Raw genomic sequence first — 576716 nt, forward strand, 5'->3', positions numbered from 1 at the left:
ATAGTCCCTCAGAAAACTCTGCACAACCAAATTGAGCACATGTGCCAGACATGGGATGTGAGTGAGGTTGCCAAGGGCCAAAGCTGCCACCAGATTTCGGCCATTGTCACACACTACCATGCCTGGCTGGAGATTCGCTGGCAGTAACCACACATCGCTCTCCTGCTTTATGGCATTCCAGAGCTCCTGCGCTGTGTGGCTTCGATGCCCCAATGAAACTAGTTTCAAGACGGCCTGCTGACGTTTGGCCACGGCTGTGCTCATGTCGGTCATAGGTAAACGTTCACGGGTCCATGTGGGGGTGGACTGTGACGGATCCTGCAGAGAGGAATCAGAGGAACTGGTGTAAGAGGAGGAGTCGATGCGTACAGACTGGATTCCTGCAATCCTTGGAGTGGGCAGGACACGTCCTGCGCCACTCGCACGATCTGTACCTGGCTCAACAACATTAACCCAATGGGCAGTGAGGGAAACATATCGCCCCTGTCCATGCTGACTGGTCCACGCATCGGTGGTGAGGTGGACCTTGCTACTGACGGCGTTCAGTAGCGCATGTTTTATGTTTGCCTCAACATGCCTGTGCAGGGCAGGGACAGCCTGCCTGCTGAAGTAAAAGCGGCTGGGCACCTTGTACTGTGGGACTGCCAATGCCATCAAGTCACGGAAGCTGTCAGTCTCCACCAGCCTGAACGAGAGCATTTCCAGGGACAACAGTTTGGCAATGCCTGCATTCAGAGCCTGTGCTCGGGGGTGGTTGGCCGAGAATGCCCGCCTTTTCTCCCATGCCTGTACTACCGATGGCTGTAGAGTAGACTGGGAGTGTGAGGATGACTGGGAAGGTGGTGCTGTGGGTGGAATTACACAAGGTCTCTGGGAGGAAGCCAAACCAGCTGTGCGTGAGCTGGAGGAAGAGGCAACACGAGCTGAAGAGGTGGTAGCTGCCGCTGTTGGTTGGCCTACATCTTCAGTGTGTTTCTGTAACTCCACCGCGTGCCTGGTCCGCACATGTTTCCACATATTTGTGGTATTGAGGTTGCTGACATTTTTCCCTCTTTTTACTTTATGATGACACAGCTTGCATTTGACAAAACAAATGTCATCTGCAACTGTGTCAAAAAAGGACCAGGCACTGCAAGTCTTGGGAGCGCCCTTTTTGGCTTTGGAAAGAGACAGGCTCCTAACGGGTGCCAAAGTGGAGGCTACAGGCTCCGCAGTCTTCCCCCTCCCTCTCCCTCTTTGGCCCGTAAGAGGAAGCTCTTCCTCTGAGCTGCTCCCACCACCTTCCTGTTCCTCACGCCACGATGGGTCAAGGACCTCATCATCTCCACTACCCTCTGCCACCAACTGCTCCTCCTGGGTAGTCTCAGCAGCACAGTACGCACGAGAAAGCGGCACCTGAGTTTCATCATCAGATGCGTACTGCGCTGTGGTCACCGGAGGCACTGGCCCACCTGCCTCTTCAGAGTCAGAGAGAAAAAGGTGTTGGGCATCACTGCACACTGCCTCTTCTTCCATTTCTCCAATGCTGCTTGGCTGGCCCCCTGTTTCCAAGCCAAGAGATTCAGAGAACAGAAGTAGAGACGGCTCCTGTCCTGGGCTCTCTGACTGCCTGGCCAATTTGGCAGGTGGTGAAGAGACAGATGGCTGCTCTCCAGTGCTCTGTGCCTGAGAGGATGTGGCACTAACTGAAGTCGATGCCGAGGCGTTAGCTGCCATCCACCCGACAACGGCTTCAATTTGGTCTTCACGCAGCAGCGGTGCACGGCGCTCTCCGACAAAGCTGCGCATGAAGGACTGTTCCCTGCTGAAACTGAGTGACGACGAGTCACCGGCGCCCGCAGCAGGCACAGAATCACCACGTCCTCTCCCTGCTCCTCTCCCTGCTCCGCGCCCACGCCCACGTGCCTTACTCCCTGCCCTCTTCATCTTGGTTGACAGATAAAGATAAGCAGAAAAGTACTAAGGCCTTAGTGTGCTTATTCCTGTAATGCTCCTCCTAACAGGTGTAAGAAACACTAATGTTGTAAATTGTGGACTAAACTTTATTATTTTTCAAATGTGGCCTACACAAGTGTAAGTTGTGTTTGGTGAACTTAACCTTTTTTTTGGTGCAGATCGGGCTACAGAGCTAGTTTAAATCACACGGAGACCGTGCAGACAGCCGTAAACGGCGCTGCAAGGCCAAGAAACCCTCCTCTAGGTTATCCTATATAGTGTTTTTCCACTATTTAGCTGGATACAAGTGGAAAGACACTAATAGGAATTTTTTTTTTCAAATTTTAAACTGGCTGCACTATTTGAAAAAAAGGAAATTGTTTTTCAAGGTATGAGGCAGTAACGCACCCTGAGCTGAATCCAACCGGCTATGGCTGCACACAGACTACAGGGCGAGCTGGGCTCACACGGAGACCGTGCAGACAGCCGTAAACGGCGCTGCAAGGCCAAAAAACCCTCCTCTAGGTTATCCTATATAGTGTTTTTCCACTATTTAGCTGGATACGAGTGGAAAGACACTAATAGGAATTTTTTTTTTCAAATTTTAAACAGGCTGCACTATTTGAAAAAAAGGAAAATTTTTCTCAAGGTATGAGCCAGTAACGAACCCTGAGCTGAATCCAACCGGCTATGGCTGCACACAGACTACAGGGCGAGCTGGGCTCACACGGAGACCGTGCAGACAGCCGTAAACGGCGCTGCAAGGCCAAAAAACCCTCCTCTAGGTTATCCTATATAGTGTTTTTCCACTATTTAGCTGGATACGAGTGGAAAGACACTAATAGGAATTTTTTTTTTCAAATTTTAAACAGGCTGCACTATTTGAAAAAAAGGAAAATTTTTCTCAAGGTATGAGCCAGTAACGAACCCTGAGCTGAATCCAACCGGCTATGGCTGCACACAGACTACAGGGCGAGCTGGGCTCACACGGAGACCGTGCAGACAGCCGTAAACGGCGCTGCAAGGCCAAAAAACCCTCCTCTAGGTTATCCTATATAGTGTTTTTCCACTATTTAGCTGGATACGAGTGGAAAGACACTAATAGGAATTTTTTTTTTCAAATTTTAAACAGGCTGCACTATTTGAAAAAAAGGAAAATTTTTCTCAAGGTATGAGCCAGTAACGAACCCTGAGCTGAATCCAACCGGCTATGGCTGCACACAGACTACAGGGCGAGCTGGGCTCACACGGAGACCGTGCAGACAGCCGTAAACGGCGCTGCAAGGCCAAAAAACCCTCCTCTAGGTTATCCTATATAGTGTTTTTCCACTATTTAGCTGGATACGAGTGGAAAGACACTAATAGGAATTTTTTTTTTCAAATTTTAAACAGGCTGCACTATTTGAAAAAAAGGAAAATTTTTCTCAAGGTATGAGCCAGTAACGAACCCTGAGCTGAATCCAACCGGCTATGGCTGCACACAGACTACAGGGCGAGCTGGGCTCACACGGAGACCGTGCAGACAGCCGTAAACGGCGCTGCAAGGCCAAAAAACCCTCCTCTAGGTTATCCTATATAGTGTTTTTCCACTATTTAGCTGGATACGAGTGGAAAGACACTAATAGGAATTTTTTTTTTCAAATTTTAAACAGGCTGCACTATTTGAAAAAAAGGAAAATTTTTCTCAAGGTATGAGCCAGTAACGAACCCTGAGCTGAATCCAACCGGCTATGGCTGCACACAGACTACAGGGCGAGCTGGGCTCACACGGAGACCGTGCAGACAGCCGTAAACGGCGCTGCAAGGCCCAAAAACCCCCCTCTAGGTTATCCTATGTAGTGTTTTTCCACAATAGAGCTGGAGACTGGTGGAAAAACACTAATAGGAAATTTGAGAAAAAATGTGCAGCAGGCTGCACTAAGAGCAAAAAAGAACAACTGTGTGAGGCAGTGTGAACCCCCCCTGAGCTGAATACAACCGGGTATATGGCTGCACACAGACTACAGAGTGAGCTGCACACACACACACACACACACAGAGACCTTGCAGAACGCTGTTAAAACAGCGCTGCAAGGCAAGAGCAAGGTGAACAGTGAAGAACACACAGCGTTTTGCTAAATTAGCCTTTGGAAAGGAAAATAAAGCAATTAGCTAGCTCAACTGGCCCTCAGTTAGAACACAGCGTCCTGTCCCTAACTGAAATCACAGCAGAGTGAGCGCAAAATGGCGGCAGCGCTTTTTTATAGTGCAGAGTGACATCATTTCAGCAGCCAATCCAAGCCTTGCCAGTACTTACATGCCCACCATGCTAAACAGGATGTGCCCACACTTTCATTCATTCCTCATTGGCTGCTGCGTTCAATTTGAATTCTGGGAACTTCCGATTCCGGTATCCGATACGCGGGAAGTATCGGAATTCAGTATCGGAATTCCGATACCGCAAATATCGGCCGATACCCGATACTTGCGGTATCGGAATGCTCAACACTACTGAATACTCTTTCTGATAGCACACTAGCTGCTGGGCAAGCAAGCTCCTGCAATGCATATTCGGCCAATTCAGGCCAGGTGTCTATTTTGGATGCCCAGTAATCAAATGGGAATGACGGTTGAGGAGAACATCGATAAGGGTTGAAAAATAGTTAGTAACCATACTGGACAAATGTTGTCTCCTGTCATTTTGAATTGATGCTGCAGTACCTGTCCTGTCTGCGGTCATTGCGAAATCACTCCACAACCTGGCCAGAAAACCACTCTGTCCAACACCACTTCTGATTTGTGCACCTCTGCTCTGTTGCCCCCTGCAGCTCGTGTGAGAACCATCACCGGTGCTGTGTGCTGGGAATGCCTGAATCAAACGGTCTACAAGAGTTGCTTGTTTGGTTGCCAATATTTGTTCAAGGTTCTCATGTGGCATGATATTTTGAAATTTCCCTTTATAGCGAGGATCAAGGAGGCAGGCCAACCAGTAATCGTCATCGGTCATCATTTTCATAATGCGTGAATCCCTTTTGAGGATACGCAAAGCATAATCCGCCATGTGGGCCAATGTTCCAGTTGTCAAATCTGTGCTTGTGCTGGGTTGAGGAGCACTTTCTGGCAAATCAACGTCACTTGTCTCCCTCAAAAACCCTGAACCAGGCCTTGCAATACCACCAGTTTCTATTGCCCCCTGAGAAGCTTCCTCATCCAAAAAATACTCATCCCCATCATCCTCCTCGTCCTTCTCCTCTTCGCCCGCCACCTCGTCCTGTAGACTTCCCTGACCAGACAATGGCTGACTGTCATCAAGGCTTCCCTCGTCCTCGACTGCAGACGCCTGCTCCTTTATGTGCGTCAAACTTTCCATCAGCAGACGCATTAGGGGGATGCTCATGCTTATTATGGCGTCGTCTGCACTAACCAGCCGTGTGCATTCCTCAAAACACTGAAGAACTTGACACAGGTCTTGTAGCTTCGACCACTGCACACCTGACAACTCCATGTCTGCCATCCAACTGCCTGCCCTTGTATGTGTATCCTCCCACAAATACATAACAGCACGCCTCTGTGCGCACAGTCTCTGAAGCATGTGCAGTGTTGAGTTCCAACTTGTTGCAACGTCTATGATTAGGCGATGCTGGGGAAGGTTCAAAGACCGCTGATAGGTCTGCATACGGCTGGAGTGTACGGGCGAACGGCGGATATGCGAGCAAAGTCCGCGCACTTTGAGGAGCAGGTCGGATAACCCCGGATAACTTTTCAGGAAGCACTGCACCACCAGGTTTAAGGTGTGAGCCAGGCATGGAATGTGTTTCAGTTGTGAAATGGCTATGGCAGCCATAAAATTCCTTCCGTTATCACTCACTACCTTGCCTGCCTCAAGATGTACAGTGCCCAGCCATGACTGAGTTTCTTGCTGCAAGAACTCTGACAGAACTTCCACGGTGTGTCTGTTGTCACCCAAACACTTCAATGCCAATACAGCCTGCTGACACTTGCCACTAGCTGTTCCATAATGGGACAGCTCGTGTGCAACAGTGGCAGCTGCGGATGGAGTGGTCGTGTGACTGCAGTCTGTGGACGAGCTCTCGCTTCTGCTGGAGGACGAGGAGGAGGGGGGCGAACGCCTACAGCCAACTGTTTTCTAGATCGTGGGCTAGGCAGAACTGTCCCAATATTGCTGTCCCCTGTGGACCCTGCATCCACCACATTAACCCAGTGTGCCGTGATGGAGACGTAACGCCCCTGGCCATGCATACTGGTCCATGCATCTGTTGTCAGGTGCACCTTTGTACTCACAGATTGCCTGAGTGCATGGATAATGCGGTCTTTTACATGTTGGTGGAGGGCTGGGATGGCTTTTCTTGAAAAGAAGTGTTTACTGGGTAGCTCGTACAGCGTAGTCCATCAGGGCTTTGAAAGCTTTGCTTTCAACTAACCGGTAGGGCATCATCTCTAACGAGATTAGTCTAGCAATGTGGGTGTTCAAACCCTGTGTACGCGGATGCGAGGATGAGTACTTCCTTTTCCTAACGAGAGTCTCATGTAGCGTGAGCTGGACTGGAGAGCTGCATATGATGGAATTAGCGGGGGTGCCGGTGGACATGGCAGACTGAGAGAGGATTGGTGATGGTATTCTTCCTGGTGCCTTACATACAGTCTTTCCTACCACGAAACTGGTGATTCCCTGACTGCTTTGGCCTTGTGACGAAACCTCCACATTTACTGCAGGTGGTGTGGTAAATGGTGGGCTTACAGTGAGGGAAGGGATGTAGCGTTGCTGACTAGATTCATTGTGAGAGGGTGCTACAACGTTAAGGGACGTTTGGTAGTTAGTCCAGGCTTGCAAGTGCATGGTGGTTAAATGTCTACACATGCAAGTTGTATTTAGATTTTTTACATTCTGACCTCTGCTGAAGGTCCTTAAGCATTTTTTACAGATGACTTTGCGCTGATCATTTGGATCTTGTTTAAAAAAATGCCAGACTGCACTCTTTCTACTATCAGAAACCTTTTCAGGCATTGCAGACTGAGCTTCTTTAACCGGATGGCCACGCTGTCCTACAACTGGTTTTGGTTTTGCCACACGTTTTTGGCCAGATACGAGCCTGCCAGATGGAACCTGTTGCGATGTTGATGCCTGCTGCGGCTCCTCCTCCTCCTCCGCTTCAGAGCTACTGCTGCCTGCACCCTGTTCCCCCAATGGCTGCCAATCGGGGACAACAACTGGGTCATCTATGACCTCCTCTTCTATGTCCTGTGCACCTTCCTTTGTGTCACCGTATAAGCCGGTGCTATAGCGTTCGTGACGGGGCTCCATAGTCTCATCAGGGTCAGATTCTGGATCAGTACACTGCGAGGGCAATGTTCTGATCTGAGTCAAAGGAACAGCATAGTAATCTAGCTGTGGCTGTGCATCTGTGCACGCCATGTCCGATTCATCTTGTAATGGGCATGGCCTGTTAACAATTTCCCTTTCTAACCCAGGAATGGAATGTGTAAAGAGCTCAATGGAGTAACCCGTTGTGTCGCCTGACGCATCCTTCTCTGTTGTTCTGGGTGAAAAAGACAAGGAAGCGAACATCCACTGACGACGCGCTGCTTTTACATTTTGCACTTTCCGAAGAGGAGGCGAAAGAGCTAGAGGCAGAGTCAGCAAGGAAAGTCAAAACTTGTTCCTGCTGCTCCGGCTTTAAAAGTGGTTTTCCTACTCCCAGAAAAGGGAGCGTTCGAGGCCTTGTATAGCCAGACGATGATGCTGGCTCAACAACTCGAGACTTGCTATATTGCTTTTCCCATGACCAACTGATGCTCCAACACCACTACCATCATTACCAGCTGGCAATGACCGCCCACGGCCACGACCTCTTCCACCAGACTTCCTCATTATTTGAAAAATGTAACCAAACAAACGGTATTTGGTACTGTAAAACCAGTTACAAGGTGTACTCAAACTTGTGGTGTATTTAAATCTCCCTTTATAGGTGGGTGAGACTGCAGGGAAAATCAGGCTCACTGTATAACAGTACACAGCTTAAGTGGCAGACAGGTATGCCACTAACAGAACTAATGCAGATGCACACACTGCCAATAAAAATCTACCCCTTTTTATTTTTTCTGGGAGAATAGTGAAGAAATCAGGCCCACTGTAATACAGTATATTTTCTGTGGCAGAAAATGACAGACAGATGCCACAGACATGACTGGCACAGATGCAGATTTGCCAATCTTAATCTCCCACTTTTTTATTTGGTATGGGAGAATAGTGAAGAAATCAGGTCCACTGTAATACAGTATATTTTCTGTGGCAGAAAATGACAGACAGATGCCAGAGACAGGACTGGCAAAGATGCAGATTTGCCAATCTTAATCTCCCACTTTTTTATTTGGTATGGGAGAATAGTGAAGAAATCAGGCCCACTGTAATACAGTATATTTTCTGTGGCAGAAAATAACAGACAGATGCCACAGACAGGACTGGCACAGATGCAGATTTGCCAATCTTAATCTGCCCCCTTCTTATTTTTTCAGGGAGACTAGTGAATAAATCAGGGCCACTGTATTAGAGTATATTTCCTGTGGCAGAAAGTGGCTTGAAGATATATAACAAAAAAAAAAAGGGGCTGTACTACAATTACTATCTCCCTACAGTAATCTCAGAAAAGTATGGCAGGCAGCAATAAAAAGGACTGCTGCACACAAAAGTGTGGACAAACAAACAAGATAACTGTGCAGAAAGGAAGGAGCAACAGGATCTTTGCTTTGAAAAAAGCAGTTGGTTTGCACAGCAGCGTACAAACAGCAATGCAGCTACCAGGGAGCCTTCTAGGGCAGCCCAATAAGCTACAGAGCTGATGAAGAAAAATCTAGCCTCCACTGTCCCTGCTAAGAAAAGGTGGTGTTGGACAGTGGAAATCGCTACAGCACAAGCGGTTTGGGGGTTAATGTACCCTGCCTAACGCTATCCCTGCTTCTGACGAAGCGGCAGCAACCTCTCCCTATGCTCAGATCAGCAGCAGTAACATGGCGGTCAGCGGGAACGCCCCTTTATAGCCCCTGTGACGCCGCAGAAAGCAAGCCAATCACTGTAGTGCCCTTCTCTAATATGGTGGGGACTGAGACCTATGTCATCACGCTGCCCACACTCTGCGTCCACCTTCATTGGCTGAGAAATGGCGCTGAATGCGTCATATGAAACGCGACTTTGGCACGAAGATCGCGTACCGCATGGCCGATCCCACACTGGGATCGGGTCGGGCTTCATGAAACCCAACTTTGCCAAAAGTCGGCGACTTATGAAAATGACCGATCCGTTTTGCTCAACCCTACTCAAGGGGACTCCACTACTCCTTCCAATTTATGACGCTCCGAACGAACAACAGCAGACAAACCCCCCAATGGTTTCGATCAGGAACATTTCATTTGGCAGCAAAAGTTACTAATGATAGGAAGAGGGCCAGGTGTTTCAAGGACCCTTGCTCGTGGAATGGTGAGCAAAAGGAGTGGGGGAATGTAGGAAGATGGTCCAGAATAGTGGTCTCTCTTGCGTGTCTGGGCCAGAACTGTCAGGACTGTTATCATCGATGCTGTGGGCAGCACTTTCTGACCGGAGTAGACCTTTGCACCTGACTGTTGGGAGCAGTTGTGATATAAAACATATGGAGCATGCAGGAACAGGGCTTTTGGCGGGTACCCAGCATATGCTACAGGAGAAGGTTGACTCCCTCTCCACTGACCAACGCCAACTGACAGACCCGCATTGCATCGTTCCATCCCCTGCGCTTACAGACTGTGCATCTCCCGATTACCTTCCGACCCCTACAGTACTAACCGATCAGTGTATCTGACATCTACTCACTCTCTTTGCAACACTGATCCGACATTGCAGGCGGTTCGCATCGGTGAGACTGCGGCCTTCACTTCGGGGCGTTGTACATCCTTAGCTGTGCAGCAGACCTTTTCCCCGTTTAGAATCTCATACAGGAAGACCAAGATACTTCGCTGGCGTACAGAGAGGGTGCTTCACTTTCCTTTAGGACCAGCTCAGAGACCTCTTGTGCCACCTATAGCGCCATCGTGGGATTTTCCAGCCACCATCGTCCAGGAACTAGAGACTGATGAGTTAACCCGTTATTTGACCCATTGTTGTTACTTTATTACTCAATACATATTGTGGGCCTGTATACTTACACCCCCTTACTCCCTGCATGGAGTATTTACTGCTGTGATAACCATATATAAAAAAAAACCATAAACTCTTGCTCTGCCTCCTGCTCATCACTGCATTCCGCGTTCCGCGTTCCGCGTTCCTGCTAGTACCTTACACTAACACATGCAATTTTATATTACTTTCCACAGGTTGCTTAGCACCAAATCAAACTCATAAATATAAATCCATAGCCTTGTCCAGGCGCTAACAAAACATAACAGACCCTGGCTACTCATACATGACTGAGCTAGTGCCAGCTTGGTCAAACAAAACAGTTATTGTCCATATAAACCAGCGATACTTCAGCTTCTCTGTACACAGCCATTGCAGACTCTTCTCATGGAGGCATCCTTACTGGTCTCTCTTCAGCTCAAAGACACATCCAGTCTGGTCAGCTTCCCTGAGCTGACTTAGATGAACACCTAGCCTATTTATTTGGGGTACGTGGGTTTCCTCCATGTTATCTGGTTTCGTCCCACATTCCAAAGACATGCTGACAGGGAATTTCGAATGTGAACTCCAATAGGCACAGTGCCAATATTGTCTAGGCGATATATAAGCAAGTAAAATAAATAAATACGGCGAGCTAACCAGGTGTAATAATCAAAGCCTGCAGATATAGCAATTAACCATAGTCTACCTGGCATTGCTAAAGTGTATATGGGTGAAACACGTCTGGATTTAAAGCTCTGTTCAGAAAAAAATGAAACTATAGATTATAAAATGAATCAACACTAATATTCTGACCAATTTAGATAAAACAAATACATGATATAATAGTTGTACTATAATGTTTGAGTTTTGTAGATCACTTATGAAGTAGTAGATTTGATGGCATTGAACATTTGAGGGTAACAGTGAAAATTGTTTAGAATGTTCAATGCAATCATCTTCTGTAGGCCATAATAGACAGAATGACAAATTTGTGGATGATGGCTGCAATGACTTATCCCAACAAGTTGTTGAATAAAATGTAACCATAATTATTAATCTTCATCACTAAGTAATACAATTCATGCTAGATCAGTTGAAGGGTTCAGAATAAAAAATGTCTCCCAAGGTGCACTGCAGAAGACATGACCGCCTATGATAGTTTACATTGAACTAGCTGTCTAATATTTAGGGGTGTATCAATGATGTTGCAGATATAATCAAGTTGGTACTGTGACTGATTTAGTAGAAGCACTGTAGTCGGCAGTCCTGGGGGCAACATGACTGGTTAGGTTTGTCACTCATCTGTTGTGAATTCTGTGGCAAAGCTCCCTCCTATGGTCACAAGTGGTACTTCAGCTGATTCTCTCTGTGAGCTTCTGTTGGTGGAGGATTATCCACTCTTGTTGGTAAAACTGTGTAGGGTACGGCTTCCCACTGATTGTCCAGTTTATTGGTTCGACGATTTCTCTTGAGCACTTGGTCACCTGGTCTTAATGGGGTCGCTAGAGCATTCTGGTTGAAAGTTCGCTCTTGTCTTTCTCTAGTTTGCTGAAGGCTTCTTTCCACACTCTCTTGCACTTGGCGATACTGCTTTTGCCGTATGATATCCCAATTGGAGTCTTGGACTTCTGCGTCTGGTTTCAGAATTCCCATTTCTAGATCGATTGGTAATTGGCCGGGTCTTGCACGCATAAGGTAAGCTGGGGTGCAATTGGTGGAACTCACCGGGACATGATTATACAGATCCACCAAGTCAGGCAATTTCTCTGGCCATTGATTCCTTTCTGCCTCAGGTAAAGTCTTTAGTAGTTCTATTACAATATGGTTCATCTTCTCGCATAAGCCGTTTGTTTGTGGATGATAGGCCGTCGTCCGGATCTTTTTGCAACCATACATATTACAGAATTCTCTGAAGATCTCTGATTCAAAGGCTGTACCTTGGTCGGTGAGAACCTGTTCCGGATATCCATGGGGTCTACAAAAGTACGTTTGGAACGCTTTGGCTGCTGTTTTTGCTGTCAGATCTTTTACGGGTACTACTACCAAGAAGCGTGAATAATGGTCCACGATGGTCAAGGCATAGACATAGCCAGACCGGCTTGGTGTCAACTTCACGTGGTCCATGGCTACAAGTTCAAGTGGTTGTTTGGTGATTATGGGCTGCAGTGGTGCTCTTTGGTTCTTTTGATCGTTTCTTCTGAGGTTGCACGGGCCACAATTTCTGCACCACTGTTCGATTGATTTTCTCATCCCGACCCAATAAAATCTTTCTCTTAGAAGTACTTCTAACTTTTTCCAACTGAAGTGACCAGCACCATTATGGTAAGCTTCTAGGACCATCTTGACATCTTGTTTAGGCACGATAATCTGCCAAACCAATTCATGTGTTTTCGGATTGGTGTACCTTCAACAGAGCTTCCCTTGATACAGGAACATTTTGCCTCTCTCTTTCCAGAGTTGATGCGTCTCTTCTGGGGCATCCTCATCGGGATATGCACTTTGCTCAGTTAACAGTTCCTTCACCAACTTCACAGCCGGATTGCTGTCTTGGGTGTCAGCCCATCTATGGTGTGCTAACGGATTTAAATTCACCTCTTGTTGTTTCTGATAGGTACTTGACTGATGATGTTTTGCCTTGGGATGATGGAAGGCTGGTAGTTCAATTTCTTCAAGCTCCCCCATTTCTTCTTCTACATCTCTCAAGTGTGGCATCCGGGATAGGGCATCGGCATTTCCATTCTTGCGACCTGCTCGATACTTGATCTTGAAGTTGTAATTAGATAACCGGGCTATCCATCGCTGTTCTAACGCACCTAATTTGGCTGTGTCCAGGTGGGTCAACGGATTGTTGTCAGTATAGACAATAAATTCTGCAGCGGCCAGATAGTGTTTGAAACGTTCAGTCACAGCCCAAACTACTGCCAGTAGTTCCAATTTGAAGGAGCTGTAATTTTCTGAATTTCTTTCAGTAGGCCGGAGCTTTCTACTTGCAAAGGCGATGACTTTCTCCCGACCTTCTTGCTTTTGTGACAGCACCGCTCCTAGTCCCACATTACTGGCATCGGTGTAGAGGATGAAAGGTTGATGGTAATCTGGGTATGCCAGAACCTCTTCTCCGGTTAGTGCCTTCTTTAGTTGTTCAAAGGAGTCTTCCCTTTCGTCGTTCCACTGAAAAGGAGGGTTTCGGTTTGAAGGTTTCTTCGTCTGCCCTACCAAGGTGTCTTGCAAGGGTGCTGCCAACTTGGTAAATCCTTTTATAAATCTGCGATAGTAACCCACCAATCCCAGGAATTGTCTCACTTCTTTTGCGCTGGTAGGTCTTGGCCAATCCCTTATGGCGCTTATTTTCTCGGGATCTGGTGCTACTCCCTCCGAACTCACGATGTGTCCCAGGTACTGTACCTTTGGCTTGAGAAGGTGACATTTGGATGGCTTGACTTTCATGCCATACCTGGATAAGGCTTCGAACACTTCCGCCAGGTCTATTAAGTGTTGTTCGTAAGTCTTTGAGTAGACGATCACATCATCTAGGTACAGGAGGACGGTCTAGAAGTTCTTGTGTCCGAGGCAGCATTCCATCAGCCGCTCGAAGGTACCGGATGCATTGCAGAGTCCGAACGGCATGCGATTAAATTCACATAGACCCATTGGTGTGGTGAATGCCGTCTTTTCCTTATCTCGCTCAGCCACAGGGACTTGCCAATACCCGCTTGTTAAGTCTAAGGTGGAAAAATAATTAGCAGATTTCAAAGCAGTTAAGGACTCTTCTATCCTAGGCAAGGGGTAGGCGTCTTTATGGGTGATGTTATTAATCTTCCGGTAGTCTACGCACATTCTCATGGTTCCGTCCTTTTTTTTGACAATCACTAGAGGGGCCGCCCAGGGGCTACAGCTGTCTCTTATTACCCCGGCCTGTTTCATCTCCCTCAGCATATCTTTTGCACATTGATAGTGAGCGGGCGGTATGGGTCTATATCTTTCTTTTATTGGGGGATGGTCACTGGTGGGGATTGTGTGTTCTACCCCTTCTATCCGTCCGAAGTCCAATGGGTGTTTACTGAAGACTTGTTCATATTCCGTCACTAGCCTATACACCCCTTGTTTTTGATGGGTAGGTGTTGAATTTATGCCCATGTGTAGCTGTTGGCACCAATCCTCCATTTCTCCATCTGAGCCATTGCCTTCCACCTGACAGGTTGGTTCTAAGGGCTCAATGGTTGTGATGGCATTGTTGTCAACAGTATATAGCTTTGCCATTGTAGCATACCTTGGCAAAGTGACCTCTTCCTCTCCACAGTTCAAAAGTCGTACCGGCACTCGTCCCCGGTGTACCTCGACTATCCCTCGTGCTGTGAGTATAGTGGGCCTGCTGTCGGTGTACACTGGTTCTATTGAGGCTTGATAATCTCGTCCCTTAGTACCAATGGCTGCTCTACACCATACCAGCATTTCTGTTTTTGGTGGGATTACAATAGATGTTGGATCACTTACCCTCACACTGCCGATTTCTCCACCTGCAACTTCTACCTGTTGCCTTAACATCAATACTTTTATTTCCCTCCGGAGAACTCTCTGCTGGCAGGATTGGGCAGTTTCAGCAATTTGCTGTAAGACAGAAATGACTTCGGAAAAGCAGTTCTCTAACACATTCATTCCTATCAATACAGTTGGTTCACAGTTCCGCCGGTCAACATCAACAACAATTATACCCTGTTTCTTCAATTCTACTTTACCAATCTTTATGGTCATCTCCCTGAATCCTAGTTTCGGTACCAACTTACCATTACTGGCCCATATATCTAGTTCAACATCAGAGGGCCCTTTATCAATATCTGCATCAGCCCAGTACCTCTTATAAAGGATATACGGTATAGATGAAATCTGGGAACCTGTGTCCAGCAAAGCGTTGAGGGGCATTCCGTCCAGCACGATAGGGATAATGGGTCGTCCTCCGATGTACCTGTCGTGCCAGGGTGTTGGGCCTTGAAAGTTCATTCCTGCGAAGCGGCCCGCATTCCCAGGGGATTCCCGTTTAAATCACAATCTCGTGCAAAGTGGCTGGCTGCTGGCAACGGCGGCAAATGGGCTGTCCATCCGGTTGGTAGCGGTCGCGGGGTCGTCCTCTCCATGTCGGGTATCTCCGGGGTCTCATCCATGGAACACTTTCTCTACGGTTTGACAACTCCATCTTGGGTCCTCTCATCTCCTGCATGGTTTTAGCCATTGAAGCAACAACATCAGTTAAAGAGTCAAGCTTTTGTTGAAGAGCCTCATTAGTACTGGGCCCCAGGGGCTTAGCAATGGCCCCGGACATAGCTGATGTCACTGGTACTCCATGTTGTTGAGGAGCCTCTGCCATGAGTTGCGCAGGATCCTGATCCCGAGGTGCCTCTGCCAGCTGGAGACGTATAACGCTCTCCTTTAATTGGGCAAATGTCAATTCAGGGTTCTTAAAAACAAGCATGCTCACATGCCCCCGGTGAGAAGGGGTGTAGAGTCCCTCAATAAATTGATCTCTTAGCAGTTTATCCGCTCCGGTGTTAAAAATGGGTTCAGCCAGTGTAAGTGATTTAAGGGCTTCCTGCAGGTTTAAGGCAAAGTCTCTCACGCCCTCATTAACTTTTTGTTTGCAATTAAAGAATCGTACTTTAGCTTTGCTGCTGGCAGTGGTTTCAAATGTAGCTTTTAATCCAGCAAATATGCGTTCAACAGTGCCTTTTAGATCAGCTGCCCATGCTGTGACTTCTCGCTTAGCATGGCCACTTAACTGCATCATCAGGAGACTAACACGCTGAACTTCACCCACAGGGAACATGTCAAAATGGGCCAGCATCTTTTCTCTGAAATCGTCAAGGGTATTAGGCTCACCTTCATACATTGGAAGCCATGGGCCACCCGGGGTATATGGCATCAGCACCGGCATGATGGGCGCCACTCCTTGCACCGCTGCGCTACCGGACTCTCTATCGACACTCTGTCTTTCAGCTGCATTAGCGTCGCCGGGTGCTGCGGCGTCTCCGTGCTGCGACATACTGTGCCCCCTTAGTTAATCCGGACCCTTCCGGTCCTCCGCTTCCGTCGGGATAGTGTAGATTCGTTCCGCTGTGCAGCAGGATCGATTTTCCCCTTGCTCTGATGTCAGAGCGCTCAGCTTGGTGCCGCCCACAATGACAAGCCCCCTGCTGCTCCCACCCACCGCACTCTGTAATGGCGAATTCTGAAGTTTTTCAGTTAGAGTGGGGCTCAGGTGATGGCGTAGCTCAATTAACAGTCTCGTGCCTAATGGTTATGAAGTGATTACCTCAGGGGATGGCGGCCATCTTTACTCCATTATAACCAATGGGGAAAAGTCACTTTCAATAGTTTTCAATGGAGAATGGATTTTTCTTTAATAAAGTCAATTTTCAAGATTTTTCATCCAAGTTTTCACAGTTTTGGGCTCCAATCACGGCACACAATACCCGGTATACGGGCTGGCTAGATCCTGTTCGTGACGCCAATTGTGACGCCCAAGAGACCGGGGTACCCAGCACCGGACCAATGGGGTCTGTCTCTTGAGGGGGGTGTCACGGGTGGCTTGACCCGGTGCTGTGGCCTCAGGCAATGCACAGTGTAAAGGGTATCGTGAGGGAACAGGCACTTACTTGATCAGCAGCAGGTTCTCCCAGCGGTGATGATCCCAATCCTGGATAGATGGCTATTGTCCAAATGAAAGACTGAGGCACTGAAACGTTTAACCAGTTTACTTTAACAAAAAAAGGATTTACAACCAGTCCTGTCACCGGAGTCTGTATGGGAACTCTGAGTTACTTTGACCCTGCCGGGGTCTTCGCCTCTTATTGTACGCAATATCTGTGTGGCCCTGCTGCTGTATGTGAACTGGCTGCCGGCCCAATCTGTCCCCTCCGGGTCCTGGTTCGAAGGGCAACCCGAGTCCTTTCATCGGCTTACCCCCTCCAGGAGTACCGCTGAACTCTGTGTCTGTTGCTGCGTCCGACCCTAGTGAAGCTGATATCACCTCACGTTTTTCCGGTTGCTGTATTATATGTAATGAATACAGCCACGGATCCGGTATCCGTCTTTGCGCCTGTTCTGGGTAGTGATTAATGCTACCCGGTTCTCACAATGTCCTTTTTCTCTATCCCTCTTCTCCTCAGGCCGGTGATTTAGGCCTGGTAACAGTCACAGGGCTGTTAGAAATTCAGCTATATGACCTCTCACTTTCAGCTCCTTAGCCCAACTGCCAGTTCTTCTCTCAGACCAGAATGGATCAAGGGGAGTCTCTGGAGCTCCCCCTTCTGGCCGGAGGTGGTAGTGCAGTCTTGCTATTTTAGTATTTGCATTTACTGTCAGTAACTATTTTTGTGGCAAATACCCCTAGGGGTGCCACACATTCTTTGTGCCAAATGGGGGTCCTCTAGTCTGCAATTCAGCTGAGTGAAGCCAACGTCAATGAAGTTATAAAAGCTTGTGTAGTACTACATAATTTCACAAGACTTCATAAATGCTCCTAAGCTGATGGTGCTGAACATGTGTTGCCCAATGTGGGTAGTCTTACACCACATGTTATCCCTCAGCGTTGTCCACTTTTAGGACTCAAAGTCCGTGATATTTTAACTAATTATTTTCTTACACCTCAGGGTGCTACTCTACTACTACTATTACTACAACTACCTGGCAAGATAATGCTGTCTCTATGTTATAATTTCAAAATGTGGTAAAATATATTAAAAAAAAGTCTTATGTTAAGTTACTGTGTGTGTTGATTTTTAAGATATTTAAGAGATGGTTTAGAATCTAATAATTATATATGGTGTATTACTGATTGTTCGAACAAACATAAATTGGCTTTTGAAAGGTTTTTTATAGTGTCAAAAATAAATACTTATTATCCAAAACCATATTTATCTCATATGACTTATGTGGTCATATAAATTTGACCTAACATATATACAGTACAACATATTCTTTAGCTATCACAGCAGAAAAAAAACAATATTTTTGCATGAACCAAATATTAACCCCTTTCTGCCAGCTGACGGAATAGTACGTCAGCTGGCAGATCCCCTGCTTTGAGGTGGGCTCCGGCGGTGAGCCCACCTCAAAGCCGCGACATGTCAGCTGTTTTGTACAGCTGACATGTGCGTGCAATGAGCACGAGCGGAATCGCGATCCGCCCGCGCCCATTAACTAGTTAAATGCCGCCATCAAGCGCTGACAGCGGCATTTAACTAGCGCTCCCGGCCGCGCGGCCGGACGTACTCGCACTGCTGACCCCCGTCACATGATCGGGGGTCAGCAGTGCATCACCATAACAACCAGAGGTCTCCTTGAGACCTCTATGGTTGTTGATGGCCAATTGCTTTGAGCACCACCCTGTGGTCGGCTTTCAAAGCAACCCTGCATTTCTGCTACATAGAGGTGATCTGTACTTCACCTCTATGTAGCAGAGCCGATAGAGTTATGCATGCTTCTAGCCTCCCATGGAGGCTATTGAAGCATGCCAAAATTAAAAAAAAAAAAGTGATTAAAAATATAAAAAAAATAAAAAATATATAAAAGTTCAAATCACCCCCCTTTCGCCCCAATCAAAATAAAACAATTAAAAAAAAATCAAACATACACATATTTGGTATCGCCGCGTTCAGAATCGCCTGATCTATCAATAAAAACAAAGGATTAACCTGACCGCTAAATGACGTAGTGAGAAAAAAAATCAAAACGCCAAAATTATGTTTTTTTGGTCGCATTAAAATGCAATAACGGGCGATCAAAAGAATGTATCTACACCAAAATGGTATCATTAAAATCGCCAGCTCGGCACGCAAAAAATAAGCCCTCACCTGACCCCAGATCACGAAAATTGGAGACGCTACGGGTATCGGAAAATCGCGCTATTTTTTTTTTTTTAGCAAAATTTGGAATTTTTTTTCACCACCTAGATAAAAAATAACCTAGACATGTTTGCTGTCTATGAACTCGTAATGACCTGGAGAATCATAATAGCAGGTTAGTTTTAGCATTTAGTGAACCTAGCAAAAAAGCCAAACAAAAAACAAGTGTGAGATTGCACTTTTTTTGCAATTTCATCACACTTGGAATTTTTTTCCCGTTTTCTGTTACATGGCATGGTAAAACCAATGATGTCGTTCAAAAGTACATCTCGTCCCGCAAAAAATAAGCCCTCACATGGCCATATTGACGGAAAAACAAAAAAGTTATGGCTCTGGGAAGGAGGGGAGCAAAAAACGAAAATGAAAAAGCAGGGGGGGGGGTGAAGGGGTTGAACAAAACCACACTTAAAGGTTTTGGAATATTGGTGGAGGTGATGGTGGCAGTCCTGTTTCTGGATCTTGCTGCCTTTATTGGCCCAATTGTCCTTCACCCTGTGTGGGTACAAACTCTTGCCCATGCTCGAGATATTGGTCATGCTGGGATTGTCCACTTGCCAACTGTCCATAGGGATTTTGAGTATGGGCCTCATGAGGATTATAGAAGCCATGTGACTCCTACCGCCCATTATGGCCATGTAGTCCAAACCCAGGTTGGGACGAGCCTCCAACACTGGGTCTGTACAAGTGGCCATATTGGGAAGCTGGCTGGTAGGATGGCATTTGGATCTGATGTGGCAATGGTTAGTTTTCTGGGGGAAAGGGTTGAGGTGTAGGCACACGTGGAGGAGGTGCATCAGATCCCTGTTGAGCATGCACTTGTGGGGTTGCTTGAAATTACATGAGGTTATGTGGTTACAGCTGCCACCTCTCCAAGTACTCAAACAACTCATATGGGGTATTGGGAGGGGGGGTGCATGCATCAATAAGGATCTGAAAGCACCCTCTCCCACATAGCCTCACCTCACGGGGTAGGGGACGGTGGTATAGGGCCAGGCTAGGGGAATATGCCTCTTCACCCTTATCCTGGGCAGCCCTGGAAAGATAGTTAAGAACGCCCGTGTCCACATGCCTCCTTGTATCCTGTATCTCTGTGGAGAGGCCTCCAGTGGGACAGTAGGGCTGCTGCTGTTTTCAGGATCTTCCTAACTGATGGATGCTGGTGCAGTTGTGGGTGCTGGGGCAGCATCTGGGCCTGTTGTTGGCGGAGCTTCTGGTGCTGTGGAAGATGGACCTGGAGAGATGCAGCTGGAAGGATCAGAAGATGGGCCAGCCACCTCTTCACCTTCCCCGACCGGATCAATTATGGCCTCTGAGACTGACCCTGTCTCCCTCTCAGTGAGGTTGGCCTGAGTTCTGTTATGAAAGTGTGAAAATAATAAACAATTAATATATGAGCATAAAATACATATGTGTAATGTGGTGTGATGTTTGAACTTATGGTCTCAGATCCATACTGGGATCAAGAAATGACAGCCAGTCATAATATATATATTTTCTTTTGGTCGGTGCTGAAGCACCACTGCTGGCCCGCTGCTGTCTTTCCCTCCTGTATTGGTCCCTTATGCTGCGCCATTGTCTCATAACATCTTCCACTGCAATGACAAACAAGAAAATAATGTATAAGGCCATTGTGCACAGTGGGACAACAAGTTTACATAGATTTTTCATAATCCTGTGGCCTAATAAGCTGGATTTTTAAAACATTATCTTCATTCATAATAATTTGCTTACAAACATCAGAATAGGAATTAAGGGGATAGTGTGTAAACCTGTTAGTTACTGCAGTTTAGAATATTATTTGAGAAGCATGAGTGAACTTACTTAGTTGCTTCTGTCCCTCACGTGGCCGCTGACCAAAATTCTGAAAAAGGAGGCCACATGCTCCTCCATGCCCCCTATTTTCTGGCCCAGTTTGAATAGTGGGCATCTCTCTGATCCCATATTTCTGGCCTTTCTTGAACCAGGACCAGCTGCATTTCCACATTAATCAGTGAAGCCATGCTGCAGGATTCCGTGGAGGCATGAGGCATTCTTCTGGGATGTGTGTCTCACTTTTTGAGCTAATTAGCATGTCTAAGCTTTCTGATTAGGCTTGGCACATTTCCTGTCACCTGGAAAAGTCTTGCGTATTTCTCACAAGTCACACGCATGGTCCGTGTGTAATCTGTATTTTTCTTGCCCCATAGACTTTCATTGGTGGATTTCTTGCGCAATACGCTGACAAACGCAGCATGCGGCCGAGAAATATACAGCTGATGGAAGCTGCCCCATAGAGAAACATTGGTCCGTGTGCAATGTGTTTTTGCGCCTATCTCTCATCCGTATTCCTCTCTAGTGTGACCCGGCCTAACTTTCATCAAGAAGAAAAAATCATGGATCCCCAAGGACTTTTGCACCCCAATTGTAGACTGTACAGAATAGGTGATATTGCATTTTTAGTGTGATGCTTTAATGTCACGTAACTGCACTCTGTGATGTCTTTAGTGTGGCTTCTGTTCCTGCTGTGGCTTCTGCTGCTGATGTTAAAGGGAACCTGTCACCCCCAAAATCGAAGGTGAGCTAAGCTCACCAGCATCAGGGGCTTATCTACAGCATTCTATAATGCTGTAGATAAGCCCCTGATGTATTCTGAAAGATGAGAAAAATAGGTTAGACTATACTTACCCAGGGGCGGTCCCGGTATGATGGGCATCGCGGTCCAGTCCGGGGCCTCCCATCTTCTTAAGATGACGTCTTCTTCTTGTATTCACGCTGCGGCTCCAGTGCAGGCGTACTTTATCTGCTGGGTTAGCTGTAGTGGAAGACGTGTCATTCCCAATTATACTATTTCTAATCTCGTGACAGTTATTCCACTTCGGTGGCGTCAGACCATAATTTTTTAAAATGCGAAAACTCCAGGTTGGGTGTCCATCTGCTGGATTGGGTGTAGTGGAAGACCTGTCGGTCCCTGTTATACTATTTCTACTGTGGTGAAATTAATGTCACTTTTGTGTTGTCTGCCAGGAATGTTTGTACATTTGAACACTCCTGGTTGAGTGTCCATCTGCTGTATTGGGTGTAGTTGAAGACTTGTCGGTCCCTATTATACTATTTCTACTGTGGTAAAATTGATGCCACGCTTGAGGTGTCTGCCAGTAATTTTTGGACTTGTGAGCACTCCTGGTTGGGTGTCCATCTGCTGGTTTAGGTGTAGTGGAAGACCTGTCGGTCCCTAGTATAGCATTTCTACTGTGGTGAAATTGATGCCACTTTGGTGGTGTCTGCCAATAATTTTTTTTAAGTGTGAACACACCTGGTTGGGTGTCCATCTGTTGGCTTGGGTGTAGTGGAAGACCTGTCAGCCCCTATTATACTATTTCTACTCTTGTGAAATTGATGCTGTAAATTCTGTTCCAGACCCTGATACTTCATCCCTGGCTGATTGCTGCAGTTCCATGCTAAAATATGTACTGTAGGTGAATTGAGGTCACTTTCCTGGTATTTGTCCCTCATTTGTTGTGTTTTGGCAGCATTTGGGCCATTATAAGGAGTCGTGCATGCATTTGTTTTTGCGTCCCATTGACCTGAATGGCGTTCGGTTATGTTCAGAGAATATTCAACAAATTAATTGGCAAATATTGCAAATTTGTCGATCGTAATCAGAACAAAACAATGAAATATTCGCTCATCTCTAATTATTACTTCTACGCGATCACCCACGCACGAGGGTGGTGTGTGGGTGACTGCCACCAGGTGTCAGCTGTGTGTCACAATATAATAAAGAAAACTTGGCACTCAACTTCTAGAATATTTTTTTTAATTATTTTTTTTAATGCAGCCAGAAAAAAATATAATACATTTCCGCCTCACTGGTCTTCATCAGTAACGGACTGCAGTATAGTGGTTAATCACGTTCAGTGCGATAATAGGAGTGACAAGCATAGTCTGGGAGGGTGGGGGTGCTGGCATACAGTCATCAGCGATGTGGTATCCACCGCTGGTCAGCTGTGATTTGGTGGATACCGCGTCACTGATGACTGCACGCCGGCACCCCCACCCACCCAGACTATGGTGTCACTCCTATTATCGCACTGAACGTAATTAACCACTATACTGCAGTCCATCACAGATGAAGGCCAGTGAGGCCGAATAATATTTTCTGGCTGCATTAAAAAAAAAATCCCAAAAAATATTCTAGAAGTTGAGTGCCAACTTCTTTATTATACATGTATGGTGTGGGGCCCTACTTGAGCACCTTCTGAGGTTGTGCATGCAGTGTTTTTCCTTTAGCTGTGTCACAGACCGTCGGGTTTCACAGACCACTCCCAGGCACTTTAACCCCTGAAATGCTGCTATAGAACGAGATTGCACCATTCTGGGAGCTGGCAGAGGGCTGACAGCCCATCTGCCTTTAAATCGGCTGCTGCATCCCCATACTATGCAAGCGATCAGCCTGCAAAAAATAATTGCCCCATAGTGTTTAGGGTTGGCGGATTGCGCTAAATAAATTTTAAAAAGTGCAATCGCAACCCCGGGTCACCATGTAGAGATGGTACACAGCTGCTAGAGTACAATGACGGATAAAAAACTAGCAAATACACTGCATTAAAACCACACAGAGCGAATGGGATGCAGAGTAGCAAGCTCAGAAAATATAAGTACTAAACTCACCTAACTACCGAGAGGCACTGAAAAATGAGAAGTGTGCAAAACCCTGTTAAACCCACAGGGAAAAGCATGTAGGTTGAGCATGCCCCGCAACAGACCTGTGCTAAACACACACAAAAGCATACAGACAGAGCGGTTATGCAAACAGTATGCAAAGTACAAAACGTCACAGGATAAGAAGCAAATATGATGCTAGGTGTGATACCCTATCGCTCTCCCAAGGAAGTCTAGGCTAAGTTTGGACTTGCTCTGCAACTCAGCTTGTGCTAACCGCATACACGACGGAAATAGATGCTAAGCCAAGCAGGGATTCCCACCCTACAAAACCTGCCTAGACACACATGCACTGGTACAAGAGTGACTCTCATGTGCAAATAGAGTGGTAGCGTATACACCCACACACACCAAAGCAGAATTGATGCTAGCATGCCCGTGTGCTCCGCTGGAAGCCTTTTATGCAGTAGGCTCCACCCCCAAACACTTACGCCCAGTCAGACGGGGCTTCACCCGTGGGCCAATCCGGAGCTGCCACATCACCAGAGCAGTCAGCGTCCAAGCACCAATGAGAAGGCGCCACATCATGGACAGGCTCAGTAAGATGATGTCTGGACTTAGACTCCAGAAGGTAGGACTGCCTCTGTATACCGCTGGCAACCAAAGACTTAGCTGGAGAGCCAGCAGTAACCACATGGATACTACAAAGCAGTGCAAGACCCTTGGATGGACTACTGTGCTAAGCAACAATCGCAGTGGCTGGGCCTGAATGGGAGATTGCATAGGCAGACAAGGCTTGGGATCCATCCCATGCAATGGAAGAATCCTGGTGCCTAACACACAGAGGGACAAAGTAAAAAAGTTAGAAAAAAGTAAAAAAAGTTTTAAATAATTGTAAAAATATAAACAAAAATCAAATCAATTAGGGCCTCTGTGTATGGGGTCAGCAAACTGTTCTAGGAAAATCTGCGGTCCAGGATTCAAATAGCTCTCCGTTCCTCCCCAGTCTCTTCATATGGCTAAGTAGTGCTGTACAGCCACATATGGGGTATTGCCATGTTCAGTAGAATTTATGGGACAAATTTTGGTACCATTTTTACCCACTTCTTGTGTGAAAAAGTAAAATGTGGGGCTAAAACAAAATTTTGGTGGTAAAAATGTAGGATTGTATATACAAAATTAGAATATCATCAAAAAGTTAATTTATTTCAGCTCTTCAATACAAAAAGTGAAACTCACATATTAGATAGAGTATGACACGGCACGAACACTGCCGGAAAAAGCCGAAGACTGCCAAGTGCAGTGAATACTGCCGACAGTTAATGAGCGGCCCCGGAAGAACATGCAGTCGGGAGACAGCGGGGCGGGAGGACACGTCGCTGGACAGGTAAGTATAATTCTAATGTTTATTATTAATTTTCTGCTTTTTTACAGACCCCCCGCCCCATCCCATAATGTAAAGTCCGAGTTCGGGGTTCGGACGCAAGTTCGTGTCATGTTTAGCACTGACTTGAACTTTACAAAAAACTTGGGCGAACCCACCGATCCCAAACATTGGGAGTTCGCCCATCACTAATCTTTTGTGCTGCACAAAAGATCATTTCATCCAATGAAACAACATGCGTTCGACAGCCTGTTTACACAGCAACATAATCGAGAAATGAGCATTTTTAACAAAGTTGGATCACGATTATCTTGCACCTTCAGGAGAAAAAACAGCGATTTTATCAAAACTATAACGCTAAGCCCAATTACTGATATATTAGTGGAATCATGGTCACTGCCCCTACATCATGCTGTTCTCTGGTGGGGGAATAAAAATCTTGTGACAGATTTCCTTTAAGGCAAAACTGTTTTACAAGTGAGCTGGAAGCTAATTGTCATTGAAGATTTTTGCTGAGAGAAATGATTTTGTCATAATCAAAGACCACAGGCTAAGATGTAATAACAGGAAAAAAAGAAAAAAAAAAACAGAACCAAAAAATGAAAAAGTATATGCAGTATTTAAAAAACAATTTATTTGTATCCATTAAAAACAGTAACCGACATAGAAAGTAAAAAGGGGGGATCCAAGAAAAACCTTAAATGTTTCGGAGATCACACCCCTAGTAACTAAAAAGTAAAATTTTTAATCTTCTTGGTCACCCTAAATATTGTTTCTGTGTGTAGGATATAAAAAATAATTAATATACGATATAGGAGAGAAATAATCTTATGTCAAAGAAACTGCAGTTAAGAAGTACCAAAGACAATTCTTGAACAGTAGAATTCTTCAAAATGCATTAACTTCACTCACAGGAAATCAGGCCGGAAATGACAAAATTAAGCTTGTTTTTAACAATATGCTATCAGAAGGGGAAATATACCAAGATAAGGGACCTAAACAGGAACATCAATAGATGTGTTTCTGTAATGAATCTGGCTGACCCTATATTAACCTCACTCTGTCATACAGTTGGATAGGAACTAGAATACCGGACAGTAGCACAGCCCACACTGTTATAGTAAAAGTCAAATGTTATCTATTAGGGGGACACAAAATTAAACTTGTGCACAGCAAGAAACTGATGGAAATTCTGCCAATGAAACGAAGACAAGCAGCGGGTGGCAGTTAGGTTATATCGGGATACATCTGGGAAGTGATATAGAAAATCAGGATGGAAGAAAATGCCAGAGACTTCCTCATCTTTTTCCTAAGGAATGTACGAAGAGGTGATGGGTCATGTTCACTGCGAAAAACGAATACCCCCTGTGAATACCAAAATCGGGATCATGATTATATTACATTAAAAAATATATTTTTATGGACTTTTATTGACTTCAAAACAATGCAGAAATAAATGAAGGAAAATACACTTCTCAATATTGATATTGCAACGCCAAGAAAGAAAAGTTGGAAAATTATAAAATTCACATCATAAATACACATGTTAATTATGTTCAAATGATGAAAACATTTAAGAAACATTTTCAAATCATTTAGAATTATGCAGCAGTGAGTATGAGTGCATTGTGCAGAAATACCTCCAATTACGCTCCACGGCTGCTATCAATGAGGTTATTAATGGTTGTCTGAGAAATGTTCTGCCACGGTGAATGCACTTGGGCAAATTATAAATTATAAAGATCAGTTGCTCGTTGCTCACTTTACAATTGACAACCAATGTTGTCCCAGATGTGCTTGATGGGAGGCAAGTCCAGAGATGCTGCAAGTCATGGAAGCACATTTAGGTCATGCAGGATGCTCACTGTAGCACAAGCAACATGTAGGTTGGAACTGTCGTGCTGAAAAATGGCTCCTAGGACACTTTGGAAAAATGGCAGTACCACTGGTTGTATGACCAAATCAATTTAATGCTGAGCTTTTAGTGTACATAGAATGAATGAAAACTAGAAGGGTCTGACTACTATACATTATGCCACCCCACACCATAATTCTGAGAGTAGGAATGTTATGATGTGCACTTGTGAAGGCTTCTTCATCTCGTTACCCATGTGGTCTTATCAGACTTGAAGAATGGTGTATAGGTATATATTCTGTACTGCAAGTAAAATTGGATGGCACATACAAGCCTAAGACATCAAACAGTATCTACACAAAGCTTCAAAAGACATTTTTATGAAGCTAGCCTACCAGCTGGACATCAGGCTATGAGTGCTCTATTGACCTCATGTCACCACACTCAAATGTTATCATTGGGCAAAGCAAAATGAGAATAGAGGCTGTAAGGTGTATCCGTGGCTGGCCTTAGACTAAATGTACCCAGTGCAAAACTGTTCTTTGGTGTCCCCAAGCATTTGTCTTTTTACTCACTTTTTCCAGTTTTTACCAGAAATGTCTCATAAGTGTGGTTCTTACCTCTGCAATCTTCACATACATTGAGAACAGGGTACCATAACCCCTCACCTGCATAATAAAATGATATTCCGCCTTCCTTATCTGGGTAGGGTTGAATGGTCAGTTAGTCATGCATGTACACACTTCTCATCAATCAATTCCATGTAAATTTCCATAACATGGTGAACATTTTGCATATGAACACAACTGAGAGGAACCCCTGCCAAGATAGCACTCCTCCATATCTGCAAGTTTCATTTAGGGCCCACTTTGCGCAAGTGCCACATCGCTACCCTTTTGTCATTTACTGCCTCTGTACTACCCTTCCATCAGTGGAAATAAAGAATAAACAATAATAAAGTGGCAATAAATGGCAATTAGGCAGAAAGAGGGCACTGAAAAGAATACCATAGTGACAATAAATGAGTATTGTGATGACAGGGGGCTTAATGTCTCCACATCCTCCATGCACCAATAGCACATGGTAACTGTCCTCAAACAGGTCCGGGCTGTTGACAGATCCTGCAGCTTTATATGAATACCCTATTTATTATGCATGAGACACTTGGATTGAAAAAGATTGGAAATAATATTAAAGCTAAATGGTAACCTGTGGAATTATACAAACAAGGATGGTAAGACCACATGCGTATCGCCACTCGGGGATGTGGTTTCATCAGTGGTCCGTTCACTGCTCAATGCGTTACATCCTCGACTAGCCAGTGCCACCACGAGGATGTATTTTGTGGGTGTAGTCAGCGTGTTCTGCGCTCCCATCCCACAGCCCAGAAACTCGTGATGTGTATGGCCCCAGCATCTCTGTGATGTTTACTAGAGTTGAGCGACCTTGACCTTTTTAGAGTCGAGCCGGGTTTCGCGAAACCCGACTATCTCAAAAGTCGGGTCGAGTGAAATCGGCCGATTATGGCGAAAAGTCGGGATCGACCGAAACACGAAACCCAATGAAAGTCAATGGGGCAGCATAGTCGGCAGTGAGTGGGGGCCAGGAAAACACCTAGAGTGCCCATTTTAATGTCAAAACCATCCATTCTTCTTAATGAAGCTTGTCAAGCGTAATTTACCTTATAATAATTGGAAGGCATTTGAAATTGGGGGTCATTTGGCTAAAGTTGTGTGGGGTAGGGCTGGTTCAAGTAATTAGTGGGCCCAGGAAATCTGGACCACGTCACGGCAGTGGAGCAGGGAGAGGTAAGTATTTCAACTTTGCAAGTGCTGTGATCCTGAGCAAGCAGGGGGGGCCCACTTGTTGGCATTGGCACTGGCACAGGGCCCCTTAAAGTACAGCGGTGTGTTTGCACGGCGGGGGCGCCTCCCACCGGCAGCAACACTTTTGCGTACTATGAGAGGCCCTGTGCCAGTGACGTCGCCAACTAGTATTCCTCCCCCCACCTGATGAAGGAACCTGCACTTTCATCTGCACCTTCCTCTTTGTCCCCGTATAAGGTGGTATGGTATGCGGGAAGAGCAACCTGACTTTCAGCAGGGTCACAATGTTGTTGTGTAGCATGCACGGGGAATGTTGCATTATGGGTCAATGTACCAGCAGACTCATCTATCACTGGCTGGGCAATGGGCACGATGAAGTGGAAACACAGATATAGGCCCAAAGAATAAAGTGGGCTAAATGCAGTTCAAAATTGGTAACACAGGAATAACCAGGGGGCATTGCAGTGGAGGACAACTGGAATGAGAGGCTGACACAGAGAGTAGGGCCAAATCAGTAAGTAGTCGAAATGCAGTTCAAAATTGGCAACCGTAGTAAACAGGCGGCACAGCTTTGTTCAGTGGAGGAGAACAGCAAGGAGTGGCAGACACCGATAGTAGGCCCCAACCCAACTAGTAGGCCAAATGCAGTCTAACATTAACAACTACTTAACGAGAGCCTGAAAATGGAATTTCAGGACAGGAAACCAGGAGAACAGCAAGGAGTGGCAGACACCGATAGTAGGCCCCAAACCAACTAGTACGCCAAATGCAGTTGTTCCATTTAACCACAATTTAATGAGAGCCTGAAGATAGAAGCTCAGGAAAGGCAACCTGGGGAACACCTTGGAGTGTAACACACCATCTCTCTCCACCCCATACCCATTTTGTAGGCCTAATGCAGTGTACTTTTCTACAACTACTAAACGAGAGTCGGAAGACCGAAGCAATGGCAAGGAAACCTGGGGAACACCTTGGAGTGTAAGACACCATCTCTCTCCACCCCATACCCAATTTGTAGGCCTAATGCAGTGTAGTTTCCAAGAACTACTAAACGAGAGCCAGAAGATCGAAGCTCAGGAAAGGCAACCTGGGGAACACCTTGGAGTGTAACACACCCTCTCTCTACACCCCATACCCAATTTGAAGGCCTAATGCAGTGTAGTTTCCAAGAACTACTAAACGAGAGCCGGAAGATCGAAGCTCAGGAAAGGCAACCTGGGGAACACCTTGGAGTGTAACACACCCTCTCTCTACACCCCATACCCAATTTGAAGGCCTAATGCAGCGTAGTTTCCAACAACTACTAAACGAGAGCCGGAAGATCGAAGCTTAGGAAAGGCAACCTGGGGAACACCTTGGAGTGTAACAAACCCTCTCTCTACACCCCATACCCAATTTGTAGGCCTAATGCAGCGTAGTTTCCGACAACTACTAAACGAGAGCATGAAGATCGAAGCTCAGGAAAGGCAACCTGGGGAACACCTTGGAGTGTAACACACCCTCTCTCTACACCCCATACCCAATTTGAAGGCCTAATGCAGTGTAGTTTCCAAGAACTACTAAACGAGAGCCGGAAGATCGAAGCTCAGGAAAGGCAACCTGGGGAACACCTTGGAGTGTAACACACCCTCTCTCTACACCCCATACCCAATTTGAAGGCCTAATGCAGCGTAGTTTCCAACAACTACTAAACGAGAGCCGGAAGATCGAAGCTTAGGAAAGGCAACCTGGGGAACACCTTGGAGTGTAACAAACCCTCTCTCTACACCCCATACCCAATTTGTAGGCCTAATGCAGCGTAGTTTCCGACAACTACTAAACGAGAGCATGAAGATCGAAGCTCAGGAAAGGCAACCTGGGGAACACCTTGGAGTGTAACACACCCTCTCTCTACACCCCATACCCAATTTGAAGGCCTAATGCAGTGTAGTTTCCAAGAACTACTAAACGAGAGCCGGAAGATCGAAGCTCAGGAAAGGCAACCTGGGGAACACCTTGGAGTGGAACACACCATCTCTCTACACCCCATACCCAATTTGAAGGCCTAATGCAGCGTAGTTTCCAACAACTACTAAACGAGAGCCGGAAGATCGAAGCTCAGGAAAGGCAACCTGGGGAACACCTTGGAGTGTAACACAACGTCTCTCTACACCACGGAAGGGCTGATTCTTAGGAAGGAAGGCTGTTGGAAATAAGCATTGCGCGTCCGAGGGTGATTATATTCTTATTAGGTATATACTCACCCTCGGACGCGCCCTGCTTCTTTATTTTGAATGAATGTTTATTTGCAATGTGGTGTTGACTTTCTCTATTATTTTGGTAATTAATGATTTTATTATTTTCATTGTTTTGCATCTTCTCGGCACTAATATAAAGAAGACGCGACAGGACAACACTCGGTGGATGCCATATCTGTGTTTTCAATTTAAAAAACCTTTCAGTTAAATACTTGCAGTATAAAGTAATTGTAGCTGGTGGCCATTTTTAGTACTGTACCAGATTTTAGTTGTGTGTTTGTTTTTAATGTTAAAATGTCTGCATTTGATATCTCACCAGTATTTTCTTTTTTATAAGCAAAATACTTTTTTTTTTATTTTATGATGTTGGTTCAAGGGGTACACGGGCAGCAGTAGACAGGTAAGTGGAGGCCTAGTGGAAGGAGGGACCGCAGACAGGCTTCGAAGGCCTAACGTAATAAAATGGGCTGGCTGTAGGCAATTTACAATTGGTTCCATGGGAACACGGGCAGCAGTAGACAGGTCAGTGGAGGCCTAGTGGAAGGAGTGACGGCAGACAGGCTTCGAAGGCCTAACATAATAAAATGGGCTGGCTGTAGGCAATTTAAAATTGGTTCCAGGGGAACACGGGCAGCAGTAGACAGGTAAGTGGAGGCCTAGTGGAAGGAGGGACCGCAGACAGGCTTCGAAGGCCTAACATAATAAATTGGGCTGCCTGTAGGCAATTTAAAATTGGTTCCAGGGGAACACGGGCAGCAGTAGACAGGTAAGTGGAGGCCTAGTGGAAGGAGGGACCGCAGACAGGCTTCGAAGGCCTAACGTAATAAAATGGGCTGGCTGTAGGCAATTTACAATTGGTTCCATGGGAACACGGGCAGCAGTAGACAGGTCAGTGGAGGCCTAGTGGAAGGAGTGACGGCAGACAGGCTTCGAAGGCCTAACATAATAAAATGGGCTGGCTGTAGGCAATTTAAAATTGGTTCCAGGGGAACACGGGCAGCAGTAGACAGGTAAGTGGAAGCCTAGTGGAAGGAGGGACCGCAGACAGGCTTCGAAGGCCTAACATAATAAAATGGGCTGGCTGTAGGCAATTTAAAATTGGTTCCAGGGGAACACGGGCAGCAGTAGACAGGTCAGTGGAGGCCTAGTGGAAGGAGGGACCGCAGACAGGCTTCGAAGGCCTAACATAATAAAATGGGCTGGCTGTAGGCAATTTAAAATTGGTTCCATGGGAACACGGGCAGCAGTAGACAGGTAAGTGGAGGCCTAGTGGAAGGAGGGACCGCAGACAGGCTTCGAAGGCCTAACATAATAAAATGGGCTGGCTGTAGGCAATTTAAAATTGGTTCCAGGGGAACACGGGCAGCAGTAGACAGGTAAGTGGAGGCCTAGTGGAAGGAGGGACCGCAGACAGGCTTCGAAGGCCTAACATAATAAATTGGGCTGCCTGTAGGCAATTTAAAATTGGTTCCAGGGGAACACGGGCAGCAGTAGACAGGTAAGTGGAGGCCTAGTGGAAGGAGGGACCGCAGACAGGCTTCGAAGGCCTAACGTAATAAAATGGGCTGGCTGTAGGCAATTTACAATTGGTTCCATGGGAACACGGGCAGCAGTAGACAGGTCAGTGGAGGCCTAGTGGAAGGAGTGACGGCAGACAGGCTTCGAAGGCCTAACATAATAAAATGGGCTGGCTGTAGGCAATTTAAAATTGGTTCCAGGGGAACACGGGCAGCAGTAGACAGGTAAGTGGAGGCCTAGTGGAAGGAGGGACCGCAGACAGGCTTCGAAGGCCTAACATAATAAATTGGGCTGCCTGTAGGCAATTTAAAATTGGTTCCAGGGGAACACGGGCAGCAGTAGACAGGTAAGTGGAGGCCTAGTGGAAGGAGGGACCGCAGACAGGCTTCGAAGGCCTAACGTAATAAAATGGGCTGGCTGTAGGCAATTTACAATTGGTTCCATGGGAACACGGGCAGCAGTAGACAGGTCAGTGGAGGCCTAGTGGAAGGAGTGACGGCAGACAGGCATCAAAGGCCTAACATCATAACATTGGGCTGTTGGCAATTTAAAATTGGTTCCAGGGGTACACGGGCAAAAGTGGTCTGGTCAGTGGAAGTCTAGTGGAAGGAGTGACGGCAGACAGGCATCAAAGGCCTAACATAATAACATTTGGCTGTTGGCAATTTAAAATTGGTTCCAGGGGTACACGGGCAACAGTGGTCTGGTCAGTGGAAGTCTAGTGGAAGGAGTGACGGCAGACAGGCTAAGAAGGCCTAACATAACAAAATTGTTCTGGCTGTAGGCAAGTTTAAATGGGTTCCAGGGGAACACGGCCAGCAGTGGCCTGGTCAGTGTAGTAGTTGTAGAAAGAACGGACCGCAGACAGGCTTCGAAGGCCTAACATAACAAAAATGTCAAAACAATGGTATTGTCAGTGCCAGGCATTGAAGGATGTCAGCGCATAGACTAAACATTGGTGAAGCTGTGAGAGATAATTTTGCTAGTGGTAGAGCACTGTTTGAGCTGGGGGGGGGAACTGTCTTGTGGCCGGCGGTACAGGCCCAGGGCCCCTCATATTACAATGGTGTGTCTGACGTTGGGTGCGCACCACCACCGCCAGAGACACTTTATTGTACTATGAGGGACCCAGTGGCAGTGCCGTCGACCAAAAGCGGGCACACCCACCTCTTCAGACAAACAGCACTCTCACGGGTGCTGGCGCAAAGTGGCGATACCACGGCCCCGTGTGGGGAGTTTGGCCATTTTGTTAGGAGTAAACATGTCGTATGCTGGACAATCAGGTGCAGAAAATTACGAGATTGGAAAAGTCATTCAGAAGAGTCCACAGGCAAGACCTTTTCATAGGAAAGTTAGGTGTCAGCCGGGCAAGGTGGGGCAAAAGATTTCGAAATCCAGTTGTGGTTCATTTTAATGAAGGTTAGATCATCTACATTTTGGGTAGCCAGACGAGTCCTTTTTTCAGTTAGTATTGAACCTGCAGCACTGAATACTCTTTCTGATAGGACACTAGCTGCCGGGCAAGCAAGCTCCTGCAATGCATATTCTGCCAATTCTGGCCAGGTGTCTAATTTGGATGCCCAGTAATCAAATGGGAATGACGGTTGAGGGAGAACGTCGATAAGGGATGAAAAATAGTTTGTAACCATACTGGACAAATGTTGTCTCCTGTCACTTTGAATTGATGCTGCAGTACCTGTCCTGTCTGCGGTCATAGCAAAATCACTCCACAACCTGGTCAGAAAACCCCTCTGGCCAACGCCACTTCTGATTTCTGCCCCTCTAACACCTCTGGTCTGCTGGTCCCTGGAGCTCGTGTGAGAACGATCACGGGCGCTGTGTGCAGGGAATGCCAGAAGCAAATGGTCAACAAGAGTTGATTGTTTTGTTGCTAATATTAGTTCCAAGTTCTCATGTGGCATAATATTTTGCAATTTGCCTTTATAGCGAGGATCAAGGAGGCAGGCCAACCAGTAATCGTCATCGTTCATCATTTTTGTAATGCGTGTGTCCCTTTTGAGGATACGCAAGGCATAATCCGCCATGTGGGCCAAAGTTCCAGTTGTCAAATCTGCGGTTGTGCTTGGTTGAGGGGCAGTTGCAGGCAAATCTACGTCACTTGTGTCCCTCAAAAAACCAGAACCCGCCCTTGCCACGCCACCAATTTCCAATGACCCCGGGAAAGCTTCCTCATTAAAAATATACTCATCCCCATCATCCTCCTCATCCTCCACCTCCTCTTCGCCCGCTACCTCGTCCTGTACACTGCCCTGACCAGACAATGGCTGACTGTCATCAAGGCTTTCCTCTTCCTCTGGTGCAGACGCCTGATCCTTTATGTGCGTCAAACTTTGCATCAGCAGACACATTAGGGGGATGCTCATGCTTATTATGGCGTTGTCTGCACTAACCAGCCGTGTGCATTCCTCAAAACACTGAAGGACTTGACACATGTCTTGAATCTTCGACCACTGCACACCTGACAACTCCATGTCTGCCATCCTACTGCCTGCCCGTGTATGTGTATCCTCCCACAAAAACATAACAGCCCGCCTCTGTTCGCACAGTCTCTGAAGCATGTGCAGTGTTGAGTTCCACCTTGTAACAACGTCTATGATTAGGCGATGCTGGGGAAGGTTCAAAGAACGCTGATAGGTCTGCATACGGCTGGAGTGTACAGGCGAACGGCGGATATGTGCGCAAAGTCCACGCACTTTGAGGAGCAGGTCGGATAACCCCGGATAACTTTTCAGGAAGCACTGCACCACCAGGTTTAAGGTGTGAGCCAGGCAAGGAATGTGTTTCAGTTGGGAAAGGGAGATGGCAGCCATGAAATTCCTTCCGTTATCACTCACTACCTTGCCTGCCTCAAGATCTACAGTGCCCAGCCACGACTGCGTTTCTTGCTGCAAGAACTCGGACAGAACTTCCGCGGTGTGTCTGTTGTCGCCCAAACACTTCATAGCCAATACAGCCTGCTGACGTTTGCCAGTAGCTGCCCCATAATGGGAGACCTGGTGTGCAACAGTGGCAGCTGCGGATGGAGTGGTTGTGCGACTGCGGTCTGTGGACGAGCTCTCGCTTCTGCAGGAGGACGAGGAAGAGGAGGAGGAGGAGGGGGTGCGAACGGCTACAGCCAACTGTTTCCTAGACCGTGGGCTAGGCAGAACTGTCCCAAACTTGCTGTCCCCTGTGGACCCTGAATCCACCACATTTACCCAGTGTGCCGTGATGGACACGTAACGTCCCTGGCCATGCCTACTGGTCCATGCATCTGTTGTCAGGTGCACCTTTGTGCTCACAGATTGCCTGAGTGCATGGACGATGCGCTCTTTAACATGCTGGTGGAGGGCTGGGATGGCTTTTCTGGAAAAAAGTGTCGACTGGGTAGCTCGTAGCGTGGTACAGCGTAGTCCATCAGGTCTTTGAAAGCTTCGCTTTCAACTAACCGGTAGGGCATCATCTCTAACGAGATTAGTCTACCTATGTGGGCGTTCAAACCCTGTGTACGTGGATGCGAGGCTAAGTACTTCCTTTTTCTAACCATAGTCTCATGTAGGGTGAGCTGGACTGGAGAGCTGGAGATCGTGGAACTAGCGGGGGTGCCAGTGGACATGGCAGACTGAGAGACGGTGGGAGATGGTATTGTTGCCGCCGGTGCCCTAGATGCAGTGTTTCCTACTACGAAACTGGAGATTCCCTGACCCTGACTGCTTTGGCCTGGCAAAGAAACCTGCACAGATACTGCAGGTGGTGCAGAAAATGGTGGCCCTACACTGCCGGAAGGGATGTTGCGTTGATGAGTAGCTTCATTGGCCGAGGGTGCTACAACCTTAAGGGACGTTTGGTAGTTAGTCCAAGCTTGCAAATGCATGGTGGTTAAATGTCTATGCATGCAACTTGTATTGAGACTTTTCAGATTCTGCTCTCTGCTTAAGGTAGTTGAACATTTTTGACAGATTACTTTGTGCTGATCAATTGGATGTTGTTTAAAAAAATGCCAGACTGCACTCTTTCTAGCATCGGATACCTTTTCAGGCATTGCAGACTGAGCTTTAACCGGATGGCCACGCTGTCCTCCAACAGGTTTTGACTTTGCCACGCGTTTTGGCCAAGATACGGGCCCGGCAGATGGAACCTGTTGCGATGTTGATGCCTGCTGCGGCCCCTCCTCCTCCTCTGCTTCAGAACTGCTGCCGCCTGCACCCTGTTCCCCCAATGGCTGCCAATCGGGGTCAAGAACTGGGTCATCTATTACCTCTTCTTGTAGCTCGTGTGCAACTTCGTCTGTGTCACCGTGTCGGTCGGTGGTATAGCGTTCGTGATGGGGCAACATAGTCTCATCAGGGTCTGATTCTTGATCAGCACCCTGCGAGGGCAATGTTGTGGTCTGAGTCAAAGGACCAGCATAGTAGTCTGGCTGTGGCTGTGCATCAGTGCACTCCATGTCAGATTCAACTTGTAATGGGCATGGACTGTTAACTGCTTCACTTTCTAAGCCAGGGACGGTATGTGTAAAGAGCTCCATGGAGTAACCCGTTGTGTCGCCTGCTGCATTCTTCTCTGTTGTTGTTTTTGCTGAAGAGGACAAGGAAGCGACTTGTCCCTGACCGTGAACATCCACTAACGTCGCGCTGCTTTTACTTTTACCAGTTTCACGAGAGGAGGCAAAAGAGCTAGAGGCTGAGTCAGCAAGATAAGCCAAAACTTGCTCTTGATGCTCCGGCTTTAAAAGCGGTTTTCCTACTCCCAGAAAAGGGAGGGTTCGAGGCCTTGTGTAGCCAGACGACGAACCTGGCTCCACAGCTCCAGACTTAGGTGCAATATTTTTTTTCCCACGACCACCTGATGCTCCACCACTACCACTACCCTCATTACCAGCTGACAATGAACGCCCCCGGCCACGACCTCTTCCACCAGACTTCCTCATTGTTTTAAAAACGTTACCAAATGAACGGTATTTGTTGCTGTCACACAACTTACACGGTGAGCTATAACTTCAGTATGATTTAGCTACCCCTTCACAGGTGGGTGAGACCACAACGAAAATCAGCCACAATGTTACACACTCTGTTGTTGTTGGCAACAAATGAGATGGCACACACGCAGGACTGTCACTGAAGCGCAAATGTAAATATTTATCTCCCACTGATTTGTGTTTGTTTTTTTTAAAAGGGAGACTTCAGAAAAAAAAAAAATTAAAAAAAAATTATTTTTTACAGAAGAATTTATAAAACAAATAAAATGAAATGATTGTTTCAGGGAGAATTTAGGAAAAAAAAAAAAAAAAAGGCTTTGTAGGGCCCACTGAGTGAGAGAGGACGCACACAGGAGTCAGGAGTGGCACACAAGCCCAGAGGCCAATATTAATCTCCCACCGATTGATTTAGTTATTTTTTTTGGTAGATTTTGGAACCCAAATCAAGCAAAAAAATTAATAGGCTTTCTATGGCCCACAATTGGGGGGAGAGAGAGAGATGGCACACCCAGGAGTCAAGACTGGCACACAAGCAGAAGGGGCAATATGAATCTCCCACAGATTTTTTTTTTTTTTTTTCAGGGAGACTTGAGAGAAAAAAAAATACAAAAAAAATGATTTTTTTCAGGAATAATTTAGAAACCAAAGAAAATAAAATGATTGTTTCAGGGAGAATTTAGAAAACAAATAAAACAAAAAATAGGCTTTCTAGGGCCCACTGAGTGACAGATGACGCACACAGGAGTCAGGAGTGGCACACAAGCCCAGAGGCCAATATTAATCTCCCACTGATTGATTTAGTTATTTTTTTTGGTAGATTTTGGAACCCAAATCAAGCAAAAAAATTTATAGGCTTTCTATGGCCCACAATTGGGGAGAGAGAGAGAGATGGCACACCCAGGAGTCAAGACTGGCACACAAGCAGAAGGGGCAATATGAATCTCCCACAGATTTTTTTTTTTTTTTTTTTTTCAGGGAGACTTTAGAGAAAAAAAAATACAAAAAAAATGATTTTTTTCAGGAATAATTTAGAAACCAAAGAAAATAAAATGATTTTTCAGGGAGAATTTAGAAAACAAATAAAACAAAAAATAGGCTTTCTAGGGCCCACTGAGTGACAGATGACGCACACAGGAGTCAGGAGTGGCACACAAGCCCAGAGGCCAATATTAATCTCCCACTGATTGATTTAGTTATTTTTTTTGGTAGATTTTGGAACCCAAATCAAGCAAAAAAATTTATAGGCTTTCTATGGCCCACAATTGGGGAGAGAGATGGCACACCCAGGAGTCAAGACTGGCACACAAGCAGAAGGGGCAATATGAATCTCCCACAGATTTTTTTTTTTTTTTTTTTTTCAGGGAGACTTGAGAGAAAAAAAAATACAAAAAAAATGATTTTTTTCAGGAATAATTTAGAAACCAAAGAAAATAAAATGATTGTTTCAGGGAGAATTTAGAAAACAAATAAAACAAAAAATAGGCTTTCTAGGGCCCACTGAGTGACAGATGACGCACACAGGAGTCAGGAGTGGCACACAAGCCCAGAGGCCAATATTAATCTCCCACTGATTGATTTAGTTATTTTTTTTGGTAGATTTTGGAACCCAAATCAAGCAAAAAAATTTATAGGCTTTCTATGGCCCACAATTGGGGAGAGAGAGAGAGATGGCACACCCAGGAGTCAAGACTGGCACACAAGCAGAAGGGGCAATATGAATCTCCCACAGATTTTTTTTTTTTTTTTTCAGGGAGACTTTAGAGAAAAAAAAATACAAAAAAAATGATTTTTTTCAGGAATAATTTAGAAACCAAAGAAAATAAAATGATTTTTCAGGGAGAATTTAGAAAACAAATAAAACAAAAAATAGGCTTTCTAGGGCCCACTGAGTGACAGATGACGCACACAGGAGTCAGGAGTGGCACACAAGCCCAGAGGCCAATATTAATCTCCCACTGATTGATTTAGTTATTTTTTTTGGTAGATTTTGGAACCCAAATCAAGCAAAAAAATTTATAGGCTTTCTATGGCCCACAATTGGGGAGAGAGAGAGATGGCACACCCAGGAGTCAAGACTGGCACACAAGCAGAAGGGGCAATATGAATCTCCCACAGATTTTTTTTTTTTTTTTTTTTTCAGGGAGACTTTAGAGAAAAAAAAATACAAAAAAAATGATTTTTTTCAGGAATAATTTAGAAACCAAAGAAAATAAAATGATTTTTTCAGGGAGAATTTAGAAAACAAATAAAACAAAAAATAGGTTTTCTAGGGCCCACTGAGTCACAGATGATGCACACAGGAGTCAGGAGTGGCACACAAGCCCAGAGGCCAATATTAATCTCCCACTGATTGATTTAGTTATTTTTTTTGGTAGATTTTGGAACCCAAATCAAGCAAAAAAATTAATAGGCTTTCTATGGCCCACTATTTGTGAGAGAGATGGCACGCTCAGGACTGGCACACAAGCCCAGAGGCCAATGTTAATCTCCCATTTTTTTTTTTTTCCAGGGAAAATTTATAAACCCAATAAAAAAAATAATAATAAATAGGCTTTCTATGGCCCACTATCTGAGAGAGAGAGATGGCACGCTTAGGACTGGCACACAAGCCCAAAGGCCAATATTAATCTCCCACTGATTGATTGATTGATTTTTTCAGGTAGAATTATGAACCCAAATCAACCAAAAAAATAAATAGGCTTTCTATGGCCCACTATTTGTGAGAGAGATGGCACGCTCAGGACTGGCACACAAGCCCAGAGGCCAATATTAATCTCCCACTTTTTTTTTTTTTTCAAGGGAAAATTTATAAACCCAATAAAATAATAAAAAAATAGGCTTTCTATGGCCCACTATCTGAGAGAGAGAGAGATGGCACGCTTAGGACTGGCACACAAGCCCAAAGGCCAATATTAATCTCCCACTGATTGATTTATTGATTTTTTCAGGTAGAATTTAGAACCCAAATCTAGCAAAACAATTAATAGGCTTTCTATGGCCCACTGAGTGAGAGATGGCACACACAGGAGTAAGGAGTGGCACACAAGCCCTGAGGCCAATATTTTTCTCCCACTGATTGATGTTGTGATTTTTTCTGGTAGATTTTGGAACCCAAATCAAGCAAAAAAATAAATAGGCTTTCTATGGCCCACTGAGTGAGAGATGACACAGACAGAGATGGCACTCTAGCAGAAATGTCAATCTTAATCTCCCACAAAAAAAAAAAAAAAAGGAACTGTCCTTCAATTACTATCTCCCTGCAGTAATCTCAGCCAGGTATGGCAGGCAGCAATAAGGAGTGGACTGCCGCACAAATTAAATAAAAAGTGTGGACAAACAAACAAGATAGCTGTGCAGAAAGGAAGGAACAAGAGGATTTGTGCTTTGAAAAAAGCAGTTGGTTTGCACAGCGGCGTACACACAGCAATGCAGCTATCAGGGAGCCTTCTAGGGCAGCCCAATGAGCTACAGCGCTGAGGAAAAAAAAAAAAAAAGGAGCTTCCACTGTCCCTGCACACCGAAGGTGGTGTTGGGCAGTGGAAATCGCTACAGCACAAGCGGTTTGGTGGTTAATGGACCCTGCCTAACGCTATCCCTGCTTCTGACGAAGCGGCAGCAACCTCTCCCTAAGCTCAGATCAGCAGCAGTAACATGGCGGTCGGCGGGAACTCCCCTTTATAGCCCCTGTGACGCCGCAGACAGCAAGCCAATCACTGCAATGCCCTTCTCTAAGATGGTGGGGACCAGGACCTATGTCATCACGCTGCCCACACTCTGCGTTTACCTTCATTGGCTGAGAAATGGCGCTTTTCGCGTCATTGAAACGCGACTTTGGCGCGAAAGTCGCGTACCGCATGGCCGACCACGCACAGGGGTCGGATCGGGTTTCATGAAACTCGACTTCGCCAAAAGTCGGCAACTTTTGAAAATGTTCGACCCGTTTCGCTCAACCCTAATGTTTACTGTAAGTGCTTCTCATAAAATGACTTTTGGGTTTTCATTGGCTGTAAGCCATAATCATAAACATTAACAGAAATAAACATTTGAAATAGATCACTCTGTTTGGAATGAATATATGAATTTCACTTTTTGTATTGAAGAACAGAAATAAATTAATTTTTTGATGATATTCTAATCTTGACCTCCAAAAAAAGCATTTAAAAATTGTTAGATTAAATTTCTCAGCCATACAGTATTCCATGGTCTGTCGTACTTTTTTGTGATATCTAACAGCACAAAAAAGAATTTAACATTTGTTCTTGGTTCAATTACTCACCCATACAGTATTTTGTGGTGTGGGGTACATTTCTGTGATATCTAACACTTCCAAAAAGCATTAAAAAAGTTTGCTAGGTTAAATTTATCAACCATGCAGTATTCCGTCGTCTGAGGTACATTTTTGTGATATATAACACTCCAAAAAAGAAGCAATTTTTTGAGTGTTATACATCACAAAAATTACCCCAGACCACGGAATTTCTCTCCCATACACTATACTGTGGTCTGGGGTACATTTTTTTGATACAAAACACTGTAAAAAAGTGCCAAAAAAGTTATTGGGTTAAATTTTTCAGCCATGCAGTATTCCACGGTCTGGGGTACTTTTTTTGTGATAACACTTAAAAAAGCACTTAAAACTTTTGTTGGGTTAAATTTCTCACCCATATAGTATTCCGTGGTATGGGATGCATTACAAGTGTTAAAACATGTTGCTGGGTTAAATTTCACATCCATAAAGTATTCGGTGGTCTGGGTTACTTTCTGTGATATATAGCACTCCAAAAAGCATTAATTTTGGGGGGAGGGGGTTAAATTTCACAGCCATACAGTATTCCATGGTCTGGGGTACATTGTTGTGATATTTAACACTAGGGTTGAGCGAAACGGGTCGTTCATTTTCAAAAGTCGCCGACTTTTGGCAAAGTCGGGTTTCATGAAACCCGATCCGACCCCTGTGCGGGGTCGGCCATGCGGTACGCGACTTTCGCGCCAAAGTCGCGTTTCAATGACGCCAAAAGCGCCATTTCTCAGCCAATGAAGGTAAACGCAGAGTGTGGGCAGCGTGATGACATAGGTCCTGGTCCCCACCATCTTAGAGAAGGGCATTGCAGTGATTGGCTTGCTGTCTGCGGCGTCACAGGGGCTATAAAGGGGCGTTCCCGCCGACCGCCATGTTACTGCTGCTGATCTGAGCTTAGGGAGAGGTTGCTGCTGCTTCGTCAGAAGCAGGGATAGCGTTAGGCAGGGTCCATTAACCACCAAACCGCTTGTGCTGTAGCGATTTCCACTGCCCAACACCACCTTCGGTGTGCAGGGACAGTGGAAGCTACATTTTTTTTTTTTTTTTTTTTCCCCTCAGCGCTGTAGCTCATTGGACTGCCCTAGAAGGCTCCCTGATAGCTGCATTGCTGTGTGTACGCCGCTGTGCAAACCAACTGCTTTTTTCAAAGCACAAATCCTCTTGTTCCTTCCTTTCTGCACAGCTATCTTTTTTGTTTGTACACACTTTTTATTTAATTTGTGCATCAGTCCACTCCTTATTGCTGCCTGCCATACCTGGCTGAGATTACTGCAGGGAGATAGTAATTGAAGGACACTCCCTGTTGTTTTTTTTTTTTTTTTTTTTGTGGGAGATTAAGATTGACATTTCCGCTAGAGTGCAATCCCTGTGTGTGCCATCTCTCACTCAGTGAGCCATAGAAAGCCTATTTATTTTTTTGCTTGATTTGGGTTATAAAATCTACCTGAAAAAATCACTACATCAGTCAGTGGGAGAAAAATATTGGCCTCAGGGCTTGTGTGCCACTCTTGACTCCTGTGTGTGCCATCTCTCAGTCAGTGGGCCATAGAAAGCCTATTTATTTTTTTGCTTGATTTTGGTTCTAAAATCTACCTGAAAAAATCACTACATCAATCAGTGGGAGAAAAATATTGGCCTCAGGGCTTGTGTCTTGTGTGCCACTCCTGACTCCTGTGTGCATCATCACTCACTCAGTGGGCCATAGAAAGCCCTTTTTTTTTTTTTTGCTTTATTTGGGTTCTAAATTCTACCTGAAAAAATCTATAAATCAATCAGTGGGAGATTAATATTGGCCTTTGGGCTTGTGTGCCAGTCCTAAGCGTGCCATCTCTCTCTCTCTCAGATAGTGGGCCATAGAAAGCCTATTTATTATTTTTTTTATTGGGTTTATAAATTTTCCCTGGAACAAAAAAAAAAAAAGTGGGAGATTAATATTGGCCTCTGGGCTTGTGTGCCAGTCCTGAGCGTGCCATCTCTCTCACAAATAGTGGGCCATAGAAAGCCTATTTATTTTTTTGCTTGATTTGGGTTCTGAAATCTACCTGAAAAAATCACTACATCAATCAGTGGGAGAAAAATATTTGCCTCAGGGCTTGTGTGCCACTCCTGACTCCTGTGTGCATCATCACTCACTCAGTGGGCCATAGAAAGCCCATTTTTTTTTTTTTGCTTTATTTGGGTTCTAAATTCTACCTGAAAAAATCAATAAATCAATCAGTGGGAGATTAATATTGGCCTTTGGGCTTGTGTGCAAGTCCTAAGCGTGCCATCTCTCTCACAAATAGTGGGCCATAGAAAACCTATTTATTTATTTTTTTTTGTTTTATAAATTCTCCCTGAAAAAAAAAAAGGGAGATTAATATTGGCCTTTGGGCTTGTGTGCCAGTCCTAAGCGTGCCATCTCTCTCTCTCTCTCTCAGATAGTGGGCCATAGAAAGCCTATTTATTATTTTTTTTATTGGGTTTATAAATTTTCCCTGGAACAAAAAAAAAAAAGTGGGAGATAAATATTGGCTTCTGGGCTTGTGTGCCACTCCTGACTCCTGTGTGCGTCATCTCTCACTCAGTGGGCCATAGAAAGCCTTTTTTTGTTTTATTTGTTTTCTAAATTCTCCCTGAAAAAATCATTTTATTTTATTTGGTTTCTAAATTCCTCCTGAAAAAATCATTTTATTCTATAATTTTTTTTTCCTAAAGTCTCCCTGAAAAAAAAAAAAAAAAAAATCAGTGGGAGATTAATATTGCCCTTTCTGCTTGTGTGCCAGTCTTGACTCCTGGGTGTGCCATCTCTCTCTCTCTCTCCAATTGTGGGCCATAGAAAGCCTATTATTTTTTTAGCTTGATTTGGGTTCCAAAATCTACCTGAAAAAATCACTACATCAATCAGTGGGAGATAAATATTGGCCTCTGGGCTTGTGTGCCACTCCTGACTCCTGTGTGCGTCATCTCTCACTCAGTGGGCCATAGAAAGCCTTTTTTTGTTTTATTTGTTTTCTAAATTCTCCCTGAAAAAATCATTTTATTTTATTTGGTTTCTAAATTCTTCCTGAAAAAAATCATTTTTTTCTATTATTTTTTTCCTAAAGTCTCCCTGAAAAAACAAAACAAAAACAAATCAGTGGGAGATTAATATTGCCCTTTCTGCTTGTGTGCCAGTCTTGACTCCTGGGTGTGCCATCTCTCTCTCTCTCCAATTGTGGGCCATAGAAAGCCTATTATTTTTTTAGCTTGATTTGGGTTCCAAAATCTACCTGAAAAAATCACTACATCAATCAGTGGGAGATAAATATTGGCCTCTGGGCTTGTGTGCCACTCCTGACTCCTGTGTGCGTCATCTCTCACTCAGTGGGCCATAGAAAGCCTTTTTTTGTTTTATTTGTTTTCTAAATTCTCCCTGAAAAAATCATTTTATTTTATTTGGTTTCTAAATTCTTCCTGAAAAAATCATTTTTTTCTATTATTTTTTTTCCTAAAGTCTCCCTGAAAAAACAAAAAAAAACAAATCAGTGGGAGATTAATATTGCCCTTTCTGCTTGTGTGCCAGTCTTGACTCCTGGGTGTGCCATCTCTCTCTCTCTCTCCAATTGTGGGCCATAGAAAGCCTATTATTTTTTTAGCTTGATTTGGGTTCCAAAATCTACCTGAAAAAATCACTACATCAATCAGTGGGAGATAAATATTGGCCTCTGGGCTTGTGTGCCACTCCTGACTCCTGTGTGCGTCATCTCTCACTCAGTGGGCCATAGAAAGCCTTTTTTTGTTTTATTTGTTTTCTAAATTCTCCCTGAAAAAATCATTTTATTTTATTTGGTTTCTAAATTATTCCTGAAAAAATCATTTTATTCTATTATTTTATTTTCCTAAAGTCTCCCTGAAAAAAAAAAAAAAAACAAATCAGTGGGAGATTAATATTGCCCTTTCAGCTTGTGTGCCAGTCTTGACTCCTGGGTGTGCCATCTCTCCCTCTCTCTCCAATTGTGGGCCATAGAAAGCCTATTATTTTTTTAGCTTGATTTGGGTTCCAAAATCTACCTGAAAAAATCACTACATCAATCAGTGGGAGATAAATATTGGCCTCTGGGCTTGTGTGCCACTCCTGACTCCTGTGTGCGTCATCTCTCACTCAGTGGGCCATAGAAAGCCTTTTTTTGTTTTATTCGTTTTCTAAATTCTCCCTGAAAAAATCATTTTATTTTATTTGGTTTCCAAATTCTTCCTGAAAAAATCATTTTTTGCTATTATTTTTTTTCCTAAAGTCTCCCTGAAAAAAAAACAAAACAAATCAGTGGGAGATTAATATTGCCCTTTCTGCTTGTGTGCCAGTCTTGACTCCTGGGTGTGCTATCTCTCTCTCTCCAATTGTGGGCCATAGAAAGCCTATTATTTTTTTAGCTTGATTTGGGTTCCAAAATCTACCTGAAAAAATCACTACATCAATCAGTGGGAGATAAATATTGGCCTCTGGGCTTGTGTGCCACTCCTGACTCCTGTGTTCGTCATCTCTCACTCAGTGGGCCATAGAAAGCCTTTTTTTGTTTTATTTGTTTTCTAAATTCTCCCTGAAAAAATCATTTTATTTTATTTGGTTTCTAAATTCTTCCTGAAAAAATCATTTTATTCTATTATTTTATTTTCCTAAAGTCTCCCTGAAAAAAAAAAAAAAAAATCAGTGGGAGATTAATATTGCCCTTTCTGCTTGTGTGCCAGTCTTGACTCCTGGGTGTGCCATCTCTCTCTCTCTCTCCAATTGTGGGCCATAGAAAGCCTATTATTTTTTTAGCTTGATTTGGGTTCCAAAATCTACCTGAAAAAATCACTACATCAATCAGTGGGAGATAAATATTGGCCTCTGGGCTTGTGTGCCACTCCTGACTCCTGTGTTCGTCATCTCTCACTCAGTGGGCCATAGAAAGCCTTTTTTTGTTTTATTTGTTTTCTAAATTCTCCCTGAAAAAATCATTTTATTTTATTTGGTTTCTAAATTCTTCCTGAAAAAATCATTTTATTCTATTATTTTATTTTCCTAAAGTCTCCCTGAAAAAAAAAAACCAAATCAGTGGGAGATTAATATTGCCCTTTCTGCTTGTGTGCCAGTCTTGACTCCTGGGTGTGCCATCTCTCTCTCTCTCTCCAATTGTGGGCCATAGAAAGCCTATTATTTTTTTAGCTTGATTTGGGTTCCAAAATCTACCTGAAAAAATCACTACATCAATCAGTGGGAGATAAATATTGGCCTCTGGGCTTGTGTGCCACTCCTGACTCCTGTGTGCGTCATCTCTCACTCAGTGGGCCATAGAAAGCCTTTTTTTGTTTTATTTGTTTTCTAAATTCTCCCTGAAAAAATCATTTTATTTTATTTGGTTTCTAAATTATTCCTGAAAAAATCATTTTATTCTATTATTTTATTTTCCTAAAGTCTCCCTGAAAAAAAAAAAAAAAACAAATCAGTGGGAGATTAATATTGCCCTTTCAGCTTGTGTGCCAGTCTTGACTCCTGGGTGTGCCATCTCTCCCTCTCTCTCCAATTGTGGGCCATAGAAAGCCTATTATTTTTTTAGCTTGATTTGGGTTCCAAAATCTACCTGAAAAAATCACTACATCAATCAGTGGGAGATAAATATTGGCCTCTGGGCTTGTGTGCCACTCCTGACTCCTGTGTGCGTCATCTCTCACTCAGTGGGCCATAGAAAGCCTTTTTTTGTTTTATTCGTTTTCTAAATTCTCCCTGAAAAAATCATTTTATTTTATTTGGTTTCCAAATTCTTCCTGAAAAAATCATTTTTTGCTATTATTTTTTTTCCTAAAGTCTCCCTGAAAAAAAAACAAAACAAATCAGTGGGAGATTAATATTGCCCTTTCTGCTTGTGTGCCAGTCTTGACTCCTGGGTGTGCTATCTCTCTCTCTCCAATTGTGCGCCATAGAAAGCCTATTATTTTTTTAGCTTGATTTGGGTTCCAAAATCTACCTGAAAAAATCACTACATCAATCAGTGGGAGATAAATATTGGCCTCTGGGCTTGTGTGCCACTCCTGACTCCTGTGTTCGTCATCTCTCACTCAGTGGGCCATAGAAAGCCTTTTTTTGTTTTATTTTGTTTTCTAAATTCTCCCTGAAAAAATCATTTTATTTTATTTGGTTTCTAAATTCTTCCTGAAAAAATCATTTTATTCTATTATTTTATTTTCCTAAAGTCTCCCTGAAAAAAAAAAAAAAAAATCAGTGGGAGATTAATATTGCCCTTTCTGCTTGTGTGCCAGTCTTGACTCCTGGGTGTGCCATCTCTCTCTCTCTCTCCAATTGTGGGCCATAGAAAGCCTATTATTTTTTTAGCTTGATTTGGGTTCCAAAATCTACCTGAAAAAATCACTACATCAATCAGTGGGAGATAAATATTGGCCTCTGGGCTTGTGTGCCACTCCTGACTCCTGTGTTCGTCATCTCTCACTCAGTGGGCCATAGAAAGCCTTTTTTTGTTTTATTTGTTTTCTAAATTCTCCCTGAAAAAATCATTTTATTTTATTTGGTTTCTAAATTCTTCCTGAAAAAATCATTTTATTCTATTATTTTATTTTCCTAAAGTCTCCCTGAAAAAAAAAAACCAAATCAGTGGGAGATTAATATTGCCCTTTCTGCTTGTGTGCCAGTCTTGACTCCTGGGTGTGCCATCTCTCTCTCTCTCTCCAATTGTGGGCCATAGAAAGCCTATTATTTTTTTAGCTTGATTTGGGTTCCAAAATCTACCTGAAAAAATCACTACATCAATCAGTGGGAGATAAATATTGGCCTCTGGGCTTGTGTGCCACTCCTGACTCCTGTGTGCGTCATCTCTCACTCAGTGGGCCATAGAAAGCCTTTTTTTGTTTTATTTGTTTTCTAAATTCTCCCTGAAAAAATCATTTTATTTTATTTGGTTTCCAAATTCTTCCTGAAAAAATCATTTTTTGCTATTATTTTTTTTCCTAAAGTCTCCCTGAAAAAAAAACAAAACAAATCAGTGGGAGATTAATATTGCCCTTTCTGCTTGTGTGCCAGTCTTGACTCCTGGGTGTGCTATCTCTCTCTCTCCAATTGTGGGCCATAGAAAGCCTATTATTTTTTTAGCTTGATTTGGGTTCCAAAATCTACCTGAAAAAATCACTACATCAATCAGTGGGAGATAAATATTGGCCTCTGGGCTTGTGTGCCACTCCTGACTCCTGTGTTCGTCATCTCTCACTCAGTGGGCCATAGAAAGCCTTTTTTTGTTTTATTTGTTTTCTAAATTCTCCCTGAAAAAATCATTTTATTTTATTTGGTTTCTAAATTCTTCCTGAAAAAATCATTTTATTCTATTATTTTATTTTCCTAAAGTCTCCCTGAAAAAAAAAAAAAAAAATCAGTGGGAGATTAATATTGCCCTTTCTGCTTGTGTGCCAGTCTTGACTCCTGGGTGTGCCATCTCTCTCTCTCTCTCCAATTGTGGGCCATAGAAAGCCTATTATTTTTTTAGCTTGATTTGGGTTCCAAAATCTACCTGAAAAAATCACTACATCAATCAGTGGGAGATAAATATTGGCCTCTGGGCTTGTGTGCCACTCCTGACTCCTGTGTTCGTCATCTCTCACTCAGTGGGCCATAGAAAGCCTTTTTTTGTTTTATTTGTTTTCTAAATTCTCCCTGAAAAAATCATTTTATTTTATTTGGTTTCTAAATTCTTCCTGAAAAAATCATTTTATTCTATTATTTTATTTTCCTAAAGTCTCCCTGAAAAAAAAAAACCAAATCAGTGGGAGATTAATATTGCCCTTTCTGCTTGTGTGCCAGTCTTGACTCCTGGGTGTGCCATCTCTCTCTCTCTCTCCAATTGTGGGCCATAGAAAGCCTATTATTTTTTTAGCTTGATTTGGGTTCCAAAATCTACCTGAAAAAATCACTACATCAATCAGTGGGAGATAAATATTGGCCTCTGGGCTTGTGTGCCACTCCTGACTCCTGTGTGCGTCATCTCTCACTCAGTGGGCCATAGAAAGCCTTTTTTTGTTTTATTTGTTTTCTAAATTCTCCCTGAAAAAATCATTTTATTTTATTTGGTTTCTAAAGTCTTCCTGAAAAAATCATTTTATTCTATTTTTTTTTTTTCCTAAAGTCTCCCTGAAAAAAACAAAAAAAACAAATCAGTGGGAGATTAATATTGCCCTTTCTGCTTGTGTGCCAGTCTTGACTCCTGGGTGTGCCATATCTCTCTCTCTCTCTCCAATTGTGGGCCATAGAAAGCCTATTATATTTTTAGCTTGATTTGGGTTCCAAAATCTACCTGAAAAAATCACTACATCAATCAGTGGGAGATAAATATTGGCCTCTGGGCTTGTGTGCCACTCCTGACTCCTGTGTTCGTCATCTCTCACTCAGTGGGCCATAGAAAGCCTTTTTTTGTTTTATTTGTTTTCTAAATTCTCCCTGAAAAAATCATTTTATTTTATTTGGTTTCTTAATTCTTCCTGAAAAAATCATTTTATTCTATTATTTTTTTTTTCTAAAGTCTCCCTGAAAAAAAAAAAAATCAAATCAGTGGGAGATTAATATTTACATTTGTGCTTCAGTGACAGTCCTGCGTGTGTGGCATCTCTCTCATTTGTTGCCACCAACAACAGAGTGTGTAACATTGTGCCTGATTTTCGTTGTGGTCTCAGTCACCTGTGTTATGGCTGGCAATCAGGCAACACAGCGTGCAGTAATCAGCGCACATACAGAGATCTGGCAATAACCAAAAACAATAGGACGAGCTCTGAGACGTGGAATCTCTGTAGACTGCAGTACCTGATCTATCCTCACAACAACTATAAGCAGCAGTGGATTGCGCCTACCAACTACCTATGCAACTCGGCACTGCCTGAGGAGCTGACTAGCCTGAAGATAGAAATACAAGCCTGACTTACCTCAGAGAAATACCCCAAAGGAATAGGCAGCCCCCCACATATAATGACTGTTAGCAAGATGAAAAGACAAACGTAGGAATGAAATAGATTCAGCAAAGTGAGGCCCGATATTCTAGACAGAGCGAGGATAGCAAAGAGAACTATGCAGTCTACAAAAAACCCTAAAACGAAAACCACGCAAAGGGGCAAAAAGACCCACCGTGCCGAACTAACAGCACGGCGGTGCACCCCTTTGCTTCTCAGAGCTACCAGCAAAAGTTAATAGCAAGCTGGACAGAAAAAACAGAAAACAAACTAGAAGCACTTATCTAGCAGAGCAGCAGGCCCAAGTAAAGATGCAGTAGCTCAGATCCAACACTGGAACATTGACAAGGAGCAAGGAAGACAGACTCAGGTGGAGCTAAATAGCAAGGCAGCCAACGAGCTCACCAAAACACCTGAGGGAGGAAGCCCAGAGACTGCAATACCACTTGTGACCACAGAAGTGAACTCAGCCACAGAATTCACAACAGTACCCCCCCCTTGAGGAGGGGTCACCGAACCCTCACCAGAACCCCCAGGCCGACCAGGATGAGCCACATGAAAGGCACGAACAAGATCTGGGGCATGGACATCAGAGGCAAAAACCCAGGAATTATCTTCCTGAGCATAACCCTTCCATTTGACCAGATACTGGAGTTTCCGTCTAGAGACACGAGAATCCAAAATCTTCTCCACAATATACTCCAATTCCCCCTCCACCAAAACAGGGGCAGGAGGCTCCACAGATGGAACCATAGGTGCCACGTATCTCCTCAACAACGACCTATGGAATACATTATGTATGGAAAAGGAGTCTGGGAGGGTCAGACGAAAAGACACCGGATTGAGAATCTCAGAAATCCTATACGGACCAATAAAACGAGGTTTAAATTTAGGAGAGGAAACCTTCATAGGTATATGACGAGAAGATAACCAAACCAGATCCCCAACACGAAGTCGGGGTCCCACACGGCGTCTGCGATTAGCGAAAAGCTGAGCCTTCTCCTGGGACAAGGTCAAATTGTCCACTACCTGAGTCCAGATCTGCTGCAACCTGTCCACCACATAATCCACACCAGGACAGTCCGAAGACTCAACCTGTCCTGAAGAGAAACGAGGATGGAACCCAGAATTGCAGAAAAATGGAGAGACCAAGGTAGCCGAGCTGGCCCGATTATTAAGGGCGAACTCAGCCAACGGCAAAAATGACACCCAATCATCCTGGTCAGCGGAAACAAAACATCTCAGATATGTTTCCAAGGTCTGATTGGTTCGTTCGGTCTGGCCATTAGTCTGAGGATGGAAGGCCGAGGAAAAAGATAGGTCAATGCCCATCCTACCACAAAAGGCTCGCCAGAACCTCGAGACAAACTGGGAACCTCTGTCAGAAACAATATTCTCAGGAATGCCATGTAAACGAACCACATGCTGGAAGAACAAAGGCACCAAATCAGAGGAGGAAGGCAATTTAACCAAGGGCACCAGATGGACCATTTTAGAAAAGCGATCACAGACCACCCAAATGACCGACATTTTTTGAGAAACGGGAAGGTCAGAAATGAAATCCATCGAAATATGTGTCCAAGGCCTCTTCGGGACCGGCAAGGGCAAAAGCAACCCACTGGCACGTGAACAGCAGGGCTTAGCCCTAGCACAAATTCCACAGGACTGCACAAAAGCACGCACATCCCGTGACAGAGATGGCCACCAGAAGGATCTAGCAACCAACTCCCTGGTACCAAAGATTCCTGGATGACCGGCCAGCACCGAACAATGAAGTTCAGAGATAACTTTACTAGTCCACCTATCAGGGACGAACAGTTTCTCGGCCGGACAACGATCAGGTTTATTAGCCTGAAATTTCTGCAACACTCTCCGCAAATCAGGGGAGATGGCAGACACAATGACTCCTTCCTTGAGGATACTCGCCGGCTCAGATAACCCCGGAGAGTCGGGCACAAAACTCCTAGACAGAGCATCCGCCTTCACATTTTTAGAGCCCGGAAGGTATGAAATCACAAAATCAAAACGAGCAAAAAATAACGACCAACGGGCCTGTCTAGGATTCAAGCGCTTGGCAGACTCAAGATAAGTAAGGTTCTTATGATCAGTCAAAACCACCACGCGATGCTTAGCACCCTCAAGCCAATGACGCCACTCCTCGAATGCCCACTTCATGGCCAGCAACTCTCGGTTGCCCACATCATAATTACGCTCAGCAGCAGAAAATTTCCTGGAAAAGAAAGCACATGGTTTGAACACTGAGCAACCAGAACCTCTCTGTGACAAAACCGCCCCTGCACCAATCTCAGAAGCATCAACCTCGACCTGGAACGGAAGAGAAACATCAGGTTGACACAACACAGGGGCACAGCAAAAACGACGCTTCAACTCCTGAAAAGCTTCCACGGCAGCAGAAGACCAATTAACCAAATCAGCACCCTTCTTGGTCAAATCGGTCAATGGTCTGGCAATGCTAGAAAAATTACAGATGAAGCGACGATAAAAATTAGCAAAGCCCAGGAATTTCTGCAGACTTTTTAGAGATGTCGGCTGAGTCCAATCCTGGATGGCCTGAACCTTAACCGGATCCATCTCGATAGTAGAAGGGGAAAAGATGAACCCCAAAAATGAAACTTTCTGCACACCGAAGAGACACTTTGATCCCTTCACGAACAAGGAATTAGCACGCAGTACCTGGAAAACCATTCTGACTTGCTTCACATGAGACTCCCAATCATCTGAGAAGATCAAAATGTCATCCAAGTAAACAATCAAGAATTTATCCAGATACTCACGGAAAATGTCATGCATAAAAGACTGAAAAACAGATGGAGCATTGGCAAGTCCGAACGGCATCACCAGATACTCAAAATGACCCTCGGGCGTATTAAATGCCGTTTTCCATTCATCTCCCTGCCTGATTCTCACCAGATTATACGCACCACGAAGATCAATCTTAGTAAACCAACTAGCCCCCTTAATCCGAGCAAACAAGTCAGAAATCAATGGCAAGGGATACTGAAACTTAACAGTGATCTTATTAAGAAGGCGGTAATCAATACACGGTCTTAGCGAACCATCCTTCTTGGCTACAAAAAAGAACCCTGCTCCCAATGGTGACGACGATGGGCGAATATGTCCCTTCTCCAGGGACTCCTTCACATAACTGCGCATAGCGGTGTGTTCAGGTACGGACAAATTAAATAAACGACCCTTAGGGAATTTACTACCAGGAATCAAATCGATAGCACAATCACAATTCCTATGCGGAGGTAGGGCATCAGACTTGGACTCTTCAAATACATCCTGAAAGTCCGACAAGAACTCTGGGATGTCAGAAGGAATGGATGACGAAATAGACAAAAATGGAACATCACCATGTACTCCCTGACAACCCCAGCTGGTTACCGACATAGAGTTCCAATCCAATACTGGATTATGGGTTTGTAGCCATGGCAACCCCAACACGACCACATCATGCAAATTATGCAGTACCAAAAAGCGAATAACTTCCTGATGTGCAGGAGCCATGCACATGGTCAGCTGGGCCCAGTACTGAGGCTTATTCTTGGCCAAAGGTGTAGCATCAATTCCTCTCAACGGAATAGGACACCGCAAAGGCTCCAAGAAAAATCCACAACGTTTAGCATAATCCAAATCCATCAGATTCAGGGCAGCGCCTGAATCCACAAACGCCATGACAGAATATGATGACAAAGAGCACATTAAGGTAATGGACAAAAGGAATTTGGACTGTACAGTACCAATAACGGCAGAGCTATCGAACCGCCTAGTGCGTTTAGGACAATTAGAAATAGCATGAGTAGAATCACCACAATAGAAACACAGTCTGTTCAGACGTCTGTGTTCGTGCCGTTCTACTTTAGTCATAGTCCTGTCGCACTGCATAGGCTCAGGCTTACTCTCAGACAATACCGCCAGATGGTGCACAGATTTACGCTCGCGCAAGCGACGACCGATCTGAATGGCCAAGGACATAGACTCATTCAAACCAGCAGGCATAGGAAATCCCACCATTACATCCTTAAGAGCTTCAGAGAGACCCTTTCTGAACAAAGCCGCTAGTGCAGATTCATTCCACAGAGTGAGTACTGACCATTTCCTAAATTTCTGACAATATACTTCTACATCATCCTGACCCTGGCATAAAGCCAGCAGATTTTTCTCAGCTTGATCCACTGAATTAGGCTCATCGTAAAGCAATCCCAGCGCCTGGAAAAATGCATCAACATTACTCAATGCAGAATCTCCTGGTGCAAGAGAAAACGCCCAGTCCTGTGGGTCGCCGCGCAAAAAAGAAATAATAATCAAAACCTGTTGAATAGGATTACCAGAAGAATGAGGTTTCAAGGCCAAAAATAGCTTACAATTATTTCTGAAGCTCAGGAACTTAGTTCTGTCACCAAAAAACAAATCAGGAATCGGAATTCTTGGTTCTAGCATCGATTTCTGATCAATAGTATCTTGAATCTTTTGTACATTTACAACGAGATTATCCATTGAGGAGCACAGAGCCTGAATATCCATGTCCACAGCTGTGTCCTGAAGCACTCTAATGTCTAGGGGAAAAAAAAGACTGAAGACAGAGCTAAGAAAAAAAAATGATGTCAGGATTTCTTTTTTCCCTCTATTGGAAATCATTGAAGGGCTCCTTGTACTGTTATGGCTGGCAATCAGGCAACACAGCGTGCAGTAATCAGCGCACATACAGAGATCTGGCAATAACCAAAAACAATAGGACGAGCTCTGAGACGTGGAATCTCTGTAGACTGCAGTACCTGATCTATCCTCACAACAACTATAAGCAGCAGTGGATTGCGCCTACCAACTACCTATGCAACTCGGCACTGCCTGAGGAGCTGACTAGCCTGAAGATAGAAATACAAGCCTGACTTACCTCAGAGAAATACCCCAAAGGAATAGGCAGCCCCCCACATATAAAGACTGTTAGCAAGATGAAAAGACAAACGTAGGAATGAAATAGATTCAGCAAAGTGAGGCCCGATATTCTAGACAGAGCGAGGATAGCAAAGAGAACTATGCAGTCTACAAAAAACCCTAAAACGAAAACCACGCAAAGGGGCAAAAAGACCCACCGTGCCGAACTAACAGCACGGCGGTGCACCCCTTTGCTTCTCAGAGCTACCAGCAAAAGTTAATAGCAAGCTGGACAGAAAAAACAGAAAACAAACTAGAAGCACTTATCTAGCAGAGCAGCAGGCCCAAGTAAAGATGCAGTAGCTCAGATCCAACACTGGAACATTGACAAGGAGCAAGGAAGACAGACTCAGGTGGAGCTAAATAGCAAGGCAGCCAACGAGCTCACCAAAACACCTGAGGGAGGAAGCCCAGAGACTGCAATACCACTTGTGACCACAGAAGTGAACTCAGCCACAGAATTCACAACACACCTGTAAAGGGGTAGCTAAATCATACTGAAGTTATAGCTCACCGTGTAATTTGTGTGACAGCAACAAATACCGTTAGTTTGTTTACGTTTTTAAAACAATGAGGAAGTCTGGTGGAAGAGGTCGTGGCCGGGGGCGTTCATTGTCAGCTGGTAATGAGGGTAGTGGTAGTGGTGGAGCATCAGCTGGTCGTGGGAAAAAAAATATTGCACCTAAGTCTGGAGCTGTGGAGCCAGGTTCGTCGTCTGGCTACACAAGGCCTCGAACGCTCCCTTTTCTGGGAGTAGGAAAACCGCTTTTAAAGCCGGAGCAGCAAGAGCAAGTTTTGGCTTATCTTGCTGACTCAGCCTCTAGCTCTTTTGCCTCCTCTCGTGAAACTGGTAAATATCAAAGCAGCGCGTCGTTAGTGGATGTTCACGGTCAGGGACAAGTCGCTTCCTTGTCCTCTTCAGCAAAAACAACAACAGAGAAAAATGCAGCAGGCGACACAACGGGTTACTCCATGGAGCTCTTTACACATACCGTCCCTGGCTTAGAAAGTGATGCAGTTAACAGTCCATGCCCATTACAAGTCGAATCTGACATGGAGTGCACTGATGCACAGCCACAGCCAGACTACTATGCTGGTCCTTTGACTCAGACCACAACATTGCCCTCGCAGGGTAATGATCAAGAATCAGACCCTGATGAGACTATGTTGCCCCATCACGAACGCTATACCACCGACCTACACGGTGACACAGACGAAGTTGCACACGAGCTACAAGAAGAGGTAATAGATGACCCAGTTCTTGACCCCGATTGGCAGCCATTGGGGGAACAGGGTGCAGGCGGCAGCAGTTCTGAAGCGGAGGAGGAGGGGCCGCAGCAGGCATCAACATCGCAACAGGTTCCATCTGCCGGGCCCGTATCTTGCCCAAAACGCGTGGCAAAGCCAAAACCTGTTGGAGGACAGCGTGGCCATCCGGTTAAAGCTCAGTCTGCAATGCCTGAAAAGGTATCCGATGCTAGAAAGAGTGCAGTCTGGCATTTTTTTAAACAACATCCAATTGATCAGCGCAAAGTCATCTGTCAAAAATGTTCAACTACCTTAAGCAGAGGACAGAATCTGAAAAGTCTCAATACAAGTTGCATGCATAGACATTTAACCACCATGCATTTGCAAGCCTGGACTAACTACCAAACGTCCCTTAAGGTTGTAGCACCCTCGGCCAATGAAGCTAGTCAGCAACGCAACATCCCTTCCGGCAGTGTAGGGCCACCATTTTCCGCACGACCTGCAGTATCTGTGCAGGTTTCTTTGCCAGGCCAAAGCAGTCAGGGTCAGGGAATCACCAGTTTCGTAGTAGGAAACACTGCATCTAGGGCACCGGCGGCAACAATACCATCTCCCACCGTCTCTCAGTCTGCCATGTCCACCGGCACCCCCGCTAGTTCCACGATCTCCAGCTCTCCAGTCCAGCTCACCCTACATGAGACTATGGTTAGAAAAAGGAAGTACTTAGCCTCGCATCCGCGTACACAGGGTTTGAACGCCCACATAGCTAGACTAATCTCGTTAGAGATGATGCCCTACCGGTTAGTTGAAAGCGAAGCTTTCAAAGCCCTGATGGACTATGCTGTACCACGCTACGAGCTACCCAGTCGACACTTTTTTTCCAGAAAAGCCATCCCAGCCCTCCACCAGCATGTTAAAGAGCGCATCGTCCATGCACTCAGGCAATCTGTGAGCACAAAGGTGCACCTGACAACAGATGCATGGACCAGTAGGCATGGCCAGGGACGTTACGTGTCCATCACGGCACACTGGGTAAATGTGGTGGATGCAGGGTCCACAGGGGACAGCAAGTTTGGGACAGTTCTGCCTAGCCCACGGTCTAGGAAACAGTTGGCTGTAGCCGTTCGCACCCCCTCCTCCTCCTCTTCGTTCTCCTGCAGAAGCGAGAGCTCGTCCACAGACCGCAGTCGCACAACCACTCCATCCGCAGCTGCCACTGTTGCACACCAGGTCTCCCATTATGGGGCAGCTACTGGCAAACGTCAGCAGGCTGTATTGGCTATGAAGTGTTTGGGCGACAACAGACACACCGCGGAAGTTCTGTCCGAGTTCTTGCAGAAAGAAATGCAGTCGTGGCTGGGCACTGTAGATCTTGAGGCAGGCAAGGTAGTGAGTGATAACGGAAGGAATTTCATGGCTGCCATCTCCCTTTCCCAACTGAAACACATTCCTTGCCTGGCTCACACCTTAAACCTGGTGGTGCAGTGCTTCCTGAAAAGTTATCCGGGGTTATCCGACCTGCTCCTCAAAGTGCATGGACTTTGCTCACATATCCGCCGTTCGCCCGTACACTCCAGCCGTATGCAGACCTATCAGCGTTCTTTGAACCTTCCCCAGCATCGCCTAATCATAGATGTTGCAACAAGGTGGAACTCAACACTGCACATGCTTCAGAGACTGTGCGAACAGAGGCGGGCTGTTATGTTTTTGTGGGAGGATACACATACACGGGCAGGCAGTAGGATGGCAGACATGGAGTTGTCAGGTGTGCAGTGGTCGAAGAATCAAGACATGTGTCAAGTCCTTCAGTGTTTTGAGGAATGCACACGGCTGGTTAGTGCAGACAACGCCATAATAAGCATGAGCATCCCCCTAATGCGTCTGCTGATGCAAAGTTTGACCCACATAAAGGATCAGGCGTCTGAAGCTGAGGAAGAGGAAAGCCTTGATGACAGTCAGCCATTGTCTGGCCAGGGCAGTGTACAGGACGAGTTAGCGGGCGAAGAGGAGGAGGAGGACGAGGAGGATGATGGGGATGATTATATTTTTAATGAGGAAGCTTTTCCGGGGCCACTGGAAATTGGTGGCGCGGCAAGGCCGGGTTCTGGTTTTTGGAGGGACACAAGTGACGTGGATTTGCCTGAAACTGCCCCTCAACCAAGCACAACCGGAGATTTGAGAACTGGAACTTTGGCCCACATGGCGGATTATGCCTTACGTATCCTCAAATGGGACACACGCATAACTAAAATGATGAACGATGACGATTACTGGTTGGCCTGCCTCCTTGATCCTCGCTATAAAGGCAAATTGCAAAATATAATGCCACATGAGAACTTGGAACTAATATTAGCAACCAAACAATCAACTCTTGTTGACCGTTTGCTTCTGGCATTCCCTGCACACAGCGCCCGTGATCGCTCTCACACGAGCTGCAGGGGCCAGCAGACCAGAGGAGTTAGAGGGGCAGAAATCAGAAGTGGCGTTGGCCAGAGGGGTTTTCTGACCAGGTTGTGGAGTGATTTTGCTATGACCGCAGACAGGACAGGTACTGCAGCATCAATTCAAAGTGACAGGAGACAACATTTGTCCAGTATGGTTACAAACTATTTTTCATCCCTTATCGATGTTCTCCCTCAACCGTCATTCCCATTTGATTACTGGGCATCAAAATTAGACACCTGGCCAGAATTGGCAGAATATGCATTGCAGGAGCTTGCTTGCCCGTCAGGTAGTGTCCTATCAGAAAGAGTATTCAGTGCTGCAGGTTCAATACTAACAGAAAAAAGGACTCATCTGGCTACCCAAAATGTAGATGATCTAACCTTCATTAAAATGAACCACAACTGGATTTCGAAATCTTTTGCCCCACCTTGCCCGGCTGACACCTAGCTTTCCTATGTAAAGGTCTTGCCTGTGGACTATTCTGAACGACTTTTCCAATCTCGTAATTTGCAGCACCTGATTGTCCAGCATCCGACATGTTAACACCTCCCTAAATGGCCAAAGTCCCCACACAGGGCCGTGGTATCGCCACTTGGCGCCAGCACCCGTGAGAGTACTGTTTGTCTGAAGAGGTGGGTGTGCCCGCTTTTGGTCGACGGCACTGCCACTAGGTCCCTCATAGTACAATAAAGTGTCTGGCAGTGGTGGTGCGCACCCAACGTCAGACACACCATTGTAATATGAGGGGCCCGGGGCCTGTACCGCCGGCCACAAGACAGTCCCCCCAGGTCAAACAGTGCTCTACGACTTGCAAAATTTTCTCTCACAGCTCCACCAATGTTGAGTCTATGCGCTGACATCCTTCAATGCCTGGCACTGTCAATACCATTGTATTGACATTTTTCTTATGTTAGGTCTTCGAAGCCTGTCTGCGGTCACTCCTTCCACTAGGCCTCCACTGACCTGTCTACTGATGCCCGTGTTCCCCTGGAACCAATTTTAAATTGCCTACAGCCAGCCCAATTTATTATGTTAGGGCTTCGAAGCCTGTCTGTGGTCCCTCCTTCCACTAGGCCTCCACTGACCTGTCTACTGCCGCCCGTGTTCCCCTGGAACCAATTTTAAATTGCCTACAGCCAGCCCAATTTATTATGTTAGGGCTTCGAAGCCTGTCTGCGGTCCCTCCTTCCACTAGGCCTCCACTGACCTGTCTACTGCTGCCCGTGTTCCCCTGGAACCAATTTTAAATTGCCTACAGCCAGCCCAATTTATTATGTTAGGGCTTCGAAGCCTGTCTGCGGTCCCTCCTTCCACTAGGCCTCCACTGACCTGTCTACTGCTGCCCGTGTTCCCCTGGAACCAATTTTAAACTGCCTACAGCCAGCCCAATTTATTATGTTAGGGCTTCGAAGCCGGTCTGCGGTCCCTCCTTCCACTAGGCCTCCACTGACCTGTCTACTGCTGCCCGTGTTCCCCTGGAACCAATTTTAAATTGCCTACAGCCAGCCCAATTTATTATGTTAGGGCTTCGAAGCCTGTCTGCGGTCCCTCCTTCCACTAGGCCTCCACTGACCTGTCTACTGCTGCCCGTGTTCCCCTGGAACCAATATTAAATTGCCTACAGCCAGCCCAATTTATTATGTTAGGGCTTCGAAGCCTGTCTGCGGTCCCTCCTTCCACTAGGCCTCCACTGACCTGTCTACTGCTGCCCGTGTTCCCCTGGAACCAATTTTAAATTGCCTACAGCCAGCCCAATTTATTATGTTAGGGCTTCGAAGCCTGTCTGCGGTCCCTCCTTCCACTAGGCCTCCACTGACCTGTCTACTGCCGCCCGTGTTCCCCTGGAACCAATTTTAAATTGCCTACAGCCATCCCAATTTATTATGTTAGGGCTTCGAAGCCTGTCTGCGGTCCCTCCTTCCACTAGGCCTCCACTGACCTGTCTACTGCTGCCCGTGTTCCCCTGGAACCAATTTTAAATTGCCTACAGCCAGCCCAATTTATTATGTTAGGGCTTCGAAGCCTGTCTGCGGTCCCGCCTTCCACTAGGCCTCCACTGACCTGTCTACTGCTGCCCGTGTTCCCCTGGAACCAATTTTAAATTGCCTACAGCCAGCCCAATTTATTATGTTAGGGCTTCGAAGCCTGTCTGCGGTCCCTCCTTCCACTAGGCCTCCACTGACCTGTCTACTGCTGCCCGTGTTCCCCTGGAACCAATTTTAAATTGCCTACAGCCAGCCAATTTATTATGTTAGGGCTTCGAAGCCTGTCTGTGGTCCCTCCTTCCACTAGGCCTCCACTGACCTGTCTACTGCTGCCCGTGTTCCCCTGGAACCAATTTTAAATTGCCTACAGCCAGCCCAATTTATTATGTTAGGGCTTCGAAGCCTGTCTGCGGTCCCTCCTTCCACTAGGCCTCCATTGACCTGTCTACTGCCGCCCGTGTTCCCCTGGAACCAATTTTAAATTGCCTACAGCCAGCCCAATTTATTATGTTAGGGCTTCGAAGCCTGTCTGCGGTCCCTCCTTCCACTAGGCCTCCACTGACCTGTCTACTGCTGCCCGTGTTCCCCTGGAACCAATTTTAAATTGCCTACAGCCAGCCCAATTTATTATGTTAGGGCTTCGAAGCCTGTCTGCGGTCCCGCCTTCCACTAGGCCTCCACTGACCTGTCTACTGCTGCCCGTGTTCCCCTGGAACCAATTTTAAATTGCCTACAGCCAGCCCAATTTATTATGTTAGGGCTTCGAAGCCTGTCTGCGGTCCCTCCTTCCACTAGGCCTCCACTGACCTGTCTACTGCTGCCCGTGTTCCCCTGGAACCAATTTTAAATTGCCTACAGCCAGCCCAATTTATTATGTTAGGGCTTCGAAGCCTGTCTGCGGTCCCTCCTTCCACAAGGCCTCCACTGACCTGTCTACTGCTGCCCGTGTTCCCCTGGAACCAATTTTAAATTGCCTACAGCCAGCCCAATTTATTATGTTAGGGCTTCGAAGCCTGTCTGCGGTCCCTCCTTCCACTAGGCCTCCACTGACCTGTCTACTGCCGCCCGTGTTCCCCTGGAACCAATTTTAAATTGCTTACAGCCAGCCCAATTTATTATGTTAGGGCTTCGAAGCCTGTCTGCGGTCCCTCCTTCTACTAGGCCTCCACTGACCTGTCTACTGCCGCCCGTGTTCCCCTGGAACCAATTTTAAATTGCCTACAGCCAAATTTTTGTTATGTTAGGCCTTCGAAGCCTGTCTGCGGCCCGTTCTTTCCACTACTACTACACTGACCTGGCTACTGCCGCCCGTGTTCCCCTGGAACCAATTTTAAATTGCCTACAGCCAGCCCAATTTATTATGTTAGGGCTTCGAAGCCTGTCTGCGGTCCCTCCTTCCACTAGGCCTCCACTGACCTGTCTACTGCTGCCCGTGTACCCCTTGAACCAACATCAGAAAATATAAAAATAAGTATTTTGCTTATAAAAAAGAAAATACTGGAGAGATATCAAATGCAGACATTTTAACATTAAAAACAAACACATACAACAAAAATCTGGTACAGTACTAAAAATGGCCACCAGCTACAATAACTTTCTCCTGCAAGTAGTTAACTGAACGTTTTTTTCAATTTAAAACACAGATATGGCATCCACCGAGTGTTGTCCTGTCGCGTCTTCTTTATATTATTGCCAAGAAGATGCAAAACAATGAAAATAATAAAATCATTATTTACCAAAAAAATAGAGTAAGTCAAAACCACATTGCAAATATACATTCATTACAAATAAAGAAGCAGGGCGCGTCCGAGGATGAGTATCTACCTAATAAGAATATAATCACCCTCGGACGCGCCCTGCTTCTTTCCGACAGCCTTCCTTCCTAAGAATCAGCCCTTCCGTGGTGTAGAGAGAGGGTTTGTTACACTCCAAGGTGTTCCCCAGGTTGCCTTTCCTGAGCTTCGATCTTCATGCTCTCGTTTAGTAGTTGTCGGAAAGTAGGCTGCATTAGGCCTACAAATTGGGTATGGGGTGGAGAGAGATGGTGTGTTACACTCCAAGGTGTTCCCCAGGTTTCCTTGCCATTGCTTCGGTCTTCCGACTCTCGTTTAGTAGTTGTAGAAAACTACACTGCATTAGGCCTACAAAATGGGTATCGGGTGGAGAGAGATGGTGTGTTACACTCCAAGGTGTTCCCCAGGTTTCCTTGCCATTGCTTCGGTCTTCTGACTCTCGTTTAGTAGTTGTAGAAAACTACACTGCATTAGGCCTACAAAATGGGTATCGGGTGGAGAGAGATGGTGTGTTACACTCCAAGGTGCTCCCCAGGTTGCCTTTCCTGAGCTTCGATCTTCCGTCTCTCGTTTAGTAGTTCTTGGAAACTACACTGCATTAGGCCTACAAATTGGGTATGGGGTGTAGAGAGATGGTGTGTTCCACTCCAAGGTGTTCGCCAGGTTGCCTTTCCTGAGCTTCGATCTTCCGGCTCTCGTTTAGTAGTTCTTGGAAACTACACTGCATTAGGCCTACAAATTGGGTATGGGGTGTAGAGAGATGGTGTGTTCCACTCCAAGGTGTTCTCCAGGTTGCCTTTCCTGAGCTTCGATCTTCCGGCTCTCGTTTAGTAGTTGTTGGAAACTACGCTGCATTAGGCCTACAAATTGGGTATGGGGTGTAGAGAGATGGTGTGTTCCACTCCAAGGTGTTCCCCAGGTTTCCTCGCCAATGCTTCGATCTTCATGCTCTCGTTTAGTAGTTGTTGGAAACTACGCTGCATTAGGCCTACAAATTGGGTATGGGGTGTAGAGAGATGGTGTGTTCCACTCCAAGGTGTTCTCCAGGTTGCCTTTCCTGAGCTTCGATCTTCCGGCTCTCGTTTAGTAGTTCTTGGAAACTACACTGCATTAGGCCTACAAACTGGGTATGGGGTGTAGAGAGATGGTGTGTTCCACTCCAAGGTGTTCTCGAGGTTGCCTTTCCTGAGCTTCGATCTTCCGGCTCTCGTTTAGTAGTTGTTGGAAACTACACTGCATTAGGCCTACAAATTGGGTATGGGGTGTAGAGAGATGGTGTGTTCCACTCCAAGGTGTTCTCCAGGTTGCCTTTCCTGAGCTTCGATCTTCCGGCTCTCGTTTAGTAGTTCTTGGAAACTACACTGCATTAGGCCTACAAATTGGGTATGGGGTGTAGAGAGATGGTGTGTTACACTCCAAGGTGTTCTCCAGGTTGCCTTTCCTGAGCTTCGATCTTCCGGCTCTCGTTTAGTAGTTCTTGGAAACTACACTGCATTAGGCCTACAAATTGGGTATGGGGTGTAGAGAGATGGTGTGTTCCACTCCAAGGTGTTCTCCAGGTTGCCTTTCCTCAGCTTCGATCTTCCGGCTCTCGTTTAGTAGTTCTTGGAAACTACACTGCATTAGGCCTACAAATTGGGTATGGGGTGTAGAGAGATGGTGTGTTCCACTCCAAGGTGTTCTCCAGGTTGCCTTTCCTGAGCTTCGATCTTCCGGCTCTCGTTTAGTAGTTGTTGGAAACTACACTGCATTAGGCCTACAAATTGGGTATGGGGTGTAGAGAGATGGTGTGTTCCACTCCAAGGTGTTCTCCAGGTTGCCTTTCCTGAGCTTCGATCTTCCGGCTCTCGTTTAGTAGTTCTTGGAAACTACACTGCATTAGGCCTACAAATTGGGTATGGGGTGTAGAGAGATGGTGTGTTCCACTCCAAGGTGTTCTCCAGGTTGCCTTTCCTGAGCTTCGATCTTCCGGCTCTCGTTTAGTAGTTCTTGGAAACTACACTGCATTAGGCCTACAAATTGGGTATGGGGTGTAGAGAGATGGTTTGTTCCACTCCAAGGTGTTCTCCAGGTTGCCTTTCCTGAGCTTCGATCTTCCGGCTCTCGTTTAGTAGTTGTTGGAAACTACGCTGCCTTAGGCCTACAAATTGGGTATGGGGTGTAGAGAGATGGTGTGTTCCACTCCAAGGTGTTCCCCAGGTTTCCTCGCCAATGCTTCGATCTTCATGCTCTCGTTTAGTAGTTGTTGGAAACTACGCTGCATTAGGCCTACAAATTGGGTATGGGGTGTAGAGAGATGTTGTGTTCCACTCCAAGGTGTTCTCCAGGTTGCCTTTCCTGAGCTTCGATCTTCCGGCTCTCGTTTAGTAGTTCTTGGAAACTACACTGCATTAGGCCTACAAATTGGGTATGGGGTGTAGAGAGATGGTGTGTTTCACTCCAAGGTGTTCTCCAGGTTGCCTTTCCTGAGCTTCGATCTTCCAGCTCTCGTTTAGTAGTTGTTGGAAACTACACTGCATTAGGCCTACAAATTGGGTATGGGGTGTAGAGAGATGGTGTGTTCCACTCCAAGGTGTTCTCCAGGTTGCCTTTCCTGAGCTTCGATCTTCCGGCTCTCGTTTAGTAGTTCTTGGAAACTACACTGCATTAGGCCTACAAATTGGGTATGGGGTGTAGAGAGATGGTGTGTTCCACTCCAAGGTGTTCTCCAGGTTGCCTTTCCTGAGCTTCGATCTTCCGGCTCTCGTTTAGTAGTTGTTGGAAACTACACTGCATTAGGCCTACAAATTGGGTATGGGGTGTAGAGAGATGGTGTGTTCCACTCCAAGGTGTTCTCCAGGTTGCCTTTCCTGAGCTTCGATCTTCCGGCTCTCGTTTAGTAGTTGTTGGAAACTACGCTGCATTAGGCCTACAAATTGGGTATGGGGTGTGGAGAGATGGTGTGTTCCACTCCAAGGTGTTCCCCAGGTTTCCTCGCCAATGCTTCGATCTTCATGCTCTCGTTTAGTAGTTGTTGGAAACTACGCTGCATTAGGCCTACAAATTGGGTATGGGGTGTAGAGAGATGGTGTGTTCCACTCCAAGGTGTTCTCCAGGTTGCCTTTCCTGAGCTTCGATCTTCCGGCTCTCGTTTAGTAGTTCTTGGAAACTACAGTGCATTAGGCCTACAAATTGGGTATGGGGTGTAGAGAGATGGTGTGTTCCACTCCAAGGTGTTCCCCAGGTTGCCTTTCCTGAGCTTCGATCTTCCGGCTCTCGTTTAGTAGTTCTTGGAAACTCCACTGCATTAGGCCTACAAATTGGGTATGGGGTGTAGAGAGATGGTGTGTTCAACTCCAAGGTGTTCTCCAGGTTGCCTTTCCTGAGCTTCGATCTTCCGGCTCTCGTTTAGTAGTTCTTGGAAACTACACTGCATTAGGCCTACAAATTGGGTATGGGGTGTAGAGAGATGGTGTGTTCCACTCCAAGGTGTTCTCCAGGTTGCCTTTCCTGAGCTTCGATCTTCCGGCTCTCGTTTAGTAGTTCTTGGAAACTACACTGCATTAGGCCTACAAATTGGGTATGGGGTGTAGAGAGATGGTGTGTTCCACTCCAAGGTGTTCCCCAGGTTTCCTCGCCAATGCTTCGATCTTCATGCTCTCGTTTAGTAGTTGTTGGAAACTACACTGCATTAGGCCTACAAATTGGGTATGGGGTGTAGAGAGATGGTGTGTTCCACTCCAAGGTGTTCTCCAGGTTGCCTTTCCTGAGCTTCGATCTTCCGGCTCTCGTTTAGTAGTTGTTGGAAACTACGCTGCATTAGGCCTACAAATTGGGTATGGGGTGTAGAGAGATGGTGTGTTCCACTCCAAGGTGTTCCCCAGGTTTCCTCGCCAATGCTTCGATCTTCATGCTCTCGTTTAGTAGTTGTTGGAAACTACGCTGCATTAGGCCTACAAATTGGGTATGGGGTGTAGAGAGATGGTGTGTTCCACTCCAAGGTGTTCTCCAGGTTGCCTTTCCTGAGCTTCGATCTTCCGGCTCTCGTTTAGTAGTTCTTGGAAACTACACTGCATTAGGCCTACAAACTGGGTATGGGGTGTAGAGAGATGGTGTGTTCCACTCCAAGGTGTTCTCGAGGTTGCCTTTCCTGAGCTTCGATCTTCCGGCTCTCGTTTAGTAGTTGTTGGAAACTACACTGCATTAGGCCTACAAATTGGGTATGGGGTGTAGAGAGATGGTGTGTTCCACTCCAAGGTGTTCTCCAGGTTGCCTTTCCTGAGCTTCGATCTTCCGGCTCTCGTTTAGTAGTTCTTGGAAACTACACTGCATTAGGCCTACAAATTGGGTATGGGGTGTAGAGAGATGGTGTGTTCCACTCCAAGGTGTTCTCCAGGTTGCCTTTCCTGAGCTTCGATCTTCCGGCTCTCGTTTAGTAGTTCTTGGAAACTACACTGCATTAGGCCTACAAATTGGGTATGGGGTGTAGAGAGATGGTGTGTTCCACTCCAAGGTGTTCTCCAGGTTGCCTTTCCTCAGCTTCGATCTTCCGGCTCTCGTTTAGTAGTTCTTGGAAACTACACTGCATTAGGCCTACAAATTGGGTATGGGGTGTAGAGAGATGGTGTGTTCCACTCCAAGGTGTTCTCCAGGTTGCCTTTCCTGAGCTTCGATCTTCCGGCTCTCGTTTAGTAGTTGTTGGAAACTACACTGCATTAGGCCTACAAATTGGGTATGGGGTATAGAGAGATGGTGTGTTCCACTCCAAGGTGTTCTCCAGGTTGCCTTTCCTGAGCTTCGATCTTCCGGCTCTCGTTTAGTAGTTCTTGGAAACTACACTGCATTAGGCCTACAAATTGGGTATGGGGTGTAGAGAGATGGTGTGTTCCACTCCAAGGTGTTCTCCAGGTTGCCTTTCCTGAGCTTCGATCTTCCGGCTCTCGTTTAGTAGTTCTTGGAAACTACACTGCATTAGGCCTACAAATTGGGTATGGGGTGTAGAGAGATGGTTTGTTCCACTCCAAGGTGTTCTCCAGGTTGCCTTTCCTGAGCTTCGATCTTCCGGCTCTCGTTTAGTAGTTGTTGGAAACTACGCTGCCTTAGGCCTACAAATTGGGTATGGGGTGTAGAGAGATGGTGTGTTCCACTCCAAGGTGTTCCCCAGGTTTCCTCGCCAATGCTTCGATCTTCATGCTCTCGTTTAGTAGTTGTTGGAAACTACGCTGCATTAGGCCTACAAATTGGGTATGGGGTGTAGAGAGATGTTGTGTTCCACTCCAAGGTGTTCTCCAGGTTGCCTTTCCTGAGCTTCGATCTTCCGGCTCTCGTTTAGTAGTTCTTGGAAACTACACTGCATTAGGCCTACAAATTGGGTATGGGGTGTAGAGAGATGGTGTGTTTCACTCCAAGGTGTTCTCCAGGTTGCCTTTCCTGAGCTTCGATCTTCCAGCTCTCGTTTAGTAGTTGTTGGAAACTACACTGCATTAGGCCTACAAATTGGGTATGGGGTGTAGAGAGATGGTGTGTTCCACTCCAAGGTGTTCTCCAGGTTGACTTTCCTGAGCTTCGATCTTCCGGCTCTCGTTTAGTAGTTCTTGGAAACTACACTGCATTAGGCCTACAAATTGGGTATGGGGTGTAGAGAGATGGTGTGTTCCACTCCAAGGTGTTCTCCAGGTTGCCTTTCCTGAGCTTCGATCTTCCGGCTCTCGTTTAGTAGTTGTTGGAAACTACACTGCATTAGGCCTACAAATTGGGTATGGGGTGTAGAGAGATGGTGTGTTCCACTCCAAGGTGTTCTCCAGGTTGCCTTTCCTGAGCTTCGATCTTCCGGCTCTCGTTTAGTAGTTGTTGGAAACTACGCTGCATTAGGCCTACAAATTGGGTATGGGGTGTGGAGAGATGGTGTGTTCCACTCCAAGGTGTTCCCCAGGTTTCCTCGCCAATGCTTCGATCTTCATGCTCTCGTTTAGTAGTTGTTGGAAACTACGCTGCATTAGGCCTACAAATTGGGTATGGGGTGTAGAGAGATGGTGTGTTCCACTCCAAGGTGTTCTCCAGGTTGCCTTTCCTGAGCTTCGATCTTCCGGCTCTCGTTTAGTAGTTCTTGGAAACTACAGTGCATTAGGCCTACAAATTGGGTATGGGGTGTAGAGAGATGGTGTGTTCCACTCCAAGGTGTTCCCCAGGTTGCCTTTCCTGAGCTTCGATCTTCCGGCTCTCGTTTAGTAGTTCTTGGAAACTCCACTGCATTAGGCCTACAAATTGGGTATGGGGTGTAGAGAGATGGTGTGTTCCACTCCAAGGTGTTCTCCAGGTTGCCTTTCCTGAGCTTCGATCTTCCGGCTCTCGTTTAGTAGTTCTTGGAAACTACACTGCATTAGGCCTACAAATTGGGTATGGGGTGTAGAGAGATGGTGTGTTCCACTCCAAGGTGTTCTCCAGGTTGCCTTTCCTGAGCTTCGATCTTCCGGCTCTCGTTTAGTAGTTCTTGGAAACTACACTGCATTAGGCCTACAAATTGGGTATGGGGTGTAGAGAGATGGTGTGTTCCACTCCAAGGTGTTCTCCAGGTTGCCTTTCCTCAGCTTCGATCTTCCGGCTCTCGTTTAGTAGTTCTTGGAAACTACACTGCATTAGGCCTACAAATTGGGTATGGGGTGTAGAGAGATGGTGTGTTCCACTCCAAGGTGTTCTCCAGGTTGCCTTTCCTGAGCTTCGATCTTCCGGCTCTCGTTTAGTAGTTGTTGGAAACTACACTGCATTAGGCCTACAAATTGGGTATGGGGTGTAGAGAGATGGTGTGTTCCACTCCAAGGTGTTCTCCAGGTTGCCTTTCCTGAGCTTCGATCTTCCGGCTCTCGTTTAGTAGTTCTTGGAAACTACACTGCATTAGGCCTACAAATTGGGTATGGGGTGTAGAGAGATGGTGTGTTCCACTCCAAGGTGTTCTCCAGGTTGCCTTTCCTGAGCTTCGATCTTCCGGCTCTCGTTTAGTAGTTCTTGGAAACTACACTGCATTAGGCCTACAAATTGGGTATGGGGTGTAGAGAGATGGTTTGTTCCACTCCAAGGTGTTCTCCAGGTTGCCTTTCCTGAGCTTCGATCTTCCGGCTCTCGTTTAGTAGTTGTTGGAAACTACGCTGCCTTAGGCCTACAAATTGGGTATGGGGTGTAGAGAGATGGTGTGTTCCACTCCAAGGTGTTCCCCAGGTTTCCTCGCCAATGCTTCGATCTTCATGCTCTCGTTTAGTAGTTGTTGGAAACTACGCTGCATTAGGCCTACAAATTGGGTATGGGGTGTAGAGAGATGTTGTGTTCCACTCCAAGGTGTTCTCCAGGTTGCCTTTCCTGAGCTTCGATCTTCCGGCTCTCGTTTAGTAGTTCTTGGAAACTACACTGCATTAGGCCTACAAATTGGGTATGGGGTGTAGAGAGATGGTGTGTTTCACTCCAAGGTGTTCTCCAGGTTGCCTTTCCTGAGCTTCGATCTTCCAGCTCTCGTTTAGTAGTTGTTGGAAACTACACTGCATTAGGCCTACAAATTGGGTATGGGGTGTAGAGAGATGGTGTGTTCCACTCCAAGGTGTTCTCCAGGTTGCCTTTCCTGAGCTTCGATCTTCCGGCTCTCGTTTAGTAGTTCTTGGAAACTACACTGCATTAGGCCTACAAATTGGGTATGGGGTGTAGAGAGATGGTGTGTTCCACTCCAAGGTGTTCTCCAGGTTGCCTTTCCTGAGCTTCGATCTTCCGGCTCTCGTTTAGTAGTTCTTGGAAACTACACTGCATTAGGCCTACAAATTGGGTATGGGGTGTAGAGAGATGGTGTGTTCAACTCCAAGGTGTTCTCCAGGTTGCCTTTCCTGAGCTTCGATCTTCCGGCTCTCGTTTAGTAGTTCTTGGAAACTACACTGCATTAGGCCTACAAATTGGGTATGGGGTGTAGAGAGATGGTGTGTTCCACTCCAAGGTGTTCTCCAGGTTGCCTTTCCTGAGCTTCGATCTTCCGGCTCTCGTTTAGTAGTTCTTGGAAACTACACTGCATTAGGCCTACAAATTGGGTATGGGGTGTAGAGAGATGGTGTGTTCCACTCCAAGGTGTTCCCCAGGTTTCCTCGCCAATGCTTCGATCTTCATGCTCTCGTTTAGTAGTTGTTGGAAACTACACTGCATTAGGCCTACAAATTGGGTATGGGGTGTAGAGAGATGGTGTGTTCCACTCCAAGGTGTTCTCCAGGTTGCCTTTCCTGAGCTTCGATCTTCCGGCTCTCGTTTAGTAGTTCTTGGAAACTACACTGCATTAGGCCTACAAATTGGGTATGGGGTGTAGAGAGATGGAGTGTTCCACTCCAAGGTGTTCTCCAGGTTGCCTTTCCTGAGCTTCGATCTTCCGGCTCTCGTTTAGTAGTTCTTGGAAACTACACTGCATTAGGCCTACAAATTGGGTATGGGGTGTAGAGAGATGGTGTGTTCCACTCCAAGGTGTTCCCAAGGTTTCCTCGCCAATGCTTCGATCTTCATGCTCTCGTTTAGTAGTTGTTGGAAACTACACTGCATTAGGCCTACAAATTGGGTATGGGGTGTAGAGAGATGGTGTGTTCCACTCCAAGGTGTTCTCCAGGTTGCCTTTCCTGAGCTTCGATCTTCCGGCTCTTGTTTAGTAGTTCTTGGAAACTACACTGCATTAGGCCTACAAATTGGGTATGGGGTGTAGAGAGATGGTGTGTTCCACTCCAAGGTGTTCTCCAGGTTGCCTTTCCTGAGCTTCGATCTTCCGGCTCTCGTTTAGTAGTTCTTGGAAACTACACTGCATTAGGCCTACAAATTGGGTATGGGGTGTAGAGAGATGGTGTGTTCCACTCCAAGGTGTTCTCCAGGTTGCCTTTCCTGAACTTCTATCTTCAGGCTCTCATTAAATTGTGGTTAAACGGAACAACTGCATTTGGCGTACTAGTTGGTTTGGGGCCTACTATCGGTGTCTGCCACTCCTTGCTGTTCTCCTGGTTTCCTGTCCTGAAATTCCGTTTTCAGGCGCTCGTTAAGTAGTTGTTAATGTTAGACTGCATTTGGCCTACTAGTTGGGTTGGGGCCTACTATCGGTGTCTGCCACTCCTTGCTGTTCTCCTCCACTGAACAAAGCTGTGCCGCCTGTTTACTACGGTTGCCAATTTTGAACTGTATTTCGACTACTTACTGATTTGGGCCTACTCTCTGTGTCAGCCTCTCATTCCAGTTGTCCTCCACTGCAATGCCCCCTGGTTATTCCTGTGTTACCAATTTTGAACTGCATTTAGCCAACTTTATTCTTTGGGCCTATATCTGTGTTTCCTCCTCATCCTGCCCATTGCCCAGCCAGTGATAGATGAGTCTGCTGGTACATTGACCCATAATGCAACATTCCCCGTGCACGCTACACAAGAACATTGTGACCCTGCTGAAAGTCAGGTTGCTCTTCCCGCATACCATACCACCTTACACGGGGACAAAGAGGAAGGTGCAGATGAAAGTGCAGGTTCCTTCATCAGGTGGGGGGAGGAATACTAGTTGGTGACGTCACTGGCATAGGGCCTCTCATAGTACGCAAAAGTGTTGCTGCCGGTGGGAGGCGACCCCGCCGTGCAAACACACCGCTGTACTTTGAGGGGCCCTGTGCCAGTGCCAATGCCAATGAGTGGGCCCCCCCTGCTTGCTCAGGTTCACAGCACTTGCAAAGTTGAAATACTTACCTCTCCCTGCTCCACTGCCGTGACGTGGTCCAGATTTCCTGGGCCCACTAATTACTTGAACCAGCCCTACCCACCACAACTTTAGCCAAATGACCCCCAATTTCAAATGCCTTCCAATTATTATAAGGTAAATTACGCTTGACAAGCTTCATTAAGAAGAATGGATGGTTTTGACATTAAAATGGGCACTCTAGGTGTTTTCCTGGCCCCCACTCACTGCCGACTATGCTGCCCCATTGACTTGCATTGGGTTTCGTGTTTCGGTCGATCCCGACTTTACGTCATAATCGGCCGATTTCACTCGACCCGACTTTTGAGATAGTCGGGTTTCGCGAAACCTGGCTCGACTCTAAAAAGGTCAAGGTCGCTCAACTCTATTTAACACTACAAAAAAGCATTTTAAATTTTTTGTGAGCTCAATTATTCTCCCATACAGTATTTCATAGTCTGTGATATCTAGTACTTCCAAAAGCCTTAAAACATGTACAGTAACTGGGTTAAATTTCTCAGTCATATACAATTCTGTGGCCTGGGGTACATTTCTGTGATATATAACACTCCCAAAATGTGTTAAAAAAATTTGGAGGACTTCTGTGTTTCTCTCTGAGTCTACTCAAGCTAAGTATTCCCCTTGTTTGTGTATTCATCTGTCTTTAGTTGTAGTAGGGATTAATTAGTGCTCAAATCTCACTTCCCTATGCAGGGCTTACTGCTCGTGTCAGGCAGGGTTCAGGTATTCTGCTCGGAGATAGGTGCAGAACCTATATATAGGGACATTAGGGCAGACAGCGTGACGTAAGATCTGCCTAGGGGGTCTCCACTCCTCACTTCCCTAATGTTGTTTTCCCTTCCCCTTATCCTTCGTGTTGCACTTAGTCTTTACTACACTGTGTGTGACATTATCACCAGCCTTTCATGTTTGTAAAAGTAAAAGAAAAAACTGACACATTTTTTTGGGTGTGTTTTTTCTGTGTGGGTTGATTTTTCTTCCTTTTGCTAGGTTAATGGATCCCATTTCTGTGTTGAGCAGCTGTAGAAGTTGTCACTGAAGGCTATTGACCTTCGTTCTGAGGTCCAGCAGCAATGGCAGCAGCTGCAGGCTCCAATTGTGAGGAACTCTGCTGGTTGGCCGCTCAAGCTTGAACCCAAAATTGCCCTCCAGGACAGGTTTTCTGGGGGTAGGAACAAGCTATTTGTGTTTAAGCAATGTAATTTGCTTATGCAAATTGTAAATTTAAACTTTGTCCTTACTCCTCTAGAAATGAGGGAATCAGGTAGGAATTGTTACAGGTAGGAATTGTTATTTCACTGTTGCCGGGGGTTACCTCAGTACTGGGCTTTTTCTCTGCCACAGGTTTCTATGTGTCTCCAGTCTGTGAAGGAGTTTTTCAGGGCCCTTGCCCTGACCTATGATGGTCCTGACCATATTTTCTTGACTGAATCTAGGCTCAATTGCCTTCAGCAAGGCAATAGCTCAATAGAGACTTATAGCTTTGAATTTCGCAAGTGGTAAACTGATAACAAATGGAATGACCCAACTCTCAGAAGTCAATTCCTTCAGGGCCTCACTGAAAGGTTAGAGGGTGCATTAGCAGTGTATGAAACTCTTGTGTCACTGGAGGCTGCCATGTCCTTGGCTATTCGGGTGGATAGACACCTGCGGGACAGATGGGTATGACCACCTGCTTCTGAGCCCTCTTTTTGGGATGAGATCCTGGTGTTGGAGGGAAGGTCCAGGCGTGAACCTATACCTGCGGAGTTGGAGGAACCCATGTGGTTGATAGGTGTGTCCACTTTGTATGTTTCTCCAGACATTTGCAAGAAAAAGGATGTATTTTTTTGTGGGAAGAAAGGACATTTTATTGGGGCCTGTTCTGCAATTCCAAAACAAAAATAAACTCAATTAACCCTTGGGAAGCTTGAGCTTGATAATCAAGGGGTGTGTTTGTTTTCAACCTGCAATTCTCATTTTGTCCTTACAGTAGAGATGGTGCTAGATAGCAGGTCTGAAAAAAATCTGTATTTGAAGACAGTGGAGCTGGAGTCTTTATGGTGGAAGCTGAGTTTGCTAGAACTCATGGTTTTGTCTGCTCTACAAATATCTCGCTGAGGATCGGTTTATACCAAGGAAGGTGACGGGCACAAGGGGGCATTCTTTGCGTCTGGAGGAGAGAAGGTTTTTCCACCAACATAGAAGAGGATTCTTTACTGTTAGGGCAGTGAGAATCTGGAATTGCTTGCCTGAGGAGGTGGTGATGGCGAACTCAGTCGTGGGGTTCAAGAGAGGCCTGGATATCTTCCTGGAGCAGAAAAATATTGTATCATACAATTAGGTTCTGTAGAAAGACGTAGATCTGGGGATTTATTATGATGGAATATAGGCTGAACTGGATGGACAAATGTCTTTTTTCGGCCTTACTAACTATGTTACTATGTTACTATGTTACCTTGGCTAAACCTATTCCTATTTGCGCCATCAACTCAGCACCACTTGCACAGAGAACACTGACACAGATTGTTCATAATATGAGACTGAAGGTGGGGTCTTGTATTATGAAGTAATCCATTGTTATGTCCTGAAGGGTCTCCAAACTCCAATGGTTCTGGGTTTGCCCTGGTTGGTGAAGCATAATCCAATTGAGGATTGGTAATCCAGAGAAAGTGTAAAGTCTGAGATTACTGTCAAGGTAACTGCCTAAACATTTCCCCTTCTACTGCATCTACAGGGACTTTACTGACTTTTTTTGTCTGGCTTTGAGAACCCTGCTCCAATTTTGCAGAAGGTGGTAGGCATTTCCACCTTGTACACTGACCTGGAGGGTGAGGTATTGGAGGCTCAGGGGGACGCCCCTGCCTCCTGCCCTTCAGGGAGGTTGTTTGTGCCATCTAAATTGCACTACATAGTAACTAGAGAATATCATGACTCTGTATTTGCTGGCCACCCAGGTGGTAAGGCAACTGCGGATCTCTTTTCTCATAGTTTTTGGTGGCCGAGGTTGCATCGGGATAGGGTTGAACAAGTGTCTACCTGCAATATTTGCACACGTTCTAAAGTACCACATCCACCTGGTCCTGTTTCGCCACTACCTGTTCCTAACAGGGTCCAGAGACACTGGTATAAACATATGAAGGGGCAAAAAAATGGTCATAGAAGTGCATGCGAGATGGTAAGTTGATATAAAATCTTCATTTATTAGTTTCCACAACGTGTTTCAATGGAATAGCTCCTTCTTCCTCAGGTGGCAGTTAACGGCAGTTAACCCGTTCATCATTTTCTTTTTCTCTATAGGTATAAACGTTTGACTGTCAGTAAACGCATGCCAGGTCCGGACCTGAATGTGAATGATTTTGTGTGGTTGTCTACCAGGAATTTTAGGTTGAGGGTTCCTTCCTGGAAGTTGGGACCTAGATTCATTGATCTCTATAAGATAACCACCGTCATTGGTCAAGCAGCATTTCGTCTTGAGCTTCCTCTTTGGTGTTTGGAGGACGTCTGTGTTAGTTTCTGAGTCTACTCAAGCTAAGTGTTACCCTTCTTTGTGTATTCCATCTGTCTTTGGTTGTAGTGGGGGTTGACTAGTGTTCATCCTGTCCTTCCCTATGCAGGGCTTACTGGTTGGGTCAGGCAGGGTTTAGGTATCCTGCTCGACGATAGGTGCAGACCTATATATAGAGACTTTAGGGCAGACAGGGTGAAGTTAGATCTGCCTAGGGGTCTCCACTCCCCCCTTCCCTAGTGTTGGGTTCCCTTCCCCTTATCCCTTCATGTTGCACTTAGTCTTTCCTACACTGCGCGTGACACCCTTCCTCTTCTATTTTTTTATGTCTGAACTTTGGCTTTTAGCAGGGGCTTCCAACTCCTCTTCATCATAGAGAAAGCTAAGAATGTCAAGGTTTTGCTTGTTTGACATGAACACAAGTTGATCTCCTTTGTATATTGAGCTAGATTAGAATTTTTCTAAAATCACTATTCCCATGTCCTTGTATTTATCCGCAATTGGCAGTCAGACAGATTCTTCAAGCAATCTGTAAGAAAAGAACGTCAAATTATTAAGATATAGTATAAGAAGTAACCATTATACCATGGGCAAGATTTCAGGTTTTCTCAGGTTGGGATCAGTTGCATCAAAACAAGATATAAAGTAAATAACTTTTTTAGGGTTGGAGATAACTTTCTACAAGTAGGGTATAAGTTTCTCTTTACATTCTACATATCTATCTATCATGAATAGTAGAAGTAAGGATGCTCCCCTTTCAGCATTGTGCAAGCCTAGGAACAACACTACTGCAGTGTCAACCAAAATGTGGCATCAATGCAGCCTGATGTCAAGAACTTTGCAGGAGAATTTCAAGGTTCAGTGGAGGTTGTTGTAGCTTTGCTTTGTTTTTAGGTTAACTATAGTGAAGCTATCATCATTCTTATTGTCTCATTGATCATCGATTTTATATCTATGAAATATTAAAAGTTTTATAGCAGCCACTTTTACCAACTTAATTTGCAATTTATGCCAACAGGTTATGTATTATAGCCTCCCACATTTGTATTGGTAGATGATGTGTCATGGATGTTTCTTTCCTATCACTTTATCTCATCCACTTTAATTCTCAGAGAAATCAGTATCCGCCCATAAATCTTAACTGCTCATTAACATATTAAGAAAAATATGGATTTCTCTGTAATAAGCCTTTGGATCTCTGATATCAAATTATCATTTTATTCCCCTTTCTATGATATATATAGCTATATCAGCGACTTAGGAGCGGTTGATCCTGCTAACAGTTTCCCTTTAAATTATAATAATTTGATGCAGAAAAAAACAACAGTGGGTGTAGCAAAATGAGAAATTGCATAGGTGCATAAAATAAGTGCTCATACTAACTTGTCACAGACTAAATTATCTTGCTCCTCTCTAAACATGAGGCCCATAGGTTTTCATAATATCCATGGACCTTATCAATCTGTTTACACTTGGCTGCAACAGAATATGTTTGCATGATCTGAGGACCTTCTACCATATTGCACTGTTACTTAAATTGTGTGACACAAAACAATTTGTCCTGTATTTGCACCACTGTTCTTCAATTAGCAAAAATTTAAAAAAAACAAAAACTTTTTTTTAATTTCTATGGCGCTTTGTGTTTTAGTGAAATGAAATGTAAAACATGAAACAGTGCGCAGGAGCAGATAAGGTTTGCTGGTGCCTAATGGAAGGGCTTCAGAATGCATTTTACCATTCTTGGCTTCTAAAGCTCCAACGTGACTGTTACAGAATTAGCAGTCTTTCTGGTAACTGTTACCTGTTTCTCTATTCTCAAGCGATTTCTTGAATACCCATCTGTACAAAATGATTTGTAAAAATGCAAAGCTTTGCCTTGATCCCTGATGAGTACATTCCTAATGCTACAATGATCCTGGGACTAACCAATCCTTTAAATCCTTACGCTTAGTTTTAATTTTCCAGCAATAGACAGGCTGTTATTTCCCAATAGCGGCGGTTGATTTAAGGGCAGACAAATTTATTGATATGATGTAACATGCTGGGATTTAAGGTTTGCTAGGCTCAGGCATCCTAAGCTTTTAACAATGTCAGTGTCATGGATTAGCAGGATGGTCTCAGTATACAGTGGTGACGGATATATGTTTATTACTATCAGTTAAACAGGGTTTTAGTGTTTTAGTCCGACTAGAGAAAAGACGGGAACTCCCACTGAAACACTTAAATATTTATGTGACAAGAAAACAAAAAAAATCAATACATACTTCAAAATGTTTGATAATAGTATGAAATTCAAATTTGCTGGATTCATCAAATTTTCCCCAAAATTTCTGTTAACGGCAAATCACATAACTAGAATCTAAGTGCTATGAAAATATGTGTATAACACTCTACGTACGCATTGGATGCTATTACCATCTTCCTGAAATAAATAGATACAATTTTTGTGTTTTTGTATTTTACTCTCCTTCTTACCAAAGCCGTAACATTTTTATTTTGCCATCCATACAGGATATATATCACGTTTTTTTGGTGATTACACTATACAGTAAATCCCAAAACAAGTGGTGCTTTCAAAATAAAATATCATTTATTGAACAAAAATAAAACACAATAAAACATACAATAACAAAAAGGTGCAAGATCCAATAAAAGAGGGACATACAACCATAGGAAAAGCACCAAATTCCCATAACACTTCAGTGTGAGAAGAGCTAAATACCACACAGAAAGACCGCTAACTGAGTCTAATAGGGAAAATTCCATAGCCCATACTGCCCATATAGTAAATATGTGGGTAAAGCTCCGTATGATGTAACAATGGAGGCCTCCTGAAGAAGCGTTCAGTGAAACGCGCGTCAGGGCAGAGGGACGCCGAGGAATACCACACCACACACTTAAGGTAATGTGCCATTGTTACATCATACAGAGTTTTACCCACATATTTACTACTTTGGTCATAAGGGCTTATTATTATACCATACCATACTCCTTCACTGCCACTGCACATGATTGTCTAAGTTCCAGACATGAATAAACTATATGGGCAGTATGAGCTATGGAATTTTCCCTATTAGACTCAGTTAGCGGTCTTTCTGTGTGAAGTGTTATGGGAATTTGGTGGTTTCCTATGGTTGTATGTCCCTCTTTTATTGGATCTTGCACCTTTTTGTTTTTGTATGTTTTATTTGTGTTCAATAAATGATATTTTATTTTGAAAGCACAACTTGTTTTGGGATTTACTGTATAGTGTAATCACCAAAAAAACGTGATATATGTATTTGGTATACAGTGGTTCTTGTCTCCCTGGTTTAGGGATATTCTATTAAGGGCAATTTTTTGTGAGTTATACTGTACAAGGGATTGTTTTCACTGGGATGAGTTGCTTTGTGTGGCACCATTCATTTTACCACATAGAATTTCATTCCCATTTTCTAGTACAGTAAGTGCAGTGAAATTGCGATAAATGCCATTCTGACAATATTTTTTAGGAATTCATTTTACTGTGCACATTGTTAACAGTAACAAGGCATTGTTGCCTTACCTATCTCGTCCATATTATTATTATTATTATTATTATTAAAGTTATTGTTTTATTTGTGAAAAAAACTGAATTTTGTAAAAACAATTAATAAAAAAATGTATTTTCACAATTTTCCAAGACCCATAATGGTTTCATTTTTGGGTCGCTAGAGCTGTGTGAGTTTTTTTTTTGCAGGGTGACATTTCTATTGATACCGTTCAGAGATACATATGACCTTTTGATTACTTCTTATTGCATTTTTTTTTTTGCAGAATTGCGGTGATCAAAACCTCCCCACAATTTTGTTGCATTTGAAAAAAATTTCTGTTTACGTTGGATAACTAATTTTATATTTTGATATATAATACTTTTAAGGATATGTGTGACAAAAAATATATATGTAGTTGTGTTTTCTTTATTAGAGAAAAAGGGTCATTTGAATTTTTATGAGTTTTTAAAATACTTTTTAAAACTTTTTTCTACTTTTTATTGTATTTGTTAGTCCCTTTGGGGACTTGAGCCTAATCGCTTGTCCTTGATATAGCAATATATTAGCATTGCTGTATATAATAATATTCACTGTCTCTTTTGAAGCCCAGCCATTGGCTAGGTTTCAATGCAGCTCAGTGATGCCAAGAGCGAAGGACTTCAACAGACCCCTGGCTTTCATAGCAATACATTGGCAGAGGCACATCATGGGTGTGGCAAGCAGCAGTTATATGCCAGGTAAGGGGAAGACTCAGTCTGTGAATCAGCTCCATACACCTGCAGCAAACATGTACGGAGGATATTGGGGGGGATTAAACCTGTTTTGAGTTCTGTAGTGCAAACACAGACTTTTTAAGTGTCCATGTGACCTCAACCTATCTGGATGGGGAAAATAGACTGTAAACGGTGTTAACCAGAGGTCTATTTAAACACACTGATGCAGTTTCAGAATTTGTAGGCTACGTATATTGTATAAATTATTCATATTGAGTTGATGATGATTGCCTTTCTGCTCCTTGTACACACCCAGTGAAAAGAATGAAGACATTTTCACATAGTTTGGTACAAAAATAATTTCTATTTGGGGAGTATCAAGAACTTAGCGCTTAGCTATACAAAGAAGCCATAAAAAATATCCCTGTTAAGTAGGCAAACAAACCACGAATACTGTTTTGAATGAGAAAAAGCAATGGCTTCTCAATTAGTAGTGAACATATTATCCTTTTTTGTAATCCGCAACAAGTGTGCTAATCATAAAATGATTAAGCTGTTACAAAGGTTTTTAATCAAGCATCCAATAATTATCCCCTTATTTTTGGAGACAAAATGAGTGTGTTGTTTTTGAACATATAATAAGTTATTGTTTCTTAACTAGAAGTGAAAAATTATCCCTTTATGAGATCTGTAACTGGTTTGCCAGTCACAAAATGTTTAGGCCATTACAAAAAATTTTTATCACGTCATCCAAAAAGTGATCGCTTTTTTAGGGAGACAAAAAAAGAGCATTCTCAAAGTGAATAATCTACTGTTTGCTGTCACCAAGCTTTTTAAAAAAATAGTCCTATTTTGGGAGCTGTTACATTTTTTCCAGATAGTTTGTTTCATCACATCATTTGCACTATCTACCACTTGGAAACACAGTGGGTAGCCAAGAGATATGTGGCTGGCATGGCTGCGTCATTGCTATGGCAGGAGCAGCAGGGAAGAGAGTTAGGACAAGACAGCCAGCAAGATACTGTATATGGCAGATTGGGGCCTAGAAAAACAGCCCCTGCAGCAGCAGTAGAGACAGTCTAGTACTATGGAACACATTGGGTAGCCGCCAGCTATGTGGGTGCACAGTGGCTATGGCAGGAGCAGCATGGTATAGAGTTCGAATGGTGTGTGCAAGTGGATGTGTGGAAGTTAAGAACCAGAACTAGAAGATCTGGCGGCAGCATTATAGTATAGATGACTTGATGGAAAAAGTGTTGATGCCCAACTAAATGTGGCTTCTCAGCAGTGGTGACAGCACAACAGTGTAGAAGATGGTTAATGAGCAGTCAGGCAGACTGACAGATGAGATGGCTGATTTAATCATTAGCATCACCCATCAGAGCATGATTGTCTGCACTGATCTATGCCTAATTAATTTGACAAATGTTAGGATTTCTATGCCTTTGGCAGATATCCATCTTTGGGGTTACAAATCCTGGGGCCATGCTGAATACCCTCGTTGACATCACTATGGAAACTGAAAATAACAGTATGTTCACAGTAAAATGGTCCCACTTTTGGCACTAATACAATCTGCTCACCCAAAAGTACATGGGATTGGGGCTCGGTATCTGCCTGACAAAGGTCACAGTCTATAACTGAATCTGTTTAGCAGGTAGATCTGTGTTTACTGAGGTGTTGAAGTGCAGCAGGTTGTTGCAATGGCAGATTAAACATCTGATACATCATGCGGCTGTACTTACTTTATACTTTACACTGCCTTTTGGTGAGTGAGCGCTGTGTCTGCGTATATTGCAGAAGGATCCACTTGTCAGTCGTGTGGGCAGTACTTCGCTTGACGAAATTTCGCAAAGCAAGTAACACAGTTTATAATGGTAATATACCAATTAGGACTTCATTTTAAAAGCTGTAAAAAATCCCTAATTTTTTTCTTTTAAAGCAAGGGTCTAAAAACATATTTAACTAATAGTCATCACTTTGCTTCTTGTTAACAATACACCTGTCCTTCTATAAGCATTGCACCATACAGCTTGCTATACTGGCCAGAACAACCGAGGACCTCGTTGTTTCATTATCAGGTTGGTAGTCATGGCTAATGTCATCATAATAATATTTTATTCTGACTGCCTCATTCCCTTTCTAGGTCGAGGTTGTCTGCCTCCACCGCCAATGATTATTGTCATTGTCCTCTTTCTTCATCACCTCCTCCAAATTCTGCAGCATGTAACATAGTAACATAGTTATTAAGGTTGAAGGAAGACTTTAAGTTCATCTAGTTCAGCCCACAGGCTAACCTAACATGCCCTAACATGTTGATCCAGAGGAAGGCAAAAAAAAAGCTAATGTGGCAAAGAGTAAGCTTCACATTGGGGAAAAAAAAAAATTCCTTCCTGACTCCATATACGGCATGAACATGAACCTTGAGGGTCATCAACAGACACATGGTGATGCTGAACAGGTACAAATTGGTGTTCTTCTATTATCTTTTTCATGATGGGGGCTGGTGAGTGTTTGATTCCACATATTAACTAACACATTTTGTTGCCTCTTCAAACTGTTTCAGTAAATAACATGCATGCCTCACTAGCTGCCAATGTCAGATCTCAAACTAACCCACACTTATGTATGACTGCTGCATGATAGCAGGGCTAAACCATCTGATTTCTGCAGGGCATTATCGGGAAACCTATGTCTGCAGAAGTGCTTGAAATAGCGGCTGGTATTTTATTAATTGATCTTTGCAAATCGAAAGGTAGCATGTTCAAATTTGCGTGGAACGGAAATGTGAGTCAAGCTCGATTTTTCATGACTCAATCTATTCATTGCTATAAAATAGATCTGAACTTTAAAAAAAAAGTTGACTTTCAAAAAGTGTTAGTTTAGAACATGTTAAGAAACAGATTTTTGTAGATATAGTTAAAGATTAATAAGGTACCTCAAAACAGAACAAACATTAAGCCCAAGTATACATTTTTTTTTTATAAATAATGACATTTCTGTCACTTGCAATGAGAAACACTTAAAAAATATCACAGATCTACATATGCTATATACTGTACAATGGTGCTTGAAAGTTTTTGAATAAGGATGAGCATGTGGTTTGTGATACTTGTATATAACTCGAGTATCTGGGTGCTAGGATGTACTCAATACTTGGCGATCATTGGCCGAAGCTCAATGTAAACCTCAAATCCGCGCACTGCATCTTTGGTGCCTGTTACACAGCCAGTTAGCATGCAAGGATTGTCTGTACGTCACTGAAATGCTGTAGCCACTTTGGTTGTGGCACTACTATGATTAGCTGGCCATGTGACATCATCAGGGGTTATAAAAGACAGGCAGAACCTGACTTGGCACACTGACGCCATTGCACACCTCTGTGATAGTTCATACTGGAGGGAGAGAGTGCTGGTCCAGGCATGTGTGTGCACAGTATAAGGGATCAGAGTCCTGTAGTGTTGATACTGATGTTGAAGCTGGACCATCATACTAACAGCCTTTCTATGGGCTAATCGTTCGCTTTGCTGTTTGTATCACAGTTATTCTGCATTTATTTTAGTGAGGGAAAGAGAGTTGCAGGAGCAGAGACGGTGGCAGAATACAGTTTGTAGACAGCAATTGGGGCTGAGCAGTCACTTGCAAAATATATAGCTGCATAATTTTGTGAGGAAAAAATTGAACATATTTGATCCATCTATAACTACTTGCTTTGTTATATTACAAAAAAAAGTTGAATTTTTTTTCTAGATTAAATTTCTCACCTATAGAGTGTTCCGTGGCATGGGGTAAATTTTGTGATATCTAACACTGCAAAAAATAGTTTCAAAAATATTGCTGGGTTAAATTTCTCACCCATACAGTATTCCGTGGTGTGGGGTACATTTTTGTGATAAATATCACAAAAAAAAAAAAAGTGGTAAAAAATGTTGCTGCGTTAAATTTGTCACCCATACAGTATTCCGTTGTCTGTGGTACATTTCTGTAACACTCCAATAAAGTGTTAGTTTTTTTGCTCTATTCAATGTGTCATCCATATAGGGCAATGTGTTTAATGTGCGACGTGGATGGCAGAACCATGCGAGACTCCCGAGCAAGTAACCATAGGAATATTGGAGCCAAATGATGCTGTCACAACAGCAGAGTTGGCAGGAGCCTGTGGTCCGGATTTGGCCCATTACCCAGAACTACCAAGGCCCGAACCAAGGCTGCATCCTTTACTGCTGGGTTCTTGTGGACTGCAGAAGGGAGAGCCAGGATCCTAGAATGGGTGAGCTGACTGTGGGGCCTAAGATGGTCAGAAGAGACAAGGAGATGAGCCAGAAACATGTCTGGAGAAATGTTTTTGGCTTAATGGCCGCAAGGTACCGAGAGTTGGCATCCCGAGGGGTGGTCGTTACTTACAACTGTTAGTGCAGTAAGAGGTCCATTGAAGAGTTTGGGACCCATTATCACATCTTGCTCAACCATCGGTCAGTAAAGATGGAACACTTTGCTTGAAGGCTGCAAGAGCTGATGGCTGGAACCAGTGTCACGTTCCTCAAAATGGAAGGGCAACATCCCTAGTATGCAGTGGGTGTAATCTCAGAAGGAAGGAAGCAGGATGAACTCTTCTTGAAGTATGGACAGAGCTGTGTAATCCCTGCACTCATACTATGAAAGGTACTTGATTCAAGTAAAAAGTTTATTTAACCAATATTGAAGTAGTGAAGCGATAGGCAGAATAAAACGTTTCGACCACTCCATGGCCTTGATCACAATATCGCCTATTTTGAAGGATCTTTCTAAAATAAGTATGAAGTGTTGCTGAGGCGATCAACAAAGATTAGAGATATATAGTCCCATGAAATGTAGCTAGAGCCTGGTATCTAGCTACATTTTATGGGACTATATTTATGGGCGATATTGTGATCAAGGCCACGGAGTGGCCGAAACATTTTATTCTGCCTATCGCTTCACTACTTCAATATTGGTTAAATAAACTTTTGATTTGAATCAAGTACCTTTCATAGTGCAAGTGCAGTGATCATACAGTTCTGTGACTACTGGAACCACTGGCTCCATTCACTTGCACCGTCAAGCTCACACCAGTCAAGTGCTAGCCTTCTATGTTCTCTTCTTGAAGTATGAACAGACATTGAAGAGGTTTCTTGAGGAGGCTCGAGACAGGGCTACTACCACTCCCAAGAGAGTATACTGTCCCTGGGGTTTCCTGTCTCCTATGCAGGAGCCCCAGATGGTGCAGGTTATGCAAGGAGAGTTGCCTATTCTATATGTCGTGGCTATGGTACTACTGGAAACCGGGTCATTTACAGCCGATTCACCTGGGAATCAGGCTCCAGGAAGAAGGTGGAGGCAGTCTCCACAGCCTGCTGAGGAAGGAGAAAAAGAAGCTGGCACCTGAAGAGGATTACTGTATTACCCACTTTATAATTTATTTTACTTGCATTGCACTTTAAGCAAAGACTTTATGAGTGTAGCAGTACAGCAACTACACTTAAAAATACTTGAACGAGTCCCACCAGTTGTTTCCTTACAGGGGTCTATGGATTGCTATCCTTATAATTTTTTCCTGGCTTTGCACTTTCTGTAAAACCTTTATGAATGTAGAAGTACATAAACTAGACTTTCAAAATATTTAATCTCCAAATGTATTTATGGATTCTATTAGGTATCGTTTCTCCTTATGGAGAGTGACATACCATCTCTGGCTTGTCAAGGTAAGGAGGCTTATTCGCCATGCAATGCTCCTCTGAGAAATATAATATGCAAATTGCCTCTTCTGAGAAAAAGAGGACTTAAACTCTATAGCGCCACCTGTTGGAAGTAGCGATCCTACAAGTCTCAATCAACCCTTTAATGAGTCATGCAATATGACTTAGGATAAAAGCCAAATCAATATCTCAATTCGCAGACAACACCGTGTTGTGACCCATATGTGCAGTAATAATTAAAACTTTTCCATTAAATGTTGATTTCTGCAGCATTATTAACTTGAAGGAATTTTGCTCATTCTTACCTAAAAAAAACAGTTTCAAGCTCTTCATGTGAGTTGGTTTTCTCCCATGAGCTGTTTGTGTAAGACCCTTCCACAACAGTTCTATATGATTTAAGGGGTTGTAAATGTAATCTTTCAGTAAATGTTAATCTCCAGCTGCAGGATTTTTAAAGAAACAAACTGGGCTGCATTCACTTTTCATGGGTCCACCGGTGAGATTCCCTGCTTTTTCCTGTGCCTGGCCTTACCTGCAGCACTCACGTCATGTTGCCAGCATAGCAGCTAATGAAAGAATTCAATGGCTCCAAATGGGGTATTCCTTCTACATGAGCAGAATAGTTAAACTGATTGGCTTCTGCACTGTCAACATTACATCAATTCTGCACCCACTGCCAGACAATGGTAGTAGAAGAGAAACTTACATGTAAACCCAGGCAAGGTGAGTAAAATATAGTTTGTTTTTTTCAGAACAACCAGTATTCTGGGATAAATAGTTATTGAAAGGGAACAACCCCTTTACCCCAAGGGTGTTAGGTGTCGAGTTTCCGACACCGCACAGGGGGAATCTCGAGCCACATCCACTGCGGTCTCCCATTATTCTTCAACCGCAGTGGAGCCTGCTCAGCGGAGACATCGGTCCAAGCTTCTAGCTCAGTCAGATACTGTGCGCTTGGTGAGTGCTGATCTTCCAGGCTCAGCCACTGCAACCAGCACTGTTCAGCGGCGAGCAGACGCTCCTGGATTAAGTCCTGCTTTTTCCTCTACTGAGCATGCCCAAGGGACGACCTCTCATTGCAGGTCGGGGGTCACATGATCAAGTCCTGAAGCAGTTCCTATTGGACCACTAGGAAGGTCCTGGAGAGCTTTCTCTATAAAAGGTTTGCATGGCCACACGGCCATGCGCTAGTATCAACTTATGTTCTTGTGTGTATGAGCTTAGCTACTTTGTGGTCTGTGTCAGCATGTGCTCAGTGTCAGCTGTATAGCCACTAGAATTCCGGCACCTCCGGAGAGGAGTTTGTGTGTGTGAATTTAGGGATGGCATATAGCCACTAGAATTCTGGCACCTCTGGAGAGGAGTTGTTTGTGTGCTGTTTGTGTGCTCCGTTAGTGAGCTGTGATCCTCTGTGAGGTTAACAAAGCACAGCATTACCTTTAGTCCCGGCGACTCTGTGAAGCAACAGAGTTCGCTCCTATACAGACCAGGTGACAGAACGCGTGTCTATTCAGGCATAGTAATGCCATATAGTGCCGCCATTTACTAGCAGCAGGTTCCACTCCTGCACGGTGGACCCTGGGCTGCGAACACACCTATACTATCTCCATATTTACTTGGTGCATTCTGCGAGCCCCAACAGTATACTAGCGCGAGGGTCTGGCTAGTAATGGCGGACGATCTGCATCTACAATGGTACATCCAGCAGCTCAGGGCCGGCGTCAGCACCCGGTGTACCCGGGTAAGTGCCGGGGCCCTGGCGAGACAGGGGGGCCCATTCAAGGCCGGCGTTAGGGGCAGGCAGCTGCCAGTGCCTAGGACCACCACTCCCCCAGGGGCCCTCAGCTAGCGGCACATCACGGAGCTGACTCGGCAGGGGAAGGGGAGCGGCTGGGGGCTGTCTAATTATACTCACCTACTCCTGGCGGCTGGCGCGGTCCCTGCAGGTCCCCGGCTCCCCAGCTTCTTCCTGCACTGAGCGGTCACAAGGTACCGCTCATTACAGTAATGAATATGCGGCTCCACCTCCCATAAGGGTGGAGCTGCATATTCATTACTGTAATGAGCGGTAACGGTGACTGCTCAATACAGGAAGAAGCTGCCGGCGCCGGGAAGCAGGGGCTTCACAGCGCCAGGAGCAGGTGAGTATAACGGGGAGGGGAGCGCAGCGCTATGCGATATTCACCTGTTTCTCATTCCAGCCGCCGTTCCGTCTGACTCTTCAGCGTCTTCTGCAGTGACGCTGAGGTCAGAGGACGCGGTGACGTGATTAGTGCGCGCCCTCTGCCTGAACGTCAGTGCAGAAGACACTGAAGATGGAGCGGCGGCTGGAACAAGGACAGGTGAATGTTGAAAGTGTCGGGGGCCTGAGCGACGGAGAGAGGAGTATGTGATTTTTTTTTTATCGCAGCAACAGCAAATAGGGCAAGTGTCTGTATGGAGCATCTTATGGGGCAATAACGTTTGTGCAGCACTATATGGGGTAAGTGTCTGTATGGGGCATAAAGTTTGTGCAGCACTATATGGGGCAAGTGTCTCTATATACTACATGGCTGTTCTATATACTACGTGGGCCGTGTTATATACTACGTGGGCTGTTATATGCTACGTGGGCTGTGCTATATACTAGATGGCTGTTCTATAAACTACGTGGGCCATGTTATATACTATGTGGCTGTGCTATATACTATATGGGCTGTTATATGCTACGTGGGCTGTGCTATATACTACGTGGCTGTGTTATATGTTACGTGGGCTGTTATATACTACATGGCTGTGTTATATGCTATGTGGCTGTGCTATATACTACGTGGGCTGTGTTATATACTACATGGCTGTGTTTATATGTGATCATGAATCGTGGTATGTGTTAAAGGGGGGGCCCACTGAAACTCTTTCGCCCGGGCCCTCAAAAACCTGTAGCCGGCCCTGCAGCAGCTGGAGGGCAGGTTGGCAGCTCTTGAACTCACAACCTCGGCTGTGGATGTCACCGCAATCGCTGCTCAGGCTGCTAGTGTGACTGTAGCCAGTTTGTCCACTGCCACCCCTGCTCCGACTTTATCCCGTCTCCTGTTACCAGACAAGTTTGCTGGTGACAGTAAGCTGTGTCAGGGATTCGTGAGTCAGTGTGCTATACATCTAGATCTCCTGGCTGCACTTTTTCCCCACAGAATGGGCTAAAGTGGGATTTATTTTATTCCATCTGTCGGGCAGGGCATTGGAGTGGGCAACGCCGCTGTGGGAGCGCAATGACCGAGTGGTGCAGAGTGCTCCTCGCTTCTTGGATTCTCTGAAACAGGTCTTTATGGGACCTCGTGTCACCCATGATATGGCGCTCCAACTGCTGGCATTGACACAGGGCTCGTCCATGGTCAGTCAATTCGCCCTTGTGGAATTCTTTATATAGGGGGAGACATAACAGCCAATCATAGATAGCATCAGCAAACACAAATCTACCATCAGATGTTGTAACATGCTTCTCCCTCTACCATTTTATTTCCACAATCTTGGTAATAATATCTCACAGTTGAAATTTCAGGTCATAGAACAGGTACCATCACCTAGACATGGAGGAAACCGTATCCAAATCATGAAAAAGCGTGAATCTTACTGGATCCACGAATTACAAACCTTATCCTCTAAAGGTCTTAACAGAGACTATGACTTAATGTCTATCACTTAGTCTCTGTCATATACTCTCATGTAGGGTTGAGCGACCTTGACCTTTTTGGAGTCGAGCCGTGTTTCGCGAAACCCGACTATCTTAAAAGTCGAGTCGAGTGGAATCGGCCGATTATCGCGAAAAGTCGGGTATCGACCGAAACACGAAACCCAATGCAAGTCAATGGGGGAGCATAGTCGGCAGTGAGTGGAGGCCAGGAAAACACCTACACTGCCCATTTTAATGGCAAAAACATCCATTCTTGTTACAGAAGCTTGTCAATCGTAATTTAGCTTATAATAATTGGAAGGCATTTGAAATTGGGGGTCATTTGGCTAAAGTTGTGGGGGGTAGGGCTGGTTCAAGTAATTAGTGTGCCCAGTAAATCTGGACCACGTCACGGCAGTGGAGCAGGGAGAGGTAAGTATTTCAACTTTGCAAGTGCTGTGATCCTGAGCAAGCAGGGGGGGCCCACTCGTTGGCATTGGCACTGGCACAGGGCCCCTCAAAGTACAGCGGTGTGTTTGCACGACGGGGGCGCCTCCCACCGGCAGCAACACTTTTGCATACTATGAGGGGTCCTGTGCCAGTGACGTCGCCAACGAGTATTCCTCCCCCCACATGATGAAGGAACCTGCACCTTCATCTGCACCTTCCTCTTTGTCCCCGTGTAAGGTGGTATGGTATGCGGGAAGGGGGACCTGACTTTCAGCAGGGTCACAATCTTGCAGTGTAGCATGGGGAATGTTGCATTATGGGTCAATGTACCAGCAGACTCATCTATCACTGGCTGGGCAATGGGCAGGATGAGGGGGAAACAGATATGGGCCCAAAGAATAAAGTGGGCTAAATGCAGTTCAAAATTGGTAACAGGACTAACCAGGGGGCATTGTTTTGTTCAGTGGAGGACAACTGAAATGAGAGGCTGACACAGAGAGTAGGCCCAAATCAGTAAGTAGTCGAAATGCAGTTCAAAATTGGCAACAGTAGTAAACAGGCGGCACAGCTTTGTTCAGTGGAGGAGAACAGCAAGGAGTGGCAGACACCGATAGTAGGCCCCAACCCAACTAGTAGGCCAAATGCAGTCTAACATTAACAACTACTTAACGAGAGCCTGAAAATGGAATTTCAGGACAGGAAACCAGGAGAACAGCAAGGAGCGGCAGACACTGTTAGTAGGCCCCAAACCAACTAGTACGCCAAATGCAGTTGTTCCATTTAAGCACTATTTAACAAGAGCCTGAAGATAGAAGCTTAGGAAAGGCAACCTGGAGAACACCTTGGAGCGGAAGACACCGTCTCTACACCCCATACCCAATTTGTAGGCCTAATGCAGTGTAGTTTTCACCAACTACTAAACGAGAGTAGGAAGATCGAAGCAATGTGGACGAAACATGGGGAACACCTTGGAGTGTAACACACCGTCTCTCTACACCCCATACCAAATTTGTAGGCCTAATGCAGTGTAGTTTGCAACAACTACTAAACGAGAGTAGGAAGATCGAAGCAATGTGGACAAAACCTGGGGCACACCTTGGGGCGGCAGACACCGTTAGTAGGCCCTACCAAAGTTGTAGCCCCAATGCAGTTTTAAAAATTCCTAGAGGCTGGAAACAAGACTATTGATGCTCTGCTTTTTTCAAAGGAAGACAGCTGTATTGAGTGGCGCAGACAGACACAGGTAGTAGGCCTTAAACCAAAAATGTGGCTCACTGCAGTTTAAAAAAGGTTACAGGGGTACACAGGCAGCATTGCTCTGGGCAGTGGAGGACAATTTCAATAGTGGACCGCAGACAGACTTTGTACGCCTACTATTAAAAAAAGGATGCTCTATGCAATTAAAAATAGGTTCCAGGGGTACACGGGCAGCAGTGGTCTGGTCAGTGGAGGAGTAGTAGAAAGAACGGGCCGCAGACAGGCTTCTAAGGCCTAACATAATAAAATTGGGCTGTAGGCACTTTTAAATAGGTTCCAGGGGTACACGGGCAGCAGTGGTCTGGTCAGTGGAGGAGTAGTAGAAAGAAAAGGGGCCGCAGACAGGCTTCGAAGGCCTAACATAATAACATATGGCTGTAGGCACTTTATAATTGGTTCCAGGGGTACACGAGCAGCAGTGGTCTGGTCAGTGGAGGCCTAGTGGAAGGAGGGACCGCAGACAGGCTTCGAAGGCCTAACATAAAAAAAAATTGGGCTGTAGGCACTTTTAAATAGGTTCCAGGGGTACACGGGCAGCAGTGGTCTGGTCAGTGTTGGAGTAGTAGAAAGAACGGGCCGCAGACAGGCTTCTAAGGCCTAACATAATAACATATGGCTGTAGGCACTTTATAATTGGTTCCAGGGGTACACAGGCAGCAGTGGTCTGGCCAGTGGAGGCCTAGTGGAAGGAGGGACCGCAGACAGGCTTCGAAGGCCTAACATAAAAAAATTGGGCTGGCTGTAGGCAATTTAAAATTGGTTCCAAGGGGTACACGGGCAGCAGTGGTCTGGTCAGCGGAGGCCGATTGTAATGAGTGTCTGCCAGTTAGTAGTCCAAAACAATAAATAAATGTGAATGTCTCGCATTAAAACAAAACGAAAACACTAAAGGGTGCAATCATTAGGTACAGGGGTGGGATCCTCTGCGTAGTTTCAGACCTACTAATTTGGCGCAAAGTATTTACTTTGGTAAATAGAGGACACTGCCCCTGACTATGTTAAGTACCATCATACATGTCAACACAATGGTATTGTCAGTGGCAGGAATGGAAGGATGTCAGCGCATAGACTAAACATTGGTGGAAGTGTGAGAGATAACTGTGGAAGTGGTAGAGCAATGTTTGACCTGGGGGTGGGTGAACTCTCTTGTGGCCGGCGGTACAGGCCCAGGGCCCCTCATGTTACAACAGTGTGTCTGACGTTGGGTGAGCACCACCACCGCCAGAGACACTTTATTGTACTATGAGGGACCCAGTGGCAGTGCTGTCGACCAAAAGCGGGCACACCCACCTCTTCAGACAAACAGCACTCTCACGGGTGCTTGCGCCAAGTCACGATACCACGGCCCCGTGTGGGGAGTTTGGCTATTTAGGGAGGTGTAAACATGTCGTATGCTGGACAATCAGCTGCAGCAAATTAAGACATTAGAAAAGTAATTCACAGTAGTCCACAGGCAAGAGCTTTTCATAGGAAAGCTAGGTGTCGGCCGGGCAAGGTGGGGCAAAAGAATTCGAAATCCAGTTGTGGTTCATTTTAATGAATGTTAGATCATCAACATTTTGGGTAGCCAGACGAGTCCTTTTTTCGGTTAATATTGAACCTGCAGCACTGAATACTCTTTCTGATAGGACACTAGCTGCCGGGCAAGCAAGCTCCTGCAATGCATATTCTGCCAATTCTGGCCAGGTGTCTAATTTGGATGCCCAGTAATCAAATGGGAATGACGGTTGAGGGAGAACATCGATAAGGGATGAAAAATAGTTTGTAACCATACTGGACAAATGTCTCCTGTCACTTTCAATTGATGCAGCAGTACCTGTCCTGTCTGCGGTCATAGCAAAATCACTCCACAACCTGGTCAGAAAATCCCTCTGTCCAACGCCACTTCTGATGTGTGCACCCCTAACACTCCTGGTCTGCTGCCCCCTGGAGCTCGTGTGAGAACGATCACGGGCGCTTTGTGCTGGGAATGCCTGAAGCAAACGGTCAACAAGAGTTGATTGTTTGGTTGCTAATATTAGTTCCAAGTTCTCATGTGGCATAATATTTTGCAATTTGCCTTTATAGCGAGGATCAAGGAGGCAGGCCAACCAGTAATCGTCATCGTTCATCATTTTAGTAATGCGTGTGTCCCTTTTGAGGATACGTAAGACATAATCCGCCATGTGGGCCAAAGTTCCAGTTGTCAAATCTGCGGTTGTGATTGGTTGAGGGGCAGTTTCAGACAAATCTACGTTACTTGTGTCCCTCAAAAAACCAGAAACCGGCCTTGCCACGCAACCAATTTCCAGTGGCCCCGGGAATGCTTCCTCATTAAAAATATACTCATCCCCATCATCCTCCTCATCCTCCACCTCCTCTTCACCCGCTACCTCGTCCTGTACACTGCCTTGACCAGACAATGGCTGACTGTCATCAAGGCTTTCCTCTTCCTCTGGTGCAGACGCCTGATCCTTTATGTGCGTCAAACTTTGCATCAGCAGACACATTAGCGGGATGCTCATGCTTATTATGGCGTTGTATGCACTAACCAGCCGTGTGCATTCCTCAAAACACTGAAGAACTTGACACATGTCTTGTATCTTCGACCACTGCACACCTGACAACTCCATGTCTGCCATCCTACTGCCTGCCCGTGTATGTGTATCCTCCCACAAAAACATAGCAGCCTGCCTCTGTTCGCACAGTCTCTGAAGCATGTGCAGTGTTGAGTTCCACCTTGTTGCAACGTCTATGATTAGGCGATGCTGGGGAAGGTTCAAAGACCGCTGATAGGTCTGCATGCGGCTGGAGTGTACAGGCGAACGGCGGATATGTGAGCAAAGTCCACGCACTTTGAGGAGCAGGTCGGAGAACCCAGGATAAGTTTTCAATAAGCACTGCACCACCAGGTTTAAGGTGTGAGCCAGGCAAGGAATGTGTTTCAGTTGGGAAAGGGAGATGGCAGCCATGAAATTCCTTCCGTTATCACTCACTACCTTGCCTGCCTCAAGATCTACTGTGCCCAGCCACGACTGCGTTTCTTGCTACAAGAACTCGGACAGAACTTCCGCGGTGTGTCTGTTGTCGCCTAAACACTTCATAGCCAATACAGCCTGCTGACGCTTGCCAGTAGCTGGCCCATAATGGGACAACTGGGGTGCAACAGTGACAGCTGCCGATGTAGTGGTTGGGCGACTGCGGTCTGTGGAAGAGCTCTCGCTTCTGCAGGAGGACGAGGAAGAGGGGGAGCGAACGCCTACAGCCAACTGTTTCCTAGACCGTGGGCTAGGCACAACTGTCCCGAAATTGATGTCCCCTGTGGACCCTGCATCCACCACATTCACCCAGTGTGCCGTGATGGACACGTAACGTCCCTGGTCTCGCGTGGACCCGTAGAAGCGCCGGTGTAGGCGCGAAACGGCTGTTGTCCTCTCCCCGCTCACCTCTTGTCTCTTGCTCCCCCGGTGCCGTGAACACGGCTTCACCATTGCTTAAATAAAGGACATTATCTGCTTCACAGGATTGGTGAGTGTTGCCACGTCTTTCTTTATTCTTTTTTTGATTGACATTTGCTATGTTTCAGTCGTGAGCACCTCCCTATATCTTTTAGGCTCAGCGGTTCCTTCAGTGATTCCACTCTGTCTCTCGCTACCAGGCTGTGCTGCTTACTCCTTCTTTATTGTATAACGTCCCTGGCCATGCCTACTGGTCCATGCATCTGTAGTCAGGTGCACCTTTGTACTCACAGATTGCCTGAGTGCATGGACGATGCGCTGTTTAACATGCTGGTGCAGGGCTGGGATGGCTTTTCTGGAAAAAAAGTGTCGACTGGGTAGCTCGTAGCGTGGTTCAGCGTACTCCATCAGGGCTTTGAAAGCTTCGCTTTCAACTAACCGGTAGGGCATCATCTCTAACGAGATTAGTCTAGCTATGTGGGCGTTAAAACCCTGTGTACGCGGATGCGAGGATAAGTACTTCCTTTTTCTAACCAGAGTCTCATGTAGGGTGAGCTGGACTGGAGAGCTGGAGATCGTGGAACTAGCGGGTGTGCCGGTAGACATGGCAGACTGAGAGACGGATGGAGATGGTATTGTTTCCGCCGGTGCCCTAGATGCAGTGTTTCCTCCTACAAAACTGGTGATTCCCTGACCCTGACTGCTTTGGGCTGGCAAAGAAACCTGCACAGATACTGCCGGTGGTGCGGAAAATGGTGGCCTTACAGTGACGGAAGGGATGTTGCGTTGCTGACTAGCTTCATTGGCCGAGGGTGCTACAACCTTAAGAGATGTTTGGTAGTTAGTCCAGGCTTGCAAATGCATGGTGGTTAAATGTCTATGCATGCAACTTGTATTGAGACTTTTCAGATTCTGACCTCTGCTTAAGCTAGTTGAACATTTTTGACAGATGACTTTGCGCTGATCAATTGGATGTTGTTTAAAAAAATGCCAGACTGCACTCTTCCTAGCATCGGATCCCTTTTCAGGAATTGCAGACTGAGCTTTAACCGGATGACCACGCTGTCCTCCAACAGGTTTTGGCTTTGCCACGCTTTTTGGGCCAGATACGGGCCCGGCAGATGGAACCTGTTGCGATGTTGATGCCTGCTGCGGCCCCTCCTCCACCTCCGCTTCAGAACTACTGCCTCCTGCACCCTGTTCCCCCAATGGCTGCCAATCGGGGTCAACAACTGGGTCATCTATAACCTCCTCTTCTAGCTTGTGTGCAACTTCGTCTGTGTCACCGTGTCGGTCGGTGGTATAGCGTTCGTGACAGCGCAACATAGTCTCATCAGGGTCTGATTGTGGATCAGTACCCTGAGAGGGCAATGTTGCGGTCTGAGTCAAAGGACCAGCATAGTAGTCTGGCTGTGGCTGTGCATCAGTGCACTCCATGTCAGAATCTACTTGTAATGGGCATGGACTGTTAACTGCATCACTTTCTAAGCCAGGGACGGTATGTGTAAAGAGCTCCATGGAGTCACCCGTTGTGTCGCCTGCTGCATTCTTCTCTGTTGTTGTTTTTGCTGAAGAGGACAAGGAAGCGACTAGTCCCTGACCGTGAACATCCACAAACGACGCGCTGCTTTTACATTTACCAGTTTCAGAAGAGGAGGCAAAAGAGCTAGAGGCTGAGTCAGCAAGGTAAGCCAAAACTTGCTGTTGCTGCTCCGGCTTTAAAAGCGGTTTTCCTACTCCCAGAAAAGAGAGCGTTCGAGGCCTTGTGTAGCCAGACGACGAACCTGGCTCCACAGCTCCAGACTTAGGTGGAATATTTTTTTCCCATGACCACCTGATGCTCCACTACCACTACCATCATTACCAGCTGACAATGAACGCCCACGGCCACGACCTCTTGCACCAGACTTCCTCATTGTTTTAAAAACTTAACCAAAGTAACTTTATTTGTTGCTGTCAAACAACTTACACGGTGAGCTATAACTTCAGTATGATTTCGATATCCCTTTACAGGTTGATGAGACCGCAAGGAAAATCAGGCACAATGTTACACACTCTGTTTTCTGTGGCACCAAATCACAGAGATGCCACACACGCAGGACTGTCACTCAAGCACAAATGTCAATATTAATCTCCCATTTTTTTATTTTTTTTGCAGGGAGAATTTAGAAACAAAATAAAATAAAATGATTTTTTCAGGAAGAATTTAGAAACCAAATAAAATAAAATGATTTCTTCAGGGAGAATTTAGAAACCAAATAAAAAAAAAGCCTTTCTATGGCCCAGTGCCCAATATTTGAGAGAGAGAGATGGCACACCCAGGAGTCAAGACTGGCACACAAGCAGAAAGGGCAATATTAATCTCCCACTGATTTTTTTTTTTTTCAGGGAGACTTTAGAAACAAAATAAAATAAAATGATTTTTTTAGGAAGAATTTAGAAACCAAATAAAATAAAATGATTTTTTCAGGGAGAATTTAGAAACCAAATAAAAAAAAATAGCCTTTCTATGGCCCAGTGCCCACTATTTGAGAGAGGGTGATGGCACACCCAGGAGTCAAGACTGGCACACAAGCAGAAAGGGCAATATTAATCTCCCACTGATTTTTTTTTTTCAGGGAGACTTTAGAAACAAAATAAAATAAAATGATTTTTTCAGGAAGAATTTAGAAACCAAATAAAATAAAATGATTTCTTCAGGGAGAATTTAGAAACCAAATAAAAAAAAAGCCTTTCTATGGCCCAGTGCCCAATATTTGAGAGAGAGAGATGGCACACCCAGGAGTCAAGACTGGCACACAAGCAGAAAGGGCAATATTAATCTCCCACTGATTTTTTTTTTTTCAGGGAGACTTTAGAAACAAAATAAAATAAAATGATTTTTTTTAGGAAGAATTTAGAAACCAATTAAAATAAAATGATTTTTTCAGGGAGAATTTAGAAACCAAATAAAAAAAAATAGCCTTTCTATGGCCCAGTGCCCACTATTTGAGAGAGGGTGATGGCACACCCAGGAGTCAAGACTGGCACACAAGCAGAAAGGGCAATATTAATCTCCCACTGATTTTTTTTTTTCAGTTTGACTTTAGAAACAAAATAAAATAAAATGATTTTTTCAGGAAGAATTTAGAAACCAAATAAAATAAAAAGTTTTTTTCAGGGAGAATTTAGAAACCAAAAAAAAAAATAGGCTTTCTATGGCCCACTGAGTGAGAGATGGCACACACAGGAGTCAGGAGTGGCACACAAGCCCAGAGGCCAATATTTATCTCCCACTGATTGATTTATTGATTTTTTCAGGTAGAATTTAGAACCCAAATCAACCAAAAAAATAAATAGGCTTTCTATGGCCCACTGAGTGAGAGATGGCACACACAGGGATGGCACTCTAGCAGAAATGCCAATCTTAATCTCCCACAAAAAAAATAAACAGGGACTGTCCAACAATTACTATCTCCCTGCAGTAATCTCAGCCAGGTATGGCAGGCAGCAATAAGGAGTGGACTGATGCACAAATGAAATAAAAGTGTGGACAAACAAAAAAGATAGCTGTGCAGAAAGGAAGGAACAAGAGGATTTGTGCTTTGAAAAAAGCAGTTGGTTTGCACAGCGGCGTACAAACAGCAAAGCAGCTATCAGGGAGCCTTCTAGGGCAGCCCAATGAGCTACAGCGCTGAGAAAAAAAAAAAAAAAAGGTAGCCTCCACTGTCCCTGCAAACCGAAGGTGGTGTTGGACAGTGGAAATCGCTACAGCACAAGCGGTTTGGTGGTTAATGGACCCTGCCTAACGCTATCCCTGCTTCTGACGAAGCGGCAGCAACCTCTCCCTAAGCTCAGATCAGCAGCAGTAAGATGGCGGTCGGCGGGAACGCCTCTTTATTGCCCCTGTGACGCCGCAGACAGCAAGCCAATCACTGCAATGCCCTTCTCTAAGATGGTGGGGACCAGGACCTATGTCATCACGCTGCCCACACTCTGCGTTCACCTTCATTGGCTGAGAAATGGCGCTTTTAGCGTCATTGAAACGCGACTTTGGCGCGAAAATCGCGTACCGCATGGCCGACCCCACACAGGGGTCGGATCGGGTTTCATGAAACCCGACTTTGCCAAAAGTCGGTGACTTTTGAAAATGAACGACCCGTTTCGCTCAACCCTACTCTCATGTGATGTTGTATGTACCCTGTCAGATTAATACTACTGTGCTGTATAATATATAACCCTCTTTCCCCACAGTTATTTCATCAATTGATCACTTATATAGTATGATCTGGATGGGCTATAATATAATGTTTTATATGATTTTTTCTTTTTTTTATATGTTTTCTATATTTTTCTCTGTATACTAATACGCTGTATTCTTTTTACAGAGTTATCTGTATTTACCCCACCTGGTTTTCCCCACCCTCCTTGGACCCATCCAACATCCCCTACTCTACTGCATTTGTACCACACCTGGTAGCCTATTTCTTACCAACCTATATGTCTATACATACAAGCATAATAATTGTGGATCGCCCCCAGACACAGGGCCACGAGTTCTCGGTACTGGGCCTCTCTGGTTCGGTTCTGAGGCTGTCACGGTGGCTAGACCCGGTCCGCGACCCTGCTAAGGGGCGTCCAATAAAGGTGGTGCAGTCTGTCAGGGGTTCGTGATGCCACCTTTGGTGTTCGGTCAGGGTGACCGACGCTGCTGCGGGGTCCGCTGGGGTGATGGAATTGCAGCTGGATGGTATACCTTCCCACAGGTGAAGTATGTCCCCAGGGCTCCCAGTAAGGTGGATAGTGATGGCATGAGGTGCAGGCAATAACGAGGACACAAGGTTGCAGTCTCTTTACCTCTTTACTGAAGGCTTCAAGATCCTCAATCCAGAGCACGTTTAACAGGGCTATCAGAGACAGGCTGGTCTGATGGGCACTTCCAGAGTTTCCCTCGCAGATGGAAATCGTTGCCCACCACTAGCGCCTGTGTGTTGTAGTTCTACCCTGCTGAGCATTCGGAATAGTCCTCACAACTGCTGTTCTCGTTTCGTTCGTTCTCTACAGCTCTCTCTCTCTCTTTAGTTCCAGATGTTGCTAGTTTCTTGTCCCCCAGTATGTTTTGGCTAGGATGCACCCGTATGACGGGAAGGCTTTGAGGTCTTCCGGGACCCTAGAGACGCCCCTCTCCCAATGTTGCCCCCTATGTCTTCTTAGGAAATTTAAGGTAGAAAGCCAACCTATAATCAACTGTCCTGCGGAGTTTGAAGTAAGGCCTGAAGTCAGCTACTCCCGCGGTGTTCCGGCCACCGGCTACGCGCCTCAGTAGGATGTTGCCTCGGTCTCACGGCACGACTCCTACTGGTACTCCTTTTTGCTAGATCTCGTGTACACTTCCTTTCCTTTCTTGTCTCTTTCTTTGGATACCGCCGCAAGGTAGTGCAGGCGGGGTTCCGTAACGTTCTGTTCGGTTCGCTAGGCACCTGCCAGGTTCCCACGCCTGACAGGGACCCCCTGTGTCTTCTCCCTGCAACACCCCCTGCCACAGGATGTTGCCTGAATCCAACCCAGTCAGCTTCTGACTAACTTCCTCCCCAACCACTAGTTTTACCAGTGTGAGGAGTGGTCCAATAAATAAAGCCTTTTTCTCCCCCTAGTGGCCGGAGTGTGAAGTGTAATGTGTGCTGGTGATACCTGGTCAGGAGAATTCCTTCAGTGCCATCAGACGTACCATCACTCCCCTTAGTGGCTGAGTGTCATACTGCAACGACCAGATCTCTGGTGCGCTGCAATTGATATTCCCAAAATATTTTGTTTAGATAATGGAACCCCGTATTACCACTGTAATATACACAATATCAGCCATCAAACAATGTCCATATATCAAAATGCTTTTTATTTAGTTCCGCAGGGCTCCCCCCACTCTGTGGAATGCAAACAACCTCTTTTTCCTGCCCATTGAATGCAGTTTATGACCATTTCCTGTCAATTGAACACATAGCACACCCACTTCCTGTCTGTGGTACACAATCTATGACCAATTTCTGTCAATGGAACGCATAGCACACTCACTTCCTGCCTGTGGAACACAATCTATGACCAGTTCCTGTCAATGGAACACATGGCACACCCACTTCCTGTCTGTGGAACACAATCTATGACCACTTCTTGTCAATTTAATGCATAGCACACCCACTTCCTGCCTGTTGAACACAATCTATGACCACTTCCTGTCAATGGAGCACATAACACACCCACTTCCTGCCTGTAGAATATATAAATAACATACCAGCCTCGCCATATGATCAGACGAGCGGAAGTACCGCATCTCTTTTGCACACATTAACCCCTAACCACCACTGGTAAGTCACTCTGACTCAGTGCTCTATCTTCTGTCCACAATTGTGCATATCTGTCTCCTTTCTATTTAACAGCAACCCCTGGAGGACAGATATATATATTTACAGGTGGACTGTGCCCTTGCCTTATTTCCACAGCAGGGACCCTTCATAAGGAGTACATTAAGGAAGTACTATGGATACCTAGAGAGCCAGGATAAACTTGTCCTCAGAAGCAGAGGTGACTCTTGGTCTTCCTTTCCTGGGGTAGTCCTCATGTGAGCCACTTTCTTTGCAGCGTTTGATGGTTTTTGCCACTGCACTTGTGGACACTTTCAAAGTTTTCCCAATTTTTCAGACTGACTGATCTTCATTTCTTAAAGTAATGATGGCCACTCGTTTTTCTTTACGTAGCTGCTTTTTTCTTGCCATAATACAAATTCTTACAGTCTATTCAGTAGGACTATCAGCTGTGTATCCACCAGACCTTTGCTCAACCCAACAGATGGTCCCAACCCCATTTATAAGGCAAGAAATCTCACTTACTACACCTGACAGGGCACACCTGTGAAGTGAAAACCATTCCCGGAGACTACCTCTTGAAGCTCATCAACAGAATGCCAAGAGTGTGCAAAGCAGTCATCAAAGCAAAAGGTGGCTACTTTGAATAACCTGGCATATATGACATAATTTCAGTTGTTTTACACTTTTTTGTTAAGTATATAATTCCACATGAGTTAATTCAAAGTTTTGATGCCTTCAGTGTGAATTTACAATTTTCATAGTCATAAAAATACAGAATAATCTTTAAATGAGAAAGTGTGTCCAAACTTTTGGTCAGCACTATACCTGTCCCTCATATTATAATAACTCCACGAATACATATTGCCCCTATTTAGGAGCCCATTACTCCAATCCAGTGTAAACAATTCTACACCTTAATCCTTCTGTGACAAGCAGTCGGGTAGGTCTCCTCTCTCCTCCTCCCGCTTCCCCCTCCCTCTTCCACTCCCTGCTACTTTATCACTATCGTTATTGTTATGGATAATCACAGGTTCTGTATAGGGTTGAGCGAAATGGATCGTTCATTTTCAAAAGTCGCCGACTTTTGGCAAAGTCGGGTTTCATGAAACCCGACCCGATCCCTGTGTGGGGTCGGCCATGCGGTACACGACTTTCGCGCCAAAGTCGCGTTTCGTATGACGCGCTTGGCGCCATTTTTTCAGCCAATGAAGGAGCGTGGGCAGAGTGATGACATAGGTCTTAGGGGCGTGGACGCCTATCGTCATCTTGTCGATGGTGCGCTGTAGCGATTTGCAATGTGTAACACCAGCTTTTCTGTTCAGGGACGGAGGGGAGAGAGAGAGAGAGAGGGAGAGGAAGAGGGAGAGGGAGAGGGAGAGAAAAAAAAAATAAAATAAAACAAAAATTTAAAAAAAAAAAATTCCCATTGACTTTGCATTGGGTTTCGTGTTTCGGTCGATCCCGGACTTTTCACCATAATCGGCCGATTTCACTCGACTCGACTTTAGAGATAGTCGGGTTTCGCGAAACCCGACTCGACCCTAAATAAGTAAAAGTCGCTCAACCCTAGTTCCGTACATTCATCCATTATGTCACTATGCTATATCATGAAATGTTGATATTGCTTCTCTATTTTGTATGAGGACTTGTATTTTGCTCTATTTATTTTGTCCTTTACTGGTTTATGTTTAACTGCAGACTGATGAAGGTCTAGATAAGACCAAAACGTTTGTACAGATTGCAACAATAAAAAAATCCTTTTGCAATGACATATAGTGTTGAGTAGTGTTGAGCATTCCGATACCGCACGTATCGGGTATCGGCCGATATTTGCGGTATCGGAATTCCGATACCGAATTCCGATACTTCCCGCGTATCGGATACCGGAATCGGAAGTTCCCAGAATTCAAACTGCACGCAGCAGCCAATGAGGAATGATTGGAAGTGTGGGCACATCCTGTTTAGCATGGTGGGCATGTAAGTACTGGCAAGGCTGTGATTGGCTGCTGAAATGATGTCACTCTGCACTATAAAAAACGCTGCCGCCATTTTGCGCTCACTCTGCTGTGATTTCAGTTAGGGACAGGACGCTGTGTTCTAACTGAGGGCCAGTTGAGCTAGCTAATTGCTTTATTTTCCTTTCCAAAGGCTAATTTAGCAAAACGATGTGTGTTCTTCACTGTTCACCTTGCTCTTGCCTTGCAGCGCTGTTTTAACAGCGTTCTGCAAGGTCTCTGTGTGTGTGTGTGTGTGTGTGCAGCTCACTCTGTAGTCTGTGTGCAGCCATATACCCGGTTGTATTCAGCTCAGGGGGGGTTCACACTGCCTCACACAGTTGTCCTTTTTTGCTCATAGTGCAGCCTGCTGCACATTTTTTCTCAAATTTCCTATTAGTGTTTTTCCACCCGTCTCCAGCTAAATTGTGGAAAAACACTACATAGGATAACCTAGAGGGGGGTTTTTGGGCCTTGCAGCGCCGTTTACGGCTATCTGCACGGTCTCCGTGTGAGCCCAGCTCGCCCTGTAGTCTGTGTGCAGCCATAGCCGGTTGGATTCAGCTCAGGGTTCGTTACTGGCTCATACCTTGAGAAAAATTTTCCTTTCTTTCAAATAGTGCAGCCTGTTTAAAAATGTAAAAAAAAATTCCCTATTAGTGTTTTTCCACCCGTCTCCAGCTAAATTGTGGAAAAACACTACATAGGATAACCTAGAGGGGGGTTTTTGGGCCTTGCAGCGCCGTTTACGGCTGTCTGCACAGTCTCCGTGTGAGCCCAGCTCGCCCTGTAGTCTGTGTGCAGCCATAGCCGGTTGGATTCAGCTCAGGGTTCGTTACTGGCTCATACCTTGAGAAAAATTTTCCTTTCTTTCAAATAGTGCAGCCTGTTTAAAAATTTAAAAAAAAATTCCCTATTAGTGTTTTTCCACCCGTCTCCAGCTAAATTGTGGAAAAACACTACATAGGATAACCTAGAGGGGGGTTTTTGGGCCTTGCAGCGCCGTTTACGGCTGTCTGCACGGTCTCCGTGTGAGCCCAGCTCGCCCTGTAGTCTGTGTGCAGCCATAGCCGGTTGGATTCAGCTCAGGGTTCGTTACTGGCTCATACCTTGAGAAAAATTTTCCTTTCTTTCAAATAGTGCAGCCTGTTTAAAAATTTAAAAAAAAATTCCCTATTAGTGTTTTTCCACCCGTCTCCAGCTAAATTGTGGAAAAACACTACATAGGATAACCTAGAGGGGTTTTTTGGGCCTTGCAGCGCCGTTTACGGCTGTCTGCACGGTCTCCGTGTGAGCCCAGCTCGCCCTGTAGTCTGTGTGCAGCCATAGCCGCTTGGATTCAGCTCAGGGTTCGTTACTGGCTCATACCTTGAGAAAAATTTTCCTTTCTTTCAAATAGTGCAGCCTGTTTAAAAATTTAAAAAAAAATTCCCTATTAGTGTTTTTCCACCCGTCTCCAGCTAAATTGTGGAAAAACACTACATAGGATAACCTAGAGGGGGGTTTTTGGGCCTTGCAGCGCCATTTACGGCTGTCTGCACGGTCTCCGTGTGAGCCCAGCTCGCCCTGTAGTCTGTGTGCAGCCATAGCCGGTTGGATTCAGCTCAGGGTTCGTTACTGGCTCATACCTTGAGAAAAATTTTCCTTTTTTTCAAATAGTGCAGCCTGTTTAAAAATTAAAAAAAAAATTTCCTATTAGTGTTTTTCCACCCGTCTCCAGCTAAATAGTGGAAAAACACTACATAGGATAACCTAGAGGGGGTTTATTGGGCCTTGCAGCGCCGTTTACGGCTGTCTGCACGGTCTCTGTGTGAGCGCAGCTCGCCCTGTAGTCTGTGTGCAGCTCTAGCCGGTTGGATTCAGCTCAGGGTGCGTTACTGCCTCATACCTTGAAAAACTATTTCCTTTTTTTTCAAATAGTGCAGCCTGTTTAAAATTTAAAAAAAAAATTCCTATTAGTGTCTTTCCACCCGTCTCCAGCTAAATAGTGGAAAAATACTACATAGGATAACCTAGAGGAGGGTTTTTTGGCCTTGCAGCGCCGTTTACGGCTGTCTGCACGGTCTCTGTGTGAGCGCAGCTCGCCCTGTAGTCTGTGTGCAGCTATAGCCGGTTGGATTCAGCTCAGGGTGCGTTACTGCCTCATACCTTGAAAAACAATTTCCTTTTTTTCAAATAGTGCAGCCTGTTTAAAATTTAAAAAAAAAAATTCCTATTAGTGTCTTTCCACCCGTCTCCAGCTAAATAGTGGAAAAACACTACATAGGATAACCTAGAGGAGGGTTTTTTGGCCTTGCAGCGCCGTTTACGGCTGTCTGCACGGTCTCCGTGTGATTTAAACTAGCTCTGTAGCCCGATCTGCACAAAAAAAAAAGTAAAGTTCACCAAACACAACTTAACACTTGTGTAGGCCACATTTGAAAAATAATAAAGTTTAGTCCACACTTTACAACATTAGTGTTTCTTACACCTGTTAGGAGGAGCATTTCAGGAATAAGCACGCTAAGGCCTTAGTACTTTTCTGCTTATCTTTATCTGTCAACCAAGATGAAGAGGGCAGGGAGTAAGGCACGTGGGCGTGGGCGCGGAGCAGGGAGAGGAGCAGGGAGAGGACGTGGTGATTCTGTGCCTGCTGCGGGCGCCGGTGACTCGTCGTCACTCAGTTTCAGCAGGGAACAGTCCTTCATGCGCAGCTTTGTCGGAGAGCGCCGTGCACCGCTGCTGCGTGAAGACCAAATTGAAGTCGTTGTCGGGTGGATAGCAGCTAACGCCTCGGCATCGACTTCAGTTAGTGCCACATCCTCTCAGGCACAGAGCACTGGAGATCAGCCATCTGTCTCTTCACCACCTGCCAAATTGGCCAGGCAGTCAGAGAGCCCAGGACAGGAGCCGTCTCTACTTCTGTTCTCTGAATCTCTTGGCTTGGAAACAGGGGGCCAGCCAAGCAGCATTGGAGAAATGGAAGAAGAGGCAGTGTGCAGTGATGCCCAACAGCTTTTTCTCTCTGACTCTGAAGAGGCAGGTGGGCCAGTGCCTCCGGTGACCACAGCGCAGTACGCATCTGATGATGAAACTCAGGTGCCGCTTTCTGATGCGTACTGTGCTGCCGAGACTACCCAGGAGGAGCAGTTGGTGGCAGAGGGTAGTGGAGATGATGAGGTCCTTGACCCATCGTGGCGTGAGGAACAGGAAGGTGGTGGGAGCAGCTCTGAGGAAGAGCTTCCCCTTACGGGCCAAAGAGGGAGAGGGAGGGGGAAGACTGCGGAGCCTGTAGCCTCCACTTTGGCACCCGTTAGGAGCCTGTCTCTTTCCAAAGCCAAAAAGGGTGCTCCCAAGACTTGCAGTGCCTGGTCCTTTTTTGACACAGTTGCAGATGACATTTGTTTTGTCAAATGCAAGCTGTGTCATCAGAAAGTAAAAAGAGGGAAAAATGTCAGCAACCTCAATACCACAAATATGTGGAAACATGTGCGGACCAGGCACGCGGTGGAGTTACAGAAACACAGTGAAGACGTAGGCCAACCAACAGCGGCAGCTACCACCTCTTCATCTCGTGTTGCCTCTTCCTCCACTGTTGTCCAGAGACCTAGTGTAATTCCACCCACAGCACCACCTTCCCAGTCATCCTCACACTCCCAGTCTACTCTACAGCCATCGGTAGTACAGGCATGGGAGAAAAGGCGGGCATTCTCGGCCAACCACCCCCGAGGACAGGCTCTGAATGCAGGCATTGCCAAACTGTTGTCCCTGGAAATGCTCTCGTTCAGGCTGGTGGAGACTGACAGCTTCCGTGACTTGATGGCATTGGCAGTCCCACAGTACAAGGTGCCCAGCCGCTTTTACTTCAGCAGGCAGGCTGTCCCTGCCCTGCACAGGCATGTTGAGGCAAACATAAAACATGCGCTACTGAACGCCGTTAGTAGCAAGGTCCACCTCACCACCGATGCGTGGACCAGTCAGCATGGACAGGGGCGATATGTTTCCCTCACTGCCCATTGGGTTAATGTTGTTGAGCCAGGTACAGATCGTGCGAGTGGCGCCGGACGTGTCCTGCCCACTCCAAGGATTGCAGGAATCCAGTCTGTACGCATCGACTCCTCCTCTTACACCAGTTCCTCAGATTCCTCTCTGCAGGATCCGTCACAGTCCACCTCCACATGGACCCGTGAACGTTTACCTATGACCGACATGAGCACAGCCGTGGCCAAACGTCAGCAGGCCGTCTTGAAACTAGTTTCATTGGGGCATCGAAGCCACACAGCGCAGGAGCTCTGGAATGCCATCAAGCAGGAGAGCGATGTGTGGTTACTGCCAGCGAATCTCCAGCCAGGCATGGTAGTGTGTGACAATGGCCGAAATCTGGTGGCAGCTTTGGCCCTTGGCAACCTCACTCACATCCCATGTCTGGCACATGTGCTCAATTTGGTTGTGCAGAGTTTTCTGAGGGACTATCCGGATCTTGATGCCCTGCTGCACAAGGTCCGCCTAGAGTGTGCTCACTTGCGGCGTTCCAGCTTGGCCAGATCCCGCATTGCTGCTCTGCAGCGCCGATTCCGCCTTCTGGAACACCGCATCATATGTGACCTACCTACCCGGTGGAATTCCACGTTACATATGTTGGAGCGGTTGTGTGAGCAGCAGCAAGCAGTTATGGAGTACCAGCTGCATCAGGCGCAAAGAAGTCGCAGTCAGCGCCGATCAGACTTCACAACCACAGAGTGGGCCACTATGAAGGACGTCTGCCAGGTTTTGCGTCCTTTTGATTATTCCACGCGGATGGCAAGTGCAGATGATGCACTTGTCAGCATGACTGTCCCCCTTATCTGCCTGCTTCAGCAAACTTTGCAAGGGTTAAGGGATGATGTTGTGGAAGAGGTGGAGGATGAGGAGTCACCTTTTCCATCAGCTTCTGGAGAGTCAGCGCCACGTGGTTCCTCACAAAGGGGTACGCAGGGGCCAATTTGTGAGGAGGATGAGGAGGAGTCAATGGAGGAGGAAGAGCTCCGTCCAGAGGAGGGAGCGACACAATTGTCCAGTGGTCAGTGTGTACAGCGAGGGTGGGGTGATGACGAGCGGGCAGAGATCATGTCTCAAGCAGGGGACAGCGTTTCTGGGCTAGTTGGCACTCTGCAGCACATGGTGGATTTCATGCTGCAGTGGCTGAGAAACGACCGCCGCATCGACCACATTCTCAACATGCCTGATTATTGGGTGTTCACCCTCCTCGATCCTCGCTACCGGGACAACGCCCAAAACCTCATCCCTGCGTTGACCCGGGAGCGTAAATTGCGGGAGTACCACGACACACTGGTGAATTCCATCATCTTCTCCTGTCCAACTGAGAGGAGTGCTGCTAGTGCTTTACAAAGCAGCTCAGTGCGTCGAGGCAGTGGGGGAGGCTCTGCCCAAAGAGGGAGCAGAAGCAGTGCCTCTGCCCAAGGCAAGCCCAGTATGGCACAACTCTGGCACACTTTTGTGTGCCCGCCCCAAATGTCTACACCATCACCGGCGGCTCCAGTCAGCAGGAGGCAATGGTTCCGTCAGATGGTGACAGACTACATGGCTTGCCCTCTTACTGTACTCCCAGATGGCTCTTCCCCGTTCAAGTTTTGGGTCTCTAAGCTGGATACATGGCCAGAGCTAAGCCAGTATGCATTGGAGGTGCTGGCTTGCCCTGCGGCTAGTGTCTTATCGGAACGTGTCTTTAGTGCCGCAGGTGGTGTACTAACAGACCGTCGCATGCGACTATCCTCCGATAACGTTGACCGGCTTACTTTCCTGAAAATGAACCAGGCCTGGATCTCGCAGGAATTTGCCACTCCTCTGCCTGATTAAGTAATTGGGTGTCATCCAGGTCTCCTGCTGTGTTCATCTTTCTACCACCTGAACTGCTATTCCTGGGCTCCAACACCGCCAGTTGCGGCTCAGAAGTGCAGGCTGCACAGTAAAAACATACGACCCAGTGTTATTGGGTTTCAGTAACGTCAGCTGATCCCCAGCTGTGTAGCCGGCAATGTGTCCTGCGACCGCCACGCTGGCACAACAACCTAAATGTAAGGGAACCTGTCCCCCCCCCCCCGCCCGTCGTTTGTTACTGAAAGAGCCATCTTGTGCAGGAAAAGGTAGCTCTTTTTTTTTAGCTCCTTGCACACGCAGAACTTAACACTTATAAAATGTGTTCACTGATACCGTTATACTGTCCCGGAGCTGGGACTTTCCTTCACAATGTGACGCAGCACAGCCGTCATTCCTACCCCCTTGGTGCCATGCGCTGCCTCCTCAGCGTTGTTTTAAGCTGTCACGGAGCCTGTGCTGTTCTGTTATCCCTTGGGCATGCCCTATTTGCGCTGCCTGTCTTCTGACATAATTTGGTGTCAGGCTGGCTGCGCCTGTGCGGCCGCGCTGCCCGAGATCCCGCCTCGCTGTGTCTTCTGATTGAGTCACACTGCGGGCCTGGGATCCATGGGCATGCGCAGTGCATATCTTCCCCTCGGGCTCTCGCTCATTTCCCTCCGCCTTCTTTAGACTGTGCGCCGTCAGCTGATCCCTAATAGCATGCCACGGCCGTGACACCGCACAGTCTGAAGAAGAGGGAAGGAGGGGAGTGAGAGTCGAGGATATGCACTGTGCATGTCCTTGGTTCCAAGGCCCGCAGTGGGATTACGTTGGACGAGACTGCGAGGTGGGATCTGGAGCAGCGTGGACGCACAGGCAGTGACAGCCTGACACCAAATTATGTCAGAAGACAGGCAGCGCTAATTGGGCATGGCCAAGGGCTAACAGAACAGCGCAGGCTCCGTGACAGCTTAAAACAACGCTGAGGAGGCAGCGCACGGCACCAAGGGGATAGGAATGTCAGCTGTGCTGTGTCCCATTACGAAGGAATTTCGCACCTTCGGGACGGTTTAACGGTATAAGGGGACACATTTTTAGTGTTTACTTCGGTGTTTGCAAGGAGCATAATTAAAAGAACCACCTTTTCCTTTTGCATCGTTAGTGCTGCACAAGATGGCTCTTTCAGCTACAAACGTCTTGGGGGGCGGTTAAAGGTTCCCTTTCAACTTGCTACAATCAGGCTTCGGCCTACACTCTGTTCCTCTGCTCCTCCTGCTGTCCCTGGGCTCTAACACCGCCAGTTGGTGCCTGGAAGTGCTGTCTGCACAGTCAACAGTCGCTCCTCTGTTATTGGGGTTCAGTAACGTCAGCTGATCCCCAGCTGTGTGTGCGGCAATACCTCCAATCTGCTCCTCCTGCTGTCCCTGGGCTCTAACACCGCCAGTTGGTGCCTGGAAGTGCTGTGTGCACAGTCAACAGTCGCTCCTCTATTATTGGGGTTCAGTAACGTCAGCTGATCCCCAGCTGTGTATCCGGCAACGTGTCATGCGACCGCCACGCTGGCACAACTAAAATGTAAGGGGACCTGTCCCCCCCCCCCTAGGCGTTTGTTACTGAAAGAGCCACCATGTGTAGCACTAATACTGCACAAGGGAAAGGTCGCTCTTGAAATTATGCTCCTTGCAAATGCTGAACTACACACTCATGTAATGTGTCCCCTCACACCGTCCAACCGTCCCGGAGGTGGGACTTTCCTTTGTAATGTGACGCAGCACAGCCGTCATTGCTACCCCCTTGGCACCGTGCGATGCCTCCTTAGCGTTGTTTGATTCCGTCATGGACCCTGCGCTGTTATTTTATCCCTTGGCCATGCACAGTTTGCGCTGCCCGTCCTCTGACATCATTTGTTGTCGTCCTGGCTGCGCCTGTGCGTCCACGCTGCCCGAAATCACACCTCGCAGTGTCGTCTAATGTGATCCCACAGTGGGCCTGGTATCCATGGCCATGCGCAGTGCATCTACTAGCCTCTCACTCCCCTTCTTCACGCTTCTTCAGACTAGGCGGCGTCAGCTGATCCCTAATAGCATGCCACGGCCGTGACGCCGCACAGTCTGAAGAAGCAGGAAGGAGGTGAGTGAGAGGCGATGATATGCACTGCGCATGCCCATGGATCCCTGGCCCGCAGTGGGACTACATTAGATGACACTGCAAGGTTGGATCTCGGGCAGCTTGGACGCACAGGCACTGCCAGCCTGACACCTACATGATGTCAGAAGACGGCCACCGCTAACTGTGCATGGCCAAGGGATAACAGTACAGCGCGGGCTCCGTGACAGAACCAAACAACGTTGAGGAGGTGGCGCCCGGCACCAAGGGGGTTGGAATGACGGCTGTGCTGTGTCACATTACAAAGGAAAGTCCCACTTCCGGGATGGTTTGACGGTGTGAGGGGACACATTATATGAGTGTGTACTTTAGTGTTTGCAAGGAGCATAATTTTCGGAGCCACCATTTTCCATGTGCAGTATTACTGCTGTACAAGATGGCTCTTTCAGCAACAAATGCCCGGGGGGGGGGGGGGAGGGGGGTTAAAGGTTCCCTTTCAACTTGCTCCACTGCAGGCTTCGGCCTACACTCTGGTCCTCTTTGATTCCCTGTGTTTCAACACTGTCAGTTGCCACCTGGAAGTGTTGTCTACACAGAAAAAACACTAGGTGATGTGTCAGTGGGGTTCAGCACCGCCAGCTGTTCCCCTGCTGTGTAGTCGGCAACGTGTCCAGCACAAGCCACGCTGGCACAACAGAACAAAAGCTGCCACCAGTGCAGGCTTCGGCCTACACTCTGCTCCTCTCCTCCTCCTGCTGACCCTGGGCTCAAACACCGCTAGTTTTTGCCCGGAAGTGCTAGCTGCACAGAGAAAAACACCAGCCAATGTGTTAGTGGGGTTCAGCAACGCCAGCTGTTCCCCTGCTGTGTAGCCGGCAACGTGACCTGCAAACGCCACACAGGCACATGAACTGAAATTAAAGGGAACCTGGCCCCACCCCCCCAGGTGTTTCTATGTATAACAGCCACCTAGTACAGCAGTACTGCTGCATTTGTACAAGGTGGCTGACTTTTTCTCCTTGCCCACGTTGAACTCAACACGTACAAAATGTGTCTCATTGAGACCATTCCACTGTCCCTGAGGTGTGACTTTCCTTTCTAATGATACGCAGCACCCCCCTTGGTAGCGTTTCCCGTCTTTTGTCATCATGGTTAGCTGGCTGCGCCTGTGCATCCGCCCTGCTAGAAACAACGCCCCTCGTTGTCATATTTTTTTTGTCAGCGAGGGTGTGGTTTATGGGCACGAGCAGTGCATATGTTCGCCTGTCTTAACTCATCTCCTTCCGCCTTCTTCAGACTGTGCGGCCTCCTGGCCGTGGTAGGCGATAAGGGATCAGCTGAGGCCGCCCAGTCTGAAGCAGGTGTAAGGACATGTGTGAGCGGCAAACCTATTTACTGCACAAGGCCACGAATCCCAGCCACGCAGTGTAATTTTTTGAAAACACACTGTGGGTCTGGGATTCATGTCCATCGCTAACCGCAACGGCCGACATGAAATGAGGTCAGAAGACAGGAAGCGCTCACACACAGCGCATGGCCAAGGGATCACAATAGCGCAGACTCCTGTACAGCAAATAACAACGCTCAGGAATCTGCGCCCAGCAGCTAGGTGTACATTTTGACACCTGTGCTGCATCTCCTTAAAAAGACAAGTCACGCCTCCACTACTGTTTGACAGTATAGTGGGCTAAATAGTGTACGTGTTTTATTCAGCGTGTGCAAGGAGCAAATTAAATAGAGCAACCTTTTACTTGTGCAGCATTAATGCTGCACAAGGTGTGGCTCTTGTACCTTGCAACACCTGAGGGGGGGTTAAAGGTAACCTTTGAAATTGGTTCAACTAGGCTTCGGCCTACACTCTGCTCCTCTCCTGCTGACCCTGGGCTCAAACACCGCTAGTTTTTGCCCGGAACTGCTAGCTGCACAGAGAAAAACACCCGCCAATGTGTTAGTGGGGTTCAGCACCGCCAGCTGTTCCCCTGCTGTGTAGTCGGCATCGTGTCCAGCACAAGCCACGCTGGCACAACTGACCAAAAGCTGCCACCAGTGCAGGCTTCGGCCTACACTCTGCTCCTCTCCTCCTCCTGCTGACCCTGGGCTCAAACACCGCCAGTTTCTGCCCGGACATGCTAGCTGCACAGAGAAAAACACCAGCCAATGTGTTAGTGGGGTTCAGCACCGCCAGCTGTTCCCCTGCTGTGTAGCTTGCATCGTGTCCAGCACAAGCCACTCTGGCACAACTGACCAAATGCTGCCACCAGTGCAGGCTTCGGCCTACACATTGCTCCTCTCCTCCTCCTGCTGACCCTGGGCTCTAACACCGCCAGTTTTTGCCCGGACATGCGAGCTGCACAGAGAAAAACACCAGTCAATGTGTCAGTGGGGTTCAGCAACGCCAGCTGTTCCCCTGCCGTGTAGCTTGCAACGTGACCTGCAAACGCCACGCAGGCACATGAACTGAAATTGAAGGGAGCCTGCCCCCCACCCCCAGGTGTTTCTATGTATAACAGCCACCTTGTACAGCAGTACTGCTGCATTTGTACAAGGTGGCTGACTTTTTCTCCTTGCCCACGTGGAACTCAACACGTACAAAATGTGTCTCATTGAGACCATTCCACTGTCCCTGAGGTGTGACTTTCCTTTCTAATGATACGCAGCACCACCCTTGTTAGCGCTGCCCGTCTTTTGACATCATTGGTTAGCTGGCTGCGCCTGTGCGTCTGCCCTGCTCGAAACAACGCCCCTCGGTGTCTTATTTTTTTGGACAGCGAGGGTGTGATTGATGGGCATGTACAGTGCATATGTTTGCCTGTGTTCACTCATCTCCTTCCGCCTTCTTCAGACTGGGTGTCCTCATGGCCGCGGCAGGCGATAAGGGATCAGATGAGGCCGCCCAGTCTGAAGCAGGTGTAAGGACATGTGTGAGTGGCAAACCTATTTACTGCACAAGGCCACGAATCCCAGCCACGCAGTGTGATTTTTTGAAAACACACTGTGGGTCTGGGATTCATGTCCATCGCTAACCGCAACGGCCGACATGAAATGAGGTCAGAAGACAGGAAGCGCTCACAGCGCATGGCCAAGGGATCACAATAGCGCAGACTCCTGTACAGCAAATAACAACGCTCAGGAATCTGCGCCCAGCAGCTAGGTGTACATTTTGACACCTGTGCTGCATCTCCTTAAAAAGACAAGTCACGCCTCCACTACTGTTTGACAGTATAATGGGCTAAATAGTGTACGTGTTTTATTCAGCGTGTGCAAGGAGCAAAATTAAGAGAGCAACCTTTGACTTGTGCATCATTAATGCAGTTCAAGGTGTGGCTCTTGTACCTTGCAACACCTGAGGGGGGGTTAAAGGTTACCTTTGAAATTGGTTCAACTAGGCTTCGGCCTACACTCTGCTCCTCTCCTCCTCCTGCTGACCCTGGGCTATAACACCGCCAGTTGTAGCCTGGAAGTGCTAGCTGCACAGAGAAAAACACCAGCCAATGTGTTAGTGGGGTTCAGCACCGCCAGCTGTTCCCCTGCTGTGTAGCCGGCATCGTGTCCAGCACAAGCCACGCTGGCACAACCGACCAAAAGCTGCCACCAGTGCAGGCTTCGGCCTACACTCTGCTCCTCTCCTCCTCCTGCTGACCCTGGGCTCAAACACCGCTAGTTTTTGCCCGGAACTGCTAGCTGCACAGAGAAAAACACCAGCCAATGTGTTAGTGGGGTTCAGCACCGCCAGCTGTTCCCCTGCTGTGTAGTCGGCATCGTGTCCAGCACAAGCCACGCTGGCACAACTGACCAAAAGTTGCTACCAGTGCAGGCTTCGGCCTACACTCTGCTCCTCTCCTCCTCCTGCTGACCCTGGGCTCAAACACCTCCAGTTTCTGCCCGGAAGTGCTAGCTGCACAGAGAAAAACACCAGCCAATGTGTTAGTGGGGTTCAGCACCGCCAGCTGTTCCCCTGCTGTGTAGTCGGCATCGTGTCCAGCACAAGCCACGCTGGCACAACTGACCAAAAGCTGCCACCAGTGCAGGCTTCGGCCTACACTCTGCTCCTCTCCTCCTCCTGCTGACCCTGGGCTCAAACACCTCCAGTTTCTGCCCGGAAGTGCTAGCTGCACAGAGAAAAACACCAGCCAATGTGTTAGTGGGGTTCAGAACCGCCAGCTGTTCCCCTGCTGTGTAGTCGGCATCGTGTCCAGCACAAGCCACGCTGGCACAACTGACCAAAAGCTGCCACCAGTGCAGGCTTCGGCCTACACTCTGCTCCTCTCCTCCTCCTGCTGACCCTGGGCTCAAACACCTCCAGTTTCTGCCCGGAAGTGCTAGCTGCACAGAGAAAAACACCAGCCAATGTGTTAGTGGGGTTCAGCACCGCCAGCTGTTCCCCTGCTGTGTAGCCGGCAACGTGTCCTGCAAACGCCACGCAGGCACATGAACTGAAATTGAAGGGAGCCTGCCCCCCACCCCCAGGTGTTTCTATGTATAACAGCCACCTTGTACAGCAGTACTGCTGCATTTGTACAAGGTGGCTGACTTTTTTCTCCTTGCCCACGTGGAACTCAACATGTACAAAATGTGTCTCATTAGAGACCATTCCACTGTCCCTGAGGTGTGACTTTCCTTTCTAATGACACGCAGCACCCCCATTGTTAGCGCTGCCCGTCTTCTGACATCATTGGTTGGTTGGCTATGCCTGTGCGTCCGCCCTGCCCGACACAACGCCCCTCGTTGTCTCATATATTTTGACTGCGAGGGTGTGATTGATGGACATATGTTCCCCTGTCTTCACTCCCCTCCTTCCGCCTTCTTCTGAATGTGCGGCCTCATGGCCGCGGCATGCGATAAGGGATCAGCTGAGGCCGCCCAGTCTGAAGCTGGTGTAAGGACATGTGTGAGCGGCGAACATATTTACTGCACAAGGCCACGAATCCCAGCACCGCAGTGTGACTTTAGGAAAAGGCACTGTGGGTCTGGGATTTATGGCCATCGTTAACCGCACCGGCCAACATGAAATGAGGTCATAAGACGGGCAGCTCTAACAGGGCATTGCCAAGGGATAGCACAAGAGTGCTGACTCCTGTACAGCAAATAACAACGCTCAGGAAGCTGCGCCAAGCACCAAGGCGTTATTTGGGACACCTGTGCTGCGTCTCCTTAAAAAGCCAAGTCACGCATCCACTACAGTTTGACTGTAGAATGGGCAAAATTGTGTACGTCTTTCATTCAGCGTGTGCAAGTAGACAAATTAATAGAGCAACCTTTCACTTGTGCAGCATTAATACTGCAGAAGGTGTGTCTCTTGTACTTTGTAACACCTGAGGGGGGGTTAAAGGTTTCCTTTGAAATCGGTTCAACTAGGCTTCGGCCTACACTCTGCTCCTCTCCTCCTCCTCCTCCTGCTTCACCACGGGCTCTAACATCGCTAGTTTTTGCCCGCAAGTGCTAGCTGCACAGAGAAAAACACCCGCCATTGTGTTAGTGGGGTTCAGCAACGCCAGCTGTTCCCACACTGTGTAGCCGGCAAAGTGTCCTGCAAACGCAACGCTGACACAAAGCTGCCTCCAGTGCAGGCTTCGGCCTACACTCTGCTCCCCCTGCTTACCCTTTGCTCCAGCACCGCTAGTTGGGGCTCTAGGAAGACAATCTTTAATAGGCAACGCATCTGGGTTCCAGCACCGCCAGCTGGTTCTCGGCAGTGTTTTTGTCACAGGTACTCCCTCGTGCCAAACCTGGTTTCAGCACCGTCAGCTGTTTCCGGGTTGTGTCAAACTCGCTGAGACGCCTATGCTTGCCCCGTCGTGTTGCAGTCGGGTTAGCCAACTCCAGGGTGCCTCCAGTTTAGGAGCTTCCTATGTGGGCTGCGTGAACTGGTAGTCAAGGCTGGTTCTGTAGTGCCAGTAGGCCCAGCTCCCCCTGTAGGACTGTTGGGTTCGGTAACTGCGGCTGCCTCGCGGCCTAGCTGTTCTCTCCTCTCCTGTGGGCCTTCGGGTCCACCTCCTGGTTCCAGCACCGTCAGCTGGTTCCAGGCCGAGCCTTTGGCTTAGGTGCCTCCTCCTGGGTATCCGAGTTCCGCCAACGTCAGGCGGTCCTTGGTAGTGCTTTTAAGCGCGGGCACCTACAGCTTAGTAACCGGGTTCCAGCACCGCCAGCTGGTCCTCGGTCGTGCCATTGGCTCTTGCACACTGGGGCAACGCATCTGGGTTCCAGCACCGCCAGCTGGTTCTCGGCAGTGTTCTTGACACAGGTACTCCCTCGTGCCAAGCCTGGTTTCAGCACCGTCAGCTGTTTCCGGGTTGTGTCAAGCTCACTGAGACGCCTATGCTTGCCCCGTCGTGGTGCGGTCGGGTTAGCCAACTCCAGGGTGCCTCCAGTTTAGGAGCTTCCTATGTGGGCTGCATGAACTGGTAGTCAAGGCTGGTTCTGTATTGCCAGTAGGCCCAGCTCCCCCTGTAGGACTGTTGGGGTTCGGTAACTGCGGCTGCCTCGCGGCCTAGCTGTTCTCTCCTCTCCTGTGGGCCTTCGGGTCCACCACCTGGTTCCAGCACCATCAGCTGGTTCTCGGCAGTGTCTTTTGCTCTTGTACCTTCTGCTCCCCATCCTGGTTAGTAACCGGGTTCCAGTAACGTCAGCTGGTCCTCGGTAGTTCCATTGGCTCTTGGACCTTCGGCTACCCATCCGGGTTCCAGTACTGTCAGCTGGTTCTCGGCAGTGTCTTTTGCTCTTGTACCTTCTGCTCCCCATCCTGGTTCCAGTACCGTCAGCTGGTTCCGGGCAGAGCCTTTGGCTTAGGTGCCTCCTTCTGGGTATCCGAGTTCCGCCAACATCAGGCGGTCCTTGGTAGTGCTTTTTAGCACGGGTACCTCCTGCTTAGTAACCGGGTTCCAGTAACGTCAGCTGGTCCTCGGTAGTTCCATAGGCTCTTGAACCTTCGGGTAGCCATCCGAGTTCCAGTTCCATCAGCTGGTTCTTGGCATTTTCTCAGCCTTCTTGTACCTTCTGCTACATTTCCAAGTTGAAGACCCTAAAGTCGACGACCCGGAAGACCACCCCGATGACGACGACGACGACGACCCGGAAAACCACCCCGATGACGACGACGGCGGAGACGACGACGGCGGAGACGACGACGGCTGAGACGACGACGGCGGAGATGACGACACTGGAGACGACGACCCTGGAGACGACAACATGGAAGACCGAGAAGCAGAAGAACAAGAGGCTGCAGAACAAAGAGCAGAAGAACATTAAGCATAAGACTTAATATCAGAGCAAAAGATATTATCTAAATTATATGCAGAAGAAGACTAAGCAGTGTATGGGGGTGAGTCCGTTCCTCCTCGTGGTGCCCCTGGATAAAGCCTGATGCTGCAGGCCAAACTGAACGCGGACAAATGTAACTTTTGTGACTGGCAGAACGGAAGGTGTAATCTTCCAACTTTTATAGATAACAACTACGGGAATGCCTGTCACAAATGAGAATATGATGAAGAAGTAGAATAGGAAGAATAATAACAGTGGAATAAAAAGAATATGTAGAATAGAAAGAATAATAATAGTTGAATAAAATGAATATGAAGAATGTAATCAAAAAAAAAAAAAAAAAGGTAAAGGATGAAGAAGAAGATGAATAAGGTGAAGAAGAAGTTGATGTCAAAGATGCTGATGATGATGAAGATAAAAGTGTGGGAAAAGTAAAAAAAAAAGTAGGGGAAGGGCGTGGAATAGTGAAACATCAATATCTGACAAAATAAAAAAAATATTTACATAGTCAATATCTTTGTCACTCCGAACGTCTTTAAAAAAAAACAAAAAAACATGCTATTCTATTTGATTGGGCTAAACCTCTATGACTTTAATGTCTCCGCCACCTCCCCAAATACATCCTGCATTATTCTTACTTGTTTTCCTTCATGTAGAATGAACCTACAAGGAAAGAAAGGGTTTATTTTAATTCCGATATTTTGGTCCCATTGACTTGCATTGGGATCGGGTATCGGTATCGGCGATATCCGATATTTTTTGAATATCGGCCGATCCAATCCGATACCGATACTTTCCGATATCGGAAGGTATCGCTCAACACTAGTATTGAGCGATACCGTCCGATACTTGAAAGTATCGGTATCGGATAGTATCGGCCGATACCCAAAAAGTATCGGATATCGCCGATACCGATATCCGATACCAATACAAGTCAATGGGACACCAAGTATCGGAAGGTATCCTCATGGTTCCCAGGGTCTGAAGGAGAGGAAACTCTCCTTCAGGCCCTGGGATCCATATTAATGTGTAAAATAAAGAATTAAAATAAAAAATATTGATATAATTACCTCTCCGGAGGCCCCTGGACATCACCGCTGGTAACCGGCAGCCTTCTTTGCTTAAAATGAGCGCGTTTAGGACCTGAGAATGACGTCGCGGCTTCTGATTGGTCGCGTGCCGCTCATGTGACCGCCACGCGACAAATCAGAAGCCGCGACGTCATTCTCAGGTCCTAAATTCCTAGAATGAGGAGTTTAGGGCGTGAGAATGACGTCGCGGCTTCTGATTGGTCGCGTGGCGGTCACATGAGCGGCACGCGACCAATCAGAAGCCGTAACATCATGGAAGTCCCTAAACGCGCGCATTTTAAGCACAGAAGGCTGCCGGTTACCAGCGGTGATGTCCAGGGGCCTCCGGAGAGGTGAGCATATCAATATTTTTTATTTTAATTCTTTATTTTACACATTAATATGGATCCAATACCGATTCCCGATATCACAAAAATATCGGAACTCGGTATCAGAATTCCGATACCGCAAGTATCGGCCGATACCCGATACTTGCGGTATCGGAATGCTCAACACTAATGACATACTAAGTTGAGTGCCAAGTTCTTTATTTTACTGCACATTGGTTTTGGTAACCTACCTGAGCACCTCACGGTAGTGCCCCGCTATACTTCACATTAAGTTTCTCTCAATTAAGTCACACTTCACTAGCGCTCCTATTTTACATTGCCCCGATGTTGATAAACCTTTTATTATGGAGGTTGATGCATCTTCCGTCAGTGCTGGAGCAGTCCTCTTCCAGAAGGATGCTTAAGGTCAGAAGAATCCTTGCCTCTTCTTCTCCAAGACCTTCACACCAGCGGAGAGGAAGTATTCCATTGGGGACAGGTAGTTGCTAGCCATGAAGTTGGCTTTCTCAGAGTGGAGACACCTCCTGAAGGGGGCTTGCTTTCCCTTCCAAGTTTTCACCGACCACAAGAATTTGGTCTATATACAGACTGCCCAGCGGCTAAAATTCTCACCAGGCCAGATGGTCCCTGTTCTTTTCCCGGTTCCATTTCACCCTCCATTTTCTCTCTGGGGAGAAGAACATTTGTGCTGATGCTCTCTCCCGCTCCATAGTGTCATCAGCGGAGGAGGAGGAACCTTGGCTTATTGTCCCGTCTGAGAGTCTGAGGACCGTGACTTTGGTTTCGCTAGGGTCTGTGCCTCCGGGCAAGACTTTTGTGCCATCGAATTTGTGACTGGAAGTTCTCTCTTGGGCTCACTCGTCTAGGGTGGAAGGACATTTTGGGACCAAAATGACATCTGAGCTTCTGGCGAGGACTCACTGGTGGCCGCACATGGCCCGTGACATTGGAGACTATATTCGGGCGTGTGTCTCCTGCGCCAAGAATAAGTCTCCTCAACAACGGCCAGCTGGGTTACTTTACCCCCTGCCAGTGGCAGACAGGCCCTGGGAGATGGTCGGTATGGACTTTGTGGTGGGCTTATCCAAGTCCCATGGCTGCACCATCATTTGGGTAATCACAACCATATTTCTAAAAATGGTGCACTTGGTGCCGCTTCCACGGCTACCTTCTGCACGGGCCTTGGCAGCGTTGTTTATTAAATACATTTTCCATCTATGTGGTATGCCGGCCAAAATTGTCAGTGACCAGGGTCCAAAGTTTGCATCTCGGTTCAGGAGAGAGCTCTGTCGTCTACTCAGCATCGAGCTGAATCTCTCTTCAGCATACCATCCTGAGACAAATGGGTTGGTAGGGAGGGCCAACCAGACCTTGGTCACATATCTGCGACATTTTGTTTCTGCGAGGCAGAATGACTGGGCATCCTTGCTACCATGGGTGGAGTTTGTGCTAAAAAACGCTGTAGCCGACTCCACTGGACAGACCCCATTCCTCCTTAACTACGGCCAGCATCCGCGGGTTCCTGTGCCTATGCCCGGGTCTTCTGCCAATTCCAGGGTGGCAGACTGGGCTGTGGAGGCATGTGAGATTTGGGACCGCACTGAGGATGCCATCCGGGCTTCCAAGAAGAGAATAAGGTCCTCCGCCGATGCACATCGGTGCCCCGCTCCGACCTTTGCTCCTGGCGACTTAGTGTGGCTCTTCGCCCGTAACATCAGGCTGCGAGTTGAGTCCACTAGGGTTGCTGTTGTGAATTCAGCTTTTGGGCTCCCTCCGGTGGTTGTAGAGGGTAATGCAGTTGTGCCTGGACTGCAGGATTGGACAGGTGTATCTACTAATTGCAAAACTGACTGGGGTATATAGCTTTGCAGGACTCTTTAGTCCCTGCCAGTTGTCCATTGTTTTTGGAGGATTCACATCCCTTCTGGTCTCTCCTGTTCACTGTGCTTTTCTTCAAAGATAAGTCCTGGCTTTGTTTTTGCTGTCCACCTGCTGTGGACCTTATAGTTCTGTGCATTTTCATGTTTTGTCTTGTCCAGCTTTGTCTGTCAAGTATTTTTTGCAGCCTTGCTGTGTCTCTGGAGATGCAGATATACCCTCCATGTCTTTAGTCAGATGTGGTGTTTTGTATTTTCTGTGGTGGATATTTTCTAATGTTTTAGTGCTGACAGTATAGTACTCTGTTCTATTCTTTCTATTTAGCTAGTATGGCCTCCTATGCTAAATCCTGATTCCATGTCTGCGTATGTTTTTTCCCTCTCCTCTCACAGTTAATATTTGTGGGGGGCTGTCTGTCCTTTAGGGATTTTCTCTGAGGCAAGATAGGTCTCCTGTTTCTGTCTTTAGGGGTAGTTAGTTTCTTAGGCTGTGTCGAGTGGTCTAGGGAGTGTTAGGTACCCCCCACGGCTACTTCTAGTTGCGCTGCTAGGTTCAGGGTTTGCGGTCAGTACAGGGGCCACCTTCTCCAGAGTACGTCTCATGCTGCTCCAAGGCCACCAGATCATAACAGTTTGCACCTCGCTACTTGGGTCCCTTCAAGATCCTGGAACAGGTTAACTCTGTGGTCTACCATCTGACCCTTCCTCCACACCTAGGTATCATCAACACCTTTTATGTATCTCTTCTTAAACCCGTTTACATGTCCCGGTTTTCTGAGTCATCTGCCGGGACATCGGGTTCATCTTCAGATGAGTTTGAGGTGAACGCTATCTTGGGGTTTAAGGTGGTGAATGGCAAAGAATTTGGTGGATTGGATGGACTATGGCCCAGAGGACAGGTCCTGGGAGCCTGCTGAGCACATTCGGGCTCCGCAACTCATTGCTGCCTTCGAGCATAGCTAGGCCCATAGAGGGTGGGTAATGTTAGGTGTTGAGTTCCCGCCGCTGTACAGGGGGAATCTCGAGCCACCTCTGCTGCGGTCTCCCATTCTTCTTCATCCGCAGTGGAGCCCACTCAGTGGAGACGTTGGTCCCAGCGTCTGGCTCAGTCAGATACTGTGCGCTTGGTTACTGCTGATCTTCCAGGCTCAGCCATTGTAACCGGCACTGTTCAGCAGTGAGCAGACGCTCCTGGGACTAAGTCCTGCTTTTCCTCTACTGAGCATGCCCAAGGGATGTTATCTCATTGGAGGTCGGGGTCACATGCTCAGGTCCTGAAGCAGTTCCTATTGGACCACTAGGAAGGTCCTGGAGAGCTTTCTCTATAAAAGATTTGCATGGCCATGCGCTAGTATCAACTTATGTTCTTGTTTGTATGAGCTTAGCTACTTTGTGGTCTGTGTCAGCATGTGCTCAGGGTCGGCTGTATAGCCACTAGAATTCTGGCACCTCCGGAGAAGAGTTTGTGGGTGTGAATTTAGAGCTGGTGTATAGCCACTAGAATTCTGCCACTTCTGGATAGGAGTTGTTTGTGTGCTGTTGCTGACTGTATGATCACTGTATGCTACCTGCTCCGTTAGTGGCTGTGATCCTCTGTGAGGTTAACAGAGCACAGCGTTACCTTTAATCCTGGCGACTCTATGAAACAACAGAGTTCGCTCCCATACAGACCGGGTGATGGAACCTGTGTCTATTCAGGCGTAGTACTGCCATATAGTGCCGCCATTTACTAGCAGCAGGTTCCACTCCTGCACGGTGGACCCTGGGCTGCGAACGCACCTATACTATCTCCATATTTACTCGGTGCATTCTGCCAGCCATAACAAAGGGTGGTTTGCATGTTAATGACCAGGCTAATTTTTACAATTCTGACCACTGTCCCTTTATGAGGTTATACTGGAACTCTGGAACTCTTCAACGGATCCTGGTGATTCTGCCACTGTTTTATTGTGACATATTGTACTTCATGACAGTGGTAACATTTCTTTGACATGACTTGCATTTATTTGTGAAAAAAATGGAAATTTGGCAAAAATTTTTGCAACTTTCGAACTTTGAATTTTCATGCCCTTAAATCACAGAGATATGTCACACACAACACTTAATTAGCAACATTTCCCACATTTCTACTTTACATCAGCACAATTTTGGAACCAAATTTTTTTGTTAGGAAGTTATAAGGGTTAAAAATTGAACAGCGATTTCTCATTTTTCAACACCATTTTTTTAGGGACCACATCATATTTGAAGTCACTTTGAGGGGTCTATATGATAGAAAATACCCAAAACTGACACATTCTAAAAACTGCACCCCTCAAGGTGCTCAAAACCATATTCAAAAAGTTTATTAACCGTTCAGGTACTTCACAAGAATTTTTGGAATGTTTAAAAAAAAATGAACATTTCACTTTTTTTCACAAAAAAATTACTTCAGATCCAATTTGTTTTATTTTACCAAGGGTAACAGGAGAAACTGGACCCCAATGGTTGTTGTACAATTTTTCCTAAGTACGCTGGTAACTTATATGTGGGGGTAAACCTCTGTTTGGGGCGCATGGCAGAGCTCGGAAGGGAAGGAGTGTCATTTGACTTTTCAAAGCAAAATTGGCTGGAATTGAGATAGGACGCCATGTCGCGTTTGGAGAGCCCCTAATGTGCCTAAACAGTGGAAACAAGTGACACCATTTTGGAAAGTAGACCCCTAACGAACTTATCTAGATGTGCGGTGAGCATTTTGAACCCCCAAGTGCTTCACTGCTTCACAGAAGTTTATAATATAGAGCCATAAAAATAAAAAATCATATTTTTTTCACAAAAATTATCTTTTCGCCCCAAATTTTTATTTTCCCAAGAGTAACAGGGGAAATTATACCCCAAAAGTTTTTGTACAATTTGTCCTGAGTATGCTGATACCCAATATGTTGGGGTTAACAACTGTTTGGGCGCATGGCAGAGCTCGGAAGGGAAGGAGCGCCGTTCGACTTTTCAGTGCATAATTGGCTGGAATTGAGATCAGACACCATTTCACGTTTGGAGAGCCCCTGATGTGCCTAAACAGCAGAAACCCTCAATTCTGACTCCAACCCAAACCCCAACACACCCCTAACCTTATACCGGGTTCTCTCTGATGGTCTATGGGTATGCTTCTTCAGACATTTTGGTACCCTGCCCATTCATTGGTCTGTGGGCCATGGCTCTATTTAGAGGTCTTGATCTATTGGAGACTAAGGGTTTCTCTCTTCATTGATAGCCCCCACTATTTAGTTTAGGCCCGCTCTTTGAACCTTCGTATTTTTATTATTCCATTCTCATATTACTACATGCATATGTTCTTTATTGGTCATTTTGTGTGTGTTTTGTAACTCTTTGCCTCATTATAGGAATATCAATCATCTATTCTTACCACATTGATTGGTTTATAAGTTATCCAGTTTTCTATGTTTACATTTTGTGCATGTTATTCTTCAGCTGTGTATGCACTTTGATACTTTGACATCTGTGGTAGGGGCCTTTTTGGCTTCATTATCTATATATATAATTGTCTAAGGGTTTTTCCGTCTGTCTGTCTGTCTTTCTGTCTGTCTGTCTGTCTGTCCTGGAAATCCCGCGTCTCTGATTGGTCGAGGCCGCCAGGCCTCGACCAATCAGAGACCGTCACAGCGTCGATGTAGAAATCCCGCGTCTCTGATTGGTCGAGGCCGCCAGGCCTCGACCAATCAGCAACGGGCACAGCGACGATGATGTCATAAAGAACGTAGACATCTCACGTTTCTGATTCAGCGACGGGCACAGTATCGACGTAGATGTCATAATGGTTGCCATGGCGACGATGATGTCATAAAGGTTGCCTCAACCAATCAGCGACGGGCACAGTCTGCCGCGAATTCTGGAATCATCATTGTCCATATACTACGGGGACATGCATATTCTAGAAACCCCGATGCGTTAGAATCGGGCCACAATCTAGTAAGCCATATGTGCTGTGATTTTTGTCATGTTAGTGACTTTTTAAATGTTTTTATGAGTTTTGTCTGTTTTGCACTTTACTATTAATAAAATATTCTAACTGTCTAAGGTGATTCCTGGTATTGGTCAACAGCTTTCTCTCTTGTCTTTTCAATAGGGACACATACGGCAGCAGCGGCTCAGTATTTGGGTATCAGGGGCCGTAATACGGACACATACAGCACCAGTGGCTCAGTATTGGGGTACAGGTGCAGTAATACGGACACATACGACAGCAGCGGCTCAGTATTGGGTATCAGGTGCAGTAATACGGACACATACGGCAGCAGCGGCTCAGTATTGGGGTATCTGAGGCAGTAATAGGGACACATACGGCAGCAGCGGCTCAGTATTGGGGTATCAGGTGCAGTAATAGGGACACATACGGCAGCAGCGGCTCAGTATTGGGGTATCAGCAGGATAAGTAGTTTGTGCAGGTTGGGAATAGATGGTGATGGGGCTGGAATATGAGAAATGAAATGTGTCTTTGTTGTATTCTCTGCAGCCGAGTTATTGCTGGAAGAAGTTGTCATGTCGGTCTGGGCCAGATGGAAAGACGAGAAAAGTGAACAATTCCATCATAAAGGACATCAGCGGTAAGTCACCATCTGTAACTGTGCTGTGATCTCTTATATGTTCTGTAGGACTGGTATCTACCACTGACCATATGGCGGTAATATCCATATTGGTCTTTATATAGAGATTATCTTCAATAACAGCACGGTCATCTGCTGAGGTCCTCCTCCAGTATTAGGGCGCGTCACACAGTTATAATAAAGGTTACCTGGTTAGGGACCCACTCAGAAGCTTCGCCCACCCTGAACCAAAACCCTAGCTATGCCTCTGATTAGAATATAAGCATAATCAGCTTGATGAGGTATCAATATAAGCGTTTACAGGAACCAAATAGTGTTGAAAATTATTAACGCAACTCGAGGTTGCGCATAAATTTTTTAACTTTTGCAATCATCATGCAGGTTTCTCATAGTTCCACCAAAATGGGCAGAGCTGGAGCAGGACTTGAGCATGGCTTGGGAATCATGCCACAGTTCATTTATTTCATGACAAGCTGTGGCATTTCTTATGCTAGAAATCTTACTCCAGCCAGGGAATGGAGTAACATTTGTGACGAGGCACAAGGAGGAGCAGGCCACACGTCAGATAATCCAGATTCGTAAAAAGGTATGCATCTCTTCATGAATCAGGAACATGTGACTCTACCATGCTCCCTCATCAAGACTGGCGATAAAATCACTGGTCTTGATGAATCAGGTCCAAGGTGTATTGGCACCTAAAGTGGCAAGGACATATCAGAATTTGTAACAGATCTGTGACATTAAGATAAAATTCCATAATAGGAACTCAGAAATGCTGACATTTATGGATTTTGGAAAGCCTTTACCACCATGTTCTTTTTTTCGGCAATGACTAACTTCACTTCATTAACAATTAAAAAGAATATGATTTGTAGTGTTCAAAATCGTTCTCTGACATTCTTAATTTGCTTACAAAGATACAGTATACAATAATATGTCATATAAAATGTTTTGGTGTTTAAAATGTATCATTATCTGTTCCTTTATTAAAGTCTGATATCATATATACTAGAAGGTTGTGAAAGAAGGCAATGTCAGCTAATAATTTTACAAAGAACAGAGGTCTGCAAAAACATTTTTTTCAAGGGCTGTTTTGGTTATTCCACGTAATCTTTATGTTTTTAAGTGCGATGAATCCGAAAATGACCTCCGTTTTGTCATAGGACATTTTGTTTTCTGACAATTTACCATATATACTCGAGCATAAGCCAACCCAAGGATAAGCCAACCCCCTTAATTTTGCCACAAAAAACTGGGAAAACTTAATGACTCGAGTATAAGCCTAGGGTGGGAAATGCAGCAGCAACCAGTAAATGTCAAAAGTAAAAATAGATACCAATAAAAGTAAAATTAATTGAGACATCAGTAGGTTAAGTGTTTTTGAATATCCATATTGAATCAGGAGCCCCGTATAATGCTCCATAAAGTTTATGATGGCCCCATAAAATGCTCCAGATTAAAATATGCCCCATATAATCCTGCATAAAGGTTAATAATGGCCCCATAAGATGCTCCACAGACACATTTGCCCAATATAATGCTGCACAAATGTTGATTATGGCCCCATAAGATGCTCCATAAAGATATTTGCCCCATATAGTGCTGCACAAATATTGATCATGGCCCCATACAGACACTTGCCCCATATAGACACGTGCTCCATATAGTGCTGCACAAAAGTTATGGCCCCATAGAGACACTTGCCCCATATAGTGCTGCATAAACGTTATGGCCCCATACAGTGCTGCACAAATGTTATGGCCCTATATAGTGCTGCACAAACGTTATGGCCCCATACAGTGCTGCACAAATGTTATGGCCCCATATAGTGCTACACAAGCGTTATGGCCCCATAACGTGGTGCTGCGCAAATGTTATGGCCCCATATAATGCTGCACAAACATTATGGCCCCATAGATGCTCCATACAGACACTTGCCCCATTTGCTGCTGCGATAAAAAAATAAAAAAATCACATACTCACCCCTCCATTGCTCAGGCCCCTGGCACTTTCAATCTTCACCTGCTCCTCGTTCCGGTGCCGCTCCATCTTCAGTGTCTCCTGCACTGATGTTCAGGCAGAGGGCGCGCACTAACCACGTCACCGTGCCCTCTGACCTGAGCGTCACTGCTGAAGATGGAATGGCGCCGGAACGAGGAGCAGGTGAATATCGCGCTGCGCTCCCCTCCCCGTTATACTCACCTGCTCCTGGCGCGGTCCCTGCACATCTGTTCCCCGGCGCCGGCAGCTTCTTCCTGTACTGAGCGGTCACTGCTACCGCTCATTAAAGTAATGAATATGCAGCTCCGCCTCTATGGGAGGTGGAGCCGCATATTCATTACTGTAATGAGCAGTACCATGTGACCGCTCAGTACAGGAAGAAGCTGTCAGCGCCGGGGAAAAGACATGCAGGGACCGCGCCAGGAGTAGGTGAGTATAATTAGACAGCCCCCGCTCCCCCCTCCCCTGCCGACCCCTGGGTATGACTTGAGTATAAGCCGAGAGAGGGACTTTCAGCCCAAAAAAATGGGCTGAAAATCTCAGCTTATGCTCGAGTATATACGGTAAGTAACTATGTTAAATAAGACAACACCTCAAAATAAATGAAAATAGACTCATAAAATTAATTTTTTATTACAAATGTTTCATGAAAATCATTTTTTAACTACAATAAGCTCACTAACACACTAAAATCGATTCTTCTTTCCTGTGAGGCTTCTCTTGATAAATTTACACTTGTGAGTAGCATCTGGAAGGTCTCTCTGAAGTGTCCAACAGTAGTCTGCCATCATTGTAAAGCTCCATCTTCCCTGGTATCTTCCTTCCATCTCTTAAAATGTCCTTGTGGAATTGTTCACCTTGCTCTTCACTCACAGCTCCCAAGTTTTCAGGAAAGTTGTCAAGCTGGGAATGGAGGAAATGCATTTTCAAACTCATCAGGCAACCTAAAGCTTGAAATGCTTTTCAGCATTCGTTCGATGATTTTTTTGTAGTCAGGGTCTTGTATATCTTCAATGCATTGATGTGAATTAATTAATAGTAATTTTGACTTTCAAAACCCTAAGATAAAACAAATACCAAAAATTGAGAAAAATATACTGAATTTGAAGAGAATTTTAGATTTTGTGGCAAATCCTGACATCCAGTATTTTTTTCAATATTTTTTTCATTTTCAGCACACCAAAATACATGGAAATTAGATGAAAATAATCAAACAGCTTTTTAGTCGCAGACCTGTGGAATCCTTAAGATACTTTCAATTGAATATACAGTAATAAATCATCATAGCAGTTTACTATAAGATGTCCACTATGTATACATGTAACTTTTATTGTATCTACTTTTACGCACTGTAGGTTAGGAGAGCATGACCTCCCGTTCTAACATTTCTTTATCTGAAATATACTTCCTTCCTATCCTTTGTTGTATCCCCTACTGTATAAGAATGTTTCTAGTGCCTAAATGCACAGTACCTTACTATAGAACCTGGCATAATTGTAAAGTTAGCATTTAAGCAGCTACAAATTCCCCAAAGTGTCCAAGATATTTCAATATACAATTATTAAAAGTGACTCAAATGTGGTGTTAACTGCCAAAAAGGGGTCTGTCTAGCGTGCAGCTTTTATTTCTAATTCATTATTCTTCAAAGGGCAAATCTGGCAAGACCTCTACGATTAAACCAGTGAATAAAGACTGTGACATGGAAAATATTAATAAACTTCAATAGACCAAGAATAAAACAGAAGTGAGGTGTTTGATCTAAAATGAAGTGTGGAATTCTTCTTCCTGGGGAAAAGGAAAAGGTGTGGGGGGGTGCCGAGTGGTACAGACAATACATTCTATGGTAAAAAGGCTTAAAGGAGTGGGAGCGTGACCTTAAATTTTCCTATTATTACAAGGGTTTACAGTACTCACAGTAACCTAACCATAGGAAAAGATAACAAATGAATGGTAATTAGTAAATGTTTGGCTGCTTTTATAATGTGTTTTTTTTCAGTGTCTTAAAGTCTTTTTAAAAGTAAAACCTTTTTAAGGAAATCTCCTGTTTCAAGTATTAGCAACATAGTAATTAACAGCTTACTTAAATGGATTTCTCATGAACAACATTAATCAACTATCTATAGGCTATTTCTGTGTTCCCTAATCATCAGGGCCGTATTTGCCACTAGGCACTTGAGGGCATGTGCCTAGGGTGGGAACAAACGGGGGGGGGGGGGCGGCACCTGAGCAAGGTTTTTTTATATACTAGTCCTGGTTCTGGCTGTGTGTCCCTTCCTGAAGACAGGGGGCAGCAGAGCGGCAGCCAGAACACGTGGTGCTGGTGCCGACTCTCCCTACTCCCCCTGCTGAGACACAGTGATGCCCCTGCTCACAGCCTCACTGGTGTGCACGGCCGGAAAGTGACTGTGACTGACTGCTGAGGTGGAGCGGCGGTGCCTTGTGCCCCGACCCTGGGTCGTGTCCTGGGGGACTCGCAGACAAAAGAGCAGTACATACACAGTAAGTAATGTACTGTCTCTGTCTTTAATGATCTCCCTCCTTGCTCCTGCCCACGTGCTGCCTGCTGCACGGCTCTGTCTGTGACTCACCTCATGGTTCTCACCCCTTCCCTTCCCTCACATTCTTCAGCCTCGTTTCTGCCTGTAGTGCCTGAGGCTGAAGTAGCCATAAAAAAACAGTCAACAGCCGTTAATGTTTGATGTTTGATCTTTGCTCCCGGCAGAGGAACCCAGAGAGTGAGTGGTGGGGGTGGGGTATAATACACCGCCACTCACTCTATCTGGGTCCTGGGAGCAAACATTGCCAGTGGTGGTGTGTGTGTGGCTGTATCATGTGTGTGTGTGTGCGTGCATGGAGCTGTATGTATGTGTGTGTGTGCGGAGCTGTATGTGCGTGGGGCTGTATGTATGTATGTATGTACAGTCATGGACAAAAATTTTGAGAATGAGACAAATATTAATTTTTCCAAAGTCTACTGCTTCATTTTTTCTAATGGCAATTTGCATATACTCCTGAATGTCAGAGTGATCAGCTTAACAGCAATTACTGTACTTGCAAAGTCAATATTTGCCCAGAAAATGGACTTTAACACCCAAAACACATTTCAACATCATTGCAGTCCTGCCTTAAAAGGAGCAGCTAACATCGTTTTAGTGATTGATCCATTAACACAGGTGTGGGTGTTGATGAGGACAGGGCTGGCGATCAATCAGTCATGATTAAGTAAGAATGACATCACTGGACACTTTAAAAGGAGGCTGGTGCTTGGTATCATTGGTTCTCTTCAGTTAACCATGGTTATCTCTAAAGAAACACGTGCAGCCATCATTGCACTGCACAAAAATGGCCTAACAGGGAAGAGTATCGCAGCTACAAAGATTGCACCTCAGTCAACAATCTATCGCATCATCAAGAACTTCAAGGAGAGAGCTTCCATTGTTGTCAAAAAGGCTCCAGGGCGCCCAAGAAAGACCAGCAAGCGCCAGGACTGTATCTTAAAACTGTTTCAGCTGCAGGATCGGACTACCAGCAGTGCCGAGCTTGCTCAGGAATGGCAGCAGGCTGATGTGAGTGCTTCTGCACGCACTGTGAGGCGGAGACTCTTTGAGCAAGGCCTGGTTTCAAGGAGGGCAGCAAAGAAGCCACTTCTCTCCAGAAAAAACATCAGGAACCGACTGATATTCTGCAAAAGGTACAGGGAGTGGACTGCTGAGGACTGGGGCAAAGTCATTTTCTCTGATGAATCCCCTTTTCGATTGTTTGGGACATCTGGAAAGCAGCTTATTCAGAGAAGAAGAGGTGAGCGCTACCACCAGTCTTGTCTCATGCCAACTATAAAGCATCCTGAAACCATTCATGTGTGGGGTTGCTTCTCAGCCAAGGGAATCGGCTCACTCACAGTCTTGCCTAAAAACACAGCCATGAATAAAGAATGGTACCAGAATGTCCTCCAAGAGCAACTTCTCCCAACCGTCCAAGTGCAGTTTGAAGCCCAACAATGCCTTTTCCAGCATGATGGAGCACCTTGCCATAAAGCACAGGTAATAACTAAATGGCTCATGGAACAAAACATAGAGATATTGGGTCCATGGCCTGGAAACTCCCCAGATCTTAATCCCATTGAGAACTTGTGGTCAATCATCAAGAGACGGGTGGACAAACAAAAACCAACAAATTCTGGCAAAATGCAAACATTGACTATGCAAGAATGGACTGCTATCAGTCAGGATTTGGTCCAGAAGTTGATTGAGAGCATGCCAGGGAGAATTGCAGAGATCTTGAAGAAGAAGGGTCAACACTGCAAATATTGACTTGCTGCATTAACTCATTCTAACTGCCAATATAACCTATTGGTACTCATAATATGATTACAATTATATTTCTGTATGTGATATAAACATCAGACAAACACTAATAAAAACCAGAGGGCAGCAGATCATGTGAAAATATAATTGTGGTGTCATTCTCAAAAATTTTGGCCATGACTGTATGTGTGTGTGCGTGCGGGCAGCGAAGCTGTATGTGTGTGCGAGCGCACAGAGCTGTATATGTGTGCGGAGCTGTGTGGGCAGAGCTGTATGTGTGTGTGTGTGTGTGCGGGCAGTTGAGCTCTATGTGTGTGTGTGCATAGAGCTGTGTGTGTGCGGAGCTGTGTGTGTGTGGAGCTGTATGTGTGTATGTGCAGAGCTGTATGTGCGTGCGTGAAGTTGTATGTATGTGTGTGTCTGTGGGGTGTTGTGTGTGTGGGGCTGTATGTGTGTGTGTGTGCGGGCAGCAAAGCTGTATATGTGTGCATGCGCGCAAAGCTCTATGTGTGTGCAGAGCTGTATGCATGTGTGTGTGTGCGTGCGGGCAGCGGCAGCTGTATGTGTGTGCGAGTGCACAGAGCTGTATGTGTGTGCGGAGCTGTGTGTGTGCAGAGCTGTATGTGTGTGTGTGCGGGCAGTGGAGCTCTATGTGTGTGTGTGCACAGAGCTGTGTGTGTGGAGCTGTGTTTGTGCAGAGCTGTGTGTGTGTGGAGCTGTATGTGTGTATGTGCAGAGCTGTATGTGTGTGCGTGGATCTGTATGTATGCATGTGTCTGTGGGGTGCTGTGTGTGTGGGGCTGTATGTGTGTGTGTGTTCGGGCAGCGGAGCTGTATGTGTGTGCGTGCACGCAGAGCTCTATGTGTGTGCAGAGCTATGTGTGCAGAGCTATATGTGTGTGTGGGGCTGTGTGTGTGCGGAGCTGTGTGTGTGCAGAGCTGTATGTGTGTGTGTGTGTGGGCTGCGGAGCTGTATGTGTGTGCTTGCGCGCAGAGCTGTATGTGTGTGCAGAGCTGTGTGTGTGCAGAGCAGTATGTGTGTGTGTGCGGGCAGCGGAGCTCTATGTGTGTGTGCACAGAGCTATGTGTGCGGAGCCGTGTGTGTGTGCGGAGCTGTGTGTGTGGAGCTGTATGTGTGTATGTGCAGAGTTGTATGTGTGTGCGTGGAGCTGTATGTATGTGTGTGTCTGTGGGGTGCTGTGTGTGGGGCTGTATGTGTGTGTGAGGGCAGCGGAGCTGTATGTGTGTGCATGCGCGCAGAGCTCTATGTGTGTGCGGAGCTGTGTGTGCAGAGCTGTAAGTGTGTGTGGGGCTGTGTGTGTGTGTGCAGAGCTGTGTGTGTGCAGAGCTGTATGTGTGTGCATGCGTGCGGGCAGCGGAGCTGTATGTGAGTGCAGAGCTGTGTGTGCGGAGCTGTGTGTGTGTGGGCAGCGGAGCTGTGTGTGTGTGTGGGCAGCGGAGCTGTATGTGTGTGTGTGTGTGTGCAGAGCTCTATGTGTGTGCGGAGCTGTGTGTGCAGAGCTGTATGTGTGTGTGGGGCTGTGTGTGTGTTTGTGCGGAGCTGTGTGTGTGCAGAGCTGTAAGTGTGTGCGTGTGTGCTTGCGTGCAGAGCTGTATGTGAGTGCAGAGCTGTGTGTGCTGAGCTGTGTGTGTGTGTGGGCAGCGGAGCTGTGTGTGTGTGGGCAGCGGAGCTGTATGTGTGTGTGCAGAGCTGTATGTGTGTGAGCGAAGCTGTATGTATGTGTGTGTTTGTGGGGTGCTGTGTGTGGGGCTGTATGTGTGTGCGTGCACACAGAGCTGTATGTGTGTGCAGAGCCGTGTGTGTGCAGAGCTGTATGTGTGTGTGGGCAGCGGAGCTGTGTGTGTGCGGAGCTGTGTGTGTGTGGAGCTGTATGTATGTGTGGAGCTGTAGGTATGTGTGTGTCTTCGGTGCTGTATGTGTGTGAGGAGCTGTGTGTGTGCAGCACTGTGTGTGTGTATGTGCGGAGCTGTATGTGTGTGTGTGTGTGTGGAGCTGTATGTATGTGTTTGTCTGTGGGGTGCTGTGTGTGCGGAGCTGTATGTGTGTGGGGCTGTATGTGTGTGCGCGGGCTGCAGAGCTGTGTGTGTGTGGGGCTGTATGTGTGTGCAGAGCTGTGTGTGTGCAGAGCTGTATGTGTGTGTGTGTGCGTGGAGCTGTATGTGTGTGTGTGCGGACCTGTGTGTGTGTGCAGAGCTCTATGTGTGTGTGTGGAGCTGTGTGTGTGTAGCTGTATATGTGTGTATGTAGCTGTATATGTGTGTGTGTGCGGAGCTGTATGTGTGTGAGGGGCTGTGTATGTGTGTGTGCAGAGCTGTATGTGCGGGACTGTATGTGTGTTTGCGGAGCTGTATGTGTGTTTGCGGAGCTGTATGTGTGTTTTTGGAGCTGTGTGTGCGCGGGGCTGTATGTGTGGAGCTGTTTGTATATGTGTGGGGCTGTATGTGTGTGTGTGCGGAGCTGTATGTGTGTGTGTGTGCGGAGCTGTATGTGTGTGTGTGGGGCTGTATGTATGTGTGCCGCGAATGGTTTAAATCGCTGAAGTGACAGTAGCCTAAGTCACTGCCGACAGTGTCTGCATCAGGGTTCATACTCGCATGCGAGAAACACGGATGAGTGTCGCCCATCAATAACTGGCACTCAGGAGCGGAGCGTGTACTGCTATGCGGCCACAGGCTCCGATCTCAGTGCCGGGTATCGATGTGCGACACTCATCCCAGTTTCTTGCATGTGAGTATGAGCCCTTAGTCATACCAATGGGGGAGGCAGCACTAAAAGTGCCTAGGGCAGCACAAACTCTAAATACGGCCCTGCTAATCATGTATCTACTGTATAGGCTAGATCAGTGTTCCATAACTCCAGTCCTCAAGAACCACTCACAGATCATGTTTTCAGGAATTCCTAAGTATTGCACTGATGATGGAATTATTGTCTGTTCCAGGTGAAAACATTTTCACCTGGGCAACATTAAGAAAATCTTGAAAACATGATCTGTTGGTGGATCTTGAGGACTGAAATTGGGGAACTCTAGGCTAGATGATATATGTATGACCTCTAGGAGTTTGACCTGTGGAATTACTGTCATTCATGAGATTGGAGGGGGACGTCAAGTCTTGTGTATCAAAGACAGGCACAGTTGACCACTGTAATCTCCTTCAATCTCATTATCAGATAATCAATTCTTTCATGGAACCTGAGGAGCCCAGTTCTCATGTTTGTCATAATAACATCATTATCGTAGTTTTCTGAGAGATCCATGTATAGAAGTGCAAAAACTATAATCATAGAAGTTAAACTATATGAATGAATTACGGATGATTTCCCAGTAGATGTAATTCTCGTATAGAACATATCTGACACCACGTAAATTATAATACCTCCAGTGGTATGTATGCTTCAGTGATAAACTATCCTCTATGTAAGACTTGCAAATTCACAGATTACATTTAGCGAAACTACAAGTATTCTCCTGCTTATAAAGCCTTGGGATCACAATGACAGACATACACAGATTTCCAGCTATTTAGAACAAGTCCTCACTTGACCCCTTATTTGTTTTCTTTTCAGCAAGTTATGGTGCCCCAGCTCAATGTCATCTGACCCTAGGTACTCCTAACTAAAGAAACTCCCCAATAGCAGTGCACCTGAAAAAGGACGAGTGAGCATCCAACAATAAGGAGCCAAGGACTGGTCCTCACCAATTTATACAGGTGCTTCTCACAAAATTAGATTATCATCAAAAAGTTAATTTATTTCCGTTTTTCAATTCAAAAAGTGAAACTCATATATAATATAGAGTCATTACACACAGAGTGATCTATTTCAAGTGTTTTTTTCTATTAATTTTGATGATTATGGCTTACAGCCAATGAAAACAATTCACAAAAAACACCTGCAAAGACTTCCTAAGCGTTTAACAAGGTCCCTTAGTCTGTTTCAGTAGGCTCCACAATCAAGGGGAAGACTGCTGATGTCCAGAAGGCAGTCATTGACATACTCCACAAAGAGGGTAAGCTACAACAGGTCATTGCTAAAGAGCTGGCTATTCACAGAGTGCTGTATCCAAGCATTATAGTGGAAAGCTGAGTGGAAGGAAAAAGTGTGGTAGAAAAAGGTGCACAAGCAACTGGGATAACCGCAGCCTTGAAAGGATTGCTAAGAAAAGGCCAATCAAAAATTTGGGGCAGATTCACAAGGAGTAGACTGCTGCTGGAGTCATTGCTTCAAAAGCCACCACAGACAGACGTAGCTAGGACATGTTCTATTAGTGTCACATTTCTTGTGTCAAGCCACTCATGAAATATAGACAACACCAAAGGAGTCTTACCTGGGCAAAGGAGAGAGAGAACTGGACTGTTGCTCAGTGGTCCAAGGTGTTGTTTTCAGGTTAAAGTAAATTTTGCATTTCATTTGGAAATCAAGGTCACAGAGTCAGGAGGAAGAGTGGAGAGGCCACAATCCAAGATGCTTGAGGTCTAGTGTATAGTTTCCACACTCAATGATGGTTTGGGGATTCATGTCTTCTGCTGGTGTAGGTCCACTGTGTTTTATCAAGACCAAAGTCAGTGCAGCCATCTGCCAGGAAATTTTAGAGCACTCCATGCTTCCCTCTGCTGACAAAATTTTCTGGAGATGGAAACTTCATTCTCCAGCAGGACTTGGCACCTGTCCACACTGCCAAAAGTACCAAAACCTGGTTTAAAAACAACAGTATCACTGTGCTGGATTGGCCAGCAAACTCGCCTGACCTTAACCCCATAGAGAATCTATGGGGTATTGTCAAGAGGAAGAAGAGAGACACCAGACCCAACAATGCAGACGGGCTGAAGGCTGCTATCAAAGCAACCTGGGCTTCCATAACACCTCAGCAGTGCCACAGGCTGATGCCAGGCCGCATTGATGCAGTAATTGTTGCAAAAGGAGCCCGACCAAGTATTGACTGCATTTACTGAACATACATTTCAGTAGACCAACATTTCAGATTTTAAAATCATTTTTCAAGTTGGTGTTATAAAGTATTCTAATTTACTGAGATATTGACTTTTGAGCCGTCATTGGCTGTAAGCCATAATTATCAACATAAGAGAAATAAGCACTTGAATTAGATCACTCTATTTGTAATGACTCTTTATAATATATGAGTTTCGCTTTTTGAATTGAAGAACTAAAATAAATTAACTTTTTGATCCACTAAAGGTGTGAAAAACCTAATATTTGTCTGAATGAATAAGGCATGGATCAATGCAGACTTTCATGCACAATTTCTTGATGTCAATTATTAAATTGGCTCTACCACCTGTCTGCTTTCCTGTCCTTGACTGTCACCTACAACATTCTGCTGTCACCAGGGCCAATGGACCACACTCTGCCAGACATCTCCTCCCTGTCCATCATGTTATCTATACTGTAATACTGCTACTGCCGTGGTTTCCATTGCTTCCCCTAAACTTCCAAGCATTTTATTGTCTGCTCAGTTTTATCTCTCTCCTGTGCTTTTCCTACCACAACCACTGCACAGGCACGCCAGCCAAACACTTTCTGAATGCCCTCTGTATTTCATTTTGATAAACTGTTGTCTACAAATTTGAGGAAACTATGTGGGCAATACTGTTTCAAGGCCTTTTTGTGGTAGCGTCACACCAGGGCTACTACTAAGATTATGGTGTGATGAGTCATAAACCAGATCCTTTTATTCTTCATTCCAAGTACACTAACAGCTTGGTGTTACATTGATTTGGTCATGGGACCAGTGGTACCACTATTTCTGCAAAGTGTCCCATGAGCTGGTTTTTAACCCAACAGCACAAGTTCGCAATCTACTGTGAGAGATCTGCATCGCCTAAACATGCTACCATGGCCTTTAGTGTCTCCACATTTGGGACATCAATGGTTAGCAATTGCAAAGAGAGCTGCCAGCAGAGGATCTTGATGATTTGCCCAAGTGCATTCAGTGTGGCAGAACATTCCTCAGCTAACCATTAATAACCTCAGTGATAGCAGCCAAGGCGTGTAAGTGCAGGGATTTCTCCATGTTGCTCATACTCAATGCTGCATAAATCAAGATGTTTTAAACATTTTGTTTAAAACATCTAGATTTAGATCATACATCAACATTTAGATAAAACATTTAGATTTTTTTTATCATTTGCCTATCATTAACATGTCTATCCTATTATTTTCATCAATCAATGGTTTTTCATTCTTGGTTTTGCAATTTCAATGTTGAGAAGTAAATATAAGAAGTATCACTTCTCCTTGTGGAGAGTGACATGTTAAGCATGTCAAGATGAGGAGACTTAAAGCTGCAATGCTCATCTGGGAAATATGCAAATTGTCTCTTCAGAGAGGAAGAGGACTAGAAGCAAATATATATTTCATGCAAATCGATTGTGTGTCCAATTGGCCCCAACAAATCGCAATGCGATTGATTTGATTTGCACGAATCGACAAAAATGCCTGCTGTTATTTACGCAATGTAGAAGATTGCATCAACTCAAGGCTCAAGGCTCACATGACCTTAGGATTACTGGGCGGGCTTCACAATAGTGCTTTGCAGCTATCACATGACATGGTACAGCATAGTTTATCACGGCTTATAGAAAAAATGGGGCAGGAGGTGCTGTGCAGCAGCATTTAGCGTTGAATCTAATTAGTGAGAGCATCTTACAGCTCACAGTGTAGCTTTAAAACAGGGAGACAAAGCCAAAAATCTCTGCATATACTGTGCATGTGCATGTATTACAAGACAGCAGTGTAGAATGGATATCTGGGGGGTCACTTTTACTTTAAAATAATTTAGTTTTGGTTAAAGAGCTTGAAAGAGTGGAACACAGTCCTACGAGACCTCAGAATGTTGTACATGTCTTTTCAGGGCAAATTGATTCGTCACACATCAACATTTTTGGAAAAAGTTGCTAAAGCTGGTGAGCTCAAATTGAAAAATTTAAAAATATTTGATCACCTATAATTATATATACAGTATATATATATATATATATATATATATATATATATATATATATATATATATATATACTGTATATACAGTGGGGCAAAAAAGTATTTAGTCAGTCAGCAATAGTGCAAGTTCCACCACTTAAAAAGATGAGAGGAGTCTGTAATTTACATCATAGGTAGACCTCAACTATGGGAGACAAACTGAGAAAAAAAAATCCAGAAAATCACATTGTCTGTTTTTTTAACATTTTATTTGCATATTATGGTGGAAAATAAGTATTTGGTCAGAAACAAAATTTCATCTCAATACTTTGTAATATATCCTTTGTTGGCAACGACAGAGGTCAAACGTTTTCTGTAAGTCTTCACAAGGTTGCCACACACTTTTGTTGGTATGTTGGCCCATTCCTCCATGCAGATCTCCTCTAGAGCAGTGATGTTTTTGGCTTTTCGCTTGGCAACACGGACTTTCAACTCCCCCCAAAGGTTTTCTATAGGGTTGAGATCTGGAGACTGGCTAGGCCACTCCAGGACCTTGAAATACTTCTTCCGAAGCCACTCCTTCGTTGCCCTGGCGGTGTGCTTTGGATCATTGTCATGTTGAAAGACCCAGCCACATTTCATCTTCAATGCCCTTGCTGATGGAAGGAGATTTGCACTCAAAATCTCACGATACATGGCCCCATTCATTCTTTCATGTACCCGGATCAGTCGTCCTGGCCCCTTTGCAGAGAAACAGCCCCAAAGCATGATGTTTCCACCACCATGCTTTTCAGTAGGTATGGTGTTTGATGGATGCAACTCAGTATTCTTTTTCCTCCAAACACGCCAAGTTGTGTTTCTACCAAACAGTTCCAGTTTGGTTTCATCAGACCATAGGACATTCTCCCAAAACTCCTCTGGATCATCCAAATGCTCTCTAGCAAACTTCAGACGGGCCCGGACATGTACTGGCTTAAGCAGTGGGACACGTCTGGCACTGCAGGATCTGAGTCCATGGTGGCGTAGTGTGTTACTTATGGTAGGCCTTGTTACATTGGTCCCAGCTCTCTGCAGTTCATTCATTAGGTCCCCCCTCGTGGTTCTGGGATTTTTGCTCACCGTTCTTGTGATCATTCTGACCCCACGGGGTGGGATTTTGCGTGGAGCCCCAGATCGAGGGAGATTATGAGTGGTCTTGTATGTCTTCCATTTTCTAATTATTGCTCCCACTGTTGATTTCTTCACTCCCAGCTGGTTGGCTATTGCAGATTCAGTCTTCCCAGCCTGGTGCAGGGCTACAATTTTGTTTCTGGTGTCCTTTGACAGCTCTTTGGTCTTCACCATAGTGGAGTTTGGAGTCAGACTGTTTGAGGGTGTGCACAGGTGTCTTTTTATACTGATAACAAGTTTAAACAGGTGCCATTACTACAGGTAATGAGTGGAGGAAAGAGGAGACTCTTAAAGAAGAAGTTACAGGTCTGTGAGAGCCAGAAATCTTGATTGTTTGTTTCTGTCCAAATACTTATTTTCCACCATAATAGGCAAAAAAAATGATAAAAAAACAGACAATGTGATTTTCTGGATTTTTTTTCTCAGTTTGTCTCCCATAGTTGAGGTCTACCTATGATGTAAATTACAGATGCCTCTCATCTTTTTAAGTGGTGGAACTTGCACTATTGCTGGCTGACTAAATACTTTTTTGCCCCACTGTATATATAATGTAATATACTGCAGTTTTAGGCAGGTGTGGAAAAAAAATGCTGTAAAGTAATAATGGTTTACACAATCGAAATGTTAATAGTTTATTTTTGTCAAATGAGAAAATAATAAACAAAAGAGAAATATGCAAATATGACAATAGGATACATGTGGTCTCTCGTGATCTCCCACTTACACAGGCAATACAGGTGAATGATGACAGTGAGCGCATCCCACGCTGTCATGAACCAGCAGTCTGCAGTCGCATAGGCTGTTGCCTGGAAATCCTCTTTAATATACCGTAACCTTTTCAAGTTAAGCTTATTCACTCATTGTCTAGATGCAGATTAGGAACAAAAAATATTATTCTTTATATAGAAATTCAGCAAATTACTTGTAACCGACAATTTAATCAAGTTAGACAGGCTGCAAACGCGTGCCAGATATTTCTTCATTAACCTTTTAGGTATGCAGCCTCTTTACGGTATTTGATTTTCTTTTCACTCTGGTCTTGATTCTCCAAAACATAAATATAGCTTGAACTGATATGACACATCTTCTATGCTTTTAAAACATTCTAACAAAACTGAACTTTAATTGAATATAGAAATAAAACTTATTACCATCAGGCAGTATTCAGATGATTTCTGACTTACAGAAGAAGAGGTATGCTTAAAGGACACCTCTAGAATGAAAGACTACTTACTTCTAACAACGGTGTCACCTATGTCCACAGGTTGTGTGTGCTATTCCAAATCATCCCCATTCACTTCAACAGAACAAAGCTACAATACCCCACACAGGGGCAGACAATGATATAAGAGGGCCCCTGTGCAAGAACATGATATTGGTCTTCGGCAGTCCAAATGTTCATCATAATGTAGCATGTCACAAACTGCTTGCAGCTATTGAGGTGGAAGTGGGCCCTCTTAAGTTTGGGCCCCTGTGCGGTTGCACAGATTGCACTAATGGTAATGTCTCCCCTGACCATACACAGCACATTGACAGGTATATTACTCTTTCTGAAGAAAGCTAGTATGCATTTATAATATTAAACAACCTCTTAAAGGAGGACCTGTCAGCAGGATTTTGGACTCTTAACAAGGGGTGAGCAAATCTGGAGAAGTCCTAGTTCGTTCGGGACCCAAACTTGACCCCGGACCATGAACACCCTATAAGTCAATGGGAACCTGAACTTCAGTACTGTAAAATGGTTGCAAAATGGTCAGAGTAAGGGAGTAAGGGCTAGAGGCTTCAAAAGCAAGCAAAATGTAGGTAAGAATAGGACAATTGCCCTACAAACAAACGTGGATAGGGAAGTGACTCAAAGGGGTTCTGTCAACATTGCAATCAAGGTACAGATTTCATGCACTATGCATGGGGAAGAATACCCTCACAGAAGTTGACTAAATTTGTATCCAGAGAGCCAATGGGGGCCTGACATTTTTGCTGTAAAGAGTAAATTTAATTTTTTTGCCACACTACTCTTATTGACACAGCGGTCCTTAAAAATTATTTGTTTGGCCTACAAATGGCAACAAGATGGCTCTTGAGATGTATTTATTTGCCTCACTACAAGACACAGCCGTCCAGAAAAATTATTTTTTGCCCTACAAATGGCTACTGAGATTTATGTATTTGCCACACTTCAACATGCAGCAGTCCAGAAAAAATATTTGTTTGGCCTTCTAATGGCAACGATACGCCTGCTGCGATTTATTTGCCCCAGTACTACAGTAGAAGACATACAGTGGTCCAGAAAAAATACATGTTTGGCCTACAAATGGCTGCTGAGAGTTATTTATTTGCCATGCTACTATAAAAGACACAGTGGTCCTGAAAAAATATTTATTTGCCTTATAAATGGCTACTGAGATGTATTTATTAGCTGTGCTACTAGAAAATACATAATGGTCCAGAAAGACATTTGTTTGGCCTATAGATGGCAACGAGATGGCTGCAGAGTAGAATTATTTTTTATGCACACTGATCATACAGTACACACAGCATCTTTTGGCGCAGTACTCCCACAGGCAGGGTTGAAGAGTACACACTGTGGCTTTAACCCCTTAATGACCCCAGCTTTATTCGGTTTTGCGTTTTCAATTTTCGCTCCCCTTCTTCCCAGAGCCATAGCTTTTTAATTTTTCCATCAATATGGTCATGTGAGGGACGAGTTGTACTTTCGAATGACATCATTGGTTTTAGCATGTCTTGTACTCGAAAATGGGAAAAAAATTCCAAGTGCCGTGAAAATGCAAAAAAGTGCAATCTCACGCTTGTTTTTTGTTTGGCTTTTTTGCTAGGTTCACTAAATGCTAAAACTGACCTGCTATTATGATTCTCCAGGTCATTACAAGTTCATAGACACCAAACATGTCTAGGTTCTTTTTTATTTAAGTGGTGAAAAAAAATTCCAAATTTTGCTAAAAAAAAAATTGCGCCATTTTCCAATACCCGTAGTGACTCCATTTTTCATGATCTGGGGTTGGGTGAGGGCTTATTTTTTGTGTGCCAAGCTGACATTTTAAGTATATCATTTTGGTGCAGATATGTTCTTTTGATTGCCCGTTATTGCATTTTAATGCAATGTTGCGGCGACCAAAAAAAACGTAATTCTGGCATTTTTACTTTTTTTTTTATCTCTACGCCGTTTAACGATCACGATCAGGACAATCTTTTTTGATAGATTGGGTGATTCTGAACGCGGCAATACCAAATATGTGCATGTTTGATTTTTTTTTTTTTTTGTTATTATATTGAATGGGGCGAAAGGGGGGTGATTTAAACTTTTATATTTTTTTATTTTTTTCATATTTTTAAAAACTTTTTATATTTTGGCATGCTTCAATAGCCTCCATGGGAGGCTAGAAGCTGCCATAACTCGATCACCTCTGCCACATAGAGGCGATGCTCAGATCGCCCCTATGTAGCAGAATTACAGCATTGCGATGAGCGCCGACCACAGGGTGGTGCTCATAGCAATCCGGCATCAACAACCATAGAGGTCTGCAGGAGATCTCTGGTTGTTATGCCGACACACTGATGACCAAAGATCACATGATGTGGGTCACTGGTGCGCGCATTTCCGGTCCGATGGCCGGAAGCGCTTGTTACATGCCATTGTCAGAGTTTGACAGCTGCATTTAACTAGTTAATAGGTGCAGGTGGATCCCAATTCCACCTGCACCTACTGCGGTCACATGTCAACTGTTCAAAACAGCTGACATGTCCCAGTTTCGTTGCAGGCTCACCGCCGGAGCGCACATAAAATCGGGGGTACTTTCCTCGGATGTACTATTCCGTCCGAGGACAGAAAGGGTTTAAAGGCACAATACTCCCACAGGTGGGACTGTAGCGCACACACAGCGGTTTAAATGCAAAGTACTCCCACAGGCAGGGTTGTAGAGTACAAATAGTGGCTTAAAGGCACAGTATTCTCACAAGCAGGGTTGCAGAGTAAACACAGCGACTTTTGGCATAGTACTCCCACAGACGAGGTTGCAGAGTACAAACAGTGGCTTTTTGCACAGTATTCCCACAAATATGTGTTGCAGAGTACACACAGTGTTTTTTGGCATAGTACTACCACAGGCAAGGTTGCAGAGTACACACAGCGGCTCCTGGCACAGACCTCCCACAGGCAGAGTTGCAGAGTACATACAGCAGCTTAAAGGCATATTATTCCCACAGGTGGGACTGAAGAGTACACACAATGGCTTAAGGGCACAGTAGTCCCACTGTTGCAGTGTACACACAGCAGCATTTTGCACAGTGCTCTCACAGATATGGGTTGCAAAGTGCAAGCAGCAGATTTGTGGCAGAGTGTGCTACCTTGTGATCCGTCATTTTTAAAGTCAAGGTCACATGGTGTGCCAGCCAAGCAATACTTGACATTGCTGGGATGGCTCCGGAAGTGCCCACAGCCTAAAATCTTGTTGATTTCACATTGCAGCTTTTCAACAAACTTTTTTATGCGTCCAAATCCTAACAGTAAACTGGACATCCTGCTAAAATTCTGTGTTCAGGGTTCGGTACCGGACACTAGGTGTCCAGTATGGACCCCAAACTTTGCAGTTAGGGTTCGCTCATCCCTACTCTGAAATAAAGACACAGCTGTACTCGCACTTTAAAGCTGATTAAAATGATACTTTTTGGGAAGACATTTCTTTAGGCATTGTTCTGTTATCAGCCGTGGAAGTTTTAAGCTATATGAGGCACAAGTACAGCAGAACACGACGGTGCACTTGCTCTTCTGCTTGTCTGATTATTACCGAAATTTCCACCTGCCTCCGCTCTATGACTGACAGGTCACTGCTTTTTTTTCAGTACATTCCTAGATTGATTTCTCAGCACAATGATGTTATTTGGAAGTTAATACGCATGCTCGGTCCCCGACAATGATGGAACTTGGTGAGATTTTGGCCAGAGAAGGTAGGTCACTGAAAAGTCAGTAACCTGTCAGTCATAGATCAGAGGCAGGCAAGAGGCCTGGTGAATAACAAGACTGATGTAGTCTATTGACAGTTAACCCCCATTATTTGGTGCACTAATGACATGTTATACGCTGCTTGTTTTGTAAATAGGAATATGGAATTTCATGCCTGGCTACTGTCTTGCACAGATGTCTCACACTATTGATTTTGTCCTCTTGCTTTCATCACATTTTCCACAGTACACTGCTTTTCTTCTCTTTCTAAATTGAAACTGTACCCTTACAGCCATACTACAGATATGTGACCGCTTAGGAAGAATGCTTGGTATTTTTGTATTAGAGGTATTTCTAACATTTGAAACTGAATGTTTGTTGTTACAACATTAGACTGAGGATTTTAATATTAGTGGAATATTTAATTTTTTTACTTTTTTAAAGTGAAATTAAATAAATTAGCTTAAATGTAAATTTTCTATTTTAAACACAATCATCACAGCGTATTGCAGAATGAAGGCTGCCATCTATACATATAAAAACGAGTGTATGTGTGTATGTATGTATGTATGGATGATGATGTCCTAATGGTTGCCATGGCGACGATGATGTCATAATGGTTGCCATGGTGACGATGATGTCATAATAGGTTGCAATGGTGACGGTTATGTCATAATGGTTGCCATAGTGACGATTATGTCATAATAGGTTGCCATGGCGACAATGATGTCAGAATGGTTGCCATGGTGAAGATGATGTCATAATGCATATATAGGCACGGAACTATGAGATGGAGGATGTGTGATGGGTATATGGGCACGGGACTATGGGATGGAGGATATGTATAATGGGAATATGGGCACAGGACTATGGGATGGAGGATGTGTGATGGGTATATGGGCACAGGACTATGGGATGGAGGACGTGTATGATGGGTATATGGGCATGGGACTATGGGATGGAGGATGTGTATGATGGGTATATGGGCACAGGACTATGGGATGGAGGATGTGTATGATGTGTATGGGCATGGTACTATAGGATGGAGGTTATATATGATGGGTATATGGGCATGGGACTATGAGATGGAGGATATGTATGATGGGCATATCGGCACGGGACTAAGGGATGGAGGATAATCATTATAATTTGTTATAACTAACTACAGTTAGTTACTATGCCCGGGCAATGCCAGGCTCTTCATCTAGTAAATGTTATAAAGTTTAAAAATATTTATTACTACTACTTATATATCCCTTAGTGCTACACTTTTACACTTTAAGGAACTTAGAACATCTTGGACTTCCAGTATCAGTATCATTCTCCTATATGTTCATAGAATCATAGAATGTTAGAGTTGGAAGGGACCTCAAGGGTCATCATATCAAACCCCCGGCTCAGTGCAGAGCAGGATTTACTAAGCCATCTCAGACAGATGTCTGTCCAGCCTCTGTTTGAATGACTTAAAGACTGACTGGCACTTCCAAGCTAATGTGAACAGGTGCAAACTAGGAGCAGCTACCCCCTATACAATAAACAAACAAACAAAAACAGCCCGAATTTGAAGATTTCCATTGAAGGAGAACTCACTACTAGGGTTGAGCGACCTTTACTTTTATAGGATCGGGTCGGGTTTCACGAAACCCGACTTTTTCAAAAGTCGGGTCGAGTGAAATCGGCCGATCCTATAAAAAAGTCGGGGTCGGGGTCGGACGAAACCCGAAACCCAATGCAGTGCATTGGGTTTCCATGGTTTCCAGGGTCTGAAGGAGCGGAAACTCTCCTTCAGGCCCTGCGATCCATATTTTAGTGTAAAATAAAGAATTAAAATAAAAAATATCGCAATACTTACCCTCTGACGCGCCCTGGTACCAACCGGGAACCTTCCTTCCTTAGAAACAGCCTTCCAGGACCTTGCGGTGACGTTTGCGGTGATGTCGCGGCTTGTGATTGGCCGCGCGGCCGCCCATGTGACCGCTCGCGCGGCCAATCAGAAGCCGTGACGTCACCGCGACGTCACCGAAGGTCCTGGAAGGGCTGATTCTTAGGAAGGAAGGCTGCCGGAAAGAAGCAGAGCGCGTCCGAGGGTGAGTATATTCCTATTATGATTGGCCGCGCGAGCGGTCACATGGGCGGCCGCGCGGCCAACCACAAGCCGTGACGTCACCGCGAACGTCACCGCAAGGTCCTGGAAGGCTGTTTCTAAGGAAGGTAGGTTCCCGGTTGGTACCATGGCGCGTCAGAGGGTAAGTATTGCGATATTTTTTATTTTAATTCTTTATTTTACACTTAAATCTGAATTCCGATACCAATTCCCGATATAAACATATCGGGAATCGGTATCGGAATTCCGATTCTAGATTCAAAAGATCGCCGACTTCATGGCCGACCCCACACAGGGGTCGGGTCGGGTTTCATGAAACCCGACTTTGCCAAAAGTCGGCGACTTTTGAATATTTTCGACCCGTTTCGCTCAACCCTACTCACTACTAGTAATGAGCGAGTATACTCGTTGCTCGGGTTTTCCCAAGCACGCTCGGGTGATCTCCGAGAGCTTGTAAGTGCTCGGAGATTTAGTTTTCGTTGCCTCAGCTGCATGATTTACAGCTGATTGACATCTTGAATACATGTGGGGATTCCCTAGCAACCAGGCAACCCCCACATGAACTCAGGCTGGCTAGCAGCCGTAAATCATGCAGCTGAGTCAACAAAAACTAAATCTCTGAGCAGTTAGAAATACTCAGAGACCTCCCGAGCATGCTTGGGAAAACCCGAGCAATGAGTACACTTGCTCATCACTACTCACCACCTCTCGTGACAGCCTATTCCACCCCTTGATCACCCTCACTGTCAAATTCTTTTTTCTAATATCTAATCTGTATCTTCTCCCTTTCAGTTTCATTTCATTGCTTCTTGTGTTTCCATGTGCAAATGAGGGTAAGCATGATCCCTCTACACTGTGACAACCCTTCAGATATTTGTAGACAGCTATTAAGTCTACTCTTAGCCTTCTTTTTTGCAAGCTAAACATTCCCAAATCCTTGAATTGTTCCTTGTAGAAAATAGTTTGCAGTCCGCTTACCATTCTGGTAGCTCTACTCTGAACTTGCTCCAGTTTTTCAATGCCTTTTTTAAAATGTAGCTCCTAGAACTGGACACAGTATTTCAGATGAGGCCTGACCAAAGAGGAGTAGAGGGGGAAAATTACTTCACCGGATCTAGACTCTATGCTTCTCCTAATACACCTCAGAACTGTATTTGCCTTTTTTGCTGCTTCTTCACATTGTTGACTCATGTGCAGTCTGTGATCTATTACTATACCAAAGTCTTTTTCACATTTGCTGTTGCTTAGTTTTATTCCTCCCATTCTGTAGATGTAATTTTCTTTTTTCTTGCCCAGATGTAGAATCTTGCATTTCTCCCTGTTAAACATCATTCTATCAGTCACTGCCCATTGGTCAATCTTATCTAGAGCCTTCTAAATCATTTCTCTGTCTTCTCTAGTTTTAGCTATGCCTCCTAGTTTTGCATGGTCTGCTAATTTAATTAGTTTACCTTCAGTTCCCTTATATAGATCATTTATAAAAATGTTGAACAGGACAGAGCCTTGTGGTACCCCATTTGAAACACTTTTCCATTTGGATGTGTAAACATTTATTACCACTCTTTGAGAGATTACTGAGCCAGTTATGAATCCACCTAACTGTAGTCTTGTCAATACCATACATGGTCATTTTTTCAAAAATGATAGTATGAGATACTTTATCAAATGCTTTGCTGAAGTCGGGAAATACTATATCCATCCCATTTCCCTGATCCACCCAGTCAGTGATTCCATCATAGAAGGAAATGAAATTAGTCTGGCTTTGGTTAATTACTATGTTGTCATCCAAGAATTGGATAATAATTTGTTTAACAATTTGATAAAATATCTTTCCTGTTATAGAAGTAAGGCTCCCTGGCTTGTAATTTCCTAGCTTCATTTTCTTTCCTTTTTTATATATATTGACAACATTTGCCCTTTCCAATCTTCTGGGACTTCTCCTGTTCTTCAGGATTTTTCAAAGATTCCACTGGCAGCAAAGAAGATTTGATGGAAAGGATAGCTTTGCATATAATTATATTTTTGCCATTAATGTGACTAATACCAAATCAGAAGCCACACTGCTTATATGAGCCTAGATTAGTTTTGTCAGGGAAGTAATCAGATTTTTTTTATTTGAGTGTGGATAATGATTCAGCTCCTTATGTAAAATTACAAGAATATACAGTATGTCACCATCACATGACATTATGACATCACATTAATTAATAGGACGGTCAGTATTCCACCACATGACAATGAACATCAGAATTACCCCTGACTAAAGAAGTCTTTTAGATAGACTCAAGTAATCTGACTTACTGTACATGGTAACAAGACATGTAACCCCATATTATATTGCATTGCTGTAAAGATTTCAATGCTGTCAAAAAATCTTTAAGTTCAACGAAACCACAAAATCTTGACATTCAAGTATTTTATTGTGGATATTTAGTTACAATTTGTATTTTGTCATGTCACCCTTACATTACCCTTACTGGCAACTAAGCCAGTTTTGCTATTAGACAGTTTTTTTTATTATATCCCCTATTGTGTGCACTTTTAACAAGTGAAATTATGACGAGGTTTTTATATGTAATTTTTTTTTTTTGCCACACAAGTGTAAAGATTTTTTTTGCCGGTACTGTTGTTGGAAGGGAAAAAATATATATCCTCTAAAACATATACCTCTTCCTCTATTATTATTATTATTATTATTTATTATTATAGCGCCATTTATTCCATGGCGCTTTACATGTGAGGAGGGGTATACATAATAAAAACAAGTACAATAATCTTGAACAATACAAGTCATAACTGGTACATGAGGAGTGAGGACCCTGCCCGCGAAGGCTCACGGTCTACAAGGGATGGGTGAGAATACAGTAGGCGTAGATAAATCTCTTTTATCTACATTACAAAATGAAACTACAATTATTTAAAGGATTTGTCTGGCCTTGGGTGTACAAATCTGCAGACACTGTATGTGACTGCAGAAGTTTGAATCCTAACACTGTGTGCAGTGCGCACTATCAGGATTCCTCGGTGTCGGCGCTGGGAGCAAGTAAGCGATTTGTATACTTCCCATTCCAACTAGACTCAATGCACTTGCATTGAGCGAGGCGTTGCTCAACTAGTTGGCACAAAACCACATGTATGCAAATCACATACTTGTGGTCACTTGCCCACCGCTCCTGGAACCAGCACCGAACATTCTTGAGAACACGCAGTGCACGCAATGTGAGAATTCACAAGTCTGCCCATAAAATGATTGCAGACTTGTAGCTTAAGACCAGACAACCCCTTTAATTTGAGATGTATTTTCACACTTATATTTGGTTACAATTCAAAAATGCTTCATTCTTAAAACGGTTTGTATATGATTAAAAAACCACGTAAGTCAATCATCCTGAACTCTTAATACTTTCCAAGAACAGTGATACACCTGTCCATGGTCTGTGTTTGGAATTGCAGCTCTCGTCCATTGAAATGGATTGGACCTGAACTACAGTATGACAACTTATTCATGAATGGGTGTAAAACTGTTTTTGAAAGAAAGATGATTTTTTAAAACCTGTTCTATCTTTTTACTTAAAGAATTGTGATTGTTGTTGAATAGTATTAGAGGCTCGTTGACATTATTCGGACCTGCACATACACTGGAGGTCTAAAGTATCGTCATTTTCCTCTTCTGGATTTATTTCTAATCTGAGAAAATGAGAACTTTATGTAAGCATGTGGTTCAGTGGTATTCAGAGGATATATACCTAATACATTAAAATCTGAACTAAGCAGAAATTTGAAGCAAATGTTACTCTATTATCTTGCTATTTCTATATATACTTTTCTTAGCTTATGTTTTATTATGTGTCATCTGATGCTAAATATCACTTTTAAACTTATAAAAACTGCGCAAATATGATTATAAGTAGCACGTTTTTAAATTATTTAGTTTACTTGTTGCAACATCACTCACAAAAATCTTTCAAAGGTTTTACTACACAGAGTGGACATAAAAATAAATGTGTGATTCAATTTTCCAGTAAGACTGTTTGCCATGTATTGTCCTTCTGTGGAAAATTCTGATGTGCACTTTATATCTAAAAAAATGTAATTAAAGCAACACTTCAGTGTTTTTTTCAGCATTATAGTGGACTTTAATCTAAGGACCCTGGCTGTAGTCTTATACAGTGGGGCAAAAAAGTATTTAGTCAGTCAGCAATAGTGCAAGTTCCACCACTTAAAAAGATGAGAGGCGTCTGTAATTTACATCATAGGTAGACCTCAACTATGGGAGTCAAACTGACAAAAAAAAATCCAGAAAATCACATTGTCTGTTTTTTTATCATTTTATTTGCATATTATGGTGGAAAATAAGTATTTGGTCAGAAACAAACAATCAAGATTTCTGGCTCTCACAGACCTGTAACTTCTTCTTTAAGAGTCTCCTCTTTCCTCCACTCATTACCTGTAGTAATGGCACCTGTTTAAACTTGTTAGCAGTATAAAAAGACACCTGTGCACACCCTCAAACAGTCTGACTCCAAACTCCACTTTGGTGAAGACCAAAGAGCTGTCAAAGGACACCAGAAACAAAATTGTAGCCCTGCACCAGGCTGGGAAGACTGAATCTGCAATAGCCAACCAGCTTGGAGTGAAGAAATCAACAGTGGGAGCAATAATTAGAAAATGGAAGACATACAAGACCACTGATAATCTCCCTCGATCTGGGGCTCCACGCAAAATCCCACCCCGTGGGGTCAGAATGATCACAAGAACGGTGAGCAAAAATTCCAGAACCACGCGGGGGGACCTAGTGAATGAACTGCAGAGAGCTGGGACCAATGTAACAAGGCCTACCATAAGTAACACACTACGCCACCATGGACTCAGATCCTGCAGTGCCAGACGTGTCCCACTGCTTAAGCCAGTACATGTCCGGGCCCGTCTGAAGTTTGCTAGAGAGCATTTGGATGATCCAGAGGAGTTTTGGGAGAATGTCCTATGGTCTGATGAAACCAAACTGGAACTGTTTGGTAGAAACACAACTTGTCGTGTTTGGAGGAAAAAGAATACTGAGTTGCATCCATCAAACACCATACCTACTGTAAAGCATGGTGGTGGAAACATCATGCTTTGGGGCTGTTTCTCTGCAAAGGGGCCAGGACGACTGATCCGGGTACATGAAAGAATGAATGGGGCCTTGTATCGTGAGATTTTGAGTGCAAACCTCCTTCCATCAGCAAGGGCATTGAAGATGAAACGTGGCTGGGTCTTTCAACATGACAATGATCCAAAGCACACCGCCAGGGCAACGAAGGAATGGCTTCGGAAGAAGCATTTCAAGGTCCTGGAGTGGCCTAGCCAGTCTCCAGATCTCAAACCTATAGAAAACCTTTGGAGGGAGTTGAAAGTCCGTGTTGCCAAGCGAAAAGCCAAAAATATCACTGCTCTAGAGGAGATCTGCATGGAGGAATGGGCCAACATACCAACAACAGTGTGTGGCAACCTTGTGAAGACTTACAGAAAACGTTTGACCTCTGTCATTGCCAACAAAGGATATATTACAAAGTATTGAGATGAAATTTTGTTTCTGACCAAATACTTATTTTCCACCATAATATGCAAATAAAATGTTAAAAAAACAGACAATGTGATTTTCTCAGTTTGTCTCCCATAGTTGAGGTCTACCTATGATGTAAATTACAGACACCTCTCATCTTTTTAAGTGGTGGAACTTGCACTATTGCTGACTGACTAAATACTTTTTTCCCCACTGTATTTACCCATCTCCGTCTTCACCTTTTATCGGCATCGCTCCGGTCTCGTGGTGCCATCTTGTGTTCACAACTTCTGATTGGCTGGAAGCCAGAAGTATCTGTCATAAGCTCTCATTGCAATTCTATGAGCAAGAACGAGGCTCTCATAGACTTGCACTGAAAAGTAGAATAGAGGTAGAATGGTCGTCACTCCGTCTAAGCATGTACGTGGAGAGGGGTAGCAATGAGACAAGAAATCCCGGCACTCACGTGTTGAATAATGCTCACTTAATCCAATACATAGAAATCCAAGCAAGATCTTTTAGCCCATCCCAGGCTTTTGTCAATTGACAAAAGCCTGGAATAGGTTGAAACGTTGAAAAGTGACTTGCGGCTCCCTCCAAACAAAACAGTGGAGCGATCCGATAGGTCACAAACTGCTGGAGATCAACTGGGGCTGCAGCAATAGAAGGTGAAGATGGTGGCAGGTATGTATGAGACAAGGGGCATGGAACTTAGATTAGAAGCACCACTGCAGCGATTACAAAAATGATAAGAGTGATGCTTTAAATGTATGAAAAGATTTTTGTTGAGTGCCGTGAAAATATCATTATGGTGGATTTTTTTACACTGAATCTTTGAGCAATCATTGAGCACCACCATTGAAATATGGATAGTAGTAACCTGTGGGAATTGTTGTTATCTTATTAGTAGTGCCAACTTGCTCTTTCATTTGTTATTGACTGTGTAACAATATAATCAAAAAATATTGCATTGAAATTTGGTAGTGAAGCAGTTAAATCTTGCCTGTTCATATGCAGTTATTAACCAGTTGTGCCACTAATAATTATTTGCTTTAATTAGCAGATGTAATCAGGTCTAGTGAATTGTTGAATACAATAAGAAAATCCAGTATATACAGTATGATGGATGAGAGCTAATTACAAGTACTCCTTTGGGACTCACGGAATAGACTGACTTTTTCAGTGGTCAAAAAGGCACATTAGTCAAACCTCATCAGTATTCTCAATTAGAGGCTATTATCTCTGTTACGGTAAAACCATTTCAGCAGGAGTTACACTGCATTAGTCTAAAGCAGCACACTTAAAATACTATGGAGCAGTCTGCTAGTATTGCCAGTGGATGAGCGCAGAAAATTCTAACTGCTGATGAAAGATTCATGAGATATTGTAAATGTATTGTACATTTAATCATTTGGTCTATAGAAAATATAGCCATTCTTATAAAAACAACGTGGCATGGACTATTATTTAGTTAACAATTCTCTGCTTACATATACAGTGGCTTGTGAAAGGATTCACCCCCTTGGCTTTTTACCTGTTTTGTTACATTACAATCTGTATTTACATATTTTGTATTCTGATTTGTGTGTGATGCATCAGCACTAAATAGTCTAAGTTGGTGCAATGAAGCCCCTAAAAATTTCTGGTGCGAGCAATTCCCTTCATAAGTCACATACTTAGTGAAAGGATGTCCACCTGTGTGCAATCTAAGTGTCATATGATCTGTCAGTATATGCACATCTTTTCTGAAATGCCATAGAGGCTGCAACAGCAATAAGCAAGAGGGACCACTAGCCAAACAACACCATGTAGACCAAGGAGATCTCCAAACAAGTCAGGGACAAAGTTATTGAGAAGTGCAAGTAAGAGTTAGGTTGTAAAAAATATCCCAATCTCTGATGATCCTCCTCCGGAGCACCGTCAATTCCATTATCATCAAATGGAAAGAACATGGTACCACAGCAAACCTGCCAAGAGAGGACCGTCCACCAAAACTCTCAGCCCAGGGAAGGAGGGCGTTAATCAGAGAGGCAGCACAGAGACCAAAGGTAAGCATGAAAAAGCTACAAAGTTCCCAAGCAAATACTGGAGTATCTGTCCATAGACCCACAATAAGCCATATACTCCATAGAGGAGGCCTTTATGGAAGAGCGTCTAGAAAAATAAGCCTTTATTTACACACAAAAATTGTAAGACTCATATTGAGCTTGCTAAAAGACTCCCCAAATCTTTGCAGGAAGGTGCTGTGGTCAGATGTGATAAAAATTGAACTTTTTGGCCACCAAGGTAAACACTATGTCTGTGTGGCAAGCAAAAACAGCTCATTATCCCAAGAACACCATCCCCAAAGTGAAACATGGGGGTGACAGCATCATGCCGCAGTGATATTTTTTGGCAGTAGAAACAGGGAAAATGGTCAGAGACAAGGGGAAGATAAATGGTGGGAAACACATGGATACAGTATTTTTGACAAAACCTCTTTCAGTATGTCAGTGATTTGAGATTGGGATGGAGGTTCACCTTCCAATAATACAATGACCCAAAGCATACAGCTAAAGCAAAACTCGAGTGGGTTAAGGAGAAACATGTTAATGATTTGCAGTGTGCTAGTCATAGACCAGACCTTAAACCAATTGAGAAACTGTGGGCAGATTTGAAGATTTCTGTGTTCACCAAAGGAAACTATTAGTGATGAGTGAATATACTTGTTGCTCGAGATTTCCCGAGCATGCTCGAGTGTCCTCCGAGTATTTTTTAGTGCTCAGAAATTTAGTTTTTATTGCTGCAGCTGAATGATTTACATCTGTTAGTCAGCATAAGTACATGTGGGGGTTGCCTGGTTGCTAGGAATCCCCACATGTACTTATGCTGGCTAACAGATGTAAATCATTCAGCTGTGGCAATAAAAACTAAATTTCCGAGCACTAAAAAATACTTGGAGGACATCCGAGCATGCTCAGGAAATCTCGAGTAACGAGTATATTTGCTCATCACTAGAACCTATCTAACTTGTAGGAGCTGGAGTGGTTTTGCCTTGAAGAATGGGCAAAAATCCCTGTTGCGAGATCTGGAAAGCTCATAGAGACTTATCCAAAGCAACATGCAACTGAAATTGCTGCAAAAAGAGACTCTACAAAGTACTGACTCTAAGGGAGGTGAATAGTTATGCACATTGAGGTTTTCAGCAATTTTGTCCTATTTATTGTTTGTGTCGCAAAAAAAAAAGAAAATCAAATGTTCACAGTTGTAGGCATGTTCTTTACATGAACTAATGCAAAAACTAAAAAAACAATGAAATTCCAGGTTGTGAGGTAGCAAAACACGTAAAATATCAAGGTACGAAGGGGGTGAATACTTTTGCAAGCCAAGGTAATGGAAATCATCTTCTGCTTGATGTTCACCAACAACTTATCTACAGACATAGTAATGTAAATACATACAGTGGGCACGGAAAGTATTCTGACCCTTTAAATTTTTGTTTAATTGCAGCCATTTGGTAAATTCAAAAAAGTTCATTTTTTTCCACATTAATGTACACTCTGCACCCCATCTTGACTGAAAACCCCCCAGAAATGTAGAAATTTTTGCACATTTAATAAAAAAGAAAAACTGAAATATCACATGGTCATAACTAGAGTTGAGCGACCTTGACCTTTTTAGAGTCGAGCCGGGTTTCGCGAAACCCGACTATCTCAAAAGTCGGGTCGAGTGAAATCGGCCGATTATGACGTAAAGTCGGGATCGACCAAAACACGAAACCCAATGCAAGTCAATGGGGCAGCATAGTCGGCAGTGAGTGGGGGCCAGGAAAACACCTAGAGTGCCCATTTTAATGTCAAAACCATCCATTCTTCTTAATGAAGCTTGTCAAGCGTAATTTACCTTATAATAATTGGAAGGCATTTGAAATTGGGGTTCATTTGGCTAAAGTTGTGGTGGGTAGGGCTGGTTCAAATAATTAGTGGGCCCAGGAAATCTGGACCACGTCACGGCAGTGCAGCAGGGAGAGGTAAGTATTTCAACTTTGCAAGTGCTGTGAACCTGAGCAAGCAGGGGGGGCCCACTCGTTGGCATTGGCACTGGCACAGGGCCCCTCAAAGTACAGCGGTGTTTGCACGGCGGGGGCGCCTCCCACCGGCAGCAAGACTTTTGCGTACTATGAGAGGCCCTGTGCCAGTGACGTCACCAACTAGTATTCCTCCCCCCACCTGATGAAGGAACCTGCACTTTCATCTGCACCTTCCTGTTTGTCCCCGTGTAAGGTGGTATGGTATGCGGGAAGGGGGACCTGACTTTCAGCAGGGTCACAATCTTGCAGTGTAGCGTGCACGGGAAATGTTGCGTTATGGGTCAATGTACCAGCAGACTCATCTATCACTGGCTGGGCAATGGGCAGGATGAGGAGGAAACACAGATATAGGCCCAAAGACTAAAGTGGGCTAAATGCAGTTCAAAATAGGTAACACAGGACTAATCAGGGGGCATTGCAGTGGAGGACAACTGGAATGAGAGGCTGACACAGAGAGTAGGCCCAAATCAGTAAGTAGTCGAAATGCAGTTCAAAATTGGCAACAGTAGTAAACAGGCGGCACAGCTTTGTTCAGTGGAGGAGAACAGCAAGGAGTGGCAGACACCGATAGTAGGCCCCAACCCAACTAGTAGGCCAAATGCAGTCTAACATTAACAACTACTTAACGAGCGCCTGAAAACGGAATTTCAGGACAGGAAACCAGGAGAACAGCAAGGAGCAGCAGACACCGATAGTAGGCCCCAAACCAACTAGTACGCCAAATGCAGTTGTTCCGTTTAACCACAATTTAATGAGAGCCTGAAGATAGAAGTTCAGGAAAGGCAACCTGGAGAACACCTTGGAGTGGAACACACCATCTCTCTGCACCCCATACCCAATTTGTAGGCCTAATGCAGCGTAGTTTCCAACAACTACTAAACGAGAGCCGGAAGATCGAAGCTCAGGAAAGGCAACCTGGAGAACACCTTGGAGTGGAACACACCATCTCTCTACACCCCATACCCAATTTGTAGGCCTAATGCAGCGTAGTTTCCAACAACTACTAAACGAGAGCATGATGATCGAAGCATTGGCAAGGAAACCTGGGGAACACCTTGGAGTGGAACACACCATCTCTCTACACCCCATACCCAATTTGTAGGCCTAATGCAGCGTAGTTTCCAACAACTACTAAACGAGAGCATGATGATCGAAGCATTGGCGAGGAAACCTGGGGAACACCTTGGAGTGGAACACACCATCTCTCTACAGTGGAACACACCATCTCTCTACACCCCATACCCAATTTGTAGGCCTAATGCAGCATAGTTTCCAACAACTACTAAACGAGAGCCGGAAGATCGAAGCTCAGGAAAGGCAACCTGGAGAACACCTTGGAGTGGAACACACCATCTCTCTACACCCCATACCCAATTTGTAGGCCTAATGCAGCGTAGTTTCCAACAACTACTAAACGAGAGCATGATGATCGAAGCATTGGCGAGGAAACCTGGGGAACACCTTGGAGTGGAACACACCATCTCTCTACAGTGGAACACACCATCTCTCTACACCCCATACCCAATTTGTAGGCCTAATGCAGCATAGTTTCCAACAACTACTAAACGAGAGCCGGAAGATCGAAGCTCAGGAAAGGCAACCTGGAGAACACCTTGGAGTGGAACACACCATCTCTCTACACCCCATACCCAATTTGTAGGCCTAATGCAGCGTAGTTTCCAACAACTACTAAACGAGAGCATGATGATCGAAGCATTGGCGAGGAAACCTGGGGAACACCTTGGAGTGGAACACACCATCTCTCTACAGTGGAACACACCATCTCTCTACACCCCATACCCAATTTGTAGGCCTAATGCAGCGTAGTTTCCAACAACTACTAAACGAGAGCCGGAAGATGGAAGCTCAGGAAAGGCAACCTGGGGAACACCTTGGAGTGGAACACACCATCTCTCTACACCCCATACCCAATTTGTAGGCCCAATGCAGCGTAGTTTCCAACAACTACTAAACGAGAGCATGATGATCGAAGCATTGGCGAGGAAACCTGGGGAACACCTTGGAGTGGAACACACCATCTCTCTACACCCCATACCCAATTTGTAGGCCTAATGCAGCGTAGTTTCCAACAACTACTAAACGAGAGCATGATGATCGAAGCATTGGCGAAGAAACCTGGGGAACACCTTGGAGTGGAACACACCATCTCTCTACAGTGGAACACACCATCTCTCTACACCCCATACCCAATTTGTAGGCCTAATGCAGCGTAGTTTCCAACAACTACTAAACGAGAGCCGGAAGATCGAAGCTCAGGAAAGGCAACCTGGAGAACACCTTGGAGTGGATCACACCATCTCTCTACACCCCATACCCAATTTGTAGGCCTAATGCAGCGTAGTTTCCAACAACTACTAAACGAGAGCCGGAAGATCGAAGCTCAGGAAAGGCAACCTGGGGAACACCTTGGAGTGGAACACACCATCTCTCTACACCCCATACCCAATTTGTAGGCCCAATGCAGCGTAGTTTCCAACAACTACTAAACGAGAGCATGATGATCGAAGCATTGGCGAGGAAACCTGGGGAACACCTTGGAGTGGAACACATCATCTCTCTACACCCCATACCCAATTTGTAGGCCTAATGCAGCGTAGTTTCCAACAACTACTAAACGAGAGCATGATGATCGAAGCATTGGCGAGGAAACCTGGGGAACACCTTGGAGTGGAACACACCATCTCTCTACAGTGGAACACACCATCTCTCTACACCCCATACCCAATTTGTAGGCCTAATGCAGCGTAGTTTCCAACAACTACTAAACGAGAGCCGGAAGATCGAAGCTCAGGAAAAGCAACCTGGAGAACACCTTGGAGTGGAACACACCATCTCTCTACACCCCATACCCAATTTGTAGGCCTAATGCAGCGTAGTTTCCAACAACTACTAAACGAGAGCCGGAAGATCGAAGCTCAAGAAAGGCAACCTGGAGAACACCTTGGAGTGGAACACACCATCTCTCTACACCCCATACCCAATTTGTAGGCCTAATGCAGCGTAGTTTCCAACAACTACTAAACGAGAGCATGATGATCGAAGCATTGGCGAGGAAACCTGGGGAACACCTTGGAGTGGAACACACCATCTCTCTACAGTGGAACACACCATCTCTCTACACCCCATACCCAATTTGTAGGCCTAATGCAGCGTAGTTTCCAACAACTACTAAACGAGAGCCGGAAGATCGAAGCTCAGGAAAGGCAACCTGGGGAACACCTTGGAGTGGAACACACCATCTCTCTACACCCCATACCCAATTTGTAGGCCCAATGCAGCGTAGTTTCCAACAACTACTAAACGAGAGCATGATGATCGACGCATTGGCGAGGAAACCTGGGGAACACCTTGGAGTGGAACACACCATCTCTCTACAGTGAAACACACCATCTCTCTACACCCCATACCCAATTTGTAGGCCTAATGCAGCGTAGTTTCCAACAACTACTAAACGAGAGCCGGAAGATCGAAGCTCAGGAAAGGCAACCTGGGGAACACCTTGGAGTGGAACACACCATCTCTCTACACCCCATACCCAATTTGTAGGCCCAATGCAGCGTAGTTTCCAACAACTACTAAACGAGAGCATGATGATCGAAGCATTGGCGAGGAAACCTGGGGAACACCTTGGAGTGGAACACACCATCTCTCTACAGTGGAACACACCATCTCTCTACACCCCATACCCAATTTGTAGGCCTAATGCAGCGTAGTTTCCAACAACTACTAAACGAGAGCCGGAAGATCGAAGCTCAGGAAAGGCAACCTGGGGAACACCTTGGAGTGGAACACACCATCTCTCTACACCCCATACCCAATTTGTAGGCCCAATGCAGCGTAGTTTCCAACAACTACTAAACGAGAGCATGATGATCGAAGCATTGGCGAGGAAACCTGGGGAACACCTTGGAGTGGAACACACCATCTCTCTACAGTGAAATACACCATCTCTCTACACCCCATACCCAATTTGTAGGCCTAATGCAGCGTAGTTTCCAACAACTACTAAACGAGAGCCGGAAGATCGAAGCTCAGGAAAGGCAACCTGGGGAACACCTTGGAGTGGAACACACCATCTCTCTACACCCCATACCCAATTTGTAGGCCCAATGCAGCGTAGTTTCCAACAACTACTAAACGAGAGCATGATGATCGAAGCATTGGCGAGGAAACCTGGGGAACACCTTGGAGTGGAACACACCATCTCTCTACAGTGAAACACACCATCTCTCTACACCCCATACCCAATTTGTAGGCCTAATGCAGCGTAGTTTCCAACAACTACTAAACGAGAGCCGGAAGATCGAAGCTCAGGAAAGGCAACCTGGGGAACACCTTGGAGTGGAACACACCATCTCTCTACACCCCATACCCAATTTGTAGGCCCAATGCAGCGTAGTTTCCAACAACTACTAAACGAGAGCATGATGATCGAAGCATTGGCGAGGAAACCTGGGGAACACCTTGGAGTGGAACACACCATCTCTCTACAGTGGAACACACCATCTCTCTACACCCCATACCCAATTTGTAGGCCTAATGCAGCGTAGTTTCCAACAACTACTAAACGAGAGCCGGAAGATCGAAGCTCAGGAAAGGCAACCTGGAGAACACCTTGGAGTGGATCACACCATCTCTCTACACCCCATACCCAATTTGTAGGCCTAATGCAGCGTAGTTTCCAACAACTACTAAACGAGAGCCGGAAGATCGAAGCTCAGGAAAGGCAACCTGGGGAACACCTTGGAGTGGAACACACCATCTCTCTACACCCCATACCCAATTTGTAGGCCCAATGCAGCGTAGTTTCCAACAACTACTAAACGAGAGCATGATGATCGAAGCATTGGCGAGGAAACCTGGGGAACACCTTGGAGTGGAACACACCATCTCTCTACAGTGGAACACACCATCTCTCTACACCCCATACCCAATTTGTAGGCCTAATGCAGCGTAGTTTCCAACAACTACTAAACGAGAGCCGGAAGATCGAAGCTCAGGAAAGGCAACCTGGAGAACACCTTGGAGTGGATCACACCATCTCTCTACACCCCATACCCAATTTGTAGGCCTAATGCAGCGTAGTTTCCAACAACTACTAAACGAGAGCCGGAAGATCGAAGCTCAGGAAAGGCAACCTGGGGAACACCTTGGAGTGGAACACACCATCTCTCTACACCCCATACCCAATTTGTAGGCCCAATGCAGCGTAGTTTCCAACAACTACTAAACGAGAGCATGATGATCGAAGCATTGGCGAGGAAACCTGGGGAACACCTTGGAGTGGAACACACCATCTCTCTACACCCCATACCCAATTTGTAGGCCTAATGCAGCGTAGTTTCCAACAACTACTAAACGAGAGCATGATGATCGAAGCATTGGAGAGGAAACCTGGGGAACACCTTGGAGTGGAACACACCATCTCTCTACAGTGGAACACACCATCTCTCTACACCCCATACCCAATTTGTAGGCCTAATGCAGCGTAGTTTCCAACAACTACTAAACGAGAGCCGGAAGATCGAAGCTCAGGAAAGGCAACCTGGAGAACACCTTGGAGTGGAACACACCATCTCTCTACACCCCATACCCAATTTGTAGGCCTAATGCAGCGTAGTTTCCAACAACTACTAAACGAGAGCCGGAAGATCGAAGCTCAGGAAATGCAACCTGGGGAACACCTTGGAGTGTAACAAACCCTCTCTCTACACCACGGAAGGGCTGATTCTTAGGAAGGAAGGCTGTCGGAAAGAAGCAGGGCGTGTCCGAGGGTGATTATATTCTTATTAGGTATATACTCACCCTCGGACGCGCCCTGCTTCTTTATTTGTAATGAATGTTTATTTGCAATGTGGTTTTGACTTACTCTATTTTTTTGGTAAATAATGATTTTATTATTTTCATTGTTTTGCATCTTCTTGGCAATAATATAAAGAAGACGCGACAGGACAACACTCGGTGGATGCCATATCTGTGTTTTAAATTGAAAAAACCTTTCAGTTAACTACTTGCAGGAGAAAGTTATTGTAGCTGGTGGCCATTTTTAGTACTGTACCAGATTTTTGTTGTATGTGTTTGTTTTTAATGTTAAAATGTCTGCATTTGATATCTCTCCAGTATTTTCTTTTTTATAAGCAAAATACTTATTTTTATATTTTCTGATGTTGGTTCCAGGGGTACACGGGCAGCAGTGGTGTGGTCAGTGGAGGACTAGTGGAAGGAGTGACCGCAGACAGGCATCGAAGGCCTAAAATAATAACACATGGCTGTAGGCAATTTTAAATTGGTTCCAGAGGTACACGGGCAGCAGTGGTGTGGTCAGTGGAGGCCTAGTGGAAGGAGTGACCACAGACAGGCATCGAAGGCCTAAAATAATAACACATGGCTGTAGGCAATTTTAAATTGGTTCCAGGGGTACACGGGCAGCAGTGGTGTGGTCAGTGGAGGCCTAGTGGAAGGAGTGACCGCAGACAGGCATCGAAGGCCTAAAATAATAACACATGGCTGTAGGCAATTTTAAATTGGTTCCAGGGGAACACGGGCAGCAGTGGTGTGGTCAGTGGAGGCCTAGTGGAAGGAGTGACCACAGACAGGCATCGAAGGCCTAAAATAATAACACATGGCTGTAGGCAATTTTAAATTTGTTCCAGGGGTACACGGGCAGCAGTGGTGTGGTCAGTGGAGGCCTAGTGGAAGGAGTGACCGCAGACAGGCATCGAAGGCCTAAAATAATAACACATGGCTGTAGGCAATTTTAAATTGGTTCCAGGGGTACATGGGCAGCAGTGGTGTGGTCAGTGGAGGCCTAGTGGAAGGAGTGACCGCAGACAGGCATCGAAGGCCTAAAATAATAACACATGGCTGTAGGCAATTTTAAATTGGTTCCAGGGGTACATGGGCAGCAGTGGTGTGGTCAGTGGAGGCCTAGTGGAAGGAGTGACCGCAGACAGGCATCGAAGGCCTAAAATAATAACACATGGCTGTAGGCAATTTTAAATTGGTTCCAGGGGTACACGGGCAGCAGTGGTGTGGTCAGTGGAGGCCTAGTGAAAGGAGTCACCGCAGACAGGCATCGAAGGCCTAAAATAATAACACATGGCTGTAGGCAATTTTAAATTGGTTCCAGGGGTACACGGGCAGCAGTGGTGTGGTCAGTGGAGGCCTAGTGGAAGGAGTGACCGCAGACAGGCATCGAAGGCCTAAAATAATAACACATGGCTGTAGGCAATTTTAAATTGGTTCCAGGGGTACACGGGCAGCAGTGGTGTGGTCAGTGGAGGCCTAGTGGAAGGAGTGACCGCAGACAGGCATCGAAGGCCTAAAATAATAACACATGGCTGTAGGCAATTTTAAATTGGTTCCAGGGGTACACGGGCAGCAGTGGTGTGGTCAGTGGAGGCCTAGTGGAAGGAGTGACCGCAGACAGGCATCGAAGGCCTAAAATAATAACACATGGCTGTAGGCAATTTTAAATTGGTTCCAGGGGTACACGGGCAGCAGTGGTGTGGTCAGTGGAGGCCTAGTGGAAGGAGTGACCGCAGACAGGCATCGAAGGCCTAAAATAATAACACATGGCTGTAGGCAATTTTAAATTGGTTCCAGGGGTACACGGGCAGCAGTGGTGTGGTCAGTGGAGGCCTAGTGGAAGGAGTGACCGCAGACAGGCATCGAAGGCCTAAAATAATAACACATGGCTGTAGGCAATTTTAAATTGGTTACAGGGGTACACGGGCAGCAGTGGTGTGGTCAGTGGATGCCTAGTGGAAGGAGTGACCACAGACAGGCATCGAAGGCCTAACATAACAAAAATGTCAATACAATGGTATTGTCAGTGGCAGGCATTGAAGGATGTCAGCGCATAGACTAAACATTGGTGGAGCTGTGAGATAATTTTGCAAGTGGTAGAGCACTGTTTGAGCTGGGGGGGGGGAAACTGTCTTGTGGCCGGCGGTACAGGCCCAGGGCCCCTCATATTACAACGGTGTGTCTGACGTTGGGTGCGCACCACCACCGCCAGATACACTTTATTGTACTAGGAGGGACCCAGTGGCAGTGCCGTCGACCAAAAGCGGGCTCACCCACCTCTTCAGACAAACTGCACTCTCACGGGTGCTGTCGCCAAGTGTCGATACCACGGCCCCGTGTGGGGAGTTTGGCCATTTAGTGAGGTGTAAACATGTCGTATGCTGGACAATCAGGTGCAGAAAATTACGAGATTGGAAAAGGCATTCAGAATAGTCCACAGGCAAGACCTTTTCATAGGAAAGCTAGGTGTCAGCCGGGCAAGGTGGGGCAAAAGATTTCGAAATCCAGTTGTGGTTCATTTTAATGAAGGTTAGATCATCTACATTTTGGGTAGCCAGACGAGTCCTTTTTTCTGTTAGTATTGAACCTGCAGCACTGAATACTCTTTCTGATAGGACACTAGCTGCCGGGCAAGCAAGCTCCTGCAATGCATATTCTGCCAATTCTGGCCAGGTGTCTAATTTTGATGCCCAGTAATCAAATGGGAATGACGGTTGAGGGAGAACATCGATAAGGGATGAAAAATAGTTTGTAACCATACTGGACAAATGTTGTCTCCTGTCACTTTGAATTGATGCTGCAGTACCTGTCCTGTCTGTGGTCATAGCAAAATCACTCCACAACCTGGTCAGAAAACCCCTCTGGCCAACGCCACTTCTGATTTCTGCCCCTCTAACTCCTCTGGTCTGCTGGCCCCTGCAGCTCGTGTGAGAACGATCACGGGCGCTGTGTGCAGGGAATGCCAGAAGCAAACGGTCAACAAGAGTTGATTGTTTGGTTGCTAATATTAGTTCCAAGTTCTCATGTGGCATTATATTTTGCAATTTGCCTTTATAGCGAGGATCAAGGAGGCAGGCCAACCAGTAATCGTCATCATTCATCATTTTAGTTATGCGTGTGTCCCTTTTGAGGATACGTAAGGCATAATCCGCCATGTGGGCCAAAGTTCCAGTTCTCAAATCTGCGGTTGTGCTTGGTTGAGGGGCAGTTTCAGGCAAATGCACGTCACTTGTGTCCCTCAAAAAACCAGAACCTGGCCTTGCCGCGCCACCAATTTCCAGTGGCCCCGGAAAAGCTTCCTCATTAAAAATATAATCATCCCCATCATCCTCCTCGTCCTCCTCCTCCTCTTCGCCCGCTACCTCGTCCTGTACACTGCCCTGGCCAGACAATGGCTGACTGTCATCAAGGCTTTCCTCTTCCTCAGCTGCAGACGCCTGATCCTTTATGTGCGTCAAACTTTGCATCAGCAGACGCATTAGGGGGATGCTCATGCTTATTATGGCGTTGTCTGCACTAACCAGCCGTGTGCATTCCTCAAAACACTGAAGGACTTGACACATGTCTTGAATCTTCGACCACTGCACACCTGACAACTCCATGTCTGCCATCCTACTGCCTGCCCGTGTATGTGTATCCTCCCACAAAAACATAACAGCCCGCCTCTGTTCACACAGTCTCTGAAGCATGTGCAGTGTTGAGTTCCACCTTGTTGCAACGTCTATGATTAGGCGATGCTGGGGAAGGTTCAAAGAACGCTGATAGGTCTGCATACGGCTGGAGTGTACGGGCGAACGGCGGATATGTGAGCAAAGTCCACGCACTTTGAGGAGCAGGTCGGATAACCCCGGATAACTTTTCAGGAAGCACTGCACCACCAGGTTTAAGGTGTGAGCCAGGCAAGGAATGTGTTTCAGTTGGGAAAGGGAGATGGCAGCCATGAAATTCCTTCCGTTATCACTCACTACCTTGCCTGCCTCAAGATCTACAGTGCCCAGCCACGACTGCGTTTCTTTCTGTAAGAACTCGGACAGAACTTCCGCGGTGTGTCTGTTGTCGCCCAAACACTTCATAGCCAATACAGCCTGCTGACGTTTGCCAGTAGCTGCCCCATAATGGGAGACCTGGTGTGCAACAGTGGCAGCTGCGGATGGAGTGGTTGTGCGACTGCGGTCTGTGGACGAGCTTTCGCTTCTGCAGGAGGACGAAGAGGAGGAGGAAGGGGTGCGAACGGCTACAGCCAATTGTTTCCTAGACCGTGGGCTAGGCAGAACTGTCCCAAACTTGCTGTCCCCTGTGGACCCTGCATCCACCACATTTACCCAGTGTGCCGTGATGGACACGTAACGTCCCTGGCCATGCCTACTGGTCCATGCATCTGTTGTCAGGTGCACCTTTGTGCTCACAGATTGCCTGAGTGCATGGACGATGCGCTCTTTAACATGCTGGTGGAGGGCTGGGATGGCTTTTCTGGAAAAAAAGTGTCGACTGGGTAGCTCGTAGCGTGGTACAGCATAGTCCATCAGGGCTTTGAAAGCTTCGCTTTCAACTAACCGGTAGGGCATCATCTCTAACGAGATTAGTCTAGCTATGTGTGCGTTCAAACCCTGTGTACGCGGATGCGAGGCTAAGTACTTCCTTTTTCTAACCATAGTCTCATGTAGGGTGAGCTGGACTGGAGAGCTGGAGATCGTGGAACTAGCGGGGGTGCCGGTGGACATGGCAGACTGAGAGACGGTGGGAGATGGTATTGTTGCCACCGGTGCCCTAGATGCAGTGTTTCCTACTACGAAACTGGTGATTCCCTGACCCTGACTGCTTTGGCCTGGCAAAGAAACCTGCACAGATACTGCAGGTGGTGCGGAAAATGGTGGCCCTATACTGCCGGAAGGGATGTTGCGTTGCTGACTAGCTTCATTGGCCGAGGGTGCTACAACCTTAAGGGACGTTTGGTAGTTAGTCCAGGCTTGCAAATGCATGGTGGTTAAATGTCTATGCATGCAACTTGTATTGAGACTTTTCAGATTCTGTCCTCTGCTTAAGGTAGTTGAACATTTTTGACAGATGACTTTGCGCTGATCAATTGGATGTTGTTTAAAAAAATGCCAGACTGCACTCTTTCTAGCATCGGATACCTTTTCAGGCATTGCAGACTGAGCTTTAACCGGATGGCCACGCTGTCCTCCAACAGGTTTTGGCTTTGCCACGCGTTTTGGGCAAGATACGGGCCCGGCAGATGGAACCTGTTGCGATGTTGATGCCTGCTGCGGCCCCTCCTCCTCCACTTCAGAACTGCTGCCGCCTGCACCCAGTTCCCCCAATGGCTGCCAATCGGGGTCAAGAACTGGGTCATCTATTACCTCTTCTTGTAGCTCGTGTGCAACTTCGTCTGTGTCACCGTGTCGGTCGGTGGTATAGCGTTCGTGATGGGGCAACATAGTCTCATCAGGGTCTGATTCTTGATCAGCACCCTGCGAGGGCAATGTTGTGGTCTGAGTCAAAGGACCAGCATAGTAGTCTGGCTGTGGCTGTGCATCAGTGCACTCCATGTCAGATTCAACTTGTAATGGGCATGGACTGTTAACTGCTTCACTTTCTAAGCCAGGGACGGTATGTGTAAAGAGCTCCATGGAGTAACCCGTTGTGTCGCCTGCTGCATTCTTCTCTGTTGTTGTTTTTGCTGAAGAGGACAAGGAAGCGACTTGTCCCTGACCGTGAACATCCACTAACGACGCGCTGCTTTGACATTTACCAGTTTCACGAGAGGAGGCAAAAGAGCTAGAGGCTGAGTCAGCAAGATAAGCCAAAACTTGCTCTTGCTGCTCCGGCTTTAAAAGCGGTTTTCCTACTCCCAGAAAAGGGAGCGTTCGAGGCCTTGTGTAGCCAGACGACGAACCTGGCTCCACAGCTCCAGACTTAGGTGCAATATTTTTTTTCCCACGACCAGCTGATGCTCCACCACTACCACTACCCTCATTACCAGCTGACAATGAACGCCCCCGGCCACGACCTCTTCCACCATACTTCCTCATTGTTTTAAAAACGTAAACAAACTAACGGTATTTGTTGCTGTCACACAAATTACATGGTGAGCTATAACTTCAGTATGATTTAGCTACCCCTTTACAGGTGAGTGAGACCACAACGAAAATCAGGCACAATGTTACACACTCTGTTGTTGGTGGCAACAAATGAGAGAGATGCCACACACGCAGGACTGTCACTGAAGCACAAATGTAAATATCAATCTCCCACTGATTTGATTTTTTTTTTTTTTAAGGGAGACTTTAGGAAAAAAAAATAATAGAATAAAATGATTTTTTCAGGAAGAATTTAGAAACCAAATAAAATAAAATGATTTTTTCAGGGAGAATTTAGAAAACAAATAAAACAAAAAAAGGCTTTCTATGGCCCACTGAGTGAGAGATGACGCACACAGGAGTCAGGAGTGGCACACAAGCCCAGAGGCTAATATTTATCTCCCACTGATTGATGTAGTGATTTTTTCAGGTAGATTTTGGAACCCAAATCAAGCTAAAAAAATAATAGGCTTTCTATGGCCCACAATTGGAGAGAGAGAGAGAGAGATGGCACACCCAGGAGTCAAGACTGGCACACAAGCAGAAAGGGCAATATTAATCTCCCACTGATTTGTTTTGTTTTTGTTTTTTTTCAGGGAGACTTTAGGAAAAAAAAATAATAGAATAAAATGATTTTTTTCAGGAAGAATTTAGAAACCAAATAAAATAAAATGATTTTTTCAGGGAGAATTTAGAAAACAAATAAAACAAAAAAAGGCTTTCTATGGCCCACTGAGTGAGAGATGACGCACACAGGAGTCAGGAGTGGCACACAAGCCCAGAGGCCAATATTTATCTCCCACTTTTTTTTTTTTGTTCCAGGGAAAATTTATAAACCCAATAAAAAAAATAATAAATAGGCTTTCTATGGCCCACTATCTGAGAGACAGAGAGAGATGGCACGCTTAGGACTGGCACACAAGCCCAAAGGCCAATATTAATCTCCCTTTTTTTTTTAAGGGAGAATTTATAAAACAAAAAAAAAATAAATAAATAGGCTTTCTATGGCCCACTATTTGTGAGAGAGATGGCACGCTCAGGACTGGCACACAAGCCCAGAGGCCAATATTAATCTCCCACTTTTTTTTTTTGGTTCCAGGGAAAATTTATAAACCCAATAAAAAAAAAAAATAGGCTTTCTATCGCCCACTATCTGAGAGAGACAGATGGCACGCTTAGGACTGGCACACAAGCCCAAAGGCCAATATTAATCTCCCACTGATTGATTTATTGATTTTTTCAGGTAGATTTTAGAACCAAAATCAAGCAAAAAAATAAATAGGCTTTCTATGGCCCACTGAGTGAGAGATGGCACACACAGGAGTCAAGAGTGGCACACAAGCCCTGAGGCCAATATTTTTCTCCCACTGATTGATGTAGTGATTTTTTCAGGTAGATTTTATAACCCAAATCAAGCAAAAAAATAAATAGGCTTTCTATGGCCCACTGAGTGAGAGATGACACAGACAGGGATGGCACTCTAGCAGAAATGTCAATCTTAATCTCCCACAAAAAAAAAAAAAAAAAAAAACAGGGAGTGTCCTTCAATTACTATCTCCCTGCAGTAATCTCAGCCAGGTATGGCAGGCAGCAATAAGGAGTGGACTGATGCACAAATTAAATAAAAAGTGTGGACAAACCAAAAAGATAGCTGTGCAGAAAGGAAGGAACAAGAGGATTTGTGCTTTGAAAAAAGCAGTTGGTTTGCACAGCGGCGTACACACAGCAATGCAGCTATCAGGGAGCCTTCTAGGGCAGCCCAATGAGCTACAGCGCTGAGGGGGGGAAAAAAAAAATGTAGCTTCCACTGTCCCTGCACACCGAAGGTGGTGTTGGGCAGTGGAAATCGCTACAGCACAAGCGGTTTGGTGGTTAATGGACCCTGCCTAACGCTATCCCTGCTTCTGACGAAGCGGCAGCAACCTCTCCCTAAGCTCAGATCAGCAGCAGTAACATGGCGGTCGGCGGGAACTCCCCTTTATAGCCCCTGTGACGCCGCAGACAGCAAGCCAATCACTGCAATGCCCTTCTCTAAGATGGTGGGGACCAGGACCTATGTCATCACGCTGCCCACACTCTGCGTTTACCTTCATTGGCTGAGAAATGGCGCTTTTCGCGTCATTGAAACGCGACTTTGGCGCGAAAGTCGCGTACCGCATGGCCGACCCCGCACAGGGGTCGGATCGGGTTTCATGAAACCCGACTTTGCCAAAAGTCGGCGACTTTTGAAAATGAACGACCCGTTTCGCTCAACCCTAGTCATAACTAGTATTCAGACCCTTTGCTCAGACATTCATATTTAAGTCACATGCTGTCCATTTTCCTGTGATCCTCCTTGAGATGGTTCTACTCCTTCATTGGAGTCCAGCTGTGTTTAATGAAACTGATAGGACTTGATTTGGAAAGGAAACCTGTCTATATAAGACCTCACAGCTCACAGTGCACGTCAGACCAAATGAGAATCATGAGGTCAAAGGAACTGGCCAAGGAGCTAAGAGATAGAATTGTGGCAAGACACAGATCTGGCCAAGGTTACAACAGAGTTTCTGCTGAACTCAAGGTTCCTAAGGGCACAGTGGCCTCTATGATCCTTAAATGGAAGAAGTTTGTGACCACCAGAAGTCTTCCTAGACCTGGCCGTCCAGCCAAACTGAGCATTTGTGGGAGAAGAGCATTGGTGAGAGAGGTAAAGAAGTACCCCAAGATCACTGTGGCTGAGCTCCAGAGATGCAGTAGGGAGATAGGAGTGTAACACTCCAGGTTCCTGGTTGTTACAGTGGCATTGCCTTCCTCACGGGGAGCGTGATGTCATGCTTGGAAGCGATGAAGGATTCCTTTTATCAGGTACTAGCTGAAGAGCCCGGCATTGCCTGGGCAGAGTAAATATCTGTGGTTAGTTATAGCACCTCACTTCTCTTATTTTCCCATCATGCCTCTAATTTTCCCAATCACATCTTTCATTTTCCCCCTCACATCTCTCATTTTCTCCCTCACACCTCTCATTTTCTCCCTCACTCCTCTCATTCCCCCCTAACACTTGTCATTTCGACCTCACATCTGTCATTTTCCGATCACTCCACTATTTTCCCTCACTTCTCTCATTTTGCAATCACACGTTTTCATTTTCACCTCACACCTCTCATTTTCACCTCAGTATATACATGTTTGTCATCTCCCTTATATATAGTATACACCTGTATGTCATCTCCTGTATATAGTATATACCTGTTTGTCATCTCCCCTGTATACAGTATATACCTGCTGTGTGTCATCTCCCCTGTATATAGTATATACCTGTATGTCATCTCCCCCTATATATAGTATATACCTGTATGTCTTCTCCTTCTATATATAGTATATACCTGTATGTCATCTCCTCCTGTATATAGTATATACCTGTGTGTCATCTCCCCTGTATATAGTATATATCTGTGTGTCATCTCCTCCTGTATATAGTATATACCTGTATGTCATCTTCTATATAGCATATACCTGTATGTCATCTCCTCCTTTATATAGTATATACCTGTAGGTCATCTGCTCCTGTATATAGTATATACCTGTGTGTCATCTCCTCATGTATATAGTATATACCTGTAGGTCATCTGCTCCTGTATATAGTATATACCTGTGTGTCATCTTCTCCTGTATATAGTATATACCTGTAGGTCATCTGCTCCTGTATATAGTATATACCTGTATGTCATCTCCCCTGTATATAGTATATACCTGTATGTCATCTCCTCCTATATACAGTATATATCTGTGTGTCATCTCCTCCTGTATATAGTATATATCTGTGTGTCATCTCCTCCTGTATATAGTATATACCTGTGTGCCATCTCTCCTGTATATAGTATATACCTGTGTGTCATCTCCTCCTGTATTAGACCGCATTCACACGTTATTTGGTCAGTATTTTTACCTCAGTATTTGTAAGCTAAATTGGCAGCCTGATAAATCCCCAGCCAACAGGAAGCCCTCCCCCTGGCAGTATATATTAGCTCACACATACACATAATAGACAGGTCATGTGACTGACAGCTGCCGTATTTCCTATATGGTACATTTGTTGCTCTTGTAGTTTGTCTGCTTATTAATCAGATTTTTATTTTTGAAGGATAATACCAGACTTGTGTGTGTTTTAGGGCGAGTTTCGTTTGTCAAGATGTGTGTGTTGAGTTGCGTGTGGCGACATGCATGTAGCGACTTTTGTGAGATGAGTTTTATGTGGCAACATTCGTGTAGCAACTTTTTGTGTGTCCAGTTGCATGTGACAGGTTAGTGAAGCACGTTGTGTGCAGCAAGTTTTGCGCATTGCGAGTTTTGCGCGTGGTGAGTTTTATGTGTAGTACCTTTTGAGTATGTGCAAGTTTTGTGTAAGGCAACTTTTGCATGTGTTGCAACTTTTGTGCATGTGGCAATTTTTCCGCGTGTGCAAGTTTTGCGTGTGGCGAGTTTTCAATGAGGTGAGTTTTGTACTTGTGGCGAGTTTTGCATGAGCCTAGTTTTTGCATGTGGCGAGTTTTGAGCGGCGACTTTTGTGTTTCGACTTTTATGTGGCAAGGTTGGTGTATGTGTGGTGAAATGTGTGCTGAGGGTGATATGTGTTCAAGCACATTTTGTGTGTGTTCATATCCCCGTTTGTGGTGAGTATCCCATGTTGGGGCCCCACCTTAGCAACTGTACGGTATATACTCTTTGGCGCCATCGCTCTCATTCTTTAAGTCCCCCTTGTTCACATCTGGCAGCTGTCAATTTGCCTCCAAAACTTTTCCTTTCACTTTTCCCCATTATGTAGATAGGGGCAAAATTGTTTGGTGAATTGGAAAGCGTGGGGTTAAAATTTCACCTCACAACATAGCCTATGACGCTCTCGGGGTCCAGACGTGTGACTGTGCAAAATTTTGTGGCTGTAGCTGCGACGGTGCAGATGCCAATCCCGGACATACATACACACACACACACACATACACACTCACATTCAGCTTTATATATTAGACTAGCTGAAGAGCCCGGCGTTGCCTGGGCATAGTAAATATCTGTGGTTAGTTAGAGCACCTCAATTCTCTTATTTTCCCATCACGCCTCTCATTTTCCCAATCACATCTTTCATTTTCCCCCTCACATCTCTCATTTTCTCCCTCACACCTCTCATTTTCTCCCTCACTCCTCTCATTCCCGCCTAACACTTGTTTCGACTTTTATGTGGCGAGGTTGGTGTATGTGTGGTGAAATATGTGCTGAGGGTAATATGTCTTCAAGCACGTGGTAGTGTGTGGCGCATTTTATGTGTGTGTTCATATCCCCATGTGTGGTGAGTATCTCATGTCGGGGCCCCACCTTAGCAACTGATCGGTATATACTCTTTGGCGCCATCGCTCTCATTCTTTAAGTCCCCCTTGTTCACATCTGGCAGCTGTCAATTTGCCTCCAACACTTTTCCTTTCACTTTTCCCCATTATGTAGATAGGGGAAAAATAGTTTGGTGAATTGGAAAGCGCGGAGTTAAAATTTCACCTCACAACATAGCCTATGACGCTCTCAGGGTCCAGACGTGTGACTGTGCAAAATTTTGTGGCTGTAGCTGCGACGCCTCCAACACTTTTTATTTCACTTTTTCCCCATTATGTAGATAGGGGCAAAATTGTTTGGTGAATTGGAAAGCGCGGGGTTAAAATTTCACCTCACAACGTAGCCTATGACGCTCTCAGGGTCCAGACGTGTGACTGTGCAAAATTTTGTTTCTGTAGCTGCGACGCCTCCAACACTTTTCCTTTCACTTTTTTCCCCATTATGTAGATAGGGGCAAAATTGTTTGGTGAATTGGAACGCGCGGGGTTAAAATTTCGCCTCACAATATAGCCTATGACGCTCTCGGGGTCCAGACGTGTGACTGGCAAAATTTTGTGGCTGTAGCTGCGACGGTGCAGATGCCAATCCCGAACATACATACATACATACATACACACACACACACACACACACATTCAGCTTTATATAGTAGATTTACAAACATTCAACATGTTCTTACTCCAGGCCAGAAGGGGGAGCTCTGATCCAGTTTGTGGGTGGCTCCCCTATATATATTCTGGCTGGAGGGAAAGTAGTCAGTCAGTGAGAGGAGTCTGTGAGAGAGTCAGGAAGACTGAAGGAGCCATGCAGCCACTTGAGGTGCTGCAGCTTCTGGAAAGGAAAGAAAGGACTGAACAGTTTGTAGAGAGCGTGAAGGAGTAAGGAGCAAATGAGAGTGAAGAGCTGGAGAGAGAAGCTGTGAGTGAGCTTCCTCCATGCTGAAGTGCATGAAACCTGTAGCCGGAAGGTTGTGGGGGTAACTTCATGCCCGATGGCAGAAACCACAGACAGCAGATTGCAAGTTACCTGTCCACCATTAACACAGTAGCAGATAGAGCCCGGGTAATGATAGAGATCCTGTAAAAAGGCTCGAGTTACCTGTCATGTGGGTAGTGTCTTACCTAAAGGGGGAAAGAGAGAGAACGTGAGGATCTTGTGTGAGGCCTAAGGCAAGCAAGGGACTACAACACAGTGCTAGAAGGAAGGCTTCCAAACCCACCTGGTTAGGGGGATTCCAGATCTGCTTTCAAGCCAGCTGGACCATAACAGCAACTATGATCCGGTACCCTGGATTGCGGTTGCCTGAACTCTACAGTAAAGAAGTAAAGAGACTGCAACTTGTGTCCTCTGTTTCTTTCTACACCATCTGTCCCTACTACATCGGGAGCCCTGGAGACCCAGCTTCACCTGTGGGAAGTCATACCATCCCAGCTGCCATAAAATCGCCCCAGAGGACCCCTTTAAGGAGCATCGGTCACGCCTGACCAAATACCACAGGTGGTGTCACAAACATTTCTTATTTAACATGGGCGCCAAGGACCACGGACCGGGTCACCGCCACTGTGACACATCCCTTTAAGTACCAGACCCAGTACAGAGTACCCCACAGCCCTGGCTGGCATTCTGGGATAAAGTTCCACAAGGTCAACTATCACTGCAGCCCTCCAACAGTCGGGCCTTTATGGCAGAGTGACCTGACAGAAGCCTCTCCTCAATGCAAGACATATGAAAGCCCACATAGAGTTTGATAAAAACACATGAAGGACTCCCAGACTATGAGAAATAAAATTCTCTGGTCTGATGAGACGAAGATAGGCCATTTTGGTGATAATTCTAAGCGGCATGTGTGAAGAAAACCAGGCACTGCTCATCACCTGCCCAATACAATCCCAACAGTGAAACATGGTGGTGGCAGCATCATGCTATGGGGGTGATTTTCAGCTGCAGGGACAGGACAACTGGTTGTCATTGAAGGAAACATGAATATGACCAAGTACAGAGGTATCCTGGATGAAAACCTCTTCCAGAGTGCTCAGACCTCAGACTTGGCCAAAGGTTCACCAACAAGACAATGACCCTAAGCACACAGCTAAAATAACAAAGGAGTAGCTTCAGAACAACTCTGACCATTCTTGACTGGCCCAGCCAGAGCCCTGACCTAAATCCAATTGAGCATCTCTGGAGAGACCTGAAAATGGCTGTCCACCAACGTTCACCATCCAACCTAATGGAACTGGAGAGGATCTGCAAGGAAGAACTGCAGAGGATCCCCAAATCCACGTGTGAAAAACTTGTTGCGTCATTCCCAAGAAAACTCATGGCTGTACTAGCTCAAAAGGGTGCTTCTACTCAGTACTGAGCAAAGGGTCTGAATACTTATGACCATGTGATATTTCAGTTTTTCCTTTGTAATAAATTTGCAAAAATTACTACATTTCAGTTTTTTTTTCAGTCAAGATGGGGCACAGAGTATACATTAATGAGACAAAAAATAACTTTTTTGAATTTACCAAATGACTGCATTGAAACAAAGAGTGAAAAATTTAAAGGGGTCTGTATACTTTCTGTACCCACTGTAAAATATTCAAATGTAAACGTTCATGACTTTTTTGATTCCTGTTAGTCAAAACAATTCAAGCAATTGAGTCTTTTTACATTTTTGTGCTGCTTTCTGTTTATAGTCCAGACAGCATGCACTAATACATAGAATATTTTGCATTTGTCATCTCAACAGACTACAACAAAATGACAAGTAAATAGTATCTATCTTGATTATTATGTATTATCTCCAATATTTTATAATAATTTGAGCACAAAAAGTCTATTAAAGTATGCTTGCATTGTGTGTAGGCTTTTTGTTGTTTGTTACATTGTAAACTAGTCAACTAACAGGTGTAACCAGAAATGTCTCATCCCTAATGCAAAAACTATAACTGAGCTCTCCAAGTCACTTGTCATTTACAATAGTGCTACCACTTTTGTGTTCACCCAAATGTTTTTCGAACTTCTGTATCCCATATAGTTAAGCCCTTGAGTTTGTTTTATTCCATCCTTACTATGCCTACCCCATGCAGTGAACTCATGATATATGTATGGGATTTTGGATGAATGAAAAGAATGAAAATATGAAAAAGAAATGGAACCAAATTCCAGAGTGCTACAGTATAGTCTTTTTTGGTTATGCACTAGTTCAGACTAGAGTGCTGTTCAGTCAGTTTTCCTATATTTACTATGTACTATTTTTTCTGACTTGAACGCCCCGCCCTTCACCATGCTGTCATTTTAATTACATCCAAACACAGTTGGTTCCGACCTTCCTATAAATGCAGGCTTTACCATGTTATTAGCCAGAGATAAGTGTTCACACTAGGCAGTCAGATCAGGGACACATCCAATCTGAGATTACCTTGACGTTTGGTGGATGGGCTCACATTTTTTGGCCAAATCTTGTGCTAAGCATCTCATGTGTTTTTTCATAGATTTCACAAGCCATTATGCTATTCACATTTCATGTATCACACATTTCCTTGCTTTAGTACAGTTGAGTGCAGCCATTGATCTATTTGCTATATCAGCACAAACTGTACTGCTTTTATCACGGATAGCAGACAGATGTGACACACTGACAGCAAACAGATAAACGGACATCATACGGATGTCACATACGGACACGGATCACGGATCTCACCAGTACTGGTGTTTCCTGTACAGGAATCACTAGGACGTGTGAAGGAGGTGTTAATGAAGGTAACTGTATAATCATACTAATACAGATAAAATACTGTCTAGTCAATGCCTGGATAAGTCTTTATTTGTAAAAGCTTCTATGCATCAGCCCAAACAAACCATTAAGAGGCTCGGTTCAGATTTTTACTAAGGAACTTAGCCAAATGGGCCAACATAAGAACATAATCAAGGAGCTCATCTAAAGAGTCCATTGTAGGATCCCAAAAAAGCTAATCTGGAGCACAATCCAAGTTCTTTGCATTGAGCTCTTACACACAATATTAACAATTTATGGAGTTAATTTAATATCATATCAAAGAAACCCATCCTTACCGTTGAAAAAGCAATTAATCCAAAATCCCATGCATGGAGCCCTTAAAATGAACTCATTCAACCAGCTTAGTCAATAGGCCCCGCCAAACAATGGGTATAGACATCTTAATATATACTTACCTTGTAATGTCTTCACATCCTGTTCCGTCCAGATGTGTCCGTATCTGAGAATTCCAAGAGGTGGAAGTTCACCAACCTCCATATCGGAACACTCAAGTGATGGGTGTCTCAATATGGAAACTGCTGTACCACCAGCAGAACACTGTTACACCACACACACACACACTGTATACACTGTATGCACCACACACACAAACACACATTGTATATGTCGTATGCACCACACACACTGTATATGCCACCCGCACCACACACACACACTGTATACGCCATACACAGCCTCTTGAATTCCTGTTGTGAATTCTGCTCTTGGGCTCCCTCCGGTGGTTATGAGTGGTAGTGCTGCAGTAGTTGGATCACAGCATTTATCAGGTGTATCCATTTTTTGCAATTTGGGCTGGGCTATTTAAGTCCTGCTTTATCCTTTAGTCAGAGCCAGTTGTCCATTGTTTTTGGAGGATTCACATCCATACCTGGTCTCTCCTGTTCTGCTGTTCTTTTCAACAAAGATAAGTTCTGGCTTTGTTTTTGCTGTCCACCTGCTGTGGACCTCATAGTTCTGTGCATTTTCATGTTTTGTCTTGTCCAGCTTTGTCTGTGAAGGATTTTTTGCAGCCAAGCTGTGTCTCTGGAGATGCAGATATACCCTCCATGTCTTTAGTCAGATGTGGTGATTTGTATTTTCTGTGCTGGATATTTTCTAGTGTTTTAATACTGACCGCATAGTACTCTGTTCTATTCTTTCTTTTTAGCTAGTATGGCCTTCTATGCTAAATCCTGATTTCATGTCTGCGTATGTTATTTCCCTCTCCTCTCACAGTCAATATTTGTAGGGGGCTGTCTATCCTTTGGGGATTTTCTCTGAGGCAAGATAGTTTTCTTGTTTCTGTCTTTAGGGGAAGTTAGTTCTTAGGCTGTGTCGAGGGGTCTAGGGAGTGTTAGGTACCCCCCACGGCTACTTCTAGTTGCACTGCTAAGTTCAGGGTTTGCGGTCAGTACAGGTACCACCTTCTCCAGAGTACGTCTCATGCTGCTCCTAGGCCACCAGATCATAACAGTACAACTGGCCCACAATGAGTTAATTGCATCTCAGAAGAAGGGAGGAAAGGTTTTGAGCCATTTTTTTTTCCTTAGCCTGTTTTGTCTTTTCCTCCCTCTTAATCTCTGGGTGGCTCAGGAGTTAGGCGCTGGCATGGAGGTTCAGGAGTTGGTTTCTCGTGTGGACCAACTTGCTGCTAGAGTACAGGGTATTTCAGATTTTATTATTCAGACTCCTGCCTTAGAACCTAAGATTCCCACTCCTGATTTATTTTTTGGTGACAGATCCAAATTTTTGAGTTTCAAAAATTACTGTAAACTGTTTTTTGCATTGAGACCCCGGTCCTCTGGTGATCCCATTCAGCAAGTTAAAATCATCATATCCCTGCTGCGTGGTGACCCACATGATTGGGCATTTTCCCTGGAATCTGGCAATCCTGCTTTGCTTAATGTTGATTCTTTCTTTCAAGCATTGGGGTTATTGTATGATGAGCCTAATTCTGTGGATCAAGCTGAGAAGATCTTGTTGGCCCTGTCTCAGGGTCAAGAAGCGGCAGAATTGTATTGTCAGAAATTCAGAAAATGGTCGGTGTTGACTAAATGGAATAATGATGCTTTGGCGGCAATTTTCAGAAAGGGTCTTTCTGAATCCGTTAAAGATGTTATGGTGGGGTTTCCCACGCCTTCCGGTCTGAGTGATTCTATGTCTCTGGCCATTCAGACCGACCGGCGCTTGCGGGAGCGCAGAATTGTGCACACTGTGGCGTTGTCCTCCGAGTGGAGCCCTGAGCCTATGCAGTGTGATAGGATTTTGTCTAGAGCTGAACGACAAGGATTTAAGCGTCAGAATAGGTTGTGTTTTTATTGCGGCGATTCTGCTCATGTTATTTCTGATTGCCCTAAGCGTACAAAGAGAATCGCTAGTTCTGTTACCATCAGTACTGTACAACCTAAATTTCTGTTATCTGTGACCTTGATCTGCTCATTATCGTCATTTTCTGTCATGGCATTTGTGGATTCAGGCACCGCTCTGAACATAATGGACTTAGAATTTGCCAGACGTTGTGGTTTCCCCTTGCAGCCTTTGCAGAACCCTATTCCTTTAAGGGGGATTGATGCTACACCGTTGGCTAAAAATAAACCTCAGTTTTGGACACAGCTGACCATGTGCATGGCGCCAGCCCATCAGGAAGATTGTCATTTTCTGGTGTTGTATAATTTGCATGATGATGTTGTGCTGGGTTTTCCATGGTTGCAGCTACATAATCCGGTGTTAGATTGGAAATCTATGTCTGTGACTAGTTGGGGTTGTCAGGGGGTTCATGGTCACGTTCCTTTGATGTCGATTTCCTCTTCCCCCTCTTCTGAAATTCCTGAGTTTTTGTCAGATTTCCAGGATGTATTCGATGAGCCTAAATCCAGTTCCCTTCCACCACATAGGGACTATGATTGTGCTATTGACTTGATTCCAGGTTGTAAGTTCCCTAAGGGTCGACTTTTTAACCTGTCTGTGCCAGAACATGCCGCCATGCGGAGCTATATTAAGGAGTCTTTGGAGAAGGGGCATATTCGGCCATCTTCTTCACCATTGGGAGCAGGTTTTTTTTTTGTTGCCAAGAAGGATGGCTCCTTGAGACCGTGTATTGATTATCGCCTCTTGAATAAGATCACGGTCAAATTTCAATACCCTTTGCCTTTGCTTACTGATTTGTTTGCTAGGATTAAGGGGGCTAGCTGGTTTACTAAGATTGACCTTCGAGGGGCATATAATCTTATTCGTATTAAACATGGTGACGAATGGAAAACTGCATTTAATACGCCCGAAGGCCATTTTGAATACCTTGTGATGCCATTCGGACTCTCTAATGCCCCATCTGTGTTCCAATCCTTCATGCATGATATCTTTCGGAGTTATCTTGATAAATTCATGGTTGTATATTTGGATGATATTTTGATTTTTTCCAATGATTGGGAGTCTCATGTGAAACAGGTCAGGATGGTATTTCAGATCCTCCGTGATAATGCTTTATTTGTGAAGGGGTCGAAGTGCCTCTTTGGAGTGCAGAAGGTTTCTTTTTTGGGCTTCATTTTTTCTCCCTCATCTATAGAAATGGATCCGGTTAAGGTTCAGGCCATTCATGATTGGATTCAGCCCACATCTGTGAAGAGCCTTCAGAAATTCTTGGGCTTTGCTAATTTTTATCATCGTTTCATTGCCAACTTCTCCAGTGTGGTTAAACCTCTGACCGATTTGACGAAGAAAGGCGCTGATGTGACGAATTGGTCCTCCGCGGCTGTTTCTGCCTTTCAGGAGCTTAAACGCCGATTTACTTCTGCCCCTGTGTTGCGTCAGCCGGATGTTTCTCTTCCATTTCAGGTTGAGGTTGACGCGTCTGAGATTGGGGCAGGGGCCGTTTTGTCTCAGAGGAATTCTGATGGTTCCTTGATGAAACCGTGTGCCTTCTTTTCTCGGAAGTTTTCGCCTGCAGAACGCAATTATGATGTCGGCAATCGGGAGTTGTTGGCTATAAAATGGGCATTTGAGGAGTGGTGTCATTGGCTTGAGGGGGCCAAGCACCGTATTGTGGTCCTGACCGATCATAAGAATCTGATTTACCTCGAGTCTGCCAAACGACTGAATCCTAGACAGGCTCGATGATCCCTGTTTTTCTCCCGTTTTGATTTTGTGGTCTCGTACCTTCCTGGTACCAAGAATGTTAAGGCGGATGCCCTCTCTAGGAGTTTTTTTCCTGATTCCCCTGGGGTTCTTGAGCCGGTCAGCATTCTGAAGGAAGGGGTGATTCTTTCTGCCATCTCCCCTGATTTACGACGGGTTCTTCAGGAATTTCAGGCTAATAAACTTGACCGCTGTCCAGTGGGGAAACTTTTTGTTCCTGATAGATGGACTAGTAAAGTGATTTCTGAGGTTCATTGTTCTGTGTTGGCTGGCCATCCTGGGATTTTTGGTACCAGAGATTTGGTTGGTAGGTCCTTTTGGTGGCCTTCTTTGTCGCGGGATGTGCGTTCTTTTGTGCAGTCCTGTGGGATTTGTGCGCGGGCTAAGCCTTGCTGTTCCCGCGCTAGTGGGTTGCTTCTGCCTTTGCCGGTCCCTGAGAGACCTTGGACGCATATTTCTATGGATTTTATTTCAGATCTTCCGGTTTCCCAGAGGATGTTGGTTATCTGGGTGGTTTGTGACTGGTTTTCTAAGATGGTTCATTTGGTACCTTTGCCTAAATTGCCTTCCTCTTCTGATTTGGTTCCGTTGTTTTTTCAGCATGTGGTTCGTTTGCATGGCATTCCGGAGAATATTGTGTCCGATAGAGGTTCCCAGTTTGTTTCTAGGTTTTGGCGGGCCTTTTGTGCTAGGCTGGGCATTGATTTGTCTTTTTCTTCCGCATTTCATCCTCAGACATATGGCCAGACCGAGCGATCTAATCAGAATTTGGAAACTTATTTGAGATGCTTTGTGTCTGCTGATCAGGATGATTGGGTGGCTTTCTTGCCATTGGCCGAGTTTGCCCTTAATAATCGGGCTAGTTCTGCTACTTTGGTTTCGCCTTTTTTTTGTAATTTTGGTTTTCATCCTCGTTTTTCTTCAGGGCAGGTTGAGCCTTCTGATTGTCCTGGTGTGGATTCTGTGGTTGACAGGCTGCAGCGGATTTGGGCTCATGTGGTGGACAATTTGGTGTTGTCTCAGGAGGAGGCTCAGTGTTTTGCTAACCGTCGTCGGTGTGTTGGTTCCCGGCTTCGGGTTGGGGATTTGGTCTGGTTGTCTTCCCGTCATGTTCCTATGAAGGTTTCTTCCCCTAAGTTTAAGCCTTGGTTTATTGGTCCTTATAGGATTTCTGAGATTATCAATCCAGTGTCTTTTCGTTTGGCCCTTCCAGCCTCTTTTTCCATCCATAATGTGTTCCATCGATCTTTGTTGCGGAAGTATGTGGTGCCCGTTGTTCCCTCTGTTGATCCTCCAGCCCCGGTGTTGATTGATTGTTGGAGTATGTGGTTGAGAAGATTTTTGATTCTCGTTTTTCAAGGTGGAAGCTTCAGTATCTGGTCAAATGGAAGGGTTATGGCCAGGAGGATAATTCTTGGGTTGTTGCCTCCGATGTTCATGCTGACGATTTGGTTCGTGCCTTTCATTTGGCTCGTCCTGATCGGCCTGGGGGCTCTGGTGAGGGTTCGGTGACCCCTCCTCAAGGGGGGGGTACTGTTGTGAATTCTGCTCTTGGGCTCCCTCCGGTGGTTATGAGTGGTAGTGCTGCGGTAGTTGGATCGCAGCATTTATCAGGTGTATCCATTTTTTGCAATTTGGGCTGGGCTATTTAAGTCCTGCTTTATCCTTTAGTCAGTGCCAGTTGTCCATTGTTTTTGGAGGATTCACATCCATACCTGGTCTCTCCTGCTCTGCTGTTCTTTTCAACAAAGATAAGTTCTGGCTTTGTTTTTGCTGTCCACCTGCTGTGGACCTTATAGTTCTGTGCATTTTCATGTTTTGTCTTGTCCAGTTTTGTCTGTGAAGGATTTTTTGCAGCTAAGCTGTGTCTCTGGAGATGCAGATATACCCTCCATGTCTTTAGTCAGATGTGGGGATTTGTATTTTCTGTGGTGGATATTTTCTAGTGTTTGTTAGGGGTCGAGTTCCTGCCTCTGCACAGGGGGAATCTCGGGCCATCTCCGCTGCGGTCTCCCATTCTTCTCCTGCCGCAGTGGAGCTTGCTCAGCAGAGACGTCGATCCCAGCGTCTCGCTCAGTCTGACTCTGTGCTTAGAGTTACTGCTGCGTTTCCTGCTTCTCCCATTGAAGTCAGTGCTGGGCAGCGGCGAGCGGACGTTTCTGGGGCTAAGTCCTGCTTTTTACATTCTGAGCATGCCCAGAGTAAGATCTCTCAGTGGAGATCGAGGGTCACATGATCATATACTGCAGCTAAGGTCCTTGTAGCTGCTAGGACTAAATCCTGCTTTGCACTGTGAGCATGCCCAGGGCGAGATCTCTCAGTGGAGATCCAGGGTCACATGCTCAGGTGCTGCAGCACTCCATTGGTCCTTCTTTGGAAGGTCCTAAACATGCTGCAGCTATTTAAGCTTCGCATGGCCGCACGGCCATGCGCTAGTATTGTCTTGTAAATATGTGTGTGTGTTGTGAGTGAAAGTCGCTCTTTAAATAACCCTCCCTATTGAATGTCTGTTCGCGGAAGGTGTATGTTTGCTATCTAGCGCCCGACTTATCCAACAGCACGAAACACACATTTCAGCTACCAGTTGCTGTGTCCGCCAGTACGGCGCCGTGCGCTTGCTCTGCGCTTTCCTGACCCAAGCTTGGGTATTTAGTGGCATCCGTCAGTGCGGCACTGCACGCACTCTTGTGCCTTTATATTATTATTTATATATCTCTGACACACCCAGTTGCGGTGTTGTGCCAGCAAGTGTCTAATCAGACTTCAATCCTGTGTAGGGGTTGAGTCCGCTGACTTCTTGCTCGCGCTTTATGTGCGGTACTGCGGTCCTGTGACGCAACAGGATCGCTTCCTTCACGCAGGGTGAAGTTAACCCATGTGTGTATACTTAGTACCGCCATATAGTCCGTCTTACTAGCAGCAGGGTCTTTCACCTGCACGGTGGACCTCGGACGGCGAACGCACCTAATACCATTACACCTTATACTTGGTGCGTTCCACCAGTCCTAACATAATACTAGCGCCAAGGTCTGGCTAGTAATGACGGACTATCAGTGTTCACAGCGGTACATCCAGCAGCTGGAGGGAAGGTTGGCGGCTCTTGAGCGTTCAACCTCAGCTGTGGATGTTACTGCTGTCGCTGTTCAGGCTGCAAGTGTGGCTGCAGCTACCTTGTCCACTGCCGCCCCTGTACCGACGCTATCTCGTCTCCCGCTACCAGAGAAATTTTCTGGTGACAGTAAGTCCTGTAGGGGTTTCGTGAGTCAGTGCTCAATACATCTCGAGCTTCTGGCCTCTCATTTCCCTACAGAGCGGGCTAAGGTGGGCTTTATCGTATCTTTATTGTCGGACAGGGCGTTGCAGTGGGCTACGCCGCTGTGGGAGCGTGGCGATCATGTGGTGCAGAGTGCTCCGTTATTCCTGAGCACTCTGAAACAGGTCTTTTTAGGACCTCATGTCACCCATGATACGGCGCTCCAACTGTTGGCATTGACTCAGGGCTCATCCTTGGTCAGCCAGTTTGCCATCCACTTCCGCACGCTAGCATCTGAGCTGGAGTGGTCGGATAAGGCCCTTATTCCTATATTTTGGAGGGGGCTGGCTGACCACGTTAAGGACGCCCTGGCCACTAGGGAGATTCCCGCCACACTGGAGGAATTAATAACAGTATCCACTCGTATTGACCTCCGTTTTCACGAGCGGAGGTTAGAGCGAGCCCAGTGTAGGCAGAGGTTTTGGCTGGCTCCCACCTTCGCCAAACCTTTGGAATCTCCAGTCCAGACTCCTGAGTCCCATGAGCCTATGGTAGTGACACTATGGTAGTGTCACGAGCGGAATCTAAGTCCCGGACCGCTCGTGCACTCCAGGTTTGTCATGTTTGCCAACAGTCAGGACATCTTGCCACCAGATGTCTCCAGCGGTCGAGGAAACGTCAGCGTCTAGTGGTAGTAGGTGGAGGTGCACTAGACACGGCGACGTTTGCCTCCAAATTATCCTTTAAGGGGACAATAACATTAGGCTCATCCTCCCACACAGTAGACCTCTGCGTGGATTCTGGGGCGGAGGGCAATTTTATGTCTTCTGCCTTCGCCCAACGTCACGCAATACCCCTGGTTATGCTACCTCAACCAGTAATGGTACGAGTGGTGAATGGGTCGACACTGCCCGCACAGATAACACATCAGACCATCCCTTTTACTCTGTCCATGTCACCATCCCATCAGGAGATTATATCTCTGCTCATCATTCCTGAGGGGATTGATGAGGTCCTGTTGGGGATACCTTGGTTACGGTACCACTCTCCTCACATCGAGTGGTCCTCAGGCAGAATTCTGGGATGGGGTGAATCATGTGGGGGTAGGTGTCACCGAGAGTGCTTTCAGGTTGCTACTACAGAGATACCCGTAGATCTATCCTCTCTCCCCAAGCAATATTGGTCGTATGCAGATGTGTTCTCCAAAAAGGCGGCGGAGACCCTTCCGCCCCATCGCCCCTATGACTGTCGTATTGATCTCTTGCCTGGTGCTGAGCCTCCCCGGGGTCGAGTCTATCCATTATCTCTCCCGGAGATGGAGGCAATGTCTCAGTACATTCAAGAGAATCTGGCAAGAGGGTTCATCAGGAAGTCAGTGTCACCTGCTGGTGCAGGGTTCTTTTTCGTGCAGAAGAAGAATGGGGAACTACGTCCATGCATAGACTATAGGGGTCTTAATGCTATCACCGTTAAGAACAAGTATCCTTTGCCCTTGATATCTGAGCTTTTCGATAGGCTTCGGGGAGCAAGGGTGTTTACCAAACTAGATCTGCGGGGTGCTTACAACCTGATTCGCATCCGTGAGGGGGACGAATGGAAAACGGCGTTTAACACCAGAGATGGGCACTATGAGTATCTGGTGATGCCCTTCGGGCTCTGTAATGCCCCAGCCGTTTTCCAAGACTTTGTCAACGACATCTTCCGGGATATGCTTTCCACCTCGGTCGTAGTCTATCTGGATGATATTCTCATCTTTTCTCCAGATATTGACTCCCACCGGAGAGATGTTGGCAGAGTCTTCGACCTCCTACGGGCAAACTCTCTTTATGCAAAGTTGGAGAAGTGTATGTTTGAGCAGGAGTCTTTACCGTTCCTGGGCTATATCATCTCCGCCCAGGGATTGGCTATGGATCCTGCCAAACTACAGGCTGTGATGGACTGGCAAGAGCCCCATTCTCTTAAGGCGGTGCAGCGCTTTATGGGGTTCATTAATTATTACCTCCAGTTCATTCCCCACTTCTCAACTCTGGTAGCTCCCTTGGTAGCCCTCACCAAGAAGGGAGCAAATCCCAAAGTGTGGTCTGAAGAGGTCTCCAGGGCCTTTTCTTTTAATAAGTCTCATTTTGCTAGCGCTCCCATCCTACATCGTCCCGATGTCGATAAGCCGTTTATAATGGAGGTGGATGCCTCTTCCGTTGGTGCTGGAGCAGTCCTCTTCCAAAAGAATGCTCAAGGTCGGAAGCATCCGTGCTTCTTCTTCTCCAAGACCTTCACACCAGCGGAGAGGAATTATTCCATCGGGGACAGGGAGTTGCTAGCGATGAAATTGGCTTTCTCAGAGTGAAGACATCTCTTGGAGGGGGCTCGTTTTCCCTTTCAAGTTTTCACAGACCACAAAAATTTGCTATATTTGCAAACAGCCCAGCGGCTAAATTCTCGCCAGGCCAGATGGTCCTTATTCTTCTCCCGATTCCACTTCACCCTCCATTATGTCGCTGGGGAGAAGAACATTCGAGCTGATGCCCTTTCTCGCTCTGTTGTGTCATCTGAGGAGGAGGAAGGAGAGCCTCGGCTTATTGTTCCTTCTGAGAGCTTGAGAACCGTGGCTCCGGTGTCGCTTGAGTCTGTGCCTCCGGGCAAGACTTTTGTGCCCATAATTTTGCGACCGGAGGTTCTCTCTTGGGCTCATTCCTCCAGGGTGGGTGGACACTTTGGGACAAACAGGACATCTGAGCTGCTGGCGAGGACGTACTGGTGGCCGCATATGCTCCGAGATGTCAGAGATTACGTTCTGGCGTGTGTCTCATGCGCCAAAAATAAGTCTCCTCGACAACGGCCGTCTGTGTTACTCTATCCCTTGCCGGTGGCAGACAGGCCATGGGAGATGGTCGGGATGGACTTTGTAGTGGGTTTGCCAAAGTCTCGCGGCTGTACCGTCATTTGGGTTATTACCAATCATTTCTCGAAAATGGTGCATTTGGTGCCGCTCCCACGGTTACCTTCTGCACGGGCCTTGGCAGCGTTGTTCATAAGACACATCTTCCGCCTACACGGCATGCCAGACAAAATTGTCAGTGACCGGGGTCCCCAGTTTGCGTCTCGGTTCTGGAGAGAGCTTTGTCGTCTTCTCAGCATTGAGTTAAATCTCTCTTCCGCATATCATCCCGAGACGAATGGGTTGGTAGAGAGGGCCAATCAGACTCTGGTCACATATCTACGACATTTTGTTTCTGCCAGGCAGGATGACTGGGCATCTTTATTACCATGGGCAGAGTTCACCCTTAATAACGCTGTAGCCGACTCCACTGGTCAGACACCTTTCCTCCTTAATTACGGCCAGCATCCGCGGGTTCCTGTGCCTATGCCCGTGTCCTCTGCTGACTCCAGGGTGGCAGACTGGGCAGTGGAGGCACGGGACATTTGGGACCGCACTCAGGATGCCATTCGGGCCTCAAAGGAGAGAATGAGGTCCTCCGCCGATGCACATCGGCGCCCTGCCCCGACCTTTGCTCCTGGCGATTTAGTGTGGCTCTCCGCCCGTAACATCAGGCTGCATGTAGAGTCCACTAAGTTTACACCTCGCTACTTGGGTCCCTTCAAGGTCCTCGAACAGGTTAATCCTGTCGTCTACCGTCTGGCCCTTCCTCCACGCCTTGGTATCACCGACACCTTTCATGTGTCCCTCCTTAAGCCCGTTTACATGTCCCGGTTTTCTGAGTCTACGGATGATTACGAGGTGAACGCTATTTTGGGTTACAAGGTGGTACGTGGTAAAAAATTCTATTTGGTGGATTGGAAGGGTTATGGCACTGAGGACAGGTCCTGGGCACATTCGGGCTCCGCAGCTCATTGCTGCCTTCGAACGTAGCAAGGCCCAAGGAGGGGGGCCCTAGGAGGGAGGGTAATGTTAGGGGTAGAGTTCCTGCCTCTGCACAGGGGGAATCTCGGGCCATCTCCGCTGCGGTCTCCCATTCTTCTCCTGCCGCAGTGGAGCTTGCTCAGCAGAAACGTCGATCCCAGCGTCTCGCTCAGTCTGACTCTGTGCTTAGAGTTACTGCTGCGTTTCCTGCTTCTCCCATTGAAGTCAGTGCTGGGCAGCGGCGAGCGGACGTTTCTGGGGCTAAGTCCTGCTTTTTACATTCTGAGCATGCCCAGAGTAAGATCTCTCAGTGGAGATCGAGGGTCACATGATCAGATACTGCAGCTAAAGTCCTTGTAGCTGCTAGGACTAAATCCTGCTTTGCACTCTGAGCATGCCCAGGGCGAGATCTCTCAGTGGAGATCCAGGGTCACATGCTCAGGTGCTGCAGCACTCCATTGGTCCTTCTTTGGAAGGTCCTAAACATGCTGCAGCTATTTAAGCCTCGCATGGCCGCACGGCCATGCGCTAGTATTGTCTTGTAAATATGTGTGTGTGTTGTGAGTGAAAGTCGCTCTTTAAATAACCCTCCCTATTGAATGTCTGTTCGCAGAAGGTGTATGTTTGCTATCTAGCGCCCGACTTATCCAACAGCACGAAACACACATTTCAGCTACCAGTTGCTGTGTCCGCCAGTACGGCGCCGTGCGCTTGCTCTGCGCTTTCCTGACCCAAGCCTGGGTATTTAGTGGCATCCGTCAGTGCGGCACCGCACGCACTCTTGTGCCTTTATATTATTATTTATATATCTCTGACACACCCAGTTGCGGTGTTGTGCCAGCAAGTGTCTAATCGGACTTCAATCCTGTGTAGGGGTTGAGTCCGCTGACTTCTTGCTCGCGCTTTATGTGCGGTACTGCGGTCTTGTGACGCAACAGGATCGCTTCCTTCACGCAGGGTGAAGTTAACCCATGTGTGTATACTTAGTACCGCCATATAGTCCATCTTACTAGCCGCAGGGTCTTTCACCTGCACGGTGGACCTCGGACGGCGAACGCACCTAATACCATTACACCTTATACTTGGTGCGTTCCGCCAGTCCTAACAGTGTTTTAATACTGACCGCATAGTACTCTGTCCTATTCTTTCTTTTTAGCTAGTATGGCCTCCTTGTTGTGAATTCCGCTCTTGGGCTCCCTCCGGTGGTTGTAAGTGGCACTTTTGTGAGTTCTGCTCTTGGGCTCCCTCTTGTGGTTTCTAGTGGTATTGCTGCTCCTTGGAGTTAGCTGTCATCAGCTGCCTCCACTTATCGTCTCTTCTGCTCGGCTGTTTAGGTCTGGCTCTTTCTTCAGCCAGTGCCACTTGTAAATGGTTCCTGGTTGGATTCACATCTCTTTGGAGTTCCCTGTTATCCTGACCAGTTCAGCTAAGCTAAGTTTTTGCTTGCTCTTTTCTGTCCATAGATTGTTGACTTATCCATTCTGTGATTTCTATGTTTGTCCAGCTTATCAGTGTGAATTAATTCTGTCTTGCTGGAAGCTCTGGGAGGCAGATTTGCTCTCCACACCTTTAGTCAGGTGTGGAGATTTTTTGTAAACTCTGCGTGGATTTTTGTAGTGTTTTATACTGACCGCACAGTATTCCATCCTGTCCTATCTATTTAGCTAGACTGGCCTCCTGTGCTCATCCTGGTTTCATTCTGTGTATGTCTTTTCCCTCTTCACTCACAGTCATTATTTGTGGGGGGCTAATCTATCCTTTGGGGATTTTCTCTGAGGCAAGATAGCTTTCCTTCTTCTTTCTTTAGGGGTAGTTAGCTCTTAGGCTGTGACGAGATGCCTAGGGAGAGTTAGGAGTAGAGTTGAGCGACCTTGACCTTTTTAGAGTCGAGCCGGGTTTTGCGAAACCCGACTATGTCCAAAGTCGGGTCGAGTGAAATCGGCCGATTATGACGTAAAGTCGGGATCGACCGAAACACGAAACCCAATGCAAGTCAATGGGGCAGCATAGTCGGCAGTGAGTGGGGGCCAGGAAAACACCTAGAGTGCCCATTTTAATGTCAAAACCATCCATTCTTCTTAATGAAGCTTGTCAAGCGTAATTTACCTTATAATAATTGGAAGGCATTTGAAATTGGGGGTCATTTGGCTAAAGTTGTGGGGGGTAGGGCTGGTTCAAGTAATTAGTGGGCCCAGGAAATCTGGACCACGTCACGGCAGTGGAGCAGGGAGAGGTAAGTATTTCAACTTTGCAAGTGCTGTGAACCTGAGCAAGCAGGGGGGGCCCACTCGTTGGCATTGGCACTGGCACAGGGCCCCTCAAAGTACAGCGGTGTGTTTGCACGGCGGGGGCGCCTCCCACCGGCAGCAACACTTTTGCGTACTATGAGAGGCCCTGTGCCAGTGACGTCGCCAACTAGTATTCCTCCCCCCACCTGATGAAGGAACCTGCACTTTCATCTGCACCTTCCTCTTTGTCCCCGTGTAAGGTGGTATGGTATGCGGGAAGAGCAACCTGACTTTCAGCAGGGTCACAATGTTGTTGTGTAGCGTGCACGGGGAATGTTGCGTTATGGGTCAATGTACCAGCAGACTCATCTATCACTGGCTGGGCAATGGGCACGATGAAGTGGAAACACAGATATAGGCCCAAAGAAGAAAGTGGGCTAAATGCAGTTCAAAATTGGTAACACAGGAATAACCAGGGGGCATTGCAGTGGAGGACAACTGGAATGAGAGGCTGACACAGAGAGTAGGGCCAAATCAGTAAGTAGTCGAAATGCAGTTCAAAATTGGCAACCGTAGTAAACAGGCGGCACAGCTTTGTTCAGTGGAGGAGAACAGCAAGGAGTGGCAGACACCGATAGTAGGCCCCAAACCAACTAGTACGCCAAATGCAGTTGTTCCATTTAACCACAATTTAATGAGAGCCTGAAGATAGAAGCTCAGGAAAGGCAACCTGGGGAACACCTTGGAGTGTAACACACCATCTCTCTCCACCCCATACCCATTTTGTATGGCCTAATGCAGTGTACTTTTCTACAACTACTAAACGAGAGTCGGAAGACCGAAGCAATGGCAAGGAAACCTGGGGAACACCTTAGAGTGTAACACACCCTCTCTCTACACCCCATACCCAATTTGAAGGTCTAATGCAGTGTAGTTTCCAAGAACTACTAAACGAGAGCCGGAAGATCGAAGCTCAGGAAAGGCAACCTGGGGAACACCTTGGAGTGTAACACACCCTCTCGCTACACCCCATACCCAATTTGAAGGCCTAATGCAGCGTAGTTTCCAACAACTACTAAACGAGAGCCGGAAGATCGAAGCTCAGGAAAGGCAACCTGGGGAACACCTTGGAGTGTAACAAACCCTCTCTCTACACCCCATACCCAATTTGTAGGCCTAATGCAGCGTAGTTTCCGACAACTACTAAACGAGAGCATGAAGATCGAAGCTCAGGAAAGGCAACCTGGGGAACACCTTGGAGTGTAACACACCCTCTCTCTACACCCCATACCCAATTTGTAGGCCTAATGCAGCGTAGTTTCCGACAACTACTAAACGAGAGCCGGAATATCGAAGCTCAGGAAAGGCAACCTGGGGAACACCTTGGAGTGTAACACACCCTCTCTCTACACCCCATACCCAATTTGAAGGCCTAATGCAGTGTAGTTTCCAAGAACTACTAAACGAGAGCCGGAAGATCGAAGCTCAGGAAAGGCAACCTGGGGAACACCTTGGAGTGGAACACACCATCTCTCTACACCCCATACCCAATTTGAAGGCCTAATGCAGCGTAGTTTCCAACAACTACTAAACGAGAGCCGGTAGATCGAAGCTCAGGAAAGGCAACCTGGGGAACACCTTGGAGTGTAACACAACGTCTCTCTACACCACGGAAGGGATGATTCTTAGGAAGGAAGGCTGTTGGAAATAAGCATTGCGCGTCCGAGGGTGATTAGATTCTTATTAGGTATATACTCACCCTCGGACGCGCCCTGCTTCTTTATTTGGAATGAATGTTTATTTGCAATGTGGTGTTGACTTTCTCTATTATTTTGGTAATTAATGATTTTATTATTTTCATTATTTTGCATCTTCTCGGCAATAATATAAAGAAGACGCGACAGGACAACACTCGGTGGATGCCATATGTGTGTTTTCAATTTAAAAAACCTTTCAGTTAACTACTTGCAGGAGAAAGTAATTGTAGCTGGTGGCCATTTTTAGTACTGTACCAGATTTTAGCTGTTTGTTTGTTTTTAATGTCAAAATGTCTGCATTTGATATCTCACCAGTATTTTCTTTTTTATAAGCAAAATCCTTTTTTTTTTATTTTATGATGTTGGTTCAAGGGGTACACGGGCAGCAGTAGACAGGTCAGTGGAGGCCTAGTGGAAGGAGGGACCGCAGACAGGCTTCGAAGCCCTAACATAATAAATTGGGCTGCCTGTAGGCAATTTAAAATTGGTTCCAGGGGAACACGGGCAGCAGTAGACAGGTCAGTGGAGGCCTAGAGGAAGGAGGGACCGCAGATGCGCCAATGTTTCCCCCATACCAAATTTGTAGGCCTAATGCAGTGTAGTTTCCAACAACTACTAAACGAGAGCCGGAATTTCGAAGCTCAGGAAAGGCAACCTGGGGAACACCTTGGAGTGTAACACACCCTCTCTCTACACCCCATACCCAATTTGAAGGCCTAATGCAGTGTAGTTTCCAAGAACTACTAAACGAGAGCCGGAAGATCGAAGCTCAGGAAAGGCAACCTGGGGAACACCTTGGAGTGGAACACACCATCTCTCTACACCCCATACCCAATTTGAAGGCCTAATGCAGAGTAGTTTCCAAGAACTACTAAACGAGAGCCGGAAGATCGAAGCTCAGGAAAGGCAACCTGGGGAACACCTTGGAGTGTAACACAACGTCTCTCTACACGACGGAAGGGCTGATTCTTAGGAAGGAAGGCTGTTGGAAATAAGCATTGCGCGTCCGAGGGTGATTAGATTCTTATTAGGTATATACTCACCCTCGGACGCGCCCTGCTTCTTTATTTGGAATGAATGTTTATTTGCAATGTGGTGTTGACTTTCTCTATTATTTTGGTAATTAATGATTTTATTATTTTCATTATTTTGCATCTTCTCGGCAATAATATAAAGAAGACGCGACAGGACAACACTCGGTGGATGCCATATGTGTGTTTTCAATTTAAAAAAACTTTCAGTTAACTACTTGCAGGAGAAAGTAATTGTAGCTGGTGGCCATTTTTAGTACTGTACCAGATTTTAGCTGTTTGTTTGTTTTTAATGTCAAAATGTCTGCATTTGATATCTCACCAGTATTTTCTTTTTTATAAGCAAAATCCTTTTTTTTTTATTTTATGATGTTGGTTCAAGGGGTACACGGGCAGCAGTAGACAGGTCAGTGGAGGCCTAGTGGAAGGAGGGACCGCAGACAGGCTTCGAAGCCCTAACATAATAAATTGGGCTGCCTGTAGGCAATTTAAAATTGGTTCCAGGGGAACACGGGCAGCAGTAGACAGGTCAGTGGAGGCCTAGAGGAAGGAGGGACCGCAGATGCGCCAATGTTTCCCCCATACCAAATTTGTAGGCCTAATGCAGTGTAGTTTCCAACAACTACTAAACGAGAGCCGGAATTTCGAAGCTCAGGAAAGGCAACCTGGGGAACACCTTGGAGTGTAACACACCCTCTCTCTACACCCCATACCCAATTTGAAGGCCTAATGCAGTGTAGTTTCCAACAACTACTAAACGAGAGCCGGAATATCGAAGCTCAGGAAAGGCAACCTGGGGAACACCTTGGAGTGTAACACACCCTCTCTCTACACCCCATACCCAATTTGAAGGCCTAATGCAGTGTAGTTTCCAACAACTACTAAACGAGAGCCGGAAGATCGAAGCTCAGGAAAGGCAACCTGGGGAACACCTTGGAGTGGAACACACCATCTCTCTACACCCCATACCCAATTTGAAGGCCTAATGCAGAGTAGTTTCCAAGAACTACTAAACGAGAGCCGGAAGATCGAAGCTCAGGAAAGGCAACCTGGGGAACACCTTGGAGTGTAACACAACGTCTCTCTACACGACGGAAGGGCTGATTCTTAGGAAGGAAGGCTGTTGGAAATAAGCATTGCGCGTCCGAGGGTGATTAGATTCTTATTAGGTATATACTCACCCTCGGACGCGCCCTGCTTCTTTATTTGGAATGAATGTTTATTTGCAATGTGGTGTTGACTTTCTCTATTATTTTGGTAATTAATGATTTTATTATTTCCATTATTTTGCATCTTCTCGGCAATAATATAAAGAAGACGCGACAGGACAACACTCGGTGGATGCCATATGTGTGTTTTCAATTTAAAAAAACTTTCAGTTAACTACTTGCAGGAGAAAGTAATTGTAGCTGGTGGCCATTTTTAGTACTGTACCAGATTTTAGTTGTGTGTTTGTTTTTAATGTTAAAATGTCTGCATTTGATATCTCACCAGTATTTTCTTTTTTATAAGCAAAATACTTATTTTTATATTTTCTGATGTTGGTTCCAGGGGTACACGGCCAGCAGTGCCCTGGTCAGTGTAGTAGTAGTTGAAAGAATGGACCGCAGACAGGCATCGAAGGCCTAAAATAAAAACACATGGCTGTAGGCAATTTTAAATTGGTTCCAGGGGTACACGGACAGCAGTGGTGTGGTCAGTGGAGGCCTAGTGGAAGGAGTGACCGCAGACAGGCATCGAAGGCCTAAAATAATAACACATGGCTGTAGGCAATTTTAAATTGGTTCCAGGGGTACACGGGCAGCAGTGACCTGGTCAGTGTAGTAGTAGTTGAAATAATGGACCGCAGACAGGCATCGAAGGCCTAAAATAAAAAAATTGGGCTGGCTGTAGGCAATTTTAAATTGGTTCCAGGGGTACACGGGCAGCAGTGACCTGGTCAGTGTAGTAGTAGTTGAAAGAATGGACCGCAGACAGGCTTCGAAGGCCTAACATAACAAACTTGGGCTGGCTGTAGGCACTTTTAAATTGGTTCCAGGGGTACACGGGCAGCAGTGGTCTGGTCAGTGGAAGTCTAGTGGAAGGAGTGACCGCAGACAGGCTTCCAAGGCCTAACATAACAAACTTGGGCTGGCTGTAGGCACTTTTAAATTGGTTCCAGGGGTACACGGGCAGCAGTGGTCTGGTCAGTGGAAGTCTAGTGGAAGGAGTGACCGCAGACAGGCTTCCAAGGCCTAACATAACAAACTTGGGCTGGCTGTAGGCACTTTTAAATTGGTTCCAGGGGTACACGGGCAGCAGTGGTCTGGTCAGTGGAAGTCTAGTGGAAGGAGTGACCGCAGACAGGCTTCCAAGGCCTAACATAACAAACTTGGGCTGGCTGTAGGCACTTTTAAATTGGTTCCAGGGGTACACGGGCAGCAGTGGTCTGGTCAGTGGAAGTCTAGTGGAAGGAGTGACCGCAGACAGGCTTCGAAGGCCTAACATAACAAAATTGGGCTGGCTGTAGGCACTTTAAATTGGTTCCAGGGGTACATGGGCAGCAGTGTATGGTCAGTGGAAGTCTAGTGGAAGGAGTGACGGCAGACAGTCTTCGAAGGCCTAACATAACAAAATTGGGCTGACTGTAGGCACTTTTAAATTGGTTCCAGGGTAACACGGCCAGCAGTGGCCTGGTCAGTGTAGTAGTTGTAGAAAGAAGGGACCGCAGACAGGCTTCGAAGGCCTAACATAACAAAAATGTCAAAACAATGGTATTGTCAGTGCCAGGCATTGAAGGATGTCAGCGCCTAGACTACACATTGGTGAAGCTGTGAGAGATAATTTTGCTAGTGGTAGAGCACTGTTTGAGCTGGGGGGGGGAACTGTCTTGTGGCCGGCGTTACAGGCACAGGGCCCCTCATATTACAACGGTGTGTCTGACGTTGGGTGCGCACCACCACCGCCAGAGACACTTTATTGTACTATGAGGGACCCAGTGGCAGTGCCGTCGACCAAAAGCGGCCACACCCACCTCTTCAGACAAACAGCACTCTCAAGGGTCCAAGCGCAAAGTGGCGATAGCACGGCCCCGTGTGGGGAGTTTGGCCATTTCGTGAGGTGGAAACATGTCGTATGCTGGACAATCAGGTGAAGAAAATTACGAGATTGGAAAAGTCATTCAGAATAGTCCACAGGCAAGACCTTTTCATAGGAAAGCTAGGTGTCAGCCGGGCAGGGTGGGGCAAAAGATTTTGAAATCCAGTTGTGGTTCATTTTAATGAAGGTTAGATCATCTACATTTTGGGTAGCCAGACGAGTCCTTTTTTCTGTTAGTATTGAACCTGCAGCACTGAATACTCTTTCTGATAGGACACTAGCTGCCGGGCAAGCAAGCTCCTGCAATGCATATTCTGCCAATTCTGGCCAGGTGTCTAATTTGGATGCCCAGTAATCAAATGGGAATGACGGTTGAGGGAGAACGTCGATAAGGGATGAAAAATAGCTTGTAACCATACTGGACAAATGTTGTCTCCTGTCACTTTGAATTGATGCTGCAGTACCTGTCCTGTCTGCGGTCATAGAAAAATCACTCCACAACCTGGTCAGAAAACCCCTCTGGCCAACGCCACTTCTGATTTCTGCCCCTCTAACACCTCTGGTCTGCTGGCCCCTGGAGCTCGTGTGAGAACGATCACGGGCGCTGTGTGCAGGGAATGCCAGAAGCAAACGGTCAACAAGAGTTGATTGTTTTGTTGCTAATATTAGTTCCAAGTTCTCATGTGGCATAATATTTTGCAATTTGCCTTTATAGCGAGGATCAAGGAGGCAGGCCAACCAGTAATCGTCATCGTTCATCATTTTTTTAATGCGTGTGTCCCTTTTGAGGATACGCAAGGCATAATCCGCCATGTGGGCCAAAGTTCCCGTTGTCAAATCTGCGGTTGTGCTTGGTTGAGGGGCAGTTGCAGGCAAATCTACGTCACTTGTGTCCCTCAAAAAACCAGAACCCGGCCTTGCCACGCCACCAATTTCCCGTGCCCCCGGGAAAGCTTCCTCATTAAAAATATACTCATCCCCATCATCCTCCTCATCCTCCACCTCCTCTTCGCCCGGTACCTCGTCATGTACACTGCCCTGACCAGACAATCGCTGACTGTCATCAAGGCTTTCCTCTTCCTCTGGTGCAGACGCCTGATCCTTTATGTGCGTCAAACTTTGCATCAGCAGACGCATTAGGGGGATGCTCATGCTTATTATGGCGTTGTCTGCACTAACCAGCCGTGTGCATTCCTCAAAACACTGAAGGACTTGACACATGTCTTGAATCTTCGACCACTGCACACCTGACAACTCCATGTCTGCCATCCTACTGCCTGCCCGTGTATGTGTATCCTCCCACAAAAACATAACAGCCCGCCTCTGTTCGCACAGTCTCTGAAGCATGTGCAGTGTTGAGTTCCACCTTGTTGCAACGTCTATGATTAGGCGATGCTGGGGAAGGTTCAAAGAACGCTGATAGGTCTGCATACGGCTGGAGTGTACAGGCGAACGGCGGATATGTGCGCAAAGTCCACGCACTTTGAGGAGCAGGTCGGATAACCCCGGATAACTTTTCAGGAAGCACTGCACCACCAGGTTTAAGGTGTGAGCCAGGCAAGGAATGTGTTTCAGTTGGGAAAGGGAGATGGCAGCCATGAAATTCCTTCCGTTATCACTCACTACCTTGCCTGCCTCAAGATCTACAGTGCCCAGCCACGACTGCGTTTCTTGCTGCAAGAACTCGGACAGAACTTCCGCGGTGTGTCTATTGTCGCCCAAACACTTCATAGCCAATACAGCCTGCTGACGTATGCCAGTAGCTGCCCCATAATGGGAGACCTGGTGTGCAACAGTGGCAGGTGCGGATGGAGTGTTTGTGCGACTGCGGTCTGTGGACGAGCTCTTGCTTCTGCAGGAGGATGAGGAGGAGGAGGAGGAGGGGGTGCGAACGGCTACAGACAACTGTTTACTAGACCGTGGGCTAGGCAGAACTGTCCCAAACTTGCTGTCCCCTGTGGACCCTGAATCCACCACATTTACCCAGTGTGCCGTGATGGACACGTAACGTCCCTGGCCATGCCTACTGGTCCATGCATCTGTTGTCAGGTGCACCTTTGTGCTCACAGATTGCCTGAGTGCATGGACGATGCGCTCTTTAACATGCTGGTGGAGGGCTGGGATGGCTTTTCTGGAAAAAAAGTGTCGACTGGGTAGCTCGTAGCGTGGTACAGCGTAGTCCATCAGGTCTTTGAAAGCTTCGCTTTCAACTAACCGGTAGGGCATCATCTCTAACGAGATTAGTCTAGCTATGTGGGCGTTCAAACCCTGTGTACGCGGATGCGAGGCTAAGTATTTCCTTTTTCTAACCATAGTCTCATGTAGGGTGAGTTGGACTGGAGAGCTGGAGATCGTGGAACTAGCGGGGGTGCCGGTGGACATGGCAGACTGAGAGACGGTGGGAGATGGTATTGTTGCCGCCGGTGCCCTAGATGCAGTGTTTCCTACTACGAAACTGGTGATTCCCTGACCCTGACTGCTTTGGCCTGGCAAAGATACCTGCACAGATACAGCAGGTGGTGCGCTAAATGGTGGTCCTACACTGCCGGAAGGGATGTTGCGTTGATGACTAGCTTCATTGGCCGAGGGTGCAACAACCTTAAGGGACGTTTGGTAGTTAGTCCAAGCTTTCAAATGCATGGTGGTTAAATGTCTATGCATGCAACTAGTATTGAGACTTTTCAGATTCTGACCTCTGCTTAAGGAAGTAGAACATTTTTGACAGATGACTTTGCGCTGATCAATTGGATGTTGTTTAAAAAAATGCCAGACTGCACTCTTTCTAGCATCGGATACCTTTTCAGGCATTGCAGACTGAGCTTTAACCGGATGGCCACGCTGTCCTCCACCAGGTTTTGGCTTTGCCACGCGTTTTGGGCAAGATACGGGCCCGGCAGATGGAACCTGTGGCGATGTTGATGCCTGCTGCGGCCCCTCCTCCTCCTCTGCTTCAGAACTGCTGCCGCCTGCACCCTGTTCCCCCAATGGCTGCCAATCGGGGTCAAGAACTGGGTCATCTAATAACTCTTCTTGTACCTCCTGCGCAACTTCGTCTGTGTCACCGTGTCGTTCGGTGGTATAGCGTTCGTGATGGGGCAACATAGTCTCATCAGGGTCTGATTCTTGATCAGCACCCTGCGAGGGCAATGTTGTGGTCTGAGTCAAAGGACCAGCATAGTAGTCTGGCTGTGGCTGTGCGTCAGTGCACTCCATGTCAGATTCAATTTGTAATGGGCATGGACTGTTAACTGCTTCACTTTCTAAGCCAGGGACGGTATGTGTAAAGAGCTCCATGGAGTAACCCGTTGTGTCGCCTGCTGCATTCTTCTCTGTTGTTGTTTTTGCTGAAGAGGACAAGGAAGTGACTTGTCCCTGACCGTGAACATCCACTAACGACGCGCTGCTTTTACTTTTACCAGTTTCACGAGATGAGGCAAAAGAGCTAGAGGCTGAGTCAGCAAGATAAGCCAAAACTTGCTCTTGCTGCTCCGGCTTTAAAAGCGGTTTTCCTAATCCCAGAAAAGGGAGCGTTCGAGGCCTTGTGTAGCCGGACGACGAACCTGGCTCCACAGCTCCAGACTTAGGTGCAATATTTTTTCCCCCACGACCACCTGATGCTCCACCACTACCACTACCCTCATTACCAGCTGACAATGAACGCCCCCGGCCACGACCTCTTCCACTAGACTTCCTCATTGTTTTAAAAACGTAACCAAACTAACGTTATTTGTTGCAGTCACACAACTTACACGGTGAGCTATAACTTCAGTATGATTTAGCTACCCCTTTACAGGTTGGTGAGACCACAGCGAAAATCAGGCCCAATGTTACACACTCTTTTTTTGGTGGCTGCAAATTAGAGAGATGCCCCACACGCAGGACTGTCACTGAAGCACAAATGTTAATATTAATGTCACACTATTATTTTTTTTTTATTTTTATTTTTTTCAGGAACACTTTAGAAACCCCCCCAAAAAAAAAAAAAAGATTTTTGCAGGGAGAATTTAGAAAACAAATGTAACAAACTATATGCTTTCTATGGGCCACTGAGTGAGAGATGACGCACACAGGAATCAGGAGTGGCACACAAGCCCAGAGGCCAATATTTTTCTACCAATGATTGATGGAGTTATTTTCTCTGGTAGATTTTGGAACCCAAATCAAGGAAAAAAAATGTAGGCTTTCTATGGACCACAATTGGAGAGAGAGAGAGAGAGAGATGGCACACCCAGGAGTCAAGACTGGCACACAAGCAGAAAGGCCAATATTAATCTCCCACTGTTTTTTTTTTTTTTTTTCAGGGAGACTTTAGAAAAAAAAATAATAAAAAAAATATGATTTTATCAGGAAGAATTTAGAAACCAAATAAAATAAAATGATTTTTTCAGGGAGAATTTATAAAACAAATAAAAACAAAAATAGGCGTTCTATGGCCCACTGACTGAGAGATGACGCACACAGGAGTCAGGAGTGGCACACAAACCCAGAGGCCAATATTTTTCTACCAATGATTGATGTAGTTATTTTCTCTGGTAGATTTTAGAACCCAAATCAAGGAAAAAAAATATAGGCTTTCTATGGACCACAATTGGAGAGAGAGAGAGAGAGAGAGAGAGAGAGAGAGAGAGATGGCACACCCAGGAGTCAAGACTGGCACACAAGCAGAAAGGCCAATATTAATCTCCCACTGTTTTTTTTGGTTGTTTTTTTTTTTTTTTTTTCAGGGAGACTTTAGAAAAAAAAATAATAAAAAAAATATGATTTTATCAGGAAGAATTTAGAAACCAAATAAAATAAAATGATTTTTTCTGGGAGAATTTATAAAACAAATAAAACCAAAAATAGGCGTTCTATGGCCCACTGACTGAGAGATGACGCACCCAGGAGTCAAGACTGGCACACAAGCAGAAAGGCCAATATTAATCTCCCACTGTTTTTTTTTTTTTTTTTCAGGGAGACTTTAGAAAAAAAAATAATAAAAAAAATGTGATTTTATCAGGAAGAATTTAGAAACCAAATAAAATAAAATGATTTTTTCAGGGAGAATTTAGAAAACAAATAAAACCAAAAATAGGCGTTCTATGGCCCACTGACTGAGAGATGACGCACCCAGGAGTCAAGACTGGCACACAAGCAGAAAGGCCAATATTAATCTCCCACTGTTTTTTTTTTTTTTTTTCAGGGAGACTTTAGAAAAAAAAATAATAAAAAAAATGTGATTTTATCAGGAAGAATTTAGAAACCAAATAAAATAAAATGATTTTTTCAGGGAGAATTTAGAAAACAAATAAAACCAAAAATAGGCGTTCTATGGCCCACTGACTGAGAGATGACGCACCCAGGAGTCAAGACTGGCACACAAGCAGAAAGGCCAATATTAATCTCCCACTGTTTTTTTTTTTTTTTTTCAGGGAGACTTTAGAAAAAAAAATAATAAAAAAAATATGATTTTATCAGGAAGAATTTAGAAACCAAATAAAATAAAATGATTTTTTCAGGGAGAATTTATAAAACAAATAAAAACAAAAATAGGCGTTCTATGGCCCACTGACTGAGAGATGACGCACACAGGAGTCAGGAGTGGCACACAAACCCAGAGGCCAATATTTTTCTACCAATGATTGATGTAGTTATTTTCTCTGGTAGATTTTAGAACCCAAATCAAGGAAAAAAAATATAGGCTTTCTATGGACCACAATTGGAGAGAGAGAGAGAGAGAGAGAGAGAGAGAGAGATGGCACACCCAGGAGTCAAGACTGGCACACAAGCAGAAAGGCCAATATTAATCTCCCACTGTTTTTTTGGTTGTTTTTTTTTTTTTTTTTTCAGGGAGACTTTAGAAAAAAAAATAATAAAAAAAATATGATTTTATCAGGAAGAATTTAGAAACCAAATAAAATAAAATGATTTTTTCAGGGAGAATTTAGAAAACAAATAAAACCAAAAATAGGCGTTCTATGGCCCACTGACTGAGAGATGACGCACCCAGGAGTCAAGACTGGCACACAAGCAGAAAGGCCAATATTAATCTCCCACTGTTTTTTTTTTTTTTTTTCAGGGAGACTTTAGAAAAAAAAATAATAAAAAAAATGTGATTTTATCAGGAAGAATTTAGAAACCAAATAAAATAAAATGATTTTTTCAGGGAGAATTTAGAAAACAAATAAAACCAAAAATAGGCGTTCTATGGCCCACTGACTGAGAGATGACGCACCCAGGAGTCAAGACTGGCACACAAGCAGAAAGGCCAATATTAATCTCCCACTGTTTTTTTTTTTTTTTTTCAGGGAGACTTTAGAAAAAAAAATAATAAAAAAAAAAAGATATTATCAGGAAGAATTTAGAAACCAAATAAAATAAAATGATTTTTTCAGGGAGAATTTATAAAACAAATAAAACCAAAAATAGGCGTTCTATGGCCCACTGACTGAGAGAGAGAGAGAGAGAGATGGAACGCTTAGTACTGGCACACAAGCCCAAAGGGCAATATTAATCTCCCTTTTTTTTTCCAGGGAGAATTTCTAAAACCCAAAAAAAAAATAAAATAGGCTTTCTATGGCCCACTATTTGTGAGAGAGATGGGACGCTCAGGACTGGCACAGATGGCACGCTCAGGACTGGCACAGAAGCCCAGAGGCCAATATTAATCTCCCTTTTTTTCTGGGAGAATTTATAAAACCAAAAAAATATTTAAATAGGCTTTCTATGGCCCACTATTTGTGAGAGAGATGGCACGCTCAGGACTGGCACAGATGGCACGCTCACAACTGGCACACAAGCCCAGAGGCCAATATTAATCTCCCTTTTTTCAGGGAAAATTTATAAAACAAAAAAAAAAAATAAATAGGCTTTCTATGGCCCACTATTTGTGAGAGAGATGGCACGCTCAGGGCTGGCACAGATGGCACGCTCAGGACTGGCACACAAGCCCAGAGGCCAATATTAATCTCCCTTTTTTTCAGGGAGAATTTATAAAACAAAAAAAAAAAATAAAATAGGCTTTCTATGGCCCACTATTTGTGAGAGAGATGGGACGCTCAGGACTGGCACAGATGGCACGCTCAGGACTGGCACAGAAGCCCAGAGGCCAATATTAATCTCCCTTTTTTTCTGGGAGAATTTATAAAACCAAAAAAAAATTTAAATAGGCTTTCTATGGCCCACTATTTGTGAGAGAGATGGCACGCTCAGGACTGGCACAGATGGCACGCTCACAACTGGCACACAAGCCCAGAGGCCAATATTAATCTCCCTTTTTTCAGGGAAAATTTATAAAACAAAAAAAAAAATTAAATAGGCTTTCTATGGCCCACTATTTGTGAGAGAGATGGCACGCTCAGGGCTGGCACAGATGGCACGCTCAGGACTGGCACACAAGCCCAGAGGCCAATATTAATCTCCCTTTTTTTCAGGGAGAATTTATAAAACCAAAAAAAAAAATAAATAGGCTTTCTATGGCCCACTATTTGTGAGAGAGATGGCACGCTCAGGGCTGGCACAGATGGCACGCTCAGGACTGGCACACAAGCCCAGAGGCCAATATTAATCTCCCTTTTTTTCAGGGAGAATTTATAAAACCCCAAAAAAAATAAAATAGGCTTTCTATGGCCCACTATTTGTGAGAGAGCTGGCACACTCAGGACTGGCACACAAGCCCAAAGGCCAATATTAATCTCCCACTGTATTTTTATCAGGGAGAATTTATACACCCCACAAAAAAAAATACAGAAAAATGAAAAGGCTTTCTATGGCCCACTATGTGAGAGAGATGGCACACACAGGGATGGCACTCTAGCAGAAATGCCAAATTGCCAATCTTAATCTCCCACCAAAAAAAAAAAAAAAAAAAAACCAGGGAATGTCCTACAATTACTATCTCCCTGCCTGCAGTAATCTCAGCCAGGTATGGCAGGCAGCTACTATCTCCCTGCCTGCAGTAATCTCAGCCAGGTATGGCAGGCAGCAATAAGGAGTGGACTGATGCACAAATGAAATAAAAAGTGTGGACAAACAAAAAAGATAGCTGTGCAGAAAGGAAGGAACAAGAGGATTTGTGCTTTGAAAAAAGCAGTTGGTTTGCACAGCGGCGTACACACAGCAATGCAGCTATCAGGGAGCCTTCTAGGGCAGCCCAATGAGCTACAGCGCTGAGGGGAAAAAAAAAAAAAAAAAAACTTCCACTGTCCCTGCACACCGAGGGTGGTGTTGGACAGTGCAAATCGCTGCAGCACAAGCGGTTTTGTGGTTAATGGACCCTGCCTAACGCTATCCCTGCTTCTGACAAAGCGGCAGCAACCTCTCCCTAAGCTCAGATCAGCAGCAGTAAGATGGCGGTCGGCGGGAACGCCTCTTTATAGCCCCTGTGACGTCGCAGACAGCAAGCCAATCACTGCAATGCCCTTCTCTAAGATGGTGGGGACCAGGACCTATGTCATCACGCTGCCCACACTCTGCGTTTACCTTCATTGGCTGAGAAATGGCGCTTTTCGCGTCATTGAAACGCGACTTTGGCGCGAAAGTCGCGTACCGCATGGCCGACCCCGCACAGGGGTCGGATCGGGTTTCATGAAACCCCGACTTAGCCAAAAGTCGGCGACTTTTGAAAATGTTCGACCCGTTTCGCTCAACCCTAGTTAGGAGCATTCCACGGCTACTTCTAGTGTTGTGTTGAGCTTAGAGACTGCGGTCAGTACAGTTACCACTTCTTTCAGAGCTCGTTCCATGTTGCTCCTAGACCACCGTATCATAACAGTACAAGTGGCCAAAAATGAATTAAATGCATCTCAAAAGAAGGAAAAGAAAGTTCTGAACCATTTTTTTTCTGTGCTCAGGTTTGTCTTTTTTTTCCCTCTTGATATCTGGGTGGTTCAGGATATATGCTTTGGCATGGATGTTCAGGGTTTGTTTTCTCGTGTGGATCAACTTGCTGCAAGAGTACAGAGTATCCAGGACTATGTTGTCCAGACTCCGGCTTTAGAGCCTAGAATTCCTACTCCTGATTTGTTTTTTGGGGACAGATCCAAGTTTTTGAACTTTAAAAATAACTGCAAATTGTTTTTTGCTTTGAAACCCCGTTCTTCTGGTGATCCCATTCAGCAAGTAAAAATCATCATATCTTTGCTGCGTGGTGACCCTCAAGACTGGGCTTTTTCTCTTGAAACACGGGATCTGACATTATTGAATGTAGATGCATTTTTTCAAGCGCTCGGATTATTGTATGACGAACCTAATTCTGTGGATCTTGCAGAAAAAACCCTGTTGGCCTTGTGTCAAGGTCAGGAAGCGGCAGAATTATACTGCCAGAAATTTAGAAAATGGTCTGTGCTCACTAAATGGAATGAAGAGGCTCTGCCTGCTATTTTCAGAAAAGGTCTTTCTGAAGCCCTTAAAGATGTTATGGTGGGCTTTCCTACGCCTGCCAGTTTGAGTGAATCTATGTCTCTAGCCATTCAGATTGATCGGAGTCTGCGCGAGCGCAAAGCTGTGCACCATATGGCAGTATCCTCTGAGCAAAGTCCTGAACCTATGCAATGTGATAGGATTTTGACTAGAATAGAACGGCAGAAATTCAGACGTCAGAATAGGCTGTGTTTTTACTGTGGTGATTTGGCTCAGGTTATCTCTGATTGCCCTAAGAGTACTAAGAGAGTCGCTAGGTCTGTTACCATTAGTACTATACAGCCTAAATTTCTCTTATCTGTGACCCTGATTTGCTCATTGTCGTCCTTTTCTGTCATGGCATTTGTGGATTCAGGCGCTGCCGTGAACTTAATGGACTTAGAATTCGCCAGGCGCTGCGGTTTTTCCTTGCAGCCTTTGCAGAGCCCAATTCCTTTGAGGGTTATTGATGATACACCCTTGGCCAAGGATAAAACTCAGTACTGGACACAGATGACTATGTACATGGCTCCTGCACATCAGGAAGATTGACGTTTTCTGGTGTTGCATAACCTGCATGATGTTGTTGTACTGGGATTTCCATGGTTACAGGAACATAATCCGGTGCTGCATTGGAAAACTATGTCGGTGACTAGTTGGGGTTGTCGAGGAGTACATAGTGACGTTCCTTTGATGTCAATTTCCTCTTCCCCCTCTTCTGAGGTCCCTGAGTTTTTGTCGAATTTCCAGGATGTATTTGATGAGCCCAAGAAATGACAAAAAAAGACTCGCACATCCAAACTAGTGTGAATAGGTGCATAACAGGAGCAGCTACCTCCATACATGAATATACAAAAAAGGTTGCACTCTATCGTGCAAAAGCATGTTTAATATGAAATATATGAATTATGAATAGCAAAATGGCTTTTGAACATTAGGAAAATATTTAAGAGACGCTTTGCACAGAATTTGATATAATCAAATAGTGTGAGCCCATCAACCAGTCGTCAAGGTGGTCTCATAACTGATGGGTCCCTGACCCCCCTGTCCAAATGTGAACACTTACCAAAGGCCAATATCTGTATGCCTGGGTGAATGTGGATACCTCTGTTCAGCAAAGCCTACATATGAGTTAGCCGGGACCAAGTGTGATGAGATGCAATTAAAAACCACATGGTGATGGGAGGAGTGCGCAGTCAGTAAGCTAACATAGAAATGACAAAAAAAGACTCGCACATCCAAACTAGTGTGAATAGGTGCATACCAGGAGCAGCTACCTCCATACATGAATATACAAAAAAGGTTGCACTCTATCGTGCAAAAGCATGTCTAATATGAAATATATGAATTATGAATAGCAAAATGGCTTTTGAACATTAGGAAAATATTTAAGAGACGCTTTGCACAGAATTTGATATAATCAAATAGTGTGAGCCCATCAACCAGTCGTCAAGGTGGTCTCATAACTGATGGGTCCCTGACCCCCCTGTCCAAATGTGAACACTTACCAAAGGCCAATATCTGTATGCCTGGGTGAATGTGGATACCTCTGTTCAGCAAAGCCTACATATGAGTTAGCCGGGACCAAGTGTGATGAGATGCAATTAAAAACCACATGGTGATGGGAGGAGTGCGCAGTCAGTAAGCTAACATAGAAATGACAAAAAAAGACTCGCACATCCAAACTAGTGTGAATAGGTGCATACCAGGAGCAGCTACCTCCATACATGAATATACAAAAAAGGTTGCACTCTATCGTGCAAAAGCATGTCTAATATGAAATATATGAATTATGAATAGCAAAATGGCTTTTGAACATTAGGAAAATATTTAAGAGACGCTTTGCACAGAATTTGATATAATCAAATAGTGTGAGCCCATCAACCAGTCGTCAAGGTGGTCTCATAACTGATGGGTTCCTGACCCCCCTGTCCAAATGTGAACACTTACCAAAGGCCAATATCTGTATGCCTGGGTGAATGTGGATACCTCTGTTCAGCAAAGCCTACATATGAGTTAGCCGGGACCAAGTGTGATGAGATGCAATTAAAAACCACATGGTGATGGGAGGAGTGCGCAGTCAGTAAGCTATCATAGAAATGACAAAAAAAGACTCGCACATCCAAACTAGTGTGAATAGGTGCATACCAGGAGCAGCTACCTCCATACATGAATATACAAAAAAGGTTGCACTCTATCGTGCAAAAGCATGTCTAATATGAAATATATGAATTATGAATAGCAAAACGGCTTTTGAACATTAGGAAAATATTTAAGAGACGCTTTGCACAGAATTTGATATAATCAAATAGTGTGAGCCCATCAACCAGTCGTCAAGGTGGTCTCATAACTGATGGGTCCCTGACCCCCCTGTCCAAATGTGAACACTTACCAAAGGCCAATATCTGTATGCCTGGGTGAATGTGGATACCTCTGTTCAGCAAAGCCTACATATGAGTTAGCTGGGGCCAAGTGTGATGAGATGCAATTAAAAACCACATGGTGATGGGAGGAGTGCGCAGTCAGTAAGCTAACATAGAAATGACAAAAAAAGACTCGCACATCCAAACTAGTGTGAATAGGTGCATACCAGGAGCAGCTACCTCCATACATGAATATACAAAAAAGGTTGCACTCTATCGTGCAAAAGCATGTCTAATATGAAATATATGAATTATGAATAGCAAAATGGCTTTTGAAAATTAGGAAAATATTTAAGAGACGCTTTGCACAGAATTTGATATAATCAAATAGTGTGAGCCCATCAACCAGTCGTCAAGGTGGTCTCATAACTGATGGGTCCCTGACCCCCCTGTCCAAATGTGAACACTTACCAAAGGCCAATATCTGTATGCCTGGGTGAATGTGGATACCTCTGTTCAGCAAAGCCTACATATGAGTTAGCCGGGACCAAGTGTGATGAGATGCAATTAAAAACCACATGGTGATGGGAGGAGTGCGCAGTCAGTAAGCTAACATAGAAATGACAAAAAAAGACTCGCACATCCAAACTAGTGTGAATAGGTGCATACCAGGAGCAGCTACCTCCATACATGAATATACAAAAAAGGTTGCACTCTATCGTGCAAAAGCATGTCTAATATGAAATATATGAATTATGAATAGCAAAATGGCTTTTGAACATTAGGAAAATATTTAAGAGACGCTTTGCACAGAATTTGATATAATCAAATAGTGTGAGCCCATCAACCAGTCGTCAAGGTGGTCTCATAACTGATGGGTCCCTGACCCCCCTGTCCAAATGTGAACACTTACCAAAGGCCAATATCTGTATGCCTGGGTGAATGTGGATACCTCTGTTCAGCAAAGCCTACATATGAGTTAGCCGGGACCAAGTGTGATGAGATGCAATTAAAAACCACATGGTGATGGGAGGAGTGCGCAGTCAGTAAGCTAACATAGAAATGACAAAAAAAGACTTGCACATCCAAACTAGTGTGAATAGGTGCATACCAGGAGCAGCTACCTCCATACATGAATATACAAAAAAGGTTGCACTCTATCGTGCAAAAGCATGTCTAATATGAAATATATGAATTATGAATAGCAAAATGGCTTTTGAACATTAGGAAAATATTTAAGAGACGCTTTGCACAGAATTTGATATAATCAAATAGTGTGAGCCCATCAACCAGTCGTCAAGGTGGTCTCATAACTGATGGGTCCCTGACCCCCCTGTCCAAATGTGAACACTTACCAAAGGCCAATATCTGTATGCCTGGGTGAATGTGGATACCTCTGTTCAGCAAAGCCTACATATGAGTTAGCCGGGACCAAGTGTGATGAGATGCAATTAAAAACCACATGGTGATGGGAGGAGTGCGCAGTCAGTAAGCTAACATAGAAATGACAAAAAAAGACTCGCACATCCAAACTAGTGTGAATAGGTGCATACCCATGGCATTAGGAAAATATTTAAGAGATGCTTTGCACAGAATTTGATGTAATCAAATAGTGTGAGCCCATCAACCAGTCGTCAAGGTTTTTAATTGCATCTCATCACACTTGGTCCCGGCTAACTCATATGTAGGCTTTGCTGAACAGAGGTATCCACATTCACCCAGGCATACAGATATTGGCCTTTGGTAAGTGTTCACATTTGGACAGGGGGGTCAGGGACCCATCAGTTATGAGATCACCTTGACGACTGGTTGATGGGCTCACACTATTTGATTATATCAAATTCTGTGCAAAGCGTCTCTTAAATATTTTCCTAATGTTCAAAAGCCATTTTGCTATTCATAATTCATATATTTCATATTAGACATGCTTTTGCACGATAGAGTGCAACCTTTTTTGTATATTCATGTATGGAGGTAGCTGCTCCTGGTATGCACCTATTCACACTAGTTTGGATGTGCGAGTCTTTTTTTGTCATTTCTATGTTAGCTTACTGACTGCGCACTCCTCCCATCACCATGTGGTTTTTAATTGCATCTCATCACACTTGGTCCCGGCTAACTCATATATAGGCTTTGCTGAACAGAGGTATCCACATTCACCCAGGCATACAGATATTGGCCTTTGGTAAGTGTTCACATTTGGACAGGGGGGTCAGGGACCCATCAGTTATGAGACCACCTTGACGACTGGTTGATGGGCTCACACTATTTGATTATATCAAATTCTGTGCAAAGCGTCTCTTAAATATTTTCCTAATGTTCAAAAGCCATTTTGCTATTCATAATTCATATATTTCATATTAGACATGCTTTTGCACGATAGAGTGCAACCTTTTTTGTATATTCATGTATGGAGGTAGCTGCTCCTGGTATGCACCTATTCACACTAGTTTGGATGTGCGAGTCTTTTTTTGTCATTTCTATGTTAGCTTACTGACTGCGCACTCCTCCCATCACCATGTGGTTTTTAATTGCATCTCATCACACTTGGTCCCGGCTAACCCATATGTAGGCTTTGCTGAACAGAGGTATCCACATTCACCCAGGCATACAGATATTGGCCTTTGGTAAGTGTTCACATTTGGACAGGGGGGTCAGGAACCCATCAGTTATGAGACCACCTTGACGACTGGTTGATGGGCTCACACTATTTGATTATATCAAATTCTGTGCAAAGCGTCTCTTAAATATTTTCCTAATGTTCAAAAGCCATTTTGCTATTCATAATTCATATATTTCATATTAGACATGCTTTTGCACGATAGAGTGCAACCTTTTTTGTATATTCATGTATGGAGGTAGCTGCTCCTGGTATGCACCTATTCACACTAGTTTGGATGTGCGAGTCTTTTTTTGTCATTTCTATGTTAGCTTACTGACTGCGCACTCCTCCCATCACCATGTGGTTTTTAATTGCATCTCATCACACTTGGTCCCGGCTAACTCATATGTAGGCTTTGCTGAACAGAGGTATCCACATTCACCCAGGCATACAGATATTGGCCTTTGGTAAGTGTTCACATTTGGACAGGGGGGTCAGGGACCTATCAGTTATGAGACCACCTTGACGACTGGTTGATGGGCTCACACTATTTGATTATATCAAATTCTGTGCAAAGCGTCTCTTAAATATTTTCCTAATGTTCAAAAGCCATTTTGCTATTCATAATTCATATATTTCATATTAGACATGCTTTTGCACGATAGAGTGCAACCTTTTTTGTATATTCATGTATGGAGGTAGCTGCTCCTGGTATGCACCTATTCACACTAGTTTGGATGTGCGAGTCTTTTTTTGTCATTTCTATGTTAGCTTACTGACTGCGCACTCCTCCCATCACCATGTGGTTTTTAATTGCATCTCATCACACTTGGTCCCGGCTAACTCATATGTAGGCTTTGCTGAACAGAGGTATCCACATTCACCCAGGCATACAGATATTGGCCTTTGGTAAGTGTTCACATTTGGACAGGGGGGTCAGGGACCCATCAGTTATGAGACCACCTTGACGACTGGTTGATGGGCTCACACTATTTGATTATATCAAATTCTGTGCAAAGCGTCTCTTAACTATTTTCCTAATGTTCAAAAGCCATTTTGCTATTCATAATTCATATATTTCATATTAGACATGCTTTTGCACGATAGAGTGCAACGTTTTTTGTATATTGATGAGCCCAAGTCCAGTTCCCTTCCTCCGCACAGGGACTGTGATTGTGCTATTAACTTGATTCCTGGTTGCAAGTTCCCTAAGGGCCGACTTTTCACTCTGTCTGTGCCAGAGCATGCCGCCATGCGGAGTTATGTTAAGGAGTCTTTGGAGAAGGGGCATATTCGGCCCTCTTCGTCACCATTGGGAGCGGGTTTCTTTTTTGTTGCTAAGAAGGATGGCTCCTTGAGACCCTGTATTGATTATCGTCTTCTTAATAAGATCACGGTTAAATTCCAATACCCCTTGCCTTTGCTTACTGATTTGTTTGCTCAGATTAAGGGGGCTAGTTGGTTTACTAAGATTGACCTCCGAGGGGCATATAATCTTGTTCGTATTAAACAGGGTGACGAATGGAAAACTGCATTTAATACGCCCGAAGTGTTATGTAGGCAATCCAGTGACACAGTGTGCCAGCAATCAGAGCACATACAGTGATCTGACAATAACCCAAAAACAATAGAACGAGCTCTGAGACGTGGAATCTCTGTAGACCGCAATACCTGAACCTATCCTAAACACAACTAAAGGCAGCTGTGGATTGCGCCTGACACTACCTATGCAACTCGGCACAGCCTGAGGAGCTGACTAGCCTGAAGATAGAAAAACAAGCCTGACTTGACTCAGAGAAATACCCCAAAGGAAAAGGCAGCCCCCCACATATAATGACTGTTAGCAAGATGAAAAGACAAACGTAGGGATGAAATAGATTCAGCAAAGTGAGGCCCGATATTCTAGATAGAGCGAGGATAGCAAAGAGAACTTTGCAGTCTACAAAAAACCCTAAAGCAAAAAACCACGCAAAGGGGGCAAAAAGACCCACCGTGCCGAACTAACGGCACGGCGGTACACCCTTTGCGTCTCAGAGCTTCCAGCAAAAAGAATTGACAAGCTGGACAGAAAAAGAAGCAACAAAAGCAAAGAAGCACTTATCTAAGCAGAGCAGCAGGCCACAGGAAAGATCCAGAAGCTCAGATCCAACACTGGAACATTGACAAGGAGCAAGGAAGACAGAATCAGGTGGAGTTAAATAACAAAGCAGCCAACGAGCTCACCAGAACACCTGAGGGAGGAAGCTCAGAAGCTGCAGTACCACTTGTGACCACAGGAGTGAATTCAGCCACAGAATTCACAACAGTACCCCCCCCCCTTGAGGAGGGGTCACCGAACCCTCACCAGAGCCCCCAGGCCGACCAGGATGAGCCTCATGAAAGGCACGAACAAGATCTGGAGCATGGACATCAGAGGCAAAAACCCAGGAATTATCTTCCTGAGCATAACCCTTCCATTTAACCAGATACTGGAGTTTCCGTCTAGAAACACGAGAATCCAAAATTTTCTCCACAATATACTCCAATTCCCCCTCCACCAAAACCGGGGCAGGAGGCTCAACAGATGGAACTATAGGTGCCACGTATCTCCGCAACAACGACCTATGGAATACATTATGTATGGAAAAGGAGTTTGGGAGGGTCAGACGAAAAGACACAGGATGGAGAATCTCAGAAATCCTATACGGACCAATAAAACGAGGTTTAAATTTAGGAGAGGAAACCTTCATAGGAATATGACGAGAAGATAACCAAACCAGATCCCCAACACGAAGTCGGGGACCCACACGGCGTCTGCGATTAGCGAAAAGTTGAGCCTTCTCCTGGGACAAGGTCAAATTGTCCACTACCTGAGTCCAGATCTGCTGCAACCTGTCCACCACAGAATCCACACCAGGACAGTCCGAAGACTCAACCTGTCCTGAAGAGAAACGAGGATGGAACCCAGAATTGCAGAAAAATGGAGAGACCAAGGTAGCCGAGCTGGCCCGATTATTAAGGGCGAACTCAGCCAACGGCAAAAAGGACACCCAATCATCCTGGTCTGCAGAAACAAAACATCTCAGATATGTTTCCAAGGTCTGATTGGTTCGTTCGGTCTGGCCATTAGTCTGAGGATGGAAAGCCGAGGAAAAAGACAAGTCAATGCCCATCCTACCACAAAAGGCTCGCCAAAATCTTGAAACAAACTGGGAACCTCTGTCAGAAACAATATTCTCAGGAATGCCATGCAAACGAACCACATGCTGGAAGAACAAAGGCACCAAATCAGAGGAGGAAGGCAATTTAACCAAGGGCACCAGATGGACCATTTTAGAAAAGCGATCAAAGATCACCCAAATGACTGACATCTTTTGAGAAACGGGAAGGTCAGAAATGAAATCCATCGAAATATGTGTCCAAGGCCTCTTTGGGACCGGCAAGGGCAAAAGCAACCCACTGGCACGTGAACAGCAGGGCTTAGCCCGAGCACAAATCCCACAGGACTGCACAAAAGTACATACATCCCGTGACAGAGATGGCCACCAGAAGGATCTAGCCACTAACTCTCCGGTACCAAAGATTCCAGGATGACCAGCCAACACCGAACAATGAAGTTCAGAGATAACTTTACTAGTCCACCTATCAGGGACGAACAGTTTCTCCGCCGGACAACGATCAGGTTTATTCGCCTGAAATCTTTGCAACACTCGCCGCAAATCAGGGGAGATGGCAGACACGACTCCTTCCTTGAGGATACTCGCCGGCTCAGATGAACCCGGAGAGTCGGGCACAAAACTCCTAGACAGAGCATCCGCCTTCACATTTTTAGAGCCCGGAAGGTACGAAATCACAAAATCGAAGCGGGCAAAAAATAACGACCAACGGGCCTGTCTAGGATTCAAGCGCTTGGCAGACTCGAGATAAGTAAGGTTCTTATGATCAGTCAATACCACCACGCGATGCTTAGCTCCTTCAAGCCAATGACGCCATTCCTCGAATGCCCACTTCATGGCCAGCAACTCTCGGTTGCCCACATCATAATTACGCTCAGCAGCCGAAAACTTCCTGGAAAAGAAAGCACATGGTTTCAACACTGAGCAACCAGAACCTCTCTGTGACAAAACCGCCCCTGCTCCAATCTCAGAAGCATCAACCTCGACCTGGAACGGAAGAGAAACATCTGGTTGACACAACACAGGGGCAGAACAAAAACGATGCTTCAACTCCTGAAAAGCTTCCACAGCAGCAGAAGACCAATTAACCAAATCAGCACCCTTCTTGGTCAAATCGGTCAATGGTTTGGCAATGCTAGAAAAATTACAGATGAAGCGACGATAAAAATTAGCAAAGCCCAGGAATTTTTGCAGACTTTTCAGAGATGTCGGCTGAGTCCAATCCTGGATGGCTTGGACCTTAACCGGATCCATCTCGATAGTAGAAGGGGAAAAGATGAACCCCAAAAATGAAACTTTCTGCACACCGAAGAGACACTTTGATCCCTTCACAAACAAAGAATTAGCACGCAGGACCTGGAAAACCATTCTGACCTGCTTCACATGAGAGTCCCAATCATCTGAGAAGATCAAAATGTCATCCAAGTAAACAATCAGGAATTTATCCAGATAGTCACGGAAGATGTCATGCATAAAAGACTGAAACACAGATGGAGCATTGGCAAGTCCGAACGGCATCACTAGATACTCAAAATGACCCTCGGGCGTATTAAATGCAGTTTTCCATTCATCTCCTTGCCTGATTCTCACCAGATTATACGCACCACGAAGATCTATCTTAGTGAATCAACTAGCCCCCTTAATCCGAGCAAACAAGTCAGATAACAATGGCAAGGGATACTGAAATTTAACAGTGATCTTATTAAGAAGGCGGTAATCAATACACGGTCTCAGCGAACCATCCTTCTTGGCTACAAAATAGAACCCTGCTCCCAGTGGTGATGACGATGGGCGAATATGTCCCTTCTCCAGGGATTCCTTCACATAACTGCGCATAGCGGCGTGTTCAGGCACGGATAAATTAAATAATCGACCTTTAGGGAATTTACTACCAGGAATCAAATTGATAGCACAATCACAATCCCTATGCGGAGGTAGGGCATCGGACTTGGGCTCTTCAAATACATCCTGATAATCAGACAAGAACTCTGGGACCTCAGAAGGAGTGGATGACGAAATAGACAAAAATGGAACATCACCATGTACCCCCTGACAACCCCAGCTGGATACCGACATAGAGTTCCAATCCAATACTGGATTATGGGTTTGCAGCCATGGCAACCCCAACACGACCACATCATGCAGATTATGTAGCACCAGAAAGCGAATAACTTCCTGATGTGCAGGAGCCATGCACATGGTCAGCTGGGTCCAGTACTGAGGTTTATTCTTGGCCAAAGGTGTAGCATCAATTCCTCTCAACGGAATAGGACACCGCAAAGGCTCCAAGAAAAACCCACAACGTTTAGCATAATCCAAATCCATCAGATTCAGGGCAGCGCCTGAATCCACAAACGCCATGACAGAATACGATGACAAAGAGCATATCAAGGTAATGGACAGAAGGAATTTGGATTGTACAGTACCAATGACGGCAGACCTATCGAACCGCTTAGTGCGCTTAGGACAATCAGAAATAGCATGAGTGGAATCACCACAGTAGAAACACAGACCATTCAGACGTCTGTGTTCTTGCCGTTCAACTTTGGTCATAGTCCTATCGCACTGCATAGGCTCAGGTTTAATCTTAGACAATACCGCCAAATGGTGCACAGATTTACGCTCGCGCAAGCGTCGACCGATCTGAATGGCCAAAGACATAGACTCATTCAAACCAGCAGGCATAGGAAAACCCACCATGACATCCTTAAGAGCCTCAGAGAGACCCTTTCTGAACAAAGCTGCCAGCGCAGATTCATTCCACAGAGTGAGTACTGACCACTTCCTAAATTTCTGACAATATACTTCTATATCATCCTGACCCTGGCACAAAGCCAGCAAATTTTTCTCAGCCTGATCCACTGAATTAGGCTCATCGTAAAGTAATCCGAGCGCCAGGAAAAACGCATTGACATTACTCAACGCAGGGTCTCCTGGCGCAAGAGAAAATGCCCAGTCCTGAGGGTCGCCGCGCAAAAAAGAAATAATAATCAAAACCTGTTGAATAGGATTACCAGAAGAATGAGGTTTCAAGGCCAGAAATAGCTTACAATTATTTTTGAAATTAAGAAACTTAGTTCTATCACCAAAAAACAAATCAGGAATAGGAATTCTTGGTTCTAAAGCCCCCGTCACACACAGCGAGATCGCTAGCGAGATCGCTGCTGAGTCACAAGTTTTGTGACGCAACAGCGATCTCAGTAGCGATCTCGTTATGTGTGACACGTAGCAGCGATCAGGCCCCTGCTGTGAGATCGCTGGTCATGTCGGAATGGCCTGGACCATTTTTTGATCGTTGAGGTCCCGCTGGGTAGCACACATCGCTGTGTTTGACACCTTACCAACGACCTCGCTCACAGGACGTCCCATTGAATCATCATGAAATAGCATCGTTCTACAGGTCGCTACAGGTCGCTACAGTTCACCGCATCGCTGCTGCGTCGTTGGGGAGATCGCACTGTGTGACATCTCACCAGCGACCACATAGCGACGCTTGAGCGATCCCTGACAGGTCGTATCGTTGTCGGAATCGCTCATGCGTCGCTATGTGTGACGGGGCCTTAACATAGATTTCTGATCAATAGTATCTTGAATCTTTTGTACATTAATAACGAGATTATCCATTGAAGAGCACAGACCCTGAATATCCATGTCCACACCTGTGTCCTGAAACACCCAAATGTCTAGGGGAAAAAAAAGACTGAACACAGAGCTGAGAAAAAAAAATGATGTCAGAACTTCTTTTTTCCCTCTATTGAGAATCATTAGGTTGGCTCCTTGTACTGTTATGTAGGCAATCCAGTGACACAGTGTGCCAGCAATCAGAGCACATACAGTGATCTGACAATAACCCAAAAACAATAGAACGAGCTCTGAGACGTGGAATCTCTGTAGACTGCAATACCTGAACCTATCCTAAACACAACTAAAGGCAGCTGTGTATTGCGCCTGACACTACCTATGCAACTCGGCACAGCCTGAGGAGCTGACTAGCCTGAAGATAGAAAAACAAGCCTGACTTGCCTCAGAGAAATACCCCAAAGGAAAAGGCAGCCCCCCACATATAATGACTGTTAGCAAGATGAAAAGACAAACGTAGGGATGAAATAGATTCAGCAAAGTGAGGCCCGATATTCTAGATAGAGCGAGGATAGCAAAGAGAACTTTGCAGTCTACAAAAAACCCTAAAGCAAAAAACCACGCAAAGGGGGCAAAAAGACCCACCGTGCCGAACTAACGGCACGGCGGTACACCCTTTGCGTCTCAGAGCTTCCAGCAAAAAGAATTGACAAGCTGGACAGAAAAAGAAGCAACAAAAGCAAAGAAGCACTTATCTAAGCAGTGCAGCAGGCCACAGGAAAGATCCAGAAGCTCAGATCCAACACTGGAACATTGACAAGGAGCAAGGAAGACAGAATCAGGCGGAGTTAAATAACAAAGCAGCCAACGAGCTCACCAGAACACCTGAGGGAGGAAGCTCAGAAGCTGCAGTACCACTTGTGACCACAGGAGTGAATTCAGCCACAGAATTCACAACACCGAAGGCCATTTTGAATACCTTGTGATGCCATTTGGGCTCTCTAATGCTCCATCTGTGTTCCAGTCTTTTATGCATGATATTTTCCGCAATTATCTTGATAAATTCATGGTCATATATTTGGATGATATTTTGATTTTTTCCGATGATTGGGAGTCTCATGTGAAGCAGGTCAGCATGGTGTTCCAGATCCTTCATGATAATGCTTTATTTGTGAAGGGGTCTAAGTGCCTATTCGGAGTTCAAAAGGTCTCTTTTTTGGGTTTTATTTTTTCTCCCTCGTCTATAGAAATGGATCCTGTTAAGTTCCAAGCTATTCATGACTGGATCCAACCCACATCTGTGAAGGGTCTTCAAAAATTTTTGGGCTTTGCTAATTTCTATTGCCGTTTCATTGCCAACTTTTCCAGTGTGGTTAAGCCCCTTACTGATTTGACGAAGAAAGGCGCTGATTTGACGAATTGGTCCTCTGAGGCTGTTGAGGCCTTTCAGGAGCTTAAATGCCGATTTACTTCTGCCCCTGTGTTGCGTCAGCCGGATGTTTCTGTTCCTTTTCAGGTTGAGGTCGACGCTTCTTTGATTGGGGCAGGGGCCGTTTTGTCTCAGAGGGAGTCTGATGGCTCTTTTATGAAACCGTGTGCTTTTTTTTCCAGAACGTTTTCGCCTGCGAAACGCAATTATGATGTCGGCAATCGGGAGTTGTTGGCTATGAAGTGGGCGCTTGAGGAGTGGCGACATTGGCTTGAGGGAGCTAAACACCGTGTTGTGGTCCTGACCGATCAAAAGAATCTGATTTACCTCGAGTCGGTCAAGCGGCTGAATCCTAGACAGGCTCGATGGTCCCTGTTTTTCTCCCGTTTTGATTTTGTGGTCTCGTATCTTCCGGGATCTAAGAATGTTAAGGCTGATGCCCTCTCTAGGAGTTTTTCGCCTGATTCTCCTGGAGTCCTTGAGCCGGTTTGCATTCTTAAGGAGGGGGTGATTCTTTCTGCCATCTCCCCTGATTTGCGGCGGGTGCTTCAGGAATTTCAGGCTGATAGGCCTGACCGCTGTCCAGTGGGGAAGCTGTTTGTTCCTGATAGATGGACAAGTAAGGTAATTTCTGAGGTTCATTGTTCAGTGTTGGCTGGTCATCCTGGGATTTTTGGTGCCAGAGATTTGGTTGCTAGGTCCTTTTGGTGGCCTTCCTTGTCGCGCGATGTGCGTGCTTTTGTGCAGGCCTGTGGGACTTGCGCCCGGGCCAAGCCTTGCTGTTCCCGCGCTAGTGGGTTGCTTTTGCCTTTTCCGGTCCCTGAAAGGCCCTGGACACATATTTCCATGGATTTTATTTCGGATCTTCCTGTTTCCCAGAAGATGTCTGTTATCTGGGTTGTTTGTGACCGGTTCTCTAAAATGGTCCATCTGGTACCTTTGCCTAAGTTGCCTTCCTCCTCAGATCTGTTTCCATTATTTTTTCAGCATGTGGTTCGTTTGCATGGCATTCCGGAGAATATTCTGTCTGACAGAGGTTCTCAGTTTGTCTCTAGATTTTGGCGGGCCTTTTGTGCTAGGATGGGCATTGATTTGTCTTTTTCTTCGGCGTTTCATCCTCAGACTAATGGCCAAACTGAGCGAACTAATCAGACATTGGAGACCTATTTGAGATGCTTTGTGTCTGCTGATCAGGATGATTGGGTGTCTTTCTTGCCGTTGGCCGAGTTTGCCCTTAATAATCGGGCTAGTTCGGCTACTTTGGTTTCACCTTTCTTTTGTAATTTTGGTTTTCATCCTCGTTTTTCTTCTGGGCAGGTTGAGCCTTCTGATTGTCCTGGTGTTGATTCTGTGGTGGACAGGCTGCAGCAGATTTGGACTCATGTGGTGGACAATTTGACTTTGTCTCAGGAAAGGGCTCAACGTTTTGCTAACCGCCGTCGGTGTGTTGGTCCCCGGCTTCGTGTGGGGGATTTGGTTTGGTTGTCTTCTCGTCATGTTCCTATGAAGGTTTCTTCTCTTCAGTTTAAGCCTCGGTTTATTGGTCTTTATAAAATTTCTGAAATTATTAATCCGTTGTCTTTTCGTTTGGCTCTTCCAGCCTCTTTTGCCATTCATAATGTTTTCCATAGATCTTTGTTGCGGAGATATGTGGTGCCCGTTGTTCCCTCGGTTGACCCTCCTGCCCCGGTGTTGGTTGAGGGAGAGTTGGAATATGAGGTTGAGAAGATTTTGGATTCTCGTTTTTCGAGGCGGAGGCTTCAGTATCTTGTCAAGTGGAAGGGTTATGGCCAGGAGGATAATTCTTGGGTTGTTGCCTCCGATGTCCATGCCACCGATTTGGTTCATGCTTTTCACTTGGCTCGTCCTGATCGGCCTGGGGGCTCTGGTGAGGGTTCGGTGACCCCTCCTCAAGGGGGGGGGTACTGTTGTGAATTCCGCTCTTGGGCTCCCTCCGGTGGTTGTAAGAGGCACTTTTGTGAGTTCTGCTCTTGGGCTCCCTCTTGTGGTTTCTAGTGGTATGGCTGCTCCTTGGAGTTAGCTGTCATCAGCTGCCTCCACTTATCGTCTCTTCTGCTCGGCTATTTAGGCCTGGCTCTTTCTTCAGCCAGTGCCACTTGTAAATGGTTCCTGGTTGGATTCACATCTCTTTGGAGTTCCCTGTTATCCTGACCAGTTCAGCTAAGCTAAGTTTTTGCTTGCTCTTTTCTGTCCATAGATTGTTGACTTATCCATTCTGTGATTTCTATGTTTGTCCAACTTATCAGTGTGAATTAATTCTGTCTTGCTGGAAGCTCTGGGAGGCAGATTTGCCCTCCACACCTTTAGTCAGGTGTGGAGATTTTTTGTAAACTCTGCATGGATTTTTGTAGTGTTTTATACTGACCGCACAGTATTCCATCCTGTCCTATCTATTTAGCTAGACTGGCCTCCTGTGCTCATCCTGGTTTCATTCTGTGTATGTCTTTTCCCTCTCCACTCACAGTCATTATTTGTTGGGGGCTAATCTATCCTTTGGGGATTTTCTCTGAGGCAAGATACCTTTCCTGCTTCTTTCTTTAGGGGTAGTTAGCTCTTAGGCTGTGACGAGATGCCTAAGGAGAGTTAGGAGCATTCCACGGCTACTTCTAGTGTTGTGTTGAGCTTAGGGACTGCGGTCAGTACAGTTACCACTTCCTTCAGAGCTCGTTCCATGTTGCTCCTAGACCACCGTATCATAACACCTCCTATGCTAAATCCTGATTTCATGTCTGCGTGTGTTATTTCCCTCTCCTCTCACAGTCAATATTTGTGGGGGGCTGTCAATCCTTTGGGGATTTTCTCTGAGGCAAGATAGTTTTCCCGTTTCTGTCTTTAGGGGAAGTTAGTTCTTAGGCTGTGTCGAGGGGTCTAGGGAGTGTTAGGTACCCCCCACGGCTACTTCTAGTTGCGCTGCTAAGTTCAGGGTTTGCGGTCAGTACAGGTACCACCTTCTCCAGAGTACGTCTCATGTTGCTCCTAGGCCACCAGATCATAACACATGCCCCCATCATGACATTACCGCCCTCCCGATGCAATAGCATTGGGCCTCCATCTAGTGACATATAAATGTATATTGGTGCAACAGCAAACAATATTTTTGTTTCAAAATCTAAAAAAAATTGGTAAAGCAACCAAAAAAACAGACATTTGCTTTTAAAGTCAAGATGTTATACTGTATATAATATAAGAAACATGGGGGGATCACTTTTTCATATAAAGTCCTGTAGGTTTAGATTTCATTTTCCTTTACTAATAAAGAACTTTATTTAAAAATGGCATTTTGTCTTTACATGTGTTATCTTTGTCTTATATATAAATTTGTTTGGTGATCTGAAACATTTAAGTGTGACAAATGTGCAAAAGAATTGGAAATTACTAAGGGGCAAACACTTTTTCACACTACTGTAATTATATTAACTACAGTGCCCACTATAATAGGGCAGGTAATGAGTGATCATATGTTTTCCACTCTTATTCCTTATACAATTAATGTATATATACTGTATACTAACTGTTCAAAAACATTAATTATGTTTACTAAAGAAATGACATGTGCCCTGTAATAATTAAGGCTTGTAATTAATTTGCCCGATGTCACTAGTTGTATTAATGAGCCGCAGGACCAGCTTGTTTCATGGGTGTCAGCATTTGAGTTTAATTATTTCTAGTTGCAGTTAATTAAAATATTTACAACCCAAGAGGTCATCTCCCAATCCTTAATTATGATTCTTGGTAAAATAAGCCTTTCTTCACCCAATGTTTTTTTGGTTTTGTAGTTAACGAGTAACCGAATTCTCCAGTAACTTTTCAGAATAGGATGTCCTGTTCATGTACATGAGGAATAATATTATCTGTCCATTAGATTACTTTTATCTTGCATTTTCACTATTTTTCCTCCCTGCATGATCTATCTTTTAACTTGCAATCTCCAGGGAACTGGGGGTTGGAGTCTAATTGCTGTGATCTCTGCTATGCACAGAACGGCACACAAATCGAGATTTTTGAAATATCTTTTTTTTTTATAGCACACAGAGACAAGCAACAGCTATATGGAGTATATTATATAGGAATGGTGAGCTGTCTTGATGTGATTTAGCTATGGGGTGAGGTAGAAAATAATTAGAAAGCTCAAAATAATCTTTTTATGTCATCCTCTGCTTGTTTCCTCTTCTTGCTCCTCCTTCACATTCTCTCCCTAAAATGTAATAGTTAGGTCACATGACACCAAAGTGAGCCTGCAATCTGTCTTGTCTATGGAAGAGGTATTTGAACTGTTTTTCAGAGTGGGGCAAGGTCAGGAGGCAGGGAGGAGGGGAAAAAATGTCTAATAAGTGAGGAAGCTAATTTCTTTCACAAGATATACAGTATTACAAAGTTTCTTAAATTTGTTTGCACAGTTTAATCTATGCAGAGTTGAAAGTGTCACACCTGCCAATTTGTGAAGTTGAAGCTCTTAAAACCAGTAAAGATGGTCCATGAGTGTGTGTAATAATGTTCCTTTTCTTGATCTTACTTCCATACCACATATTGCTAGATGGTATGGGACCCAGTAGCCTCATAAGGAAGGAGTCACTTCAGGATACAAAAATGAACTGTTGTTTATTAATTGAATAGGTATATCATGTGTACACTAGGTAGCAGGAATCACACTTGACTTTTAAACCATCTGTACAGAGGTTCAGACTTTGTGGTTGCAGGTGAAGGCACATATCTTGTAAGGTTAGCGTAACACAGCATGTCTCAATGGGGCTCACCATCTCCAGTTAGATTCTCTTTCAGCTCATTCACATACAGTACTAGTGCTGCAGCCTGGCAAGCCTATTATCTCTTCATCAATGCCCCCAGTCAGGTCTGGCCTACATGCCAGTCTCAGTCCCTTTGTTCCACTGTGCCATCTCAGGGTCCTCACCATCCCAAGGCTATCTCCTTCAGATCTTCAGAAGTTGAACTTTCCATATACTCAAAGCAATCTGGCTTTCCTCCTGTCTCCCGACATTTCTGTCACTCATTAATTCAGTTGCTCGCTTGCAACCTATGTATCGCCTCTATGTCAGAGACCCATATGATGGTCTGACAATGTCAGTCTCCCTGGAGCAAAATTTCCTCTACTCTCTGACACATGGCTAACTTCTGGAACTTCTAGCAACTTCCCTTTCTGCTGTCTGAAAATTCTTCTGTTATCAGCGCCGCTCCAGTCAGTCTTCTGCAATTTGTGACCTGCAGATCGTTCCAGTATTCGCTGGGCAAGTCGGAAGTCACAACTAAATGTACCATAAGTCCATGAGCGAGAGAAATGTGGCCAAAACGAGGATCTCATAGCCTTTCATTGAGAGCTTGTGACTGTTACCTCTGATTTCCAGTCCTTGAGATAGTTACGGTCACAAGCTGGTGGCACCAATAAAAGCTGAAGACAGCAGCTGGTGAGTATAATACTAGGGTCAGGGAACTTAGATTAGTAGCACCACTCCGGTGCTGAAGTAAAACAAAAGGCTAGAGTGGTGTTTTAACAGAAGAGACAAGGTGTTTAATTGAGGTTTAACAGGATTTTTAGGAAATGTTCACATCATGTGGATCTTCATGGAAAGTTTCGATAGACATTCACATAACATCCATATTGTGAATCCAAAGTGTCCCAAATGGAAAGTAATTTTAATTGATATGTTTGGTTTGTTGACTGTGATCAAGATTTCCCATACTGTACAAGCAGTGCAGGGAGGATAATGATCCTCTTAGAGTACAACTTTATTCTGAAGATTGGGGGTTCTATCAATTGAGTCCATTGTAATCCTACATTCATTGCATTTCCGACTGGTACCTCTATTAAATTAGAAGACTACAAACACTATCTACTCCTTCCTCTTTGCTGCTGCACCCCATAACCAGTTCCCTATAACAGCAATGGAAATTACCATGTATAGTATGTTATAGAGTTTTTAAATAATTAAGGTTTGAAAAATCTACAGCCTATAAATGCACTGTAAGCTTGTATGTATATGCATGTAGCTTATCAATGCCAATTACATATGTAATGCACTATTTCTTGTCTTTTACCACTTGCCATGGCTAGAATATAAGAGCTAAACATCTTGGTATCAAAGTCTAGAATCTTAGGTTTCAGGCGCAATATTATAAATGCTAAATTTGCAATGTAACACTTTTTTGATGCCAGAGAGCATCATAAAAGGTTTGATTCCATGGTCCAGGGTGTCTGTAAGGGGTGAGTGGGAGGAAGGAAGATAATGTGTTTCTTTCTGCATCCCTCCCGTGACACCAGGATGCATGATACAGGAGCTTTTCCACTTGTTATCACCGCATTTACCAATTAGAGGGTATGCAGTAGGTACCCTTTGATTATCATTATACAGTTAGGTATTTCCTATGAAGGAAAGATGTTAGCCCATGTAAACGCAAATACATCCATGAATTAGATTATGGAGTCTTTTGACCTCTTTAGTTCTGATGATTGATTTGTGCATTTACACAGCCATAAAGTATATAACATGTATGAACTCTGCACTACTTGTTCTTTTTTAATAGCAGGTATTACATGTATCAAACTTTGTTTGGGTCAGACATTCACATAAAAACATGAATTTTGTGCAAATTTTGCAAAATATTAGCTTTGATGCAAAATTACATGAAGTCATCAATGAGTATGAAGTGCTGGATGGTATTTTTTCAATGTGACAGCTGTGCTCTGATAATATATGGATATGTGTCTTTAATAAGATTGTAAGCTTTTATTTGTGCTTGTCAAAGTGTGAAGATTGCCTTCGCATTAGAAGGGCTAATTCAGAAACGATAAAAGATTCACTATTACGATAACGAGAATAAAGTGGGGATTTAATATATATTTGTAAAAAGTCATGATATTGTACTGTATGTTGTAGGTCTTACACTATAAATGCAGAAAAATATAAGATTTTACAAGCTAACTGTTTTATGACCCTCATTATTGTGATTTATGTGTTTCCAATAGACCCTGTCAATAGTAATTGCTATGTGTCCCTTGTGCTTATAATGCATTGTATTTAACTTAGAAATATGGTGATAAATTGCTTTCCAAGCAAAAGCCATTTCATTCTATGTAAATCAGTCATGTGTGTTACACAAGGAGTTATTAAAGAGGTAGTATTTTAGAAATAGCAAAAGATAATGTTTATATAACAGAATGTGACACAAGGCTTCATATAGTTGCCCTAAACACAAGAAGAGACCTTTCGGGTGTTTGAGACTCGTTAACTGCTATATTTTAGAATGTCCTTTTATTTTCTTACAGTGCCTTGAAAAAGTATTCATACTCAATGCACGTTTCCACATTTTTTCACATTACACCCATAAATTTAAATGTATCTTGTTGGGATTTTTGTGATATATAATATCAACACAAACTAGCAAGTATTTTTGAAGCGTAAATGAAATGATTAATGATTTTTGAAATATTTAAAAAATATAAATCTGCAATTGGGACATGCATTTGTATTCAGCCCCTCTGAGTCAATACTGTGTAGGACCACCTATTCTGCAATTATCACTGCAAGTATTTTGGGGTTTGTCTGTATCAGATTTACACATCTAAAAGCTTAAATTTTTGCCAATTTTTCTTTGGATATTAGCTCTAGCTTAGGGATATTGGATGTTGAGCGTCTGTGAACAGCAATTTTGAAGTCTTGCCACAGATTATCAATGAAACTTAAGTCTGGACTTTGACTGGGCCATTCACACACATTTTTTTTTATCTAAACCATTACATTGTAGCTCTGGCAGTATGTTTAGGGTTGTTGTCCTGCTGAGATGTGAACCTACCAAGTCTTTTGGAGCCTCTAACAAGTTTTCTGCCAGGATTGCCCTTTATTTAGCTCCATCCATCTTCTTTTCATCAGTTTTCCTGTCCCAGCTATAGAAAAGAATCCCCACAGCATGATGCTGTCACCACCATGTTTGATGGTGGGAATGGTGTTTTCAGGGTGATGTGCGGTGTCAGTTTTCTGCCACACATAGCATTTGGCATTTAGCAGAAACCATTCTACTTTGGTCTCATATGACCAGAGCACTTTCTTAAACATTGTAGCTGTGTCCACTACATGGCTCTTTGCAAACTGCACATGGGAATCCTTATGGCTTGGTTTAAAAATAGCTTTCTTCTTGCAACTCTTCCATAAAGGCCAAATTTGTGGACTATACAACTAATTATTGTCTTGTGGACATTATCTCACACCTGAGCTGCGTATTTATGCAGCTTCTCCAGAATGACCATGGGCCTCTTGGTTGGATCTATAATTAGTGCTCTCATTGCTTGAAACCTCAGTTTATGTGGCTGGCCATATATTATTAGGTTTGAAGTTGGGCCATACTGCTTCCATTTTTGGATGATAGATTGAACAGTGTTCTGTGAGATGTTCAGGGGTTGGGTTTTTTATAACCTAACCATGCTTTACTCTTAACCACAACTTTATCCTTGACCTGTCTGGTGTGTTCCATAGTTTTCATGCTGGTCTTTGATCCCTATTGTTCTCAACAAACCCATGAGGCTTTCACAGAACAACAGAGAATAATATATATATATATATATATATATATATATAATATAATATATATATATAATACCTGCGCTCTAGGTCAATATGCACTTGTAAGACACCAATAAGATATTAGTTACCTGTTGGATGGGAAAAAGGCTGTACAGCGTTCAACACTGAATGTGGATCAGATAGGAATGTGCTGACTCAACTAGAGTGAGAGGGAAAAGGGTTAATTAGTATACACCCCAACTGTTCAAGTGCTACATAAATGATATCTAAGTCATGCCAAGGTAGCAATAAATATATATATTGACCTAGAGCGCAGGTATTATATATATATATATATATATATATATATACTATTCCCTGTAGTTTTATCATTTCCCTATGTGGTTTGGGACTATACTTGCAGCTGACTCTATGCACCTACATTAGCGCCGCTACAAAATATACGCTTTCACAGAACAGTTGAATTTATACTGAGAAAAAAATTACACACAGGGGCACTCAATGTACTAATCATGAAAAGTGGTCAATCAAGATTTTATTTAGGAGTATAAGACTACACGAGGCTGAGTACAAATGTACGTCACAATTTCCAGATTTATATTTTTAAAATAATTGGAAAACCATGTACATATTAGTCCAATTAACCTAAGACCTCAGGTCACACTCCGTATATAACAATTGATCCACAGAACCGCAAAAAGAAGCTCATGAAGTGTATAAAATAAATCAAATTTATTTCAATCCAATAAAAACACATAATATGTATACAATGGATGCCTCATCAAAACGACTAACGACTAACAGCCACAAACACATTAGCTTACATACAGGTATAAACCAAAATAGGCAATGTTTGGTTTTGTACTACAAGGTTACATTGCCTATTTTGGTATATACCTGTATGTAAGCTAATGTGTTTGCGACTGTTAGTCGTTTACACTTCATACTCACTACCTTGTGTTGGAATATCATATAAAATCTCAATAAAATACTTTTCATTTTGTGAGTGTAGCAAGGAAAATGTGGAAAAGTTCACGGGGTAATGAGTACTTTTTTACTTTTTCAAGGCACTGTTATGAAAAATTAAACTGCCATATCGAAAGCCCAGCTGATGGCAGGAAATGTACTTTATTCCTCCAGCTTTCAGTGTTAGTGACGTTCTAGCGAGCGGGCTTTCACTCACTGCTCAGTATATAGCAGAAGTAAGCACGCCACAGCACATTAACTGACAGCCGTCTCTGCACTACATCGAGCTGTCAATCAATGTGCCACAGCATGCTTACAGCTGCCGCTGACAGCGTACTAAGCGGTGACTGAAGCCCCTCCGCCACGCCTCTATGACTGCAAAAAATACAGAAAGATAGAGTCGCAGTAAGCAAAGTATATCAATGATAAATGGACACAAACAATGATACTATTTGTCATTAGTAAGAAAATTCCATATAAATGTTAGCAGGACCTAGTGCAGCTTTTTCCAGCAGCTGGGGTTTGGTGCTAATTGTAAGTAAATTTCAGTTTCCTGCCCACTACTAGAAAGAATAGGACAACCTGGGAATTTCCATTAGTGCTTTGGATGACCTGAAGCTGTTGATCCATTGTTTATTATATTCATAAGTGGCAGTTATTAATTTTGTACAGTTATAAAAAACCTTTCAGCTCACGCTACAGTTTGGATCCTGTTCTTCTGTACACAGTATGCATTTTATGTTCCTCTGAGTATATCCTGCAAAATGTACCATTCTTTCCTATAAATAGATGTTTTATGAATTGTTGAAATATGTGATACTTCTCGGCTGCAAATGTCAACCTATAAAAAGCTGATTACTGGTGCATAGGTGTGACATAACAAACATCATAAAAATATTGCACGGAATGATTGATCCAGTAAAGCAGTGCATGTTAACTCTGCATTGGTAAAGAAAATTCCAGTACCTAGACCTTCCTTCACCTAGCGCAAAGATTCAGTTATATGCCCTAGTGCAGTGCTAGCAAAGGCTTGGCTGTAGAAGGACATGGATCGTTTGAAATTCGTATTTTCCACCTTTGTCGAATTTTTCCCAAAATTTATTCAACGGAAATAGCAATACTGAAAGGTCTCTAATTGACTGCAAAATAGGTGCATAACACTCTGCATTCTCCAAGATGTGCATTTAACCCGTTTTCAGCTCTTAAATGCAAACAGTGCTAAATTAATGTCCATGTGACCTTAACATATCTAACTAGGTGGAAATGGATGGTGACCAATAAAGGTATTGTTCTGGCATCTATTTGCTTAATATTAGACTACTGCAATGAGGAAGTGTACAAATAAACAAAAAATCCTTTTTATAACAATTTGTGAGGTAAACAGTTGTCTTTAAATTGCCAAATCGTATAGATTTCTCTTTTCACTTAAAAAAATGCAGAAAGCACATATTTTGTGACACAAGCCTTGGTCTCAGAATTTTGATTTTGGGTATGTGCACACGTTGCAGATTTGCCTGTGGACTTTTCTGTGTAGATTCTGCATCTCTTGGCAGAAAACGCAGGTAAAAATCCACGTGCTTTTGATGTGTTTTTAATGCGGATTTTGTGTTTTTTTCATTCGGATTTGTATGCGCTTTTGTAACCTAAATAAAGATCTATTATTTAACAACATAAAAAAGAATTGTGATGTCATCTCTTTGCCCACCCTCTAATTTTACATACTCCATTACAGAGTAATATTTACACACACACACACACACAGATAGATGATCGATAGATAATTAAATAAATACATAAATAGTTAAATAAAGACATACACAAAATCTGCATGCAATATATTTAATTTAAAAAAAAGGAAACAAAATGGCGGGGGCTTCCGTGCAATTTTCTGTGCCAGAGAGGGAAAGCCAACGGCTGGGGGCCGATATTTCTAGCCTGGGAAGGGAGTAATACCCATGGAGCTTCCCAAGCTATGAATATCAGCCCGCAGCTGTATAATTAGCCTTTACTGGCTATTAAAATAGGGGACCCCAAAGAAAAAATGACATTGGGTCCCCCTATAATTAATAGCCAGAAAGGCTATACAGACAGCTGTGTGCTGATATTCATAGCCTAGAGAGAGGCCATAGATATTGCCCCCCGGCTACAAATACCAGCTCCCAGCAGCCCCAGAAATGGAGCATCTGTAAGATGCACCAATTCCGGCACTTAGCCACTCTCTTCCCACCGCCCTATAGCAGTGGCATATGGGGTAATAAAGGGTTAATGTCACCTTTGATTGTGAGGTGACATTAAGCCCGGTTAGTAATAGAGAGGAGTCAATATGACATCTATCCATTACTAATCCTATAGTAGTGAAAGAGTTAAATAAAGATACAGCCAGAAAAAAATGTTTTCTTAATTTCATCATATCTACAACCACGCCTAATTCCCCGAAGCCATCGATCACCTGCAAAAAATAAAAAATAATAAACCAACAGTATGCTCCCTGTTCTCACACAGTCCATTTAATAAGGAGTGTCCCACGATGATCTCCCCTATAGAATGGTGACATCGGGTCACTGCTCTACAGGGCCGTCCACGATGCTCTGACAGGAGATAATGGCTCCTGCAATGCATCGCTGAAGAGGGTACCTGAGTTCAGGCTCACTTTACAGCAATGCTGCATAGGAATTTTCTCACACAAAGCTGCCGGTGAGAGAATGAACTCAGGTGACCTCTCTCCCAGCAGCGACAGAGGGATACATCGCAGGGGATTACCTCCACCTGTCAGTTCATTGCGGAGGCCCTGTAGAGTAGGGTTCATGAAACCCGACGGCCATGAGGTCGGCGATCTTCTGAACCTGGTATCGGAATTCCGATACCAAGTTCCGATATGTTTGCAATATCGGAAATCGGTATCGGAATCCATATTTAAGTGTAAAATAAAGAATTAAAATAAAAAATATTGCTATACTCACCCTCTGACGCGCCCTGGTACTAACCGGCAGCCTTCCTTCCTTAGAATCAGCACGTGAAGGGCCTTAGATGACGTCGCGGCTTGTGATTGGTCGCGCGACCGCCCATGTGACCGCTCGTGCGACCAATCACAAGCCGCGACGTCACCGAAGGTCCTTCAAGCGTTGATTCTTAGGAAGGAAGGCTGCCGGAAAGAAGCAGGGCGCGTCCGAGGGTGAGTATATGCCTAATAGGAATATACCTATACCCCTTCACGCGCTGATTCTAAGGACGGAAGGCTGCCGGTTAGTACCAGGGCGCGTCAGAGGGTGAGTATAGCAATATTTTTTATTTTAATTCTTTATTTTACACTTAAATATGGATCCCAGGGCCTGAAGGAGAGTTTCCTCTCCTTCAGACCCTGGGAACCATTGGAACCATTGGAAACCCAATGCACTGCATTGGGTTTCGTGTTTCGGCCGACCCCGACCCCGACTTTTTTATAGGATCGGCCGATTTCACTCGACCCGACTTTTGAAAAAGTCGGGTTTCGTGAAACCCGACCTGATCCTATAAAAGTAAAAGTCGCTCAACCCTACTGTAGAGCACTGACAGTGCCCGATGTCCCTGTTCTACACAGGAGATTGCCGTGGGACACTCATTATTAACTGCACTACAGCGGAAAGGTAAGTATAGGTTGGTTTATTATGGTATTTTTATTACAGGAGATCGAGGGCTTCGGGTACTAGGTGATTGGTGAGTATGTACTGTATGTCATATGTTGTATGTACTGTCTGTAATGTATGTCCTGTGTGTCTGCTGTATGTTCTATATGTTCTTTTTTTAATACTGAACAGATGCATTGTCTGATGGGACTACTTTCCATCATCGGCTAGCTGTCACTGTGATCATTCATAGCTGGATGGGAGCAGTAGTCCCATCAGACAATGGCTGCTTACACAGACCCACACACACACAGGGAAACACACACGCACACACACACAGAGACACACACAGACCCGCACACACACATACGCAGACCCCCGCACTTCATTCCTCCCGATCTGCAGCGTTTCTCGCACCCACATTTGCAGCAAATCCGCAGATCTTTTTACACCTGCGGTTTTGCTGCAGATGTGCCTGACTCAATGGAAGTCAATAGGTGCAGAAAGGCTGCAGATCCGCCAAAAGAATTGACATGCTGCAGAAAATAAAATACTGCAAATCCGCGTGGATTTTTCCACAACATGTGCACAACAATTCTTCATTTCACATAGAATAACATTTGTACTGCACTACACTGCGGATTCGATTCAATTCCGCACATCCCAAAATGCTGTGGATCCACATCAAAATCCGCATAATGTGCACATAGCCTTTGTACCATAATTAGCACTGAGGGGTTTAATATTGCCCTCCTTGTTTGCAGTGAATGAAGAATGAAAAACGCTATTATTGAGGTACTGTTACTACAACATATAATAGATCAATCAATTCACAGTCACACTGAGTGACTATAAAACACTTTCCGGTATATTACTTGAATCTTAAGATTAGCATTCACAGACTGAAACAAGCACTCCCATTTTCAATGTGATTCATCACAAAGTAGTACAATGTAATCAAATTGGTCCTTTTATACTATCCCTACTGTATGTGGAATAAGCTATGCACTCTGACCTCCTATTTTGAAGCTGGAAATGCCTAAAATGTTGCTGCTTGGCAGGCCCCCATTTTATGTACTGGCTGTAATAGTTCAGCCAGGTTGGCTGGGATAGAATATATGAGGTTGACATTTTAGAGAAGCACACATGTTGGTGTCTAATGTCATTAGCCTTTTTTGTGAGTCTTCACCAGCGTGTAAAACGGCACTGTGCATTTTTGGAGGGAAGATCTTTGCAAATGCAATTGAGTTGCTCGAATTTGCGGGGACCTGCAAAGTTCAAGGAATTCTATTCAGAGTTGATTCTCCATGGATCAATCTATCTGCTCATCTCTAATTGCTAGTGCATACAGTAATGGTGAAAAGTGTTGTCACACTTGAAATTATTCCAAAAAATGAAGAATTTCTCTGAGAAAATTATTGCAATTACACATGTTTTGCTATGCACATGTTTATTTTCATTGTGTGTATTGGAACAACACACAAAAAATGAGGGTAAATTGCACATAATATCACACAAAACCCACAAAATGTTGTGGACAAAGTTATGGGCACCTTTCAGAAATCTTGGGTAAAAACTTTGTTTCAAGCATGTGATGCTTGTTCAAACTCAACTGTGACAAGTAACAGGTGTGGACCAATATGAAAATCACACCAGAAACCAGATAAAAAGGGGAGATGACTTAAACTTTGCTTTGTATGTCTATGTGTACTACACTAAGCATGGAAAACAGAAAGAGGAGAGAACTGTCTGAGTACTTGAGAATAGGGTTGAGCGACCTTTACTTTTATAGGATCGGGTCGGGTTTCACGAAACCCGACTTTTTCAAAAGTCGGGTCGAGTGAAATCGGACGATCCTATAAAAAAGTCGGGGTCGGCCGAAACTCGAAACCCAATGCAGTGCATTGGTTTCCAATGGTTCCCAGGGTCTGAAGGAGCGGAAACTCTCCTTCAGGCCCTGGGATCCATATTTAAGTGTAAAATAAAGAATTAAAATAAAAAATATCGCTATACTTACTGTCATGATCCCAATGGCAGGGGATCACTAAAGGACAAGCACAGATACAAACAAGCTCTAGGGCGATGGAACCTGAGCTGACCGCGACCCTGAACCTAACACACAAATAAAAGTAGCCGGGGAACGTGCCTACGATGATCCTAGACGTCTCGCTCCAGCCGAAGATCTAACTTCCCCTATTAGAAGAAACACAGACCTCTCTTGCCTCCAGAGAAATACCCCACAGAAATAGCAGCCCCCCACATATAATGACGGTGAAATGAGAGGAAAGCACATACGCAGTATGAAAACAGTTTCAGCAAAATGAGGCCCGCTAAAGCTAGATAGCAGAGGATACAAAAGTGAACTGCGCGGTCAGCGAAAAACCCTTCAAAAAACCATCCTGAAATTACTTGAACTCATGTGCCAACTCATGGTACATGAGGAGCAATTTCAGCCCACTAGAGCAACCAGCAGCAAAGAATCACATATCTGCAGGCTGGACTAAAAAACCAAATAAAGCAAAACACCAAAACAGGAAAATCCAAACTTAGCTTGACCAGAAGGTTCTAGGAGCAGGGAGCAGAGGTAACAAGACACACTGGATACATTGATAACCGGCGAGGAAATGCCAGCAAAGCCAGGTTAAATAGGAAACTCCCATATGCTGATGGAACAGGTGGAACCCAGAAACCCAGGAAAGACAAGTCACCCAGTACCATCAGTAACCACCAGAGGGAGCCCAAAAACAGAACTCACAACAGTACCCCCCCCTTGAGGAGGGGTCACCGAACCCTCACGAGAACCACCAGGGCGACCAGGATGAGCCCTATGAAAAGCGCGAACCAAATCATCAGCATGAACATCCGAGGCAACCACCCAAGAATTATCCTCCTGACCATAACCCTTCCACTTGACCAAATACTGGAGTTTCCGTCTGGAAACACGAGAATCCAAGATCTTCTCCACAACATACTCCAATTCTCCCTCCACCAGCACTGGAGCAGGAGGCTCAAGCGAAGGAACAACAGGTACCTCATACTTCCGCAACAACGACCGATGGAACACATTATGAATAGCAAACGATGCCGGGAGATCCAAACGAAACGACACAGGGTTAAGAATTTCCAAGATCCTATAGGGACCGATGAACCGAGGCTTGAACTTAGGAGAAGAGACCTTCATAGGAACAAAACGAGAAGACAACCACACCAAGTCCCCAACAAGAAGTCGAGGACCCACGCGGCGACGGCGATTAGCAAACTGCTGAGCCTTCTCCTGGGACAACTTCAAATTGTCCACCACATGACTCCAAATCCGATGCAACCTATCCACCACCATGTCCACTCCAGGACAATCAGAAGGTTCCACCTGACCAGAGGAAAAACGAGGATGAAACCCCGAATTACAAAAGAAAGGAGAAACCAAGGTAGCAGAACTAGCCCGATTATTAAGGGCAAACTCGGCCAGCGGCAAAAAGGTAACCCAGTCATCCTGATCAGCAGAAACAAAACACCTTAAATAAGTTTCCAAGGTCTGATTAGTTCGTTCAGTCTGGCCATTCGTCTGAGGATGGAATGCAGACGAAAAGGACAAATCAATGCCCATCTTAGCACAGAACGTCCGCCAAAATCTAGACACAAACTGGGATCCCCTGTCAGAAACGATGTTCTCAGGAATCCCATGCAAACGAACCACATTTTGAAAAAACAGAGGGACCAACTCAGAGGAGGAAGGTAACTTAGGCAAGGGTACCAGATGAACCATTTTAGAAAAGCGATCACACACAACCCAGATGACGGACATTTTTTGAGAGACAGGGAGATCCGAAATAAAGTCCATGGAAATGTGCGTCCAAGGCCTCTTCGGGATAGGCAAAGGTGACAACAATCCACTGGCCCGAGAACAGCAAGGCTTAGCCCGAGCACAAACCTCACAAGACTGCACAAAAGAACGCACATCCCTCGACAAGGAAGGCCACCAAAAAGACCTGGCCACCAAGTCTCTAGTACCAAATATTCCAGGATGACCTGCCAACGCAGAAGAATGGACCTCGGAGATGACTCTACTGGTCCAATTATCCGGAACAAACTGTCTCTCAGGCGGACAACGATCAGGTTTACCTGCCTGAAACTCCTGCAAAGCACGTCGCAAGTCTGGGGAGACAGCAGACAAAATCACCCCATCCCTAAGGATACCAGAGGGCTCAGAATTTCCAAGGGAGTCAGGCACAAAACTCCTAGAAAGAGCATCCGCCTTCACATTCTTTGAACCTGGCAGGTATGAAACCACAAAATTGAAATGAGAGAAAAACAGTGACCAACGAGCCTGTCTAGGATTCAGACGCCTGGCAGACTCAAGGTAAATCAAATTTTTGTGATCAGTCAAGACCACCACACGATGTCTAGCACCCTCTAGCCAATGACGCCACTCCTCAAATGCCCACTTCATGGCCAAAAGTTCCCGATTACCAACATCATAATTCCGCTCAGCCGGCGAAAACTTTCTAGAAAAAAACACGCATGGCTTCATCACTGAGCCATCGGAGCTTCTCTGTGACAAAACCGCCCCCGCTCCAATCTCGGAAGCATCAACCTCAACCTGAAAAGGGAGCGAAACATCTGGCTGACGCAACACAGGAGCAGAAGAAAATCGGCGCTTAAGTTCCTGAAAGGCCTCCACAGCCGCAGGAGACCAATTAGCAACATCAGCACCCTTCTTAGTCAAATCCATCAAAGGCTTAACAACACTAGAAAAATTAGTTATAAAACGACAATAGAAATTAGCAAAGCCCAAGAACTTCTGTAGACTCTTAAGAGATGTAGGCTGCGTCCAGTCACAAATAGCCTGAACCTTGACGGGATCCATCTCAATAGTAGAAGGGGAAAAAATATACCCCAAGAAAGAAATCTTCTGGACTCCAAAGAGACACTTTGAGCCTTTTACAAACAAGGAATTGGCCCGCAGGACCTGAAACACCTTCCTGACCTGCTGAACATGAGACTCCCAGTCATCAGAAAAAAACCAAAATATCATCCAAATACACAATCATAAATTTATCCAGATATTCACGGAAAATATCGTGCATAAAGGACTGGAAGACTGAAGGAGCATTAGAAAGTCCGAAAGGCATTACCAAATACTCAAAATGGCCCTCAGGCGTATTAAATGCGGTTTTCCACTCATCACCTTGCTTTATTCGTATAAGATTATACGCACCCCGAAGATCAATCTTAGTGAACCATTTAGCCCCCTTAATGCGAGCAAACAAATCAGTCAACAATGGCAAAGGATACTGATATTTTACGGTAATCTTATTCAAAAGACGATAATCTATACAAGGCCTCAAGGAACCATCTTTTTTGGCCACGAAAAAAAAACCTGCTCCCAAAGGGGACAAAGATGGACGGATATGTCCCTTTTCCAAAGACTCCTTAACATAATCCCGCATAGCAGTATGCTCTGGCACTGACAGATTGAACAAACGACCTTTAGGAAATTTACTGCCTGGAATTAAATTTATAGCACAATCGCAATCCCTGTGAGGAGGAAGCGAACTGAGCTTAGGCTCCTCAAAAACATCCCGATAGTCAGACAAAAACACAGGAATCTCAGAAGGAGTAGATGAAGCGATAGAAATCGGAGGTGCATCATCATGAACCCCCTGACAACCCCAGCTTAACACAGACATCGATTTCCAGTCAAGGACTGGATTATGAGTTTGTAACCATGGCAGACCAAGCACTAGGACATCATGCAAATTATACAGTACCAGGAAGCGAATCACCTCCTGATGAACAGGAGTCATACGCATGGTCACTTGTGTCCAGTACTGAGGTTTATTCATAGCCAAAGGTGTAGAGTCAATTCCCTTCAAAGGAATAGGGACTTCCAGAGGCTCCAGACTAAACCCACAGCGATTGGCAAATGACCAATCCATAAGACTCAGGGCAGCGCCTGAATCCACATAGGCATCGACGGAAATGGATGATAATGAACAAATCAGAGTCACAGACAGAATGAACTTAGACTGTAAAGTACTAATGGCAACAGACTTATCAACCTTTTTTGTGCGTTTAGAGCATGCTGATATAACATGAGCTGAATCACCACAATAAAAGCACAACCTTTTTTTTTCGCCTATAATTTTGCCGTTCACTTCTGGACTGAATTCTATCACATTGCATTATCTCAGGTGACGGTTCAGACGACACTGCCAAATGATGCACAGGTTTGAGCTCCCGTAAATGCCGATCAATCTGAATAGCCATAGTCATAGACTCATTCAGACCAGTAGGCGCAGGGAACCCCACCATAACATCTTTAATGGCCTCAGAAAGGCCATCTCTGAACTTTGCAGACAGGGCGCACTCATTCCACTGAGTAAGCACCGACCACTTCCGAAATTTTTGACAATAAATTTCTGCTTCATCTTGCCCCTGAGAGAGGGCCAACAAAGCTTTTTCAGCCTGAATCTCTTGGTTAGGTTCCTCATAGAGCAAACCCAATGCCAGAAAAAACGCATCCGCATTAAGCAACGCAGGGTCCCCTGGTGCCAATGCAAATGCCCAATCCTGAGGGTCACCCCGCAGGAAAGATATAATAATCTTGACTTGCTGAGCAGGGTCTCCAGAGGAGCGAGATTTCAAAGAAAGAAACAACTTACAATTGTTCCTAAAATTCAGAAAACGAGATCTATCTCCAGAAAAAAACTCAGGGACAGGAATTCTAGGTTCAGACATAGGAGCATGTACAACAAAATCCTGTATATTTTGAACCTTAGCGGCAAGATTATTCAGGCTGGAAGCCAAACTCTGGACGTCCATGATAAACAGCTGGGATCAGAGCCATTCAAAGATTAAGAGGAGGAGGAAGTAGCGAGGCTGCAATAAGGCTAGGCAGCAAACTCTGAGGGAAAAAGAAAAAAAAAAAAAAACTTCCTCAGACTACTTATCCTCCTACTTCAGCCAATACAATTAACACTTTGTGGGCCGGTTATACTGTCATGATCCCAATGGCAGGGGATCACTAAAGGACAAGCACAGATACAAACAAGCTCTAGGGAAATGGAACCTGAGCTGACCGCGACCCTGAACCTAACACACAAATAAAAGTAGCCGGGGAACGTGCCTACGATGATCCTAGACGTCTCGCTCCAGCCGAAGATCTAACTTCCCCTATTAGAAGAAACACAGACCTCTCTTGCCTCCAGAGAAATACCCCACAGAAATAGCAGCCCCCCACATATAATGACGGTGAAATGAGAGGAAAGCACATACGCAGTATGAAAACAGTTTCAGCAAAATGAGGCCCGCTAAAGCTAGATAGCAGAGGATACAAAAGTGAACTGCGCAGTCAGCGAAAAACCCTTCAAAAAACCATCCTGAAATTACTTGAACTCATGTGCCAACTCATGGTACATGAGGAGCAATTTCAGCCCACTAGAGCAACCAGCAGCAAAGAATCACATATCTGCAGGCTGGACTAAAAAACCAAATAAAGCAAAACACCAAAACAGGAAAATCCAAACTTAGCTTGACCAGAAGGTTCTAGGAGCAGGGAGCAGAGGTAACAAGATACACTGGATACATTGATAACCGGCGAGGAAATGCCAGCAAAGCCAGGTTAAATAGGAAACTCCCATATCCTGATGGAACAGGTGGAACCCAGAGACCCAGGAAAGACAAGTCACTCAGTACCATCAGTAACCACCAGAGGGAGCCCAAAAACAGAACTCACAACAACTTACCCTCTGACGCACCCTGGTACTAACCGGGAACCTTCCGTCCTCCGAATCAGCGCTTGCAGGACCTTGCGGTGACGTCGCGGTGACGTCGCGGCTTGTGATTGATCGCGCGGCCGCCCATGTGACCGCTCGCGCGACCAATCACAAGCCGCGACGTCACCGCGACGTCACGCAAGGTCCTGCAAGCGCTGATTCTTAGGAAGGAAGGCTGCCGGAAAGAAGCAGGGCGTGTCCGAGGGTAAGTATATTCCTATTAGGTATATACTCACCCTCGGACGCGCCCTGCTTCTTTCCGGCAGCCTTCCTTCCTAAGAATCAGCGCTTGCAGGACCTTGCGTGACATCGCGGTGACGTCGCGGCTTGTGATTGGTCGCGCGAGCGGTCACATGGGCGGCCGCGCGACCAATCACAAGCCGCGACGTCACCGCGACGTCACCGCAAGGTCCTGCAAGCGCTGATTCGAAGGAAGGAAGGTTCCCGGTTAGTACCAGGGCGCGTCAGAGGGTAAGTATAGCGATATTTTTTATTTTAATTCTTTATTTTACATTAAATATGGATTCCGATACCGATTTCCGATATTGCAAACATATCGGAACTCAGGATCGGAATTCCGATACCACATTCAGAAGATCGCCGACTTCATGGCCGACCCCACACAGGGGTCGGGTCGGGTTTCATGAAACCCGACTTTGCCAAAAGTCGGCGACTTCTGAAAGTGGCCGACCCGTTTCGCTCAACCCTACTTGAGAACCAAAATAATTGAAATATATTAACAATCTCAAGGTTACAAGTCCATCTCCAAATATCATGATGTTCCTTTGTCCACGGTGTGAAAAATAATCAAGAATTTTACAACCCATGATACTGTAGCTAATCTCCCTGGACATGGGCAGCAGAGAAAAATTGAAGAAGGTTGCAACGCAGGATAAACCGGATGGTGGATTATTAGCAGCCTCAAACAAATTCCAAAGAAATTCAAGCTGTCCTGCATGCTCAGGGTGCATCACTGTCAGCATGAACTATCCGTCCACATTTGAATGAAATTAAATGTTATGGTAGGAGACAAAGGAGGACCTCACTGCAGACACACAAGTAAAAAGCTTGACTGCAGTTTGCCAAAATGTACTTGAGTAAGCCAAAATCCTTCTGGGAAAGTGTCTTGTAAACAGATGAGAGCAAGATAGATTTTTTCATAAAGCACATAATCATACTGTTTTCCAAAAATTAAATGAGGCCTGCAAAGAAAGGAATACAGTACCTAAAGTCAAATATGATTATAAGATAAGATCATCGACCAGATAATATAAAGCTCCAGTCCCATAGACTGACTAAGTAAAAAAGTAAAAATAAAAATTGTGAACATATTCCACCATCCCCCCCAAAGAAATAGCAAAGAAAATAAAGATCACAGGAAAATGTTTCACCCACAAAAATGCATTATGTTATGTAGGAAAGATACAGTATATATCTTGGTACCGTGTTAGTCAGTAGATAGAAAAATATTTAGAATATAGAGTCCTCAGTGGTTGATACCTTTTAATGGCTAACTGAAAAGAAGGTAACAAATTGCAAGCTTTTGAGACTACGTAGGTCCCTTCATCCGACTTAGACTAAGGCCGGGATCACACATACGCGAGATACGGCCGAGTCTCGCAGGTGAAAACCCAGCTCTGGCGCCGGCACTCTGGAGCGGAACGTGCAGCTCCATGTATTGCTGTGCGGCTGCATGCTCCGCTCCTGAGTGCTGGCGCCAGAGCTGGGATTTCACCTGCGAGACTCGGCCGTATATCGCGTATGTGTGATCCCAGCCTAATAGAAATTCTGAAGAATCACATATTTATGCACAATACAGCCCAGAAATAATGCCATAGATAAGACAGGTGACGTGAGGCAGAACTACCATTATGTGAGAGTGATAAACAGTTGTGTCCATAAATATATACACCGAGGAACATAAATATATAGACTTCTTCAAACATTTACTAAAATCCACCATTATAGATACTAACAGGAGACAAACATCCAACATCAGTGCCCAGGAGAGAAAGGCCATACAGTCTCTGAAAACCAACAAAGAAATCATCATCAAACCTGCTGACAAGGGTGGTGCAATAGTCGTGATGAACATATCAGACTATATGAAGGAAGCAAACAGACAACTTATGGACACACACTTCTACAAAAAATTGGAGTCAGATCCTACACAGGACTATTACAAGGAACTAAACAAGTTGGTATCTTGTCTGCCTGACAAATCCACAAGAGCCGATAACCTGATACCAGAAAGTCCAAGAATAGGCACATTCTACATGCTTCCCAAAATCCACAAATCTGGAAATCCAGGAAGACCAAATATTTCATGTGTGGGCACCCTTACTGAGAAGGTATCTGGATGTTTAGAGGGTATTCTTAAACCACTGGTAAAGGATACACCCAGCTACATTCAAAATACAACTGACCTACTGAATAAACTAGCAGCAACAGGTCCTCTACCAGAAGGAACCATCCTGGCTACCATGGATGTGGAATCTTTGTACTCTAATATCCCACACCAGGATGGACTTAATGCCTGCAAATTCTTCCTGGAAAACACAGGGACTGATGCTGATTCTATGGTGTAACTTATAAAATTCATCCTCACCCGCAATTACTTTGAATTTGACAACAAGATATATATGTATATATATATATATATACATGCAGGAGACTGGTACAGCTATGGGAAGTAAAATGGATCCACGGTATGCTAATATTTTCATGGCCAAGCTTGGAAGCAACTTTTTGTCTTTTTGTTCCATCAGGCCTCAGGCCTACTACCGCTACATTGATGGTATTTTAATTATCTGGACGGAGTCTGAGCCACAGCTAAAGACATTCCATGAACAGTTTAATCAATTTCATCCCACAATCAACTTAACACTCAACTACTCCAGCACTGATATTAAGTTTTTGGACACCATCATTAAGCTGCAGAACAATGAATGGGACAGTTTCCATTCAAAACACATAAATAAACTCTATTGTCTACAGCCAAGCCATCAGATACAATCGTATATGTTCCAACCCCATGGATAGAGGTGAACACCTTGATCGCCCCAGAAAGACTTTTTTGAATCAGGGCTACCATCCAAGAACAATTCAAAAGTTACAAGAGCAACTAGGATATCAAGGAATCACCTGCTACATTACAAAGCTAAAGAAGAAATGAACCGGGTGCCTCTAGTAGTCACCTACAATCCAAATCTGGAGGTGCTAAGGGGAGCTGCATGGAAATTACAACCTTTACTACAAAAATATGCCCGATTGCAATCCATTTTTCCAGACCTTCCTCTACTGTGTTTTAGGCAGCCCCCAAATCTAAGAAGTATCATTGTCAGAAGCTCCCTGTCCTCTCAAACAGCTGCAGGAATCTTTCCTTTCAACCAGAACAAAATGTAAAACCTGTCCATTCATAATGAGCACGGACAAGATAAAGATCCCCAATTCACATCAGGACTACGAGATCCCAGGTACTTTCAGCTGCATCACATCTAATTTGGTGTACCAAATTATTTGTACTAAATGTCCAACTCGGGGTCTGTATGTATGGGAGACAGGGCAAAAACTGAAAACAAGGATGAACTCTCATCGCCACACAATAAGAGAAAAAAGAATAGATGTACCTGTGGCAAGACATTTTTGTCTCCCTGATCATAGCACCATGGACATGAGATTACTTGTATTAAAGCGTAACTTCAAATCTCAGAGAGACGGAAGAGTTTGGGAGTATAAACTGATGATGATCTTTGACATACTCAGTGCAGAAATGAATGTGTCGCATGGATTTTTGTCTTTTTACATCAATTAAGGAATTGGCTCCTCAGATGTGTGTGGGCATCATAACACAGAACCAGACCCATTTAGAGGACCATAAAACATTAAGACTTCCTTATGTATGAACTGTTCCAATATTAATGGACACAACTGTTTATCACTCTCACATAATGGTAGTTCTGCCTCACGTCACCTGTCTTATCTATGGCATTAATTCTGGGCTGTATTGTGCATAAATATGTGATTATTCAGAATTTCTATTAGTCGATGCCTGATGAAGGGACCTGAGTAGTCTCGAAAGCTTGCAATTTGTTACCGTCTTTTCAGTTAGCCATTAAAAGGTATCAACCACTGAGGACTCTCAAATCTAAATATTTTTCCATTATTTTATGTAAATTTAAAAATAAATAAAAAAAGTACACATATTTGATATCGTAGCATCCAGAACAACTCAATTGTGTAACGCCAAATGATCGCTACACCTTTAGATTAATTCATTGAGGGGAGAGATATATATCTTGGTACCTTGTTAGCCAGTAGAAAGAAAAATATTTAGAATTGAGAGTCCTTTCAGTGGTTGATACCTTTTAATGGCTAACTGAAAAGATGGTAATAAATTGCAAGCTTTCGAGACTACACCTGATGAAGAGACCTGTGTAGTCTTGAAAGCTTGCAATTTGTTACCATCTTTTCAGTTAGCCATTAAAAGGTATCAACCACTGAAAGGACTCTCAATTCTAAATATTTTTCATTGAGGGGAGTCGTTTGTAAAATGAGGTCACTTTTGTGGCATTTTGCTGTTCAGGAACTTCATGAATATGAATTACTTGAGTAGTGAATTTTTCATGATGAGGTGACTAGTGTGGAGTTTTTGCTGATTTGGCATCCTTGGGACTCTGTGAGTGAAACATGGCAACCACAGTGTATTCCATCCAAAGTTGCTCTACAAAAGTCAAATAGCACTTCTTCCAACATCATTGGAAGAGTTTTCTCCAGCATCTTGAAGATGTCTTGGGCAAATAAACTCAGAATTACCTGCATATATGGAAGCATAGCAGGATTATTACCACATAAATTGAGCAGTCTGATTTGAAAAATCTGGGCAGGTCTGGAACGTGACTACTGTATTTGACGATAAGGGGTTATGAAACGTATCACTTATGCCCATTTTGAACTTCATTTTGAAGGTGGTGTCATCAGAAGGAAACTTTTACCTTCCTTGCTTGAACTTTGTTACTTTTGAGTTTTTAAAACTGCTACAATACAAAAAGTGGTTTTATTTCAGCTGAAGTATAACATACAGTGGTATATGTAAAGGTTTGAACACCCCGGTCAAAATTACTGTTATTGTGAACAGTTAAGCAAGTTGAAGATTAAATTATCTGTAAAAGGCCTGAAGTTAAAGATGACACGTTTCCTTTTTATTTTAGGCAAAAAATATTTACCGTATTTTTCGCTTTGTAAGACGCTCCGGATTATAAGACGCACCCCAAATTTTGAGGAGAAAAATAGGAAAAATTTTTTTTTAATAAATTGGTGGGGCGTCTTATAATCCATGCGTCTTATTACTTACCAGGGGTTGTGGCTGCGGTGGATCAGGGTCCCAGGGCCGTTGCTGGAGGCAGGGATGAGGGGGTCTGCAGGGGGGCTTCTGTGCTACAGGGGCTCCTGTGCTGCAGGCTGGGATGACGGGGTCTGCAGGGGGGCTCCGGTGCTGCAGGCTGGGATGAGGGGGTCTGCAGGGGGCTCCTGTGCTGCAGGCTGGGATGAGGGGGTCTGCAGGGGGGCTCCGGTGCTGCAAGGCTGTCTCCGGTGCTGTGGGGGGCTCTGGCAACATTTTGTGAAAGATCAGAGCCCCCCGGCACTTCTTCCATGCGTTCCTGTATGACTGACTCCGGGAAAATGGCCGCCGGAATCTCAGGAAATGAGATCTTCCATGCATTCCTATATGACTGACTCCGGGAAAATGGCCGCCGGAATCTCGAGAGATGAGATCTCAGCGCTGAAATCTCATCTCCCAAGATTCCGGCGGCCTTTTTCCCGGAGTCAGTCATACAGGAACGCATGGAAGAAGTGCCGGGGGGCTCTGGTCTTTCACAAAATGTCGCCAGAGGCCACCGCAGCACAGGAGCCTCCAGCATCACCTGGGGCAGCAGCGGTGGCGGGCGAGGTGACAGCGGTGGTGGGCGGCAGTGATGGCGGGCAGTGGCGGCGGGCCGCAGCGGCGGCGGACAACCCTCCATCCCAGCCTGTAAGTGGTATATCCGCTTTGTAAGACGCACCCCCATTTCCCCCCCAAATTTGGGGGAAATAAAGTGCGTCTTACAAAGCGGAAAATACGGTATATGGTAATTCTTTACATTTTAAAAATTACAAAAAGGAAAATGGACCAATTCAAAAGTTTGGTCACCCTTGGAGATTTGTGTGCTTTGATAACTTTGGCCAAGATTTCAGACCTTAATTGGCCTGTTAGTTGTAGCCAACCAAGAGTCTTTAAATTTGTGTTTGAGGGATTGAACATCATGGAAAATGTGCGGCTAGACCTCAAAATAGCAGTGCATGCAAGACGACCCAGGAATCTCAATGAACTGGAAGAAGAAAAAGAATGGATTTAAATCCCTCTAATACAAATTAAAAGACTCTTCGCTGGCTGCAACTAACTAATCAAGGCTAATCAAGGTCTGAAACATTGGTCAAAGGTATCTGAGCACACAAATCTCCAAGGGTGCCGAAACTTTTCCATCTACCCATTTTCCTTTTTGTACTTTTTAAAATATAAAAAAATAACAATAATTTTGTTTGCCTAAACTAGAAAGGAAATGTGTCATCTTTAACTTTAGGTCTTTTAGAGATCATTTCATCTCCATCTTGCTTAACTGTTCACAATAACAGTATTTCTGATCATGGGTGCCCAAACCTTTCCATGCTGCTGCATATTTGTAATACATAAAATTGCGGAATTTGGAAACAACTCAACAGAAGAAATGGCCTGAGGGGGTCACATAGTATTGCTAGTTAATACACTTCACCAACCACTTCACACTATTTCTAGGGACCTATTTGGCTAAGAAAACACATATTAAAGAGAGAACACATTATTTCTGCCTCTATTATAATCTTGTCTGGCTATATAATGTATATATGTTCAAGGCCTTCTTGTATGAGGTTTAAACAGAAAAGAAATATTGCTTCAGGGCATAGTCTTAATTTTGTATTTCACTTGAGTGTATTAGGTACAGAAGTCAGTATTTACCATACTTTATTTTTACACACAAATTTTAACTCAGCAGACATTATTTTTAAACTAAAAAAACCTGATTTCATTAGGTGTAAAAAAGCTTAAAAATGACTTAAAATTATATATATACATATATATACATATATATACATATACAGCTGTGTGAAAAAGTGTTTGCCCATTTCTGATTTCCTATTCTTTTGCATGTTTGTCCCACTTAAATGTTTCAAATCACCGAATGAATCAGAATATTAGACAAAGATAAGACTAGTAAACACAAAATGCAGTTTTTAAATGAAGGTCTTTATTAATAAGGGAAAACAAAATCCAAACTTACAGGGCAATAACTGGCAATGCATCTTTTACAAAGCTCTGGATTAATTTTGGCCCACTCATCTTTGCAGAGTTGTAATTCAGCCACACAGGAGGGTTTCTGAGCTTGAACCACCTTTTTAAGGTCATGCCACAACATCTCAATTGGATTAAGGTCAGGACTTTGACCAGGTCACTCCTAAGTCTTAATTTTTTTAAGCCATTCAAAGATGGACTTGCTGGTGTGTTTTAGGTTATTGTCCTGCTGCATAACCCAAGTGCTCTTCAGCTTGAGGTTGCGAACATGTGGCCGGACATTGTCCTTCATGACTTTTTGGGCGACAGCAGAATTCATGGTTCTATTTACCACAGTAAGTTTTCCAGGTCCTGAAGCAGCAAAACAGCCCCACACCACCACAGTACCACCATCATATTTTACTGCTGGTATGATGTCCCTTTTCTGAAATTCTATGTTACTTCTACGCCAGATATAATGGAACATATCCCTTCCAAAAAGTTCAACTTTTGCCTAATCAGTCCAGCGAATATTTGCCCAAAAATCTTGGGTATCATTAAGTTGTTCTCTGGAAAAACTGAGACGAGTCTTTATATTCCTATTCCTCAGGAGTGGTTTTCATCTTGGAACTCTGTCATGCAGGCCATTTTTGCCCTGTCTCTTTGTCATGATGGAGTCATAGACACTGACCTTAACTGAGGCAAGCGAGTCCTGTAGTTCTTCAGATGTTGTTGGGGATGAAATTGTAACTTTTTGGATGAGTCATTGTTGTGCTCTTGGGGTACTTTTGGTCAGCTCCACTCCATGTTTTTTCCATTTGTGGATAAGGGCCCTCATTGGGGTTCGCTCGAGTCCCAAAGCTGTAGAATTACTTTATAAGTTATTCCAGACTGACAGATCTCAATTACTTTGTTTATCATTTGTTCCAGCATGACTTTAAGCTCAAAAATGGCTGAAAAAGAGAGCGGACGCCATGCCGCATTTGGAAAGTCTCTGATGTGCCTAAACAGTAGAGAACCCCCTAAGGGAACCCATTTTGGAAAATATACCCTTCAAGGAATTTATTTAGATGTGTAGTGAGCACCTTGAACCTCAAGGTGCTTCACAGAATTTAATAACGGACAGCCAAGAAAATGAAAAATCTTAATTTTTAATTGCACCATATAATTTGTTTTGTAATTTCTCCTGAGTATACGATACCCCATATATTGATGAAGTTTACTGTTTGAGTACACAGCAGAGCTTAAAAGGAAAGGAGTGCATTTGACTTTTGGAGTGCAAAACCGCTGTAATCATTAGTGGACGCCGAGTCGTGTTTGGAGAGCCCCTGATGTGTATAAACAGTGGAAGCCGAACACAAGTAATCCCATTTTGTAAACTACACCCTGAAAGGAACTTATCTATATGTGTGGTGAACACTTTGAGCCCCAAGTGCTTCGCAAAATCTTATAACGTTGAGCTGTGAAAATACAAATTCACATTTTTCCCACAAAAATGTTGTTTCCCCTCATTTTTTATTTTTACAAGGTTAACAAAAGAAAATGCACCACAAAATTTGTCGTGCAATTTCTCCTGAGTATGCCGATACCTCAGATGTGTTAGAAAACTGGGCAGGGCTGGGAAGAGAGGGAGGGCCATTTGAATATTTGAAAGCAAAACTGGCTGGAATCCTAAGCATATGTCATGTCGTGATTGGAGAGGCCCTGATATGCTTAAATAGTGGCAGTCCCGCACAAGTGATGCCATTTTGGAAAATATACCCCTCAAGGAATTTATCTAGATGTGTGGTGAGCACCTTGAACACACAGGTGCTTCACAGAATAATGCAATGTTGAACTGTGAAAATGAAAAAAAAAAATTTTGCTGTTGGTTTTGCCCAAATTTTTCATTTTCACAAGGGTAACAAGAGGAAAATGGAACAATTTGCTGTGCAATGTCTTCTGAGAACACCAATACCCCAGACATGATCGAAAACTACATTTGAAACAAATTGCAAAGTTCAGAAGGGAATAAGCACCAGATTGGAATTCATATTTTGCTGCTGCTTTTAGAGTGCCATATCACTTTGGCAGAGCCCCTGAGGTGCCAGAACAGCAAAAAAAAAACATAACTGATGTCATTTTACAAACTATACCAATGAATTCATCTAGGGATGCAGTGAGCATGTTGAAACCACATTTGCCTCAAAGGAATTTATAGCATTGGGTGGTGAAGAAAGAATAATACATTTTTACCGCTAAAATGTTATTTTATATCCAACTTTTAATTTTTGATGGGCTAATGGGAAAAAATGGCCCTCAGTTTGTTGTGCAATTTCTCTTGAGTCTGCCAGTACTCAACACGTAATCAAGAAATACTTTTGAGGCACAGTGCAATGCTCAAAAGGGAAGAGCGCCATATTATAGTGCAGATTTCACTATTTTGCGGGTGCCATGACCCACTGGAAGAGCCTCTGAGGCAGAGGTGTATCTAGGCTTTCTGGCTTCCGGCGCAAGAATTCAGTTTGGCGCCTCCCCCAGGACATAAGTGATTTGCACACATAGTCATGTACCGATGAGCCGCTCTCCCTAATGCTCTCAATGATCAGTGAAAAACTGAGAGAAGGAGGAAGAGAAGCTCATTGTCACAGGACAATAAATATGAAAATCGCATATGAGTGAAATGTCCATGTGACTGCTACTGGAACCTGCAGAGCTGAATCCTGACATCGCAGCTTCTGAATTCTCACAACTAATGCACTGCACACTTTTAGGATTCTCCCTTGCCGATGGACAGTCATGTCAGCAAAAGCATGTGATTTGTATACTTCTGATCACATTCTGACTAGACGTGCCTGGCCTCTCTCAGTTAATTTTCATTGAGTGAGGCCACAGATGTCTAGTCAGCATGTGACCACATGTATGAAAATCACCAGCAGCAGAGAATCCTGACAGCAAGCAGTGTTTCCTCATATATGCCCCCCATTCCCCTGTACTGTCTCCTCGTACATGCCCCCCATTCCCCATACCTTTTCCTCATACATGCCTCCCATTGCCCAGTAATGTTTCCTCATACAAGTCCCCCATCCCCTGTACTGTTTCCTCATACATGGCCCCATCTCCCTCTTTGATCTTAATTTTGTGTCCTCAAATCTCCCCCACACGTTAAATACCCCCATCCCCACTACAAATCTCCCCACACACAATAAATAACCCCATGTCCACTCCAAACTCTCCCCCCACACATTAAATCCCCCATCCTCACTCCAAATCTCCCCCACACATTAAATCCACCATCCCCACTCCAAATCTCCCTCCACACCTTAAGTCCACCATCCCAATGACAAATCTCCCCTCCACACAATAAATCCCCCCACACATTAAATTCCCCATCCCCACTCCAATTCTCCCCACACACAATAAATCTCCCCATTCCCACTCAAATTCTCCCCCACACAATAAATTATTTATCCTCACTCCAATTCTCCCCCACACAATAAATCCCCCATCCCCACTTCAATTCTCCCCCCACACAATAAATCCCCCAGCCCCACTCACATTAAATCTCCCCCCACAATAAATCCCCTCATCCCTACTCACATTAAATCTCCCCCCCACAATAAAGCCCCCCATCTCCACTCACATTAAATCTCCCCCATACAATAAATCCCCCCATTCCTACTCACATTAAATCTCCCCCCCACAATAAATCCCCCCATCCCCACTCACATTAAATCTCCCCCCACAATAAATCCCCCATCCCCACTCACATTCAATCTCCCCCATAATAAATCCCCCATCCTCACTCACATTCAATCTCCCCCATAATAAATCCCCAATCCTCACTCACATTCAATTTCCCCCCTGCACCTTTGGTGTATTCAGCTCCACTGGAGCACTTACCTCCGATCTGCATCTTTGGCTCTGCAGCGACAGCGAGTGATGTCAGCAACGTGATCACATGACATGATCACGCTGCTGGTGTCGCGCTCACCCGGCAGTCAGAGCTTCAATTGTACTCATCTCGGAAAGACACAAGTACAATTGATCCCTGGGAGCTGACACGCTGCAGCTTCTCTGTGCCGGTTGTCAGGTTGACAATTGGCACAGAGATTAGCTGACTCCCAGTCCGGGGGGCCGCAGAATGTAGCCACTGGGGGAGACACTGTGCACCGCTGCATTAGGCGGCCCGACTGCGCCCGGGGCACATGCCCCGGCTGCCCCCCTCTACATGCGCATTTGCCCTGAGGTAACAGAAAAGCACAGCACCCCCATAAATTACCTCATTTTACAAACTACACCTCTTAATGAATTCATCTCAGGGTGTAGTGATCATATTCACATGTCCCCAAAATCGCACATGTCTCTGATTTTTTTTCCACGGACCAATTCGTATGAGGAAAAAATTGGACATTTGCACAGCCCCATAGAATATCATAGTTACAAGTGCTATCTGTAAAGACCATGGATTGTATGTCACTATAAGGGCTCATACTCACTTGCTAGAAACTCGGATGAGTCTCGCAGGGCAATACCCGGCACAGATGAGCGGAGTGTGCGGCTGCATGTATTCCTATGCGGCCGCACGCTCCGATCTGAGTGCCGACAGCACTCATCCGAGTTTGGCTAAAGTGAGTATGAGCCCTAATAGTTCTCCTAGCCAAAACCATTTCTTAAAGTAAGGTTTCTGTGTCTCCTTCACATTTACTTTGGTCCAGCCATATGCACGATGCTGTTGGTTCTGGTCAATTGTCACACAGAAAAGAAATTGCAGCATGATGTTTATATTAGTCTTTGGCCCAAGTGAACATAACCTTTATTTACCTCAATTTTTAATCGTTCTCTACAGTTGTATGACTTTTCCTATGTAATTCAACAGACTGCATTGCTACCACACAAGCAATGCAATTGTTGCAAATATCCGTTTCAGCTACGTGATGACACAAAGTCATTGTGTGGTAATACTGCAGAATTAGCAGGACTACCACATAACCTCATGGTTATTTAAAAAAAATGCAAGTGAAGTTACTTGTGACCTCAGAAAAAAGTCCACTGTGGCCTAGTTTATTTGTCATAGTGTTCCCAAAGTCATTTGAAGCTTTCTTCCTTACAAGGAAAGACAAACGGTCTGGTAGACTTTTGTAGCTCTACTGAAGTGTCAAGTACCCAGCAAGATGAAAGTATGAATCTCACTTGTGTTAAACTTTTAAAGGGAGTCAGTCAGGACAAAATGACTGTAGAAACCAAGCATGTGTGCTCAGTTGACCCTAGGTATGGCCAAGCAGTTCAATGCACCTATCCATCTGCACATTTATAATCTAACTGCCTTTCTTTGGCTCCTATAAAGCTAGAGCTGTCAATCAAGGAAGAAGGAGGAAATAGAAGCAAAACAAGTAGGTGGAAAGATAAACTGAACTGTTTGGAAAAACAAAGAGTGCACCGTGCGACTTCTTGGTTTGAACAATGATTTTGTGCTGACAGAGTCCCTGTAACTGCACTTGTGTCTAAGGCTAGTGTGACGCCCCAAGGTCCTGGTTGTCACAGTGGCATTGCTTTCCTCACAGAGAGAGTGATGTCATGCTTGGAAGAGATGGAGGATTCCTTTTGACAGGTAATCAGCACATACAACACCGTTCTGATTCGAGGCCAGAAGGGGGATCTCTACACCCAACTTCAGGGGAGCTGCTCTCTCTGGTCGGGAGGAGGAGTTAGTTGCTAGGCAGTTGCTAGGCAGTTAGGAAGAAAAAGATGGTTGGTGCCAGACCGCAAACTGGAGCAGTCTAAGGCAGAAGGCAGAAGTGCTGTAGCCCCTGGATAGCGATATACAGAAGGAAGAACAGCTTTTAGTGAATGTGCCGGAGAGCGAAGCACAGAAGAGTGACAACAAGGGTGAATAGCTGCGATGGGGCTACTTCCCTGATAGAGCAGCAGATACCGGTACCTGGAAGACCGAGGTTATGTCATAATCTAGAAGGCACAGCAGAAACCGGTAGGACAGCTAGAGTACAAGCAACCTGTCCGCCCTAATACCCAGGAGACACAGTGACACATAGAGCCCGGGTCATGATAGAAACCCTGTAAAAAGGCTCAAGTCACCTGTCATACGGGTTTGTGTCCCACTTCAATAAAGGACAGAGATAACTGAGAGGACCTTGCTAAGAAGTCATAGGCAGTAAGGAACTACACCACAGCTCTAGAAGGAAGGCTTTGAACTACACCTGGTAAAACTGAACTCTGAACTCGCTTCCAAGCCAGCCGGACCCTACTTGTACCTGTGATCTGGTGCCCTGGACTGTGGCTGCCTGCTATATGTAAACCAGGTAAAAACACTGCACAACTGCATCCTTCATTCTTTATTGCACCACTCATCATCTTCCATCTATTCACCGGGAGCCCTGGGGACCTACTTGACCTGTGGGAAGTTATACCATCTGGCTGCCATAACATCATCCCAGAGGACCCGTTTAAGCAGCGTTGGTCACCTCTGACCAAATACCACAGGTGGCGTCAAGAACTTTCTTTATAAAAAAAACCCTTTAAAGACCACCCCTTTAACATGGGCGCCCAGGGCCACAGACCGGGTGACCGCCACCATGACACATCCCTTTAAGTACTGTACCTGATACCGAGTACCCACAGCCCTGGAGGGCGACACAATAGGTTTATGAAATGTTCTTTGGGTATGTCTTCCAGAAAAATATCCTTACATATACAACCCCTGACAAAAATTATGGAATCACCGGCCTTGGAGGATGTTCATTCAGTTGTTTAATTTTGTAGAAAAAAAGATCACAGACATGGCACAAAATTAGTCATTTCAAATGGCAACTTTCTGGCTTTAAGAAACACTAAAAGAAATCAAGAACAAAAAATGTGGTAGTCAGCAATGGTAACATTTTTTAACCAAGCATAGGGAAAAAAATTATGGAATCACTCAATTCTGAGGAAAAAAATATGGAATCACCCTGTAAATTTTCATACCTAAAACTAAAACCTGCATCAATTTACATCTGCTCATTAGTCTGCATCTAAAAAGGAGTAATATTACCTTGGAGAGCTGTTGCACCCAGTGGACTGACATGAATCATGGCTCCAACACGAGAGATGTCAATTGAAATAAAGAAGAGGATTATCAAACTATTAAAAGAGGGTAAATCATCACACAATGTTGCAAAAGATGTTGGTTGTTTACAGTGAGCTGTGTCTAAAATCTGGACCAAATACAAACAACATGGGAAAGTTGTTAAAGGCAAACATACTGGTAGACCAAGGAAGACATCAAATCATCAAGACCAGAAACTTAAAGCAATATGTTTCCAAAACAGGAAATGCACAACAAAACAAATGAGGAACGAATGGGTGGAAACTGGTGTCAATGTCTGTGACCGACCTGTAAGAAACTGCCTAAAGGAAATGGGATTTACATACAGAAAAGCTAAACAAAAGCCATCATTAACACCTAAACAGAAAAAACAAGGTTACAATGGCTTAAGGACAAGCAATCGTGGACTGTGCATGACTGGATGAAAGTCATATTCAGTGATGAATCGCGAATCTGCATTGGGCAAGTTGATGATGCTGGAACTTTTGTTTTGTGCCATTCCAATGAGGTTTATAAAGATAACTGCCTGAAGAGAACATGCAAATTTCCACAGTCATTGATGATATGGGGCTGCATGTCAGGTAAAGGCACTGGGGAGATGGCTATCATTATATCTTCAATAAATGCACAAGATTATGTTGATATTTTGGACACTTTTCTTATCCCATCAATTGAAAGAATGTTTGGGGATGATGAAATCATTTTTTCAAGATGCTAATGCATCCTGCCACAGAGGAAAAACTGTGCAAACATTCTTTGCAAAAAGACACATAAGGTCAAAGTCATGGCCTGCAAATAGTCCGGATCTCAATCCAATTGAAAATCTTTGGTGGAAGTTGAAGAAAATGGTCCATGACAAGGCTCCAACCTGCAAAGCTGATCTGGCAACAGCAATCAGAGAAAGTTGGAGCCAGATTGATGTAGAGTACCGTTTGACACTCATTAAGTCCATGTGAGTCGCCCCGCAGGCAATGGGTACTCGGTACCGGGTCCTGCTGTTTTACATGGGGATGTCACAGTGGCTGTGACCTGGTCCATGGCCCTGGGTGCCCATGTAAAAGGGAAAGGTCTTTAAAGGGATAAAGTTTTTGTTCGTGATGCCACCTGTGGTATTCTGTCAGGGTGACCGACGCTGCTTTAAGGGGTCCGCTGGGGTGATTTTATGGCAGCTAGATGGTATACCTTCCCACAGGTGAAGTATGTCACCAGGGCTTCCCAGTACGTAGATGGTGGTATGGTGAATGGCGCAGTGAAGAACGAGGACACAAGGTTGCAGTCTCTTTAACTTTACTGAAGACTTCAGCATCCACAGTCCAGAGCACCACACCACAGGGCAGGCAGAGTCCAGCCGGTTTGGAGGCAAGTCCAGAGTTCCCTTTTCCAGGTGGAAATCAATAGCCTTCCCTTGCGCTGCAGTGGTGTAGTCCCTTACTGCCTATTGCTTCATATAAAGGTCTCACACATGCGATGTTTCGCTCTCTCTGTCCCCCATATAGGATTGGACAAAACCCGTATGACTGGTGACTTGAGCCTGTTTATAGGGTCTCTTAGATAACCCGGCTCTGTGGGTGTCACCGTGCCTCCTGGGTGTAGGTGCGGACAGGTAACCTGCAATTACAGTCCTGCGAGTCTCTGAAATAAGGCGTAGAGGTCCTTACTCCGTCGGTGTTCCGGCTACCATTATTTTGTGCCTCAGAAGGAGGCAGCCCGAGTGGGGCTGGTCCCCTTCTGGTACCTCCTTTGCTTCAACTTCCTTCATGCTCACTGCAATACAATTCTGCCTTTCAATGCCTCTTTCTGGGAGCTGCAGCTCTGAGGTCCTGCACAGCTCCGTGGACCCTCTGTCCTCCTCAGACTACTGTCAGGAACTAACTGAGCTGAGCTCAGCCAGAAACCAACTTCTGTCTGGAACTGACTGACTTTCCCTACAGACTACCAGTTTTATATATATATATGTGTGGCTGGTGGCTTCGAAGCCTGGTGGCTTCGAGTGTGAATGTGTGATACCTGGATGCAGTTATCCTTCCTTGCCTCCAAAAGTAGCATCACTCTCCCCGAGAGGAAAGCAATACCACTGCGATGACCAGGACTCCGGGGCGCCGCACATGCCTCAGAGACTGCAAGCTGTTATAAAAGCCAGAGGTGGTGCAACAAAATACTAGTGATGTTTTGGAGTGTTTATTTGTTTGTTTTTCATGATTCCATATTTTTTCCACAGAATTTAGTGATTGCATAATTTTTTCCCTCTGCTTTGTTGATAAAAAGTAACCATTACTGACTACCACATTTTTTGTTCTTGATTTCTTCTAGTGTTTCATAAAGCCAGAAAGTTGCCATTTGAAATGACTTTAGTTTTGTGTCATGTCTGAGCTGCTTTTTTACTACAAAATTAAACAACTGAATGAACATCCTCCAAGGCCGGTGATTCCATAATTTTTGCCAGGGGCTGTACTCGAGATGTCCCGGATTTTATGGTCTGGACATGACATGGACGTTGCACGTGTCTGGGCTATAAGTCTGGCATTTATGTTGTAAGCAATCCCTACTATATTAAGAGGGCATGCACATTAAACATGGTGGGAACTGATTCTTACCTATATTTTTATCAATGTAGAGAGGCATGAAAATCTCATAAAGTTCCATGCAGATGAGACCCACTCAGTGTATTCCTTTGGACTCTAATGACATGCTCACACAATAGATTTGTGGCAGAAATGACTGTAATTAAAATTCCTCTCCATACATTTTAGGGATTGATTCTGCAACAGGTGTATGGACATTTACTAACTTTATTAAGATGTTTGAAACACGTGCAAACACTTATGCAACAAATGGGCCATGTGGACTTTCCGTACTTGCTGTTACTATACGTAAAGTATGTGTATGGATAGCCTTAGCTTCAAACCTTGGGTTATGTCCACTGAAACCAATATCCACATACTGTCCTCATTGTGATTGTTTTCCCGCTGTCTGACTAATCATACATCATGGTTTTAAAAGCTAACGACATTCATTAAGATTTAAAGAGAATGCTTATCACTTAACGAGACAGGCTTTAATTGTTCTTCTAGTAGTATTTACACTGAAAAAGCCTCCATTACTGCAACACAAGGTCACACTTCGCACAGAATGTACTTCTGGCTCCTGTGACAAAGGTCCATCTTTTAGACCTTACCAGGGCACAAACCAAAAACACCACAATAGATAATACAAATTTGTCTATGTCATTTATTGAAGACCAGAGTTTTTGCAGGCTCAGTCATTTGATTTGCAAGGCTAGGGATACACTGCTGATTATTACATGTCTGGGTGGCATTGCATAATAAATTGTAGTGTTCATTTTCTCCTATTCCTGCTTGCGAAAAATACAGATTTTTGGCTAAAATAACACTTGGGAAAAAAATCATTTTTTGTTTAAAAGATATAGAGTTCTGGAAAGCCCCTGAGGATTCAAAAGGAGAAAAAGAATAAAGCGGTCTTTAAGGAGCGCTAAGGTGGAGATAGAAAAGGGCAAACATAAATAAAAGGTGCAAACCTTTATTGGTAGTAAAATATCCACGACGCATTTCGACAGCGGTATGCTGCCTTCCTTGTTTGCCCTCTTCTATCTCCACCTTAGCACTCCTTAAAGACCGAGTTATTCTTTTTCTCCATTACACATCCCTCTCTGAGGGCGCGCGGCAGGAGCGGCTTTGGACAAGACGCTTCACTCACACCAGCAATTGAGGCAAAAATGTAGATTAAAAAAAAAAAAGAAAATTGCAATAATAGAATTCAAAGAAGCTTTTCTTCGCTAAGTTACAACAATTCTTTCCTTTGTGCCCTGTTTTGACAGAGTCCCAATCCCGTGCAAGGTTGTAACAGAGAGCTTTACCTGACCCAAAATAACACTAACAATTTTTTTTAAAGAAAATAGTTTTGGCAAAATTCCAACAATTTCTGCTTAATAAGTTTCAACAATTTTGCACTTTATTCCCTATCTGGGAAAATTACTCCAAAGGCATAAAAAAAAAGATTTTTTTTCTAAAAATGAGGAAGAAGGTGAGACGTAAACTTTGATTTAAGGAACATATTTTGTTTTGGAGAAAAAAATTGCATTTTGTGCTCAAATCTGGCGTGGACAGCTTTTTGAATAAATAATGGCATTTTCTATAAAGCTAGGTATTTTCCAGTGAGGCACAGTGTGTGCGATTCTTTTGCATAAGGCAGTAAAATTCGAGTCGTTTTGCATCAATTGTGGTGATCTTCGACATATGGGGGTTCAGTTTCCACACGGATAAATGAATGCACGTTTCTTGGGAAAACAAAAGGCCAACTGAGAACGCAGAGGAGTAAGAGTATGCAAAGCAGCAGATGAGGATGATAATGATATAGCTGATGACATCCTCTAGCCATTGCTTCTGCGTGTGGACTGGTTACCAGAAAGTCAATAATGAGGAGAATGAAGGCAGCTTGAGCTTTGCTCATCTTGTTGGTCAGTTTACTTTCCCCAGGTGAGCAAGTGATACAGTTTCATGTGCTGACAGTCAATGTCTGCCAGAATGTATGTAGTTTATTTTTCAACAGCACAACCTGCACACTGTGATAGATTGTTTTTTGACAATGCAGAAAGGAATTATCGCATCCAATTTATGTGCACATAGAAATTGCCATCACCACGACCACCATGCAATAGCGATTTCGTCTTCTCAAACAATTTATTGAAACAAAAGCCAACAACAGTGGTGGGTATCCTCCTCCCCCCTAAAAATGCAATGTCTCAATAAGTTGTCATATGACCTTGAGCATCAATTACAGCTTGTCAACATCTCATGCTTTTTACAAATTGAGTCATTGTCTGCTGAGGCATGGCATCTCACGCTTCTTGAAAGGCATCCCTTAGGTCATTGAGGTTCTGGTGCACAGAGTTATGAGCCTCTACACGGCAACTCAGCCAATCCCATACATTTTCTATAGGATTCAGGTATGGAGAAAGTGTAGCCAACTCATTTAAGGTGCTCCAGTTTCCCTAATGATGCGACTACGATGAGCTGGAGCATTGTCAGTCATGAAGATGAAATGAGACCTGTGTTGTTCATGTAGAGGCATAATGACTGGATCAATGATGTTATTGAAGTAGTAGGGGATTGTCACTATACCATTCACAAAATGTAAGGAAGTTCTGTATTAACTAGACACACCTGCTCACACTATAAGTAGGCTCAACTGGTGACAACAGTGGCTGATGCATTGCGCTCTTCTTGACGTTTCCAATAGAGATGAGCCAATATTTCAATATTCAGTTCTGCTCACGATCACCTAATTTGTAATGTTCATCAATTTAATCATTGATTTAATCCCCGAATATAGCCGAACATGCAAAGCACAAAAGCCGGTGTTTCCCATGCTATAGAGTTTCACTTTTTGAATTGAAGAACTGAAATAAATCAACTTTTTGATGATATTCTAATTTTGTTAGATGCATCTGTACATATTTATCTGTGTGTGCCTTGTCATCTATCCATCTATCTATCTATCTATACAGTATATATATATATATATATATATATATATCTATATATACAGTATATATGTATACAATGTGTACATATCTATTCTATTCTAACCTGTCACACTGTTATTTTACTGTATGAGGCACATGAATTGCCGGCTTTTATTTTATCTATCTATCTATCTATCTATCTATCTATTTATCTATCATCTACTTTAAAATACTTTAGTGGTAACGCAATTATTTTCCTGCACTTTTACCGAATGTTACTGATTTTTTTCAATTTTAAGAAAAATGCCCGTGTTACCATTCACAAATCCGAATGTACTATATTCGTGCCAAATTTATGTTTGGCAATCGTTTTCCGAACGTATTCGCTCATCTTTAGTCTCCAATATCATTGGTGGCTATTAGTGTTGAGCGATACCGTCCGATACTTGAAAGTATCGGTATCGGATAGTATCGGCCGATACCCGAAAAATATCGGATATCGCCGATACCGATATCCGATACCAATACAAGTCAATGGGACATCAAGTATCGGAATGTATCCTCATGGATCCCAGGGTCTGAAGGAGAGGAAACTCTCCTTCAGGCCCTGGGATCCATATTAAAGTGTAAAATAAAGAATTAAAATAAAAAATATTGTTATATTCACCTCTCCGGCGGCCCCTGGACATCAGCGGGAGGATCCGGCGTCCGGCCCGGCTTCTTTCTTCAAAATGCGCGCCTTCAGGACCTGTGGAATGACGTCCCGGCTTCTGATTGGTCGCGTGCCGCCCATGTGACCGCCACGCGACCAATCAGAAGCCGCGACGTCATTCCTCAGGTCCTAGAAGGCGCTCATTCTAGGACTTTAGCTGAGGAATGACGTCGCGGCTTCTGATTGGTCGCGTGGCGGTCACATGGGCGGCACGCGACCAATCAGAAGCCGGGACGTCATTCCACAGGTCCTGAAGGCGCGCATTTTGAAGAAAGAAGCCGGGCCGGACGCCGGATCCTCCCGCTGATGTCCAGGGGCCGCCGGAGAGGTGAATATAACAATATTTTTTATTTTAATTCTTTATTTTACACTACCGATACCGATACCCGATATCACAAAAATATCGGATCTCGGTATCGGAATTCCGATACCGCAAGTATCGGCCGATACCCGATACTTGCGGTATCGGAATGCTCAACACTAGTGGCTATCATTTCTGCTCAAGGTGAATCGACTTTCATCAATGAACAGCACTGAGGCCCACTTGTCCCTTGTCCTGCATAGATGCTCCCTGGTCCATGGAAAAAGATGATGCCTGTGTCTGATGGTGTAGTCCGGTACCCCTGCAGGTCATTTAGCACGCAGACCACACTGACATAAATGATTTTGAATGGTCAGACAGGACACTTGGGCAACTCTCACCTCTCTTCAATGTGCCTGGAGTTGTGTGGCATTCATCATCTGGTTCCGAAGGGCATTGCTTACAGTGAAGAGGTCATCAGTGTGGGATCTGGCTAAAGAAGGTCAACTTCTATGCATTTCTGTGACTCTTCCAGTCTCTCTTTTGCAACCTGCTGTTGATGCTCTGTGACACTCTGAGCTCAGTGGCCACTTCTGAATGAGAACATCCTGCTTGAAGCCTCGCAATGGTGAGGTGCTGTTGATCAACTGTTAGGTGTCGTCTTGGTCTAATGATATAAAATGTGAACAGCATGATGAGGAGTATTGTTGAAACATCAATTCTAATTGAACCTCAAAATTTATTGGGAGATTCATGGATCAAACACCTATTGTGAATTTTGACAGTAAGCTCCTATTTGACATGAGCGAATATCGTCAGATCCCTTCTTATTTGGCTAACTAATAGAGCTTGCTAAATAGCTGCTTCAGGAACCCGGATACCTGGAGTGCTTCAGTTAATCAAGTGTCCGGCGCCGCAGCTGCATGTGTCACGGCTGTGGGACAGTCACAACACACAGGCTCTCCATGCATGTGTTGTGATTGTCACACAACTGCAGCACATGCTTTTACCGGACCGGACACCTGATTATCGGGAGCAATCCAGGTATCCAGGTTTCCGCTGCAGCTATTCGGTAAGCTCTGTTAACAAGCTGAATAAGGAGGGATTCTTACGATATATTGGCTCATGTCTAGAGAACAGCAAGTTGTTGAAAACATTGAGCAAGTTGTACTTGGGCATTCAAAAGTTTAGAGAAGGTCACATTAAGTTCAACTGAAAAGGTTAGAGTGTTTTTCAGAATCATCCTGAAATTTCATCCGAAAGCCAAATATCTCTAACTTTTTGTGGGTAGTGTAAGTGTTATGGCAGTGGAGGAGGTGGATAGCGCAAAATGCTGACTCAAGCTAATGGTTCATTGTCAAAGGTTAGATCACCCTGCTATAATTGAAAAGAGTGATGTGACGTATATTTCATTATGCCCTTTCTTTCCTCCCGAGTCCCCACTAATACATTTGTGAGAGGCAAAAGAAAACCAATTGTGACCTACATTTAGTACTATACAGTGGGGAAAAAGGTATTTAGTCAGACAACAATTGTGCAAGTTCTCCCACTTAAAAAGATGAGAGAGGCCTGTACTTGACATCAAAGGTAGACCACTACTATGAGAGTCAAAATGAGAAAACAAATCCAGAAAATTGCAAATTATGGTGGAAAATAAGTATTTGGTCATTAAACAAAAGTTAATCTCAATATTTTGTTATATATCCCTAGTTGGCAATGACAGAGGTCAAATGTTTTCTGTAAGTCTTCACAAGGTTGTTACACACTGTTGGTGGTATGTTGGCCCATTCCTCCATGCAGATCTCCTCTATAATAGTTACGTTTTGGGCCTGTCGCTGGTCAATATGGACTTTCAACTTCCTCCAAAGGTTTTCTATGGGGTTGAGATCTGTAGACTGGCTAGACCACTCCAGGACCATCATATAGTAACATAGTAACATAGTTAGTAAGGCCGAAAAAAGACATTTGTCCATCCAGTTCAGCCTATATTCCATCATAATAAATCCCCAGATCTACGTCCTTCTACAGAACCTAATAATTGTATGCAGGGCCGCCATCAGGGCATGACAGCCGTGACTGGCGTATGGGGCCCGGTGAGCAGAGGGGGCCCGCATCGGGCCCCGTCTCATCTGGTCACCGGGCCCCCTCTGCAGGCGCTGCGGCAGCGGCACACTATTGACGTGCGGGCCCGCGCCCGCACGTCAATAGTTAACAGCCGCCAGCCAGTCTGAGGCTGGCGGCTGAATAGGGCCGCAGTGCGCACTCGCCGCCGCCGGCGTCTGACGTCATTGTCAGCCGCCGGGCCCGACGGCGAGTGCGTCTGTGTGGAGCCTGGAGAGGGAGCTTCACCCGGCGCTGGAGCTTGGCCAGGTAAGAAGGTGTGTTTTTTTTTTTTTCTTTGAGAGCTGCTGCGATCCAGGGGGGCCCGGGGGGCAGGATGATGGACACACAGGGGCAGAAATGCTGGACACACAGGGGCAAAATGGTGGACACACAGGGGCAGAAATGCTGGACACAGTGGGGCAGAATGGTGGACACAGTGGGGCAGAATGGTGGACACACAGGGGCAGAAATGCTGGACACAGTGGGGCAGAATGGTGGACACACAGGGGCAGAATGGTGGACACAGTGGAGCAGAATGCTGGACACACAGGGGCAGAAATGCTGGACACAGTGGGGCAGAAATGCTGGACACAGTGGGGCAGAATGGTGGACACACAGGGGCAGAATGGTGGACACACAGGGGCAGAATGGTGGACACAGTGGGGCAGAATGCTGGACACACAGGGGCAGAAATGCCGGACACAGTGGGGCAGAATGGTGGACACAGTGGGGCAGAATGCTGGACACATTGGGGCAGAAATGCTGGACACAGTGGGGCAGAAATGCTGGACACAGTGGGACAGAATGGTGGACACACAGGGGCAGAATGGTGGACACAGTGGGGCAGAATGCTGGACACAGTGACACAGGGGCAGAAATGCCGGACACAGTGGGGCAGAATGGTGGACACAGTGGGGCAGAATGCTGGACACAGTGGGGCAGAAATGTGGACACACAGGGGCAGAAATGCTGGACACAGTGGGGCAGAAATGCTGGACACAGTGGGGCAGAAATGCTGGACACAGTGGGGCAGAAATGCTGGACACAGTGGGGCAGAAATGCTGGACACAGTGGGGCAGGATGCTGGACACAATGGGGGCAGGATGCTGGACACAGTGGGGCAGAAATGCTGGACACAGTGGGGCAGAAATGCTGGACACAGGGGCAGAAATGCTGGACACAGTGGGACAGAATGGTGGACACACAGGGGCAGAATGGTGGACACAGTGGGGCAGAATGCTGGACACAGTGACACAGGGGCAGAAATGCCGGACACAGTGGGGCAGAATGGTGGACACAGTGGGGCAGAATGGTGGACACAGTGGGGCAGAAATGTGGACACACAGGGGCAGAAATGCTAGACACAGTGGGGCAGAAATGCTGGACACAGTGGGGCAGAAATGCTGGACACAGTGGGGCAGAAATGCTGGACACAGTGGGGCAGAAATGCTGGACACAGTGGGGCAGGATGCTGGACACAATGGGGGCAGGATGCTGGACACAGTGGGGCAGAAATTCTGGACACAGTGGGGCAGAAATGATGGACACAGGGGCAGAAATGCTGGACACAGTGGGACAGAATGGTGGACACACACAGGGGCAGAAATGCTGGACACACAGTGGGGCAGAAATGCTGGACACACAGGGGCAGAAATGCTGGACACAGTGGGGCAAAAATGCTGGACACAGGGGCAGAAATGCTGGACACAGTGGGACAGAATGGTGGACACACACAGGGGCAGAAATGCTGGACACACAGTGGGGCAGAATGCTGGACACAGTGGGGCAGAATGCTGGACACACAGGGGCAGAAATGCTGGACACAGGGGCAGAAATGCTGGACACAGGGGCAGAAATGCTGGACACAGTGGGGCAGAATGCTGGACACACAGTGGGGCAGAATGCTGGAGACAGGGGCAGAAATGCTGGACACACAGTGGGGCAGAATGCTGGACACAGTGGGGCAGAATGCTGGACACACAGGGGCAGAAATGCTGGACACAGTGGGGCAGAAATGCTGGACACAGTGGGGCAAAAATGCTGGACACAGGGGCAGAAATGCTGGACACAGTGGGACAGAATGGTGGACACACACAGGGGCAGAAATGCTGGACACACAGTGGGGCAGAATGCTGGACACACAGGGGCAGAAATGCTGGACGCAGGGGCAGAAATGCTGGACACAGGGGCAGAAATGCTGGACACACAGTGGGGCAGAATGCTGGACACACAGTGGGGCAGAATGCTGGACACACAGTGGGGCAGAATGCTGGACACACAGTGGGGCAGAATTCTGGACACACAGTGGGGCAGAATGCTGGAGACAGGGGCAGAAATGCTGGACACAGTGACAGGGGCAGAATGCTGGACATTGGGGCAGAATGCTGGACACAGTGGGGCAGAAATGCTGGACACAGTGACAGGGGCAGAATGCTGGACACAGGGGCAGACTGTGAGACCCAGGGGCAGAATGCGAGACACGGGGCAGAATGGAGATACGGGGCATGATTGGAGACACGGGGCAGGATGAAAGACATGGGGGCATGACTGGAGACAGATGGGGCAGGATTGGAGACAGATGGGGCAGAATGGAGACACAGGGGGCATGATTGGAGACAAGTGTCAGGATTGCAGACATGGGGGCATGGTTGGAGACATAGGGGGCAGAATGGAGACATGGGGCATGATTGGAGACACTGGGGGCAGAATTGGAGACAGATCGTGCAGGATCATGGGGCAGGATGGATATGATGGAGACAGATGGGGCAGGATGGAGAGATCACATGGGGCGATCATATGGGGCAGGATAAGGAGATCATATGGGGCAGAATGGATACTCATGAGGGCAGGATGGGAGAATATCTGGCTGACGCCAGGAATGAGACACACGGGGCCAGGCTGGGTGATATTATTAATACCATAGGGGCTAATTTAGGGATATTATTACTGCAGTGATGTATTTATTTTATTTTTTGAGTATACTGTTTTAAATGGGGGGCGGTCCTGTTACTGTATAGAGTGATATTATGTCGCCTTCTTCATGTGGTGTAATGTAGAAGTTGTGAAAAATTAAGTAATGTGTTCTGCAAGCGGAGCTCGAGATAACTGTGTTATTTCCTGCAGAGAGAAGTCCTGGCTGGTTGAAATGATGGCAGTCTGTGCTGGATGAAAGATGAAGGACTTCACCTAGAGACGTCACTGGTGAGTCAGTGTGTTACCTATACACTGACACTATACACTGTATACAGAGCTCCTGTGTATAATTTCACTAGTGATCACTATATTATCTGTACACAGACACTGCATACTAAGTACAGATCTCCTGTGTATAATGGCACTTATGGTGATAGTATGGTGCTTTTTTAAAAATTACTGATCAGAATTGTAGTATTCAGTCACTATGTGGTGGTAATATGTGGTCTGGACATGGTGTTGTGGTATTTGTAGTTCTCCCATCCCCTTTATTAATTTTGTTGCCCTCCTTTGTACTCTCTCTAGTTCCATTATATCCTTCCTGAGCACCGGTGCCCAAAACTGGACACAGTACTCCATGTGCGGTCTAACTAGGGATTTGTACAGAGGCAGTATAATGCTCTCATCATGTGTATCCAGACCTCTTTTAATGCACCCCATGATCCTGTTTGCCTTGGCAGCTGCTGCCTGGCACTGGCTGCTCCAGGTAAGTTTATCATTAACTAGGATCCCCAAGTCCTTCTCCCTGTCAGATTTACCCAGTGGTTTCCCATTCAGTGTGTAATGGTGATATTGATTCCTTCTTCCCATGTGTATAACCTTACATTTATCATTGTTAAACCTCATCTGCCACCGTTCAGCCCAAGTTTCCAACTTATCCAGATCCATCTGTAGCAGAATACTATCTTCTATTGTATTAACTGCTTTACATAGTTTTGTATCATCTGCAAATATCGATATTTTACTGTGTAAACCTTCTACCAGATCATTAATGAATATGTTGAAGAGAACAGGTCCCAATACTGACCCCTGCGGTACCCCACTGGTCACAGCAACCCAGTTAGAGACTATACCATTTATAACCACCCTCTGCTTTCTATCACTAAGCCAGTTACTAACCCATTTACACACATTTTCCCCCAGACCAAGCATTCTCATTTTGTGTACCAACCTCTTGTGTGGCACGGTATCAAACGCTTTGGAAAAATCGAGATATACCACGTCCAATGACTCACCGTGGTCCAGCCTATAGCTTACCTCTTTATAAAAACTGATTAAATTGGTTTGACAGGAGCGATTTCTCATAAACCCATGCTTACGAAGCCACTCTTTTGTTGCCCTGGTGGTGTTCTTGGGATCATTATCATGCTGAAAGACCCATCCATGTTTCATCTTTAATGCTCTTGCTGATAGAAGGAGGTTTGCACTCAAAATCTCATGATACATGGCCCCATTCATTCTTTCTTGTACACGAATCAGTCATCCTTGTCCCTTTGCAGAGAAACAGCCCCAAAGCATAATATTGCAACCCCATGCTTCACAGTAGGTATGGTGTTCTTTGGATGCAACTCAGCATTCTGTCTCCTCCAAACATGACAAGTTTTGTTTCTACCAAACAGTTCTACTTTGGTTTCATCAGACCATATGACATTCTCTAAATACTCTTCCAGATAATCCAAATGCTCTAACAAATTTCAGACGGGCCCAGACATGTACTGGCTTAAGCCGGGATTTTTGCTCACCGTTCTTGTGATCATTTGACCCCGCAGGGTGAGATCTTGTGTGGATCCCCAGATCAAGGGAGATTATCAGTGGTCTTGTGTGTCTTCCATTTTCTTATTATTTCCCACACATTTGATTTCATCACACCAAGCTGCTTGCCTATTGCAGATTCAGTCTTCACAGCCTGGTGCAGGGCTACAATTTTGTTTCTGGTGTCCTTCAACAGTTCTTTGGTCTTCACCATAGTGAAGTTTGGAGTGTGACTGTTTGAGGTTGTGGACAGGTGTCTTTTATACTGATAACAAGTTTAAACAGGTGCCATTACTACAGGTAATGAGTGGAGGACAGAGGAGTCTCTTAACCTTCGTCAGGCTGCATAATTTTACAACGTTTCGAAAAAAAGTAATTGCAATTTTAAAAAACAGAATAGTTACAATTGTACCTAGTCAGCCGGACAAAGGTTAAAGAAAACGTAACAGGTATGTGAGAGCCAGAAATCTTGCATGTTTTTAGTTAACCAAACACTTCTTTTCCTCCATAATTTACAAATTAAATAAATGCCAAAACAGGTGAAGGTGATTTTCTGTAAATCTTAGCACGGTTCCTGTGAACAGTGTCAGTGGTGCTGCTGCTAGTGGCTGCGTAGGATGCTAGCAGGTGCGTAGGATGCAGTGACACACAGGAGGCAGAGCAAGGGTTAACAGATTGTTATATATAGAAACCATAATGGTACAAGCAGGTGGATAAAGGATGTAGATTGGAGGATGGGGGAAAGTCAAATGCAAAAGAATATAATAGGTTAACTTATCAGTTTTTGTGCGCTGGAGGAAGGTGGCTGGAAGATCCCTCGGCGACGCAGCAAGCGGCGCTAGATGTCTCCCATCTGGTCCCATAGATGAGTGATGAACTTTCTCCTTGTGATGACGAATCCTCCAAGGTTCTTCAGCACATGATCTCCTGATACGTGCACATGGTGGGGTAGAGGTCATGGCTGGCGGCACAGAAGAAGAAGCAGAAAGTTCAGTAGGCAAGGCCGCAGTAGAAGCACACAGTCCAGCGGACACAGCCACAGGCTCAGGCCAGTCGCCAGCAGGCACCACAAGAATGGGACCAAGTGGTGCCTCTGCGGTGGTGAGTGGAGCCAAGGGATGCACTACTTCTTGGTTACTACCAGGTGCAGATGCTTCGCTAGGCTCAGGGTAGTCTGTATTAGCAGTCTTACTAGCTGGGTGCACAGTCACAGCTAGCTGGCGTGGGTGCGTCGAGAGCGAGTCAACCGTCTCACTGCTCACAGGCTCGTTCCCCGCCAAGAGTCCTGTCTCCCTGCTCAGACTGCTATTTATGTCAGACCCGCCACCATCAGTCAGGTGTCCTGAACTGCTCCAATCAGAAATCTCTTCATCCTAAAGCAACGGTGACAGCCCCTACAGTTCCAGCCCAGACACTCAAAGGGAACCGTTAGCCTGGTTCTCCTACACTCCCCCACTCTTTTTCCTCGCCATTCCACGGGTGAGACTCTTTGAGGAGTGTGTGACTGTCTTCTCTTTTTCTGTGTGGATTGTTGCCAGATAAAATTCTGTTAGTCATAGTGATTGGGGTGCTTGCCAGCTGTTGTTCGCTCAGAGTGCCTCAGATCAGGAAAAGTAATGGAGCTCTCTTTTGGAGCCTAATCTGGCAGTGGAGGAAAAGCCATGGCTGAGCTTGCATCCTCTGGTTCCAACCTCTTGGTGCTTAATTCTTCACCCCCTCCTTCATCCTCTACTTCCACTGGCGTATGACCCATCTCAGGAACCTCGGGCTCCTCTTCTACTCTAACAGGGGTCTTAGACTTGCAGGATTGGAGAATATTCGGGTGAAGAGTTCAAGTGGGGGCCTCTTCATTTCCTTCAGGCTGGACTTCAGAGACAGGTCCCTCTGGACTAACTCTTCTCTTCACCCGATACGGGTCTCTCTCCCAACGATTTTCCAGCTTGTTTCGAGGGCGCTTCTTTCGCACTAAGACACTCCAACTCAAAACTCTGTTGCTCTGGATGGGGTCTTCTCTGCATGTTCTAGCTCCTGTAATCTGGTCTGGACCAACTGGTGTAAGGTCTGCAGGCAGTGCAGATGTTTCTGAACCCAGGAGGACACCCCATCCATGGATAGTCGTGTTTTGGGTCTAATGCCAACTCGGTGATTCACTTTCCTTCTTGACCGACCAGAAGAGAGTAAGGTGTTTATCCCGTGGTGCAATGTACGCGATTATTATACACCCACACCAGTTCAGAAATGTACTCTGGCCTCCGAGTCTTCTGATCTTCTTCTAAAGTTCTTAGCATCTGAATCAGCGTGCGGTTAAATCGCTCACAGGCACCATTACCTTGAGGATGGTACGGTCTGGAGCAGGACTTATCAATCCGGTACAGGCGATGCAATTCATCCATTACTCTTCCTAAAAAACAAGCTCCCTGATCAGAGTGAACTCTCTTTGGACAACCATAGGGTTGGATGAAGTCCTTACATATTGCGTAGGTAGTGGACTCTGCAGTCTAACCCTGAGTTGGAGTCTCCACGGCAAATTTTGTGACGTGATTCACCATTACCAAGCAATGCTCATAGCCCTGATGAGTTGGGCAGATGATCAGATAGTCTATTGTCAAGAGCACCAGAGGAGCAGAGGTTACAACGGACTGTACAGGAGCTTTCTGCTCTGGCAGCTTAGCTAGTTCACATGTCCGGCACATTCTACAGGCCTCGTCCACTTTTGTCCTCAACTGAGGGTGGAAGATGAACCGTTGAAGCCATTAGAATGTTTTCTGTGCACCAAAGTGGGCTCCTTGTTCATGTGCAGTGACAGCAATTTCAGACAATGACGTGGTTGGAACGAGGACTTGCCAGGACACATTTGACTCAGTCCACAGTTGCGTTTTCCGATATAGTAAGCCGTTTTTCATCCGTAGTTGTTCCCATTGTTGTAGGATCCGCAACACCTCCGGGGACAAAGTACTTTTTTCTGTTGAGCTGGGGAGACTCTGAGAAGACACACACTGTCTCAATAAAGCCAGTTTGCTGTCTTCCTGTTGAAGCTGAACCCACTCATTTTGAGTTCATCTCAGTATGCTGTCTTGGACTGAGGTATGTATCGGTCCCTGCATTGCCATTAACGTCCTCGGGTAACCTCCAAAATCTAGGGACCTCTTCATCCTCTAGCTCTTCGTCTCTGTCCCGCTCGGGACCGGTACTCGTCCTCTAAGATAGGGCATCAACATGGGTATTTTCTGTCCCCCCTTTGTAGGCAATCTTATAGTGGAATTTTGACATTCTGGCAACTCATCGCTGTTCTAGGGCCCCAGTCTTGCATTCTCCAGGTACACACGTGGGTTGTTATCAGTACACATTAACACTTTGGAGCCAGACAGATATTCCATGAATCTCTCCGTCATAGCCCACACCAACGCTAGAAGCTTCAACTTGAAAGAACTGTAATTGTCCAATTGCTTTCAGAATCATGAAGGGACCGACTTGCATAATCGTTCACCTTCTCTCTTCCATCCTGCATCTGCGAGGACCCAGCTGTTGTGAATTCTGTGGCAGAGCTCCCTCCTGTGGTCACAAGTGGTACTTCGGCTGATTCTCTCTGTGAGCTTCCGTTGGTGGAGGAGAATGGTACTGCGGCTTCTGAGTTTCCTTCCTCAGGTGATGTGGTGAAGTCGTTAGGTGCTGCTCTATTTAACTCCACCTAGTGCTTTGTTCCTGGCCTCCAGTGAATGTTCTAGTATTGGACCTGTTTCCTCCTGGATCGTTGCTGTGGCCTGCTGCTCTGCATAGCTAAGTTCCACTTTTGCTATTTGTTTGCTGTTTTTTTCTGTCCAGCTTGCTTATTTGTTTTTTCTTGCTTGCTGGAAGCTCTGAGACGCAGAGGGTGTACCTCCGTGCCGTTAGTTCGGTACGGAGGGTCTTTTTGCCCCCTTTGCGTGGTTGTTTGTAGGGTTTTGTGTTGACCGCAAAGTTACCTTTCCTATCCTCGCTCTGTTCAGAAAGTCGGGCCTCACTTTGCTAAATCTATTTCATCTCTACGTTTGTCTTTTCATCTTAACTCACAGTCATTATATGTGGGGGCTGCCTTTTCCTTTGGGGTATTTCTCTGAGGCAAGGTAGGCTTATTTTCTATCTTCAGGCTAGCTAGTTTCTCAGGCTGTGCCGAGTTGCATAGGGAGCGTTAGGCGCAATCCACGGCTGCCTCGCAGCTATTTTCAGAAAGGGTCTCTCTGAAGCCCTTAAAGATGTCAGTCATTTGGGTGGTTTGTGATCGCTTCTCTAAGATGGTCTATTTGGTACCCTTGTCTAAATTACCTTCCTCCTCTGATTTGGTGCCATTGTTCTTCCAGCATGTGGTTCGTTTACATGGCATTCCAGAGAATATCATTTCTGACAGAGGTTCCCAGTTTGTTTCGAGGTTTTGGCGAGCCTTTTGTGCTAGGATGGGCATTGACTTGTCTTTTTCCTCGGCTTTCCATCCTCAGACTAATGGCCAGACCGAACGAACCAATCAGCCCATGGAAACATATCTGAGATGCTTTGTTTCTGCTGATCAGGATGACTGGGTGTCCTTTTTGCCTTTGGCTGAGTTCGCCCTTAATAATCGGGCCAGCTCGGCTACCTTGGTTTCGCCGTTTTTCTGCAACTCTGGGTTCCATCCTCGTTTCTCTTCAGGGCAGGTTGAGTCTTTGGACTGTCCTGGTGTGGATACTGTGGTGGACAGGTTGCAGCAGATTTGGACTCATGTAGTGGACAATTTGACCTTGTCCCAGGAGAAGGCTCAACGTTTCGCTAATCGCAGACGCTGCGTGGGTCCCCGACTTCGTGTTGGGGATTTGGTTTGGTTATCTTCTCGTCATATTCCTATGAAGGTTTCCTCTCCTAAGTTTAAACCTCGTTTCATTGGTCCGTATAGGATTTCTGAGGTACTTAATCCTGTGTCTTTTCGTCTGACCCTTCCAGATTCTTTTTCCATTCATAACGTATTCCATAGGTCATTGTTGCGGAGATACGTGGCACCTATGGTTCCATCTGTTGATCCTCCTGCCCCGGTTTTGGTGGAGGGGGAGTTGGAGTATATTGTGGAGAAGATTTTGGATTCTCGTGTTTCAAGACGGAAACTCCAGTATCTGGTTAAGTGGAAGGGTTATGCTCAGGAAGATAATTCCTGGGTCTTTGCCTCTGATGTCCATGCTCCCGATCTTGTTCGTGCCTTTCATATGGCTCATCCTGGTTGTCCTGGGGGCTCTGGTGATGGTTCGGTGACCCCTCCTCAAGGGGGGGGTACTGTTGTGAATTCTGTGGCAGAGCTCCCTCCTGTGGTCACAAGTGGTACTTCGGCTGATTCTCTCTGTGAGCTTCCGTTGGTGGAGGAGAGTGGTACTGCGGCTTCTGAGTTTCCTTCCTCAGGTGATGTGGTGAAGTCGTTAGGTGCTGCTCTATTTAACTCCACCTAGTGCTTTGATCCTGGCCTCCAGTCAATGTTCTAGTATTGGACCTGTTTCCTCCTGGATCGTTCCTGTGGCCTGCTGCTCTGCATAGCTAAGTTCCGCTTTTGCTATTTGTTTGCTGTTTTTTTCTGTCCAGCTTGCTTATTTGTTTTTTCTTGCTTGCTGGAAGCTCTGGGACGCAGAGGGTGTACCTCCGTGCCGTTAGTTCGGTACGGAGGGTCTTTTTGTCCCCTTTGCGTGGTTGTTTGTAGGGTTTTGTGTTGACCGCAAAGTTACCTTTCCTATCCTCGCTCTGTTCAGAAAGTCAGGCCTCACTTTGCTAAATCTATTTCATCTCTACGTTTGTCTTTTCATCTTAACTCACAGTCATTATATGTGGGGGCTGCCTTTTCCTTTGGGGTATTTCTCTGAGGCAAGGTAGGCTTATTTTCTATCTTCAGGCTAGCTAGTTTCTCAGGCTGTGCCGAGTTGCATAGGGAGCGTTAGGCGCAATCCACGGCTGCCTCTAGTGTGGTTGGAGAGGATTAGGGATTGCGGTCAGCAGAGTTCCCACGTCTCAGAGCTCGTTCTATGTTTTTGGGTTATTGTCAGGTCACTGTATGTGCTCTGACTTCTATGTCCATTGTGGTACTGAATTACCAGATCATAACAGTACTGGAGGCCCAAAGTACTAATGATTCTCAATAGAGGGAAAAAAGAAGTTCTGAGACCATTTTTTTTTCTCTGCACTGTGTTTTGCCTTTTTTTCCCCTAGACATTTGGGTGGTTCAGGACACAGGTGTAGCGATGGACATTAAAGGTCTGTCTTCATGTGTGGATCAGCTCACGGCAAGAGTACAAAATATTCAAGACTTTGTGGTTCAGAATTCTATGTTAGAACCAAGAATTCCTATTCCTGATTTGTTTTTTCGATATAGAACTAAATTTCTGAGTTTCAAAAATAATTGTAAACTATTTCTGGCTTTGAAACCTCGCTCCTCTGGTGACCCAGTTCAACAAGTTAGGATCATTATTTCTTTTTTACGTGGCGACCCTCAGGACTGGGCATTTTCTCTTGCGTCAGGAGATCCTGCATTAAGTAATATCGATGCATTTTTCCTGGCGCTCGGATTGCTGTACGATGAACCTAATTCAGTGGATCAGGCAGAGAAAAATTTGCTGGCTCTGTGTCAGGGTCAGGATGAGATAGAGGTATATTGTCAGAAATTTAGAAAGTGGTCCGTACTCACTCAATGGAATGAAGGTGCGCTCGCAGCTATTTTCAGAAAGGGTCTCTCTGAAGCCCTTAAAGATGTCAGTCATTTGGGTGGTTTGTGATCGCTTCTCTAAGATGGTCTATTTGGTACCCTTGTCTAAATTACCTTCCTCCTCTGATTTGGTGCCATTGTTCTTCCAGCATGTGGTTCGTTTACATGGCATTCCAGAGAATATCATTTCTGACAGAGGTTCCCAGTTTGTTTCGAGGTTTTGGCGAGCCTTTTGTGCTAGGATGGGCATTGACTTGTCTTTTTCCTCGGCTTTCCATCCTCAGACTAATGGCCAGACCGAACGAACCAATCAGCCCTTGGAAACATATCTGAGATGCTTTGTTTCTGCTGATCAGGATGACTGGGTGTCCTTTTTGCCTTTGGCTGAGTTCGCCCTTAATAATCGGGCCAGCTCGGCTACCTTGGTTTCGCCGTTTTTCTGCAACTCTGGGTTCCATCCTCGTTTCTCTTCAGGGCAGGTTGAGTCTTTGGACTGTCCTGGTGTGGATACTGTGGTGGACAGGTTGCAGCAGATTTGGACTCATGTAGTGGACAATTTGACCTTGTCCCAGGAGAAGGCTCAACGTTTCGCTAATCGCAGACGCTGCGTGGGTCCCCGACTTCGTGTTGGGGATTTGGTTTGGTTATCTTCTCGTCATATTCCTATGAAGGTTTCCTCTCCTAAGTTTAAACCTCGTTTCATTGGTCCGTATAGGATTTCTGAGGTTCTTAATCCTGTGTCTTTTCGTCTGACCCTTCCAGATTCTTTTTCCATTCACAACGTATTCCATAGGTCATTGTTGCGGAGATACGTGGCACCTATGGTTCCATCTGTTGATCCTCCTGCCCCGGTTTTGGTGGAGGGGGAGTTGGAGTATATTGTGGAGAAGATTTTGGATTCTCGTGTTTCAAGACGGAAACTCCAGTATCTGGTTAAGTGGAAGGGTTATGCTCAGGAAGATAATTCCTGGGTCTTTGCCTCTGATGTCCATGCTCCCGATCTTGTTCGTGCCTTTCATATGGCTCATCCTGGTTGTCCTGGGGGCTCTGGTGAGGGTTCGGTGACCCCTCCTCAAGGGGGGGGTACTGTTGTGAATTCTGTGGCAGAGCTCCCTCCTGTGGTCACAAGTGGTACTTCGGCTGATTCTCTCTGTGAGCTTCCGTTGGTGGAGGAGAGTGGTACTGCGGCTTCTGAGTTTCCTTCCTCAGGTGATGTGGTGAAGTCGTTAGGTGCTGCTCTATTTAACTCCACCTAGTGCTTTGATCCTGGCCTCCAGTCAATGTTCTAGTATTGGACCTGTTTCCTCCTGGATCGTTCCTGTGGCCTGCTGCTCTGCATAGCTAAGTTCCGCTTTTGCTATTTGTTTGCTGTTTTTTTCTGTCCAGCTTGCTTATTTGTTTTTTCTTGCTTGCTGGAAGCTCTGGGACGCAGAGGGTGTACCTCCGTGCCGTTAGTTCGGTACGGAGGGTCTTTTTGCCCCTTTGCGTGGTTGTTTGTAGGGTTTTGTGTTGACCGCAAAGTTACCTTTCCTATCCTCGCTCTGTTCAGAAAGTCGGGCCTCACTTTGCTAAATCTATTTCATCTCTACGTTTGTCTTTTCATCTTAACTCACAGTCATTATATGTGGGGGCTGCCTTTTCCTTTGGGGTATTTCTCTGAGGCAAGGTAGGCTTATTTTCTATCTTCAGGCTAGCTAGTTTCTCAGGCTGTGCCGAGTTGCATAGGGAGCGTTAGGCGCAATCCACGGCTGCCTCTAGTGTGGTTGGAGAGGATTAGGGATTGCAGTCAGCAGAGTTCCCACGTCTCAGAGCTCGTTCTATGTTTTTGGGTTATTGTCAGGTCACTGTATGTGCTCTGACTTCTATGTCCATTGTGGTACTGAATTACCAGATCATAACACCCAGCCCCAAGTCTCAGCAGACTCCCATCAGTCTGGAGAATAAACCGTTGATAGAAATCTGCGTTATCCAGGATAGGAGCTTCGGTGAGTGCCCTTTTGAGATCTTGAAAGGCCTCTTCTTTGGGCTCCTGCTAACAGATTTTCCAGTTTTTGGCACCCGAGGGTACCTTTTTCAACAGTTCCTGTAAGGGCTTTGCCCGTCAAGAGAAATTCTTCACAAACCACCTGTAATAACCGGTAAGTCCCAGGAACGCTTGCACATCATTCACGGTCTCTGGAGTGGGCCAGTCTTGAATCACGGTGACCTTCTCTCTGGAGTATTCCACCCCTTCGGCAGAAACGACATGGCCCAGGGATTCAATTTGTGTGCGGAACAAATGGCCCTTCTGGGGCTTCACCTTTAGTCCGTGCTTCTGAAGGCGGGTCAACACTTGTTACAGGCATTGCAGATGTTCCTCAAATGAAGCCGCAAAGAATATAATGTTGTCTAGGTAGATGAGCGTCGACTCAAAGTTCAAGTCCCCTAGACATCTCTCCATGAGACATTGAAAAGTTCTGGGAGCGTTGGCTAGGCCAAACGGCATGCAGTTGAACTCGTACAGACCCATGGGAAGAATGAACGCAATCTTTGCTCGATCTTGTTCAGACATGGGAACTTGCCCATAGCCGCTGGCGAGGTCCAGTGTAGAGAAGAACTTGGCTTTCACCAGAGCAGACAGGGACTCCTCAATCCAGGGCAGCGGGTACGAGTCCCTCACCCTACAGGCGTTGAGTTTTCAGTAATCCACCCAAAAATGCAAGGTGCCATCTTTCTTGCGTGCCAACACAATTGGGGCAACCCATGGACTCTGGCTCTCCCGTATAACACCGGCCTGCAACATCTGATTCAACATGCTCTTCACTTCCTGGTACAATTTTGGGGGAATTTGCCGGTAATGCTCCCATATGGGCGCGGTGCTTCCAGTTGGTATTTCGGGCGTAATGGCCATGGTGCAGCCAAAATCATCTTTGTGGAGGATGAAAACTTCCTTATACTTTTCCCAGCAGAGCTTCTACCTGTTGCACCTGAGCGGGTTCCAGTTTGGCCAGTTCAGCCCACATTTGTTCTAATATGGGTTTGCTCTCCTTAACAATGTTCTGGCATTGAAATGGAGTTCACTGACACAGTCCAGGGGTGTCCAAGTTGTACCTGCCAATTGCACTGTTTGAAGGGGGCATTACTTCTTCCGTAGGTTCATTATTCCAGCCACCACACTTCTGGGAACGACAGTATTGTCCTTTCCATCCCAGGTCTTTCCCACAGATAGACATTTGCATCCATACCACCCCTGCAACCGGCATGGGTAGTTGGTTGGCCACCATTATCTTTATCTCAGAGCCCCATTTGGGACGGTTTGCCCGGGGAAAATGTTGCCTGTAATAAGCCTCTGGCATCGTTGTCACCTGCGAGCCCATGTTGACCAGACACTGCACTGCATGTCCGTTCATTTCTGCCCATATCAGGGGGCATGTTGACACTAAACTTGTTGGACTTCCACTACTCTTACTCATCTGTTCTGGCTCTGGGCAGCGTCCACTCGGCTCGGAGCCCTCTAGTTTAATGGGTGGCGAGACATCACTCTTCCACGGCGAGTGCACTCCTGTGCAATGTGTCCACTCTCTCCGCAGTTCTAACAAGTGATGAGCCTTGGCTGGCAAAATATCCTGGAGTCATGGTGGGGTTCCGGACCTTCCCTGTCCTCTGGAGGATTACTGCTAGCCTCCGTTTTTATCTTGATGTCAGCCAGTTCTACTTTCACACTCAGAAGTTGTCTGCTCAGTTCTTCCACCCATTGGGGTCCAGCAATGGCATTTACAGACACCCCCACGCTCTGGACCTTTCCCACTGGGACTGTCACCCCCTGCTCCTGTTCACGCATGCGTGCCTTCATGGAAAGTCATTTGGGGATTCACCATACACATTCTCACAGGGCTTGTTTTGTCAGCACGTCTCGCAAACCTGTCACTAGGAGGTCTCATAACATTGTGTCTGTGGTTCCTACTCCCCTGCCATCTTTCTTAATAATCACAATGTGGAGCTCTTGCAATGCATTCATATATTGGGTCACCGTCTCCCCCTCCTTCTCAGTTCCCCTACGTCAGTGGGGTCCCAGTGAGTCTCCTTCAATATCTGCAGCACCTTATTAAAGGTATCCCAGTCTTGTGGGGTTCGTAACATCACTGAATCCCTGGCTTCTCCGTCCAGTGCCATAATGGCCACCTCAGCCTCCAGCGCAGGGGTCATGGGTGGCATTATCATCATGCCTCTGAGGCGCTCAGTCCTGCTCGACAGCATAGTGTTGCTCCCCGTGAACTTAGGCAAATTGCTCAGCATTGCCCCCAAGGAAAGGCTAGCCCTGGGGCCTCCCCCCACTGCTTGGTCTGTCACCTGCATGCTATTGGACTGCATCTTGCCGACTACGCCAAGTGTAGAATGCTAGCAGGTGCGTAGGATGCAGTGACACACAGGAGGCAGAGCAAGGGTTAACAGGTTTTTTATACATAGAAACAGTAAAGGTACAAGCAGGGAGATGTAGATTAGAGGATGGGGGAAAGTCAAATGCAAAAGAATATAATAGGTTAACTTATTAGTCTCTGTGTTCTTGAGGAAGGTGGCTGGAAGATCCCTCAGCCACACCGCAGGCGGCGTGAGATGGCTTCGATCCGGTCCCGCAGATGAGCGATGCACTTTCTCCTTGCGATGATGAAGCCACCGGGTTCTTTGGTGCATGATCTCCTGATTCGTTCACATGGTAGAGGTGATGGTTGGTGGCACAGAAGAAGAAGCAGAAAGTTCAGTAGGCAAGGCCGCAGTAGAAGCACACAGTCCAGCGGACACAGCCACAGGCACGGGACGGTCTCAGCAGGCACCGTGAGTATAGGACCAAGCCTCCACAGTGGTGAACGGAGCCAAGGTATGCACTACTTCTTGGTCACTACCCGGTGCGGATGTCTCGCTAGGCTCAGGGTTGTCTGTATCAGCAGTCTTACTAGCCGGCTGTGCCAGCACAGCTAGCTGGTGTGGGTGTGTTGAGAGGGAGTCAACCGTCTCACTGCTCACAGGCTCGTTCCCCACATAGAGTCCCATCTTCCCGCTCAGACTGCTGTTTATGTCAGACCCGCCCCCATCAGTTCAGGTGTCCTGAACTGCTCCGGTCAGAAATCTCTTCCTCTTGAAACAACGGTGACAGCCCCAACAATTCCGGCCCAGACATGCAAAGGGAACCGTTAGCCTGGTTCTCCTCCCTAAAGCTCCAACAATTTTTTTCTTTGGTATGGAGTATTTTTCACATTATCACATCCATTGCCAGTGCCACTTTTTCGTTTATCATACGTTATGGATTTAAGTATAACATTTACGTCATTAGAAAAGATTTTTACATTTAATTAGCCAACCATTGAAAACTATGCAATCAACCAAAAAGGCTAGGTAGGCTACATGTGATGACCAAAAAGATGAACGCAACACCAGCTTGCCTGTAATATTGGTGTTTTATGTATGTCTTCAATTTGACAATATAACCCCTGACATGGCCAATTTCCCTTTTTTTTTGGCTGTCCACCCCCTTCTTCCAAGAACCATAACTTTTTTTATTCTTCTTTTCACATAAACTTATGAAGGCTTGTTTTTTGTGGGACGAGTTGTACTTTTGAATGATATAATTCACTTTTGCCACACAACGTAAAGCAAAACAAGAAAAAATATCCAATTCTGTCATTGTTTTTTGGGAATTTTTTTACAGCATAAATTGTGTGGTAAAAACGACCTGGCACTACAATTTTCCTCATCAGTATAATTGTGGCGATACCAAACTGGTTAGAAATTTGTGAAAATAATAAATATTTTTTTTAAATTGTGCAGCCATTGTTCGCGGCCCATAACATTGTAATTTTTTTGGTCAACAGAGCAGTGTAAGGGCTTCTTTTTTACAAGGTGAGATATCATTTTTATTGATAGCATTTTGGGTACATAAAGTTGTTTTGATATCTTCCTACTGCATTTTTTGCGGTGTTGCAGTGACCAAAAAAACCACAATTTTGTAATTTTTTTTTTCTGTTTACTGGTTGGGATGATTTTATTTTATATTTTGATATGAGTTTCCTTTAAGGACACTGTGATATGACATGTATATTATCTTCATTACCTGACACAGTGTGAGGTTTGAATACTAGAGATAGGATTGTCCTGATTGGGCACACCTTGTTGCACTGTGATGACTTTTACACTTTTTTGATCAAACTAGTGTTAACGAAGTACCATATGATATTATATGTATGATTACAGGCTAGATTTCAAGAGAGTTCCATGGTGACAGACACAGAGTGGTCATCAACTGACCCCCAGCTATAATAGCACCCCATATGTGCTCCACAATCCCAGCATGCTGTTAATTTTGCTTTCAGAGTTTGACAGTGGCATTTAACAGGATAACAATTCCGCTTCTGTAAATCCACGTGCAAACGTTGAGTAGTTGGTGAGTTTTTTTACTTCAGTGATTGTAAGCCAAAATCAGGAGTGGGTGAAAAATGCAGAAGTGGTGACGTGTTTCTATTCTACTTTTCCTTTGATGGTTCTATTCCTGCTTTTGGCTTACAAATACTGAGGTAAAAAATTCTCCAAATACTCAACATGTGCACATGGCGAGAGAGAAAAAGAGAGAGTTTTTTTAACTTTCTTAGTAGTTTGGGTGTCCATGGGGTTCAGGTTCTAATGGAAGTTCGACTACTGTTCTGGTATCCGAACCGAAAAGTTGGGGTAAGGTACCAGAACCCGAACTTCCATCGGTCTGCCCATTCCTACCCACTACAGACTTTCACTGTACATGTAAGGAGGATATTGGTAGGGGATTGAGCAAATGTGCCAAAACAGACTTTTTCAGTTAAATTTAGATTTAGAATATGCGTGAAGATGTTAGCAGGTTGATTTTCGCTGTCCAAATAGGAGATGTAACAGCAAATGTCATTAGGTAGGAAAACAGCATAAAAATACTACAACAGCCCAGAGTATAGTTGTGTGGTGTACGGCTGCCAAATTTGAACATTAAAACAGGTGCACAAAAAGTCAAACAAAAATCTTAACTAAGACATAAAAAACTTTATAAACCACAAAAGTTTATGTTGGGAACATTTCAGGTTTTTCAGGTTCAGAGGCCATGAATTAATGAACTATATTATATGCATCTATATAAAAAGAATATTACATGTCTACTACATTATTTTCACTAAACTACAATACATTATTCTCCAAAATCCTAATGTGGGACTTAGGAGTTTCATCCCTGAATATTATTCTTCTACTTTTCACATGTGTCAACTCAAAACACTAAAAATGTTAAATGTCTATTGGGGAGTTCAACCTATTTAATATCAGGAAACCACATCGTCTGAACCACAGCCCTTAAATAAAATGTTATGTCTGATGTCGGAGCTTTTACCAGGAGAAGAAGCAGAGAGAGCAGACTGGCTTCCTTTGATCTATCGATTATGCTAATGCTATTCCTGATATTAAAAATGCAAGAGCCTTTTCAGTTAACATATTTCACTTAACTTCGGTACAACATGCTTAAATTCAGAGACTGCAAATCTAGAATCTCCTAGGGAAACCACAGGAGAGCTCTGGATTCTGGGATGAGGATAAGAGACTGTTCATTTGGCAAACACGATCTTACAAATGATGGAGGAAATATACTTTATTATAAACTTTCACAATTTAGCAGATCCACTCTCCTACACAAGCCAGTGCTGCATTGTACAAGCTTTCAAAATGGTTTCGTAAGATTTTTTTCCCGCATAAATATTCTTTCTAAATGCATTATTCAAGGACATAATATTTCAGTTTTTATTTATTTCCTGCTTCTTGAATACTATTGTCATATTCATGAGCGTTGTATAGAAATTGATTTCTTCAAATTGGATCTTTATAGTTCTGCTCACTTATGTGTTGGTGGCTACATACATACCAGTTGTATCGAAAAAATAATAAAAAAACTCCAGAACGAGATTAGCACATCAATAACACTGGTCTACAAAAAAAAAAATTCTGGCATGGACTTTAAGAACAGTTTTAGACTAATTTGAGGTTGCTGAATTCAAATCTGATCTTATAATTTCTCTATCACATCACGTTTGTGCGCTATAGGTATATTGCCCATTTTCATTAATTCCATGATAAATATAAGTAGTGTATGAAAAGTGCCAGTTTATACGGTTACTAAGGTAAATTTAGTTTTGATTTAGTCTCCCAATAAATGTGAGAATATCTTTGATTTCTTTGAACATGCATAATTCCCATTTGTTATGATAACACCCTTGTTTTCTGTGCTACTGGGACAGTAGAGCTCCAGCAGAGCATTGGGTGAAAACTGAATGGCCTCAGCGACAGAGTTTGGCATCTGGCAATAAGAATGTCATCCATGATCCTCTAGTGGATAGGAAGGACATTGTCTTTCCTCCCTTACACATAAAACTTGGATTGATGAAGCAGTTCGTCAAAGCTCTCAATCACAGTGGAGAATGCTTTAACTATATATGTTCAACTTTTCCTGGTCTTAGTGAAGAGAAGAAAAAGGCTGGAATATTTGATGGACCTCAAATAAGAACACTTATGAGAGACCCAAATTTTATCACATCAATGAATGAGACAGAAGAAAGAGCTTGGAATGTATTTTGTAATGTAGTGCAAAATTTTCTAGGGAATAAGAAAGCAGACAACTATGAAGAGATTGTGGAAGAGCTACTAACGAGTCTGCGAAATCTTGGATGTAGAATGAGTATCAAGATTCACTATTTACACAGCCATTTGGACTTTTCTCCAGAGAACCTTGGGGATGTGAGCGAGGAACAAGGGGAGCGTTTTCATCAGGACATTAAAACAATGGAAGAACGGTATCAAGGCCGGTGGGACTCACATATGATGGCTGATTATTGCTGGAGCTTGATGAGAGACAACCCAGAAGCTGTACATCACAGATCAGCCAATAAAAGAAAGTTCAAATAACTGCCATTTGTCATTCATGTGTGTGCCATATATATGTGTTTTTATATTTTGTAGTTTAATTCTGTAAGTATATTTGATTTGCTGTACATAGACGTTGTAATCTTTGTTATTCCTTGATTAAAAATATACAAAATGTAGTACTGAAAATCATGTGTTTTTATCATAAAACATTAGGAGTAATTTTCATCAAAAATTGAAAATATCTCGAAATCCTGATGTGATAGCCAAAAGCGGAGTTCATATTTGTAATCAGCAGCCAAAATTAACTTAAATGCGTTGACCAGTGTAATTAAGGAAGAATTAAATACCGTACTTTTCAGACTATAAGATGCAGCGGACCATAAGACGCACCCCAAATTTTCAGAAGGAAAATAGGGGAAAAAATGTGTCAAATGGGGGTCCGTCTGACAGTTTGAATTCAGCTTACCAGGGAAGGGATCGTCACAGGTGGAGGAGTGGTCACAGGGGTTGTTTGGTGGTCCAGGCTGGTGTGGTGGCCTCCAGGAAATCCCAACCCAGGCTGGTGCAGTGGCGGTGCTCTATGTGGTGGTGGTGCTCTGTGTAGTGGCAGTGCTCTGTTGGATGGCTATGCTCTGTGGGGTGGCTGTGCTCTGTGGGGTGGCTGTGCTCTGTGGGGGGCTGTGCTCTGTGGGGGGCTGTGCTCTGTGGGGTGACTGTGCTCTTTGGGGGGCTGTGCTCTGTGTTGCGGCAGTGCTCTGTGCGATGGTGGTGCTCTGTGGGGTGGTTGTGCTTTATGTGTGGCAGTGCTCTGTGCGGTGGTGGTGCTCTTTGGGGGGCTGTGCTCTGTGCGGTGGTGATGCTCTGTGGGGTGGCTGTGCTCTGTAGGGTGGCTGTGCTTTGTGGGGGCTGTGCTCTGTGGGGTGGTTGTGCTCTGTGGGGTGGCTGTGCTTTGTTTTGTGGCGGTGCTCTGTGCGGTGGCAGTGCTCTGTGCAGTGGTGGTGCTCTGTGGGGTGGCCGTGCTCTGTGGGGTGGTTGTGCTCTGTGGGGTGGCTGTGCTCTGTGTTGCGGCAGTGCTCTGTGCCGTGGCATGCTCTGTGGGGTGGATATGCTCTGTGGGGTGGCTGTGCTCTGTGGGGAGGCTGTGCTCTGTGGGGTGGCTGTGCTTTGTGGGGACTGTGCTCTGTGGAGTGGCTGTCCTCAGTGGGGTGGCTGTGCTTTATGGGGTGGCTGTGCTATGTGAGGTAGCTGTGCTCTATGAGGTAGCTGTGCTTTGTGTTGCGACAGTGCTCTGCTCTGTGCGGTGCCACAGAGCACCGCCACCACCGCACCAAAACCGCACCAGCCTTGGAAGGGATGCTGCATCGGGACCGCCGCCACAGGATTTGTAAGTATATTCCGACCTTAAGACATATGCCCTTTTTCCCCAAAAAATTTTTGGGAAAAATGTGCGTCTTATAGGTTCAAAAAATATGGTACATTTTTTATTATTAATAAGACAATTACGAACTATCCATCCAAAAAGTGCATTCTGAAAATACAGTGCATGAAAAACAAAACATATATTAATTGATTGGCCAATGACAAATACAATTATATATGTACAATCAAAAAATCAATTATTTAAATTGTTACAATGCTGACAAGTGTAGCAGTAAAAAAATCAAAATAGATCGACTAATAATGTAGTGAAGAAATTTACTAATATAATGAGTTGGATACACTAATCCATGAACAATACATTATCGTTCAAAATAATTCTCCATGATTGTGTGAACATAGATATAAATCAAACTGCCACATAGTCAGTGTTTCAATTAATGTCCATAAAATTGGATCTCCTTGAGCAATAGCAATTCTCCATGCAATGGTCACATCAATGTGAGTAGAGGATATCTCTCCAAAATTCTGGCAATAATGCTTTCAAAATCAGGTACAGTATGTGTGAAGCTTCAATCAAATGCTCATGGATTATGGACAGCCAGGTACAGCAAGGGAGTCCATTTGCATGGCTAGTCAAATGTAAGTGACCAAGCAATGTCTGTATGATTAAGAGAAAGTGACCAGCCAAGATAAAGGTGAAGGTGAAATAAATTTTGGCTATTTACTCAAGACAAGTGCCATGTGTTTGCCCATCAAACGGAAGATATGCTATAAATGTTGTTCTGAGGTTCCCCCAGGATTGTTGTCAGTGCATCTAATCAGCGCAAAGATTGACACACATTAAATGCAGTACAGTGATGTCCATCTGGACTTTCTCTCCAGTTGGTATTCTTCATACGACAGGTACAGCAGTGAGTTTTAAATTCTTTATGAGTATAAGAAACATCATGAATGTGAACAGAGCCTAAGTTCTGTATCTCAGACACATGAATAATTTCATAGGAAGCCAAAAGACATGTCATTTTTGTTTTTGGAAACTGTATGTAAACCAAGAATTCCACAGAATCACAGGGTAAACATATAAGCTCAGAACTTGTCTTTGTTGAGTTATAATGGCCCATTTCCACTGGCCAAGTTTAGGCCAGTAAAGAGCACAGATTGACTATATTCAAGTTGTTCAGCATTAATTAAACAGCCTGACGAGCAATTATGGGGGCAGAAGGATTACATAAAATTGTTCTGACCCAATGTACAGAACATTATGATTAAACGATTTCTCAGGACTGCTAATAATGAGGATTTTTATGTGGCATAAAAGTGAAATCTCCTGAGAAACAAGCGATTTGCTCATTAGTTTGGTGATTGATATATTTGCAAAAGCTGACAATTGGGAACGAGTGTTCCACTGAACATCTTTGTGTCTAAAAGGGCCAAAACCCATGTACTTACTACAGAAGTAATGCAAGACAATTGTATTAACCACTCAATCATCTTCCTCATCTTCCTTTTATTGCAACCCTCTAATTATTATCTTAAAGGAAGTTTGTCACCCCCAATACAAAAAATTAAACCACTGTGAGGGGTTGACTGACTCAGCTGCTTGCAAAGGTAGACACAGGAATGCCTTCTGTGGTAAATCACCTGCTGGTTTATTATGGCACAGCATACACCATAGCAGGGTTCAGCAAAGTAAGCATGGCCTTTCTGGCATAACGGCAAAACATAGATAATGTATAGCAAAAGCCGTTATGTCTGAGGTGTTTGCCTGCTCAGACCACCATGTGTCTTCAGCTCCACCTGGAGCCACTTCTGGAGTCTCTCCTCTCCAAACCACAACACAGAGAAAAAAACAAGTGGCTGCACATTTAACATCCCAGCCCCATCCTTGAGATGGAGATATGGTGAGTAGGCATCCCGCCCATATTTGACATACTCAGTTACAAACCCATCCCTTATCATGGCTGATTAACTCCTTTGGCACATAGTATGCTGGAAAGAAACTTATGGTTTTCTAGAGCATGGAAGAAATCAATCTCCGTGATACATATCTCCCCTCAAATACAGTGCCAGTTACCCTGTCACTCCACTTACACAAACTGCTGTACTATTAAAAGAGTATATGGCATCTTTATAAAAACTGTCTAATTCTAGTCTTAGTGCCTCTCAGTCTAGAAAGTCTTAAAATGACCAAATTCATTCTCTGATACATTTGTCTAATTTTAAGATTGTCTACATTTACACCACCTATTAGTTGCCTTACATTATACCAGAAATATGCGCCACAATTTTGGTGCAGTTTTTGGGTCATTGTGTTGCACAATAAGGCTACGGTCACACTATCAGTATTTGGTAAGTATTTCACATCAATATTTGTAAGCCAAAACCAGGAGTGGGTGATAAATGCAGAAGTGGTGACGTGTTTCTATTAGGCTGGGGTCAGACTAGTGTATGGAATCCAATGTGAGAGCATCGGATGCGATATCCTAATGACCCTCGGCTCCTGCTCTGCTGCGAGCGGGAGCCAAGTGTCATGCGTCTGTGCTGCGAGCCTTTCACACAGAGAGGATTGGAGCACAGCTGCGGAGGAGGTGGAGAAATGAATTTCTCCATCTCCTCCATTGCCGGATTCAGCGATATCGCTTCGCACTCCGATGATATCCGAGTGACGTGCGTTGTCTAACTCGCACCCATAGGCTTATTTGGGTGCGAGTGAGCTGAGCCTCGGCCGAGAAAAAAAAACCTGATGAATACTGGTCCGAGTGGTATGCAATGTTTTATCACATAGCACTCATCCGTATTCATCGCTAGTTTGACCCGGCCTTATACTTTTCCTGTGATTGTTCCACTCCTGGTTTTGGCTTACAAATACTGATGCAAAATACTGGCCAAATATTGGTGGTGTGAATGTAGCCTAAGCCACACTATTTTCTTGACAAACTATATCCCGTAGTTGTAAAAAGTGTCTAAAACACATCATAAATATTGGGTACATCAAGAATTATAATTTCTTGGCACAAATTACGCCAGAATTCTACCTGGAAAAAATATGTTGCATTGTGTGTTAAATGAGATTAAAGTGTTTTTTTTTTGCTTTGGAAATAATCATGAATAGTGTTGAGCGATACCGTCCGATACTTGAAAGTATCGGTATCGGATAGTATCGGCCGATACCCGAAAAGTATCGGATATCGCTGATACCGATATCCGATACTAATACAAGTCAATGGGACACCAAGTATCGGAAGGTATCCTGATGGTTCCCAGGGTCTGAAAGAGAGGAAACGCTCCTTCAGGCCCTGGGATCCATTTTAATGTGTAAAATAAAGAATTAAAATGAAAAATATTGATATAATTACCTCTCCGGAGGCCCCTGGACATCACCGCTGGTAACCGGCAGCCTTCTTTGCTTAAAATGAGCGCGTTTAGGACCTGAGAATGACGTCGCAGCTTCTGATTGGTCGCGTGCCGCTCATGTGACCGCCACGCGACTAATCAGAAGCCGCGACGTCATTCTCAGGTCCTAAATTCCTAGAATGAGGAGTTTAGGGCCTGAGAATGACGTCGCGGCTTCTGATTGGTCGCGTGGCGGTCACATGAGCGGCACGCGACCAATCAGAAGCCGTGACGTCATGGAAGTCCCTAAACGCGCTCATTTTAAACAAAGAAGGCTGCCGGTTACCAGCGGTGATGTCCAGGGGCCTCCGGAGAGGTAAGTATATCAATATTTTTTATTTTAATTCTTTATTTTACACATTAATATGGATCCGATACCGATTCCCGATATCACAAAAATATCGGAACTCGGTATCGGAATTCCGATACCGCAAGTATCGGCCGATACCCGATACTTGCGGTATCGGAATGCTCAACACTAATCATGAATCATTCACATTTCCATGGCTTTACAGTTTTTTTTTCTAACCTTAATTTCATCTTGTATTTGTTTTACACCTGCCAGCATTGTGGCTCAGTGGTTAGTACTGTTACTTTACATTGTTGAGGTCTTAGGTTCAAGTCCCACCAATGACAACATCTGCGTGCTAATTTGTATGTTCTCTCCATGTTTGCATGGGTTTCCTCCATGTACTCGAGCTTCCTTCCACACCAAAAGACATACTGATAGGAACTTTAGACTGTGGGCCCCCAATGAAGGCAGTAATAATAATGTTTCTAAAGTGATGTGGAATATGATGCTGCTATATAAGAAAACAATAATAATAAAATAATAATTGGGGACTTCCATTTTAAAGATACGCATTGAACTAGAAACTACAGAATCCAGATTGTTTTGCAGATCACATGGTGTTTCTTCCAACGTCGTAGTTTCAGCAATGACATACAATCGCCAACTCAAAGTGCTGTGTCTTACAGCAAATGTATAAGAAAAAGTGCTTGAATGGACCTTTTGGGCCATGTGAGTTCTCATGACACATACAATGTGGGAGGAACAGAAAAATTTTGATAACCTGCTGGATGCACAACACGTATGTAATGTGGAACCTCGGCTAAGGCTACGTTCACATTTGCGTTGTTGTGCGTTGCGTTGGAGACGCGTCGGCAACGCAACGCACAACGCATGCAAAACGCATTGTTTTGTGACGCATGCGTCCTTTTTTGGCATGATTTTTGGCGCAAAAAAATGCAACATGCTGCGTCCTCTGCGCCCTGACGCTTGTGCCAAAAAAGACGCATGCGTCACAAAACGCAAGACAACGCATGTCCATGCGCCCCCATGTTAAATATAGGGGCGCATGATAATTTAATTTGGCTATGTCCATGCTGTCAGGAACAGTGATTCTGTATATGTCCAGAAGAAGCCTTTATGTTGGTTTAGCTATTTTGTCACTGGTGGTTTTTAAATATTCAGCATGCTATAGGAGTCCTTTTATTTCCCCCTACAAATAGAGAGTGTATACTTTTCATTACTTGCTCTCTCTATCTCTATTTCTCTTTACAAAAATAATTGGTAATTTAGAAAATTATTAATTCCCAGCTTTCCGTAGAAAAAAACATCACCAACAGTCCAGAGAGACCTAAAGCCCAGACAAAACACTATCTTGTTATATAGAGATTAGCAAAGCATTTGTAATTTGCATAATATGTATGAATTGCACTATACCTAATACATAATAGAAGCCATTCCTGCCCCATAGTGAGCTTTAGGTTTATAGGTGTCTGAAAATGGCACCTAACCCTCTTTTACATAAGACAAGTGTAATTATGCATGTATCGTTAGAACAGAGCTGGAAGGGTTTAAATCGTTACATATGCATCCGAGCTGTGTGTTCCTAATTTTGCATGCAGCGATAGCATAACGCTACTAATCCCCATTCACGGAGAAATGCATACGCTACATCATTATTAGCCTCTTCACTTCCCAAATCAATAGTGTGGATGCTTGCAGAGCAAGCTAATTAGTCTCGCTGTGGGGCTACAGTACAAGGTCGGCAATAGCTCGCCGGTACAGTACCCTGATTATTGACCGGATGCTAACAATATACAAGACATCTGGGGTTAAACCTTTTAAAGGAACAATGGTAGTTAGCTCAGAAGAGAAGATAACACTTTAATTGTTATCCTTAAACTAATCCAAACATGTATAGGAAGGATAAATGTGGCCTAAACAGGACAAATGCTGAGATAATAGGATTTACAGCATCAATACAAATCTCCACACTAATATATAACTTTTCGGATCTTTTGCATTGGGAGTAAAGGCCCTCAAACATGTAGCAGCAATTTAGTTTAAAATCTAAGTGTGGCTGATTACATCTAATCTTATGAATAAAACAAGTAAATGTACTGTATAAAATGATCAGCGCCGTCACCAATGATTACTTTGATAATTTATACAAGATGACTATCCTCACGGATACTTATAAGGGCTCGTGCAAATGACTGTAAAAATCAGACAAGTCTTATCTGTGGTTTTGACAGATAGCATTCGTCCACATGTTATTCTATAGGGCTGTGGGCATGACAGATTTTTTTCCTTGGACTAAGTTGGTCGGAGGAAAAAAAATTGCAGGATGCATAATTTGCCTTCGCTAATCGGATGGCACTCATCCATTCAACTCTATGGGTATGTGGAAAAAATTCGAACATACTTGGATCACATCCTATTGTGGTCTGATTTTCACAGACTGACAAATGACCCCCACAATTGTACAGAATATTTAATTATCGACTGTTTTGCCCTACAAAAATGAGTCATGGGTTAATACCCAATTGGCTCCTCTGGGGTTTTTTATTTTTCCTTTAACACGGGCCAAAAATTGGGCTGTAGAATGGGTGTTCATAACATTGTTTGTTTGTGATCTCCTTTGTAAACATTACTTTTCTGTAGCCTAAAAAATAATCATTGTCGGCAACACTTTGCCTAGAGCAAGTGCTAATGACATTATGCAAGCTATATTGGAATCGCGACATTATCATAATTGATAGTGGGCACCACAAATATTATTATTATTATTTATTATTATAGCACCATTTATTCCATAGCGCTTTACATGTGATGAGGGGTATACATAATAAAAACAGGTACAATAATCTTGAACAAGTCACAACTGGTATAGGAGGAGAGAGGACCCTGCCCGCAAGGGCTCACAATCTACAAGGGATGGGTGAGGATACAGTATGTAAGGATAGAGCTTGTCGTGCAGTGGTTTGGCCGATCGGTGGTCGCTGCAGGTTGTAGCCTTGTTGGAAGAGGTGAAGGTACCATCACACTAGACGATATCGCTAGCGATCCGTGACGTTGCAGCGTCCTCGCTACCGATATCGTCCAGTGTGACAGGCAGCAGCGATCAGGCCCCTGCTGTGCTGTCGCTGGTCGGGGAAGAAAGTCCAGAACTTTATTTGGTCGCTGGACTCCCCGCAGACATCGCTGAATCGGCGTGTGTGACACCGATTCAGCGATGTCTTCACTGGTAACCAGGGTAAACATCGGGTAACTAAGCACAGGGCCGCGCTTAGTAACCCGATGTTTACCCTGGTTACCATCCTAAAAGTAAAAAAAAACAAACACTACATACTTACCTACCTCTGTCTGTCCCCGGCGCTGTGCTCTGCACTCCTCCTGTACTGGCTGTGAGCGTCGGTCAGCCGGAAAGCAGAGCGGTGACGTCACCGCTCTGCTTTCCGGCCGCTGTGCTCACACAGACAGTACAGGAGGAGTGCAGAGAAGCACAGCGCCGGGGACAGACAGAGGTAGGTAAGTATGTAGTGTTTGGTTTTTTTTACTTTTAGGATGGTAACCAGGGTAAACATCGGGTTACTAAACGCGGCCCTGCGCTTAGTTACCCGATGTTTACCCTGGTTACCGGCATCGTTGGTCGCTGGAGAGCTGTCTGTGTGACAGCTCTCCAGCGACCAAACAGCGACGCTGCAGCGATCCGGATCGTTGTCGGTATCGCTGCAGCGTCGCTAAGTGTGACGGTACCTTTAGTCTTCAGGTTCTTTTTGAAGGTTTCCATGGTAGGTGAGAGTTTGATATGTTGTGGTAAAGAGTTCCAGAGTAGGGGTGATGCGTGAGAGAAATCTTGCATGCGATTGTGGGAAGAGGAGATAAGAGGGGAGTAGAGAAAGAGATCTTGTGAGGATCGGAGGTTGCATGCAGGAAAGTACCGGGAGAGGAGGTCACAGATGTATGGAGGAGACAGGTTGTGGATGGCTTTGTATGTCATGGATAGGCTTTTGTACTGGAGTCTCTGGGTAATAGGGAGCCAGTGAAGGGATTGACAGAGGGGAGAGGCCAGGGAATAGCGGGGGGAAAGGTGGATTAGTCGGGCAGCTGAGTTTAGAATAGATTGGAGGGGCGCGAGAGTGTTCGAGGGGAGGCCACAGAGCAGGAAGTTAGAGTAGTTGAGGCGGGAGATGATGAGGGCACGGACTAGGGTTTTTGCAGATTCTTGGTTTGGGAGTGTACGGATCTGTGAAATATTTTTGAGTTGAAGGCGGCAGGAAGTGGAAAGGGCTTGGATATGCGGTTTAAAGGAGAGATCAGTGTCAAGGATTACCCCGAGACAGAGAGCTTGTGGGACTGGGGAGACTGGCCAGCCATTTACTGTATCGCATAGTTTCGTTGGGGGGGGGGGTCGCGTGAGATGTGGGAAAGACAATGAATTTTGTTTTGTCCATGTTAAGTTTTAGAAATCTAGTGGAGAAGAAGGATGAAATAGCGGACAGACATTGAGGGATTCTGGTTAGTAGGGTGGTGATATCTGGTCCAGAGATGTAGATCTGTGTGTCATCAGCATAGAGATGATACTGAAAACCGTGAGATTCTATGAGCTGTCCCAGGCCAAAAATGTAAATAGAGAAGAGCAGGGGCCCTAGAACTGAACCTTGTGGGACTCCGACAGATAGGGGGCGAGGTGAAGAGGTGGTGTGTGAATGGGAGACGCTGAATGTTCGGTCAGTTAGGTATGACGAGATCCAGAATAGGGCCAAGTCTGTGATGCCAAGGGATGAGAGGGTCTGTAATAATAGGGAATTGTCCACTGTGTCAAAGGCAGAGGACAGGTCCAGGAGGAGGAGGATAGAGTAGTGTCGCTTGATCTTGGCGGTCAATAGGTCATTGGTGACCTTAGTTAGGGCAGTTTCAGTGGAGTGGTATGACCGGAAGCCTGATTGCAAGCGGTCAAAATGGGAGCAGGAAGATAGATGGGAGGACAGTTCAAGATGGACGTGTTGTTCCAGTAGTTTTGAGGCATAGGGGAGAAGTGATATAAGGCGATAGCTAGATACAGAGGATGGGTCAAGTGAGGGCTTTTGGAGGATAGGTGTGATTGAGGCATGTTTAAAGTTTGAGGGGAAAACACCAGCTGTTAGTGATAGGTTGAAGAGATGGGTTAGAGTTGGGATGAAGACTGTGGCGAGGTTTGGGATGAAGTGGGAAGGGATCAGGTCAAGTGCACAGGTGGTGAGATGCGATGATCTTGAGAGTAGAGTGGAGAGTCGATCTTCTGTAATAGTGGAGAAGTTGGTTTTGGAGGTGGAGGGCTGGGTAGTTGGGAGGAAGCGCTCTTTGGGTTGTCGACTAAAACCGTCTCTGATGTTCTCAATCTTCTGCTTGAAAAATGAGGCAAAGTCATCAGCTGAGATGAGTGGGGAGGGAGGAGGTGCTGGGGGACGGAGGAGAGAGTTGAAGGTGTTGAATAACTTTTTAGGGTTGTGAGACAGGGAGGATATGAGAGATGAGAAGTAGGTTTGTTTAGCTGTGGCGAGTGTGGTCTTGAAAGTAGTGAGGGACTGTTTGAATGCGATAAAGTGTTCGTTGGAGTGGTATCTTTTCCATCCCTGCTCTGCAGCCCTGGAAGCTTGCCTAAGTTATTTGGTCAGGCTGGTGTGCCAGGGCTGTCTGTTGATTTTGCGAGCTTTGGTATGTGTGAGAGGGGCAAGAGATTCCAAAGCTGCAGCTATTGTGGTGTTATATAGAGCGGCAGCATCATCCGCATTGTGTAGGGAACTTATGTCTGTGAGAGTGAGGAGGGATTCAGAGAGTGAATGTAGATTAAGGTGTTTAGGATTTCTGCGAGCGTGTGCAAGTTTGTGGGGTGGGGATTGTAGACAAGGAGTGTAGAGGCAAGATAATGTGAATAGATTGTGGTCAGAAAGAGGAAGAGGTGAGTTAGAGAGGTTAGATAGGGAGCAGAGGCGGGTGAAGATGAGGTCCAATGTGTGACCATCTTTGTGAGTGGCTGCAGAAGACCATTGAGTGAGGCCAAAGGAGGAAGTAGATAGAAGAGAGAGAGAGATAGAAGTTTAGTGGCAACTGAGAGGGAAGTGTCAATCGGTATGTTGAAGTCGCCCATGATGATAGTAGGGATGTCCGCAGAAAGGAAATGAAGTAGCCAGGTGGTGAAGTGGTCAAAGAAGGTGGTGGCTGGCCCTGGGGGTGGTAAATGACAGTCAGTTGGAGGTTAGTGGGGGCTTAGATGCACACAGAGTGCGCCTCAAAGGACGGTAGGGTAACAGAGGGTGGAAGTGGGATTAGGGTGAAGGAACAGTTATCTGACAGGAGAAAACCAACTCCTCCGCCATGCTTGCTGCTGGGGCGGGGTGTGTGATAAAGGTGGAAGCCACCATACGAGAGTGCAGCAGCAGAGGCTGTGTCAGAAGGGATGAGCCAGGTTTCGGTGATGGCGAGGAAGGAAAGTTTGGTGGTAACAAAAAGATTGTGGATGTAGGAAAGCTTGTTGCAGACAGAGTGAGCGTTCCACAGAGCTCCTGTTAGTGGGACTGGGGAAGTGGGGGCTGGGCGAATGGGTATAAGGTTAGAGAGGTTACGGAAATTTGTGATAGAGCATGTATGGGAGGTAGAACTCACTGTGGGGATGTGGTGAGGAGGACCAGGATTTTTAGAGATATCATCAGCAGTGAGAAGAAGCAGAGAAAGTGTTAGCAGGTGGGAGCAGGAGAGCGCATGAGGTGGCTGTCTGTGCTTAGAGACAGAGGATTGTATGCTGAGGAACAGTTCAGAGGAGGAGGTGAGATGGATGGGGAGGATTAAAGAGGAGATGAACAGTTCTTTACTAGGAGTAGGGATTAGGGGAGTTTGCAGAAAGTGAAGAATTATAGGGGTGAAAGTGAAAACAAACAGAAACATTGTTTACAGTGACTGTGTCCAGTTACCTTCAGTTCTCTTCTGGTTCAATTCTGGTTTTAATTCTAAATTAATCTTCACACTTCTAGGACACACTTATAGGAATCAAACTGCAGACTAAAGTCATTGCAGACTTGTACTATGCAATATATGTACAACTAAGTGCATTCAGGTGTGAAGCAGAGAGGAGTGGTCTCTGCTCATCTTGGTCAGAGAATTAAGGGTGGACCAGATGCATACAATCAAGCCAGAGTAAACAAGGTCATAAATAACACTAGGGTAAAGCTGGGGTTAGCTGAAAGGCATACCATGAGAATGCTAGGAGCAGAGGAAAGTCTGTGTGGAAAGTTGGGTGATGTACTATGTGCACTTCATAGACAGACAAGGCAGGAGAGCAGGCTGGAGAGCTGGGTGCATGAACATACCATGAGAATGCTAGGAGCAGAAGAAAGTCTGTGTGGAAAGTTGGGTGATGTACTATGCGCACTTCATAGATAGACAAGGCAGGAGAGCAGGCTGGAGAGCTGGGTGCATGAACATACCATGAGAATGCTAGGAGCAAAGGAAAGTTTTGTTTTGTCTGAGGAGCTGTTCGTATCCAGACCTCCTGATGCACAGGGACATTTGGTGCTCCACTTACCAGCATGGTTTTGCCTGAAATGATCTGAGAACATGTGAGTTTACCTTTCTGATTTAATCCATGTTATTTTATAATTACTTTGTACATACTTTAAATTGTCTCTTATTGTAACATCCTTGTGATATTTTTATAAACACTGCCTAATCTTTCGGAGTAAACTATAAAACTACTAGTTTCGTTCTTCTTGCTCTAAAACGTACCCTACGCCTTCTGAAGGGAATTCCGCTACTGTTTTGGGTTAGCGTCGCACCTGTTAATCGAAGCTGGTGGCGGCATACCTTGTTCAGGGTATTTTATGAGTCGTTATAGCGATAGTAACGTTGATAATTATTGTTCCTGCCTGATTGGGAGTAGTTATATCGCCCTCGCCGCAGAGTGCCCAATAGCCAGTGCATAGCAGGCAGCCTTTCTGGCGACTATTTACCCTAGGTGCAGTACCTAGTCTGATCTGAGGGTAAGGGGGCACCAGAGAGCTGCAAATTCTCAAGCGGAACTGTACAGCAGGATATACTTAAATCCCACAGTTTGTGGTATATTGTAGAGCAGTGAGATAACTAAAATAAGCCCCTGCTGTAAACTGATAGGCCAATAACCTTGTGTGTGTTTTCATCACATTGTAGCAGTGGAGGGATAACTAAGATAAGCCCCCCTGCACATGTGATAGCCATCTGTTGGCCTAAAGTCAGCCCGATCCGTGACGTAGGGGTGACAGTCACGGTGTGAATCGTGAAATACATACTTATATGAGCCCCAGAGTGCTAAATATCAAATTCAAGATACAAATAAAGACACATGTAACAGCTGAGTGCAATCAGTAGAAAAATATACAATATAAACTTTATTAATGAACCAAGCAACACCATATATAGCAACTATTAAAAACATGTAACAGCATCACAATGGATATACATGGCACACGGGCATTATAATATGTGACCACTCGAGACAAGCGAGCACTAAAATGCTCAGATGCTCGTTATTCAAACCAAGCAATTCCTATTGCTAAGATGCTCATTTTGAATAATGAGTATAATGGGAGTCAATGGGAAAGCCAAGCTTTTTTCCGGCAGACCCTTCAAGGAAGTCTTGGAAGCAGTGAAAATGTTGAAATGGATGGAAACAGTGCTAAATGGAAGGACACCGTGGGGAAGACGCCTGTAAGCATCTCTGACTCCCAGTTCACTGCTTAGAACAATGGTGTCACACTTTTACTCCACTTTATGGACTCACAATAAAACATGCAAAATCGACGAGAAATTTAACTTTCCAGGAAAAAATTGTTAAGAAGGATTCTTTCCTCTCTAATGAATTAAACATAAAGCAAAATGTAAAAGGGATTTAAAACACATAATAATTTAAGAAAACCCAAATTTAAATTTTTATTAAAAAATTGAAAATTTCAGCGCAATTTATGAAAGAAGCAAGAACTGCCAAAACTGTGATGAAAGAGAGTCTCAAATATATCCTGCACTAGACATAAAGGAGGGCCTCATACACCTTGTTCAAATTGTCATGTATTGGTACTCCTAGACTCATAAACTCTATGCACTAAGTGAAAAGCCTGCCAAAAATTACAAGCAGGGTCCTCCATACACCATTGAAGGCACCAACTGCAGTACCTCATTCAAATATAATGAACAAAGTATAGTTGTGGTACTCCTACACTCATAAAAGTTCTGCAGAGGGCGAAGCCTGACAAAAATTACAAGCAGGGTCACCCATACAACCTTGAAGGCACCAACCATAGTACCTCACTCAAATATTGTGAACAGGGTATAGTTGTGGTCCTACTACACCTATAAAGTTCTGCAAAGTCTGACAAAAATTACATGCAGGGTCATCTGTACACCCTTGAAGGCACGCATTGTAGTACCTCATTCAAATATTGTAAACAAAGTGTAGTTGTGGTACTCCTACACTCATAAAGACTCTGCTTACAGTGCAAAGCTAGGAAATAATTATAAGCAGGCCCATCCATAGACCCTTGAAGGCAAAAACTGGAGGACCTCATTAAAATATTAAGAAAGTATAGTTGATGTACTCCTAAACTCATAAAAGCTTTGCACAAAGTGTAAAGCCAGGAAAAAATTATAGGGTCATTCAGTCATCCTTAGACCCCTGAAGGCAACAATTAGCTGACCTCATTCAAATATTGAAGATTAAAAGCACTTCATGTGCTGCTCTCATCTGTTGGTGTAGAAAAGTTGGGGCTAATCCAAGCTTTATTCATTTTCATAGGAATGAGACTGTCAACACATTCTGATGACAGGCGAAAGTATCTCTCTGTTTTGATCCCCTGGTGGCACTAAAAACCCACTCAGACAAGACACTAGTGGCAGGGCAGCACAACACCTTCAAGGCATAGAGGGGCAACTCATGCCGGATATCCTGCTTCGAAACCCAGTGTCTGTTGGTTGCAGAGGAATTAGTGAGTGTGCTGGTTTTGTCGGCCTAGTATAGTCATTAGGGCCTGGATACTGGGATGGTGTCACAAAATTGATCCATGCCTTTGACAGTATACCCCTGCCAATGCTGTGTGTCTCCCTTGCCTCTCCTTCTTGGTTGGGCAAGAAGCTTGCCCCTGTTGCAAGCGTTGTCTTATGAGAATTTTTTCACCATATTTTCCACAGTGCCCTACTTGTATAACATCATTTTAGCAGACCTCTCAGATCCAGGAAGGAGAGATGCAAGGTTCACCTTGTAGTGTGGGTCTAGTAGGGTGAACAAACATTACTCTTTTTGGGCCAAGATGAATGTAAAGTGAGTCTCAAGGGAAAGGTAGCAGTACATAAAGTCTGCCATATGTGTCAAGGTCCCTACAGCCAACACTTCCCTGCCTCGATCATGATGCCTACTCTCTATCATATATTCCTCCATGTCTTCTTCCTTATTCCCTTCTGCAGTCCATGCACGTAGGAGAGATGGGACAAAGCTTGTGTGGGTGCTAGTCTGTGTTGTGCCAGCTCCTGTTCCTCCTCCTCAGCCTTATTTTCCTGATGGCTACTAAATCCACACTGAGCACATGAGATGAGGCTGGGCTGGATAGTATCACCCTTTTTCATGTGTTCCTCCATCTCCACCTGGTCCGCATGCAAAGCTTCATGTTTAATCTTCAGCAGCGACTGTTTAAGTAGGCACGAATGCAGGATCATTGCTTTGATGATGGCATCATCACCATTCACCATCTTTGTGGCATCCTCAAAGTCTTGGAGAACCACACAAATATCAGACATCCATGCCCACTCTTCAGTTATTGTGTGCAGAAGCTGACCAGATTACTGATGGATGTGCTGGAGCTAATATTACACAATTTGCCTTTGCTGCTCACAAAGCCTTGCCAGCATGTGCAGTGTGGAGTTACAGTGCATGCTGATATCGCACAACAGTCAGTGAGCTGGCACTTGCATGCTCTGCTGCAGTACTGCCACAGTGCCGGCAGCTGTAGCTGACTTGCAGAAATGGCCACTGATGTGGCATAACTTGAACAGAAGTTATGGCAAATATGGGTATGTTTTCAGAAACCATAGAACTACCAAGTTGAGCACGTGGGCCCACGCATGGTATGTATGTGAGCTTACCAAGCTTGCCAACCACCACCATGGCCATTATCACACACGACCATGCTTGGATATAGGTTCAGCAGCGAGAGCCACAGATCTATATGGTCTATAATTCCTTTCAATAACTGTGCCGTGGTGTGCGGTTTGTCTCCTAAAGAAATTAGCTTCAGCAGAACCTGTTGACGCTTCCCTGAGACAGTGCTACAGAGCTGCTAGGTGATGTTTGCTCTGACATAACATGTCAGCAATGGAGATTGAGGAGGAGCAGTAAGGGGTGCAGGACAAATGGGTTTGAATGGCTACTAAAGGTAACATCCTCACATGTGACCTGTTTGCTTGTAATCCGTGTGTGTGCATAAAAGCTGAGTGAGTTTCTGGGATCCAAACAGACTCTTCATCTTTAATCCAGCCACTGACGTTTCTGGATTGTGAGTCATGGGGAAAGGAAAAGAATTGTCAACGGATCTACGGGAAAACCGTATAAAACAGGAAAGGGTTACAAAAACATATCCAAGGAATTGATAATGCCAGTCAGCAGCGTTCAAACTGTGATTAACAAATGGAAAATCAGGGGCTCTGTAAAAACAAAACCACAGTCAGGAAGACCAGCAAACATTTCATAAACAGCTGTCTAGAAAATTGTATGGGATGCAAGGAAAATCCCACAAATAACATCATCTGAAATACTGGACTCTCTGAAAACTGGCGGTGTGGCTATTTCAAGATGCACAATAAGGAAGCACTTGAAGAAAAATGGGCTGCATCTTCTGAGGAAGATTTAACATTGAAATACGTGTCATGGGGTACTTTGGACCATGTCTCAAATATTTTATACATTTTGTGATATACCCTGCATTGCCATTTTCAGGATACAATTATAATACACGTTTCGTCCAATGTGTGTTCTTTCCATCCTTCTTTTGGTCCGCTTTCATCTCCAATTACTTTTTTTAATATTATGTAATTCAATAAAATGATTTATTTGGTTTGTAAAATTGTGTTGAGGACTTAGTTTTTTCTACACACTTTTTGGCTTGTTTACGGTCCTCTGTATTTATCTTAGGGCTATTCTGTTCAGTTTAACAATCTGTGTTACCTTCCTTACATTTTTGTACCAAAAGTACTGCATGAAACTGATGTTTGAGCCATCTGAGTGTGGCTGGAAAAAAAAGGTGTTGCATGAGGTATCTGGACTCCCAGATAGGAAGGCTTACAGAGCTCCTTTTGCCACCACATCTCAATTGAAACTTCAATTCCTCACTCTAAATGGTGGTCCAGACCCTGATACCTCATCCATGGCATATGGCTGACTTCGGCTGTGCCATTATCACATTTCTACTGTAGTTAAATTGATGCCACATTTACTGTTTACTGTTTACTGCCCCTAATTTTGGGAAATATTTGTACTCCAAGTTGCGTGTCCTTCATGTGTGGTGCCTGTTACAGTATTGCTCCCAGACCAGCCAGGACTTACTTTAAGTCAACTACCATTGTTACTATCCTTACATTTTTCTAACATTATTGCTCTACCAAGTTGATAATTGTGCCACTTGAGTCTTGCTGGGGCGAAAAAAAAATTGCTGTTGCATGAGGTATCAGGGCTTCCAGCAAAGAAAGCTTTCACCTCTCCCTTAGCCACCATGAATTAAGTGAAAAATTCAGCTCAAAGCTGTAAATGCTGTCCCAGACCCTGATACCTCATGCATGGCCCATGATGACTGCTGCTTTTGCCATCTTCAAATTTCTACTGTGGGTCAATTGATGCCGCTTTTCATGGTGTCTGGTCCAAATTTTATCTGTTTTGGAAGCGTTTGGCAAACGTAACTGAACTGAACCTTGAAAGGCTTGTGGTGATTTTTATCCATCTGTGGTACTGGGACTGAAGGAAAGACCCTAATTCAGTAATTATGAGGCATAAAGCAAAACATATTGTGTAAGTCTATTACAATAATGTAATTCACAACCACACTTTAAGACACGATGCATTTTGATTTTCATCAGAAGTTCCTGTATTATTGCCTCCAGAAGTCACTGAATTAGTAAATTAAGTATACCTATGTGTAATTTATTCTCAGTATAACTACAGCTGTTCTCTGAAGGCCTCAGACCTTTGAGACCTTTAGGGATCAAACAGCATCATGAAAACCAAGGAACACAACTGTCAGGTCAAGGATAAAGTTGTGGAGAAGAGTAAAGCAGGGTTAGGTAAAAAAAAGTAACCCATGCTGAACATCTTGCACTGTCCAATCACAACTGCAAAGTTACCAAGAAATGGCCTTCCATCTAAATTGAAGTCCTAAGCAAGGAGAGGAGAGCATTTCTCAGAGATGCAGGCCCATGGTAACTCTGGAGAAGCTGTATAGATCCACAGCTCAGGTGAGAGAATATGTTACCGGGACAACTATTAGTGGTTTAGTCATTAAACCTGCCTTTTGTCATGCTGCTGCGGTGCAGTATAGTGCAACCTCCACCAGAGGGAGCTTGAGAGGAAACTGAGACTGCGTACACAGAGAAGCACCACAGAGCAGCAGCACAGGTGCCGCCAAGTGGCGAGAGAGAGTTCAGACAAGCCATATCAAAAAACAGAGGCAGAAGTACTAAAGGGATTAGAAGTACATGTGGTCAGGAACAAGCCAGGTGGTTCAACTAAGGTCAGGAGCGGATAAGACAAAGTCAGAAGGCAGAAGCAAGTCCGAATACAAGCCAAGTCAGAAACCAGAAAATTAAACTGACAAACAGGGAAATGCTGGGAAAAGGGCAGACAGAGGGAGTCAACAGACACTGGGCAAGTAAGGGATCACAGCAGAACAAATCAAGGGCTACCGCCCAGGATAGCAGGATGCATAGGAGCTAAATATCAAACCTGAACCCAAAATGAGGCACAGCAAAGTTAACCCTTGACATGAACCGCCCAGAAAAAGGGCAGACAGGATTAAACCCTGGAACGGATCATGACACCTTTACAGAAAAACGGCAATAAGAAATACATTTTTGAAAGTAAGACATAAGAAGCCCCATTTGCAGTTTGCAAAAAGCCATGTATTAGACGTAGCTAGCATGTGGAAGAAGTGCTCTGGTGAGATGAGACTGAATTAGAACTTTTTTGGCTAAATGCAAAACTTTGTTTGTGGTGGAAAACTGTTCCAGCACATCACCCTGAAAACACCATCCCCTCAATTAAACATGTGGTGGCACTTACTTACTCTGGCGGTAAGCCCACCTCAAAGACACGACATGTCAGCTGTTTTCAACAGCTGACATGTGCACGCAATGGGCATGAGCGGAATCACGATCCGCTCGTGCCCATTTACTAGTCAAATGCCGCTGTCAAACTCTGACAGCAGCATTTAACAAGCGCTGCCGGCTGCGCGGCCGGAAGTATGCGCACCACTGACCCCGTCATGTGATTGGGGGTCATCGGCGCGTTGCCATCACAACCAGAGGTCTCCTGGAGACCTCTATGGTTGTTAATGGCAGATTGCTATGAGGGCCACCCTGTGGTCGGCGCTCATAGCAAGCCTGTAATTCTGCTGCATAGAGGTGATCTGTGCATCACCACTATGTAGCAGAGGCGATCAAGTAGTGGATGCTTCTAGCCTCCCATGGAGGCTATTGAAGCATGCCAAAATAAAATAAAAAGTGTGTTTATAAATATAAAAAAATGAAAAAAGTATAAAAGTTCAAATCAATCAATTCCTCGTTCTGGCTCTCATAGACTTAGATTGAGTTGTGACTTCCTGCTCATTAGCAAACACTGGAGCGATCAGGCAAGTCAAAAACTGAAGAAAATGACTGGAGCAACACTGATAGCAAATGAAGATGGCGGCCGGTGAGTAGTACGATACTAGGAGTAGGGAACTTAAATTTGTAGCACCATTCCAAAGATAAAATAAAATAAATGCTGGAGTGGTGCTTTAAATGTAAGGGGTCTGCAAAGTTCATTGAGATTCCAGTAATTTTTAAGGCAAGAATAATACTACAGGCTGGGCATTTTTTGCTGTCAACAATACAGAAACTTCTGATAGAAACCTAAAAATATATTATGTTTGAAAGTTTGGTGTAAAATTGTAATATTTCTAGGGACTTATTTGCTTCAGTAAAACAGTACATTTCCATGTGTATGTAAATTGGATACAAACACACAAGTCTAGTTACAGGTCTTCGAAGAGATGAAGAGATATAGTTTCTCTTGAGAGTGTCATCCCTGTACGGATAATGCTGTTTTAAGTTTTTTTTATGATGTGGGCATATGTCAATTAAGAGCAGTTTCCACCAGCTTCATCAACAGCTTTCTGATGACAACATATTTCTATTGCCACCAGGGATGTGAACTGGAAGTCAAAATCCTCTAGAATAGTATAATCTCTGGGGAGCCTCTGAGTACTTCTAAAAGACAACTTCATTGATGTCTCCATTAACCCACTTCCATCCAGGATGTGGACAGGTTTCATGCACAGATCAAGCTACCAGCAGCTCAGTGCATTGACCCAAACAATTGGACTGGCTCATCCATACTGATACTTATTTTTAGGCCCTTGTGCCAATTGATTGCGGATTTCCTCACCCAATGTAAATGTCACTGGATTATAGGTTGTAAGTATCTCACATATGGCTTTGGTTCAGTTGCAGAGAAGCTTTGAATGGATATATTGTAATGACATTAAAAGTAAATTATGACACATATTATGAGATTGGAGCCTTGAAATGATATAATCCAGCCCATTCATGTTCTCTTCTATCAGTAGAATAAAAGGTACCTGCAATGGATATGTTGAATCTGCTACTTGTCTCCTGAAGCTGAATGCTTTTGCCATTACTATACCTTGAAGTTCACAATAATTTTCAAGGGCCATCGGATGGTGAAATTTACTCAATGTTATAAAGTCTCGGAATTGATTATACGGATGGCTCATGTTCTGATTTTGGCTTAAGTCCAAGCTGTGATGTCACATATAAGGCTTTGTTCTCTAATGATGTGAAGCCTAGCGATCACTATAGCTATTAATCAAACCACACAACTCCGTTTTTCTTTACCAATCGATGCATTGAGTAATAATTGGATGCTGAAAGATGTTATTTCACTGCTGCACACATACTGGATGAGAAATATTAAACATCCTGATGGATTCTATTGTGCTTAGTAGAAAGGATGATAGAGCCATGATGACATTGCAACCTAAAGAAAAAGTAAATTTTAAACTATGGACAATTAATATTTAACACCGACCTATGAGAATGCATTTTTTTTTATAACACAGGAACAGTAGGATAATAGCAAGATGCAGTCAGCTAAGTATTATGTTAGGGAATTACAATTTGAGATAGTCACTACCAGTTGTCCATTTACAGAAGACAGTCTAAAATTAAACACTTCTGCATTCGGCTGATACTGACACACTGGAATATGTGTGCTCATCATGTATATGTAGTGGTATAGCATGGGAGAGGGAACAGGTTAGGTTGCCCTGGGTGTGAAACTCTACAGGGGTGCAAAATATTGCTCCTTGCCCCCATTGGCGCTTCTTCAAGATCAATTGTGCTACGCCAGAGGTTGCGATGCAGGACACCGCAGTTGAGTTTGATATCAGCTGCTGCACTCGGCATATACAGCAACTAAACTAAGATGACATTCTCAGTATGATGAAGTTAGCTTTGTCATCTCATTCACTGCATATGTAGAGTACAGCAAGAAAAGTAATACTCATCTTAAGTGACACACTCTGCATAAGGACCAGCTGAGATCTCAAAGGGTGCCCTGTGCTCTCCCATAGTTTCCTTCCTCTCTTCCTACTTGAAATTTTCTTAAGAGGCAAAGACCTGCTGGGGGGCAATTCCAAATGTAAAAAAGCAACCTTAAAATACAACACTGTGTAAGGAATTCCTTATGTAAAAAGTGTACCTTGTAATAGCCAAATGATAAGGTGTATCCACATTTGATACCCCTATAAGGTTCTCTAATAGAAAATATATATAAAGCCAGGAGAAACCTACTAAATATAAAACATAACCTTTAATAGTAACCTTCTAAAATCGATTTTTATGGACAGAACAGTGATAAAGTGCATATAGTGCTCAAAAAAAACCAGTGCTCAATAAAAAAATGGTTTTATCTCACCAAGTCCGTTGTTTTTCTTGCGGGAGAGTTCTCATATGTTTTTAGGGGGAGGGGAAACAAGCAATAACTATGCTACCCAGTCGTGCCCCTGTATTACTCCCGCCCTGACAAGGGCAGTCCCCAAGTCAGGCTAAATTGTTGTACCCACCACAACCAAGTCACCTTCCCTACGCGTTTCCTCTCCCATAGGGGAGATTCATCAGGGGAACGAAAAAACGGGGGTATAAATATAATGGGGTATTCTGTTTAGAAAAATCGAACCCCTGCAATGGCAGGTGGCTCCTATGTGTCCAGTGCACCTAGCTTTGGGTGTGGACTATGGTAAGGTGAGATGAACAGCGGGACCGCACTCCCTAATATAGTACCTCCCCCTCTCTGCCTGATTGTATGGCGTCCTACCTCATTTCCGGCCGGACGCTATGGCCGCTTAGCTTATTAACATCCCTGGCGTTATACCGCCATCTTTTTACAGATCATGTATGTACCTCTCCGGTATCCGGATCGGTCTCCATTGCACATGCGGACCGCATCGCCAGTGAATAAGTGCTTTCACCGGCCTTCACTTCCGATTCATATTTCCAGTATATCCGCTATTGCGCAGTGCAGAATATGGCCCGGCTCTGCTGTCTGCTTGCCGTCCATTATTCTACGCTAGTGCGCATGCGGCCTTTTTGCACGCTACTCTGCGATATAGGCAGGCACCTGGGGTCCCCAGTGCTTCCGCTATTGCGCAGTGTCGATAGCACTCCAGCCCTGCCGTCTGCTGGCGTCTCTGTCTCCCTGGTTACCCTTCTGCTCCCAGTGTTCCGCGCTTATGCACCTGCGGCCTTTTTGCCCGCTAGTACACCGTATACAAGCATATATATGTTAGTACTCTAGTATCCCACATTGGGTCCTAGTACTCGCACTGGAAATGATAATGCCGCTGGTTCTATTTGTTAGGAAATACACCGCCTACCTGTACCTGCATGCATATTTATTGGATGTTGTCATGAGAGGGGAAGAAACTAAACAAAGGGAAACGCATCCCTCTGAAAAAATCCATAAAAAATCAAAAATTCTCTATTTAATACCCAACATGATAAGGTCAGAGACATAGATACATCTGTAAGATATGGCAATGGCTCATATCTTGAAAATCATAATAGATAAAACATATATCCTGTTTTATTGGCTTAGTACCCGAGAGACAGCAGCCCTGATTCCAACCTATATAGCACCAATCACAATAAACCCTAATATCTCATAATTTCAGAGAAAGCAGCTATAACTCAATTGTTCATTCAGACCCTGCGGGTGACAGGTCTGAAGACGAAATATCCACCTTGATTCTCTTTGAAGTAATATCCTATCAAAATCACCCCCTCTTCTTGGTGGTCTCACTCTCTCGATACCCATGAACTGTATGGCCTTCAAATCCCCATTGTGCATAACATTAACGTGCCTAGCCACAGATGTATCTCTTTTATTCCGAATATCACCCAGATGTTCTCCTATCCTCCTTCTTAGTTCCCTTATGGTTTTGCCTACATAGGCCTTACCACATTTACAGGTGATACGGTAGATGACGCCCTTAGTTCTACAATTGATGAAGTCCTTGATCTCAAATGACTCACCAATACCATCAAAATTTCTGCCCACTAGTATGTATTCACAGGCCATACAGTTCCCACAACGATGGCAACCACTGATTTTGGCCGGTAGCCAAGTCTCTCTAGTCATAGGTGTAACAAAATGGCTATGTACTAAGCGATTTCCAATCGTCCTACTTTTTCTGTACGTGATGTGTGGTCTTTCACCTACAAGATCTCTTATATCATCATCCATCCGAAGGATGCTCCAATGTTTTTGGACTATCTGCCTAACCATTTGGGCTCCATTATCAAAAGTACAGATAAGTCGAGCTTTTCTATCCGGGTTCTCAGTTCTCTTTTTGGGTACCATGAGTTCTCTCCTTGTTGTGGGAACTGTATGGCCTGTGAATACATACTAGTGGGCAGAAATTTTGATGGTATTGGTGAGTCATTTGAGATCAAGGACTTCATCAATTGTAGAACTAAGGGCGTCATCTACCGTATCACCTGTAAATGTGGTAAGGCCTATGTAGGCAAAACCATAAGGGAACTAAGAAGGAGGATAGGAGAACATCTGGGTGATATTCGGAATAAAAGAGATACATCTGTGGCTAGGAACGTTAATGTTATGCACAATGGGGATTTGAAGGCCATACAGTTCATGGGTATCGAGAGAGTGAGACCACCAAAAAGAGGGGGTGATTTTGATAGGATATTACTTCAAAGAGAATCAAGGTGGATATTTCGTCTTCAGACCTGTCACCCGCAGGGTCTGAATGAACAATTGAGTTATAGCTGCTTTCTCTGAAATTATGAGATATTGGGGTTTATTGTGATTGGTGCTATATAGGTTGGAATCAGGGCTGCTGTCTCTCGGGTACTAAGCCAATAAAACAGGATATATGTTTTATCTATTATGATTTTCAAGATATGAGCCATTGCCATATCTTACAGATGTATCTATGTCTCTGACCTTATCATGTTGGGTATTAAATAGAGAATTTTTGATTTTTTATGGATTTTTTCAGAGGGATGCGTTTCCCTTTGTTTAGTTTCTTCCCCTCTCATGACAACATCCAATAAATATGCATGCAGGTACAGGTAGGCGGTGTATTTCCTAACAAATAGAACCAGCGGCATTATCATTTCCAGTGCGAGTACTAGGACCCAATGTGGGATACTAGAGTACTAACATATATATGCTTGTATACGGTGTACTAGCGGGCAAAAAGGCCGCAGGTGCATAAGCGCGGAACACTGGGAGCAGAAGGGTAACCAGGGAGACAGAGACGCCAGCAGACGGCAGGGCTGGAGTGCTATCGACACTGCACAATAGCGGAAGCACTGGGGACCCCAGGTGCCTGCCTATATCGCAGAGTAGCGTGCAAAAAGGCCGCATGCGCACTAGCGTAGAATAATGGACGGCAAGCAGACAGCAGAGCCGGGCCATATTCTGCACTGCGCAATAGCGGATATACTGGAAATATGAATCGGAAGTGAAGGCCGGTGAAAGCACTTATTCACTGGCGATGCGGTCCGCATGTGCAATGGAGACCGATCCGGATACCGGAGAGGTACATACATGATCTGTAAAAAGATGGCGGTATAACGCCAGGGATGTTAATAAGCTAAGCGGCCATAGCGTCCGGCCGGAAATGAGGTAGGACGCCATACAATCAGGCAGAGAGGGGGAGGTACTATATTAGGGAGTGCGGTCCCGCTGTTCATCTCACCTTACCATAGTCCACACCCAAAGCTAGGTGCACTGGACACATAGGAGCCACCTGCCATTGCAGGGGTTCGATTTTCCTAAACAGAATACCCCATTATATTTATACCCCCGTTTTTTCGTTCCCCTGATGAATCTCCCCTATGGGAGAGGAAACGCGTAGGGAAGGTGACTTGGTTGTGGTGGGTACAACAATTTAGCCTGACTTGGGGACTGCCCTTGTCAGGGCGGGAGTAATACAGGGGCACGACTGGGTAGCATAGTTATTGCTTGTTTCCCCTCCCCCTAAAAACATATGAGAACTCTCCCGCAAGAAAAACAACGGACTTGGTGAGATAAAACCATTTTTTTATTGAGCACTGGTTTTTTTTGAGCACTATATGCACTTTATCACTGTTCTGTCCATAAAAATCGATTTTAGAAGGTTACTATTAAAGGTTATGTTTTATATTTAGTAGGTTTCTCCTGGCTTTATATAAAAAGTGTACCTTGAAATAAAACACTAACATTATAATAAACATTAAATGTTTACATATTTTCCAAACCCTATATGGCTTACAGTTAGGGCTAGGACTAGAGATATCGTGCAGATTAAGGGTAGGACTAAGTATACAGTTAGCGCTAGGACTAGGATTATGGGTAGGACTTTGTATTGGGTTGGGGATAAGACATGTTTAGGGCTATGATTAGATTATGTTAGGAGGACTAGGGTGAGGGGATAAGGAAGATTTATAAAGGGCTAGGATAACACAATAGTTACACAAAAAGCAGAACATGTAATAAGAAAAGTTAAAAAACCCTAATATTTCATTTTTAATTTTAAACTTTTATGTCCGATTTCAACAAAAAGTATTTGTACATGTATTTGAATTCATATGCTTTATGGTATTAAATGGAATTTGACAAAGGCAGTCTATATGGGTATATACATCATAGGAATAAAATTATACCTTTATACGAGTATATGCGATCTGATGACTTGTTCCAGAGAAATCATTTATATAAAAATATGTTGTTAATAACTATGGGCCTGACACTAATCTGCATGAGAATCTGCCTCCAGAGATTATTTTAAATGATGGGGGAGTTACCAGTGTGAGATATGTAACTGACACAGAACAATAGAACTGAACTTTGTCTCCTTGCTGCAGCTCTCATAGCTGTGCTGTACTACAACACTGGCTGTCTGTGACATAGAAGCATTATGAGAGGACACCTGCAGATGTGTCAGTTATCATCACACACAGCTTTGCAGTGAAATCAGGAGAGCAGAGAGTGGCCATTACGCATCACACTGGTAATACTCCTTTTTATTTAAAATAAGCTCTGGAGGCTGATTTTGAGGAAGATAAGTGTTTGGCCCATAGTCCTGAATAACTCATTTACATATAAGAAAAATTTGGATTGATAGGTTACCAGAGATTTATATCTCGGTGCATGTACTTCATCCCCTGCATGAGGTTGACCAATCATAAACAGGCAGCAACACACATAGGGAAAAAGAACACACCCTCCTTCTCTCCTTCTGCAGCTACTGTTTATCCATAAATCAGAGCTGAGTTATGTATCATTCCAAACATTTCCACATCTCATCTCATGGCAGTCAGTGTCGCCGAAAGCACTGTGAGATGAGATCTGTAAGTGTTTGCAATTATACGCAGCTCTGCTGTATCTTTATAGACAAAACCTAAGATAAAAATAATGAGAAAATACCTTCTAGTAAGTAAATAAATAGTACATGTAAAAAACATTGGGTACTTAGTTGACGTTATCTTCATCCAAAAGTGTAAAAACCAACCCACCACGACAAAGTATACTCAATAAGGATGGTCTCTAACTCTTGTACTTTCATCTTACATATGCACCAGCAGGTCTCAAAATAGGTGAGCGCAGAGCAATACCCTGACCTGACTGTTCTGCACATGCCCATGGAAAGTTATATAGAAAATATGCACAGCCCAAAGAGGGCATTGGGGCTTACACCTGTATGCAGCACAAATCACTAAAGCAAAACTAAAGAAATGGGCCAAAGCACCTGTACCTCTACACAGTAGCTGCAGAGTTATGTATCATGACAAACCCTTCAAGATCTCATCTCATGGCAGTCAGTGTGGGAAGAGGGTTAATTGCTGACAACACTGTGATATGAGATCTGGAAATGTTTGTCATGATACATAACATGACACATGTGTCATAATACAGCTTTGCTGTATCTCTACACAGTAGCTTCAGAGATCTGAGAATGGAGGAGGGTGTGTTATTTATTCCCCTGTATGTTGTTGCCTGGCTATGTTTGGTCAACCTCATGCAGGGGAAGAAGTACACCCCCTCAGATGCTGTCTAAGGTTCTGATTAGAATACGCTCTGCATTGTGCAATACAAGTCTATAGGAGGGCAAAACCACAACAAAGTGCACATCAGAAATCTGTATTTTTATACTAATTTAAGTATGCATTTTACTCATTGCAGTGAGTCTCCTACCAATAACTGATTAATAAACATACAGTACACTCCATGGATGCATAGGCCATATTTATTTATTTTACTTGCTTATATAACACTATTGCACATAGTTTTACAGACATTATCATCTAGATTCCCTACCAGTATGTAAACCCAGAGAAAACCCATGCAAACATGGGGATTTGAACCCAGGACCTCAGACCTGCAAGGCTAACCACTGAGCCACAGTGCAGCCCAGTATCACTGCATGTTGCCAGAAAGATGCTGTAAAGGTGCAATGGTGGGAAAAAATTAAATAAAAAGTTAAATTAGTATAAAATAAAAATGAAAAAAGAGAAATATATATATATATATATATATATATATACACAGCTGTGGCAAAGTTTAAGACACCACCACATCAAAACCCTGTCGTGGGCAGCCCAACCTCCAGACCTGAGCCACATTGAAAACCCCTGGAATGTAATCAAGAGGATGATGGATAGTCACAAGCCATCAAACAAACAAGAACTGATTACATTTTTGCTCCAGGAGCGGTGTGAAAGACTGGTGTAAAGCATGCCAAGATGCATAATCTGTGATGAAGGCTATGTGCACAGGTTGCATTTTTTGTGCGGTTCCGCAGCGTTTTTTGTGCGTTTTTGCTGCGGTTTTCTTGCGGATTTGCTGGCTGCGTTTTTTACCCCTGCAGTTTTCTATAATGGAATGGGTACAAAAATGCTGCAAATTCACAAAAAAAAAGTGACATGCTACTTCTTTTAAACCGCAGCGTTTCCGCAGCGGATTTTCCGCAAAGTGTGCACAGCATTTTTTTTTTCTCATTGATTTACATTGTACTGTAAATCAATTGCGGATCTGCAGCGTTTCTGCACTGCAAAAAATGCTGCGGATCCGCAGAGAATCCGCAACATGTGCACATACCCTAAAAGTCATGATTATTCCACAAAATATTGATTTCTGATTTTCTCCTTTTCAGAAAAAAAATACAAAATGAATTGCTTGGAAATTCAGAAACATGTCAGAAGTTTATAGAATAAAAGAACAATTTACATTTTACTCAAAAATATACCTATAAAGAGAAAAATCAGACAAACTGAACATTTAGCAGCGGTCTCTTAATTTTTGCCAGAGCTGTATATTATCATCTCGTTATTTGAATCTAGAATATTTTACTGTAAAAAAGGAATGCTATAGTATGCATTGGGTGATATTACTGACACATATGTCGTGCCTATCCATAGCCTATAATCAGAGCCGTATTTAGAGTTTCTGCTGCCCTAGGCACTTTTAGTGCTGCCTCCCCCATTGGTGAGTATGACACTATCGGCAGTGACTTTGGCAAAAATCGCTGATGTGAAAGTAGCCTCTTGCAGCAGATCCGGCAGTTTTTCCACATCTGCTGCGTAACGGATCACTTACGGCAACTACGTTCGGCCTCATTCATTCTCTTTGGAACTTGCAGTCATGTGCGGCACTTGCGGTTTTGCTGCAATCTGGCAAATGCGGTACTTGTAGCAATGGAACTGCTAGCAGTGTTTTTTGTCTCACCGCAAGTGCAAAACCACAAGTGAGCACATGTCCGCAAGTAGCCATCACTACCTGTGCCTGCACCTTGCTAGCTCATCCCTAACCATCCCTCTCTGACCTAAAACTAAACTATGAAGCTGTAGAAAAACAATTTATTAACTGCCATATTCCTATGATAATGAGGGCTACGGCGTAGAATGGGACGGGCAGTCTCTGAGTCTCCATCCTCTCTGTGCACACTCTCAGTCTCTGTCTCACTGCCTGTGCTGCACTGTGCACAGACATCCCACCACTGGACCGGTAATCGCCGCTCGCAGTAGCATACCGGCAGAGGTGTGTCTAGGGTTTCTGGCACTAGGGGCAAGAATTCATTTTGGCACCCCCCTTCCCATGGACATATGCGATTTTCACACTTAGTCATGTACCCACGAGCTCCTCTCTCTAATGCTTTCAATGTTCAGTGAAAAACAGAGAAGCAGAAGAGAATCTCGTTGTCACAGGACCACAAGTATGAAAGTCGCATATGAGTGAAGTGCCCATGTGATGACTACTGGAACCTACAGAGCTGAATACTGACATCGCAGCTTCTGAATTCTCACATCTAATGCACTGCACACTTTTAGGATTCTTCCTTGCCGGTGGACAGTCATGTCAGCTCAAGTATGTGATTTGTATACTTCTGACCACATTCCGACTAGACGTGCCCAGCCTGGCTCAGTCCATTTTCATTGAGTGAGGCCACACATGTCTAGTCAGCACGTGACTGCATGTATGTAAATCGCCAGCACAACAGAATCCTGCCAGCGTGCAGAGCGCTCTGTGAGAATTTAGAAGTCTGCAGTCACAAACAATGACTGCAGACTCATTACAAACCTGGACATTCCCTTTAATGCTCCTAACATAAATAAAAACATGAGAGTTAGTCAGTATCACAAATAACATTTACATCCAGGTACCTTATAGATGACGTCGTCTCTGGAGCCGTTTTTCTTTTCTTCATCTTGTCCAGATCCCATGATAAGTTTTCTCATCCACAGCCATCTCTGCAGATTTCCATCTTCTCCGCTCTTTTGCAGAAAATCTCCACATGATGCCCTTAAAGATATGTGTCATTATTATACTCCTGAATATAAAATTGCCCCTCGCTATATTGTCTGTACAAAATATGACCCCCATATTGTCCCTCTTATGGTACATGCTCTTCACACTGACCTCTCCTTTCCATACCGGCCCCCTCTTCACACTGTCCTCTCACACTGTGTCCCCCTATAGGGCTAAGTCTCTATACTGTTCTCTCTCATCACACTCCCCATCCTTGGTATACTGTCCCCTCCTGGCTGTGCCCTTACACTGTTACCCCCCATGCCACGAACCCACTACTCAGTTTCTATTCTGCGCCCACTCACTTTTCTGCCCCCATACTGTCTCCTCACACTATTACCCTCCCTCCTCATACTGTCTCCTCTCACATCCCCCCTGTTCACCATACTGTCTCCTCATATATTTACCCTCTCACTTTCTATACTGGCTGCTCACTTGACTCCCCATACTGTGTCTGCATACATCCCATCACCCTCACTCCATGAACACTCTGTCTACATCCATTTTTCACATCGCTACTCATACTGTGTCCGCATACATTCCCCCGTTCGCTCCCCATACTATCTGCACCCATCCCCCATATTGTTTCCTCTCATATGCCCCCCATTCCCCCATACTGTTTTCTCATACATGCCCCCCCATTCCCCAGTACTGTTTCCTCATACATGCCCCACATCCTCCAATCCTGTATGCATGGCTAGGCTCCCTCATCCTCCCATCTTGTATGCATGGCTCCCCCATCCTCCCATCCTGTATGCATGACTCGGCTCCCCCATCCTCCCATCTTGTATGCATGGCTCAGCTCCCCCATCCTCCCACCCTGTATGCATGGCTCCCCCATCCTCCCACCCTGTATGCATGACTTCCCCATCCTCCCACCCTGTATGCATGGCTCCTCCATCATCCCACCCTGTATGCATGGCTCCCCCATCCTCCCACTCTGTATGCATGGCTCCCCATCCTCCCACCCTGTATGCATGACTCCCCCATCCTCCCAACTTGTATGCATGGCTCCCCCATCCTCTCACCCTGTATGCATGGTTCCCCCATCCTCCCATCCTGTATGCATGGCTCGGCTCCCCCATCCTCCCACCCTGTATGCATGGCTCCCCCATCCTCCCACCCTGTATGCAAGGCTCCCCCATCCTCCCACCCTGTATGCATGACTCCTCCATCATCCTCCCTCATCCTCCTCACCCTCCCCCATCCTCCTCCACCCTCCTCCCATCCTCCTCCATCCTCCTCCCATCCTCCCTCCGTCCTCCTCCATCTTCCCACTATCCTCCTCTATCCTCCCTGTTATGATCTGGTGGTTTAGGAACAACATGAGACAAGCTCTGAAGGAAGTGGTATCTGTACTGACCACAGACCCTGAACCTAGCAGCGCAACGAGAAATAGCCGTGGGGGGTACCTGACGCTCCCTAGACCCCTCGGCACAGCCTAAGATCTAACTTCCCCTAAAGATGGAAACAGGAAACCTATCTTGCCTCAGAGAAAATCCCCAAAGGAAAGATAGCCCCCCACAAATATTGACGGTGAGAGGAGGGGAAAATAACATATGCAGAAATGAAATCAGATTTTAGCATATGAGGCCAGTCTAGCTTGATAGATAGGACAGGAAAGGATACTGTGCGGTCAGTATAAAAACTACAAAACAATCCACACAGAGTTTACAAAATCTCCACACCTGACTAAAGGTGTGGAGGGTGAATCTGCTTCCCAGAGCTTCCCGCTAACAGAAAAAATCCATAATGACAAGCTGGACAAATATAGAATGCACAGAACAATAAGTCCACAACATGTGGACTGAAATGAGCAAAGCCAGAACTTATCTTTGCAGAACTGGTCAGGAAACCAGGAGAATCCAAGCAGAGATGTGAATGCCATTGACAAGTGGCATAGGCTGAAGAAAGAGCCAGACTTAAATAGCGGAGCAGAAGAGACGATAAGTGAAGGCAGCTGATGACAGCTAACTCCAAGGAGCAGCCATACCACTAGAAACCACAAGAGGGAGCCCAAGAGCAGAACTCACAAAAGTGCCACTTACAACCACCGGAGGGAGCCCAAGAGCGGAATTCACAACAGTACCCCCCCTTGAGGAGGGGTCACCGAACCCTCACCAGAGCCCCCAGGCCGATCAGGACGAGCCAAGTGAAAAGCACGAACCAAATCGGTAGCATGGACATCGGAGGCAACAACCCAAGAATTTTCCTCCTGGCCATAACCCTTCCACTTGACAAGATACTGAAGCCTCCGCCTCGAAAAACGAGAATCCAAAATCTTCTCAACCTCATATTCCAACTCTCCCTCAACCAACACCGGGGCAGGAGAGTCAACCGAGGGAACAACGGGCACCACATATCTCCGCAACAAAGATCTATGGAAAACATTATGAATGGCAAAAGAGGCTGGAAGAGCCAAACGAAAAGACACCGGATTAATAATTTGAGAAATTTTATAAGGACCAATAAACCGAGGCTTAAATTTAGGAGAAGAAACCTTCATAGGAACATGACGAGAAGACAACCAAACCAAATCCCCCACACGAAGCCGGGGACCAACACGCCGACGGCGGTTAGCAAAACGTTGAGCCCTTTCCTGAGACAACGTCAAATTGTCCACCACATGAGTCCAAATCTGCTGCAGCCTGTCCACCACAGAATCAACACCAGGACAATCAGAAGGCTCAACCTGCCCAGAAGAAAAACGAGGATGAAAACCAAAATTACAAAAGAAAGGTGAAACCAAAGTAGCCGAACTAGCCCGATTATTAAGGGCAAACTCGGCCAACGGCAAGAAAGACACCCAATCATCTTGATCAGCAGATACAAAGCATCTCAAATAGGTCTCCAAGGTCTGATTAGTTCGCTCAGTTTGGCCATTAGTCTGAGGATGAAACGCCGAAGAAAAAGACAAATCCATGCCCATCCTAGCACAAAAGGCCCGCCAAAATCTAGAGACAAACTGAGAACCTCTGTCAGACACAATATTCTCCGGAATGCCATGCAAACGAACCACATGCTGAAAAAACAATGGAACCAGATCTGAGGAGGAAGGCAACTTAGGCAAAGGTACCAAATGGACCATTTTAGAGAACCGGTCACAAACAACCCAGATAACAGACATCTTCTGGGAAACAGGAAGATCCGAAATAAAATCCATGGAAATATGCATCCAGGGCCTCTCAGGGACCGGCAAAGGCAAAAGCAACCCACTAGCGCAGGAACAGCAAGGCTTGGTTCGGGCGCAAGTCCCACAGGACTGCACAAAAGCACGCACATCGCGAGACAAGGAAGGCCACCAAAAGGACCTAGCAACCAAATCTCTGGTACCAAAAATCCCAGGATGACCAGCCAACACAGAACAATGAACCTCAGAAATTACCTTACTTGTCCATCTATCAGGAACAAACAGCTTCTCCACTGGACAGCGGTCAGGCCTATCAGCCTGAAATTCCTGAAGCACCCGGCGCAAATCAGGGGAGATAGCAGAAAGAATCACCCCCTCCTTAAGAATGCCAACCAGCTCCAGGACTCCAGGAGAATAAGGCGAAAAACTCCTAGAGAGGGCATCAGCCTTAACATTCTTAGATCCCGGAAGATACGAGACCACAAAATCAAAACGGGAGAAAAACAGGGACCATCGAGCCTGTCTAGGATTCAGCCGCTTGGCCGACTCGAGGTAAATCAGATTCTTATGATCGGTCAGGACCACAACACGGTGTTTAGCTCCCTCAAGCCAATGTCGCCACTCCTCAAACGCCCACTTCATAGCCAACAACTCCCGATTGCCGACATCATAATTGCGTTCCGCAGGCGAAAACTTTCTGGAAAAAAAGGCACACGGTTTCATCAAAGAACCATCAGACTCCCTCTGAGACAAAACGGCCCCTGCCCCAATCTCAGAAGCGTCGACCTCAACCTGAAAAGGAAGAGAAACATCCGGTTGACGCAACACAGGGGCAGAAGTAAATCAGCGTTTAAGCTCCTGAAAGGCCTCAACAGCCTCAGAGGACCAATTCGTCACATCAGCGCCTTTCTTCGTCAAATCAGTAAGGGGCTTAACCACACTGGAAAAGTTGGCAATGAAACGGAGATAGAAATTAGCAAAGCCCAAAAATTTTTGAAGACCCTTCACAGATGTGGGTTGGATCCAGTCATGAATAGCTTGGACCTTAACAGGATCCATTTCTATAGACGAGGGAGAAAAAACAAAACCCAAAAAAGAGACCTTCTGAACTCCGAATAGGCACTTAGACCCCTTCACAAATAAAGCATTATCACGAAGGATCTGGAACACCATCCTGACCTGCTTCACATGAGACTCCCAATCATTGGAAAAAATCAAAATATCATCCAAATATACGACCATGAATTTATCAAGATAATTGCGGAAAATATCATGCATGAAAGACTGGAACACAGATGGAGCATTAGAGAGCCCAAATGGCATCACAAGGTATTCAAAATGGCCTTCGGGCGTATTAAATGCAGTTTTCCATTCGTCACCCTGTTTAATACGAACAAGATTATATGCCCCTCGGAGGTCAATCTTAGTAAACCAACTAGCCCCCTTAATCTGAGCAAACAAATCAGTAAGAAAAGGCAAGGGGTATTGGAATTTGACCGTGATCTTATTAAGAAGACGATAATCAATACAAAAAAGAAACCCGCTCCCAATGGTGATGAAGAGGGCCGAATATGCCCTTTCTCCAAAGATTCCTTAACATAGCTCCGCATGGCGGCATGCTCTGGCACAGACAGATTGAAAAGTCGGCCCTTAGGGAACTTACAACCAGGAATCAAGTTAATAGCACAATCACAGTCCCTATGTGGAGGAAGGGAACTGTGGACTTGGGCTCATCAAATACATCCTGAAAATCCGACAAAAACTCAGAGACCTCAGAAGAGGAAATTGACATCAAACGAACGTCACTATGTACTCCTTGACAACCCCAACTAGTCACTGACATAGTTTTCCAATCCAGCACTGGATTATGTTCCTGTAACCATGGAAATCCCAGTACAACAACATCATGCAGGTTATGCAACACCAGAAAACGGCAATCTTCCTGATGTGCAGGAGCATGTACATAGTCATCTGTATCCAGTACTGAGGTTTATCCTTGGCCAAGGGTGTAGCATCAATGCCCCTCAAAGGAATAGGGCTCTGCAAAGGCTGCAAGGAAAAACCACAGCGCCTGGCGAATTCTAAGTCCATTAAGTTCAGGGCAGCGCCTGAATCCACAAATGCCATGACAGAAAAGGACGACAATGAGCAAATCAGGGTCACAGATAAGAGACATTTAGGCTGTATAGTACTAATGGTAACAGACCTAGCGACTCTCTTATTACCCTTAGGGCAATCAGAGATAACATGAGCTGAATCTCCACAGTAAAAACACAGCCTATTCTGACGTCTGAATTTCTGCCGTTCTATTCTAGTCAAAATCCTATCACATTGCATAGGTTCAGGACTATGCTCAGAGGATACTGCCATATGGTGCACAGCTTTGCGCTCGCGCAGACGCCGATCAATCTGAATGGCTAGAGACATAGATTCGCTCAAACCGGCAGGCATAGGAAAGCCCACCATAACATCTTTAAGGGTTTCAGAAAGACCTTTTCTGAAAATAGCAGCCAGAGCCTCTTCATTCCATTTAGTGAGCACAGACCATTTTCTAAATTTCTGGCAGTATAACTCTGCCTCTTCCTGACCTTGACAAAAGGCCAACAGGGTTTTTTCTGCATGATCCACAGAATTAGGTTCGTCATACAATAATCCGAGCGCTTGAAAAAATGCATCTACATTCAATAATGCCGGATCCCCTGTTTCAAGAGAAAAAGCCCAGTCTTGCGGATCACCACGCAGCAAGGATATGATGATTTTCACCTGCTGAATGGGATCACCTGAAGAACGGGGTTTCAAAGCAAAAAAAAATTTGCAGTTATTTTTAAAGTTCAAAAACTTGGATCTGTCTCCAAAAAACAAATCAGGAGTGGGAATTCTGGGCTCTAAAGCTGGAGTCTGGACAACATAGTCCTGGATATTCTGGACTCTTGCAGCAAGTTGATCCACATGAGAAAACAAACCCTGAACATCCATGCCAAAGCACAAATCCTGCACCACCCAAATGTCAAGAGAAAAAAAAAAAGACAAACCAAAGCACAGAAAAAAAAATGGTTCAGAACTTTCTTTTCCTTCTTTTGAGATACATTTAATTCATTTTTGGCCACTTGTACTGTTATGATCTGGTGGTTTAGGAACAACATGAGACAAGCTCGGAAGGAAGTGGTATCTGTACTGACCGCAGACCCTGAACCTAGCAGCGCAACTAGAAATAGTCGTGGGGGGTACCTGACGCTCCCTAGACCCCTCGGCACAGCCTAAGATCTAACTTCCCCTAAAGATGGAAACAGGAAACCTATCTTGCCTCAGAGAAAATCCCCAAAGGAAAGATAGCCCCCCACAAATATTGACGGTGAGAGGAGGGGAAAATAACATACGCAGAAATGAAATCAGATTTTAGCATAGGAGGCCAGTCTAGCTTGATAGATAGGACAGGAAAGGATACTGTGCGGTCAGTATAAAAACTACAAAACAATCCACACAGAGTTTACAAAATCTCCACACCTGACTAAAGGTGTGGAGGGTAAATCTGCTTCCCAGAGCTTCCAGCTAACAGAAAAAGTCCATAATGACAAGCTGGACAAATATAGAATGCACAGAACAATAAGTCCACAACATGTGGACTGAAATGAGCGAAGCCAGAACTTATCTTTGCAGAACTGGTCAGGAAACCAGGAGAATCCAAGCAGAGATGTGAATCCAGCTAGGAACATTGACAAGTGGCATAGGCTGAAGAAAGAGCCAGACTTAAGTAGCAGAGCAGAAGAGACGATAAGTGAAGGCAGCTGATGACAGCTAACTCCAAGGAGCAGCCATACCACTAGAAACCACAAGCGGGAGCCCAAGAGCAGAGCTCACAAAAGTGCCACTTACAACCATCGGAGGGAGCCCAAGAGCGGAATTCACAACACCTCCCCTTTCATACTCACCTTTCTCTCACCGTGCGGCGCTGAACTTCCCGGCATTTCTGTCCCACCACAGCGTCTTCCTTCCTGTATGAGTGGTCGCGTGGTGCCGCTCATTAAGGTGCTGAATATGTGTCCATATTCATCACATTAATGAGCGGTACCACGTTACCGCTGAGGACAGGACGAGCTGCCGGTGCTGAGACGGAGTTGCAGGCTCCGCTGGAGGAGTGTGAGTATGACATCTTCAAGGAGGTGTGGAGGGGGGTGGGGGGCAGGCAGGCGGTTGACCCCGGACTTTATCATTTTAAAAAAAATGTTGCTCAAGTGCACCCCCCAAATCCTGGTGCCCTAGGCACGTGCCCTCACGTGCCTAGTAGCAAATACGGCCCTGCCTATAATCTATATGATAAAAGCATGCCATTTTGGCATAAATACCATTCTGACAATTTTTATCACCTCATTTTTTTTCAATTTCATTAAAAAACGTAAATATCTACATATTCAAAGGTAAGTGCCAACAAATTAATTATTGGACAGAAAAATTTATTTTTTTTTACAATGAAAAATTGAATGGCATAGAGTTTTATGCATTAGAGCTATAGTATATGTCTGGCATTTCAGTGCTATATGTCTGGATGATTTTCCTGGCGTACACACTGGGCACGCACAACTGGAGTACAGCTTATTAGCCTCAGAAGGGTTAATATTTTTTTATGCAGCACAACTTTTATTTCTTTTATGTAACAAAATAATTTATAAGTGGGGACCTCAGCAAAGGATCTCAGGTCCCCACAAGGCAGCGAGCTTGTACATATTATTTATCTACACATACACTAGCTGCCTCAGAGACCGCTATACAGGATAATTTATGCTTTTAACACTCCTGTTTAGCGCCAGCATTAGAAGCAGGAGTTCAGCCCACGCTCTGTGCTACATATCTCAGCTGATCCAACATTTCCTTCTCAGCATGAAGACAAAATTGCCAGACTAATAGTATTCTAGTCTGGTCGCATCCTAAAAAATCCTCTTTTACTTCTTTACTATATTTTGATCTTTCATCAGCAAAAATAAAAAACATAAATGTTGAAGATGTGGAGGAATTCTCTAATTGGTAAAAAGTTGGATTCCCAGTCTTCAATTTTCAAAGTTTTGCTATACAGCTAACCACATATATTGACGTATCCTAAAAAAAATCCAACCGTATCTATATAGGAGCAGGTAGGAGTAAGTGCACAGTAAAACACGGATGAGGAGCATATCGAAGTGCACAGACTGGCCCATGGCTCTCCTGACCCAAATGTGACATGCTGTCACGCTCTGGTTAGGAGAGCTGCCAACCAGTCCGAGCATTGCAATGTGATCATTATAAATGTTATACTGTTATCTCCCTGCATCCTAATATCCAATAATGAAAGAAGCAAATTAGATACATTTTGTACTGTGACTGGATGCAAAAACTCTGAGTCTGGGATTTCTCAAATTTTCAAGCAAGCACAAATTCTTCCCCAGGCTTCACCTGTCACAAAATAAACTGCTAGTGATAATTGGTTGAGGTTAAAATAAAAATAATAAAAAAATACTAACTTTTTTTTTTAACTTGAGGTTCTGTTTAAACTTCTAGTTTTAGAAAGCCATGACATCACCAGCTTTCTCGACTTTTTACCGCCCGTATTCTGTGATGATGTCCATTACTAGTAAATGTTTTTATACAATGACTCCTTCCCAGGTTATTAATATCAATCCACAGCTGTCTGTTTAGCCTTTGCTGGTTTGAATTTATAGTGGGACCCTATGTCATTTTTTTCTGCAGTCCCCTGTATACTCACCAGTAAAAGCTAAGCAAACATCTTTGAGCTGTTATTGATAGCCCAGGAACCTTTTGGGATATTGTCCCTTTTCCCAGATTACTAACATCAGCCCCCAGCTGTAGGCTTTCTCTCTGCTGCTTATTAAAACCAGCCCACTTCATTTTTTACATTTATTTCTTAATTTTACACAGGAGGTACACAGTGGATGCTGAATACACCTCCCATCATTGTCTTCTGGTCACGCTGATCCCAGGGAGACTAAGCGACAATGATAGAAGCTGCCTTCAGCAGCCGGCGCCTGGGAACAGAGTGACCTCTACTGCTTCTTCCAAGGTGCCAGTCAGTGTCACGCTGATGACTCATGGATGTCATCCATGTGTCATCAGTGTGCACGGGTGCAGAACATGAGAAACTGACATGTCAGCAAATTATTCACATGGATGGTTGAAAAAACTGACACCTCTGCACCACCATTGAATACAACGGGTGTGTTTGTGTCCGTAATTGCAGTTTTTAAAAACCGGACTGCATACAGACACAAAAACTGGACATGTGAAGGTGTATTTTTAAAAAATAATTTAAATAAGTGTATTATTAATTGATTTCTGTAAGAAAAGATGTTTCATCTCACACTGTTCTAAAGTGTCTAGATGAGGAGAAATTAAACGAGCCTAAAAATGTGTCACATTGCATGCACCAATTTTAGGTACAATTTAATGGTCTAAAAAAGCCAACTAAGTAGAGATGAGCAGATATTTTGAAATTTGAAGTCGCTGGCCTTGCTGAATTTTACCCAAAATTTTGATTTACAGAGAATAAATTAGCATAAATCTCAATATTGCAAAGCTTGTTATTGCTCTGAAAATACACATGGGGAAAGGGGAGAGAGGACCCTACTGACCATAAAAGTTTACACTCTACAGGAGAGAGAGAAAGAGAAAGAGAGAGAGAGACCCTCTTAAAAAACATACACACAGCTGTAGAAAGAAAGAGAGGATCCTTTTGACCCTAAGGCCAGGGTCACACTTGCGAGTGCAATGCGAGACACTCGCGTGAGTCTCTTGCATCAATACCCGGTACTGCCACTGGCACTTGGGACCGGAGCATGCGGCTGCATGAATTTCTATGCAGCCACATGCTCCGGTCCTGTGTGTCGGCGGCTGTGCCGGGTATTGATGCAAAAGACACGTGGGAGTTTCTCGCATTGCATTCTCAAGTGTGACCCTGGCCTTAGGGTCAAAAGGATCCTCTCTTTCTTTCTAAAGCAGTGTGTACCCCGGCCTAACAGCTCACACACCACAGAAGAGAGAGAACCACGCTGGTCATAAGGGCTTACAAAGTGGAGGATAGAGAGAGTTGTTAATCACGGACAGCACATGAACTACACACTGATTTCATCTGTGTGTTGTCCATGATTTTCACTTACCCATAAACTTTTATTGGAATTCTTTGTCTGTGATGCCAGTAAAAAATGGACATACTGTTTGCAAAACATTTTAAACAACCATACAGTATAGACCTTTATAGGTACTGTAAATTTTTTATTACAGAAAACCAATAATAAAACACTGACATAAAAATGGACATCTGAATAAGCCCTAAGAGTTGGTATAAATTTTTAGCAAGATGCACCAAATATATCACATTGTGTGTACCGCTTTATTAAATTTGCCTCATATTTAGATTGCGTAAACTAATAATTAGCATTAGTAAATGTGCCCCAAACTGTGTAAATCTAGTTTTCTATCGCAATTTTAATTTAAGGAGAATAACTCTGCTAATAAAATTGTCCCGATATTTGCTCCCTTAGAATATAATTGTTATTCAGGAATTGAACCACTCTGTCATTAATGTCTAACCTGACCACTGCTTGTCTTTCCTCCATGGGTTTTGGTTACAGTGGTGTTCTGAGGTCCTTTAATCTCATCTTGTGGTGAAGGAATTAGTTTTGTCTACACAAAATTAAACCTCCCATCTGAGAGTCCCTAAAGTGATTTACAAACTCTAAACATTTTAGTAATATTGTGGTGAATGGAATGTTTGATCTGACGCTGGAGTTTACATAGAACGCACACATGTGACAGACTCCATTCTACTGGCGCTTGTTAACTGCACATGGGGGAATTTATTAAGAATGGTGGTTTTGCATGACAGTCTTAATCTGAAGTGCCCTGGAGTGCACTAAACTTGTACATGATAAACTAGCATATCTTAAGCTGCACCAGAAATTGAAATCTATGAATTCTAGTCTAGTCCACTTTTTGGTAAAGTGAAAAGTACAATAAAGGAATAAGGAAGCATATTTTTTGCACAAATGCTACTTGTGCCAAATATTGTGAATTTTTATACATGTAAACTGTCATAGCATACAAGCACAGTATTGACTTGGATATTACAAAAATTCACATTCTCAATCTTTGATTTATAATGTTCTTGGGTCTTGGGAGACACCACAGCATATGGGCTATTCAATTAATGAAGAATAACTTCTCTGCAAGTTGAATTTCCCACTAAAATCTGCACGAACAGGAGAATTCAAATTTTGCCTAATCCACTGTTCTCTAAGGAACAATTCATCCTTATGCCTCCTATGAACACAAATCTATTTAATAAGTCATATTAGTTCAGTTCGTTCACGGCAGTGCTTAAATAAGTTGTCCACTTCTAGGACAACCCCTTGCTATATCCCACGCTTGGCCCTGCTAAAATAAAAAAGCTTATACTCAACCCTCATGCCGGCGCCATTCACACAGTGTTAAGGTTGGCGGAGTGCACCGAGAATATATATATATATATATATATTGCGTAGTAGGTGCGTTCGCAACCCGGGGTCCACCGTGCAGGAGAGAACCTGCTGCTAGTAAAATACAGTACTATATAGCGGTATAAGCAAACTCTGTTACTTCACAGATTCGCTTGAGAAAGAGAATGCTGTGCCCTGTTAACCTCACAGGGGAACACCTGCCTCATAGAGCCGATAGTGGTCATGCAGTCAGCATAGCACACACAACACTCCTCACCGGAGGTGCCGGTATTCTAGGGGCTTATTTCAGCCGAACCCTGACCACATGCAAGCATGACCACACTGGTGCTGAGCTCATAACTTAGGATAATACTAGGGCATGGCCGTGCGGCCATGTGAACCTTTTATAGCTGCAGCAACTTCAGCACCTTCCTAGAGGACCAATGGGAGCTGTTGCAGTACCTGAGCATGTGACCCTCGACCTCCAAAGAGAGGTCTTACCCTGAGCATGCTCAGAAGGAGAAAAGCAGGACTTAGTCCCAGAGACGTCTGCTCGCCGCTGACCAGTACTGGCTACAATGACTGAGCCTGGAAAGACAGCAGAAATCATCCGCACTGTATCAGGCTGAGCCAGACTCTGGGACCGATATCTCCGCTGAGCAGGCTCCACTGCGGCTGAGGAAAAATAGGAGACCGCAGCGGAGATGGTTCAAGATTCCCCCTGTGCAGAGGCGGGAACTTGAACCCTAACACACAGTCTTGGCACTTGCTCTCCCTGGGACTCTTGTGTGGTTGTCCTGACAAATGATACCAGCGGCTAATCAGTTCTGGCATCACTGTCCCCGCCGTTAGACAAAGTGAACATGAAGAGGAGGTCCAGGCTGCAGCTGATCTCTGACTTCCTCTTCCTGTTCAATTTGTCTGAAGGGAGGGACAGTGTCACCAGCGCTGATTGGACACAGGGTCACGAGTCACAACTGCATGGGAGCCACGGAGAAAGTGGGATGAGTGGAATTTGCTAAATTTTAATTCCCTTGTTCTTGCAGAATTTAGTAGGAAATTCAATTCGCAAAGAAGTTATTCTTCACAAATTGAATAGCCCATATGCTGTGGTGTCTTGTGTTGTAGTAGTAGACCACCCCTTTAATCCCTCCTATTAAACTCTGCTCTACATTTTTGAAAAGCAGCAACAGATGTAAAAGAGTGCACATTATTTGTCTCTTGATGCAGTAATCGTGATGTTAGGTTTTTGATAAATTCCACCGGGTATATACATATTTTTTAGATAGAACGGTAAATTATTCATGGCACTACTTATACTTTATTTTTACTAACATGCCAGGAACTTTTTCTCAGAATATTGATTTGTGGTAGCCATTGAATTTAAATTAACTTCTTTTTGTTTCCTCCCAAAACTCCATACAGCTATGTTCTTTCTTATAATAAAGGAAGTTAAAGGTGGGTTTACACCTCCTGTATTGCGGCATTAAATGACTTATTGGAAATCATCTAAAATTTGCCTATTTGCAAAGGCAGACAAGGCTTAACGATGAACACGGAACAATATATAATAGTTTATACAGTGCGGATAGTCCATTGTTCGGAGCAGCATTAGTCTTCTTTACACCGGACTATGCACTACCAAGAATGATGTGCAGCACAAAATATTGTTTCATGAGACCAACAAGCGTTTTGCTCGTTCACAAGGTGATCAGTAGCCTGTTTGGACTGAAAGATTACCATGAAAGGAGCGCTCCTAGGATCTGACAGTGCAAATCTAACATAAGTTATTGTTCCTACAGACTTGTTCAATGTGCAAGTAGCCCATGTGTTTCTGGTTCTATAATTGTTCTCTTGTTTCTACAAGACTGGGGAGTCCACCACTCCTTTGTGGGTCATATTCACTTAAGCTGTTCCATCCAGCATGTCCACATGGATATTCCCTCTCTGAACCCTGCTTATACAGGTACTATACAGATGATCAGGTTTTTAAATACATCAGATAAGGATTATATACATTAGGTAGGACTGCTCTATTATGGGTATACCTTGACGATTGGTGGAACAGCTTAATATACATTTTTTTGCAAAAAAACGTATCATCTAAATACCCTGTTTTTTCCATCTTTTGACTAGCACTTGTTTATTACTGTGATTTTTTTTTACAACAGAGTATTTTTGACCTCACTGTGCTCTTTTGTGGCTTCAAGTTTCTTGGTGGTGTGTGTGAACATGTTCCTACAGACTTGTTCAATGTGCAAGTAGCCCATGTGTTTCTGGTTCTATAAGTTATAGTACTTAAACTAAAATTTCAGATCAATTGAGCTGTAATACCTAGTGTGACAAGAGGATATTGTGTGGTTATATTTGTAAGATTTTCTGATACAAGGCTCTAATTATCACATAAATAATTGTACGTTTCTCTGTACTTGGCAGTAAATATTTTGCAAAGTGTTAGCCACTAGATAGACAAGAAACAAATCGTACCTCTTTAAGTAGTTGAAACCTTTTAGTTACTAGACCTAAGGAATATGGAAAGCATGTTTTTGTCATCTTTTCAATTAGTCACTAAAACTTATTAGCTACTGAAGACTCTATTAATATAATTTCTATATAATTGGTATGGCAACATCATCCTCAGTTGTGCAGTGAATGGGACTAAAATAACATCTTATAAGGGGACCCTATGGGAACATAGATGGTTTCCCCTTCTAGGGGCAGCACAAAATCACAGCAAGACAGATTCTACTTCATACTTCTATGTTGTATGGACTCATGTACAGTTTCTTTAGAGGAAAGGCTCTGCTTACACATGCAGAGGCCTCCTCTGGCCTCATGCTGGTCATAGGACCTCTTCACTCTCAGGTTCCATCTTCAAATGACTTTACTCTTTGTCTGCTTCACAGTCAGGCACACTCCATGTACACCTCAGGTCTTTGATGCTGTAGTTGCACAGTTGCACACACCTACAGTATGGTCTCGAATGGTTCCTAGCTCTACATGCCTACCCATTCTGCTAATCATAAAAGGACATTATCTGTTTACATAGGCCTGCTTAGTTAGTACTTGTGAAAAGAAGCAACTTTGCAATTTTCTTTCTATTAAAATTTTGGCTCCTGCTAGGTTTATTCTTGCAGACCCTTGTTTACTGCTTGCTGTCGAGGGGACTGATCACCACTGCAGTGTAGGAGCGGAACATGAATTTGTAACCACTACACTGTTACCTCCTATTCTTGGCCAATACACACACAAACATGAGGGGAGGCATTCCTGCTTTCCTGTGTTTTTGTAGGACATTTTCAAAAGCAGAAGAGCAGCACTGAGGATATTATACAGCAGTACTAAGCAGCAAAGCTGTGAATCCAGAGCTGTGGCAAGATAAATACTTACTAGACTGCTGCAGCACTATTTGTCTGTACGTGTGTCAGTGACTCTCTCTCACTTTGCCCATCCCGCCTTCTCCCACTCTCCTCTCCATAGACTTCAAAAGTCTGATGTATTTTGATCCCTCAGTGAACTAGCAGTCTATCTTGATTTAATCAGGATTTTGTATGTTTTTATGAAATGCCTTGATCTATTTAGGAGGGTATGAAGTAGCTCAAAAGCAATGAAAGAAGCATATATCTGTGTTTTAATATTTTACAAGGTATCTTACATTTGCTTCTCGTATTGATTCATGGAAAGTTTGTGTAAATAAGACTGACTAAGTAAAGTGACAATTGGTCTGGCAGAAAAGGTTCATGCCTTCTAACCCATATTTTAATAATACTATTGGTTCATTAGAGCATATTTGCCAACCTTCCTCGGCTGTTGAGAGAGTGGTTGTGCACATTTTTATCATTGACCATGACCTTTTTTTAGGCCAAGCATCCCATGACATAACCCCTCAAAAGTGTAATTAGACTCTGCCTAATAATTGGGCAAATTGGCATCAGGCACAGGAACAGTACCAGAAATATTTATTTTGGGATAGCTTCTGAGGGCTTTATTTGCTAACGTCTCCATAAGAATGAGAAGTCTTCATTTTTTCCTGAAAGTCTTGGTTCTTGAAGATTGCACAAGTATCTACTATACAATTGTCTGACGGTCACTTCCGTCTTTCTGTCTGTCTTTCTGTCTGTTTGTCTCGGAAATCCCAAATCGCCGATTGGTCGCGGCAAAATGGCCACGACCAATCAGTGACGGGCACAGTCCAGAGGCAAAATGGCCGCTCCTTACTCCCAACAGTCAGTGCCCACTCCATAATCCCCTCCAGTCAGCGCTCACAAAGGGTTAATGGCAGCGTTAATGGATCGCGTTATGCCGCGGTGAAACGCACTCCGTTAATGCTGCTATTAACCCTGTGTGACCAACTTTTTACTATTGATGCTGCATATGCAGCATCAATAGTAAAAAGATCTAATGTCAAAAATAATAAAAAATAAAAAATCATTATATACTCACCTTCCGTTGGCCCTCCCGGATACAGCCAAGGCCTTTCCCTCTCCTTGCGATGCTCTGGTGAGCGGTCCATGCATTGCGGTCTCGCGAGATGATGATGTAGCCATCTCACGAGACCACTACGTCATCATCTCACGAGACCGCAATGCACTCTTGGGACCGGAGCCTCGCGAGGAGCATTGGTAAACAGGGGGCCGATGGAGGGTGAGTATATAACTATTTTTTATTTTAATTCTTTTTTTAACAGGGATATGGTGCCCACATTGCTGTATACTACATGGACTGTGTTAGATACTACGTGGGCTGTGTTATATACTACATCTCTGTGCTATATACTATGTGGGCTGTGCTATATACTACGTGGCTGTGGTATATATTATGTGGCTGGGCAATATACTACATCACTGTGCTCTATACTACGTGGCCTGTGTTATATACTGCATGGGCAGTGTTATATACTATGTCTCTGTGCTAAATACTACGTGGCTGTGCTATATACTATGTGACTGTGCAATATATTATGTGGCTGTGCAATATATTACGTGGCTGGGCAATATACTCCGTGTCTGTGCTATATACTACGTGTCTGTGCTATATACTACATGGCTGAGCAATATACTACGTGGCTGGGCAATATACTACGTGGCTGGGCAATATACTACGTGGCTGGGCAATATACTACGTGGCTGAGCAATATGTTACGTGTCTGTGCTATTTACTACGTGGGCTGTGTTATATACTACGTGGGCTCTGTTATACGCTACTTGGCTGTGCTATATTTCTCTGCTGTATCTGTGCATCATGAATCGTGGTAAGTGTTAAAGAGGGGGGCCCACTGAGACTTTTTTTGCCCGGGGCCCTCAAAAACCTGGAGCCGGCCCTGGCTTCACTGATTGGACACGTCCGGCCGCGAACAATCAGTGGCAGGCACAGTCCGCCCGCGAATTAGCACGAAATTTGAACCACGCTTCGCTAATTGGTTGCAGCCGGCCGATTCCTGTGTGTAAATTGCATTATTCTGAAAACTTCATAAATAAACTACATACATATTCTAGAATACCCGATGCGTTAGAATCGGGCCCCCATCTAGTTATTATTATGTTTTGCTTCCATAGTGCCATCATATTCCACAGCACTTTACATATATTATCATTAGAGATGAGAGAATATACTCGTTACTCGAGATTTCCCAAGCATGCTCGAGTGTCCTCCGAGTATTTTTTAGTGCTCGGAAATTTAGTTTTTATTGCCGCAGCTGAATGATTTACATCTGTTAGCCAGCATAAGTACATGTGGGGGTTGCCTGGTTGCAAGGGAACTTGGAGGTCACCCGACTGTGCTCGGGAAATCTCGAGTAACGAGTATTTTTGCTCATCACTAAATATCATCTCTGTCCCCATTGGTGCTCCCAATCTAAATTCAAACATGGGGAGACCACACAAACTGTGTACAGATTTTGTCATTGGTAAGATTTGGACATAGGACCCCAGAGCTGCAGATTACCCCAGATTCACACGTCTTTGTTTCAAGATTCGAGTAAAGATTACAACACATGGGCCACTTGCTGTTTTTTTTGACTGGAGGTCCACAACCTCAAATGCATATATGAGACCTTTATAGTCAGATCAGGAGACTCATGACCTGCCCATGCATCAGACAGAAAACAAGTATGTGTGAATTTGGACTTAAAGGGACAATGTCACCTGAATTTGGAGGGAACAATCTTTAGCCATGGAGGCGGGGTTTTGGGGTATTTGATTCAACCTTTCCTTACCTGCTGGCTGCATGCTGGCTGCAATATTAAATTGAAGTTCATTCTCTGTCCTCCATAGTACACGCCTGCACAAGGTAAGATTGCCTTGTGCAGGCATGTACTACGGAGGACAGAGAATGAACTTCAATCCAATATTGCAGCCAGCATGCAGCCGGCGAGTAAGGAAAGGGTGAATCAAACACCCAAAAACCCCGCCTCCATGGCTGAAGATTGTTCCCTCCAAATTCAGGTGACAGTATCCTTTTAACAATTAAGTGTACTGGTTCAATAAAAAATATAAACCGGATGGTGAATGGCCCCTTGCTATTGTCTTACCCGTTTGTCAGGTAGTTAGGGTCTTTTGAGGTATTTATGAATCCCAATGCATACTTACCTAATCTAATAAGTTGTTTTCATGCAAGTTTGTTTAGGTTGTGGCTGATAAATGCCCAAATAGCAAATTGATTTCAAGTTTTATAAAAATCAAGATAATTCCACTAGGGTTAGGAATTCTGAAATATTAAAGACTGTTCATAACTATGTAACCAATATCATGCTCTGTTTTCTATTTCTATATTTTAGATCAACTTTATGCATCTAATATAACAAGATTGAATAATTTTGTGAAACAAAACAAAACATTTTGTGTTATTAATTTAATGAACCATTGCATAAGCATAAAGTAACCTCCATCATGTAAGTTTAACTATGTCAATATGTATCTACTATGCCTAATTTATAATACAATGTAAAACTCATGCAAAATTATATATTGATCTCTTTAAGATTGCATTCTTCAAATAAGAGATTTAACAAATGTTTGCACCAATGGAAAAATGACATATAGAAAATTGCATTTCATTGCGTATTAATGCACTATGCCTATTTGTATTCATCTACTCCTGAGAAAAGTTGTTCCTTAAGCCTCAGTTATAAAACACAAGTAGTCTGCGATGATGAGCGAGAGAAAAAGCTGAGCTCCCAGGCATGGACTACATGTGAGGCCTCAGTTTTCATTCTTTGAAGTGAGCCACAAGGGATTGACCACCTGGGCTCCATTCACACAACATGTGCAGTGTTGATTTGGTGGATGTGAAAACAAGTCACTTGATAGCTCTGTATAGTAGTAGCCCTGTTCACAGCTTCATTACCCCATCCATTACCACTTGATTCTAAATTATGCAATGGAGGTGTACTTTATTGTCAACCACAAACTAATAATAAAAACATTGTCTGCAATTTATTATATTTAATAAATGAAAAACATGATGTGAAGACCAGAAAATATTTTAGAGGATGCAACAACACAGAATATGAGAAGTTTGCTGGCATAGGTACTTTTTGCATATTTATTGGGAGATTCCTTAGTTTTTATCAATACAAACATGAATTTTAGTATATGCTTTACATATAGGGGAGGAGGGTATAAAATGTAATAATATAATTTCCACTTTTATTTCCTGGTGCTGTACCATACCATATACTCTGAATGGCATAGTTCCCCATCCTGTGACCTTCCAGCTTTTGCTATTTGCTAAACTATAACTTCCATCATGATTGTAGTTTTGAAAACAGCTCTATGAAAAAAGTGGCCTATTTTTACTTTTATTTTATTCCCCTTCTTCCATCCTTTTTTTGCTTTTTTTAAATCTGCCTTACCATTCCAGAGATATGGTCCATCTTATGGTGTGCCAATTTCTATGTTCTTTACCAAACGGTGACATGTCTCACCAGATTCTGTAGTGGTGTGTCTTAAGGCTGCTCTACTCTTAGAGCTGTGTCCTGTTCCACCATTCAGCCCTGTACAGTTGAGTTTCAGTGCAACAGGCACACATACATTACTAGATCTCACTTGCTATATGTGACACTAGTCAATACTCATGGACAGACTGTGAGACAGAGAGGTCACATGTTCTAGGATCAGTATCTAGAGAGCACATAGAAAACCAAGGGAAAGACAAAGGCATGGTCAAAGGTTAAAATACCAGGATATAGCAGAGTGATCAGAGGCAGGCAGCTCAGTTAAGGGGCTGGGCAATATTCAGAACAGAGGACACCTGGAGAAGGTCCAGCACCTCCAAGTCACAGATGGCCGAGCTGCCAATCAAAGTACCAACAGCTCAGCACACCAAGCACAAAATTGAATGGTCAAGCTGTCAATGAAAACACTAACAACTCAGCCATACCCAGATTCCATACTGCAGCATAACAGTCACTCACTGAGCGGACGAATTGTGGCACTATATGGTTCCTCAGCCCACACGCAGCACAGATTGGAGCAGTGCATTGGAGCTAGGTGAGTTTTATTTATTTTGCCATCATACTCTATGTAGGAGGGGGTGGGGTGGCTGTGGGAGTCATCATGTTGTGTGTAGTGGGGGGCTGTGAGGATATCATACTGTTTCAGTATTTTAAGGTGTTGTCATACTGTGTGGAGTCTGTGAGGCCAATCATAGTGTGTGGCTGGAGTTGGGGGGCAATCACACTATGGGGTCATCATACTTTGTGGGAGGCTATAGGGGACATCATACCGCTTACTCCACAAAATGTTTTGGGGGGGTTGACCCATTTTGGACTTTTGCTATGGGCCCAATAACTTCTATGTATGTCCTTGCTTAACACCATGAGACAACTGGACAGTCCTTATTTCCAAAGAACAAAGCTTTTAATGGGTCATACAATACATAAAGAATTTGCCAACATTATTGCATGGAATGTATAAGCACTTTGGGTATCTCTGGAGTATCAAAGTATTGATCTGTAAATAGTTTGTTAGTAGGCTTCAGAAAATTGGATGCCATTGCCAAACCTCTCTTGTAAGATCTGAAAGGGCAACACACATGTAATGGATAATGGTGAGTATATGTTTACCCTACTTCAAGAAGACCATTCATGAAAAGTTAAAAAAGGTTAACCTATCTTAACAGTAAAGTTAGACTATAACAAAAAAATTACCAGCAACACTAACTATGACATCCCCCTTTAGCTTTTTCTGGCATCTTAAAGAAAACATGGTTTTAAGAGCCGGCCAACCCCAGCTGGGCTCTCCATGTATCACTCCCCATGTACACACAAGGGAGATACCTGTCAACTAACTAGAGCAGTGCGGGGGAGACTAATAAGATCTCTCCTTAAGGTCCCTGGTCATATCTTCAAACTTTGATTTCTTCAAAACACAGCAGCATATCAGAGAAAAACATGCATGGTGGCAGTCTTAATTGAGCATCAGGTTCCCTTTAGCTAAACCATCTCTCTTCGAACTCCATGGACTCATGCTTATTGGAAAGCCATGTGTAAGAAAGAGGCTTTATAGATGCAAACAGCCATTGCATCTCCATACTGCATAGCACTGTATTAATGAATAATACAGACAATATTACATCCCTGTACAACTTGACCATGTTCTTGAGCAGTGAATTTGACTTCCATAATAAAGTATGACTCATGAGTGACCCCAATGTGTTTTCTTCTAGAATTCTGCAAACTGTCTCTTCAGAGAGGAAGAGGACTAGAACTCTAGTGCCACCTATTGGAAGTAGCAATCATAACAGTCAATGACAACCCTTTATCGAGCCTTGTCACATGACTTAGGATAATAGCCAAAACAGAATCTCAATTTGCAGACACTGTGTTTCGGGGTACTGCCCCTCGTCAGTGCAAAGTGGAGATCTGGTTTGGCTGATTGAGAAGCGTCTGACCGGGAACCAAGAAGTATCGTTTCTCCTTGCGGAGAGTGACATGATAAGTATGTCGAGGTGAGGAGACGTAAAGCCGCAATGCTCCTCTGCGAAATATGCAAATTGTCTGTTCAGAGAGGAAGAGGACTAGAACTCTATTGCCACCTATTGGAAGTAGCAATCCTAACAGTCAATGTCGACCTTTTAATGAGCCTTGTCACATGACTTAGGATAATAGCCAAACCAGAATCTCAATTTGCAGACAATGTGTTTCGGGGTACTCGTCAGTGCAAAGTAGAGATCTGGTTTGGCTGATTGAGAGGCGTCTGACCGGGATCCAAGAAGTATCGTTTCTCACTCTCCGCATGTCACTCCACAAGGAGAAACGATACTTCTTGGTTCCCGATCAGACACCTCTCAATCAGCCAAACCAAAGTGGAGATCTGGTTTGGCTGATTGAGAGGCGTCTGATCGGGATCCACTTCTAGAATTCGAATGGAATGGAAAGTTCAATATTAGAGATGATTGGATCGATCCTGAAATTTTAGCTGCTTGTGATGCAATTTGCATATAACCGCCCCAAAAAACCCCAATTTTCCTACACTGCTGAAGAGTCACAAAACAGGCTAATGATGACATGCATGGCCAAGCAGGCTTACCCATAATGCCCTGTAGCTATCACATCACATGGTCTAGCACAGCCAATCACTGATGACTATCACAGCCAGCATAAAAAATGGGGCAGGCTAGGCAAAAGTTAAATACAGTTCTGTATATTAATTTTGTCTCTCATTTTGACACATTTTGTCTATGAAAGTTGCAGGCTGACCCAGCTATGTGCCCAAGTTCTGTTGAAAATTTCTATGTAACTTTCCCACAGACACATCCAATCTGTATTAGAGGCAGAAATGAGAATGGAATCATTCATTATTCTGTAACTGTGAGAAGAGTCATTCTGAGGATTCCTATTGTGAATTGCCATTTTAATTAGCGATGCCAAAGGCTGTTTACACTCAGTCCCTTTATTACCAATGAGGAAACTCTTTCTCTTTAGCCAACGGTCAGAATACATATTAAAATCCCTTCATATCAACATCTGTCACAACATTTGATAACGAGACATAAAAAATTGATAGATCACCAATACATAAATCATTATTTCTCTGAAGCTACGCATCAATTTATTTTTTAGGAATTATACTGATGTGACTGCAGGATATATACAGATGAGAAATTATTTGCAGAAATACATGTCACATCTAATTGCAAGATTACACGTGGAGGAACCCGTCTGGTATTTAACTTACTGGAAGTTCACTGAAGAATAGATTTTTTTCATCAAGGTCAAGAATTTGTCTTCAATTATTTTCCTTTGTGAGAGAAATATGAGCTCAGTTTTCCACGGTTCTTGACTGATGTATAGCACTGCACTGGACTTAATTCTGCCCCACACAACATATGTCCTAGATGAGCCAAACTAGTAATCACTGGATATATACAAGTCCAATTCCATATTATACTTTCAGTATATTTACCTTTTAATGTATTACAGACCAGATTTATCGTAAGTGTTCAGTGTTTATTTCATCATCGGCATCATGTTATCACCCTCTCATCCTACCGTAACCTAGATCGCTAATTACCTTTTAGGGTACAATTAGGAGGACTCCTAGGTTAATCATTTCCGCCTTTGCCTTTTTGGAAAAGGAAATCCTCCACAGCTGGGAAAGAATAGTGCATGGTACAGATCCCAGCTGTTGCAGAAACTCTGGAGCATCATGTAAAGCTATGACTATGCAATGTTCATCTGGAATACTGTGGGTTTCATTGAGGCCATTTCACGAGTACAATGGTGGTTCTAGGATGTAAACAGACGCATGACACCAACCTGTGCAGACTACCGAAAACTTTACGTGTCTGCTCAGTAACAGCTCATTTCACTGTTGCTAGACTACAAAATCTATTCTCTTGGGTGTACCCTATGGTAACATATTTTTTAGCTGTCCTATGATTAATGAAGCACTTCCACTTATATTTTTTTTATTACCACTCCCGCATTCGAGCTTATTTCGGGGCTGGAGTGGCGTTTTAAATGTAAGCCCCCTGCTTACAGTCATATACACACGCTCCGATGTCTTCACCATTGCTCAGGTCCCGCGGAGCCATCTTGTGAGTCCAGCTTCTGCCGGGCCGGAATTTAGAAGCTACATCACAAGCTCTCAATGAAAGTCTACGAGAGCCAGAACGACACAAGAATGAGGCTCTGATAGACTGAGTGAAAAGTGATCTCTGGGTCACTCTATGAAACACTAGAGCTACCAGCAGGTCACTTTTCGCAACAGACCGACTGGTGTGACACTGGAAACAGGTGGCGGCAGGTGAGTATGAGACAGGGGGCAGAGGAATTACATTTAAAGCACCACTCCATTGGTGCGATAAAAAATGCTTGAGTGGTACTTTAATAAAAAAAAGGAAATATTGGAGTGCTTCTTTGATACACAGGCCCTCATCGCAGTTATGAATATTACTCTTGATTGAGTATCCTCATTATTACATTCAAGACTATATAAGGTCTACGAATGGGACCAATTAATCTACTCCTTTCCACATTGGTGACATGCAGCTCTTTTGTCCCCACTTTGACTGAGGGATAGAAAAATGCCTCTGCACGTCTAAACCGTATAAGATATAAAGCACTATACACTATAAATAGCTGTCAGCCGAATGATGGTCCAACTGGCAGGTATCTCACCTAACAGCTTATATATGAGAGAAACTGGACATATTTTGTCCTTATGGCCGGGATCACACACAGCGAGATACGGCCGAGTCTCGCAGGTTAAAACCAAGCTCTGGCACCGGCACTCCAGAGCGGAGCGTGAGGCCGCATAGCAATACATGGAGCCGCACGCTCCTCTCCGGAGTGCAGGTGCCAGAGCTTGGTTTTATCCTGCGAGACTCGGCCGTATCTCGCTGTAGTGTGACTCCGGCCTATCTCCCTGAATCATACAGATTACACTGTCGCCTGAACCAGTCAATATCAGCAATTGGAGCAATAAGGTTCTGTTGGCATAGTGGTTATTAGCCTCTGTGTGGGATCTGTCACTTTCCACCTTATATCTAGCCATTAACCCATTTATGTCTGGTCTGTTTTCAGTTTTTTTTTTAATTCTTCCTCCACTTCTTTCAAGAGCTATAACTTTTTTTATTTTTCCATCCACATTACCATATGAGGATTTATTTTTTGCGGGACAAGTTGTGCTTTTGAATGACACCATTTATTTTATCGTGCGATGTACTAGAAAGAAAGGAAAAAATTACAAATGCATTGAAATTGCAAAAAAAAAGTGCAATTACTCAATTTTGTTTTGTTTTTTATTTACCATATTCACTATTTGGTAAAACTGACCTGGCAATATGATTCTTCAGATCAGTATGGTTACACAGATACCAAACATGAATAATTTTTATTATTTTAAGTGGTGAAAAAAATTCATCAATTTGCAAAAAAATAAAAATTTGCTTGTGTTGATATTTTCATAGACCGTTAATGTTTTTCCATTTTCAGGATATGGGGCTGTGTGAGGGCTTATTTTTTGCACCCTAAGCTAAAATTTTTATTGATACCGTTTTGGAAGAGAATGTTTTTTATTACATTTAATTTCAATGTTGCGACGACCAAAAAAATTCTATTGTTTAAATTTTTTCTTCTCAAGCCGTTTACTGAGTAACTTATTTATTTTGATAGATCGGACTGTTACAATGGCAGCAAAACCAAATATGTGTATTTTTTTTAAATTGCTTTATTTTTAATGGTGAAAAGGAGGGTGATTTGAACTTTTGTATTTTTTTTTGTAAGATTTTTAAAGGGACACTGTCACCTGAATTTGGAGGGAACAATCTTCAGCCATGGAGGCGGGGTTTTGGGTGTTTGATTCACCCTTTCCTTACCCGCTGGCTGCATGCTGGCTGCAATATTGGATTGAAGTTCATTCTCTGTCCTCCATAGTACACGCCTGCGCAAGGCAAGATTGCCTTGTGCAGGCATGTACTACGGAGGACAGAGAATGAACTTCAATCCAATATTGCAGCCAGCATGCAGCCAGCGGGTAAGGAAAGGGTGACTCAAACACCCCAAAACCCCGCCTCCATGGCTGAAGATTGTTCCCTCCAAATTCAGGTGACAGTGTCCCTTTAAAAACTTTTTTTTTTCACTTTCTCCTATATTTGTTAGTCCCCTTAGGGGACTTGAAGCTGCAATCATCGGATCAGTTGTTCTATCATCTGATCTATTGTTCAACAGCGCTGCTATGTACTGTATAGTGAAAATCATGATCTTCTATGAATGTCAGCTACAGGCTGGCATTCACAAGAGAATCATCATGTCAAGCACAGAGATTTTCAACAGACCCCCGGCTGTCATGGAAAACCATAAGCACCCCGTGATGCCATCTGTCTGGGCATGTTTAATGCTGCTGTCAGAGTTTGACAGCGGCATTTAATATGTTAACAGTTCCACTCCACCTGTGGCTGCTAGAGACAGATGATGGCTGAATAATTCAGTCATCATCTACAAGGAAATATGCAGGCTCTACTTGCCTGCCCGTGCCAGGGACCCGACATGTTACGGAACTCTATGTCGCATGTCGAGAAGGGGTTAAAGCAACGTGAGCATGCAATTAAAATTTTTATGCAGCATTGTGGATTATGCTGGTGCTATAAACATTATAGGAAGATAACTTGCTCTCTTGCGCATTTATAAAATGTTTTTTTTTTTTATTTCATTAATAGTTATTTGTTGTTTCTTTTGTTCTATTCTAGAGTTTTTCTTTCACCAGGTGCCAAGCAGCATTTCCTGAACACGCAGCAAACCACTAAAATACAATAAAAAATAAGTTTTTCTTCCTCTCTTAACTTGAATACACAGAAATAAAACACTTAGACAGACTCTGCAGTAATATCTACCTTCACGCATGGATATATCTTTACAGACGCTTCACAGGCAGTTATCTCACTTATGATTGAAAGTGCACTAAACATGAATTCTATAGTGTAAGAGCAGCCGGTCTGCCTTTTCCACCATGCTGTAAAGTAGGCGGCCTTCTCTTGACCCTTGTCCCCCTCTTAGATTTATGTGTGACTTCTGTCAGTCTAAAGTCTGTTTATCCTTTTATCCTTTCTGAATTTTCTGTCTGTTGCTGCTATCAATAGCAGAGCGGCTCTAGATATAATACTTTTTATAGTGTAGGAGTATCTGCTCCCTTGGGCTTTGTAGGTATACTAAATTAACAGTGCCGTTTAAGTAAACCTTTCCAGAATCTGCAATAATATACTAGGCGATTCCTTAACACATAAAAGTGGCTTTTAACTATAGGACAATGCTGTTTGTTCCCTCTAAGTCCATTGAAACACACTGATTTTTTTCTGTTCCATAGTTTTCAGAATACAATCTGCTGCATTTTGCTGATAGACAATGATGGGAAACTAGGGTTCCCTCCGAACGTGTCTTTTTAGGCATTTTTTCAATGGAATACAATTTTATATCAATTATAAAGAAAATGTATTTTCCCATCCCCAATATCCTTGTTCATGACCACTAGCTCACTCAATATTCATCTCCTGCCACAGAAAATATGTTTTATAGCCTGTATAATGCTGAATATAATCATTAAATGATAGCAGGTCTGATTAACAATTAAAGGGAAGCTTTTACCAGGTTTTTGCCACCTGATCTGAGAGGAGCATAATGCAGAGACAATGCTGCTGATTACAGTGATGTGTCACTTATTGAGCTGCTTGCTGTAGTTTTGATAAAAACACTATTTTATCTTTAGGTGATTATTGCTTAAGGACTAGTAAACCTGCTGCCATGTAGTCCTTCATATTCATGAGCTCTGTATAACCCCGCCCTCACCACTGATTGGCAGATTTCTGCCACTGCACAGTGTATATAGAAAACTGTAAATTAGTGATGTGAGTGGGGTTATAGAGATAAATTTCCAAATTAGGGAGAACCCCAAATAAACCTTCACTAGAAGACCATAAAATTTAACTTTTATTTCTATTAATTAAAATAAAGAATATACAAAGGGTATAAACCGTTTTGGCCCTAATCTGTCTGAGAAGTCAGCAGTTATTTTATGCAGTATTCCTGCTAATTTATATTTAGAAAGTGTATATTACCAGATATGCTAATACATTTTGGCAGAATAGGACAACAAATTTTAGCACCAACATGTTTCACCACGCTAGCGGCATCATCAGACTTAAGCCTATGTCCTATCCCCTGATGACGCCACAACTGTTATCAAACTATTATTAATTCTATTGTTTGTTGATGAGCCATATGCGTAAGATGAAAGATTAATTAAACTAAACGAATTTGCTTCCTTTTCTGGAACTACCCCCAGAGGTGAAAGACAGAAGCTAGCAAATGGGTGCTCCCTAAAAGGGCCTGCCACTCTTCCAGCAAATATCACCTTTCCTAACTTTTTTTCACTAACTTTGGGTGCAGCTCCCCTGATTTTAAATAATCTACCCATATGCACTCTTCCCCAGAGAATTGGCGAATTGTGAAACCATCCGAAAAATCATCAATATTAATTTGGCCACCCTGAGGTTTGGGTACCGCTCCAGATATGGAAGCATTCTCTTCAACCTTACTGAAGTCAATGCCTTTACGAAAATATTCTTTCGTGAAGGGCTGTCCTCCCAGGCTTGCTTTTGGATGCCACCCTCCACAAAAAAGAGAACTCATGTTTATACTTACAGGTATTAGGCCACATGCACTGAGCCTCAATAACCCCTTTCCGACATCGGGTGTATTAGTACGCTGATGTCGAACTCCCGCCCTTTGATGTGGGCTCCAGCGGTGAGCCCACATCTTTCCTGCACAAGTCAGCTGTTTTGAACAGCTGACATGTGCCCGGAACAGCTGTGGGTGGAATCACGATCCACCCGCAGCTATTAACCCATTAAATGCTGCTGTCAAACTCTGACAGCGGCATTTAACATGCGCTTGCGGCAATCGCATTGGAAATCCGCTCATTGGTGACCCCAGTCATATAATCGTGGTTCATCGAATTGTTGGCATGACTTTCCTGCAGACCTCAATGGTTGTCACTGCCGGACTGCTATGAGCACCGCCCGGTGGTCGGCACTCATTGCAAGTGAGTAATTCTGCTATACAGGTGATCAGGTTATGGCAGCATCTAGTCTCTTGCAAAAAGTAAAAAAATATGTTTTTAAAAATATAAAAAATAAAGGTTCAAATCACCCCCCTTTCACCCCATTCAAAGTAAAAGATTTAAAAAGAATCAAATCTACACATATTTGGTATTGCCACATTCAGAATCGCCCAATCTATCAATAAAACAAGGATTAACCAGATCGCTAAGTGGCATAATGAGAAAAAAAGTCAAAAATGCCAGAATTACGGTTTTTTGGTCACCGCGGCATTGCATTAAAATGCAATAACAGGCGATCAAAAGATTGTGTCTGCACCAAAATTGTATTAAAAATGTCAACTCGCGCACAAAAATAAGGCCTCACGCAACCAGAGATCACAAAAAATGGAGATGCTATGGGTATTGGAAAATGTCATAATTTTTTTTTAACAAAGTTTGGAATAAAAAGTTATGGCTTTGGGAAGAAGGGGAGCAAAAAATGAAAATACTTCTGGTCGTTAAGCGGTTAAATGCAAAACATGTACCTTTTCTAAATATCGTTTGAGATGGCATTTGACCCTCTGCATTGTCTGGCCTGCTTTGTAGCATTAGTTTAAGCCGTAAGCCCACATCTTCTACTCGCCATTTGAGGGATGGGTATGCTGACAATTTTTGTCTAAAGTTTTCATCATAAAAATACCAGCTCAAATTATCAAAGTTCTTGTAAGCTTATAGCACTATTTCTACGTGCTGAAATAACCAGAATATTTACTCGGGAATTTCTCAACCTTTACACTAGCATAAATACAAGAGGCTTGCAACCAATTAGTAAATGATTTAGCTATGGGTCTACTTCTATTTTCATCTTCCTCCTGCCTTGCTAGAAACTCTTTAGAGGCTGGTAGCAAAGATGATATCTATAAATTCATTATGCCAAATTTTTCTTTAATTGCTACAGGCAAGTGATATCTCAGGGATGAGACTGGACAAACTAACTCTTCTTTATGGCGTTGCTCACCCGCCGCTTTAAACCCTGGCAGTACTGGGGTCACTATGGATTCCTGTTCCTTTTCACCACCCTTCAGGACTTCATCCAGGTGCCTTCATACTTCTATCACTCATGGGGCCCTGGAGGACTGACTGGCTGACCTTGCATGATCAGCCGAGCGTTGGAGTAAATTTTTTAAAGAGGCTAGTACCTGTTTAAATTGGTGTAATGTATATGGAATGTGTGCATTATGAGGGCTATACTCACCACCCTCGGATATGCTCTCCTGGATCTGATCCCCCCTGAAGACCTTGCTTTTGGTTGGCCCTTCAGCCTGTGGACTGGCAGTCTCAAGATCAGCAATGGTTACCTCCAGCTAGTGGTCAACTGAGGCCATAATGGTCCTATCTTGTGATAGGGTTTTGGCTGTACCCCTGCGTCTCCAATGCCTCCCAGAGGTCCTTTGTCCATGGAGTAAAAGATCCTTCTCCTCTTGATCCGAGACCCCGTGTGCATGCCCGCACTACTGATTGACATCAGTGGGACTTCCAGCCCCGCTCGTTTGACCGCCTTCCTCTCGAGCGTCCTGGTCTCCTGTCATTCTGCTCGCAGCTCTTGGCCCAATAACATTGAACAGCGGTCCTCTCAAATATCACTGAAGGAAGTCTAGGGCATTGTCATCTCCTATCTTATTGCAGAGCTTCTCCATAACAGTCTCCAGATTTTTTTTACAGGTACAGCAGCACTTCTGATATGGCAGCGACGACGACTGGCACAGCCCATCGGTACTGCCATCTTTTTAACCCTAAGCTCCCCATATTTAATATTATTTTGCTATTGCGCTGTCCTGATGGTCTCCATGGAGACCCCCAGGCCCAAGATGGCCACAGGGTCCCTCCAGGTCCTGCAGGGAAGGTGGCTTGTGAGCACCTTCTGTGAGCAGGCGCTGTCATGCCTACTTCCCTGCCTGTCAGATCCTGATCTGATACTCTACAGTGTATAAAGCGATGTAAAAATAATAATTTTTTCTATAAAATAATTTTTATTGTAAAAAAGCACCAAAACATAAAGAAAATATAAATGAGGTGTAGCTGTAATCATACTGACCTCAAGAATAAAGCTGTCTTACCAATTTTACCATACGCAGAACAGTATTTAACCCCTTTACCCCCAAGGGTGGTTTGCAAGTTAATGACCGGGCCAATTTTTACAATTCTGACCACTGTCCCTTTATGAGGTTATAACTCTGGAACGCTTCAACGGATCCCAATGATTCTGACACGGTTTTCTCGTAACATATTGTAATTCGTGATAGTGGTAAAAATTCTGTGATAGTACCTGCGTTTATTTGTGAAAAAAACGGAAATTTGGCAAAAATTATGAAAATTTTGCAATTTTCCAAATTTGAATTTTTATGCAATTAAATCACAGAGATATGTCACACAAAATACTTAATAAGTAACATTTTCCACATGTCTACTTTACATCAGCACAATTTTGGAACCCACATTTTTTTTTGTTAGGGAGTTATAAGGGTTAAAAGTTGACCAGCAATTTCTCGTTTTTACAACACCATTTTTTTTTTAGGGACCGCATCTCATTTGAAGTCATTTTAAGGGGTCTATATGATAGAAAATAACCAAGTGTGACACCATTCTAAAAACTGCACCTCTCAAGGTGCTCAAAACCACATTCAAGAAGTTTATTAACCCTTCTGGTGCTTCACAGGAATTTTTGGAATGTTTAAATAAAAATGAACATTTAACTTTTTTTCACAAAAAATTTATTCAGCTCCAATTTGTTTTATTTTACCTAGGGTAACAGGAGAAAATGGACCCGAAAAGTTGTTGTACAATTTGTCCTGAGTTCACCGATACCCCATATGTGGGGGTAAACCACTGTTTGGGCACATGACAGAGCTCGGAAGCGAAGGAGCGCCATTTGACTTTTCAATGCAAAATTGACTGGAATTGAGATGGGACGCCATGTTGCGTTTGGAGAGCCACTGATGTGCCTAAACATTGAAAACCCCCACAAGTGACAACATTTTGGAAAGTAGACCCCCTAAGGAACTTATCTAGAGGTGTGGTGAGCACTTTGACCCACCAAGTACTTCACAGAAGTTTATAATGCAGAACCGTAAAAACAAAAAATCATATTTTTTCACAAAAATTATCTTTTCGCCCCAAAATTTTTATTTTCCCAAGGGTAAGAGAAGAAATTGGACCCCAAAAGTTGTTTTACAATTTGTCCTGAGTACGCTGATACCCCATATGTGGGGGTAAACCACTGTTTGGGCGCATGGGAGAGCTCAGAAGGGAAGGAGCGCCGTTTGACTTTTCAATGCAAAATTGACAGGAATTGAGATGGGACGCCATGTTGCGTTTGGAGAGCCACTGATGTGCCTAAACATTAAAACCCCCCACAAGTGACACCATTTTGGAAAGTAGCCCCCACCAAGGGCTTCACAGAAGTTTATAATGCTGAGCCGTAAAAATAAAACAAAAATTTTTTCCCACAAAAATTATTTTTTTAGCCCTCAGTTTTGCATTTTCCCGAGGGTAACAGGAGAAATTGGTCCCCAAAATTTGTTTCCCAATTTGTCCTGAGTGCGATGATACACCATATGTGGGGGGAACCACTGTTTGTGCACATGGGAGGGCTCGGAAGGGAAGGAGCGCCATTTGGAATGCAGACTTAGATGGAATGGTCTGCAGGTGTCACATTGCGTTTGCAGAACCCCTAATGTACCTAAACAGTAGAAACCCCCCACAAGTGACACCATTTTGGAAAGTAGACCCCCTAAGGAACTTATCTAGATGTGTGGTGAGCGCTTTGACCCACCAAGGGCTTCACAGAAGTTTATAATGCAGAGCCGTAAAAATAAATCAAAAATTTTTTCCCATAAAAATTATTTTTTTAGCCCCCAGTTTTGCATTTTCCCCAGGGTAACAGGAGAAATTGGACCCCAAAATTTGTTTCCCAATTTGTCCTGAGTGCGATGATACACCATATGTGGGGGGAACCACTGTTTGTGCGCATGGGAGGGCTCGGAAGGGAAGGAGCGCCATTTGGAATGCAGACTTAGATGGATTGGTCTGCAGGTGTCACATTGCGTTTGCAGAGCCCCTAATGTACCTAAACAGTAGAAACCCCCTACAAGTAACACCATTTTGGAAAGTAGACCCCCTAAGGAACTTATCTAGATGTGTGGTGGGTAAGGTTGGGCGACTTTTGTTTTTATAGGATCGGGTCGGATTTCACGAAACCCGACTTTTTCAAAAGTCGGGTCGAGTGAAATCGGCCGATCCTATAGAAAAGTCGGGGTCCGGGTCGGCCGAAACACGAAACCCAATGCAGTGCATTGGGTTTCTAATGGTTCCCAGGGTCTGAAGGAGAGGAAACTCTCCTTCGGGCCCTGGGATCCATATTAACCCCTTTACCCCCAAGGGTGGTTTGCACGTCAATGACCAGGCCAATTTTTACAATTCTGACCACTGTCCCTTTATGAGGTTATAACTCCGAAACGCTTCAACGGATCCTGGTGATTCTGACATTGTTTTCTCGTGACATATTGTACTTCATGATAGTGGTAAAATTTCTTTGATAGTACCTGCGTTTATTTGTGAAAAAAACGGAAATTTGGCGAAAATTTTGAAAATTTCGCAATTTTCAAACTTTGAATTTTTATGCAATTAAATCACAGAGATATGTCACACAAAATACTTAATAAGTAACATTTCCCACATGTCTCCTTTACATCAGCATAATTTTGGAACCAATTTTTTTTTTTGTTAGGGAGTTATAAGGGTTAAAAGTTGACCAGCAATTTCTCATTTTTACAACACCATTTTTTTTTAGGGACCACGTCTCATTTGAAGTCATTTTGAGGGGTCTATATGATAGAAAATGCCCAAGTGTGACACCATTCTAAAAACTGCACCCCTCAAGGTGCTCAAAACCACATTCAAGAAGTTTATTAACCCTTCAGGTGTTTAATAGGAATTTTTGGAATGTTTAAATAAAAATGAACATTTAACTTTTTTACACAAAAAATTTACTTCAGCTCCAATTTGTTTTATTTTACCAAGGGTAACAGGAGAAATTGGACCCAAAAAGTTGTTGAACAATTTGTCCTGAGTACGCTGATACCCCATATGTGGCAGTAAACCACTGTTTGGGCGCATGGGAGAGCTCGGAAGGGAAGGAGCGCTATTTGACTTTTCAATGCAAAATTGACAGGAATTGAGATGGGACGCCATGTTGCGTTTGGAGAGCCACTGATGTGCCTAAACATTGAAACCCCCCACAAGTGACACCATTTTGGAAAGTAGACCCCCTAAGGAACTTATCTGGATGTGTGGTGAGCACTTTGACCCACCAAGTGCTTCACAGAAGTTTATAATGCAGAACCGTAAAAATAAAAAATCATATTTTTTCACAAAAATTATATTTTTGCCCCCAATTTTTTATTTTTCCAAGGGTAAGAGAAGAAATTGGACCTCAAAAGTTGTTGTCCAATTTGTCCTGAGTACGCTGATACCCCATATGTGGCAGTAAACCACTGTTTGGGCGCATGGGAGAGCTCGGAAGGGAAGGAGCGCAGTTTGACTTTTCAATGCAAAATTGACAGAAATTGAGATGGGACGCCATGTTGCGTTTGGAGAGCCACTGATGTGCCTAAACATTGAAACCCCCCACAAGTGACACCATTTTGGAAAGTAGACCCCCTAAGGAACTTATCTAGAGGTGTGGTGAGCACTTTGACCCACCAAGTGCTTCACAGAAGTTTATAATGCAGAACCGTAAAAATAAAAAATCATATTTTTTCACAAAAATTATATTTTTGCCCCCAATTTTTTATTTTTTCAAGGGTAAGAGAAGAAATTGGACCTCAAAAGTTGTTGTCCAATTTGTCCTGAGTACGCTGATACCCCATATGTGGCAGTAAACCACTGTTTGGGCGCATGGGAGAGCTCGGAAGGGAAGGAGCGCCGTTTGACTTTTCAATGCAAAATTGACAGGAATTGAGATGGGACGCCATGTTGCGTTTGGAGAGCCACTGATGTGCCTAAACATTGAAACCCCCCACAAGTGACACCATTTTGGAAAGTAGACCCCCTAAGGAACTTATCTGGATGTGTGGTGAGCACTTTGACCCACCAAGGGCTTCACAGAAGTTTATAATGCAGAGCCATAAAAATAAAACAAAATTTTTTTCCCACAAAAATTATTTTTTAGCCCCCAGTTTTGTATTTTCCCTAGGGTAACAGGAGAAATTGGACCCCAAAAGTTGTTGTCCAATTTGTCCTGAGTACGCTGATACCCCATATGTGGGGGGGAACCACCGTTTGGGCGCATGGGAGGGCTCGGAAGGGAAGGAGCGCCATTTGGAATGCAGACTTAGATGGAATGATCTGCAGGCGTCACATTGCGTTTGCAGAGCCCCTAATGTACCTAAACAGTAGAAACCCCCCACAAGTGACACCATTTTGGAAAGTAGACCCCCTAAGGAACTCATCTTGATGTGTTGTGAGAGCTTTGAACCCCCAAGTATTTCACTACAGTTTATAACGCAGAGCCATGCAAATAAAAAATATTTTTTTTTCCACAAAAATTATATTTTAGCCCCCAGTTTTGTATTTTTCCAAGGTTAGCAGGAGAAATTGGACCCTAAATGTTGTTGTCCAATTTGTCCTGAGTACGCTGATACCCGATATGTGGGGGGGAACCACCGTTTGGGCGCATGGGAGGGCTCGGAAGGGAAGGAGCATCATTTGGAATGCAGACTTAGATGGATTGGTCTGCAGGCGTCACATTGCGTTTGCAGAGCCCCTAATGTACCTAAACAGTAGAAACCCCCCACAAGTGACCCCATATTGGAAACTAGACCCCTCAATGAACTTATCTAGATGTGTTGTGAGAACTTTGAACCCCCAAGTGTTTCACTACAGTTTATAACGCAGAGCCGTGAAAATAAAAAATCTTTTTGTTTTCCCACAAAAATTATTTTTTAGCCCCCAGTTTTGTATTTTCCCAAGGGTAACAGGAGAAATTGGTCCACAAAAGTTGTTGTCCAATTTGTCCTGAGTACGCTGATACCCCATATGTTGGGGTAAACCCCTGTTTGGGCACACAGGAGAGCTCGGAAGGGAAGGAGCACTGTTTTACTTTTTCAACGCAGAATTGGCTGGAATTGAGATCGGACGCCATGTCGTGTTTGGAGAGCCCCTGATGTGCCGAAACAGTGGAAACCCCCCAATTATAACTGAAACCCTAATCTAAACACACCCCTAACCCTAATTCCAACGGTAACCCTAACCACACCTCTAACCCTGACACACCCCTAACCCTAATCCCAACCCTATTCCCAACTGTAAATGTAATCTAAACCCTAACCCTAACTTTAGCCCCAACCCTAACTGTAGCCCCAACCCTAGCCCTAACCCTAGCCCTAACCCTAGCCCTAACCCTAACCCTAGCCCTAACCCTAGCCCTAGCCCTAACCCTAGCCCTAACCCTAACCCTAGCCCTAACCCTAGCCCTAGCCCTAACCCTAGCCCTAGCCCTAACCCTAGCCCTAACCCTAGCCCTAACCCTAACCCTAGCCCTAGCCCTAACCCTAGCCCTAACCCTAGCCCTAGCCCTAGCCCTAACCCTAGCCCTAGCCCTAACCCTAGCCCTAACCCTAGCCCTAATGGGAAAATGGAAATAAATACATTTTTTTTTATTTTTCCCTAACTAAGGGGGTGATGAAGGGGGGTTTGATTTACTTTTATAGCGAGTTTTTTAGCGGATTTTTATGATTGGCAGCCGTCACACACTGAAAGACCCTTTTTATTGCAAAAAATATTTTTTGCAATACCACATTTTGAGAGCTATAATTTTTCCATATTTTGGTCCACAGAGTCATGTGAGGTCTTGTTTTTTGCGGGACGAGTTGACGTTTTTATTGAAAACATTTTTGGGCACGTGACATTTTTTGATCGCTTTTTATTCCGATTTTTGTGAGGAAGAATGACCAAAAGCCAGCTATTCATGAATTTCTATTGGGGGAGGCGTTTATACCGTTCCGCGTTTGGTAAAATTGATAAATCAGTTTTATTCTTCGGGTCAGTACAATTACAGCGACACCTCATTTATATCATTTTTTTATGGTTTGGCGCTTTTATACGATAAAAACTATTTTACAGAAAAAATAATTATTTTTGCATCGCTTTATTCTCAGGACTATAACTTTTTTATTTTTTTGCTGATGATGCTGTATGGCGGCTCTTTTTTTGCGGGACAATATGACGCTTTCAGCGGTACCATGGTTATTTATATCTGTCCTTTTGATCGCGTGTTATTCCACTTTTTGTTCGGCGGTATGATAATAAAGCGTTGTTTTTTGCCTCGTTTTTTTTTTTTTTTTCTTACGGTGTTTACTGAAGGGGTTAACTAGTGGGACAGTTTTATAGGTCGGGTCGTTACGGACGCGGCGATACTAAATATGTGTACTTTTATTGGGTTTTTTTTTATTTAGATGAAGAAATGTATTTATGGGAATAATATTTTTTTTTTTTTTCATTATTTTGGAATATTTTTTTTTATTTTTTTTACACATTTGGAAATTTTTTTTTTAACTTTTTTACTTTGTCCCAGGGGGGGACATCACAGATCAGTGATCTGACAGTTTGCACAGCACTCTGTCAGATCACTGATCTGACTTACAGTGCTGCATGCTTCACAGTGCCTGCTCTGAGCAGGCTCTGTGAAGCCACCTCCCTCCCTGCAGGACCCGGATCCGCGGCCATCTTGGATCCGGGGCTGGAGGGAGCAGGGAGGGAGGTGAGACCCTCGCAGCAACGCGATCACATCGCGTTGCTCCGGGGGTCTCAGGGAAGCCCGCAGGGAGCCCCCTCCCTGCGCGGTGCTTCCCTGCACCGCCGGCACATCGCGATCATCTTTGATCGCGGTGTGCCAGGGGTTAATGTGCCGGGGGCGGTCCGTGACCGCTCCTGGCACATAGTGCCGGATGTCAGCTGCGATAAGCAGCTGACACCCGGCCGCGATCGGCCGCGCTCCCCCCGTGAGCGCGGCCGATCGGCTATGACGTACTATCCCGTCCAGGGTCAGATAAGCCCAGGGCACCTCGACGGGATAGTACGTCTAAGGTCACAGAGGGGTTAATGTGTAAAATAAAGAATCAAAATAAAAAATATTGAAATACTTACCCTCGGACGCGCCCTGGTTGTAACCGGGAGCCTTCCTTCCTAAGAATGAGCGCCTGAAGGGCCTTCGATGATGTCGTGGCTTGTGATTGGTCGCATGAGCGGTCACATGGGCTTCACGCGACCAATCACAAGCCGTGATGTCATCTAAGGTCCTTCAAGTGCTGATTCTTAGGAAGGAAGGCTGCGGGTTAGAACCAGGGCGCGTCCGAGGGTGAGTATATACCTATTAGGAATATACTCAACCCGTCCGAGGGTGAGTATATACCTATTAGGAATATACTCACCCTCGGACGCGCCCTGGTTCTAACCCGCAGCCTTCCTTCCTAAGACTCAGCGCTTGAAGGACCTTAGATGACGTCGCGGCTTTTGATTGGTTGCGTGACGCCCATGTTACCGCTCACACGACCAATCACAAGCCGCGACGTCATCGAAGGCCCTTCAGCCGCTCATTCTTAGGAAGGAAGGCTCCCGGTTACAACCAGGCCGCGTCCGAGGGTAAGTATTTCAATATTTTTTATTTTGATTCTTTATTTTACACATTAATATGAATTCCGATACCGATTCCTGATATCTTAAACATATCGGGATTCGGTATCGGAATTCCGATTCCAGTTCAGAAGATCGCCGACCTCATGGCCGACCCCACACAGGGATCGGGTCGGGTTTCATGAAACCTGACTTTGCCAAAAGTCGGCGACTTCTGAATCTGGCCGACCCGTTTCGCTCAACCCTAGTGGTGGGCGCTTTAACCAACCAAGGGCTTCACAGAAGTTTATAATGCAGAGCCGTAAAAATAAAACAAAAATTCTTTCCCACAAAAATTATTTTTTAGCCCCCAGTTTTATATCTTCCCGAGGGTAACAGGAGAAATTGGACCCCAAAAATTTGTTGTCCAATTTGTCCTGAGTGCGCTGATACCCCATATGTGGGGGAGAACCACCGTTTGGGTGCATGGGAGGGCTCGGAAGGGAAGGAGCTCCATTTGGAATGCAGACTTAGATGGAATGGTCTGCAGGTGTCACATTGCGTTTGCAAAGCCCCTAATGTACCTAAACAGTAGAAACCCCCACAAGTGACACCATTTTGGAAACTAGACCCCCTAAGGAACTTATCTAGATGTGTTGTGAGAGCTTTGAACCCTCAAGTGTTTCACTACAGTTTGTAACGCAGAGCCGTGAAAATAAACAAAAAAAAAACTTTCCCCAAAAAATTATTTTTTAGCCCCCAGTTTTGTATTTTCCCAGGGGTAAGAGGAGAAATTCGACCCCAAAAGTTGTTGTCCTATTTGTCCTGAGTACGCTGATACTGTATATGTTGGGGTAAACCCCTGTTTGGGCGCACGGGAGAGCTCGGAAGGGAAGAAGCACTGTTTTACTTTTTCAACGCAGAATTGGCTGGAATTGAGATCGGACGCCATGTCGCGTTTGGAGAGCCCCTGATGTGCCTAAACAGTGGAAACCCCCCAATTATAACTGAAACCCTGATCTAAACACACCCCTAACCCTAATCCCAACTGTAACCCTAACCACACCCCTAACCCTAATCCCAACCCTATTCCCAACTGTAAATGTAATCTAAACCCTAACCCTAACTTTAGCCCCAACCCTAACCCTAACTTTAGCCCCAACCCTAACTGTAGCCCTAACCCTAACCCTAACCCTAGCCCTAGCCCTAACCCTAACCCTAGCCCTAACCCTAGCCCTAACCCTAACCCTAGCCCTAACCCTAGCCCTAACCCTAGCCCTAAACCTAGCCCTAATGGGAGAATGGAAATAAATACATTTTTTAAATTTTTTAATTTTTCCCTAACTAAGGGGGTGATGAAGGGGGGTTTGATTTACTTTTATAGCGGTTTTTTAGCGGATTTTTATGATTGGCAGCCGTCACACACTGAAAGGCGCTTTTTATTGCAAAAAATATTTTTTGCGTTACCACATTTTGAGAGCTATAATTTTTCCACATTTTGGTCCACAGAGTCATGTGAGGTCTTGTTTTTTGCGGGACAAGTTGTCGTTTTTATTGGTAATATTTTCGGGCACGTGACGTTTTTTGATCGCTTTTTATTCCGATTTTTGTGAGGCAGAATGACCAAAAACCAGCTATTCATGAATTTCTTTTGGGGGAGGCGTTTATACCGTTCCGCGTTTGGTAAAATTGATAAAGCAGTTTTATTCTTCGAGTCAGTACGATTACAGCGATACCTCACTTATATCATTTTTTTATGTTTTGGCGCTTTTATACGATAAAAACTATTTTATAGAAAAAATAATTATTTTTGCATTGCTTCATTCTCAGGACTATAACTTTTTTATTTTTTGCTGATGATGCTATATGGCGGCTCGTTTTTTGCGGGATAAGATGTTGTTTTTAGCGGTACCATGGTTATTTATATCCGTCTTTTTGATCGCGTGTTATTCCACTTTTTGTTTGGCGGTATGATAATAAAGCGTTGTTTTTGCCTCATTTTTTTTTTTCTTACGGTGTTTACTGAAGGGGTTAACTAGTGGGCCAGTTTTATAGGTTGGGCCGTTACGGACACGGCAATACTAAATATGTGTACTTTTATTGTTTTGTTTTTTTATTTAGATAAAGAAATGTATTTATGGGAATATTATTTTTTTTTCATTATTTAGGAATATTTTTTTTTACACATTTGGATTTTTTTTTTTTACTTTTTTACTTTGTCCCAGGTGGGGACATCACAGATCGGTGATCTGACAGTTTGCACAGCACTCTGTCAGATCACCGATCTGACTTACAGCACTGCAGGCTTCACAGTGCCTGCTCTGAGCAGGCTCTGTGAAGCCACCTCCCTCCCTGTAGGACCCGGATGCCGCGGCCATCTTGGATCTGGACCTGGAGCAGGGAGGGAGGTACGGAGACCCTCGCAGCAACGCGATCACATCGCGTTGCAGCGGGGGTCTCAAGGAAGCCCGCAGGGAGCCCCCTCCCTGCGCGATGCTTCCCTGTACCGCCGGCACCTCGCGATCATGTTTGATGGCGGTGTGCCGGGGGTTATTGTGCCGGGAGCGGTCCGTGACCGCTCCTAGCACATAGTGCCGGATGTCAGCTGCGATAGGCAGCTGACACCCGGCCACGATCGGCCGCGCTCCCCCCGTATCCCGTCGGTGGTCATAGGGGCCCACCTCGACGGGATAGTACGTCTGATATCAGAAAGGGGTTAAAAAAAAAAATTCCTGAATTGCTGTTTTTTGTTCATTCTGTCTCCCAAAAATCAGAATAGAATGTGATCAAAAAATGTCATGTGCCGAAAATGGTTCCAATGAAAACACGGCTTGTCCCGCAAAAAAACAAGACCTCACATGACTCTGTGGGCCAAAATATGAAAAATGTAAAAAGTCAAAATATGGTGATGCAATAAAAAGCGTTTTTTAGTGTGTGACAGCAGCCAAACATAAAAACCCGATATAAATCTGGTATCGCTGTAATCACAACAACCAGAAGAATAAAGTTGTCTAGTCACTTTACCCGCACGAGGAATGGCATAAAAAATAAATAATACCAATTCTTCACCTGTTGTTGATTTTTTCATTCTGCCTTCTAAAGATCGCAGTAAGGATCGGGGCACATTTATCTTGTGCTCCATGCCAGGGGTGTCAAACTGCATTCCTCGAGGGCCGCAAACCATGCGTGTTTTCAAGATTTCCTTAGCATTGCACAAGGTGCTGTAATCATGATGTGTGTAGGTGATTAAATTATCACCTGTGCAGTACAAGGAAATCCTGAAAACATGACCTGTTTGCAGCCCTTGAGGAATGCAGTTTGACACCTCTGCTCTATGCTGAATGCTTACACCGGGAATTCCGTGTAAATCTCTGAAATATGTGATTTAGACAGAATCCCCAGCGGAAAATTCCCTAGGATGAGACAGGCGAAGGCACTGTGGATGCCGTCTGGTCTGTGATCCAGCAGTGTCCTTCTTTTTAGGATTGCATAAAAGTGCCGTCGGCACAGTTTTGTGCATTTCTGAAAAGCAAACTGCTGAACAGAGGCCAGACAGAGTCCAGAGTAACTCTGCTGCCTCATTATAGTGAATGGATCCCTCAAGGGTTTCATCTGAATCACGTCACTTAGAGATTTAGATGGAAACCCCAAAGTAAGTGCTCTGCGTAGAGCGCAGGATAAACGTGATCCCAAACATTATGTGAAATGTTCCCAATAAAGGCTTCAACTTAATCCACAAAAAAAAAATAAAAAAGCAAGTCCTCCCTCAGATTTGTCATCTGTTAATGGAAATAAAGGGGGCTTCCACGTTACTGACAGCACAAAGACTCTGGAAAAGCTAAATGGCTCCTCGCTCCTCAAAAGAAAATCAGCAAATTCTTTGCTCCCAAATCCAAATGTCCCCTTTCCCTTTTGCGCCCCAATGTGCCTAAACCACATTTAGCACCCAGGTTTGGCATTTCTGTAGTGATGAGAGCCCACCTAATTTACAGGTGTGTATTTCCAGAAGCATGATCTGGGCATAATGTACTGGGCACTACAACAGCAGTTTGCAATTTTCACTCAGCAACATCCACTACTGCCTGTTTCTGGAAAACACCATGGAATCAAAATCATCACTACACGTGTAGATAAATTCCCATAGGGATATAATTTCCAAAATGTGGTCTCGTGAGGGAGAATTCTGCATTTCTAGCACTTAGGGTTTCTTTATATGGATTCAGTATTTCAGAAAAAAAATGCTTTAAAAGCCTCCACAGGTGGGTTTCCGACGGCTTCTCCTCGCATGTCCGAGACATATCAGATTGACAGGGCTCTGTCTACGTGTGTGTATAGAGAGAGACCTATCAGTCACATGAAGCGGGTGGTGAGAAGCCATCGGAGACCCGCCTATCTGACTACTCTCCAGCTGCTTTTAATATATGTCTTTGTTTTTTATTTTCCTCGCTGCAATGTTTCTGAGTTCAACATACCTGGCTGATTTCATGCAGCCAGTGCTTGGTACATACTGCCGGATTCATTGGTGTCAGGTTCACTTTAAGACTGGTGTCACACTTGCGAGTGCATTGCGAGAAACTTGTGCGAGCCTCTCGCATCGATATCCGGCACTGCCGCAGGCACTCGGGACCGGAGCGTTCAGCTGCATAGAAATACATGGTGCATAGAAATATATGGTGCATAGAAATACATGCAGCCGCACACTCCGGTTCCGAGTGCCGGCGGCAGTGCCGGGTATTGATGCGGGAGTTTCTCGCATTGTACTCTCAAGTGTGACACAGGCCTAAAATTCATTTCAGCCAATGAACGAGTGCTTTGATTGCTTAACGGATGATTGGCAGCATGTTTACACTGGTTCGATTATCAGGACAGAAGTGTTCTTAAAAAGGCTTGTCCACTGTAGTGCAGTGTAATCAACCTTAACACTTGCATTTCCTTAACATATTCATCCACAATAGGTTATTCTTTAATGATATATTCCCTTTAATAAGTCTGAAATTGGTGAAGTGCCTTCTAGCTGTTATAATGCTTGGCTGGGATCCAGCTTTTACAGGGATGATGTTATATTACTAACCTTTCTCTGTGTTACGTCTCACCTGGTGTGGTAGATTCACAAAGTCTTTGGTCCAGATGAGCAGGTCTAAAGCTTCACAAGCAAGACATTCTGTTACAGCAGAAGGGGGGAGTCAGCAATGCAGTGGTACTGGACTGGTATAGAATAGCTGGACTAACCTAGCAGAAGTGAACAGGGTGACTGAAGTAGTGGAGACAAGAAAATTACAGATCTGAGTAGCAGACATTGATTAGCAGTGGTAGTAGAGCTGTAGGGCAGGGGTGTCAAACTGCATTCCTCGAGGGCTGCAAACAGGTCATGTTTTCAGGATTTCCTTGTACTGCACAGGTGAAAATGTAATCACCTACACAAATAATGAGTTGGTGATTAAATTATCACCTGTGCAGTACAAGGAAATCCTGAAAACATGACCTGTTTGCAGCCCTCGAGGAATGTAGTTTGAGACCCCTGATGTAGAGCCTTGTATGTAAGAGGGCTGAGCAGTGGAACTTGAGTACAGCAAATATAGACAAAGTAGATCTGATTAGCGTACCTGGAGTAGTATAGACATGGATGTAGTAAAGCTCAGCGGTCAGCATAGCTCCTGGAGTAAAGGGGATTTAAGACCAATAGGAATGGCAACTCCTTGAATACTCATGCTGCATTCAGATGCCTGAGCCGGTGTTAAATGACCAAGTGGCATAACTTCATTTAAATTAAGTGCCAGTTTGCAACTTCTACAAATGAATATAATACAGTATAAGTATTTTGTTTAATTAAATGTTTTTTTTTAATAAAAATGTATTCATAATACTTTTATGAAGGCAGTACTACAACATAGTCTAGTTCTTTGCACAACTGATTATCCTGGCCATTAAAGATTAAGTTCTGTATTTCTACAGCGTGCAGAAAAACGACAGACTTTGTAGAAATGTCTTTATCCTCCCTGCTCATTTCCGTTTACCGTATAAACCTTGTACATATATTTTATTATTCATTCCCTGAAGTTTGATTCATAAGCGTGAGGTACCGCTCTGTCTCACTCTTATCATGTCCTTGTATTTTTTTTCTGATACAGACACAGCCTGCTCTTGGCTTTCAAGATAAAGGCTTCAGGGATAATATAATAGGATTTCATCCGCAGAGATTGTAATGGTATAGACACAACTGCTTGGCACCCTTGTAGTCTATGTATTGTCTTCAAAAGTGAGTCCATAGACTGCCAAAGGAGAACGACTTAATCAGCTAAATCCATTAGAACATCCTTCCTATGACCAAACTGTCTACAAATCGTTTCCTTATCATTTCTTTATCATTTTAATTTGTAAGACAAGAAAAGTTAAAATGAAGCGTGTCCGTCCATACTACTTCCCATGAAAAGTATTAAATATGAAGCATTTGTTTTTTACATTAAAAACCTATTTCTTCTCAAAAGGTTTATGCATAAAACTTAGACATGGTCAGTAATAATTTTATAAGTGTCTGTAGTTTCATTGCCTCAACCCTTACATACTCTTAATAAAGTGTTTTTTTATTTCTTTGTTGGGTATTTATTTTGCTTTTTGTTTTTTATTACTTTGCATCTTTTATATTGGAGACATTTTTGACTACTGAGGTTTCATTGAGGGTCAAAATTAAAAGCCAACGAAAAAACTGCCAATGTTTACTAAAAATTTAATTAATGTAATTAATCTTTTGATTTTAGAAAAATAAAATCTTCATGAATTGCATTTTTCCAGCCAGCTTAAAATATATCCAACGTGTAGGATTTTTACAGTTCATTTTGCTTATGCTCATATCGCTTTCTATTCCGATTTTTGAAAGGCAAAATTAACAAAAACCAGCAATTCAGGAATTTATTTATTTTTTATTCCTGTCACTGTGTGGTAAAAGTGATAAGACAGCTTTATTTTTTGTGTCAGTACGATTACAGAGATGCCACATTGATATCATTTTTTCATGTTTTTTACATAATATTAACAACGTTCAACAGAAATTGTGTGACAAATTTTTGGCGCCATTTTTACCCATTTAATACTATAGTGTGGCGCTTCTTCCCTCCTGAGCATTACACTCTGCCTGAAAAGTACCGTAGTTCCCAATTACATGAAAGGTATTGGCGCACGAAGGAGAAAATGAACAACAAACTTTGCCTTCCATATTTTCCTATTAGCAATTATAAAAATTTAAAACTTGGGGCTAAACAACATTTTAGTGGTAAAAATGTAATTATTCTTTCTTCACCACACACTGGTATGAAATTATGCAACACACCTATGGTGTTAATATGTTCATTGCACCCTTGGATGAAATCATTGAGGGGTATAGTTTCCAAAATAAGATCATTCAGGTGGGGTTTTTAGTTTTTAGGCATATCAGGGGCTCTGCAAAAGCGATATGGCGTCCACTATATCTTCCAGCCAATTTTGTGTTACAAAAGTCAAATGATGCTCCTTCTCTTTTGAGGCCCAGCTTGCGCTTAATTGTAGTTTTCCAGCACCATGTATGGCGTATCAGCATACTCAGGAAAAATTGCACAAAAAATTATTATGGTCCATTCTCTCCTGTTAAAATGAAAAATTTGGGTCTAGAGCATCTGAACGTTATAAAATTCTGTAAAGCACCTGCAGGTTCAAGGTGCTCAAAACAATGTTAGATAAATTCCTTGAGGGATGTAACTTTCAAAATGGAGTCCCTAAAAAATTGGGTTTGTAAATTTTGTTGGAAAAATGAAAAATTGCTGATAAAATTTTAACCTTTTTAAATTCCTGACAAAAAAAAAAACATGTTTCAAAAATGATGCTGTTGTAAAGTAGACATGTGGTAAATGTTAAAATTAAGTTTGAAAATTGCAAAATTTTTAAATTTTTTGGTTATTTTTATAAATAAATTTAAGTTATTTCCACCAAAATGTACAGCTAACATTAAGTACAACTTAAAATATTAAAATAGTCTCAGAATCATTGGAATATACCGAAGCTTTCCAAGAGCTATTTACAACATAAAGTGAATTGAAAAAATTGGCCTGGTGAGGAAGGTGACAACAGGCTTGGGGTGAAGGGGTTAAAGAGCACCTACAACTCTATCTGTAGAAGCAAACACAAAGTAACTGTTTGGGGAGCCAGTGGTAATAAGAGTTGTCTGAAAAGATTACTCGTTAACTTGCAACACAATCAAAATTGCTCACAAATAAAAGTGGCTCGTCATTGCCTTCAATAAAAGTGGGTGAATACATAGTCAAGGTAAACAATGCAAAGCAGAGAGCTTTACTATCCAGGGAAGATTTTTTCGTGAATGATTAGATTCTCAAACATGAGATATATTGTATCAGCATCAGCAAGATACCTTCTTGTATAAGCGTTGTAGTAGGATACCTCACCCTTGCAGGGTTAATATGAGGCTGCCGTCACACTATCAGTATTTGGTCAGTATTTTACATCAGTATTTGTAAGCCAAAACCAGGAGTGGAACAATTAGAGGAAAAGTATAATAGAAACATGTCACCACTTCTGTATTTATCATCCACTCCTGGTTTTGGCTTATAAATACTGATGTAAAATACTGACCAAATACTGCTAGTGTGACGGCAGCCTTAGTCACACCAGTTCTGTTTAATCTGTAATGGAAGGCATAGCTGTTCAAAGACATTTTCCTACAAGGAGAATAAAGCAAAGCTATAGGCAGTTACATATTCTTTGGGCTCATATCATGACAGAAACACATAAGTAAAGTCTGAAATATCAGCAATCAGACCGTTTTTATTTTCTTTGCATCCTGGAGTCATAAGATGAAGTGCGATAGTGCTAATAATGCAGGTGCAGGAGTTTCAAAAGAAAACGATGAGCATGGCGTTTTGCGCTTTACTTGCGCTCCTACAGGTCCATACTATTGTGTGGCTCAGCTACACTTCCTTTTAACAAGGGTGAGAGGAGTGAACAATTAGTGAAACAACAAGCCACATTTGTCTGCATATTAAAAACAACATGTCATAGTTGTATGAGGTAACTAATGTGTTCAATGTCTGCAAATCTTAACACATTCACATCTGCATTGTGATATTCATTTATATGTTTAATAAATCGTAGTGACCTTTTTTGGTTGTGATTGAAAGATAAGGCATACTTCTCTGACCTGTGGAGGGCAGAGCAGGGTACTGCAGTGTGTAGGCGCCGGGGCTCTTTGAACTTTCCCAGCACCTGTGCACTGCAGTACTTTGCTCTGTCCTCAACAGGGCAGAGAAGTACGCTGGCGCAGGAGCGCTGTTCTGAGGAGACTGTGTGGATGACGTAGGGCCGCGTCATCCACATGAAGCAAGCAGGAGTATGGCGATCATAAGAAGATGGGAGGCGCTGGACCAAGACCTGTGACACCCCTTGGACAGACCACCCCGCAGGTGAGTATAATAAAAGATATTTTTCTTCTCTTACAGGTCGGGCTGGGGGCAGATATACAGCAATAGAGACTGCTGTATATCAGCCCCAAAGACTGGTGGACTCACTTCACATTGGCCAAAACTGGTGACAGATTCGCTTTAATTCGTCTACTTGTATAGAAAAACCTGCATCACTACTGTTTATTTTCCTCAGTCTAAGATATTAACTGTAAGGTGAACTTCTTTTTGTATGGTCTGGATGTGCGATATCATAATCTAGGAGCATGTTAGTGGCTGTAGGTTTTTTTAACAGTCTTTGTGACTATCTTGCCATTCTCTATATCTAAAAAATCTAGAGTAGTAGCAGCAAATCTCATATTGACTGTATTTTCCTTATTAAGATATTCTACAAAATCATTAAATTCTATTTCCAGCATGCATAGGAAATAAAAATGGACTGATTTACCATCGGATAGGGTGAGTGCTCGCATTTCATTTTCTCCTTTAAAGTTTGACATGTGTCTAGGATATTGCACCACTCCGAAGAGATCCGCATGAGAAGTTCAGAAACAGCAATGCAGAGTAATCGACACTGAATTAAGGCTTAAGAATTGGTGCTCTTATATTCTCCCATGTGCCATAAGTAAAGCACATATGTTATAGTAAATTAAATTATTGTTTAATTAATTAAAACTCTTATGCCATGTCCACTTGTTCAGTATTTGGCCAGGAGTGGAACAATCAGAGGAAAAGTATAATAGAAACACATCATCACTTCTGTTTTTATCACCCACTCCTGGTTTTGGCTTACAAATACTGATGTAAAATACTGACCAAATACTGAACATGTGCACGTGGCCTAAGAGTGAGGCCATATAGAGTAGTCAGCGATGTGGCTACAAATTACGGCAGCCCTGACTAATCGAAATTCACCCCAGAAGGTAAGAGATTCATGGGCTTTCTGTCCAGCTACCTGGACACTGGACTGGAGTATTGTATATCGATCCGAAGCACTGCAATCATCACATTATACAGCACTATACTACAGGATATTTTTCAGATTATAAGACACTTTTTTCAATGCACAGATTGAAATATCAGGAGGCGAGATATCGTCTCCCGAGATTTCAATCTGCTCATGCACCGCCTCTAGAAGCTATTTTCCTGAAGGGATATCATTGGGGAAATAGACTCTGCTTACCCCACCGGCACCTTCTGAGATCCTATGCACCGCAGCATCACCCGGTTCCTTCCACCACCACCGGTCTCCTGAAGCAGAGACTCTGCCTCCTGTGACTCTGCTCCACCGCAATCGCCCACCAGGTAAGCTACCATAAAAAGGTAATATAAGACACATCATCATTTTATTTAAAAGTGTTTTTCCCCTATTTTGCACCCCAAAATTTAGGGTGCGTCTTATAGTCCAGTATGTCTTATATTCCGCAAAATTTGGTACCAGGCCAAGAGTGAGTTTTGTGCGCCCGCCCACACTCACCTGGTTCCCTACCTCTTGCTGCCACTCTGGACTTTATAGTGAGTATAAATATACTAATATATTATGGTGTGGTGCCCCAAATTGGGACGTGGCCCAGTGATAAGTCACAAGTGAGCAATGTGTAAAGGATATTCAATGCAGGACAGCGTTAATGATGGGGAAAGGATCCTGTTGTTGTTATAATAGACTATTTTGGTATGGTAATTTGTTATTGGTGGGGATACACAGGGGGGTGTGATGCCTTATGGTATAAGTGTTTTTCATAGTTGCATCTGACACACACCTGTCAATTTTATTTTATTGTTACTAATAGAGATTGTATAACATTTTATTGGACTAGTACATCGTTTATTCCCTAGTGGAATTGGGTTGTTAAATTGATGTGTCCGTTATGACAAAGTATCAACATGGGGGTCTATGATTGATATCACATAAGAATAAGTGTAGAATCTCTCATAATATGTGGTTGTGTTGGTGGTTTGTGACCAATGTACAGAATCGTGCATAGTCCAAGAGTAGTAAAATTAATGTAAGTTTAAGCATACAGAAATTTTAAGACTTTGGATATAAATAAGTTTTATTTTGCTGACAGAAAGCATACAAAATTGAAATGTAATATCGTTAAAACCCAACGATTTTTAGACTTTTTATTATTTTTCAATCATTTAAATAAAATTGGTAAAACAGCGACACAATTAAATAGCAGTCTATAAAAAATGTTTATCCCTTCTTTTCCTTTCGTCTGCTTAATTGAATCTGAATATCTGCATTCATATTTGCTTGTTCACATAATTTCCCCCAAGAGCTATCTCGATAACTACTAACACATAGTGCATATTTATGTAAACTGTGTTCTTGTATGAAACAGAACAGATAAGGAGTATAAGACAAGTATTTATTTGTGCTACAGAAACTGCTTATGTTATCACTGTCCCTTCATCTTTATTGCTAGGCTTAAAGAACTCAGTGTAACACAAATCACACAACATACGTTGTCTTCTATCATCCACAATAAACATCTCAAACACAAGCTTCAGCCATGTGCACTCGTACTTAGATTCATTTGTTTCATGAAATGACAAATTTACATTCTAAAAATCAATCAGACTGGTATTCTGGGCAAAGACATTGCTGGCTTATCCATAGGGCAAATCATCAATGTTGGTGTGGTAGGTGAAGGGGGCAAGTGAATGAGGCTGAGATACTTTACCAGATACTTCTGTGTGTGCACATTAATTTATATGCTAGAATCTGTTGGTAATGATCTCAAAGCTGCTATCAACTGTTTCCATCTTGACAAGCGTTTTTGTGTTTCATTGGAGAGAGCAGAGTAAGTTGCTGCCTGATACCTACAGTAGTGTCTTATCGTCTGGAAGAAAAAGAGTTGAGTATTTTAATGCAAACTGTCCAACCTGATTCCAACATCATCTTTCTGGGGTGGGGTAGGTAGGCTCCCATGCATATTAGATTGTTGGCCTGCTCTACTAAAATCAGGACGTTTGGCAGACTTCAACCTGTGTGTGGTTGCCTTATGGGAACGCCATCAGTATATTTTTTCTTGGAAACTCCTTGACAACACGTCATAGATTTATTTAAAATATACCAAAAATGGATAAAGCAGGTCAATGGTGTATAAGTTCTGAAGCTGTGCCGCATCATCCACAGCTGGTGCCAGGCGTAGATTACAGTTGACACTCTGTTGCAGTGCCGGAGATCATTGGTAACTGCACATTGAACTGGTGCACCCAGGTCTACCATATATATAAGCCTATTAGTCTCTGCCAGAGACAGGACCTAAAAGGTTGTATGCCAGTCTCACACCGATTCGGTTAATATTATGGATGATTGAATCTTTGTAAATTCAAACTCACGAGTGTTCTAAATTTTTTCACAAAAATTCTATTCTAATTTGTTGTGTAAAACCTGAGGTCTCCTAGGACTTGCTGAACCCCTTTTGAGCTCTTTAAAGCAATCCCGCCTTAGTAATGTCCAAGAGACCTCATCAAAACTGTCCAAAAAATGTACCTCTTTATGTTCATCCACAATATTCTGTCATTTCCTGTAAGTCCATGAGAATTAATGAAATTTCCTCCACAGGGGTCAACTCAGGATTCACCTGTTTAGTTCTGATGTTTAAAATCTGATTAACCATGCATCTCATAAATATTGCACTTAAGGTACCTTCACACATAACGATATTGTTAACGATATCGTTGCTTTTTGTGACGTAGCAACGATATCGTTAATGAAATCGTTATGTGTGACAGCGACCAACGATCAGGCCCCTGCTGGGAGATCGTTGGTCGCTGAATAAAGTCCAGAACTTTATTTCGTCGCTGGACTCCTGCTGACATCGCTGGATCGGCGTGTGTGACACCGATCCAGCGATGTCTTCACTGGTAACCAGGGTAAACATCGGGTAACTAAGCGCAGGGCCGCACTTAGTAACCCGATGTTTACCCTGGTTACCATCCTAAAACTAAAAAAAAACAAACACTACATACTTACCTACCGGCGTCTGTCCTCCAGCGCTGTGCTCTGCTCTCCTCCTGTACTGGCTGTGAGCGTCGGTCAGCCGGAAAGCAGAGCGGTGACGTCACCGCTCTGCTTTCCGGCTGCTGTGCTCACACAGACAGTACAGGAGGAGTGCAGAGCACAGCGCTGGAGGACAGACGGCTGTAGGTAAGTATGTACTGTTTGTTTTTTTTTACTTTTAGGATGGTAACCAGGGTAAACATCGGGTTACTAAGCGCGGCCCTGCGCTTAGTTACCCGATGTTTACCCTGGTTACCGACATCGTTGGTCGCTGGAGAGCGGTCTGTGTGACAGCTCTCCAGCGACCAAACAGCGACGCTGCAGCGATCCGGATCGTTGTTGGTATCGCTGCAGCGTCGCTTAATGTGAAGGTACCTTAGGATCCTGGACTTATTGACTGACAAACATTCTTGGGGCAACTATTATGGGCCCAACTCATCAAAATGATTATTCCAGAATTTTGGTGAAAATCTAATTGAAACATTGCAAAATGTTTGCTCAATGTGGAGAAGCACAAAAAATGTTGCAACTTGTGTTGTTTTCAAACAATTTCACTAAGCTACGCCAAAATGGATGGAACTGGAGTGAAAAGGGGGCGTTGTGATGCCATAGCTTGCTGACTTCAAGAGAAGCTGTGGCATTCTTTCCTCCAGAAATCTCACTCCAGTCCTAATTTGTGTAAGATTTGTGACAATAGAAAAAGCCAGGAAGAAGAAATTATGCAAAGGCCTGGACCGCCTGACTAAAATATATATATTTATTTCTTAGCTGACACACAAGCCAAAACAAAGACATATTAAAAACACTTAAAAAGCACAAATGGCCACAACAATATAACTGACCACAAAACTAGTGTTGACGTCTAATCCACCCGACTGTAAGATGGTACATAAGAAACCAATAAATAATAAGCCATGGTATTACGAATGTGAAATTCTGCCAATAAAAGTCTGGAGTCTATATTAAGAGTACCCTAAAAAGATCAGTTAAAGGTGCTACACAGCTATGCTGCTACAAAATATAAAGTGAATGCAATGATATACAATACTCAGTCTAATATTCAATACGAATATGACATACGTAATAAATGTGCCACACAAACAGTGTGCACTATTGGTATAGTATATAGTATAGTATTCTGTGCCTAATAATGTTAGATCTTGTTCAGACATACCATATACAGACCAGACATGGAAAAGGTATATAGTTCTGGCAAAATACTAATAAAATACATATAATTAATTCAGATAAGGATATCAACCCTTAAAGGGAACCTGTCACCCCCAAAATCGATGGTGAGGTAAGCTCACCATCATCAGGGGCTTATCTACAGCATTCTGGAATGCTGTAGATAAGCCCCCGATGTTACCTGAAAGAGGAGAAAAAGACGTTAGATTATACCCACCCAGGGGCGGTCCCGCTGCGGTCTGGTCAAATGGGTGTCTCAGGTCCGCTCCGGCGCCTCCCATCTTCATTCCATGACGTCCTCTTCTTGTCTTCACACTGCGATTCCGGCGCAGGCGTACTTTATCTCCCTGTTGAGGGCAGAGCAAAGTACTGCAGTGCGCAGGTGCCGGGCCTCTCCGACCTTTCCGGCGCCGGCGCACTGCAGTACTTTCCTCTGCCCTCAACAGGGCAAAGTACACCTGCGCCGGAGCTGCGGTGTGAAGACCAGAAAAGGATGTCATGGAATGAAGATGGGAGCCGCTGGAGCGGACCTCAGACACCCATCGGAGCAGGACCGCCCCTGGGTGAGTATAATCTAACGTCTTTTTCTCCTCTTTCAGGTAACATTGGCGGCTTATCTTCAGCATTCCAGAATGCTGTAGATAAGCCCCTGATTTTGGGGGTGACAGGTTCCCTTTAAAAAGGTAACCTGCTTGGACAGACATAGATAAGACACCCCACGCGTATCACCACTCAGAACCGTAGCTTCATCAGGGGTAGATGTGTAGCTGTGCATGGCCTGTTAGGTCATATACAGTGGGTAAGGAAAGTATTCAGACCCCTTTAGATTTTTCACTCTGTTTCATTGCAGCCATTTGATAAATTCAAAACAGTTATTTTTTTTCTCAATAATGTACACTCTGTACTTCATCTTGACTGAAAAAACAGAAATGTAGTAATTTTTGCAAATGTATTAAAAAAGAAAAACTGAAATATCACATGGTCATAAGTATTGAGACCCTTTGCTCAGACACTCATAGGAGAGTTATAATGCACACGCACTCACTGGAAATGACATCATTGGAGTGCAAAACACAGACCTTACATCATATATGTAACAGAATAAAGATGACAATAGAAGAAATATTTACTTAGTGTCACCAATAGCGATACAGACACATTGCTAGTTAGAATATATTCCCCAACATAAAAGAAGAAATTCATAAAATCAGAAGGATCTAGGCGCTCATCGGAAATGAATATTCCCAGGTGCACTGTGGAATGCAAAGCAAATCCCAGAAGTGATAGTGCTTTCTAACAAAGGAGAAGAGCACAAAATGCCTGCCAGAAATGGTTTGCCCCACCAAGTGGAGACACCAGCTGACTAACCAAAAAGGTGCCAACTCAGCACCACCGAACAACAGCGCAGGTGCACTGCTAGTTTGGTAATGATCACTCAACAGAATAGAGCAAGAATATACAAGCGCACACCGGAAGCTGATATTCCCGAGTGCACTGTGGAAAGCAGAATGCTTCCTAAGGCCGGTTTCACACGTCAGTGGCTCCGGTACGTGAGGTGACAGTTTCCTCACGTACCGGAGCCACTGACATACGTAGACACATTTAAATCAATGCATCTGTTCAGATGTCATTGATTTTTTGCGGACTGTGTCTCCGTGTGCCAAACACGGAGACATGTCAGTGTTCGTGGGAGCGCACATATTACACGGACCCATTAAAGTCAATGGGTCCGTGTAAAACACGTACCGCACACAGACGTTGTCCGTGTGCAGTCCGTGTGCCATGCAGGAGACATTAAGCGCTGTCCCCCCACTGGTGGTGAAGCCGCGATTCATATCTTCCCTGCAGCAGCGTTTGCTGTAGAGAAGATATGAATAATTGTGTTTAAAATAAAGATCTATGTGCCCCCCGCCTTCCCACCCCCTGTGCAATCCCCTCCCCGCTGTTATTAAAATACTCACTTGGCTCCCTCGCTGGCTGGCGCTGCTTCCTGTTCTGGCCGCATCTTCTACTGTATCAGCGGCCTGTGCGCCCCCCCGCTGTTCTGAAAATACTTACTGGTGCTGCTTCCTGTTCTGGCCGCATCTTCTCCTGTATGCGGTCATGTGGTGCCGCCGATTACCGTCATGAATATGCGGCTCCACCTCCCATACGGGTGGAGCCGCATATTCATTACTGTAAATGAGCGGCCCCACGTGACCGCATACAGGAGAAGATGCGGCCAGAACAGGAAGCAGCACCGGCGAGGGAGCGAGCCGGGTGAGTATTTTCAGAACAGCGGGGGGGGCGCACAGGGGGTGGGGAGGCGCACAGGGGGTGGGAGGGCGGGGGGCACACATAGATCTTTATTTTAAACACAATTATTCATATCTTCTCTACAGCAAACGCTGCTGCAGGGAAGATATGAATCGCGGCTTCAGCACCAGATGCTGGTACGTGTGGTACCCAGCACGGTGCGTGTGGTACCCAGTGGGTACACTGGCGGCACACGTGTGCTGCACGTGTGCCACACTGATGTGCCACAGAAACGTAGGGGCACACGGACACGGATAATTCCGGTACCGATTTTTTCCGGTACCGGAATTATCTGGACGTGTGAGACTGCCCTAAAAGTGGTGATGCGCGCAAACATTATAAAGTCAAAGCACTATTACACACTATTGAATACCATAAAGGACATGAATGTGTATAGATAACTAAGTACTCGTCATCTTAAATACCAGCCACCAACACATATGAGTGAATAGCAACCTCTAATATTAGGTAGGCTATTGTATGATATAATAGGTCTATTTATCCACCTGAGCAATAAGAGCATATAGTATGAGTCCAATTCCAGATATGTACATGGATATCGATTAAGAATATACAAATTATAAAAGCTTTGCCTGGTTGTACAGCACTGCAACATATTTAGTAGATATTTATAAAAATATTTTAAAAAATTCAAAAAGCTTTTAAAAATTATTTTTTTTCCGTTTTTTTCTTTCCTTTTCTTTCTTCCTCCTCCCTCCTTATCAAGCACTTGTGATAAGTTCTTGACTTTGGCATAATGGTGCCTGCAAGAGAAAACATTATGACAGTCACATGCCAAATTAAGACTATGCGCATGGCCTAACAATCAGGGATGCTAACAATTCATAAACATTGGGTAGAGAACCGAAAACACAAATTAGACCTGCGAGCAAGATATAGGGACCTGCACATAAATAGCCAAGTGTTTTAATCAACACAGGTGAAGAATACAAACATACAGCTCTGGAAAAAATTAAGAGACCACTGCAAAATGTTCAGTTCGTCTAATTTTTCTGTTTATAGGTTTATTTTTGAGTAAGATGTAAATTGTTCTTTTAGTCTATAAACTTCTGACAACATGTCTCCGAATTTCCAAGCAATAATTTATGTATTTTTTTCTGACAAAGAAAAATGGTCAAAATAAAAAAACCCAGTGCTTTCAGACCTCAAATAATGCAAAGAAAACAAGTTCATAATCATTTAGAAACAACAATACTAATGTTTTAACTCAGGAAGAGTTCAGAAATCAATATTTTGTGGAATAACCATGATGTTTAATCACAGCTTTCATGAGTCTTGGCATGCTTTCCACCAGTCTTTCACACTGCTCCTGGCACAAAAATGTAAGCGGTTCTTCTTTGATGGCTTATGACTATCCATCATCCTCTTGATTACATTCCAGAGGTTTTTCAATGGGGTTCTGGTCTGGAGATTGGCTGCCCATGACACGATTTTGATGTGGTTATTTCATAGGTTTTGCCAGAGCTGTATATAGAAGATGAGAACCCTACTATTGGAAGTCATACACAAATGATGGAGTTAGCCCATTGACTTACATTTGTAACCGTATTGTGTCAGCAGTATAATAAAGTGAAAAATCTCAGTTTTTTTGTGTTTAAAAAAAATTGAAAGTGATATGTGTGATGCCAAATACAAATAATAGTGCTATTTAAGAATACACACTGATGTAACAATATCATAAGTGGAGTATACGAAGAAGAAATTATTATATAGGTCAGGATTTCCAGTCGAAAACATCAAATGGATCCATGTGAAAGGTAAGTAATAAAGATGTCCAATCCAGTGATTGATCTTCATCCATGTCCTTCTTCGCCCTCCTAATTTTGAGAATTGTTGTTATATTCTACGTCTGAGTTCCTGTGTGGTGTGCCCAACAAACATTTTAAGACATGCACAGACAAGGGCATATACAAGATTTCGTGTTTTAGGCCGAAGTCACGCTACTGTAGAATGCGGCCGAGCACTATGAGAGAAAACATATCATAGCACTCGGCCCCATGTTAATCTATGGGGTAGCTCACATCAGCATTTATTTTCTCAGCTGTATTCAGCATGCGTGTAAAATCGCAGAATGCTGCGATTGTCACCGAGACCCACCAATGCAAGCTTATTGGTGCGAGAAAAAAATCGCACAACACTCGGACTATGCGAGTGCTGTTCGATTTTTATTGCAGGAATTTCATTTGAATAGCCGGCAAATCATGTGCCACATACAGTAAAATCACACTGACAGGTTAGAACAGAATAGATAGAATAAATATATACACATAGAATACATAAATATATAGATGTCAGTGACACACACACACACACACACACACACACATATATATATACTGTAGCTCTGGTAAAAATTAAGATTAGTATTGTTGTTTCTAAGTGATTATGAACTTGTCTTCTTTGCATTATTGGAGGTCTGAAAGCTCTGGGGGTTTTTTATTTTGACCATTTTTCTTTGTCAGAAGAAAAATACAAAAATTATTGCTTGGAAATTTGGAGACATGTTGTCAGAAGTTTATAGACTAAAAGAACAATTTACATTTTACTCAAAAATCTACCTATAAAGAGAAAAATCAGACAAACTGAACATTTTGCAGTGGTGTCTTAATTTTTGCCAGAGCTGCATATATATATACTAGCTATTGAACCCGTTCTACGCCCGGGTGGCAAGCATTTATATTGGTATATGGTCTCCATCCTGGTATGTGCTGCTCCATCCTGCGTCCCCATCCTGTCATGTGCTGCACCCATCCTTCGTCCCCATCCTGTCATGTGCTGCACCCATCCTGCGTCCCCATCCTGTCATGTGCTGCTCCATCCTGCGTCCCCATCCTGTCATGTGCTGCACCCATCCTGCGTCCCCATCCTGTCATGTGCTGCACCCATCCTGCGTCCCCATCCTGTCATGTGCTGCACCCATCCTGCGCCCCCATTCTGTCATGTGCTGCACCCATCCTGCGTCCCCATCCTGTCATGTGCTGCATCCATCCTGCGTCCCAATCCTGTCATGTGCTGCACCCATCCTGCGCCCCCATCCTGTCATGTGCTGCACCCATCCTGCGTCCCCATCCTGGTATGTGCTGCACCCATCCTGCGTCCCCATCCTGCGTCCCCATCCTGTCATGTGCTGCAACCATCCTGCGTCACCATCCTGTCATGTGCTGCACCCATCCTGCGTCCCCATCCTATCATGTGCTGCACCCATCCTGCGCCCCATCCTGTCATGTGCTGCACCCATCCTGCGTCCCCATACTGTCATGTGCTGCACCCATCCTGTGCCCCCATCCTGTCATGTGCTGCACCCATCCTGCGTCCCCATCCTGTCATGTGCTGCACCCATCCTGCATCCCCATCCTGGTATGTGCTGCACCCATCCTGCGTCCCCATCCTGCATCCCCATCCTGTCATGTGCTGCACCCATCCTGCGTCCCCATCCTGTCATGTGCTGCACCCATCCTGCGCCCCCATCCTGTCATGTGCTGCACCCATCCTGCACCCCCATCCTGTCATGTGCTGCACCCATCCTGCGTCCCCATCCTGTCATGTGCTGCACCCATCCTGCGTCCCCATCCTGTCATGTGCTGCACCCATCCTGCGCCCCCATCCTGTCATGTGCTGCACCCATCCTGCGTCCCCATCCTGGTATGTGCTGCACCCATCCCGCATCCCCATCCTGTCATGTGCTGCACCCATCCTGCGTCCCCATCCTGTCATGTGCTGCACCCATCCTGCGCCCCCATCCTGTCATGTGCTGCACCCATCCTGCGTCACCATCCTGGTATGTGCTGCACCCATCCTGCGTCCCCATCCTGGTATGTGCTGCACCCATCCTGCATCCCCATCCTGCGTCCCCATCCTGGTATGTGCTGCAACCATCCTGCGTCCCCATACTGGTATGTGCTGCACCCATCCTGCGTCCCCATCCTGCGTCCCCATCCTGGTATGTGCTGCAACCATCCTGCGTCCCCATCCTGGTATGTGCTGCACCCATCCTGCGTCCCCATCCTGTCATGTGCTGCACCCATCCTGCGTCCCCATCCTGTCATGTGCTGCACCCATCCTGCGCCCCCATCCTGTCATGTGCTGCACCCATCCTGCGTCCCCATCCTGGTATGTGCTGCACCCATCCTGCGTCCCCATCCTGCGTCCCCATCTTGTCATGTGCTGCACCCATCCTGCGTCACCATCCTGTCATGTGCTGCACCCATCCTGCGTCCCCATCCTGTCATGTGCTGCACCCATCCTGCGCCCCATCCTGTCATGTGCTGCACCCATCCTGCGCCCCCATCCTGTCATGTGCTGCACCCATCCTGCGTCCCCATCCTGGTATGTGCTGCACCCATCCTGCGTCCCCATCCTGCATCCCCATCCTGTCATGTGCTGCTCCATCCTGCGTCCCCACCCTGTCATGTGCTGCACCCATCCTGCGTCCCCATCTTGTCATGTGCTGCACCCATCCTGCGTCCCCATCCTGTCATGTGCTGCACCCATCCTGCGCCCCCATTCTGTCATGTGCTGCACCCATCCTGCGTCCCCATCCTGTCATGTGCTGCATCCATCCTGTGTCCCAATCCTGTCATGTGCTGCACCCATCCTGCGCCCCCATCCTGTCATGTGCTGCACCCATCCTGCGTCCCCATCCTGGTATGTGCTGCACCCATCCTGCGTCCCCATCCTGCGTCCCCATCCTGTCATGTGCTGCAACCATCCTGCGTCACCATCCTGTCATGTGCTGCACCCATCCTGCGTCCCCATCCTGTCATGTGCTGCACCCATCCTGCGCCCCATCCTGTCATGTGCTGCACCCATCCTGCGTCCCCATCCTGTCATGTGCTGCACCCATCCTGCGCCCCCATCCTGTCATGTGCTGCACCCATCCTGCGTCCCCATCCTGTCATGTGCTGCACCCATCCTGCATCCCCATCCTGGTATGTGCTGCACCCATCCTGCGTCCCCATCCTGCATCCCCATCCTGTCATGTGCTGCACCCATCCTGCGTCCCCATCCTGTCATGTGCTGCACCCATCCTGCGCCCCCATCCTGTCATGTGCTGCACCCATCCTGCACCCCCATCCTGTCATGTGCTGCACCCATCCTGCGTCCCCATCCTGTCATGTGCTGCACCCATCCTGCGTCCCCATCCTGTCATGTGCTGCACCCATCCTGCGCCCCCATCCTGTCATGTGCTGCACCCATCCTGCGTCCCCATCCTGGTATGTGCTGCACCCATCCCGCATCCCCATCCTGTCATGTGCTGCACCCATCCTGCGCCCCCATCCTGTCATGTGCTGCACCCATCCTGCGTCCCCATCCTGGTATGTGCTGCACCCATCCTGCGTCCCCATCCTGGTATGTGCTGCACCCATCCTGCATCCCCATCCTGCGTCCCCATCCTGGTATGTGCTGCAACCATCCTGCGTCCCCATACTGGTATGTGCTGCACCCATCCTGCGTCCCCATCCTGCGTCTCCATCCTGGTATGTGCTGCAACCATCCTGCGTCCCCATCCTGGTATGTGCTGCACCCATCCTGCGTCCCCATCCTGTCATGTGCTGCACCCATCCTGCGTCCCCATCCTGTCATGTGCTGCACCCATCCTGCGCCCCCATCCTGTCATGTGCTGCACCCATCCTGCGTCCCCATCCTGGTATGTGCTGCACCCATCCTGCGTCCCCATCCTGCGTCCCCATCTTGTCATGTGCCTGACCCATCCTGCGTCACCATCCTGTCATGTGCTGCACCCATCCTGCGTCCCCATCCTGTCATGTGCTGCACCCATCCTGCGCCCCATCCTGTCATGTGCTGCACCCATCCTGCATCCCCATCCTGTCATGTGCTGCACCCATCCTGCGCCCCCATCCTGTCATGTGCTGCACCCATCCTGCGTCCCCATCCTGGTATGTGCTGCACCCATCCTGCGTCCCCATCCTGCATCCCCATCCTGTCATGTGCTGCACCCATCCTGCGTCCCCATCCTGTCATGTGCTGCACCCATCCTGCGCCCCCATCCTGTCATGTGCTGCACCCATCCTGCACCCCCATCCTGTCATGTGCTGCACCCATCCTGCGTCCCCATCCTGTCATGTGCTGCACCCATCCTGCGTCCCCATCCTGTCTTGTGCTGCACCCATCCTGCGCCCCCATCCTGTCATGTGCTGCACCCATCCTGCGTCCCCATCCTGGTATGTGCTGCACCCATCCTGCATCCCCATCCTGCGTCCCCATCCTGGTATGTGCTGCAACCATCCTGCGTCCCCATCCTGGTATGTGCTGCACCCATTCTGCGTCCCCATCCTGCGTCCCCATCCTGGTATGTGCTGCACTCATCCTGCATCCCCATCCTGCGTCCCCATCCTGGTATGTGCTGCAACCATCCTGCGTCCCCATCCTGGTATGTGCTGCACCCATCCTGCGTCCCCATCCTGGTATGTGCTGCACCCATCCTGCGTCCCCATCCTGCGTCCCCATCCTGTCATGTGCTGCACCCATCCTGCGTCCCCATCCTGTCATGTGCTGCACCCATCCTGCGCCCCCATCCTGTCATGTGCTGCACCCATCCTGCGTCCCCATCCTGGTATGTGCTGCACCCATCCCGCATCCCCATCCTGTCATGTGCTGCACCCATCCTGCGTCCCCATCCTGTCATGTGCTGCACCCATCCTGCGCCCCCATCCTGTCATGTGCTGCACCCATCCTGCGTCCCCATCCTGGTATGTGCTGCACCCATCCTGCGTCCCCATCCTGGTATGTGCTGCACCCATCCTGCATCCCCATCCTGCGTCCCCATCCTGGTATGTGCTGCAACCATCCTGCGTCCCCATACTGGTATGTGCTGCACCCATCCTGCGTCCCCATCCTGCGTCCCCATCCTGGTATGTGCTGCAACCATCCTGCGTCCCCATCCTGGTATGTGCTGCACCCATCCTGCGTCTCCATCCTGTCATGTGCTGCACCCATCCTGCGTCCCCATCCTGTCATGTGCTGCACCCATCCTGCGCCCCCATCCTGTCATGTGCTGCACCCATCCTGCGTCCCCATCCTGGTATGTGCTGCACCCATCCTGCGTCCCCATCCTGCGTCCCCATCTTGTCATGTGCTGCACCCATCCTGCGTCACCATCCTGTCATGTGCTGCACCCATCCTGCGTCCCCATCCTGTCATGTGCTGCACCCATCCTGCGCCCCATCCTGTCATGTGCTGCACCCATCCTGCGTCCCCATCCTGTCATGTGCTGCACCCATCCTGCGCCCCCATCCTGTCATGTGCTGCACCCATCCTGCGTCCCCATCCTGGTATGTGCTGCACCCATCCTGCCTCCCCATCCTGCATCCCCATCCTGTCATGTGCTGCTCCATCCTGCGTCCCCATCCTGTCATGTGCTGCACCCATCCTGCGTCCCCATCTTGTCATGTGCTGCACCCATCCTGCGTCCCCATCCTGTCATGTGCTGCACCCATCCTGCGCCCCCATTCTGTCATGTGCTGCACCCATCCTGCGTCCCCATCCTGTCATGTGCTGCATCCATCCTGCGTCCCAATCCTGTCATGTGCTGCACCCATCCTGCGCCCCCATCCTGTCATGTGCTGCACCCATCCTGCGTCCCCATCCTGGTATGTGCTGCACCCATCCTGCGTCCCCATCCTGCGTCCCCATCCTGTCATTTGCTGCAACCATCCTGCGTCACCATCCTGTCATGTGCTGCACCCATCCTGCGTCCCCATCCTGTCATGTGCTGCACCCATCCTGCGCCCCATCCTGTCATGTGCTGCACCCATCCTGCGTCCCCATCCTGTCATGTGCTGCACCCATCCTGCGCCCCCATCCTGTCATGTGCTGCACCCATCCTGCGTCCCCATCCTGTCATGTGCTGCACCCATCCTGCATCCCCATCCTGGTATGTACTGCACCCATCCTGCGTCCCCATCCTGCATCCCCATCCTGTCATGTGCTGCACCCATCCTGCGTCCCCATCCTGTCATGTGCTGCACCCATCCTGCGCCCCCATCCTGTCATGTGCTGCACCCATCCTGCACCCCCATCCTGTCATGTGCTGCACCCATCCTGCGTCCCCATCCTGTCATGTGCTGCACCCATCCTGCGTCCCCATCCTGTCATGTGCTGCACCCATCCTGCGCCCCCATCCTGTCATGTGCTGCACCCATCCTGCGTCCCCATCCTGGTATGTGCTGCACCCATCCCGCATCCCCATCCTGTCATGTGCTGCACCCATCCTGCGTCCCCATCCTGTCATGTGCTGCACCCATCCTGCGCCCCCATCCTGTCATGTGCTGCACCCATCCTGCGTCCCCATCCTGGTATGTGCTGCACCCATCCTGCGTCCCCATCCTGGTATGTGCTGCACCCATCCTGCATCCCCATCCTGCGTCCCCATCCTGGTATGTGCTGCAACCATCCTGCGTCCCCATACTGGTATGTGCTGCACCCATCCTGCGTCCCCATCCTGCGTCTCCATCCTGGTATGTGCTGCAACCATCCTGCGTCCCCATCCTGTCATGTGCTGCACCCATCCTGCGTCCCCATCCTGGTATGTGCTGCACCCATCCTGCGTCCCCATCCTGCATCCCCATCCTGTCATGTGCTGCACCCATCCTGCGTCCCCATCCTGTCATGTGCTGCACCCATCCTGCGCCCCCATCCTGTCATGTGCTGCACCCATCCTGCACCCCCATCCTGTCATGTGCTGCACCCATCCTGCGTCCCCATCCTGTCATGTGCTGCACCCATCCTGCGTCCCCATCCTGTCATGTGCTGCACCCATCCTGCGCCCCCATCCTGTCATGTGCTGCACCCATCCTGCGTCCCCATCCTGGTATGTGCTGCATCCATCCTGCATCCCCATCCTGCGTCCCCATCCTGGTATGTGCTGCAACCATCCTGCGTCCCCATCCTGGTATGTGCTGCACCCATTCTGCGTCCCCATCCTGCGTCCCCATCCTGGTATGTGCTGCACCCATCCTGCATCCCCATCCTGCGTCCCCATCCTGGTATGTGCTGCAACCATCCTGCGTCCCCATCCTGGTATGTGCTGCACCCATCCTGCGTCCCCATCCTGGTATGTGCTGCACCCATCCTGCGTCCCCATCCTGCGTCCCCATCCTGGTATGTGCTGCACCCATCCTGCATCCCCATCCTGCGTCCCCATCCTGGTATGTGCTGCAACCATCCTGCGTCCCCATACTGGTATGTGCTGCACCCATCCTGCATCCCCATCCTGCGTCCCCATCCTGTCATGTGCTGCACCCATCCTGCGTCCCCATCCTGTCATGTGCTGCACCCATCCTGCGCCCCCATCCTGTCATGTGCTGCACCCATCCTGCGTCCCCATCCTGGTATGTGCTGCACCCATCCTGCGTCCCCATCCTGCGTCCCCATCTTGTCATGTGCTGCACCCATCCTGCGTCACCATCCTGTCATGTGCTGCACCCATCCTGCGTCCCCATCCTGTCATGTGCTGCACCCATCCTGCGCCCCATCCTGTCATGTGCTGCACCCATCCTGCGTCCCCATCCTGTCATGTGCTGCACCCATCCTGCGCCCCCATCCTGTCATGTGCTGCACCCATCCTGCGTCCCCATCCTGGTATGTGCTGCACCCATCCTGCGTCCCCATCCTGCATCCCCATCCTGTCATGTGCTGCACCCATCCTGCGTCCCCATCCTGTCATGTGCTGCACCCATCCTGCGCCCCCATCCTGTCATGTGCTGCACCCATCCTGCACCCCCATCCTGTCATGTGCTGCACCCATCCTGCGTCCCCATCCTGTCATGTGCTGCACCCATCCTGCGTCCCCATCCTGTCATGTGCTGCACCCATCCTGCGCCCCCATCCTGTCATGTGCTGCACCCATCCTGCGTCCCCATCCTGGTATGTGCTGCATCCATCCTGCATCCCCATCCTGCGTCCCCATCCTGGTATGTGCTGCAACCATCCTGCGTCCCCATCCTGGTATGTGCTGCACCCATTCTGCGTCCCCATCCTGCGTCCCCATCCTGGTATGTGCTGCACCCATCCTGCATCCCCATCCTGCGTCCCCATCCTGGTATGTGCTGCAACCATCCTGCGTCCCCATCCTGGTATGTGCTGCACCCATCCTGCGTCCCCATCCTGGTATGTGCTGCACCCATCCTGCGTCCCCATCCTGCGTCCCCATCCTGGTATGTGCTGCACCCATCCTGCGTCCCCATCCTGGTATGTGCTCCAACCATCCTGCGTCCCCATCCTGGTATGTGCTGCACCCATCCTGCGTCCCCATCCTGGTATGTGATGCACCCATTCGGGGGCCTGAGCAGGCGGGGACACCGGCATGCTGTGGGGTCAGGTGCCGGTATCGCCGCCAGCTCAGGCCCCCCAGCACTTACTATACTCACCTGTCTGTCCCGTTCCAGCGCTGCGCGCCGCCATCATCCTGGTCTCCTGGCTATGACTGTTCAGTCAGAGGGCGGCGCCGGCGCGCATTAAGTGTGTCATCGTGCCCTCTGAACTGAAGGTCACAGGCCGAAGACTGGGAAGATGGCGGCGCTCAGCGGTGGAACGCAGGACAGGTGAATATGGCCGATACTCACCCTCCTGGCGGTCCCTGCTTCTCTGTTGGGGATCGCGGTGTGCGTTCAGTGTGAACGCATACGGTGATCTCCCGGGAGCGTCACTCTGTGATGCCCAGACTGCGCCGGCGCTTGCGCCTGCGCAGTCTATAAAGGCTTCGGACAGAGTGACGCTCCCAGCGTTATATTATATATATAAATATATATATATATATACACTATATAATTGTCTAAGGGTCACTTCCGTCTGTCTGTCTGTCACGGATATTAATTGGTCGCGGCCTCTGTCTGTTATGGAATCCAAGTCGCTGATTGGTCTCGCCAGCTGCCTGTCATGGCTGCCGCTACCAATCAGCGACTGCCACAGTCCGGCGAAAAAATGGCCGCTCCTTCCTCCCCGCAGTCAGTGCCCGCTCCGTACTCCCCTCCAGTCAGCACTCACACAGGGTTAATGACAGCGTTGACCGCGGTGCAACGAACTCGGTTAACGCTGCTATTAACCCTGTGTGACCAACATTTTACTATTCATGCTGCCTATGCAGCATGAATAGTAAAAAGGTCTAATGTTAAAAATAATAAAAAAATAAAAAATAGTTACATACTCACTTTCCGGAGCCCCCGGATCGAAGAGGCCAGTTACTGATGCTCCTCGTGACGCCCCGGTGACCGCTCCATGCATTGTGGTCTCGCGAGATGATGACGTGCGGTCTCGCAAGACCGCTACATCATCATCTCGCAAGACCGCAATGCACTCTTCAGACCGCAGCGTGCGAGGAGCATCGGTAACCGGCCGCTACGATCCGGGGGCTCCGAAAGCTGAGTATGTAACTATTTTTTATTTTAATTCTTTTTTTTTTTAACAGTGATATGGAGCATACTACGTGATTGGCCAATATACGACGTGACTGGCCAATAAACTACGTCACTGGGCAGTATACTACGTGGCTCTGTGCTGTTTACTACGTGACTGGGCAATATACTATGTGGCTGGGCAATATACTATGTGGCTGGGCAATATACTATGTGGCTGGGCAATATACTACGTGGCAGGGCAATATACTACGTGGTTTGCCAATATACTACGTGACTGGGCAGTATACTACGCAATATACTACGTGGCTGGGCAATATACTACGTGGCTGGGCAATATACTACATGGTTGGGCAATATACTATGTGACTGGGCAATATACTACGTGACTGGGCAATATACTATGTGGCTGGGCAATATACTACGTGGCTGGGCAATATACTACGTGACTAGGCAATATACTACGTGACTGGGCAATATACTATGTGGGCTGTGCAATATACTACGTGGACATGCATATTCTAGAATACCGGATGCATTAGAATCGGGCCACCATCTATTATATATATATATATATATATATATATATATATATATATATATATATGTATATTACATAGATAGATAGATGAAAAGCCAGCAATTCAGCAGCCGCATAGTGTAAAATCGCAGACGAAGCTGACAAGACAGAATACATGGATTACATACAGTAAATACAAATAGAATAGGTAGATATACAGATGTCTGTGACAAATACAATTAGTACTTTGTGTGCAGCTTACTGTCCATGTATTTAATTAATAAAAGATAATTTTTCTAAAAAAAAATGGCATCATCCTGGGATTTCAAAGCCAATGAACCCATGGCGCTTGCGCTGACGTCAGTAAAATGAAGTGAGTTAATTGGCGGTGAACTTTCAGGACCTGTCTGACGGCACCGTAAGCAGGAGAACTTTCTCATGCTTGTGTTGCACTCAGACAGGAAATAGAAGTTTAAAGGGAGACACTGAGCACATGCTGCTCAATGTCTTTGCTGGATGATAGGCTCAATGGTTGCATCAAGCAACCATGCAGCCTGCCTTCTAGATGTAGCAGGGCTAGACCCATCATGGCACAAATGGATTAGCAGTATCTCTACGGAAAGGTGAAGAATATTGTTGTTTTTTATTTTTAACTCTTTTGCAGATGACAAGGACGTCGGTGGAATGGGCGAGGTCATAAGTATGGTTTAATTAAGTTTTATTAATGGAGTCTGTGTCATTCTTTCAGTTAAATGACTTTTTTCTGGATGTCTGTGTTTTTAAATAATTTGACTATGGGGTTAGTAATGGGGGTGTCTTATAGACGTCTCTCCATTACTAACCTCGGGGCTTGATGTCACCTGACAATACAAAGGTGACATCAAGTCCCCAACTATCACCCAACTTGCCACCTCTACAGGGCAAGTGGGAAGAGCAAAGCTAAGTGTCAGAATTGGCACATTTTAGAGATGCGCCTTTTCTGGGGTGGCTGAGAGCTGATGTTTTTAACTTGAGGGGCAGTATCCATGGCCCCTTCCATGGCTATTAATATCAGCCCGCAGCTGTCTGCGTAGCCTTTGCTGGTTATTAACCCCTTCATGACCGGGGGATTTTTCGTTTTTCCGTGTTCGTTTTTCGCTCCCCTCCTTCCCAGAGCCATAACTTTTTTATTTTTCTGTCAATTTGGCCATGTGAGGGCTTATTTTTTGCGGGACGAGTTGTACTTTTGAACGACATCATTGGTTTTAGCATGTCGTGTACTAGAAAACGGGAAAAAAATTCCAAGTGCGGTGAAATTGCAAAAAAAGTGCAATCACACACTTGTTTTTTGTTTGGCTTTTTTGCTAGGTTCACTAAATGCTAAAAATGACCTGCCATTATGATTCTCCAGGTCATTACGAGTTCATAGACACCAAACATGACTAGGTTATTTTTTATCTAAGTGGTGAAAAAAAGTTCCAAACTTTGCTAAAAAAAAAAAAAAAAAAAAAAAAATTGCGCCATTTTCCGATACCCGTAGTGTCTCCATTTTTTGTGATCTGGGGTTGGGTGAGGGCTTATTTTTTGCGTGCCGAGATGACGTTTTTAATGATAGCATTTCAGTGCAGATACGTTCTTTTGATCGCCCGTTATTGCATTTTAATGCAATGTCGCGGCGACCAAAAAAACGTAATTCTGGCGTTTCGAATTTTTTTCCCGCTACGCTGTTTAGCGATCAGGTTAATACTTTTTTTTAATTGATAGATCGGGCGATTCTGAGCGCGGCGATACCAAACATGCGTAGATTTGATATTTTTTTATTGATTTATTTTGATTGGGGCGAAAGGGGGGTGATTTAAACTTTTATGTTTTTTTTATTTTTTTCACATTTTTTTAAACTTTTTTTTTAACTTTTGCCATGCTTCAATAGCCTCCATGGGAGGCTAGAAGCAGGCACAGCACGATCGGCTCTGCTACATAGCAGCGATCTGCTGATCGCTGCTATGTAGCAGAATTGCACGTGTGCTGTGAGCGCCGACCACAGGGTGGCGCTCACAGCGACGGGCAATCAGTAACCATAGAGGTCTCTAGGACCTCTATGGTTACAATGGAGACGCATCGCCGACCCCCGATCATGTGACGGGGGTCGGCGATGACGTCATTTCCGGCCGCCCGGCCGGAAGCGGTAGTTAAATGCCGCTGTCTGCGTTTGACAGCGGCATTTAACTAGTTAATAGGTGCGGGCAGATCGCGATTCTGCCCGCACCTATTACGGGCACATGTCAGCTGTTCAAAACAGCTGACATGTCCCGGCTTTGATGCGGGCTCACCGCGGAGCCCTGCATCAAAGGAGGGGAGCCGGCATCGGACGGTATAGTACGTCCGATGCCGGTAAGGGGTTAATTATAGGGCGACCTTACATAATTTTTTTTTAGGGTCCTCCATTTCAATAGCCCGTAAAGGCTGAGTAAACAGTTGTGAGCTGATATTAATAGCCTGGAAAGCTCCATAGCTATAAATATCAGCCCCCAGCAGTCAGCTTTCTCTCTGCTGGTTATGAAAATTACGCGGGAGTCCATGACATTTTTGTCAGAAAAATTACCTTTTATTAATTAAATGCATGTACAGTAAGATGCACACACACTGTACTAATTGTATTTGTCACAGACATCTGTATAACTACCTATTCTAATTGTGTTTACTGTATGTAATCCTTTTATTCTATGCTGTCAGCTCCTGCTGTAATTTTACACTACATGGCTGCTGAATTGCCGACTTTTCATCTATCTATCTATGTAATATATATACATATGTGTGTGTCACTGGCATCTGTATATCTATCTATTCTATGTGTATATATCTATTCTATCTATTCTATTCTAACCTGTCACTCTGTGATTTTACTGCACACAGCACATGAATTGCCAGCTTTTATTCTATCTATCTATCTATCTATCTATCTATCTATCTATCTATCTATCTATCTATCTATCTATCTATCTATATGTTTTTGATGAATATTTCCTCTGAAAAGGATGTGTAAATGATGTAGAGAATTGCTCTATGTAAAAGCTCATGTTAAAATCACATTGCAATCGGATGTAAATCAGATGCTAGGTCTGAAAAATCGGATTGTACTTGCATGACACTCATGCGACTCTCGGCAGGGAGATTCAGACAGATTTTTCATACGTTGAAGTTATGTGCACACGATGCGGAGTTACAGTACAATGTAAACCTATGGGAAACCAAAAACGCTGTGCCAATGCTGCGGAAAAAAATGCGCGGAAACGCAGCGTTTTATTTTCCGTAGCATGTCTATTCTTTGTGCAGAATCCGCAGCATTTTTACATCTGCTCCAATAGAAAACTGCAGATGTAAATCCGCAGCTGAATCCGCAATAGAAAACGTGATAAATCTGCAGTAAAAACCGCAGCAGTTTTGCAATGCGGATTTATCAAAATCCGCTGTGGAAAAATCCGCAGTGGACCATTCTACGTGTGCACATACCCTAAGTGTGACTCCGGCCTTACAATTGAAATATTTTCATGAACAAATCTTAAGATGGTCCTTCAGATTTCTGGATCTCCTGGCAATCATCTTCGAATGTTGTGAAATGGGCAGCACGGTGGCGCAGTGGTTAGCACAGCAGCCTTGCAGCGCTGGAGTCCTGGGTTCTAATCCCACCCAGGACAACATCTGCAAAGAGTTTGTATGTTCTCTCCGTGTTTGCGTGGGTTTCCTCCGGGCACTCCGGTTTCCTCCCACATTCCAATGACATACTGATAGGGATTATAGATTGTGAGCCCCATCAGGGACAGTGATGATAATGTGTGCAAAACTGTAAAGCGCTGCGGAATATGTTAGCGCTATATAAAAATAAAGATTATTATTAAATAAACTGTCGTAATCTTGGTTCACTGAGGAGTATACAATTTTTGTCAATAATCTGTCAGATGTCTTGGGTTGTTATACATCGTTATCAAATCAATGGTCCTTGGTTTTTCTCACAACTTTGGTTGTAATGTATCCTTGCGATACATTACCGTTTTTGTGGCACATTTATTATGTATGTTGAATTTGCATTGAATATTAGACTGTATGTTGCATAACATTGCATTCACTTTATATTTCGTAGCAGCATAGCTGTGTAGTACCTTTAATTGATCTTTTTAGGGTGCTCTTAATACAGGCTCCATACTTTTATTGTCAGAATTTCACATTCATAATACCATGGATTATTCTTTGTTGGTTCCTTATGTACTATCTTATAGATGGGTGGATTAGACTTCAACACTATAGTGTTATGGTCCATTATATTGTCATAGCTATTTGTGCTTTTTAGGTGTTTTAAACATGCCTTTGTTTTTTGTGTGTCATTTAATAAATAAGTATATATTTTAGTCAGGTGATCCTTTTCAATGCATACCGTCTTCTTCCTTGCTTTTTCTATGTTCACTATTGGGTATGTGATAAGTCAGTCCCAACCTTATTTATGGTGGTGCCCTCTACTTTTCATTATTCTAATTGTTTCTAGTCTGGTAATCTTTTTCTGCTTGTTTTCTACAGTGTTGTCACAAATTTTGTATACTTTCTCTATTTTAGAGCTATAGAGCTGTTTATACCAAGGCTATGTGCACACGTTGCGGAAAGGTGTGCAGATTTTCCTGCACTGATTTTAGTAAATCGCACTGCGGATTTACTGTGGAATTACCGTGGATTTACCATGTTTTTTCCGCAGTTTTTGTGTGGATTTCACCTGCGGGTTTACACCTGCGGATTTCTATTATGGAGCAGGTATAAACCGCTGCGGAATTCGCACAAAGAATTGACATGCTGCGGAATAAACAACGCTACATTTCCGCACATTTTTTTTCCGCAGCATGTGCACTGTGGATTTTGTTTTCCATAGGTTTACATGGTACTGTACAATGCATGGAAAACTGCTGTGAATCCACAGCAGCCAATCCGCTCCGGATCCGCAGCAAAATCCGCAGCGTGTGCACATACCCTAATGAATTTGGAGACCAGGGAGGCGGCATGGAGCAATCAAGCCACAGATGTGTTTTGCATGGGAGCAACTAGCTCATGTGAGACTTCTGGTTCCAGTGATGGTTTCACAAAGTTATCACTGGAATTCACTAGTCTAATCTGATGGAATATTAAAAGTTTAGTAGAATATAACAGGATGGGGATTGCACCCCGGGGCCTTGAGGTACAAATCTTCCAAGCATGGGAAGTAAATCAGGACTTAAGGACTACATGGGAAGCATGTTTCTTAAAATGTTCTACAATAATTCTTGACATGCTTATTACATATGATCACCTCCTACTTGAAAAGTCTCATGAGGATTAGAGCTGAACAAAAACAAAAAACTAACGTTCAGGGTCCATAACAAATATAAAAATTATTTGCAATGCACATTTAACCCCTTCACCCCTGGAGCTTTTTTCGGTTTTGCGTTTTCATTTTTCGCTCCCCTTCTTTCCAGAGCCATAACGTTTTTATTTTTCTGTCAATGTGGCCATGTGAGGGCTTTCTTTTTGCGGGACGAGTTGTACTTTTGAACAACAACATTGGTTTTAGCATGTTGCGTATTCGAAAATGAAAAAAAAATTCCAAATTGCAAATAAAGTGCAATCCCAAAAGTTTTTTGTTTGGCTTCTTTGCTAGGTTCACTAAATGCTAAAACTGATTTGCCATTATGATTCTCCAGGTCATTACGAGTTTATAGACACTAAACATGTCTAGGTTCTTTTTTATCTAAGGGGTGAAAAAAAATTCAAAATTTGCTAAAAATAAATAAATCGCGCAATATTCCGATACCTGTAGCGTCCCAATTTTTCGTGATCCCGGCTTGGGTGGGGCTTATTTTTTCGTGCACTGAGCTGATGCTTTTAATGATATCACTTTTGTGCAGATACATTCTTTTGATCGCCCGTTATTGCATTCTAATGCAATGCCGCAGTGACCAAAAAGACGAAATTCTGGCGTTTTTATTTTTTTCCTGCTACGCCGTTTAGTGATCAGGTTAATCCTTTTTTTATTGATGGATCGGGGGATTCTGAATGTAGCGATACCAAATATGTGTAGGTTTGGTTTTTTTTATTGTTTTATTTCTAATGGGGCGAAAGGGGGGTGATTGAACTTTTAATTTTTTTTTTACTTTTTAATACTTTTAAAAACATTTTTATTCAACTTTTGTCATGCTTCAATAGCCTCCATGGGAGGCTAGAAGCTGCCATAGCTTGATCAGCTCTGCTACAGAGAGGCGATGCTCCGATCGCCTCTATGTAGCACAATTACTGCATTGCTATGAGTGCCGACCACTGGGCGATGCTCATAGCAATCCGGCATCAACAACCATAGAGGTGAGACCTCTGGTTGTCATGCCGATGCACCGATGACCCCCGATCACGTGACAGGGTCAGCTGTGCGTGTATTTCCGGCCCGATGGACGGAAGCGTGCGTTAAGTGCCGCTGTCAGAGTTTGACAGTGGCATTTAACTAGTTAATAGGTGCGAGTGGATCGCAATTCAAAACAGCTGACATGTCCCGGCTTTGATGCGGGCTCACCGCCGGAGCTGTACAAGGGGGAGATTCGGGACATTATTAAATGTAAAGTGGGCACTTATTGTTAATGGGGTACTCAGGTTACTATGACCGTCCAAGTGGCACACAGGGTGTTATTACTTTCTAGGGGGCAAAATGTGGGCACTGTTTTCTAGGGCACTTGCACAGCAGCAGTGGATAAGCATTGGGGTATCAGCAGATCAAGGAGTTTGTGCAGATTGGGAATAGTTGGGGACAGTGATGAAAATATGAGATATGTCTTTGTTGTAATCTCTGCAGCCGAGTCCTGGCTGGAGACGTTGACATGTCGGCCTGGGCCAGATGGAAAAGATGGGAAAAGTGAATGACTCCATCAGAAAGAATGTCATCTGTAAGTCACCATCTATAGCTGTGCTGCAATCACTTATGTTTTCTGTAGGGCTGGTATCTACCAATGACCATATGGCGGTAATATCAATGTTGGTCCTTGTATAGAGATTATTTTCAGCAACAGCATAGCCATCTGCTGAGGTTCTCCTACATCCTCTATTAGGGTTCATCACCCAGCTATAATCAAGGTTACCTGGTTAGGGGCCCACTCAGAAGTTTCGCCTCGCCTGAACCAAAACCCTAGCTACGCCTCTGATCCTGCTCTACAGATCCAGCATTAAAATGGCCACTGACCTAGCAGAGGCCGGCGGCTGACGTGTGTGCGCTGGTCGCATGAGGGGCATGACACTGACGTCATACGCCAGTGCATCAGGTGCTCACCCGTCAGTGTTCCATTGGGATATGCGACTCGTGGTTCAGGTAATAAGCCATGCTCCTAAAAAATACAGACTTTTTTTTCCTTCTTCTTCACATCAATATCTCTCTGGTCCACTGCAAGTGCCCACTGGGGATTTCCCCGATACCCGGCAAGTCCAGTCTGACCCTGTGCAAGGGCATATGCCAGCTGAGGGTGATAAAACCCTTACTCTATGATTTCCATATTCTGGATATGATGTTATGCACAGAAAGTAAGATACAAAGTTGATAGGACAGACAGACACAGTGTCCGTGACGCAACAATCGAAGATTGTCATCAAATCCAAATTTGGAGTAAATCACAGGGCTTGAGAGATGAATGGATAGTAGGCCCTTGTACAGTAAATTTCAATAGTTCTCTTGGACTTAGATAAATAAATTAAATAAATAAATAAAAGTGATCATTTCTGCACTATTTTTGAATAAAAAAAATGAAAGGTCATCCTATGATGTGTCTTTTTATAATGGGCTTTTAGTTACCACCGCTTACTATCCGTTTATATGGTGAGGTCACTTTCGCGCTATTAAGGCTGTGTTTGTGCATGAAAGTGGCTTTATACAGTTCTAAGAGACCTCAGTGTGTGACACACATTTCTTTTGGAATTTGGAGACTTTGCAGCATTGTGATTAGCAGCAACTCGGCTGCATGTCAAATGTTTAGGATTAAAATGTCAAAATGCTCATTCATCTCTTTATCTTTCTGTCTATCTATCTATCTATCTATCTATCTATCTATCTATTTATCAAACAGAGAAAGAGGCAGCACTTAATTAAATCATGCAAAAAAGTGGACTTTTGTTAGCCCAGGTGGAAATGTTTTGGTCCCATCACAGAACATTTTTAAATCAATAAGAATATCTTATTGATCTATGTATCTATAAAAAAAGGAGCACAATGGCACTCTGTAAGGGCCATAAGCAGTGGCGTAGGAAGGGGGGTGCGGGGGGGGCGGGCCGCCCCGGGCGGCACAATGCGGGGGGCGGCCGGTGCTGCAGGAGGAGGAAGGAAAAAAAAAAAAAAAAAAAGACGCGGACCCTTTAAATCTTCGGGCGGCGCCGTCCGCCGCCAAGACCAGGCTCCCCCATCCCCGCTCTAATACTCACCTCTCCTGGTTCCTGCGGCAGCTGCAGCGTCTTCGGCGCCCTCTGACTCTGCGACGTCTCAGGGCAGAGGGCGCGATGACGTCATCACTGTGCGCGCTGCTCTGCCTCTCTGTCCTGAGCGTTGCAGAGCCGGAGAGACGCTGACTGGCTGCACCGGACCTGCGCTAGGAACGGGAGAGGTGAGCATTTTACTTTTTTTTTTCTTTATATCTGACTCTGTCTGGGGGCAATGCTGGAGACCATGGGGCAGATTGCTGGACACACTGGGGCAATACAGGAGACCATAGGGCAGATTGCTGGACACACTGGGGCAATACTGGAGACCATGGGGCAGAATGCTGGACACACTGGGGCAATACTGAAGACCATGGGGCAGAATGCTGGACACACTGGGGCAATACTGGAGACCATGGGGCAGAATGCTGGACACACTGGGGCAATACAGGAGACCATGGGGCAGATTTCTGGACACATTGAGGCAATGCTGGAGACCCTGGGGCAGACTTCTGGACACACTGGGGCAGATTTCTGGACATACTGGGGCAATGCTGGAGACCCTGGGGCAGATTTCTGGACACTGGGGCAATGCTGGACACTGGGGCAGATTGCTGTGCACGCTGGGGCAGATTGCTGTGCACGCTGGGGCAGATTGCTGTGCACGCTGGGGCAGATTGCTGTGCACGCTGGGGCAGATTGCTGTGTACGCTGGGGCAGATTGCTGTGTACGCTGGGGCAGATTGCTGTGCACGCTGGGGCAGATTGCTGTGCACGCTGGGGCAGATTGCTGTGCACGCTGGGACAGATTGCTGTGCACGCTGGGGCAGATTGCTGTGCACGCTGGGGGCAATGCTGGACACACTGGGGGCAATGCTGGAGACCCTGGGGCAGATTTCTGGACACACTGGGGCAATGCTGGACACTGGGGCAGATTGCTGGACACACTGGGGGCAATGCTGGACACAATGGGGCAATACTGGAGACCCTGGGGCAGATTTCTGGACACATTGAGGCAATGCTGGAGACCCTGGGGCAGGTTTCTGGACACACTGGGGCAGATTTCTGGATATACTGGGACAATGCTGGAGACCCTGGGGCAGATTTCTGGACACACTGGGGCAATGCTGGACACTGGGGCAGATTGCTGGACACACTGGGGGTAATATGCTGGACACACTGGGGCAATGCTGGACAACATGGGGGTAATATGCTGGACACACTGGGGCAGATTGCTGGACACACTGGGGGCAGGACTTGAGGCATGGGCAGAATGTAGACACGGGGCATGATTGGAGACACGGGGCATGATTGGAGACACGGGGCATGATTGGAGACACGGGGCAGGATTGGATCATGGGGCAGGATTGGATCATGGGGCAGGACGGATACGATGGAGGCTGGTGGGGCAGGATGGGGAGATCATATGGGGTAGAATGGATACTCATGAGGGCAGGATGCGAGAACATATGGCTGGAGCCAGGAATGAGATAAACGGGGCCAGGGTGGGGAATAGTATTACCATAGGGGCTAATTAAGGGATATTATTACTGCAGTGATGTATTTATTTTATTTTTTGAGTATACTGTTTTAAATGAGGGGGCGGTCCTGTTACTGTGCAGAGTGACACTATATCACCTTTTTTTCTTCATGTGGTGTAATGTAGAAGTTGTGAAAAATTAAGTAATGTGTTCTGCAAGCGGAGCTCAAGATAACTGTGTTATTTCCTGCAGAAACGAGTCCTGGCTGGAAGGAATGATGGCGGTCTGTGCTGGATGAAAGATGAAGGACTTCACCTAGAGACGTCACTGGTGAGTCAGTGTTACCTATACACTGACACTATACACTGTATACTATATACAGCGGTCCTGTGTACAATGTCACCAGTGATCACTGTATTATCCATACATTATATACAGAGTTCCTGTGTATAATACCACCAGTGATCTCTGTATTACCTCTACACAGACACTGCATACTAAGTACAGATCTCCTGTGAATACTGGCACTTATGGTGATAGTATTGTGTTTTTTTTAATTACTGATCAGTGTTGTAGTATTCAGTCACTATGTGGTGGTAATATGTGGTCTGGAAATGGTGTTGTGGTATTTGTCCCTTGTATGTAGTATTATTCGGTCACTATGTGGTCTGGTCATGGTGTGGTGGTATTAAGTCACAGGTTTGGCATGTGGGGGTGACACCATTAGGCCCAGTTTAAGTTCTTCAAAACAGGAAAACCAATTTTGGTAACCTTTGTGTGTATTGAGCCGGGGGAGGGGGGGGGCGCCAAACTCGGGAACAGCCCCGGGCGGCAAAAGCTCTAGCTATGCCTCTGGCCATAAGATATGCAAACACTGAATACATGCAATCTGCATTATTGCTAAATAAAATGTACTTACAAAATTGAAGATTAGTGTATAAATTGGCCAATTCATGTATGCCCATCAACCACGACAAGGTGTCCTTTCTCTGATTGGTACGTAATCTAATACTTATCAAACATGCCTCACCCAGGCATTTTAAATGGGCAAGTAGGAACCAGCTCTAATTAAAAGCATTCTTGGGCTGATGCGAGGAGTGCAGAGTCAGAAAAGGAGGCCGTCACAACCTCCAATGGTAAACTACAAAAAACTGACCATCTATCTATCTCATATCTATTTAAAACTGAGCGCCGTGTGATCGGGTGCTGTATGTGACAACTGACACCCCACAGCAATGCCCATAATCGATCGTGGGCATTTAAAACCTCTGATGCCGCTGTCAGTACTGACAGCGGCATAGAGAACAAACATTCAGGAACGGGGGCTCCCTTCTCTCTCCCACCGGAAAAACGTGATGCGATCGTGTTTTTCCTATGGTCTCCATAGAGACCCCCGGCTCCAAGATGGCCGTGGGGTCCTTCCAGGTCCTTCAGTGAGGTGGCTTGTCAGCGCCTGCTAAGAGCAGGCGCCAGCAAGCCTCCTTCACTGCCTGTCACATTGCTAATCTGACGCTGTGCTATGCAAAGTAATGACCCAAAATGGGACAATGTAATAAAGTTAAAAAAAATGTGTAAAAATATAAAAAAATAAAATAGTCCCAAAATAAATAAATAAATATTTTACCAATAAGTACATATATTTATGTAAACAATAAAAAAACCTGTCCAACTAGTTAACCTTTTTAGAGAACACCATTAAAAAAGGCAAAAACAATGCTTTATCATAATACTGCTGAACAAAAATTGGAATAGCATGCGATCAAAAAGATGGCTATAAATAAACATGGTACCGCTGAAAATATCATCTTGTCCTGCAAATAACAACCTGCTATATAGCTCCATCATTGGAAAAATAACACCGTTATAGCTCTCAGAATAAAGCAATGCAAAAATAATTATTTTTTCTATAAAATAATTTTTATTGTATAAAAGCGCCAAAACATAAAAAAAATATAAATGAGATATTGCTGTCATGTTACTGATTGTAAAAATTGGCCAGGTCAGAAAGGTGAAAACAAGCTGGGTCGCAAAGGGGTTAATTAAATTACCCAAAAAAGTGTACTTTTGCTAGCCCAAGTGGCCCAGTTTTAGTACCATCTACAGTTGTGCTCAAACGTTTACATACCCCAGTAGAATTCTTGCTTTCTTGGCCTTTTTTTCAGAGAATATGAATGATAGTTCCAGAACTTTTTCTCCACTCATGGTTAGTGGTTGGGTGAAGCCATTTATTGTCAAACTACTGTGTTTTCTCTTTCTAAATCATAATGACAACCCAAAGCATCCAAATGACCCTCATCTAAAGTTTACATACCCCTTTTCTTAATACTGTGTATTGCTCCCTCTAACATCAATGACAGCTTGAAGCATTTTGTGGTAGTTGTGTTTGAGATTCTTTATTTTTTCAGAATTGCAAAGCTGCCCACTCTTCTTGGCAAATAGCTTCCATTTCCTGTAAATTCTTGGGCTGTCTAGCATGAACTCCCTGCTTGAGATCTTTCCAGAGCGGCTCAATGATATTGAGGTCAGGAGACTGGGATGGCCACTCCAGAACCTTCACTTTGTTCTGCTGTAACCAATGACAGGTCCACTTGGCCTTGTGTTTTGGATTGTTGTCTTCTGGAATGTCTAAGTACGTCCCATGCGCAGCTTCCAGGCAGATGAGTGCCAATTTGCCTCCACTATTTGCTGATAACGTGCTGCATTCATCTTTCCTTCAACTTTAACCAAGTTTCCTATACCTTTGTAGCCCACAAATCCCCAACCATCAGCGATCCACCTCAGTGCTTTACAGTAGGAATGGTGTTCCTTTCATCATAGGCCTTGTTGAATGTATCATTTAAGGTTGTGGCCAAAAAGTTCAATTTTGGTCTCATCACTCCAAATTACCTTGGTCCAGAAGTTTTGAGGCTTGTCTGTATGCTGTTTTGCGTATTGTAGGCAAGATACTTTGTGGCATTTGCACAGTAATGGCTTTCTTCTGGTGACTTGACCATGCAGCCCATTTTTTTCAAGTGCTTCCTTATGTGCATCTTGAAACAGCCGCACTGCTAGTTCTCAGAGAGTCCTGTATTTCAGCTGATATTATTTGTGGGTTTTACTTTGCATTCCGAACAATTTTCCTGGCAGTTTTGGACGATGTTTTGTTGGTCTACCTGGTTTTGTTTTGCTTTTACAGAGCCCCTGATTTTCCATTTGTTAATCACAGTTTGAACGCTGCTGACTGGCATTACCAATTCCTTGGATATCTTTTTGTATCCCTTTCCTGTTTTATACAGTTCAACTATCTTTTCCCGTAGATCCGTTGACAATTCTTTTGCTTTCCCCATGACTCGCAATCCAGAAACATCAGTGGTTGGATGAAAGATGCAAGAGACTGTCTGGATCCCAGAAACTCAGCTTTTATGCACACACACTAATTACAAGCAATCAGGTCACAGGTGAGGATGTTACCTCTAGTAGCCATTCAAATCCATTTGTGTCAACTTCTGTGCATATTATCAGACCAAAATCACCAGGGTATGTAAACTTTTGATCAGGGCCATTTGGATGTTTTGGGTTGTCATTATGATTTAAAAAGAGAAAACACAGTAGTTTGACAATAAATGGCTTCACCCAACCACTAACCATGAGTGGAGAAAATGTTTTGGTGTCATCATTCATATATTCATATTCTCTAAAAAAAAAGCCAAGAAAGCAAAAATTCTGCAGGGGTATGTAAACTTTTGAGCATAACTCTATCTGTCTATCTCCTTCCGTATCTGAATCTGATAGAGTTTTACCTTTTACAGTGACTGGATTATTTAAATGTTTCTTTCTAAAAATGATCTATGGATCAGAAACCCCTATTTTTTTGCTGCTGGCATGTTTGTAAAATGATGTATTTTTTATTTAATGAGCCATGCAAGCTCTTTGATTACCAATGGAATTGATTTGTGCATGTAATTTTGAGAATCCCATTTTAAGAATCCTAATAATGCTTTTCTTTGAGTTTACATGTGATCCAACATTTTCTGATGACACCATATTATCTTTTTCTTATTACAATTCCAGTTATATAGCTGTTAGGGGTTGAGTTCCCGCTTCTGCACAGGGGGAATCTCGAGCCACCTCCGCTGCGGTCTCCCATTCTTGTCCAGCCGCAGTGGAGTCTGCTCAGCAAAGACGTCAGTCCCAGCGTCTTGCTCATTCTCACTCTGTTCTGAGAGTTACTGCTGCTTCTCCAGTCTCTGCTATTAAAGTCAGTGCTGGTCAGCAGCGAGCGGACTTCTCTGGGACTAAGTCCTTGTCTGCACGTACTGAGCATGCCCAGGGTAAGATCTCCCGTTGGAGATCGAGGGTCATGTGCTCAGGCTCTGCAGCACATTCCATTGGTCCTCTTGGCAGGTCTTGGAAGGGCAAAGGTGCTGTGGCCACTTCCTGTGCTGCTGCTATATAAACTGCGCATGACCGCACGGCCATGCGCTAGTATTGTCTTTCAATCGCTAATGTGTGTATGTTGTGAGTGCAAGTCGTCCTTGGATACCCCTACCCTATTGAATGACTGTTCGCGGAAGGTGTATGGCTGCTACCTAGCGCCCGACTTATCCTACAGCACTAGTCACACATTATAGCGTCCACATTATAGCGTCCAGTTGCTGTGACCGCCAGTACGGCGCCGTGCACTTCCTCTGTGCTTTCCTTACCCAAGCCTGGGTGGTTAGTGGCGTTCGTCAGTGAGGCACTGCATGCACTCTTGTGCCTTAATATTGCTCTTCAGTTTCCTACACACCCAGTTGCGGTGTTGTGCCAGCAAGGGCCTAATCGGACTTTAATCCTAGTTGGGGTTGAGTTCGCTGACTACTTGCTCGCGCTTTAGGTACAGTACCGCGGTCCTGTGCCTTAACAGGATTGCTTCTTTCACGCTGGGTGAGGTTAACCCACGCGTGTATACTTTAGTGTACCGCCATATAGTCTGCTAATTGCTAGCAGCAGGTTTTCACCTGCACGGTGGACCCCGGACTGCGAACGCATCTATACCATCTGTCTTGGTGCGTTCCACCAGTCCTAACAGAATACTAGAGCCAGGGTCTGGCTAGTAAAATGGCGGACGACCAGCGTTTACAGCGGTACATCCAGCAGCTGGAGGGAAGGTTGGCGGCTCTTGAGCGTTCAACCTCAGCTGTGGATGTTACTGCTGTCGCTGTTCAGGCTGCAAGTGTGGCTGCAGCTACCTTGTCCACTGCCGCTCCTGTACCGACGCTATCTCGCCTCCCGCTACCAGAGAAATTTTCTGGTGACAGTAAGTCCTGTAGGGGTTTCGTGAGTCAGTGCTCAATACATCTTGAGCTTCTGGCCTCTCATTTCCCTACAGAGCGGGCTAAGGTGGGCTTTATAATTTCCTTATTGTCGGACAGGGCGTTGCAGTGGGCTACGCCGCTGTGGGAGCGTTGCGATCATGTGGTGCAGAGTGCTCCGTTATTCCTGAGCACTCTGAAACAGGTCTTTCTAGGACCTCATGTCACCCATGACACGGCGCTCCAACTGTTGGCACTGATTCAGGGCTCGTCCTTGGTCAGCCTTTTTGCCGTCCATTTCCGCACTCTAGCATCTGAGCTGGAATGGTCAGATAAAGCCCTTATCCCTATATTTTGGAGGGGGCTGGCTGACCACGTTAAGGATGCTCTGGCCACTAGGGAGATTCCCGCCACACTGGAAGAGTTAATAACAGTATCTACTCGCATCGACCTCCGTTTTCACGAGCGGAGGTTAGAGCGAGCCCAGTGTAGGCAGAGGTTTCGGCTGGCTCCCACCTTCGCCAAACCTTTGGAATCTCCAGTCCAGGCTCCTGAGTTCCAGGAACCTAAGGTGGTGTCACGAGCGGGATCTAAGTCCCAGACCACTCGTGCACTCCAGGATTGCCATGTATGCCAACAGTCAGGACATCTTGCCACCAGATGTCATCAGCGGTCGAGGAAACGTCAGCGTCTAGTGGTAGTAGGTGGAGGTGCACTAGACACTGCGACGTTTGCCTCCAAATTGTCCTTTAAAGGGACAATTACCTTTGGCTCATCCTCCCACTCGGTAGACCTCTGCGTGGATTCTGGGGCGGAGGGCAATTTTATGTCTTCTGCCTTCGCCCAACGTCACGCAATACCCCTGGTTATGCTATCTCAACCAGTAATGGTACGAGTGGTGAATGGGTCGACACTCCCCGCACAGGTAACACATCAGACCATCCCTGTTACTCTGTCCATGTCGCCATCCCATCAGGAGATTATTTCTCTGCTCATCATTCCTGAGGGTATTGATGAGGTCCTGTTGGGGATACCTTGGCTACGGTACCACTCTCCTCACATCGAGTGGTTCTCAGGCAGAATTCTGGGATGGGGTGAATCATGTGGGGGTAGGTGTCACCGAGAGTGCGTTCAGGTTGCTACTACTGAGGTACCCGCAGATCTATCCTCTCTCCCCAAGCAATATTGGTCTTACGCAGACGTGTTCTCCAAAAAGGCGGTGGAGACCCTTCCGCCCCATCGCCCCTATTACTGTCCTATCGATCTCTTGCCTGGTGCGGAGCCTCCCCGGGGTCGAGTTTATCCATTATCTCTCCCGGAGATGGAGGCCATGTCTCAGTACATTCAAGAGAATCTGGCAAGAGGGTTTATCAGGAAGTCAGTGTCACCTGCTGGGGCAGGGTTCTTCTTCGTGCAGAAGAAGAATGGGGAACTACGTCCATGCTTAGACTACAGGGGTCTTAACGCTATCACCGTTAAGAACAAGTATCCTTTGCCCTTGATATCCGAGCTCTTCGATAGGCTTCGGGGAGCTAGAGTGTTTACTAAATTAGATCTGCGTGGTGCTTACAACCTGATTCGCATCCGTGAGGGGGACGAATGGAAAACGGCATTTAACACCAGAGATGGGCACTATGAGTATCTGGTGATGCCCTTCGGGCTCTGTAATGCCCCAGCCGTTTTTCAAGACTTTGTCAATGACATCTTCCGGGATATGCTTTCCACCTCGGTCGTAGTCTATCTGGATGATATTCTCATCTTTTCTCCAGATATTGACTCCCACCGGAGAGATGTTGGCAGAGTCTTCGACCTCCTACGGGCAAACTCTCTTTACGCTAAGTTGGAGAAGTGTATGTTTGAGCAGGAGTCTTTGCCGTTCCTGGGCTATATCATCTCCGCCCAGGGATTGGCTATGGATCCTGCCAAACTACAGGCTGTGATGGACTGGCAAGAGCCCCATTCTCTTAAAGCGGTGCAGCGCTTTATGGGGTTCATTAACTATTACCGCCAGTTCATTCCCCACTTCTCAACTCTGGTAGCTCCCTTGGTAGCCCTCACCAAGAAGGGAGCGAATCATAAATTGTGGTCGGAAGAGGTCTCCAAGGCCTTCACTTCTATTAAGTCCCACTTTGCTAGCGCTCCCATCTTACATCGTCCCGATGTGGATAAGCCATTCCTAATGGAGGTGGATGCCTCATCCATTGGTGCTGGAGCAGTCCTCTATCAGAAGGATGCTCAAGGTCGGAAGCATCCATGCTTCTTCTTCTCTAAGACCTTCTCGCCAGCGTAGAGAAACTACTCCATCGGGGATAGGGAGCTGCTAGCAATGAAGTTGGCCTTTTCAGAGTGGAGACATCTTCTGGAAGGTGCGCGGTTTCCCTTCCAGGTTTACACTGACCACAAAAATTTGGTCTACTTACAAACAGCCCAGCGGCTAAATTCTCGCCAAGCCAGATGGTCCTTGTTCTTTTCCCGGTTCCACTTTTCTCTTCATTTTCTCGCCGGGGAGAAGAATATTCGTGCTGATGCTCTCTCTCGCTCCCTTATGTCAACTGAAGAGGAGGAAGAGGAGCCTCGGCTTATTGTTCCTTCTGATAGCCTGAGAACCGTAGCGCCGGTTTCGCTTGAGTCTGTGCCTCCGGGCAAGACTTTTGTGCCCATCAATTTGCGACCGGAGGTTCTCTCTTGGGCTCATTCGTCCAGAGTGGGTGGACACTTTGGGACAAAGAGGACATCTGAGCTACTGGCGAGGACGTACTGGTGGCCGCATATGGTCCGGGATGTCAGGGATTATATTCTGGCGTGTGTCTCCTGCGCCAAAAATAAATCTCCGCGTCAAAGGCCAGCTGGGTTGCTCTATCCCTTGCCGGTGGCAGATAGGCCCTGGGAGATGGTCGGGATGGACTTTGTCGTGGGTTTGCCCAAGTCTCGCGGCTGTACCATCATTTGGGTCATCACCGATCATTTCTCGAAAATGGTGCATTTGGTGCCGCTACCACGGTTACCTTCTGCACGGGCCTTGGCTGCGTTGTTCATTAAGCACATCTTCCGCCTACATGGTATGCCTGACAAAATTGTCAGTGACCGGGGTCCCCAGTTTGCGTCTCGGTTCTGGAGAGAGCTATGTCGTCTTCTCAGTATTGAGTTGAATCTCTCTTCCACTTATCATCCCGAGACGAATGGTTTGGTAGAGAGGGCCAACCAGACCTTGGTCACATACCTGCGACATTTTGTTTCAGCCAGGCAGGATGACTGGGCATACTTGCTATCATGGGCAGAGTTTGCGCTGAACAACGCCGTAGCCGACTCCACTGGGCAAACCCCATTCCTCCTCAACTATGGTCAGCATCCACGGGTACCTGTGCCTATGCCCATGTCTTCCGCAGACTCCAGGGTGGCAGACTGGGCTGTGGAGGCATGGGATATTTGGGACCACACTCAGGATGCCATTCGGGCCTCTAAGGAGAGAATGAGGTCCTCCGCCGATGCTCATCGGCGCCCCGCTCCGACCTTTGCTCCTGGCGACTTGGGGTGGCTCTCCGCCCGTAACATCAGGCTGCAAGTTGAGTCCACTAAATTTGCTCCTCGCTACTTGGGTCCCTTCAAGGTCCTCGAACAGGTTAATCTTGTGTTCTACCGTCTGGCCCTTCCTCCACGCCTTGGTATCACCGACACCTTTCATGTGTCCCTCCTTAAGCCCGTATACATGTCCCGGTTTTCTGAGTCATCTGCCGGGACATCGGGTTCGTCTACGGACGATTTCGAGGTGAACGCTATCTTGGGGTGCAAGGTGGTACGTGGCAAAAAATTTTTTTGGGTGGACTGGAAGGGTTACGGCCCTGAGGATAGGTCCTGGGAGCCTGCTGAGCACATTCGGGCTCCGCAGCTCATTGCTGCCTTCGAACGTAGCGGGGCCCAAGGAGGGGGGGCCCTAGGAGGGGGGGTAATGTTAGGGGTCGAGTTCCCACTTCTGCACAGGGGGAATCTCGAGCCACCTCTGCTGCGGTCTCCCATTCTTGTCCAGCCGCAGTGGAGTCTGCTCAGCAAAGATGTCGGTCCCAGCGTCTTGCTCATTCTCACTCTGTTCTGAGAGTTACTGCTGCTTCTCCAGTCTCTGCCATTAAAGTCAGTGCTGGTCAGCAGCGAGCGGACTTCTCTGGGACTAAGTCCTTGTCTGCACGTAATGAGCATGCCCAGGGTAAGATCTCCCGTTGGAGATCGAGGGTCATGTGCTCAGGCTCTGCAGCACATTCCATTGGTCCTCTTGGCAGGTCTTGGAAGGGCAAAGGTGCTGTGGCCACTTCCTGTGCTGCTGCTATATGATGTTCGTCCTTCGTTTTCGAAGATGACCATGACTTCAGGGTTAGAAGAGAATTAATAGTTATGGGTCCGGAGGTGGCTGATGAGTCCAATCCGGGCCCTGAAGGTTCGCCCACATACTTGACATACGAAAGCAGATGTGGTCAGTACACCAGATTCTGCTTGAGCCTTGCGTACAGCACGCTTTCTTTTTGCGTCACAGATTTTCCTATCTTCAGCTGCACGTGCTCCTGAGGTGATCCTGCCCCGCCAACCTGGACGATCCAGGGCAAGGTCTTCTCATTCATTGGTGTTGATTTCCAGGTTTTTGAGAGACACCTTAAGGCAGTCTTTGTAGCGCTTCTTCTGCCCCCCAACTGCTCGCTTTCCTTGGCACAGTTCTCCGTACAGCAGTTGTTTCGGTAGTCGGCTGTCCGGCATTCGGACCACATGTCCAGCCCACCTGGCTTGGACTTTCAGCAGAAGAGTGTAAATGCTGCAGAGCCCAGTTTGTTCCAGAATTGCCGTGTCTGGGACATTGTCTTGCCACCTGATGTGGAGGAGTCTGCGGAGGCAACTCATGTGGAAATGATTAAGCTGTTTAACATGTCGGCTGTACACTGTCCAGGTCTCGCTAGCATAGAGAAGTGTGGTGAGGACCACCGCACAGTAGACCTTCAGCTTGGTGGTAAGGCTGAGTCCCCTTCGTTCCCAGATGTTCTTACGCAGTCTCCCGAAGGCGGCACTGGCTTTGGCGATTCTGTTGTTAACCTCAGCGTCTATGGTTACTTCACGGGAAAGTGTGCTGCCTAAGTAGGTGAAGTTATCGACTGCTTTGAGGTTTTGCTCCTTCACCGTGATACGTGGCTCCTTGTACAGTTTTCCTGGAGCCGGTTGATACATAACTTCGGTTTTTCTAATGTTGATCTCGAGACCAAAACTGTCGCAGGCTTGCGAGAAACTGTCCATTTCATGCTGCATCTGCTGTTCCGTGCTAGTGTTAAGTGCACAGTCATCAGCAAATAGTATATAAACTGCGCATGACCGCACGGCCATGCGCTAGTATTGTCTTTCAATCGCTAATGTGTGTATGTTGTGAGTGCAAGTCGTCCTTGGATACCTCTACCCTATTGAATGACTGTTCGCGGAAGGTGTATGGCTGCTACCTAGCGCCCGACTTATCCTACAGCACTAGTCACACATATAGCGTCTAGTTGCTGTGACCGCCAGTACGGCGCCGTGCACTTCCTCTGTGCTTTCCTTACCCAAGCCTGGGTGGTTAGTGGCGTTCGTCAGTGCGGCACTGCATGCACTCTTGTGCCTTAATATTGCTCTTCAGTTTCCTACACACCCAGTTGCGGTGTTGTGCCAGCAAGGGTCCAATCGGACTTTAATCCTAGTTGGGGTTGAGTTCGCTGACTACTTGCTCGCGCTTTAGGTACGGTACCGCGGTCCTGTGCCTTAACAGGATTGCTTCTTTCACGCTGGGTGAGGTTAACCCACGCGTGTATACTTTAGTGTACCGCCATATAGTCTGCTAATTGCTAGCAGCAGGTTTTCACCTGCACGGTGGACCCCGGACTGCGAACACATCTATACCATCTGTCTTGGTGCGTTCCGCCAGTCCTAACAATAGCAGGGCATGCAGTCTTCTAATCCTAACAAGAAGACCAGAATATCAATATAGTATTAGTAGGTTTGTGGCCATTTAGGAATGTTCATAAGATCTATGGGTTATCTTTTATTTACTCGTTCTTGCTGTCTCCCCGAGTCCTTGATTATCACATATCAGCATTCTCAAGGCTCAGCCATGTATATAAGTGACTGCTAGAACATTTTCAGTAATTCATGTTATAATTAATAATTTTTGTATCTTTTCCTTCTGCGTTACTTTCAGGTTTCTAAGAAAACAAAGGTGTTATGATTCCAAACATTATGCTTGCAAGATTAAATATTACAGAACTGTGCAAAACGCCACAAAAATCACACAACTGGGATTTTTCTTGTTTAATTCTCATTGATGTTTGAAAAAAGTATGCAAGCATGGATGCAGAATTCTTCTGTATGTGCTTAAATGGCATATTTTCATCAATCTGTATGTAAAAGTAGAAAATGGAGGCAAAAAGAAAGTACATCTGTTTGGCAGATGACTGGTAGTTAACTTCTGTTATAGGAAGGGGTGCTGCCACAAGACAGAAGCCATAGTCAGTTTAGTAAAAGGGATAAAAATGACCCTGTTTTGTGCAAAGTCTATATGGCAATGGAATATTAAAGACATAATGATTTATGTTCTTATGTTGATGGACCCCATGATGATTAAGAATAATGTATTCAAGCTATGTTAAAAGGGCTATCCAGTTTTGTAACTTTACTTTCAACTGTTGTCTTGTAGAAATAAAAACCTAAAAATGGCCTCTCATCAGCAGAGAAAAGTAAAGATATTTATTCGGCTCACCCAGTTTGATGTACTCTCCTGGAAAATAGCCAATATTAAGAAATAACCAGTAGGGTTGAGCGAAACGGGTCGTTCATGTTCAAAAGTCGCCGACTTTTGGCAAAGTCGGGTTTCATGAAACCCGATCCGACCCCTGTGCGGGGTCGGCCATGCGGTACGCGACTTTCGCGCCAAAGTCGCGTTTCAATGACGCGAAAGGCGCCATTTCTCAGCCAATGAAGGTAAACGCAGATTGTGGGCAGCGTGATGACATAGGTCCTGGTCCCCACCATCTTAGAGAAGGGCATTGCAGTGATTGGCTTGCTGTCCGCGGCGTCACAGGGGCTATAAAGGGGAGTTCCCGCCGACCGCCATGTTACTGCTGCTGATCTGAGCTTAGGGAGAGGTTGCTGCCGCTTCGTCAGAAGCAGGGATAGCGTTAGGCAGGGTCCATTAACCACCAAACCGCTTGTGCTGTAGCGATTTCCACTGCCCAACACCACCTTCGGTGTGCAGGGACAGTGGAAGCTACATTTTTTTTTTTTCCTCAGCGCTGTAGCTCATTGGGCAGCCCTAGAAGGCTCCCTGATAGCTGCATTGCTGTGTGTACGCCGCTGTGCAAACCAACTGCTTTTTTCAAAGCACAAATCCTCTTGTTCCTTCCTTTCTGCACAGCTATCTTGTTTGTTTGTCCACACTTTTTATTTAATTTGTGCATCAGTCCACTCCTTATTGCTGCCTGCCATACCTGGCTGAGATTACTGCAGGGAGATAGTAATTGAAGGACAGTTCCTTTTTTTTTTTTTTTTTTGTGGGAGATTAAGATTGGCATTTCTGCTAGAGTGCCATCCCTGTCTGTGTCATCTCTCACTCAGTGGGCCATAGAAAGCCTATTTATTTTTTTGCTTGATTTGGGTTCCAAAATCTACCTGAAAAAATCACTAAATCAATCAGTGGGAGATAAATATTGGCCTCTGGGCTTGTGTGCCACTCCTGACTCCTGTGTGCGTCCTCTCTCACTCAGTGGGCCATAGAAAGCCTATTTTTTTTTAATTGTTTTCTAAATTCTCCCTGAAACAATCATTTCATTTTATTTGGTTTATAAATTCTTCCTTAAAAAATCATTTTTTTTATTATTTTTTTTTTTCTAAAGTCTCCCTGTTAAAAAAAACAAAACAAATCAGTGGGAGATTAATATTTACATTTGCGCTTCAGTGACAGTCCTGCATGTGTGGCATCTCTCTCATTTGTTGCCACCAACAACAGAGTGTGTAACATTGTGCCTGATTTTCGTTGTGGTCTCACCCACCTGTAAAGGGGTAGCTAAATCATACTGAAGTTATAGCTCACCGTGTAAATTGTGTGACAGCAACAAATACCGTTAGTTTGGTAACGTTTTTAAAAAAATGAGGAAGTCTGGTGGAAGAGGTCGTGGCCGGGGGCGTTCATTGTCAGCTGGTAATGAGGGTAGTGGTAGTGGTGGAGCATCAGGTGGTCGTGGGAAAAAAAATATTGCACCTAAGTCTGGAGCTGTGGAGCCAGGTTCGTCGTCTGGCTACACAAGGCCTCGAACGCTCCCTTTTCTGGGAGTAGGAAAACCGCTTTTAAAGCCGGAGCAGCAAGAGCAAGTTTTGGCTTATCTTGCTGACTCAGCCTCTAGCTCTTTTGCCTCCTCTCGTGAAACTGGTAAAAGTAAAAGCAGCGCGTCGTTAGTGGATGTTCACGGTCAGGGACAAGTCGCTTCCTTGTCCTCTTCAGCAAAAACAACAACAGAGAAGAATGCAGCAGGCGACACAACGGGTTACTCCATGGAGCTCTTTACACATACCGTCCCTGGCTTAGAAAGTGAAGCAGTTAACAGTCCATGCCCATTACAAGTTGAATCTGACATGGAGTGCACTGATGCACAGCCACAGCCAGACTACTATGCTGGTCCTTTGACTCAGACCACAACATTGCCCTCGCAGGGTGCTGATCAAGAATCAGACCCTGATGAGACTATGTTGCCCCATCACGAACGCTATACCACCGACCGACACGGTGACACAGACGAAGTTGCACACGAGCTACAAGAAGAGGTAATAGATGACCCAGTTCTTGACCCCGATTGGCAGCCATTGGGGGAACAGGGTGCAGGCGGCAGCAGTTCTGAAGCGGAGGAGGAGGGGCCGCAGCAGGCATCAACATCGCAACAGGTTCCATCTGCCGGGCCCGTATCTTGCCCAAAACGCGTGGCAAAGTCAAAACCTGTTGGAGGACAGCGTGGCCATCCGGTTAAAGCTCAGTCTGCAATGCCTGAAAAGGTATCCGATGCTAGAAAGAGTGCAGTCTGGCATTTTTTTAAACAACATCCAATTGATCAGCGCAAAGTCATCTGTCAAAAATGTTCAACTACCTTAAGCAGAGGGCAGAATCTGAAAAGTCTCAATACAAGTTGCATGCATAGACATTTAACCACCATGCATTTGCAAGCTTGGACTAACTACCAAACGTCCCTTAAGGTTGTAGCACCCTCGGCCAATGAAGCTAGTCATCAACGCAACATCCCTTCCGGCAGTGTAGGGCCACCATTTTCTGCACCACCTGCAGTATCTGTGCAGGTTTCTTTGCCAGGCCAAAGCAGTCAGGGTCAGGGAATCACCAGTTTTGTAGTAGGAAACACTGCATCTAGGGCACCGGCGGCAACAATACCATCTCCCACCGTCTCTCAGTCTGCCATGTCCACCGGCACCCCTGCTAGTTCCACGATCTCCAGCTCTCCAGTCCAGCTCACCCTACATGAGACTATGGTTAGAAAAAGGAAGTACTTAGCCTCGCATCCGCGTACACAGGGTTTGAACGCCCACATAGCTAGACTAATCTCGTTAGAGATTATTCCCTACCGGTTAGTTGAAAGCGAAGCTTTCAAAGCCCTGATGGACTACGCTGTACCACGCTACGAGCTACCCAGTCGACACTTTTTTTCCAGAAAAGCCATCCCAGCCCACCACCAACATGTTAAAGAGTGCATCGTCCATGCACTCAGGCAATCTGTGAGCACAAAGGTGCACCTGACAACAGATGCATGGACCAGTAGGCATGGCCAGGGACATTACGTGTCCATCACGGCACACTGGGTAAATGTGGTGGATGCAGGGTCCACAGGGGACAGCAAGTTTGGGACAGTTCTGCCTAGCCCACGGTCTAGGAAACAGTTGGCTGTAGCCGTTCGCACCCCCTCCTCCTCCTCCTCATCCTCCTGCAGAAGCGAGACCTCGTCCACAGACCGCAGTCACACAACCACTCCATCCGCAGCTGCCACTGTTGCACACCAGGTCTCCCATTATGGGGCAGCTACTGGCAAACGTCAGCAGGCTGTATTGGCTATGAAGTGTTTGGGCGACAACAGACACACCGCTGAAGTTCTGTCTGAGTTCTTGCAGAAAGAAACGCAGTCGTGGCTGGGCACTGTAGATCTTGAGGCAGGCAAGGTAGTGAGTGATAACGGAAGGAATTTCATGGCTGCCATCTCCCTTTCCCAACTGAAACACATTCCTTGCCTGGCTCACACCTTAAACCTGGTGGTGCAGTGCTTCCTGAAAAGTTATCCGGGGTTATCCGACCTGCTCCTCAAAGTGCGTGGACTTTGCTCACATATCCGCCGTTCGACCGTACACTCCAGCCGTATGCAGACCTATCAGCGTTCTTTGAACCTTCCCCAGCATCGCCCAATCATAGACGTTGCAACAAGGTGGAACTCAACACTGCACATGCTTCAGAGACTGTGTGAACAGAGGCGGGCTGTTATGTTTTTGTGGGAGGATACACATACACGGGCAGGCAGTAGGATGGCAGACATGGAGTTGTCAGGTGTGCAGTGGTCGAAGATTCAAGACATGTGTCAAGTCCTTCAGTGTTTTGAGGAATGCACACGGCTGGTTAGTGCAGACAACGCCATAATAAGCATGAGCATCCCCCTAATGCTTCTGCTGATGCAAAGTTTGACGCACATAAAGGATCAGGCGTCTGCAGCTGAGGAAGAGGAAAGCCTTGATGACAGTCAGCCATTGTCTGGCCAGGGCAGTGTCAGGACGAGGTAGCGGGCGAACAGGAGGAGGAGGACGAGGAGGATGATGGGGATGATTATATTTTTAATGAGGAAGCTTTTCCGGGGCCAGTGGAAATTGTTGGCGCGGCAAGGCCGGGTTCTGGTTTTTGGAGGGACACAAGTGACGTGGATTTGCCTGAAACTGCCCCTCAACCAAGCACAACCACAGATTTGAGAACTGGAACTTTGGGCCACATGGCGGATTATGCCTTACGTATCCTCAAAAGGGACACACGCATAACAAAAATGATGAACGATGACGATTACTGGTTGGCCTGCCTCCTTGATCCTCGCTATAAAGGCAAATTGCAAAATATAATGCCACATGAGAACTTGGAACTAATATTAGCAACCAAACAATCAACTCTTGTTGACCGTTTGCTTCTGGCATTCCCTGCACACAGCGCCCGTGATCGTTCTAACACGAGCTGCAGGGGCCAGCAGACCAGAGGTGTTAGAGGGGCAGAAATCAGAAGTGGCGTTGGCCAGAGGGGTTTTCTGACCAGGTTGTGGAGTGATTTTGCTATGACCGCAGACAGGACAGGTACTGCAGCATCAATTCAAAGTGACAGGAGACAACATTTGTCCAGTATGGTTACTAACTATTTTTCATCCCTTATCGACGTTCTCCCTCAACCGTCATTCCCATTTGATTACTGGGCATCAAAATTAGACACCTGGCCAGAATTGGCAGAATATGCATTGCAGGAGCTTGCTTGCCCGGCAGCTAGTGTCCTATCAGAAAGAGTATTCAGTGCTGCAGGTTCAATACTAACAGAAAAAAGGACTCGTCTGGCTACCCAAAATGTAGATGATCTAACCTTCATTAAAATGAACCACAACTGGATTTCGAAATCTTTTGCCCCACCTTGCCCGGCTGACACCTAGCTTTCCTATGTAAAGGTCTTGCCTGTGGACTATTCTGAACGACTTTTCCAATCTCGTAATTTGCAGCACCTGATTGTCCAGCATCCGACATGTTAACACCTCCCTAAATGGCCAAAGTCCCCACACGGGGCCGTGGTATCGCCACTTGGCGCCAGCACCCGTGAGAGTACTGTTTGTCTGAAGAGGTGGGTGTGCCCGCTTTTGGTCGACGGCACTGCCACTAGGTCCCTCATAGTACAATAAAGTGTCTGGCGGTGGTGGTGCGCACCCAACGTCAGACACACCGTTGTAATATGAGGGGCCCTGGGCCTGTACCGCCGGCCACAAGACAGTCCCCCCCCCCAGGTCAAACAGTGCTCTACCACTTGCAAAATTTTCTCTCACAGCTCCACCAATGTTTAGTCTATGCGCTGACATCCTTCAATGTCTGGCACTGTCAATACCATTGTATTGACATTTTTCTTATGTTAGGCCTTCGAAGCCTGTCTGCGGTCACTCCTTCCACTAGGCCTCCACTGACCTGTCTACTGCTGCCCGTGTTCCCCTGGAACCAATTTTAAATTGCCTACAGCCAGCCCAATTTATTATGTTAGGGCTTCGAAGCCTGTCTGCGGTCCGTCCTTCCACTAGGCCTCCACTGACCTGTCTACTGCCGCCCATGTTCCCCTGGAACCAATTTTAAATTGCCTACAGCCCAATGTTATTATGTTAGGCCTTCGAAGCCTGTCTGCGGCCCGTTCTTTCCACTACTACTACACTGACCTGGCTACTGCCGCCCGTGTTCCCCTGGAACCAATTTTAAATTGCCTACAGCCAGCCCAATTAATTATGTTAGGGCTTCGAAGCCTGTCTGCGGTCCCTCCTTCCACTAGGCCTCCACTGACCTGTCTACTGCTGCCCGTGTTCCCCTGGAACCAATTTTAAATTGCCTACAGCCAGCCCAATTTATTATGTTAGGGCTTCGAAGCCTGTCTGCGGTCCCTCCTTCCACTAGGCCTCCACTGACCTGTCTACTGCCGCCCGTGTTCCCCTGGAACCAATTTTAAATTGCCTACAGCCAGCCCAATTTATTATGTTAGGGCTTCGAAGCCTGTCTGCGGTCCCTCCTTCCACTAGGCCTCCACTGACCTGTCTACTGCTGCCCGGGTTCCCCTGGAACCAATTTTAAATTGCCTACAGCCAGCCCAATTTATTATGTTAGGGCTTCGAAGCCTGTCTGCGGTCCCTCCTTCCACTAGGTCTCCACTGACCTGTCTACTGCCGCCCGTGTTCCCCTGGAACCAATTTTAAATTGCCTACAGCCCAATTTTTGTTATGTTAGGCCTTCGAAGCCTGTCTGCGGCCCGTTCTTTCCACTACTACTACACTGACCTGGCTACTGCCGCCCGTGTTCCCCTGGAACCAATTTTAAATTGCCTACAGCCAGCCCAATTTATTATGTTAGGGCTTCGAAGCCTGTCTGCGGTCCCTCCTTCCACTAGGCCTCCACTGACCTGTCTACTGCTGCCCGTGTTCCCCTGGAACCAATTTTAAATTGCCTACAGCCAGCCCAATTTATTATGTTAGGGCTTCGAAGCCTGTCTGCGGTCCCTCCTTCCACTAGGCCTCCACTGACCTGTCTACTGCCGCCCGTGTTCCCCTGGAACCAATTTTAAATTGCCTACAGCCAGCCCAATTTATTATGTTAGGCCTTCAAAGCCTGTCTGCGGTCCCTCCTTCCACTAGGCCTCCACTGACCTGTCTACTGCTGCCCGTGTACCCCTTGAACCAACATCAGAAAATATAAAAATAAGTATTTTGCTTATAAAAAAGAAAATACTGGAGAGATATCAAATGCAGACATTTTAACATTAAAAACAAACACATACAACAAAAATCTGGTACAGTACTAAAAATGGCCACCAGCTACAATAACTTTCTCCTGCAAGTAGTTAACTGAAAGTTTTTTTCAATTTAAAACACAGATATGGCATCCACCGAGTGTTGTCCTGTCGCGTCTTCTTTATATTATTGCCAAGAAGATGCAAAACAATGAAAATAATAAAATCATTATTTACCAAAAAAATAGAGTAAGTCAAAACCACATTGCAAATAAACATTCATTACAAATAAAGAAGCAGGGCGCGTCCGAGGGTGAGTATATACCTAATAAGAATATAATCACCCTCGGACGCGCCCTGCTTCTTTCCGACAGCCTTCCTTCCTAAGAATCAGCCCTTCCGTGGTGTAGAGAGAGGGTGTGTTACACTCCAAGGTGTTCCCCAGGTTGCCTTTCCTGAGCTTCGATCTTCATGCTCTCGTTTAGTAGTTGTCGGAAAGTAGGCTGCATTAGGCCTACAAATTGGGTATGGGGTGGAGAGAGATGGTGTGTTACACTCCAAGGTGTTCCCCAGGTTTCCTTGCCATTGCTTCGGTCTTCCGACTCTCGTTTAGTAGTTGTAGAAAACTACACTGCATTAGGCCTACAAAATGGGTATCGGGTGGAGAGAGATGGTGTGTTACACTCCAAGGTGTTCCCCAGGTTTCCTTGCCATTGCTTCAGTCTTCCGACTCTCGTTTAGTAGTTGTAGAGAACTACACTGCATTAGGCCTACAAAATGGGTATCGGGTGGAGAGAGATGGTGTGTTACACTCCAAGGTGTTCCTCAGGTTTCCTTGCCATTGCTTCGGTCTTCCGACTCTCGTTTAGTAGTTGTAGAAAACTACACTGCATTAGGCCTACAAATTGGGTATCGGGTGGAGAGAGATGGTGTGTTACACTCCAAGGTGTTCCCCAGGTTTCCTTGCCATTGCTTCGGTCTTCCGACTCTCGTTTAGTAGTTGTAGAAAACTACACTGAATTAGGCCTACACAATGGGTATCGGGTGGAGAGAGATGGTGTGTTACACTCCAAGGTGTTCCCCAGGTTTCCTTGCCATTGCTTCGGTCTTCCGACTCTCGTTTAGTAGTTGTAGAAAACTACACTGCATTAGGCCTACAAATTGGGTATTGGGTGGAGAGAGATGGTGTGTTACACTCCAAGGTGTTCCCCAGGTTTCCTTGCCATTGCTTTGGTCTTCCGACTCTCGTTTAGTAGTTGTAGAAAACTACACTGCATTAGGCCTACAAAATGGGTATCGGGTGGAGAGAGATGGTGTGTTACACTCCAAGGTGTTCCCCAGGTTTCCTTGCCATTGCTTCGGTCTTCCGACTCTCGTTCAGTAGTTGTAGAAAACTACACTGCATTAGGCCTACAAAATGGGTATCGGGTGGAGAGAGATGGTGTGTTACACTCCAAGGTGTTCTCCAGGTTGCCTTTCCAGAGCTTCGATCTTAATGCTCTCGTTTAGTAGTTGTTGGAAACTACGCTGCATTAGGCCTCCAAATTAGCTATGGGGTGGAGAGAGATGGTGTGTTACACTCCAAGGTGTTCTCCAGGTTTCCTCGCCATTGCTTCGATCTTCCGACTCTCGTTTAGTAGTTATAGAAAACTACACTGCATTAGGCCTACAAAATGGGTATCGGGTGGAGAGAGATGGTGTGTTACACTCCAAGGTGTTCCCCAGGTTTCCTTGCCATTGCTTCGGTCTTCCGACTCTCGTTTAGTAGTTGTAGAAAACTACACTGCATTAGGCCTACAAAATGGGTATGGGGTGGAGAGAGATGGTGTGTTCCACTCCAAGGTGTTCTCCAGGTTGCCTTTCCTGAGCTTCTATCTTCAGGCTCTCGTTAAATTGTGGTTAAATGGAACAACTGCATTTGGCGTACTAGTTGGTTTGGGGCCTACTAACAGTGTCTGCCGCTCCTTGCTGTTCTCCTGGTTTCCTGTCCTGAAATTCCGTTTTCAGGCGCTCGTTAAGTAGTTGTTAATGTTAGACTGCATTTGGCCTACTAGTTGGGTTGGGGTCTACTATCGGTGTCTGCCACTCCTTGCTGTTCTCCTCCACTGAACAAAGCTGTGCCGCCTGTTTACTACGGTTGCCAATTTTGAACTGCATTTCGACTACTTACTGATTTGGGCCTACTCTCTGTGTCAGCCTCTCATTCCAGTTGTCCTCCACTGCAATGCCCCCTGGTTATTCATGTGTTACCAATTTTGAACTGCATTTAGCCAACTTTATTCTTTGGGCCTATATCTGTGTTTCCTCCTCATCCTGCCCATTGCCCAGCCAGTGATAGATGAGTCTGCTGGTACATTGACCCATAACGCAACATTCCCCGTGCACGCTACACAACAACATTGTGACCCTGCTGAAAGTCAGGTTGCTCTACCCGCATACCATACCACCTTACACGGGGACAAAGAGGAAGGTGCAGATGAAAGTGCAGGTTCCTTCATCAGGTGGGGGGAGGAATACTAGTTGGCGATGTCACTGGCACAGGGCCTCTCATAGTACGCAAAAGTGTTGCTGCCGGTGGGAGGCGCCCCCGCCGTGCAAACACACCGCTGTACTTTGAGGGGCCCTGTGCCAGTGCCAATGCCAACGAGTGGGCCCCCCCTGCTTGCTCAGGTTCACAGCACTTGCAAAGTTGAAATACTTACCTCTCCCTGCTCCACTGCCGTGAGGTGGTCCAGATTTCCTGGGCCCACTAATTACTTGAACCAGCCCTACCCACCACAACTTTAGCCAAATGACCCCCAATTTCAAATGCCTTCCAATTATTATAAGGTAAATTACGCTTGACAAGCTTCATTAAGAAGAATGGATGGTTTTGACATTAAAATGGGCACTCTAGGTGTTTTCCTGGCCCCCACTCACTGCCGACTATGCTGCCCCATTGACTTGCATTGGGTTTCGTGTTTCGGTCGATCCCGACTTTACGTCATAATCGGCCGATTTCACTCGACCCGACTTTTGAGATAGTCGGGTTTCACGAAACCCGGCTCGACTCTAAAAAGGTCAAGGTCGCTCAACTCTAATAACCAGTATTGCTACTCCAACCTACTTAGATCGATGATCACTCAAGATACAGCGCAGACACTGGAAGTCAATAGGAGTTTAGCTATGGGCAAATCAACAATAAAGTCACTCGACAAGGTCTTCAAATCAAGGAACATTTAATTGGCGATGAAAACATCGTTCGCACATATAGGAGTCTTTTCTGTGGTAACGTATAAATGTGAAACCTGGGCGATAAAAGAAACAACAGAAGAAGAATTGACACCTTCAAAATGTGGTGTTGGAGAAGGATGTTATCAATACAATGGATAGCAAGGAGAACAAAAAAAATCAATTTTGGAACATATCAAGCTATGACTTGCCTACTTTGGGCACATCATACGAAGACTAGAAGTAACAAGGAGAAGAGGAAGATCAGCAAGAAGATGGCAAGTTAACATTGGAGAAGACCCTGTTGGATCTATCTAGGCTTCCACAAGATCGATCTTCCTAATGGTTGTTCACCCAGTTGCCATGGCTCGTGGCCACAAAAAAAGAAAATTGGTACTCCAAGAGTTTTGCAATCTTTATTTCTATACTACAGAATCCAGAAAAATAGATTTGTATATACATTAATTCAGATGTAAAAACAAGTAAGAAAAATGATGCATCCGGGCAACATGTTTCTGACCTCTTTGACCTTTACTGTCCTTAGTCAGACTCCAAGGCCTCTTTCACACTTCCGTCGTTTAGGAGCCATCGCAATGCATCGTTCTGTGAAAAAAAAACCACATCCTGCAAAGTTGCCCGCAGGATGCGTTTTTTACACATAGACTTGTATTACCCACGCATCGCGACGTATGGACACACGTTCCATACATCGTGCACTGGATGCGTCGGTAATTGGCAGACTGTCATCACAAAAGAATGTTCAATGTAACTTTTTTGTGGGATGCGTCTGCCATTTTTGACCACACATGCGCGGCCAAAACTCCACCCCCTCCTCCCCGGAACTCATAATGGGCAGTGGATGTGTCTGAAAACTGCATCCGCTGCCCACGTTGTGCACTATTTTGAACAATGTCCGTCGGTACGTTGGGCCAACCGAAGTGTGAAAGAGGCCTAAGTAATGCAAAGCTTAAAAATGCTTTGTGTGGAAGCTTCATTTTGTATGCCTGTTTTATATCTGAATTGATGTATGTACAGAGCTATTGTATTCTGGATTTTGTTAGTCACAAATAAAGTTTGCAAAAGCTCTGGAATAGCCATGTTGGTTATTTTCTTGAAATTAGCTAATACAGATATCTGCTGTCCCCAGTCGGTCTCTGTTTGCATTGGTTGATGCTGTAATGTCCCCTACCGACATATGACTACACTAGCCAATCATTACTTATGGCAATGATCTTAGTACAGCACATGACCATGGCAGCCAGTGATAGGTTTGAACAGTCATGTCACGGTACAGAAGTAGCAAGTACCAAACAAGCATTCGAGATCGTATCTTGTTTATATTATTTGCTTAACTTGTTCAACTTTTAACTTTGTATTGTAGTAGCAAAGAGATGCAAATATCATTTATTTGGTGTAACAAACACAACACATGATATACAGTATCTGCAAAGATGTAATAAGTTCAGTCATTGGTATTCATTCTCTTACCATTTTTTGGGACAGTTTGGACCATTGTACATACACATGGTGGTCACTTGAACATCGAACTTAGATTCACTAGGTCAGTATGCAAATCTATGAGTTTCTGTATTCCTTCAGGAGAAGGTTCCTCATTATATCAATGGGCAGTAGTGACTGTAGCTCTCTTGTGTTGGTGAGTTTATCTAGGTAAAGCTCTGTGATTCGAGGCTAATGCAATATATAAAATTTGAACACATAGAACAGAATGTCGAGCGAGAGCCTCACTAAAGTGCATATAATGGTCTCTCATCATTTATTCAGAAAATAGCAACACCTGTCAATAAAAATTCTCTGCCTGAAACCTTTCCTGTAAAGCGAGATCATTAGCACTCTGCGAAATGTTTCATGAAGGACACTGCAAAGTGTCTGCCTTTCAATAACCAATCATATCACATACTAACAAGGTACAAAAGTGGCAACCAGATTCATTCAAAATTATCATAAGTAGGATATTTTAGTACATTAAATAAACTATACTGATATAGAAGTTCTATGACATTTATAAATTGGAGAAGGGCATGCAAATGCTAATATATAATACCTCAAGTTTCTTGTGTGATATGACTATTTCATGTGATAGTAATATCATCTTAAACTGGAAATTTGCCAATCTTAAAATACATTTCTACCTTATAACTCCACAACACCATGTTCTTTTAGGTTCAAAATTCTTCATCTTCTTGTGATTATTTAGCAGTTATTATTCAATAATTTCTTACTACATTGTAACGGGCTGGGTGGTGGAACCACTGTGCCAAAGCTTAAGGAAGACCTGGAGTGGTGTGACTAGGAACCTCACCCAATCAGACCACAGACACGCAGCTGCTAAGAACACCGCAGTCCATGGAGAGACAAGGGACGTGATCCAGGTGCTACTCCAGGACTGACCTTGGGAAGATGGCAGCTGACCCCTAGGAGCAAATAGCTGGAATGACCTGGGGAAATGTCCAACAGATGCAAGCAGGCAGAGAAGATGACAGCAACCACAGGTGCAGACAGGACAGTCTGATGGAGAGATGAGCACTGGTGGGTGCAGCTGGCTCAGCCGCCGTTGAGGTGAGCACTGGCAGGTGCAACTGTCTCTGCTGCCGTTGAGGTGAGCACTAGCGGGTGCAGCTGGCTCAGCTGCCATGGAGGTGAGCACTGGTGGGGGCACCTTGCTCTGCTGCCGTTGAGGTGAACAGTGGCGGGTGCAGCTGGCTCAGCTGCCATTGAGGGAAGCAGTGGCAGGTGCAGCAGACTCAGATGCAAGTAAAGGGACCTGAGAAACTAACAAGCATGTTAGAAACAAACTGATAACATTGCACAGGCACCTCCATGTTGGAAGAGGCGGTTAAATAGTAAGAGACCTCCAGCTATTGGCTCAGGACACTTTAGAGGAACGCATGCTGCCCCTTCATGAAAGAGGAAGTGTGCGAACACACGGTCTAAGCACAGTGCCTGGAGACCTGCTAGGACTGCGTGAACCCTGGGCAGCAGCAGACCTGGAAGGAGCAGGATGGGAGCTTCAGACAAAAAAAGTTGCACTCTATCATGCCAAAGCATGTCAATGTAGAATATGGGAAATTTGAATAGCAATATGGCTTTGGAGTATTAGGAAAAAAGATGAGACACTTAGCATAAAATTTGGCCAAATATTATCTGCCCATCAACCGTCGTCAAGGTGGTCTCAGTCTGATGGGTCCCTGACCTGTGTGAATACCTCTCTAAGGCTGATGTCTTAATTCCTGGGTGAATGTGGACACAGGGACCCATCAGACTGAGACCACCTTGACGACGGTTGAGGGGTAGATAATATTTGGCCAAATGTTATTCTAAGCGTCTCATATTTTTTCCTAATACTCCAATGCCATATTGCTATTCAAATTTCACATATCCCACATTGACATGCTTTAGCCTGATAGAGTGCAACCTTTTTTTGTATATTGTATATGGAGGTAGCTCCTCCTGGTATGCACTTATTCACACTACTCTGGATGTGCCAGTCAGTTTTTTGTCTTTTGTATGTTAGCTTACTGACCGAGCTCTATGCTCTCCACCAGGTGGTGATTTTAATTACAGCAGGTCCCTACTTACCCTTAAATACAGGCATTGCTGACAGAGGTGTCCGCATTCACCCAGGAATTCAGACATCAGCCTCAGAGAAGTATTCACACAGGTCAGGGACCCATCAGACTGAGACCACTTTGAGAACGGTTGATGGGCAGATAATATTTCACCAAATGTTATGCTAAGCGTCTCATATTTTTTCCCAATACTCCAAAGCTATATTGCTATTCAAATTTCACATATTCCACATTGACCTGCATTAGAATGATAGAGTGCAACCTTTTTTTGTATATTGTATATGGAGGTAACTTCTTATTCACACTAGTCTGGATGTGCCAGTCAGTTTTTTGTCTTTAGGATGGAAGCCTTAGTGGTGAGTACACTAATGTCTCTGCAGTGAGAGAGTGACTGAAGGCAGAGATGCGGGCGCTACATATATCTTTATAACTGCCAGAACTCCACATGGACTCCACATTCTATACATACAGTGGCTTCCAAACATATTCACCCCTTTGGCTTTTTCTATGTATTTTGTTTGTTCTGTATTTAAATATTTTTGTTATCAAATTTGTGTGTGATGCATCAGTAATAGGGATGAGTGAGTCCAAAAATGCTCGGGTTTTCATTGCTTGAACCGAGAAATTCCTAATTACTCGCATGCTCATTTTGGGTAACAAGGATAATGGGAGTCAAAGGGAAAGCCAAGTTTATTTCCAGCAGACCCTGCCAAAATGTCTGGGGGGCAGTGAAACTGTTCAAATAGATGGGAAAAGTGCTGAATTGAAGGAGAAAAGCTAGGGAAGACCCCAGGAAGCATCTCTGACTCCCAGATTGCTGCTGAGAACAATGATGTCACACTTTTACTCCACTTAAAGGAGTGACAATAAAACATTACAAACCAAGGAGAAATTGGAGTTTACAGGAAAAAAATGTCATGAAACATTTTTTCCTGTATAATGAATTGTATATAAGGATAAAAATTTTAAAAATATATAATTTAACCCCTTTCCCACGATAAACATATAGTTACAGTGGGGCAAAAAAGTATTTAGTCAGTCAGCAATAGTGCAAGTTCCACCACTTAAAAAGATGAGAGGCGTCTGTAATTTACATCATAGGTACACCTCAACTATGGGAGACAAACTGAGAAAAAAAAATCCAGAAAATCACATTGTCTGTTTTTTTAACATTTTATTTGCATATTATGGTGGAAAATAAGTATTTGGTCAGAAACAAAATTTCATCTCAATACTTTGTAATATATCCTTTGTTGGCAATGACAGAGGTCAAACGTTTTCTGTAAGTCTTCACAAGGTTGCCACACACTGTTGTTGGTATGTTGGCCCATTCCTCCATACAGATCTCCTCTAGAGCAGTGATGTTTTTGGCTTTTCGCTTGGCAACACGAACTTTCAACTCCCTCCAAAGGTTTTCTATAGGGTTGAGATCTGGAGACTGGCTAGGCCACTCCAGGACCTTGAAATGCTTCTTACGAAGCCACTCCTTCGTTGCCCTGGCGGTGTGCTTTGGATCATTGTCATGTTGAAAGACCCATCCACGTTTCATCTTCAATGCCCTTGCTGATGGAAGGAGGTTTGCACTCAAAATCTCACGATACATGGCCCCATTCATTCTTTCATGTACCCGGATCAGTCGTCCTGGCCCCTTTGCAGAGAAACAGCCCCAAAGCATGATGTTTCCACCACCATGCTTTACAGTAGGTATGGTGTTTGATTGATGCAACTCAGTATTCTTTTTCCTCCAAACACGACAAGTTGTGTTTCTACCAAACAGTTCCAGTTTGGTTTCATCAGACCATAGGACATTCTCCCAAAACTCCTCTGGATCATCCAAATGCTCTCTAGCAAACTTCAGACGGGCCCGGACATGTACTGGCTTAAGCAGTGGGACACGTCTGGCACTGCAGGATCTGAGTCCATGGTAGCGTAGTGTGTTACTTATGGTAGGCCTTGTTACATTGGTCCCAGCTCTCTGCAGTTCATTCACTAGGTCCCCCCGCGTGGTTCTTGGATTTTTGCTCACCGTTCTTGTGATCATTCTGACCCCACGGGGTGGGATTTTGTGTGGAGCCCCAGATCGAGGGAGATTATCAGTGGTCTTGTATGTCTTCCATTTTCTAATTATTGCTCCCACTGTTGATTTCTTCACTCCAAGCTGGTTGGCTATTGCAGATTCAGTCTTCCCAGCCTGGTGCAGTGCTACAATTTTGTTTCTGGTGTCCTTTGACAGCTCTTTGGTCTTCACCATAGTTGAGTTTGGAGTCAGACTGTTTGAGGGTGTGCACAGGTGTCTTTTTATACTGATAACAAGTTTAAACAGGTGCCATTACTACAGGTAATGAGTGGAAGAAAGAGGAGACTCTTAAAGAAGAAGTTACAGGTCTGTGAGAGCCAGAAATCTTGATTGTTTGTTTCTGACCAAATACTTATTTTCCACCATAATATGCAAATAAAATGTTAAAAAAACAGACAATGTGATTTTCTGGATTTTTTTTTCTCAGTTTGTCTCCCATAGTTGAGGTCTACCTATGATGTAAATTACAGACGCCTCTCATCTTTTTAAGTGGTGGAACTTGCACTATTGCTGACTGACTAAATACTTTTTTGCCCCACTGTATATTGAAGGTGGGCTCCCCCTGTTTGCTGCGGGCTCTGGCGATGAGCCTGCAACTTTCCGGCACATGTCAGCTGATTTGAACAGCTGACATGTGCCCCTAACAGCTGTGGGTGAAATCATGATCAACTCGTGGCTGTTAACATGTTAAATGCCGCTGTCAATCTCTGACAGCAGCATTTAACATGATTGCTCCAGAAGCATATCACTAATTCCGCCCATCGGCACCCGTGTCACATGACCGTGGGTCGCCAATGGGTTGGCATGACAACCCGGGGTCTGGAGCAGACCCCTGTAGTGGTCATTGCCGGATAGCTATGAATGCCTCCCAACGGTCGGTGCTCAAAGCAAGTGATCATTTTAGCTATATAGAGCAGGGTTGAAGCCCTGCTCTGTGTAGCACAAGCGATCGGATGATTACAGGTTCTAGTCTCCCGTGGAGACTATTGCAGCAAGTAAAAATTTTAAAAAAGTGTTTTTAGCCTCTTTTCCCCAAAGGGTGGTCTGCACGTTAATGACTAGGCCAATTTTTACAATTCTGACCACTGTCTTTTTATGAGGTAATAACTCTGGAATGCTACCATGGGTCCTGGTGATTCTGAGATTATTTTCTCGTGACATATTGTACTTCATGATAGTGGTAACATTTCTTTAACATGGAAAAATTTGGAAAATGGAAAAAGTGAAAAAAATTGTGAAAAAATGGAAATTTGGCAAGAATTTGGAAAATATCACAATTTTCCAACTTAGAATTTTCATGCCCTTAAATCACAGAGATATGTCACACAAAATATTTAATAAGTAACATTTCCTACATGTTTTCTTTATATCAGCACAATATTGGAACTAATTTTTTTTTGTTAGGAAGTTAAAAGGGTTAAAAGCGATTTCTCATTTTTACAACACCATTTACACAGATACATATTTTTTATTTAAGGGTAACAGGAAAAAATGAACTCCATAATTTGTTGTGTAATTTCTTCTGAGCATGCTGATACTCCATATGAAGGAGAACACTACTGTTTGGGCGCACGACAGAACTCAGGAAAAAAGAAGGGCCATTTGACTTTTTGAATGCAAAATTTCCTGGAGTCGCTGCTGGACGTCATGTCCCATTTGGAGAGCCCCTGATGTTCCTAAACAGTGGAAACCCCCCACAACTGACACCATTTTGTAAACTAGACCCCTTAAGGATTTCATTTAGATGTGTGGTGAGAACCTTGAACCCCCAGGTGCTTCATAGAAGTTTATAACGTTGAGCCATGAAAATAATGAAATTAAATTTTCTCCACTAAAATGTTATTTTAGCCACATATTTTGCATTTTCATAAGGGTAGGAAGAGAAATTGCAGCCAACAATTTGTTGTGCAATTTCTCCTGAGTATGCTGATACCCCACACATGGATACATACTACATTTGAGGCACAATGCAAAGCTCAGAAGAGAAGAGGTGCCATATTTGAGTTCAGATTTTGCTGGAATGGTTTGAGGGTGCCATTTCACATTGGCAGAGCCACTGAGGTGCCAGAACAACAGAAACACCCTATATGTGAACTCATTTTACAAGCTACACTCCCCAATGAATTAGTCTAGGGGTGCAGTGATCATATTGACACCACATGTGCCTCACAAAATATTATACCATTGAGTAGTGAAAAAAGAATAAATTACATTTTTACTGCTAAAATATTGTTTTAGCCCCAAGTTTTTAATTTTTCTAAGGGCTAATAGGAATTTTTTTTACAACAAACTGAGGTCCATGTTTTCCTGAGTGAGCCAATAACCTATATGTAATCGGGAAATATTTTTCAGGCATAATGCAATGCTCAGAAGGCAAGGAGTACCAGATTTTACTGTTATGGTTTACAGGTGCCATGAGCCACTGGGAAAACCCATGAGGCGCCAGAACAGCAGAAGGCCCCATAAATGAACCCATTTTACAAACTAAACCGCTCAATGAATTCATTTATGGGTACAATGATTATACTGACATCACTGGTGTGTCACAGAATTTTATGAATTTTATACCATTGGGCAGTGAAGAAAAATAACTACATTTTTAGCACCAACATTTTGTTTTAGCCCCAGATTTTACATTTTAACACAAGAAGTGGGTAGAAATGGCACAAAAATTTGCCCCACAATTTCTACTGAACATGGCCATATACCATCTGTGGCTTTACAGTACTACTTAGCCATACGGAGAGACTCGGGAGGAAGGGAGCACAATTTACCTCCTGGAGCGCAGATTTTCCTACAACAGTTTGACGACTCCATATAGTAACATAGTAACATAGTAACATAGTTAGTAAGGCCGAAAAAAGACATTTGTCCATCCAGTTCAGCCTATATTCCATCATAATAAATCCCCAGATCTACGTCCTTCTACAGAACCTAATTGTATGATACAATATTGTTCTGCTCCAGGAAGACATCCAGGCCTCTCTTGAACCCCTCGACTGAGTTCGCCATCACCACCTCCTTAGGCAAGCAATTCCAGATTCTCACTGCCCTAACAGTAAAGAATCCTCTTCTATGTTGGTGGAAAAACCTTCTCTCCTCCAGACGCAAAGAATGCCCCCTTGTGCCCGTCACCTTCCTTGGTATAAACAGATCCTCAGCGAGATATTTGTATTGTCCCCTTATATACTTATACATGGTTATTAGATCGCCCCTCAGTCGTCTTTTTTCTAGACTAAATAATCCTAATTTCGCTAATCTATCTGGGTATTGTAGTTCTCCCTTCCCCTTTATTAATTTTGTTGCCCTCCTTTGTACTCTCTCTAGTTCCATTATATCCTTCCTGAGCACCGGTGCCCAAAACTGGACACAGTACTCCATGTGCGGTCTAACTAGGGATTTGTACAGAGGCAGTATAATGCTCTCATCATGTGTATCCAGACCTCTTTTAATGCACCCCATGATCCTGTTTGCCTTGGCAGCTGCTGCCTGGCACTGGCTGCTCCAGGTAAGTTTATCATTAACTAGGATCCCCAAGTCCTTCTCCCTGTCAGATTTACCCAGTGGTTTCCCATTCAGTGAGTAATGGTGATATTGATTCCTTCTTCCCATGTGTATAACCTTACATTTATCATTGTTAAACCTCATCTGCCACCTTTCAGCCCAAGTTTCCAACTTATCCAGATCCATCTGTAGCAGAATACTATCTTCTCTTGTATTAACTGCTTTACATAGTTTTGTATCATCTGCAAATATCGATATTTTACTGTGTAAACCTTCTACCAGATCATTAATGAATATGTTGAAGAGAACAGGTCCCAATACTGACCCCTGCGGTACCCCACTGGTCACAGCGACCCAGTTAGAGACTATACCATTTATAACCACCCTCTGCTTTCTATCACTAAGCCAGTTACTAACCCATTTACACACATTTTCCCCCAGACCAAGCATTCTCATTTTGTGTACCAACCTCTTGTGCGGCACGGTATCAAACGCTTTGGAAAAATCGAGATATACAGAGCTCCTAACTGATAGAAGAACAGAATCCACCCTCAAGGGACTCCATTTTGAAAATTATACCCCTTTTGGAATTTGTCTACAGGTGTAGTGACAATTTTGACTCCAGGGGTATTTTCCAGAAACAAGCAGCAATGAATATTGCGTAGTGAAAATTGTAAACTGCTGTTGTAGTGACTGTTACGCTGTAGTGACCAGTATGTTGCAGTCACTAGTATGTTGTGCCCAACCCGTGCTTTTGGAGGAATGCACTTGTAAGTTAGGTGGGCTCTCATTGGTTCAGAGATGCCAAACATGTGGACGCTATATGTTGTTGAGGAACACTGAGTGGCTCAGATGGGAAGGGACATTTGGATTTGGGAGTGCAGAATTTGCTGAATTTCTTTTGGAGGGTTATTGAGCCATTTCGCTTTTCCAAAGCTAATTGTAACAACCCTGCCGGCATCACTGCATGGCCTTCCATCTCCCACCTGCCTGTTATATCAACTCACTTACCCTGTGCCATGCTGTGAGGTCTGTCTGCTGCCGGCTCCATGTCATGTGCTTCATGGCCGCTTGCTCTGTGTACACTTCCTGGCTGTGTGGATAGGGGGGCGGGACTGGCAAATCCAGATTCTTATTGCAACTGTGTGTACCTCCCTATGGTCTCCCCGGCCAATGGCCTAGAGGCCTCTAATTCTTAAGGTGTCTTCACCCATTGGAGGATGACGGAGGAAACTATTTCCCTCAGTTAGTATTTGCTACTGAGCTGCCAGGTCGTGTTCTGTTTCCTGTCTCTGAGGGCTGCAATATGCAGGCCTATCTGTGTCTAGTTCTAGTATCTGTGTCTTTTCCTGTCTGAACTCTGGTCTATGTCCGTTCCTTTTGTTTCTTTGTTTGTTTACCATTCCCTCTCTGCTGTGTGTACCTCTGTGTTCACTCTCCTTCTCGCCACTACCTATGGCTCTGCACCTCTCTGCTCGCCACTTCCTGTATTTCTGCACCTCTCTGCTCTGCTCGTCACAAACAGTGGCTCTGCACCTCTCTGCTCTGTTCGCCACTACCCGTGGCTCTATGCTTCTCTGCTTTTCTTGCCACAACCTGTGGCTCTGTGCTTTTCTGGTTTGCTCGTCACAACATGTGGCTCTCAGTCTACTGGGTCTTGGCTTTGCCTCCTGCTGTTCTGGCTCTTGGCATTGCCACCTGCGGTCCTGCTCTTGGCTCCCCCTCCTGTGGTTCTGCTTTGCATCCGCTCTTGCAGTCTTGCTCTATCTCCGTTCTGCAACTTGCCACACATATCTCTACCTGTTTCTTTATATTCACCAGTCCCAACAGGTCCCTACCTGTTTCCATATACCCTCCAGTCTGAACAGGTTCTTACCTGTTTCCATACACCCGCCTGTATACCAGTTCCTACCAGAGTACAGAGTATCAGCCCTGTCCGTCTGACCTGCCAGAGTGCCAGTCATGCCCGTCTGTCTGCCAGAGTGCCAGCAGTGCCCGCTTGCCTGCTTGTGTCTCCGTCAAGCCTGTCTGCCTGTCAGGGCCTCTGCCATACCTGTCCACCAGCCAGTGTCACAGCCGTGCCTGTCTGCCTGTGTTCTGTCCCATGGTGGGATCAGCATCCACGGCCAGACACGACCCTGGAGTGGTACCTGGTAGCTACCTGCCGTTCAAGTCTGACCTCACCATCAGAGGCTCCAGTGAACACCTAGGAAGCTACTTAGTTACGCCCCTTCCAGGGTAGTCTGGTCAGTGGTCCAATGGGGCCACACCCCCCGACACCTGCGCCAACCAGTCTGGGCATGAGCGTTACACTTTTGTACTACCAGTAACATGGAAGCCCCCTATATTTTCATTAACAGATGACAGACCTAAGTGGGGGCTTGCTTTTCTTATGGTCTGAGTTGAAGCTTTTATTGTTAACATTTTACATAGCATTAGGGGTCACAGTTATCTGGCGCTCTATGCTGAGCACTTACTTTAGGGTTTCCATCTAAATCTCCAAGTGACGTGCTTCAGATAAAACCACCGAGGGATCCATTCACCATAATGAGGCAGCAGAATTACTCTGTTCTCCCTTTTGTTCAGCCAGCAATTCAGGAATTTTGTTTTGGGGGGAGATTATGCCATTTTGTGTGTGGTAAAATTGATAAGGCAGTTTTATTCTTCGGGTCAGTATGATGGCAGTGATACCTCGTTTATACCTTTTTTTTATGAATTTGGCGCTTTTACACGATAAAAACTTTTTATAGCAAAAATTATTATTTTTGCATTGCTCTATTCTAGAGTTATAACTTTTTTTTCTGCGGATGGAGCTGTATGGAGGCTTGTTTTTTGAGGGACAGGATGGCGTTTTCAGCGGTACCAGGTTTGTTTATACAGTTGTGGCCAAAAGTATTGACACCCTTGCAATTCTGTCAGACAATACTCAGTTTCTTCCTGAAAATTATTGCAAACACAAATTCTTTGTTATTATTATCTTCATTTAATTTGTCTTAAATGAAAAAACACAAAAATAATTTTCCTAAAGCCAAATTGGATATAATTCCACATCACACATAAAAAAGGGGGTGGAGAAAAGTATTGGCAATGTTCTAAAAATCATGTGATGCTTCTCTAATTTGTGTAATTAACAGCACCTGTAACTTACCTGTGGCACCTATCAGGTGTTGGCAATAACTAAATCACACTTGCAGCCAGTTGACATGGATTAAAGTTGACTCAACCTCTGTCCTGTGTCCTTGTGTGTACCACATTGAGCATGGAGAAAAGAAAGAAGACCAAAGAACTGTCTAAGGACTTGAGAAACCAAATTGTGAGGCAGCATGAGCAATCTCAAGGCTACAAGTCCATCTCCAAAGACCTGAATGTTCCTGTGTCTACCGTGCGCAGTGTCATCAAGAAGTTTAAAGCCCATGGCACTGTGACTAACCTCCCTAGATGTGGACAGAAAAGAAAAATTGACAAGAGATTTCAACGCAAGATTGTGCGGATGTTGGATAAAGAACCTCGACTAACATCCAAACAAGTTCAAGCTGCCCTGCAGTCCGAGGCTACAACAGTGTCAACCCGTACTATCCGTCGGCGTCTGATTGAAAAGGGACTGTATGGTAAGAGACCCAGGAAGACCCCACTTCTTACCCGGAGACATAAAAAAGCCAGGCTGGAGTTTGCCAAAACTTACCTGAAAAAGCTTAAAACGTTTTGGAAGAATGTTCTCTGGTCAGATGAGACAAAAGTAGAGCTTTTTGGGCAAAGGCATCAGCATAGAGTTTAAAGGAGAAAAAAAGAGGCATTCAAAGAAATGAAGACTGTCCCTACAGTCAAATATGGCGGAGGTTCCCTGATGTTTTGGGGTTGCTTTGCTGCCTCTGGCACTGGACTGCTTGACCGTGTGCATGGCATTATGAAGTGTGAAGACTACCAACAAATTTTGCAGCATAATATAGTGCCCAGTGTGAGAAAGCTGGGTCTCCCTCAGAGGTCATGGGTCTTCCAGCAGGACAATGACCCAAAACACACTTCAAAAAGCACTAGAAAATGGTTTGAGAGAAAGCACTGGAGACTTCTAAGGTGGCCAACAATGAGTCCAGACCTGAATCCCATAGAACACCTGTAGAGAGATCTAAAAATGGCAGTTTGGAGAAGGCGCCCTTCAAATATCAGGGACCTGGAGCAGTTTGCCAAAGAAGAATGGTCTAAAATTCCAGCAGAGCATTGTAAGAAACTCATTGATGGTTACCGGAAGCGGTTGGTCGCAGTTATTTTGGCTAAAGGTTGTGCAACCAAGTATTAGGCTGAGGGTGCCAATACTTTTGTCTGGCCCATTTTTGGAGTTTTGTGTGAAATGATCAATGTTTTGCTTTTTGCTTCATTCTCTTTTGTGTTTTTTCATTTAAGACAAATTAAATGAAGATAATGATACCAAAGAATTTGTGATTGCATTTTCAGGAAGAAACTGAGTATTATCTGACAGAATTTCAGGGGTGTCAATACTTTTGGCCACAACTGTATCTGTCTTTATCGTGTTTTAGTCCACTTTTTGTTTGGCGGTATGATGATAAAGCATTGTTTTTTGCCTTGGTGGTAGTATGATGGTCTGGGGCTGTTTTGCTGCTTCATGACCTAGAAGACTTGTTGTGAAAAATGGGACAATGAATTTTGCTGTCTACCAAAAAATCCTGAAGATAATGTCTGTTCATGACCTCAAGCTGAAGCACATTTGGGTTTTGCAGCAGGATAATAATCCAAAAACACACCAGCAAGTCTGCCTCTGAATAGCTTAAGATAAGCAAAATTAAGACTTTGGAGTAGCCTAGTCAAAGTCTTGATTTTAATCTGAGATACTGTGGCATGACCTTAAAAAGCAATTCATGCTCGGAAACCCTCCTATATGGCGGAATTACAACAATCTTGCAAAGATGAGTGGGCCAAAATTCCTCCAGTGCATTGTAAAAGACAAATTGCCAGTTATTGCAATGCAAACACTGCATTGCAGTTGTTGCTTCTAGGGGTGGCTGAACCAGTTATTAGGTTTAGGGGCAATCACTTTTTCACACAGGGCTCTGTAGGTTTGGATTTCTTTTCCCCTTAATAATAAAAACTTTCGATTTAAAAACTGCATTTTGTGTTTACTTGTGTTATATTTGTCTATTATTTAAATTTGTTTGGGGATCTGAAACATTTAAGTGTGACAAACAAGCAAAAGAATAGGAAATCAGGAAGGGGGCAAACACTTTTTCACAAATCTGTATGTATAATGTTAATTTAGTAAATATTGGTCCAGCTGTGAATTTTATTATTAAGCAAAACAAATGTGTATATTAGGACTATAGCATGGCCGAGAGTAAATCAAAGGCATCATCCTCTAAAGTACATTTTATTGGCCTATGAACATTTCAATAGCTTTTTGCATCATTTTAAATACTGACGTTTGAGCAGTTTTTTCAAAATAGACTTAATAGCTGTAGGCATTTTAAGATCCTCCCCTCCATAATTCATGTGTGTCCTTGCTTAGGAACAAGCGCTGTCTATACAACAATACTGAGTAGTGGATTTTACACCGTGTTGTCAGGTCATTCCCCTGTATAAATCCTGAATCAATAGCACTTTTTATTCGTACACTACTAATGCTGAACATTTTTCTTTTACAGAGAGGAAATATGTGCAGTAATTTAATTATCTGGAGTGATGGAAGTGTCAATGGGCCTTGAAGTGATCAGAGTATTTCTCTGAACCTTTAAAGTTGAGATTTTACCCCAAATTAAGTTAGCTCTTCCTAGAAGCAATGACTAGTTTGTGAAGTTAGGTCTTATTCCTCCAACCCACAGAGATTTATTCACATACTAAAGGGGTGTTTCGAGGAATACAAAATGTTTAAAAATGACAGAAATAGATAAATCCTTTGGTAATTCACATTTATTAAAAATTTAAAAATTCTAATTTTTGAAGCAGTTTCCTGACAGTATTCTAGATGGCTGTTACAAATCATTTTCATTCACACAAAGGATTGTAATGATAGAAAAATTATTTGAGTCTGAAATCACACCTGCAGCTTTTTTACACCTTTGCTGATGCAGTTTTTTTTAAGCCAAAATTGGGACTGTATATAAAAATAATGTCAAATGCTTTACACAAAAATCTAAATAATCTTTTCTGTTGAATACACTTAACGTGAATTTACACACTGAATTTTTGAAGTGTATGACTGTTGTAGATGTTTTCTGTTTTCTTATGAAATATTTTGTTTTCCCCAAAAAAACTTCAGCCAGATAATACATGTAGGACTATGGTAATATGAAACATACTACAAATATAGAATTTTTTGTGCTTGTTCAGTGAGTTTTTTTATTTTAAATGTTACATTGAGTGACATGCTGTAGTTATGGTGTTTTATTTTTCTTGCCTTTTTTTTTTTCTTTTTTTTTTCAATAGAGTTCTTTATAGGTTTTTTAAAATGGCTGAGAAATGTGTTTCTCTCCAAGGCCACGATCACACGTCCAGTATTTGATCAGTATTTTGCATCATTATTTGTAAGCCAAAATCAAAAATAAGCAATGGTAAGAGAAAAGATCCCTGGAAACAAAAAACATGACACATGACAACGGATAAAGTAAAAAAAAAAATACCTTCAAATAGTACATTGCAAGAAATAATATTTTAACAAATACTCTGTAAAACTATGAGCAACATTATAACAAACACCTGAATAATATTTTGACAAATACTATATGAAATTGTAAGAAACATAATAACAATAAACTGCTCAGAAATATCTAACAAATTTACAAAAATACTGCTTTGTATAGAACAGTACTTCTTATTTATAATATTTTCAGTACAAATTATACATCTGATTCAGAATATATCCGCAAATAATGCAAAGTATAAATTACTCTCTGCAAAAAACAGTTTGTAAATAGGATGCACATGAGTGAAATCCAATTAATGGGGGTCTGGTTGAATAGACTAATGTACTGCATGTATGATTAAGAAAGGTGAACTTACGTTACAGAGAACAGTAAAAAACATCATAGATGCTATCCCCAAGGAACTGAGCAACAAATGGATAGAATGGCAGATGACGTCTCCCTGCAGAGTGTTCTGGGACATTCTGTTGCTAATAGGATCCATACAGTAATTTGTACTAAGATGTATTAAAAATGCCCATCTGTGAACTGAATTTTCATACTAGTTGATCATTGGATTATTGCTGTATTGTATTTTAAAAATTTCGTAAACCATTGACTTTTATTTTATTTGTTCATTGCATGGTAAACAATAATAATTTTACTATGTTTACTATTATTGCAAACAAAATAATGCACCGAATTTTGTCACAAATAATGCCAGACGGATGGAGTATATGGTAAGAGCCCATGGTATTACAGTCATGGCAGAAAGTGTTGGCAACCTTGAATGTGTTCAAGAAAATGGTGCATTTCTCCCAGAAAATTATTGCAATCACACATTTGGTTATACACATGTTTATTTCCTTTGTGTGTACTGGAACAACACAAAAAAGAAACAGAAGAAAAAAATCAAATTGGACATAATTTCACACTAAACCCCAAAATGGACCAGACAAAATTGTTGGCACCTTTTCCAAAAATGTGGGTAATCAACTTTGTTTCAAGCATGTGATGCCTGTTCAAACTCACCTGTGGCAAGAAACAGATGTGAGCAATATGAAAATTACACGTGAAACTAGATAAAAAGGAAAGAAGTTGACTCAATCTTTTGCATGGAGGACAGAAAGAGAAGAGAACTGTCTGAGATCTTGAGAACCAAAATAGCTGAAAAATATCAACAATCTCAAGGTTACAAGTCTATCTCCAGAGATCTTGATATTCCTTTGTTCACAGTGCGCAACATAGTCAAGAAGTTTAGAATTCATTGCATTGTAGCTAATCTCCCTGGACATGAACAGCAGAGAAAAAATTGAGGAAAGGTTGCAAAACAGGATAGTCCGGATGGTGGATAAGCAGCCTCAATCAAATTCAAAAGAAATTCAAGCTGTCCTGCAGGCTCAGGGTGCATCAGTGTCAGTGTGAACTACCTGTTGACATTAGAATGAAATGAAACACTTTGGAAAGAGACCCAGTAGGACCCCACTGATGACTAGTGTTGAGCGATACCTTCTGATATCCAGAAGTATCGGTATCAGATTTGATCGGCCGATATCTGAAAAATATCGGATATCGCCGATACCAATACACGATACCAATGCAAGTCAATGGGACACAAATATCGGAATATAATAATATAATAATAATGTAAATAAGCCCTTTCTGTCCTTCTACATCCTGTTCCGGAGGGGGGAAGAATGTGCGTGTCTGTGTGTGCAGGTGGGGTCTGTGCGGGCCTGCCGGGGCTCTGTGTGGGCCTGCTGGGGCTCTGTGTGGGCCTGCTGGGGCTCTGTGTGGGCTGCCGGGGTTCTGTGCGGGCCTGCCAGGGCTCTGTGCGGGCTGCTGGGGCTCTGTTCGGGCTGCCGGGGCTCTGTGCGGGCTGCTGGGGCTCTGTTCGGGCTGCCGGGGGTCTGTATGGGCCTGTCGGGGCTCCTTTGCGGGCTGCTGGGGCTTTGTGCGGGCTGCTGGGGCTCTGTGCGTGTGTGCAGGCATCGTCCGATGGGACTACAAGTCCCATCAGACGATGCCTGCTACAGTGACAGTGATTGACACATTAGCCAATGATGGGACAGTAGTAGTTCCATCATCCGGCTAATGTGTTGAATGAAAAAAAACAAAAAACATACATACTACATACATACTACATACATACTACATACATACATACTATATGCATACTACATACATACTACATACTGTACATTCATATATTATATACAATACATACATACAGACATACAGTACATTAAACATAAAGTACATACTCACCATTACTTGTCATTTTGATCCCCGAAGCCAGTGTCACCTGTAAAAAATATTAAAATAGAAAACAACCAATATACTCCCTGATCTGCAGAAATCCATGAGTATCCCACAACGATCTACCGTGGAGAACGACAGCATCAGCTGATGCGACCGCTCTCCAGGGACTCCAGAAGCACAATGACGGGAGGAAGGTATCCTTCCGCACTGTATTCCTCCACCGATGTAAAAAATAGTCCCTAGTCTCACTTTTGGCATTGCTGTGTGAGAAATTTTCCCACGCAGCAATTGCCATAAAGTGAGACTTTGAACTATAGTAACCTCAGTTATGCACTGCAGGAGCCATTGTCTCCTGTCAGTGTGTCACTGAGGGTCCTATAGAGCAGTTATATCACCCGATGTCACTGTCCTATAGGGGAGATCGTCGTGGGACACTCGTTATTAATTGGACTACGGCGGACATGTAGTATACGGTTTATTATTTTACATTCTTTGCAGACGCTGAAGTATGGTAAGTATGGTTAAATGAAGAATATTAAAATACTTTTTTCCTAATGTGTGTGTGTGTTTTATTAACCCTTTATTACTATTGGATTAATAATGGATAGGCGTCTTATTGACACCTCTCCATTATTAACCCGGCTTAAAGTCACCTTACAATAGCAAGGTGACATTAACCCCTTATTACCCCATATTCCACCGCTATACGGGAGTGGGAAGAGAGAGGCTAAGTGCCGGAATTTCTGGGGCGGCTGCGGACTGGTATTTGTAGCCGGGGGAGGCCAATATCCATGGCCCCTCTCTAGGCTATGAATATCAGCCCACACCTGTCTGCGTAGCCTTTCTGGTTATAAAATATAGGGGGACCCCACGTCATTTTTTTTGGGGTCCCCCTATTTTAATAGCCAGTAAAGGCTATGCAGACAGCTGCGGCTGATATTCATAGCAGGCTACAAATATTGGCCCCCGGCTGTCAGCTTTCCCCTTCTGGCATAGAAAATTGCGTGGGAGCCCACGCCATTTTTTTCCTTTTTTAAAAAAATTAAATGCTCATTAAGGTCTCTTTGACACTTGCGTCGGTGCGGGTCCGTCACTATGCGTCGGGCCGACGTACGTTGTGAAATTTGTGCCTCGACGTGGGCAGCAGATGCAGTTTTTCAACGCATCCCCTGCCCATTCTGAAGTCCGGGGAGGATGGGGCGGCGTTTCGGCCGCACATGCGAGGTAGAAAATGTCAGACGCGATGGACAAAAAAAGTTCACGTGAACGTTTTTTCATGCCGACGGTCCGCCAAAACACATCGGATCCATTGCATGATGGACGCGACGTGTGGCCATCCATCACGATCCGTCACTATTACAAGTCTATGGGTAAAAACGCATCCTGCGAGCACATTTGCAGGATCCGTTTTTTTCCCAAAATGACAGATTGCAACGGATTGCTAAAAACGCAAGTGTGAAAGTAGCCTTAGAAACATCGGCCTTTCTATTATATATCTATGGATATATCTATCTATAGATATATATATATGTATCTATAGATAGATAAATCTATAGATACATAGATGTATCTATCCATATATCTGGCTGCTTTCACACATCACGTTTTTGCCATCAGGCACAATCCGGCGAGTTTTGAAAAAAACGGATCCAGCAGAAAAAAAACGGATCCGGCGGAAAAAAACGGATCCGGCGGAAAACAACAGATCCGGCGGAAAAAAGCGGATCCGGCGGTAAAAAACGGATCTTTTTTTTCACAACTTGCCAGATTGTGCCTGACGGCAAAAACATGATGTGTGAAAGTAGCCAGATATATAGATAGATACATCACTGAGGTTACTATAGTTCAAAGTCTCACTTTATGGCAATTGCTGCATGGGAAAATTTCTCACACAGCAATGCCAAAAGTGAGACTAGGTACTATTTTTTTTTACAGTGGTGGAGGAATACAGTGCGGAAGGATACCTTCCTCCCGTCATTGTGTTCCTGGAGCCCCTGGAGAGCGGTCGCATCAGCTTATGCTGCCGTTCTCCAAGGGAGATTGTCGTGGGACATTCGAGGATTTCTGCGGATCAGGGAGTATATTGGTTGTTTGTTATTTTAATATTTTTTACAGATGACACTGGCTTCGGGGAACAAAGTGACAAGTGATGGTGAGTATGTACTCTATGTTTAATGTACTGTATGTCTGCATGTATGTATTGTATGTAATGTATGAATGTACTGTATGTAGTATGTATGAAGTATGTATGTATGTAGTATGTATGTAGTTTGTAGTATGTATGTAGTATGTATATAGTATGTATGTATGTGGTATGTATGTATGTAGTATGTATGCTTGTAGTATGTATGTATGTATGTAGTATGTATGTAGCATGTATGTATATAGTATGTATGCTTGTAGTATGTATGTATGTAGTATGTATGTAGTATGTATGTAGTATGTATGTAGTATGTAGTATGTAGTATGTATATAGTATGTATGTATGTATGTAGTATGTATGTATGTATGTAGTATGTATGTAGTATGTATGTATGTAGTATGCATGTAGTATGTATGTATGTATGTAGTATGTATGCATGTAGTATGTATGTATGTATATATGTAGTATGTATTTAGTATGTATGTAGTATATATGTAGTATCTAGTCCCATCGGACGATGCCTGCACACATGCACAGATCCCCGGCAGGCCGCACAGAGCCCCGGCAGCCCGTACAGAGCCCTGGCAGGCCCGTACAGACCCCCGGCAGGCCTGCACAGACCCCCGGCAGCCCGCACAGACCCTGGTAGCTCACACAGAGCCCTGGCAGGCCCGCACAGACCCCTGGCAGCCCGCACAGACCCCCGGCAGCCCACACAGAGCCCCGACAGGCCCACACAGACCCCCAGCAGGCACGCACAGACTCCCGGCAGGCCCGCACAGACCCCCCATGGTCACGCACAGACCTCGCCCGCACACACAGACACGCAGTCTCCACCCACGCACCGTCCACACTCCATTGTAGTGCATCATTGCACTATGGGAACTTCCGATTCCGGTATCCGATATCGCAAAAGTATCGGAACTCGTTATCGGAATTCCGATACAGCGGATATCGGCTGATACCCGATATTTGCAGTATCGGAATGCTCAACACTACTGATGACACATAAAAAAGCTAGACTGAAGTTTGCCAAAATGTACGAGAGTAAGCCAAAATCCTTCTGTGTCCTGTAGACAGATGAGACCAAGATAGAGCTTTTGCCAAAACTCATCATTCTGTTTTCCAAAAATGGAATGAGGCCTACAAAGAATAGAACACAGTACCAAATGTAGCGGAGGTTCAAATATGTTTTGGAGTTGTTTTGCTAAGACTGGTACTGGGTGCCTTCACTTTGTGCAAGGCATTATGAAATTTGAGGGATTCATGTGAAATTATGTCCAGTTTAACTTTTTTCTCAGTTTTTCTGTGTTGCTCCAATACACACAAAGGAAATAATCATGTGTATAACAAAACACGTGTAATTGCAATAATTTTCTGAAAGAAATTCTTTATTTTCTGAGACAATTTCAAGGGTGCCAAAACATATGGCCATGGCTGTATGTCTTCTAGACTTTTTACATGAGCTTCAAAAGTTTACAAAAAGGGTCTAAAGTAAAGGTGAACAAATCTTTTGAAATTCTAACTTGGCAGATCTCTGAATTTTTCCAAAATATTTGATTCATAGCAAATCAAAAGCAATGCAAAGCATCCAAATACTTTGAATATATTCAACTGTATTGAATTCCTTATAAGCTCTTTAAAGCAAGCTCAGCTTTAGTATAGTCAAAATGACCCTAAAAAATATGGCAATGGGTAAAACTGATGGTAATCTATGGTAGGCAACTATTTATTAACACATTGCACTGACAGACCTTTTAAGCTTTTAAAAAATTAAAATAATCCCTTTTGTAGGGGGTAGATGCCTGCAGTGATGGTGTTTATATGCAGATGATGTACACGTATGAAGCCAAAGTATTTTGACAAGTGATGGTCTAAAAATTATCACTTTTTCTGGAGTAGCAAACGATTTCTTTTATGAAAATGAAAACAATAGCTTTTTATTAAGGTACCGTCACACATAGCGACGCTGCAGCGATACCGACAACGATCCGCATCGCTGCAGCGTCGCTGTTTGGTCGCTGGAGAGCTGTCACACAGACAGCTCTCCAGCGACCAACGATCCCGAGGTCCCCGGTAACCAGGGTAAACATCGGGTAACTAAGCGCAGGGCCGCGCTTAGTAACCCGATGTTTACCCTGGTTACCATCCTAAAAATTAAAAAAAAACAAACACTACATACTTACCTACCGCTGTCTGTCCTCGGCGCTCTGCTTCTCTGGTCTGGCTGTGAGCGCCGGGCAGCCAGAAAGCAGAGCGGTGACGTCACCGCTCTGCTTTCCGGCTGACCGACGCTCACAGCCAGAGCAGGAGGAGAGCAGAGCACAGCGCTGGAGGACAGACGGCTGTAGGTAAGTATGTAGTGTTTGTTTTTTTACTTTTAGGATGGTAACCAGGGTAAACATCGGGTTACTAAGCGCGGCCCTGCGCTTAGTTACCCGATGTTTACCCTGGTTACCAGCAAAGACATCGCTGAATCGGTGTCACACACGCCGATTCAGCGATGTCTACGGGGAGTCCAGCGACGAAATAAAGTTCTGGACTTTCTTCCCCGACCAGCGATCTCCCAGCAGGATTCTGATCGCTGCTGCCTGTCACACTGGACGATATCGCTAGCGAGGACGCTGCAACGTCACGGATCGCTAGCGATATCGTCTAGTGTGACAGTACCTTTATGCCTTTAATACGCTTGCTTTTGGATAAAGAAAAAACAATGTATTTTTAAGAAGTTGATTAAAAATTATCCCTCTTTTGTGACCTGCAAAATATTTGCAGTCCATGTTGTATAAAGCTCTGTAAGAATAAAAGTTTTCACAAGATACTTATGCGAGTCAGAGTGCCACACTTTCCTCTTTCTGAAGCTTGCACCAAAGACAGGTATACTGTATGCTTCTGCTAATCTAATCATCAACCAAGGTAAATGAAAATTTTCACTGTTCTATGCCTGATTTAAGTAAGGCTAGTTTCACATTTGTATTTGAATCCGCAGCGTTTAATCCGCATCCGCAAGTACAGGAAAAAACGCATAGAAACAAGTACAAATGCAGCGTTTTCTAGACGCATGCAGCAATGCATGAGGTTAATAAAACGCCACGTTTTCACACTTTTCCATGCGTTTTTTCATGCATTTGCGTTTTTGTGCGCATGGTGGAAAATTTTACAGGAGAAAAATCTAGATAACCAGACACCGCCAATGGGACTACAGAGGGTGTGTATTATGGGATATCTATATATAGACCCAAGGACTGCTGAAATCTTAACAGTGTGTTACTGTATCCTGTGTCATGATGGATCTTTGCATGGAGAGCTTTTATTTCAACCTGGATTTAAGCATCAAGCAGTTTCTTGCCTGGGCGTTTTCTTGGGAGCAAAACAGAAATCACGAAAGATGGAGAAGGAGATGGCGTAGACATTTTTGGAGGCACCCCCATTATCAAACTACGTGAGAGCCATGGAGCCTATCACACGCTGTATGGTGAGCTTAATGTCAACCTGGACAAATTCCCAGAACATGCAAGAATGTCGCAAGACTCTTTCCGGGATTTGCTTGCTCGCGTCCAAGGAGCCATCCGGAGACAGGACACCCAGCTCCGTAGAGCGATTCCACCAAAGGAACGTCTGCTGGTTACATTAAGGTACGTAAGAAATCTAAACAAATGCCAGTGCTAATTTTGGGTGTTCTGACATGTTTTTTTTTTTTCCTTTATGTCTTTAGCATAAAAACACCATAAATAGAATTGATTGTAATTTTTTTTTTAATTTATTTTCTTCCAGATTTCTGGCAACAGGAGAGAGTTTATCATCCCCCCACTTCCAATACCGGCTTGGAATTTCCACCCTGTCCGGAATAGTTGCGGACACCTGCCGGGCTTTGTGGAATGTCCTCCGGGATAAGTATATACCTTTACCCACCACGGACATGTGAATTGAAATTGCTGAAAAATTCTGGAGTGTGTGTGATTTCCCCAACTGTTTGGGAGTGGTGGATGGAAAGCACATCCGCATTATCAAACCAGCCAGAACAGGATCGGAGTACTTCAATTATAACAAATATTTTTCTGTTGTGCTCATGGCAATAGCCGATGCGGACTGTCGCTTCATCGACGTGGACATTGGAGCTTTTGGCCGTGGCAACAATTCCCAGACTTTCAAGAACTCGGATATGGGGCGCCATGTGTATGGCAAAAATTGTAATTTTCCACAGCCACAACATCTCTCCAACACGCAAGGTCCACCGATGCCATTTGTTATGGTTGGGGATGAGGCCTTTCAGATGTGTGAAAACCTACTGAAGCCATATTCCATTTGGGACTTGAACCACCCTAAAAGGATCTATAACTACAGACTGAACATTGTGGTGGTGGAGCGGAAGGACATGCCAGGGTCGTGCTGCATCGTGGTGGCGGAGCGGAAGGTCATGCCAGGGTCCTGCTGCTGCATTGTGGTGTCAGTGGAGGAGGTCCAAGCAGGAGCAGGAGTTGTCATGGTGGTGGCGGTGGGCTGTCTTACAGCACTCGGTATGGTCGTGGTGCTGTAGTGGTGTCCGGCAGTGCTTGGAATGGAGGTGGCCGTGCAGTGGTATGCAGCAGAGGTCGGCACTGAGGTCAATCGTGACAGTGTAGGCACAGGTGGATATGCCGCCACTGTCTGCTGAAAATACCGACTCTGCTGCATAGCCTGCACATAAGCAGCATTGCAGGCCTGCATGACACTAAGCTGGAGATCAGGAGTAAGGTGTTCCGACATGCCCTATTTAATTTGGTTAAAAAAATGATGTGCTGGCCTCTGGAGGTCGGCCTTTACTTGGTCAAGGTTTTTGGTGACCTCCTGGATACGTGTATTCATATGGCTAATGGCAGTATCCAGTCGGTCACCCAAAGCCTTGAGTCCATCGTGAAATATCGAGCTCAAGCGCAAAAACTCGGGCATGAGTGACCTGTCCGATGCCCTCTGTCGCTGCCGGGAGGAGCCCCCCAAAAAAGGGGCAGAGGCAGAGGACTGGGAAAAGGGAACACCTGATGGACCAGCTTCCTGGTCTCCAATTAGTGCGGCAGGCTCACTTGCTGCAGCGCTGCAGGATGGCTGGGACGGGTCCGTGGCTGTCTGATGAAGGACCGCTCCAGAACCTGGGTCAACAGTGCTGCTCCATGTGCTGTGAAAAAGGAAAAAAAATTAATACCAAAAACTTAAAAAATGCCAACTCCTGTTGAATAGAAACATACAGATTATGGCAAAAGGACACAGCCAAATGCACAGGAAAAATGCTTACGTTCTCTGGGCCAGGACTGGTTTTAAAAATGCCAGAATGCGGTGGTATTTATACTTTCTGATCCTTGCTCCAGAACCACTGGGAACACGGCTCTCTTGACGCAGGTCCTTGTTGAAGTGGTCCTTCATCGAACGCCAACGTGTTTTGTCTTCGAGCACTGGTGGAAAAAAAAAAATAATAGTTAGATAATGGACTTTTGGCCGTGCTCACACAACTGTGTGTGATGAGAGAAACTCCTGAGTGTTTCTGTCATCACACACAGTTGTGTGAACACGGCCAAGGTCTCTGCTGCTTCACACTGAATTGCAATACTTACAAAATGCATTTCGGACCCGAGTCGGGCATTGTCCCAGCCATCCCACATCGTTTTGGCCACCTCATTCCATAGCCGCTGGATTGTCACGTTGTCCGAGTGCTGTGGAACCCGGGTGTCCCACAACGGGGCTTGCTCATGGACCAGGGAGATGAGGATATCGTTGTCAATGAGGTCCTCATCCCATTCTGGAACCTAAAAAATAAATGAAGATATTAATATTGGATACATTAACATAAGGAAAAGAGAGAAAGCAGAGGCTGAGAATTGGCATGAAAAATGAAAGTCAAGATAAAAAAGGAGTCCAGAAGAAAAATGTAAAGAAGGAGGAAAGTAAAGAAAGGAAGATTCAAGAATAAAAGTGAGGATGCAGTAAACAGTCAGCCAGGTATACTTACACGCTGCTGCCTTGCCACCCGACCGTGACCCCGCTGCTCCTGCTCACCCTCTGCCGCAGTGGAAGAAGTGCTCTAAAAAAAGGAAAAAAAAATTGTCACATGTGTAGATGTGACAGTGAATACTTACCAATCTGAGGAGTTGACTACTCACTTCACTGACATGTTCGGCTTGAGATGGCCCATGACATTGCTCCTCATCAGAAAGGAAAAGGAATACACAATGCATACGGATAATTGCGGAAGAAACGCTGCGGATACAACTGCAAATGTGAAACTGGCCTAAGCCCACAACTATAATATGTATGGGGGAAAAAAAACCTTATTGTATTAAAAATATATAAAAGTAAAGTCAACGCATTAGTCCTAGAGAGAAAATAAGAGTTATAAACCACAGAAGAAGCTTAACATGGTACAGATAAAGTATTTAATAATCCATATTGCTGGAGACATGATAACATCCATAAGCAAACAAGCCCAATCTTAGGAGTAATGCTATGGACATGGTAATAAAGACAATTGCTGAATCAAATAAGCTATATGATTATAAAGTGCAGTAAGCATAAAATAACATAACAATAATAGTTCAATATGCAGAAGACACAACATTAATAGCAACATGTTTAGACAGAATGAATTACCGTATTTTTCAGACTACAAGACACACCAGACCATAAGGCGCACCTAGGTTTTAAAGAAGGAAAATAGAAAAAAATTTCAAACAATAAATTTGGTCATGACACACTGTTATGGGGGGGAGGGGATCTCCTGCTGAAAATTTAAGGGGTAATGTCCCCCAATTCTGTACAATTAGCCCCCATCCTGGTATATATGCCATTTCATCCTGATATATAGTATATGTACTCATTCAGGTATATATAATCCCCATCCTGGTATATATGACCCCCTATCCAGGTATACATGACCCCCAATCGAGGTATACATGGCCCTCATCCTGTATACATGGGCTCTAGTCTAGTTATACGTAGCATCCCTTTCTGGTATACATGGCACTCCATCCTGGTATACATGGCCCCCCATCCTGGTATACATGGTCCCTCATCCTGGTATACATGGCCCCCATCCTTATCCTGATATACATGGCACCCATCCCCTTCCCGGTATACATGGCCCCCATCCCCATTCTAGTAAACATGGACCCCTATCCATGCACACATGGCTCCCCTTCCTTGTATACATGGTCCCACTTCCTCATAGACATGGCCCTCATCCCTATCCAAGTATTCATTGCCCCTAACCCCATCCTGGTATACATGGCACCCACCTCCTGACATACATGCCCCCATCCTTATATACATGGCCCTCGTCCTGGTATACATGGCCCCCATCCCCATTCTGGTATACATAGCCTCCATCCCCATCCTGGTACACATGGCCCCCATCCCCATGCTGGTAAACATGGCCCCCATTCCCACCCTGATATACATGGCCCCATCTCCATCCTGGTATACATGGCCATTCCATCCTCATCCTGGCATGCATGACCTCCCATCCCCATCCAGTTATACATAGCCCCTCCATCCCCATCCTGGTATACATGGCCCCTCATTATGGTATGTATGGCCCCCATCAAGCTGCACACATAAAAAAAGATTATTCTACTTACTTTCTTTTTGCTCCCTCGCAGTACAGCATCCTGTTCTGATGCCAGCAGTGATTTCAGCATGTAAGCAGGGCATGTCATCACTGCCATGTGCCCACACACACCAAAATCAGCTACCGGAATATTCACTGCTCTCCACATACTGAAACATGGGAGAGGAGATGAGTGAATATTCATTTTCTTTAATAGTGAACACACTCTTAGCCGCAGCCACCAGCCGCTTATGGGTGAGGAGGAGCAGTGACTTTTCATTCTCTTTATAAGTGGGCACATGTGATCTCCTAGCCACTGCAGGAACCGGCGGCTGTGGCTAACAGTTTATATTCTGAAAACTACGGTACTTATTATGGAGTGTCAAGATGGAAAGCTTGAACAAGGGACTGCTACTCAACACAAATAAGACAAAGATATTGAGTCATTGACTACTGCCAATAGTGAAAGAGTGGGTCTTGGCTGAGTGTTAGTGTTAGTGTTGTGTGGGCCTTACGCCCTTGCAGGCCGCCATTAGCCAATGGTTTTGGCTGGCTAGGACCATGATTTCCACAGATTAATAAAGGAGACTCCCGTTCAAACATGGGGACTGTACTGAACTTGATAAGTGTTATGTAACAGGGATAGCGGATACAAAGTCAAAAGCATGTTTCCTTCACAGTAGGAATACTTTTCAATCCCAATCTGTCCTTCCTCTGTAGGCTACTCCAGGGCTCCGCAGCTTATCTGTTTTACAGTGGGTACGGAAAGTTTTCATATCCCTTAAAATGTTTCACTCTTTGTTTCATTGTATCCATTTGGCAAATTCAAAAAAGTTCATTTTTTTATCATTAACGTACACTCTGCACCCCATCTTGACGGAAAAAAAACAGATGTAGTAATTTTTGCAAATTTATGAAAAAGAAAAACTGAAATATCACATGGTCATAAGTATTCAGACCCTTTGCTCAGTACTGAGTAGAAGCACCCTTTTGAGCTAGTACACCCATCAGTCTTCTTGGGAAGGATGAAACAAGTTTTTCACACCTGGATTTGGGGATGTTCTGCAATTCATCCTTGCAGATCTTCTCCAGTTCCATCAGGTTAGATGGTGAACGTTGGTGGACAGCCATTTACAGGTCTCTCAAGAGATGTTCAATTGGGTTTAGGTCATGGCTCTGGCTTGGCCAGTCAATAATTGTCAAAGAGTTGTTCTGAAGCCACTGCTTTGTTATTTTAGCTGTGTGCTTAGTGTCATTGTCTTGTTGGAAGGTGAACCTTCGGCCAAGTCTGAGGTCCAGAGTACTCTGGAAGAGGTTCTCATTCCAGGATATCTCTGTACTTGGCCACATTCATGTTTCCTTCAATGACAACCAGTCATCCTGTCCCTGCAGTTGAAAAACACATCCATAGCATGATGCTGCCACCACCATGTTTCACTGTTGGTATTCTATTGGGCAGGTGATGAGCTGTGACTGGTTTTCTCCACACATACCGCTTAGAATTATAACCAAAAAGGTCTATCTTCATCTCATCAGACCAGAGAATCTTATTTCTCCTAGTCTGCGCTACTGAAAAATTGTAGGTCCAAGCGTATATCACATAAAGTATGGTGGTTTATTCAATGAGTTTCAAAGTCCTAATTGACTTCTTCATCAGGAAATACCACATGAATACCAAATGGCATTCGTGTGGTATTTCCTGATGAAGAAGTCGCTTAAGACTTTGAAACGCGTTGAATAAACCACCATTCTTTAAGTGATATACGTCTGGACCTACAATTATTCAGCAGTGCTGATTATATCCACATTAACCCATTCATTCATCTAGAGCAGTATTCCCCGATTCCAGTCCTCAAGAGCCACCAACAGGTCATGTTTTCAGGATTTCCTTAGTATTGAAGAGGTGATAATGGCATCACCTGGACAATACTAAGGAAATCTTGAAAACATAACCTGTTGGTGGCTCTTGAGGACCGGAGTTGGGGAACACTGATCTAGAGCTTGATCACTTGCTGACCCGTGGATCTGCTGCAGCAGGTAACTTTATATGCTTTAGCAAAACCTCCATCTGGTGAATTGAATTTGATTATATCAATTTGGTTTGCATTGGATAAGACCATATTTGCGCTGATCTCTCCAACAGCATTCCTTAGATTTCTCGTAGTCCGGGAGTCTTTCATGTGATTTTATCAAACTCTATGCGGGCTTTCATATGTCTTGCACTGAGGCGATGACAAGATAGAGGATTTTATGGATTTAGCCCACACTGCCAATAATGATAAAAGTCAAGGTGTTCAAATAATCAAAAGTGGTTTAATTCATCGCGTTTCAAGGTTCAAGTGACCTCTTCCTCAGGACATAGCCACAAGTGTACATAGACAAAAAAGATGGCTGTACAAATAGATCAAATTTTCAAATCGGGCACCATGCTAACATCACATGACAAACAATGTCAGAGTTCACAGAGTTACCACATGGTGCGACAGATGACATGCAGTCAATTCAATGGTACATAAAGAAGTCAAAATCATATTAGTAATAATATAATTGATTCAGATCTAATTCTTTTACAGGCATATGGAAGAAAATGAGAGAAAAATTTTACTTTCATTTGATGTATATACGAAAAAAAGAAAAAGCAAGGTCAAGAACCCCCAACAAAGGATTTGTTTGAACAGTGAACCATAGCGTCAAACACCAAGTGTGCCACAGCTCCTCCTGACACAAGATAGAGGAAGAAAACAAGAAAACTTGTTTCCATCTGTTGTCTATTCCATTTGCACAACAGCATGAGAAATTGATTGTCAAACAGTGTTGCTTCCTAAGTGGACAGTTTGATTTCACAGAAGTGTGCTTTACTTGGCGTTATATTCTGTTGTTTGTGTTCCCTTTATTTTTTTAAGCAGTGTATATGTGTTGCGTATTATTAATAATTAATAAATAATAAAGAAGGTAGAAATCACAATAAAATCTTTAAAGGGTAAATTACTATCAATCATAAGCTGAAAACTAATAAAACATCATGATCCTAAAGTTCTTACATAACTAATTGAATCCTCATTAATACCACATTTGTACCCATATCCGTATGACGAAACACCTCTATGTTCATTAGCAACATACTGAATAAAAAACATTCAACTGATGTTAGTTTTGCAAACATAGCCCTACTGCACAGAGATAACCCCGAGCACAAGGAAATCTCCAGCACTAAAGAAATCCCGAGCCGCCCACAAAAAACCAGAGGCATCAGGCTAATTAGGACTAAATTCACAAAATCCTCTATCTTGTCTGTTATGTTTGCTAATGACAGGTGTTATGAAGGATATCCAGAAACACAGTGATCTGACAAATACCCAAAAATACAAGAACGAGCTCTGAGACGTGGAAACTCTGTAGACTGCACACCTGATCCTATCCTAAACACAACTAAAAGCGGCTGTGGATTGCGCCTAACAACTACCTAGGCAACTCGGCACAGCCTAAGAAACTAGCTAGCCTGAAGATGGAAAAATAGGCCTGACTTGCCCCAGAGAAATTCCCCAAAGGAAAAGGCAGCCCCCCACATATAATGACTGTGAGTAAGATGAAAAGACAAAACGTAGGGATGAAATAGATTCAGCAAAGTGGGGCCCGATATTCTAGGACAGAGCGAGGACAGTAAAGCGAACTTTGCAGTCTACAAAAAACCCTAAAGCAAAACCACGCAAAGGGGGCAAAAAAAACCCACCGTGCCGAACTAACGGCACGGCGGTACACCCTTTGCGTCTCAGAGCTTCCAGCAAAACAAAAGACAAGCTGGACAGAAAAAAAAGCAACAAAAAAGCAAAAAGCACTTAGCTATACAGAGCAGCAGGTCACAGGAACAATCAGGAGAAGCTCAGATTCAACACTGAAACATTGACAAGGAGCAAGGATAGCAGCATCAGGCGGAGTTAAGTAATGAAGCAGTTAACGAGCTCACCAGAACACCTGAGGGAGGAAGCTCAGAAGCTGCAGTACCACTTGTGACCACAGGAGTGAATTCAGCCACAGAATTCACAACAGTACCCCCCCCTTGAGGAGGGGTCACCGAACCCTCACCAGAGCCCCCAGGCCGACCAGGATGAGCCGCATGAAAGGCACGAACAAGATCGGAAGCATGAACATCAGAGGCAAAAACCCAGGAATTATCTTCCTGAGCATAACCCTTCCATTTAACCAGATACTGGAGTTTCCGTCTAGAAACACGAGAATCCAAAATCTTCTCCACAATATACTCCAATTCCCCCTCCACCAAAACCAGGGCAGGAGGCTCAACAGATGGAACCATAGGTGCCACGTATCTCCGCAACAACGACCTATGGAATACATTATGTATGGAAAAGGAGTCTGGGAGGGTCAAACGAAAAGACACAGGATTGAGAACCTCAGAAATCCTATACGGACCAATAAAACGAGGTTTAAATTTAGGAGAGGAAACCTTCATAGGAATATGACGAGAAGATAACCAAACCAGATCCCCAACACGAAGTCGGAGACCCACACGGCGTCTGCGATTAGCGAAAAGTTGAGCTTTCTCCTGGGACAAGATCAAATTGTCCACTACCTGAGTCCAGATCTGCTGCAACCTATCCACCACAGAATCCACACCAGGACAGTCCGAAGACTCAACCTGTCCTGAAGAGAAACGAGGATGGAACCCAGAATTGCAAAAAAATGGAGAAACCAAGGTAGCCGAGCTGGCCCGATTATTAAGGGCGAACTCAGCCAACGGCAAAAAGGACACCCAATCATCCTGGTCTGCAGAAACAAAACATCTCAGATATGTTTCCAAGGTCTGATTGGTTCGTTCGGTCTGGCCATTAGTCTGAGGATGGAAAGCCGAGGAAAAGGATAGGTCAATGCCCATCCTACCACAAAAGGCTCGCCAAAACCTTGAAACAAACTGGGAACCTCTGTCAGAAACAATATTCTCAGGAATGCCATGCAACCGAACCACATGCTGAAAGAACAAAGGTACCAAATCAGAGGAGGAAGGCAATTTAGCCAAGGGCACCAGATGGACCATTTTAGAAAAGCGATCACAGACCACCCAAATGACTGACATCTTTTGAGAAACGGGAAGGTCAGAAATGAAATCCATCGAAATATGTGTCCAAGGCCTCTTTGGGACCGGCAAGGGCAAAAGCAACCCACTGGCACGAGAACAGCAGGGCTTAGCCCTAGCACAAATCCCACAGGACTGCACAAAAGTACGTACATCCCGTGACAGAGATGGCCACCAGAAGGATCTAGCCACTAACTCTCTGGTACCAAAGATTCCAGGATGACCAGCCAACACCGAACAATGAAGTTCAGAGATAAGTTTATTAGTCCACCTATCAGGGACGAACAGTTTCTCTGCTGGACAACGATCAGGTTTATTCGCCTGAAATTTTTGCAGCACCCGCCGCAAATCAGGGGAGATGGCAGACACAATGACTCCTTCCTTGAGGATACCCGCTGGCTCAGATAAACCCGGAGAGTCGGGCACAAAACTCCTAGACAGAGCATCCGCCTTCACATTTTTAGAGCCCGGAAGGTACGAAATCACAAAGTCGAAGCGGGCAAAAAATAACGACCAACGGGCCTGTCTAGGATTCAAGCGCTTGGCAGACTCGAGATAAGTCAAGTTCTTATGATCAGTCAATACCACCACGCGATGCTTAGCTCCTTCAAGCCAATGACGCCACTCCTCGAATGCCCACTTCATGGCCAGCAACTCTCGATTGCCCACATCATAATTACGCTCAGCGGGCGAAAACTTCCTGGAAAAGAAAGCACATGGTTTCATCACTGAGCAATCAGAACCTCTCTGTGACAAAACCGCCCCTGCTCCAATCTCAGAAGCATCAACCTCGACCTGGAACGGAAGAGAAACATCTGGCTGACACAACACAGGGGCAGAACAAAAACGATGCTTCAACTCCTGAAAAGCTTCCACAGCAGCAGAAGACCAATTAACCAAATCAGCACCCTTCTTGGTCAAATCGGTCAATGGTTTGGCAATGCTAGAAAAATTACAGATGAAGCGACGATAAAAATTAGCAAAGCCCAGGAACTTTTGCAGACTTTTCAGAGATGTCGGCTGAATCCAATCCTGGATGGCTTGGACCTTAACTGGATCCATCTCGATAGTAGAAGGGGTAAAGATGAACCCCAAAAATGAAACTTTCTGCACACCGAAGAGACACTTTGATCCCTTCACAAACAAAGAGTTAGCACGCAGGACCTGAAAAACCATTCTGACCTGCTTCACATGAGACTCCCAATCATCTGAGAAGATCAAAATGTCATCCAAGTAAACAATCAGGAATTTATCCAGATACTCACGGAAGATGTCATGCATAAAAGACTGAAACACAGATGGAGCATTGGCAAGTCCGAACGGCATCACTAGATACTCAAAATGACCCTCGGGCGTATTGAATGCAGTTTTCCATTCATCTCCTTGCCTGATTCTCACCAGATTATACGCACCACGAAGATCTATCTTAGTGAACCAACTAGCCCCCTTAATCCGAGCAAACAAGTCAGATAACAATGGCAAGGGATACTGAAATTTAACAGTCATCTTATTAAGAAGGCGGTAATCAATACACGGTCTCAGCGAACCATCCTTCTTGGCTACAAAGAAGAACCCTGCTCCCAGTGGTGATGACGATGGGCGAATATGTCCCTTCTCCAGGGATTCCTTCACATAACTGCGCATAGCGGCGTGTTCGGGCACGGATAAATTAAATAATCGACCTTTAGGGAATTTACTACCAGGAATCAAATTGATAGCACAATCACAATCCCTATGCGGAGGTAGAGCATCGGACTTGGGCTCTTCAAATACATCCTGATAATCAGACAAGAACTCTGGGACCTCAGAAGGGGTGGATGACGAAATCGACAAAAATGGAACATCACCATGTACCCCCTGACAACCCCAGCCGGATACCGACATGGAATTCCAATCCAATACTGGATTATGGGTTTGTAGCCATGGCAACCCCAACACGACCACATCATGCAGATTATGCAACACCAGAAAGCGAATAACTTCCTGATGTGCAGGAGCCATGCACATGGTCAGCTGGGCCCAGTATTGAGGTTTATTCTTGGCCAAAGGTGTAGCATCAATTCCTCTCAATGGAATAGGACACCGTAAAGGCTCCCAGAAAAACCCACAACGTTTAGCATAATCCAAATCCATCAGATTCAGGGCAGCGCCCGAATCCACAAACGCCATGACAGAAAACGACGACAAAGAGCATATCAAGGTAATGGACAGAAGGAATTTGGACTGTACAGTACCAATGACGGCAGACCTAGCGGACCGCTTAGTGCGCTTAGGACAATCAGAAATAGCATGAGTGGAATCACCACAGTAGAAACACAGACCATTCAGACGTCTGTATTCCTGCCGTTCAACTCTAGTCATAGTCCTATCGCACTGCATAGGCTCAGGTTTAACCTCAGGCAGTACCGCCAAATGGTGCACAGATTTACGCTCGCGCAAGCGTCGACCGATCTGAATGGCCAAAGACAAAGACTCATTCAAACCAGCAGGCATAGGAAATCCCACCATGACATCCTTAAGAGCCTCAGAGAGACCCTTTCTGAACAAAGCTGCCAGCGCAGATTCATTCCACTGAGTGAGTACTGACCATTTCCTAAATTTCTGACAATATACTTCTATATCATCCTGACCCTGGCACAAAGCCAGCAAATTTTTCTCAGCCTGATCCACTGAATTAGGCTCATCGTACAGCAATCCGAGCGCCAGGAAAAACGCATCGACACTACTCAATGCAGGGTCTCCTGGCGCAAGAGAAAATGCCCAGTCTTGAGGGTCGCCGCGCAAAAAAGAAATAATAATCAAAACCTGTTGAATAGGATTACCAGAAGAATGAGGTTTCAAGGCCAGAAATAGCTTACAATTATTTTTGAAACTTAGAAACTTAGTTCTATCTCCAAAAAACAAATCAGGAATAGGAATTCTTGGTTCTAACATAGATTTCTGATCAATAGTATCTTGAATTTTTTGTACATTTATAACGAGATTATCCATTGAAGAGCACAGACCCTGAATATCCATGTCCACACCTGTGTCCAGAATCACCCAAATGTCTAGGGGAAAAAAAAAATTGAACACAGAGCAGAAAAAAAAAAAAAATGATGTCAGAACTCTTTCTTTCCCTCTATTGAGAATCAATAGTTGGCTCCTTGTACTGTTATGTTTGCTAATGACAGGTGTTATGAAGGATATCCAGAAACACAGTGATCTGACAAATACCCAAAAATACAAGAACGAGCTCTGAGACGTGGAAACTCTGTAGACTGCACACCTGATCCTATCCTAAACACAACTAAAAGCGGCTGTGGATTGCGCCTAACAACTACCTAGGCAACTCGGCACAGCCTAAGAAACTAGCTAGCCTGAAGATAGAAAAATAGGCCTGACTTGCCCCAGAGAAATTCCCCAAAGGAAAAGGCAGCCCCCCACATATAATGACTGTGAGTAAGATGAAAAGACAAAACGTAGGGATGAAATAGATTCAGCAAAGTGGGGCCCGATATTCTAGGACAGAGCGAGGACAGTAAAGCGAACTTTGCAGTCTACAAAAAACCCTAAAGCAAAACCACGCAAAGGGGGCAAAAAAAACCCACCTTGCCGAACTAACGGCACGGCGGTACACCCTTTGCGTCTCAGAGCTTCCAGCAAAACAAAAGACAAGCTGGACAGAAAAAAAAGCAACAAAAAAGCAAAAAGCACTTAGCTATACAGAGCAGCAGGTCACAGGAACAATCAGGAGAAGCTCAGATCCAACACTGAAACATTGACAAGGAGCAAGGATAGCAGCATCAGGCGGAGTTAAGTAATGAAGCAGTTAACGAGCTCACCAGAACACCTGAGGGAGGAAGCTCAGAAGCTGCAGTACCACTTGTGACCACAGGAGTGAATTCAGCCACAGAATTCACAACACTTGTCATATTGATATGGTCTCTTACATATCCGTGGATCTGCTGCAGCTGGAATCCTCATTGAGATCTATATGCCCTGCCAATAGATCTATCAGGTTAGTGCAATTTGAATTGAATGAAATTTGTGTCCATCGGATAAGAACCTATTGTGCTGATCTCTCCTACAGTTTCTTCCTTGCACTGAGGAGAGGCTTCCGTCAGGCCACTCTGCCATGAAGGCCCGACTGGTAGAGGGCTGCAGTGATAGTTGACTTTGTTGAACTTTCTCCCATCTACCTACTGCATTTCTGGAGCTCAGCCACAGTGATCTTGGTGTATTCTTTACCTCTCTCACCAAGGCTCTTGTCCCACGATTGCTCAGTTTGGCTGGGCGGCCAGGTCTAGGAAGACTTCTGGGGGTCACAAAACTATTCCATTTTAGAATTATGGAGGCCACTCTGCTCTTAGGAACCTTGAATACTGCAGAAATTCTGTTGTTCCTTAGTCAGATCTGTGGCTTGCCACAATTCTGTCTCTGAGCTCCTTGGCCAGTTCCTTTGACCTCATGATTCTCATTTGATCTGACATGCACTGTGAGCTGTGAGGTTTTGTATAGACAGGTGTGTGCCTTTACAAATCACTCCTATCACTTTAATTAAACACAACTGGATTCAAATGAAGGAGTAGAACCATCTCAAGGAAATGGACAGCATGTGACTTAAATATGAGTGTCTGAGCAAAGGGATTGAATACTTATGACCATGTGATATTTCAGTTTTTCTTTTTTATTAAATTTGCAAAAATTACTACATTTCAGTTTTTTCAGTCAAGATGGAGTGCAGAGTGTACATTAATGTGAAAAAATAAACTTTTTTGAATTTACTAAATATCTGCAATGAAACAAAGAGTGAAAAATTTAAAGGGGTGTGAATACTTTCCGTACCCACCGTATCTCTATGTTGCCATAACCCAGCTTCTCAGCCACAGTCCTGGTCAACAAGTTTCACTCTACTCGCTTAGCGGTTCCGTGACCTATCACAATGGACACAGTGGATCCACCACTCAAGACCCCTACTAGTCCCACTCTTTCAGTCCTCTTTAGGTCTGTTACATTCGGCAATAGCAAACTCTTGGGTTTCTTGTGACTTGGTGTCATATTCGATAACGCCTTCTGGATGTTCTCTCGGTCTCAAAAGTAACTCTCTTTAGGATTTCGCTATTTCTCACTCCAGTCTCTTCTAGGTGTGGATCACCCCTTGGCAGCACTGCACACTTTTTACTCTCCAAACTCTGTCTCTAGCCAGGAGGCACAGTCCCTATCACCAAGCCCTCCCTCCTGTGGGCTAGTCCCAACAATTAACTACTTTTGACCCTGCTATCTGTTAGTGGACAGAACTTCCTTACAATGCAATACAATTCAAATAAGACAATATATACAAAGACGCATGACATAATACACATGACGCGATTGCTGTCTTCAGGGGTAGGAATGTGACAGCTTAGTCCACCACAATTACACCACAATATTTTGTCAAAGGAGCTCTCAATGGAAGAGAAACAAACCATTATTAGGCTGAAAAAAATAAGAAATCCATTGGAGAAATAGCATAAATGTTAATTGGCCAAACTAACAGTGTGGTATATTCTGAAAGAAAAAGAGCGCATATGTGAGCATTGGAACTCAAAAAAGCCTGACTTCAATAAATTCCACAACAGATGGAATATTCAGTTGAATTTTTGGCATGGTTAGACACAGCCATTATACAGCAAATGGCAAAGGCATATTTTTATGCATTTGGAATAAAAAGCTGCTCTAAACTGTGTCTTCCTTCAGAGCAACTTGCTCGCTACTGCCTGTTGTCAAAACTGATCCATCTGTAATTACAGACCAGCAGGAAGTTTTACAAACCAGATGCTGTCCTTGCTCTTACACATACACAAGACGTCTTGCTGCACAGAACATCTGTGAAGTGCACAGTGGAAAGGCTACTGGCTTTTATAGGCATGGTTTTGTTTGTTTTGCCAGACATTCACTTACTGTATGTGCAAATGCTGGTTGCCTTTCCACAATAGATTAAGACTGCAATTCTAACCTCCTCTCCACCCCTTAGGCTGTTTCCAATGTCATCTGTTTGCATCCTCACATATATTCAATTTGTTTCTTACAGCAGGATTTCTGCCCTTTTCTCCTGCACTTTTGTATTTTGATCAGTGGGAGCACAGGGTCACAATTGTGCTCACTCTGAAACTACTACATTGCAGCTTTCCCATTGCTTTGTGCTACATTTATATAATGCAGTGCATTATGGGAGTAAGTGAAAGGAAGCCAGAAATGCATACTAATCGCAACTCAGTCACTATAGTACAAGCCCCATACACTTCAGGTAAGCAAATATGCTGCACCAGGACCATGGCTATTTGTTACAGCCTCACTGCTGCCATTGATCTGTCATTGCATTCAAGGGTTCATCTTGATGAAAATAGACATAGAATTAGCTCTTGACCATGACTCACATATTTATCATGGGTTGGGAACTGGTTAATCGGTTATAATTTGTGGATATGGTAACCGTTGACTGCAAATAACCACAGTAAAATCCGCTCTTCCAGTGGCCCTGTTCATCCTCCATAGTGTCATCCAAATGTTGGATCAAACTCGAGCAAGCAGCGATCTTTTCCTTGGACAGACTCTGTTTGAGAAAAAAATTGGACATGTACTGAAATAAGACAAGTTTCCTACCAAAATATTACAGAAGTCCAATGTTAATTATTAATGTCAGCTTTGAGTAGTAATTAATATACTACTTAGTGATGCTTTAACGCTTTCTATTCCTCATGCTATATATGTAAGAACGATGACTAAGACAAAACCGTGTACTAATAAAGAATAATTATACACCAAAAGTCTACAGTTATTATTCAACAGACTACACATATATATATATTTATACCCAAGCTGGCAACTAGAAATATACATTATATTGATACTACAACACTGATACAGTAAAAACACAATACCACACATTCAAACCCACGATTGCTGAATAATATTATCCACACACGTTACCTAATAACACACATTTAATACAGACCACAATCCTAACACTGCTAACTGTCCCTATATAAAAATCAAGGAGTTAATAGCAGTGCAGATATATCTAAATGTTCAACAAAGGGGTTAAGGATATAATATTTGGGGGGTTAATGCAAGGGTATGCAGGGTCCAGTTAGTAAGGGGTTACAGGTGAGGAAGCGTAGACTAATGTGTTTGTCATGGTGCTGATGGTATCAAAGAAAGAGAGGGAACGTGCATTGTGATTATAAGTCCAGCAGAAGAGGGGCCTGTCCAGTCCCAGGTGTGGCGGAATTATGACACCAGTATTTATCCCCATCCACTGGTTATGGTTCATTGTTCATTTCTCCCCCATTCTGGTTGAACATGTTTTCCAGCAATTGATTTTACATTGCTTTGTCTCAAGGTAACTTGAGACAGCACGATGGAAGAGGGGACTTCTGAGAGATAGATAGATAGATAGATAGATAGATAGATAGATAGATGTGTATATATGCGTTGCTCAAAAAATAAAGGGAACACTTAAACAAAGCAATATAACTCCAAGTTAATCACACTTTTGTGAAATCAACCTGTCCAGTTATGAAGCAACTCTGATCATGAATCAACTTCTCCTGCTGTTGTACAAATGGAAGAGACAACAGGAAGACATGATAGGCAATTAGCAAGACAATCCCTATAAAGGAGTGTTTCTGCAGGGGGTGACCACAGACCATTTATCTGTTCTCATACATTTTGGCTGTTGTTTTGGTAACTTTTGCAATTTGTTATTGCTCTCACCCATAGAGGTACAGTTGCATGAGGCGGTGTCTACAGTACAACCCACAGAAGTTGCTCAGGTAGTGCAGCTAATCCAGGATAGCACATCAATGCAACCTGTGGCAAGAAGAGTAGCTGTGTGTATGTCCAGAGCACAAAGCAGATACCAGGAGACAGGCCAGTACACCAGGAGATGTGGAGGGGCCGTAGGAGGACAACAACCCAGCATAAGGACTGCTACCTTCTCCTTTGTACATGGGGGGACAAGTGGAGCAGTGCCAGAGCCCTGCAAAATTGCCTACAGTAGGCCACTAATATCCATGTGTCTGCTCAAACTGTCAGAAACAGACTCCATGAGGGTGGTATGAGGGCCCAAAGTCCACTAGTGAGTGTTGGACTTACAGTTTACAGCCCAATACCATGCAGGACGATTGGCATTTGCCAGGGAACAGCAAGATTTTCGGATTCGACATTGGCGCCCTGTGCTCTTCACGGATGAGAGCAGGTTCACAAAGCGTTTGATACCGTGCCGCACAAGAGGTTGGTACACAAAATGAGAATGCTTGGTCTGGGGGAAAATGTGTGTAAATGGGTTAGTAACTGGCTTAGTGATAGAAAGCAGAGGGTGGTTATAAATGGTATAGTCTCTAACTGGGTCGCTGTGACCAGTGGGGTACCGCAGGGGTCAGTATTGGGACCTGTTCTCTTCAACATATTCATTAATGATCTGGTAGAAGGTTTACACAGTAAAATATCGATATTTGCAGATGATACAAAACTATGTAAAGCAGTTAATACAAGAGAAGATAGTATTCTGCTACAGATGGATCTGGATAAGTTGGAAACTTGGGCTGAAAGGTGGCAGATGAGGTTTAACAATGATAAATGTAAGGTTATACACATGGGAAGAGGGAATCAATATCACCATTACACACTGAACGGGAAACCACTGGGTAAATCTGACAGGGAGAAGGACTTGGGGATCCTAGTTAATGATAAACTTACCTGGAGCAGCCAGTGCCAGGCAGCAGCTGCCAAGGCAAACAGGATCATGGGGTGCATTAAAAGAGGTCTGGATACACATGATGAGAGCATTATACTGCCTCTGTACAAATCCCTAGTTAGACCGCACATGGAGTACTGTGTCCAGTTTTGGGCACCGGTGCTCAGGAAGGATATAATGGAACTAGAGAGAGTACAAAGGAGGGCAACAAAATTAATAAAGGGGATGGGAGAACTACAATACCCAGATAGATTAGCGAAATTAGGATTATTTAGTCTAGAAAAAAGACGACTGAGGGGCGATCTAATAACCATGTATAAGTATATAAGGGGACAATACAAATATCTCGCTGAGGATCTGTTTATACCAAGGAAGGTGACGGGCACAAGGGGGCATTCTTTGCGTCTGGAGGAGAGAAGGTTTTTCCACCAACATAGAAGAGGATTCTTTACTGTTAGGGCAGTGAGAATCTGGAATTGCTTGCCTGAGGAGGTGGTGATGGCGAACTCAGTCGAGGGGTTCAAGAGAGGCCTGGATGTCTTCCTGGAGCAGAACAATATTGTATCATACAATTATTAGGTTCTGTAGAAGGACGTAGATCTGGGGATTTATTATGATGGAATATAGGCTGAACTGGATGGACAAATGTCTTTTTTCGGCCTTACTAACTATGTTACTATGTTACTATGTTACTGAGTACATGTGACAGATGTGACAGAGTGTGGAGATCCTCCAGCATGGATAATAGTGTGGGAAGGCATTTCTTGATTGCCATTTGTTACCGGGATGAGATCCTCAGACCCATTGTGTTACCATGTACAGGTGCAGTGGGCCTTGGGTTCCTTCAGATGCATGACAATGCTAGGCCTCATGTATGTCATGAGTTCCAGCATGATGAAGGCATTGATGCTATGGACTGGCCCGCCTGTTCCTCAGACCTGAATCCAATCGAGCACACCTGGGACATCTGTGTAGTTGGATCAGCCTGTAAATGTATTTTCCATTTTGATTTTGAGTATTTTTATTTATTTATTTTACTGACTTATTAATTCCACATGCATACATTGTCGGCACTGTCCCCATTGGCACTCACAATTTAAATTTCTAAATAGTATGTATTTGGAATGTGGGAGGAAACCAGAGAACCAGGAGAAAATCCATGCAATTACAAACATACAAACTCCTTGCAGATGTTGTCCTTGGTGAGATTTGAACCCAGGATCCCAGCGCTGCAAGGCTAACCACTGAGCCACCGTGCTGCCCTAGTATCATTCCAAATTCAGACATCCATTGGTTATCAATTTTGATTTATATTGATCACTTTTATGTTTAATTGTTCTCAATGCATTCCACTATGCAATGAATAAAGATTTGTAACTGGAATATTTAATTCAGTGATATCTAGAATGTGGTATTTCAGTGTTCCCTTTATTTTTAGCAGCCTATATCTGTCCATAATCTAAGCCTCCCACCTACATTTGGGACACCAGTGAGGGCATTATTTATGTGGAATGCATGTGTGGGGGGGAGATTGTATATGTATACAATCCTGTCAAAACCCTGTCTTGATCAGCCCAATCTCCAGACCTGAACTCCATTGAAAGCCTCTGGAATGTAATCAAGAGGATGATGGATAGTCACAAGCCATCACACAAAGAAGAACTGCTTATATTTTTGCGCCAGGAGCAGTGTGAAAGACTGGTGTAAAGCATGCCAAGACTCATGAAAGCTGTGATTAAAAATCATGGTTATTCCACAAAATATTGATTTCTGAACTCTTCCTGAGTTGAAACATTATTATTGTTGTTTCTAAATGATTATGAACTTATTTTCTTTGCATTATTTGAGGTCTGAAAGTAATTTTTTTTTATTTTGACCATTTCTCCTTATCAGAAAAAAAATACAAATTTTATTGCTTGGAAATTTGGAGACATGTGGCACTGGCCAGAAGTTTCTAGAATAAAAGAGCAATTTACATTTTACATTTTACTAAAAAATATACCTATAAAGAGAAAAATCAGACAAACTGAACATTTTGCAGTGGTCTCTTAATTTTGCCAGAGCTGTATATACAGTATATATATATATATATATATATAGATATATATATATACCTACCTACATGGGCTAACATGCATATACAGTATATATCCATATATATGTACATGTTGGGGCACTTCCCTCTACTTGTACATGGCCCTTACACTAACATTGGTCCAAGTATGATGAGATATTTTGTCGGATCGCGTAAGACTGAAAATACTGTAGTCTGCATGATCCCTAATATTGAACTCTGTTTATGTCTGAAACATAATACTAATTCAAAATGCAGACCAAACAGATGAGACCTTAGGCCAGATTCAGACAGTCATTAAAAAAAGTCCTAATTTTCCTATCTGTATTACAAGATCAGTACCCAATACACTACAGTGATCTAAATTTGGTTCAGCAAAATAACAGGAGGTCAAAGAATGCACATTAAAATAAAGCCATTGTCACCGGAAAAGTGGAGGACAACTCTGTCCATTGCATGGAAATACATAATCTGTAAATATATCTTAATTATAGTTTACTTACGTGACAAAAGTACTGACATTTTTTAATATATTCTGTTGATTTAATATTTTGTTGCAGATATAGAAAAATATGAAGCTTTGCAATTCAGTCTTAGCTAAAGGGTAAATGAGGTGACATCTGTTGAAAATGCCAATTTCTTATAGAAAACATTTGAAACCATATTTTTTGTCATGTAAGAAAGCTGACAGCTGTATATACAGAGAACTCAGATTGTTATTGCAATAACAGACTGGTATGCCGAGTTATATATAGGTCGGGCTCACTGTGCTAAGCCACATACTTCCCATTCTGTGCTTGATTTGTATGTCCAGGTGTAAAAATGGGGCAATAACCCATTACATTCCAAGAAATTGGAACCATGTACTTATTACCAATATTCATTTTAATTTTGCCTGAAGCCCACCATTTAAGTGCCGTAATTTAAACTTGTAATTACTGTAAATAGGAGATGTAGTTGTATGCACCTGTATTTCATATTCAATTATGGACATATTTTGGAACTTTTACTCTTCTGAGTGTAACTCAGTTATAGACAGAAAATAGAGGTAAAATACAGGTAATTAGACCTAGAATTGCCCTCCTCAGTAAGGCATCTGCAGTCCATCCTCTCCAGAGATAGACGGAGAGTTTCAGGGTCTTCCGTTATCGCACAAAATGCAGGAAATTTATTTTGCATTCATTAAAAAAAGTTATGTTCAATTCATTAATGGATTCTTTTAAGATTTGATTAGTTTTACAACCAATACCCCCAACAAATTGTCAAAATATTCTATACATATATGCTAGCCACCTTAGGGAGAGGCCTAAGGTGGCTAGCATATATGTATTGCTTGCTCACCGAGCCCCACTCCATACAGCCAACCAATTCCAGCCCTGTGCTGATGAGGGTCTAAAGCCCGAAACACGTGTCCACAGGTAGGAATTGGTTGGCTTAGAAACTAATCCGCAGCATTGCACGCTTGGCGGTTCCAAGCGCTGTGGATTAGACTGGGGTGGAAAGAGATGATTTGCATAGCTCCACCTACTGCAAAGGATTCTGGGTAAACCTGCTATTCTTTGTATTATGCTGCTTGCAAGTACTTTCCATTTCAGGAAAGCATCCACTATGTACCACAAAATATTCTAAAAAGTTGTAATGCACTTCAAATCTAAATACCTAGTTGAGCTGCAATAATGTTGTTTTAATGGCGAAATAGCTCAGAAATCAATCTTATATAAGAGCCACATGTCTTTTCTGACACAGAGATCTAAATTCCACTGCTTTTCACACCACAAGAGCTACATTACTAACATTCTGTTTCTTTGCAGCGCTGAGATCCTGGGTTCAATTCCCACCAAGGAGAACATTTGTAGGGAGTTTAGATGTTTTTCATGTGGGTTTCCTCTGGGTGCTCCAGTTTCTTTCCACTCTCCAACGACACACTTATAGGGACTTTAGACTTGTGAGCTTCTATGGGGACAGTGATAAAGATGTATGCAGAGCATTGCGGAATTAATGGCGCTGTATCAGTAAGCCTAATAAATAAATGGGTTTTGTCAGATCCCATTTTACAAGCTGATTACCATGTAAATGATGATGATACCATTATACCGTAGTGACATAGACTCTGATTCCATTACTGTTTTATTTATTTTTCAATGTATGCTTTATAAAAGTTTTCATAAAATTGTTTATCCCCTGCACTGAGAGAAGAACGCTCAAGTGCTCCCCATGATTGTCGTTATGCACCAAAAAGTTTTGAACATAGTATTTTTTCAATGAAATATTTAACATTGTGCCAAAGGTGGACATCATTGGTAGTGAATGCAAATGTATACACTCATGTCAACAGACCATATTCCTAAATACTATATCACGGAGAGCAAGATCATGATGCTTCTTTAGGAACTATATAAAAGGGATGTAATACACCGGATTGTCTAAGAACATATTAGATGACCAACCAGTGCTTCATGCTAGAATTCTGTCCATCTTGGGGCTGAAGGAAATTGAACCAGTTCTTGTCATGGGCACTGAGTAGCATGAAATAACACAAGGAAAAAGCGTCATTTATAGCTTTTCTTTGTAGCTCCTTCTCTTTTGTTTGCCTCTGCTATACTAATAACACTACAGTATTTGCCATATTGCTAGTGCCTTCATATTCTGTCTGCGTGCCATTGTAAGTTCATATCTTTAAAGATTTGTTCTAGACTATAAACAAATTCCTAATTTCATCCATTTGCATCTGTTCCAGGATCCATTTATAGGGCACACTGAACACAGCATGTGATTATTTGAGTAATGGATGAGAAGGATATCTGCTGCTGTCACGGTAAGAAGATGAATGATTGTGCATGTGCCAGCCAAGTAATAGTAGCGATGAATGTGTTAACAGCCGTTTGTTAGACACTACCATAGGGTCAAGTGCTACAACCGATGGGTCCTGTTACACACTTGGAAAGCCGAAAGTACCATGTTAGACTTTTTCCTTCCAGACACATGAGGAGGCTCTGTCGCAATGTTATTTTTAAGGTAGCACATGTTTATTTAGTAAGTGTGCCAGTGGTAGTGACTGAGAGAAGGAAAGCCAGAGCCACAATAGGCCAATGTCCTGCTAATCCTATGCACTTGAAAGAAACCAATATCTATAAAGTGGAAAGCCTAAAAGGGCTACTCATTACTGAGTGTGAATATGTTACCAGCAGGAGTAAGTACATGTTCATGTCAATTATCCCTCTTTTATTAAATTAAATTTACTGATTATACAAACAAGCTATTAAATCTTTGAACCTATGCCTTATTTATTCAAAATGTTGAGATAGCAACAAGCCCCTGTGAAAGTTCTACAATGTACAAAGCAGACTATAGCACCTTAAAGAAGTTGTCTGGTCTAAAGTTCCAAGTCTGCAGTCACTCTATGCAACTGCAGACTTGTGAATCCTCACATTGCGCACACTGAGTTGTGAGGATTCTCCGGTGCCAGAACCAAGAGTAGGTGGTCATGTGATCTCAAGTACGCAATATGCCTACTTCTGGCCACAGTCCAACTCGATGGACACAGCTGCGCTGAATGCAAGTAGATTCAGTAAGGTCAGAAACAGTTTAGTCAGAATGTGCAGTTCCATCAGGATTTCATTCTCCATGACCTGGCAATTCCAAAAACAGGTCCTGGTTCCACTGAAGCAGCTCTCGGCACTTTTGCTTCTGGGCCAGTGATAGAGTCTCTGCCACTGTGACATCCTCAACTCTGGCTTCAGGGCTGTCCCCCAGGCACATAGCTTCCACCGGTTCCCTGTCTTGCCTTGGAGCAGTTTAATGTGGTATACTTGGTATGGCTTTCTTCTCTCTGGTTGGTGGACCTTGTAGTTGACATCACTCAACTTTTCAACCACCTCATATGGTCCTTGCCACTTGGCCAGGAGCTTACTTTCCTTATCAACACCAACACCCAGTCTCCAGGGCTCCAGTCTAACACCCAATCTCTAGGGCTAAACTGTCTCAGTCTTGCTGCCCGATTGTAAATCTTTGCCTGAGCCTCTTGTGCTCGAAGGAGGCTCGTCTTCACTATCAGCATCACCTTTGCAATCCAGTCCTACATCTGGGTCACATGACATAAAAGGAGTTCCCTGGTCGGTCAAGATCTCCTTTGGCAGTCTCATCCAGGAGAAATTATGGACTAACGCTCGGTGGAGGATTTTTTCAGCGGTACCACCTCTGGATACCATGTTGCATAGTCCATCACCACTAGGATGTATTGGTGCCCCCTGACAGACTTAACTAGGGGCCCTAGAAGGTCCATTGTAATCCAGTCAAATGGGACCTCTAAAAATTAATACAGTCTGTTATGTCAGGCTGAGTACTGGTGTATCTGTTTTTGAAAACAAGTATTTCCACAGGCATACGTAGCAAAGTTCTTTGTGCTAGCCTTGGTCAAATTTTTTTTGTTTACATTCACCAAAAAGCAAAAAACACATTAATACAGTCTGTTAAGTCAGACTGAGTCCGGGTGTATCTGTTTTTGAAAAATCAAATTTCTGCAGTAGCATAGTTCTGTGTGGTAGCCTTGTGCCAATAATTTTTTTTTCTGGTTTTAAATTCACCAAAACACAAAAAAGGCCTCATATATCTGAATGCTCCAAGTTTGGGCATTTTAGGCTGGTTTTCCATTGTTTTTGCTGTCTGTGACTACTTATATATTGCACTATTTTGCATTTAAAAAATACATGCCACATATTTGGCAGTGTGGTATTAATGTGACAGGCCTCATATATCTGCGTGCTCCAAGTTAGGGCATTTTAGGCCGGTTTTCCACTGTTTTGGTGTCTGTTACTCTACTTATATACAGACTGAGGGCTGATGCCTGTGGTATCCGTGGTTGAAAAAACGTAGTTTGTCAGGCATAAGTTTCATAGTTCTGTCTGCTAGCCTGCTAGCCTTGTTCTTTTTTTCTTTTTTTTTTTTAATTATACAAAACTGCAAAAAAAGTTAATACAGTCCGTTATGTCAGGCTGAGTTCTGTTGTATCTGGTTTAGAAAAATCGTATTTCAGCAGGCATACATAGCATAGTTTTGTCTGCTAGCCTTGTGCCACTCTTTTTTGGGGGGCTTTAAATTCACCAAAATAATATAAACAATCTGACACGTCACTCCTTAATAGATCAGGTGCTCAGAGAAGGGATGCCAACCCCTATATGCAAGATAATGTAAAAAATCCGGCAATCAAAAAGTTATTAAAGTTTATTCATTTATTTTTATGATCCCAAAACAATTCATATAACGTTTCAGTCTTTATGACCTTCATCAGACTAGGATACAGAAAGAAAGAAATAGAAACAAGGAAAAAAAAACATAAATCCAAAATCCAAATTATACATACAAAAAATTCTCAAACTATAACGGATCTTTACATGATACAACTATAGGGAATTAAATGACGTTCATAATCCTGAGACAGCTATCTATACAAGGCTCAATAATTCATAATCTTTCCACAAATATTTATATTTATCTCCAATATGGCATAATACAGTATATTTAACTGTAAAGATCAAAAATGAATTAATCTCTATGACATAATTCCAGTATTCTTCAAAAATCAATGATACATGATTTTAGTATAATTTATGACAGGATAATTAATATAATAGAACTCATATAATGAAATTATCATTATTTGGTAGGAAAACCCTAATATATTTCATAGTGTATTTTATATTTAAACCTGTTGAATACAAGGAGGTCCCATATGGCAAGGAATACTGCTTACCAGTAGAGTTGAGCGACTTTTACTTTTTTCTGATCGAGTCGGGTTTTGCGAAACCCGACTTTGTCAAAAGTCAGGTCGGGTGAAATCGGCCGATTATTGCGACAAGTCGGGGGCCGACTGAAACACGAAACCCAATGCAAGTCAATGGGGAATCACAGTCGGCAGTGAGTGGAGGACAGGAAAACACCTACAGTGCCTATTTTAATGCCAAAAACATCAATTTTTATTACTTAAGCTTCTCAATCTTAATTTACTTTATAATAATAGTTAGGCATTGAAAACAGGGGGTCATTTGGCTAAAGTTGTGGGGGGGTAGGGCTGGCTCAAAATTTTTGTGGGCCCAGGAAACGCGGAATACGTCACGGCGGTGGAGCAGGGAGAGTTAAGTATTTCAACTTTGCAAGTGCTGTGATCCTGAGCAAGCGGGGGGACCAACTTGTTGGCACTGGCACAGGGCCCCTCATAGTACGGCGGTGTGTTTGACGGCGGGTGACGCCTCCCACTGGCAGAGACACTTTTGCGTACTATGAGGGGCCCTGTGCCAGTGACGTCGCCAATGAGTATGCCCCCCCACCAGATGAAGGAACCTGCACTTTCATCTGCACCTTCCTCTTTGTCCCCGTGTAAGGTGGTATAGTATGCGGAAAGGGGAACCTGACTTTCAGCAGGGTCAGATTCTGGCTGTGTAGAGTGCAAGGGGAATGTAGTGGTCTGGGTCAATGTACAAGCAGACTCATCTAGCAGTGGCTGGGCAATGGGCAGGATGAGGAGGAAACACAGATATAGGCCCAAATAATAAAGTAGGCTAAATGCAGTTCAAAATTGGTAACAGGGCTAAACAGGCGGCATTGCTTTGTTCAGTGGAGGACAACTGTAATGAGTGGCAGACACAGTTAGTAGGCCCAAATAATAAAGTAGGCTAAATGCAGTTCAAAATTGGCAACAGGACTAAACAGGCGGCATTGCTTTGTTCAGTGGAGGACAACTGTAATGAGTGGCAGACACAGTTAGTAGGCCCAAATAATAAAGTAGGCTAAATGCAGTTCAAAATTGGTAGCAGGACTAAACAGGTGGCATTGCTTTGTTCAGTGGAGGACAACTGTAATGAGTGGCAGAGACAGTTAGTAGGCCCAAATAATAAAGTAGGCTAAATGCACTTCAAAATTGGTAACAGGACTAAACAGGTGGCATAGCTAGGTACAGGGGTGGGCTCCTCTGCTGAGTAGCAGACAGTGGTAGTAGGCGCAAGGTATTAACTGGTCTAAATGGAGGCCAGAGCCCCTGTATATTTTTACTATCATCTATCATTTCAACAAATTTGCATTGGCAGTGCCATTGAAGGATTTAACAGCACAGACTACACAGTTGTGGAGCAGGGAGAGGTAAGCATTGCAAGTGGTAGAGCACTATTCGAGCTGGGGGGAACACTCTATAATGGGCGGTGGTACTGGCACAGGGCCCCTCATATTATGACGGTGTGTCGGACGTTGGTTGTGCACCACCACCATCAGAGACACTTCATTGTACTATGAGGGACACTGTGCCAGTGCCATCGCCCAAGAGTGGGCCCATCCACCTGTCTAGGCAAACGGCACTCGAACTGGTGCTTGCGCCAGGTGGTGACCACGGCCCTGTGGGGGGAGTCAGCCAATTTAGGGAGGTATAAAAATTGCCTATGTGGAGATTCAGCAGCTGCAAATGGAGGAATTGGAGAAGTCTTAAGATGAGGCCAAAAGCAAGACATTTTTCAGGCAAGCTATGTGTCAGCAGGGGAAGGTGGGGCAAAATAATTTGACCTCCAGCCTTAGGTGCTATTTGTGCTTTTGCCACAACCACGAGATGCACCACCACCACCACCATCAGTACCAGCTGGCAACCACCGCCCACGGGCTCTTCCACCAGACTTCCTCATTGAATCAGAATAATCAGCGCTGGAATGTGCGGATCAGGTGAGTATAGTGTAAAATAAAAATTAGGCAGCCAATTGAATTTTTATTTTACACTATACTCACCTGATCTGCATGTTCCAGCGCTGATTATTCTGATTCACTGTGGACTGGGATCTCCGTTCTTCACTGTGAGGCTGACCGCTCACTTCCGCGTTCCATAAGAGCGTTCCACAGAGGAGATATGACCTTTCGACACTGGGGTGACGTATTTCCGGTTGCGCCGGTTTCTTCTTGCGTTCCATCTAGCGTTCCAGTCGCTTACTCTACCGTCACTTTCGGGTTAGGGGCTATTTAGTGCGGACACGATGTCGGAACAGTATGCAGACATACCACATGCCGCTTTGTGCGGTCAGCAGCATTTGGACCACTGGACACACGTGCGGTAAGCTCTCACTGCCCACTAGCAGCTTTGTAGCATAATTAGAACACAGATTTTCTTTCACGGACCCCCTTTTTTCACTTAACCTTTCTTCTCTTTCCTTTTGTAGAACTTCTGAAGGAGTCACATATACATTATAGGTCGTTTTTTTCTGTCAATGCATTTACTGGTAAGCACTATTCCTTGCCATATGGGACATCCTTGTATTCAACAGGTTTAAATATAAAATACACTATGAAATATATTAGGGTTTTCTTACCAAATAATGATAATTTCATTATATGAATTCTATTATATTAATTATCCTGTCATAAAATATACTAAAATCATGTATGATTGATTTTTGAAGAATACTGGAATTATGTCATAGAGATTAATTCATTTTTGATCTTTACAGTTAAAAATACTGTATTATGCCATATTGGAGATAACTATAAATATTTGTGAAACGATGAATTATTGAGCTTTGTATAGATAGCTGTCTCAGGATTACGAACATCATTTAATTCACTATAGTTGCATCATGTAAAGATCCGTTATACTTTCAGAATTTTTTTATGTATTATTTGGATTTTGGATATATGGTTTTGGGATCATAAAAATAAATGAATACACTTTCATAACTTTTTGATTGCCAGATCTTAAATTCACCAAAAAGCAAATTTTTTTTAATTACAGTCTGTTATGTCAGGCTGAGGCCTGGTGTTTGTGTTTGAAAAATCGTAGCTTTGCAGGCATACTGATCAGATATCATTTATCTGCAAATAAATACATGTTTAGCTTTTGAAATAGTGCAGTAGTCCATTTAAAATGGGCAAGGCAAGGGATGGGGAAGTGGACGTGATGCTGATGGTGCATGCAGAGGACAAGGCCATGGCAAAGGTGAAAGTTGGCCACAAAAAAGACCCACATCTTTTCACTCGACCTTCCTATCACAGTTTCTAGGGGACGGCAGCACACCACTATGGAAGTCAGAGCAGTGTGAAATGGTTGTTGGTTGTACAGCGGATAATGCTTCCAGTCACTTAGCCACCACCACCATGTCTTCCACACGGTCAAATCTGAGTAGCCGTGAGTGTGGCCCCGATATTCCTCACCCTGATCCTCCTTCCTCCCACCATGCCGAGTGCCATGAGACAACTGATCCCACACTCGGACACTCTAAAGAGATCTTCAGTTTTCCATTTCAAGATTCCAGACTCTCAGCCGGTCAACTTGAAGTGGGGACAGATGAGATCGCATGTAGAGCTGCCCAAAGCTTTGACCAGCCCCGGTCACACAAAGGCGATGGTGGGAAAGTGTCACAAGAGGTGGATGATGATGAGACACAATTGCCAGAAAGTCAGGAGGAGGATCAGGGTGCGGATGTGGAAGACGAGGTGGTGGATGACATAGTGACTAACCCAACCTGGCAGGAGGATATGCATAGCGAGGACAGCAGCACACATGAGGAAGGAGGCATATCCCCCAAAAGGCAGGAGGAAGCAGGGTGGTGGCCACAGACATCCCTCCTGGACATCTTATGAAAGGGGTATTGTGGTGCGTTGTAATTCTTGGCAGCCCATCCACTCACAGCAGGCTACAACAGTTTAGGAGACCCACTGTTTAATAATGGCCCTTTAAAGGGACTCTGTCACCTGAATTTGGCGGGACTGGTTTTGGGTCATATGGGCGGAGTTTTCGGGTGTTTGATTCACCCTTTCCTTACCCACTGGCTGCATGCTGGCTGCAATATTGGATTGAAGTTCATTCTCTGTGCTCCGTAGTACAAGCCTGCACAAAGCAATCTTGCCTTGTGCAGGTGTGTACTATGGAGGACAGAGAATGAACTTCAATCCAATGTTGCAGCCAGCATGCAGCCAGCGGGTAAGGAAAGGGTGAATCAAACACCCGAAAACTCCGCCCATATGACCCAAAACCAGTCCCGCCAAATTCAGGTGACAGGTTCCCGTTAAGAAGATTAATGCCGCCTGATGCACCAGTAAAAATAGGCTCTGTGACTTTAAGAGTCCCTGCTTCATAAATTAAACAAGATGGGTCTGCAGTGCTTATGTGTCATACACCACATGGCCAGCTAGGGCTGTTAAATGTTCCAATGACATTTCACAGTGAATGCATTTGTAGTGGTTGAAAGCAATGTTAAAGTTGAAAAACGCTTCAAAAACTCTGCGTGTGAACTAAGCCCAAGTGGGGGAGGAAATTTTCGGTCTGGGGTTAATTATTTGGCCTTTCAGGCAAGTCATTAACCTGCAAAAGATGTGCTTTAACATATTTTCTAAAGCTCCGCCCTATTGCCACTGGGTGAGGTCCTTAACCACTCCAACCTCATGGGTCTCAGCCCCACAGTTCAGTTTTATAGATTCTCTAGCAATGTAGTTGTCCTCCTTGGCATCCCTGTGAATGCATTCTACTAGGCCAACCAAGTCATCTGCATTTTACTGATTCCCCTGCAGTGTCTTCAGCAGCCTAGAAAGGGAATGGATAAATCTGTACATTAAGACCCATTCTACCACCTTGGCTATGGTGACGGACTCCAGCTGCAACCACTTCTGTACTAGATGCAGCAAATCAAACATTTGGGAGCGAGGGGGTTTATCATGGCAATACGCCCAGGGGTGGACCCTTTGAGCTTGGACAGGCATAGTCACCCCTGAGCATACCAGTAACTCAGTTTTTAGTTTAGCATATTCCCAGGCATCTTGTAATGCTAGGTCATAAAATACCTTCTCCCTTTCTCTAGATCAGGGTCAAGCACCTTAACCATCCTCTCAAAAACAGTCAAAAACAGTCAAAAATGCTTCTACATAATCCCCTGGGGTAACCTTTTGCATTGCTCATCATACCACCTTCCAGACGTATATGTCGTCACCTGGACTTGGGAGTTGGGGGCTGCCGGTCTCCCACGAATGGCATCTGCGAGCAAATCAATCTGCTGCTGCTGTTGTCAGATCTTGTCTTGAAATTATGGAATCACTCAATTCTGAGGGAAAAATATGGAATCACCCTGTAAATTTTCATACCCAAAAATAACACCTGCATCAAATAAGATCTGCTTGTTAGTCTGCATCTAAAAAGGAGTGATCATACCTTGGAGAGCTGTTGCACCAACTCGACTGACATGAATCATGGCTTCAACACGAGAGATGTCAATTGAAACAAAGGAGAGGATTATCAAACTTTTAAAAGAGGGTAAATCATCATGCAATGTTGCAAAAGATGTTGGTTGTTCACAGTCAGCTGTGTCTAAAATCTGGACCAAATACAAACATCATGGGAAGGTTGTTAAAGGCAAACATACTGGTAGCCCAAGGAAGACATCAAAGCATCAAGACCGTAAACTTAAAGCAATATGTCCCCAAAACAGGAAATTCACAACAAAACAAATGAGGAACTGGAGTCAACGTCTGTGACCGAACTGTAAGAAACTGCCTAAAGAAAATGGGATTTATGTACAGAAAAGCTAAATGAAAGCCATCATTAACACCTAAACAGAAAAAACAAGGTTACAATGGGCTAAGGAAAAGCAATCGTGGACAGTGGATGACTGGATGAAAGTTATAATCAGTGATGAATCGCGAATCTGCATTGGGCAAGGTGATGATGCTGGAACTTTTGTTTGGTGCCATTCCACTGAGATTTATAAAGATAACTGCCTGAAAAATTTCCACAGTCATTGATGATATGGGGCTGCATGTCAGGTAAAGGCACTGGGAGATGGCTGCCATTACATCTTCAATAAATGCACAAGTTTATGTTGATATTTTAGACACTTTTCTTATCCTATCAATTGAAAGGATGTTTGAGGATGATGAAATCATTTTTCACGATGATAATGCATCCTGCCTAAGACTGTAAAAAGATTCATTGAAAAAAGACACATAAGGTCAATGTCATGGCCTGCAAATAGTCCGGATTTCAATCCAATTGAAAATCTTTGGTGGAAGTTGAAGAAAATTGTCCATGACAAGGTTCCAACCTGCAAAGCTGATCTGGCAACAGAAATCAAAGAAAGCTTGAGCCAGATTGATGAAGAGTATTGTTTGACACTCATTAAGTCCATGTCTCACAGACTGCAAGCTGTTATAAAAGCCAGAGGTGGTGCAACAAAATACTAGTGATATTTTGGAGCATTTTCTGTTTGTTTGTCTTTCATGATTCCATAATTTTTTCCTCAGAATTGAGCGATTCCATATTTTTTCCCCTATGCTTGGTTAAAAAAAGTGACCATTACTGACTACCACATTTTTTGTTCTTGATTTTTTTTAGTGTTTCTTTAAGCCAGAAAGTTGCCATTTGAAATGACTTTAGTTTTGTGCCATGTCTGTGATCTGCTTTTTTTCTACAAAATTAAACAACTGAATGAACATCATCCAAGGCCGGTGATTCTATAATTTTTGCAAGTGGTTGTATTAGGTATCCACATGGTCATAAGAAACAATGTACGTTTCTATGTAAAGCTTAAACAGTATAAAAATAAACAAAAACTGCACCCTAAAGTTTTTGTTTCCTATAGTTGCAAGATAAACTTCATTTTGGATGCAAATAAATTTAAAGCACTGAAAAATAATGCAATTGGTCTAGGAAAAAATAAAAATTAACTCAGTTAAGTCAGTGCGAAATTAAAAAGTTGTCTACTAGATGACAGTGAGGCAAAAAAGCTAATTATTAAAGAATTATGATATTGGTCATTAATGTCAGACTAGTGGGGGCCCAACACTCAGCATCTCTACTAATCAGCTGTTATGAGCTTCGGTGGCCAAATATAAACCTTAAAAGGAGCTGCATTGCACAGCTCCATTCTATGTGTAGCAGCTGCCGCCGAGTAGGGTTATATCATAAAGGGTCGAATAATATCATATGCCCGAAAAAACCCAATAGGCCCATCTTTAGCCTGGTCATTAAGAGGTTAAAACAAAGATCAACCCAGAACAGTCAAAATCCAAATCTCACCAATCTGATGTTGATGACTCATCTTCAATGATACTGACCTTTTGGAAATTGTTTATGAGCAATTTTATATCACTGGTCCTGTGCAATGTACAATAATTCTCATATGACTTATAGAACAACATTTAAACTTCCTAATTAAATTTACATTAGGGTAAATCCAAATATATCAATATAAAGCAAATGAACAAGTATTAATTCTGTATATCTAATTAAAAAATCCTATTACACAAAACAATATGTTAAAATTTCTGTCAAGTACACTGGATGAATTAAAGAACCTTAAGATGTTCAAAACTTCAATTAAAAATCTAATAGTTGTTTTTAATAAATCCAAGGTCAAGATGTAGGTAAATCTGTTTTCCAGAATCTGCAATTATTTGGTTAACTTTCTCGTCCAGCTGAGACTTCTATAAAATTGCCTGCAAATAAAAGATTCTAAACTACTATTTCAGGTCTCACAAAAATACCAGTCCTCATATAAATGTACAAAATTAGGTCCATCAAGGTGGATAAATGAACTGCAAATATAAATTATTAGTCAAGAGATTTTGTAATCTTTTCCTGAACATTAAATTCTGACTGCAGACTCAGTCTCACACTCATTCATCAAGTCAATGTCACATGGGTCCAGATAGTTAGGCTCAGCGAGGTGTTTGCAATGTAACATAGTAACATAGTAACATAGTTAGTAAGGCCGAAAAAAGACATTTGTCCATCCAGTTCAGCCTATATTCCATCATAATAAATACCCAGATCTACGTCCTTCTACAGAACCTAATAATTGTATGATACAATATTGTTCTGCTCCAGGAAGACATCCAGGCCTCTCTTGAACCCCTCGACTGAGTTCGCCATCACCACCTCCTCAGGCAAGCAATTCCAGATTCTCACTGCCCTAACAGTAAAGAATCCTCTTCTATGTTGGTGGAAAAACCTTCTCTCCTCCAGACGCAAAGAATGCCCCCTTGTGCCCGTCACCTTCCTTGGTATAAACAGATCCTCAGCGAGATATTTGTATTGTCCCCTTATATACTTATACATGGTTATTAGATCGCCCCTCAGTCGTCTTTTTTCTAGACTAAATAATCCTAATTTCGCTAATCTATCTGGGTATTGTAGTTCTCCCATCCCCTTTATTAATTTTGTTGCCCTCCTTTGTACTCTCTCTAGTTCCATTATATCCTTCCTGAGCACCGGTGCCCAAAACTGGACACAGTACTCCATGTGCGGTCTAACTAGGGATTTGTACAGAGGCAGTATAATGCTCTCATCATGTGTATCCAGACCTCTTTTAATGCACCCCATGATCCTGTTTGCCTTGGCAGCTGCTGCCTGGCACTGGCTGCTCCAGGTAAGTTTATCATTAACTAGGATCCCCAAGTCCTTCTCCCTGTCAGATTTACCCAGTGGTTTCCCATTCAGTGTGTAATGGTGATATTGATTCCTTCTTCCCATGTGTATAACCTTACATTTATCATTGTTAAACCTCATCTGCCACCTTTCAGCCCAAGTTTCCAACTTATCCAGATCCATCTGTAGCAGAATACTATCTTCTCTTGTATTAACTGCTTTACATAGTTTTGTATCATCTGCAAATATCGATATTTTACTGTGTAAACCTTCTACCAGATCATTAATGAAAATGTTGAAGAGAACAGGTCCCAATACTGACCCCTGCGGTACCCCACTGGTCACAGCGACCCAGTTAGAGACTATACCATTTATAACCACCCTCTGCTTTCTATCACTTAGCCAGTTACTAACCCATTTACACACATTTTCCCCCAGACCAAGCATTCTCATTTTGTGTACCAACCTCTTGTGCGGCACGGTATCAAACGCTTTGGAAAAATCGAGATATACCACGTCCAATGACTCACCGTGGTCCAGCCTATAGCTTACCTCTTCATAAAAACTGATTAGATTGGTTTGACAGGAGCGATTTCTCATAAACCCATGCTGATATGGAGTTAAACAGTTATTCTTATTGAGATAATCCAGAATAACATCCCTCAGAAACCCTTCAAATATTTTACCAACAATAGAGGTTAGACTTACTGGCCTATAATTTCCAGGTTCACTTTTAGAGCCCTTTTTGAATATTGGCACCACATTTGCTATGCGCCAGTCCTGCGGAACAGACCCTGTCGCTATAGAGTCACTAAAAATAAGAAATAATGGTTTATCTATTACATTACTTAGTTCTCTTAGTACTCGTGGGTGTATGCCATCCGGACCCGGAGATTTATCTATTTTAATCTTATTTAGCCGGTTTCGCACCTCTTCTTGGGTTAGATTGGTGACCCTTAATATAGGGTTTTCATTGTTTCTTGGGATTTCACCTAGCATTTCATTTTCCACCGTGAATACCGTGGAGAAGAAGGTGTTTAATATGTTAGCTTTTTCCTCGTCATCTACAACCATTCTTTCCTCACTATTTTTTAAGGGGCCTACATTTTCAGTTTTTATTCTTTTACTATTGATATAGTTGAAGAACAGTTTGGGATTAGTTTTACTCTCCTTAGCAATGTGCTTCTCTGTTTCCTTTTTGGCAGCTTTAATTAGTTTTTTAGATAAAGTATTTTTCTCCCTATAGTTTTTTAGAGCTTCAATGGTGCCATCCTGCTTTAGTAGTGCAAATGCTTTCTTTTTACTGTTAATTGCCTGTCTTACTTCTTTGTTTAGCCACATTGGGTTTTTCCTATTTCTAGTCCTTTTATTCCCACAAGGTATAAACCGCTTACACTGCCTATTTAGGATGTTCTTAAACATTTCCCATTTATTATCTGTATTCTCATTTCTGAGGATATTGTCCCAGTCTACCAGATTAAGGGCATCTCTAAGCTGTTCAAACTTTGCCTTCCTAAAGTTCAATGTTTTTGTGACTCCCTGACAAGTCCCCCTAGTGAAAGACAGGTGAAACTGCACAATATTGTGGTCGCTATTTCCTAAATGCCCAACCACCTGCAGATTTGTTATTCTGTCAGGTCTATTAGATAGTATTAGGTCTAAAAGTGCTGCTCCTCTGGTTGGATTCTGCACCAATTGTGAAAGATAATATTTCTTGGTTATTAGCAGAAACCTGTTGCCTTTATGGGTTTCACAGGTTTCTGTTTCCCAGTTAATATCCGGGTAGTTAAAGTCCCCCATAACCAGGACCTCATTATGGGTTGCAGCTTCATCTATCTGCTTTAGAAGTAGACTTTCCATGCTTTCTGTTATATTTGGGGGTTTGTAACAGACCCCAATGAGAATTTTGTTACCATTTTTCCCTCCATGAATTTCAACCCATATGGACTCGACATCCTCATTCCCTTCGCTAATATCCTCCCTTAAAGTGGACTTTAGACAAGACTTTACATAGAGACAAACCCCTCCTCCTCTCCGATTTTTACGATCCTTTCTAAACAGACTGTAACCCTGTAAGTTAACTGCCCAGTCATAGCTTTCATCTAACCATGTCTCGGTTATTCCCACTATGTCAAAGTTACCTGTAGATATTTCTGCTTCTAGTTCTTCCATCTTGTTTGTCAGGCTTCTGGCGTTTGCGAGCATGCAGTTTAGAGGATTTTGTTTTGTTCCAATCTCCTCACTGTGGATTGTTTTAGAAATGTTCTTACCTCCCTTCTGAGTATGTTTTCCTGGGTTGTCTTTGTTCGAGTCTAATGTTTTTCTTCCCGTCCCCTCTTCTTCTAGTTTAACGCCCTCCTGATGAGTGTAGCGAGTCTTCTGGCGAATGTGTGTTTCCCAGCTTTGTTGAGGTGTAGTCCGTCTCTGGCGAGGAGTCCATCATACCAGTAATTCACACCGTGGTCCAGGAATCCGAATCCTTGTTGTCTGCACCATCGTCTTAGCCAGTTGTTTGCATCAAGGATCCTGTTCCATCTCCTGGTGCCATGCCCGTCTACTGGAAGGATAGAAGAAAAAACTACCTGTGCATCCAGTTCCTTTACTTTCTTCCCCAACTCTTCAAAGTCCTTGCAGATTGTCGGTAGGTCCTTCCTTGCCGTGTCATTGGTGCCAACATGTATCAGAAGAAATGGGTGGACGTCCTTGGAGCTGAAGAGCTTTGGTATCCTATCGGTCACATCCTTGATCATCGCACCTGGAAGGCAGCATACTTCTCTTGCAGTTATGTCCGGTCTGCAGATGGCTGCTTCTGTGCCTCTCAGTAGTGAGTCTCCCACCACCACCACTCTTCGTTGCTTCTTGGCTGTACTTTTTGCTGTCACTTGTTGCTGTGTGACCTTTTCTTTTTTGCTTGCTGGTATTGCTTCATTCTTAGGTGTGCCATCTTCATCCTCTACAAAGATTTGATATCGGTTCTTCAGTTGTGTGGTTGGTGATTTCTCCATGGTCTTCTTGCTTCTTTTGGTCACATGCTTCCACTCATCTGCTTTTGGAGGTTCTCTGACACTTTTTGCACCTTCTGTGACCAGTAGAGATGCTTCTGTTCTGTCTAGAAAGTCTTCATTCTCTTTGATGAGTTTCAAAGTTGCTATTCTTTCTTCCAGACCCCGCACCTTTTCTTCTAAAAGGGCCACTAGTCTACACTTCTGACAGGTGAAATTTGATTCTTCTTCTGGTCGATCTGTGAACATGTAGCACATGCTGCAGCTCACCATGTAGGTTGTCACATCTGCCATGTTGCTCCTAGATCCTGCTGAGTTGCTGTGTGTTTTCCTTCTTGTGTAATCTACTCAGCCAAGCTCTCTTGCAATAATGTAAATAATAATAATAATAATCTTTATTTATATAGCGCCAACATATTCCGCAGCGCTTTACAGATTTACAGTTTCAAACACAACAGTCATAAGTAACAACGTTAATAATACAATAAGTAAAGTGAAATAAGACGGCCCTGCTCGTGAGAGCTTACAATCTACAATGAGGTGGGGGAGATACAAAGTACAGGTGTGTATTTACAATGATGTATTTACAATGATGGTCCAGCCATCTTCAGGGGGTGCGGATAGATGGAGATAGTGAATGGGCTACACACACACAAACATAAAATGACTTTGATTAGTGAACGTGATAGGCCGCTCTGAACAAATGTGTTTTGAGCGAGCTCCTAAAACTATGCAAATTGTGGATGGTCCTAATATCTTGGGCTAGAGCATTCCAGAGGATTGGCACAGCACGGGAGAAGTCTTGGAGTCGGGAGTGGGAGGTACGGATTAGTCAAGAGGTTAGTTGAAAGTCATTTGCAGAGCGCAGTGGTCGGTTAGGCCGATAGACCGAAATGAGGGAGGAGATGTAAGGGGGTGCTGCACTGTGGAGAGCTTTGTGGGTGAGAACAAGTACTTTGAATTGTATCCTGTAATGAATGGGCAGAAGAGCGGACGCATCCGAGTAATGACTAGCCAGATGGATGACCCTGGCTGCTGCATTAAGGATAGACTGGAGAGGGGAAAGTCGAGTAATGTAAGACATGATATTGTTCCTGTGCCAAAAAAAACATTTTATTATCTAGAATCATTATTAACTATTTTTACAGGGTTAATTTTGTTACATGTACCAGACAGAAAGAAGTCTGTCTGTCTCTATATAAAGTTAAAGGCATATAAAGGTATAGAAGCAAAAGAAAAGATTGTTGGGTGTATCCAGAGATGGACTGGCCCACCAGAGAACCGGAGACTCCTCTGGTGGGCGCAGGCTTCTCCTTAAGGAGAGTTCATAGTGCAAACCTTTCAGCTGCTATGGGTGTGTGAGTGGGGGAGAAAGGTGGGCCCCCAGAATAAAATTCTCTGGTGGGCCCAATGTTCTTCAGTCTGACACTGGGTGTATCCATGGGAGGCTGCACTAGACCCCTGTGATTACAGAACTTCTCTGTATAACAGTGCAGATCTGCATTGCTCTGTGTGTTGCCGTGTATATCAGGGATGTCAAACTGCATTCCTCGAGGGCCGCAAACCATGCGTGTTTTCAAGATTTCCTTAGCATTGCACAAGGTGCTGCAATCATTATGTGTGTAGGTGATTAAATTTCCACCTGTGCAGTACAAGGAAATCCTGAAAACATGACCTATTTGCAGCCCTTGAGGAATGCAGTTTGACACCCCTGGTGTATATAGTTCCCATCATATGGGCTTACAACAGACTAAAGAGTAGTTTCTAAGGACATCTAGCTAATATGATGAAACATTTTAGCTATTAAAATTTCTAATACATAATAGACTCTTCAACATTGAAATCGCAACACCAAGAAGGAAAAGTCAAGGAATTATAAAAATACCAGGATTGATAGATAAGGTAATAATTAGTGTTGAGCATTCCGATACTGCAATATCGGGTATTGGCCGATATTCGCGGTATCGGAGTTCCGATACTGAGTTCCGATACTTTTGCAATATTGAATACCGGAATCGGAAGTTCCCATAATGCTATGAGCCAGTTTGATTTAATTCAACCAATGAAGAATCCTAAGAAGTGTGGGCACATCCTATTACGCATGTTAGGCATGTAACTAATGGCATGGCTGTGATTGCCTGCTGAAATGATGTCATGATGCACTATAAAAGCCACCGCCGCCATTTTGGGTTCACTCTGCTGTGAATTCAGTTAGGGACTGACACTGCTGTTCTGACTGAGGGACAGTTTGAGGTAGCGATGTGCTTCATTCTGCTTTACCCAGGCGACCATAGCAACCGCTGTGTGAGAAGCTTTTTTTTGCCTTGCAGCACTGTTCACAGCTGTCTGCAAGGTCTCTGTGTGTGAGTGCAGCTCACGCTGTAGTCTGTTCTGCAGCCACATCTGGTTGTAGTCCACTCAGCATGCGTCAGTGCCTCATACTGTTACATTGTCCTTTTTTGCATTAGTGCTGCTGCACATTTTTCCTGATTTCTCCTATTAGTGTGTTTCCAACCGTATCCAACTAGATTGCATGCAAACACTATATAGGAGTAGATAGAGGTGCTTTTCTGCAGCCTTGCAGCTCTGTTCACGGCTGTCTGCTAGGTCTCTGTGTGTCAGTGCAGCTCACGCTGTAGTTTGTTCTGCAGCCACATCTGGTTGTAGTCCATTCAGCGTGCATCACTGCCTCATACTGTTACATTGTCCTTTTATGCATTAGTGCTGCTGCACATTTTTCCTGATTTCTCACATTAGTGTGGTTCCATCCGTATCCAGCTAGATTGCATGCAAACACTATATAGGAGTAGATAGAGGAGCCTTTCTGCAGCCTTGTGCCCTGCAGCCCCAGCCAGATTAGTATTAGCCTATTTTTGGAGCCTCATCTACTGCATTGTAGGTTACCTTCCTGCATTGTAATAGCTGCAAAAAGTTTGTGATACTATCGGTTTTACATCTTTGGGCTCATCCAGTGTCTTTTTGTGAAAAAAACAAAAAGTTAATAAAGTTCACCAAACACTCCACTTTATAGTTGTGTAGGCCACATTAGCTCATATTAAAGTCTAGTCCACACTTTATTAAATTAGTGTTTCTTTTACCTGTTAGCAGCTGTTCAGGAATAAGCACATTAAGCCCTTAGTACTTTTCTGCCTATTTTATCAGTCTACCGAGATCAAGAAGGCAGGGAGTAAAGCACGTGGTCGTGGGCGTGGAGTTTCTGCAGGGAGAGGATGAGGGGATTCTGTGCCTGCTTCGGGCACCAGTGACTCAGCATCCCCCAGTTTTACCAAGGAACAGTCCTTTATGTGCAGCTTTGTAGGAGCTCGCCATACCCCACTGCTGCGGGACGAACAAATTGAAGCCGTTGTTGGATGGATGGCAGCTAACACATCGACTTCAGTTAGTGCCACATCCTCTCAGGTCCAGAGCACTGAAGAGCACCCATCTGTCTCTTCACCACCTGCCAAATTGCCCAGGCAATCAGAGAGCCCTGGACAGGAGCCATCTCTACTTCTGTTCTCTGAATCTCTTGGCTTGGAAAGAGGGGGCCAGCCAAGCAGCATTCGAGAAATTGAAGAAGAGGCAGTAGGCAGTATGCAGTGATGCGCAACTGCATTATCTCTCTGAATCTGAAGAGGCGGGTGGGCCAGTGCCTACGGAGAGCACACCTCAGTATGCATCTGATGATGAGATTGCCTTGCGCAGGCGCGTACTACGGAGGACAGAGAATGAACTTCAATCCAATATTGCAGCCAGCATGCAGCCAGCGGGTAAGGAAAGGGTGAATCAAACACCTGAAAACTCCACCCATATGACTGAAAACTGGTCCGGCCAAATTCAGGTGACAGGTTCCCTTTAAGCATAAGACTAAAACTCAGAGTAAAAGATATTATCTAAATTATAAGCAGAAGAAGACTAAGCAGTGTATGGGGGTGAGTCCGTTCCTCCTCGTGGTGCCCCTGGAAATAAACCAGCTGCTGCAGGCAAAACTGAACGCGGACAAATCCTGTTGTAAATCTATTGTGACAGGCAGAATGGAAGGTGTAATCCTCAAACTTTTATAGATAACAACTACAGGAAGTCCTGGCTGTCACAAATAAGAATATGGTGAAGAAGAAGAATATGAAGAAGAAGATGAAGAAGTAGAATATGAAGTATAATAATAATTGAATAAGAAGAATATGAAGAATGTAAAAAAAGAATAATAGGAAGAAGCTGAAGAAGAAGAAGAAGATGATGAATAAGGAGAAGAAGAAGTTGATGAAAAAGATGCTGCTGCTGCTGAGGATGATGAAGAAGAAAGTGTGGGAGAAGTAAAAAAGAAGGTGAAGAGCTGGGAAGTAGTGAAACATAAATATCTGACAAAATATAAAAAGCTTAACATTGTCAATATCTTTGTAACTCCGAACGTCTTAAAAAAAAAATCATTCCTGCTATTCCATTTGATTGGGCTAAATCTATATGCCTTTATTTAATGTCTCCTCCACCTCCCCAAATACGTTCTTCATTATTTTTAGTTGTTTTCCTTCATGTAGATGTGGCACCCCTAGAGGTATTTGCCACAAATATAGTTACTGACACTGAATACAAATACTAAAATAGCAAGACTGCACTACCTCCTCCGGCCAGAAGGGGGAGCTCCAGAGACTCTCCTTGATCCATTCTGGTCTGAGAGAATAACTGGCAGTTGGGCTAAGGAGCTGATAGTGAGAGGTCATACAGCTGAATTTCTAACAGCCCTATGACGGTTTCCAGGCCTAAATCACTGGCCTGAGGAGAAGAGGGATAGAGAAAAAGGACATTGTGAGAACCGGGTAGCATTAATCACTACCCAGAACAGGCGCAAAGACGGATACCGGATCCGTGGCTGTATTCATTACATATAATACAGCAACCGGAAAAACGTGAGGTGATATCAGCTTCACTAGGGTCGGACGCAGCAACAGACACAGAGTTCAGCGGTACTCCCGGAGGGGGTAAGCCGATAAAAGGGCTCAGGTTGCCCGTCGAACCAGGACCCGGAGGGGACAGATTGGGCCGGCAGCCAGTTCACATACAGCAGCAGGGCCACACAGATATTGCGTACAATAAGAGGCGAAGACCCCGGCAGGGTCAAAGTAACTCAGAGTTCCCATACAGACTCCGGTGACAGGACTGGTTGTAAATCCTTTTTTTTGTTAAAGTAAACTGGTTAAACGTTTCAGTGCCTCAGTCTTTCATTTGGACAATAGCCATCTATCCAGGATCAGGATCATCACCGCTGGGAGAACCTGCTGCTGATCAAGTAAGTGCCTGTTCCCTCACGATACCCTTTACACTGTGCATTGCCTGAGGCCACAGCACCGGGTCAAGCCACCCGTGACATCCCCCTCAAGAGACAGACCCCATTGGTCCGGTGCTGGGTACCCCGGTCTCTCGGGCGACACAATTGGCGTCACGAACAGGATAGAGCCAGCCCATATACCGGGTATTGTGTGCCGTGATTGGAGCCCAAAACTTTGAAAACTTGGATGAAAAATCGTGAAAATTAACTTTATTAAAGAAAATTCCATTTCCCATTAAAAACTATTGAAAGTGACTTTTCCCCATTGGTTATAATGGAGTAAAGATGGCCGCCATCCCCTGAGGTAATCACCTCATAACCGTTAGGCGCGAGACTGTTAATTGAGCTACGCCATTACCTGAGCCCCAGTCTAACTGAAAAACTTCAGAATCCGCCATTACAGAGCGCGCGGCGGGCGGGAGCAGCAGGGGGCGTGTCATTGTGGGCGGCACCAAGCTGAGCGCTCTGACGTCAGAGCAAGGGGAAAACCAATCCTGCTGCATAGCAGAACGAATCTACACTATCCCGACGGAAGCGGAGGACCGGAAGGGTCCGGATTAACTAAGGGGGCACAGTATGTCGCAGCACGGAGACGCCGCAGCACCCGGCGGCGCTAATGCAGCTGAAAGACAGAGTGTCGATAGAGCGTCTGGTAGCGCAGCGGTGCAAGGAGTGGCGCCCATCATGCCGGTGCTGATGCCATATACCCCAGGTGGCCCGTGGCTTCCAATGTATGAAGGTGAGCCTAATACCCTTGACGATTTCAGAGAAAAGATGCTGGCCCATTTTAACATGTTCCCCGTGGGTGAAGTTCAGCGTGTTAGTCTCCTGATGATGCAGTTAAAGGGAACCTGTCACCAGAATTTGGCGGGACCGCTTTTTGGTCATATGGGCGGAGTTTTCAGGTGTTTGATTCACCCTTTCCTTACCTGATGGCTGCATGCTGGCCGCAATATTGGATTGAAGTTCATTCTCTGTCCTCTATAGTACACACCTGCGCAAGGCAAGATTGCCTTGTGCAGGCATGTACTACGGAGGACAGAGAATGAACTTCAATCCTATATTGTGGCCAGCATGCAGCCAGCAGGTAAGGAAAGGGTGAATCAAACACCTGAAAACTCCGCCCATATGACCGAAAACCGGTCCCGCCAAATTCAGGTGACAGGTTCCCTTTAAGTGGCCATGCTAAGCGAGAAGTCACAGCATGGGCAGCTGATCTAAAAGGCACTGTTGAACGCATATTTGCTGGATTAAAAGCTACATTTGAAACCACGTCCAGCAGCAAAGCTAAAATACGATTCTTTAATTGCAAACAAAAAGTTAATGAGGGCGTGAGAGACTTTGCCTTAAACCTGCAGGAAGCCCTTAAATCACTTACACTGGCTGAACCCATTTTTAACACCGGAGCGGATAAACTGCTAAGAGATCAATTTATGGAGGGACTCTACACCCCTTCTCACCGGGGGCATGTGAGCATGCTTGTTTTTAAGAACCCTGAATTGACATTTGCTCAATTAAAGGAGAGCGCTATACGTCTCCAGCTGGCAGAGGCACCTCGGGATCAGGATCCTGCGCAACCTATGGCAGAGGCACCTCAACAACAGGGAGTGCCAGTGACATCAGCTATGTCCGGGGCCATTGCTAAGCCCCTGGGGCCCAGTACTAATGAGGCTCTTCAACAAAAGCTTGACTCTTTAACTGATGTTTTTGCTTCAATGGCTAAAACCATGCAGGAGATGAGAGGACCCAAGATAGAGTTCGCAAACCGTAGAGAGGATGTTCCATGGATGAGACCCCGGAGATACCCGACATGGAGAGGACGACCCCGCGACCGCTACCAACCGGATGGACAGCCCATTTGCTGCCGTTGCCAGCAGCCAGGCCACTTTGCACGAGATTGTGATTTAAACGGGAATCCCCTGTGAATGCGGGCCGCTTCGCAGGAATGAACTTTCAAGGCCCAACACCCTGGCACGACAGGTACATCGGAGGACGACCCATTATCCCTATCGTGCTGGACGGAATTCCCCTCAACGCTTTGCTGGACACAGGTTCCCAGATTTCATCTATACCATATATCCTTTATAAGAGGTACTGGGCTGATGCAGATATTGATAAAGGGCCCTCTGATGTTGAACTAGATATATGGGCCAGTAATGGTAAGTTGGTACCGAAACTAGGATTCAGTGAGATGACCATAAAGATTGGTAAAGTAGAATTGAAGAAACAGGGTATAATTGTTGTTGATCTTGACCGGCGGAACTGTGAACCAACTGTATTGATAGGAATGAATGTGTTAGAGAACTGCTTTTCCGAAGTTATTTCTGTCTTACAGCAAATTGCTGAAACTGCCCAATCCTGCCAGCAGAGAGTTCTCCAAAGGGAAATAAAAGTATTGATGTTAAGGCAACAGGTAGAAGTTGCAGGTGGAGAAATCGGCAGTGTGAGGGTAAGTGATACAACATCTATTGTAATCCCACCAAAAACAGAAATGCTGGTATGGTGTAGAGCAGCCATTGGTACTAAGGGACGAGATTATCAAGCCTTAATAGAACCAGTGTACACCGACAGCAGGCCCACTATACTCACAGCACGAGGGGTAGTCGAGGTACACCGGGGACGAGTGCCGGTACGACTTTTGAACTGTGGAGAGGAAGAGGTCACTTTGCCAAGGTATGCTACAGTGGCAAAGCTATATACTGTTGACAACAATGCCATCACAACCATTGAGCCCTTAGAACCAACCTGTCAGGTGGAAGGCAACGGCTCAGACGGAGAATTGGAGGATTGGTGTCAACAGCTACACGTGGGCATAAATTCAACACCTACCCATCAAAAACAAGGGGTGTATAGGCTAGTGACGGAATATGAACAAGTCTTCAGTAAACACCCATTGGACTTCGGACGGATAGAAGGGGTAGAACACACAATCCCCACCAGTGACCATCCCCCAATAAAAGAAAGATATAGACCCATACCGCCCACTCACTATCAATGTGCAAAAGATATGCTGAGGGAGATGAACAGGCCGGGGTAATAAGAGACAGCTGTAGCCCCTGGGCGGCCCCTCTAGTGCTTGTCAAAAAAAAGGACGGAACCATGAGAATGTGCGTAGACTACCGGCGGATTAATAACATCACCCATAAAACGCCTACCCCTTGCCTAGGATAGAAGAGTCCTTGACTGCTTTGAAATCTGCTAATTATTTTTCCACCTTAGACTTAACAAGCGGGTATTGGTAAGTCCCTGTGGCTGAGAGAGATAAGGAAAAGACGGCATTCACCACACCAATGGGTCTATGTGAATTTAATCGCATGCCATTCGGACTCTGCAACGCATCCGGTACCTTCCAGCGGCTGATGGAATGCTGCCTCGGACACAAGAACTTCGAGACCGTCCTCCTGTACCTAGATGATGTGATCGTCTACTCAAAGACTTACGAACAACACTTAATAGACCTGGCAGAAGTGTTCGAAGCCTTATCCAGGTATGGCATGAATATCAAGCCATCCAAATGTCACCTTCTCAAGCCAAAGGTACAGTACCTGGGACACATCGTGAGTTCGGAGGGAGTAGCACCGGATCCTGAGAAAATAAGCGCCATAAGGGATTGGCCAAGACCTACCAACGCAAAAGAAGTGAGGCAATTCCTGGGATTGGTGGGTTACTATCGCAGATTTATAAAAGGATTTACCAAATTGGCAGCACCCTTGCAAGACGCCTTGGTAGGGCAGACGAAGAAACCTTCAAACCGAAACCCTCCTTTTCAGTGGAACGATGAAAGGGAAGACTCCTTTGAACAACTAAAGAAGGCACTAACCGGAGAAGAGGTTCTGGCATACCCAGATTACCATCAACCTTTCATCCTCTACACCGATGCCAGTAATGTGGGACTAGGAGCGGTGCTGTCACAAAAGCAAGAAGGTCGGGAGAAAGTCATCGCCTTTGCAAGTAGAAAGCTCCGGCCTACTGAAAGAAATCCAGAAAATTATAGCTCCTTCAAATTGGAACTACTGGCAGTAGTTTGGGCTGTGACTGAACGTTTCAAACACTATCTGGCTGCTGCAGAATTTATTGTCTATACTGACAACAATCCGTTGACCCACCTAGACACAGCCAAATTAGGTGCGTTAGAACAGCGATGGATAGCCCGGTTATCTAATTACAACTTCAAGATCAAGTATCGAGCAGGTCGCAAGAATGGAAATGCCGATGCCCTATCCCGGATGCCACACTTGAGAGATGTAGAAGAAGAAACGGGGGAGCTTGAAGAAATTGAACTACCAGCCTTCCATCATCCCAAGGCAAAACATCATCAGTCAAGTACCTATCAGAAACAACAAGAGGTGAATTTTAATCCGTTAGCACACCATAGATGGGCTGACACCCAAGACAGCAATCCGGCTGTGAAGTTGGTGAAGGAACTGTTAACTGAGCAAAGTGCATATCCCGATGAGGATGCCCCAGAAGAGACGCATCAACTCTGGAAATAGAGAGGCAAAATGTTCCTGTATCAAGGGAAGCTCTGTAGAAGGTACACCAATCCGAAAACACATGAATTGGTTTGGCAGATTATCGTGCCTAAACAAGATGTCAAGATGGTCCTCGAAGCTTACCATAATGGTGCTGGTCACTTCGGTTGGAAAAAGTTAGAAGTACTTCTAAGAGAAAGATTTTATTGGGTCGGGATGAGAAAATCAATCGAACAGTGGTGCAGAAATTGTGGCCCGTGCAATCTCAGAAGAAACGATCAAAAGAACCAAAGAGCACCACTGCAGCCCATAATCACCAAACAACCACTTGAACTTGTAGCCATGGACCACGTGAAGTTAACACCAAGCCGGTCCGGCTATGTCTATGCCTTGACCATCGTGGACCATTATTCACGCTTCTTGGTAGTAGTACCCGTAAAAGATCTGACAGCAAAAACAGCAGCCAAAGCGTTCCAAACGTACTTTTGTAGATCCCATGGATATCCGGAACAGGTTCTCACCGACCAAGGTGCAGCCTTTGAATCAGAGATCTTCAGAGAATTCTGTAATATGTATGGTTGCAAAAAGATCCGGACGGCGGCCTATCATCCACAAACAAACGGCTTATGCGAGAAGATGAACCATATTGTAATAGAACTATTAAAGACTTTACCTGAGGCACAAAGGAATCAATGGCCAGAGAAATTGCCTGACTTGGTGGATCTGTATAATCATGTCCCGGTGAGTTCCACCAATTGCACCCCAGCTTACCTTATGCGTGCAAGACCCGGCCAATTACCAATCGATCTAGAAATGGGAATTCTGAAACCAGACGCAGAAGTCCAAGACTCCAATTAGGATATCATATGGCAAAAGCAGTATCGCCAAGTGCAAGAGAGTGTGGAAAGAAGCCTTCAGCAAACTAGAGAAAGACAAGAGCGAACTTTCAACCAGAATGCTCTAGCGACCCCATTAAGACCGGGTGACCAAGTGCTCAAGAGAAATCGTTGAACCAATAAACTAGACAATCAGTGGGAAGCCGTACCCTACACAGTTTTACCAACAAGAATGGATAATCCTAAAATGTGTCTCATTAGCAAAAACGGGGGCTTATCATCTGTACTAGTGTCAAGAGACAATCTTAAATTATGTCCGGAAGCATTGAAAGAGACAGAAGTTGTCCAGCCAGAACCAGAAGTTATTCAACCCATGCAGGTCCAACCAGTAAAGGAAAAAAAAAAGGAAATGTATCACACCTGTATAGGAGACTTTCCCAAAACCCTATTAACATACCATGGTGCAGTAGTGGTTCCCATGGTGGCCTTTTACCCAACACCGAACCCAATACCAGAAGTCCCAAGACAGGAAGAGGCTGACCCCGTACTACAGGAGATTCCAGGCCAGGAAGAACAGATTCCTGATCAGAGTGATCCCATTCACGGTGGACTTGCCAATTCCATAGTCGTGGAATTATCTTTAGCAGAGTGGGCAGATACTACATCCGCAGTAGACAGTAGTACACCACATGGAGAGATACCGCTGTTACGTAGATCACAGCGTAGTACCCAGGGTCAATTACCGGCCAGGTATGCAGATTACCAACTATAAAACTATAGTCATTGTTATCATTCTGCAACGTTTAAGCCCAGTACCTACAGAGACTTGTCTGTATGAACTTCTTGCATATTCTTGAACTTTTTATCAGCCTGGAGGCACTAAATCAAAGCTCTGGAAAGACTGCTTTTTGAACTTTGCTTTTTGCTCTTTTTGAACTTTCTTTAGACGTTATATTGATAACTCCGTTGGAAAAATGGAACTAAATTCTTGGACACAAAGTGCAGTGCCTTTCCTAGTACCTTCAAGGATAGAACTGTATTAATGGACGCTATTTGAAGTGACTTTTTACAGAACTCTATTTTTGTTTCCTTGAGTGGTTTTTGTAACTTTTCATTTTTAAGACTCTGTACATATTAATTGTTATTTCAAAATGTTATCGTCCCACAGTCCCGGAGTACTGTTCTTAACTAAGGGGGAATGTGGCACCCCTAGAGGTATTTGCCACAAATATAGTTACTGACACTGAATACAAATACTAAAATAGCAAGACTGCACTACCTCCTCCGGCCAGAAGGGGGAGCTCCAGAAACTCCCCTTGATCCATTCTGGTCTGAGAGAATAACTGGCAGTTGGGCAGTTGGGCTAAGGAGCTGAAAGTGAGAGGTCATACAGCTGAATTTCTAACAGCCCTATGACGGTTTCCAGGCCCAAATCACTGGCCTGAGGAGAAGAGGGATAGAGAAAAAGGACATTGTGAGAACCGGGTAGCATTAATCACTACCCAGAACAGGCGCAAAGACGGATACCGGATCCGTGGCTGTATTCATTACATATAATACAGCAACCGGAAAAACGTGAGGTGATATCAGCTTCACTAGGGTCGGACGCAGCAACAGACACAGAGTTCAGCGGTACTCCCGGAGGGGGTAAGCCGATAAAAGGACTCGGGTTGCCCGTCGAACCAGGACCCGGAGGGGACAGATTGGGCCGGCAGCCAGTTCACATACAGCAGCAGGGCCACACAGATATTGCGTACAATAAGAGGCGAAGACCCCGGCAGGGTCAAAGTAACTCAGAGTTCCCATACAGACTCCGGTGACAGGACTGGTTGTAAATCCTTTTTTTTGTTAAAGTAAACTGGTTAAACGTTTCAGTGCCTCAGTCTTTCATTTGGACAATAGCCATCTATCCAGGATTGGGATCATCACCGCTGGGAGAACCTGCTGCTGATCAAGTAAGTGCCTGTTCCCTCACGATACCCTTTACACTGTGCATTGCCTGAGGCCACAGCACCGGGTCAAGCCACCCATGACATCCCCCTCAAGAGACAGACCCCATTGGTCCGGTGCTGGGTACCCCGGTCTCTCGGGCGACACAATATTAACCTACCATTGACTTGTATTGGTTTCCGGTATCGGAATCGGCGATATCCGATATTTTGGGGGTATCGGTCCAATCCAATCCGATCCAATATTTCCCGATATCGGAATGTATCGTCAACACTAGTAATAATATGTACATGATGAAAAAATGGAAAATAAATACATAAAATAAATAAAGCGCACATGCACTCTTCGGTTGCTATGACTGAGGCTGTTAATAATTCTCTTAGTAATGTTCTGCCAAGCTGAGTACACAAGTCACCAAGATCCACTGCTGGTAGCTTCCTTTCTATGCAACTACAGACCAATGCTGTCCCAGATGTACAGAGTGGGAGACAAGTCCGGATATGCTACAGGCCATGGTAACATGTTTAGGCCATACAGACTGCTCATAGTAGCATAAGGAAATTGCGACCTGGCATGCTAGTGTGGATAACAAGCTCCTGGGACACTTTGGAGAAATGGCTGCATCACTGCTTCTATAACTAAATCAATTTAAGAGTGTTTGGATAATATATGGTATGATATCCTACATTATATGCCATCCCAGATGGAAGTAGGACCAGTGTGAAGTGCCCTCTTGAATGTCGCTTCATCATAGTCTTTAGACCAATCTCTTATGTCTAGGTTTGACATAAAGTGTGGTAGCTGGACCCCTTTAGTATCCCAGGTATATTGTCATTGTTACTTTGATTTAGTTGTGGAACCAGTGATTCGGCCTTGTCTCTAAAGTGTCCCAGGAGTTAGTGTTGAGCATTCCGATACCGCAAGTATCGGGTATCGGCCGATATTTGCAGTATCGGAATTCCGATACCGAATTCCGATACTTCCCGCGTATCGGATACCGGAATCGGAAGTTCCCAGAATTCAAACAAAACGCAGCAGCCAATGAGGAATGATTGGAAGTGTGGGCACATCCTGTTTAGCATAGTGGGCATGTAAGTACTGGCAAGGCTGTGATTGGCTGCTGAAATGATGTCACTCTGCACTATAAAAAATGCTGCCGCCATTTTGCGCTCACTCTGCTGTGATTTCAGTTAGGGACAGGACGCTGTGTTCTAACTGAGGGCCAGTTGAGCTAGCTAATTGCTTTATTTTCCTTTCCAAAGGCTAATTTAGCAAAACGCTGTGTGTTCTTCACTGTTCACCTTGCTCTTGCCTTGCAGCGCTGTTTTAACAGTGTTCTGCAAGGTCTCTGTGTGTGTGTGTGTGTGTGTGTGTGTGCAGCTCACTCTGTAGTCTGTGTGCAGCCATATACCCGGTTGTATTCAGCTCAGGGGGGGTTCACACTGCCTCACACAGTTGTCCTTTTTTGCTCATAGTGCAGCCTGCTGCACATTTTTTCTCAAATTTCCTATTAGTGTTTTTCCACCCGTCTCCAGCTAAATTGTGGAAAAACACTACATAGGATAACCTAGAGGGGGGTTTTTGGGCCTTGCAGCGCCGTTTACGGCTGTCTGCACAGTCTCCGTGTGAGCCCAGCTCGCCCTGTAGTCTGTGTGCAGCCATAGCCGGTTGGATTCAGCTCAGGGTTAGTTACTGGCTCATACCTTGAGAAAAATTTTCCTTTCTTTCAAATAGTGCAGCCTGTTTAAAAATTTAAAAAAATATTCCCTATTAGTGTTTTTCCACCCGTCTCCAGCTAAATTGTGGAAAAACACTACATAGGATAACCTAGAGGGGGGTTTTTGGGCCTTGCAGCGCCGTTTACGGCTGTCTGCACGGTCTCCGTGTGAGCCCAGCTCGCCCTGTAGTCTGTGTGCAGCCATAGCCGGTTGGATTCAGCTCAGGGTTCGTTACTGGCTCATACCTTGAGAAAAATTTTCCTTTTTTTCAAATAGTGTAGCCTGTTTAAAAATTTAAAAAAAAATTCCCTATTAGTGTTTTTCCACCCGTCTCCAGCTAAATAGTGGAAAAACACAACATAGGATAACCTAGAGGGGGTTTATTGGGCCTTGCAGCGCCGTTTACGGCTGTCTGCACGGTCTCTGTGTGAGCGCAGCTCGCCCTGTAGTCTGTGTGCAGCTATAGCCGGTTGGATTCAGCTCAGGGTGCGTTACTGCCTCATACCTTGAAAAACAATTTCCTTTTTTTCAAATAGTGCAGCCTGTTTAAAATTAAAAAAAAAAAATTCCTATTAGTGTCTTTCCACCCGTCTCCAGCTAAATAGTGGAAAAACACTACATAGGATAACCTAGAGGAGGGTTTTTTGGCCTTGCAGCGCCGTTTACGGCTGTCTGCACGGTCTCCGTGTGATTTAAATTAGCTCTGTAGCCCGATCTGCACACAAAAAAAAGTAAAGTTCACCAAACACAACTTAACACTTGTGTAGGCCACATTTGAAAAATAATAAAGTTTAGTCCACACTTTACAACATTAGTGTTTCTTACACCTGTTAGGAGGAGCATTTCAGGAATAAGCACGCTAAGGCCTTAGTAGTTTTCTGCTTATCTTTATCTGTCAACCAAGATGAAGAGGGCAGGGAGTAAGGCACGTGGGCGTGGGCGCGGAGCAGGGAGAGGAGCAGGGAGAGGACGTGGTGATTCTGTGCCTGCTGCGGGCGCCGGTGACTCGTCGTCACTCAGTTTCAGCAGGGAACAGTCCTTCATGCGCAGCTTTGTCGGAGAGCGCCGTGCACCGCTGCTGCGTGAAGACCAAATTGAAGCCGTTGTCGGGTGGATGGCAGCTAACGCCTCGGCATCGACTTCAGTTAGTGCCACATCCTCTCAGGCACAGAGCACTGGAGAGCAGCCATCTGTCTCTTCACCACCTGCCAAATTGGCCAGGCAGTCAGAGAGCCCAGGACAGGAGCCGTCTCTACTTCTGTTCTCTGAATCTCTTGGCTTGGAAACAGGGGGCCAGCCAAGCAGCATTGGAGAAATGGAAGAAGAGGCAGTGTGCAGTGATGCCCAACAGCTTTTTCTCTCTGACTCTGAAGAGGCAGGTGGGCCAGTGCCTCCGGTGACCACAGCGCAGTACGCATCTGATGATGAAACTCAGGTGCCGCTTTCTGATGCGTACTGTGCTGCCGAGACTACCCAGGAGGAGCAGTTGGTGGCAGAGGGTAGTGGAGATGATGAGGTCCTTGACCCATCGTGGCGTGAGGAACAGGAAGGTGGTGGGAGCAGCTCTGAGGAAGAGCTTCCCCTTACGGGCCAAAGAGGGAGAGGGAGGGGGAAGACTGCGGAGCCTGTAGCCTCCACTTTGGCACCCGTTAGGAGCCTGTCTCTTTCCAAAGCCAAAAAGGGCGCTCCCAAGACTTGCAGTGCCTGGTCCTTTTTTGACACAGTTGCAGATGACATTTGTTTTGTCAAATGCAAGCTGTGTCATCAGAAAGTAAAAAGAGGTAAAAGTGTCAGCAACCTCAATACCACAAATATGTGGAAACATGTGCGGACCAGGCACGCGGTGGAGTTACAGAAACACAGTGAAGACGTAGGCCAACCAACAGCGGCAGCTACCACCTCTTCATCTCGTGTTGCCTCTTCCTCCACTGTTGTCCAGAGACCTAGTGTAATTCCACCCACAGCACCACCTTCCCAGTCATCCTCACACTCCCAGTCTACTCTACAGCCATCGGTAGTACAGGCATGGGAGAAAAGGCGGGCATTCTCGGCCAACCACCCCCGAGCACAGGCTCTGAATGCAGGCATTGCCAAACTGTTGTCCCTGGAAATGCTCTCGTTCAGGCTGGTGGAGACTGACAGCTTCCGTGACTTGATGGCATTGGCAGTCCCACAGTACAAGGTGCCCAGCCGCTTTTACTTCAGCAGGCAGGCTGTCCCTGCCCTGCACAGGCATGTTGAGGCAAACATAAAACATGCGCTACTGAACGCCGTCAGTAGCAAGGTCCACCTCACCCCCGATGCGTGGACCAGTCAGCATGGACAGGGGCGATATGTTTCCCTCACTGCCCATTGGGTTAATGTTGTTGAGCAAGGTACAGATCGTGCGAGTGGCGCAGGACGTGTCCTGCCCACTAAAAGGATTGCAGGAATCCAGTCTGTACGCATCAACTCCTCCTCTTACACCAGTTCCTCAGATTCCTCTCTGCAGGATCCGTCACAGTCCACCTCCACATGGACCCGTGAACGTTTACCTATGACCGACATGAGCACAGCCGTGGCCAAACGTCAGCAGGCCATCTTGAAACTAGTTTCATTGGGGCATCGAAGCCACACAGCGCAGGAGCTCTGGAATGCCCTAAAGCAGGAGAGCGATGTGTGGTTACTGCCAGCGAATCTCCAGCCAGGCATGGTAGTGTGTGACAATGGCCGAAATCTGGTGGCAGCTTTGGCCCTTGGCAACCTCACTCACATCCCATGTCTGGCACATGTGCTCAATTTGGTTGTGCAGAGTTTTCTGAGGGACTATCCGGATCTTGATGCCCTGCTGCACAAGGTCCGCCTAGAGTGTGCTCACTTGCGGCGTTCCAGCTTGGCCAGATCCCGCATTGCTGCTCTGCAGCGCCGATTCCGCCTTCCGGAACACCGCATCATATGTGACCTACCTACCCGGTGGAATTCCACGTTACATATGTTGGAGCGGTTGTGTGAGCAGCAGCAAGCAGTTATGGAGTACCAGCTGCATCAGGCGCAAAGAAGTCGCAGTCAGCGCCGATCAGACTTCACAACCACAGAGTGGGCCACTATGAAGGACGTCTGCCAGGTTTTGCGTCCTTTTGATTATTCCACGCGGATGGCAAGTGCAGATGATGCACTAGTCAGCATGACTGTCCCCCTTATCTGCCTGCTTCAGCAAACTTTGCAAGGGTTAAGGGATGATGTGGTGGAAGAGGTGGAGGATGAGGAGTCACCTTTTCCATCAGCTTCTGGAGAGTCAGCGCCACGTGGTTCCTCACAAAGGGGTACGCAGGGGCCAATTTGTGAGGAGGATGAGGAGGAGTCAATGGAGGAGGAAGAGCTCCGTCCAGAGGAGGGAGCGACACAATTGTCCAGTGGTCAGTGTGTACAGCGAGGGTGGGGTGATGACGAGCGGGCAGAGATCATGTCTCAAGCAGGGGACAGCGTTTCTGGGCCAGTTGGCACTCTGCAGCACATGGTGGATTTCATGCTGCAGTGCCTGAGAAACGACCGCCGCATCGACCACATTCTCAACATGCCTGAATATTGGGTGTTCACCCTCCTCGATCCTCGCTACCGGGACAACGTCCAAAACCTCATCCCTGCGTTGACCCGGGAGCGTAAATTGCGGGAATACCACGACACACTGGTGAATTCCATCATCTTCTCCTGTCCAACTGAGAGGAGTGCTGCTAGTGCTTTACAAAGCAGCTCAGTGCGTCGAGGCAGTGGGGGAGGCTCTGCCCAAAGAGGGAGCAGAAGCAGTGCCTCTGCCCAAGGCAAGCCCAGTATGGCACAACTCTGGCACACTTTTGTGTGCCCGCCCCAAATGTCTACACCATCACCGGCGGCTCCAGTCAGCAGGAGGCAACGGTTCCGTCAGATGGTGACAGACTACATGGCTTGCCCTCTTACTGTACTCCCAGACGGCTCTTCCCCGTTCAAGTTTTGGGTCTCTAAGCTGGATACATGGCCAGAGCTAAGCCAGTATGCATTGGAGGTGCTGGCTTGCCCTGCGGCTAGTGTCTTATCGGAACGTGTCTTTAGTGCCGCAGGTGGTGTACTAACAGACCGTCGCATGCGACTATCCTCCGATAACGTTGACCGGCTTACTTTCCTGAAAATGAACCAGGCCTGGATCTCGCAGGAATTTGCCACTCCTCTGCCTGATTAAGTAATTGGGTGTCATCCAGGTCTCCTGCTGTGTTCATCTTTCTACCACCTGAACTGCTATTCCTGGGCTCCAACACCGCCAGTTGCGGCTCAGAAGTGCAGGCTGCACAGTAAAAACATACGACTTAGTGTTATTGGGTTTCAGTAACGTCAGCTGATCCCCAGCTGTGTAGCCGGCAATGTGTCCTGCGACCGCCACGCTGGCACAACAACCTAAATGTAAGGGAACCTGCCCCCCCCCCCGTCGTTTGTTACTGAAAGAGCCATCTTGTGCAGCAGTAATGCTGCACAAGGAAAAGGTAGCTCTTTTTTTTTAGCTCCTTGCACACGCAGAACTTAACACTTATAAAATGTGTTCACTGATACCGTTATACTGTCCCGGAGCTGGGACTTTCCTTCGCAATGTGACGCAGCACAGCCGTCATTCCTACCCCCTTGGTGCCATGCGCTGCCTCCTCAGCGTTGTTTTAAGCTGTCACGGAGCCTGCGCTGTTCTGTTATCCCTTGGGCATGCCCTATTTGCGCTGCCTGTCTTCTGACATAATTTGGTGTCAGGCTGGCTGCGCTTGTGCGGCCGCGCTGCCCGATATCCCGCCTCGCTGTGTCTTCTGATTGAGTCACACTGCGGGCCTGGTATCCATGGGCATATTATACAAAAAGCAACTGGTGCACCGCCATAAAGCTGGTATATATATATAGGGGGTGCAAAGTAGTGGAAAAAACCTAAATACAAAAACAAAGAAAAAAGACTCCACTATAAAATGCACACCACCCAACACAATATAACAAAATACAAATTTTATTGGCACAAAATTTAAAACACAATTAAAAGCACTATAGTGCTTGCAATCCTACATGGTACAAAATAACTACAAAACATCCATATTACAGCCTGGGGCACAGATACAAACTTAATAATCTGTATACCATATATGATTTAGAAGTGCCCTGCCTAATGGCTCATGGGGAGTCCAAATACATGTAGACACTGATAGTCAGAACCATACAAGACTAAACAAAATGCCATAAGCAGAAACAAACCAGCGTTTTGAAGCGAGCAGGCTGAGGGATGTCCGAGGATAAAACAAGCACTTGGCCCCACGCGTATCGCCTCCCAAATGAGGCTTCGTCAGGGGAAGTACAAAGCACTGCCAATAGCAAATTATATATACATATGCAATCAGTATTGAATAGCCTTCCTGTGTGGAGCCACACATCATCAGGGAAACTGGACTGATGCACCAGCTCACACCAGACTTGGAGGGCGAGGCTATGACTCACCACTGTCCAGGATTCTCTGCGGCAGAATACTAAGCAGCCAATAGGCTGCAGGAGCAGACACTGTAATGTCATGATATCCATATAGGACGATAAGGGAAATACCCAAGGTGAAGATATTACTGCCATAAAGACATGAACCAGCCAACTTAATATAAATAGAATCCCAAAAAGGGAGGGAGGAAAGGAGGAAGGAGGGGGGGGGGGGGAAAGGAGGGGAAGGAAAAAAAAAAAAAAAAAAAGGGAGAGGGAGGGAAGAAGCATGCACATAGATGTACAAAAGATGACAAATGGATGGAATAGCAAAAACTCAATAGGTAGGAAAATAGGCCATATATGCATGCAGTGAGAAAGTATGCATAAAAAAGAGCAAACTAGTTTGCCCCTTCTATGCATAATATCCAGGGCTCAAACCCATAAGAGGCCATGTATCCAAGCCTGTGGAGATAGAAATACCGTCCAGTGTATACATTCCCAACACACACAATTTCAAACCATCCAATACACACATATATGGTCCCCGGGGATCAAGCAGTCCCACCAATCATATCCATTCCCCACAAAAGCAATAGGAAGTAGAACAAACCATATTAGACAATCCTTTTATTATATAAAGTTTAATACATATTAAGTCATTTATTTGTTCTCCTATTAAAACCCCAACACAGATACCATATCAATATTACACATATAATACGCATAGAAAGAGAGTCCTTACAATAAATCCCAATAATAATATCAACATTACGCATATAATATGCAAAAAAGGGAGGGGGAAAAAAACAAAAAAAAAAAACAAAACCTATTACTATAAGGAACCCCATGAGCCAAGGCCAAAAGGAGCACAATGTATCTCCTGAGCCAATATAGACATGCACTCCTTAGATTCCAATAACACCAATAAATAGCATCAGAATAGATGGATGAAAATAGGTACAACTTCAAATAACCAGTCATAAGGTCCATCCTGTGGGTAGCAAAAATCCCCTCCAAATCGCATGACCACCAGTAGGAATCCATATCCACGATATACTCTCATCCTCCAGCAGTCCTTGTAGGTAAAGAGATAGAATATAGAGATGGAATATAGAGCCACCCTGTTTTCTTCCCTCCAAATTTAGCTTCAAGGAAATCTGTATATAAGATGGTTCTTCCCTCCAAATTTAGCTTCAAGGAAATCTGTATATAAGATGGTCCATCCAAGAATAGTCGCTCCTTCAACCCAAGAACCCGGTGAATAGAAGCTCTTCGTTTAGACCTGCTGGGGCGATAGAACCCAAATTAAATATCCAGCGTGATTCAGCCTGAAGTAGCCTTTTCTTCGGAGAACCCCCTCTCTCAGAAATAGTAATCTTTTCCAGACCCACCAACCGTATGTTGGAAACACTACCCGAATGGTGTGCCAAAAAATGGGCCGCCACCGGAGTGAGAGTCCTCCCTTTACCAATATCACTACTGGCCAAATTAATGGTGGAGAAATGTTTCTGTATCCTGCGTCTCAGTTCTTGGGAGGTCTTGCCAACATAGACCAGTTGGCATGGACAAACTAAGGCATAGATGACATGTCTAGTCTTGCAATTAATATATCCCTTTGGACGAAACCGCTTACCATCAATAGGATTGTCAAAATCATCTCTACATGGGCCCATGTGGGGACAGATATTACAATCCCCACATGGGAATGAACCCCTAAGCCTAATCCCTCGATTGAGTCTGGTAGTCTGCCGCTTATAGTGGCTGTTAACCAACAGGTCTCTTAGATTGGGTGCCCTTCTAGCCACAAGAAGGGGCCGCTCTCCGACAATATTAGAAGTGTTTAGGTCCGTAGTTAATATGCCCCAATGTTTCCGCAATATATTACCTATTTGCGGCCAATGAGTGTTGTAGTTGGTTATAAATTTTGGGACATAATCTCGTACCTTATGCTTATTGTCCAGAAGAGACTCCTGTGTGTGGGCCTTAGCCCTTTGGAATGCTTGGGATATACATCTCTGAGGATAATTTCTATCCCTAAATCGGGAAGTGAGCGTCCGAGCTTCAGAACGGAAGTCCTCCTCATGTGTACAGTTTCTTCTTGATCTTAAAAATTGCCCAATCGGGACTCCATATTTCGTATGTTGGGGATGAAAACTTCTAAAGTCGAGGAGGCTATTGGTTGCTGTTGCCTTACGGTATAGCTTGGTTAGAACAGCGCCATTTTCCACCATAATTTCCAAATCCAGAAATGTGGCTGAGGAGGAAGATATTGTATAGGTAAGAAAAATGTTGTGAGAGTTGTTGTTCAACAGTTCCATAAATTCCCTGCATTCTGTTTCCGTCCCAGACCACACAAAGAACACATCATCAATAAAGCGCATCCAATGATGCACTTTATCCCTAAACATATCCAATAAATAGACCATGGTCACCTCCCACCATCCCAAAAATAGATTGGCGAGAGCCGGGGCACATTTGGCCCCCATTGCCACACCTGATGTCTGGAGATAATATGTCCTATCAAATGTGAAGTAATTATGTTTAAGAATGAACTCCACAAGATCCACTATCAGCGAGTCGTGCATTCTGTCAGAATGTCCTAGCAGATCCAGAAAATGCAAAACTGCCGTGACAGCATCGCTGTGGTCAATATTTGAATAGAGGGCCTCTACATCACATGTGACCAAAAAGGCCCCAGGTAACAACGTAATCTCATGGCACTTCTTGATAAAGTTAGAGGAATCCAATATAAAAGATGGTAATGTTCTGACCAACGGCTGGAGAAAATGATCCACATATGTACAAATTTTCTCACATAAGCTACCAATACTGGCCACAATAGGGCGGCCAGGAGGTCTACAAAGATCTTTATGCACCTTAGGTAACATGTAAAAGGTAGCTATGGTTGGATGCTCGACCCACATAAAATCAAATTCATGGCTGTTGATAATCCCCAAATCCTTGGCCCTATCCAGAAGACCCCTTAACCTAGTAGAGAAGACCCCTGTTGGATCAGATGGCAACCTCCTATAAAAGCGGGCATTGTCCAATTGACGATGGGCCTCCTCTAGGTAGAGGGTATGTGGCCATAGGACCACATTCCCCCCCTTATCGGCCTCCTTGATAAGGAAGGCAGGATTAGACTGCAAATTAGTAATAGCCCGCTTCTCTTCTCTATTGAGGTTGTCAGGTATACGTGAGAATGGACGCAATGCAAGAATATCCTTCTTGACTAGCTCGAAGAATACTCTGATTGCCGGCACCAAAGAAAAAGGTGGAGTCATGACTGACCTATTTCTATGTGGAAATCGGGTCTTACCATCATCTATGGGTTCCTCCTGTAGCAGTTGTAATAAATCTTGAAGTACCCGTTGGTCCGTCCGGTCCAGTCCCTCCATAGCCAGTGGCCTACTGTGCAAAACTTGCAGAACCAAACCCCTACAAAACAAGTACAAGTCTTTGACAAATGTAAATTTATCAATAGTTTGTACGGGAGAAAATGTTAAGCCTCTTTGCAACACCGAAAGCTCAACCGGAGTAAGCTGATGATCAGACAGGTTAATAACCTGCAATTTACCTGATGGTCCTTGAAGGTCGTGCAACCAGGAAAGAAAGACCTGACTCTGTATAGCAGGTCTTTCTTTCCTGGTTGCACGCACCCTATTATGGGGTTTGGAGATTTATAATTTGTTTATACTTTCTTATAGCCTGCCATTGGTGTGGTGTCCATCATGGACTGGGACGCTCGAGAAGCTGCTTGGCGTGCTGAATCTGCTAATGTCTTCTCCTCTGGGGAAACGTACACACCTGGATCTGAATTTTCTACTCTGTCATCTGAGCTTACTGCTGCCCATAGATTGGGGATCAGATTATGGTGGAATACCCGTAGTTTAGAGGAGTACATTAAGGCGAACATTGTGCCTCGGGGCCTGAGGGTTCCGATTTATCCTGCATGGGAGCCCACTGTGGCCTTCCGCTCCACATGGGAACAGGGTTTACTACGCTGTTCTAATATTATTATGAACATGCTCCTTGAGCATGATAGGGAGTTACTAGTGAGTACTAAAAATCACATCAAGGACCTGGAGTCTAAATTGCTTAAATTTGATGATAAGACGCAAGTCCAGCCCTTTAAGGGGAGATTGAAAGACATCTTGGATAAATACGATCATGACATTAGAGATAAGAAAAGATCTAAATTCTTCAGGGATCGGAAGGACTTTGACTCCCAACAGGCGTCCCAGTGGAGGCATCATGGTAATCGCAGACAGGGATTCCAGCCCCACAAACCCCCTGGGACTGTACAAGGACCTCTCAAGGGAGAACAAACATCAGGGAGTGATTTTTTATCATCAGCCGAAAGCGAACCCGACGTAGGGTCAGAAGGGGCCGCTTTTATAGGAGTTTGCCATCTGATCCAACAGGGGTCTTCTCTACTAGGTTAAGGGGTCTTCTGGATAGGGCCAAGGATTTGGGGATTATCAACAGCCATGAATTTGATTTTATGTGGGTCGAGCATCCAACCATAGCTACCTTTTACATGTTACCTAAGGTGCATAAAGATCTTTGTAGACCTCCTGGCCGCCCTATTGTGGCCAGTATTGGTAGCTTATGTGAGAAAATTTGTACATATGTGGATCATTTTCTCCAGCCGTTGGTCAGAACATTACCATCTTTTATATTGGATTCCTCTAACTTTATCAAGAAGTGCCATGAGATTACGTTGTTACCTGGGGCCTTTTTGGTCACATGTGATGTAGAGGCCCTCTATTCAAATATTGACCACAGCGATGCTGTCACGGCAGTTTTGCATTTTCTGGATCTGCTAGGACATTCTGACAGAATGCACGACTCGCTGATAGTGGATCTTGTGGAGTTCATTCTTAAACATAATTACTTCACATTTGATAGGACATATTATCTCCAGACATCAGGTGTGGCAATGGGGGCCAAATGTGCCCCGGCTCTCGCCAATCTATTTTTGGGATGGTGGGAGGTGACCATGGTCTATTTATTGGATATGTTTAGGGATAAAGTGCATCATTGGATGCGCTTTATTGATGATGTGTTCATTGTGTGGTCCGGGACGGAAACAGAATGCAGGGAATTTATGGAACTGTTGAACAACAACTCTCACAACATTTTTCTTACCTATACAATATCTTCCTCCTCAGCCATGTTTCTGGATTTGGAAATTATGGTGGAAAATGGCGCTGTTCTAACCAAGCTATACCGTAAGGCAACAGCAACCAATAGCCTCCTCGACTTTAGAAGTTTTCATCCCCAACATACGAAATATGGAGTCCCGATTGGGCAATTTTTAAGATCAAGAAGAAACTGTACACGTGAGGAGGACTTCTGTTCTGAAGCTCGGACGCTCACTTCCCGATTTAGGGATAGAAATTATCCTCAGAGATGTATATCCCAAGCATTCCAAAGGGCTAAGGCCCACACACAGGAGTCTCTTCTGGACAATAAGCATAAGGTACGAGATTATGTCCCAAAATTTATAACCAACTACAACACTCATTGGCCGCAAATAGGTAATATATTGCGGAAACATTGGGGCATATTAACTACGGACCTAAACACTTCTAATATTGTCGGAGAGCGGCCCCTTCTTGTGGCTAGAAGGGCACCCAATCTAAGAGACCTGTTGGTTAACAGCCACTATAAGCGGCAGACTACCAGACTCAATCGAGGGATTAGGCTTAGGGGTTCATTCCCATGTGGGGATTGTAATATCTGTCCCCACATGGGCCCATGTAGAGATGGTTTTGACAATCCTATTTATGGTAAGCGGTTTCGTCTTAAGGGATATATTAATTGCAAGACTAGACATGTCATCTATGCCTTAGTTTGTCCATGCCAACTGGTCTATGTTGGCCAGACCTCCCAAGAACTGAGACACAGGATACAGAAACATTTCTCCACCATTAATTTGGCCAGTAGTGATATTGGTAAAGGGAGGACTCTCACTCCGGTGGCGGCCCATTTTTTGGCACACCATTCGGGTAGTGTTTCCAACATACGGGTGGTGGGTCTGGAAAAGATTACTATTTCTGAGAGAGGGGGTTCTCCGAAGAAAAGGCTACTTCAGGCTGAATCACGCTGGATATTTAATTTGGGTTCTATCGCCCCCGCAGGTCTAAACGAAGAGCTTCTATTCACCGGGTTCTTGGGTTGAAGGAGCGACTATTCTTGGATGGACCATCTTATATACAGATTTCCTTGAAGCTAAATTTGGAGGGAAGAACCATCTTATATACAGATTTCCTTGAAGCTAAATTTGGAGGGAAGAAAACAGGGTGGCTCTATATTCCATCTCTATATTCTATCTCTTTACCTACAAGGACTGCTGGAGGATGAGAGTATATCGTGGATATGGATTCCTACTGGTGGTCATGCGATTTGGAGGGGATTTTTGCTACCCACAGGATGGACCTTATGACTGGTTATTTGAAGTTGTACCTATTTTCATCCATCTATTCTGATGCTATTTATTGGTGTTATTGGAATCTAAGGAGTGCATGTCTATATTGGCTCAGGCAGTGGCGTAGGAAGGGGGGTGCGGGGGGGGCGGTCCACCCCGGGCGGCACAATGCGGGGGGCGGCCGGCGCTGCAGGAAAAGAAAAAAAAAAAAAAAAAAAAGACGCCCCTTTAAATTTTCGGGCGGCGCCGTCCGCCGCCACGACCAGGGCCAGCTCCCCCCACCACCGGACCCCGCCCCCCGCTCTATACTCACCTCTCCTGGTTCCTGCGGCGCCGGCAGCTGCAGCGTCCTCTGACTCTGCGACGTCTCAGAGCAGAGGGCGCGATGACGTCACTACTGTGCGCGCCGCTCTGCCTCTCTGTCCTGAGCGTCGCAGAGCCGGAGAGACGCTGACTGCACCGGACCTGCGCTAGGAACGGGAGAGGTGAGGATTTTACTTTTTTTTTTTTCTTTATGTCTGACTGTCTGGGGCTGGGGCAATGCTGGACACACTGGGGCAATACTGGAGACCATGGGGCAGATTGCTGGACACACTGGGGCAATACATGAGACCATGGGGCAGATTGCTGGACACACTGGGGCAATACATGAGACCATGGGGCAGATTGCTGGACACACTGGGGCAATACAGGAGACTATGGGGCAGATTGCTGGACACACTGGGGCAATACTGGAGACCATGGGGCAGATTGCTGGACACACTAGGGCAATACAGGAGACCATGGGGCAGATTGCTGGATACACCGGGGCAATACTGGAGACCATGGGGCAGAATGCTGGACACACTGGGGCAATACATGAGACCATGGGGCAGATTGCTGGACACACTGGGGCAATACATGAGACCATGGGGCAGATTGCTGGACACACTGGGGCAATACAGGAGACTATGGGGCAGATTGCTGGACACACTGGGGCAATACTGGAGACCATGGGGCAGATTGCTGGACACACTAGGGCAATACAGGAGACCATGGGGCAGATTGCTGGATACACCGGGGCAATACTGGAGACCATGGGGCAGAATGCTGGACACACTGGGGCAATACAGGAGACCATGGGGCAGATTGCTGGACACACTGGGGCAATACTGGAGACCCTGGGGCAGATTTCTGGACACATTGAGGCAATGCTGGAGACCCTGGGGCAGACTTCTGGACACACTGGGGCAATGCTGGACACTGGGGCAGATTGCTGGACACACTGGGGGTAATATGCTGGACACACTGGGGCAATGCTGGACACTGGGGGTAATATGCTGGACACACTGGGGCAGACTGCTGGACACACTGGGGAAAGGCTGGACACTGGGGCAGATTGCTGGACACACTGGGGGCAGTGCTGGACATACTGGGGCAGATTGCTGGACACACTGGGGGTAATATGCTGGACACACTGGGGCAGATTGCTGGACACACTGGGGGTAATATGCTGGACACACTGGGGCAGATTGCTGGACAACATGGGGGTAATATGCTGGACACACTGGGGCAGATTGCTGGACAACATGGGGGTAATATGCTGGACACACTGGGGGCAGGACTTGAGGCATGGGCAGAATGTAGATACGGGGCATGATTGGAGACACGGGGCAGGATTGGATCATGGGGCAGGACGGATACGATGGAGGCTGGTGGGGCAGGATGTGGAGATCATATGGGGTAGAATGGATACTCATGAGGGCAGGATGCGAGAACATATGGCTGGAGCCAGGAATGAGAAACGGGGCCAGGGTGGGGAATATTATTACCATAGGGGCTAATTAAGGGATATTATTACTGCAGTGATGTATTTATTTTATTTTTTGAGTATACTGTTTTAAATGGGGGGGCGGTCCTGTTACTGTGCAGAGTGACACTATATCGCCTTTTTTTCTTCATGTGATGTAATGTAGAAGTTGTGAAAAATTAAGTAATGTGTTCTGCAAGCGGAGCTCGAGATAACTGTGTTATTTCCTGCAGAAACGAGTCCTGGCTGGAAGGAATTATGGCGGTCTGTGCTGGATGAAAGATGAAGGACTTCACCTAGAGACGTCACTGGTGAGTCAGTGTTACCTATACACTGACACTATACACTGTATACTATATACAGAGATCCTGTGTACAATGTCACCAGTGATCATTGTATTACCTCTACACAGACACTGCATACTAAGTACAGATCTCCTGTGAATACTGGCACTTATAGTGATAGTATTGTGGGTTTTTTTTTATTACTGATCAGTATTGTAGTATTCAGTCACTATGTGGTGGTAATATGTGGTCTGGAAATGGTGTTGTGGTATTTGTCCCTTGTATGTAGTATTATTCGGTCACTATGTGGCCTGGTCATGGTGTGGTGGTATTAAGTCACAGGTGTGGCATGTGGGGGTGACACCATTAGGCCCAGTTTAAGTTCTACAAAACAGGAAAACCGTTTTTGGTAACCTTTGTGTGTATTGAGCCGGGGGGGGGGGGGGGGCGCCAAACTCGGGAACAGCCCCGGGCGGCAAAAGCTCTAGCTACGCCTCTGGGCTCAGGGGATACATTGTGCTCCTTTTGGCCTTGGCTCATGGGGTTCCTTATAGTAATAGGTTTTTTTTTTTTTTTCCCCCTCCCTTTTTTGCATATTATATGCGTAATGTTGATATTATTATTGGGATTTATTGTAAGGACTCTCTTTCTATGCGTATTATATGTGTAATATTGATATGGTATCTGTGTTGGGGTTTTAATAGGAGAACAAATAAATGACTTAATATGTATTAAACTTTATATAATAAAAGGATTGTCTAATATGGTTTGTTCTACTTCCTATTGCTTTTGTGGGGAATGGATATGATTGGTGGGACTGCTTGATTCCCGGGGACCATATATGTGTGTATTGGATGGTTTGAAATTGTGTGTGTTGGGAATGTATACACTGGACGGTATTTCTATCTCCACAGGCTTGGATACATGGCCTCTTATGGGTTTGAGCCCTGGATATTATGCATAGGAGGGGCAAACTAGTTTGCTCTTTTTTATGCATACTTTCTCACTGCATGCATATATGGCCTATTTTCCTACCTATTGAGTTTTTGCTATTCCATCCATTTGTCATCTTTTGTACATCTATGTGCATGCTTCTTCCCTCCCTCTCCCTTTTTTTTTTTTTTTTTTTTCCTTCCCCTCCTTTCCCCCCCCCCCCCCCCCCTCCTTCCTCCTTTCCTCCCTCCCTTTTTGGGATTCTATTTATATTAAGTTGGCTGGTTCATGTCTTTATGGCAGTAATATCTTCACCTTGGGTATTTCCCTTATCGTCCTATATGGATATCATGACATTACAGTGTCTGCTCCTGCAGCCTATTGGCTGCTTAGTATTCTGCCGCAGAGAATCCTGGACAGTGGTGAGTCATAGCCTCGCCCTCCAAGTCTGGTGTGAGCTGGTGCATCAGTCCAGTTTCCCTGATGATGTGTGGCTCCACACCGGTAGGCTATTCAATACTGATTGCATATGTATATATAATTTGCTATTGGCAGTGCTTTGTACTTCCCCTGACGAAGCCTCATTTGGGAGGCGATACGCGTGGGGCCAAGTGCTTGTTTTATCCTCGGACATCCCTCAGCCTGCTCGCTTCAAAACGCTGGTTTGTATCTGCTTATGGCATTTTGTTTAGTCTTGTATGGTTCTGACTATCAGTGTCTACATGTATTTGGACTCCCCATGAGCCATTAGGCAGCGCACTTCTAAATCATATATGGTATACAGATTATTAAGTTTGTATCTGTGCCCCAGGCTGTAATATGGATGTTTTGTAGCTATTTTGTACCATGTAGGATTGCAAGCACTATAGTGCTTTTAATTGTGTTTTAAATTTTGTGCCAATAAAATTTGTATTTTGTTATATTGTGTTGGGTGGGGTGCATTTTATAGTGGAGTCTTTTTTCTTTGTTTTTGTATTTGGGATCCATGGGCATGCGCAGTGCATATCTTCCCCTCGGGCTCTCGCTCATTTCCCTCCGCCTTCTTTAGACTGTGCGCCGTCAGCTGATCCCTAATAGCATGCCACGGCCGTGACACCGCACAGTCTGAAGAAGAGGGAAGGAGGGGAGTGAGAGTCGAGGATATGCACTGTGCATGTCCATGGTTCCAAGGCCCGCAGTGGGATTACGTTGGACGAGACTGCGAGGTGGGATATGGAGCAGCGTGGACGCACAGGCAGTGACAGCCTGACACCAAATTATGTCAGAAGACAGGCAGCGCTAATTGGGCATGGCCAAGGGGTAACAGAACAGTGCAGGCTCCGTGACAGCTTAAAACAACGCTGAGGAGGCAGCGCACGGCACCAAGGGGATAGGAATGACAGCTGTGCTGTGTCCCATTACGAAGGAAATTCGCACCTCCGGGACGGTTTAACGGTATAAGGGGACACATTTTTAGTGTTTACTTCGGTGTTTGCAAGGAGCATAATTAAAAGAACCACCTTTTCCTTTTGCATCGTTAGTGCTGCACAAGATGGCTCTTTCAGCTACAAACGTCTTGGGGGGGGGTTAAAGGTTCCCTTTCAACTTGCTCCAATCAGGCTTCGGCCTAGACTTTGTTCCTCTGCTCCTCCTGCTGTCCCTGGGCTCTAACACCGTCAGTTGGTGCCTGGAAGTGCTGTGTGCACAGTCAACAGTCGCTCCTCTGTTATTGGGGTTCAGTAACGTCAGCTGATCCCCAGCTGTGTGTGCGGCAATACCTCCAATCTGCTCCTCCTGCTGTCCCTGGGCTCTAACACCGCCAGTTGGTGCCTGGAAGTGCTGTGTGCACAGTCAACAGTCACTCCTCTGTTATTGGGGTTCAGTAACGTCAGCTGATCCCCAGCTGTGTGTGCGGCAATACCTCCAATCTGCTCCTCCTGCTGTCCCTGGGCTCTAACACCGCCAGTTGGTGCCTGGAAGTGCTGTGTGCACAGTCAACAGTCGCTCCTCTGTTATTGGGGTTCAGTAACATCAGCTGATCCCCAGCTGTGTGTCCGGCAACGTGTCATGCGACCGCCACGCTGGCACAACTAAAATGTAAGGGGACCTGTCCCCCCCCCCCCTAGGCATTTGTTACTGAAAGAGCCACCATGTGCAGCACTAATACTGCACAAGGGAAAGGTCGCTCTTGAAATTATGCTCCTTGCAAACGCTGAACTACACACTCATGTAATGTGTCCCCTCACACCGTCCAACCGTCCCGGAGGTGGGACTTTCCTTTGTAATGTGACGCAGCACAGCCGTCATTGCTACCCCCTTGGCACCGTGCGCTGCCTCCTTAGCGTTGTTTGATTCCGTCATGGACCCTGCGCTGTTATGTTATTCTTTGGCCATGCACAGTTTGCGCTGCCCGTCCTCTGACATCATTTGTTGTCGTCCTGGCTGCGCCTGTGCGTCCACGCTGTCCGAAATCACACCTCGCAGTGTCGTCTAATGTGATCCCACAGTGGGCCTGGTATCCATGGCCATGCGCAGTGCATATACTAGCCTCTCACTCCCCTTCTTCACGCTTCTTCAGACTAGGTGGCGTCAGCTGATCCCCAATAGCATGCCACGGCCGTGACGCCGCACAGTCTGAAGAAGCAGGAAGGAGGTGAGTGAGAGGCGATGATATGCACTGCGCATGCCCATGGATCCCTGGCCCGCAGTGGGACTACATTAGATGACACTGCAAGGTTGGATCTCGGGCAGCTTGGACGCACAGGCACTGCCAGCCTGACACCTACATGATGTCAGAAGACGGGCACCGCTAACTGTGCATGGCCAAGGGATAACATTACAGCGCGGGCTCCGTGACAGAACCAAACAACGTTAAGGAGGTGGCGCCCGGCACCAAGGGGGTTGGAATGACGGCTGTGCTGTGTCACATTACAAAGGAAAGTCCCACTTCCGGGATGGTTTGGCGGTGTGAGGGGACACATTATATGAGTGTGTACTTCAGCGTTTGCAAGGAGCATAATTTTCGGAGCCACCATTTTCCATGTGCAGTATTACTGCTGTACAAGATGGCTCTTTCAGCAACAAATGCCTGGGGGGGGGGTTAAAGGTTCCCTTTCAACTTGCTCCACTGCAGGCTTCGGCCTACTCTGCTCCTCTTTGATTCCCTGGGTTTCAACACTGTCAGTTGCCACCTGGAAGTGTTGTCTACACAGAAAAAACACTAGCTGATGTGTCAGTGGGGTTCAGCACCGCAAGCTGTTCCCCTGCTGTGTAGTTGGCAACATGTCCAGCACAAGCCACGCTGGCACAACAGAACAAAAGCTGCCACCAGTGCAGGCTTCGGCCTACACTCTGCTCCTCTCCTCCTCCTGCTGACCCTGGGCTCAAACACCTCCAGTTTCTGCCCGGAAGTGCTAGCTGCACAGAGAAAAACACCAGCCAATGTGTTAGTGGGGTTCAGCACCGCCAGCTGTTCCCCTGCTGTGTAGCCGGCAACGTGACCTGCAAACGCCACGCAGGCACATGAACTGAAATTAAAGGGAACCTGGCCCCACCCCCCCAGGTGTTTCTATGTATAACAGCCACCTAGTACAGCAGTACTGCTGCATTTGTACAAGGTGGCTGACTTTTTCTCCTTGCCCACGTGGAACTCAACACGTACAAAATGTGTCTCATTGAGACCATTCCACTGTCCCTGAGGTGTGACTTTCCTTTCTAATGATACGCAGCACCCCCCTTGGTAGCGTTTCCCGTCTTTTGTCATCATGGTTAGCTGGCTGCGCCTGTGCATCCGCCCTGCTAGAAACAACGCCCCTCGTTGTCATATTTATTTTGTCAGCGAGGGTGTGGTTTATGGGCACGAGCAGTGCATATGTTCGCCTGTCTTAACTCATCTCCTTCCGCCTTCTTCAGACTGTGCGGCCTCCTGGCCGTGGTAGGCGATAAGGGATCAGCTGAGGCCGCCCAGTCTGAAGCAGGTGTAAGGACATGTGTGAGCGGCAAACCTATTTACTGCACAAGGCCACGAATCCCAGCCACGCAGTGTGATTTTTTGAAAACACACTGTGGGTCTGGGATTCATGTCCATCGCTAACCGCAACGGCCGACATGAAATGAGGTCAGAAGACAGGAAGCGCTCACAGCGCATGGCCAAGGGATCACAATAGCGCAGACTCCTGTACAGCAAATAACAACGCTCAGGAATCTGCGCCCAGTACCTAGGTGCAAATTTTGACACCTGTGCTGCGTCTCCTTAAAAAGACAAGTCACGCCTCCACAACTGTTTGACAGTATAATGGGCTAAATAGTGTACGTGTTTTATTCAGCGTGTGCAAGGAGCAAACTAAATAGAGCAACCTTTTACTTGTGCAGCATTAATGCTGCACAAGGTGTGGCTCTTGTACCTTGCAACACCTGAGGGGGGAGTAAAGGTAACCTTTGAAATTGGTTCAACTAGGCTTCGGCCTACACTCTGCTCCTCTCCTGCTGACCCTGGGCTCAAACACCCCTAGTTTTTGCCCGGAACTGCTAGCTGCAAAGAGAAAAACACCAGTCAATGTGTTAGTGGGGTTCAGCACCGCCAGCTGTTCCCCTGCTGTGTAGTCGACATCGTGTCCAGCACAAGCCACGCTGGCACAACTGACCAAAAGCTGCCACCAGTGCAGGCTTCGGCCTACACTCTGCTCCTCTCCTCCTCCTGCTGACCCTGGGCTCAAACACCGCCAGTTTCTGCCCGGACATGCTAGCTGCACAGAGAAAAACACCCACCATTGTGTCAGTGGGGTTCAGCACCGCCAGCTGTTCCCCCGCTGTGTAGCCGGCATCGTGTCCAGCACAAGCCACGCTGGCACAACTGACCAAAAGCTGCCACCAGTGCAGGCTTCGGCCTACACTCTGCTCCTCTTCTCCTCCTGCTGACCCTGGGCTCAAACACCTCAAGTTTCTGCCCGGAAGTGCTAGCTGCACAGAGAAAAACACCAGCCAATGTGTTAGTGGGGTTCAGCACCGCCAGCTGTTCCCCTGCTGTGTAGCCGGCAACGTGTCCTGCAAACGCCACGCAGGCACATGAACTGAAATTTAAGGGAGCCTGCCCCCCACCCCCAGGTGTTTCTATGTATAACAGCCACCTTGTACAGCAGTACTGCTGCATTTGTACAAGGTGGCTGACTTTTTCTCCTTGCCCACGTGGAACTCAACACGTAAAAAATGTGTCTCATTAGAGACCATTCCACTGTCCCTGAGGTGTGACTTTCCTTTCTAATGACACGCAGCACCCCCATTGTTAGCGCTGCCCGTCTTCTGACATCATTGGTTGGCTGGCTGTGCCTGTGCGTCCGCCCTGCCCGACACAACGCCCCTCGTTGTCTCATATATTTTGACTGCGAGGGTGTGATTGATGGGCACGAGCAGTGCATATGTTCCCCTGTCTTCACTCCCCTCCTTCCGCCTTCTTCTGACTGTGCGGCCTCATGGCCGCAGCATGCGATAAGGGATCAGCTGAGGCCGCCCAGTCTGAAGCAGGTGTAAGGACATGTGTGAGCGGCGAACATATTTACTGCACAAGGCCACGAATCCCAGCACCGCAGTGTGACTTTAGGAAAAGGCACTGTGGGTCTGGGATTTATGGCCATCGTTAACCGCACCAGCCAACATGAAATGAGGTCATGAGACGGCCTGCACTAACAGGGTATTGCCAAGGGATAACACAAGAGCGCAGTTTCCTGTACTGCAAATAACAACGGTAAGGAATCTGCGCCCAGCACCTAGGTGTAAATTTGTACACCTGTGCTGCGTCTCCTTAAAAAGACAAGTCACGCCTCCACTACTGTTTGACAGTATAATGGGCTAAATAGTGTACGTGTTTTATTCAGCGTGTGCAAGGAGCAAAATTAAGAGAGCAACCTTTGACTTGTGCATCATTAATGCTGTTCAAGGTGTGGCTCTTGTACCTTGCAACACCTGAGGGGGGGTTAAAGGTTACCTTTGAAATTGGTTCAACTAGGCTTCGGCCTACACTCTGCTCCTCTCCTCCTCCTGCTGACCCTGGGCTATAACACCGCCAGTTGTAGCCTGGAAGTGCTAGCTGCACAGAGAAAAACACCAGCCAATGTGTTAGTGGGGTTCAGCACCGCCAGCTGTTCCCCTGCTGTGTAGCCGGCATCGTGTCCAGCACAAGCCACGCTGGCACAACCGACCAAAAGCTGCCACCAGTGCAGGCTTCGGCCTACACTCTGCTCCTCTCCTCCTCCTGCTGACCCTGGGCTCAAACACCGCTAGTTTTTGCCCGGAACTGCTAGCTGCACAGAGAAAAACACCAGTCAATGTGTTAGTGGGGTTCAGCACCGCCAGCTGTTCCCCTGCTGTGTAGTCGGCATCGTGTCCAGCACAAGCCACGCTGGCACAACTGACCAAAAGCTGCCACCAGTGCAGGCTTCGGCCTACACTCTGCTCCTCTCCTCCTCCTGCTGACCCTGGGCTCAAACACCTCCAGTTTCTGCCCGGAAGTGCTAGCTGCACAGAGAAAAACACCAGCCAATGTGTTAGTGGGGTTCAGCACCGCCAGCTGTTCCCCTGCTATGTAGCCGGCAACGTGACCTGCAAACGCCACGCAGGCACATGAACTGAAATTAAAGGGAACCTGGCCCCACCCCCCCAGGTGTTTCTATGTATAACAGCCACCTTGTACAGCAGTACTGCTGCATTTGTACAAGGTGGCTGACTTTTTCTCCTTGCCCACGTGGAACTCAACACGTACAAAATGTGTCTCATTGAGACCATTCCACTGTCCCTGAGGTGTGACTTTCCTTTCTAATGATACGCAGCACCCCCCTTGGTAGCGCTTCCCGTCTTCTGACATCATTGGTTGGCTTGTTGCGCCTGTGCGTCCGCCCTGCCTGAAACAATGCTCCTCGTTGTCTTACTTATTTTGACTGCGAGGGTGTGATTGATGGGCACGAGCAGTGCATATCTTCGCCTGTCTTAACTCATCTCCTTCCGCCTTCTTCAGACTGTGCAGCCTCATGGCCGCGGCATGCGAGAAGGGATCAGCAGAGGCCGCCCAGTCTGAAGCAGGTGTAAGGACGTGTGTGAGCGGCCAAAATATTTACTGCTCAAGGCCACGAATCCCAGCACCGCAGTGTGACTTTATGAAAAGGCACTGTGGGTCTGGGATTTATGGCCATCGTTAACCGCACCGGCCAAGATGAAATGAGGTCATAAGACGGGCAGCTCTAACAGGGCATTGCCAAGGGATAACACAAGAGTGCAGACTCCTGTACAGCAAATAACAACACTCAGGAAGCTGCGCCAAGCACCAAGGCGTTATTTGGGACACCTGTGCTGCGTCTCCTTAAAAAGCCAAGTCACGCATCCACTACAGTTTGACTGTAGAATGGGCTAAATTGTGTACGTCTTTCATTCAGCGTGTGCAAATAGACAAATTAATAGAGCAACCTTTCACTTGTGCAGCATTAATACTGCACAACGTGTGTCTCTTGTACTTTGTAACACCTGAGGGGGGGGTTAAAGGTTTCCTTTGAAATTGGGTCAACTAGGCTTCGGCCTACACTCTGCTCCTCTCCTCCTCCTCCTGCTTCACCACGGGCTCTAACATTGCTAGTTTTTGCCCGCAAGTGCTAGCTGCACAGAGAAAAACACCCGCCATTGTGTTAGTGGGGTTCAGCAACGCCAGCTGTTCCCACACTGTGTAGCCGGCAAAGTGTCCTGCAAACGCAACGCTGACACAAAGCTGCCTCCAGTGCAGGCTTCGGCCTACACTCTGCTCCCCCTGCTTACCCTTTGCTCCAGCACCGCTAGTTGGGGCTCTAGGAAGACAATCTTTAATAGGCAACGCATCTGGGTTCCAGCACCGCCAGCTGGTTCTCGGCAGTGTTTTTGTCACGGGTACTCCCTCGTGCCAAGCCTGGTTTCAGCACCGTCAGCTATTTCCGGGTTGTGTCAAGCTCACTGACACGACTATGCTTGCCCCGTCGTGGTGCGGTCGGGTTAGCCAACTCCAGGGTGCCTCCAGTTTAGGAGCTTCCTATGTGGGCTGCGTGAATTGGTAGTCAAGGCTGGTTCTGTAGTGCCAGTAGGCCCAGCTCCCCCTGTAGGACTGTTGGGGTTCGGTAACTGCGGCTGCCTCGCGGCCTAGCTGTTCTCTCCTCTCCTGTGGACCTTCGGGTCCACCACCTGGTTCCAGCACCGTCAGCTGGTTCCAGGCCGAGCCTTTGGCTTAGGTGCCTCCTCCTGGGTATCCGAGTTCCGCCAACGTCAGGCGGTCCTTCGTAGTGCTTTTAAGCGCGGGCACCTACAGCTTAGTAACCGGGTTCCAGCACCGCCAGCTGGTCCTCGGTCGTGCCATTGGCTCTTGCACACTGGGGCAACGCATCTGGGTTCCAGCACCGCCAGCTGGTTCTCGGCAGTGTTCTTGACACAGGTACTCCCTCGTGCCAAGCCTGGTTTCAGCACCGTCAGCTGTTTCCGGGTTGTGTCAACTTCACTGAGACGCCTATGCTTGCCCCGTCGTGGTGCGGTCGAGTTAGCCAACTCCAGTGTGCCTCCAGTTTAGGAGCTTCCTATGTGGGCTGCGTGAACTGGTAGTCAAGGCTGGTTCTGTAGTGCCAGTAGGCCCAGCTCCCCCTGTAGGACTGTTGGGGTTCGGTAACTGCGGCTGCCTCGCGGCCTAGCTGTTCTCTCCTCTCCTGTGGACCTTCGGGTCCACCACCTGGTTCCAGCACCGTCAGCTGGTTCCAGGCCGAGCCTTTGGCTTAGGTGCCTCCTCCTGGGTATCCGAGTTCCGCCAACGTCAGGCGGTCCTTCGTAGTGCTTTTAAGCGCGGGCACCTACAGCTTAGTAACCGGGTTCCAGCACCGCCAGCTGGTCCTCGGTCGTGCCATTGGCTCTTGCACACTGGGGCAACGCATCTGGGTTCCAGCACCGCCAGCTGGTTCTCGGCAGTGTTCTTGACACAGGTACTCCCTCGTGCCAAGCCTGGTTTCAGCACCGTCAGCTGTTTCCGGGTTGTGTCAAGCTCACTGAGACGCCTATGCTTGCCCCGTCGTGGTGCGGTCGGGTTAGCCAACTCCAAGGTGCCTCCAGTTTAGGAGCTTCCTATGTGGGCTGCGTGAATTGGTAGTCAAGGCTGGTTCTGAAGTGCCAGTAGGCCCAGCTCCCCCTGTAGGACTGTTGGGGTTCGGTAACTGCGGCTGCCTCGCGGCCTAGCTGTTCTCTCCTCTCCTGTGGGCCTTGGGGTCCACCACCTGGTTCCAGCACCGTCAGCTGGTTCCAGGCCGAGCCTTTGGCTTAGGTGCCTCCTCCTGGGTATCCGAGTTCCGCCAACGTCAGGCGGTCCTTGGTAGTGCTTTTAAGCGCGGGCACCTACAGCTTAGTAACCGGGTTCCAGCACCGCCAGCTGGTCCTCGGTCGTGCCATTGGCTCTTGCACACTGGGGCAACGCATCTGGGTTCCAGGACCGCCAGCTGGTTCTCAGCAGTGTTCTTGACACAGGTACTCCCTCGTGCCAAGCCTGGTTTCATCACCGTCAGCTGTTTCCGGGTTGTGTCAAGCTCACTGAGACGCCTATGCTTGCCCCGTCGTGGTGCGGTCGGGTTAGCCAATTCCAGGGTGCCTCCAGTTTAGGAGCTTCCTATGTGGGCTGCGTGAATTGATAGTCAAGGCTGGTTCTGTAGTGCCAGTAGGCCCAGCTCCCCCTGTAGGACTGTTGGGGTTCGGTAACTGCGGCTGCCTTGCGGCCTAGCTGTTCTCTCCTCTCCTGTGGGCCTTCGGGTCCACCACCTGGTTCCAGCACCGTCAGCTGGTTCCAGGCCGAGCCTTTGGCTTAGGTGCCTCCTCCTGGGTATCCGAGTTCCGCCAACGTCAGGCGGTCCTTGGTAGTGCTTTTAAGCGCGGACACCTACAGCTTAGTAACCGGGTTCCAGCACCGTCAGCTGGTCCTCGGTCGTGCCATTGGCTCTTGCACACTGGGGCAACGCATCTGGGTTCCAGCACCGCCAGCTGGTTCTCGGCAGTGTTTTTGTCACAGGTACTCCCTCGTGCCAAACCTGGTTTCAGCACCGTCAGCTGTTTCCGGGTTGTGTCAAACTCGCTGAGACGCCTATGCTTGCCCCGTCGTGTTGCGGTCGGGTTAGCCAACTCCAGGGTGCCTCCAGTTTAGGAGCTTCCTATGTGGGCTGCGTGAACTGGTAGTCAAGGCTGGTTCTGTAGTGCCAGTAGGCCCAGCTCCCCCTGTAAGACTGTTGGGGTTCGGTAACTGCGGCTGCCTCGCGGCCTAGCTTTTCTCTCCTCTCCTGTGGACCTTCAGGTCCACCACCTGGTTCCAGCACCGTCAGCTGGTTCTCGGCAGTGTCTTTTGCTCTTGTACCTTCTGCTCCCCATCCTGGTTCCAGTACCGTCAGCTGGTTCCGGGCAGAGCCTTTGGCTTAGGTACCTCCTTCTGGGTATCCAAGTTCCACCAACGTCAGGTGGTCCTTGGTAGTGCTTTCGGGCACGGGTACCTCCTGCTTAGTAACCGGGTTCCAGTAACGTCAGCTGGTCCTCGGTAGTTCCATTGGCTCTTGGACCTTCGGCTACCCATCCGGGTTCCAGTACCGTCAGCTGGTTCTCGGCAGTGTCTTTTGCTCTTGTACCTTCTGCTCCCCATCCTGGTTCCAGTACCGTCAGCTGGTTCCGGGCAGAGCCTTTGGCTTAGGTGCCTCCTTCTGGGTATCTGAGTTCCGCCAACGTCAGGCGGTCCTTGGTAGTGCTTTTTAGCACGGGTACCTCCTGCTTAGTAACCGGGTTCCAGTAACGTCAGCTGGTCCTCGGTAGTTCCATAGGCTCTTGAACCTTCGGGTAGCCATCCGAGTTCCAGTTCCATCAGCTGGTTCTTGGCATTTTCTCAGCCTTCTTGTACCTTCTGCTACATTTCCAAGTTGAAGACCCTAAAGTCAACGACCCGGAAGACCACCCCGATGACGACGACGACGACCCGAAAGACCACCCCGATGACGACGGCGGAGACGACGACGGCGGAGACGACGACGGCTGAGACGACGACGGCGGAGATGACGACACTGGAGACGACGACCCTGGAGACGACGACATGGAAGACCGAGAAGCAGAAGAACAAGAGGCTGCAGAACAAAGGGCAGAAGAACATTAAGCATAAGACTTAATATCAGAGCAAAAGATATTATCTAAATTATATGCAGGAGAAGACTAAGCAGTGTATGGGGGTGAGTCCGTTCCTCCTCGTGGTGCCCCTGGATAAAGCCTGATGCTGCAGGCCAAACTGAATGCGGACAAATGTAACTTTTGTGACTGGCAGAACGGAAGGTGTAATCTTCCAACTTTTATAGATAACAACTACGGGAATGCCTGTCACAAATGAGAATATGATGAAGAAGTAGAATAGGAAGAATAATAACAGTGGAATAAAAAGAATATGTAGAATAGGAAGAATAATAATAGTTGAATAAAATGAATATGAAGAATGTAATAAAAAAAAAAAAAAAGGTAAAGGATGAAGAAGAAGATGAATAAGGTGAAGAAGAAGTTGATGTCAAAGATGCTGATGATGATGAAGATGAAAGTGTGGGAAAAGAAAAAAAAAAAGAAAAAAAAGAGGGGGAAGGGCGTGGAATAGTGAAACATCAATATCTGACAAAATAAAAAAAAAAATTTACATAGTCAATATCTTTGTCACTCCGAACGTCTTAAAAAAAAACAAAAAACATGCTATTCTATTTGATTGGGATAAACCTCTATGACTTTAATGTCTCCGCCACCTACCCAAATACATCCGGCATTATTCTTAGTTGTTTTCCTTCATGTAGAATGAACCTACAAGGCAAGAAAGGGTTTATTTTAATTCCGATATTTTGGTCCCATTGACTTGCATTGGGATCGGGTATCGGTATCGGCGATATCCAATATTTTTTGAATATCGGCCGATCCTATCCGATACCGATACTTTCCGATATCGGAAGGTATCGCTCAACACTACCCAGGAGCCATTTTTCAATATCACCATGCCAGGCTGCATGTTGCTGCTGCTACTGTGAGTACTCTACTTGGCTTAATTGTACTACCATGCTCTGTAGCATCTCCGGACTTGTCTCCCTTGAGCACATTTGGGACGTCATTAGTCATCAGTTGCAAAAGAAGCTACCAGCAGAGAATCTTGATGAATTGCCTGTGTGCATTCAGTATAGCAGAATTTTCCTGAGACAACCATTAATAATCTCATTGATAGCAGCCAAACATGTACAGCAGTTGCAGGTATTTCTGCATGTGGTGCTTATTCTTGATACTGAATAAATCAAAATGATTTATTTCAATTTAATTTCAGTTTTTTCATCATTTGCATGCCATTTACACGTCAATCGATCCTGTGTTTTTGATAATTCCACAACTCTCCCTTTTTGGTGTTGCAATTTCAATGATGAGTAGATTAGGTGGCTCATAGTAATAAAACACATACATAAAGTAATTGTACCTACTAGAGCCCAATATATGGTTTTCATAAATAGGTTCTGAAAGATTTTTAATTATAACATCCTTTTTTAAATCTCAGTGTTTGCCAACTGTGTGCTGTCTCTGTTTTCCCCCAACACAACATGGATCCATTGTAATATATATGGCTAGTCATATGTCTAATATTTCACGTGACTAATGGTCTACATCAGGGCCAATTCAACCTTTTCTGCTGCTTGAAGTGAAAATTTAAATGGTACTCTTCTGTGCAGTGCAATTTAAAACTGCAGTAAACAAACACAATTGCATAGTTTTCTGAGGCGGGATTACTTCCATGGTATTCATTTACAATTATTTAGCCAGCTTAGAGGATTTTATCCTGCAAATGTCAGATCTCTTACACTATATACTGAAATGCAACAAAACCACAGTAGAAAAAATAAAGGATTATTGCACCAGAACTACCATCAGTACATGAATACATCACTATGAGAACCATCAGTACATGAATAAAGCACAATAACAATCATCAGTACATGAATACAGCACCACTATCAGTACATTAATACATCACCAAAACCACTATTAGCACATCAATATATCACTAGAAAAACTATCAGTACATAAATAAAGTACAGCACCATAACCGTCATCAATACACAGCAGCAGAACCAAGATCAGTACATACAGTTAGGTCCATATATATTTGGACAGAGACAACATTTTTCTAATTTTGGTTATAGACATTACCACAATGAATTTTAAACAAAACAATTCAGATGCAGTTGAAGTTAAGACTTTCAGCTTTCATTTGAGGGTATCTACATTAAAATTGGATGAAGGGTTTAGGAGTTTCAGCTCCTTAACATGTGCCACCCTGTTTTTAAAGGGACCAAAAGTAATTGGACAATTGACTCCAAGGCTATTTGATGGATAGATGTGGGCAATCCCTTTGCTATGTCATTCTCAATTAAGCAGATAAAAGGTCTGGAGTTGATTTGAGGTATGGTGCTTGTATTTGGAAGGTTTTGCTGTGAAGTAAACAAGCGGTCAAAGGAGCTCTTCATGCAGGTGAAACAAGCCATCCTTACGCTGCGAAAACAGAAAAAACCCTTCCGAGAAATTGCTACAATATTAGGAGTGGCAAAGTACAGTTTGGTACATCCTGAGAAAGAAAGAAAGAAAGCACTGGTGAACTCATCAATGCAAAAAGACCTGGGTGCCCACGGAAGACAACAGTGGTGGATGATCGCAGAATTATCTCCATGGTGAAGAGAAACCCCTTCACAACAGCCAACCAAGTGAACAACACTCTCCAGGAGGTCGGCGTATCAATATCCAAATCTACCATAAAGAGAAGACTGCATGAAAGTAAATACAGAGGGTTCACTGCACGGTGCAAGCCACTCATAAGCATCAAGAATAAAAAGGCTAGACTGGACTTTGCTAAATAGCATCTAAAAAAGCCAGCACAGTTCTGGAAGAACATTCTTTAGACAGATGAACCCAAGATCAACCTCTACCAGAATGATGGAAAGAGAAAAGTATGGCGAAGGCGTGATACAGCTCATGATCCAAAGCATACCACATCATCTGTAAAACACGGCGGAGGCAGTGTGATGGCTTGGACATGCATGGCTGCCAGTGGCACTGGGTCACTAGTGTTTATTGATGATGTGACACAGGACAGAAGCAGCCAAATGAATTCTGAGGTATTCAGAGCCATACTGTGTGCTCAGATCCAGCCAAATGCAGCCAAACTGATTGGTCCTCGTTTCATACTATAGATGGACAATGACCCAAAACATAAAGCCAAAGCAACCCATGAGTTTATTAAAGCAAAGAAGTGGAATATTTTTGAATGGCCTAGTCAGTCATCTGATCTCAACCCAATTGAGCATGCATTTCACTTGTTAAAGACTAAACTTCAGACTGTTAGGAGTCGAGTTTCCTCTGCTGCACAGGGGGAATCTCGATCCGTCTCCGCTGCGGTCTCCCATTCTCCTCCAGCCGCAGTGGAGTCTGCTCAGCAGGGACGTCGCTCCCAGTGTCTTGCTCGCTCTCACTCTGTACAGAGAGTTACTGCTGCTTCTTCAGCTACTGCCATTAAAGTCAGTGCTGGTCAGCGGCGAGCGGACTTCCCTGGGACTAAGTCCTTGTTTGCGCACACTGAGCATGCCCAGAGCAAGATCTCCCGTTGGAGATCGAGGGTCATGTGCTCTGGCTCTGCAGCGCATTCCATTGGTCCTCTTGGCAGGCCCTGGAAGGGCAAAGTTTCTGTGGCCACTTCCTGTCCAGCAATTATATAAACTGCGCATGACCGCACGGCCATGCGCTAGTGTACAATTGAATACGTGTGTTTGTTGTGAGTGCAAGTCGTTCATTAAATACCCCTACCCTATTGTATGACTGTTCGCGTATGGAGTATGGCTGCTATCTAGCGCCCGACAAATCACTCAATGTGTCACACACGTATCAGCGTCTATTGCTGTGACCGCCAGTGCGGCGCCACGCGCCAGTAGTGCGCTTCCTGACCCACGTCTGGGTGCTTAGTGGTGCCTGCCAGCACGGCACAGTTCGCACTTCGGTGCTCTAATTATAAGAGTTGCCTAACACACCCTGTTGCGGTGTTGTGTCAGCAAGTGGTCTAATCGGACTTCAATCCTAGTTGGGGTTAAGTTCGCTGACTGCTTGCTCGCCTTCTATGTGCGGTACCGCGATCCTGTGATGCAACAGGATCGCTTCCTTCACGTTGGGTGAAGTTTAACCCACGCGAGTATACTTATGAGTACCGCCATATAGTCCGTCATTACTCAGCAGCAGGTTCCATCTCTGCACGGCGGACCCCGGGCTACGAATGCACCGTACACTATCAGTCTTATTATTTGGTGCGTTCCGCTAGCCCTAACACAGACAGAAAGGCCCACAAACAAACAGCAACTGAAAACCACCATAGTGAAGGCCTGGCAGAGCATCAAAAAGGAGGAAACACAGCGTCTGGTGATGTCCATGAGTTCAAGACTTCAGGCAGTCATTGCCAACAAAGGGTATTCAACCAAGTACTAAAAATGAACATTTTATTTAAAATTATTGAATCTGTCCAATTACTTTTGGTTCCTTTAAAAACAGGGTGGCACAAGTTAAGGAGCTGAAACTCCTAAACCCTTCATCCAATTTGAATGTGGATACCCTCAAATGAAAGCTGAAAGTCTGAAATTCAACTGCACTGGAATTGTTTTGTTCAAAATTCATTGTGTTAATGTCTATAACCAAAATTAGAAAAATGTTGTCTCTGTCCAAATATATATGGACCTAACTGTAAAATCAGCAAAAGAACAACCATCAGTAGATGAATGCACTATGAGAACTATCATTAGCACATTAATACATCATCAGAACCACCATCATTACAAGAATACATAAGGAGAGCTGCTGTGAGAAGCATAGTTTTAACACCTCATCATTAACCCCTTAAGCCCCGAGGGTGGTTTGGACGTTAATGACCGGGCCAATTTTTACAATTCTGACCACTGTCCCTTTATGAGGTTATAACTCTGGAACGCTTCAACGGATCTTGGCGATTCTGACATTGTTTTCTCATGACATATTGTACTTCATTTTAGTGGTAACATTTATTCGATATAACTTGCGTTTATTTGTGAAAAAAATGGAAATTTGGCAAAAATTTAGAAAATTTCGCAATTTTCCAAATTTGAATTTTTATGCAATTAAATCACAGAGATATGTCACACAAAATACTTAATAAGTAACATTTTCCACATGTCTACTTTACATCAGCACAATTTTGGAACCCAAAATTTTTTTTGTTAGGGAGTTATAAGGGTTAAAAGTTGACCAGCAATTTCTCATTTTTACAACACCATTTTTTTTTAGGGACCACATCTCATTTGATGTCATTTTGAGGGGTCTATATGATAGAAAATACCCAAGTGTGACAACATTCTAAAAACTGCACCCCTCAAGGTGCTCAAAACCACATTCAAGAAGTTTATTAACCCTTCAGGGGTTTCACAGGAATTTTTGGAATGTTTAAATAAAAATGAATATTTAACTTTTTTTCACACAAAATTTATTTCAGCTCCAATTTGTTTTATTTTACCAAGGGTAACAGGATAAAATGGATGCCAAACATTGTTGTACAATCTGTACTGAGTACGCTGATACCCCATATGTGGGGGTAAACCACTGTTTGGGCGCATGGCAGAGCTCGGAAGGAAAGGAGCGCCATTTGACTTTTCAATGCAAAATTGACAGGAATTGAGATGGGACGCCATGTTGCGTTTGGAGAGCCCCTCATGTGCCTAAACATTGAAACCCCCCACAAGTGACACCATTTTGGAAAGTAGACACCCTAAGGAACTTATCTAGATGTGTGGTGACCACTTTGGCCCACCAATTGCTTCACAGAAGTTTATAATGCAGAGCCGTAAAAATAAAAAATCATATTTTTTTACAAAAATGATCTTTTCGCCCCCAATTTTTTATTTTCCCAAGAGTAAGAGAAGAAATTGGACCTCAAAAATTGTTGGCCAATTTGTCCTGAGTACGCTGATACCCCATATATGGGTGTAAACCATTGTTTGGGCGTATGGCAGAGCTCGGAAGGGAAGGAGCGCCATTTTACTTTCCAATGCAAAATTGACTGGAATTGAGATGGGATGCCATGTTGCGTTTGGAGAGCCCCTGATGTGCCTAAACATTGAAATCCCCACAAGTGACACCATTTTGGAAAGTAGACCCCTTAAGGAACTTATCTAGAGGTGTGGTGAGCACTTTGACCCAACACGTGCTTCACAGAAGTTTATAATGCAGAGCCGTAAAAATAAAAAATCATATTTTTTCACAAAAATAATCTTTTCGCCACCAATTTTTTATTTTCCCAAGGGTAAGAGAAGAAATTAGACCACAAAAGTTGTTGTGCAATTTGTCCTGAGTGCGACGATACCCCATATGTGGGGGTAAACCACTGTTTGGGCGCATGGCAGAGCTCGGAAGGAAAGGAGCTGTCATGATCCCAATGGCAGGGGATCACAAAAGGACAAGCACAAAAACAAAACAAGCTCTAGGGTGATGGAACCTGAGCTGACCGCGATCCTGAACCTAAACACACAACTAGCAGTAGCCGGGGAACGTGCCTACGATGATTCCTAGACGTCTCGCGCCAGCCGAAGGATTAACTTCCCCTATAAGAAGAAACACAGACCTCACTTGCCTCCAGAGAAACACCCCACAGAAATAGCAGCCCCCCACATGTAATAACGGTGAAATGAGAGGAAAGCACATACGTAGTTATGAAAATAGAATCAGCAAAAATGAGGCCCGCTAAAGCTAGATAGCAGAGGATACAAAAGTGAACTGTGCGGTCAGCGAAAAACCCTTCAAAAAACCATCCTGAAATTACTTGAACTCATGTGCCAACTCATGGAACATGAGGAGTAATTTCAGCCCACTAGAGCAACCAGCAGCAAGGAATCACATCTCAGCAAGCTGGACTAAGACAAAAATTAAGCAAAACGTGGAACAGGAAAATCAAAACTTAGCTTGTCCTGAAGATAACAGACGCAGGGAGCAGAGGTAAAAAGACACGCTGATTACATTGATAGCCGGCGAGGAAATGACAAAAAAGCCAGGTTAAATAGGAAACTCCCATAACCTGATGGAACAGGTGGACACCAGAGACCGCAGAGAACACAAGTCACCCAGTACCATCAGTAACCACCAGAGGGAGCCCAAAAACAGAACTCACAACAGTACCCCCCCCCTTGAGGAGGGGTCACCGAACCCTCACGAGAACCACCAGGGCGACCAGGATGAGCCCTATGAAAAGCATGGACCAAATCGGCAGCATGAACATCAGAGGCAATCACCCAAGAATTATCCTCCTGACCATAACCCTTCCACTTGACCAAATACTGGAGTTTCCGTCTGGAAACACGAGAATCCAAGATCTTCTCCACAACATACTCCAATTCACCCTCCACCAGCACCGGAGCAGGAGGCTCAAGCAAAGGAGCGACAGGTACCTCATACTTCCGCAACAACGACCGATGGAACACATTATGAATAGCAAACGATGCCGGGAGATCCAAACGAAACGACACAGGGTTAAGAATTTCCAAGATCCTATAGGGACCGATGAACCGAGGCTTGAACTTAGGAGAAGAGACCTTCATAGGAACAAAACGAGAAGACAACCACACCAAGTCCCCAACAAGAAGTCGAGGACCCACGCGGCGACGGCGATTAGCAAACTGCTGAGCCCTCTCCTGGGACAACTTCAAATTGTCCACCACATGACTCCAAATCCGATGCAACCTATCCACCACCATGTCCACTCCAGGACAATCAGAAGGCTCCACCTGACCAGAGGAAAAACGAGGATGAAACCCCGAATTACAAAAGAAAGGAGACACCAAGGTAGCAGAACTAGCCCGATTATTAAGGGCAAACTCGGCAAGCGGCAAAAAGGAAACCCAGTCATCTTGATCAGCAGAAACAAAACACCTTAAATAAGTTTCTAAAGTCTGATTAGTTCGTTCCGTCTGGCCATTCGTCTGAGGATGGAATGCAGACGAAAAGGACAAATCAATGCCCATCTTAGCACAGAACGTCCGCCAAAATCTAGACACAAACTGGGATCCCCTGTTAGAAACGATGTTCTCCGGAATGCCATGCAGACGGACCACGTTTTGAAAAAACAGAGGGACCAACTCAGAGGAGGAAGGTAACTTAGGCAAGGGTACCAGATGAACCATCTTAGAAAAGCGGTCACACACAACCCATATGACGGACATTTTTTGAGAGACAGGGAGATCCGAAATAAAGTCCATGGAAATGTGCGTCCAAGGCCTCTTCGGGATAGGCAAAGGTAACAACAATCCACTGGCCCGAGAACAGCAAGGCTTAGCCCGAGCGCAAACTCCACAAGACTGCACGAAAGAACGCACATCCCTCGACAAGGAAGGCCACCAAAAAGACCTGGCCACCAAGTCTCTAGTACCAAATATTCCAGGATGACCTGCCAACACAGAAGAATGGACCTCGGAGATAACTCTACTGGTCCAATTATCCGGAACAAACAGTCTTTCCGGCGGACAACGATCAGGTTTATCCGCCTGAAACTCCTGCAAAACACGTCGCAAGTCTGGGGAGACAGCCGACAAAATCACCCCATCCCTAAGGATACCAGTGGGCTCAGAATTTCCAGGGGAGTCAGGCACAAAACTCCTAGAAAGAGCATCCGCCTTCACATTCTTTGAACCTGGCAGGTATGAAACCACAAAATTGAAACGGGAGAAAAACAGTGACCAATGAGCCTGTCTAGGATTCAGACGCTTGGCAGACTCAAGGTACATCAGATTTTTGTGATCAGTCAAGACCACCACACGATGTCTAGCACCCTCAAGCCAATGACGCCACTCCTCAAATGCCCACTTCATGGCCAAAAGCTCCCGATTACCAACATCATAATTCCGTTCAGCGGGCGAAAATTTTCTAGAAAAGAACGCACATGGCTTCATCACTGAGCCATCGGAGCTTCTCTGTAACAAAACCGCCCCCGCTCCGATCTCGGAAGCATCGACCTCAACCTGAAAAGGAAGCGACGTATCTGGCTGACGCAACACAGGAGCAGAAGAAAACCGGCGCTTAAGTTCCTGAAAGGCCTCCACAGCCGCAGGAGACCAATCAGTAACATCAGCACCCTTTTTAGTCAAATCCGTCAAAGGCTTAACAACACTAGAAAAATTAGTTATGAAGCGACGATAAAAATTAGCAAAGCCCAAGAACTTCTGTAGACTCTTAAGAGATATAGGCTGCGTCCAGTCACAAATAGCCTGAACCTTGACGGGATCCATCTCAATAGTAGAAGGGGAAAAAATATACCCCAAAAAAGAAATCTTCTGGACTCCAAAGAGACATTTAGAACCCTTTACAAACAAAGAATTGGCCCGCAGGACCTGAAACACCTTCCTGACCTGCTGAACATGAGACTCCCAGTCATCAGAAAAAACCAAAACATCATCCAAATACACAATAATAAATTTATCCAGATATTCACGGAAAATATCGTGCATAAAAGACTGGAAGACAGAAGGAGCATTAGAAAGTCCAAAAGGCATCACCAAATACTCGAAATGGCCCTCAGGCGTATTAAATGCGGTTTTCCACTCATCACCCTGCCTTATCCGCACAAGATTATACGCACCCCGAAGATCAATCTTAGTGAACCATTTAGCCCCCTTAATGCGAGCGAACAAATCAGTCAACAATGGCAAAGGATACTGATATTTGACTGTAATCTTATTCAAAAGACGATAATCTATGCAAGACCTCAAGGAACCATCTTTTTTGGCCACAAAAAAAAAACCTGCTCCCAAAGGGGATGAAGATGGACGGATATGTCCCTTTTCCAAGGACTCCTTAACATAATTCCGCATAGCAGTATGCTCTGGCACTGACAGATTGAACAAACGACCTTTAGGGAATTTACTGCCGGGAATCAAATCTATAGCACAATCGCAATACCTGTGAGGAGGAAGCGAACTGAGCTTAGGCTCCTCAAAAACCTCCCGATAATCAGACAAAAATACCGGAACCTCAGAAGGAGTAGATGAAGCGATAGAAATCGGAGATGCATCATCATGAACCCCCTGACATCCCCAGCTTAACACAGACATTGTTTTCCAGTCCAGGACGGGGTTATGAGTTTGTAACCATGGCAGACCAAGCACTAAGACATCATGTAAATTATACAGTACCAGGAAGCGAATCACCTCCTGATGAACGGGAGTCATACGCATGGTCACTTGTGTCCAGTACTGAGGTTTATTCATAGCCAAAGGTGTAGAGTCAATTCCTTTCAAAGGAATAGGAACTTCCAGAGGCTCCAGACTAAACCCACAGCGATTGGCAAATGACCAATCCATAAGACTCAGGGCAGCGCCTGAATCTACATAGGCATCGACGGAAATGGATGATAATGAACAAATCAGCGTCACAGACAGAATGAACTTAGACTGTAAAGTACCAATGGCAACAGACTTATCAACCTTTTTTGTGCGTTTAGAGCATGCTGATATAACATGAGCTGAATCACCACAATAAAAACACAATCCATTTTTCCGCCTATAATTTTGCCGTTCACTTCTGGACTGAATTCTATCACATTGCATTATCTCAGGTGCCTGTTCAGAAGACACCGCCAAATGGTGCACAGGTTTGCGCTCCCGTAAACGCCGATCAATCTGAATAGCCATAGTCATGGACTCATTCAGACCTGTAGGCGCCGGGAACCCCACCATAACATCTTTAATGGCCTCAGAAAGGCCATCTCTGAATTTTGCAGCCAGAGCGCACTCATTCCACTGAGTAAGCACCGACCACTTCCGAAATTTCTGACAATATATTTCTGCTTCATCTTGCCCCTGAGAGAAAGCCAATAAAGCTTTTTCAGCCTGAATCTCTAGGTTAGGTTCCTCATAGAGCAAACCCAATGCCAGAAAAAACGCATCCACATTGAGCAACGCAGGATCCCCTGGTGCCAATGCAAATGCCCAATTCTGAGGGTCACCCCGCAGGAAAGATATAACAATCTTGACCTGCTGAGCAGGGTCTCCAGAGGAGCGAGATTTCAAGGAAAGAAACAACCTGCAATTGTTCCTAAAATTCAGAAAACTAGATCTATCTCCAGAAAAAAACTCTGGGACAGGAATTCTAGGTTCAGACATAGGCGTATGTACAACAAAATCTTGTATATTTTGAACCTTAGCAGCAAGATTATTCAGGCTGGAAGCCAAACTCTGGATGTCCATGATAAACAGCTGAGGTCAGAGCCATTCAAGGATTAAGAGGAGAAAAGAAGCAGTCAAGCTGCAATTAAGGCTAGGCAGCAAACACTGAGGAGGAGAAAAAAAAAAAAAAAAAAACTTCCTCAGACTACTTTTCCTCCTACTTCAGCCAAAACGATGACCAATTTTTTCAGGCCGGCTATACTGTCATGATCCCAATGGCAGGGGATCACAAAAGGACAAGCACAAAAACAAAACAAGCTCTAGGGTGATGGAACCTGAGCTGACCGCGATCCTGAACCTAAACACACAACTAGCAGTAGCTGGGGAACGTGCCTACGATGATTCCTAGACGTCTCGCGCCAGCCGAAGGATTAACTTCCCCTATAAGAAGAAACACAGACCTCACTTGCCTCCAGAGAAACACCCCACAGAAATAGCAGCCCCCCACATGTAATAACGGTGAAATGAGAGGAAAGCACATACGTAGTTCTGAAAATAAAATCAGCAAAAATGAGGCCCGCTAAAGCTAGATAGCAGAGGATACAAAAGTGAACTGCGCGGTCAGCGAAAAACCCTTCAAAAAACCATCCTGAAATTACTTGAACTCATGTGCCAACTCATGGAACATGAGGAGTAATTTCAGCCCACTAGAGCAACCAGCAGCAAGGAATCACATCTCAGCAAGCTGGACTAAGACAAAAATTAAGCAAAACGTGGAACAGGAAAATCAAAACTTAGCTTGTCCTGAAGATAACAGACGCAGGGAGCAGAGGTAAAAAGACACGCTGATTACATTGATAGCCAGCGAGGAAATGACAAAAAAGCCAGGTTAAATAGGAAACTCCCATAACCTGATGGAACAGGTGGACACCAGAGACCGCAGAGAACACAAGTCACCCAGTACCATCAGTAACCACCAGAGGGAGCCCAAAAACAGAACTCACAACAAGGAGCGCCATTTGACTTTTCAATGCAAAATTGACTGGAATTGAGATGGGACGCCATGTTGCGTTTGGAGAGCCCCTGATGTGCCTAAACATTGGAACCCCTCACAAGGGACACCATTTTGAAAAGTAGACCCCTTAAGGAACTTATCTAGATGTGTGGTGAGCACTTTGACCCAACAAGTGCTTCACGGAAGTTTATAATGCAGAGCCGTAAAAATAAAAAATCTTATTTTTTCACAAAAATAATCTTTTCGCCCCCAATTTTTTATTTTTCCAAGGGTAAGAGAAGAAATTAGACCACAAAAGTTGTTGTGCAATTTGTCGTGAATGCGACGATACCCCATATGTGGGGGTAAACCACTTTTTGGGTGCATAGCAGAGCTCGGAAGGGAAGGAGCGCCATTTGACTTTTCAATGCAAAATTGACTGGAATTAAGATGGGATGCCATGTTGGTTTGGAGAGCCCCTGATGTGCCTAAACATTAAAACCCCCCACAAGTGACACCATTTTGGAAACTAGACCCCCTAAGGAACTTATCTAGATGTGTTTTGAGAGCTTTGAACCCCCAAGTGTTTCACTACAGTTTATAACGCAGAGCCGTTAAAATAATTTTTTTTTTTTTCGCAAAAATTATTTTTTAGCCCCCAGTTTTGTATTTTCACAAGGGTAACAGAATAAATTGGACCCCAAAAGTTGTTGTCCAATTTGTCCTGAGTACGCTGATACCCCATATGTGGGGGGGAACCACTGTTTGGGCGCATGGCAGAGCTCGGAAAGGAAGGAGCGCCATTTGGAATGCAGACTTAGATGGATTGGTCTGCAGGAGTCACGTTGCATTTGCAGAGCCCCTGATGTACCCAAACAGCACAAACCCCCCACAAGTGACCCCATATTAGAAACTAGACCTCGCAAGGAACTTATCTAGATGTGTTGTGAGAACTTTGAACCCCTAAGTGTTTCACTACAGTTTATAAGGCAGAGCCGTGAAAATAAAAATTCTTTTTTTTTTCACAAAAATGATTTTTTAGCCCCCAGCTTTGTATTTTTACAAGAGTAACAGAATAAATTGGACCCCAAAAGTTGTTGTTCAATTTGTCCTGAGTACGCTGATACCCCATATGTGGGGGGGAACCACTGTTTGGGCACATGGCAGAGCTCGGAAGGGAAGGAGCGCCATTTGGAATGCAGACTTAGATGGATTGGTCTGCAGGCATCACGTTGCATTTGCAGAGCCCCTGATGTACCCAAACAGTAGAAACCACCCACAAGTGACCTCATATTGGAAACTAGACCTCCCACGGAACTTATCTAGATGTGTTGTGAAAACTTTGAACCCCCAAGTGTTTCACTACAGTTTACAGCGCAGAGCCGTGAAAATAAAAAATCCTTTTTTTTCCCACAAAAATCATTTTTAGCCCCCCAAATTTTTATTTTCCCAAGGATAACAAGAGAACTTGGACCCAAAAAGTTGTTGTCCAATTTGTCTCGTGTACGATGATACCCCATATGTTGGGGTAAACCCCTGTTTGGGCGCACGGGAGAGCTCGGAAGTGAAGGAGCACTGTTTTACTTTTTCAATGCAGAATTGGCTGGAATTGAGATCAGACGCCATGTCGCGTTTGGAGAGCCCCTGATGTGCCTAAACAGTGGAAACCCCCCAATTATAAATGAAACCCTAATCTAAACGAACCCCTAACCCTAATCCCAACTGTAACCCTAACCACACACCTAACCCTGACACACCCCTAATTCTAATCCCAACCCTAATCCCAACCGTAAATGTAATCCAAACCCTAACCCTAGCCCTAACACTAGCCCTAACCCTAGCCCTAACCCTAATGGGAAAATGGAAATAAATACATTTTTTTTAATTTTATTATTTTTCCCTAAGGCTAGGTTCACATTGCGTTAGGGAAATCCGTTTAGCACTAGCGGATTGCGCTAACGCAATGTCTTTTTAGGTGTCGTGTTTAGTGGTCGCGTTAACGTCCCCGCTCTGGCAGATCGGGGATCGGACCTCGGGCGCGCCGCGGACGCTGCAAGCAGCGTCTGAGGCGCGCCACAAAAGAATGGCACCTTGCTAGCGCGAGCCGAAAATGGCACGCTCTAGCGATGCGCTACACCCGAAAATCACATTGCTGTCAATGGTTGTGCTAACGGACCCATTGCACGGCGTTAATTGTGACATTTTCGCCGTGCAACGCTGTCCGTTAGCGTTAACCCATTAACGCAATGTGAACCTAGCCTAACTAAGGGGGTGATGAAGGGGGGTTTGATTTACTTTTATAGCGTTTTTTATATCGGATTTTTATGATTGGCAGCCGTCACACACTAAAAGACGCTTTTTATAGCAAAAAAGTTTTTGCGTCTCCACATTTTGAGACCTATAATTTTTACATATTTTGGTCCACAGAGTCATGTGAGGTCTTGTTTTTTGCGGGACGATTTGACGTTTTTATCGGTTACATTTTCAGACACGTGACAGTTTTTGATCGCTTTTTATTCCGATTTTTTGTGAGGCAGAATGACCAAAAACCAGCTATTCATGAATTTCTTTTGGGGGAGGCGTTTATACCGTTCCGCGTTTGGTAAAATTGATGAAGCAGTTTTATTCTTCGGGTCAGTACGATTACAGCGATACCTCATTTATATCATTTTTTTTATGTTTTGGCTCTTTTATACGATAAAAGCTATTTTATAGAAAAAATAATTATTTTGGCATCACTTTATTCTGAGGACTATAACTTTTTTATTTTTTTGGTTATGATGCTATATGGTAGCTCGTTTTTTGCGGGACAAGATGACGCTTTCAGAGGTACCATGGTTATTTATATCCGTTTTTTTGATCGCGTGTTATTCCACTTTTTGTTCAGCATTATGATAATAAAGCGTTGTTTTTTGGCTCGTTTTTTTTTTTTTCTTACGGTGTTCACTGAAGGGGTTAACTAGTGGGCCAGGTTTATAGGTCGGGTCGTTACGGACGCGGCGATACTAAATATGTGTACTTTTATTGTTTTTTTGTTTTTTTTTTAGGTAAAGAAATGTATTTATGGGAATAATATTTTTTTTTCTGCTTTATTTAGGAATTTTTTTTTTTTTTTTTTTACTAGTGTGGAAATTTTTTTTTTTACTTTTTCACTTTGTCCCAGGGGGGGACATCACAGATCACCGATCTGACAGTGTGCACAGCACTCTGTTAGATCGGTGATCTGACATACAGCCGGGCAGGATTAGAGCTGCAGCTGCAGCCTGATCCTGACCAGGAAGTGCTCCCTGCAGGACCCGGATGCAGCCCGGCGGCCATTTTGGATCCGGGGACTGCAGGGAGAAGACGCTCGGTACACGGTGAGTACATCACCGTGTACCGATCGTCTCAGGGAAGCCCGCAGGGAGCCCCCTCCCTGCGCGATGCTTCCCTGCACCGCCGGCACACCGCGATCATCTTTGATCGCGGTGTGCCGGGGGTTAATGTGCCGGGAGCGGTTCGTGACCGCTCCTGGCACATAGTGCCGGATGTCAGCTACGATAGGCAGCTGACACCCGGCCGCGATCGGCCGCGCTTCCCCCGTGAGCGCGGCCGATCGCATATGACGTACTATCCCGTCACTGGGAATTAAGTCCCAGGTCACCTGGACGGGATAGTACGTCATATGGGATTAAGGGGTTAAGAGAAAATGGAATTGAGAGAGTTAAAATCTTAAAATATGGAGTTGATAGAAAATGTTCATTGTTGAAGCAAGAAGCTTTCTGGATTTTTGTTTTAAATATGAAGATATTGCAAGGGTTGAATATCAGGCATGATATCACATATCATGTGATGCTCCGCAGCCCAACATACATGTTATGATGCCCCAACAGGCCCCATATACAGTAGGATGGCCTCCACAGCCCTGCATACACAGTATGATGGTCCAAAAGCCTCTATACACAGTAGGATAGCATGATGATGGCCCTACAGCTGCTTATATACAACATAATGGCTAATCATCTCATTATACATAGTAAGAAAGTTCAAAACATTGTTACCCTTTTGCTCGTCAGTGTAAATAAAAAAATACAATACACTCTTTTATTTCAAAAGTGAATCTTAAATTAAATGGACGAACAACAAAAAAAGAAAAAAGCAAGGGGGCGGCACCGCTGCCAACATAAAACTGCAGACCACTAATAACAACAGGTGCGGCTTCAAAGCCGGTATGACAAAACGCTGTGTCCCAAGATCACGGGTGCTGTTTCCAGAAGTAAGAAGTCCATCCACTAGTACAATATGAAAGAGGGAAAAACACTCACTGATCTAAAAATCCTTAGCTTTATTGAATCTTCATTAAAAAGAATCCATGGCCGGGAGAGTGAGGGAAGGAGCTAATGCGAGCAGGTAAGAACGACGGCTGTTTCGTGCTATACCAGCGCTTCTACAGGTCAACACCTGGGAGGACATGACGCAAGGAGAAATACCCCAGCCGAAGCATACTCTTCCTGCTCAAAACTCTTCCCATGGAATAACGAGATACAAAACTTTTAAAATTCGACAATCATAAATAAAAACAGAATCGGGGTAATACTATGATTATGGCATTTACAGCTGTGTATGGAGGTGAGCGACTCGAGTTTCTTGATGTACTGGTGGAGGTTAGAGAAGGTTCGGGCTACACTACATTGCACCACAAATCCACAGCGACTAATGCGATGTTACATTATGACAGCTTTCACCCAAGGCACATTAAGCACTCATTACCATACAGCCAATTTTTGAGCGTTAGGAGGCTTAATAATACAGATGACGGTTTTTTGAGGCAGTCTGCTGAATTACATGAGAGATTTAAACAAACAGGGTACCCAGAGTCTCTTTTAATGGCAGCATTTGAGAAAGTCAAAGAGAATACAACAAACACTATGGCAGTATTGGGGGGTGGCGTTTTGAATAACAAGAAGAATAATAAAAGGTTTACTTTCTGCTTCAAGTAGAGTGCTATGGATCCGCAGATACCTTCGTCTATAAGAAAGAACTGGCATATTTTAGAACGGGAAAAAGTTACAGCGGATATTGTAACTAAAGGTCCCTTAATTTTGAATAGACATAGTACCAGATTGAGGGATAAGTTGGTGAAAAACCGCATTGTAAAACAGGATAAGAACTGGCTGAGTACAGGTGTTCTGAAAGGCAATTACAAGTGTGGTTATTGTCCCTTCTGCAAATACCATCTTATGGATCGTGTACTACACATGGGAAGTGTACAACATTCGGTCTCGAAGTTGATTACGTGTAAAACAGATCACGTGGTATATGTATTATTCTGCCCGTGTAGATACTTTTATATTGGAAAAACGATTCGTCCACTATATGTCCGTCTTCGTGAACACTACAAATCGATTACTTTGGGTAAAGGGGTTCCCAGGTTGATCATGCATTTTAGAGAGGTACATGGAGGCGACCCCACCGCTCTAACATTTGCAGGGATTGAGAGGGTTAGATTACCAGTGCAGGGTGGCAATTGGGATAACCTTATTTTGAGGTGTGAAGCAAGATGGATCATGCGCATGAATGCAATGGGTCCTTTGGCTTTCAATGACAGGGTCGACGTGTCGATCTTTTTATGACCTGTTATGAGAAATCCTCCACGCTATGGGGTTCTGAGGTAGGTGTGGTCAGATTTTTTTAGTAGTAAGTCGCCCGTGTATTCCTCGGTGGGTATACCTAGATATTTGGCATTATATATAAAAACTTGTTCTCCACGTGCAATATGAAATAAGACACTTATGATTGAGGGTCGCAAAGTAATTCTGTTTTTATTTGTATTATGATTGTTGTATTTTAAAAGTTTTGCATCTCGTTATTCCATGGGAGGAGTTTTGAGGAGGAGGAGTATGCTTTGGCTGGGGTATTTCTCCTTGCATCATGTCCTCCCAGTTGTTGACCCGTAGATGCGATGGTATAGCGCGAAATGGCCATCGTTCTTACCTGCTCCCATTAGCTCCTTCCCTCACTCTCCCGGCCATGGATTCTTTTTAATGAAGATTCAATAAAGCTAAGGATTTTCAGATCAGTGAATGCTTTTCCCTCTTTCCTATTATACTTAAATTAAATGGGTTGTGTTTAAGGTGCTTGAAGAAATCTGGTACAGTTACCACATGAGCCCTACAGATGATAATTAGATCATCTATGTAGCGGCCGTACCAGACCAGAGCATCACTAAACTTAAAATTTGGTTTAAAATTAAATTGAGTTTCCCACCTTATTAGGAAGACATATAATTTAAAATGTACTTTTGAATTGCAAGAGGGTATTCCATAATTTTTGGCGGTTTATGCCTTACAGAACTTTGTAAAACTATGAAAATATCTACAAGTCACCTATAGAAAACCAGTTTCAAATAACACGTGACATAGAGCTGTTATCCCATTCAAGTAAAAAAGACACTACCAACATAGGAGTTGGTGAGAACTTAAAGCAATGCCTTCAGTGATCTAGCTTGGCCTTGAAAATGAATGTTATTGATAAAAAGGAAAGAAAGGAAATCAAATCCTGAACAGAACACTATAATAGCAATAAAATATGCATATGAGCCTGAGGATTTGGGTCAATAAACTTGCCATTTATTAGCGAAAATATGAAAAGCTGCATTTGTCTATATATAAAGTATCTAGTGTACTGTGCTAAGCACTGCTCATGTCAGGGGATGTGAAGCCCACCCCCATACAGTGGCCCACTGGTGAATTCACCTGTTCCCCTGTGATCCAGTCTAATTCTGTGTCTGTTTTTGTAATCCCAGCTGGCACAACAGAGGCTTATAATACAGATTCCCATGCATTGTATTGTCCTTTTTTAAAAATCTTTACAGAACAGAACTTATTATAAAGTTTAAGAAAGATTATTTTTAAATTATTAAAAAAAAGTCTTAATTATGCACATATAGAAATATTTATACTGATAATGAAATAAAATGTCAAGGGCTTGCATTTTTGTTCAGTAATTGCTACTGTAGATAGAGAAGATAAGCCTGCACACAGTCTGTATGTCGAGGTGACGGTGGACGGTGGACGGAATGTGGAACTCCAAGTACAGTGGCTTGAGAAAGTATTCACTCCCTTGACTTTTTACCTATTTTGTTACATTACAACCTGTGTTTAAATATTTTTGTAATCATATTTGTGTGTCATGCATCATCACTTAATAGTTTAAATTGCTGAAGTGAAGTGAGAAAAATATGTATTCACCCTTTTTGCTATGAAGCACCTAAAAATTTTTGGTACAAGCAATTACCTTCATAAGTCACATGCTTAGTGAAAAGAAGTCCACCTGTGTGTAATCTAAGGGTATGTGTCCACGTTCAGGATTGCATCAGGATTTGGTCAGGATTTTATGTCAGTATTTGTAAGCCAAAACCAGGAGTGGAACAATTAGAGGAAAAGTATAATAGAAACATATGCACCACTTCTGGATTTATCAGCCACTCCTGGTTTTGGCTTACAAATACTGACATAAAATCCTGACCAAATCCTGATGCAATCCTGAACGTGGACACATACATTTGTGTCACGATACCCGGGTACTAATGCTGCTGGGGAAACTGCACCCAGCAGCATCAGAGCTGGACCAGACACCGGGTAACTAACATGAACACCAACGGGACCTTTCACATGAGTGAACAGGTAAAGCAAAAGGACCTAAAATCATAAGATCATGTGACAGAGTGGGAGGCAGTCAGGGGGCGGAGCCAGGCATCTGGAAACAGAGAAGGGACAAGCATAAAAGAATAGGGAAACAAGCAGAGGTCGTAGCCAGGAGATTACAAGATACCAACAGGGAGAGCCAGGGAATAGTCAAAAGCCAAGCCAGAAGTCAGAAATCCAGGAAAACAAATAAAGCACGTGACAGCAAAACACTAAGCAAGCCAGCACACACTTCAGAGGTCAAGCATACAGACTGCAGAAAAACCTATAGCTGACAAGGATACCAGGTTAGGAGCGAGTATAAATAGCCCTCCCATATTGAAAGAGAGGCTAAGAACATTAACCCTGAGAGCACAGGACATTAACTTTGTCCTAACCATGACACTAAGTGTCACATGGTCTGTCAGTATATACAAACCATTTCTGAAAGGGCACAGAGGCGACAACACCATTAAGCAAGAGGCACCACTAACCAAAAAACACCATAAAGATTAAGGAGATCTTCAAACAATTAAGGGACAAAGTTGTTGAGAAGTACAAGTCAGTGTTTGGTTATAACAAAATATCCCAATCTCTGATGATCCTCCAGAGCACCATCAGATGCATTATGATGAAATGGAAACAACATGGTGTTCGGGGTCGAGTTCCTGCCTCTGCACAGGGGGAATCTCAGGCCATCTCCGCTGTGGTCTCCCATTCTTCTCCTGCCGCAGCAGAGACGTTGATCCCAGCGTCCCGCTCAGTCGGACTCTGTGTTAAGAGTTACTGCTGCATTTCCTGCTTCTGCCATTGAAGTCAGTGCTGGGCAGCGGCAAGCAGACGCTTCTGGGACTAAGTCCTGCTTTTCACATTCTGAGCATGCACAGGGCAAGATCTCTCAGTGGAGATCTGGGGTCACATGCTCAGGTACTGCAGCAACGCCATTGGTCCTTCTTTGAAGGTCCTAAACGTGCTGCAACTATTTAAGTCTCGCATGGCCGCACGGCCATGCGCTAGTATTGACTTGATAACGTGTGTATGTTGATGAGTGCAAGTCGTCCTTGGATACCCTACCCTATTGTATGACTGTTCGCGTAAGGTGTATGGCTGCTATCTAGCACCCAACTATCCTCACAACGTGTTACACACGAATCAGCGTCCATAACTGTGACCACCAGTGCGGCGCCACGCGCCAGTAGTGCGCTTCCTACCCACGTCCGGGTGTCTGCCAGCACAGCACAGTTTGCACTTCCGTGCTCTCCAACTATTTGTCTCAGTTGCTTATTACACCCAGTTGTGGTGTTGTGCGCAAATAGTCAGAAGAGACTTCTATCCTGAGTCTTGGGACTGAGTTCGCTGACTCCTTGCTTGCACTCATTAGTGCGGTATTGCGGTCCTGTGGCTTAACAGGGTTCGCTTCCACCACCATATAGCGCTGCCATTTACTAGCAGCAGGTTTTCACCTGCACGGTGGACTCCGGGCTGCGAACGCACCTATATTATTTCACCTTATACTTGGTGCATTCCGCCAGTCCTAACACATGGTACCACAACAAACCTTTCAAGAGAGGGCCACCCACCAAAACTCTCAGCTTGGGCAAGGTGGGTATTAATTGGAAAGGCAGCACAGACACCAAAGCTAAAGCTTAATGAGCTGAATAGTTCCCAAGTAGAGACTGGAGTTTCTGTCCATATGACCACAATAAGCCACACACTCCATAGAGGTGGCCACTGTGGAACAGTGGGCAGAAAAAAAAAGCCTTTACTTACAAAAATTGTAAGGATCATTTTGAGTTTGCCAAAAGACACATGGAGACTCCCTAAATGTATGGAGGAATGTGCTTTTTGAACTTTTTAGCAACCAGGGTAAATGCTATGTCTGGCATCAAACCAACACAGCTCCTCACCCAAAGAACAATATCCCCACAATAAAACTTGGTGCTCACAGTATAGTGCTGTGGGGATGTTTTCAGAAGCAGGGACAGGAAAAATGGTCAAGGAGAAGGGGATGGTGCAAAATAAAGGGATTTTCTTGAGCAAAACCTGCTTCAGTCGATCAGTGATTTGAGACAAAGGTGGAGGCTCACCTTCCAACAAGACAATCCCTAAACCATATTGCTAAAGCAACACTCGAGTGGTTTCAGAGGAAATGTGTAAATGTTTTGGAGTGGTCTAGTCGAAACCCAGACCTTAATCCAATTGAGAGTCTGTGGTCAGACTTGAAGATTGCTGTTCACCAGAGGAAGCCATCTAACTTGAAGAAGCTGGAGTAGTTTTGCCTTGAGGAATGGGCAAAGATCCAAGTGGTAAAATCTGGAAAACTCATAAACACTTATCCAAAGTTACTTGCAGCTGTAATTGCCGCGAAAAGAGGATCTACAACAGGGGTCTCAAACGGCATTCCTTGAGGGCCTCAAATCATGCACGTTTTCAATATTTCCTTTGCATTGTACAAGGTGCTGGAATCATTCTCTGCAGGTGATTAAATTATCACCTGTGCAATACAAGGAAATCCTGAAAACGTGACCTGTTTTCAGCCCTTGAGGAATGCAGTTTGAGACCTCTGCTCTACAATGTACTGACTTTAGTTTTCAGTTATTTTGTCCTACTTGTTGTTTGCTTCACAATAAAAAGAAAAGCAAATATTCATAGCTTTAGGTATGTTCTTTATATGAACTGATGCAAATTCTAAATAAAAACTGGGAAATTCCAGGTTGTGAGATAGCAAAACACAAAAAATGCCAAGGGGTGAATATTTTTGCAAGCCACTGTATCAATGTGGAGTAATTCTCCTCACACTATTGTTTCAAAATGCAGTAAGATTTTAGTCATTTGTAGACATGAAGAATGCACACATTAAGGCACGGGGAGAAGCCTTCACATCTACAAATAAATAAAATCCTAATGCATTTTGAAACAAGAGTGTGCAGTGAATTACTCTCTATCAGCAATCCGCACTGTACAGTTATTAGAAGGAAAATATTTTATGATCTATGAATTTCATTTTTTGAGATACTCTGCTTTTGGAAAGTTTGTGTCTTTTTACTGTTATGTAAAGTTTTTTAGCTTTGTGCAAATATAGGTACTTCAAATACTAGTAAAACATTTGTTTGTATATATTATATACTAGATGGTGGCCCAATTCTAATGCATCGGGTATTGTAGAATATGTATGTACGTATGTATATAGCAGCCACATAGTATATAGCACAGGCCACATAGTATATAGGAGCCATGTAGTATATAACACAGGCCACGCAGTACATAACACAGGCCACACAGTATATAACACAGGCCACGCAGTATATAATACAGGCCACACAGTATATAATACAGGCCACGCAGTATAAAACAGTGGCCATGCAGTATATAACACAGCCCACTCAGTATATAACACAGCCCACGCAGTATATAACACAGCCCACGCAGTATATAATACAGGCCACGCAGTATATAACAGTGGCCACGCAGTATATAACACAACCCACGCAATATATAACATTGCCCACGTAGTATATAACACAGCCCACATAATATATAGCACAGCCCACACAGTATAGAACACAGCCCACATAGTATATAACACAGCCCATGCAGTATATAACAGAGCCCACGCAGTATATAACACTGGCCACATAGTATAAAGCAGCCACACAGTATATAAGACAGCCCACGTAGTGTATAGCAGGGTGGGCACCATTGTTGTGAATTCTGTTGTCGAACTCCCTCCTGTGGTCATGAATGGTACTTCGGAGTGTTCTGTCTATGGGCTCCCTCTGGTGGCTGTGAGTGAAGCTGCTGCTTCTGAGGTTCCTTACACAGGTGACGTGGTTTATCCTTTGGTTGACTGCTCTATTTAACTCCTCTCAGATCATTACTCCATGCCAGCTGTCAATGTATTAGCATTGGTTCAGTTCGCTCTTGGATCTCTCTGGTGACCTGCCTTCTCCTGCAGAAGCTAAGTTCCTGATAGTCATTATTTGTTCATTGTTTTCTTGTCCAGCTGGTTTTCATGATTTTGTCTTGCTAGCTGGAAGCTCTGGGATGCAGAGTGGCCCCTCCGCACCGTGAGTCGGTGCGGAGGTCTTTTTTGCACACTCTGCGTGGTCTTTTGTAGGTTTTTGTGCTGATCGCAAAGTTATCTTTCCTATCCTCTGTCTATTTAGTAAGTCTGGCCTCCCTTTGCTGAAACCTGTTTCATTTCTGCGTTTGTGACTTTCATCTTTACTCACAGTCAATATATGTGGGGGGCTTCCTTTACCTTTGGGGAATTTCTCTGAGGCTAGGTAGGCTTTATTTTCTATCTCTAGGGCTAGATAGTTCTTAGGCTGTGACGAGGCGTCTAGGTCTGGTCAGGAGCGCTCCACGGCTATTTCTAGTGTGTGTGATAGGATTAGGGCTTGCGGTCAGCAGAGCTCCCACATCCCAGAGCTCGTCCTGTATGAGGTTTAACTATCAGGTCATTCCGGGTGCTCCTAACCACTAGGTCATAACACACCATATCCCGGTTAAAAAAAATAATTACAATAAAAAATAGTTATATACGCACCCGCCGGCATCCAGCGAAGCTGTCACGATGCACGCGCTGCTGCCAGCTTCCGTTCCCAATGATGCATTGCGAAATTACCCAGATAACTTAGTGGTCTCGCGAGACTGCTAAGTCTTCTGGGTAATTTCACAATGCATCTCTGGGAATGGAAGCTGGCGGCAGCCGCGTGCACATCGGCGGACGACAGAAAGTGAGAATAGCAGGTTTTTGTTTTTTTTACTATTTTTAACATTAGATCTTTTTACTATTGAAGCTGCATAGGCAGCATCAATACTAAAAAGTTGGTCACACAGGGTTAATAGCAGCGTTAACGGAGTGCATTTCCCTGGCATAACGCGGTCCGTTAACGCTGCCATTAACCCTGTGCCAGCGCCGACTGGAGGGGAGTATGGAGTGGGCGCCGGGCACTGACTGGACAGAAGTAGGGAGGGACTAATTCTCTGCCGGACTGTGCCCGTCGCTGATTGGTCTGGCGGCCACGACCAATCAGTGACACGGGATTTCCGTTACAGACAATTATATATATAGATTAGCTATAGTTAACTTGCTTGCAGAGTATCACATGAGCTTCAACTTAATAAGGTTAGATTATCCAAATAGATACAGAATTATATAATAGCTGTAACAATTTCTTACCTCATGTGGTACTGAATATCATTGGTGCTAATTCTACGGATTCTCAGGATTGTATTAAGTGCTTGTAAAGATTCTATATGACTGTGTCTTTAATTATATAAGCATTATAAACTCAGGGGTCATCCACCTACCCACTTTCCTTCACAGTCTTGTATGTCCTTACAAGATTTTTTTTTCACTTTTATTTTTTTATAAACATCAATATATTGTATTTTGGTCCACCACAGACATGGTCGCTTTTCATGCACCCCTTTTCTTATTTTTACGGCATTTACTGTTAGCCTTAGGGTATTTCACTATCATTATTCTTTTTTGGTTAATGTCACTCTTTATGCCGACCCTTCCCCCCCTTTTTTTGCACCACCACTTTAAATTATTTAAGTAACCTGAGATTATTAATTATATAATTTTATATGATATTCATGTATTTTTATGCTGTTTCCCCACCTATTAGATTTTGTTAGTTATTTTTCTAGTCGCAGTGTATGCTATAATATAGAATCATTGCACAATATTTATACTTTATATCCTTTACCCTGGTATTTATTTATGTTAATATGGTGGAGTAATGTTATGTCATATTTGTGGATAATCATGTTTCCGTTCATCTCCAATATTATTGATCACTTGCTTCACCTTCATTTTACTTCTTACCGTGTATATTACTATGAACACTTAATTTGGATGGCATACTGTAATGTCTAGCAGAGCAGGCAGCTCTTGATACAATATATCTATATACACGTGGCCACTTCCCTCGCCGAGATGGTGATATCTTTACACTGGCATCGCATGAGTTCCACCATGCGTTCCAGCGACCACTTCTCCGGAAGTGGATTTTCTTACAGGGAGTGATGAACACGTCATGCACGAACACAACCTGCGAGCTGATTAACCTTACATCCCCACTTGAGTACGTGAGTATCTATACCTTGTGCCAATTGGTTCAGGCTTACTTGAAAAGGGCACCCTCTCGTCACTCTGACACGACCCCCAGAGGAAGCAACAAGCGAAACGTACGCTGGGGTGAGGGGGATGGCTAATCTGCCCAGATCATCTTCTCCAATGGCCTATTGTGCCTAGGTAAAACGCATTACTTTTATTACTATCTAGCATATTGAATTAAATTACTCATCCACCTACTGCACACGATTTTTACTTCTATGCTTGCCTGCATAACACCCTAGTTCCTTACTATGATATAATTTACAGCATATGGGATGTATGGTTAAATAACCTTGCACATTTTATACTTAACCCCTGCTGGTAATACTGACATCTATAGATTTGTTAATCCCTTTTTTGATCTACCTTCCCTGGACAGGATTAGATTCTCTCTACTGGACACTTTGTTATTTACATTTTAGTGCCTTTCTCTTATTTGTATTTCAATGGCTTAATAATGAAAATGATCTTTTATCATTAACATAATATACGGTTCTCTTCTTTCTGCTATTTTTCATGTAAGTCCGAATTTGTTTGTATATTCACTGATACTTATATTAATAATCATCACTGAATGCAATAAATACAAAATGACCTATGGTTCATAATGACTACAATCACCTGTTGGTCTTATATTCCCACGTGCAACAATGCTGTTAATTACCCCTGCATTTTTTTGGCGGATGTCCACACCAACATGTACAATAGCAACCTACTTAGATTTTTGTGTATTTATTGCATATTTTTCCCCGTATTTTTCCCTTTTATTCGTGCCTGTTAGTTACAGATTTGAAGCTCCATTTTTTTAAATCTTTTTTTTTATAACAAAAATTACATTTAGAAACATAGTTGCAATTTTTACATGCATTTTTTCAGGGTGCCCACAAAAGTCTATTAGTAAAAAAGTGAGTCCCCCATCAGGGCAGTGGGGTGCTCGGTACCGGGTCCGGTCGCAATTAAAGGGGTGGTCACGGTGGCAGCGACCCGGTCCGTGGCCCTGGGCGCCCAAGTAAATCGACGGTCTTTAAAGGGGTTGTGGATATTATGAAAGTTTGTGATGCCACCTGTGGTTTTCGGTCAGAGGTGACCGATGCTGCTTAAAGGGGTCCTCTGGGGGCGATGGTGTTGCAGCAAAGATGCTGTCGCTTCCCACAGGTGAAGCGGTGTTCCCAGGGCTCCCGGTGTGTTTGGAAGGGATGTTGAATGCCGGGGAATAAATGGAGGACACAGGGTTGCAGTTTTTACCTAGTTTACTGGTGTTTAGCCGCCTCAGTCCAGGTTACCGGCAACAGGTAAAGATGGAGTCCAGGCAGCCCAAAGACAGGTGGAAATCGCCTTGACAGGTCAGTTTGGGAGCCTTCCACTATGCGCTGGTCTGTGGTCCCTTGCTGCCTGTAGCTCTCTAACAAGACCCTCTTTCTTCCCTAACCAGGGACAGTACCTGCATGGTAGGCAATTGAGCATCTCTTTGGGGTCTCTGTCCACGGTGACTCCGGACTCTGAGTGCTGCGGTACCTCAGGTATTATGTGGGCAAGTCCCTTTTAGTTTCCTGCCATGGAACCTGTAGTTCCTCACGACCTCAGGCTCCCGGTGCCCGGTTTCTGCACTCAGCTTATAGAGGCCCAGTAGCAGTCCTCCTCTATCTCTTAAGTCCTTCTGTGCTCCTTCACTGTCTGCTACCAACTGTCAACTTTCTGCTTGTCTGCACCTGACTGACTCATCCTCCAGACCAGAATATATATAGGGAAGTTCCCCTTAAACCAGGTCTAGAGCTCCCCCTTCTGGCCTGGAGTCAGAAAATGTTGCATGTAAGATTACCTGCCAAAGGGATCCCTCCTGTCTCCAGGCATGGCATTACCCTCCCCGAGAGGAAGGCAATACCACTGTGGTACCTGAACTCCTGAGGTGCCACAAAAGCACACCAAGAAAACACGTAGCTACATAGCACCTTTAGGCCATGTGCACACGTTCAGTAATTTTCGCATTTTTTTTGCGTTTTTTCGCTATAAAAACGTAATAAAAACGTGAAAAAACGCTTACATATGCCTCCTATTATTTAAAGTGTATTCCGCATTTCTAGTGCAAATGTTGCATTTTTTTCCGCGAAAAAATTGCATTGCGGAAAAAAAAGCAACATGTTCATTAAATTTGTGGAATTGCGGGGATTCCGCACACCTAGGAATGCATTGATCTGCTTACTTTCCGCATGGGGCTGTGCACACCATGCGGGAAGTAAGCAGATTATGTGCAGTTGGTACCCAGGGTGGAGGAGAGGAGACTCTCCTCCCCAGACTGGGCACCATATAATTGATAAAAAAAAAGAATTAAAATAAAAAATAGTCATATACTCACCCTCTGATGGCCCCGGAGTCCTCCCGCCTCTCAGCGGTGCATGCTGCCGCTTCTGTTCCTATAGATGGTCTGTGTGAAGGACCTGCGATGACGTCGCCATCTTGTGATTGGGACCGCGACGTCATCGAAGGTCCTGCACACACACACCATCTATAGGAACGGATGCCGCTGAGGAGATCGGCTGTTTGCAGGTGAGTATAACCATTTTTTTAATTTTTTTTATTATTTTTAAACAGTCCATCTTTTACTATAGATGCGGCATAGGCTGCATCTATAGTAAAAAGTTGGTCACACTCGTCAAACACTATGTTTGACAAGTGTGACCAAGCTGTCAGTCAGTTTTCCAAGCGATGCTACAGATCGCTTGGAAAACTTTAGCATTCTGCAAGCTAATTTCCCTTGCAAAATGCTAAAAAAACGCAGAAAAAACGAGAAAAAAACGCAAAAAAAAAATGTGGATTTCTTGCAGAAAATTTCCGGTTTTCTTCAGGAAATTTCTGCAAGAAATCCTGACGTGTGCACATACCCTTAAACATACAGTGGGTGTGATTTTTTATGAATTCACAATCACTTTGCTTGAAATGCTAAACGTAGAAGATTTTCTGTACCCCCCAAAAAAACACATAGGAAAAATACAGTGTTTACGCTACATTGAGAACTTTGCCTCAGAATGAGATTGTACGAAGGAGAAACATTCTAAAGCTGGCTTATACATTTTGCATATGAGTACAATGGGGCAGAAATGCTAAAACTGTTTAAGACTTACACTGCTGTATCCAGCTTTCCAGTTTTTTTGCCTTAATAGCCAAAAACATTTTCCCAAGTTTTTCTTTCCCACTCAGTACTCGCTATTCCACTGCTCTATTCTGTAGCAGTTTCCTCACTACTTACCTTTATTCCTTTGCAGCATTTGGTAGCTGGCATGCAACGTTCTTTTTCGGTTTTGCCTTTTTCTTACCTTGATCCTTCTTGGTTTACATACTTCACTATTATCTGCATAACACCAGTCAGCATTTTAATATTTAGATATAGTTCTGCCGTGTATTTTGACTGGCCATGGCCTGAGTATATTTTGTGTTCATTCCTCTAATTCAAGTCTTGGGTAAAATTAAGAATTCCATATATGTTTTATTTAATATCATGTGAGGGGGAAATGTTTACTCTTTAGTTGCATTGTATGAAATTCACATTCAAGTATTTATCTTTGCTTTGCTTGCTGATAATTTATTTTTATTCTTTTAATTATTTGAAAAATTTTAATTGGTGGAGCATATTTTCTGTTCATTAGGCATCAATCCTACCAACACTTATTTTTTTTTATATATGTGAGCATACTTAACATTTTTTAAACTATGTTTGTTCTCCCCATGTTTGTATGGGTTTCCTCTGGGTACACCGGTTCTCCCAAAGACATATTGATAGCGCATTTAGATTGTGCGCCCCAATGGTTACAATCATGATGTCTGTAAAGTGCTGAGGAATGTGATGTTTTATCCGTAAGAGTGCCCTGCATGATCATATTAACTTATAGGCGATTCCAGTTCTCGGCACTCATCAAGCATTAACTGTTGCTTGAATTTGAAACTCGAATCCCTGCACCGCATGTTTGGCGCCTCTTAAACAGTGAATAAGCATGCAGGGATTGTATGCGAGTCACTATAATGCAGCAGCCATCTTGGTAGTGGCATTACTGTGATTGGCTGACTGTATAACATCACCAGAAGTTCTAAAAGGATAGATGTCACTACACTTGGCACACCGACGTCACTACACAACTCAGGGACAGTTCTTATTAGAGGGAGAGAGTGCTTATCCAGGGCAGTGTGTGCACAGTTGAATGAATCAGCATTCCCTAGCTTTGATACTGATGCTGATTCTGAACCACTATGCTAACAGGCCTTGTAAGGGCTAAATCTATGCTTTGCGGTTTGTATCAGATACATTCTGCATTTAATCTTTGGAGGGACAGTTACATGAGCAGGGAGAGTGGCAGAATATAGTCACTAGGCAGGGATTGGGGTTGGCAGTCCATTGCTAATTATATATCTGGTGCACGTATCCACATTTTTTGTGGTGGGTAAAAAAATTGACTGTATTTTCATCTTTAGAGTATTTCTCGCATTGTGGTACATTTCTGTGGTATATAATACTCCAAAAGATGTGTTGAAAAAATTTTCTGGATTCAATTCCTCATTCACAGAGTATTATGTGCTCTGTGATACATTTTGGTGGTATATAATACTCCAAAAAAGCGTTGAAAATGTTTTCTTGTTTCAATGACTCATTCATTGAGTATTATGTGCTTTGTGGTACATTTCTGTGGTATATAACACTCAAAAACAGTGCTGTAAATTTTTTCTGGATTCAACTACTACTATTATGTGCTCCGTGGTACATTTCTTTGGTATATAACACTCCTAAAATGCTTTAAAAAAATGTCTGGATTGAATTAGTCATCCATACATTGTAAAGTGCTTAGTGGGTGGCAAAGATGGCAGAATCACACAAAACTCTTGAAGGAGTGACCGGAGGAATGTTAAAGTCAGACCAAGGTTGTGAGACAGTGGAAGTGGCAGGAACCAGACACTTTCCAGGAACCACCAAGGCCTCAACCAAGGCCTGAACCCAAACTGCACCCTTCACCACTGGGGTTCTTGTGGACTGCGGATGAGAAAGCCAGGATCCAGGAACTGGTGAGCTGACTGCTGGGCTTAGGCTGGTCAGAAGAAAAATGGAGGCAAGACATGACCAGGGCTGCAGAAATGCTAGCAGGCACTCTAACCACATGGTACCAACAGTTGGCATTCCAGGGGGAGATCATTACGTATGCCCTGTAACAGAGATGGCGATCCATCAAAGACATTAGAAAAAATATGTGGCACTCACCATTGAATACTTGAAGTAAGTCCTTTATTTCATGGAACTGTTACAGGACATTCATTGTGGATGGTGAGGTGCGGAGGCATGTGGGGAGAGAGTGAAAAGCACGACGGTCGTTTTGCATGTCTATGCTTCAAAGGGTCCAGGACATGCAAAACAGCCATTTTCCTTTTCACTCTCTCCTCACATGCCTCCTCACCACGCCATCCACAATTAATGTTCTGTAATAGTTCCATGAAATAAAGGACTTTCTTCAAGAACGTAATGGTGAGTGCTGCATACTTTTTCTAATGACTTGGCATTTTGTGTATGTATGCAGAGCACCTTGAATCCAGGCGTTTAAGCTACAAAGGCTTCATTATCTGTATAAACACTTCTTCTATAGGATCAATCAAAGAGTTTAGGACACGTCATCGCATCTTGTTCAACCAGTAGGCAGTAGAGATGGAACACTTACCTCGACGGCTGCAAGAGCTGACAGCTGGAACCAGGGTCACATTCATCAAAATGGAGATGCAACATTGCTAGTATGCGGTGGGTGTGATCCCAGAAGAAATGGAGCAGGAAGAACCCTTCTTGAGGAATGAAGGGGTCTGGGAGAGGATTTCTGAGGCAGCTCGAGATGGGGCTAATATCACCCCTAAGAGGTTTGACTGTCATCGGGGTTCCTCATCTCCTACGTGGGAGTAGGAGAAGTTGCAGGTGACACAGGGGGCTGTCGCCCATTTATACATGTCGGAGCCTCCAGTCACTACCCAAAGCCAGGACACCTACAGCCCAGGCAACTGGGAATTGGGGTACAGGAAGCTGGTGGGGGCAGTCCCCCCAGCCTCCTGAGGACGGAGAAGAAGTGGACACCCGGAGAGAACTACTGTATTACCATCCTTTTAATTTTTTCCTGGATTTCCACTTTGTGCAAAGCCTTTGAGTGTAGGAGTATAGCAACTCCACTTTAAAAATATTTGAATGAGGTCTGCTAGTTGTTGCCTTTCAGGGGTCTATGGATGACTGGATGACCTTCCCTATAATTTTTTCCTGCCATTGCACTTTCTGCAAAGCCTTTATAAGTGTACGAGCACATGAACTAAACTATTTACTTTCAAATTGTTTTTCTGGATTTGAAATCATCTGTAGCAGTGGTGAGGGTTGGTTGTTGCTCCTTGACACTCCAAGGCTTTAATCCATTTTATGTTTATGTCTGGCTTAGACAGGGTTAACTGTAATGGCCGGCCCAGTTTCAGAAGGGGAACTGAGAGTTAATAACAAGTCCAGGAAGTGACAGGGCAGTCAGTGTGTGCAGAGCAGTGTGTGAAGTAGCAGGCCTAAGTCAAGAGGCTGCTAGGAACAAAACAGGCCTAATACTTGGGGCAGTGGATTGCCAAAAATACCCTTCTGTGTGATTCCGTCTAATGGCCTGAGGAAACCTCGAGATGGATGTCAGGGTCCCCAGGCAAACTTAGCCTATGAAGCTACAGGGAATGAAGGAGTCAGACTACGTGAGGCAGAAGGTATTGCCATCCAAATATACTGCTAGTGGTGGAGACGACTCCCTAGGTCTAGAGAAGCCAGCGGGAGAGACATTCGACCTATACCGAGAACCAAGGCTGAAGTTGTATCCGGTACCTATGGGAAAGATGACAACCCATTGGGCCTTATCATGTACATCTGCCTGTAAATACCATAAATACTGCTTTTCAACAAGTAAAAGTGTGGTTGTTTTCATGAACCTCATGTCTCCTGGACCTGGATTAATTGCTGCCTTGGTTCCAGAAGAAGAATTCCTGGACTCAGAAGAAGAGGCCTGCAGCCCTAATGTAAGTGTGCTGCACCTCGCACACAGCAGCACAAGGGGACTGGGACACCAGATGTCTGTAGGATGTCAAAGTGGGAACAGAAGCTCGCCCATGAGTACCTCACTTGGGCATCCTACACATCCATACAGTTTAATGGGTTTCTCATTGTATTAGCGTAGTGTGTAACACTCCAAAAAGCATTGAAAAAGTTGTCTGGATTCACTTACTCATCTATAGAGTATTATATGCTTTCTGGTACAGTTCTGTGATATATAACAAAAGAAATTTGAAAAATTTGTCTGCATTCAATTACTCATCTATACAGTATTACGCATTGTGTTAAATTTTGGTGGTATATATAGCACTCCAAAAAAATCCAAAATTTTGCATGGATTGAATTAGTCATCCATACAGTATGTTTAACACGTTTCTTATTACATTACAGTGGTGTATAAACCTAAAAAAAACTTCAGAAATCTTATGCATTCAATTATTCATCCATACTGTTTAGTGTGGTTCTAGTTACATTATGGTAGTATATAAAATAGAATAAAAAGTCAACATTTTTATGGATTCAATTAGTCATCAATGCAGTTCTTCTTACATTACGGTTGTATGTAACACTCCAAGATAGTGTTGAAAAATGTTTGTTGAATCAATTACTCCTTCACGCAGTATTACGGGCTTTGCGGTATATTATGGTGCTAAATAACACTCCAAAAAAGTGCTGAAAAATTTGTCTGTTTCAATTACTCATCCATACAGTTATACATGATCTGTGGTACATTTCTGTGTTACATAACACTTCAAAAAAGCATTGAAAATTTTGTCTGAATTCAATTACTCATCCATAGAGTATTATGGGTTTTCTGTGACATTAGGGTCGAAAAAACTCCCAAAAAGCATTGAAAAATTTGTCTGGATTTAATTAGTCATTTAATTATTCATCAACAGAGTATTAGGTGCTTTCTGTAACATTTAGTGGTATGTAAGACTCCAAAAAGCATTGAAAAATTTGTCTGGATTCAGTTTCTCATCCATACAGTATTATGTGCATTGTATTAAAATTCGATGGTATATAACACTCCAAAAAAGATTCAAAATAATAGTATGGTTTTAATTAATTATTCATACAGTTTTTCATGTTTCTTGTTACATTATGGTGGTATAGGTGGTCTAGGTCAATTTCATGACATCATCCCAGCCTTCAGGCCATGATGGCCGGGTATTATTGGCAAGGAGGGTAAGGTTTTCAATGACGGTCAAGCAATACCTGGCCGCCAAAATGAGCGTACGCCCTAATTCCTCTGTGACCTTCAGCTGGACACCTGGCATGAGCTGTCCCTCTATGCCATGGAGGTGTTGTGCTGCCCTGCCGCTAGCATCTTCTCTGAGCATGTTTTTAGTGCCTCTGGGGAGTCCAAACAGACGAGCGCTTTCACTTGTCAACAGAAAATTCTGACAAGTTCATTCTGATAAAAACGAACAAAGTTTGGATTAGCTTTATCACACCATCAGATGACAACAGCACAAAAAATGGTTTTGATCTTCAATATTTGAATTATGCCCACCAGTTGTTGCCTTTAAGGGTTTATGGATGACTGGATGACTATACCTACAATTTTTTATTGGCTTTGCAAAGTCTTTACAAGTATAGAAGTATATTGACTACACTTTCAAAATATTTTAATGAGCCCCTCCAATTGTTGCCTTCAAGGGTGTATGGATGCGCCTGCTTATCATTTTTTCCTGGCTTTGCACTGTATACAGAGCCTTTATGAGTGTAGGAGCACCACAACTATGCTTTGTTTGCAATATATTTGAATGGGATACTACAGTTGGTGCTTTCAATGGTGTATAAATGACCCTGCTTTTAATCTTTGGCAGGCTTTCCACTGTTCAGAACTTTTTATGACTATAGGTGGACCAAAACTATACTATGTTTACAATATTTCAATGGATCCACGTGGGTGGGCTGTGCTGCTGGAGTGAATCAATTCTTCAAAAAGGACGATGAGGAACTGGCTGTTTATTCACAACGTGTTTCAATGCCATACAGGCATCTTTTTCAAGTGAAAAAAAAACAAAAGACCAGTCACGGGGCAGCAGCAGCAGCTAGTTTTCTTCAAGCCTACATAGGAGTTGTGCCAGTCTCAACTCCATCAGGTGAGCGTAATGAGCATTCTCCTACTGTCCCTCCATAGGTTATCACCCTACTGTGTGTTCTCTTTCCCACTAGATTTACAGAGAATATTTGAATGAGACACTACAGTGCCTGGATGACCCTGCTTGAAAGTTTTGGCAGGTTTTGCACTTAGTGCATAGCTTTTATGAGTCTAGAAGTACTACTACATGACAATTTGAGCAAAATAAGTATGAGGCCCTCCTTTATGAGCAATACATACTTTATGTGAATCACTCTTATATCACATTTTTGGCAGTTCTTGCTTCCTTCCTTCATAAATTACACTGAAATTTCCAATTTTGTAATAAAAATTTCAGTTTTGGTTTACATAAATTATTATTTATTTTTAAATCCATTTTAAATTTTGCCTTATGCACAAGTCATTATACAGGAAAGAATGTTTCTTTTTTTCCTGTAAACTCCAATTTCTCATTAATTTTGATTGTTTTATCGTCTGTCCTTAAAGTAGAGTAAAAGTATTACACCATTGTTCTCAGCAGCAATCTGGGAGTCAGAGATGCTTCCAGGAGTCTTCTCCGTGCTGTTCTCCTTCCACTCAACATTTTTCCATTCATTTCAACATTTTCACTGCCCCCTCCCCAGACCTCCTTGTAGGGTCTGCGAGAAAAATGCTTGGATTTCCCTTGTGACTCTCATTATACTCACATAAAAATGACAGAAAAACGACTGGCACATCCAAACTAGTGTGAATAGGTGCATACCAGGAGCAGCTACTTCCATATACAATATACAAAAAAAGGTTGCACTCTATCGTGCCAAAGCATTGTCTAATATGAAATACATGAAATATGAATAGCAAAATGGCTTTTGAACATTAGGAAAAATATTTGAGAGATGCTTTGCACAGGATTTGGCCAAATAGTGTGAGCCCATCAACCATCGTCAAGGTGATCTCATTAATCTGATGGGTCCCTGACCTCCCTGTCCAAATGTAAACACTTAGCGAAGGCCAATGTCTGTATGCTTGGGTGAATGTGGACACCTCTGTCAGCAAAGCCTACATATGGGTTGGCAGGAACCAAGTGTGATTAGATGTAATTAAAAAACACATGATGAAGGGAGGAGTGCTCAGTCAGTAAGCTAACATGACAGAAAAACAACTGGCACATCCAAACTAGTGTAAATAGGTGCATACTGTTAGGGTTGGTGGAACGTACCAAATATATTTATTAGATGAGATAGGTGCGTTCGCAACCCGGGATCCACCGTGTAGGAAAGAACCTGCTGCTAAGTAAGGCGGTAAAGTAAATTAGTATAAACGAACTCTGTTACTTCACAGAGCCCGTAGTAAAGAGAATGCTGTGCCCTGTTTAGCTCACAGGGAACACAGCTACTGAGTAGAGCTGACAGTGGTCATGCAGTCCCAACCAAACACACTGCTCCTCTCCGAGTGAGCCGGAATTCTAATGGCTATTAGCCAGCCCTGAATTCACTCATGAGAAACTCCTTGCCGGAGGTGCCAGCATTCTAGGGGCTTATTTCAGCCGGGTCCCTGACTGCATACACACAAAAACTCCTCGCCGGAGGTGCCAGCATTCTAGGGGCTTATTTCAGCCGCGTCCCTGACCACACACAAGACCACACTGGCGCTGAGCTCATACATATTTGATACTAGCGCATGGCCGTGCGTGTCATGATCCCAATGGCAGGGGATCACAAAAGGACAAGCACAAAAAACAAAACAAGCTCTAGGGTGATGGAAACTGAGCTGACCGCGATCCTGAACCTCAACACACAACTAGCTGTAGCCGGGGAACGTGCCTACGATGATTCTAGACGTCTCGAGCCAGCCGAAGAACTAACTTTCCCTATTAGAAGAAACACAGACCTCTCTTGCCTCCAGAGAAACACCCCACAGAAATAGCAGCCCCCCACATGTAATGACGGTGAAATGAGAGGAAAGCACATACGTAGTTATGAAAACAGATTCAGCAAAATGAGGCCCGCTAAAGCTAGATAGCAGAGGATACAAAAGTGAACTGCGCGGTCAGCGAAAAACCCTACAAAAAACCATCCTGAAATTACTTGAACTCATGTTCCAACTCATGGAACAGGAGGAGTAATATCAGCCCACTAGAGCAACCAGCAAAAAGGAATCACATATCTGCAAGCTGGACTAAGACAAAAATTAAGCAAAACGTGGAACAGGAAAATCAAAAACTTAGCTTGTCCTGAAGAATACAGAAGCGGGAAGCAGAGGTAACAAGACACACTGATTACATTGATAGCCGGCGAGGAAATGACAAGAAAGCCAGGTTAAATAGGAAACTCCCATATCCTGATAGAACAGGTGGACACCAGAGACCGCAGAGAACACAAGTCACCCAGTACCATCTGTAACCACCAGAGGGAGCCCAAAAACAGAATCCACAACAGTACCCCCCCCTTGAGGAGGGGTCACCGAACCCTCACGAGAACCACCAGGGCGACCAGGATGAGCCCTATGAAATGCACGGACCAAATCAGCAGCATGAACATCAGAGGCAACCACCCAAGAATTATCCTCCTGACCATAACCCTTCCACTTGACCAAATACTGGAGTTCCGTCTGGAAACACGAGAATCCAAGATCTTCTCCACAACATACTCCAATTCACCCTCCACCAGCACCGGAGCAGGAGGCTCAAGCGAAGGAACAACAGGTACCTCATACCTCCGCAACAACGACCGATGGAACACATTATGAATAGCAAACGATGCCGGGAGATCCAAACGAAACGACACAGGGTTAAGAATTTCCAAGATCCTATAGGGACCGATGAACCGAGGCTTGAACTTAGGAGAAGAGACCTTCATAGGAACAAAACGAGAAGACAACCACACCAAGTCCCCAACACGAAGTCGAGGACCCACGCGGCGACGGCGATTAGCAAACTGCTGAGCCCTCTCCTGGGACAACTTCAAATTGTCCACCACATGACTCCAAATCTGATGCAACCTATCCACCACCATGTCCACTCCAGGACAATCAGAAGGCTCCACCTGACCAGAGGAAAAACGAGGATGAAACCCCGAATTACAAAAGAAAGGAGAAACCAAGGTAGCAGAACTAGCCCGATTATTAAGGGCAAATTCGGCAAGCAGCAAAAAGGTAACCCAGTCATCTTGATCAGCAGAAACAAAACACCTCAAATAAGTTTCCAAGGTCTGATTAGTTCGTTCCGTCTGGCCATTCGTCTGAGGATGGAATGCAGACGAAAAGGACAAATCAATGCCCATCTTAGCACAGAACATCCGCCAAAATCTAGACACAAACTGGGATCCCCTGTCAGAAACGATGTTCTCCGGAATCCCATGCAAACGAACCACGTTCTGAAAAAACAGAGGGACCAACTCAGAGGAGGAAGGCAACTTAGGCAAGGGTACCAGATGAACCATCTTAGAAAAGCGGTCACACACAACCCAGATGATGGACATTTTTTGAGAGACAGGGAGATCCGAAATAAAGTCCATGGAAATGTGCGTCCAAGGCCTCTTTGGAATAGGCAAAGGTGACAACAATCCACTGGCCCGAGAACAGCAAGGCTTAGCCCGAGCGCAAACTTCACAAGACTGCACAAAAGAACGCACATCCCTCGACAAGGAAGGCCACCAAAAAGACCTGGCCACCAAGTCTCTAGTATCAAATATTCCAGGATGACCTGCCAACGCAGAAGAATGGACCTCGGAGATGACTCTACTGGTCCAATTATCCGGAACAAACAGTCTTTCAGGTGGACAACGATCAGGTTTATCCGCCTGAAACTCCTGCAAAGCACGTCGCAAGTCTGGGGAGACAGCCGACAAAATCACCCCATCCCTAAGGATACCAGTGGGCTCAGAATTTCCAGGGGAGTCAGGCACAAAACTCCTAGAAAGAGCATCCGCCTTCACATTCTTTGAACCTGGCAGGTATGAAACCACAAAATCGAAACGGGAGAAAAACAATGACCAACGAGCCTGTCTAGGATTCAGACGCTTGGCAGACTCAAGGTAAATCAGATTTTTGTGATCAGTCAAGACCACCACACGATGTCTAGCACCCTCAAGCCAATGACGCCACTCCTCAAATGCCCACTTCATGGCCAAAAGCTCCCGATTTCCAACATCATAATTCCGCTCAGTAGGCAAAAACTTTCTAGAAAAGAACGCACATGGCTTCATCACTGAGCAATCAGAGCTTCTCTGTGACAAAACCGCCCCCGCTCCAATCTCGGAAGCATCAACCTCAACCTGAAAAGGAAGCGAAACATCTGGCTGACGCAACACAGGAGCAGAAGAAAACCGCCGCTTAAGTTCCTGAAAGGCCTCCACAGCCGCAGGAGACCAATCAGCAACATCAGCACCCTTCTTAGTCAAATCCGTCAAAGGCTTAACAACACTAGAAAAATTAGTTACGAAACGACGATAAAAATTAGCAAAGCCCAAGAACTTCTGTAGACTCTTAAGAGATGTAGGCTGCGTCCAGTCACAAATAGCCTGAACCTTGACGGGATCCATCTCAATAGTAGAAGGGGAAAAAATATACCCCAAGAAAGAAATCTTCTGGACTCCAAAGAGACACTTTGAACCTTTTACAAACAAAGAATTGGCCCGCAGGACCTGAAACACCTTCCTGACCTGCTGAACATGGGACTCCCAGTCATCCGAAAAAACCAAAACATCATCCAAATACACAATCATAAATTTATCCAGATATTCACGGAAAATATCGTGCATAAAGGACTGGAAGACAGAAGGAGCATTAGAAAGTCCAAAAGGCATCACCAAATACTCAAAATGGCCCTCAGGCGTATTAAATGCGGTTTTCCACTCATCACCCTGCTTTATCCGCACAAGATTATACGCCCCCCGAAGATCAATCTTAGTGAACCATTTAGCCCCCTTAATGCGAGCGAACAAATCAGTCAACAATGGCAAAGGATACTGATATTTAACTGTAATCTTATTCAAAAGACGGTAATCTATACAAGGCCTCAAGGAACCATCTTTTTTGGCCACAAAAAAAAAACCTGCTCCCAAAGGGGACGAAGATGGACGGATATGTCCCTTTTCCAAGGACTCCTTAACATAATCCCGCATAGCAGTATGCTCTGGCACTGACAGATTGAACAAACGACCTTTAGGAAATTTACTGCCAGGAATCAAATCTATAGCACAATCGCAATCCCTGTGAGGAGGAAGCGAATTGAGCTTAGGCTCCTCAAAAACATCCCGATAATCAGACAAAAATACCGGAACCTCAGAAGGAGTAGATGAAGCGATAGAAATCGGAGGTGCATCATCATGAACCCCCTGACATCCCCAGCTTAACACAGACATCGTTTTCCAGTCCAAGACTGGGTTATGAGTTTGTAACCATGGCAGACCAAGCACTAAGACATCATGTAAATTATACAGTAGCAGGAAGCGAATCACCTCCTGATGAACGGGAGTCATACGCATGGTCACTTGTGTCCAGTACTGAGGTTTATTCATAGCCAAAGGTGTAGAGTCAATTCCTTTCAAAGGAATAGGGACTTCCAGAGGCTCCAGACTAAACCCACAGCGATTGGCAAATGACCAATCCATAAGACTCAGGGCAGCGCCTGAATCCACACAGGCATCAACGGAAATGGCTGATAATGAACAAATCAGAGTCACAGACAGAATGAACTTAGACTGTAAAGTACTAATGGCAACAGACTTATCAACCTTTTTTGTGCGTTTAGAGCATGCTGATATAACATGAGCTGAATCACCACAATAAAAACTCAACCCATTTTTCCGCCTATAGTTTTGCCGTTCACTTCTGGACTGAATTCTATCACATTGCATTGTCTCAGGTGCCTGTTCAGAAGACACCGCCAAATGGTGCACAGGTTTGCGCTCCCGTAAACGCCGATCAATCTGAATAGCCATAGTCACAGACTCATTCAGACCTGTAGGCGCAGGTAACCCCACCATGACATCTTTAATGGCCTCAGAAAGGCCATCTCTGAATCTTGCAGCCAGGGCGCACTCATTCCACTGAGTAAGCACCGACCATTTCCGAAATTTCTGACAATATATTTCTGCTTCATCTTGCCCCTGAGAGAGAGCCAATAAAGCTTTTTAGCCGGCTATACTGTCATGATCCCAATGGCAGGGGATCACAAAAGGACAAGCACAAAAAACAAAACAAGCTCTAGGGTGATGGAAACTGAGCTGACCGCGATCCTGAACCTCAACACACAACTAGCTGTAGCCGGGGAACGTGCCTACGATGATTCTAGACGTCTCGCGCCAGCCGAAGAACTAACTTTCCCTATTGGAAGAAACACAGACCTCTCTTGCCTCCAGAGAAACACCCCACAGAAATAGCAGCCCCCCACATGTAATGACGGTGAAATGAGAGGAAAGCACATACGTAGTTATGAAAACAGATTCAGCAAAATGAGGCCCGCTAAAGCTAGATAGCAGAGGATACAAAAGTGAACTGCGCGGTCAGCGAAAAACCCTACAAAAAACCATCCTGAAATTACTTGAACTCATGTTCCAACTCATGGAACATGAGGAGTAATATCAGCCCACTAGAGCAACCAGCAAAAAGGAATCACATATCTGCAAGCTGGACTAAGACAAAAATTAAGCAAAACGTGGAACAGGAAAATCAAAAACTTAGCTTGTCCTGAAGAATACAGAAGCGGGAAGCAGAGGTAACAAGACACACTGATTACATTGATAGCCGGCGAGGAAATGACAAGAAAGCCAGGTTAAATAGGAAACTCCCATATCCTGATAGAACAGGTGGACACCAGAGACCGCAGAGAACACAAGTCACCCAGTACCATCTGTAACCACCAGAGGGAGCCCAAAAACAGAATCCACAACAGTACCCCCCCCTTGAGGAGGGGTCACCGAACCCTCACGAGAACCACCAGGGCGACCAGGATGAGCCCTATGAAATGCACGGACCAAATCAGCAGCATGAACATCAGAGGCAACCACCCAAGAATTATCCTCCTGACCATAACCCTTCCACTTGACCAAATACTGGAGTTTCCGTCTGGAAACACGAGAATCCAAGATCTTCTCCACAACATACTCCAATTCACCCTCCACCAGCACCGGAGCAGGAGGCTCAAGCGAAGGAACAACAGGTACCTCATACCTCCGCAACAACGACCGATGGAACACATTATGAATAGCAAACGATGCCGGGAGATCCAAACGAAACGACACAGGGTTAAGAATTTCCAAGATCCTATAGGGACCGATGAACCGAGGCTTGAACTTAGGAGAAGAGACCTTCATAGGAACAAAACGAGAAGACAACCACACCAAGTCCCCAACACGAAGTCGAGGACCCACGCGGCGACGGCGATTAGCAAACTGCTGAGCCCTCTCCTGGGACAACTTCAAATTGTCCACCACATGACTCCAAATCTGATGCAACCTATCCACCACCATGTCCACTCCAGGACAATCAGAAGGCTCCACCTGACCAGAGGAAAAACGAGGATGAAACCCCGAATTACAAAAGAAAGGAGAAACCAAGGTAGCAGAACTAGCCCGATTATTAAGGGCAAATTCGGCAAGCAGCAAAAAGGTAACCCAGTCATCTTGATCAGCAGAAACAAAACACCTCAAATAAGTTTCCAAGGTCTGATTAGTTCGTTCCGTCTGGCCATTCGTCTGAGGATGGAATGCAGACGAAAAGGACAAATCAATGCCCATCTTAGCACAGAACGTCCGCCAAAATCTAGACACAAACTGGGATCCCCTGTCAGAAACGATGTTCTCCGGAATCCCATGCAAACGAACCACGTTCTGAAAAAACAGAGGGACCAACTCAGAGGAGGAAGGCAACTTAGGCAAGGGTACCAGATGAACCATCTTAGAAAAGCGGTCACACACAACCCAGATGATGGACATTTTTTGAGAGACAGGGAGATCCGAAATAAAGTCCATGGAAATGTGTGTCCAAGGCCTCTTCGGAATAGGCAAAGGTGACAACAATCCACTGGCCCGAGAACAGCAAGGCTTAGCCCGAGCGCAAACTTCACAAGACTGCACAAAAGAACGCACATCCCTCGACAAGGAAGGCCACCAAAAAGACCTGGCCACCAAGTCTCTAGTATCAAATATTCCAGGATGACCTGCCAACGCAGAAGAATGGACCTCGGAGATGACTCTACTGGTCCAATTATCCGGAACAAACAGTCTTTCAGGTGGACAACGATCAGGTTTATCCGCCTGAAACTCCTGCAAAGCACGTCGCAAGTCTGGGGAGACAGCCGACAAAATCACCCCATCCCTAAGGATACCAGTGGGCTCAGAATTTCCAGGGGAGTCAGGCACAAAACTCCTAGAAAGAGCATCCGCCTTCACATTCTTTGAACCTGGCAGGTATGAAACCACAAAATCGAAACGGGAGAAAAACAGTGACCAACGAGCCTGTCTAGGATTCAGACGCTTGGCAGACTCAAGGTAAATCAGATTTTTGTGATCAGTCAAGACCACCACACGATGTCTAGCACCCTCAAGCCAATGACGCCACTCCTCAAATGCCCACTTCATGGCCAAAAGCTCCCGATTTCCAACATCATAATTCCGCTCAGTAGGCGAAAACTTTCTAGAAAAGAACGCACATGGCTTCATCACTGAGCAATCAGAGCTTCTCTGTGACAAAACCGCCCCCGCTCCAATCTCGGAAGCATCAACCTCAACCTGAAAAGGAAGCGAAACATCTGGCTGACGCAACACAGGAGCAGAAGAAAACCGCCGCTTAAGTTCCTGAAAGGCCTCCACAGCCGCAGGAGACCAATCAGCAACATCAGCACCCTTCTTAGTCAAATCCGTCAAAGGCTTAACAACACTAGAAAAATTAGTTACGAAACGACGATAAAAATTAGCAAAGCCCAAGAACTTCTGTAGACTCTTAAGAGATGTAGGCTGCGTCCAGTCACAAATAGCCTGAACCTTGACGGGATCCATCTCAATAGTAGAAGGGGAAAAAATATACCCCAAGAAAGAAATCTTCTGGACTCCAAAGAGACACTTTGAACCTTTTACAAACAAAGAATTGGCCCGCAGGACCTGAAACACCTTCCTGACCTGCTGAACATGGGACTCCCAGTCATCCGAAAAAACCAAAACATCATCCAAATACACAATCATAAATTTATCCAGATATTCACGGAAAATATCGTGCATAAAGGACTGGAAGACAGAAGGAGCATTAGAAAGTCCAAAAGGCATCACCAAATACTCAAAATGGCCCTCAGGCGTATTAAATGCGGTTTTCCACTCATCACCCTGCTTTATCCGCACAAGATTATACGCCCCCCGAAGATCAATCTTAGTGAACCATTTAGCCCCCTTAATGCGAGCGAACAAATCAGTCAACAATGGCAAAGGATACTGATATTTAACTGTAATCTTATTCAAAAGACGGTAATCTATACAAGGCCTCAAGGAACCATCTTTTTTGGCCACAAAAAAAAAACCTGCTCCCAAAGGGGACGAAGATGGACGGATATGTCCCTTTTCCAAGGACTCCTTAACATAATCCCGCATAGCAGTATGCTCTGGCACTGACAGATTGAACAAACGACCTTTAGGAAATTTACTGCCAGGAATCAAATCTATAGCACAATCGCAATCCCTGTGAGGAGGAAGCGAATTGAGCTTAGGCTCCTCAAAAACATCCCGATAATCAGACAAAAATACCGGAACCTCAGAAGGAGTAGATGAAGCGATAGAAATCGGAGGTGCATCATCATGAACCCCCTGACATCCCCAGCTTAACACAGACATCGTTTTCCAGTCCAAGACTGGGTTATGAGTTTGTAACCATGGCAGACCAAGCACTAAGACATCATGTAAATTATACAGTAGCAGGAAGCGAATCACCTCCTGATGAACGGGAGTCATACGCATGGTCACTTGTGTCCAGTACTGAGGTTTATTCATAGCCAAAGGTGTAGAGTAAATTCCTTTCAAAGGAATAGGGACTTCCAGAGGCTCCAGACTAAACCCACAGCGATTGGCAAATGACCAATCCATAAGACTCAGGGCAGCGCCTGAATCCACACAGGCATCAACGGAAATGGCTGATAATGAACAAATCAGAGTCACAGACAGAATGAACTTAGACTGTAAAGTACTAATGGCAACAGACTTATCAACCTTTTTTGTGCGTTTAGAGCATGCTGATATAACATGAGCTGAATCACCACAATAAAAACTCAACCCATTTTTCCGCCTATAGTTTTGCCGTTCACTTCTGGACTGAATTCTATCACATTGCATTGTCTCAGGTGCCTGTTCAGAAGACACCGCCAAATGGTGCACAGGTTTGCGCTCCCGTAAACGCTGATCAATCTGAATAGCCATAGTCACAGACTCATTCAGACCTGTAGGCGCAGGTAACCCCACCATGACATCTTTAATGGCCTCAGAAAGGCCATCTCTGAATCTTGCAGCCAGGGCGCACTCATTCCACTGAGTAAGCACCGACCATTTCCGAAATTTCTGACAATATATTTCTGCTTCATCTTGCCCCTGAGAGAGAGCCAATAAAGCTTTTTAGCCGGCTATACTGTCATGATCCCAATGGCAGGGGATCACAAAAGGACAAGCACAAAAAACAAAACAAGCTCTAGGGTGATGGAAACTGAGCTGACCGCGATCCTGAACCTCAACACACAACTAGCTGTAGCCGGGGAACGTGCCTACGATGATTCTAGACGTCTCGCGCCAGCCGAAGAACTAACTTTCCCTATTGGAAGAAACACAGACCTCTCTTGCCTCCAGAGAAACACCCCACAGAAATAGCAGCCCCCCACATGTAATGACGGTGAAATGAGAGGAAAGCACATACGTAGTTATGAAAACAGATTCAGCAAAATGAGGCCCGCTAAAGCTAGATAGCAGAGGATACAAAAGTGAACTGCGCGGTCAGCGAAAAACCCTACAAAAAACCATCCTGAAATTACTTGAACTCATGTTCCAACTCATGGAACATGAGGAGTAATATCAGCCCACTAGAGCAACCAGCAAAAAGGAATCACATATCTGCAAGCTCGACTAAGACAAAAATTAAGCAAAACGTGGAACAGGAAAATCAAAAACTTAGCTTGTCCTGAAGAATACAGAAGCGGGAAGCAGAGGTAACAAGACACACTGATTACATTGATAGCCGGCGAGGAAATGACAAGAAAGCCAGGTTAAATAGGAAACTCCCATATCCTGATAGAACAGGTGGACACCAGAGACCGCAGAGAACACAAGTCACCCAGTACCATCTGTAACCACCAGAGGGAGCCCAAAAACAGAATCCACAACAGTACCCCCCCCTTGAGGAGGGGTCACCGAACCCTCACGAGAACCACCAGGGCGACCAGGATGAGCCCTATGAAATGCACGGACCAAATCAGCAGCATGAACATCAGAGGCAACCACCCAAGAATTATCCTCCTGACCATAACCCTTCCACTTGACCAAATACTGGAGTTTCCGTCTGGAAACACGAGAATCCAAGATCTTCTCCACAACATACTCCAATTCACCCTCCACCAGCACCGGAGCAGGAGGCTCAAGCGAAGGAACAACAGGTACCTCATACCTCCGCAACAACGACCGATGGAACACATTATGAATAGCAAACGATGCCGGGAGATCCAAACGAAACGACACAGGGTTAAGAATTTCCAAGATCCTATAGGGACCGATGAACCGAGGCTTGAACTTAGGAGAAGAGACCTTCATAGGAACAAAACGAGAAGACAACCACACCAAGTCCCCAACACGAAGTCGAGGACCCACGCGGCGACGGCGATTAGCAAACTGCTGAGCCCTCTCCTGGGACAACTTCAAATTGTCCACCACATGACTCCAAATCTGATGCAACCTATCCACCACCATGTCCACTCCAGGACAATCAGAAGGCTCCACCTGACCAGAGGAAAAACGAGGATGAAACCCCGAATTACAAAAGAAAGGAGAAACCAAGGTAGCAGAACTAGCCCGATTATTAAGGGCAAATTCGGCAAGCAGCAAAAAGGTAACCCAGTCATCTTGATCAGCAGAAACAAAACACCTCAAATAAGTTTCCAAGGTCTGATTAGTTCGTTCCGTCTGGCCATTCGTCTGAGGATGGAATGCAGACGAAAAGGACAAATCAATGCCCATCTTAGCACAGAACATCCGCCAAAATCTAGACACAAACTGGGATCCCCTGTCAGAAACGATGTTCTCCGGAATCCCATGCAAACGAACCACGTTCTGAAAAAACAGAGGGACCAACTCAGAGGAGGAAGGCAACTTAGGCAAGGGTACCAGATGAACCATCTTAGAAAAGCGGTCACACACAACCCAGATGATGGACATTTTTTGAGAGACAGGGAGATCCGAAATAAAGTCCATGGAAATGTGCGTCCAAGGCCTCTTTGGAATAGGCAAAGGTGACAACAATCCACTGGCCCGAGAACAGCAAGGCTTAGCCCGAGCGCAAACTTCACAAGACTGCACAAAAGAACGCACATCCCTCGACAAGGAAGGCCACCAAAAAGACCTGGCCACCAAGTCTCTAGTATCAAATATTCCAGGATGACCTGCCAACGCAGAAGAATGGACCTCGGAGATGACTCTACTGGTCCAATTATCCGGAACAAACAGTCTTTCAGGTGGACAACGATCAGGTTTATCCGCCTGAAACTCCTGCAAAGCACGTCGCACGTCGCTGATCAATCTGAATAGCCATAGTCACAGACTCATTCAGACCTGTAGGCGCAGGTAACCCCACCATGACATCTTTAATGGCCTCAGAAAGGCCATCTCTGAATCTTGCAGCCAGGGCGCACTCATTCCACTGAGTAAGCACCGACCATTTCCGAAATTTCTGACAATATATTTCTGCTTCATCTTGCCCCTGAGAGAGAGCCAATAAAGCTTTTTAGCCGGCTATACTGTCATGATCCCAATGGCAGGGGATCACAAAAGGACAAGCACAAAAAACAAAACAAGCTCTAGGGTGATGGAAACTGAGCTGACCGGAAGAAACACAGACCTCTCTTGCCTCCAGAGAAACACCCCACAGAAATAGCAGCCCCCCACATGTAATGACGGTGAAATGAGAGGAAAGCACATACGTAGTTATGAAAACAGATTCAGCAAAATGAGGCCCGCTAAAGCTAGATAGCAGAGGATACAAAAGTGAACTGCGCGGTCAGCGAAAAACCCTACAAAAAACCATCCTGAAATTACTTGAACTCATGTTCCAACTCATGGAACATGAGGAGTAATATCAGCCCACTAGAGCAACCAGCAAAAAGGAATCACATATCTGCAAGCTCGACTAAGACAAAAATTAAGCAAAACGTGGAACAGGAAAATCAAAAACTTAGCTTGTCCTGAAGAATACAGAAGCGGGAAGCAGAGGTAACAAGACACACTGATTACATTGATAGCCGGCGAGGAAATGACAAGAAAGCCAGGTTAAATAGGAAACTCCCATATCCTGATAGAACAGGTGGACACCAGAGACCGCAGAGAACACAAGTCACCCAGTACCATCTGTAACCACCAGAGGGAGCCCAAAAACAGAATCCACAACACGTGTGGTCATGAAAATCTTTTATAGCTGCAGCAACTTCAGGACCTTCCTAGAAGGACCAATGGAAGGCTGCCACAGAACTTGATCAGGTACAGAGCCTTCCTGGAGGACCAATGGAAGTTGCTGCAGTACCTGAGCATTTGACCCTAGACCTCCACTGAGAGATCTTACCCTGGGCATGCTCAGTGTGTGCAAAGCAGGACTTAGTCCCAGAAAGGCCTGCTCGTCGCAGACCATTGCAGGGTACAATAGCAGAGCCTGGAGAGGCAGCATTAACCCTTTGCACAGTATCAGATTCAATGAGACGCTGGGACCGACGTCTCCGCTGAGCAGGCTCCACTGCGGCCAATGCAGAATGGGAGACCGCAGCAGACAAGGCTCGAGATTCCCCCTGTGCAGCGGCGGGAACTCGACTCCTAACACATACCAGGAGCAGCTACCTCCATATACAATATACAAAAAAAGGTTGCACTCTATTGTGCCAAATCCTGTGCAAAGCGTCTCAAATATTTTTCCTAATGTTCAATAGCCATTTTGCTATTCATATTTCATGTATTTCATATTAGACAATGCTTTGGCACGATAGAGTGCAATCTTTTTTTGTATATCTCATTATACTCTCTACTTGAAATGAGCATCCGAGCATTAGGAATAGCTCGATTCGAGTAATGAGCATCCAAGCATTTTAGTGGCCGGTCATTTCTAATGTCCACCTTTTGACCGCATACTAAGCTGGACAGCATGAATCTTTATATACTTGAGTTGTGGGAGGTTGTACTGTACTTGTCTAAGTAAGAGTCCCATAAAAAAAATTTTATATTGATTATTTTAACTTTGTTGAAACAAGGTTTTATGTATAGATCATATATCATTATTATTGGATTCCTGTTTGTTGTATATAAACATATTGATCTTTTTTACTGACATACAACATCATGCTATAAACAATTTAATTGTGGCACATTAAATTATACATGTATACTGCTGACAGTATCTGAAGAGGCTGCTAGACTGTAAAGGATGATTAGTTTAGTCAGTCTTCTGCTATTATACTTTGGAAATAAAAGGACTGTATATACTGGAGTATAAGCCGAGACCCCTAATTTTGCCACAAAAAACTGGGAAAACTTATTGACTCGAGTATAAGCCTACGGTGGGCAATGCAGAAGCTACTGGTAAATCTCAAAAATAAAAATAGATACCAATTAAAGTAAAATTAATTGAGACATCAGTAGGTTAAATGTTTTTGAATATCCATATTGAATCAGGAGCCCCATATAATGTTCCATACAGTTCATGATGGCCCCATAAGATGCTCCATACAAAATACGCCCCATATAATGCACAATAAAGTTGATGATGGCCCCATAAGATGCTCCATACAAAAAATATGCCTCATATAATGCTGCATAAAGGTTAATAATGGCTATATAAGAAGCTCCATATTAAAATACGACCGATATAATGCTGCCTAAAAGGTTAATGATGGCACCATAAGATGCTCCATAGAATAATATGCCCCATTTGCTGCTGCTGCTGCGATTAAAAAAAAATGGCATACTCACCTCTCGTCACTGGGAGCCAGGTGCCGGTGTTGTGAGCAGGCGGGGACACCCGTGAGCTATGGGGGCCAGGTGCTGGTGTTGCCGCTGGCTCAGGCCCTCGGCACTTGCGATATTCACCTGGCCCCATTCTACTGCCACGTGCCGCTGTGTCTTTTGGGTCTTCTGGCTGTGACTGTTCAGGCAGAGGGCATGCACTAAACATGTCATGGCGCCCTCTGACCTGAACATCACAGCCAGAGGATGCAGAAGACAGAGCGGCACGTGGCAGTGGAATGGGGCCAGGTGAATATCACATGGCTCACCCTCCACCATCATACTCACCCCCCTCCTGGTGCAGTTTTTCTGCACGTCCCTGCTTCTCCGATGCGATGGTCTCTGGCGCTGGCAGCTTTTTCCTGTGTTCAGCGGTCAAATGGTACCGCTCATTAAAGTAATGAATATGTGCTCCACTCCTATGGAAGTGGAGTTGCGTGCATATTCTGGATACAACTTTCAGTATGCTGCAAGGTTTACTATCGCCAGTCCCAGTCCCTTTGTCCATGTTAAGACTCCCCAATGCTGTTGCCTTAGAGTCCCAGGGGCAGGAAGTGTTTCTCTTGAAAAAATTAGTGCTCAAAGCATGTATCACCGTTTTCAGAATCGCCCGATCTATTAATAAAAAAAAGGATTAACCTGATCGCTAAATGGCGTAAACAAGAAAAAAAGTCAAAACACCAGAATTACGTTTTTTTGGTCGCTGTGACATTGCATTAAAATGCAATAAGGGGCGATCAAAAGATCGTATCTGCACCAAAATGGTATCATTAAAAATGTCAGCTCAGCACGCAAAAAATAAGCCCTCACCCAACTCGAGATCACGAAAAATGGAGACACTACTGGTATCAGAAATTGGAGCAATTTTTTTTCCTTTTTTTTTTAACAAAGTTTGGAGTTTTTTTTCACCACTTGGCGGAGAACTATAAAAGTTATGGCTCTAGGAAGAAGGGGAGCGAAAACCGAAAACACAAAACCGAAAAAAGCTCCATGGGTTAAGGGGTAAGAATTTCCTATCATTTTTGCCAGATTGGCTCTAGTTTCTGAGATATTTAATAGTTAATTAGTTACAGTAGAATTCTGGCTTCAATCGCTTTTATAGCATTCATTGCCTAATACACTGTTAAAGAGTTAAAAGACAGACGAAAAGACTAAAAGCTATTGCATTTCTTGTCACACACAAGTCGCATTGGGTGAATACATTATTTTCATAGATGAATTATCTTAAAAACTAGAACCAATTCCACAAAAGTAATTGGATTTTTTTAGTTCAGTACCCTAAAAATACCCTGAATGCACTCAAAAAAACCTTGGCATATGCAAAAAATCTTTTTTTTAATAAACCTGTGTTAAGTGTCAAGTGTTCCTCTCCATGTAACAGGGTTGCTATTAGTAATGATATTTATCTGTAGATTTATTGCACTATAGTCAGAATCCTTTATTTTTGTAAATATTCCATATAGTTAATCTGTCAAAAAGCCTAAAAGAACATGCCCACCTTGTCAACTCCTTCTGCATTTTGTCTTTAAAATGAAATGAAAGACCTTTTTTTGCAAACAGTGTTAGATATGGTAGATTAGCAAGAAATAGGGGAAATGTGAGCATGGTAACTGTATGCTCACAATCACAATGCAGAATGGGGGAGGGGAGTCTTTATTAATAGATCACTAATCTATTCTGATCATAGAAGAGACAGTAAGAGAGAGAGAGATTATGGATAATAAGTCTATTTCATAAAATAAATTTAAATATTTATCCTCTTTTGTTCCTATCCATACACATTTTGCGAAACAACTGTTCCAATTGGAATTGTAAACCGTAAGTATAAATGTTATATTCACACATCTTATTTCCCGGTTTGGGGATAGAACGACAAACCAGGACGAGTTAAAATATTTATAAATGATTATAATTATGCAACAAAACTGATCATACAAAAGTTTTGGTGCAAATGGAACATTTAAATGTGTTGAGAGATGGACCCTTTAAACATGTCAGTGCTATTAGTTCACGTTGGTCCTGCCTCTTTGAATCTCCTCCGCACAGGTTCCCAGGGGACATAGTATATGTCTGATCAGAGCAATAATGAGTTCTAGTGGTCTTTACAAGTGGGATAGTCGGAGATCAGAGTGGAGCAGTAATGAGGACCACCTAGAGAGCTTTAAACCTTCTTCATAGATCAAAGTTGATGTTCCTTGCTGAAAATCAGCATCATATTAAAAAAAGCCTGCTGTGCGCATTTAGCGGCACTGAGCAGCACTGTAGACAGATCTTTAATGAAGTGTGTGAACATAAAAATTATTTAATAGTACAGTCCCCTTCCATGCACACACTTTAAGATTTCATCCCTATATTATGCCTGACTCACAGTCAACATCAGTTGAAACAGTAATTAACGTATCTGCTCATGTAAACCCTTCTTATTTACGCCTAGTATTGAAGGAGATATCACCTTCCATAATTTGACCTTCAATAAATTTCTGGACACAGAACATCATCGGCCTAAAGTTGTTGCTTTCATTTTTCTCAGTTCATTTTTCTGTTTTTTTGCTGGGCAGTTTTCTGGCACAGTCACACTGAAAACTATGGTGTTTGTTGTCCAGTGTCATATTTGATCATCAGATCTTTGCACTGAAAAACTGCACTAAAGAAAAGAACGATGTATCAGTATTGACATTTATATTCTGTTGTATTTCGGCTTTGAAATTGCACACGTTATGGGGAATTTATTAAGATTTCATACAATAGTCTTAATATAAAGCAAGCTGGAGCTATAAATGCCAATTTTTTTAAAAAAAGATATCCATGCTCCAGAAAGTCTATGGCAGCAATAATTCGATGTAGTTTTGCATTATAAATTATGTCAAATTTGGGAATAAATAAAACACATTGAGAAGTGAGAGATCTTGACATTCTGTAAAGCAATGTCTACCGTACTTTTAAAAAGTTGGTGAAGGTGGAGAAAAATAGGAAAAAGTTACAATTTTGAGAACTAGTAAGACATGCTTCCAAATTTGCATTTTTTTCGCAACAGAAAACTGGCATAAACCCAGTAAAAATCCAGAAAAAAAAATCCCACATAGGTATTGATATGTGAAAACGTGTGTTTCTTCGTAGTTTAGCTACGTTGATATGTCAACATAAGAGAATAGCAGGGAAAACTTGAACCCAAAATAAAAATCAGAAATTCTGTCTAATTACATGTCTACCACATGATTGCAAGTTAGGATATGCTCTACTCTATCCCCTGTGACTTTTACTCCATTCCTTAGTTTTGCTGTTCCCTGAACTCAATTTTCCAGTGCATCCCTATTCCTTCTTCTGCACACTTAGTTTCTCCATAATCACTTCTGAGTAGAGATGAACCTCCTTATCTGATCACATTCTACTAGTTACTACGTTTTTGTTTAAATTTTTCAGCTGTGAGATAAATTACTTTCAAAAGTTGAAATAAAAAACTTTGAAAATATTTTCAGTGTATGGATGTTAGTAAGTTAAAGTGAGGAGATGGTCTCCTTGTTTCTGGGAGCATTGCAAGGTTTGTTAGAGCTCTTGAAAAGTACAGAGAAAGGGGTAAAGTATTTGAACCCTTTTGGTCATTTGATATGTTAGCATCATAATTGAAATTAAAAATGTCAGATGAAGTGGCACTGGCAAAATAATCTATGGATGCAATGATGTATCTTGTGTGATCCATGTTATCATTGGTGCTACTGTGCTGCAATTGTTTCATGCTCCTCTGTCCCGCAACACATTCTACAGGTCAGACTGAAGAAACATAACTTAAGAAGATACTTTGTAAGTAAGCCACATAACTCAATGACACAGTGTATAGTGAATGTAATTGTGAAGGGATGTCACAGTGTAGAGGGGCCATCCTTACAGTCATTTGCACATGGAAATACAAGAAGTAATGGAATGAAACTGAAAGGGAGAAGACACAGATCAGATATTAAACCCTTACTGACATCGGACAGGATAGTACATCCGATGTCAAAAGTCACAGAGAAAAAAGTAGAGATGTTTACCTGCTGAAGCCTCCAACCAAATGCACTGGCAGTGTGCAGCCGACCTGATTAATGATGGCAAACACACAGGTGCAAAAAATACAGATGAAACAACCACTTTCAACCAGTGTTGGCTGTTTGGTATCAGTGCACAAAAAGATAAGAGATAATAGTCTGTATGTGGCGTTATTCACACAGGCAATGCAGAGCATCTGGTTTACAGCTTATTACTATTGCACATACAGGCGGACCCGTGACGTGGGTTGCCAGCTTACGTATTGAGGCCCCAATATAAACTAATACCTTACATACATTGATATGTGTTTTTTTTGCACTTTATCTTGCAAGGTGCAGTCTCTGTTCGCACAGCATGCATTTTGTAGCACTGGGTGGCCAGCTTGTATGTACGTTAGTAATAGGCTGTTAACCAGATGCTCTGCATTGCCTGTGTGAATAATGCCACATACAGACTAGGGTTGAGCGAAACGGGTCGAACATTTTCAAAAGTCGCCGACTTTTGGCGAAGTCGAGTTTCATGAAACCCGATCCGACCCCTGTGCGTGGTCGGCCATGCGGTACGCGACTTTCGCGCCAAAGTCGCGTTTCAATGACGCGAAAAGCGCCATTTCTCAGCCAATGAAGGTAAACGCAGAGTGTGGGCAGCGTGATGACATAGGTCCTGGTCCCCACCATCTTAGAGAAGGGCATTGCAGTGATTGGCTTGCTGTCTGCGGCGTCACAGGGGCTATAAAGGGGAGTTCCCGTCCACCGCCATGTTACTGCTGCTGATCTGAGCTTAGGGAGAGGTTGCTGCCGCTTCGTCAGAAGCAGGGATAGCGTTAGGCAGGGTCCATTAACCACCAAACCGCTTGTGCTGTAGCGATTTCCACTGCCCAACACCACCTTCGGTGTGCAGGGACAGTGGAAGCTCCTTTTTTTTTTTTTTTCCTCAGCGCTGTAGCTCATTGGGCTGCCCTAGAAGGCTCCCTGATAGCTGCATTGCTGTGTGTACGCCGCTGTGCAAACCATCTGCTTTTTTCAAAGCACAAATCCTCTTGTTCCTTCCTTTCTGCACAGCTATCTTGTTTGTTTGTCCACACTTTTTATTTAATTTGTGCAGCAGTCCACTCCTTATTGCTGCCTGCCATACCTGGCTGAGATTACTGCAGGGAGATAGTAATTGAAGGACAGTTCCTTTTTTTTTTTTGTGGGAGATTAAGATTGACATTTCTGCTAGAGTGCCATCTCTGTCTGTGTCATCTCTCACTCAGTGGGCCATAGAAAGCCTATTTATTTTTTTGCTTGATTTGGGTTCCAAAATCTACCAGAAAAAATCACAACATCAATCAGTGGGAGAAAAATATTGGCCTCAGGGCTTGTGTGCCACTCCTTACTCCTGTGTGTGCCATCTCTCACTCAGTGGGCCATAGAAAGCCTATTAATTTTTTTGCTTGATTTGGGTTCTAAATTCTACCTGAAAAAATCAATAAATCAATCAGTGGGAGATTAATATTGGCCTTTGGGCTTGTGTGCCAGTCCTAAGCGTGCCATCTCTCTCTCTCTCAGATAGTGGGCCATAGAAAGCCTATTTTTTTATTATTTTATTGGGTTTATAAATTTTCCCTGGAAAAAAAAAAAAAGTGGGAGATTAATATTGGCCTCTGGGCTTGTGTGCCAGTCCTGAGCGTGCCATCTCTCTCACAAATAGTGGGCCATAGAAAGCCTATTTATTTTTTTGGTTGATTTGGGTTCATAATTCTACCTGAAAAAATCAATCAATCAATCAGTGGGAGATTAATATTGGCCTTTGGGCTTGTGTGCCAGTCCTAAGCGTGCCATCTCTCTCTCTCAGATAGTGGGCCATAGAAAGCCTATTTATTATTATTTTTTTTATTGGGTTTATAAATTTTCCCTGGAAAAAAAAAAAATGGGAGATTAATATTGGCCTCTGGGCTTGTGTGCCAGTCCTGAGCGTGCCATCTCTCTCACAAATAGTGGGCCATAGAAAGCCTATTAATTTTTTTGCTTGATTTGGGTTCCAAAATCTACCAAAAAAAATCACTAAATCAATCAGTGGGAGATTAATATTGGCCTCTGGGCTTGTGTGCCACTCCTGACTCCTGTGAGCGTCATCTGTCACTCAGTGGGCCCTAGAAAGCCTATTTTTTGTTTTATTTGTTTTCTAAATTCTCCCTGAAAAAATCATTTTATTTTCTTTGGTTTCTAAATTATTCCTGAAAAAAATCATTTTTTTTGTATTTTTTTTTCTCTAAAGTCTCCCTGAAAAAAAAAAAAAAAATCTGTGGGAGATTCATATTGCCCCTTCTGCTTGTGTGCCAGTCTTGACTCCTGGGTGTGCCATCTCTTTCTCTCTCCCCAATTGTGGGCCATAGAAAGCCTATTAATTTTTTTGCTTGATTTGGGTTCCAAAATCTACCAAAAATAATCACTAAATCAATCAGTGGGAGATTAATATTGGCCTCTGGGCTTGTCTGCCACTCCTGACTCCTATGTGCGTCATCTGTCACTCAGTGGGCCCTAGAAAGCCTATTTTTTGTTTTATTTGTTTTCTAAATTCTCCCTGAAAAAATCATTTTATTTTCTTTGGTTTCTAAATTATTCCTGAAAAAAATCATTTCTTTTGTATTTTTTTTTCTCTAAAGTCTCCCTGAAAAAAAAAAAAAATAAAAAATCTGTGGGAGATTCATATTGCCCCTTCTGCTTGTGTGCCAGTCTTGACTCCTGGGTGTGCCATCTCTCTCTCTCTCCCCAATTGTGGGCCATAGAAAGCCTATTAATTTTTTTGCTTGATTTGGGTTCCAAAATCTACCAAAAAAAATAACTAAATCAATCAGTGGGAGATTAATATTGGCCTCTGGGCTTGTGTGCCACTCCTGACTCCTGTGTGCGTCATCTGTCACTCAGTGGGCCCTAGAAAGCCTATTTTTTGTTTTATTTGTTTTCTAAATTCTCCCTGAAACAATCATTTTATTTTCTTTGGTTTCTAAATTATTCCTGAAAAAAATCATTTTTTTTGTATTTTTTTTTCTCTCAAATCTCCCTGAAAAAAAAAAAAAAAAAAAAATCTGTGGGAGATTCATATTGCCCCTTCTGCTTGTGTGCCAGTCTTGACTCCTGGGTGTGCCATCTCTCTCTCTCTCCCCAATTGTGGGCCATAGAAAGCCTATTAATTTTTTTGCTTGATTTGGGTTCCAAAATCTACCAAAAAAAATAACTAAATCAATCGGTGGGAGATTAATATTGGCCTCTGGGCTTGTGTGCCACTCCTGACTCCTGTGTGCGTCCTCTCTCACTCAGTGGGCCCTACAAAGCCTTTTTTTTTTTTTTTTCCCTAAATTCTCCCTGAAACAATCATTTCATTTTATTTGTTTTATAAATTCTTCTGTAAAAAATAATTTTTTTTAAATTTTTTTTTTCTGAAGTCTCCCTTTTAAAAAAAACAAACACAAATCAGTGGGAGATAAATATTTACATTTGCGCTTCAGTGACAGTCCTGCGTGTGTGCCATCTCATTTGTTGCCAACAACAACAGAGTGTGTAACATTGTGGCTGATTTTCGTTGTGGTCTCACCCACCTGTAAAGGGGTAGCTAAATCATACTGAAGTTATAGCTCACCGTGTAAGTTGTGTGACTGCAACAAATACCGTTCGTTTGGTAACGTTTTTAAAACAATGAGGAAGTCTGGTGGAAGAGGTCGTGGCCGGGGGCGTTCATTGTCAGCTGGTAATGAGGGTAGTGGTAGTGGTGGAGCATCAGGTGGTCGTGGGAAAAAAAATATTGCACCTAAGTCTGGAGCTGTGGAGCCAGGTTCGTCGTCTGGCTACACAAGGCCTCGAACCCTCCCTTTTCTGGGAGTAGGAAAACCGCTTTTAAAGCCGGAGCATCAAGAGCAAGTTTTGGCTTATCTTGCTGACTCAGCCTCTAGCTCTTTTGCCTCCTCTCGTGAAACTGGTAAAAGTAAAAGCAGCGCGTCGTTAGTGGATGTTCACGGTCAGGGACAAGTCGCTTCCTTGTCCTCTTCAGCAAAAACAACAACAGAGAAGAATGCAGCAGGCGGGTTACTCCATGGAGCTCTTTACACATACCGTCCCTGGCTTAGAAAGTGAAGCAGTTAACAGTCCATGCCCATTACAAGTTGAATCTGACATGGAGTGCACTGATGCACAGCCACAGCCAGACTACTATGCTGGTCCTTTGACTCAGACCACAACATTGCCCTCGCAGGGTGCTGATCAAGAATCAGACCCTGATGAGACTATGTTGCCCCATCACGAACGCTATACCACCGACCGACACGGTGACACAGACGAAGTTGCACACGAGCTACAAGAAGAGGTAATAGATGACCCAGTTCTTGACCCCGATTGGCAGCCATTGGGGGAACAGGGTGCAGGCGGCAGCAGTTCTGAAGCGGAGGAGGAGGGGCCGCAGCAGGCATCAACATCGCAACAGGTTCCATCTGCCGGGCCCGTATCTTGGCCAAAACGCGTGGCAAAGTCAAAACCTGTTGGAGGACAGCGTGGCCATCCGGTTAAAGCTCAGTCTGCAATGCCTGAAAAGGTATCCGATGCTAGAAAGAGTGCAGTCTGGCATTTTTTTAAACAACATCCAATTGATCAGCACAAAGTAATCTGTCAAAAATGTTCAACTACCTTAAGCAGAGGGCAGAATCTGAAAAGTCTCAATACAAGTTGCATGCATAGACATTTAACCACCATGCATTTGCAAGCTTGGACTAACTACCAAACGTCACTTAAGGTTGTAGCACCCTCGGCCAATGAAGCTACTCATCAACGCAACATCCCTTCCGGCAGTGTAGGGCCACCATTTTCTGCACCACCTGCAGTATCTGTGCAGGTTTCTTTGCCAGGCCAAAGCAGTCAGGGTCAGGGAATCTCCAGTTTCGTAGTAGGAAACACTGCATCTAGGGCACCGGCGGCAACAATACCATCTCCCACCGTCTCTCAGTCTGCCATGTCCACCGGCACCCCCGCTAGTTCCACGATCTCCAGCTCTCCAGTCCAGCTCACCCTACATGAGACTATGGTTAGAAAAAGGAAGTACTTAGCCTCGCATCCGCGTACACAGGGTTTGAACGCCCACATAGCTAGACTAATCTCGTTAGAGATGATGCCCTACCGGTTAGTTGAAAGCGAAGCTTTCAAAGACCTGATGGACTACGCTGTACCACGCTACGAGCTACCCAGTCGACACTTTTTTTCCAGAAAAGCCATCCCAGCCCTCCACCAGCATGTTAAAGAGCGCATCGTCCATGCACTCAGGCAATCTGTGAGCACAAAGGTGCACCTGACAACAGATGCATGGACCAGTAGGCATGGCCAGGGACGTTACGTGTCCATCACGGCACACTGGGTAAATGTGGTGGATTCAGGGTCCACAGGGGACAGCAAGTTTGGGACAGTTCTGCCTAGCCCACGGTCTAGGAAACAGTTGGCTGTAGCCGTTCGCACCCCCTCCTCCTCCTCCTCCTCCTCGTCCTCCTGCAGAAGCGAGAGCTCGTCCACAGACCGCAGTCGCACAACCACTCCATCCGCAGCTGCCACTGTTGCACACCAGGTCTCCCATTATGGGGCAGCTACTGGCAAACGTCAGCAGGCTGTATTGGCTATGAAGTGTTTGGGCGACAACAGACACACCGCGGAAGTTCTGTCCGAGTTCTTGCAGCAAGAAACGCAGTCGTGGCTGGGCACTGTAGATCTTGAGGCAGGCAAGGTAGTGAGTGATAACGGAAGGAATTTCATGGCTGCCATCTCCCTTTCCCAACTGAAACACATTCCTTGCCTGGCTCACACCTTAAACCTGGTGGTGCAGTGCTTCCTGAAAAGTTATCCGGGGTTATCCGACCTGCTCCTCAAAGTGCGTGGACTTTGCGCACATATCCGCCGTTCGCCTGTACACTCCAGCCGTATGCAGACCTATCAGCGTTCTTTGAACCTTCCCCAGCATCGCCTAATCATAGACGTTGTTACAAGGTGGAACTCAACACTGCACATGCTTCAGAGACTGTGCGAACAGAGGCGGGCTGTTATGTTTTTGTGGGAGGATACACATACACGGGCAGGCAGTAGGATGGCAGACATGGAGTTGTCAGGTGTGCAGTGGTCGAAGATTCAAGACATGTGTCAAGTCCTTCAGTGTTTTGAGGAATGCACACGGCTGGTTAGTGCAGACAACGCCATAATAAGCATGAGCATCCCCCTAATGTGTCTGCTGATGCAAAGTTTGACGCACATAAAGGATCAGGCGTCTGCACCAGAGGAAGAGGAAAGCCTTGATGACAGTCAGCCATTGTCTGGTCAGGGCAGTGTACAGGACAAGGTAGCGGGCGAAGAGGAGGTGGAGGATGAGGAGGATGATGGGGATGAGTATATTTTTAATGAGGAAGCTTTCCCGGGGTCATTGGAAATTGGTGGCGTGGCAAGGGCGGGTTCTGGTTTTTTGAGGGACACAAGTGACGTAGATTTGCCTGCAACTGCCCCTCAACCAAGCACAACCGCAGATTTGACAACTGGAACTTTGGCCCACATGGCGGATTATGCCTTGCGTATCCTCAAAAGGGACACACGCATTACAAAAATGATGAACGATGACAATTACTGGTTGGCCTGCCTCCTTGATCCTCGCTATAAAGGCAAATTGCAAAATATTATGCCACATGAGAACTTGGAACTAATATTA

The sequence above is a fragment of the Ranitomeya imitator genome, chromosome 8, assembly GCF_032444005.1.
Source record: "Ranitomeya imitator isolate aRanImi1 chromosome 8, aRanImi1.pri, whole genome shotgun sequence".
In the NCBI taxonomy this organism is placed as follows: domain Eukaryota; kingdom Metazoa; phylum Chordata; class Amphibia; order Anura; family Dendrobatidae; genus Ranitomeya; species Ranitomeya imitator.